Source organism: Emydura macquarii, unplaced genomic scaffold, assembly GCF_026122565.2.
Source record: "Emydura macquarii macquarii isolate MOO-44397 ecotype Brisbane River unplaced genomic scaffold, CSIRO-AGI_Emac_v2 contig_2948, whole genome shotgun sequence".
NCBI lineage: Eukaryota > Metazoa > Chordata > Testudines > Chelidae > Emydura > Emydura macquarii.
Genome location: NW_027133085.1, coordinates 3,616,249 through 4,112,412, shown reverse-complemented (window position 1 = coordinate 4,112,412; position 496,164 = coordinate 3,616,249). Strand labels below are relative to the sequence as shown.

General features: G+C 41.9%; 2 protein-coding genes across 5 annotated transcripts; both read left to right on the top strand.

Moving 5' to 3' along the window:
- The first annotated feature begins 112,539 nt into the window (after positions 1-112,539).
- On the top strand, positions 112,540-360,505 carry COL15A1 (collagen type XV alpha 1 chain). Of its 4 annotated transcripts, XM_067569856.1 has the most exons (43): positions 112,540-112,678; positions 112,785-112,867; positions 197,269-197,816; positions 205,274-205,348; positions 206,499-206,588; positions 217,183-217,306; positions 219,213-219,328; positions 226,024-226,161; positions 226,752-226,778; positions 234,105-234,167; positions 239,724-239,801; positions 246,084-246,146; positions 250,330-250,449; positions 264,175-264,237; positions 266,396-266,431; positions 266,986-267,111; positions 270,657-270,725; positions 277,687-277,731; positions 279,964-280,008; positions 285,953-286,015; positions 287,959-287,994; positions 288,088-288,171; positions 293,134-293,199; positions 298,390-298,425; positions 299,729-299,791; positions 302,707-302,784; positions 302,905-302,940; positions 314,129-314,182; positions 314,264-314,323; positions 316,696-316,764; positions 317,178-317,219; positions 322,277-322,319; positions 328,001-328,090; positions 330,794-330,843; positions 333,288-333,398; positions 336,618-336,762; positions 341,824-341,888; positions 353,359-353,487; positions 353,646-353,705; positions 355,356-355,415; positions 356,409-356,594; positions 358,236-358,351; positions 358,749-360,505. In XM_067569856.1, the coding sequence occupies exons 1-43, from the start codon at positions 112,668-112,670 to the stop codon at positions 358,963-358,965; spliced, it is 3,879 nt and encodes a 1,292-aa protein (XP_067425957.1). In that variant the 5' UTR covers positions 112,540-112,667; the 3' UTR covers positions 358,966-360,505. The 4 variants fall into 4 exon arrangements, with proteins under 4 accessions (XP_067425957.1, XP_067425955.1, XP_067425954.1 ...); XM_067569854.1 differs by lacking the exons at positions 112,540-112,678; positions 112,785-112,867 and adding an exon at positions 180,288-180,719 and having other exon boundaries at positions 341,827-341,888; XM_067569853.1 differs by lacking the exons at positions 112,540-112,678; positions 112,785-112,867 and adding an exon at positions 180,288-180,719.
- Positions 360,506-398,241: 37,736 nt separating this feature from the next.
- Positions 398,242-474,320, top strand: TGFBR1 (transforming growth factor beta receptor 1). The gene is made up of 9 exons (XM_067569903.1): positions 398,242-398,552; positions 415,160-415,411; positions 415,889-416,131; positions 425,653-425,883; positions 442,936-443,103; positions 455,743-455,899; positions 464,226-464,350; positions 466,198-466,328; positions 469,825-474,320. Exons 1-9 carry the CDS (start codon positions 398,474-398,476, stop codon positions 469,948-469,950), a joined length of 1,512 nt encoding a protein of 503 aa, XP_067426004.1. The 5' UTR covers positions 398,242-398,473; the 3' UTR covers positions 469,951-474,320.
- Positions 474,321-496,164: the final 21,844 nt, after the last annotated feature.

Genomic DNA, 496,164 nt, shown 5'->3' with positions numbered 1-496,164 from the left:
TGTATACCCTAAATTACAGAATTTATGGGGAAAGAAATTTTGTTGTGCAAAAGCTAAGAACATAAATTGACTCCTTTCAGAAAGTGAAACAATATAAGAATTTTGTTTACCTAGTAAATTACATGTAACCTCTAATATTACTTTAATAGAGAACATTTTTTCCCAGTTCATTTTATGTATTTGTCAACATTGTAACTGATATCAGGTGAAACAATGAAATTGTTTGTTTGCAAGTTCCACATAACAGGTGGAACAGCAACACTTAAATAGGAAATTGCCATCACAGAACTACAAAAATTGGCATGGGGAAACAAAAGCAGCTGTAGTACCTGAAAACGATTTTTAACTTTTTAATTGACTAGATTTCAAGTTGACATTGTCCCTTTAACATACTTCATAACTACTGCTACCACAACATGGTTTGTTAATAACTATATGTCTTTCACTTCTGATTGATTAAACATACACAATGTTATACATTTCTCATGAGGTGGAAGAGTTACTCCATGGTCATGAGTTGTTCATAATGATGAACACGGTAAACTCTGCATTAAACAATTGTACAGAATTTTTCAACTCAGGCTATATAAGAATTCCAAGCTGACTTTTTTTTGTGTTCTGGTAACTATTTTATAAAGGGAGCCTATTCTTTTATTAAGTTGGTTTTGTGTGTTCATTGCATTCTTCATAGTTGTATTTTAATTTCAAATAATGTAACTTCATATTAGTGTTACAAAAAATAGGTTGTACCAAAAGCAGATATTTTTTTAACAGCCCCAATTCCTCTAAAGAATTTATTTTACTTGCTTCAGAGGAAAGTCCTAGGAAGCCTTTTAGTGGACAATTGTGGAAAAGCTTTGCTGAAAGGGGAAGTTTTATCCCAGCTCTTGTCAGTTCATAGTCTGACGCATAGGGATTCGTATCCCTAATTTTAAAAATTATATCCTCTAATGTGACTGGATGTTCTCATTACACATACAATTGTATTGATGATCCATATATCTAACATCTTTCCCCTTTGGCCCTCTTCCCAACATCCAACTCTGGTTTGGGCTATTGGGCACTTGATGTGGACAATCTGACAAGCCTACTCAATAGCAACTGATCTTCCATTTTTGGTTAAGATTAAGAAAGTTTTATTGTGATTTTAGAGTTCCTTGACACTTGTGCACTGGGTATAAATAGAGACAAGTTTGTCTGCTTCTGCAGATCTGTTTTTGATTGTGGATAACAATCGAGTGTCTATGCTTATACTACTAATTAGAAGATACTGTTGAAGACACTTTCAGAAGACAGGATACTGGGCTAGATAGACCATTGGTCTGACCCAGTATGGCTATTCTTATGTTGTATGTGTGTCTGAAAATAATTAACAAGTGATTACAGATTAGAATTCTCCCACAGAGAAGGTTTCATACCAGTCACATAGTTTGTTATAAAAGTAAGTAGAGTTGACTCATTGCTCTTTCCCATTACTGGAGTACCTTTTACCAAAAAAAAGTGTGGTGCACCATGAACAATTCTGCACCTCATGTAGCAGAGGATTCTTTTTGGAGAGAATGAATTGCAATATATCCTCAAATCTGTGGTGAAAATGCTGAGATTGACATGTGATCAAGAGAACACAATTTCCTTGCATTCCTTTTGTCCAAATTTTCTTAATTGCTATCCACTTCAGCACATTTAGCCATTCTTCCTACCTATACTTGTACAACTCGCTAAGAAACCAAGTGAGAGCCCCCAAATGCTTTAGCATACTTGACAACTCACAACTCCACCTGTACCAATACTGCTTGGTACTATGCAGATTACTTAAGCATTATCTTTCTCCAAAATCATCTCAACTGCTTGGTTGTCAAATTGTCTAAATTTTTATACCCTGTCTTAATGAAATATTTCTTTCTCTGTTCTTTCCTCTTCCTCACAGTGGAAGCCATTTTATTGGCTACTAAATGAAGTTCTCTGAAAATTAAAGTTTTTTCAAAAACAATTGGAATTTTCAACTTTCAGAAAGAGAATAAGTCTTAGAAATACTTCCAAAAATTCACTTCACAACCTTCATTCACCTTTAATTGTCTGTCACATAGGTAATGGAAGCTAACCTTCTACAAAAAATATAATCCACTCTTATTATGCAAAACTATTTTATGCCACACACACACACACACACACACACCCACAAGTTACACATTAGTGACTGTAAGTGTTGCCAAATCTCATGATTTTATTCTGAGTATCCTAATGTTTAATGGTTCTCTTAAAGCACTAACTCCTGGAGCTAGTGAATCACAGCTCTCCTTTATAAAAAAATAAAGGTACATCTACACTGCAAAAAAATACAAACAAAAAAAAACCCCACCAAAAACGCAGCAGAGATTGAGCCTGGGTTAACTGACTCCGACTCACAAGGTTCACGCCACAGGGCTGAAAATAGTGTAGATGTTCCTGCTCAGGCTGGAGACTGGGCTCTGAGGTTCTCTCCACTGACTGGGTTTCAGAGCTTGAACTTCAGCCCATGGGGAGGTAACATCTACATTGCTGTTTTTAGCCCTGTAGTATGAGTCCTGCGAGCCTGTCAGTTGACCTCAGCTCTAAGAATCACTGCTGAAGGTGGTATTTTTTTTGCAGTGTAGACATACTCTAGGTTTCTAATTTTCACCGTTGCAGAATAAAGCTTGAAAACATGGAGCTTTTGCAGTATATTTAGTTAAACACCAGAAAAGAAAGAACAAGAACCCAATACATTTTTTTTTTTTAATTCCTAATTTTTTTTTTTTTTTTAAGCCAAGCTTATGATTTTGTGGAGGCCTGAGTGATTTAACCTTTGGAGTTTGCAATACTGCATAGTGATTGAAGTGCTACAAACTTTTCACAAGGAGCTAGATTCACAAAGAAGCTTAAGCATGGTAATGCTTAATGTTGCCACACTTTTCTTTTAGGTGCATAGAAAATCACTGGGATTCACCAATTCAGCACCTAGTCTCTCCCTGTACCGTGAAGGGAGAGAGAGAGATGTGTTAGAATAGGATTCACAAAAGCCAGCACAGGAGGTGGCTCCTTGTCTAGAATAACCAATGGGCGTACTGATGTGAGGGGTGTATGCTGAGCCCTGCCCCTTTCTTGGAGGTAGGTGCCTAGGTCCAGGCTGCAGGGAGGTGCTCCCCCTGCTTTGGATTTTCAGCTGTTGCAAACCCTGTCTTGGGGTTGGGCCTCTCTGCTATTTTAGTTAGAAGCATCAGTTTGATAGTTCTGTTTATCCTTTCCACTTGTCCTGAGGAAAGAGGGTGATAAGGAATATAAAGCTTTTGTTTTACTTCTAATATTAGTAAACAATTTGCAATTTGTCCTATAAAAGTGGTTCCTTGAACTGATTCCAATTTTGCTGGTAAGCCCCTGTTTAATACCTGGTCTACCACCACATGAGCTATTGCTGGAGTTGGGCTGGTTCACATTAGGAAAGCCGCTGTTTGTTTAGAGAATTGGTCTACCACCACCACCAACAAATATTTATTTCCTTTTTTACTTATAGGTAAGGCTTCCACAAAATCAATTTGCAAGTGGACCATGGTCCTATGTTTTGCTGATGCCAAAGAAATCCATTGCTCTTATTACTTAGAGGATTATTTTGTGCACAAATAGAAGAAATTATATGAAACAATTGCTTAATCTGGCCACCAACCTAAAGATGCTAATCTTTGCATGGTTTTATCAGTTCCTTAATGTCCTCCTGACATCACGTACTGAATAAATCAAATCTTCCTAACTTTGCTCTGGCACTACCTGTACCAATGCCTTCTTCCCTTTATATGTTAGTAAGCAACTCTCTGTTGCCACGGTTAATTTTGGTTCATAAGGTTTTCAAGGTGAGTCCTGTGCTAATTCCTTTGCTTAATTTTGTTTTAAGAAGCCAAAAATTCTAGAACTAAGCATGGAATTTAAAGAAATAACAAGGGTTAGGTGAAAATTACAGCTCAACATTCATTAGTATTCAAATACACATACTTACCTAGAAATGGTTACAACACATGACAAAAACGGAGGTATAAAAATCACCCAATGTGATTATTATACAATAGTGCAGAGTAAACACGGTTACATCTGGTTTGGTGGAGTTAATGAGCTGAAGTGTGAGAATGGTGAAAGGTAACGGTTTAAGTAAGTAATACATAAGGTTGCAATTGAAATTCTAAACAAGGTGAATAGCTGTGTTACATGTAAAGGAGGTGCCTTTGCCATTCAGTTGATTGGCATGAGAGATCTTGAGATACAAGTAGTCACAAACAAAGCACACATACACCTAAAATGTAAACAACAGCAAAATTATTGTGAAGAAAAATAATTGACATACTTCTTTTAGTACTTAAAACAAGTTAAACCAGTAACAATTTGTTACTGCATACAAAAAGGGACCTGCAACTAGCTTAAAGTATACAATATTAATACATTAGATAATTTTAAAATAGTGTGTGTTTCTAACTATAGTTATCACACACAAATAAAAACTGAAGTTAGTGAATAGCTTTCCGCACTCATACAGCACAATATTACTAGATAGAGAAATTTGAGGCGGTTTCTCTTACGGGCCACTACCTTTCACTCACTGGCAAAGACCATTCAGTTGCAAAAGCAAGTATGTAAGATACAGAGCAGAACAGGGCTAGTTCTCGGTAGCTGTTAAAGTTAAATATGAAATTTAAACAAAACAATTTAACCAACAAAGTGTTACATCAGCCTTAACACACACAATTGCCAATATTATTTCCTCACAGTTACAGTGCTCTCTTGGTAAACAGATGCTTGACTCTAAGCACAAATATGTAGTTACAAGGTGTTAGATTTAAATGCTGTGACTTAGTCCAATTGTGATTCTTAGGAGAAGATTTCAAGTCTTAAGGCTGCTTTAAGACCAGAGAAATAATATAAGACAGAAAGGATACATAAGTGACCAGAACCTAAGTTATGAAAATGTCAGAAAAGAAGGCATTTTGTGAGGACTCTTCAAACCCAAGCAAAATCAAAGAAAAAAAAAGCAAGAGTAGCATAGAAGAGAAGTGTTTCAATGCACAAGCCACAGCAGCAAGTTAGTTTATCCGTCTTGGTAAGAAGGGGGTGTGATAGGTTGGGGTTTTGAAGATTTAAAAGCTGTACCTCTCCTGGCAAAACCCAAACCAAGTCTTCCTGTTCCTATCTCCATTTAGCATGATTCACCAGGGCTCCCTGCTTGACTGTAACCTTTGCAACCTTGTAAGCACATTTCAACCACCTACAGCCCATACCACCCTTACCACAGATGCTTCACTTGTAGGATGGGGCACCCACATACAGGGCCATGTGGCCCAAAGCCTATGGTCTCCCAGAGAAGCCAGGATGTACATCAACTAGAACTATGAGTGATCCAGCCAGCGCTCCTGTCAAGCGCTTCTCCCTCTCGTTCACTCCAAACACGTACAACTTTTCTTGGACAACATGGCAGTGGTTATATATATAAACAAACAAGATGGAGCCAGATCATCAACCCTTTGCCAGGAGGCAATCCAACTGTGGAACTGATGCCTATAACATGACGACATACTGCATGTACCCCACTTACTGGATATAGACAATACCCTGGCAGGCACTATCAGTTGTTCCTTCCATTGCAACCATGAGTAGGAGCTCCATGACCCCACTTTTTGCTCCATCTTCCATCAGTAGGGCACACCAGGACGGGACCTGTTTGTGACAGCCACCCACTATAAGCTTCCTCTCTTCAGTTCCAGAGGTGCCCTCGGGCAAGGCTCATAAGTGGATGCTTTTCTCCTCCGATGGACACTGGGACTATGTTACGCCTTCCTGCCCATTCTGTTCCTCCCACAAATACTCCACAAAGCGAGGCAATACCGAGTAGTCCTCATACTCATAGCCCCTTTCTGGCCGTGACAATATCCGTTCATAGATCTTCACCTTTCAACCTGCCCTCCAATCCATTTCCCCCCTCTCCTGAACCTTCCCACACAACAACAGGGCCAAATCTGCCACCCCAACCCACGCCCTCTATACCTCATGACCTGGTATTTGGATGGGGCTTGTGGATAGGCAATGTGTGCTCCATGATGGTGCAGGATGTACTCACACATAGCTGACGTCCTGCTTCCAGAGCATGCTTCCAGAGCATGCTACCAAGCCAAATGGAGCTACTTCATGGAGTGGGTATTCAGTGATCACGCTATAGACACCGTGTCCATACCAACCATTCTGAACTATCTTCTTAACCTCCACCTCTCAGGTCTTCTCACTCCTTCATTCAAGTCTACCTGGTGGTGATCAGTACCTTCCTCCTGCCTGTGGACAGCTTATCTGCCTTCAGCCATCCAACCACTGCTTAATTCCTCCACGATCTCCTTACCTTCCCTGTGATCAGAAAACCTACCCGCCCCTATTGTCCTCAACCTTGTCCTTTCAGCCCTCATGAAACCACCCTTTGAGCCTCTGGCCACTTGCTTGCTCACCTACCTACCCCTGATGAAGGTGATCTTCTTAGTGGCCATCACTTCTTCCCGATGAGTCAGTGAACTGGCAGCCATAATAGCAGATTCACCCTTTCCTATGTTCCACAGGGACAAACTCTCCCCACGACTCCAGCCCAAGTGGCTCCCCAAAGTAGTTTCGCTATTTCACCTCAACCATGTTATGCATCTCCCAACTTTTTATCCTAAACCACACACCTCCAACAGGGAGCGCACACTACACTCCTTGGATGTCTGTCATGTGCTGGCCTTTTATCTCCAATGCACCTGCACTTTCTGAGGCTCACCCAGACTCTCTCACAATAGCGCAACACCGCTGAGGCTATGCTCCCTTCCCAGTGCCTCTCTAAATGGATCTCCCACTGCATTACAGTGTTACTCTCGTTCCTGAGTCTCTCTGCCATCTGGCATCAATGCTCACTGCACAAGAGCACAAGCCACCACGTCCACCCTCCTCTCAGATATCCCCTGGCAAGACATTTATAAAGCAGCAACGTGATCCTCTAGACACACATTCACCGCTCATTACGCCACAGCCAACTCAGCAGCAGCAGAAGAGGCAGTTGGCCATGCAGTCCTGCAAACTCTCAGCTCTACTGAGCTCTCACACCCACCTCCACACTGATTACTGATTGTTACACTACCCACCTATGGAATCCACATAGGGGCCAGCATTCGAAGATGAAAGGGAGGTTACTTACTGTAACTGATGGTTTTTCGAGAGCTGTGGTCCCTGTTTGAATTCCAATCCCAACCCCCATCCCCTTTGCTGCGGGCTTGGAACCTGTTAGTAAGAGGGAACTGAGATGGCATTGACCCACGCAGTTTCATAAGACCTTGGATGCACCATGTGGACTATGCATAACACACATGTGGGTCGACAGAGACTACTTCAAACAGTTCCAGCTCCGGTGCATGGCGCACATACACACCCGCGTTTGGAATCCATATAGGAACCACACATCTCGAAGAACCATCACTTACAGTAAGTAACCTCCCTTTCCTCTCCAAAACTCAAAGCAAAACAAGGTTACAGTGCAGCAGCTCTTCAATCCCATTCCCAGGTCACCCTCCCAAGAGTTGTTAACCACTCAGTCCCCATTCCAGGTCCCCATTTTTTAGGTCTCCCACCTCAGAGTTCCAAGACCCACTTCTCTCCCTCAAGGCTTCTCCTGTAACCCAAGTCAGTTCTACAGTGAGAAGGTTTCCTGTGATGTTTCAATTCCCCAGGACTTCTCATCACTGGGACATACCCCTGCTCAGGGGAACCTCCTTTTGGGACTAACCCCTTGGTCCTGCGTTCCTCCTGCAACCCTCCACTCAGGTCGTCTTTCTGCCAGCAAGCTTCCTGCATTATTACTTTCCCCAGACTTCCTTGCCTATGAGCCCTGCCCCTGCTCTTCAGGACCTCACTCTGGAGTCAACCCTTTGCTTCCAGGCCCAGTTTACACTGACCACTCTGGTCCCTCCCTTCTTCCTCGGGCCACTGCAGAAGCCTTCCTGGCACTTGGCAGGGTTTGCCAGCTCTAGCCAGTCCTTCAACAGATTCCTCAGCACCCATCACCAACAGCTCATGGTTACTGCTCTCCTGGTTTCTGGCAGCTCTTTTCCTTGGGCAACTCTGCTGCTCCTTCCATCTCTCCCCTGTTCCCAGGCCTTTCCCACCTGCCTCTACTATCTTTCCCTTCTCAGGTCTAGGTGCCTTCACTTAAACCGAGTTGAGAGGCAGCTAATAAAGGTGCACTGGACCCGGCTGGCTCTGACTGGGGCCAGTCATCCTGTGACATAAACCAAATACACCAACAAGTGAAACAAACAGCCAGTGACTCACATGGACAGACTGTAACAACTGCTCAGGCAGCAGAGAGCAGAGTTGGTCCATCTCTCCCGGCTGCTGCAGGGCAGTAGGCTCAGCTTTCAGGCAAGACCTGCTCATGAGGATGTGGACTCAGTGCGGTTCCTTTAGACAGGGCTCCCACAGTAGACTCCTCCTGGTCCTTCAGATCAGACACTGCTCTCAAGATGGATGCCAGGGTGTGGCCTCATCCCCCCCTTGATGCTACCCCTCCCGCCCAGGTCACCTGGCAAGGAGAAGCAGATTATATGAGGGATATGCCAACGGAGTCTTTCTAGAGACTGGGATGATAACAGGAAACATGGATTACCTAAAAGGGGCCTTGAGAATCTCTGCAGAGTAATGCTGGCAGCCAGTGCAGGGGGAATTGGTATAGGGGCAGGGTACAACACGAGCCCAAGAGGATAAACAAATCAGAAGAGTGTCCAGGACGGATAGGTACACTGGGAGCGAGTGGGAGACGGAGACTCAGACAGGGAATCCAGAGGGAGACTCTAGGACTTTTTCAGCAAGGAGACTGGGATGAAGAGCCAGGGGTGGGGAAGATGCAGGACTGGGAAAAAGATAAGTTGGGGGTACTGAGCAGAAACAGTCAAGCTTGGGGAAACAAGGGCATATAGGTCTGTGCCCACTAAAGCACACTGTCACCAGACCCTGGAATGGAACTCAAGATTCCGGAGTCTCATCATTCCTCTGCTGTCAGCAAAGATCTGTGAAACCCACTGGCAAGGTGTGTTTCACCTCCCCCTCTAGTGCTGGTCCACAGAGAGGATGACACCCTACTTTTGCTATCAGTTTCTCCTGTAACCCCTCCCCAAGGTGGAGGCTCCAGCCTGGGAGCTAGAAGGCCCTGCAGCCGCCCCACAGCAGCCTGGCTTGCAGGCCGCTATGCCCGCCACCGGTGTTGGGGACCTGTAGGATGCCGAGATGGAGGCTTCAGGAATCAGGGTAGGACGCTGCCCAAGAGGAAGGCTACTTATGACCCTCGAGGAGACAATGTGTTTCGGCCAGACCCCTGCTGTCGCAATGACCATCCCAAGTCACGGATAGGGCCCTGGGCCAGGGCCTGGTAGAACAGGGAGGGTCCGAGCCCCTGTACCCTGGCCACCCCTCCACCCTCCCCAGTGGTGGCTCATCCCCCTTTCCATTCCACTGGCCGCTAGGCCACTTGGTCCTGAATGCAAGGGCTGCCCAACCCTGAACGCAAGGGCTGCCACGGACTCTGGCTGCTAGGCCGCCCAGCCATGACCCTGAGGATCACCGCCTTACCCCTTTCCATGGTGGGAGATCCACGAGCCCCACAACACATTCTGGAGAATGTGAGAAGCAGTCAGGACCTGCTAAAAGGGACCCAAGCATGAGGAGGGCACCAGAAGCAAGCTCCAGGTTCCCCCTTTCCCATGCGTTAACTGCTGCAAGGCAAGGTGGATACAGACAAACTGTTGAAGTGGTTGCTAGAGAATCAGTTTCAGGCGACACAGCAGTAACAGTGCCAAGAGCAACTGGTATTTACAGGGGCAACCACCTCAGGAGGAGCCAGGACCGGTGCTATGAGTGCAGACAGGAGGAACACTTTTGCTGCATCTGCCCATATATGGACTGCAGCTTTGGCCAGGTGTTGGTGTCCGACCAATGGGCATGGAAGAAGGGCCCTGAGAAACTGGTGGTCCCTGTAAGGGTGAATGGGACCCTGACGCAAGCCCTGGTGGGCAACAGATGTAGCCAGCCCCTTATCCGAGATGGTGTGGTCCGCAACCCCAGAGCGATGGGGACGGGGATATGGTTGCAGTGAGTCCACGGAACATCCGGCACTACCTGACGGCTCGGGTTGAAGTTGAGGTTAGCCCACACTGAACCTCAAGGTTAGTGTCGCTCCTCAGTTGGCCTACCCTGTGACTCTGGTGCATGATTGGCTCTGGTTCAGAGGCTTTGGGTGCCGGAACCCAGATGGGGACAAAGAAGGGGCCCTGTGGCCCTGTGCTCAGGGGGTCGGCAGAGGCAGAATTGAGGGAAAGGCCCTTTTGGTCCCCCTTCCACTTCAGAGGGGCTCCCATCCCGGGCAGAGAGCCCTGTGGAGGACCCCCAAATGGAACTCTGGGACGATGGAGACTTCATCTGGAAACAGAGGAAGGCCCCTACCCTCAGTCATGCCTGGGACCAAGCGATGACCCCTGGCCAAGGGATGGGAGATGGCGCCCAGCTCCTGCAAGGCCCCCGCTTTGAAATCTGGGGAGATGCTGGTTCTAATTGCTGGTTCCACAAAGGCTGTGATGTGGGCTTCTGCATCTGGCCCATGTGGTAACCTGGGCTGGAAACCTCAGGAGGGAACTCAAAGCACCCTTTATCCCCCTGCCTTTGGTGAGGATCCCCTTTGAGCACATTGGCCTAGACCTTGTGGGGGCCACTGGAAAAAAGCAGGAAACCACTATATCCTGGTGATTGTTGATTACTCCAACCGATACCCTGAGGCCATGCTCTTAAGGACAACCACAGCCCCCAAAATTGCTGCCAAACTAGTGAAGGTCTTTGCCAGGGTAGGGATTCCTCAAGAGACCTTAACTGACCAAGGCATCAATGTGACGTCCTGCCTTATGGCTAACCTATGCCATTTATTGAATATCCGGGCGCTCAAGACCTCGGTCTACCACCCCCAAACCGACAGGCTGGTGGAGTGGTTCAACCAAACACTGAAAACAATGTTACATAAGTTTGTAGAGGACAACCCATGGCATTGAGACACATTGCTTCCAGCCCTGCTGTTTGCCATATGGGAAGTCACCCAGGCATCAACAGGCTTCTCCCCATTTGAGCTCTTTTATGGTAGGCAACCCCGGGATATAGACTCATAGACTATAAGCTCAGAAGGAGCCATTATGATAATCAAGTCTGACTTCCTGCACAACGCAGGCCACAGAACTTCACCCACCCAACTCCTGTAATAGACCCTCAACCTAAGACTAAGTTACTGAAGTACTCAAATAATGATTTAAAGACTTCAAGTCACAGAGAATCCCAAGTGACCTGTGTTCCATGCTACTGAGGAAGGCAAAAAAAAAAAAAAAACCCCAGGGCCTCTGCCAATCTGTCCTGGGGGAAAATTCCTTCCCGACCCCAAATATGGCGATCAGCTAAACCCTGGGCATGTGGGCAAGACGCATCAACCAGACACCCAGAAAAAATTCTCTGTAGTAACTCAGAACCCACCCCATGTAACTTCCCATCACAGGCCACTGAGCATATTTACCGCTAGTAGTCAAAGATCAGTCAATTGCCAAATTAGGCTATCCCATCATACCATCCCCTCCATAAAATTATCAAGCTCAGTCTTCAAGTCAGCTAGATTTCTTGCCCCAACTGCTCCCTGGGAAGGCTGTTCCAGAATTCACTCCTCTGATGATTAGAAACCTTTGTCTAATTTCAAGTCTAAACTTCCCGATGGCCAGTTTATATCCTTTGGTTCTTGTGCACATTGGTGCTGAACTTAAATAATTCCTCTCCTTCCCTGGTATTTATCCCTCTGATGTACTTATACAGAACAATCATATCACCCCTCAGTCTTCTTTTGGTTAGGCTAAACAAGCCAAGCTCTTTGAGTCTCCTCTCATGAGGCAGGTTTTCCATTCCTCATATCATCCTAGTAGCCCTTCTCTGCACCTTTTCCAGTTTGAATTCATTTTTTTTAAACATGGAAAACCAGAACTGCACACAGTATGCCAGATGAGGTCTGACCAACACCTTGTATAATGGTACTAACACCTCTCTATCTTTACTGGAAATACCTCGCCTGATGCATCCTAGGACAGCATTAGCTTTTTTTCACGGCCACATCACATTGGCGGCTCATAGTCATCCTGTGATCAACCAATAGGCCCAGGGCCTTCTCCTCCTCTGTCACTTCCAACTGATGCATCCCCAACTAATAGCAAAAATTCTTATTATTTCCTAGGTACATGACCTTGCATGTACTTGACCTTTCCACTATTAAATTTCATCCTATTTCTATTACTCCAGTTTACAATGTCATCCAGATCTTCCTGTGTGATATCCTGGTCTTTCTCTGTATTAGCAATACCTCCCAACTTTGTGTCATTCGCAAACTTTATTAGCACACTCCCACTTTTGGTGCCAAGATTGATAATAAAAAGGTTAAATAAGATTGGTCCCAAGACCAGTCCCTGAGAAACTTCACTAGTAACCTCCCTCCAGCCGGACAGTTCACCTTTCAGTATGACCCATTGTAGTCTTCCCTTTAACCAGTTCTTTATCTACCTTCCAATTTTTGTATTAATCCCCACCTTTTCCAATTTAACTAATAATTCCCCATGTGGAACTGTATCAAATGCCTTTCTGAATCTAGATAAATTAGATCCACTGCATTCCCTTTGTCTAAAAAAATCTGTTATCGTCTCAAAAAAAGAGATCAGGTTGGTCTGGCATGATCTACCTTTTGTAAAACCATGTTGCATTTAGTCCCAATTACCATTAACCTTGATGTCCTTAACTACTTTCTCTTTCAAAATTTTTTTGCAACACTTAGCGTACTACTGAGGTCAAACTAACAGGACTGTAATTACCTGGATTGCTTTTTTTCCCCCTTTCTTAAAAATAGGAACTATGTTAGCAATTCTCCAGTCATATGGTACAACCCCTGAGTTTACAGATTCATTAAAAATCCTTGCTAATGGGCTTGTAATGTCATGTGACAGCTCTTTTAATATTCTTGGATGGAAATTATCTGGGCCCCCTGATTTAGTCTCATTAAGCTGTTCGAGTTCGGCTTCTACCTTGGATGTGGTAATTTCTACCTCCATATCCTCAATCCCATTAGCCCCTCTGCCACTATCTCTAAACTCTTCATTAGCCTCATTAAAAACTGGGGCAAAGTATTTGTTTAGCTATTGGGCCAGGCCTAGATTATACTTAACATCCACCCCATCCTCAGTGCTTAGCAGTCCCACTTCTTCTTTCTTTGTTTTCTTCCTATTTGTATGGCTGTAGAATCTTTTACTGTTGGTTTTAATTCCCTTTGCGCAAGGTCCAACTCTACTTGGCTTTTGGCCTTTCTCACTTTATCTCTACATGTTCTGATCTCCAAGAGATAGCTTTCCTTGCTGATCCCTCCCATCTTCCATTCCTTGTAGGCTTTCGGCTTTCTCTTAATCACCTGTCTGAGATGCTTAACATCCAGCTTGGTCTACAACACTTACCTATGAATTTTTTCCCCTTCCTTGCGATGCAGGCCTCAGATAGTTCCTGGAAGTAATTCCAAGCCTCCTCCCCCTTTAGATCCATGAGTTCTTCAGTCCAGTCCACTTCCCTAACACCCTTAATTTTTTAAAGTTAGCCCTTTTGAAATCAAAGACTGTAGTCACAGATCTATTTTTGTTTATCTTTCCATTTAGTTTGAACTGAATTAGCTCATGGTCACTCGAGCCAAAGTTGTCCTCACAACCAATTCTTCTATGAGGTCCTCACTATTCACCAATACCAAATCTAAAATGGCATCCCCTCTTGTTGGTTTAGCAACTATTTGGTGAAGGAATATGTCAGCTATCACATCCAGGAAAATCTGGGCCTTTTTATTATTACTAGCACTTGTCCTCCAGTCTATATCTGGGAAATTAAAGTCTCCCATAATCACACAGTTCCCTGTAGTATTTACTTAATTGAAAGCCTTAAAGAGGTCTCTATCCATATCCAAGTCAGATCCCAGTGTTCTGTAGCACACCCCAAGCACTATCCCAGGGGAGGCTCTAGTAGCTTTCTTCCCCAATGTGATTTTTGCCCAGACAGACTCTGTTTTATCCATTGCATCACTTCTAATTTCTTTACAGTCCACTTCATCATTGATATACAATGCTACTCCACCACCTTTGCCTTTATTTCTGTCTTTCCTACATAGCACATAGCCTTCAATACTTGTATACCAGTTGTGACTACTATTCCACTATTCCTGTTATCCCTATAATCCCTATAATATCTGGTTTCACTTCCTCTACCAGTAGCTCTAGTTCCTCCATTTTGTTACCCAGGCTTTTCAAATTGGTATACAAACATCTTAATTTTTGTTGTTTGGCTTCGCTCACATTCCTTACCTGGTTTGGCAAAGTCATTCTACTGCCAATATCGCCTTTTAGACTGGTTTCTACACTACCCTTCCTCTTAATGTCCATCCTCCTACCCACTGTTGTGTCATTTCTTACCTCATTTTCTTCCCTCTCAATGTTAAAATCAGGCATGGCGATTACCTGGGCATCTCCCAACCATCTCCCCCAAATTCCTAGTTTAAAGCTCTCTTAATCAGTTGTGCCAGCCTCCATCCTAGAAATGCATTTCCCTTCCTACTCAGGTGAAGTCCATCCCAAGAGAACAGTTCTCTGTCCATGAATGCCTCCTAGTGACCATACATCCCAAAGCCCTCCTTACAGCACCACTGCCTGCACCAGCTGTTGATTATCAGAATCTTGTCACACCTTTGTTGTCCTCCTCTAGGGATAGGCAGAATCCCACTGAAAATCACCTGAGCCTTGATTTCCTTAAGAGTCTTCCCCAGCCTGGCATAGTCTCTTTGGATATGTTCCAGCGTGAATCTAGCTGTATCTTTTGTACCTACATGAAGGACAATCAGTAGATTCTTTCCTGCTCCCGTTAGGATCCTCTTCAGCCTCAGGTCCACATCCCATATCTTAGCACCCGGCAGACAGTACACCCTTCTGTTCTCCGGATCAGCTCTGGTTACAGGCCTGTCTGTTCTTCTCAGGAGGGAGTCCCCAATCACTTAGACTTGCCTTTTCCTGGTGATGGTGTGATTCTCCGGCCTATCCCCTTTTCTTTCTGGTTTAAGTCCTCTTGTGTTCTATTCTCCCTTGCAATCTTCTGCAACCCATCCCGGATCCTCCTGGGGCTCTTATTTGGTGGTATCTTCATTGGCTCATCCACTCTTGTGTAGGATTAGCTGCTCTTCTCTTCTTCCTTGCCCTCCCACCTTCTGTTAACACTTGCTATGCCCCTCTTTCATTTTCCAGCTCTGCAAACCTGTTCTTGAGCTCTATTTCTCCTTCCCTAGCCCTTCTTTTCCTCTGCTGGGTTCTCACAGTCACGTGCTTCCACTGGCCACTTTCCTCACCCAGCATTCTCCCCTCGGAGTTCTTTGATCCTGCTTCCATCTGCAAGTCTGGGCTTTTCCCTTCAGCCTCCTCATGCCTTTGCTCCATCATCTGCTTGAATCCTCTTCTAAACTCAACCAGAGTTTCTACCTGCATCTCCAAGTCTCGGATCTTCTCTTCCATCAGCTCCATGAAGCATCACTTCATACAAATGAAAGTCTTTTGAGGTACACCTTCCAGAATCATGTACATCCTGCAGCTCCCACATCCAGTCATCTTCATTGTCTCTTCACTGCTTGGGTCACTACCACTGCTGCCTATGTATCTGACATAGCTTTCTCCCTATGTCCTGTCAGTGAAAGAACAAACAAACAAACAAAAAAACCAACCCCACCAAAACTAACACCCAATGAGCACCACAATAATACCAGAACACCACACACTTCTTCCCCAAACTCCCCTTGCAAATGCACACTCAAACTCCCCTGTTTACAGCTCCGTTTGCTGGCTCCTGTGCCTTGACCTCTTGTGACAGAATTGGGAGGAGCAGGAGACTCGGGTTAAGAGCATGGTTCGCTACCTGCTGCAGCTGTGCAAGTGACTCTGTGCCCTGGGGACATTTGCACAGTGAAACCTGCTGCAGGCACAACATGCCCAAGAACAGCTGTATAACAAAGAAGCAGGATCCATAGTTTCAAGCCAGGAGACCGCATCCTACTCTTACTACCCTCTGTGGAATCCAAGCTAATGGCCAAATGGCAAGGGCCCTTCGAAGTCACATTAACCTGCTAAAGGCTTGGAAAGCCAGGGAAGGCCTGATCATCACCCCCTCCCCCCGGAACCCGAACTGGGACCATTAGTAGATGAGTCCCTAGAGCCCGGGCCGGCTGTGATGGGAACTGAGCTGAGCCATGAACAGCGAGAGCAGCTGCAACAAATCATGCAGACATTCCCAGACATCCTACTAGCTCACCCCAGGTGGACTGAGATCATGCACCATCACATTGCTACTGTACCAGGCCAGAAGGTCTGAGATGCCCACCGGCCCCTCTCCAAGAAGATGTGGGAGGCTGTCCAGAAGGAGCTGGACACCATGCTGGAGGTGAGTAGTAGAAGAGTCATGGAGTTAGTGGCGGAGTCTGATTGTCCTGATCCTGAAGCCAGACGGGACCACCTGTTTTTGCGTTGACTTTGGAAGATCAATGCCATCTCATGCTTTGATGCTTACCCAGTGCCCTGGGTGGAAGAACTTTTAGACTTGCTAGGAGGGGCCAAGTTCCTATCTATGCTCGATTTAATGAGGTCGCGGACGAAGACGACCTTCCTTACGCCATTCAACCACTTTCAGTTCATGACGATGCCTTTCGGACTACATGGGTTGCTACCTTCCAGCAACTGATGAATTCGATCCTAGCATCCCATGATCAATACGCAGCTGCATACATCGATGATATCGTGATATACAGCACCAATTGGGAAGACCATCTCCAACATATTGCCAACATCATGAAAAACCTGAAGGAGGCAGGGCTCATAGAAAATCCGATAAAATGTCGTCTTGGCCAGCAGGAGGTGACATACCTGGTGTACACAGTGGGGGGCAGAAAGTTGAGCCCCTAGTGGATAAAGTGCCAGGCCCTAAGGGATTGGCCTGCCCCCAAAACAAAGAGACAGGCAATTCCTGGGGTTAATGAGATACTACTGCCGGTTTGTGCCCAAATTCTCAACCTTATCAGCCCCACTATCAGACCTAACCGAAAATTCCCAGCCCAAAAGGTCTGGTGGTCTGATGAATGTGAACTAGCTTCCAGACATTTCCAGATCGGCTAGTGTGAGAGCCGGTTCTTGCACACTAACTTCACAAGGTCCTTCATCCTACAAACTGGATTTGGGGCAGTCTTGTCCCAAGAGACAGATGGAGAGGAACAACCAGTCCTCTATGTGAGCCGGAAACTGTTCCCCCAGGAGACCTGATATTCAACCATCAAAAAAGAGGCACTGGCCATGAAGTGGGCCGTGAATGCCCTGCATTACTACTTGCTCGGGAGCCCCTTCCAACTAGTTACAGACCTTGCACCCCTGCACTGGCTCCACAATATGAAAGACACCAACGCCAGAATCATGCATTGGTACCTCTCCCTGAAGCCATATGACTTCCGTGTCTTTCACTGACCAGGCAGAGCACACGCCAGTGTGGACTTCTTCTCCTGGCTAGATCAGGAGGCAGGACACCCACCGGGTGCCCTCTGAAGGGAGAGAGTGTGTGACGGGGTGTACTTGTCCTGCACTGGAGATGAAGGGGTTAATCCAGTACTCCTGGCAGCAGACGCCATGCTGGGCATGCTCCAAGTGCTGCAGCAGTATAAAGGGGAGCAGCCCAGCTCACTGTGGGATGCCTAAACAGGGAGGACACACGGTGGAGACTCCAGCCTGGAAACCAGAAGGCCTTGCAGCCGCCCCACGGCAGCCTGGCCTACAGGCCGCTATCCCCGCTGCAGGAGTTGGGGACCTGGAGGATGCTGAGATGGAGACTTCAGCAATCAGGGTAGGAAGTGGCCCAGGGGGAAGGCTGCTTATGACTCTTGAAGAGAGAGCGTGTTTCAGCCGGACCCCTGCTGTTGCAAAGACCACCCCAAGTCATTGATAGGGCACAGGGCTGGGCCTGTTAGAGCAGGAAGGGTCCAGGCCCCCCTACCCTGACCACTCCCCTCATCCCCCCCAGTGGCAGCCCTCCCCACTTTCCACTCCACGGGCTGCTAGGCTGCCCGGCCCCTGAACGCAAGGGCCGCCACGGACTCCAGCCACGAGGCTGCCCGTCATCTGACCCTGAGACTCACCACCTTATCCTTTTCCAGGGTGGTAGGCTCCACGAGCCCCATGACAGGGTGAAAGACTCTGCCTGCCTGCCTGCCTGCCGGAACACAGATGATCTCCCAAGGGAAGGGTGAGCTAGTGAGGGGCATTGCATTTAGGCTGTTACATTGTTTTGTATGATCTATATTCTCCTGTGCTTTACATGACTAACTATAAAGAGCATCAAGTTGATAGACTGAACAAAGTATGTATGTGTGTTGACAGCTTCACACCTCCTGCACGTCCCTGTGGGAGTTAAACAGTAAACCAGAAGCTTCACACCTTTGGGGTGGAGTTCTGGGAGAGGGTGTGTTTGAGTATTGGGGAGTTAGAGGGGACAGTGCTGTGCCTGGAGGGGCTACTCAGTTGGACAGCCCATCCCAACACTTGAAAGGGGGTGCCAGACAGAAGATCTGCGTGCTGAGAATGTGCCTATGAACATCAGAATTGGGACAGTGGTTGGACTCCATTTAGGCCCCAGGAGCTTTAAAACATCTTGGGACTCCAGATCACACAGGCTGGGATTTCACTCACAGCTTTTCCAGTGAGTGGCCAGGAAGAGTTGCTCAGTAGGATCTGTGACACTTCCTTCAAGAAAAGGGTGGAAATCAGCAAGGATAGGCTCCCTCAGGTGCATGGTCTCTCTCTTTGCTTCCAAACTGAAATTGAAACTAAACTCTGTCTTTCCTTGATGTCTGAAGTAAGGCTGTCTCTCCCCAGCTAACTTGCAGGCGCTATGCAGCCTGCCTTATCGTTGGCCTGTGGACTGCTCATCCAGAACACCCTATGCAGAAGCCCTCTAATAAATCCCAGCAAGGCTTTTTAATTCCTTTTGTCCCCATTCCTTAGTCCAAGCATGCTGTGAATGGAGACAGAGCCTTTGGCAGCCAGTATAGTTGTCCTTTTGGTACGGCCCCCTAGCGGGTCAATCTGAAGTTCTAGGAGCTGGCAAACTCCTAGTGGGAGTTACACTCCATTAGATCAAGCGGCAGAGGTCTGTGTAGTGAATCTGAAGTGTCAAGCCCTGCTATTGAAACATATATTTCTCAATATGGTGCTACATGGTGGAATTTCTTTTTTTCAGTTTGCTTTTTTTTTTAAATCTCAGGAATTACACACACACATCTACATTAAAGAAACATTTATGATGCAAAGTTGGGCACTCAAAAAATAAGGAAATGCCAGAATTAAGGTTGCCTGTGCAACTGTAATTTGGCCATCATATGCATATGCATTATGATGCAATCTTTAAATACATATTATTTTTTTCCACAGGACCCCTGCTTCATTTAGTCCACAAGATGGATGGTATTCTGGGGATGAATCACGATTGTGCAGCGAATGAGGACCCCTCTGTTTCATTTGTTGCAGAAGTTGAATGGTGTGTAGTGAATGGCATGGAGCATTGCAGGAAGAAAAAGTGATGGTCTTCTCGATGTTAAGGCCGTTGAATGCTGTCCTGCAGAATTGGATGTTAACCCTGCTTCTGTTACAGAGTTCCTGAGAGATGTTGGGTAAGTCACTTAAACCAGACTTTTCACAGGTGGCCACTCATGTATTCTGAGTGCCCAACTTGAGACTCTGTGGTCTGATCTGCAGAAGTGCTGTCTGCAATTGATGTCCATGGAAGCCATGTTTTGAACATATACATTTTAATGGTAAACACTCTGAAAAATCAGTCCCTAAGCATTTCAAATTGGGCACCCAAAATTAGTGGGCACTTTGGCCTGTAATTTCTCTATGCCTCAGTTTCTCATCTCTAAAATGGGGACAATACCACCTCTTCATCTCACATGGGTGTTGTGAAGATAAATTAGTTCATGTTTGTAAAGTACTCAGATCCTACAGTAATGAGCTCCATAGAAAAGCTCAGTAGGAAATTAATAATTCTGTCTTCAGAACAGGGTTTGTAAAGTGTACACTAAATAAGACCTGGGCCACATATTGAAAAACGAGGAAAAAACAAAAGATTGAATAGCGGCTCATCAATTGTGTACTATCCATCCTAAGCACTGAATGAGGCAGGTGTCCTGTGAAAAAAAATAGTATGTGATCATGTAATTAAAGACTGTATCATAATGCCTATATATACACAAAAGGACCAAATAAAGATAGCACAGACAACATTATTCTTGCACTTCCTAACTTTAGAGTACTTGGCTTTCAATCTTATTGTTTCCCTAACATAGGCATTTGGGTGTAGTATTAGACTCTATGTAGCGATAAAGTTAAACATGACATAAATAGAGTAACAGCCACCACAAAGGTTCATAAGTCTTATACACAGGAACTGTGAATTAGGGAAAGGAAACAAATTAGCCCATTTAGATCTTGTTTAACCTTTGTGTAGAAACAGCTACCACATTTCTACTTTGGCTGTGGTATACAAAGTAAATGCTTATATGTCTGGACTGTTCATTATTTAAGTTGATTCTTTTACAAATGAAGCTCCTGAATGTGCCTTTAAGGCACAGTCCTGAATGGGGCAGTGCAGAGCTGCACAGTCCTAAGAGGAGCTCAGGAAAGGACTGTGCCAGGCTTCCTGCTTTGGGTGAAGCCTGTTCCTCATTGCATGGAGGGGGAAGGGCAATGGTCCTGGATCTTCTTCACTCCCTTCAGAGTAGTGTGCATCCCCCCATGCAGTACCTGCACTTCCCTGTGTTCAGGGGCTACGATTGTGACTAGCCTTTGCACATGGGTGTGGGAGAGTGTTCCTGCCTCTTTCCCTTTCCCTCCGTGCTCCTGCGCAAAATTCGGTCACAGTTCAGTCACAAATTACATCGAATAAATAGTTCTTTCCCCAGGTCTTGAAGCAACTAATTAGTTCCCAAATAAAACCACAGCGTGATAGAGGCCATCATTAAAACACGGCAAGCACTTCCCTGCCATCTGTAAATTGCTTCAATTTCTGCTACTAGCCACTAGATGGCAAGCGTGTATCCCCAATTGCCAGTGAGTGAACTATCTGGGAAAGTGAAAACTAATTCTAAGCCAAAATACCGTTATAAAGAAAGGTAAGGTCCTTGGTTTACCATTGTCAAGCTGCCTCCATGTGTAACCTGTTTGCTGTGCTGCATGATGTATTTCTCTACAATTTACACAGGAGACCTTGGGATATGTATGTTCTGGAGCAAAAAAATGTTTCACAAAATGCCTGTAGACGTGTTATCCGCCACAAAGTATTTTTTTTTTAAATTTAATGAAAGAAATATTTTATAGTTTTTGATGAAAAGAAGCAAATTGGTCACATTTTCCATATTATGACATCTGGGTCTAAATCAGTTTTTGTTACATAGTTTTGCCATCTAGTCCAACAAATTAGAGTCCCCTGGGTAAATTCTTGGTACATTGCTGTGAGTTTGGTCAATATAACCATAAGTGGTGACATCCAGGCCCCACTGAAGTCAATGAGAGTTTTGTCATGGATTTCTATGGGACAGGATTCCACTTGGAGTCCTTATCTTGTTTTTTTAAGGAAGAGTGAGAGGTGGTCTCTCTTTAATTTTCAGGGTTATATTTCATGTGTCCTGCTATAATAATAAATAAATAATAAATAATAAAAGCATGAGAGACTTTTCTACTATCAAGATTGCTATATATACACATATATACATATATATGTATATAAATTATTAGTCTACATATTATATATTATACATATTATATAATATATACAATATGAATGATATTATATATATATGTATACACACACACACAATATTAAATTGTGCTTTGCCCTTACAGTCAGACAGCTATCTCACTATTTGATGGTTTTCCATCTATCTAGCTGAGAATGTATTTGTTGTGTTCATTTTTCCATGGCAACACTTTTCTACATTTTGTTATACTATGTGGAAATGGAGGGGATCCTAGCAGCTATAAGTTGATAAGGTAGGAAAACCTTGTGTTCTCTAAATGCTGAATCAATAAATGGCAATTCTAATAAATTCACTGGGCCATCTTTAGGTGAAAAGGACCTTGGGGGTAACGGTGGATAAAAAGCTGGATATGAGTAAGAAGGCTAATATTGGGCTGCATTAGGAGGGGCATTGCCAGCAGGTCACGGGAAGTGATTATTCCCCTCTATTCGGCATTGGTGAGGCCGCATTTAGAATATTGTGTCCAGTTGGGCCCCTCACTACAAAAAGGATGTGGACAAGTTGGAGAGAGTGCAGCGGAGGGCAACCAAAATGATTAGGGGGCTGGAGCACAGGACTTATGAGGAGAGGCTGAGGGAACTTAAAAGAGAAGAGTGAGGGGGATTTGATTTTAACTACCTGAAAGGGGGTTCCAGGGAGGATGGGGCTAGGCTGTTCTCGGTGGTGGCAGATGACCGAACAAGGAGCAACGGTCTCAAGTTGCAGGGCGGGAGGTCTAAGTTGGACATTAGGAAAAAGTTTTTTACTAGGAGGGTGGTGAAGCACTGGAATGGGTTACCTAGGGAGGTGGTGGAATCTCCATCCTTAGAGGTTTTAAGGTGAGGCTTGACAAAGCCCTGGTTGGGATGATATAGCTGAGGTTAATCCTGCTTTGAGCAGGGGGTTGGACTAGATGACCTCCTGAGGTCCCTTCCAACTCTAATATTCTATGATTCTATGATTCTATGAAATACGCTATGTTATTTTTCCCCATCTGGTTGGAAATTCTGATCCAAAATCTTTGTGCTGGTGGGCACCCCCACCAGATGTGTATACAATATGTATAAAATTTCCTTACTCTCCACCTTCCTTGAAACAGGGAGCATTAGGGTTTCGGACATGTTTTTGAGTTTTATCAGAGTTAAGTTTCACTGATATATCAATGTAAAATCATTTAAATCAGAAAACAGAAACAGCAGAGCCACTGGGCCAAAATCATACTCTGTTCATTCTCTGAGGTATTTCTATTGATATTATTTCTGCACGTGACCATAAATTAAGATCTCTGATCAAGAGCTTTTATGTCATGGTTTGAGGGGAAAATGCCCTTATTACCCAATTCACCAATTGCTAATGGTTCAAAGGTAGTTATTTTTTTCTAAAATAATGTTGTTTAAGAACCTTTTAATGGTTAAGCTTAATTCATTTTAGCTAAATTAACTCTCCTTCACTGTCTGTCTTCCTACAGACATGAGCAATTTATCTTTCAGAAATAATTGCATACACATAGTACCTCTGCAGTCCTTGCTGGGTAGGAAGCAGTTTCATCAGTCTAAATCCCATCCTGCACAAGGATTTTAAAATGTAACTTTGGGGAGCCCAGAAGTAGCACAAAATTTGAACTAAAAACTGGGACAGGAGATCATAGTCTGTGATTGTTTTCCCTTTGAAGGTAGAGTCTTGCTGGCCTGGAAATGCAAGGATGATGTAGAGGTCATATGGTCCAGGATTAGATTAGGTGCTGTCATGCCTTGTGATATATGAGACTACCCAGTGTTTCCACCTTCATCTATCTAGTGCCACATTTCTTGTTCCATTCTGTTTCTATGACAGCGATTTTTTTCTCAATGGTTTTCATATATTTTATCTGCTGTCCTTGTCTTTCTGGTCTTCCACCAAGTGGTATATAGTGAAAGATTTGTTTAGGAATACCCTTTTTTTGACATCAGAATGACATGCCCAAATAACTTCAGCCTTCTTTCTCAAATCATTGTCTCTACAATCCATTGGCCAGTCTTTTGTGACACATCAGCATTAGTTTCTTTAGTCGCTTTCTCCCACCAGTGCACACCAAATATTTTCCTCAAGCATCTGTGATGGAATTCATTAAGTTTTCTGTTGTGAGCTTCTAGCATTTGCAAACTTTCAGAAGCATAAAACAACGTAGATATCACAATGACATTGTATAATTTCTTGGTTCTTATGTGAATCTCCTTATTTTTCCAAATATTTGCCAGTTTCAAAGAAATTCCACTTGCCTTCCAATTCTTGCTTCCACCTCATTATGGAGCTGGCCATCTTCCAAGATATACAGACTCATTTACCATGTCATCACATCACATCAGATAATCAACCACTATCAATCACATAAGCACCATCATTGTGGACTCCTCTTTCAATAATCATGACTTACATTTTCTTTTGGCTGATTCTTAATTGTGCTTTGACAGCCTCACTTTTAGCATTGATAGAGGTCTTTTTCATGGTACCATTATCTGTGTCCAACAGAACAATGTCATCTGAAAAGTCAATATCTTGAGGTTTCCTCTACTCCACATAACTCCTGTAACTTTCTTTAATGTTGCTTTTCACATCACATAATCTGTCACAATTCAGAAAAGAAAGAGTGATAACATGCATCTGCCACATGCCAGTGATGATATCAGCCCAATTGATCTCTCTACTTTCTGTCCTTACACAACATTTTGAACCTTCATACAACATCTTGACCAGTGATGCTATCTTTCTAGGAAGCCCATATTGTTGCGAGTCTTCCTTAGGGACTCTCTATGAATACAGTTGAAAGTTTTGGTGACATCTATGCTGTTCAAGACTAATCTTCTCTGGTAGATGAGCTCTTTCTCAATCAATCATCCCAGGGTAATGATCTGATCTACATACAATCTTTTTGGCCTAAAGCCTGCTTGCTCATTATGCAGTTTTTCATCTACAACTAATGTGACAGAATGACAATTTCCTGCAATATTCTGAATGAACTTTATTGAATTAAATTAAACCTTACTGAATAAGTTTTCACTTCTTTGGAGTACATTGTATTTAAAATGCAATTGTGCATGTATCATTGTGGAATTGTATGTATTTTCCTGGGAAGGGTAAATAGGAGAGCAGCAGGGGGTGATTAGGCTACTTCTTTCAGATTGTAACATCTCTAGAGAAGCCACCCTTCTGGAGAGGGGCACATATATTCTCCAAGGACCAACAGACAAAGTAGAGGGTTTTGGATAAATAGCCTTGTTTTGAACTGGTTCAAGTCCTTCTTCCTGATCCAGCAAATGGACAGGATCCCTGTCCACAGAGGGCCCCAATCCTTCGGATAAGGTTGGAAGGACTGGGTCTACTGAGGCCTCATAAGCCTAAGTGCTTTTTTGGAGCTCGAACTGTGATGAACTTGTGACCACAAAGGAATCCGCTTGGGTGGGGTGTTGAAGGACTGCTCCTGCCAGCATCCATGTTAGGGTTGATATTAATTCTGGTATGCTTATTAACATGCGTGCAGGTTCTTTTATTATTTTTAATATGTTTTCTCTGTAATGCTTTTTACCTTACGAATAAAGTAGGCTTGCATAGGAAGTGCTTATGGTATCTTATAACTGTAGCAATTACACCTGTTAAACATCTCTGAAGAGAAATCAAGCAAGAGCCCTTGGGCAACCTGTCTATGCTGGGAAACAAATAGTGAAGGCAGAGAGCTGGGCAGCCTGGAAATACTCTGGTCAGAAGGGAGAGAGATGCAGATCTCCACCCAAAAGAGGCAGTAGCTGAGGATCTGGAAGCCCTTGCTGAAGGGAAATACAGGTGCCATTGCCGTGAACAGTGACAACTAGCTTGATTCTGTTCTATAGTATACTGCAAAACACATTTTAGGTATGAAAAATAATGTTATTCCTCATCAGTTATCACACAGAAGTTGGTTGTCTTTTTTTGGTAATTTACAGATCAAATCTTTCTTCCAAACCTCTGGGCAGAGTTATTTCTCCCAAACTGTATTACCAAGATTATGTATTTCATGAACTCCCACATTCTCATCAGCTTTAAGCAATTCAGCAGTGATCTTGTGTTCCCCAAGCACATTGCCATTTTGTAGCTGTTTAATTGCTTTCTCTCTTTCTGCTTCTGGAATTTCTAGTAGTAAAATGTTTAATTCTTCACTTTCTTTGCATCCGTCAGTTGGAATTGTGGAATCTGGCTGGTCGAGTACCTCATTAAAAATGTTCTTGCTATTGTTCCTTTTGTTCTGCTTCCCTTGTTAACTATCTTCCATTTTTTCCTTTTCTGGAACCATGCTGACAATTGCGTGGCTCTGGTTGGTTGAGTACTTCATTAAAAGGTTTTCATCATCATTCTTTTTGCTCTGCTTCCATTGTTAACAATCTTTCATTTTTTGCTTTTACGATACCATGATGACAGTTGCTTACACACCTGAAACTGTTTCTTAGTCACCTCTGACTGATCTTTGGATTCTCTTGCTTTTTTATCAAACCATTCTCTCTTATCTTTTCAACATCATTTCTTTACTTCTTTGTCTTTCTCTACATACTCCTGTTGCAGTGTGGATTGTTTTTGTCATGTCATCTCTGCTTCACTCTTTTTAAAGGCTTTTCTTTCCTCAATCTATTTCTATATGTATGATTATCCACTCTTCTTTCCTTGATACTCTTGGTCCAAGTGATGTTGTGGTTGCTTTTTGACAGACATCTCAAAAGCAAGCCCATTTTTTCTCTATAGCATCATTCATTACCTGCCAGTCTTGAAATCTGTTGGAGAGTTGGATTTTAAAATATGGGCTGGGATAGGAAAGGAGAGATGGTGCAGAACACATTCAATAGGGCAGGGTTGGGGAGTATAACTGGATGACTGTGAGCAGAATTGTCATGTAGCTGGTATGAAAGGCATGTTTCATCGATGGAAAAGGAAGTCAAGTCATGTGACTCTTTTGGCTGGATAGGAGGAAAGGAAGGGCAAAACACATGTGCACTTAGTAGAAAAGATGGGATCTGCAAAGATTGGAGTAAGTTTTGTGTGATGGGGTGGACTAGGCCCAGAGGCCCCCTGCTGGAAGCCTCAGGATCTTGTCCCACACCCTGTCCCAGAGAGGAACTGAGGAGAAGTCCTCCAAGCGACCTAGAGTGGCTGCATGGGAAGCAGCCAATCAGAGACAAGGAGGGCCATATAAAAAGGAACACCAGGGACAGAGCAGTCAGTTGCTGCCTCGAGCTGGTAAGGAGAAGACTGGGTTCCTGGCTGGCTGAAAGAGCAGCAAGACTATGGATAGGTCAGTGTAAGCAAGGGATGAGACCAGAACCTAGCCAGACCAAGTGAGTATACTGTGATGTGCCCTGTTGGATTGGTTAAAAACTGAGCCCAAGGAGGGCAGCCAAAAAGGACACAGCGACTGAGGGTACCATGATGGGACCTGTTGGACTGTTATAGAAGACAGTGTCTCCAGGGAAGAAGCCCTGGGGTATGGCCCTATACCAGGGCTGGGAGAAGGTAAAGGCTGTATACTTCAGAAGGGGTTAGTTTGTTCCACATACAGGCAGTATGTGAGTCTTGGCCAGAGGGCTGAGTCACTGAAGAAACCATCAACCAATGGGGGGTGCTTGCAAGAAGTGGGTGCTATCCGTTCCAAGAACTGAGAAACTGCCAGCTCACACCCAAACAGAAGGGGGTGCTTATGAGAGGTGGGTGCCAACTTGGTTACACCTTGGATATGTAACCAAAGCTAGATTCTGGTCTCATTTACACTAGTTTAAATCTGGAGTAGTTTTAAATCTGGAGTAATTTCACAGCTGTCAGTATTATTACTAATTATTTTTATAGCATGGCAATTTACAGCTCTGATAAAGATGTATTTCCTACCCCAAAGAGTTGACAATCTAAAGAAGACAAAAAATAAATAAGCGATGACAACACAGGGAGAGATGGAAGAGGGGAAAGATGACAGAGAGGGCGATATGAACCTGTCTCTCTCAGGAGCCTAATGAAGGTTCTTCAAGATAACAAAGATGTTTTTATTTTTATGATTTACATTTATGTTTTGAAGGCTATAAGGGCCAGATTTTTAAAGGTATTTTGGTGCCTAGTGGGATTTTCAAAAGCATCTAATTACTTAAAACACTTTGATGTCAATGGGTGGTAGGTGCCTAGATGTATTTGAAAATCTGGCTCTAAGAGACAAATAAGATACTTGCATATGTAGGTGACTCAGTGTGGATTGAAGTACCTAAGTTGATGCACGTAACTTAAAAATTTGGAGCTGTGTGTTTGTGAACTGGATGTCATTACTGCTAAGTCTCTTGGTAATATATTGCCTCCAAAAATTAATGTTATATATCAGCCAGTTATCTTGGGTTCTCTGAGGATGACCCCTGATCTTAAATGAAAAAAAGGATGGAAAGTTAATTTGGAAGAATTTGTTTGCTCAATTTCAAACTAGCTGCTGTTATGCTTAGGATGCAACCAGTCCTTATTATAACAAAGATTGAAGGCCTAGGGAAGGCATTTGAGGTCTGTGAACTTAACCCCGCCTAGCCACTTGAGCGGAAATAAGTATTTTATGTTAAAATGTGGGTTTTTTTGCCCTTTAAGAGAAAGGAAATAAATACTTTGGTAAGATGTCTCTCTTTTTACAGAAAACCAGAAGGAAGCATTTATGGTGTACAGAGAATATGTGGAATCACATCAAAGCTTTAGCACTGAATTTATCCCAGACTATGTAATGAAACAATAAATGCTTATCTTTGCTCTGATCAAACCACTTAAACTTTCCTTGCTGCAGTTTCCCGATCTATAGCAGACTTGCCTACTCTAAAAGATATTCAGAGTTTGGTAGTCAGTGTCTGTAAAGTGCTAAATGTTGCTCTTCTTCCCATCCCTTCTCTGCTGTCCCACTTAACTGCTTTTTAATTGTTTAATAATTTCTTTACATTTTCCCTTACAATTTCTCTTTCTCTACATTCTCCTGTTGCAGCATGCTTTTTCTACTTTCTATCTCTTTGGTTTTTGTTTTCAGCAGGCATTTAAAATAACCTTCTTGCACTGGTATCATGCCTCCTTTTTGAAGAGTTTACATATATATATTCCAAGAGAACTGAACCAAAATGACTTGGATATATCTGCCACTACTATAGGCATGTGTGACAGAGTCCCACAGGGATCGTGCTCTTGAATCACTCAGGCCCAGCCAGTCAGGACTCTAGTGCTTTGGAATCTGCCTCTTGGGTCTCCACACACCAGTGCTGCAGCCTCCTGACTTTGGCCCCACAATGTTCAGCGCTCCTGTTCTGCCTGGAACCCCCCTGTGGGGACCGCCCATTGGATGGTCCTGGGGTGTTCCTCCACTCCCAAAGGGTGTCAGAAGCGATTCACAGCCAGCGTGAAAGTCAGAAGGGTTTATTAGTTCTCAGGTTTACAGCATAGAAAGACTTTGCTAGCTATCAGCCTTAACTAGGAGTTACAGCAGCAACCACATGAAGAGCCCTGTTCTTGGGGCTCCCTCCCTGCCGGACCCCCACGGGGGACTGGCCTCTTTCCCCCAGCCACCCCCAAACCCGTCCCCTAGCCCTTCCCCAGTCCTTTGTCTCCTTCCCAGGCAAGGTGGCCACTCCTCTTGGTCACAACTTGTTGCAACTGGTTGGGCCAGGGCAGGGGGTCCTGGTTAGGTCTGCGTAATGTGACTGGGAAAGGCCCACTTGCCCCCTATTAATCTCTGAAATGATCATACATCTGGGTCCCATCACCAACATACATGAGTAACATATCAAAGAGCATTCAGAGAAAACCCCAAGAATATCTCCACTTTGTCACACCATGATGAATTGCAACTTTAACCTCAGTCACTGGTGTCTAATTTGACACCAGTCTGTAAAATCAGTCTGACTAGAAAGTCCTGATTTCTGAAGTTTTGGACAAATAACCTCAGAATTAGCATGATTTTGCTATTTACAAATTCTCCTTAAGTGTGGAATTCTGAACTTGGGGGTTTGAGGAGGTCAATGGACACATGTGCCCAACAGCAGATTGATTTGGCAGGCTGGAGGTGGGAGCCTCCTGTGTGTCATCCCCTTTTTCCCGGGATAAAGGGGATGTCTGTCTGTTTCCTCTGCCTGTCAGGTAATAGAGGGAATGGGAGCCATCATGGGAGCCCTTCTTGTCCCTCTTTGCAGAAAGACATTGGAGGTGGGATACTTGATTTGATCCACTTTCCCTAACCTGTCCATCAGATGCCTCTGTAGTACTGGTCCTCCCTGCCCTGTATCATCTCTTCAGGCTGTCTCCTGCTGTCTCCCCTCAGCTGCTGCTGAGAGAGCCCTACAGCAGTGGAACTTTGTACCATCATGCCCTACCTGCTCAATGCAAGTGAGCTAAGGCTTTACCTTGACATGTGCTAGCTGATGGTGTGAATAGAATTCCCATTAATAAATTAATAGAATAGCTTTTCTTCTTCACACATCTCATTGAGATGGATGAGTGTAAATGGAAAGTGGAATGCACTTTGCGATTTTCCCTTCCCAGGTGACTCAAGTGGACAGCCAGGGTAGGCAGAAGTACAAGGGAAGCTTCTGTTTCCTGCTAGCCACTTGCTGCTTTCTCCTCCCTGGCTACTGCCTAGTGGCTGGGCACAAGTAGGAGAGCACTGGATATATGGACGAGACAGTGGCCCGGCCCTCTTTGCCTGCAGCCCTGCTGATTCACGAACGTGACGTTAGTGGGAACTGGAACAGGCAGACAGGAAATTTAAAAGACAACCCCATTCAGCATGGCATTTTCTTATTTTCCATGCTGTAAATACAAATTAGATGAGCACTGCAGACTCTGTCCAGACACTGTCCACATCTCACCATTTTGGTCATACATTGAAAAATATCACTTTGAGCCAGACACCAAGTCTGGAAAATTGTAGCCCAAAAGGTGAAAGATTCAGAAAGTGATAAGCAACTGAAACCCATGGAGACAGACACTCGAATGAACATGTGCTGTCTCTCCCTGTATAATTCTCTTTGGCTGCAGTTAACAAGGACAGGAGTTCACCTCTTGAAATCATGTTACCAAAGTCCAAGCACAATGGGCAGATCTGTTAGTTCTCAGTAGTAGGCAAAACAAAAGTATGTTTGAATTGAAGCTTGAGCTTCAGTTCAAGTGGTTCCCTACTTAACATTAAAAATGCACCAAGCAGTTTGTACCACTGTAAACTTGGGCATCCAGATTGATGGATAAAAGATTCAGGCAATATCATAAGGGTAAATGCTGAACATATTTATGGGTATTGGGAGAGAAACATGTGAGAAGTGGCCTTACCATAAAGAAAGTTTGTGGTCTCAGCCCAGCTTGATGGTCACATCACAAATCCACCTTCACATTTGTCTGACAGCCTTGTTGATTATCTCAGCAGAGTCCAGTAATGCATGGAAACTGAATTGCTCAGCCATCCATAGAAGCAGTCTCTTTGTTTCAAGGAGATTCCCAAGGCTTTGTGGGGAAGTATGCACTGGTGATGCCCATGTTGTTCCTGTTCTATAGACAAATGGAGGACTTCATTTTAAAGGGGTATCAATTCAGAACCTTTTGTGATTACTAAACTGAAGGAAAAATGTAAAAAAACCACTGTGCTTCAAAAGAAATAAGCCTTGACAAATAGCAGTTAGCCCTGAGGTTGGAGGGAAGTGCCATTTGGAGCCATTCTTAACCACTGAATTAGCAATCCACCAGGGACATGTGACCTGTTAAAATCTCTTTCTATGTTCATTTCTCCACCCATGGTAGATTATTCCAATTATTTTTCTTAGGACTTGTCCCCCACTAGAGTATCCTAGACCCTATTCAATTTCATTTGTAATGGTTAGGTATGTATCCAAATCAATGTCTAAGCTCCAGAACTGCTTCACATTCCAATTCCAGTTCCATTCCAGCTGGGCCTCTCAGGCTTCCAGCACACAGGAGCATCCTGATATAAGTCATCTGGATGTCAAAAGGACTGCATTGTTCTGTGCTCTGTGGGAAACACAGGTGCATAACTAGGAAAGAAAATCTTCCTAGTAATAGAGTTACACAGTAACTAGCATACATACATTTTAATGCTCATAAAATTTCAGTTTCAAATCACATTAAGTTTTTGAATGTACAGTAAGTTTCTAAGCAAATATGAAAATTACAACATAGAGGAGCTCATCTTATAAACTTGAAATAAATGAATTTATGGCTAGCAAAGCAGAGCCTGAGAAGCAAATCAGCATCACTCAGATGTGTACAAGCATATTGCAGAAAGGACTCCTAAAACTTGTGTAATGGTACTAGTGTTACCTGAACAACTGGGACCTGATATTAGTACGTTCAGGAATTGACACCACTCGTTCGATTATGACAGAAAGGCTTTAATTACTACACTTGTGAAATGAGACCCCAAACCAAAAGTCTAGTGTATATTAGCTTCAAAATCAATTTTCTTCACCAATGCAGGCAAGAGGCCGTGGTGTCAATTCTTGACAGCTTTGCCAAGAGCTTGGATCCGTAGTCCCAGAAGAAAACTTGGTGAGATGATAGCCCCAGAAATCATTCCAGACAGAGAACTATGTCTACACTGACAGTGGCAAATTCACGGCTGTTAGATTGATTTATCTGGATCAATTGAGCAGAAGTGGAGACTCGCTCAATCAACCCGGAAATCAACACTACTAATCCACCTCCATCAAAAAGAGTAACGCTGTGTCGACTGGAGGGCATTTCCCACTGGTGCAGTGAACTGAAGATACCTTGGTTAGTAGAAGTTATGAAGTTGATGGGAGATACACAAGCTACGTAGAGTACTCTCTCATCGACTGCTGCCGAATTTTGCGGCAAATGTAGACATAGTCTCAGTCTTGAAGCACGCTTGCTAGTTGGATTGTTTCCCTCTTTATACTCTTAAATTCAATGTTTTCAAAGCATCTTTACATGAGAGAACAAAGGAAGTCAAAAAAAAAAAAAAAAAAAAAACCCAGGGGAAAGACCTACATGTTTTTAATCAGTTCAAAAGGTTTTAGCTGCCTGGATTTTCTTTAGTCAACAATTGAGCACTTGTGTGTCACAAAGTTCCACCTTTTCTTAAAAAAAGGGAGTTGGGGTTTGCTGAGATGAAAATTTGAGTAATACCTGAGGTGGGCACCCATCAGAAGATAATATCATAAAGTATCCTTAAAAGAACGGAGCCACCAAGATATAGATGATTTTAATTACAGAAGATAATTTAATTAGGAAGACTGGTCAATCAAGAGGGGCTATTAATCATAGTAGAAGCAGTTACCCTGATGAAAAACCAGACATACTTAAAGAAGAAAACAAGTACATGTGTGATGCAATAAGAAGCAATCACTTCTTTTCAAAAAGGAACCTTTTCACTTCTTTTCAGCTACCACTATACTCTCGCAATATGCATCTTATTAGTAATATTTGATAGCTTAATTTTATAAGTGGGCCCAGCCTAGCTTGAATTTCATAGTCTACAGCTAGTACCATCTGAGCAATGTTGTTAATATTTGTATAAAGCCTGCATATTGGGCATTTGAAATATTTGATAAAAGGATCAGAGACTGCAAATGACTCCATCTTTCTAATTCTAGAGGGCTGTCCTGATGTCTTCTCACATTCACAGGACATTGAAAAAATGATATTTTCTCCTGCTTTGTTGATTTATTTTCCTATTAAAAATAGAAATGTCTCCTGCTGATCTCAATGGTGGAGTTTAGCCCTAACACAGTGCTGCTTATTCTTAAAGATACAAATTGTCAAACGAAATCTGCCTTGTTGATTTCTGCTTTGCTAATTTTATGGTGAGTCCCTCCTGATTTAAAATATTTGCAACATCTTCTCAAACAAAAAAGGATATTTCCCATGGCACAATATAGGATCTTTTTGTTACACTGTTTAGAAAGAATGAACATTCAATACCTCCCCAGAGAGTTTTAAAGATTAATTAAGGGGGCTAATAGCTTGGAAGCTATCACAAGAAGTTATTTTGTTTCTCTGTTTGAGGCTTTAAAAGCTAGTTAGGGATATATGCTGTAGGTCAATTAATCTGTCAGACTAACAGTCAGAAATTTGCAGCAACTAATACAATTTGTAGTCTATAGCAACCATAAATTATTCTTATTAAAGAACTGCAGGATTGGATCATGGCTTTAGGGCATTTTGAGTAGTGCAGGACCACCTGCTCCAGAGGAAGGTGAAGGAGAGGTTATATCTCAGGAAAGTACAATCCTTCCCCAGGCTGTCTAATGCATATGGGAAGAATGCAGGCTGCACCAACCTTGAGGTATAGTTAAAATGTATATAATTCTTTGAAAACATGTAGTGCTCCATAAGTATTAATAGTATTGGGCCAGATTCTGCAACACTTACCTTGGCTATCACTTTCTCACATGAGCTGTCCAATTCATTTTGGCGGAGCTATTTGCATGAGTTGCTCAGCAAGAATAAGGATGATTATTAGGGCTACCATAGCTGCATTGCACAAAGGCCAGCAAACATTTTCTGCCATTTCTGAATCCAAACTTCGTTGGGCCTTCCAGAGAGCTCAGAGGATCCAAAATAAGGAGTATGTGGCTTGACAAAGGGAGTGTGGATGGGCAGGACCCACTTCTGGTGGGTTAAGGAACAGGGTTTATTTTGGTAGCTGACTGACCCAGAAATCAGCAACCCTAAAACATACTGGTCTCTTTTTCTGAGGCCACAAACCCAGGAAAGAAAGAAGAACCAGTCAGCTACTTTGTTACCACTTTCTTCAGCTTGTGCAGTAGCAGATCATGCACAATACCCCAAAAATGTCAAATTTGGGGGTCTAAAGAAAATCTATAGTTGGCGATCTAATGAAATGACCTGATTTTCAGTAGTGCTGAGCACCCACAACTTGCAAAGGGAGTTGCATGTCTGAAAATCAAGCCTCTTATTTAGGTGCCTCATTTTAGGTACCTAAGTTTGCAACTGTTGGCCCTCAGTGTCCCTCACCTTATGACTCAATAACCAAAAACCAGACAGACAAAGGATTAAAAATATTAGAGACAGAGGGCAAGCGGGAACAGATAAATGAGAGATGGGGAAGTAAAATAATTGTGGTACTCACAAGGTATGCCAAACTTCACTCCAGTCATTTTGCTTATATATTGTAACCTTTTCTTTATCCTCTGTCAGAGACCTGCCTTATTCTATGTCTGTGAGCTACCTAGCAAACTTATGGGCTCTGGAATAATATATAACTAGAGGGCTCACTCTGTTGCTTCTGTAGACCGAACTCATGTTACACGCCAGGAGTTTCTTGCATCCCACCATTCTTCCACAAAAGCTCTCTGTGTGCCACTATCCTGTTTTCATCTATTTCAGAGACTCCCTGAAACCAGCTTCTCATGCCAGGGATTGTGTGTGTCCCCCAGTTCCTCCCATCTATAGACAATTACAAAGGTGGTTAAAGCTGCTGAGTCTGCTAACCCAATGCCAAGGGCTCCGTGTATTCTCCATTTCTTCCCTTCTGGTTTTTCAATTTTAATCCAAATCAAAAGGGCTGCATGTTCAGACATATAGCATTTGAGTCCTAGGGCCTGATCCAGAGCACACAGAAGTCAACTGAAACACTCCCAGTGAATTAAATGGGTTTTGGATGATACCCACAAAGCTGGAACTTGTGATATATGTGGTTTTTACTTTTCATAGTGAAAGTGGAAACCATTGTCCTATTATAAGGTGATCTTGATTTTCCCCACTAATCCTTGTGCTTTTACATTTTAGAATTAGGTCTCAAAGACAATTAGAGTGCGTTCTCAACACAGTAAATAAATTGAATACTTTGTGAGATTACAAGACTTTCAGATGGCTCCCTTTAAAAATTTTGCAGTTTAATGTTTAATGCATTTTTCAGTTTAATGTTTAATGCATTTTAGCGGTTTAATGTTTGTTTCTGCCCATTGATCCATCCAACAAAATCACATTAAACCATAAAATTGTAAACAGATTTTGACATTGTCTTATGCAAGAGGCACTTTTCAAGGGCAACTATAGGACAATGTCTAACAAATTGCCGTTATTTTATAAAAAGAGTAAAAACATGAATGAAGAATACTACAAAAAGTCAAAGGAAGCTCTAAGCTCTGGTAAATAAAGACTCCTTCTGACAAATGAGGATGACTCCTGCCCTGAGAGGAATGTGCACAGTTTCTGAGTTCTAAGTCTACCTCTTTTACTGACGATCCTGACTAAATCTCTGAGCTCACACCTTTCCACTCTTAGGTGTTAATATCACCATCTCCATTTCCTACGGGAGCTAATGGGTACAATGGACCAGATATTCAGTTAGTGTAAATGAGCATATGCGCTAGCATAAATCAGCAAATGGAGCTGCATCAGTTTATACAAGCTGAGGATCTGTTACAGGTAGTTTGTGGCACAGTCATGAACAGAACCCTAATTTATTCAGTGCTAGTCTTCACACTTTCCCACTGGACCACAGTGCTTCTTAGAAGCTGTTAAAATCTCTGTATTTAGGCCAAGTGTAAAATTAAGTTGTTAATGTTTATCTGTCTCTGCAAAGCTCTGAGGAAAAAACAAATATGTAAGAACAAAGAATCATTAGACTTTTTTTTTTTTTTTTTTTTCCAGATGATGTAACTAAGGCACAAAACCTTCAGTGACCTGGCTGGGAGGCACTAGAGGTGAGTGGGTTACTCACTGACTAAGTAACAAAAAGCAGGAATTACAGTCTTGTGGAACCTGAGGTATTGTTATACCACTCTTTATCAGTGTTTGGGGTGAAGTGAGGTTGTGCAGTGAATGCATGTGGGGCTAAATTAGTGTTGTCCCTTTTTGACCTGACCAGCTAGTCAAAGTTTGAGGTCTTGAAGATGTTCCAGTTGGAAGTGGAAATGGATGATGGTGACTGGTAGTTTCTTTGATGCAGTCTTATTTGTTTACAGGCAATGCACAAAGATCTGCTTCTCCAGACACAGGAGGAACGCAGGGAATAGCTTCTTTGTGTACAGCCCCAAGCCTCTTTTGCCAAAATCAAACCCAAATCCTTGCTCTAGGCTTCTCTGGGTTACTTCTGTGGCTGCAGGTTGGCTTTCTTCCTGCCGCTGGGTCTTTCTCAGCTCTGTGTATTCTGCCTTCTGTTACACCACGTACTTACCCAAATAACACTCAGCAAATCTCCTGAACGAGTTCACAACCTTTTTGGTTTTAGGTGTGTGTGGGAACTTGTGATTAATTTATTCTGACAGTTATATTAATTGAAGGGTACGTTCACACCCAGTCTCAAAGAGGTTTATGACCCATGCAGTCACCAGTGCCTCTCAGCATAACATTAGCTATGGAGTGGATGTGTGTATCTTTTCAGGTCCATGCTGAAAGAGCCAGATTTCTACAGGACCATGACCTCAGTCACTGCACGCTTAACAAAATCTATTAGCTATGTAGGAAAAAGCATGTAGACAAATAATTCCAGATTATGAATTTCTATTTTCTCTCTCTAGCAAGGTGCTGTGGCCTTCCTTGGAGCCTGGGCCTGAGGACAAGCTGCAACGCCCCTGCTGGGCAGAACAAGGCTGAATACCCTGGGAGCAAGGGGCGGAGCCAGGACAGGAAGGGGAAGCTTAAAAGGCCAGCCTAGCAGCTCAATCAGGGGGAAGCTGCCGTTGGAGATAGATGTGTCTTCCCCGAGGCTATGGTCTGGGCCTGACCCAGGCCCTGCAGCTGTGTGGAGCAACTGCCCCACCAACTGGAACCTCCAAGGCCTGCCTGGGCAGGCCCTAGTGACTAGAGAGGGCCGCTGGGCCCTAGTAACTGGAAAGAGCTACCTGAGACCACTGACTGGGAGAAACCCCCTGAGGCCAGCCTGGACCTAGAGGAGCTGCCCGACGCCAGGGACCCACTGGAGTTGCTTGAGTCCGGTGTACTGGAGGACCCTCTGGGACCCTACGACCTGAAGGAGCTGCCATCCACAGACGGCCCCGACGAGTTTCCAGACCTGCTGCCAGCTGACGGTGAGGGACTTGTGGGACTCCCATTCGCCGTCTACCCCAGCGACTTGGAGGAAGACCCCTGGCTGCAGGTACCCAGGTACAGGGTGGGAGGAAGTAGCCCAGGGACAGACGAATAGCTGTCGACAACCGAATTGGCTGAGGCTGTGGCCAAATTAGTCAGCATGTTGTGGCTAGAGCCTTGCTGACTTAGTGGCAAACCCCTTTGCCACTGATAGGGCCCTGGACTGGGACGCAGTGGAGTCGGGTGGGCCTGCGTCCCCCTTCCCTAGCCATCCTGGGAGTGCTTGGCTCCTCTGAATCTGCGTGCCTGAGGGTTGGGGGCACCAGGCTGTTTGCCAGCCTGCCTGCCTGCCTGCAGGCCAGGGCTACAGACTACTTTGCCTGCCCCACCCTGCCTGAGGGCTGGGGGCCACAGACCGCTTGTCAGCCCTGCCTGTTGGAAGGCCTGAGCTACAGAGTACTTTGCCGGCGGGCTGTGGGCCACAGACTATTTTACCAGCCCTGCCCCACTTGAGGGCCGGGGGGCTACAGATTGAGAGGAAAGCCCGCCCTGCCGGGGGCTGTGGCTAAAGACTTAACCCGTGAAGCTTATTCCCGTAGACCAAGGTACTGTGGCCTTCCTCAGAGCCTGGGCCTGAGGAAGGGTCGTGACGCCCAGCTGGACTATGCCACCAGGCTACTCTTCTTTTTTCTTTATAAAATCATAGGACATTCAATACAAAATATGTTAGAGGTACATTAAGGATGCATGGTTAAGCTTTCAAGAGTCAGGAAATGTGTAAGTGACAGTCTCATCTGCAACTTTGTGTGTATGCATTATGGTACTCATTACATGATCACATACTATTTCTCAGTTAATGCAAAATAATATCACACTTTTCTCTACACCTTAAGCAGTGCACATGTAACAGACACACCACAGGTTATCTTCTGGTATTTTCTAGATTTTTCACAGAAAGTATTTATTTCTACTGCTTGAGTTAAAAGGATTAAATGGAAGTAAATGGGAGACTTCTATTCTCTGTGTGGGCCACATGCTGCACAGGATGACATGATTGCAAACAGTCAGCAGTGGGTTACTAATTTAACCTGTGAGGCGAAGTTTGCCCAAGCAACTGATGTCCACAAGAGTTCAAGACCCTATATGTGCCACCTTTTTGTAATGAACCCATGCCAGAACATTAATGTAGATAGAACTTAGGAGGCTCTTCAACACCAAAAGCCACTGAGTCTTACCACTTAATCTTATGCATCACCCTTACCCAAAGAAAGGAAGCAGCAGGCTCCTATAATCAAGGTGGTGCAGCCACTAGACAGAGAGAGAGATGATCACACACAATTAGCCAGTGTGTTATACACAGTACTGGAGAACAGCTAATTTAGCAGCATAATGAAAAACCGGGTAATGATGCACATTATCTGAGCTAAAGTTTCCAAAAGGAGCTGCCTTTCCCATGTACCGTTTAAAGTCTATAGGCAAGGAGCTCTGCAATAGCACATCTCCAAAAATTATGAGAAAATGAGTATCCTATTATGGAGAGACAGTTAAAATGGCAACAATTAAAAGACCTATTTTGATTCTCCTTGTAAGGAATCTCCGTGTAAGGAAAAAAAATTCTCATTTAATTCTGAGTTGTCTCATTGACAAACAGAATTTGTTTAAATCAATTTTTGAAATTAAATGACAAAAATAACTCCTTTTATTCCTGCAAAGTGGCTGATGTTTTTATTTGCCCCTTCACTGGCCCAACAATATCACAAAACATACCTAGATTTTATACTGCTATCACTGAGCAACTTTATTGATTTTTTTGAAATGCAGTTCTTTTGGTTTTGGATACGGCTCTGACAGAATGTAATGTGTGGGGTTTTTTTTTGTTTTGTTTTGTTTTGTTTTGTTTTTTGAATTCAAATCTCAGTGAAAAGTTAGATCAAACAAAAAAAGAAAAAATTCAGAAGTTCTTGGTTTATGGCCCTATGCCTTCCCACTGGACTACACTACCTGTCATAAAAGGGTGGGGGTGAGAAATAGGAGGGATTAGCCATGGGATAGATTAAAAGGGAAAAGTGAAGGAAAGGGGAAGAGGAGGTGACTGAAATATAAAACAGATTAGAGGAAGGAAGATAAAAAAAGGATAGTCGGGAAACAGAAAATAGATTCTAATAGATTTAAGATCAGTTTTAATGGCAGTTTCATTCTTAAAGCATTGACAATAAATTAATCTACCCTGAAGGTGGCAGTCCACAATGTAGTCATCCTGTTTAATTGCAGTTTAACATTTTAAGGCCTAATCCTGCACCCACTGAAATCAATGAGAGTTTTGCCATTAATTTCAAAAGAGGCAAGAGCAGGCTGTAAATCTTCTGAAACAAGATTACTTTAATTAGGTACTTACAGAAACTGTGAAAGACCACACTTTGTTCATTCTTTTGTTGATATAACTGTAAACTTTGTTTAAAATGAGAAAAACATGGCACTACAGAGACTCTGCAGGAAGGCCAAATCTGATATTTGGTAACATCTGTCTTCAGGGTTGAGAATCAATTTGCTAACATCACTAAGATGATGAGGTTTGTAAACTGAAAGAGTGAGATATTAGAGGTCTGAAGAGGACAATGTCTGAAACATCACTTTTTCTACTTTCTACTTTTCTAAAGCTGCATAAATGACTTAACCAACAAATTTTAGCCTCCTTTTTCTGCCCATGGAATAACCACTGTTGCAAGTGTTTTCTTCAGAAGTATTCCACTAATTATATAATTATTTTGTGATTTTTGCTTTGGTTTTTTTTGTTTGAACTCAGTGAATCAATTGCATTTGATATTTGTTCTTTGAGCTGAGTGGTTAGGTGTCAGATAAATCGCCTGTTGTTTAAATGCTTTTCTGAATTAGCATCTCCGAGAAGAAAAACAAGCCCTTAATGTTAGTCACGTGTTTAAATCCTCATCCACTTAAAGTCTGATCTTGTAAAGTACTGAGTGCTTCCTGTAAGTTGCTGAACGTGCTCATCAACCGTTGAAGTCAAAATGAGGAGCGAGAGCTTAATAGAATACTATCCATAAACTACTTCTTGGTTCTTTGTGTAAATCTAGATGACTTTTTAATTCAGATTTAAGACAACCACCACCAAAGAACGAACACGTTCCTCCATAGGAAAATGCAGATTGTGAGTCTTGCTCTTCTTAAACTGCCTCACTGCATACCCCTTTCATCCTTACCAGAGAAGTGTAGGGATAACTGAGGCCCGAGAGGCCTACACTTGTGGTATTGGAAACTGTGGGAAAGTGGATAAAAGTTTATAAAATGTCAAAGTAACTATAACAATAAATGTTGATGGGAAAAGGGACTAAAGGAAGACAGACTAATTCAGTCTAAACAAAAAGGTCTATTGAGATCATGCCTGGTACACAAGAGTAATGTGGGACTGGAAATCAATTAACCAAAATTGGTGTGTTGGAAATTAGGTCTAATTGGTGGACAAAATAACGAGGGGATTGGGCTATTCCACCCATCACTCCACTTTCGGGGTCCTCTTAAAGAGACATGGGGGAGGAGGGGAAATTCGTGGCTGTGGATGGAATGCTGGCTGACTGAAAAACAGATCAGGGTCAAGTGAGCTTCACCATCATGGCTCCCACCCCCACCATCTCCTGACACCTTGGGATCCAGTGTAACACCTTTGCACCTTCATTATTCTGATCTTGAGAGATGACCAGACCAGACCAGAGAGAGGGACTCGGATGACACCGGCTCTGGCTAAATCCCAACCACCACCTGGGATGTGAGACTTTGTCACATTCCCATCCCTCCCAACCCTTTTATGTCCTTTTCCTTCCCTACCTTATTTCTTCTCTTTCCTCTTTCTCCTTTTTTCTTCTGTCTAATAAAAGTCTGGCTCAGCTGGCCAAGAGTATATTTTGCACCAGGGTTGGAAGGCTATGACCAAAGAGGCAGCTAAAAGTAATGTCCTAAACAGCCTGATGCTGGTCCAAGTTTTCCAGATCTTGGAGTGACTGATGAGATCATGTGCTATGCCTATGTTTTTCTAGAAGTGAGAGTGCTAATGAAAGTCAACACCAGAGATAGAAGCTGCATTTTCTCTTTGCTGTTCTTTTCTTCCCTCTTTTGTGTGTTTGTTTTGTCTTGTCTTTTTTAGGAAGTGGCATTGGACTTTAATAACAACAGCTCCAGCCCACCTCAACTAACCTTTTCTCTTTCCCCCCACCAGGACAGTTATTACCATGTTTGCACCATCTAAAACTGCCAGATAGGAAGGGGTGGGTGGTATTGTTCTAAAATTTTTCTCCAACTAAAGGGAAAAGGAATAAGGGAAGTTAAGATAAAAGCCTTATTTAATACTTTACATTCTAAATGCTTTAATTGTTTTTCCTCCTTCTGTATCTTTATTAAAAGGTTAAAAGAATATTTAATGATGTTTGCCATGGTAATAAGCAGGCTGAGGTCTATGTATACCAAACCACAAACCCTTGTTTAAAACTGTTTATTGGACAGTTTCAAAGTCATGTTAATACCTTTAACTCTTTGGGCCCATCTAAATTAATACAACAGAAGTTACATGATATTACATCAGTTCCCTTTTTGGACAAGAGGGTAAGCACTTGTTGTGTGCCAATTTAAAATTCAGTTTCCAGCAGTGCTTGATTTGTATCAGGGTTGAGCCCCGGCACCTCTGGGCTTGGCAGTTCATAGCCCCAGCATCTCTGGGCTTGCTGCATCAGTTATGAATGTAAAAAAAAATTGCTTGCCCAGCTCCTTTTTCATTACAAATTAAGCACTAGTTTCCAGCAATATTTGGGCCTGCAACTTTGAAATTCAATTAGTGTGAACATTTTTGCCAGGAAACATGATCACAGGAACATTCAAGGGAAGCCAATACAAAAGGGACGTGAGCATGGCTGAAGTGAAATCATTTAAATGTGTGTGAATATTTCCTGAGCACTTTTTGTAGTATTTGCTAAACTTTTGTGATTATACAGATCACGCACCAGAACCAGATTGCAGGGAACTGCATAGCTAGGAAAAATTCTATGTACCACATCCCTGAAGCCCAGTGGCCAGATTTAAAAAAAAGTCTACACCAGTCTCTCTCTGACTAGTGCAGATAAATACCATGATTGCCTGTGCAAATCGGGAATTTGCACATATAAATGGTCAGCTATGCTACCAACTGTCTATTTACACAAGCACCTACCTAATTTGCTGATCATGGTAACTGTTCACAAATCAAATACACATGCTCAGTGCTCTTTCCAGCAACAAAGAACATGCAGCTAATTTGTTTAGATTACTCTTCATTGCTTTTAGCTTTAGATAATTATAACAGTTACCATGTCTGAATACAAGTATTTGGAGACTTGACAGAAAACCAGCCGGACAGCAGGGCCAGAGCCTTAGGAGAGATGATGTTAGTACTTTGATAGTTTTGTGTGGGTGTTTTCACATTTGTTCTGCCTTCCTGTTCTCTCCCAGGAACATAAAACTCTGAAATATTGGGTTGGTGCCCATGGGAACCAGAGCAGTGTTTGCTTCTCTGAAAGCCTGTTTTCACTGTTAGCCCATTGCCAATTATTGTTCCAACATTAAATTCTTGTTAGTAGATCCATATATTAAATATAATGCATAGGAACATCTCTGAAACAAATATAAAATTAACCAGGATTCCACCCTCAATTAAATCATTGAACCTTTAGGAGATATAATTACAGTCCTACGTATAACAAAAGACTTATATTTACTCATGCATCTTACTAGCAGAGTAGTCACCTTTGGCTTAATGGTTGCTTACATTCTTACCCATGGAAAGCTAGTTTTCATCGTGCAGGTGTGATGTTGCTATTTGCTGAAGAAACTAACTCTGTACATGTGGTTTTTCAAAAGAGGGGAACACATGAAATATTATAAGCACAATTGAAGGGTTTCCTTGAGAGGCATTCATTTTCTATTAGCAGTATTTGCGTCATTCATACAGATAAGATGAAGTCCGCTACCAGCGTTAGTCTGCAAAATTTGCTAGTCCCATTGTTGCTATCTTCTTCTGAGAAGAGGATCTTTGTTCATTTTAACACACAGAGTTTAACACACACCATACTTGCTTGCCTTAATTGAGCAAACACTGAGTACAGTAGAATCTCAGAGATACAGACTGACTGGTCAACCACACACCTCATTTGGTGTATGAAGTATGCAATCGGGCAACAGCAGAGACCAAAAAAAAAGCAAATTCAGTACAGTACTGTGTTAAACATAAACTACTAAAAGAATAAAGGGAAAGTTTAAAAAAATTTGACACAGTAAGGAAACTTTCTGTGCTTGTTTCATTTAAATTAGGATGGTTAAAATCGGCATTTTTCTTCAGCATAGTAAACTTTCAAAGCTGTATTAAGTCAATGTTCATACTAAACTTTTGAAAGAACAGCCATAATGTTTTGTTCAGAGTTAGAAACATGTCAGAGTTACGAACAACCTCCATTCCCAAGGTGTTTGCAATTCTCAGGTTCTGCTGTACTAAGTACAGAACAAAATATGTATCACATCATGGCTGGCCCTTTTAAAGGGAGATTGGTCTCAGCCCACTTGTGCCACAGCTGATTTTCCTCCCCAACAGTGAGAATGAATTGTCATGACATGGTAATGTGACTAGACCAGTTCTCTGTGTGTCTATATGTAAAAATAGAGATGTGTAGACAGGCAAAGGGGACCACAGAGTGAAACTGTACAAGGGAGAGTCTCCTGCAGTGCCCTCTGTGGAAGGGAGACTTCAGATGGGAAGGCTGGGAGTTCTGGCTGGGTAGAAAGCTTCCTTGCTGGATGTTTTTGTTTTCCTTTAGAGAAGAAGGCAAAGACAGGCCTAGCCTTGCTTCATCTCCAGCTGCTCAGAGCGGGATGAGACAGCTTTCAGGTAGGAGGGGTTATGCCCAGCATAAGGCTGGGGTTGAACTATTTTATGTTTACTTTGAACTTTAGGTTAATAAACTAGATCCCAAGAAGGGCTGCTGCTGTTGGACTGGTGAAAACTCTTTGTATGGGGAGTTTGTTGAAGAGCCTGGCTACAGTGGGGTGCCCGGGAGATGGCTTGACTATTTACAATATGCATGCCCATGATAGAGTATGTCAGAGGACTTCTAATTTGTTTGGTCTCTTTTGGGTCCTATTCTGGGTTCTGCCATTCACTTGCTGCATAATCTTGGACAAGTAACTCCTCCATTGTGTGCATCAGTTTCCCCATCTGAAAAAGAAGATTGTTTTGCCCCACTTTGTGCACACAGTATGAAACTAATACTTTCTCAACTATCTACTGTTGAGATGTTCTGCTGAAAGGCTCTTTATAAGCGCAACGTAGAGCGGCGTGCAAAGGAACGCTGGGGTTCTGACATCCACTTCAGAATTTTGCAGTTCAAACCACTCTCTAGTGCCAAGTATTCATTCAAAGTGTTATTTTCTGAAGACCCATCTTAGCTTCTCTAGAATAATGAAGGTTAGAGGTAAGGTTTTAGATCAAGATCCACAAATGGGATTTAGGTGTCTAATTGCCACTTTGGACATCAAATTCCAAAAATTAGATCCTCAAAACACTTGCTAAGCTGCAGCCTAACCTTGTAGGTGCCTAAGTTTCTGCCAGTAAAGTCCCCAGGCACGTAAATTTCTGCCAGTGGGCATCTGCAAAGCCACCCAAGGCCTGACACTGTCAATCTGCTCAGCACTTAAGCCCCCGTAGGAATCACAAACTGGAAATCCTCCAGCCCCTCTCATGGGCAGGGCTTTATCTAGGAGGTGTTCTCAGAGCATGCCTACCTTTCACAATATGTTGCACCAGCTGCACTGCCACACACTTAATAACCCAGTGCTTAGGGGACTCACTTGGCAGGTGGAATTCCCACCATTAAATCCTGACTCTGTCTGATGTAGAGTAGGGATTTGAAACCAGGTAATTTATCGCCTCGCTGAGGACTCTACCCAGCTGGCTACAAGATATTCTGGGAGGGGCTCCCTCAAGCTGTCCCCTATTGAAGCGGATCAAATACTTGGATGTTAATTTGAGCAAGGACTGGAACCTGAATCTCCCAGATGAGGGGGCTAAAACACGTGGCTAGAGAGTCATTCTCTCACTCTCTGGCCCAATGAATATTTAAGTATTTTATAAACAGTGAAACATCTTCAACAGCAGCCAGTCCCCTGTGGAACACAGTATAGCCTAGTGGTTAGGGTACCTCAACTAGATGGTGGGAGACCTGAGTTCAACTCCCTGTTCACCTTCATGCACAGTGAAGAGCTGAACCAGCATTGCCCAGTTCCTAAGTGAGTGTACTAATGAGTGGGCCTTTTCGTATACAGAGACCAGCACTTCAGTTTTCACTGGGAAAGGACTCAACCATCCTGTTTCTAACTCCAGGAGAGGGTTGATGGCTGTGACTCCCAAAGGGAGCTAAGTGTCTGCCTTTGGCCTAGAGTTAGATGTCGAACTACCTTTGAGGGGTGGAGCTTAGACCGTTCCCCTTTCTTGGGCATTCCCTATTGGCTAGTGTAGGTGACTCCATGCCTAGCGTGGTGACTTTAGTGAATCCCATTCTCAGGTGCTCAGGTCTCCCTGTGCATTGTAGTGGGAACCTCGGATGCCTAACTCAAGGCTGTGGGCAGCAGTGTGCCTAAACGGTAGGCATTGGAAGTCCCCTTGGTGGATCTAGCCCTTGATGTCAAAGTAAGTTTGATTTTGAATATGCTAGCCTTGACAATGTCCCTTTAAATTATTCCTATTCATTTATATTCAGCCAACAGTGTGCAAGACACATTAGAGAAAGTTAGTGCTAAGGGCCCAGACTAATCTTTGTTACTTCCCTTAACAACAGGTATCTCTCAGACCCCACCCCTCCCTTTGAGGACAGTGCCCCACTGAAGGGTAGTCTACAGGAAAAGTAAAGAGCCAGGCACTGTATTACTTTTCCCAGGTAATCACCACCAGAATGGTGGTGGGAAACACACTGTCCCCCTAGCTCTTGTTCTACCAACTAGGGGCCTGCTAATTCTCTGTCGCTGGCATCTCTGAGCCTGAAGGGTGCTGGGAAAGGAAGGAAATACTGTCCCCCTCCTTCCATGTGGGATGAGTGCAATCTGCATATGGATCAAGGGTGCAAACTCTGTCCTTATATCTATTATCCTTTCTAGTTCAAAGCATTCTGGAAGCTTACTACATTGCAGAAAGGACTGCATCCCGTCCAATGGCACATCCTCATTATAACTCATCAGTTTAATGCATTCTTTGATGTACTTGATATCATGTTCAGATGCTGCATTTCAAAATGAAATCAAACATCCTGAATGTATCATTGTTTGCAAACTTGCGAACCCTCCTGCTTTGCAGCTGTTACAATAGTTTGAATAGTTTGTGACCCTTCTCTAATTTAAAAACTCCTCCACATATCTAACTGGATTTTGAAACCTGCTAAATGGAATTAATAGTGCTCACAAAAATGAGAGAAGCCAGGACTCCATATCTTATACATGCCAGCTGCAGTCATTTCACAGGAAGGACATTTTTTACCTCCAACTTGTAAATAACTGTAGTGTTCGAAATTTTAACTCGGGTTCGGGATGGAGCACACTGACAGAATGCTTTCTTTAATATTTATTTATTATATGAAATAGCGTAAAAAAGACAGACAGGAGCGGGGAGTCCTGTACCATACAGGAACTACAGCTCCAGCACAAGCCTTAAGATGAAAAGTACAATAAAAGTACAATTAACCACAAGGATATAAAGTAGCAACTTATAGGCACAGGACTTATTATTATCATAAGCTGAGCAACCGCAGCAGCAGCTGCAGTTAGTGAACAGAGAAGTGAACCTTAAGCAAGGAAGAGACCTGCCAAGAGGATACCTACAGCAATATACTCCTGGAGGCCCATCGATGTAAGAAAGCTAGCCTTATTTAAGCGTGTGCAGGGACGCTCATCACCAAGAACGAGGGAGACCCATACTTCGTTCTGATAAGCGGGTGACGTACGGGAACCGTCCTGGCCGAGGCATCCGCTGTGGCTTCCACGGAGTCTCGGGGAGTCTCAGCTTGGGAAGGCTCTCGGGGGATTGATATACCCTTTCCCCCCTCACCTTGCAGCAAGCCTTACCCAGTAATACATGACGTATATCTCAATCCCAGTAGGGATTGGGCCTTAACACTTAGTTGCTATTAGTTTATTGGTAGTTAGCTAGGGACCTTTTGGAATAAGGTGACGTTAGTTGTTTACTTCAAAGAGAACTCAGCCATAGTCTTACTTCTCCTTTATTATTACTAAAATAGGAACCTTTTAGCTTATTAAGCATTAGCAAATGTCTGTGGCCGTCTCAGGATGCTCCAGACCCCAAGGCACTTCCTCCTCTGGCCTAAGGTCGGGCAGAGGGCAGCATCTAGGTTTTGCTCCTGAGAGGTCTTAACTCTAGCTTTTCTGGCTTAGCATTGCTTTTAGGGCCTTGCTCTTGTCAAACTACACTGATTTTGCGTTACAAAGTCTTGCGCGCCCTAACAATAACTTTTCTTCCCTTCCCTAGCTTTCGTCTCCTAGCTCAATCAGTGTCATTCCTGTACTTTAAAACATTCTTTTTATCATGATTATTTGATGTCTGAATGGACGTTCCATTTTTTTTTGTTTACTCACATCCTTTAAATGTGGGGCTAGGAATGCTTTATTTGTATTTGCTGAAATAACTGGCCCATGTGGGATCTTTTAAAAATCAAACTCATTTTTGGGATTTGTAGAGGAAACAAATACCTAGCACGGGTACTGGAACAGAGCTTTGTTACTAGAGTAAAATGATCATAATGGGGTTAACTGAGTTACCTAGAGTATTTGTATTTGAGTCATGCTTCACTCTCCCTTACTTCCTGTTTAATCAGTGGTTGGGACTTTCTGCCTGTTCTGTTACAGTTAAACAAAGCAGCAATTTGCCAGCCTGTAAATAGACTTATTTGGTTGCACTGAGTGGTCCCTTTACAAAAATTACATTTATCTTAAAAGTGGATTTATTACTGAATAGAATTAAGTTTTGTGAACTCCTGAGATCTTCTATTCATGGCCCTGCTGTTGACTTATTAAATAGCTTTGAGGAAGTCAGTTAATCTCCCTTTAAGGCATGGGATGTGGAGTGCACCACACTGCCAGGAGCACGTGGAAATTTTCAGCCTCAGAGGAAAAATTCCTCCCCGGCCTGCAAGGGTAATCCTCACAGTACTACACTCCTTTATTGGTTGCAATTTACTCCTCTTTTGGGCTGGTTTTATTCTGTGGGCCAGTAAAAGCAAAGGCAGGGCCATGGCCACAACTCCTTAGGGACCCTATGGATCCCCAGGGGAATGGAAAAGGGACAGAGCTGCATTCCCCTGAGTGCAGGGATTGCAAATTTGCTTAGTCCTTACATGGAGCCCACATGGAGGGAAGGCTTCTTGCATCCTCTCCATACCACACACTTACTTAAGGGATGGCCAGGTGGTATCTGGCCCTCGGTGCTTCAACTTACTCTTCTTAAAATGGATATAATAATGCTCCCCCAACACCATTGAGTACTACAAGAAAATACTGAGGCCAGGTCTATACTAAAAAGTTAGGTCGGCCCAGCTACATTGCTTGGGGGTGTAAAAAAAAAAAAAAAAATCCACAACTTTGAGTGATGTAGTTAAGCCAACCTAACCAGCAGGCAGACAGCACTAAGTCTACAGAAGACTTCTTCCGCTGACCTAGCTATCGCCTCTCAGGGAAGTGGATTATGTACAGTGACAGGAGAATCTCTTACATTACTGCAGTGGGTGCCTGCACTCAAGTGCTAAGTGGCACAGCTGTTAGTACTGCAGCTGCGCTGCTGTAGTGCTTCAGTGTAGGCATCACCAATGACTATGGGAGAAGTTCTCCCAATGGTGTAGGTAATCCACTTGTCTGAGAGGCAGTAGCTAGGTTGAAGAAAGGATTCCTCTATTGACCTTGTGCTGTCAAGGGTTAGGTTAGTATAGCTACATCTCTGGGGGGTTTGGATTTTTCACCCCCCAGAGACACACATCTATGCCAGTGTAAGTTTGCAGTGTAGACAAGCCCTCAGTGTCTTCCAAGTGCTTTGGGATCCTCTGATGTAAGGAGCTATATAATTGCAAATTACTGCTATGGGTAAAACCACCATCCTTCAATAAAGGTAGTTGTAGGAAGTCATTAAACTCCTTTATGGAACCAGGTAGCTGAAACAATAGGACCCTCCACCCCAACACATGTACATATTACCACCCAAAACAAAGACATGTCAGTGGAGTAGTTTTGTTGGGTATTGTATAAGTGGATGTGTGCAAGATATAGACAGACAGGAACAGACTGTAGCTTGGTCTAAGCCAAACATTTAGGTTGACCTACATGGACCTAAGCCCCGGTGTAGACAGCTGCGTATCATGGGATGATGGATTTACTACAGCGATTGAAGAACCTCTCTGATCGCTGTAATAAGTGTCTGTACTACAGCTGCACCACTGTAGTGATTCTAGTGTAGACATACCCATAGAGAAGAAGCAGAAAGCCAAGAATGCAACCAGAACAAACATGACCCTGAGAAAAGCCTAGAGATAAAGAGCTTTGGGGTAAAGTGCTGGCTGAAGGAAGCTTGGACCAGAGAGCAAAGAAACTGTCTCCAGCAGTTTTATTCCTCTTGTGTTCAGGAAACAGGACTTTGTACATTCCTTGTAAACAAACAGGATTGCATGAAAGAAATACCTGACTCCATCACCAATTTTTTCTCCTAATGGAAACAACTTGCAGGACCCTGACTTTTGGCTAGCTGCTCAGGACAAAAAGTGGTAAAATTATTATTAAATATTGTTTATGCACTGTGAGTTTATGTATTAAAGACAAAAGCACCATCAATACAGATGAAAGCTAGAAAGTTCCAACAGTTCCAATTCATACATAGCCTGCTAAATTATACTTTGAGACCTACTGTTCCATTACAAAGCTGATCTGTGCCTCTGCTTTCTTTGGTTTATTTTTCAAACAGAAATTTGTTTTTTGAATTCCTTTTTGTTTTTCTTTCAAAAAAGATACCAGGATACTGGCCATTTCACATGATGATGCTTACTAATATTTTTGTTACTTTTGGAAATTCTTTTGCTATTCTGCAGTGCTTAGCAAGCATACACAGGATATATTGTAGTAACATATGCCTACTGCTGCTTACCTCCCCTTAGTATTTTTTTGTTATTTGACTGTGTCAAAAACTTTTCTGTGCCCAATTTCTGTGACTGTGCTTCATTAAGAAATGCTCTTGTCTGAAAGCAGTTCTGTTTATTTTGCTTCTCATTATTGCAAACATCTGTCTTTTGTAACTTTATTTTCTTAATCATGGGAAAAAATAATTTTTCTCCAGGGTAATGCAGAACAGAAAAAGGAAAAAGCTCAACTGTCTTGAATGTCTTTTTAAACGTCCACCCCTTCTTCATGCACAAGAGAATATGGGGTCAGCTATTGCTTTCTTCAAGACAAAATCCAGTATCTAGATAGTCACTGAGTGGGATAGACTGGGATCTTTATTTCATTCTTATGTCAAATATTAATCCAATTCTGGAATACCTGGAAGAGCAGGTGTTTTTTGGTTAGTTTCATCATCACATTATTTTAGAACAATGGATCCCAAGCATGGGTAAGTTTGCCAGGACTTCAAATTTTTGCCTTGGGTATCAGTCTTGACTGCAGTTTCCTTCATTACTAGCACCTTAAAGGAAACCTACAAAGAAAAAACTTAGGTTTGTGCCCCTCATTTCTTTAGAATATAAAGAAAAACACACAAACCAGTTTTGTTCTGTTTTTTGTTTACATTGGAAATTCAGATCCTGTGTAACCTGCAAAACTAGCACAACTGAGAAGTGATAGAATATTTGGAATTTACTCTTTAAACTTTGTGAGTGGTCATCCAAGACATATGGTATTGCTTCTGTTCCTTGGTTGGATGAGCTAGTCTATACAAACAATTTTTGCTGCTGTCAGAAATGACTGTGGTTTTGTCACTGAATTAATTTCATTTCTTGATTGAATGAATCTTACTCATGGGCCTGAAATTTGCTATTTCCAAATATGTGTACGGACAAGACTCTGATTGTCTGCAGTTTGCCCACTCGGTTTTAGCCCACAGGTAGCACTGCTCAGAAGATGTAGCCACATCACCCTAAGAATAGCTGCCAAGTTTTTTGGAGCTCCATGTGTGGTATTCTTATACAAATTGACTAACAAACTAATTTTCCATATTTGTAACTACTTTGCATGTAGCCATAAACTGCAGCTAAAATAATTGTGTCGCTTTAATGTGTGGGAGCCCTGGTAAAAGAAGCCCTCTGTTTATTTACCTGGTGGCAGAAGCAGGGCAATCTTACCACACACATTGCCGAAACCCAGATCTGGGGGGAATCTCCTCTAAGGGTAACCAGGAACAGCTCATTCTCCATGGTTCATGGAGTTCCTGCCCTCTTCGGTGAGCCTACTGGTGTGTGCAAAGAGTCGTGATGAGTTTCTGATGTGGGAGCTGGAATTGAGACTCACCGAGCTCATCTCAAAAGAGACCACCAAAATTTCATTAGATGGGAACAACTTGTAACTCCTGTGGAGCTGGGCTGGACTCATATTGGTGATCTACAGGTAAACCGCTCTGAGGCTCATTAGCAGCGGCCCCAGGCATTCAGCTTCCACTAAGTGCTAATGTTTCACCCTTGAGAATGAGACTTGTCAAAATTTGCCTTTCCAGACTTTTTTTTGGCACTTCCATAAATAAGGTCTTCCATTCTTTGCACAAGTGGCAACATCTCTCTCACAATATTCTCTGTCTTCTCCAAACAAGATCTGTTATTGCCGGGCACAGTTTGTTGGGAATTCTTTGACCACATATTTTTTCTAATTGAAAAATGCTGATTCATCAAAACCAAAACTTCTTTGCTAGTTAGGGCACTCACCGGACTATTAGTTATTCTTGGGGGAGGTGTCTCTCTCATGCTCGCCTTGTATTTTTACATTTTTTGAAAGATGTTGGTTTTGCTCCAGTGCAGAAGAAAAACAAATTTGGAAACTTCACATTTTTTGCAAAACAGAATTCTGGTTTTCTGGGCAGCCCTAGTAGTAAGAACCCCACCTTGTTAATTGCTACTATCTGACCTAATGGATCAAGTCTATTAACATGGAGCCCAGTAGCAGACTCATAAATTTCTATCTCTGGTCTAGCCACAAGAGAGGAGCCAACCTCCACACTGTGTTAGCTGTGGTTTCACAGCCACTTCTTCAGAAAGGCAGTGTGGGTGAGACTTAGGTCTGTAATATTAGAGGCAGTGACCTTGTGCAATCTCTGTCATCTTAGCTGTAAAAGGAGTGAATGATTGTTGACTTCCATTATGATTGGGGTGTGAGGCCTTGGTTAATAACGGTTATGAAGGGCACAAAAATATTAAGAGCCAACAACACTAGGACAGCTGGGCTAAGAATCACTAGGTTCTTGGCTTGTAGCTCAGTGTACCTTTCCTTAGGTTACAGGGTCTCTCTCTCCATGCCTGACATTTTGCCAGTTACACAAAACTATGTGAAGGACCTGCAAAATGTGTGAGTGACACACCGGATGTGTGACAATTAGCAGGTCTGCCCAGGGGAAACATCCTCACAGAACTCCCAGCATGCAGCAGGGATAACATTTGCCACCACTGCACCCCTCAGTAAGGTTCAGCCTGTTCTCCCTGGTCCCACCTCTATTGCTGCACCTCTTCCAGAGCTCCATATGCCCCATGGTGAGTAGGGAAAGATTAAAACCTCACAGAGAATGGAGTTCTATTTGGCCCTTATGAGGGGAATATGGGGGTGAAGAGGGGGAGCCTCCTGACATTTTCCCCTCCCACTGAGCTCCACAAGAACCAGGCAGAAGATGGCTTTATATTATTACAATCAGCCTTAAAAGCATTAGAAAGATCTATTTTTATTGTGAAAACTTCAGTATGGTTTGACATGAGGCGGACGTTTGCAAAGCAAATGAGAAAATGTTATTATCTGGCTTTTAAAAATAAAGCACATTATTAAATCAATAATTTAGCTTTACAACAATTCGTGCCAGTGCTAAACATTTATAATAATCTTAGTTAGTTACTTAAAATTAAAATAGAATAAATGAATATGACAGAGACACCGCATTATTCTCTACAGACGGCCATTTCTCCATTACATGCTGGGGAAGGAAAAAAACCACCTTGTAAAAAGTAACTGAATTAAGTTCAGGGACTGGAAAAGATACAATATTGACTTTATCCTTTTGATGATAATCAAGCTTCATGTCATAAATAAACACTGTAAAGAATTTGTAACACAACTGCAATAGTTTAACTGAGTAGATTTACTAGACAAGTGCAAACAGTAACCTGTACCAGAAAATCACATCTTGTTTCTAAAGGTGCCTTTTTTTCACACATTTTATTAACAGGAAAAGTTCATGCAATTTGAAGATCAAAGAGCAATGTGTGTAATCCATTAAAATTGCTTCCAGAAGACATAAGGAAACAAAATTCAAGCTGCTTAAGAGAACCTTCATCTATATTTGTGCATGGAGTCTAGAAGTCATATTTTGGTATAAAAAATCCAGTTATTAATATGAATAAAAACAAATTATCAGTCTCACTTAGTGTAGGTATTTAGGGCACTATAGTATCTAGGCACCAACCAACAGTGTTTAAGATTAGCATAAATATAATCCAAAATGGACTCTGCTCTTGCCATTTTTGGATTTAGCCACTAAGATGGGATGTATGAGGCTTTGGTGAAAACAGGTTGTGAAAGGCAAAGACGTATTAAAAGCAGTGACTAGGAGACTTGCTTATTTGTTTTCTGATTCTCCCATTTTCCTTCACCCGTGGTTAGACCTTCAATTTCTGTTATTGTGTGAAGACTTCCATGGAAGGATAGATTTTGTACTACACACTGAAACCGGTCAGTAGAGCACTGTGATTTCATCCTGTAAGGCATTCTATGACCTAGGAACCAGCTCTGAGAATGTTGCCTGCTTACTCCATATTCCTGATGAGCACCGTTAATTTATTGTAAATGAATAGGCTGTATTTGAAGTACCCTGACATGAGCCCATTGAAGGATTTTTGAACTGGTCCCAGAAGCAGACAGATATCTAGTGGAGGGAACTGAATACTGGTGTGCTGTGATCTCAGCTGTTGGCTGTCCTCAGGAAATGTGCTTCTTGTGGGATAGGTTTCTCAGTACTCTTGAGTCTCAGCCCTCAGTGGATCAAATCTGGTTCTGAAGTGACAACTGCATGGATCATGACTAATAGATCTTCAGAGAGGAATGGGCATGGTCTTCTGGCAAGCTGGTGGTGGACTTCCTTGCTATTGTTGCTTTTTGGTTAGCAAGGAGCAGTAATAATCATAGAAATGTAGGACTGGAGGGGAGCTCGTTATGTCATCTACTCCTGCCTTCTGCACTGAGGCAGGACCAAGAATCTAGACAGGTGTTTCTCTAACCTGTTCTTAAAAACCTCCACTGACAGATATTTCCCATTCTTCCTAGGTAATTTTTTCCAGTGCTTAACTACTATGACAGTTAGGAAGTTTATGTCTAACATAAATCTCTCTTGCTGCAATTCAAGCCCACAATTACTTGTCCTGTCCTCAATGGATAAGGAGGCCAACTTATCACTCTCCCCCTCTCTATAACAACTTTTTATATACTTGAAAGACTGATATCATGTCCCCTTTTAGTCTTCTTTACTCCAGACTAAACAAACCCAGTTTTTTCAATCTTTCCTCATACATCATGTTTTCTAGACCTTTAATTCTTGTTGTTCTCCTTTGGATTTTCTCCAATTTGTTCCCATCTTTCACAAAGTATGGTGCCCAGAACTGGACACAGTACTCTAGCTGAGGCCTTATCAGTGCTGAGTAGTGGAAGAATTACTTCTTGTGTCTTGCTCACAACATTCCTGCTAATACAATCCAGAATTATCCTTTTTTTGGCAACAGTATTACATTGTTGATTCTCATTTAGTTGGTGATCTACTATAACCTCCAGATCTTTTCTGCAGTATTCCTTCTGAGGCAGTCATTTCCCACTTTGTGTGTGTGCAATTGATCATTGCTTTCTCAAAGTAATAGTTTGCATTTGTCCTTACTGAATTTCATCTTATTTATTTCAGACCACTTCTCCAGTTTCTCAAGATCATTTTGAATTCTAATACTGTCCTCCAAAGAACTTGTAACCCCTCCCAGCCTGATATGCTTTGCAGATTTTGTAAGAGTACTCTCTATGCCTTATCCAAATCATTTATGAAGCTATTGAACAGAACTGGACCCAGGGCAGATTCCTGCAATACTCCACTTGATATGCCCTTCCAGTGTGACTGGGAACCATTGATAACCACTCTCTGAGTATAGTCTTGCAACCTGTTGTGCACCCATCTTATAGTAGATTCGTCTAAGCTATATTTCCCCAGTTTGCTTATCAGAAGGTCATGTGAGACCGTATCAAAAGCCTTACTAAACATGAGATACATCTACTGCTTCCTCTCATCCATAAGACTTGTTACCCTGTCAAAGAAGGATATTAAGTTGGTTTGACGTGATTTGTCCTTGACAAATCCATGCTGACTGTTACATATCCCCTTACTATCTTCTAGGTGCTTAAAAATTGATTGTTTGCTGATTTGCTTCATTATCTTTCTGGATACTGAAGTTAATTCCCTGGGTTATGCTTATTCCCCTTTTTAGAGATAGGTGCTATATTTGCCCCTTTCCACTCCTCTGGGATCTCTCCTGTCCTCCACAAAGATAATGCCTATTGGCTCAGGGTGTGTCTACACAGCAATTAAAAATCTGGCACTGGTGGGCGCCTGCTGACTCGGTGTTGCGGGGTTCAGTCTGCAGGGCTATTCCATTGCAGTGTAGACTTCGGGGTTTGGGCTGCAACCCAAGTTCTGGGGCCCTCCCACCTCACAGGTCCTAGAGCCTGGGCTCCAGCCTGAGCCTGGAAGTCCACATGGCAATGAAACAGCCCCGCAGCCTGAGCCCAAGTCAGCTGGCATGGGCCAGCCATGGGTTTTTAATTGCAGTGTTGACACACCTTCAGAGATCTCTTCAGCCAGTTTCTTAAGTATTTTAGGGTGTATTTTGTCAGGCCCTGCTGGCTAGAAGACATCTAACTCATCTAAGTAATTCTTAACTTGTTCTTTCCCTAGTTTAGTCTCATTTGCAGTGATGTTCACTGTTAGTCGTCTAGTTACCGCTAACCTTTTTGGTGAAAACTGAAGCAAAAAAGGCATTTAATGCTTTGACCATTGCTACGTTTTCTGTTATTGTCTTTCTCTCCTTATTGAGCAAAGGGCCTACCCTGTTCTTGATCTTCCTCTTGTGTCTAATATATTTGTAAAATGTTTTCTTGTGGCCCTTTAGGTCCCTACATAAATTAATCTAGTTTTGTGCCTTGGCCTCTCTAACTTTGTCCCTGCATGCTTGTGTTGTTTTTTTTATAATCACCCTTCGTAACTTGACCTAGAGTCCAGTTTTTGTATAACTCTTTCAACTCAGGTCATTGAAGATCTCTGTTATACCAGGGTGGTCTCTTACCATACTTCCTGTCTTTCCTACATATTGGGATAGTTTATGCTTGTGCCTGTAGTAATGCCTCTTTAAAAAAACTGCCATCTCTCCTGAACTCTTCCCCCCTTAGACTTCGAATATCACCCCTTAGCTTCACATTCTTGACAACTGGAGTGCGGGTACCTTCAGTGGAGGATGTGGTCAGGGTCTTGGCTAGCTCTCCAAAGGGCTTTCCTCTTCTTAGTAGCATCAGCTCTATCTTCCCTAGGTTAAATTTTAGCCAACTGTTTTTCAACTTTCTGCTTATGGCTTGCAGGCACTGTGACATCTGCGTGACTGCTTTCATTGCACAGGCAGAGAATGGGATGTAAAGTTGGGTGCCCTCAGTGTATTGGTTGTATTGCAGCTCATGGTATCCCACGAACTCTTCTAATAATCTCTTATGTTAAAAAGGAGAGGCGAGAGGATTAAACCTCACAGGGCTTCTCATCTGGAGGCCTTTGAGGACTAGGTGAAGATGATTTAGATAATGGCATAGAGCAGCGGTTCTCAAACTGTGGTACGCATACCACCAGTGGTACACAGGCTACCTCCCAATGGTATGTGTCAACTGACTAATTAAGGCCTGGTCTACACTTACTGCGAAATTCGGTAGCAGTCGATGGGAGACAGACAAGTGACTCTATGTCACTTGAGTATCTCCTGTCGACTTGCTAAATTCTAATGGGTGCGGCATCCCCACTATGCTGTGCTGACTGGAAATGCCCTCACATTGACACAGCTTTGTTCTTTTTCCAGGGGTGGATTGATTAAGTCGATTTCCGGATCAATTGAGTGGGTCTCCACTTCTGCTCAATCGATCCCGAAGAATCGATCTGACAGCAGCGATTTTGCTGCTGTCAATGAAGACATACCCTAAGACTGCAGAACTCTTTTTAAAAATTGTTTCACTCCGCCATCTCAAATGGGGTAAGTTTATAATGCATTTATTAATATTTTGCAAGACTATAACTTTTTATATACATAGTTATGCTATTGATACAATGTGTTTTAACAACACTTAGGTTTTGAGATGGTTTTCATTCATAGTCTGTTTATAAAAAATTGGTGGTGGTACTACAGGTAGTGGCGTTTTATGTTGGTGGTGTGCAATGTGGTAGAGTTTGGGAACTGCTGGCATAGGAAGTACACTTATAAAGTTTGTGGACAATACCAAGCTGGGAGGGGTTGCAAGTTCTTTGGAGGATAGGATTAAAATTCAAAATGATCTGGACAAACTGAAGAAATGGTCTGAAGTAAATAGGATGAAATTCAATAAGGACAAATGCAAAATGCTTCACTTAGGAAGGAACAATCAATTGCACACATACAAAATAGGAAATGACTGCCTAGGAAGGAGTACTGTGGAAAGGGATCTGGGGGTGATAGTGGATCACAAGCTAAATTGTGTAAACAGTGTAACACTGTTGCAAAAAAACCCAAACATCATTCTGGCATGTACTAGGAGGACATGAGAAGTAATTCTTCTGCTCTACTCTATGCTGATTAGGCCTCAGCTGAGTATTGTGTCCAGTTCTGGGCACCGTATTTCAAGAAAGATGTGGATAAAGTGGAAAAAGTCCAAAGAGCAACCAAAATGATTAAAGTTCTAGAAAACACCACCTATGAAGAAAGATTGAAAAAAATTGGGTATGTTTAGTCTAGAGAAGAGAAGACTGAGAGGGGACATGATAACAGTTTTCAAGTATATAAAAGGTTGTTACAAGGAGGAGGGAGAAAAATTGTTCTCCTTAGCCTCTGAGGATAGGACAAGAAGCAATAGACTTAAATTGCAGCAAGGGTGGTTTAGGTTGGACATTAGTAAAAATTTCCTAACTGTCAGGGTAGCTAAGCGCTGGAATAAATTGCCTAGGGAGTCTTCACCATTGGAGATCTTTGAGAGCAGGTTAGACAAACACCTGTCAGGGATGGTCTAGCTAATACTTAGTCCTGCCATAAATGCAGGGGACTGGACTAGATGACCTCTCGAGGTCGCTTGCAGTCCTACACTTCTGATTTTATGATTACTATCAATCTGAAATCTGTTTTGAGAGGAATGATTAAATAGAATTTAATGCTATACCATCCACTGCTGCTAAGACCTGTACTCAGAATTCAACAGAACCTTTGTCAAGGACAAATGTCAACAGACCACAAGTATTCTTTCTCCCTGAATAATCTATGCAAGTACTTGGCTCCTAATAAGATTTTTTTTTTAAATAATCTTTCTGTAGGGAGTTTTGTGGCCCTCCTGGATCCTGTTTGTCCCTAGACTTCTCGTTTCTCCATGCTGTAGAAGTTCTTGGAATTAATGACAACTCACCAGTCCAGACCTCAACATCTCCTGGTAGCTAAACTTTTATGGAGGTCTCCCTCTAGCATATATCTAGATGTGGCATCTGGGTCCTTGCTGGCACTGTAGCTGATCAGGAGAGTGCTGACTATAGTTTCCATTAATCCCTGGAATTTATCTGAGCCTTTTCCACCTGAATAGACTGTAGGAGTATGAATCTTGCTTAGGAAGATGGCAAAAACTAATGATCCAAAGCTGCATTCATGGAAAAACGTAATGGGAATTTTTATTAAAGATGCGTCAACCTAAAGCCACTTGGGGCTTTGTGAAGCCAGATCGTGGACCCCTGGATTTGAGGGGACTAGAATCTTAGCTTTCATTGTAAACAGAGGAGGCTTGCCTGCACCCAGATTTCCTCAGTAAAGGAAAGAGGGTGAGCTGCTCGGGAGTCTGTTATGTCTCCCTAATTCTCTGCTCTGCACAGCTAAACACAAGCCAGGCTATTCTAACCTGTGGGTGCCAAGAGACCATTTGTCAGCTGAGAATTGCCAGAGCACAGTTTATTTCTGGCTGCCTCTGCTCCTACCTCCTGCTAGGGCCAGGAGTAGGTCCACAGAAGCTGGCTATGTCAGTTCTGTGCCAAATAAGAGAATTTTCAACTGGCCTGATATGGTGCTTTTGTGCAGCCTGAGTGGCACATAGGGAGCTGACCCAAGGAGAGGATCTAACTCTACATGTCTAGCCTCCTTCTCCTTGGAGATGGCATTTTCAGTGCAGACCAGTCACTAGCAGCTTGGCTCCACTTCTGAGAAGGGGCTGGATTCTAAAGATCCCTCCTACCTCTTTAAAACAAAATAAATCAGGCAGTTAATTGCACACAATTATCCCTGCCGTCCCCCAAATCCTTTGGCTGACTATGTGGATAGTAGGGGTATGACAGTGGTGGACTGGAATCAGTTCTGTTTTGGGGCAGGGAGAAGAAAAAAAACATTTCTCAGTTCTGCCCAAAATGCTAGAGCTCTCTCTCCCACTCGACTTCTCTCTCCTGGAGACTTTGCTATTGTTGTTGTTGGTTTCCCTTAGTCAAAAATAACAGCTATGCAGACTGAAAGCACATGGCTGTTAATGTATAAACCAAATCCCCATTACATCTCTTTGTCAATGGAAGTTAGTTTCCAACAATAGATTTTCTAATGTTTATTCAGGTTCTGCCATCATTTAAATAAAATTATAAGCTTATCAGGATTCCAACCTCCCTGCTTTTGAAATAAAAACCAGACAATTTACCCACTAATCAATTAGCAGCCAAGTAAATGTAGAGGTATTGAGCCAGACTTTCTCTTCCAGCCAATCTGTGTTCACCACAAGGCAGGAAGAGGGGCAGGAGAGATTACCTGTAACTGGCTCCTTGATTCTGAGGGTTGGGCTCAGCTGGCCCAGCTTCAACCCTGACATGAGTTAGAGCAGTCTAGGTGCTGTGCCAGTTACACCACTGGTCCTTTTCACATCCATAAAATATCCTGTCTCTCCCCTGGCAACTCTCCCTCGAGGAGTGTGGTGGGGAGTAGGCATAGGAGGCAACTTCACATGGAGAGAGACCTCCCTTTCATCCAGGAAATTCTCTGCTGGCTAATTACATTCAGACTCTGGCCTTTTTGTGCTGACTGTGGACAGGGCCCAAGCAAAATTTTTTCGGGCCCAGTACAAACTTGTAACATATGTCCCCTCCCACACATATACCCATGGGGGTTGCAGCCTGGGCTGGGCCTCCCCAGAGCCTCCGGGCCCCGGTAAAGTGTACCCATCCCCCCCACCCATGTGGGGGCCCTGACTGTGGATATATCAGTTAAGAATGCAGTGATTAACCAGGCCAGTTAGTTATTAACCTGGAATAGTTGTCCAAGGCTAGAGGTGAAAATCTTGGCTGGTTCTGTTAAAACTAGACAAGACACTTGAAAATACACTATAGAGAAAATTGACAGGGACTGACTGGCACAAGAACTTTGTCATCTCTTCTACCATATGATTAAAATTAACTTTCCCTGATTTTCATTTAAAAAATTGAATACACCAGTTAGCATGCAAACAAATTTAGAACCATTATTCTGGCCCTTTTAGGACTCTTATTATTTTATTAAGTTAATAGAAATGTTAGGCTTAGTTCATCACTGAATTACCAATATAAAACCAGAGCTGTTCCACTGAAATCAATGGAGTTATGTAACCATAGAATTTCAGTAATGCAGTAATGAAAAAGGCCTATTATTTGACTGCTCCACAGAATAATAGCTAAGATTAGTGCTAAAAACCTCATCCTTGGGCAGTTCAAAACCAAAAAACAAGGCACTTGAAAAGAAATTATTGAGAAGGATGAATGGCCCAAGAACTTTCTCATCTCTGATTTCTCTTGTATAAATAAATCTAATTAAATTATTTTAATTGCAAAAAGTTGACTATGTGGGATATAAAATTCAAACAAAGTTCTCCCTAATTAATATCAAAATCTATATGCATGCTACATTACAGTAAAGTTGAACCTAATATTGTGAAAACATTGGTAGCAACTCCTGAATTAAACTTGAATTTAGACTTCGATTCTAAGCTTCATTTGCTCTAACTTTTGACTGAAATAAGCAATTTATTTGCAAATTGGGATTCTTTGAATAGTGCTTGAGAATATTTTTTCATACCTGGGTTATAATTGATTTGGTTACAACTGAAACAGCCTTAACGATAACAGTTTCATCTCCGGGACCACAGACACTACTTCAGTTTATACTTAATTGCACCTTGGTTGCATATACTCTGGACTTTGTACAGCCATTCAATATCTGCAAAATTAAGTTGTACTTCCCAGCATGCTTTGGTAAGAGGAGCTTGACATATAGGCTTCCTTTCCCCTTTTTTCCAGTGGAGCCAACTTGCTCTGCACCAGTATCTTATGTCTATCTTTCAATTAAGGACAAAACTTTCTAAGGGTTTGCTTTCTGTGTATAGGAGGGTGGAGGTGGAGGTCGTCGTCCCGTGTGTCGTTGTCGCCCCCCCCCCCCCTCCATTTGCATAACTTGTTCAAAAGCATTCATTATCTGTTCTTTCCTCAGGCCCTTTTGTAACTTCCAAAGACAGCTCGCTGTGTCTCAGCATCCTATATACAAGTCTATGCAAAATGTACAAATGCAGCGCTTTCTCAGTTCCCAGGGTCCTGGCTAGAGGGGCTGTCTTGGAGCCAGGTATCCCAGTATCCCTGGCTCTAGGACAGGCCAGGAGCTTTGGGAGCCTCAGCTCAAAAAGATTGAAACAAAAGGTCATTTTCACCTTTTTTCTAAACAAAATTTTCAAATTCCTGTTCCGTAAAAAAAATGCTGGAACTTCATTTTTTGTTCTGTTTCAGATTTAAAAAAAAAAATTCAGAATTTACCGCAGAATGGGAATTCCAATTTCCAGCCAGTTCTAACAGTAGCTTTAACAAAATGTTCACACCAGACTCTGTAAACTTCAACCTCATAGAAAAAATCCTAGATGTCAAAAAAGGGCCTAATCCTGAGATTCTCAATTGCATGATCAGGGCGTAGGCAAGAAAAATAAAAAGGAGGAAAGACTGGAAACTGAGCCACTATAAGTGCAGAGTTAAGGTTGTTTGGGTGATTTTATTTTACACTTTCATATGTTTAAATTTTCTTAAATTTAATTTTGAATTTCCAGGATTTATAATGCTTTTTTATAACTACACCATTTTATAAGCTTTTTTTTTCTTACATTGCTAATGTATATGTTCAACCCTTCTTTTTGTTTAACAATTTTTTTTTTTTAATCTGGGATGATATCCTTATATTTAAGGACCATATTCAGGCCCCTTTTTTCCAATAGGTTCATAGAAGAAGAAAAGCAAAAGGGAGATACAACTTGTACATTCTGCTCCCATTTCCTTTTATGCACTCCACACTTTACAGCTCTTCTTTTCTTGAATGTCCTATTACTAAGAACAGGAACCATGCATAACTCCCAGTCCTCTGTGCACCTTCCTTGCTGTGATTACATGTTCCTGATATGAGTAATTTGTGCAGATGGTTGCACTGGTGGTGGTGAAAGTACTCCATAACATAAGTTTAAAAGAATGCTTTTTAAAATTGGGATTAGGCCCTTATCCAGCAAAGCACTTAAGTGTGTATTTAACTTTAAGCACATGAGCAGTCAATGGAAGTATTAATGTGCTTAAACAGAAGGTTAAGTGCTTTGCTGGATCAGGGACTTCAGTGCTAGGAAAGTTAAGCTTTGTTATTTAGGGTGGATCCCTATGTTACAAACAAATGAAAAGTTCCTGGAAGATTCCTGTACTACTGACAGAAATGGTTCTATACTGCTTTATATTGGTATGTTTGCTTTTACTTGTTTTTAATTAAAAAAAATTGATTAAAAAATAGTTCCTGCCAGAGACCGAGCCACTAGCTGTTTCATGGGAATGGCTTGGCAGGATAAGAACAGCATTCATTCCTAGCTTTCTAACTACGTTCTTCAAAATTAAAAAAGCCTTTTAAATAGTTGATTTACATCATTATATTATATATCATGGTATTTTTGAGCATATTTTATTTTATAATCTCATACCAAAGCCTGAGACAAATGGAGCTTCTGTATGCAAAAACGTGATCATCTTCCCCTTCTTGAGCAGCCCTGGATGTTGCTGACAGGGTCTTCATAAAGCAATTCATATCCAATCATGTAAATCCTCTTATGTTTCTATAATGGTTATTTGCTCCATACAGTTTGTAACACTGTTGCTACTGATAGGCAAAACAAATCATTTAGCAGATTTTCTGTCTTAAAACCAACTGCATGCCACTTTCCACAGAAAATTGTATACAGATTGAATTACAAATATGTCAGTCTTCTGCAACATGTTTTTGTGGCTTGACAGCAATATACTGCATCCTCCTGGACTGATCAAAATTAGTTCAGTTTACAAGACTCTTCAAGCTCGCATCTGAATGTCAACATCTAATTATTTACTTTCAGTGTCATTCCAAAAGGAGAAATATCCTTCTCAGTTTTTTTGTTAGAAACTGCCCCCCGCCCCGAACCTAGTAAATTGAATCAAATTTTCATACAGTTTGCATTTATATAGAGCTTGGTATATGAACCAGGGAATATGTTTATTGGTATTTATAGCTCAGACACTGAATTTTTAAAAAAAATTGTCAAAATATTTCTAGTGCATTCATTGACCAACATGATCTAAATCTTCTAAAAGGAAACTTCAGTTGTGTTTTATACCCTCAACTATTTTTGTTCCTGCAATTCAGTTGCAGGCACTGATCAGAACAGTTGCATATTTAAGTAACCCTTTATTTAAAAAAAAAGTTCCTTGGATTGTTAAAATTTGAATAATTCTTTTAAATCAAAATTACTTGTCGCCATTTATGATCTTTGTTTATTTTTGTCACTGCACTCACTTTTTGCATTGAATCACAGGAATTAGAATAAACAGCTTTCCCTAAATCTATCCCCTGTCTCTCTGCTTCATTAGAAAGCTTCTATTCAGAACCCCCCACCCTATTCTATTCGGTGAGCTTCCTACCACAGTTCTAAAGAAACAGTACATATCTCCTCATATGGCCTGAGACACACTAAAAAAGAAATAGACTGTGGGGCAAAGGATTTGTCAAATATTCTAATCACATTTCATTTGTATATAAATGGAACCATTTCCAAGCAATCCATATGACTAAGGAATAGGTAGTGGGGAGAGGTCTTACCCTGGTTTTACAAGGACCCATCAGGACTGTTTCTCCAAAATGAGACACATCTAGTAAATCATGTCTGGTCCATACAGAGACTAACACTGGCTGGGGATTTTATTTCTATCCTGCTCTCTCTTTTACTACTTCCATGTTAATTACTCAATGTTGCCAACTCTTCTGATTTCATTGTGAGTCTCACAATATTTGATGTTTTTCTTAAAGCCTCAGCTCCTGGAGTCATGTGATGAGCTGAGAATCACAGCTGCTTCTTTGCATGCAGGTCCCTATGTGGATACACATGTGGGTCTGGAGATTTTAACAAACAGTGTTCATTGTCCAGCGCATGTGCAGTAGATTGCCTCGTGCTCCCGAGCAAGGGTAAAAGAAGCAGTGCAGGGCGATGGCCCCTCAGTTCCTTCTTACCTCCTCCTGGCTTGAGTCAGAATCCAGTGTCCTCTCTTGCCTTAGCCTTTCAGAAAACCTGTAAATAAGATTGTAAATAGTTATTCTTTTTAGGTTAGTTTTTAGTATAGCTAGTGTAGTTTGTTTCCCTGGACTGGGGACACCTTCTCCATGGTCAGGGACTATGCCTCCCAGGCTTCAAAAAATTGAATCTCCTTCCCTAGATCCTTCTCTCTCAATGATGCACATCAACACTGCCTCTGTCTGGGTGAGACACATATTTCAGAAAAGTGCAGCATCTCGTTTCCACCAAGAACTTGTAAAGCCACTGAGCTTTGCCTTAGAAAACACTTAATAGAGAAGGCTGTGAAGACTCTCTTCAAGCCATGCAAAGAAATCCTCCTTCCCCCACCCATACTTTGGCCTCACCAAATGAGCAGCACCCCTTCAAGAACGTGTTTAGGAGTGGAGCCCTCAGTTTCTAAGCCCAAAGACTCTTCCTTCAGGGCTTTTCATGAGAGCATGGAACACTCTCATGCATGCAAGGACAGATCCCCATTGAGGACTGTCTGGGGCAGAGATGTTACTTCCCTGAGCCCATCGTCGTTGGGTGAGCCCTTACACGCAAACCCTAAGGAACTGGCTCCACAAAAATTCCCCAGGGTGGAGGGTAAAGTGCATAGAAAGATGGATCTGCTTGTTCAGTTCACAAGTGCAACTCCAGACTTTGCGATACCAATGCATCCACCCTAAGAACTCAGCACGACCAGGGATGTGCTGGTACTGTCGGCACATACCATTGGAACTCCCTGCACAGAGAGCTACACGGTACTGAAGGATATCTTCCTCCCTTACCCACAGTCTCCTCTCTTCTCTGTCCCAGCCCTCCTGAGAGACATTACTACAGTGGAAGATCTGCTTTGGTATCCCAAGAACCAGCCCACTTACAACCATTTGGCAGAATTGCCCTGGTACCAATAGCTCTGCCATTCCCACAGGAGCAATTTTCAGGTTCAGACAAATCTAATGAGCCAATTCCCCTTCATCCCCATGGAGAGAGCCAAGCTTGGACTGGCGATCCAGGACTTAAGGTCACTACCCTTATGAATACAACCTTTCTAGAGACCAATGCTTTCCTCTGGCATGGAGTCCCTCTGAAACTGTTGGCCCCTTTTTCTGGCTCTATTGGGGAATATGGGATCCCAATACTAGACAGCCAGGAGTTACCCAGGAGTCTCTCCTCTCCTCTTCCTTGTTCCAATGACTTATTCTGTTGGTGTATGAGGACGAGGATGACGTTGAACTGGAACTGCAGGTACTGACAGTTCTGATGGGAACTCCTCCTCTTCCCCGGATGAGGTGATCTTTACTTCTTCTTCATCTGTACCAGATGGCAATAAACAATACCAGGACTTACTACGAAGGTGGCTAGTGATCTCCAGATATCCCCGGAGGAAGTCCAAGACCCACACCACCAATTGTTGGACATTCTGAAGCCACGGGTCCCAAGTAAAATGGCTCTCCCAGTTAACAAGGCCATATTGGAACTGATCTGAAACACTCCAGCAACCTGAACCCCACATCTACGAGGGCCGAGAGGTGTTATTTTGCTCAGCAAAGGGAGCTGAATTCCTGTTCACATATCCTAGTCCCAGGTGGTAAAGGCTGCTATGGAATGTAATAGGTCTCAATACCTAAAGGCCCCCCTATCAGACAAAGGCTGAAAGAGACTGGACCTCCTGAGGAGAGGAGACTTGAAATTCTGCATTGCCAGTTACTAGGCCCTGCTAGCTAAGTATGACTTTAATAACTATTCTAGGCTGGCAGCCTTTCACGACAAACTTTCCTCTGAGGACAGCGCCCAGTTCCTCTCCCTTCTAGAAAAGGTCAAACTGCTGGGGAAAAGGGCTCTTCAGACAGTTGATGCAGCATCCAGAAGCTTGGCCACTGGTATTATTATGAGGAGGAATTCATGGTTGCAGTCATCAGGCTTCCCCAGGGTGGTACAATATGCTATTCAAGACCGTCTCTTTCAGTTCAACCTCTTTAACTGGAAGACTGATGACTTTCTCCACTTGTTAAAGAACTCAAGGTCTATCCTCTGCTCCCTGGGGATCTACACATAAGCCACTAAAAAGAAGCACAAGAGGCAGACCTATAAATCAAGACCATATCCTCCTTCTCATGTGTTTTACTACCAGGTCCTGCCAAGCTTCTCTGCAAGTAACAGAAGACTCATAGGCCCCACTTTTCAGCCCCCTCTACCGCCATGACTGTGACCCACTTTCAGCCCACTGCTAGGAGCCACTTTTGATGTTTCAGTCGAGATCTACTTACCATCTCTGATGCTCCTTGTCCCTTCTTCTGTCATCTTCGGTGGCCATCTCACTCCATTAGCTCACAACTGGGAGCTAATCATGATGGACAGTCTTGGAGATTATCCATCAGGGATACTCCATAGAGTTCATCTCCTTCCCTCCCCACAAACTCGCTTCACAGAACTCCTTTGGGGACCACGGTCATGAGGCAATTCTTCAACAGGAAGTGGAACCCCTATTGCATCAAGGGGCAACAGAGTGTATTCTGCCTCAGTATCAAGACAGGAGGGTTCTGTTCTCCATATTTCCTAATCTCCAAAAAAGATTAAAGATGAAGAACCATTCTGGAACTTCAGCAACTCAACATCTTCATTTGGAAATCAAAATTCAGGATGTTTATGTTGGCATCAATAATCCTCTCTCTTCAAGAAGGGATGTGGTTCTCAGTTCTCCACGTGAAGGATGTATATTTTCATAGAGACATAGCCCCTCCTACAGGAGGTTCCTACAGTTTATGGTGGGCCTGGAGAACTTCCAATTCCAAGTTCTCTCCCCCACCCTTTTGTGTGTGTGTGTGTTTTTTTTTTTATTTAAATCATTATTTTTAGGCCCGATTCATGATTTTTGAATGCCTAGGGTTGACAATACTGGACATGTTGTTGTGTCATGTGACTATTGCTTGGTTGTCCATGTGTTAGTATTAGTCAGACTGCTGTGTACTGCTTCCATTCCCTCTCTCTGGCTGGAACTGCAGAGGGTTTCTCCTTGAGTCTTACCAGCCAGGAGAGGGGCAGGGAAAGGAGAAACCCCACAGCATAGGTGCCAGTCAGTGGCAGCATCCCAATCTGCATTGGGAAAATGTGAACAGGGGCAGCTAACAGGAGAGTTTTGCAAGGGAGTTCTCCAGGAGAAGGAGGAGCAACTTATGTGGCCCTTAGGGTGAGTTTGTTGTTTGTGGTGTTCTTGCTGCTTGACTGAAGTATAGTGTATGGTCTGTTTTTTAGGGGACCATGTGCTGATCCTAGCAGACTGCTAGGCCAGGTTGAGAGCTTCTTAATGAGGCTTTGGTCCCCAAGCCCTTTAGCACCCATCAACCCTTGACCAGCGGGTGGGGCTACTGAAGGAGAACCACAGTTTAAAAAGCCCACTCCTAGCGGCCAGAGGAGCTAGCGACCAGGGGCAGCTAATAGGGGAGTTTTGCGAGGGAATTTAGAGGGAGAGTGGTGGAGTGGGGTAGATACACTTCATTAACATTCTGTAAACCAAATACAATAACCCCTCCCGCGATAAAAAACCAACAATAAAAGAAAGAGCTGCAGGAGTAAAAAGAGGAATGCAGGCAAAAGTCCAGAAACAGAGTGGGGAATATCCAATTTATTGCACTGAATAAAACATGTATGATTACCTGCCCTATGGGCGGGTGGTGTATGTGTGCATTCAGTGCAAGGAGCTCTGGCCCTCAGAGACTGCATACAGGCTTTGGAGACCAGGATGGCTGAACTGGAGTAGCTAAGAGAGGCAGAGACGTACATAAATGAGACTTTCCAGGACACAATAGAATGGTCCCACCCTTGGTATGACAGCCGCTGAACTACTGAGGAGGATGAAAGTCTCAGAGAAGGAGAACATCAAACTGGAGCAGAGGGAAGCCATCCCATAGTTGGGACCCTCCTTCCAGATGATGTCATGGTATCTTCTCGCACTGAGGATACCTCTTCAGGGGAGGGAACTCAGTTATTAGGAAAAGACGGGTAATAATAATGGGGGACTCGATCATTAGAAACATAGATAGCTGGGTTTGTGATGACTGGGAGAACTGCATGGTGACTTGCCTGCTGGTGTGAAAGTTGCAGATCCCTTGAGACATCTAGACAAACTTATGTGTAGTGCTGGGGAGGACCTGGTGGTCATGGTGCATATAGGCACCAATGACATAGGGAAGGATAGGAGAGGTGTCCTGGAGGCCAACTTTAGGCTGCTAGGTAAGAGATTGAAGTCTAGGACCTCCATTCTCTGAAATGCTTCCAGTTCCTCGCACAGGGCCAGTTAGATAGGCAGAACTGCAGGGTCTCAATGTGTGGATGAGATGAAGGTGTAGGGATGAGGGGTTTAAATTTATTAGGTAGGAATTGGGGAACCTTTTGGGAAAGGGGGAGCGTATACAGAAAGGATGGGCTCTACCTAAACCAAAATGGAACTGGATTGCTGGCACGTAAAATTAAGAAAGTTCTAGAGCAGTTTTTAAACTAAGGGCTGGGGGAAAGCTGACAGGTGTGGAGGAGCACGTGGTTTGGACAGAGACATTCCTTAGAGAAAGATCTATTAATGGAGATTCTCTATATTCTAGTAAGGAGGAGAGGCTGGAAGAGGATAAAATAAGGGTAGGATCTGATGAGAAGCAGTCAAATGAAAAGAGTACAATTCAATTACATCACATAATGGCAGACAGCAAAAACTGACAATTTTTTAAAGTGCTTATATACAAATGCTAGTAGTGTAAATACTAAGATGGATGAACTTGAGTGCCTTGTATTAAATGAGGATATTGATATAATGGGTATCACAGAAACTTCGTGGAATGAGGATAATCAATGGGACACAGTAATACCAGAGTACAAAATATATCGGAAGGACAAAATAGGTCACACTGGTGGGAGAGTGGCATTATATGTGGAAAGAAAACATAGAGTCAAATGAAATAAATATCTTAAATGAACCAAACTGTGCCATAGAATCTCTATGAATAGTAATTCCATGCTTGAATACTAAGAATATAGCAGTAGGGATACACTACTGACCACCTGACCAGGATGGTGATAGTGACTGTGAAATGCTCAGGGAGATTAGAGAGGCTATAAAAATAAAACAACTTAACAACTATTCCCATATTGACTGGGTACTTGTCACCTCAGGACGGGATGGAGAGATAAAGTTTCTTGACACCTTCAGTGACTGCTTCTTGGAGCAGTTAGTCCTGGAACCCACAAGAGGAGAAGCAATTCTTGATTTAATCTTAAGTGGAGCACAAAATTTGGTCCAAGAGATGAAGATAGCTGAACCGCTTGGTAATAATAACCATAACATAATAAAATTTAACATCCTTGTGTGGCGGGCAGGAGGGTGATACCAAAGCAGCCCACCACTGTAGCATTTAATTTCAGAAAGAGGGACTACACAAAAATGAGGAAGTTAGATGAACAGAAAGTAAAAGGTACACTGCCAAAAGTGAAATCCCTGTAAGCTGCATGTAAACTGTTTAAAGACACCGTAAGAGAGGCTCAATTTAAATGTATACCCCAAATTAAAAAAACATAGTAAGAGGACCAAAAAAGTGCCACCATAGCTAAACAATCAAGTAAAAGAAGCAATTAGAGGAAAAAGGCATCCTTTAAAAAGTGGAAGTTAAATCCTATTGAGGAAAATAGAAAGCAGCATGAACTTTGGGAAGTGCAGTGTAAAAATATAATTAAGAAGGCCAAAAAAGAAATTTGAAGAACAGCTAGCCAAAGGCTCAAAAAGTAACAGCAAAATTTTTTTTTAAATACATCAGAAGCAGGAAGCCTGCTAAACAACCAGTGGTGCCACTGGATGATTGAGATGCTAAAGAAGCACTCAAGGAAGAAAAGGTTATTGCGGAGAAACTAAATGAGTTCTTTGCATCGGTCTTCATGGCTGAGGATGTGAGGGAGATTCCCAAACCTGAGCCATTCTTTTTAGGTGACAAATCTGAGGAACTGTCCCAGACTGAGGTGTCATTAGAGGAGGTTTTGGAACAAACTGATAAATTAAACAGTAATAAGTCACTGAACCAAATGGTATTCAAGAGTTCTGAAGGAACTTAAATGTGGAATTGCAGAACTACTAACTGTGGTATGTAACCTATCATTTAAATCTGCTTCTGTACCAAATGACTGGAGGATAGCTAAAGTGATGTCAATTTTTAAAAAAGGCTCCAGAGGTGACCCTGGCAATTGCAGGCCAATAAGCCTAACTTCAATACCAGGCAAATTAATTGGAACTATAATAAAGAACAGAATTATCAGACACATAGATGAACACTATTTGTTGCGGGAAGAATCAACGTGGCTTTTTGTAAAGGGAAATCATGCTTCACCAATCTACTAGAATTCTTTGAAGGGGTCAACAAGCAGGTGATCAAGGGTGATCCAGTGGATATAGTAGTGTTTCTCAATTGGTGTTCCGCAGAACCCTGTTAGGGTTCCGCAAGAAAGAGACATCGCGCTGCCGAGAGCAGCTGTTCTCCGCGCCGCCGAAAAAGGGAAGATGTCCAGGATTTTTTGGCGGAGGGTATCAAGTATGAGTTCCGCGGGGAAATTTAATTGAGAAACGCTGACCTAGTTGTTTGTATATAATTTGCTTATTTCGACATTTTTTTTGGCCCCATATGTAAAAATACTGTTAAGAGTTTGGGGGGTTCTGCAATTATTTATCGAGTTCAAAAGGGTTCCATGGCCAAATTTAATTGAGAAACACTGGGATATAGTGTACTTAGATTTTCAGAAAGCCTTTGACAAGATCTCTCGCCAAAGTCTCTAAAGCAAAGTAAGCAGTCATTGGATAATATGGAAGGTCCTCTCCTGGATCAGTGACTGGTTAAAAGATAGGAAACAAAGGGTAGAAATAAATGGTCAGTTTTCAGAGGTAAATAGTGGTGTCTCTTAGGAGTCTGTACTGGGACCAGTACTGTTCAACATATTCATAAATGATTTGGAAAAAGGGGTAAACAATGAGGTGGCAAAATTTGCAGATGATACAAAACTACTCAAGATAGTTAAGTTCAAAGCAGACTGAAGAGTTACAAAGGAATCTCACAAAAGTGCGTGACCTGGCAACAAAATGGCAGATGAAATTCAATGCTGATAAACGCAAAGTAATGTACATTGGAAAATATAATCCCAACTCTACATATAAAATGATGGGGTCTAAATTAGCTGTTACCACTCAAGAAAGAGATCTTGGAGTCATTGTGTATAATTCCTTGAAAACATCCACTCAATGTGCAGTGGCAGTCAAAAAAGTTAACAGAATGTTAGGAATCATTATTAGAAAACAATAGATAACAAGACAGAAAATATTATATTGCATCTTTATAAATCCATTTTACCCCCACATCTTGAATACTGCATGCAGATCTGGTCACCCAATTTCAAAAAAGATACATTGGAATTGGAAAAAGTACAGAAAAGAGCAACTAAAATGATGAGGGGTATGGAAAAGCTTCCATATGAGGAGAGATTAATAAGACTGGGACTTTTCAGCTTGGAAAAGAGGCGACTAAAGGAAGATATGATAGAGGTCTATAAAATCATGACTGGTGTGGAGAAAGTCAATAAGGAAGTGTTATTTACTCCTTCTCATAACACAAAAACTAGGGGTCACCAAATGAAATGAATAGGCAGCAGCTTTAAAATGAACAAAAGGAAGTATTTCTTCACACAATGCACAATCAACCTGTGGAACTCCTTGCCAGAAGATGTTGTAAAGGCCAACATTATAATGGGGTTCAAAAAAGAACTAGGTAAGTTCATGGAGGATAGCTCCATCAATGGCTATTAGCCAGGATAGGCAGGGTTTGCTGTTTGCCAGAGGCTGGGAATGGGTGATGGGCTGGTTCACTTGATGATTACCTGTTCTATTCATTCCCTCTGAAGCAGTTGGCATTGGCCACTGTTGGAAGATAGGATATAGGGCTAGATTGACCATTAGTCTGACCCAGTATGGCCGTTCTTAAAATGAAATGCCTGGGATTTCTCTCTCAGCTGACCCCTCGCTCTCTCTGCCTCTAAAGTCCTATAAAGTCAGGAAAGCAATATATTTTCCAGCTGCTTTAAATGAATCTGGGTCCAAAACTCAAACATTACTGTACATATGGCCTACCTGGATCAGATCCTTAATTCTGTGTGAAAGTAAACCCAGGTACACACTTAAGGGCTATTGCTCTTTATATGCTGACCTCCAGTTTAGTGGACTGAAGTAGTAATGAAAGGGTTACCTGGGTTACCAAGATATTATGGGATGGCATCGTGCTCCATTCCCCCCCTTACTTCCTGTTTTAGTCAATGAGTAAATGGCCCACGCAAGGAAGGGCAGTCATCTGAATTCAGTTTTAGTGCATGCAATGTGGGCGCTTAGAGAACTGCACAGGAAGTCTTGATTGTTGACCCCTCCTGAGCTATGCATTGTGTTAGCTCCATGTGTGTGTGATTAAAGCAAACCAGTGACCTTACATTGAAGATGAGCTCTTCCATCACAGGTGCAGCAATGAAGCCAGCTGACAACCCAGCAGGGGCAGCACTGTGAGTTGGGCCAAGAAACTGGAGCAAAACCCCAAAAGAAAAGACAGGAGAAGTCAGTGGACAAACTTCGCACAGGGAGAAGGGAGGAGCAATGAAAAGGTACTGATATGCAGGCATGAGGAGGGGAAAAGATCAACCAGTGAGACAGGGAAGGTGGAAGGGCAAAATTTAATTTATCTGAGGGAGGGGGTATCTATTGATGGGGAAAGGGGGGCTGTAAAGGACCACTGAGTACAAGAAAAATAATACTTTGCTGACAGGCCTGCAGGCTGGGAAACTTGCTCCTTTATTCAGCTGCATCACAACAAACTGAGTAGGTGGGGAGAAACTACCCCTAAAAAACAGGAAGTAGGCGGGGTGGAGCATGGCTCCATCCCCTAATTCTCTGGGTAACCCAGTTAAACCCATGATGACCACTGCACATAGGCAGTCAGGGGGGAATGCTGACAAAGGCCTTCACAGTGGCAATGACAGGCAGCATTAGTGATTTCAAAAATACGGTCCTTATATCTCCTCTTCTGTTCAGTGTTACTTTCACTGTTGTGGCACCCGCAGTTGCGGCACCTGTGGCAGCTCTGGCTATGGCATAGTTAAAAGTCCTCAGACTTTGAATACATCCCTGAGGGCTTGAGAAATCTAGCCCACCCCAAACCTGAATCTTGGGCCTAAATCTTGAGGTTTAGGCTGACATGTTCCTTCTGCACATTTTTCCACATTGTTAGGATTCTAAGAAGCTGGCACAGAATTCCACTTCCCTCTCTTTTTCCTCCTAGCCCTTAAAAGGCCAGAAACGCTATATCCTAGCAGAGTAGCAAACAACTCTTGGTATCGTAACACATGGTGTTTGTTATCTTGTAAATTAATGCTACATGAATCAGTGTCAGATACTTTAATAAATTCCAGAATTATCACAGTACATCATTTTTATTCCATTTGTAAGCCATATATTCATCAAAAGAAGGGTACACAGCGAGCTCATCATTTGGAAACATTTTTAACCACACAATTTTCCACAAATTGTAAGAGGATTGAGAAGGAAACTGGGATTTCCTCATCTCTCCCAATGGTCAAATATAATGATACTGCTTTTAGCCAACTCCTACAAAACTAATCTCTTGTGATGGAGAATGAATAAGCATGCTTTAATATCATTTTGGAGGCTATTAAAAAGTTGGAAACTGAATTTGGTTCATATTCTCATGGTTATTTCATTTAGATGGTAATTTTTATTCTGATCAGATGCCAAAATCTCAGATTCAGATTGATATTTTAGGTCAAAGGCCGTACTCAATGTTTACAAAAAGGATATTGTGATTTTGGAAAATCAATATGGGAAGTGCTAATTTTAGAGTTTTTGGTCTTCAAGGGGGTGTGGAAAGAGTAAATAGAATTGTAGAAGTTCCTTCTGTCTGAATCAGTTTGAGATACAAAATTGGACATATTTTTGAAATATTTATTTATATCTTTAAAATGTATTGCTCTGCAAAGTTCCCTACAGGAGGCAGAAGGAAAGCTTTACAGGTAAGTGTCATGCACTAATGATAATTTTTACCTTAGGCTACATCCACACTGGGAGTTATGTACACTACTACACTAGGAGGATGTGATTCTCAGTTCCAGCAGACATGCGCTAGCTCTCCTCAATCTAGTGTGCTAAAAACAGTAGCATAGCTGCGGTAGCCTGGGGAGTGATGAATAGACTAGCTGCACAAAGTATAAACCTGCCCAGCGCCTATCGGTACATATCTGGGCTGGCTAGCTGATGCCACTTGCTGAGAGCTAACATGAGTACGTCTGCATGAGCTGGGAATCACTCCCCTAGCTCAAAGTGTAGATATAGTCTTAGTTTTGGATCAAGTGCACATTATCACCAGTGTGGCCAAAGGAGTTACTTTCATTTCAAGGTCACATCAGGTTTGACTTGTTCAGGACCATGGAAGGAAATATTTATTTTTGAAGGCAGAAAAACTGACTGAACTTGCTGTGCGTAGTATAGTGTTGTTTATTTCCTGGAAGTTTTCAGGAGATCTAGAAAGATCAGAAAGATATTGGATATGATTTTGATTATGTTCATTATTATTTCCCACATTAGAGAGTTCCCTAACCTAAATGGTACTGTTACAGAGTGTGTGTGTCTGTGTGTACATCTGGATTTCTTCTGTTGTTTTCAACAATGGGAAATTCTCCATGAGAATGTTGAAAATGATAACTGTGTGTCTACCCTTTCAGTGCAGGTATGCAGCTGCCCCTCCCCCCATGCTGGCTTCCTTTCTTCATGAAGATCAAGGAGCAAAGTTACATTTCTGTCAGGGTAACGGGAAGGACTGAAGAGCAGGCCTGTGTGAGGACATGCCAAGCCTAAGAGCTAACAAGGAATTTGAAGGCAAAAGGCAAGGAAATGCTAGATTTACCTAATTTTTCTTTGGACTGTTGGTCTCTTACCATGTATATTCACTCACATTTTATCCTGCGGATGCATTTATAAATAGCTTATGATGGGTTAATAAAAAATGTATAGATGTTTATAAGCATGTTACAGACATGAGTGATGTACTATGAACACATGAGCAGGTGTTAGATGATTATAAGCAACCTATCGATCTGTGTGACAGTACAGTAAACTGTAACAATTAATCGTTTATTAGAACAGCTATTAATCCTTTATTCATCCTTTGTAAAATATTTATAAATGTACCTATAGTATAAAGTGTGACCATATATTTCCAGTTTTTGGAGTTCTGGGGTGATGTATTTTTACAACACAGCATAACTACTCGCCGTGAGAATGCTGGCGTTTTCCAGACTGCCAACTAATTGAGGGTCTAATCCTAACAAAGCTGGCTCCAGTGTGAATTCCTTAAAGTTACCCTTCTGAAGAAATGTACATAAGGTTAAGGCTAGCTGTTGATTTACAAGTTTGAAGTTTAGCTGCTTTTGCATTGCTGTGTAGGCTTGATTAAGGCCTGGACTACACTACAAAGCTATGTTGACCTAAGACTTAGTTTTGCATATGTCCACACCTAAATTGTCTCTTCCCAACATAGGTGCCCCATTACATTGACACAATCATACCATCTCCCCAAATGATGTAAGGCCAAATGACCTCTTCCATTGACCTAGTGCTAGAGTAGGCACTGTATTACCTGAGTCAACCCTAACAGTCATCCAGCAGCTGTCCAGCAATGACCCTGTTCCCATGACAGTGACCACGCTGGTGACAATTTTTTTAATTCCACTGCCCAGGTGTCAAAATATTGGAAGGCTTCCCTCCCCATTCCCCAAAAAACCCAACCCCCACAGGATGTTTTGAAAATGCCTATTCATGATTGTCCACCTTGGCGAGCATCCAACCATGCCAGCTCAGCACATACAGAGAGATAAACCTAGATCTCGTACTCCTGCCTGGAGCAGGACACAAGTCATGCATCTCATTAGCCTGTGAGGTCAAGAGGCTGTGAAAGTCCAGCCAAGGAGCAATTGAAGGAATATAAGACACTATGTGCAGATTGCACAGGGGATGCTAAACCGGGGATGTAACAGATGAAAATCAATGCCAGGTTGAATCGAAGGAACTACAGAGGGTGAAGGAGGGCAACCACAAATCTGGGACTGCCCTGCATACCTGTTGCTTCTACAATGACCTGCATGTCATATGTGGTAGGGACCTGACCAGTACCCCTAATGTGACAGTGGACACTTTGTGAGAACCTGGCATGAAAAGCCCTGCAGTGCACAGCATTGGGAGGGCAGAAGAGGGAGATGTAAACACTGATAACACTAGAGCTCTTCAAAACCCCACTGGACTTAAGCCAGTCCTGCCAGGCAAGTATAGATGAGCCCAGTGATGAAGGGAAAGGGAGCTCAGGTAAGTATTGATGCATTTATTCCTTTATAAGCATGTTTGTTTTCCTTTTCGGTGCCTGGAACCTCTCCTCACTCCCTCTCCCACCCACCATTTAAAAACAATGCCCATCCCATCCTTGCATTTAGACAACAAAGGCACTGACTTTTGATGCATCATTTTTGAAATCAGCACTGAAAATAAAATTAATGCTTCGGAATGCATATATAGCTGCTATTTCAATCAACTATTACATGTTAGGAAATAAATTCAAACAGATTAGTGTAGCAGTCTGAACTACATAGTCCACAGGAGATCAATGTCCTGTGCTTGGAAAGAGGTAAAAGAAAAAGGTAGAGGCGGAGTTTACTTTTCCTTTCTTTGGCTTGTTGGGCTAGGATAGTGGGTGTGTATGTAATCCCCTCCATGTGGAGTACTTTGCTTATCTGAACAAGGATGTCCTTTTATCCTCTTAAACAATCTCAGTGAAACTTCCATGGAGATACTCTGCAATCCTCTTCTGCAAATTTCTAGGGATGGCAGCCTTGTTTCTTTCCCTGTGATCAGAGAGATTCCATGCCACTCTGCAATGAGTTCTGCTGGCACCATTGCAGTAAACAGACTAGCAGCACATGGGTCAGTGTGGCTCTAGGACACAAGTAGCATCTGCAGCCTGTGGGCCTTGTCACATTCTTGAGATATCAGCCAAAATCATCCCTGCCTCTTGCCCCACCCCTGATGCTAGTCTGTATTCACCGCGCTTGTGCTGCAGAGCTGTGCTGTAACAAGATACTTCGAAGCTAACGTGACATTCTGCATTTTTCATGAAAGGCTGTTATGGGAAAAATGTAAGGGAGTTTTGAGATTTCCCTTCCCCTTTCTGCTACGACTGTAAATCTATGTCTGTTTTAATCAGCACCCTCTGTGGTGGTGCCTTGAGAGGTAGCTCTCTCCATGCCTGCTGAAGGCATGACCTGGATCAGGTGAAGAAAGAAGCAAACCAGAGAGGATATGTTTTATGAAATCCTCATCTACAGCTGCTGACTGTGAACACAAGGCTTAGGGAGGCAAATGGCCCAGAGCTGGGTGAAGGACTAGGAATGGAGAGATCAAATACTGGAAGAAAGGCAAAGGGATAGAAGTGCATCGGAAAATGCCCCAGGACTCTGTAGCTTTGCTCAGGCAACAAATGCAAGTGTTGCAGAACATTACTGAGCTAAATGCCCAAAGATCCTGTACATTGTAGCCTTTCCATTTCATGGAAAACTCCATGGTCACTGCTCCCTGTACCCACCAACATAGCAGGTGGCAGCCTGACATGAGCCCTTGTCTCTGCGACTCCACGCCAAGGGAAAACAAGGAGAACCATGACTATACTTAAGCAAATCTGTTATAATTACAGGATCAGCCAGCAGGTACAATGCACTACTTGTTTTTACCATGAATGAAGCATTTTAAACAATAGTCAAGTTTTATGAAAAGATAGATTTGATTTGCAGGGCACATTTTAAGAGGTTGTGGCAATGCATGTTTACTAGCACTGGAAGAGAAAGTTGATGGCATAAGAACACGTCTCAGAAAAAGGAAGCTCTTGGATGGATGATGTGGTATGCTGGGTGGATCAAAAGGACATTCACAAAGACATTAGCATACAGAATGGGCTATTCTGGTTCCAAACCTCCAGGAATAGAAATGCCACATAAGAGGAAGAAGCATTGTAATATGTATATTAAAATGTAAATATATATGTTTGGTTATTATAAGTATCGGTCACCCCCAAGAGTGCTGCTAAAATGTTTTCAGCTTGTTTATTTGTACTTCTAAGTTTTTTGCTTGTTCGACTACATGTAATAATGTTTTAGCTTTTGAAAACCAGATTTTATTTATTGATTAGTTTGCATTAAGCAGACATGCCACTGACAAAGCATCGCCTCTCCCCCACAAAATTCATAACTGGAGTCAAAACCCCACCCCTATTTAATGTCTAAAGACACGAAATCACACAGATGCACAAAAGAATCACATGATACTACTATGGCTGATTGTTAATGATCTCCTAAGGCCTCCCTCCCTCAGCTGTATAGCTCTGTGATTGGCTCTAATAGCCCTTGTGTCTGGCAGTTCAAAATAAGCAGGCAGTCAGTCCACTTCACTCTGCTCCCTGCCGGTAGCCTTTGCTTCACAAATATTATATTATATTATACAGTATGAAGCAATAACAATAGGAATGCTTGCCTCACTGAGATCCAGCCTCATCATTAAGCACCAACAGTGAGCTTTGAGTCTACCAAATGCACAGTCAACAGTCACCCTGCACCTGCTCAACTGCTATTTGAATCTTTCTCTGGTTCTGTTGAGGTGGGAAGTGTACAGTTTAATGAGCCAGGGGTAGGCTGGGTCCCCCAGAATCGCTGTTGGCATTTCAACATCACCAATGTTAATGTGCCTGTCAGGGAAGAATATCCCTGATTGCAGCTTTTGAAAAAGTCTTGTATTCTTAAAGATGAGTATCGTGCATCTTCCCTGACTGACCCACTTTAGTATGAGAGAAGTAGTCCCAATAATCCACTAGCACATCCATAACCATGGAAAAGTACCCATTTTGGTTTATGTACAAGCTGGCAAGGCGGAGTATTGTCAGCATAGGGGTATGCCTGCCATCTACCATCCCACTGCAGTTTGTGCAGCCCATTGCTTCAAAACTATCCACTATTTCCCTGCACATTCCTGAGAGTCACAGTTCTGTGCAGAAGGAGATGCTTAATGGCCTTTCCCACTTGGATGACAATGGCCTCCACAATGGATTTTCCAATTACGAACTGCTTCCTCACTGACTGGTAGCAATCTGGCATTGCATGCTTCCAGAGCATGATTTCTACTGTCAATGAAGCTCTTATTCTGGTGTCCCTGCACTGGAAGTCTGGGTGAGCTCAGCTCAGAGATCCAGGAATGTGGTCTTTTGCATTCGAAAGTTCTGCAGCCATGGCTCATCATCCCACATCTGCATAATGATGATGATGTCCCACTATTCAGTGGACATTTCTTGAGCCAGAAGCACCTATCCACCATGTGGAGTTGCTTCTTGAATGCCTGCAACTGCCTGATATTTTTATTCACTGGGTCCATCATCCATCTCTCACCCTTGGGCATGTTGTCCTCCTCATTGCGCCACCAATTGTAATAGTAGTCATTGACGTTATGCAGCCACAGGAGAATTGTGCATGCTGTATTAGCAACGGAGATGAGAAGTGCACTGAGCTGTGCAGAGTCTATGCTTCTGCCAGAGAGATGGCAGAGATTGAAAAGTGGCATGTGGAACTGTGGGAGTTTTTAAAAGGGCACAAAAATTATGGGACAGAATAAGTATGATGGAATGGGGAAAATGGCCTTGTGGAACTTGGTCCCTAATTCTTGGAAATCCCATGCAAATTGCTGGTCTTGTGATGACGTCCTACTTTTAGTTTACGAGGCCACATCTTTATTTTAGGCAAATGCTATCTGCCTTTCCATGGGCCATTATGTACTCCTGAATGACTGAGAAGAATATTTCATGACCTCAGCCTGCACACCCAACATCCCACCAGTAAGGATAAGTGACATTCATCTGCTAAGGCCCCCAAAATGCAGTTTACCAGCTGGGAACACTCCACAGTTATAACTCAGTATAGTCTACAAAGGATATAAAATGACGTGGATTAAGGAATCACTTGATTACCCTTGGAAAAGTAATCTATGCAGTCCCTGTTGTAAAAGCCACACTAATGTCCTTATAACATGACCCTAAGGATGGATGACATGCACATTCTGAAAAACTATGTACAAGTCTCCCAAGGGACTGAGAAAAAATGTGGTTTTACTGCTTAAAAATCAAATTATACAGAAATGTTTTACTGGATTCTGCTTAGAAATTCTCAGTTATAGCTATGTAGATCCAGAGTAACTTATTGAAATCAGAGTTAGTTATGTTTTATTGTGGACAGAATATGGCCCTTAATGCCTAACAATTTCATTTGTATTGTTCATTTGTTTTTCTGTGGATAAAAAAATATAAAATTTGGGGGCTTAAATTAGTTGACAGGATCCCTCTAGAACAGTTAGCATTGAAGAGGGTGTCCTCCTAGACACTGGCATTAGTACGTCAATGAGACAATGAGGAGGAGAGAAGGCAGCGCTCATTTCTTTGCTACTGAAGTGATTTGACTGGAGACTGTTTTTCTGCATGGCTTATTTAACAGTACATCAGCTAAACAGGTTACTTTGTGAAGATTCATAATTTATGTAACAATGTCTATCCCTTTTTTGACACTTACTAAGCTTAATGAAGCTATTTGCTTCATTCATACCTTGAGGAATTGAGTTCTGCACATTTTTTATATTCAGATAGAAAATTGTCTTGTATCTGTTTTTAATCTGTTGCCTTTTCATTCTCATTCTCATTCCATTGGGTGCCCCTTTGTTTTTGTGTTATAGGTGTGTTGGTTTGGTCTTCACTATGGCATTCATTATTTTATATACCTTATTAATATTTCCTATTCTTCTACTCTTTGAGGTAAATGGACAGTGTCAATACAAACTCTTTGTATGAAAACCTGTTCTCTTCCTACCCGCATATACCTCTAATCATGTAGAGTGCTCTTCTCTGGACTTCTAGCTTTAAAAAATTTTTTTTTTTTTTTTTTTTTTTTTTTTTTGTGAAGATCAGGGAGCAAAAGATTCAGGCAGCATGGATTGAATTGGGGGAAAAAATCAACAATGCTTAGAATTAATATAGCATTTTACATCTTTAAATCATTTTACATTTTAGTAGATGAACTGGATAGTACCCCCTAGTGGTGACTGTCATGTGATGTATTGTGAAACTAAATGTGGCACATAACAGTACTTTGCTGTATCCAAAATTCATATACAGTAAAGATATTCTGAATGCTGGTCTGGGGCCTTTTCAGACAGATTGTTCTGACAGTTGCAGTAACTTTATTGGCAAGACAAAATATACATTATACAAGTGTTGCCAAAGTTAATACATCAAGTATCTCTGTCTAGGAACAGATTTTGGATTGGTTGTGGAGTTTTATTGTGTAACTCCATCTTATCCTGTTCTCTGATTTGGTGGAAAGTGGTTCTGTACAGGTTTTCCTTTTTTTAGTTGCAACTCTTTTACTCTCTCTGTCTGGCAATGTACACCAAGGAGGCCGATGACCCTGGGCCACAGGCCCAGGGGTGCATGAAGTAGCCAAGGGGTAGCTGACTTAGGTCTGGCTGGGCTCGCACTCAAGCCCTTATCAGTGAGTTGCAGCTGGAGTCCCGCTGACCCAGTGGTGGAACACTCTATCACTGATAGGGCCCTGGGCTGGGACGCGGTAGAGTTGGAGGACCCGCGTCCCCCTCCTCCCTTGCTACCCCAATGCTGGTGTGGTAGTCTTACCCTACCCTCCAAAGCCTATGACAGCTGGGCCTGCCCCACCCCGACTGAAGGGCAATACAGTGCTTGCTCACCCCACTCTGCTTGAGGGCTTGGGGCTACTGACTGTGAAGAGCTAATCCCCTGCATAAAGTTTGCCCCCACAAGTGTAGCAGCAAGGGGGCATGGCCTCCCTCTGAGACTACCAGCGAGGGATAGGCCACATCCTCTACACTCATATACAGTATGTCCTACCTTTTTATTTGCTACATAATTATTCATTTTACTTTAACTTGCTGCAATCAATGCTGAATATTATACACTTTTACATATGGGATATATCCACGTTTGAACATTAGCCTTACACACAGCCCACTTCATCTAGTCTGGGATTTCACTCTCTCACGAAAGGAATGAGTAAATTAGCTGCAGACCAGCAAATGGATAATAAATATCTAAGAAAAATGTTACTGTCAAAAGGAAGTTAATCAAAACACAGCTGGCAAGAATGAGGAAAATAAAAACAAAGAAACATCTGTATTGGATTACAGTGCTGCAGGAAAGCAAAAAGGAAAAAAGTAGCCTTTTTACTGAAATCACTGTTATCAGTTAATCTTACTAGGCTTTTCTGTTTCTTCCCAATTTATACTTTCTTAGAGCCAAAGAGTCAAAGAACCCTCCATCTTATTACCTCCTTACTAGTACCTACAAATTAGTGTGCACAAAACCCAATTTTATGTATACAAAAATGAAGGCTTAGCAACAGAAAATATAAAGTGCAATGCTACAGGTGCACACTTAGATGTTACTTCTGTAAACTTTGGCCTTCATAGGTCGCTGCAGTGCAGCCCGGACAAGTTTACCAGGATGGTCTCTTTCAGAAGAGGATGAGTCTGCAGAGATGTTTTTGGTGACTTTGTATAAATTCATTAAAGAATATGGATTCTAAAACTGATGGCCTTATTAAAAAGAAAATGGAGGATTCTTCAAACTGTGACTGACTGAAACTTGAAGCAGAAACTTCTTTGTCTTCCGCATGATTCCTATATGACCATAAACATGGTAGAGTATCAGTGCTGTAAAAATCAGTTATACATAGATATAGGCCTGGTCTACACTGGTGACTTAGGTCGACTTAAAGTCACTTAAGTTGACTTAATTACACCTGTGTCAACACTGGCACCACTCTTAATTCGAATTAAGGTGCCTATAAAATCGACTTAATAAGAGGCATAGAGGTGTAGCGCATAATTCGAATTTGTTAAGTTAATTTAGTGTCAGTGTAGACGCAACAGAACTTAATTCGAATTAATTGACCTCCAGAATGTATCCCACAATGCCCTGTTTGACCACTCTGGACAGTCGCGTGTGCTGCTCAGTGGTCATGCTAGCAGGAAAAGTCCCCTCCCCTCAAGCCCCAGGAAGATTTGAATTTTCATTTCCTGTGCTGCCAGCATGGAGAGAGCTTTGTCACTGTTCTCCGCATGGCTCCTGCAAAGCCCAAACGTGCTCCAGCATGCAATCGACCAAAGGTCTTAGATCTCATCGGGCTGTGGGCGAGGAGTCCGTTCTGGCTCAGCTCAGAGCCAACAAAAGGAATCTGGACATTTATGGAAAGATATCCCAGGGCATGCTGGAGAAGGGACACCAGAGGGACACTCAGCAGTGCCACATGAAGATTAAGGAGCTGCACCAGTCTTATCAGAAAGCCAGGGAAGCTAACAGCCGCTCTGGCTCCTCGCCCTAAAAATGCAGGTTCTCCAATGAAGAACCCACCATGGTGCCTCCCCACAGCATTGATACCTCCGCTAGGTCACAGTCCATGATCGATGATGAGGACTCCATGGACGAGGAGGAGGAGAAAACTGAGGAGAGCAGAGTGCAGGAGAGCGGGGTGTCTGTTCTCCCCGAAAGTCAGGACTTATTTCTGACCCCCGAGCAGTCCATCAGCACGCAGGACATCATAAATGATCCCAGAGAAGGCATATCTGGTGAGTTTTCTTTCTTATTAGCATTTCTGTCCCTGTACATTGCATGGGGGCGGGGGAGGGAGGCATGAAGGGTATCTCAGGCGTTTTGTTGACTGTACTGGGTGGTTACCCAGGGGAAAAAAATTTTATGTGATGAGAAATGCTATGTTTATCGTCAGTTGATATCTCATGGAAAATTAATGTTGATATCTCATGGAAAATTAATGTATGTGTGATCTGTCCCTGCCTCCCCTCCCCCCCCCCCCAATCTACCCAGCATGACAGTATGTAGTCTGTTATCCCTAGAAAAACTTTTCAGGGGAGGGTTGCCTTGTTCCTCCCTCCACGGTAGGATTCTTCTCTGCAATCAAGTTAGCCATCATAGCTTCATCCCCCACTCCCCTCACGCCGTCCACAGTTCCTCTCTGTAATGGTTTAAAATACAAGCAGAGAGAGTGAATCATGTGCTATGTTGTATCAAGGGAACCATTTGCAACATTTTTAATGGTAACATTGTATACATTGTTTCTCTATAATCATTTGCTACATTTTTTCAGGGGATCATTATCTAAATTGTTACATTTGTTTCATTTTCCTCACTACGCTCACTGTGGCTACCTTGTTTTACTTTTCTTTCATTCTGTAGACACCTGGGCACTGGACCGACTCTTAAGAAATGCTGCAGACAGACTGTCTCAGATTGGGAAGAGGAAAAAAAAAGAAGAGATGACATGTTTGCGGAGCTCACGAACGCCTCAGCAGCCGCAGAGACAGAGCAAAGAACATGGAGGCTGACCTTGTCACAGAACATGGATAGGGACAGGGAGAGTCGGCAAGAAATGATGGAGCAGGAAATGCTGCGAATCATGTGGGACCAGGCAGACATGCTCCAGCGACTTGTGGAGTTTCAGGAGGAGCGGAGGCAGGACAGAGTCCCGCTGCAGCCCCTCCATAATGCTCCTCAACCACGGGCTTTGCCGCCCTCCTCCTCCCCCAAGAGGTCTCAGAGGAGATTGTCCAGGATGCAGTACGTGCTCTTCTCCACCCCGGTGGAGGTGAGCAGAAAGCAGCGGCGGCCACGCTAACAGCTGGCCAGCAAGCTACCACCCTACCCCTTAATACAGTGAATGGACACTCTCTTCCCCCATGACTTGAATATTCAGAAATAAAGTTTTGCATCATTTCAACATGTTTCTATATTCAATCATATCTTGTTCAGGAGGGATTTGGTGGGCACAGATATCGTTGGGGGTGGGGTGTACACCAAAGGCAAAAAACATACAGGAACAGAAATCAGTCCTGCATCTCATTGCAGAATCTGGTTTTCAAAGCTTCCCTAATACAAAGTGCTCTGCAGTTAGCTCTCAGTGTAGTGCTGTCATCTGGCTGCTCATAATTGGCAGCCAGTCTTTCTGCCTCCACAGCCCAACCCTGGGGGAACCTTTCCCCCTTCGCTTCACACACATTATGAAGAACACAACAAGCAGATATCACAGAAGGGAGGTATTTCTCACTAGTGAGGAGACTCCTCCAGCTGCACTTTAAACACCCAAAGGCACATTCTACAACCATTCTGCAACTGCTTAACCTCTTATTAAAACACCCCTTGTCACTGTCAAGGTGACCAGTGTATGGCTTCATCAGCCAAGGGAGCAAGGGGTAAGCAGGATCCCCCAGGATCACTATGAGCATTTCCACACTCCCAATCTGAATTTTTTGGTCAGGGAAGAAAGTTCCCACCTGCATCTTAGAGAACAGCCCCAAGTTACAAAATACACGAGCGTCATGCACCTTCCCAGACCACCCCACATAGATGTCTGTGAAACAATCCCTGTGATCCACAAGCCCCTGCAGAACCATGGAAAAGTACCCCTTGCGATTTATGTACTCGGTCGCTAGGTGGGCAGGTGCTAAGATAGGGATGTGTGTCCCATCAATGCCTCCTGCCTACCCACAGTTTGGGAACCCCACCATGGCAAACCCCTCCACTATGTCCTGCACATTTCCCAAAGTCACTAGCCTTCATAGCAGAAGTCTATTTATGGCACTGCACACTTGATTCACGGCTATGCCCACTGTAGATTTACTGACTCCAAATTGATTCCCAACCGAGTGGTAACAGTCGGGGGTTGCCAGCTTCCACAGAGCGATGGTGACTCTCTTCTCCACCATCAGAGCTTGTCTCAAGCAAGTGTTCATGCACTTCAGGGATGGGGCCAGCTCTGAGCACAGTTCCAGGAAAGTTGCCTTTCATATCCTAAAGTTTTGCAGTCACTGATCATCATCCTACAGCTGCATAACGATGTGGTCCCACCAGTCTGTGCTTGTTTCCCTGCACCAGAATCTGTGCTCCACGGACTGCAGATGACTCGTTACAGCCTGCAGCAACCGGGAATTGTTCTGCTCGATGTCTTCTAGCAGGGCAGCCTTGGTGGCATCGGTATTGTCTCTGCTTCGGCTTCTTGCTCTATTTCGAAAATAATTGATGATAAGCCGCGATGTATTTGTCATGCTCACAAATATAGTGCAGAGATGAGCTGGCTCCATGTCTCTGCAGCAATGGTGATCATGGGGAGTAAAAAAACAGTGCAAAAAAACTTTTCCTGTTTGTTTGCAGGGGGGGGGGGGGGAAGGATGGGGGAAACAGCATTGCATCCTGGGACGAAGACACTCATCCCAACAGCCACCGTGGCTAGTTGCACTGTGGGATAGCTACCCAGATTGCACTGCTTTCTAATTTGAATTAAGGCTGGTCAGTGTGAATGCAAGAGACCAGTGCAAACACCGTAGTGTGTGCACTCTGCTGCGATTTCTAAAAATTGCCTGCTGAAAGTCAAGTTAAACAAAATCGACTTTCCGCGGCAGTGTAGACATAGCCATATTTATCTCTGCCTTTTTCTTCCTTCCTGTCTGCAGGGACTGTACTTTGAGTTCCCCCTCCTTTTTTTGTTTTTTGTTTTTGTTTTTGTTTGTGTTGTGGGCATGCTAAGTTAAAGAAGTGAGTTTTAGGCAGTTTGCTCTGTAACTTGTGATTTGTAGTCATTCTGATCTCTTCCACAAGAGCGTTCCAGATATGCAGGTCAGCCATCAAATAAGCTCTGGGGGAAGCACTGTCTCCTGCACATGCAGGTTTCACTCTTGACGTCGGTGAACTTGTAAAGTTCATTCAGGTTTGGTGATTAAGAAAATAATTTAAAAATATTAGAATTTCTTGAAAATAATTCTGAGCAAGGAATCAACATAGGAAGTCTCAAAAAAGGCTTGGAGTGGCCAAAGTTTTAGACAAAATATTGTATCTGAATTTCCATCACCCTTGCAGGTAGAGAGATCTTCCAGATGGAAAATTCAATTTCTGCCCAATCAAAATTTTCCATGGGAAATTTTGATTGTCAGAAGATTTTTCCAGCAAAATAAAAATTTTCCCATGGAAAATTTCAGTTTGGCAGAAATTGAATTTTCCATTGGAAAATCATTCCAAGAAAAAATTCCTTTCCAGCTCTAGAAATATTTTTTTGCACAATACACAATTATCTCATGGCATTCATTGCCACAATATGGTATAATGGCCAAAGGTTTGGCAGGATTTAAAAAAGAGAGAGTAGACATTTATTATATGTAGGGCTAGTACCACTGCCTATTTTTAAGGTTGCATAATGCTTCCCCTTATTAGTCTTTGTTTTCAGTTGTTTATAAGTTTGCTAAACTTTGGATAAGGAGACCAGAGATGGCCATTAAGACTGGGAGCCAAACGGGGATGTAGAACATGGGGTCTGATCTGCAGAAGTGCTGAGCACTCAAAGCTGCAACTGAAGTCAATGGGAACTGTGCTTTGAACATATGAAGTGCTATATAATGCTAAGAACTCTGAAAAAGCAGGTCGTAGGCATCTCCAAAATCAATGGACATTTTTTACCTTAATCTTCCTCTGCCTCAATTTTCCACCCATAAAATGGAGATAATACCACCCTTAGTTCACATGCGTGTTATGGAAATGGATATTAAAGTGATGAGTGCCATGAAAAAAGCACATGAGGAAATCGATAATTCTGTCTACAAAGCAGGGTTTGAGTAATGTGCAGTAAATCACACACATTGGACATTTTTGTAGATTAATTTTTGTTCTCTGAAGCAGCAGGTCCTGGCCACTATCTGTGACAGGATACTGGACTAGATGGATCACTGGCCTTATACATTATGGCAATGCCTCTGTTACTTTCGGTTAGCAAGCGCCTCATCCAGCAGTACAGGTTTGCAGTGTCAGGATCTAAATTAAGCCTTAACTGGTATTTTTCTTTGCTTAATGAATAAATATTAAGTCTTGCTGTATCTCAGATGGCAAAAAGAAAGAAGAGAATGGGCATTTTTTTCAGATAGTTTCCAGCTTATCTGGGGATAATAAGAGAAAGAGGTTTAAATATTATTTATTTATGCTTGCATTTGTAATGCTCAGAGCTGCTGTATCAATATTTTACCCTACAAAGCTCTGAATTTTTTTGGTTGGCAATAAGTACGGTTTCTTAATTTGTGAACAGGAGATTTTGGGATAGTAAAATCTACTATCCTAGGAACAAGAAGATGATCCTCTGGTTGCACCATTTGAAGGTAGTGGTGATGATGCACCTAGAGGACCCAATCAGTGATCAAAGCACCGTTGTGCAAGGCACTGTACATACATGTAATTCAGAATCTCTACTTTAAAGATGTTACAATCTTAGTGTACTATGAGAGACAACAGGTGGCTATTACAAACTAATGAGGGACTAGGGGTGGAGAGACTAAGGGTATATCTACACTGCTGGGGCTGCACGGATCAATGCAGCAGGATTGATTGAGTGGACAGTGGAGACCTGCACAATCGATCCGGAAAGTGCTCCCTGGTCAACGCAGTAAATCCTCCACCCCCTCTCCCCTCCCCCCCCTGAAAAGAGTAAGGCTGCATTGACCAGAGGGCATTTCCCATTGACACAGTGCAGTGGAGACGCCGCAGTAAGGGAACATTAATAAGTTGATGGGAGATACGAATGCTACAATATGTAGCTTGTGTATCTCCGGTTGACAGTTGTTGGCAGTGTAGACCAGACCTAAGACAAAGTAACAGCTAAATGACCATATCTGACACAGCAGTCACAGCACAGCAACTTTGACTTAACAAAAAGTTTATACCTCCCAGAATTCTATTAATATTTTCCCTCTCACATGGGTAACAATATGTATACCTGCTCTATCTCATTAGATTTATTAGATTATTCATCTATTTTCTCCAATTCACATGTGACCTGCAGACCCTGTGATTACACTACAGTTGCCATCCACAGGTACGAAGCCGGTCATGTTGGACCAAATCCTAGTTCCACTTAATTCAATGACAAAATTACTTGATTTAATTTGTAAATAAATAGTGAATTTTGGCTTCAATGAAGTCAAGGGCAAAACTCCCGTTGACTTCAGTGGACCTGGGAATTCACCCTTAGTGTTTCTAATGTCTCCTTTCCTTCTTTTACACCACAAACTGTGGACTGACTTGGTCTAGTGGGGGGGTAGGGGAGCTGTTTTCGTTTCAGTTACTCTGTTGTTTAAACTTTAATAGACCATTGTTGTTTCACTGTATGGACTGTATGCAATTTGTTAAAATGTATCATTAATAAAATTAGCACCAGGACCATGTAAGCCAACCCAAAGTCCAAGAAGGTTTTTAAATAAATGAGAAATAGTGACATTAACACACCTGTTAATATGGAATCTAACTGTTGTTGAACAAATTTTCTCTACCTTCGTCCTCCACAAACAGAATGACTCCAAGGGAGTCCCACATTCCTCCTTCCCTCAATTTGTCTGTAACTTTAAAAGCCAAAATATAATGCAGATAATGTAAATGAGATTGGCAGTGGTGTCACTTATAGCTTAGTGTCAGAAACAAAAAGCATCAATTGTCCTTGTGAATTTCAAAGCAACTGTAAGCCACCCTTGCCAATTTAAGTAATTTTTTTCACCTATCTGGTTCAATTTAAAAAAAATGTTTTGTGGGGTTTGTTGCTTATTTTTCACTATTATTTTGGACAAATATAATGGGTTTTATCTTTGTCACACGATTTTGCTCAAGGTTTGGGTTTTTCATGCCCCCACAAAAAAAGTCTGACTTAAAAATCACGTGAATCCTGAAGATGCTCAGAGCTTGTTTTGTTTTATTTTTAAGATGCATATTAACTGGATGTTAAGTTCTAGAATAAAAAAGCCTGTTGATAACATTTCTTTCTGCTTTGTAGCTAGGCAGTAGCTAGCCTCTAGCAGGCATGGGCAGCATACGCTGATTAAAGCTCTCTTTAGTGCTGCTGGCATTATTAGTTTTTAATGGCATTTTTTAAGTGCATTAATTTTTTTTAATAGTTGGCCACAGTATCTGTGGGTGATAGTTTTAGTTTGATCCTATGTTGAATCCTTCTTGAATAGATCTTCCATGGAGCCTGGCCAGAAAATGGATGAAGAAGGCAAAAACAAACATTTCTATTGTAATATAAGAAGGGAGCAGGGCATCTGCAGGATTGAATTTGGCAGTAGAACCAGGTAGGAAAAGGAGCTAGAAGCAGCTAGAAGAATGCATGAAGACAGAAAATGAATCCTCTTTAGTACTGTATTTGGTAGAGAGATGCAGGGCCCTGGACAAACTATATGAAGTGAATTTGTTAGCAGGCGATGATGTCATCAATACATTGTTGAAGCAGCAACAGCCAGGCAGATATGTGCTCAGGTAGGATCAATGGAGTCGTTTGTTCCCTCTAAGGTCATAAAAGGTGGGGCTAGATAAAGACCTTTTGATCAGTCTAGTTCATTCCTTGGAAATTGTGCAGGATTTGTATCTACATTAAGGGTCCCAAAAGTTTAATTTACTATTTAGTATGTTATTAAATCTCTCTAGGGATGGAGCCTCCAAAATACAAATAATGCCACTATCTAGTTGAATTTACTGTTAGAATTATTTAAGTTGGTTAAGGATATTATAAAAATAAGTCACAACCTAAAACCAAAAAAGGAAAATATAATTAGATACAATGACATTCTTTTCTATCTCTTCTTTAATGTTATTTCCTAAAGGCATGTAAAGAATTGGATAATATTTTCAATGAAAATAGCTCTCTTTTCTGTTTCTGAATCATCCAAAAGCAGTTTATGTATGCAGAAATCTACAGACATTCAGGTAATCTGCCACTGGATTTCTCTACAGTAGAATTTAGCCCTAGATTTCATGAGTATATAACTTAAGCTTTCTCTTCCATACAGTTTAAAGCCAGGAGGGACCATCAGATCATCTAGTCTAATGTCATGTATATCACAGGCCACCAACACCACCAGCACCCATACACTAAAGCCAACAATTGATTTCTACTCAGAATTCTCCTTGAATTTAGACATGTCATATACTGTAAATGGCAGCAATAAAAAACCCAACCATTTGTTATACTTTTCTTATTCAATTTAACCAAATTGACATCTGAAGACACATTTTACAACTTTACTAGTATCCGCTATATACATGCTTTGATTTTCTTGGGGAACCTACGGCAATTATTGCCATTGTTTTTGTAGTCTGCATTTTTGTACACCCAGATTACAACCCCTGCCCCTCCTGTGGCATGTGTCAAAACAATAACTCATCCATGAGCTATCCTGGCATTGTCACAATTCTCAGGTTACTGATGGGTGCCCCCTGCTGCCTGGGTGCTGCAAAGATTGTAGGCCACCCTCTCTATATAAACAGGAGTGTGATAAATAGTCTCAACAGACTGTTTGGAGGTGCGAAGGGGCTGCTGGCTTTGACTCCTCAGGTCCTTTCAGTATAGTTCCCTGATTTGCTAGCCTGAGGAGGGGTTGAGGATAGCAGTACTGACCATCTCACAGGTCGTCTTGGGGCTTGCCAAACCTATCCTGTCCAGCCAGTATGCCACAGTCTACTGTCTCCTTGCAGGATCAGTATGAGCTTCTTGGGGGGCAATTTCCCTGACACCTTCCAGGATCCTCTCTGGGGAGTTGTCTGGTGTCTGCTCTCAGCCCCAGAGCTGCCCAGTGGCAAGTAACTGGGACTTCCTGCTTTTAAGCCCTTATTCCACTGCTGACATGATTGAGCAGGGTGGAGGGGCAGGGCCAGCCTTGCCCACAGCTCTTTAACTCCTTTGCACCAGTGCAAAATTTCTACATATTGTCACAGGCCCAGGTATACATTTTAAAACTGCTCAAAGTGATGATTTCAGGGAGCCTTACTCTAAGTCCTCTCCCCTTTCAAAGTATATTTATTAATTTTCCTTGTACAGGTATTTAGAGAGAGACCTCTGATCCAAAATATTGTATATGAAGAAAATACTGCCGAGGGGCGATATCTAGACAAACAGTCATGTTAGAAGAACATTTGCCATTTAAATAACCAAGACCACGTTCTGTCCTCACCATTCTTTTCTAGCAATTGAGTATTTTACAGTTGCTATTCTGTAACCAATATCCTGCCTGTGATGGACAGTGTTCGCTGATGGCATCATCTAGTGCAGTGGTTCTCAAACTTATTTGATTGCGCCCCCCTCCCCTTCTTTGTGTCTGTAGTAGTTTATGCCCCTGTCACACAAGTACATATACCAGTTTAAAAAAAAATCAACACGCAACTCTCACTGAATATTGAAAACAGTAAGGCATTGATCAAACAGAGCTAATGATCCATTGTAATAAGAGCAAAAGCAATTAAATGTGCACACCATGTCGTAGCAAATGGATTAACCTACAGAACCTACAGAAGGCAACGACTTTATACAAGCTTAAAAGAAATCTGTCAAAACGCACAGCGCTGTCTAGAATCAAATACATAGCATCAGCTGAGGATCCAGTATGTTGGGAGGAATCAGTTTTGCTACTTATGCTGTGGAGAAAATGTGCACAGTGAGGTTTTTTCCCCCTAAAACTTAGCCCGTCCCCCCGAATACATTCCATGCCCCCCAGGGGGGCCCACCCCCCCAGTTTGAGAACCTCTGATCTAGTGATAAGGGGGCTATGCGTCTGTTTACTATGCCTCTCTTTCTAGCAGGCCACTGTTGCGCCATGTGGCATTCAGTCTTTTGGTGGGTGACTCCAGTCAAGTCACCAGTTGGTCTTCTCTCTCTCTGATGTGATGGGGTTCCAAGGAAGATATGGGGTCTGTCTGTCTGACCCCTGTGAGTGTCCATTTTCCTTCCTTCCCCCAGGGAGAATCTAGAGGGAAGGGTTTTCATGCTTTTCTCAACAAGGGGGGTTGGTATGAGAGCCTGGTTCCTCCCACTCCACCAGGCTATGGCCTAGAGCCCTATATGAGGTACCAATGTCCAGCACCCAAAAGTGCCTTAAGGCTACCTCCCTGGACCACTTCCTACCACCCACTCTCTTGCCAAAGTCTTACAGTTGGCCTCAAAGTAGTGAACTCCCTTGGCTCTAGCCAGCTACTGATCCTGCTCTATCCAGCAGCTCCTTTTATATGAGCCTGCTGGACTCTGATTGGCTGCTTCCCTGCAGCCTCCCTATTCTAACTGGCTGCTTCCCATGCAGCCTCTCCAAGCAGTTTGGAGGACTCCTTCTGCTCTTTCCTGGAGTGGGGTGTGGTAGGACTGTGAATCCTCCAGTATTGGGCCTTTGGGCCTCGTACATTCTGTCACAGTTGTAGACATTATAAAATGCAATTTATTTGCTTCTTTTCTTCAGTATAGTAATCTGGAGTAGGATTTATTCACTGTTAGAAGTCTGTTTCAAAGACAAAGTTTGAAGACGTAGGTGTGACTGTATGTACTAGGCCTTCTCTCTCCTCTGCTGGAGGCATCATCACCCTGACACACCCATTCAAAGGAAAAGTATCACCTGGTAAAGAAGGGCAGTAAGTTTAGATCTTCAAGCACTTCCTAGAGAGACCACTCAGGCTCTAGTACTGGAGCAACCACCAAAATTTGCTCCTCCAGTGCCTAGAAAGCCTGGGAGGAGGCAATAGTCAATCAGATCCACCAGGTGAGATAAGAAAGCTTGCCTGCTTCTTATGGCGGCAAAGCGAGAGTGTTGGTTGAAGCTGGGATAGAAGAGGAGCTCCCTGGTCTTAACCAAAAACATCTAGGTCAGGTCAAGGCCTAAAAACCCACCTGCACCTTCAGTTAAAGTGTGCAGCAAACTGTAATGCATTGTGCAGTTTAAAAGCCCAAGAGGCTATTCTGAGTTGAATTTCAATGAACTATTACAGACTAGCGAGAGGTGTGTGGCGTGGAGGCTCCTGGCAAGCAGTGACAGTAAGTAACAAAGTGTTCTTCTTCGAGTGATTGCTGATGTCCATTCCACTATAGGTGAGCGCACGCCTCCGTGCATGGCTACCGGAACTTTTTTCCCCTTAGCAGTTCCCGTAGGGCCGGCTCTGGTGCCCCCTGGAGTCCCGTGCACATGCTGCAGTATATGAGACACTGCCAGCCCTATGCCCCCTCAGTTCCTTCTTTCTGCCCATGGTGGTTACTGGAACTGCCTGCATTTCCATTGCAAGCGCTTTATTCCCTGTGTTTAAACCTTAAAACTAGTTTTTTTGGTGTTAATTAGTTAGTTAGATTAGTAACTGCTGTAGTGGTAGTTAGATACTTGAAGATAGTCTAGCTTAGTTCTTACCAGGAGCAGGTATGCTCTGGTGTCATGGCTTCAAGCCATGCACTCCGGTGGGAAGGCTTTCCTGCTAAGTGATTCCCACTGCCTAAAGCGTGGGGGGGAAGCTCTCTGTAAGTAAGAGAACGGTTCGTAAGGCTTTCAGACCTCCGGAAAATCCGCCTGAAAGCCCAGCTCCCGGAGCCCCGAGCTGGCTCTGAGCCAACCGCATCACTGCAATATCCAGCAGGCTGCCAATGCAGAGAGCACTGTCAGCACCGACCCGACTCGGCATCGCGGAGACGGAAGCACTCGGACTCTCCGTACTGTTGGAGCAGGCAGGGTGGAGCACCGATCCTCACTGAGGGCGGATCACGGAGACCCGCTGCCGAAGCCAGCGTCTCCAGCCAAGGCGCCTCCCCTGACTTGAGGCATGGGGGAGCCCCTTGGCACCTACCGGCTTCAGTGGCCAAAGGGCGGAAAGAGCCTTGTTGGCCTTGCATATGCTGTCACCGCCCATACCTCCGTGAGAGAGAAGGGGCTGGCATTAAGGGGAAGCCTGCGTTGGGACCCCCTGAATGGCTCAGGAGATCCCCGGTATGGGGAGGAAGATCTCCTGCAGACTGATTTCCTAGGGTAGAGCAGGAATGCTCCCCTAGAAGTCACCCCAGGTCGCGGTTGCCGGACCAACCTGCATCGAGGTGGAGAGCAAAGTCGCCCGCCCGACACTGGTCTTGACCCACCGGCATCGGGTGATGTCCATCACACCTCTCCGGCACCGAAGAGTTTGCCAGCAAGTACGCAGCGCTGATCCCGGTCACCGGAGACAGTCTCAGTACTGAGGAGCTGGGCGGTGCAGAACCCGGATGAAGGAGACGGACTTGGCACCGAGGTGTTTGCCCCCCCGCACTGAGGCAACGAGGAACCCCAGATGCTGGAGACAGCCTCAGCACTGAGGTTTCGTCCCTGTACCAAGGCTGCGCCAAACACGGTGGCTGGAGACAGACTCGGCACCGAGGAGTTCGCCCTGCACTGAGGCTGGGCAGAGTTGGTCGCTGGAGCTTGATTCAGTGCTGAGATGCATGCACAGTGCAAAACATCCTCGATGCAGGGATGATGCTCGGGTCACCCCAGCTCACCGGAGAGTTGTCTGTACGCCTGCTCCAGTTGCGGCACCCACAACGAACCTGGTGGTCAAGGTGGTCGTCGCTGAGGGGTTGCTCTCTGGAGCGATGGTACTGCACAGTAAGCGGCTTTGGGCAGCCCCAGCAGTGCTCTGTCAACAGTGCCTCAGTGTCCCTTTGGGGATGCAGTACCTGGAGGAGCATCCAGCAATGAAGGTACCAGAACCCCAGGCAAATGGCCTCAAAGGCAATGGTCACCCCAATGGCCGTATGGGGGCCTATGGGGTTTCCCAAGGGGGGACAGGACCATGGTCCGTCAACCTCTCAGGGATGCATTCAGTGCCTCAAGTACAAGAAAAAGGCCACCATGCGTCCTCGGACGATGACTCGGCCCCACGGGCAGCGACTTCTGTGGGGACCACCGGTCGGTAGGAAGAAGGGCTACGGCCTGCAGCACGCCTCCCCGCCCCCGGCTCCCCTCTCCCCCCTGTCAGATGAAGCATGCTCCCGAGCCCTGGTTGTTTCTAGGGCATACTGGGAACTGCTCAGGAGGTGGCCTCCACCTGGGGGCTGGAGGCGAAGGAGCAAATGCCTAAATGAGCCAAGAAAAGTATTACGCCCAGTCAAGGGATTTGAATCCTGTTCACCACCCTGCCCTGGGTCCCTGGTGGTGGTTGCCGCCAACCACAGGGATAGGCAGGGCAGACGGGCTCTACTCCAGACAACAAGGGTGACTGCAAGCCAGGCTTGTTTGGGAAAACTTTATTCAATAGCACTACCAGCAAGTGGAAGGTGAGCCCCTCAGGGGACTCAGGGAGCTGCTTTGCTGAGGCTCTGCCCGGCAGCAGACGCTGAGCCTGTAGGCCATTGCAGAGCAGGGTACCACGGGAGCTAGAGCAGCACTCCTGCCACCCTTAGTGGCTGCCTATTCGGTGGGCAGAGCCATACCCTCTGCCATCGGCATGCCTGGAGGTTAGTGACTGCAATCCCAGGCTATTCCGAAAAGGTCCAGCAGCCCATCAGGGGCTCTTCCGTGGATGGGTCAGCCTTCTTTTCATCCTCATAGAGGCGGAGCTGCATAGTTTCAGGGGACTCCTAGACCATGCTCTGTTCCCTGGGCCGCTAAGTGCCACAGACCTTCAGGTGTCAGGCAGGTCTCCAGAGACAGCAGCAGCAGAGGTGCCAGCCATGGCCGTCTTGCGACCTACGGGCAAGGGGACAGAGTCAGGGTGTCTACGAGATACCATCCACCCTGGCTGGCTCCTTCGACCCTCAGTAAAGGTCCTCTCAGCTATGGGGCAATCAGAAAGGCCCTTCTGCTGGTGAACGTAAGGGCAGCGGCCTAGCCTATGTAGCCTGATTTTAAGTGTATTAGTTATTTCATAGGGTTATAGGTTTGCCAAATTGCTTGGATTAGAAGGTTCTTGTCCTAAATCAGGCTCCAGAAGAATTTTATAAGGACCCCTGGGTGTACAACAGGAAGTTTCTTAGTGATAACCAAATTTGTATATTGTCAACAACTCAAGGGCTCCAGTGGCATTAGATGGCAGTTTGGTCCCTGAAAGGCATGGGAGGCTCTATCCATAGGTCCGCAACCCAGTGGCTCCCTGGGATCTAGACCTGGTCCTTCCTGGCCCACAGCCCACCTCCCCTCCCAGAACCCAGGGCGTCATGCCCTCTACTCTGACCTTCTGGAAAAGTGGCCTCCCTGGGGGTATTTACCTCAGCAAGAAAAGTCTCTAGGATCAGGGCTGTGACCTCAGAGCTCCTCCCTCATACTGTAGTCTATAAGATAAAGTTCAGTGAGACCGCACTGGTTACTTACCAGTAACTGATGTTCTTTGAGATGTATTGCTCATGTCCATTCCACAACCCAGCCCCCGTTTCCGCCGCCGGAGTTGGCAGAAAGAAGAGACTGAGGGAATGTAGGGCCAGCAGTGCCTCATATACCGTGGCATGTGCGTGGGGCTCCAGGGGGCACCGGAGCCAGCCCTACAGAATCTGCTAAGGGGAAAAATGTTCCGGTAGCCATGCACGGAGGTGTGCACACACCTATAGTGGAATGGACATGAGCAACACATCTTGAAGAACATCAGTTACTGGTAAGTAACCTTGTTACTTGTTCCACTCTCAGATGACACTAGCTTTCCCAGATTATGACAAAAAGTCCACCATCTTTAGGACAACTGGACTATTTTATTGTGGACTAGTCATGAAATACGGTCATAGAGTTCTAGGATGTATGAGTGATGTTGCTGGGTAACATTTATTTCAGAGTGATTCTCTAAGAAGTGTGGATTTTTATCATTTCTGAAGCAAACTCATCACTAGTATACTTATGGCTGTTCTGCCAACACCAGCAGCTTGTGCTTTCATTCACAAAGTCAGATCTCCAGCTGGTGTAAAGTGGCATAGCTCTGTTGCAATCAATGAAATAATGTCAATTTACACCAACTGAGGATCTGGTGCAGTATGTTTTTGAAGTTCAATTAGTGCTGGCAATGTGACTACCATTTCTCCCAGCTCTAATGTTGGGCATCTTCTAGTCATATGTAACACCCTTTGTAGTTAAAATCATCCGAATTTTGAATGGCTTTTAGTTTTGATGTGTTTGAATTGTCATCCCCATTTTCCATATTAGAAATGTTATTAAAAAAATTAAGATTTCACTTCAAATGCCCTCCTAGTTTTATAACAAGTCAGAATTTTTTTTCCTTTGGTTATGTATATTTATCATCTCAACATCAAATAAATTATATCAAGTAAAGCATTTAGGTGACATAAATCCAGCTGTACAGGGTCCCACAATTATTGTGTCTAAATAGATACCCCAGCTCCTTTTTCAAACCAAAAATATTTGGAAAAAAAATCCTAGGATTTTTCTGTTGTACACAATATATTTAAGTATGCAGTGCAACAACAGTGCTGGTATAAAACCTCTATTTTAATTCAGAGTCTAGATAGATGCAAATTTAACAGTCAAATATTTGACAAGAAGTCTTTTGTTGTTTCACTGGAGCTCCAACAACATCGGTCTTTCTAACCACCAGCTCCTGGTATGAATGGTGCTTCTCTCTTCGGTTGTCTCTCAGAGCTGCATGCTGTAGCCTGCGTACTCCATCATGTCCTTTATGCCCAAACCAAAAAAAAAAGATTCTCTCCAGTAAATCTGTCTAAAAGCTGTTACAATATGTAAAATTTTATTTTAAACCTAGTTAAATCCAATGAGATGCTCAAGTGGATCTTTGCAGTCTGTGAATGTAACTCACAGTCATGACTGAATCCTGTTACTGCTCACAAGGAAGCCACTACTGCACTCACATTATTCAGAAGTTATTGTTAGCCCTTTTGACCCAAGCCCTTAGCCACAAATTCAGTCTTGTGGGTTGTTTCCCTTAAGAGGAGAAATTCGTGATGGAGTCAGATATTTCTTTAGTGCAGTACTCTTTATTTACAAAGAATGTGCAAAGTCCTTTCCCCTGAACAGTGTAGGAATCAAACAAAAAGAGAGTGTGCCTTTGCTTGTAGCTCAAAGCCCCTTTTCCAGCCAGCACGCAACCCAAAAATTCTCTCTCTCTCTCCTTTTTGTGAGAGCCATGCTTCTGTGGCTGTGTCCTGGGCTTTCTGCTTCTTTGTTTCTGTGTCTGGGATATTTCTCTCTCACACACCCACACATCTACCAAAGCAATACCCAGAGAAACATCCCTGCCATATGCCTTTGTTTTGGGTGGAGTCTCCTGTTGTTTCAGTTACCTGATTCCATAAAGCAGATTAATGGCTTCTTACAACTACCTTCAATGCAGGGCTTTGGCTATGCCCAGCCTGTAACAACCCCCTCTCAAAGCCCTCCTTACAACCCCCTTCGAGGCAGGGACTGTATCTTCCTTTGAGTTTTACTGTGCCCAACACAATGGAACTCTGATCCTGATTGAGACCCATTTGGGCATTACTCTAATACAACTGGTAAATAATAATGAGTGAAAGAGTTTATAAATACTAGGTCTGGAGGAAAACAAAAGCATGTTTCGTTTGGTACTATTGCCTAGCAATCAGGTGGTAGGGCTGTGGCAAGTATTAGTGATGGTATAAACAAAAATCGTGAAAGAACTATATGGGTTTTTTTTTGTCCCCACTAGAGTCTGTGGGAGTTTTACAACTGACTTCAGTGGGGCTGGGATTTCACCTATTATTTCTGCTGAAGCATTTGCACTTACATTATATTTTTAATAAAGCATGAAAATATATTCTGTCAACATTAAATCATCTTGGTAAAATGATCGTTTCACATCATTCTCATTAACTTAAGCTGTTACTGAAGGCTTAACATCACAGTGTTTTCTTGTCAGTGCTACAATTCTCCACCTTTAGAGGTCCATAAATTAAGATGTTAATCCTGCCAACCCTTAAATCAGAGGGGCTGCTTATGAAAATAGAGACTATTTTCCCTACTGTTTGCCAGATTGTGCCTTAAAGATGCACAGTCATCTTGAGGCAATTTGTAAAAACTGCCAATTCGGTGATTCCTTATGCTAGATTATATATGTATTTTAAATAGAATTTGAAGTCATTTGAGTCTGACTAGAGTGGAAAGAGGCATTCTGATGAAGTTGTCTTGTTTTCTGTGGTGGCGACCTTATGAGGAAGAAATTGGTTCTTCACCTCAGCTGAATGTGTAGATAGGCAGTGAAATTGCTGCATATTACCCTCAGTGGGTTTATTAATGCAGAAGAAATATGTGAAATGTAGTCTGAATAGAGCCTTTCATTGTAATAAATGTTCTTAATATAGCAAAGATTTATATTCTAAGTATATTTTAAGATACCTTGTTAAGTTATTTTCCTAATTGATTTTAATCTATCTATACTAGCAATATTAAAATGTATGCAATTACAAATTACAGGTCCATCTGAAAGTGCCACCTATTATTAAACTTGCCTGACACTTCCTATTATAAACCCCAGTTTTCAGTTGCTATAACTTTGCCAAACTAACTGTGTAGGCTGAAATTTTCCATGCCAGGTGTCTGCCTCAGGCTGGATTTTTCTGTAAAAATTTCAGCCAAAATGGTAATGCTATTTCTGAGAAGAAGGCTAGGGAAAAATGTTTTGTTTTGCCCCTGTTAAAAAAATTCTGGAGACCTTTTCTGTGAAATGTTCTAATGCCCACATGCATTGGAGGAGGGACTTGAAATTTGGCGGGGTGAGTGGGGGTAGTTTTTATGTTGGGTCTTTGTCCCTGTGACAATCTGTGCAAATTTAGCCAAGTTATAAGGCTTTGAGGAACCCAAGTTTACACATGACCGGTTGGGTCTTCTTCAATTTTATCAGCTGAAATCTCTGAAGATTCTGAGCATGCTCCAGTCTCTCAGAGCTCTTAGGGCTGACCAGACTGTGCATGTGCCATCCTTACAAAGCACCTGGGCATTCTCCATCTCCTTACAGCTCCTAGTGCTGACCAGATGTGCCAGGTGCCATCCCCACAGAGAAAGAGCATGCTTCAGCCCAAGGCTACAGGGGTGAAACCAAACTTCCCCTTGTAATGCCTGCTCTGGTGGGGCTGGACATCAGAACTGAGCGCAAGGAGCCTGACTCTCCTGTGGTCTCACTGACCCCTGTGTCACCTGCTCAGCATTGAGGAAGAGGCCATCTGATTTGAATGCAGTGGGGACTGAAATTAGACGGGGGAGGTAAAGGAGTAGATTGGGACAAGGAGTCTGGGGATACTGAGATTGGAAGGTGGGAGAGAGAAATTGGGACTGTTTTGGCCAGGAGACTGGGAGATGGGAAGTGGGAGGCTTGGACTAGTAGCTGGGTGGGTGTTTGGGACTGGTTGGGTGAGATGACTGAAACTGGGAGCCAGCGATGGAAATAGTGGAGGACTGCTCCGGAGGCACTGAGATTGGATGAGGAAGCTGCGGAGGGAGAATAGGACTGGGAGCCAGTGGAAGGGACAGGAGAGAGACAGACTGAATGAGGACTCCAGAGATTGAGCTGGGACAGGGATTGGATGTGGGGAGGAGGAGAGACTGGGAGTGGGGGTGAGATTGAGACCGTGAACCTGGAGGGGAGACCAGGACTGAGCAGACAAGAAGACTGGGATGGGAATGGGAAACCTGAGGAATGGAGACTGGGACAGGGCAGACATGAACCTAAGAAACCCTCATGCCGACTGCTTAAGGGGGTTACAAGAATATCTTGGTCCTGGCATGTACATTCTAGTTCACCAAAGAGGGTCATGTGAGGTCTCTAATAAAAGTTTATATGATACTGATCCTCATTGTTGTTGTGCGATGTATGTACAGTTGATATTTAAGGAGTTGTTATATGTATTGACAATATGTTTTGAAGTCTGTCACCAACCACAGAGGAAATCCAGGTTTCTTCTAGACAGGAGGTAAGAGGTGTATCTCTGTCAAATATAAATTAAACATTGTAACATTCCAACACAATGGAAGCCCTGTTTACATATGGAGGCAACAGGAAAGAAAAATGCCATTGAGATACCCATGCTGTGTGCAAAGTCAATTAATGTTGGGGTGGGGTATATGTAGGAGATAAAGAAGATACCTCTTCATCCTGCACCTAGGAAGTAATCGTGCAGTGTGATTACATTCATGAAAATGGTATCTCAATCAGGTTTGGCTGAAAATGCTGCCAGATCAGAATGCTTCAGACAGGAGCGTAGTCTGTTAAAGTTAAATTTAATCTCTAGAAATAGTGTGTATGGATTTTGTTTTATATGTAACTCTTCTGTGTCCATTATTATCTTCCTCACTATCTCGTAAATCTTGATCTTTGATAATAACCTTATGATTGTTTTCAGTATAAATTATCTCACTGCAGTGGGGCTATATCAGGAGCTGATTCTGAGTTGAATCAAACAAGCAGTTCCCATAGGACAGCAGACTTGATAGTTCTGTGAGTGCTCAGTGGATAAGGAGCTGAACATGACAGAGAAACATTTCAAAGGGCCTTGGGAAATGGGGTGCACCCATTTATTGTTAATTTACAAGCCAAAATAAGGCCCAGCATAGCCCAAAGGAGATTGTTTGGGTAGTTAACTGGATGGAGATGTCAAGGAGCTGACATTCAGTTAAGCACAAACAAGTCTTCCTCTCGCTAGAGGCAGGCGGGTAACAAGGTGATTCACATACTGGGTACAGCGAGAACTATTACAGTAGGAAAAAAGAATGGTATTGGAACAAGGATCTGGGGAGAGAAGGAAGAGACTGGGTTGGGACAGGGACAAGTTGGAGAAGGTGGAACAGAAGGGGTCAAGATTCCAGGGAACAGGCAGTAAAGACTGGTCCACAGAGCACATTCCCCACGAGAGCCTGGAATGGAAACCAAGATTCGTGAGTCTTGCCAGTCCTCTGCTGGCAATATGTGTGACCCATCCTCTGCTGTCAGTAACTCTGTCAGCTCAAGTGGCAGAGGTCTGTGTGGTGAATCTCCATGTTCCAACCCTGCCGATGACCCATGTGGGTGACAATCTGATGCTATGTGATGGAATGCCTTGTTTTTTCAGTTTGCTTTGTTAAAAAACCTACAAAATCACACTCACAATTTAAAAAGAATATTATTTTGGTGGCAAAGTCAAACATTCAGAAGTTAGGAAATGCCAGAATTAAGGATGCCTGTGCAACTTCAATTTGGCCTCTTTCTGTGTATGCATTATGATACAGTCTTTAATTACATGATCACATACAATTTTTTCCACAGGGCTATGTATGCCATAAAAACAACACAGCAATTTTAATTAGGTTGCCTTCTTTTTATGGGTGTTTCATTTCATTTTTCTGAATGTCACTTTTGTTTAAAAACAAATAGGAGAAAAAAATCATTCCGAGCTTGGGCAAGGGTTGTAACTTTTGAGGATCCAGTGAAAAAAATGGGGAAAACATATTGAAAAACCATCCTATAACTGTTAAATTATATCAGCAAAAGTATGTGAACTTAAATAGTTAGAGACAGGAGTGTAGCATCCAGCCAAAGATTTTCAGCTAAAGTTCGTCCACTCTGGTGGAAGGGGAATATGGTGCGGCATGGCATTGTTTAAAAAAGTTAATCAGAATGATTGGCATTAACTAACTGTATAACAAATAATATGCATCAAGACCTAGATCCTGACACAGTTACATGGTTGTGATTCCAGATGTGGGTTCAAGATGCCAGAAGTCTGCATCCCCTGCATACCAGGAAGAAAACTTCCATGGGGACTCCCAGCATAGCTGCACATTGTAGATCTTTGGTGGAGGGACAAAAGCTGGGCCAGAAGTAGGATCAGAAGGCAGGTGCGGTACAAGGGTGCTGTTGCTCCTGTAGCCCTTAGGCTGGAGTAATAGCATCACATAACATGGGCAGGGAGAGGATGTCTTTCTCCTTGCACTTACACAGTTTTTCAGATCCCAGCCTGAGTACTTCATCACTCATCCAGATACTTGGGCTGGATGCTGGAGGCAGGACCTAAGGCTAAATTGATCAGTTATATAGCATCAAAGATATATGGTCAAGTTTTGCTCTTGGTTACACCAGGGTAAATTCCATTAAAGTGAATGAGCCAAATTAATCCTTTGTTTAATTTCAGTGAAGTCAATACACTTTACACCAAGGATGAATTTGATCTATTGGAGTTACTCAGCATTGACACACCAGTGTACTTGAGAGCAGAATTTGATCCATAACAATTAAACTTGAGTTACACTATGGTTTGCAGTTTTTACTAAAGCAATATTTAGTGTATCCCAGAATCTAATAGTGCTTCAGTAATCAAACGCTTTTCCCACAGACTGTAGATCAAAAGACGTGTACCATATTCTTGTGTCCCAGAAAAACAGAAATCCCAGAAAAATTGCTGCTCTTCCCCTGTTGCTATAGAGCAAAGCATCAACTGGTCTTTTAAATGGTATATTTGCTTTTTTAATTTGAAGGCACGGTACTTGTGAGACGCTTTTGTCATCTCCTCTGCGCTGACTCTGATCTTAAAACTGTATTGTGTCTTAACAGTATATAATATTCTTCTTAATAAAATGTTCTCTAAACTTAAAGGCTGTTTATATGATAGATGAATACATTGACCATTCTTTACATATATAAAATTGCCTCTATCCAGCACCAAATTGCTTTTGCTTTTCCTGTTATGAATCTAACTGCATTTCACTGTATAGAGAAGCTTGAGTGTGTATCAGATTTCATAATGAACATACAATTGCTAGGTAATGTTGAAGAAAACTCAAGGGATTATAGGTGTCACAGGTAGTTATCGATATGACTAATATCTATAGTTAAGGATCCCTGACACTTCCCATTATAAAACCCTATTTTCAGTTGGGGGCACATGGGCAGAGGCTTGGGGAAAGGGACAGGAATAGAGAGGAGGAGGAAAACGATAGGAATAGAGGAAGAGAACAGGAGCCGGGGGAGAGGGGATAAGGACTGAAGGGTCTGTAATCATTAGAGAACACTCCCCTAGAAAACCTGGAACTGAACTCACGTGTCCTGAGTCTCAACATTTCTTTGCTATCCAGGAAATAGCTATGAAACCTACTGGCAAAGTGTCTGTCTCAGACTCCTCCCTGCCCCCCGTGGCTGGTTTACATACTCTTTGACAGCCTATTGTTGCTATCAGTTACTCCATTAGCTGGAGGGGCAGAAGACTATGCTGTGGAAATAAACATCCTAACCCTGCTGATAACCCAAGTTGGTGGTAACTGTGGTTCCAGATGCTTAAATTTGTTTTTCCAATTTGCTTTTTAAAAAACTTATGAAATTACATCCCAAAAATTGATATCAAAAGAACATTAAGGTTGCAAAGTCAAGTCCTCAGAAGTTAGCAAATGCTAGAGTCAAGTTGTCTGTGTACCCTTAATTCAGCTCTCAAGTGTACATGCAATATGATAATCTTCATTACATGATGATATGGTTTCGTTACATGTAATATCAGTCTACAGTAATTCAGTACAGTCAGTCTGGTTTTCCAAGGTGACGAGACACATGACAGGGTTCTGTGCAGTCCCCAGGGTCTCTCTGTGCAGAGCCAATTGCAGAATTAGGGACTAAAAAATTGTAACGGTGCCACAAGAGTCAGAGAACCCTGATGGCGAGCTGTTTTGGCCAGGATGGCTGGAGCAGAAATTACCAGACCCTGTACAAGAATTTTGGATTCAAAGTTTCCCAAACTGAAAGCTAAAATGGACAATAAATTAGGAGAAATAAGTATTGCACTAGCAACATTCAGAATGCTGGCTCAGAGATGGAAACAGATCAATACCATGGAAGACTGTCAAAAGAGACAGAAAATCAACAGAGTAAATAAAAGTATTGCCTGACAAACTGCAAGACCTTGAGACCCATTGCAGGAGGAAAAATCTAATAGAGATTGGACTTTGAGAAAGTACGGAAGGAAAGCAATCTGTATCCTCCTCCAAACAATGAATTCCTGCTGTGCTTAAAATGGATGTGAAAAATGGCCAGACTAAAACTGAGTGGACACACAGAATTGGATCACCGTTTGCAGCAGAGACTGTGAGACTCAGAGCAGCTATTAATATTCCATAGTCATGGAGACCACTAAGGAGCCCAGAAGCAGCAAGAAATCTCAAGGTCCTACAGGAAGGAGATAAAAAGCTATTCATATTTACAGATTTCTCCATTGCTATCCACTGAAAGGCAGTAGAATTAACAGAGGTCAGGAGTATGCTTCACTCAAAAAATATTAGATTCACTTTCCTATATCTGGCAACTCTAAAAATAATCAGCATTGGTCAGACACCTGCCTTCAAACGTCCAGCACAAATTCTCAGTAGTATTTCATGTAGTTCATCAACATGGACTGTGCTGCTATTATGTCAGAAGTAGATTTGCGTATTCCCTTTTTATAGACTTTCTATAAAATATGCTTCTGACATATTGGATGTTAACCTACAAAATAGATTGGCTACAGTGCCATACAATTAATTTTTTAACCTCCTCCCTACTTGATTTGAAATTGTATGATTTAACAGAAGTAGGAGGTTTAGGGAACTGAAAAAGTAAAGAGAACTCAATCACTGTGCTTGTTCTACTCTTTGCTGGAAGGGAGATACAGTTTATCACACAATCTGTGTATTTACTTTTTGCCCTACTAAACATATACCATTCAGGATTGCCTCTCCTCCTTTTATGCCAAGCAGTTTACAGGTATGGAGAGTCATAAAAAAGTCAGACAAAATATTTTGTTTCAGGTTATCAACACTATTTAATAATTTCATTTCCCTGTAAAAAATATTTCATAAAAGAAAAACCCATAGGATCATACCCAACTGAGAAACTGATAGAATATAGGAGAAAATTGTTTGTTACAGCATATTTTAAAAAGAAATTACCTATCCAGTATATACACTTGACTAAAAATGGTAAAAACTCTCCAATGATGCTAGACAAAAGGAGAAAATACTTAAAGCAACACCTACTTTTACAATAAATGACAATATTTGATTGATTTTGATTGATTGTCATCCTTTCATCTGCAAGAGATAGTGGAAATTGCAGCCTGTGATGTAGATCGTTTGCAATGTCTCATGTGACTAAATAGTCCAATGTAAAATTTGCATAATCTTTGGCAGCTATTGCAAATATATGTGTCTGGCTTGGAAGCTGCTTACTTCCAACAAGCTCTTTTCTCTTCCAGCTGTAGAAGCTAGCTCCTGTCAGGGACTTTGATGCTGTGATGGAGACGATGGCACCACTTGTTATGATCACTTGCCAAGGTTTCCCATCAGTCAGGATCAATTCCAAATTCCTTCATACCTGGCATGCATGTGTCTTTATAGCGAAACTTGGGATGTCCTCTTTTTCTTTTTCTCTCTTATAGCTCCCCATATAGTATGTCCTTAGGCATACATCCCTCTTCCAACCTGCTCAGATGATCCAGCCAGCACAGTCATCTTTGCTTGAGCAGGGCTGTCACACTTGGTACATTTGCCCTTTGAAGAACCTCTGCGTTGGTAACTTTATCTTGCCATTTGACGTTGAGTATATGGCTCATCTCCTGATGCGCGTAAGTTGTCCATGTTTCCCCACCATACACGAGAGTGCTGAGGACACAAGCTTGGTGCAATAGCATTTTGGTCTTGACAGTAAGCTTTGGGTTGTTCCTTGCTCCTTTAGTCAGTTTACTAAAGGTGGGGGCAGCCTTTCCAATGAGAACACTTAGTTCTTCATTCAGTGAGAGGTTGGTAGTCACTGTAAAACCTAAATAGCTGAACTTTTGAACTACTTCTGGCTGGTTTGCATTTAAGTTGATTAAAGGATCTTGTGGAACTCTCTGTCCTAATATAACCATTTTCGTAATGCTGATGGTGAGAGCAAATGCCTGACAAGCACTTGAAAGGTGGTCCATGAGTTCTTGTAGTAGATCTTCATCATGGGCTATAAGGACAGCATCATCAGCAAATACAAATTCCCTGATTAGCACCTTTTTGATTTTAGTCTTTTTCTTAAGTTGTGAGAGATTGAAGAGCTTCCCATTCGATTTTGTGTGGAGATATACTCCATCTTTCATGTCCTTAAATGCACAGTTCAAAAGTACCAAGAAGAAGATTCCAAAGAAGTGTAGGGCCAAGAACACATCCTTGCTTCATTCTGCTTTTTATCCAAAGCCGTCCAAAATAGACCCATCGAACTGGACATTTACTCTCATGTTGTCATGAAATGAACAGATAAGACTTAACTAGGTTGATGGGCATCCTCTCTTTTCTAGTATAGACCTACTCTGCTGATTGTGTCAAATGCTTTGGTTAGGTCCACAAAGGCAATGTACAATGGTTGCTTTCTGCACTTTTCTTGAAGTTGACGCAGAGAAAATATGTCTATAGTTGATCTTCTGGCCCTGAATCTTCACTGTGACAATGTTTGATAAATGACAATATTTAATAAATAGTTATGAACAGTCTAGAATGTGTACATAGAATATACCTGTCTCCATATCTTTAACACTTTTCACTTAGTTATACTCCTCATATGCCAAAAACATAATGCAGAGATACCAAACTTGATGCATTCAATATGACAGAGTTGCATGATCCATTTATATTACACAAAAATATGCATCATAATGGAGGAGATTTTTCAGGTACCCTTCACGCAGGGTAAAGAAAAAGTTTGCTTAGTAGGAAAGAAAATAAAAGTTTGTGTATTAGTAAAGAAGGAGGATATTAAAAGGGTATAACAACACTGATAATAATTCCTATAAGCTATTGCGAAAGATATATTGAAGAACTGAGTGACTGACCCTTGCTCACATACAGTATCTGGCTCTTTTAAAAAGGCAATATTTACCAATGGAAAAAATTACATGTAGTTTTTTAGATTGCAGGGAGAAATACCACTGCAGCAGTACTGCTTCCAGCAACAGTAGGAAATCCAGAGGGTGGAAAAAGTATAGTGTAGACAATTACACAGGGACGATGAATGAAGAGGGGGATGTGCTCTCTCCAGCCCAATGTAGTATCATGCATGAGGGAGGATGTGGTCTCTGAACCACCTGTGGTGGGTGAAAACTAAGTGAGAGGGAGCGTCTGGCCTGTGGCAGGACCATAGACTGAAAGAAAATTAAGTCTCTGGCCTACAAGTTGGTGGATGTTTAACTTGCCAATGTGTAGTAAGTGGATGGGGGATAGTGGTTGTCTCTGGCTTTATTAAAAATGCAGTTGAGGTGAGATGGGAAAAGTAAACCCCAACCTGTAAGCGGAATCTGGGAAGGGATGTGGGGCAGATTTAAGGTAGTGGACATGCTTATTGGAAGCATAACTGTGAATTTCCTGGGTTTTCCAGCACATTGGTTATTTAAAAACTATAATTATTAATATCTGTTAACTGATACAGTTGTTTTTAAGGTTTAGAATACACAGCGCTTAAATCTGTCTAAAGAAAGTTTATTGACTGGGATTTTTCCTAACTTTTATTAAAGTGGAAAAAAATTACTTTTTTTGGTTGTTGTAAAAATATGTTCCCATCCCAGCTCAGAACATCCCAAGCCCCATCAGCTCCTTCCAGTCTAACCTCCAGATAACACTTTTCAGACTCAGAATACTTCTCCCTCCTACCCTTTTCAAAAAGTGACAAGCAAGCATTTTTTTAGTATTATAACTTGGAAAACTCTTGTCTGATTAACTTCCAACTTTTTTCCAAAGAATTTTTCTTTGGGGAGGAGCCACACAAAAGAAACTGTATGTGGAAAAAGCTTTTTAGAAGGGTGGGGCAAATTCACACTTATAATGGAAACTTAAAAACCCTTAGCTATGGAGTCACTATTGTAAATACATACGTATGTATGTATAGACATTAATATAGACACAGATTCTGAACTTATCGTAAGGGTGTAAATATTATAAACAGGAATATTATAAAAACAGGACATGCCATGGATAAGAATGTGATTGGAAATTTCTCTGTGATGACAGTACCACTTATAGCCCTGTTAACTTGGACATATATTGCAGTGGATGGGGGTTTTCCTGTTTTATTCATTACTTTAAAGCTTGCTTAAATTATAGTTTGGCTAATCTGTCTGGTTGGAGAAATGTTGAATACCATTGTGAGATGCATAGTTTGGACTATATTGGATGGAAGGATGTTGGAGGTAATATTTTATTGGGTAAGGGAGTGGAGGTGATGAATGGAGGAAGGGAAAGGGTGTGGGGGAAACTCTACCGGTATGTGTCAGTGTATGCAGTAGTTAGATGCAAGAGTGGATAATGATAGCAATGGAATGAGGTGCAGAAAAAGTGGGTCTCCGTTAATAAGGTAGGGAATAAGGTTAAAGTGTTTAAGGCAGTGGTCTGAAAAGGAAAATCTAGGAGTCAGATTTCAGCATTGGAGCATTCATTGCAATGAGTCACTGAGAGAGCCTGAGAGCTGCCTTTGTTTCACTCGTGTCTGAACGTTGGAGGAGACAACAGACTCCAACTTTTATTAACTTTTTCTTTTCAGAAGTACAAATTCATGTTCACTGAACATTCTTCCCACTTAAGGTCTCCCAACAAACTTTTAAAAAAATGCTCTCAAGGTAAGAATGCAAACTTTTAATTTTTTTCTTGCATTTCTGCATTTAACTTTTAGCCTTATCTTTTTTTCTCTTTTTTTTCTCCCTCTTCTTGGCAAATTTGCTCCAGGCATTGCTGGTGGCCCTGGAATTTGCTACTACTGCTCTGGGGTTCATTTCTCCCTGTTGTTTTAGCAGCACAGGTCATAGAAGGTAAGAAACTCCCCAGATCATTTTTAAATTGAGATTAAGGGTTTCTTTTGAAAGCCACATTCCTAATATGGATAGTAGTTGTGTGTTTCAAATTTTGAATGTATTTACTGATTGCTGTTCTCAACTTCACTTGGAGAGGTTGCTGCAAGTTAAAAGCTTACAGTTACAGTTACAATTGCTAAAATAAATAAATTGGTCCCCAAAAGCAAGAGAGCATATGATACGCTCTCTCAACATTATTTCAGAGTGCAATAACAGAAAAATCACTTCATGTGTTATATGGTATATATAAATTACACTTGGATTTACAGATGTGCAGAAAGATAGTCGGAAGCAGTTAGATGGGCAGAGATCTGTCATTTTGGTGTTAACAGGAGCAAGTGCTAAGTGTGTTGTGATCTCAAAGACATTATGTGATGCTGTTTCTGAGTGTGTATGAATTAGTGCTCCAGAATGCCTGAGCACATTGTGGCTTTCGGATCTCCTTGGTTATTTTTTGAGTAGCATGCTTAAATGAAAATCTAACCAGTTTACTTTTGTGAATGATAATCCCTTTCTATATGTATATGATATGTGCTTTTGTGGCCAAATCCAGCCTTGTTGTTTGTACAGATGATATAACCTTTCAACATATTTTAAAAGATACTGTATTGATTCAGAAGTTTACATACTACTGGAGAAAAAGCAATGGATATGAAAACGTTAGGTTTGCAGCATGGACAATGATATCTCTTAAAAAGAGCTTGCCTCCTTTAGACAGAATTAATTGTGGATCTCAATGATCTAAACAGCACCTAGATTTTATGGTTATGGGAGCATTAAAGATGTACTGCATAGAAAAATATACCGTATATAGAGATTTGAGTAATCCTCAACACTTTTTTTTCAACTGAGGCATGCTGCCCAATCTGTGGCCATATTGCAGCCAAAACTGCAGCTAGTTATGCCTTTCACTTCACTTTGAGTTATGCCACATGTCAGCGAATGCTAACTGCAAAATTTTTACATATTGATCTAGTATGTTATGTTACTGGACTACATGTAATTTATGAATGCAGCCATCAGGAACAAGCTATGAGAAAGAGGGGCAAACATTACATGTATATCATTTTCAGTTCATACACAGCATGTTGTATATACTATTTGGATTAAACTTGCAGTATCATATGAAGGTTTATTTTTCATGTATAGCTAAATACAATACTATATACATACATACATACATAATATATACAATAGCTAAAATGTTTATCCTGGACTGGGCGATCAGATGAAGACATATGGTAAGTAGAAACTCACATGTGGTCATAACTATAAGTCATACATTGATAAGACTTAAGCTATGTCTTCACTGACGGCGGCAAATCAGATCAACTTCTCTGGATCGACTGAGCGGTCAGTGAAGACCCGCTCAATCGATCCAGAAATCGACATATTAAGACCACCTCCTCAAGTAGCGTAGCGCTGCATCGACGGGAACACGGTTCCCATCGGTGCAGTGCAGCAAAGAAGGCGCGCAGAACAGAAGCAGAGAAGTTGACTGGAGTTACACAAGTTTTTTGCGTAGCTTGCGTAACTCCGGTCGACTGCTGCCGAATCTCGGAGGTTAGTGAAGACAAGCCCTTAGAATAAGCATGAAGCTCTTGCAACAGATAGATCTAGCACATAGATCTGCCACCAGAAATGGAGCAGTAAATGGTATAAATTGCATTTAGTCCCATACGAAGCTGAGGATCTTCACCTACAACTGTCTTGAATGAGAGTTTAGTGTCTTGGTAGATTGAGCCCATAGTCCTTTGACTGGTTATCTTAATTTTTGCACAGATAAGGATCAAGCCATAAATATGTTTGTACAAAGCGGTATGCTGATACATAACAGTAGTTCAGCAAACTGGAAACTAACTCTCTCATTAATGTGTAGAGGATTTTTGTAGGTAATTCAGTAATTATCCGGATAAATGCACAATTTTCCCGTGTGTGATTTTATTGCTTGTTTCTGAAAGGAGATTAGAGTTCTGTCAATTTTTAAGCTTTCTAACTGGCTGCTATACCTGACACCATACCCATGGTCAGCCAACCCAAGAAATATATTGGCCTGACTTTTTTGTTCCTTTTAATGTTTCCATTTCCGAAACTCTAAGAAGACTACATCTATGAATCTCTTTCAGGATTATTGATTTCCAGGTTTCTCCTAGCCATTGATTGTCTGTGTTTTGCCTCCTGCTGCTACTTGGCCTCTCCTGTCTCTCCCCACAAGGCAGCCATGGCTTACAGCCACAATTTGGCCCTGTGTCAAGTACTTTATTTTACAAGCTGCTGTGTTATAGCTTATTTCTTAGAGGCAATTTGTACACACCGTAGTTGTAAACCTGTATCTTTTATTTGCTACAAATTATTCTGTATAAGGTAATTCTACCCAAGGAGATGAAGGAGCACCTTAAACTTTGGAATCAATAATTTAGAGCCCAGGGCAATGGGACTACCTGTCAGTGTGGTGCTACTCAAGCTGAGTAAGAGTGACAGAATAAGTCCTATATAATTATTCTTGTTAATCGGGGAAGACTTAGTAGGGTTGTGAAAGTCTCCACATATCTTGTAAGCAAGATATGAAACATATTTTGGTGGCATCAATAATCAGGAGGATAAATATGTCATTCTTGCATGATACTAATAATTGGTACTGGTACTTGTCAAGCCAAATTGTGCCTGGACCTTATGCAGATGCACCAGGGGAAAGTGGGGAAGTGCAAGTGGGAGGGAGAAGTGCAAATTGTCTTCCCCATTTGCATGATCCCTGCAAAGGCCAAGTAAAGTTGCAGCCTCTGGGCCAGATCCACAAAAAGGCTTAAGATCCTAACTCCCACATTATAAGTTACAAACTTACTTAGATGTCACTGAACCTCAAAACCCCTGCTTGGCTGCTGCCTAACCCTGTAGGTGTCTAGAATCATTCAGTGCCTACATTTTTGCTGTAAAGATCTAAGATCTTATGTTTCTGCCTCTAGACATGCACAGTCCTGTCTTAGACAGGTGTCTTGCTGCCTATCTCACACCTAAGCCCCAGTGTGACCCTCAAACCAGGTATAGATAGGTGTTCTCCCAATCCAGTAGGCATGCTTTGAGCATAGTTAACTCCACACAAAATTGTTGGGGGACAGCAGCAGCCTGCCATATAGCCTCTAGCCCAGTGTACTTACACATGAGGTGAAACCCCCAATTCACACCCTCCCCCCCGGAACAGAAGGAATTTGAAGAGGGGTCTCCCACCTCTCAGGTGAGTGCCCTAATCACTGAGCTATGGATAGTCTGATGTGAGTTCTCTGTCTCTGCTGTTGAATCTGTTCTGCTGTGGATAGCTCATTAAATATGCATTGGACCAAAGAGAGAATGAGACTGACTCTAAAGTCCAGTAGTTTTAGGGCAACTGTCAGGCAACTGGGACAAAGGCAGTCTAGTCTAGTGGTCAGAGTAGGCATCAGGAACCAGGGACTAGTGTCAGAGCTGGATTCAGTAGTCGGAAGCTGGAGCTGAGGGTCAGATCAGAGGGCAGGAATAGGATACCAGAGCCAGGAGCCAGAGTAGAGTCAGTAGTCAGAAGAAGCCAGACCCAAGGGTCCAGCTGGAGGTCAGGAACCAGGCAAGGAGGGAGGGGTTCAAGGCAGGCGAAGGACAGAGGCAAGGCTGGGAGCAAAGCAGGAGCAGCAGGACCAAGATGACACAGGAGCTGGCACCGTGGTGGATATGAGCACTAAGCAGCCCATGAGCTGCTGCTGTTGGCCCCTGCAGCCACTCAGGTGGCCTGGCTAATCAGGCAGCTTGCTGCAGGTCCCCTGTGAGGTTGCCTGGAGATTAGCTCAGCTCCAGGACCTAATTCCAAGCACCACCTCACCTGAGAGGTGAGAAACCCAAGTTCAAATCCTTTCTCATCAGACAGAAGGTGGAATCGAACCAGAGTCTCCCAGATTGCAGGTGAGTTCCCTAACCAGTGGGTTAAAGATTATGAGGGAAGGGGCCACTCTGTAGCCACTTAGTGGGGAGTTAGGGAGTGTGCTTGCAAGAAAGGGCATCAGTGTCTGGCTCCAGGAGAGGGGTTCCCAGCTGTGGATTCCAGGCTCTGGATTCCAGCAGAGTTAGGCTTTTGTCTCCAGCCTGGACCTAGGTGCCGAAATCCCAGAGAGGGGTGGAGGCTTAGGACACACCCCTCTCATTGGCTAGTTTAGGTGGTGCCCTGCCTACTATGCTGGCTTTTTTGGCTCCATTCTCTCTCCATGCATTCCACAGAGAGCCTAGGCACCTAACCCAGGCTTGGTAGATTCCACAGGTGGCGAGGTGCCTACAATTTAGGCACTGTGATGCTAAGAATAAATCCGCAAAATGCCTCTGTGGATTTGGGCCTGTGTACTTTGGGGACTGCAGAAATGACGCCCCCATGCTCCCTCCTTATGCCTCTGGAGGCGTATGTCACCCTGACAGGGATGGAGAGGAGGTGGGGCCGTGCCAGAGAGGCGAGCACGCCATACCTCACAAAGGGGTATAGCAGTGAGTACTCAGTCTGTGTGTGCCCAGGAGCTCCAGGAAGTATTCTGCCATGCTGAGACAGAAAGTCTGCAGTGCTCTTCCTGACACGGGGGTGGCTCTGTACCCCCTCACTGGGGACTCTGCGTAAATGCCATAATCAAGTCCCTAAGGATAAAGCGACTGTTTTTAACATAACAGCAAATCCAACTGTTCTGTTTTGTTGTCCAGCCAAATACAGATTTAATCTCTGTTACATACATTTCACAATTGCACATTTTTCCATGTGACACATTGCTTTATTTTAATTTAGCTACTAGAGCATGTGGTTATTACACCTTCAGAGCCCTTTTCATTGTGCCAGGGGCCAAGGGTCAATCGAAAGTGTTTGTTGAGTGATAGTGTAGTTCCTTTCAGCTGTATCATAACACAGAGTATATGCCAGGCAGCTAAGTGTCTGATTAAACTTGGGATATTTTGCAGCTAATTGGAAAAATTACTTAATAGATTAAATTGTTTGCAAATTAATGGAAAAAACCTCACCTCCAGCGAATGATTTATTTGGGGCTAGGTTGTGCCATACGGACAAAGCCCTGATGCTTGGAGACACATTGAAACTTCCTTTCATCCCATCTGCATCACTTTGCTTGTTGGTACATAGGTGGGACAACCATGGCCCTTCCTCCTCTTTGCCCCCTGGCGGCTGATATGTATCCAAGGGGGAGCAGAGTGGGAGAAATCCCTGCACTTCCCAGATCATGGAGGCTGTAGGCCTATCTTGCCCTTATGTGGCCTCATAAGGGGTAAGAAGTTCCTTAGCCCTTTTCACTGCACCCTCCCACTTCGCACCCTCGCAAGGAGCAGGCAGAATCTGGCCACTGAATGGTGTCAGACCCATTAAGGAGCTGGTTGAATTGTAGAAAACTTAGTAATTACAAAAGACAGAATTTGCAACCAAGAGTACCCTATTCTGTTTGTTTGTAGAGAGTGGAGTCGGAGCCTATTGAGGAGAAGTGATGGAGTTGATTTATCTACATCAGTGATTGTCATGTGGACTATTATCGTGCACATTGTTAGCATTTCTTCCTCTGTTCTTGATACTGCCTTGTGTTTGGTCATTTAAAAAAGTATATACCCTACCTTCTGTGTGATGTTAATGTGGAGCATGGGTTACTAAAGGCCTCATTGTGCAAGGTGCTCAGCCCCTTCCCACTGCTCTTGAAGTCAATGGGAGTTGAGGGTACCTGGTCTCATGCAGGACAGTATTGTATTTTGTCATCAGATTTGGAATTGTAGACTGTGAATGCTAAATCCGAGCCAGGGTAAAACTTGCACAGTGGGAGCCTAGTTGGTGATGATCTTGCTCTCATTTCCTCATCAAGTCACATTCATTCTTCTAGATGTCAAAATACCTCAACGCTTGTTAATGTAGTGTGCAGTGCTTGACAGCCAGAGTAACGTTATTGCACATTTCATACTTTGTTACTAAAGAAGGTAGGCGTATTTAAGTTATTTGTCAGTTGAAAGAGTTATTTGCAAACCTGGAATCACATACTGTATCTAAATATTTTAGCTCTGAGTCCTCGTACTTTTAAAGAGCTTTAAAGCTTTCCCATCAACATCTGGGTTTTATTATTAGCAAAGCTACTCAGTGCTGGCCTGCTGCAAATAATATGCTGAGCAACAGTTCACAGAAAGTAAATATTTGTCTTTTTCCTTGGGTCTGTGTATACAGAAAGACTGTCATTAGGTTGTTGACATAAACTTTGTACTAGTGAACCCTCAGTTCTAATGAAAGCATTCCAAATTATTGACTCGCATTGACTCTGTTGGCCACCTTGCTGGGATTCGGGGATGCAGGCAGATTGTATTTCTACTCACAATGTGCCAATGCAGTGGGTGTCGAAAAGAATGCACATAAATAGTAATTATATATGCGTGAAACAGGCTTATTATCCACCACTACGATGATAGCAATGTTGACAAGAATGATCTGTTACTTTCAATTCTCTTCCAAGAAAGGAAACAACAAATACAATAAAGCTTGACTCTAAAGAGCACAGTGTTTCATACAGATGATGTAGATGCCTGTAAACTTGTTCCAGCTCCAAAGTGAACATTTTGACATTGTCAAATTGCACTACAGTCTAAATTAAACAAGCCTCTTCAAATCTTTAAAAATGTGTCTTCAGGGTGTTACCAGCTGGGCAAGTTATTAAAATACAGTCTGTCCTGATTTCAGAGCTGTTAAAATGCCTTTCTTATCAAAACAGAGCCAATTTACTTAGAGAAAATTGATGAGGGTAATGTGTATAAATCATTGAAGGATCTGATAACACCCATGGAACAAATTTGCTACCTCAGCCTTGTCCGGTCATTTGCTGTTATAAATGGATCAGTGTACCTGTTGCTGCATTTTGTCCAATAACTCTTCGGGACAATAAACAGCATATTTGCTAACTTGCTCAGCTGAGCAACTGAAGGTTCCCAAGACCTCTTGAGGGGAAGCAAATAGGGGTGCAGGTGTGTATAATTAATAGAGCCCGATGCAGATGCAAAATTTCTATCTGCATCCAATCCACAAGCATGATCCACAGATATCCGCAGATTAGGTGGGCTCTAATAATTGGTATAATGGCTATCTTCATTTCCACTCATCTCCACAGTTACCAGAATGGATAAGCTTCAGATGGAAAGTCATTTTAATGTACAAAGCTGAATTATAAGTGATATTTTTGATACTTACGCCACTAACGCTGCTTAAATGAGTTGAATAGATTGAAATCTTCATTGCAAGGCACGAGCTCCGCTGCAGGCACTGCAACGCAGGACATTTCATTTAAGCAACCTGAGTAGTACAATATTCTTTGAGTGTCTAAGTACACGTGCATCTACTTGGCTGTTACGATGCCCACTCACAAGTGTCTCAGGGCTTTACACTAAAGGTAGGGTTCCGGCGTTAGGTGGAGATAGGTTCTGCAAGAAATGCCTCCTGTATGCAAGGACAAGACACTTTTACATCACATAACAAATTACAACTCCTCACTGCTCCTATCATGGATAAAGTGATAGAAACATTCCTGATAAGGGGAAAAGGGGAGTACAGAGTTTTACAGGCAAAGGAGTTGCAGGAGGTATGTATTGCAATGCTCTTCTGGCAAAACCAGGGCTCTCTTGAGGAGCCAGAATTCCTGCAGCAGAAAGGCACTGGCCACAGGCACTGTGTGCAAAGAAGAGAACACAATGGCACAAAGAAAAGTAGGGCAAGGAATCAACTGTAAATCCCAAATGAGGCCAAGATAGAAACTTCAGATTTGCTTCATGCAGTGACCAACCATTTGAAAGGGTTGAATCCCATGTTATCAACAATATGATCTTCTATACCCTGGCATGAGGCACAAAAACAAAGACTTTGTATGTCTTTGTGCTGCCTAGGCTTAATGCAAGATAAGAGTGTGATGATGGCAGACCAGGTGCCAGGTCATGCCAACGCTCCATGCCTCACTGAACACTTACAAATTCATAGCTGGAAGCAGAGCTCTATGTGGCTTGAAAGCTTGTCTCTCTCACCAGTAGAAGCCGGTCCAGTAAAAAATATTACCTCACCTGTCTTGTGTCTCTAATATCCTGGGACCAGGCCAATTCACTTGTGTATTAGTACAGATCAAAGTGATTGTTAAATGTATAAGAATGTATTTGCTGTTTAAACTTCATGCAAACTAATGGGATGCTGCATGCATTGTTTTCACTTATCTGTATCCTATTATAATGTAATAGCAAACATTTACATTGTTTATACCCAGTTACAAAATAACCCATCCAAGGAGAAAGAAGCCTTGTGTAACACAAATGAAGAACTTTAATAGGAAAGTGCTAATTCTTGTACATTTCAAAGCAAGTGGTCATTGTGTATGATGATCGCAGATCAAAGACTCTAAAAGCATTCCTTTCTCTCCAGTCTCAAAGAAAAAGCCAATATGACTAGTGAGACTTGCTGTGAGAAGAAGCCAGAAGTATGGATGCAAGGAAAAATTCTTCACCTCTGGACTGTTTGGATTTAACAAGGCAGAATAACTGAATGAGAAGATGGAGATCCCCACATTTTTTCTGGGTAGCCCTGAGGAACTTTTGGGAAACTGGCAGATCACCACATCTCTGCTACCATTTGGAATTATAGACTGTGACAAACCTATACCTATAATTTGACCTGCTTTAACCTCTTTAACTCTCATTCCTTTTTCTTAGCTAATAAACCTTTAGTTAGTTTACTGTAGAACTGGCTACCAGCATTGTCTTTGATGTGAGATCTAGGAAGCAAATCGACCTTGGTGAGTAACTGGTCTTTTGGGACTGGTTGTAACCTGGAATATTTTGTGATTTTTGGTGTGACCATTTATCACACAGTCCAATTTGCCTGTGCAGCAAGATAGACTTGAGAGTATAAGGGGACTGTCTGTGACTCCATTATAAGACTACTGTTGTACTTTGGGAGTTCATATTTGGTTCTGGGTTGGTGAAATCTAATTATACAACATACCACCAGTTTGGGGTGATATTTGACAGTCTGCCCAGAGGTAGTCACTCATACTCATGAGCCACTCCAGACAGTGTAACAAAGAGTACCTGAATTCACACAATGACAAAACATGTTGCAACCATCCTAATCATAAGCCTGAACAAGTGGGACACTATAAGTGACTGGCTAGAAATCACAAATATTCTTCTTTATGGGGTTTGCCAAATGCCAAAATGGGGTTTTGGCACAGATAATCTCAGAGATCCTTCACCTGTGTTGTGCTCTCTGAGCATATTTAATCAAGTAATTCTGAGGTCTTCAGTCTATTGGCAAGAGAGCAGCTGTGGGCTTGATCAAGACACACAGATGAAGACAGACAGGCACAGAGATGGATTTAAATGGCAGGTTGCAACTTTATTAATATGGCACTGAGGACTGGCACTATAGGCCCAATCCAACTCTTACATACCAGTCATTCATCTGGATCCTGTGTGGGGCTCCAGGGTGCCTACTATATAACCAGTACTTCAGGGTAGACCTTCCTCAGGCTACCCTATGACTCAATTCACTTCTGAATCCTCTTAGCCTCCCACCTCATGAGGGGTAGTAGAGGGCACCAAGGGAGTACTTTCACCTGCAAAGAGTTCAGGTCTCCCCTTCTTACAGGCACAAAGTCCACCAATGAAATCTTGGGTATTATTAATGTTTGGGAGCTGGCCCTGTTAGCCTTTATCTTCACTGGACATAGGCTACAAGTTGCAAATCAATTAACTAATGTTCCTGTTTATTTCTAATATTAAACTTCTAAGCTCTACCCTTTTCAACTTCACTGTGCCTCCACGATGCAGTGAGGAATGTGGGAAAACCTACCAGATCTCTGCCAGTTTGGCCCAATGAGAAAAATTCCTTCCAGACCCCAAAACCGGCAATCAGTCAGACCTGCAACACCCCAAACCCCCCAGCTCCTGTACTACAACTACCAGGAGGAACGGGCAGGAAAACTAAAGAGGACAGGAGGTCCCTAAAGCCTGGGACAAGGTTTAAATTAATGGGAGTATGGAACATGACAGCCAATGAATCTCTGTTTCCCCCTGGCCAATGGGAGTCAGAGAGCCAGAGAAGGAGGGGCCAAGCCTGGGCATCTTCAGGCACTTTTCTTGTCTCCTCTTCCTCACCTCTGTGCAGGTGTTCAATACATCCCTCAGCCCCGTCCCAGAAAACAAGGAAACTTTCTTCACCTTATGAGCCCTAAAGAGTAGTAATGAGTGGGCTTCTGAGTCAGTATCATGCTAAACACCTTGGCAGGCAGAGAAACCCACATACACTCCACCACCAAAGCCATTGAAATGGAATTTTAGTGATGCTAGAACCTTTGGAAATTCCAGGAGGAAAGGCACTTTCCCCATCTTGCTATGATTCTGTGTTATGATAAATTCTACATCAAATGTAGTCAACTTGGATAAAAATACCTCAGCGGAACCAAAATCCTTTGACTAGGAAGTGAAAGTCCATGCTCACATTTGCTTTTTATTTATTTATTCTTTATTAGTTTATTTTCTTGCAGCATAAAACATTTTAATACAACTTTTCCATTGTTCTCAGCAGCGTTCACAGGAAGACATTTATCTTGTGAGCTTTTTCCAGTAGCATTAGAACAAAAAAAGTCAGTCCCTGGCTCTGCATTACTTTAATCCAGGCTATTTAATACCAAGTTTGTGTTTTAGTCCCTGGTTCAGTAGTTATTAGAATGTGTATTGGCACACACTTGTAAAGATACTGTAACAATGACCGAGACTCTTTGAATAGTCACTGATGCCCATTGATTTACAAGCATGCTAATGTATGGTTTAAAGTTGCGTCCTCTTTTCTAATATTACTGTATATAGCACCAGGAAATTTAAAAATTAGTACTGTAGCTTTATAAAGAGAGTTTTAATCTCTGTAGTCTGTATGTTCTTTGCATGCTGCTTTTCTTCTAAAATACTTTAGCTTTTTGCTCTGAGGAAATCAGTGGCAATTTGCATCTGACAAAGTGAGCTGAGCCTCACAAAATGCCTGCTAAAATTAAATTTGTTAGTCTTTAACGTACCACAGAACTCTCGTTGTTTTTGCTGTATACAGACTAACACGGCTACCCCTCTGAAATTAACTAGGCTGGGACCTTCAAAGGGCCTGAGGGTGTTAGGCCTAATTCCCTTTGAAATTCCAGCCTAGATTTCTAAACCAAACCCAGTCGGGTCCACTTCCATATTGCCTGGGCCAAACAGCCAGGGAGTTGGACCTTGTCCAATCCTTGACTGTAACAAAGAATTTTTTCATAAAGTTCCATTAATTAAAATATCTGAAATAGGCAGTGACCAGAAATATGGTCCTCAGTGCCTTTTCCCACCACAATTCTGTTCAGTTCATCAGTAATTTTCTCACAGTTAACCTACCCACAAAAGTATTGTTGGTGAAGAGATCTCTAGTCAGTAATTTGGACCACATTGTGCAGGACTCATTCCAATCAAATAAAGGAAGAATCAAGTTATGATCACTTTCATTTTAACGTGCATAAGGCAGTGGTGAAATTAAGCCTATTAGGCTGTGTTGCTCTGTTCTACAGGTGACAGGAATAGAGAATTCTCCCCACCACACACTACTCTCACTAGTCTGCAGAATGGCTTTAGAGCTGCACTGTGGCAGTACAGCCCACCCTGGCTCTATCCCACTTCAAAGGATGTCCCCACAGAGCACAGCTCTAGGACCCAAGGGGTATGTCCCCTTACCTCAGTTTCCCAGACATTCTGCACCCCACACCCTGTACAGCAGAGACACCTCTGTTCTGCTGCTAAATGAGCCTCTGTGATGGCAAAAGCATGATTTACGCCCTTATCTATTTTTACCAGAAGGCTTCAGGCCTAAGTTATGTGCTCCTGCTGTCCCCAACGACTCCACCTTGTCTCTGGAGGGCAAACGCCCTCTCAATAAATATGGAATTTTATTATTTTATCCAAAACTTATTCAAATTAGCCATGCCGTTGGGGTTATAAAATTGGTCTGGAAATTTCATGACAACAGACCTTCATGTGAGATATTCAGCACAATTTGCATCTAATTGGCCAGAAATTGCTCAAGGAACAGCCTCTGTCATGACAGGGATTGCTGTTTGCCAGAAACTGGGAGTGGGCAGCAGGGGATGGATCACTTGATGATTGCCTGTTCTGTTCATTCCCTCTGAAGCACCTGGCATTGGCCACTGTTGGAAGACTGGATACTGAGCTAGATGGACCAATGGTCTGACCTAGTATGGGCGCTCTTATGTTCTTATGATACTTCAGATGGTTGGACTCTTTCATTTAAAAAACACATGAAATGAAAAACAATGAGAAAAAGTTAAAAGCGAGGGAAACTGGGAAATTAAATCTAGTCAGTTTCATAAAATGAATTTAAAAGTAACGTCAGGACCTACAACTGCCAGCTTGAGAGGTTTTACAACCATGTGTTTAAAAAAAAAATTTTTTTCCCCACTCTCCTGTTGCTGAGAAATGGACTATAGTGAAACAGCAAAGCTCCACTGATGTCAGTAAATTGCAGGCTCGGAGCCAAAGTGCTGTTAGCTGCACACAGTAAACTGAAAAAATAGAGATTCTTTTCTCATAATCTCTCAGTTATTGTAATCTTGGCTATTAATTATAAAGGTAGGAGGTAAAATCTTTTCACTCAGAAGTTTCATTTTTTAAAGTTGATGCTCTTCCTTGAAACACTGCTTATTCGCAAAGATTCAGTTCATGTTTTGTTTGAGACTCGGAGCCCAGATCCTCAATGGTATGATTTCAATGGGATTTAAGTGCCTAAATAAGGTGCCTAAATACCTTTAAGGATCTGAGCCAGGGCGACTATTCAAGATTTATTATTTTTAATCCAAAGCAGTGTACCTATTCTGGCCATAAACCTTCTGGTAGCAAAATATTCATGTTTTGATTTAATTTACATAGTAAGGCTTTACTTTTTATATCTATCTACAGAGCTATAATATAGAAAAAATAAGACAAAATAATCTGTTTAAACTCTGACTCCCATTCAACCGAATTAATCCACAGGTTTGAATTTGAGCAAATGCACAGTTAAAGGATTTGTTGTCTCCACCCTCTATTTGCAGCATTAGTATTGCCAAATGTTTGAATCATTTTTCTCCAGATCTGCAGACTCCTAAAGTATACTATGGAGCAGGGGACACAAGTTCCTGCCTAGGTTTCCATGGTCTGTAGGCTTTTAAGATATATTCAGCTATGCTAAATTCTGACCATTTCAGAGAGGATTCTTATAAAGCACTCAACGCTTTAATGTGAGAGCAGAGACGACAGACCCAGTAATGGACAAGTATTGGGCAAGTGTGTATTTGTGACTCAAAAAATCAATGTTTGACTTTATAAAGCAATTGACAATATTTCTTGAAAAGAAACCAGGTCAAGTGTTTTATTTATAAAATACTTAAGCCAATTTTGTTTTAAAAACTATTCATTGCTTGCAAGTGCCCTAGTATTCCTTCTCCACTTTTGTTGGTCTGGGAAAAAATCACTGATTTCTTGAGAGAGAATTAACAAACAGTAATCATCTCTTAGACAACAATCATAAAAGGCCATATTATGCTGTATGCATAAAACCACACAGAATATCTAGGAATAGAAAACTCCATGAGCTTAAAGACAAACTTTCCTTCAGATTCTCCTGTCAGGAGGTGGGATTTACCCTCTCAAGGGGAAAGCTGTAGGTGTCAGGACATCTGCGCACAGGGTTAAAATATATTTGTAGGGAGGCCAAATACCTCCACCCTAATTCCTGCCATCTGCCCCCTCCCCTGCATAGTAGCAGAGCTCTGCGGCCACTGGTTTCCTGCCACTACATTCTCCTTAATGGAAATTTCAAAACATGGAGGCAGAACCTGTTTACAATAATGGTGATGAGGAGGAGGAGATGTGCTCTCCTTAATCCCTATGCAGAGTTGATAAGAATCATACTGCCATGCTACTGGAGACCCAGATCATCCATTTTGTGGGAAAACGCAGGTAGGGAACAGTTAAAGTATCCTTTTAAGGGTCTTATAGTGCAATTGTTACATCCCATGTAACTTCGTATACTGGAATGTGGAAAAGTCAGAGAGATTACTTAAGATGAATTGGAGGAAAAACAGAATTCTGATTAGGGATGATTGAATTTGTTGTGCGTACGTTTGAAGGGCTCACATGTCCTGGGTATCAAAGTTTGACTCTGACAAAGTCCAATATTATTTGGTTCCCATTCTTGCAGGACCATCCAGTGTGTGTGCAAAAGAGGCAGTTGACCCTGTCTCCATGGTAATTTTTTGAAAGGGTGAGGGGGCCTCAGTGTCAGATTGTTTCCTTGGAGCCCCAAAAACATTTGTATGATCCTGCATTCTGGTTGGCAAGGACTGAAAAGGGAGATGAGAGAGGGTAAATATGCCTGGCTGTTGGCTATTAAGGGAATGTCTCTCATTAGATGAATTTTGTATTACAATGTGGTAACTGCAAGAATTGGGCTCAGCCTGGTCTCCGGAGGTAATGAAGTGCTTTCCACTAAGAACATTCAGTCAACAGGCTCTCGGAGTTTGAAAAGTGCAATGCAGATTAGATATTTCAGACTTGGTTCATTCTGGCCTTTGAAGATAAGGGCTGTGAATTGTACCTGGGATTGGTTAAGCAATCAGTGTAGAGCATGGAATATTGGCATTGTATTGCTGCTGTCAGTTCATTCTATGTAGCTGGCAAGCGGACACACATTGGAGTTGCAGGAAAATACCCTGGGGCCTTGTACAGTGAATGCTGCACTGCCTGATTACTGGATGGGAAGTACTTCAGATTTAGCCATCATCACCAGCACATTACCTTTCTCAGAGCTCTCTTTTTCTGGCCAGATTTGTGAGAGCACCTGTGATCCAGCTCATTTTAAACCATACCTCTATGCTGCCTTTCCACAAAAATAACACCGAATGGGAGAATTTACTTCTCAAAACCCGTTGCCCCTCTTGATTCACAGTTTTGCCACATCCTTCCCATGGAACTGCAGACTCAGACATGGCAGGACGGGCAAGGGATTGGGTATCAAATTACATTTAGGACAGAACTCCACAGAAAATGAAGACAAATTCCCATAGACCCCAGGCCACATACTGGTGTACCAGCTGCCTCCACGCATTCCCCAACCTCCCACTTCCAACGCATTGGCAACGTAGTGAGCTTCCAAGCTTTTCTGCATGTGGCTTCTCCTCTCCATTCAATTCCCTCTCGATGGGATCACAGCGCACGCAGTGGTAGGTAATGGTGCTAAGAGCAGCGGTAATTTACAGTCCTATTTTGGCATAGCTTATAGTGAATTGAAAGATACATACGTTCCATGAGTAGAATGTTTCCCAATTTTTTTGCTCATTTGCCAAGCCAAATACCTATTCCTGCTGCATTAGTGGTTCTGCTGGGTAAATTCTGCAGCGGTCGCTTGTGCCCACCACGTTTTACAACCACCTTACTCTTGCCACACCAACTAACGTAAGGAGAACAGAACCCACTGAGAACTCAGTTTCTTTTACCACTGCCAGCTACGTGTATGTTAATTAAACGCAGGAGGAAAGAACCCACTCAAATTTGTCAACAACTCCAAGCAATGCTTCAAACTTCCTTAGATGCAGTGGCTGTGTTGTTATAGTTTTCTGAAGAGCTGCAATTGTAGTTTGCTGCAAAACTATTCCAGAACCGTGGTTTGTCTAGCTGCTCTGGTGTGACTCATTTCTTATAATTTCAAATGACTGAACCCAGATTCAAAGAAGGTCTTGTTCCATAAATGGAACGTATCCCCATAAAATTGAAAACAGACCTAGGGAACTATTAACACCACATGGCTGGACTTCTTTTTCTTTTTTGCTCTAATAATTACAAACTAAAATCCTGACCTGCCTTGTAGAGCTATGTTTGTGCAAGATAATAAATTAGAGAGGCTTCCTCATAAGAGACAATATCATGAATACAGGATTTTTGAGATGTGTCCTGGAAGCAGGGATTGAGAACACACTAATTGTGTATAGCAGTTCACCACAGATATTCTCTAGTTCATTTTTAATACAAGATTTCTCACTCCTGATTTGTTGTTTAATGAACCCCAATATTGTTATACTCCTGTACAGCAAATTGTGGGGTGAGAAGTATGTGAGTCCCTGAAATTTAAAAACAAAAGCCTCACAAAGTTCTGCTGCCCTAATTCAAGCCCCTTAGTTACTTATCTCGCTCAGATTTGATAAAAGTTGCTAGGTACAACTGAGGTTCTCAAACTCAAGAAAAGGAAGTATAATGGAAGCTGCCTTGTGGTTATTCCAAAATATAATTGCTTAAGCTGCAGTGTGTTTTTGAAAATGGGGGGAAAAATAGCTAGTCAAAGCGGTTCAAGAATAACAGAAAAAGAAATTAATACTAGGGATGGAACAAAGATACAATTTTTGAATTTGTCTGGGTACCAGTAGGTTTCAGTGCCACTGCATTCCTAATGGCTTTTATATTCCTAGCGTAGGGGGCCCAGGGTAGCAAATGACAGACTGCAATACGAGGGAATGGATGGGGGAAATCTGTGCTGTGGAAGTGTGTAGTGGAAGAGAGATGGTGAGAAGACTTTGGCACTAGGTGAGGTTGCAAGAGGCAGGTCATAACAGGAGGGTGTGGGTATGAGTGGGGAACTTGGGGGCTGGATTGGCAGGGGAAGGTGAGGCAGCAGCAGGGATGCATTCCAGGTGTGTCTGCCTAGGCAGGCTGGCCAGGCCTACTGTACTCTTCTCTTCCTGCCACACACACACAGTCCTCTGCTTTGCTGGGGGCCCCAGAACAGTAGTTCTTTGAGTTAACAATCCATTGGGATACACGAGCAGTTCACACCTCTCAGAGGCATTGTTTCAGGCTGTCAGCAGACTCAGGCAGATGTTGCTGCATAAGTCAGGTCAGGTTGTCAAACTTTTCTCAGAGGCTAGAAGCTATCTGAGATTCTGACATAATCAGAGGACTCCAGGAGCTGGGGCCCTAGCCTGAGGCATATAATATAGCAGCTTCCTCTGAGGTGGAGAGCAACAGGAGGTGGTGGGACAAAGAAGGCTCAGAATTTGTAATATAACATGCAGAATTTTGGCCAACTACACTAAAGCCAATTCCTGCTCTTCCCCAAAAGGTACTTCCTTTTAAAAACTGCTTGTAATATAAAGATTCAAAAGCATTATTCTAGTGTACTCCTAGGCATGACAATAGCCAGAAAAGCTCTGCTGGCTGTGGAGGCTGAGCTCAGGGACACTGTGAAAGGGTTGGCTGTGCTTCTGGATGCACAGAATTCTTCTGTGTTTCTAAGTAACAGCAAATATTAACAGTTGAAAACAGTTTAAACAACTTAGTCTCAGCGGCTGGGACATAGGGATGGCCAGTGAGCTGATCTGTAAAATCATCACCTGCATTTCTATTTTAGGAAAGCTGTGTGAAATTGTTCCACCAATGGAGTGAGCCCAATGAACTAACAGGCTTCTGTGATTCTTAGGGTCTCCTCCTACAAGCCGTTATTCATGGCAGTAATCCCATTGACATCAGTGGGGCTATTTGCTTGAGGAAAGACAACTCCCATGTGTAAGATTTTCCAGGACATGCTCCTTTAATTTCTATAGTAGCACAAGACCCCAGCTAGAATACAGGACTTCTGTTTGAACAGGTTCATTTTTATTGCTGTAGAAACTTGGTACAGAAGGTTGCACCATCTAGCACAGTCCCCAAACCTTGATTCAGCTGTGGTAAACTTGTTTCTGAGTTAATAAGTGCTTCCTGCTCTGAAGAAGATAGTATGTTCAGTACTAGGCTGTACCCAGCCTTATGTCAGAGTGTAAATGGAGTGGCAACTAAGTCCAACTGGGCCTTGTGCTCCTCTGAGTGAAGAGTTCTGAGACTAGTCACCGCTCATCTTCCAAGGTGGGCTGGGATCATGGTCCATGCAAAGTGAGCTCTGTGTCATGGGAAGGACACATTGCACCTGTCAGGAATGAGGGTCTGCATCAGAGCTGGTCACCAAGCAACCTGACAAGTGCAGCTGGCCTGTAGTAGGCTGCCTGATTGACTACACCACCTAACTGGTGGGAAGAGTCAGCCGACGGGCTGCTAAACCCACCGCCAGCACTAGCAGTAGCACTACTACTACTTCAACAGCTGCTCAAAGCATTTACCTACCTAGGGCTGTGATAGCGTCTACGTGCTCTAGTCTTGCTCCAGTCAGGGCAATGGGGTTTTGACCCAGAGCTCTGATTCCTGATCTCTGACTTTGACTCTGACCTTTGGCACCTGGTCTCTGATGCCAGCTCTGACCTTGGGCTCTGACTCCTGTTCTAACCACTAGGCCGACTTCTGCTCTGACCATTAGGCATGAGTCCTGCTCTAACCACTAGGGATGACTGCCCATGGCCCAGTCATGTGACAGCCCCATAGCAAAGTGTGACACAAGGTCAGTGCTCCCCCTCACTCAGTGTAACCCCAGGAAACTGTGGGGCTGCGTCAAGCACAATCGCTCATGCTGGGGTGGTGTGGCTGTGTACCACCAGTAGTGCAGCATTGTGACTTAAAAATAAAATATACCCCTTATTATTTGCATTAGTGTAGTGCCTAGGAGCTGCAGTGATAGTCCAGGGCCCCACCATGCAGAACAAGAAGATGGCTGTAAGCACATTTTAAGATGAGACAGCAGATGGATGCAGACAGACGCAATAGTGCAAGTACGAGACAAGACAGTGCTGGCTAGCAGGGGTCTCCCAAGGATGTGGAAGCGGCAGGATTGTAAAGTACTCTTAAAGGGGCACCAAAAGACCAAGCCTCATGTCATATTACAACAAAAATAAGTGGCCAAAAACCTTCCTTTTGGAAATTAAGGTCTCTCTGACAGCTCTTAATGAGTGTCTAGCCACCACTTTCAGATAAACATGAGTAAAAGCAGAGCTCCTAATCCCTCCCTCCACCCCCCCACATTCCCCTCTACCTTTTTGTGATCGCAGGGGACACTACCACATCCCGCCTGTCACTCAGGCCTGTAACCTCGGTCACCAGCTCAGACCTCTCTCTAGGTTGTCACACTCAGGCTATGTCTAAATCTTGTTGATTCTTTCTGCATAACATCTCTAAGATACAGCAGCTGGTGATGAGACCAAGGAGGCCTGACTGAGCCAGATTGTGTCTTGGAAGTCAACTCCCAGCTCAAGTACAGGAACTGGCTCAAAGGAGCCAGTCTGGGAGCTAATTAGGTGCAGCTGAATCCATTCAGGCTCAGCACCTTAATTAAAGAAGGGCTACTCTTAAAAGCAATCAGAGAGTTCTCTTGCTTGGAAGAAATAGAAGAGCTGCTGCAGTCTCTTAGTATGTTTATGGTTTTGTGAAGGGTTTGGGGGTTTACTGCATGTGAGGAATACTGTTAGAGACAATTGCAAACTGAGTATCATTTTGGATAAATTGGAATCCTTGCAATAAACTCAAATCTCCAAAGAGGGTTGCTTGTGTTTCAACCTCATTCTCCAGAGACCACTCTATTGCCTCTTGACCTTCCCATAAGAAAGTTTAAACTCTGATAAAGCCAATATTGGTCTAAGCATCCTTAGAAAGACTTTCATTTACAGACAAGGGGCTAGTATGCAGAACAAGAGACACTTTGTTTAATTATTATTTATACAGACCTGTGTGCATGGTGTTTTAAGAACAAAATATGTAGGAAAGAAATCTGGGGATCATTTCATACTTTTGGTACTAGCAACTTCAAACCTCAGAATACTCTAGAGGACTTTTTCCCCAAGGGTTAAGTCAGAATTTATAACCCTCCACACCCCAACATTGGTGCATATTGTAATATGCCAGGTATCTTCCTTCCTACATTGAATTGCTTCTATTGCACACACTGCTTTGTTTTCACAGTTGGATGAGCTCTTTTGAACTTTCTTAGTTTTCTTTTTTTCATTTGCTGTGCCAAATGATGTCTGTCTTCATCTGCTAGGGCTTTGACAATTGAATTGCAATGACAAACCATTGACCTACAGTGAATGCTCCACACGAGTGCTGAGCTGCCAGTTAAGTTTTCTGGGGAAAAACATCCAACAACATCCTGCAAATTAATGCAGGAAATATTTCACAGAGAGGCAACTACTTTCACCTTTCCGAGACCTGCAAGTGGAGTGGTTTTTAAGAGGATTCACGGTAGCTTCACACTGAAAGGAAAACAATACTTGGAGGATGTCATAATATGAGTAGGTAAAACCCCTGATCTGTATTATTATTTCATCATAAATTAAAGCTGTACAATGAAGGATGTTGTGACACTTCTACTGTAAAGCACACATCTATGAGAGGAGTTGAATTTTGTAATTAACATGGGGCACGATTGTAGCAAACAAGAATACTGCAAATAGTCGAGTGCAAAATAATTTCAAGATGGGTTTATGTATCAGTCTTTAGCTTTGAAATATCTAGTTCTGGGGGGTGGAGGAAGGAGGGTTGTTTTTTGTTTTTGGGTAGGTACACTAAACACTCCACTACCATGCAATAAAAAAATAATGATTTTAACTACTTGTATGTGTCCCAGAAAAATCAATATGGTGTAGTGATTCTGCTGGCTCCTCAGTATCAGCAATTAACAAGACAGAGGGCTGTGCTGAAATCCCTCAAATAATGATTTTCATGAGACAAAGCTGAATACAGTGATATTTTTTTTTGGTCCTCTCAATAAGAGAATGCTCTCCTTAGAGGTAACCTTAACTAAGTGTGGTTCTTTTTCTGTTTGTTTTTTTTTTAGCTTTTTTTTTTCTTTTTCTTTTTTTTTTTTTTTTTTGCCCACAAATCACTCCTAGGATCTTAAAAGATAGAGATGGGAAAAAAAGACCTAATCTACGTTCAAATCAATGCAGAATTTTTCTCTCCAGTATGGTGTGCTCTTTAAATGTTGTGTCCAGACCAACTTTGATTGGTCTTAATGCTTTTGGGGTGTCAGTTTTTGTATATTGATCTGCTTTTATTGTTAAAAAGTGAAAATCTTTGGTAGAAAATCATCATTGCTTAAAAAGTGCTATTTGAGTCAAGTTGATGAGTATTTAGTGTGTGAATCTCAGCATTGTTTTTGTAAAGTTAATGTGAATTTAGGCAGTTTTAGACGCTTGCGATACAACTCATATTTTTGTCACATCATTTAAGTACAATTTATGGAATTTTTTTAAAGAGATGTTAATGTCTGCTGGAGTCCCATTTCCCCCCCCCCCAATACAGTCAGTAGACCAAAATTCCAGTTAGTGACTGAAAATCCTCATACAAGTTCCATTAGCAATTACAGGGAAGCCTAGATTATTTAGAGGTGCACATCATTTTAATCAGATCTCAAATTACATTGTAAATGGCTTTTGAAACATTAACTAATAAGTCCATAAAATAACCCTGTGAGGTATTTTTATTAGAGATGAATAAAACAGTTGCTCTTATCCCAAGTTCTATATGCAGGGCTCTGAATCCTCCCTTCCTTAGGGCTAAATTATGCCTTTAAAGCACAATCATGCATTTAGGAGTGGTTCAGAGCTGTACTAAGCAGGAGGAAATGGTGTATTAGGGAGGGACAATTGTTCTCCAAGGTCTCTGGTACTACTGGGGTTGGTAGGGCCTGCTCCCATCTGAGGAGGTAGGGTGCAGGATACTGGTGCCACCTCCTCTCTACCCCTCTCCATTCCATTCAAGACACATGGAAGGAGCAGTCCCTATGTTCAGAGGCCAGGGAAGGTGGGGAAGCCCCATTCCCCACATTTCTATGCACCTGAATAAGGGCCGGACAAAATGTGTTCTCGTCAAAGCCCTTGATTCTTCCCCAGTAGGTCTGAGAGAACCTGTTTATCAACCCTCAGGCTCTATTACATATCTTATAATGACTACTTCCCTAAGAGACAGGGTAGTACTGCAGAAAGACTTTAGACAAGTCATGTGACAACTTTTGAATGCCTATTCTAAGGAAATGCCATGTTATGGAGAGCTCTTTTCATGCCTCCTGGGATTGTCCCAAATGAAAAGCCTTCTGGTCTGATGTTTAGAAATTTGAAACAAGTGTTGTTTCGGGATCTGTTGTTTACAGAGTTAATAGTAAGTAACTGCTATAGCTCTCAAAACCTAGCAGAACAGAAGGAGAAAGAGTTACAATATCTCTGGCATGTCTGGCATCCTCTATCTTTTACTTTTCATGTGCCTATGTACCAATTTCTTGCCAAAATCTTGATTCAACAGTACTTAAACATACAGAGGTCAGTGACTCTCATTAACTATGTAACCAAGTAACTTCTGTTTCTCTGGGCAGGCTGTATTAACTCCAAGCTATTACCAGTGGTGATTCTTAGTTTGTTAGAACTGACTGTGATAGTATTGGGTTATTTTACAATAATCCTGTCAATAGGAGTAAAACCAATTATATTAAAATTTAATAACTGGGATTGTACAATTTCAGAGCACATTATCTCCTCCTCCATTCTATGAGAAAGGCCAGTCCTATGAAAATAGAGGAGTTGCATTTTAAGGATTCTGAGTACATTTTAAGCTTCTGAATACTTTGAAATTAAAAAAAGAAAAAAAAAGAAAGTGAGCTTAGTGAGACCCGGCACTGGGGTTCTGAGATCCTGATACACCACAGCAGGGCAACAGACCACCACAGGAGGAGACTGATGCGTGGGAGATGGTCATCTGGTGCTGAGGTTTGATCAAGTATCCACTGAAGTTTCTGTTGACTTCAGTGAACTTGAGTCAGGCCATTTAGCAGGTGGACTTTGGGTTTTTGTTCAATTAATATTTACAGTCACTGAAATAACACTAAGCTCATGGGAGAGCTATACACCATCTCTGCTCAGATGTAGCACTCATGACAAGAAAGGCCCCCATCTCAACTGGGGCCTCTGGGTGCTGCAATAATATAACTCTTAAGTAGACTAAAAATGTTAATTTAAAAAAAAAAAGTATCAAAAATAAAAGTGACCATGGTAAATTGGGTAAATCTTCTAATGCAGAGTCTGAGGAATTACCTGCAAAACTGACTTTAACAATATTGATTTATTCTTGGATCCAGTACATACAATATGAGTAACTCATGAGAATGTGATTGTAATCATTTTATTTTTTGGCATTATATGGGGTATGGTGGAAGAATATCTGTCCTTGGTCCAATTCAAAAATGGCTTGTTAGTGGGAATTCTTCAGGTTTGGTGGTTGCTGCTGCTGTTTGTTTCTTTCTACCACTTTGATTCAAACTAAATTGAGTTGCTACATAAAAAAATGTGCCTTCTGGTCTGGCTTGACTTTCTTTTGTACATGTGGCATATTCTGTGCCAGACCACATCTGCTAACCCTTGCTTGTATTTCTGTATTGTTCCTCCTACATGTTGAAGCATGTCATGGAAAATAAATAGCACAGTAGGGTTGAATTTTTTTTTTTCCAGACTAAACTTGTTCAAGGCTCTGATCCTGCTGGCATTGACGTGCATGCTTAGTTTTCAGCGGGCGAGCAGTCCCGCTGCATTTAGCAAGACTATTCATCTGCTTAAAATTAAGTGCAGGTTTTGGGCTCAAGATAGCTAGGCAAAGTGCTACAGATTTGCTCTTCGGTTGACCACAATGTCACATTCTCTAAATGTGGATAACACAAGTGCTCACTTATGCTAACTTCTTATCAGTTTGTATTGTCACTTGCATCATGCACAGTTTAATGTAGCTTTACAGTTAAAATACGTTGCCTAATCTACAAACTAAACATTGATACAAGATCTCTCTGTTAATCTTATTTGTTACTCAATTAACTCTAATACAGTCTCCTCATGTGTAGGGCTTTATTAGGCATATTTACATTTTTAAAATGAAAATTGTATGAATAATTTTGTGTATGTCTATAATATATATAACTTAGACTCCATAACTCTGTTGGGGGGGGAGGGTTGTTTGTATTTTTTGGCATTGTTTGTTTTTTATTTGGCCTACTAAGATGTGGTACAGTTCAGCTGTTTCTATATAAAATGGATTTTTTTTTAAATCTAATATACAGAGGTCTATTTTTCCTATTCAGTTTTTCTCCACTTAGAATTTGTTTGGTTAATATGTCCTACTGTAGAGCACTTACATCAAAATAATTCTCTGAGGTCTGACTTCGAAAAATCTTTTCATAAAATTATGGATTTGTTCTGGTTCTATTTGAATGGATGTCCTGTGGCTATAATCTTTTGGGTAAGAATGACGTGTGTAGGCGGTGGACTGGGGCTTAGGAAACTGGGATTAAAGTCCTGTCTCTTCCATTGGGTCCCTATGCCCTTTGGCTAAGTCACTAAGGCCCCCATCTTGCAAACACTCACTTGCATAAAATTAAGCACTCGCATTAAGTAGCCCCATTGAATTCCATGTGATTATTCGTATATTTAAAGTTAAATGCTGGTGTAAAGTGTTGCAACATGAGGCTTCCGTCATCTGTGCCACTATCCCTATTTTATAGATGAAGAATCATTATCAGCACAACAGGCTTAAGAAGTGTTAAGGTGCTCAGATTCTAATATTCTACAGTGAACTGTGGCTTCATCTTTTATTTGAAAGCTCTATTGTGCCTAACTGGCCTGGTGATTGTAGATCTATGAGCATCCCCTGATCATCCTTTACTGCAGTTAAGGAGATGCAATGTGCTGAAAGGAAACTAATGGTTCTTTGGTGTCCTTCCCCGCCACCCCTCTCTGCCTCCCAGGGATTGAAATCCCAGTTTACTTTGTTATTGCTTATGCCTATTATTAGTTGCACACAAAATGATAATGCAAATGAACTGTGTGCAAACACTTGAGTACAAAATTAAAGACCATATTCTTAGGGGCTGGTTCTTAGCCTCTTGCTAGAGATTTAGTGCTATGAGGGCAGTGGAAGTGATACAATACTGCTGTTAGGTGGGGACAGGATTCTAGGTGCCCACAAAAGGATTGTGCACCTGTATGATGCAGAGCTCCTTGCCGGCAAGTGTATGTAGGGGAAGGAATAGGGCTGAAGCTGTTATTACAGAGATGCTCTTATCCTCTCTCTCAGGAGTGGGGATGCAGTAGAAATTACTCCAGCCATTGAGATGTTGCAGACATTCTGGAACCTCAAAGGTGGGAGGAACTCCTATCTCTTGCATTTCAGTCAGCCTACTCAGACTGCATGCCAGACTCTGGGTTGAGCGTTAACTAGTCAATTCATGTAACAGCTGCATTAGTCTTAGCAGTGGGAATGGCTGCTCGTTTGCCCTTTCTGTCATAGGAAAGACACGCCCCTCATAATTGATGATAAAAGCCTGTATCGTACAGAAGTTAAACTATGCCAGCTTCCAAGCACGAACTGTTGCTTTATCTTGAGAATACCAATTTGCCTTCTCATTAGCATAGATTCTGCTCTGGTCTTGCTAGAATTTTGGCTGCTTTAAGGTTGTCACTTTGATATGGTCAGTATAGAAAGTTCAAGGAATGGAAAGGCTTGTGTGCACACTGCCATTCTGCTTCCTGGAAAGTGGGTTTTATGTTTTCTCTGCTGTGCACCAGGGTGCTGGAACAATGTGGTTCAATAGCTTTCAGCACCTCTGCTATATAAAATGTGTAAATGCTGTATATTATGGAAACCACTTCAAGTTGAGGTGCAGCAGCACCCCTAGTTCCGGCACCAATGTGTGTGGTTGACAGAGCCCAGCAGCTCAGAGTCCAAATTCTGAAGCTGTTCAGAGATCAGTTTCTTCTGTGTGACTGCACAATATGTTGCTTCTATGCCCAAGGAGTGACAAGATCCATTATAATTTTCACTTACTAAAGTCAAAGTTTAAAAATCTCTTGCTAGGATGTCCAAATTTTGTTCAAGGAAATCTATCGCCAGCTCCAGCCTACTCCTTTACCTTTGAGCCTATAACTCTCAGAGACCAGCTGGTCAAACATTCAGATCTTTGCATATAAGCTATGACGCTTTAGTGCAACATTTGGTTTTAAAGCTTGGATTATTTCAAAAGATCACTTCCCCCACTTACTGATTTCAGTGCCAATGCAGATATGTTCTTCTCTTGATCATTTTAAATTACAACTTGATGTAATATGGCCAATAAATTTTGCCAGAAATGCCAATATAAGTCTTATTAATAAAAGAATTAATTGTAATGCATTGTCAGGAAAATATTATTTATTTGTATTATCATTGCACCTAGGCATCCTAGTTGTGGACTAGAACCCTGTTATGCTAGGCTGTGCTGTACAAAAAGAGGAAAAAAGCCAGTCCCTGACCCAAAGACCTTATAATATAAGACAAGAGAGATGGATCATATAAAATTAATACAGGAAACCTTACATGCGTATCCCCATATGTTCAATTTATAATTTTTAGTTACCATAAATAATAGTTTCTAATAGGGCTGTCAATGAATTGCAGTTAATGCAAGCAATTAACGCAGAACAAATTAGTTGTGATTAATTGCACTGTTAAATTTAAATTGGTATTCTATTATATTGGTTTTCTTCATTTACAAACATTTCAATTACAACACAGAATGCAAAATGTACTGTGCTCACTTTATTTTTATTAAATATTTGCACTATAAAAAGATAAACAAGATATAGTATCTTTTAATTTACCTCATGCAAGTACCATAGTGTAATCTCTCTATCATAATAGAATACCAATTTAAATCAACAGTGCAATTAAAACTGCGATTAATCATGACTATTTAATCTTGTGAATAATTGTTTGACAGCCCTAGTTTCTAACTATTGCTGACTGGAAATGAATACTGTATACTAATGGCTACTTAATTTGTAACCTGCATCCATATTAAAACCTCACTATTTCACTTAAAATCCATGTATATTAAATACTAAAATGAATTAATAAATTGAGACCAAGAGTTAGATACTTGTCCAATCCTATTTTCACTACTATATGGCTGCTGAGAAGATCACCAATTACGTTAGGTAGGAATAACTTAAAACTAAAATCCAACAACAGCTAAGTGTGGGAGGTATACAGATCCTTGTGCTACAGGGCACAAGCCATGCTGTAACTCCAGGTATGTCTACACTTACAGCAGCATGCAGGGTCTACACTCTGCATGCTAGGGTGATCAGATAGCAAGTGTGGAAAAACTGGAAGGGGAAGGGTAATAGTTGCCTATATAAAACAAAGCCCCTAATATGGGGATGGTCTGGTTACCCTATTGCATGCCCACCTAGCCTGGGTATAAATAGCAGTGCATACATTGAGCCACTGCTTAGGCAAGTAAATACCTGCCAGAATCTCTAGGGTATGTATCCGACACAGTTGTCTGCATACCCAAACAGTGCGTCTCATGTCTATGCTGCTATTTTTGGCAGGGTGGTGTCCCACTGCTGGAGCCTTTCCCTGCTGCAGTGAAAGACCGCTGCAGTAAGGGAAGCTACTGGCAGTGGGGAAAGGATCTGGAAATTCACTGCTACCAGAGTAGTTCCTTGCTGCCCCCTCCTTGCCTGGAGCCTGTCACTGTGGTGTATAGCTACACATACCCTACATGCCGCAGCATGTGTAGAGCAGGTCTGAGTGGGATACGAAGATGTTAGGTTCCCCTTCGGGCAGGTTATTCCATAAATGCCCACTTTAGCAGTTCTTGCATCTTCCTTAGAAGCATCTGGTACTAGCCACTGCTGGAGACAGGATACTGGACTAGATGGATCACTGGGTGGATCTGGCACAGCAATTCCTATGTTCCTGATAAAGAATGATTACTGGTGTGTAGGGATGAATTAGGAGAGACTTGCTGTTCGCTGAGGCTGTGCTAGGATTTTTGTTTACCTTCTTTCTCTTTATCCTTTCCAACTGAGTTGGAGCTATAATTACTGCTGGGGATATCCCTGTGACATGTTAGCATCTGAAGTAATGCCAGGGCCTGGAAAAGGCTGCTGTGATTAAATATATTTCCTTTAGTTTTGCATTTGAGACTTTGTCTTGAAAGGTACAGGCCTGCCTCACTAAAGGTCTGACACTAGCCCAAGATTTCAGTGGAGGAGATTGCAGAAGAGATGCATCCATAGAGCTGGTCATCTAAATTGGAGTAGTGCATCTGTAGAACTTAGCGCTCACATATGATCTCCCCTCTGCCTTGACAAAGTTATACAATTTTATAATAAAAATGGTGAATTGAGAACTTGAGCTGGATTGAGTACAAACTCTATGCCACCTTCTATTGGAGTGGTCACTAGTGTAGGGCTCAGCGGTGGAAAGCGTGCAAGGGGTAGAGCAGCACAAAGTAGCCAGCCAGCTCCCCTCCTCCCAGTTCATCAGAGGAAGCCTCTAGAGACCCAGTACAGCCCACACGATCTTCTGTGGTTTATGCAGTAATGCTGTGCAATGGACTCAGGTCACATTTGTATCTTCAGAAGTCCTGATAGAGTGGACAACTTTTTTTCCACCAACTGAAAATATACTCTGTAGAAAATGATAGGGAATGTAAATATTGAAGGGAGCTATAACTCACTTTCTATCTGTGAATAGAATGGGGTCCATCTTAATTATTTCTATTTTGTTACCTACAGTAAAGAGCAAAAGGTTTTATTCAAGTTGCCTTTTAAGCACATTTGTTCTTGTTGACTCCCCTTATATGATGACCAAGAGACGTTAAGGTGGCAATTGTGGTAATTTCCATACTATTACCCCCACCCAGCAAATTGTTTGCACATCAGAGAGTTTACATTTTGCTTTTATCATTAAACTTGAGCAACATGGAAAGTTCTATGTACCAGCACTCCAAATAGAAAATATTTATTTATTATAGCAGTGACTGGATATCCTAATCAAGATTGGGGCCCCATTGTGTTTGATACTGGACAAATCTATACAAGCATATAGTTCCTGCTTGGAAGAGGGTACAGTCTATGAATACAAGTGATATGCCAACAGTGGATGAAGAGGGATATAATAAGACTTTAGATACGTGTATGTATTGAGGGATTTTTGGAGATGCATATGAAATTGTTATATAGTTTGATAACTTGAGGGTGTTCCCTGTTTTTTAGGTAATAACTGACGTAGGCTAAACAAACTCCAAGGTCCAAAACATGACCTGTTTCAGCCCAAGATATAATTATTATTGAGTTAATAGCAAGCACCATCACTTCTTGTTGCAAGATCACATTTAATAACCTTTCTCCTACACGTTAGCTATTTATAAATTATTTTATTTTGATTGGCTACTGCACTTTAAATTCATCCATATTGCCACAATAAACATGTTTACCTCAACTGCTGACCCTCTCCCCGCTATCATCCCCATCTACCTAAAGATATTGCCTTTTTAATATCTCTGTATTCCTTGCTCGCTCTTTTCTTTTGGGAAGGTTTCCCTGCTGAGCCACTAAAAGTAACCTCTTTTCAGTTACATTGTGTCCACATCTGGTCTTATGTGGAGTGACTCGGGAGGAAGTGGGAGATTGATGTAGCTGGACACCAGTTAATCAAAGCACAAGGATTTGCATAATCTCTGTACAGCCAACGAAACATACATTGACCCGCAATTCTCTGCTCCAGCTGTCTAATGATGGCCTCCAGGCCATCAGAGTACTGGGAATTGAATAATTAAGACATATGGACACAATTGTGGGTTCATAATTGTTTCAGCCAGAGTGCAGGGAATTCTGTACGATCTCCCTTCAGCACAATAACAATTACTGTAAAACTTTCATACAACATGTGAAACTTCTAGGGCTTCCCTCAAAGATTGAGGTTGTAGGTGTTGGTCTTGCAGAATGTTTGGCAGACCCAGACTTTGATTTGTAAAATGATAGGTGTGCTCTAACCCGTATACTAGGAAAGTATTTCTGATTCTTGAGTATCCAGTATGTATAAATGTTCACAGAAGCATTATACAGGGCTATAATTTGGGATGCACAAATTTAATAGCATATTTTGTAAAGTCATTGTCTTTCTACAATCCTTGTCTTTAACTTTTCTCCTTACACTTTTCATACCTCATTCAACCTTATTTCAAATAATTAAACTTTTAGAGCTCTCATGAACTTTTAACAGCATATTAAGTTTGTTACAAAATTCTCCTCACCTTTGAGATGTGGTAGAAACATCTAAATTTTGCAGTTTGATTTACAGAAATAGTCTCTCTATTCACATGGTGGTTTATGATTTGTCTTATACAGACTTGGCGGGGGGGAGGGGGGGATATAATATAGCTAGCAAATGAGCCACTCACTCGAAGGGTTACCAACAACATAGAATAACACTAAATTGTACTTTTAGTCCTTCTGAAATAGTTGCATCTGCAAGAGAAAAATTAACAAATGCTTTTAGTATCTATCATTAATTTTTTGGGTTTTTGTATTATGTTATGACTGTAAAGATAAGAACATCTCTGTTCATGCCATTGCAATTAAATATTAGGATATTGTTGATTGCACTCCTTTGACTGTGATCACTGATAGCAGTGCATGTATTTTCTATAGATTATAGTTGTCTCCGTGCGTATAAAGACTCTGGATAAATAGTCCATAGGAAGCAGACTACCGGATATTCTGTAGAACTAGACAAACTAGCCTCTGTGTAAGAAACATCTGTCCCAGTAACTTTTTTCATACAAAGATGCTTTGTCTTTCTGTTCACACAAATAACCTTTTAGTCAGCAGGCTTACTTTGCAGGCATCTGACATAACAAAAGTTTTACTGAAAGGTAAACTTTATACTGTCACTATTGTGCAGGATTACTTTCAACACCATCAAAAGATGCAGGGAGATGTAAATTCAGCATGGTTATCAAGCAAACAGCATGCTGCTCTGAATGGCATACAGTGAACCATGAAATAGAGAGGCTTCTCGTTTCCCTAGAGGTGGAGAGAGATTCAGCTCTGTAAACAATATTATTTTGATTATATTATCACACTAGCTCATTGACAAAGGTTTGTTTCACACGACTTCATTAATATTGAGCTGCCTGAGTTGAAAGTGCTAAGCATGTATCTAACTTAAGGATACAAGAAGTCCCATTTCTATGGGGAACTACTTGGGCCCTGCCAACCTTTAAGGACACACAAGGGCTTGATCCTGCAACCTGTTGAATGCCTCCTGTGATGTGATTAGCATCCTCAGTTCCCACTAAAATATATGGAAGTTGAGGGAAGCAGTAGCTCTCAATTGCTCAGTGCTTCACAGGATTGTGCCCTAAAAGTGCAAAGGACTACTACTGCAGACTGACCAGTAGGGGAGAGAGTACATGGCAATCAAATTTGTGCCTGTTTAGACCTTTACAGCATAGATTTTTTTTTTACCATTCAGACTGAGTGTTAATCTTCTAAAGTGCTTTGAAAACACAAGATCTCATTCTTTCTGCCCTTGTCCATTGCACTTCCTGTCTAATCTTGTTTACTCTGCCCATGCTGCTTGACCCTTTTTCATCTTCTCACACTCGTCTCCATGCCTTCTTTCATGCAGGCCCCTGCATCTGGAATGCCATTCTTTTCAAGCCTCACCCTACATAATACTTCTTCCAAGAGCAAGTAAATAGAACAAGTTAGGCACTTAAAGTTAAGTGTGTGTATGTGTGGGGAGAGGGTGGGGGTTGAGAGCCATACAGTATATTTTTCAGGCAAAAACATTAAAAGCAAAAAGAATGCCAATGCACCTTCATGGTGCTATATAAATATTGACCTCTGCTTCAGAACTCCACAGCTGTGGCCAAGACTGTTTCTGAGGTAGGTCTTGTAGCATTCCCACCATCTTGTAAGCTAGTCAGTATTTGCAATACCCAGACACTGACCAAAAGTGGAAAATACATCCTCAGTGATATTTTGGGGAGGGAGAGTGGGGGAGAAGATATGCATGAACCAAACGTTCTATCCGTATCGTGGGCCTGAATCTCCACTCCGTTGCTCTGGTTTCACACTAGTGTAACACCATTCAAGTCAGTGGAATCCCAGTGGCATAAAATGTGTATCCAAATCCCGATTCTGGGTGTTGGTTTGCCTCATGATAGATATGAAGTTTGAATCTGGAACTTGTTCAGAGACTAGATATTTTGGGGGGGAGCTATATCTAGTGTTTATATAGCACCCTGGGTGCTTTTGATGGAATAATAAGGGGAAGGTGCTTTTTAGAATAAAACTATTAGTGTTTTAGGAGAGACAGGGCAGCACCTAGTTTTAAATTACTGCTTTATGAATAAAAACACTATCACTGTGCCATCCTGTGTCATTGGTACCCTAAAACAAATATTTTTATGATATATTCTCTTGAAGGTTTACTGAAGTGTAGAATTACAATATGTTCTATTCTAAATATAATTAATAAAATCCACAGCACATAGATTATCTAATAACTGTTATATTTAAAGAGCTGTTTGGCTGTACATGCCCTCTTAAAACCCCTGTCATGCTGGAGATAAATGATGACACACACAAAACATTGCTAAAACACTTCAGTTATTGAAATTCTTAAGCTTCTACCTAGACAAACATCTTTTTCACAAGCTCAGAATCCAAACTGCTTCACTTCAAACAGTAACTCCATTCATCAATGTATGGAGTGAAACAAATTCCAATGGAATATAGGAAAATCTGCAAAGTGAAAGGGAATAACTAGAGCTGTCTGTGTGAAGAAAATAGTTGGGCAGTGTGTGCTCTGAATTCTTTAACTTTTTCAAGATCCTACCATTTTTGTTGTCTCTACAGGACTTCTATTTTAAAGGGTGCTGCACATAGCTTTCTGTATCAAATTCAATTCTTGACAAGATAAGTGGTAACTTCACATTCAGTTTCAGTTCTTGGACAAAGTTTAAAATGGAAATGTTCACACTACTGGGCAAACTTTTCTGCTGTACTGTTATAAATATGTATGATGGAAGGATAAAGGCATGAAGGCTGAAGTGGAGAAGGGTCATGTTTGGGCATACTTAGTCAAATGAATCTGTTCCCTTTTCAAGCTAGAGATTCTTATGGAAATTAAATTGAAACTACATTTAAGTGTTTGTCATGATTTTCTATTTTCATTTTTCTGCCTGTAGAATTACAAAAGGTAAAGTACAAGTTATTACAGACCATTTTGCTTTTGCTTTTGCTTTTGCTTTGCGATGGAAGAAATTAAATTCTCTTGAAGTGGCTCTCAATTTTTAAACTGCATGACCAGGTAATGATGGATGAGTGTGTACCATATGTGTGCAGTTTCTGTGGACTAGTTTAGACTTCCTACTGTTTTTCTGCAGCATAATGATAAAGACAAAATGAAAGATTGAAAGAATATCGTCTGCAACTAGGATCCAATCCTGCCTCCACTGAGGTCAATGACAAAACTCCCATTGATTTCAGCAGGAGTTGACCCTTGGGTAACATGAAATGTGATTATGAAAATGAGGCCTAATGAAATTGTTTACAGAACTGAAGAAAATTCTATATAATAAAGATGCATTACTCAAATGGTTGAAACTATACAGAACCCAAACATCAAATTCAGGACAACGGTGGTCTTATGGAGATGTCTGAATTCCACCTCTTTGTGAATTAAAGCCTGTTTTATAGGTGTCTTTGATATCAAATGAATGGTCTGCAAAGAGAAACTGAATAAATGTGGCATCCACTTGTTCTGGCAGAATTGAACAATTTATACAATTCATGTGAAGTATCTTAAAAATAAAGCTTAGAAGCATGATGCTTAAAGATACAATCTTCTCTCTTCCCCTCCCTCCCACAAACCTGTTTCTTCTCTTTTGTCACAAAGGAATAGTTGATTGACATTACCAATGCTATGGTCCAAATTGGAAGGCTAAAATGTTTCAGCTGATAAGGTGACTTAATTAGCTAAACAGTCAGCTTACACACTTGACTTGTAAAGTTAGTAGTAAGAAGGTCAATCAGGGACGAGTATTTGCATAGCTGCATGGTTGGTATTTGGACTAAAGCAGGTTCAGGAGAACATTAGCGTTACGAACACCCCGGGAATGGAGGTTGTTCATAACTCTGAACAAAACATTAGTAATTCTTTTAAAAGTTTTTACAACTGAACACTGAGTTAATACAGCTTTGGAACTTTACTATGCAGAAGAAATATGGCTGCTTTTAAACCATCTTAATTTAAATTAAACAAGCACAGAAACAGTTTCCATAACTTGTCAAATCTTTTTTTAAATGTTCCCATTTTTAGTGGCTTACATTTAACACAGTACTGTACTGTATTTTTCCTCTGCTGCTGCCTGATTGAGGATTTCTGGTTCCCAATGAAAGGGAGGGAGGTGGGGTGTGGTTGACTGGTCTGTTCGTAACTCTGGTGTTCGTGACTCTGAGGTTCTGCTGTATATTTCAGATGGCTTATAATACAGGATTGAGAAATCAAGGGCATAACACTATGTATTTCAATGTGTATTATGAAAGGTGGAATCAGATTGGCTTGTGAAGGTTTAGTCTGACTGGTTTGGTTATACCAGATAACTGCAGAACTGGAAGGACTGATGAATTTGAGAGGAGAGGAAGAGAAATGAATTATTTTGCCCTTAAATGGGGGAGTAGACTGAAGGCATATCTACACTACCAGGACTGCAGGGATCAACTGAGCGGTCTGGGGATCCTGGAAATGCTCTCCGGTCAACACCATTCATCTCTTCTGTAGCTTGCATATCTCCTGTTGACCACCAGCAGCAGTGTAGATCTTCTTGGGGTGGGAAGAGTATTTGACCTAGGAAGGTCATATGTATCAATGGATGTGACTGAAAAAATGTTTGAGGGAGTCCCTTCATTAAAATTCTGGCAGCACATTTATGGTGTCTTCATGGAATAGGAAGGATGTTACCATGTAATTAGAATAGAGCAGCACTGAGGATTGTTACTGCAAGGACTTCTAACCATCATTAAGGATATTATCCAAACAAGCACATTTGTATAACACCACATGATTCAAAGCAAATGCCAGCTATCCTATCTCTAAGATAAAATGTGTGCTGATATGTGTTATCTGTCATGAAATATGCACTTCTATTAACAGAAATAATTGACTTCTCCAATAATTCTGTTAAATGGTTTTCAAGGGTTATTCATAAGAATAGGGGCAAGTGAGTTGTTAATATTAAAGAATCATCATGGAGCAAACACACTGAATGCACTGAAAGAGCTAAAGCATTCTCATGCGGTTCAACGGTCACTTGTGACAGACCTTGGTTCATACAAAGTGTTCTTTCTGTTCTAACTTGGCACAATATTATTTCATTAGGGATCAGCTGTAGGTGATCACTGACCAGACTGATGTTTTCTTTCCAATCAGTAAAATAAACTTTACATCTCCAAAGGGAAATAAACTGTATTTCAGTCGTCTGGATGTGGGCCCTCAGAAAAGGAAGCCCTGTTCTAATTCTCCAGTGCTTTGAACCTCGTGTACTCATTTATATCTATGCAAAGGGGATGTAGAACACTTCCATTCTGATGTGGTAGGGTGTTACACCCTCTTTTCGTTCTTTGCTTGAATGAATAAATTGGTGAAGAATTAGACCTACAGTACTTCTATTCTCAGTTAGCATCCTTGATACAAATACAACTATTTCAGCCTCAGGAATGAGTGCTCAGTGCACCCTAGATATTCTCTGAAACAGCTGTGGTTCCTACCCTAGACACAGTAGGACCAAACAGCAAAAGGTCTAGCTTTCTGCAAACAGTTTTTAACTGCTTTCAAAGTATATTGAGCAGCATTTGTCTGGGCAAAAACCAGTTATCGTGTACTGTTATGCCCAGAGGGATTCCACAATGGTTGTGTAATTTTGGAATGAACTTGGCCTGCTTTTGCATCTCTGCTCACATAGCCTTGGAAAGGAAAGTTCTGTCATTCTAAAGTGACCTTTTGAAAAAATTTCAGTTTAAAAAAAAATCTTTACAGCACTAATTGAGAAGAATATGTATTTGTAGATTATTGGTGCATCTTTTCACAGTAGTGTTTTAGGTTGGGGCCCTCTTTAATTTTATATTTCACTTAAAAATAAGTAAAACAGTTGTGTGGTGATTCAGCCAATGTCTCCTTCTAGTACTTTCTAGTAAAAGGATGAGATGATTCCCTATTTGCATTCAGAATGGTAGAGAAAAGTGTTTTCACAGATAAATAGTCCCCTGAGAGATGGTTAGAAAAAGTTAAGAACATTGCTCTGACCCTGTATGAGCATTCTTACCTTCCATCCAGCCCAGTATCCTGTCCTCTGTCAGTGACTGGTGCCAGATGCTTCAGAGGGAATGAATAGAACAGGGCAATTATCAAGTGATTCATTCCCTGTTGTCCAGTCCCAGCTTTTGGCAGTCAAAAGTTTAGGGACACTAAGAGTATGGGGTGATGACCATTGGGTGATGACTATCTTGGCTAATCGCTGTTGATGGACTTATCCTCCATGAATTTATCTAATTCATTTTTTTTAACACTGTTTTATAGTTTTGACCTTCCCAACATCCCCTGGCAATGAGTTCCATGGGTTGACTGTGCATTGTGTGTACTTAAACCACTTTCACCCTTAACTAGCTCCTGGAAATATAGCTGCACTTTCTGCATAACCTTGTGATTCTGACACTTTCCATTCATTTTCTTCTGTTAAAGCTAAGGGCTAAATTGTACCTGACAACCTGTCTTGAGTGGCGGAGAGGGATTGAAAAGGTAGCTTTACATCAGGGGTTCTCAAACTTTTTTTTCCACAGATCACTTGAAAATTGCTGAGGGTCCTGGCAGACCACTGAGGGTCTTGGCTGGGCGGGGGAGTGGTACAGAGAATCCACCAGCAAGTGACCTGTGCCCCATGCTACAGAGAGGCAGAGGTCCTGGGTTGTTTGGGTTTTTTTGCTTATTTGCCCTGAGGGACAGTTCCTTCCTGACCCCAAACATGGCGCTCAGCTAAACCCTGAGCATGTGGGCAAGACTCACCAGTCAGATGCCCAAGAAAGAATTCTCTGTAGTAACTCAGAACCCACCCCATCTAACATCCCTTCACAGGCCATTGGCATATTTACCACTAGTAGTCAAAGATCAGTCAATTGCTAGATTAGGCTGTCCCATCATACCACAGATCTTGTCCTTGGTGCAAGTTCTAATAGCCTTTACAGCTGCTTTAAACTGCACCAGATGCAATAACCTCAAGAGGCTGTGCTGGCAAGTTAGGTTACTTAGGGATCAAAGTGTGTGAAGGAGTGTCTAGCTATGGTCTCTCTTCAGAGACCACTTCTGTGGCTGCAGCTGTGGGGAGAGGTGGCATAGGACCTAATGCAGCAGCTGTTTGTAATCCAAGGAACCTCTTACACAGGGCAAATCCTCCAGGGACTGGATTCACTGAGATAAGGACAGAATGGTGCAAAGCAGCCTTAAAGGAGCTGATTTGGGGGCTCAATTTGATAGAGCAGTGTAGGCACATCAGTGCAAGCCAGAAATGCAAGAGGAGGTAAAAATGCATCAGCATCCTATCTGCCAGAATGTAATATTTGAATAACAGTGTATTACAACTCCTAAAGCAGGCTGTTCATTCTTTATTATAAACATTTTAATTTATTACTAGTGGTGGCTGTATTTTATTTATTCAATTTATTATTGAATCATTCAATTTAATAACCACTTGTAATTATTCTAAATTACAAACCTAGTTAGGAATATTCCCTGACAGGGACAGAAATTCTGTGATTTTTTTTCTGCTCAGTAATTCACATCCTGGCTCAGAGGAAAGCTGTTGGTGTCTAATGTTCACCTTAGACTGGATACTTGCAGCTGGCTAGATCCCTAAGGTGTGTAGGGACAGATTTTTAGACCCTTGCCTCTATTTTTGTGCTTGTCTTTATTTGCAAGTGCCAAGTAAAGTCACTTACATGTCTAAATACCTGATCAGAGCACGTAATCAGATATTTGGATGACAAAATGACTTAACTTGTGTCCACATAACTGCACTGGAAAATTTCAGTTGCAGAAAGAGAGACCCAGTTAAGCCTGAGCTGAACAATTAGCCTATAACATCTAAACGTGCTGTTTCATTTTATAAATGAAAAGCACTTCCTGATGATTTTCCTTGTTTTAAAATAACACAAAAAACCCCAGACAGGACCCCCAGACTGTCTTCAGGCTGCCGCTCGCCATCATTCCAACCCAAGCTGTGTGGCCTGCCAAACAGATCGCTGGAAATTGACCTGGCTCATGAAGGAGCTAATCTTTACAGAAAACTGACATTTGGGAAAAGAGGCCAATTTTTTTTTCTCATGAGTTAAGCACTAAAAACTTAAATCCCTGGGTAAACTCAAGGGAGAACAGCTTTTTATATTTTATCTATTTTATAATTTTATATTCAGTTACAATAAATACATAACATTTAAATTTAAACGTTAAATATGTTCTGTAAACACAAGTAGGGTGGACAAATCCAAAGATATTGGCGTTTTCATTCTGCTCTTGACCACAAGGTTTCACAGTTGTAGAATCCACATCCAGACTGTGGGGACCCTTAGCTGGTGTATATTGCCATGATTCTGAAGTCTGGGGGATGGCTATGAGCATTTATCCCAGCTGAGGAACTACTCCTCTTTCTGACAACTGTAGAGGTTCAGGGCTGGCTTGCAAGACCTGAGAAACCGATGAATGACAGGTGTGCCCCTCCCCTCTGCCCCAAATGGCACAATAGTCTCAGATTTAATTTACGACTGTAAGGTTCTATTGCTGTTTTTGAGCATCATTGATCAAGCTCTGTTAGCTGTGCCTAGTCTCTGGTTATGTCTCTACTCAGGGGCGATAGAACGTCTTTTTGGTTGGGGAGCCAAACAAACCAACCAACCCCTGCCCCACTCCCCCAGCGCCCACTGTCCATTTCTTACTTTACATTTACACTTACATTCTTCTCGTAATACATATAGAGTATTAAAGAATTAATCCAGTTTAAAAACATGTAATTTTAAAAAAATCGGCAGCCTCGGCGTTTGCACACTGCTCTCTACCAAGCAGCCGGGGGTTGGAGGGATAGTCCTGGAACCTGAGGAAAGAAGTCCCACTTGGACAAGCAGGAAGGAAAAGAACTGAGCTGTTCCAGGCGCCAGACAGGCAAAGCTACCTCCCCCCACCCCCCGCACACATAGCCTCCCCCAGAGTTCGAGGCTCTCTTGGGCCCTTGTAAATGGGGGAGTTTTGGAAGGAGCAAAGGGGTGGGGGGCATGGCTCTGTAATAGGCAGTGAATGGATCTGGCTTTTGCTGCTGACATTCACAGGAGCTGCACCCAACCGGCCAGCTCCTTCAGACGCTCCCTGGAAAATCTTCCACGCCTAATGTGTATCGCTGTGGGCCAGCCGCCGCTTGAGGAGGGGAGAGCAAGTCCCCCACCCAGGGGCAAATCCCATTGCTTTCTCTGGCCAGCACTTTCCTTCCCACCTAATGGTGGCTCACTGTATCGCTAGCCAGCTCCCCCACTCCCTTCCTCTGCTCCCCGCCTTGGCTCTATGCTCCAGCTCCCTTGTTGGCTCTCTTCGGCACCCTGGCTCCTGCCAGCTGCCTTCCCCCTCTCCTACCCTCTGCAGGCTGGCTCCTGCTGCCTTTCCCTCCCACTGTCACTGTGGCAGCCCCAACGAGCTGGAGAACTAGGTTGCTGCCGTCACAGGGGAGCTTTGTACTTTGGTGAGCGAGGGGGTGGCAGCCGGGTGAGTCAGCGAGCAGTAACTTCGAGACCAGTTCCAACGTCTGGGTGGGGAGCCCGTTCTGTGCCTAGTCCTGGGTGGAGGTTGGCACGATTCCAATTTCCGACCAAGAGGCGAGTGTTGCCTAGGATGTAAATGAAGGTGCTAAAAGTCGGTCAGGCCATGGCCCGGGTGGCCCACCCTGTTCCACGGCCTATGTCTGTACTGCAATCCAGAGGTGTGACTGAGCCAGAAGTAGATGCTTTTGATCTAGCTAACTCAAAAGCCACTATCTGTGAAGCTGTGGCAGTACAGTATTAGGGTGATCAGATGGCCCGATTTTTATAGGGACAGCCCTGATATTTGGGGCTTTGTCTTATAGGTACCTATTTCCTCCTCCCCCAATTTTTCACACTTGCTATCTGGTCACCCTAGATTGTATGGGCCCCCTTCTCCCAATCTCTGGGTATGTGTTTGAGCAGCTAACCTGTGCTGCTACCCATGCTGTCATGGCTTCACTGCTGTTGTTCAAACTAAGTAAGTCTAAGCTACTGCGGGTAAATCAACACAAGCCACAATCACACCTCTGTTTAGCGAAGGATATGGCTACACTGCAAACAGGAGGCAAGGTTGAAGGGATGGCCCTTCATATCCATGGATAAACTTGCTGGGCACCACTAACGTTCTTAAAACTTGCCCTTCTGGTGGATGAGGCCCCTGAATGCTGGACTCTTCCTAGCCAGCTGCTTCACATTTCAACAAGACCTTGTGACCTGGGCCTGCCTCTTACCTTACCGTGGTGTAAATCAGTGAAACTATCCTAGCATAAAACTAATGTGAAATAGTAATGAGGCTCCCCATATCCACTGAACTAACCCTGTTTAGCTTTGGTTCAGCAGATTTCAATAGGATGGATTCAGGCACACTTGGATTTTTCCACTTGCCTGATTCTGGTCGTAATCTTTTTCCTATTCCTAATGTTTCATTAGAGGTACATTTGCCAAGCAATTCACTGATTTGATCATGTACCTCCCATTAAAGTAGTTAATCTGACCATTCCAGGTTTTTTGTTTTTTTTAAATACAGACAAATCCTTTCATCCTCTTCATGCAGAAGTCATGCTTTACATATTACCTTAATTGAATCTACTTCAAATAGCACAACACTGTTTTTCCCGTGAAGTAAGCTTTTTTATTTATTTTTATTTTAAACAATTAGAAATTCCATATTATGAAGCAGTGGCACCTACCCCAGTTATGAAATGGAAATTGTACTTCTCAGGTGCCTGAAAAACAACCTGTGGCCAGATCACCAGTTCCTGTAAATCAGTTTTAGCTCCATTGAAATCAATGGAGCTATGGCAATTTACAGAAGCTGAGGATCTGGTCCATCAGCATCAAGAGCAAGTAGCGGTAAGGAATGTCTCTAGAGGAAGAGTGTATCTCTTTCCCCTCACCCCTCCCCAACTCTAGCGAGCAACAAGATAATGAAGGAGTGATCAAGGATGAGGGGGAACTGTTAGAACCTCGAACCCTTCAATTCTCATTGCTCACATAGATATTCTGTACTGTTAAGGAGCCAAGACAGGAGGGGGCAAAGGTGTGGAGAAATGACTGCATCATTTTCTTTTTGGGGCTAACAAGGAGAATGACAACATGGAGTCAGGCGGAGAAAGTGAAAACCTGGGTCTGGTATGATTTCCCCCATCCCTGGTCTCAAGTCTTGCAGCAGTTGGGGTTACAACATATGGCCCTGAACAGTGCCTTGCTCACTAGTTGGGATTAAGATACAGGCAACCTAGGTATGTGCCTAGGGCCTAATTTGCTGGGGGTGAGGGGTTGGTAATCTCAGTGCATTAAATCGCACTGCCGTTCACTCTAATTAGGTGCTGCTGCCCCACTGTCATGATGGAACAGTAGTGGGGGCCAAACCTGAGTGGGAAATGGGATGGCCTGTGCTACTTTTCACCACTGCCATGGGGTTAGCTCCTGCCCCAACTACAGCTTCACGGTCATCATCCAGGCACTGGATGGGAAGCTATGGTGAATGCTTGCATGGGGAAGCCAGCCAGGAGAGGGGTGTTGGGGTGCTCTGAGGGGGTAAACAGGAGGATGTTAATAGGGCACTGTACCTGAAGCGGGAGCTAGTCACCCTGATCTGGATAGGAGAGGTTACCCTTTCCTCTAGGTCAGCCAGGCTCCTAGTGCACAGAACTAAGCAACATCTGGGAGCTGGATGCGCTTGGGTTAATAGAGCAGTAGCACAGCTGTGTTGGCCAGGACAGAGTTAATATAAATTCTGCCATATTGTAGGAACATCTAGTTTAGCTGGTCAGTAAAGGGGCTCAGAAGTGCATGTTTGCCTAGGGCCTAGTGATGGGTTAATATGGCCTTGCCTGCCCTGCCATGCCAGAAAAGGACTGCAATAGTAGAGAGGACTGTTTGAAAAGCACCTCTAGGATTCTGAGGAATCCTTCCTGAAGTTATCATACTATTGTGTATCTCATGCAGGAAGTTGCTGTAGGACTTCAGAAGAGATCATGCTGAGCTGCCATATGCTATAGAGAAAGAGGGAAATGGGCTTGGGTGGGAGGAAAAGTGGCTGAGAGAACCTGACATTATGAAATTACTATAGCAATCCTAGATGGGGAGGCTTAGCCTCTGTAACTTGCATAATGCTCATAATTCCCAATGATTCTAAGCCTTGTGCGTCACAGCCCCAGCACATCAAAGTGTCTGCTTGTACTTGAACTTGTGTGCTGTCGTGTGGGGTTAATAATACACATCTAAGTTTGTCATACGATGTCACTGATCATTCTCTTGCAGCATGAATGTTGGGGGTAAGTTCAAGCAGAAAGTGTAAGGATGTGTGCAACAGTATTAAAAAAGAAGAAAACATATTTGCTATTTGTTGCATATCTTTTTATTTTGATTGAATGTTTAAGTCCCAAGAATATTAGCTAAAGGCACAAAAACTTGAGGGTTTTTTGGTCACAAAGAAAAGTAGGAAAATAGCCTCCAAAATTCCTGCCAAATAACCACTTGAGTAACAGAGCAAGATTTGTCAGCTACCCTCTTAAGATGAGCAACTGAATAAAATGCTGCTTTAAACATTTAGGAAGATCCTAGCCAGCTGTAAAGCTGCCATATACTTGAAGTAAAGTTTAAAGTGTAGTTAAAAGTTGAACTCCTTTCTTCATTAATCTAAATCTAGCATAAATCATAAATCTAGCATTCTGATTAGGAACTAAGTATAGTATTTACTTTTAATCCTCCTTTCAACAAGGTGATCAAGTGACATTTGACTAAAATAAAGCAATATCACCAAATAAAATACTGCACTTAACTTCCAAGCATTTGGGGATAAACTGTTCAATTTTTTTTGGTATTGCTCTTACATTTTATTATATAACATGTTCTTTTTCCTGTACAAAGTGTCATGTTCTATTATTAGTCACATTGCCTACATTGGTGTAAATCCGGAATAAATCCAATTAGGTTATTCCAGATTTAATCTAGGATTACTAAACGCAGCATTAGTCCATATTGTAGCTAAATAATGGAGAGCTTTTCCGGGGTACTCAGAAATGTTGATACATTGACAAGATGAAACACTTAATAAGTAAATGCAGCAGCATGACAATTGAAATAAAATAATTGTTAGCATGTTGGAAAATGTGTTGCATACTACTTTCTTTTTGGAACTAGTGAGTCAGTGACCAAAGTCATGGTGATTGATTTATAACAGTTGCTTTGGCATATAGTATATAATATTTGCTTTGTATTCTGTCCAAAATGATGCACATCCTGATTAAATGTTTTATTTCTATTCAACCTCCAGTGTCTTTATTTTTCTTCCTTTTATGTTTCTTTGGAACAAACTGCCAAAGGCTGCAATGGAAGCTGTAACTGAATCTATTCAAAAATGGGGGGGGTGGAAATAAAGAAAACCTCTGCAGATCTAGGGGTTCTGAGAACCACACTAGTTCAGCTGTGCCTTACTAAATAGGCATTATGAAGCAGTTCAGGTAGCAGAGGTGTTTCCTCTTTCTGAAAGTAACTCTACAATAAGGTTAAATTCTATGCAAAACAGCTGTATTATTGAAACTAGTTTGATAATCACTGTGTAAACTTTTGAAAAGTTTAAAAAATGCAAAACTGTAGGTTCCTATAGTAACTATAATCCACTCACATTGAAGATCTGTAGTATTCTGTTAATATATATATTTAGTGTGCAATAAGGGGAACGGTGCACGCATGCATCCTCTAGTGGATAGGGCAGTGGATTGGGGTGCAGGTAATCTTGGTTCTATTCCCAGTTCTGTGGCTGACTGGCAGGATAACATTGGACAAGTCACTTCCTCTCTGTGTACTTCAGTTTCCCCATCTGTAATGTGAGGAAAATGATACTGACTGAAAGCACTTTGAGATCTTCTGGAGAACAAAGTGTTATTTAAGAGATAGGTGGTGGTATTCTGTTGAATGGAATCAGAATTTCTCATCTGTGTATTATAGGACTTATTCTGTTAACAACCAATTGCAATTCCTGCTTGAACTCAAGTGCTAGGGGTGGGCTATGATTTCAGTATGGGAAGATATTAATTCAGTCCACATTGAAGCCATAAAGTGTTTTGATTGTTCTTGGTTTGAAGCCTAATGAAAACCATGAAGCCCTACAATGGTGGCCAGAGACTTTTCACAAGATTGATTCTGAAGCCTTAATATAGACACTGTCCAAAATAAGGTGTTCAGACTGCTGTGAAAGTCTAACTTTTTAAAATGTAATGAGTTTTGTGCATTTATTTGTCCATCTGGAAATTGCATTAGTATGGTTCTTTTACATGGAGTTTCCTTTACTTTCACTTATCTAAGAGAAAAATTTGAATGTGCTCACACCTGCTTTACATCTTTGCAATAAGTTTGAGGCCTGACTACACTAAGCCTCCTTCACACAGCTCTAGCAGTGTAAAGGTACATTGGATGTGTCTACACTGCAGTCAGAGGTGTGATTGCAGGTTGGGTAAATATACCTGTTGGGTAAATATACCTGTAAATATATAGCTTTAAATTAGCTGGCCCAGGCTTTAGCGTGGGCTGTATAAATCCTCTTAGGACCCTGGGTCGATAGCATGTGCTGTCACCTCTGCTGCTGTGCCTTCTCTGCCATTTTTAGTGTGCTAGCTAGACTAAAACTAGTGCGGGTGTGCCTACTCAAGCTGCAATCACATCTTTGACAGCAGCATGTAGACAATCCTTAGAGAATGTGAGAGTGAGGACCATGGCATTTTAATCAGCAGTGTATGGTGTTTTAATCAAGAAAATTAGACTTCTTTCACTCTTGATCTAAGCTCTTTAGGTGAGATTCATTCATGGTGTGACAGTCCTGAAATTGTTGGGTTTGTTTCAGTGATGAATTTGACCATAAGTGGTTGTTTCAGTAATGTTCTTTTGTGCATACATAAGAATCTTCAAATAAACACCCTTGAATATGGAAGCATTGAAATAAATGCAGCTGTATTTATTTCAGTGTGCATGTTTATACTTGGAAGGGCACACTTGATACCTACTTTTTCTTTGTACTTGCACAGGGAAAATGTAATATAAGTTTACTAACTGGTAGTTAGTCGGTCAGTTTTCATGCAGGTCAGACAACTAATTCATTGCTACTACCTTTTGGTTTCAATCCAGTATTTATAAACTTCAGTGTGTGTTTCCATATACTGGAAACTCAAATGAGTCAGCATAAACAAGCACTCATTTTATGATGCAACCTTTAAGCTACATACAAGAAAGATTAGCAGACACTAATGAATTGTTGGTTGAATCTAGAGTACTGGGATTTGATGAGGGAGGGGAAAATAAATAACACAACTTGCTAGTAACTATCAGTCCTATATATTCTGCAATTCTACAGCCATGAAATTTGCCACATCTACTGCTTTGTGCCAGAAATGTGCTCCAAAATCTGATTCTTTTTTATTTAAAAAAAAAAAGGATTGGGGGCAGATCCTCAGCTGGTGAAACTTGTTGTAGCTCAGTTGGCGTCAGTGGAGCTTAAATTGTGTTTACGGTAGCTTTTGTCACTGGAGTGCACACAACATCTAGAACAGCAATTCTGGGCTAGATTCACTGCTATATCAAGGAGAACATTGTTAACAAGATATGTAAGTGTGTGGCTGCAGCCTTCCCTTTTTTTCCGCTTTGTATTCTTTGCACAGGAACCAAACATAACTGCAGTCCCTGTGTGTTCCATCCTAACATCCTTGCACCAAATTTCCCCCCACCCCCAATCCAAAGGGAGTGAAGAAGGACAAAGAGGAGGCAAGTATATTACCACCGTCCCCCCATCACCAACCTATTGAGCTTACAAGGATAAAAGCATGTTGGACCATCCTTTCCAAGGCTCTCCATGATGTAATGAGTTTCCAGCCTGTCCATAGTGCAGACCTTTGCTAATCAAACACAACTGAAGCCTTAACCCATCCTAAAAATTAAATGTATGTGGTCTTGTCGGAACAGATTTTTCTCAAAGTTGCTTCCAGCCCTATGGCCGTACATTTTATTATACGTCTTGCTGACCAGCTTTTCATTTGAATGAATTAGTCTCCTCAAACTATCTGATTTTTACAGTATTGCCCTCCACCAAACTAAACTATAAATCCCTTTTTGAATGAGCGAACCTCATTTCACTGAATAAAATTACAAGTATGGTTGGTTGAAGTACAGAAGATCAGTCAAGTTCAAATGTTTCTAACAATAGTAGGCAGGGGGATTAGATAAAGGCTCAGATGAGTTGGATTGTTGCTTTCTGGGCCTGTAACATACACTGGGAAGTCTGAAGTGTTCTGCTGTGTGTGTATTTTGTTCAAGAAAGTTCTTAACACCTTCTTTAACAGTTTCCCCATGCCCCCAGGACTAGAGACTAAATCAGCAGCACCACATTTTGTAGGCAAATGAGTGCGAAAGGCAAAATTATTTGAAGTGGCTGCTTAATGAGGATGTCCTTTTTTGTTTTTTGTTGTCTCTCCCCTCCTCCCCCCAACAGATTATTATTTAAAGCCATTTTACATGGTTTAGTTTATACTTCCATATCAAAAATAACTAGACGTGCTTGAAATATCTGAAGCTAAATATAAAACTATGGAAATGTTTTTTGCATTTTGCTTCGTACTGTAATGAAAAAATGTGTGGTGATACATGGAATTATTAAATAAAAACATACCCCTTTTTCTAATGAAACTTTTTTGAGCAAAAATGTGACTTCTGTAGATTATCAGAAAACAAAACTATGAATCACCCACAAATAACTTGCAACTTTGTCTGAGTACACTCGGGGTGAAATTCTGATAACTGTATATCCATGTTAAGATCTCCAAACACAGGATGTTGGACCAGTTTCAAACCTGGTATAAATCCACTGAAATTTTTTACACGAAGTTTAAGTTACTGTAAGAATTTGCATAAGGCCTGAACAAATTGTCCTTGCACAGACAATTGACTTTAGTGAGAATTTTGCCAGCAGAAGGACTACAGGATTAGGCCAATCAGATGTCCTCAGAGGAGTTATCTTTTTATGTTTGGAAAGTTAGTATCTATGGCAACATATGATAATGCTAACCATCTGAGGACTGTTGTGCCAGCCATATTGACCATTGTTGATGGAGTTACACCAGGCATCGTGTAGTGAAGTTCCCAGATCTGGCTCAATCTTATGAATATGCTTTGGGAGTTCTGGTGGTCCAGCTCTAAGGTTCTGGATCTTGGTAGTCTGCCATGAGACTTGCAACCCCATAATACAGGTGGTATCTTGTACGGTGGGGCTGAAATTCTGATTTCTCCACAAGCAAGGCAGCATTGGTGGCACAGTTTTGGTTAATCAACACTTCTTGATCAACCTTGATTCCAGTGGATCTCCATCTAGCAAATTACCAAGACCTATCACTATAGGTGCTGTAACTAAGGGTGCTGGGGCGCTCTTGCATCCCCTCGTTTGAAGTTTCCATCATATACAGGGTTGACAGGGATTTGAGAATTTTGTTAAAAGAAATAATTGGTATTAACCTCTAAAGGTCTGTAGCCCAGATAATCTGTTATAGAAGTATATGGGGTACCAAAGTAAGACAGATTTGGGTTTTCTCTTCCTTTTTTGAGTTGTGGATACAGCTATCAGTCTTTTGTCTCTACACTTTGTCACTATTTCCTTGTTCCCCTCTTTCTGGCTTTCTCTCTACTTTTGGTTTGGTCTTGCTTTTCTCATTTCTTTTATTTATTTATTTTTTTTGCTGGATCCTGTTCCTTCTTCAGGATCAGGCTGCCCATAGTAGTAGAACAGCACTTTTTGTTCAGTCACTGAAGTCCTCTATCTTTGGCTCATGCTGCAAGTCAGTCTGGATCAAGTGCTTCAGTGCTAATGCATGCTGCTCCTCTTCTTTTTTCCAGCCGTCAGCATTGGCCGGGAAAAAATGTGGGTGGAGATTAGTGTGGGGACCTACCTTACAAGTCCCCAGTGACTCTCAGCCTGAGAGCCACCGATGTGGAAGCATTAGCGAGGCCAGATATCTTGTAGATGATATCCAGTTATTGCTTATTAGTTTTATGTTAAACTAAGATTATGTGTGTTACTTAAATTCCCTTTCTATGGTTTATATATAATTTTTTTATATCTCTTTTAAGGAGTGCTTTAATTTGGAGTTAATGAAGGTAATTGCTAAGGATTCTATAACAAGTGTGTTTTGACAGAATAGATATGACATGAGGTAGCTACTATCTTAGTTAGTCCCATACTGCACATCTCCCAGTTTGAATCTCTATCTGTGGTGGTTTATAGTTGATAGGTAGCAGTTACACCAGGGGAACCAAAAGGATTCTTCTCTGGGGCTATGACTGCCTCAGCTAGAAGCACTCTAGGCATATGTACAGTGATGTGTAGAGGTGTGGGTTTTTTTTTTTTTTTGAATGAGGCCACCAGTGGTCTTCCCCTCCTATGGAGGTAAGATCATGGTAAAAGGTTGCTGGTGGGCTGCTTTCTCTGCCAACAGAGCAAGATGGCGAGGGAGGGCTGTGCAGAGATAATAGATTCATGGAGACTGTCTTTCCCGCCCCACCCCCATTGCCAGCCTAATTTTGGACTGAATTGAAATACTCTATTTTTGAGTGTATTTGAAGTGATGTTAAAACATAACAGAAGCATTACATATTGTGACTTGAATAATGGCAGGAAGTACTGCCTTGTATTGGAGGAATTGCCTCTCAAGGTGATGGACCAGTCTCAAGGGAATCAGCCCTGAGGTGAAAAACACAACAAACAGCACTTCTTATCTCTGTCCTAGGCACCAGTTTTCATAGCTAGTGTAGATTGATTGTTTTTTTTTAAGTGCATAAATAAAAAGATTTATAGCTTTTATTTTATAATAACTTACTTACCTCCCTAATCAGGGTCAGCATTATTTGAAGCCTAAAGGATAGAGTTCCAAGTTAGAATCAGAAAGATTGTTCCAGGGCAGGGTATGCTTGTCACTAGTTAGAAAAACGTCACATACCACAAATAGAAGCAAACATTATGTAATGGGAAGGCTGCTTCATATTGTATGAAAAGACTAATAGAAAAATCTAGCAGGACCATGTCAATCCCTTGCCAAGGATTTTTAAGACTGCTTTTTGCTGTAACAGGTGTTGCCTTTCCTAATGAAATTTCTGTATCTGAAACTTTTATTCAGTGACTTACACAATCTGGCAAGAATCTTACAAGGAAGTATAATAAGCAGATCTGATTCAGGGACTCAGAGAATCAGAAATTAGAAAAGGAAAAGACAATTGAATATTTATGAATAAGGTTCACTCAATTCTTCTCTGATGAGAAAAACCTGTCTAAAAAGCTGTGTGTGAATTTGGTGATGGTGCTGTCAGTCCCTTCCTCAGTAGCACTGACAGGGGATAGAAAGAGTGGCTGGGCAACTACATACAAGCTTTCCCACAAACGCCCACTAATGCACATCATGCCTGCCCTTGAACATAGTACAGCCATGGAACTCTGTTTAACAGCATGGTGTGGCTAATCACCATGTATATGAAGGAGTAGGCTGAAAACAAGAAGCTCTTTCACTTGTGACTTGAGCCAAGATTTTTACACAGAATTTTTTTTACTGACAGTGAAAGGCTAGTACATTAATGTCCCCATCTAGTCCCTAGGGAATAAAAGAATTTGAGTGTAGTGAAAGCTTGTATGATTTACACCAAGCAGCATAAAATAAAAAGAACATAGTTCATTTTCTCTTCCTTCTCTCATGATTCATCAGCTAAAAAAAAATTCAATAGGACTCTAAGACTTTAAACTCTGTATTTCGATTATAGAAGAATTGCCAACCTAATCCCATAGTAATAGTCAATATAAAGATTATAGAGTCCATGTCATTGTTTTCCTCTATCTCACTTTTTGTTCCAGTCTCTTTGGAACTTGAAACCTACCAGATGTTAAAGATCAGCATAAAACAGATGAGCAATAAAAGGACAAAGAATGAAAGGACGACTCCCCAGCAAGATAAAAATCAATGTTTTTTAAAGAGTGTTACATAATCTGGAGGGCATTGATAGAGACACTGGTGCTTTAGAGTGACAGCATAGTGAATTATTTGGGCTTGGTGTAGGGTGGCTGGGTTGTATTTAGTGGCCTGTCATAAGGTGGAAGTCAGGTGAGATGATCTGGTGGCATCAGACTGGGATGTGGGTGGTCATGCCTACTAGTTGGAACAGGAGTCAGTAGCTAGGAGTAGGATCCCAGAGCCAGAATCAGAAGTCAGGAATCTGAGTTAAGGTTTAAAACCATTTTATCTGGAGTGGGGCAAGAAAGGGGCAAGGTTGGGAACAAGGAACAAGCAGGCACAGGAGCTATCTCAGCCCTGGGTGAATGCTGTAAGCAGCCTCTGAACCGCTGCTGGGTTTAAAAGCCTGTCTGCTGGCTCTGGCTACAGACCTTGACGGGTTTGAAATCAGGCAGATTTTTACAGACCAGCTGTGCTTGTTAGGCTGCCAGGAGACTGGCTCTGCTGCAGGCCCTGATTCCTGACAGGTGGGCCCTTCTGGCCTTAAACTCTAACTTGTTCTGGGTCCTCATCAGAATTTGAACCTGGACTTTTAGCACCAAAATACTGACTTCTATCACATGAGCTAAAATAATGTTAGTTGATTGGGACCATAAGTCTACTCCTCTTATGTAGATCCTCTATTAGAGGAGGAGGTGGCAACACCCATTTTTACAAGAATGTTACAATGGTACCAGTAACAAAGTAACAGAAGGGGTAGGTGGTGTTAATTTCCTTGTATAGTTTATGAAGAATGTTATTAAGAATTCTTAAATCATCATATGTTGCTACCTATTACTCCTAAACATCTACTATTTGTTATATTATTCGTGTTAGTAATTTCATGATTCACAGTCTTTTTTTCTCTGCGCCAGGTCTCAAAGAGCCCTTTACAGCCAACGACACACAAATCAGTAAGTGACCATGCTCATTGCCCAAAGTCAAACCAAACAGAAACTAACCTTTTACTAGAATATTCTTTCACTGCTCACCTGACCTAACCAGAAATGAAGCAGGATTTTACCTTCCATATTTCTAGAGTAAAAAGCTCATGAGTTCAGATAACCTAAAAACATACGTTTTATCAGAAACTAACTACTGAACAAGTAGTGTCCAGTTAGTGAAGATTGAGTGCCAAATCTGCCCCCCTCGTGTGAACACACAAACTGCTGTGCTTCCATTGCATGGAGTATGTGTCAGACCATAAAGGAGCCACTCACTGCCTCTTCGCATTGCACTGGATTTGAGGACGTGGTATCTAGCGCTGCACAATTACACAGGGGCTGGCCACGTTAGCAGTAGATCCATGACTTATAAAGATCTATGGGACAAAATCCTGTGGTGCATGTAAGTTGCTAGTATAGATTGAAGACAGCGGTGGTAATTTGAGAAAAGTTGTGTGGCTGTTCTGTATCCTGGCTCCCCCTCGATCCCTTTATATGGGATGAGACTGTGTGTATATAGGTGAGTGTGCCAAAGATTGTAAGTAACTCTCAATTTTTCCACATTTGGGCAGAGTTTCTGTGCTTGCATATACAGCCATTAAATCTGGGAGGCTGAGTTCTTCTCCAACATTCTAAAGTAAAACTGCCTTCATCAGTTTAGGAACACATATTCTAGCAACAAGCAAGTTTATAATGACCCTGCTAAAGTCTTGTGAAATTGTATTGCTTTTTCTCACACACACAAAGGGAAGGGCAAGGTAACAAAAATAAAACTTCTAGGGGAGGTGCAAGACCTATTTAGTTTTTCAAGTAGTCTGCCAAGAAAATCTCAGTGAACTTTAGCGTATGACTTTTTTTTCCCCAAGGGCATCATGCCACAGAAAAGAGTAAGTAATAATTCACATTTTTATCACAAAAGCCCTATAAATTTAAATATGTGCTGTATTAAAACAGTTATCACACACAGCAGGCCTCTGCTGCTGGTGACTTCAGTAAGTGGCATTTTTTCCTCTGAACCAATGCTCCAGCCTGACTTGAGAAGCACAGTGATGCTGCCTTTTGGATGAGATGTGAGATCCAGGTGTTGACTACTTGTGATAATTAAAGATCCCATGGCACTATTTTCTAGAATGGTGATGTGAACCCCTATATATCCTTGCTATATTTCACTTGGTGTAATTACCTTCTGCTGACCTAAATTCCATCTGCATTTTCTAGTGGATGAAGTGCTTGTCTACAGCTGTTAAAAAGCTTCTATGCTTTAGTGCCAGCACAGCAGTTCTTACATATAGTTTCCCTTTTGGGTTGCCCAAGATTCAGGGCACTGGAGGTTTTTGTTTTTTTTTTGTTAGGAGGAGAAATTGATTATGTGAGTCAGGTATGTTCTTTGATGCAAACCTACTTATTTAGAAACAATGTACACACAGTCCTGTTTCCCTGATCACAGTAGAAACAAATAGCTGTAGGCAGTTTCTCTGCTCTGAAATCCCTCTGAGCTTGCCTTTCCAGCACATTCTATACCCAAGGAACTCTGTCCCTTTGCTTCTTTTCAAGGCCATGACTCTTATGATTGTTTCTCTTGCTGCCTGCTGGCTTTCTGCTGTGTGGGTTTTGGGTTTTTGTTGCTGTTGCTGCTCTCACACACAGCTTGCTAAACAATTCCTTAACCCCTACATTTGGAGTCAGGGAACCTCTCAGTCCACATGGCATAATTTTGGATCAGGTCTTGCCATGCAGCTTGTTGCCTTGGGCAGCAGCTTCTATTGTTTCCATCTATCTTGCTGCATAAAAAGGCTTACTTGCTCTTTCCATTGATCGCAGAATAAGGGTCTTAGTGCAACCAGCAGCTTTAACCAGGTCTGTGATTGTTGATAGATCAGAGACCCTCTTGCTGGAAGCCCTTAATATCTTTCAATATAATAATATATAAATGGCTCAGTTTTGCCCAATCCTTTCTGAGAGGGTGGGTGAGGAAGAGGATTCCAAAAACCTGCCTCCTACTGAACAGGAGCTGGCTACAATAGCGATCTTCATGTAATTCTGAGTGTAAGGACTGTCCTTGGTTAGTGCCATTGCTAAAGTTAACTTTCCCAGAGAGAGTGGGAAGTGGTGGCAAATACCAGTAGGCCAGTCTGTGCCACCGCGTCCATGCCAGATAATGGAGCTGGCTTTGTCTCAGGGAACTTGAGCTGCACCCAGGAGATGGGGATGTGAATACTGTACTGCTTCTCCCTGTTCCATTCCTGGAGGCACTATGTGTGGCTGAGGTATATGCTGCCAGAATTTTTAGCTTGTAAGATTCATGCCATCTCCCACACCTGGCAGTGGTGGAACATGCTGGTGAGCCCACTGTTTGTTCTGTTGGTAAATTTTGTAAAGTACTCTGGGATCCATGTGTCTCAAAGGAACTACATAAATATAAGATCAGTACAGACAAACGTTTTAATTTTATAAAAGACTTGGGAGAAAAGCAAAACCTTCCGAAAATTAGGATTAAATAAAAGTGGGGGAGCAAACACTCTGAAATACCTTTGTGTTTACCACCCTCTTAAGACTTTTTAAAATGTCTCTAAAGAAAGCTTAATAAAATTGGAGTTTGTACAATTATGATTAGACAGAGTCCCTGTGTAAATAAGTCTTAAATAATTATCTGAAAGCAAGGAACATTTCAGTTCTATTACTAAAATCTGGTTGTCAAACCTGTGCTTAGGCCAAGGGATCTTAAAGTAATTAAAGTGAGTATCCAATTATTTTACAGTTGTTGTAACTATTGGAATTGTCTTGCTGCAGGTCTCTACAAACTGTTTGGTGGATTTGTCTTTGAATGTGGGAGAAAGCCAGCCTGCTGCATAGAAAGTGTTATAAACAATTCCATACTTTTAAATGTAAGGTTAAGATGAAATGACAATAACCAATAAATCAGGAAAGTGTAAGAATGGTTACTTGAGCTTTTATTCTCAACCTCCTGTGAGAAGGCATAAAGCTCAAACTTACAAATAGAATGTCCATTAAAATTAATCCTTGCTATCACAGTCAATTCAATCCCCATCAGGCCAGTTGCTAAGAATATCAGAGTTTTGTGCAATTACTGAACAAATTGCTTTCTTTTGGATGGGGGCAGGGGAACCTAAGAGATGTACAAGACTGTGGTCATAATCATGCAAGATGCTAAATGTGGGAGTCACAAAAGGGACTTAGGCTATGCAACTCTGAGCATCACAGCCCCTAACTTTTAGGTGGATAGAAAAATAACAGGCACAACAATGATCCATCAAGCTGAGTTAGGCATAAGCTCCCTATACAATGAATGGGAAGAGATAGGTGGTGAGGAATGTGACCCACAAAGCCAGCAGCTAAGTTAGATAACTGGAGGTGCCAACCAGAGGGGAATGTGCTAAATCCTGCCCATCTCTCACAAATAAGCACTTAGGGAAGCTCCTAGCCATGGGTGTAATTTGGGGTCGGGGTGGGGGGGATGAAGAGGGGGGCTAGAGGAGGTGTTGTCCCCCACCCTCTCAAACTGCAAGCCTTGGACCGGTGTGGGATTTGGCTCCATCCACAGGTGTGTAGCCCCATTGGCTTGATTGGAGCTGCCTCTCCCTCCAAATATAGAAATCAAACTACACCCGTGCTCCTAGCCCTGCTTAGTGATCCACAAACAGGAAATAGTCACTACTGTTTGTGGGAATGAGGTAGGCACCTGCCTCATGTTGCAGGGCACTTCATGATCAGTATGAAGTGACCAGTGAGACATGCTATGCCAGATTGCAGATCAATAAGGTTTAATGCACAAGGTTTTCTTAGATATAATTAGTTAGTTTTTGGCTTTGTATTGAACTACAGCCATATCAATACTCGCTAGACCCAAGGAGTTATGTGTGCACTCCAGAGGATGTATACAGGAACAGCTGTCTTCAGGAGCCCTGCCAGATGATCAGGCCAGCAACATCTCCTGTGGAATCAGGTGGTGGTGAAGCCTGCCCCCTTGTCGGGGTGGTGACTTTTTATACTTTTTTTGTGCACATCATCCTTTCATTTGCTTATCTTGGATGACGATCCCATGTCCTTTACTTTCTCTATACTTCATTGTTAGTAATAACTTATATTCATGTTCTCACCATGATAAACTGGAGCAAACAACATCTGGCAGTGGGAGAGGCAGTGGGGAAAACTCAACCAGGACGGTGGGAAAGATCACCCCATAACATAAAATGCACAAACTCTTGTCCTCGTTCATCTTTATCTATGTGCAGCTGCAAATTAACAAACTATTTGCTGTGTCGTGCCAAACCCACACTAGTAATTATGTGCTGTGGTGTGCGGAAACTGAAATACCACAAGGTTACTTCAGCACCATTGGTCTCTGACAATTGTAAAAAGCAGTCAGGCTGCTGAGGCTAGGCCTCAAACAGGTTGTCAAGCGACTCAGGCCAAGCTAGGCCTCCACCACCTTATTCCACAGCAAGTGCCCATCTCATAACTTTTAACCTGCTGGCTAGAGCACTCCCCTCAGATGTGGGAGACCCAGGTTCAATTCCCCTCTTTCCAACGTGGGGGGGGGGGAGGAGGAGAGAAGTTGAATGGGGCCTTTCATATCTCAGCAGAGGGCTCTAACCACTGAGCTATTGGATACTGTGATGTGGCTCCCTCAGTCTCTGCTGTTGAAACTGTGTGCTTAGATCAACTGTGGTTGAGTAATGAAAGAGTGCCTCGATGGGTACAAGGACCCAGGGTCTCCCACATCCCACGTGGATGCCCTAATCACTGGACTACAGAATTATTCCTACTCTTTCTCTCAAGCCCAATGGCTGTTGAAGTATTTATCCACAGTGAAACAGCTTCAACAGGAGAGAGATGAGGGACCCCACATCAGAATATCTCAAAGCTCAGTGGTTAAAGCTCTTCTGAGAGGTGGGAGATGCCTGTTCAAATCCTTTTTCCCCCTCTGGCAGAGAGTGGGGGAATTGAAGCTAGGTCTCTCACATCCTAGTCAAGGATCAAACCACAAGACTAAAAGTTATGAGGGTGGCTGTGGTTGCTTCTGGATTTTGAATGGGACATGAGCTGGTGGTAGACAATCTCTGAGCACACCTGTCTGATCAGGCCCCTCATGCGATTTAAGCAGCCGAATGCCTGTCTTCCCCAATTTGTGAATCACTGTAGGGTTTTGTCAGGATATAGATATCTAGGTGCCCAGAGGGAGGCTGTGAGGCACGTGCTCAAAGGCTGAAATATAGGCACTGAGTGAGTTTAGGGGCCTACAGGGTTCATGGGAGTTGCATGGGGTCACAGTGAAACCAAAACTGGGAGTTGAGTGCCTAAAGCCAAGAATTAGTACCTAAATCTGGGGTTTAGGCATTTATGGACCTTTGTAGATCTAGGCCTAAGTGCCTATGAAGAGGTGCTGGGTATCCTCAACCCCCAAAATTAATGACGCTTAGCACCTTTCAGAATCAGACCTCAGGTGTCAAAGATTTTTTCCAAAATTTTTGAGTGGCTAGGTACCACAGTGGTGGATGGGCACACTGTAAAAACTAGAGATGGCAAAAATAAAAATTGAGGGAATTCCAGGAAAGATTTGGCACAGTATAATCAGTGAATACTGATGCTATGCAGAACAGCAGCAGGGCTTGCGTTTAAAACCTCTGTGGAAATGGAGTAGGAAAACCAAGATGTACTGCATATTCCATGGAGTCTATTGTATATATTCCATAAGTTGAAGGGAGACACATTTTCTGAGGGATTTTTGGCAGCAAGGTTAAATGGAAATAAGGTTTTAATGTGAGGTCGGAGTCTGCACTCTTTCTTTTGACTTCATAGGCATCCAGGATCAGGCCTTTGTGGAAGATCTAACACTACCATATTTTAATAGAGTATTTAGTGATTTTTTCCCCCATAAATTTGTTCTGCCAGTATCTGAGAGGTTAAACCGTGAAAGCAATACATTTAGTAGAGGGAAGCATAGCTAATGGATCAGTGCTGGTTCTTTAAAGATCTGTATGCATTTACTAGTAAAACTTTATTTTCCAGTAGTGAAACCGCATGGATCTAAGCACACTTGAGCCATTAGGCTCGGGAATTGGGAGTAGTGATGTGCTGCCAATATTTTAACAAGGTGGGCATGCACATGGTCTTTCCGTTGCCTGTGATAAACAATGCACCTCAGCAGCGCAGGTCTGGAGAATCTAATCATGTTTTTGTCATTTTGTCACAAACCCTAGCCAAAAAGTGGCAATAGCACTGGAATAACTAACTCACATGTGCTAGAATTTTTTTTTCCTACTGAAAACTATCCTGAATGTTTAGAGGTGAACAGATTAACGACTAATAACTCAAGGTGATGGAATATCTCTGCGCAGACTGAAACTTCCTCACCTTACACACATTTTTAAATGCTTTTTAATTCTATGGATTTGTTGTGTGCAAAGTGCTGCAAACATTTTAATACCCAATATTTAAAACAAACTGTGAAGATTGGTGCCTGGGGCACCGAAGATTGAGGAGCACCCCTTACAGCCTCTTCACTCTCTGTGGGGCCTGTTATGAGAGAGATGGCAATCTATAAATAGTCTAATAGATAAAGTCCCAGTAGATGGTATTTAAGAACACCTAGTGTTGTTCCTGGTTTTAGTAGGATCAAGAGAACTTGTCATGCACTGCAAATGACTCTGCCTGTATCACCGTGCGGTACGTGGTTTCACTAGAGTTCAGGAATTATCCAGATACAAAGAAGGAAGGGGTACGGAACTGACCCTTAAGAGATTATAGGATGAATACCTTTGCATGGAGTTTTTATATTAACCATACGTACACCATAAGTAAGAGCAACTGTTCTATAAAGCTTTAGAAAGAAATTCGGGTCGATGTACAAACTTCATGCTAATTTAGAGTGGGATTGACCTAAATAGAATTACCTTCTTTTCATACGTGCCGTGTCCCTTTGACATAAGATCTTATTTGCCTAGCAAGCATTCCTTAAATGTGCAGTCATATGTTTAGTTTTTGTCCTTGGAGGATTTACTAACTTAATTACCCTGCATTTCTTCTGCTGTCCACGCTGGGTGCTCAGCTGGACGCTGCTCATGCTGCAGACAGAGACAGCATGTGATGCACAGCTGCCGACTGTCCAGCAGCATCTGCTTGGCCAAGCACAGGCAGTTGAGGAAAAATAAATGATCTCTTCTCCCTCACCCCATCCCCCAGTCCCTGTAGGCAACAGAAGGCCAATTGATAAAGCTGAGGGGGTTGCAGATTCCATCAGCTTGAAAGCTAAGGTCAGTTAAAAAGATAAAAACCAGAGCCAAAGTAATTAAAATGATAAACTCATGATGTGACAGGCTGGAAAAGTTCGTGCAGGCCGGTTGCTAGAGCACTGGCAGCACTTTGTGGGGTATCATACCAATGGATAGAGACTCAATAGCAATCCTAGGCCAAAGACAAAATGCGCAGGAGCATAAAAATATTCCTTTGGGAAAGAAGGTCAGTTGAAATCTCTAAGTCAGATCTTCGATCTCTACTGTTCCTAATATTTTAAAATGTAATAGACAAAGGAATCAATTTTGCAGCTAAGATGCAGCGTATTGAGGATAATGACCCTGCAACCCAGTTTTTCATACTGTGTCTGAGGAATTTCTTTTAGGACGCATGAAATGTCCCAGTTATTCATGTAATTAATCAAAAGTTATAAAATTGCAAGTCATCTGTTCAAGTTGACTTACTATACTATAGATAGTTTGTTCTGTGTCTACCAGAAACAAAAATCCAGTGGAGTGTTCAATATGATGAACAGTGAAGAGAAAAGCTGAATGAATTAGAGACAGAGCTATTTGTCTGCTCAATATGAATTTTAATTATTTGGGTTCATCATGAAACATCACATTCTAGAACAAATTACTGGAAAAAATCCTCCATTTTGAGAATGTGTGCATGTTATCGAATGAGAAGATGCAATAGTGACACCAGCACACATTTAAAAAAAAATGGGGGGGAGGGGGATACTTCTGCCTTTGTCTGATTATTCTATGACCTTAAAAAAGGCATAACGAAAGTGTCCTAATTTACTTTGAAAATATGGCCACCTTAACCTAAAAGCATATGGAATATGCCATCACCTTGAGAGGGCTCCAGTGTCCAAAGTGTTCAGTTGTCTGTAATCCCTTCACAAAAATGACGACATAAAAACTGCCCCTCCCTTCTCTTCAGTGACCAAACGGTTCAGCTGGCATAATGAAATGACATAGCATGCCTCGTGGAACACTGTGACTTCATAGTTCTCCAAATAGTTAAGTGTATCCTAGGATGTGGCATAACTATTTGGCAAGCACAATACTTTTTTTGATGTTGATGCTGATACAGTATGTCAACAAAATGAACTTTGATTTAATTTCTATGATTAAGTTACTGAGATACTATTACATTTTGGGAGCCTAGAATAAAGATCTGACTTCTGTAGTAATGGACTGTTTCAAAACCACTATTTTGGGAGTGGGAGCAGCTATTATTGCACCATTGCAAATATTTTTATAGACTGTTTAATTCAGAGTAACTTTTATGCTTTAATGACTTTTTTTTTTTTTTTTAAACTTGGGATAAGAATTTCTGTGAGTCCTAAATCCTCTCTTTCCTCTCCTATTCCTCCCTGCCCCCCACTTACAGGTCTTTGGAACCACAAAGCCCTCCATTAGGATAAAAGATCCATGCAAAGATGGTTCTGTTTTTGTGTAAGCCTTAGGCACGTTTGTTTTGTTTTGTTTTTTGTTTGTTTTTTCCTACATTGCTACAGTAATAGCACCTAGGAGTTCCAGTCATGGGCAATATATACTCAAACATTGAATTGTTAAATGTGTACTATTTCCAGACCCAAAGGAGGAAGGACCTTAACAACATGAAAGTTGTTCAGCATCTGTGCTATATTTGAATTTCCTGATTTCTGTGAGTCATAAATTTTACATGGTGTAAGCACAGACTTTTGTAGTTAAGTAGTGATATGTTGGAAACCACCTATGAGAAGACCTGTTTAATACATTTACATGAACACGTTAACTACAGTGTGCACAAAAATACATGGAAGCCCTTCTATACCAACAGCTGGCAAAGGAATCAAACTGATAAAAGGACAAGTCATGATTCTACTGGGGGGAGGGGCGGGTAAAAAAACTGGAAACTGAGCTGTTCAATGAAGAGATCTGTTAAATGTTTTTTCTGTTTACTAGCCTGAACATATGTAAGGAAATAGCAGAGCTTCCAACGATGCACATATAAACGCACTAAGTGAAATAGAACATGGTTTTGTGCATTATGGTTATAGAAGGTAAAACTGTATTCTGCTGTGTAAACTAAATATATTACTATCCAGTAGAGGGCAGGGTAATAATGATGAAAAAGGGGTTGGCAAAAAAATTGAAAACATGACTATAAAAAAGTTAGATTTTCAGAGGAGGCAAATACCTGCAGTATCATTTTGTGCATGTGCAACACTGCTGAAGTGAGGTCCCTTGTGTATTGGATCTTCCTTCAACTTTGGGGGGAAAGACTACACTTCTTGCTGATTTCCCTTATTTCAGATGATATATTGCTCGCAGCTTCATGCTGGGTAGATGGAGCAGATGCAGTTTTTGCTGGAAACTGCAACAGCAGGGAAATCACTTTCTACTTTTACTTACCTAGCTAATTCAGTGCTGTTTGGACTTCAAAGCAGGTTATTTTCTTTGTGAGTCTCTTCAGATTTACTTACATTTTGGTGAGTGAAGGAAGACCCTGGCTGTGCTCTTGGCTGCAGCTACAGAGAGCAATGGGAAACCTTTGCAGTCTGCTAAGTAAATATCTTTGTTGAGGAAGAAGAAATTTCTCACTGCACATCAAAATGAAGGTGTGCTGCAGTTCTGATACCCCTGGAATACAGAATTACTGGGTTTTGAAATAATGCTGAAATTTCATAAGATTTGCATCACATGCCTTGATATATGATTTACCTATCCCCATGTAAAGGGAGCTGTGAGCCTTGTTTGTCTTGGTTACTTGAGCTGCCAATGGGCAAAGAAGGAAAGAGTGTTGCTTGGCAATAATGGATATGGAAGCGCCTGACATTGACCGACATTTGAAGCCATTAGCTTGCTTTTAATGTCTTTGTAGGATTCTGTTCCTGTCCTCTAAGTAGGTCCGTCGCAGTGTGCATTTAAAGAACCACTGAATGGCTGCTCTTTAGCCCCTCCAACAGAGCACAAGCTGAACAGCAATGGAGGTGTTATGCCTTGGTAATATATTCATGAATGGACAGAAGAGGTGAGCTACTGGGAGGAATATTTGGCAATGGCAATACAAACATGGGATGTCATTATGAACATTAGATAGGGGCGGATGGGGGGAAGAGAGAGCGGGAGAGAGAAAATGGATTAACTTGAGCTACAAATACAAAACAATGTTAAAATAATAACTTCACCCAAGAATCATTCCTTTCCTTTCTCCCTGCTGCAGGGACTCCAGCCCTTCCCTCAGCTTGAGAACTGTCCCTGTGGGCATATCTCCACTGGAGCTGAAAAGTGTAATTTCTAGCTCAAACATATTTGCACTAGCACACTAAAAATAGAAATGTAGTCCCGGCAGCATGGGTGGTAGGAAGGGCTAGCTGCCTGAGCACGTACCTGTGGTCTTGGATGGGATTGTACTCAGGGCAGGTAGCTCTTCCTGCTGCGTGCACCACTGTGGCTACACTTCTGTTGTGCTAGCTTGATTAGAGCTGACATGGGTATATCTCCTGCTCCAGTGTAGACAAGCCCCCTGCGAGAGTTTTCTGCAGGATGTTTGGCTTCCTATGTTTTGTTTGGTTACAGGACTGTTAGCATATGCTATGTAGTGCAGTGGGGCCTCCCTCTGCTCCCACTGAGTTAAATAGGAACAGAATCTGGCCCAATGAGTAATATAATCTTCATGTTGAGCAAATGATTAAACAAATCATGTCACCAAAATACATTTTATTTAAAAAAAAAAAAGGGGGGGGGGAGTGAGGGGAAGTTGGTTAAACGTGACAGCCCTTTATAAATCTATGCTCAAATAAGCGTGAAACTTTCCAAACTCAGGTTGCATTATATATCATCACCCAGACCTAGCCTCCTACAGTAGCAGAACAGAGAACAGCCATGCATTTGTTTTGCTGTCACAGCTGTGATTAGCTTTGCACCATGTGATGCTAATCTCATTCCCCTTTACCCAAAGGAAATTCCATCAGTATTTTTTCTCTTATGTCCCAGATTGGGCCTTTGGAATTGTGCTTCATGGAGTCAGGCTAAAAGAGCTTTGTAATTAATGTGTTTCTCTCGAGTGCTGGAAGCAGCCTTGCATTTTTGCTCTTTATATATTTTGCTAATTTCCAAGTGATGAAACAGTTGGCAGGAGGAAGCTGATGACCACAGTCTCCTCGTCTGTAACCAAATTGCCTCCGCCTGTGTGGTTACAGTTTTCTGAAGTCTGTGGATTTATATAAACTTTTTCCATCTTAGAAGGGCAGCTCCAACAGAGTGCTTTATAGCAGCTAGAAACTGGTTGCTTGAACTCCAGTATATGCACATAATTCAGGTAAAATATGAACTGTAGGAAAGAACAAACACTTTAATCCTGAGGTTAGAATATTATTGGTTCTGCAGTTGCTAGGCTTATTTTAACTACTACCCAGATTCTACTTCAAAGTTTCCAGAAAAGCTGTGTGTATTCACCATTGAGCTAAATGCAAGTAAAGATCGTGAAACAAATTCAGCCTTGATAATAGAGTTGCATCCATTGTATACTAGGGCTGCATTTGTCCCATAGATATCAGGAAAGAATGAATTAGCAAAATTAAGATTGCTGTAGTTAAGGCACTGGTAGCCTCATCCAAGGCCCACTGCAGTCATTGGAAGTTGTTGAAGCAGTTAGGCAAAGTAAGGCTCAGGCTGTATATTTTATTTTTCCTTCAGAGGGTCAGCTCTATCCCAGGCAGACCACCTACCTTTCCTTTGAGTTACTGGTGCAATCATAATAAACAGTGATCTAGAAGTTTGAAGCTTCAGGCAGCACTAGTTTGGCTCACATAAGTAGAGATGTCCTAATAATAACAACTTACATTTTGTTCCCAACCATTTCCAAAACATTTTACAAGCTATGTACAGTGCAATCAAGATCGGCTTAAAATCTTGGGCGAGACACCAAAAATCTTTGCGAATCACTCTCCCACTACTGAATCCTAGAGGTGATGTTTTTAAAGGAAATTTACCATCAAAATAATTTGCCCAGTCAGGAAACGTTCCATGCTTTTTAAGCAGGAAACATCTTTTAAGATGTACTTCTATCAAAACACATAGGGTTGCAATGACATTACTTACACACAGTTGTTATATTTTTCTTTAAATGGCTAGTCAGTGTTTTAATCAAATATTTAACCAATTAAGAGCCCTAAGTATAAGTTTGTAGGCGAGGACTCACAAATGAACACTTCAAATGCCAGCACGTATGAAAAGTGAGGATATATACACATCCATAGAATTTCATGGGTGCCATCCATTCCTCTAGATATGTGTGATAGATCATAGAACAGTGAGGGGAAGAGGGTTGAGAGAATGAATTTTAGGAACCAAAAATATGAGAACAAACCAACCCTTCTGCCTATCCACCCCAAACCCAATGTGGTCTGTTTGAGTCCAGAAACAAGTCGTAAATTGATGTGCAGTATGGTACATGCCTTACTACATGTTATTTCCAGACTGGTCTCAGGAGCAGCTCTTCAACAAACACTCATTTTCTTTAAATTACATGTTTCTGCAGATGGGGTGAATCAGAATTGTGGCCAAATTGAAAATGGTGGACTAAGTCTTAGAACGGTAGCTAGGTTGCTGTGTATTTCTGTTCCCATATCTGCAGCCTACCCAATGCACCTCCAGTTTAAGGTTGGGCTCAGTATGTTTGTTCTCAAATGAAAGTTCACTTTTAATACTTGTCAGGACCAAAACTAGGATAATTGTTCTGTTGCAAATCTTACCCCTACGGTCCATGATGTGCACAGTAAACATGAAAATAATGCACTGAAATGCTCCACACAGTGAGGAATTATATTTCATGAGACAGACTGGAGACAGATTGCAACCAAAAACTGGAGTTAGACAGGAAGAGAGCGCATGAAGGGAAGCTTGTCAATATATTTACTGTCTTCATACCCAGTATGTATTTTGCCCATCTGTTCAATAGTGGCATGGTTCAAATGTTAGCTAGCACATTGCTAACAGTTTATAAAGATGCTTTCACATAGTTTAGGACCAAAATCTACATGGACCCAAATGAGATCCCAGAATCTGAACATGCATATATTTCAGTTCCAGATCAGTACTTTGCAACTTGGACAGATCTCTACTTTAAACTGTTTATAAACTGGTGGAAAATCATCTCTGGACCGCAATGGCTAGCATCTGCTCTTTTAGATAAACACATGCATCTCCCAAGAAGTCAATGAGTTGCATGTGAATATTTAGGGCCAAATTCTGCCTCTTATGTATGCATGTAATAAATTAATTGCTCTATCACTGAAGGGAGAGGACAGGGCTGGTGTGGTGTGAAACTTGCCTTTAAAACAATAAATCGCAATTTTTGCATGGCCAAACATGTGATTCTCCCTACTGTTGTTCAGCACAATAAATTAGTAACTCTTTTCAAAGGTGAGGAAGAGGGGACCCGATCATGTGAATTCTGCTTAGAATTAAGGGGGAGGGAAGAAGGTTATTTATCCCATGGAAAAGAAGAAAATGGGTAAAAAGAAACATTGTTTTGTAGCTTTTATTGTATGCAACGGGGCATTACTATACAAAACCTAAATGTAATTTTATTTTAAAATACATAACCATTTCCTTTTGAGGTAGAATATAGCTAGTAAAGGAAATTAGAAGAGAGCCCCAAACTGAAGTGCAAGGATATGATTAGGGGCATAATGAAGGAAACAAATGCTAAGAGCTTGTTTACAAACTGTGTTTGTACTGCTTTCCATATCTGGATATGAAACCAGTATACTAACAGCGGAGTAACCCCCTAAGTAAATCACTAGATGGGTATTAGTGAATAAATTAGTGGGTATCTTTATATTGGTATAACTGCACCCACACTGAGGGTGTACCGATATTAACTATTTTGGTTTAAAAAACAAAAACAAAACCTCCAGTCAAAGTCGTTTCGTTTTTAAAAAATTTATATACACCAGGCCTAAGTCCCATATACAGTTCTTGAGTATTTGTGCACTTTTAGGGAGCACAATGGGAGTTGGACATGGGCATCTATGGACAGACTTTGGCCTGAAATCTCTTGCTTTGTTCTTCTGCAGTAGATGTGTGTCTAGCATCAGACCTTTGCTCAGATTTCACATTTGATTTCCCAGCATAAAAATTATTGCGTTCTTTCTTACAGTGTTTTCCCAACACCACTTGTAAATCGTTGAATATGTCTAGAGGCATATGCGGAAATAGCTAGTATTTCTGGTCTTAGTGTGATGCAGCTTGATTAAATATCCTTTGGTTAGGCTGTTCTGCAATGCACACGTTGTGGTTTCTCCAGAGCACCTAAACACACTTTACATGTGTTTCTGCCCACCTGGAGAAGTCCTGTTATGCCCCAGAAGACTCCTGCTTCTGTCAGTTACAACAAGTGTCTATACTCTTTCTTTTAAATCTGTAGCAGGAAACCAGGTATTTTGGTGCTGGTGGAGAAGGGTCTAGGCAGCAGTGCTACCACAGTAAAAGTTAATACTGTAACTAGGAAAAGGGGGAAAAGTTCCTGGTGTAGTGTGGCCATGATGCTTTCTGTGATTCTTTCCCATTGCTGAAAAATTCATCTTCACCGCGCAAGGCTCTTTGCAGTCCTTAGCTTCGTTGCTTCAGATTTGAATGTGGGCTGAAGGAGTGCAGAGAGTGGAGCAGGCCTTCTGCACAGAATGAATGTTACCCCCCAAATACCTCCTGGGGCGTAAATGGATATTTGCAGACAGGTTCAGAACATAAATCCATTCAGGAGTAAGGGAGACACAAACAGAGGGCTGGGATTGTGGAAGCCTGAGGGTTGTAGACAAATCTATTTGGAGCTTGGTGGGATTTGATATATGCTATCAGGAAAGAAGAGTAATCCTGGTGAGAGGTAAAGTCTCTCTTCCATGAGTTGGTGACAGCTGGGTCACTTTCTTAGTTAGATGCTCATGCAAAGTAGAAAATTGAGTTTCTACTTCTCTATGCACAGTTTCTGCAGATGCTAATGAATCTCAGGTGGGGAAGTTATCCCTCTTACCCTCACTTGCTTAGATTCATAGCAATCTAGAAAGCCCCTGCTTCATCCCATGACCATCCAATAGCTCTTTCTCCCTTTGATCGTCCCACAACACCCTTCGTACATCTGAGCATCCTATTGCAGCAACTCTTCTGCCACTTCTCAATCCAAATGTTGTGCTCTCCGGGGCTCACAGTCCTGGGGCACGTGGGAGTTTATTAAAGGCTTATGGTTTGGGAGAACAAGGCTGAGGGCTGCAGTTGAACAGCAGAGTTACTGCATAGGTTGAAGAAAAGCAAAGGGAACCTATACAATATTACAAGAAAGATGAATGTGCAGAAAGACTCAGGGTACAGGACCTATGGTATGAGAGCTCCATAAAAAACGTGGGGTTTTCCCCTCTGAAAACTCCTTGATACCTTTTAAAAATGAGTCTCAGTACAGAAAAACTGAATAAAACCATACACAAGCCTGTGTTCTGTTCACTTCACAAGCCACTCTGGGTTTGTTTAATTGGAACCACAGTATTAGTCCTTGCACAAGGATTAAATTTATCACAGCACTGAGCATATAACCAGGGAAACCTATATAACAAAAGTTTCTTCATTTGTTGTTGCTGCTTGTGAGACAAGGTTTTTTGTGTGTTTGGGTTCTTTAGTTTGGGGAGGGGGGCAGTACTTTGATTGGTGCAGATGAGAGACTCCTCCTAAAGCTGGCTGGTATGCACTTAATTTCCATTAGAAAAGAAGTTTGGTAACTAACTGGCTGCAGAGCTACATGAGACAAGGACATAAGTGATTAATAAGGAATATTTAGACTGTAAGTTTGACACCTAAGATCACAAAACACGTTTGAAGATGGCTGATGAGCTCTGGCAGCAATGTAAAACATCTTTCAGCAGTTTTTAGGATGAAGACCTTTCTTCTTCACTTTTTTACCAGCTATAGAAATTGCGGATGGCAATCGAGCAGCTGAAGAAGAAAGTTTGATTCTTGATGTCTGCAGCACTGAAAGATGTTCAGCAAACTTGTCTGGATCATCTTCCTAATGCAGTCTGGTTTTATAGAAGGGCGATGGTGGTGGCAACGGCTGTGGGGCACCACAGAAACAACTGCTCCACCTGTAACTACAGGTGTCAACACTATTCCTTTAAACATAAGGGTGTCTGAGGGATGCCTAACAAGTGGAGTTTCACTGAATTGGACTGCAGTTAGCACAAGGGCTCCTGCAAAGAGGATCACTTCCATTGTATCTTCAGGTGCCACTGGAGTTCCTTATGAATCTACTTTGCCAGATGGAGAAGCAGTAACTAATTTTTCCAAGGAAAAGGCTCTCTCAGAACTGGAGTTAAAGACAGCAAAGAAAATAAGTCAGTGGAAACAAAGGAAAACAGGTAATACTGGCTATAAAATAAGCCACCATGACAAAGCACATTTCAGTGTTTTCTAATACTTCATTGGGCAGAAAAATGAGTGTATATCCTTAGAGTACCTGCAAGAGCATGACACGTGCTTCCTTAAACCTCTTAACATTGAAATGATACCACGCAGACAGTTGGAAGTAATTGTCATGTGATTGTAGTATTTTTCCTTGTTCATGCTGGAAGTGGATGTTGGCAGTAACCAAGCAATATCCATCTTTACTGCCACACTGATGCAAATAAAAGTCAAGATTTTAGTCCATAATATTGACTTTCACTTTAAGTAATAGGTCTGTAACTACAGCAAGAGAAAAAATCAGACCGTATCTTCTCAGACTCAACTCTACACCTACAGCTCTGCATGTAAAAGTTTCAAAATGCTACTTTCTGTCTATAAATGTGCTTGACTTTAGCAAGTAATTGGCAGAAGCACTGACCAAAAAAAAGCTTTCGTAATTGAAGTATTAGTTTTTTCTTGAATAAATAAGACATGAAAGCCCTGATGTTGTGCCAAAAATGGGGTGAAATCAGAAATCTGTTCATGAATCTCTCGTACAGTACAAGGTTGTATGACTATATCTCAAATATATAGATACAAGCAAAACAACGAAGGGCCACATTTTTACTTTATAGAGACTTATGTGGTTAAAACCCCATATCCCAGTTTGAAAATGTAGGGATTAGCAGCACTGAAATGTGTAAATTCCTTGGTTGCAAATAAAATGTTTATGCTGGTAATTAATAAGGCACATTTGGGACTGTGTTTCCTGGGGATCTTATCATATAATCAAGTTAATTGGTATGTTCATCCTGTTATATATCATCAGATACACACACACACACTGGAGAGCTGCTATCAATTGGAAAGAAAAATGAAAACAGAGAAGTTAGAAACCAGCATGCACAGAAAGTAATGTGATTTATTTTGCTTGTGCAGTGCCTTTCAATTCTGGGCTTAATGAACTTCTCTGATTTGAGTCTAAGCTAGCTATCACAGTAAATAGGACAGTGCAGACATGACTACAATGCACTGTCTGCTCTTGCTGAGCACCGGGCCGGCAGGCATTTTCAGAATCTATACACCATTTAAAACTAGTAGCTGCTATTATTTCTATTTCTATCTCTATGAAGCATCAGCAAAATGCATGAATACAGTTAAATAATTAGACTCGAGGCCGAACTCTCCTCTCATAATTGACACCAGAACAACTCCTTTGAAATCAAGAGGCTTAAACTGGAATGTCAGACGGAGAATTTGGCCACCAATCTTGAAGCCATTGCCCAAATTCTACTTCTCATTCTGGTGCAAGTAATCCCATTGACACCAGGAGGTGACCTATTTTGCCTTACAGTACACTATGCTCTCTAGTTGTATTTTCTGCTACACCCCTTTCTTCCAGTTGCTCAATACATGCATTGTACCAGTTTAAAGTCTTTAGACTCAGAAGGTCAAATTCTGTGGTTCTGTTGTAAAGGGTGTAAGTCATAGATCAGCAAAGGGTGTGAGTCTGAAGAGAATCTGGGTCTAAATTGGAGTCTATACAGGTGGAATTTACACACTGAGGAGCAAATTAAAGATGAAATGTGTGCCACTGATGGCCCATATTCAGAGAAGTCCATTTTACAACTATTTGATTTAGCTGAGAGATTGAAGGAGTAAACTTAAATGTTTAGGTACCTAATGGGAATGGAGTCAGACCACTTTGTCTTGTATTAGCTCCTCTATTCTATGTGCTGAGGCATTAGAGCTAAATTTAATTCATGTTAATTCCAGTTCCATAGCTGTGGGATTAACAGCCTGACATGCAAAAAAGTTAATCTACAACTGACTATGGGGGAAATCTTGGCTCCATTGAAGTCAATGGCAAAACTCCCCAGAGCGATGATATGACTCCCTAGCCCAGGGGTCTGCAACCTGTGGCATGCGTGCCAAAAGTGGCACGTGTGCTGACTTTGAGTGGCACATGGTGCCCTGGCCGGAGCTCCAGACCTGCCCAAGACACGGAGGACACTGCTGCCAGCACTGGGATAGGGTCAGGGGTGGTGGTTGGGAGATTAGGCACGGCCCTTTCGTTAAGGTTGCCGACCCTTGCCCTGGCCATTTGGTACCCTTGCTGTAGCTCCTTCATTTCTTTTGTACGACACTGCAGCATGTCCCGTTCATAGCCCTTCTCCGCCATTAAAGAGAAATTTGACCATAGGTATCGAAGTTCCTTTAGCGGGAGCAGAACAGGGACTGCACAATCTCCTTTCCCCAAATGCTGATCAGATCCAGAAGCTCTGGTGCGCTCCAAGTAGGAGAGCACTTGGTTTGTGGAACCACCATGATCAGCTGGGAAGACGAGTTGTGAGCTCTCCAAGCCACCATGCAGGAAGTGGAATTTCAAAAATTTCCTGGGCCTTAAAAAGGGAGGGGCAGATGGCTGCAGGGCAGCCAAATTCAAACTGATGGTCAGGATGGGCATTGTCAGACACTTCCTGGAGGATGTTTACCAAGACATCATCAAACATGGTGCCTACACTGATGTTTTAAGTTTTTTCACAAAACTCTATGCCTCTTGTCAAGGTGGTTTTGTTTTGTCGCAAAATCAGGGGAGTTGAGTTGGCGGGAGGGGGCATTGCAGTGTGTACACCACCACTGTTTTGACACAAAAAGCCGACTTTGGTTGACAAGTCTGAAGTGTAGATCAGGCCTTGGTTAAAGAATAGCTCCTCTGCTGTCACATACCATCAGACTTCAACTCCATTTTCCAGACTATAGAAGTAAAGCACGATGAGCCCTGCTATTATATTTTTATTTGGTTTGTCTGATGTATTGTATTTTTTTCTTTAAAATGTAATCTTCTGGCCAGACACCTGAACAACATAGAAAAAGGAAAATTAGGGATGCATACCAGAACCAACATTGGGCCCCAAATATTATTTGGAAAGAGCTGCTCTTCACCACCCAAAGCCTACATTTTCTCTTTATCCCTTCCCTGGTGTGATGTGCATCTCCCCTCTTCTCTCTCTTTGGAGAAAAGGCCAGCGTGCCATAATCCCCTACCCCTACCATATATAAATTCTGGGATTAGCACTGGCATGCAGTCATTGCTAGCCTGGATGGGATCTATGCTGCTGGCCCTTCATTGCTGTTTTTAAGATGCACTAAATAGGTGCAATCATAACTCTGATTGCAGTGCAGTCATATCCTCAGGGAAGCCCATGCAAGTCTTTTGTTCTGACCCAGCTATTCTAAGAAGCCTGGAAATTGGTATTTGATCCTGGAATCATTCCCTGGAAGGAGAACTTCACTCTAACTCCCTCTGAACACCCACCCCAAAGACTAGGGAAGGGATGTAGAAGAGCCAGTGCCTGAATAGCAGCATTGTTTGTGCTAACAGGCATTCAAAAATTCGGGATTTGTGCACCCCTAGAAGAGGTATAGGTTGTATTGTCTGTTTCTTTCTCCCTTCCTCTCCTCAGTCTAAACTGCAAGTTGCCAGTTTGTTGCATTTTTTATTTTTGTTTTGTGGTTTTTTTTTTCCAGTTTAAAATGGTACAGGATAAAATTAGGTTTATTTCTTTTAAACTTTTGGTTGTTTTCAAAACTGTTGGCATAAAGGAAGAGGTGTGGGGAGTGACCCTGTAAAACCAGTCCTACAATTTCCTGCTTCTCTGAATGGTCCATGTTTATCACAGCTTGTACTGTCTGTACTGGCTTCTCTTTTGTGTATATAGAAATAGTGTATGATAACACCCTTGACCCTATTTTTAAACACCCGGTTAGCATATGTAAGTGCCAGGAGTTGTTTTTGCTTTGGGCAGGTCACTGATGCTTATTGATTCCTCCTTATCCCAGGGCGGGAAGGGGGGAACTGCCTGCGTACCCACACTTGCACCAACAAAATGTAAAAACAAAGCTATGGGTTTTGTATTTGTGTGTGTTGGACCTTTTACAGCTAATTTAATGATAAATTTTCCCTATCACGACTACGGTATTCTTAGAGTAATTTCCAGAAACTAAGTGACTTGGGCAAAATTCTGTACAGGAATCTGCTTTTAATAAAACTACTGTAACGTCACAAATTTCATTTTCAGTGCAAATATCTTACAGAGTAAACCCTCAACATTTTCAGAGCTTCATATCAAAACTTTTAGATCTAAAACCAAAATCTCACTTATTGTTTTAATTATTTTACTTAAAACATCTGTATGTATTTATGGATTAAATGACTCATTTAAAGTAACAATCCAGAATGAAAACTTTCTTTTGTTCTTTGCCTGACAGCTTGTACTTTCATTATTTTGAAACTATGCAGGCAATCTACATCACATGTTCAGAAGGATTAATAAAAAGCCCTTCTCTAGGGTCACAGGGATTAGCCTCAGCTTTAGTGTATTGTGGTCTTTATAAATTTAAAGAAAGTGAACACTGTAATTATTGTATATGAAAAATCATATACCAGAATGTGATTGAAACTGGCCCTAAATCAGTTGCTACAGACGCTCCATCCAACTTTAAGGCCGTTCAGATTCCCCTAAATCTCTTTACAGGGCTTGTACAAGATTCTACAGCACTAAAGCTAACAAGAGTTTGTCTAATAAAATTGAACGTTATATCATTAAAATAATGGGTCTGTTTTCCTTCCTGTTTGATATAGGTTTACTTTTTACACTGAGACTCTGTGCTTGTGAGAGGGGAAGTATTGCCTTTTGGGGATTCTCGGGGGATAGTATGTGATTTCTCAGGTGACTTGGTGGGGATTCAAGCCGGTTTAACACTGTATCATTGACAGGAACCCCTGTATATAGAACCCTGCCCTTTGCTTCTGCCAGCTCTGCCTGGCAGAAGGGTTACATTTTTGGGGGCTCGTCTGGGATCCCTGCTCCTGGCTCCCACCGTCCGCAGGTGCTGATCCTCCTGGCGCTTCTCTGCTGGTTGTCAGTCAAGGTTTCCCAGTTCCTCTAGTGATTTCAGCTCTCAGTGAATTTCAGCTTATGGGAAAACCTTCAACTGACACAGGAGCAATGTTCCTGCCTTTTAACAAAACAAAAGGCTCCAAGAGGAATACTTAATTCCCACGTTTAACAATGAGAGGAGATAGTCAATCCATGCCTGAGGGTAGCCCTTGGCCAGGGTTAGTGCAATCTCAAGAGAAGATTGTTGTGTTCTGTTTAGGTGAGAGTGAATTTTTCATCGGAAAAGGCTCAACACAGATCTGCTCTCATTTGTTCATACAATCGAAGGACAGCATTTCATTACCCCTGCAGTTAACATAAAAGTGATTTTGTAACACAATACCAAACATATTGACCATTTCCCATCATGCTCTGCACCTAGTGTACTTGTGCAATATGCTGAGTACTTAATTGTACTCATGCAAATTCAAAGTTCATGCAAATAAAGTACCCCTCCTCCCCCCCATTTCAGCTGCTGAGCAGGGGGAGTGCCTCTCAGACCTTGCTTGCAGGAGGCTTTTGACTCTTATGAGGAGGGGTTAGTTAATTGTGTCTGTCAGCCTGTCTAGTTTTTAATACTGCACTTCCCACCACAGTATTTGAGTCTTGGGTGCATTTGAGAACAGAATGATTATATGTAGCTAACTTTTGGTTTATAAGCTATCGGTTAAAAGTTTAACCAGGACTTAATATTAAGAGAAATGGGAGTTGCTGGCATGTTGTTGTGCTGAGGCAGCATGTAGTACGTACCAACATGGGAATAGGCTAGATGACCCCTTGAGGTCACTTCCAGGCCTACATTTCGATGATTCTATGAACATGTGTTTTCTCCCAGGAGCTGACAATCTATTTTGGGCCACATTGAAACTTGGTGGCTGGTCTTGCTCCCACTGAAGTCTATTGGAGTTTTGCCATTGGCTTCCATAGCTGCAAGATCCGGCCCATGGTCTGTTAAGCTCTGAACAGCTACACAGGCTTGCCGGTTAGGGGTGTTATGAATTCACTTTTTTATGGACTTGGATACCAAATATTGTCTACGCCATATACCTGATACCAGCTACAATAACTGGGAAAAGACACAACTGAGTTGTGTAATGTCGACTGATTCCTTACAAAATGCCTCGCTTACCTCCTATGTGCAAAATAACCCCTGACATGATTCAGGTTGTATAGTCAAGCACTTGAAAGTTTGGGTATGTCAGGTTTACAGTTGCCTGTATGCATCTTGCCTGTGCATTGACTGAGAAAAATAGTATGTGATTGTGTGATAAAAGACAGTATAATGTGAATAAAAACAAATTGTGACATACTCAGACTGGAAATAAGGCATAAACATTTAATCTGGAAAGTAATTAAACCACTGGAACAACTTACCAAAGGTCCTGGTGGATTCTCCAGCATGACAACTTTTAAATCAAAGACTGGATGTTTTTTTAAAAGACCTGCTCTAGGAATTGCTTTGGGGAAGTTCTATGGCTGGTGCTTTAGGGGTCAGAGTAGATAATTAATGCTGCCTTCTGGCCTTAATCTATGAACCCATATACAGCTGTAACTCCTCCCACATCAGGAATCCTGGGCTAGGTTTGAACTCTAAACCTTTAGCACTGCAGCATACCACTTGAGCTAAGGAACCAACTATATTAAGTAGTAACAAAAGAAGACTGTTATCCCAGAGGGAGAAAAATGGACTTCCGGTGTAATGTCCAAGTGGTGAAAAGGGGAACACTGTCTGTCCCTTATTTCTCTTCCCCATCTTCAGTACGTGGGGGGCTTCTGCCCCATGTTTGACATTGGAGGAGGGAATAGGAAGCTGGGAATGTCTGCAGTCTAGATGGAACGCACAGGTAGGAATCTGGCAAAGCTGTTCCCTCCACCCCTCACCACAGCTGCTCCTAGGCATTCCCAGTGCAGTATTTGCTGCTTCTGCTGCTACTTTGGTGATGGCATGGGCCTGGCTCTTTAGAATGTTTGTCTTCAGTTATTTCTTGAGTAACTCAAGCAAGAGAACGTTCAACAGTTTATGTTGTTGTGTCTTAATATCCTGGGACCAACACAGCTACAACAACACTGCAAATAGAGAAGAACACTGTCAGACCCTGTATGTTTTTCATCTCCTCAATATAGCGTCTGGAAAATCCAATTCTACCTGCTCATGAAGTTCCAGTGAGGCCCAATTCCACTTGTGAGCTGCGGCGTTTAGCAGTGCAGAAGGAATGTTGAAAATGTATGACCACTTTTGGGCTGAGGGCAATCAAGCTGGCCAAGGAGGTTGTTTTTAACCAAGTGTTGCTCATGCAGAGCATGAGCGGGACCCACCAAACTGACACATTAGTCACCGAAAACTTTAATTTATGTTAATAGCATTGTTCGGGAGCACTTATGTCCACACTTTCCTTGGCAAGTTGCCATTTATAGAGCATGTTCAGAAAAGCATCTGATGGCAGTCCTGTATGCAAAATAAGAAAACAGTCACAAAAGAGAATCCCCATTCTGCCTCTGTAATACTTGCTGATTCAGTAATTATGAAGACTAAGAAAAGACTGGGTTGTGTGGCTCCAGATCAATGTTTCTGCTGTAAAATCAACCCCAATATACAGTTTTCAACATTATCTTAATCTGGAGGTAAACTTGGTGACATGGCTCAGGGAGCTTGCATTCCAAAATATTTCCTTCAGGATAATATTTATTTTACTGGTCTCCAGAGAATATTCCTCCCCAACCCCTGTGGCCTCTGCTGGGTGGAAAACTTTGTGGCTCTCAATGAGGCACTAAGACAATTTTTTTTCCCGAAATTATGGGATCTAAAGGGACCAAACCTTGAATAGTGCTGAGCAATTAAAATAATATTTATGATAAAGCACCCCTTCTCTCTGCAAATGCACTTGGGGTACTGAACAAAAATAATACAATTTGGCCTTCATTAATAAAAGAATACCTCAATTTCAACAAAATTAGAGACAAAGGGGATGAACAAAACAATAACACTGATTTGAAAACGCCTATGCAAAAATAAGGGTTTTTTAAAAAATTGTTTAAGGTGGTTTTTAAAAGTGAGGCAAGATTAAATGAGCCAAATTTCAGGAGGCAGCAAATGTGGCTGCCATAGCAGAAGCTCAGTTGTTTACTGATTTCAGACACAATGGTGGAACGCCTAAACACTGGGTGGTAGATGGGTACAAAAAATTAATAGGAGGCCACTCGAGGAAGTCTCAAATATAACCAGTCAATAGGAGTTGCTGGGTGCTCGTCACCTTTGAAAATGAGGCTAGTTATTCAGGTGCCTACATATGAATTTAGGAAACTAGCTTCAGGCTCCTATTTTTGAAACCCTTGGCCTACATGTTGGGAAGTTAATAGAAATCCTGAATGTGCCCCTTGTTAGCCCTTTTGAAGGTTGCTTCATAAATATCAGGCTTTATAAATTCTCATGGCTGTGGTGGACTATCTAGATATTATGTGGTCATGAAAAATGTTACCATTCTAAAACCTACACTATGTCTAGGTCAGTATCATTGTCTAAGAACAAATGTTTCTGTTTTTTCATTCAGTCTTACACTGTCACAAAACTGAGGCCTAGCAGTGATTGCTGCATGACTGGCTACACTATAAGATAATTGGCCATTCAGTGCCTTAAGTATGTGCACTTGATTCCATTCCGCGCGCCCCCCCCCCCCCCCCCCCCCCCCGCCCAGGTCACTAAGGGATTCTGATTGCAGCTTGGATTATCTGATCTTTGCTTATTCCATACTCCTGTTACTAAGGTTATATCCCTCTTGGTCTAGTTCCCATCCTACACATAATTCCCTCAATTATCCGACTCTCCCTCCCCCGCAGTTGTCTTAATTTAATACCCCACCCTCCATGAAATTTTGAGCATTGGATTTGTGTACAGTATAAATCCAATTTGAATCAAGTATTTGTCACATCCCTAAAGCAAATACAGTGATGTGTGCCATTGTGAAATGCTTTCATACAAAGAGTCACTTTTGGTCTAATATCTTATAAAACCTTGAATGACTTACTAATTAGGCATTAATGTTACAGCATTCATTCCTGTCAGACTTCTTTCTCAGACACATCAGATATGGGTGTAATTAATATGTTGATGACCACACCACTCTGAACATAGCATGGTGATGTATGAGAAATGCGATGTGCAGTGTAAAATGATTAGTTACAAATTACATTTCCTCCCCTAGTTTTTAAGGTTTTGTGAAAATGTTCTTGTGGATGTGACTTCTTTGTTGTTGGGCAGATTTAAGTGTGACTGATTTCCTTCTCCTTCTCTTCTTCCCCTCCTCCCCCCCGCCCATAGGGGAAATCAAGAACAAAAGCCTGTCTGACTGGCTGGATTTCCCTAATAATTATTAGATTATACCAGTTAAACTGACAATGGAAATTCTAAAAAGACACCAAGCATTCAGACACGCTACAGTTTATTGGAGGCAAATGTAAACTGAAGTTTTTATCATTAAAACGGGGACCAAATAACTTTTTCTATGGGTTTTAGAGCTAACAACAATCAGCTGTTAAATAGTAAGCTAGTCTCAACCTTAACTTGAGGTGCTACCACTGCCCACTATAATTTTTTACTTTGACCTTTTTTTTAAAAAAAAATTCAGTCTTCTTGTTAACCATAAAACCTCTGACAGTCTTTCCACCCTGCACCTCCTTTATACACATGTCAACAGTAACTGGTGGTTCACTATAACTTCAATGCACATTGCAATAAATTGAGCCCATATTAGACTTGCATTCCAACTATATTTAAATGGAGTTACACTAAATGGAGTTAAACTATGCCTCAGATTTACCTCAGCATCTAGCTTGAATAGGCAAGGCATTGGGAAATTCCACATGAGCAAGTTGGGTTCATAATCACATGGTTCTCAAATACCGTATTCCCCCTAAGAGCTGGAATAGCCTGCATGGCCTTTGTACATTTTCATCAGCTGAGGGGAGGACTAAAGGGTATTCATGTAGTGATGGAAACTCCAAGCATGCTGCCAAAGAGTTGCTGCCATGCCAGGAGTCCCTGCAGAACTGAGTTGTGTGAACTCCTGGTGTATCCCATACAGCAGAACTGAAGTCATTTTGCTATGTCATGGGCCCTCTAGATAGGTCCAAATCCTGCCCCTGGATTTGTATATGTGCAGCTTCACTGCTAACCTCCCCTCAAACATCACTGATTTACCCTCTAAAAACAAAATGCAAAACTGTGAAGTCTTGCTTTGTTTTTTCCAACACCAGATACTTAAACTTCTCAGTGAAAATGTTCTAAACTACATTTACTTTTTTCCTTTTGAGGTTATCTCAAGATGCCAAGTCCCATTATTACATTCACCACAATGCTGACTGGAAAGCCCAAGAAATGTATAGTTCTAAAGGCTTATCTTCTTTTTCTTTGAACCTCTTTTAGCATTGCAAACTCTCCATTTTATGCCTCACTCTGATGCTGCCTTATGACCTTCTTCAAAGAAACTCATTACATACTTTATTATTCTCTATAGTGCATTTTGTGCTTGTGCAGTTTTAATTTTGAATTGATGCAGTGGGGGGATTTCATCACCTCCCGAGAAATGATCATATAAGCAAATAGACTTTCCTGTCAAGAAGATTTTCCTGAGATTCAGTTTATTTTCTCCATTTCTTAGTTTCACGCCATTAGCTTTATTTAAAAATTAGTTTAACATAGCTATGGCACTCAGTGTGAAAAATCCACACCCCTGAGTGCCATAGCTATGCCAACTTAGTGCACGGTGTAGACGCAACTAGGACGTCAGAAGAATACTTCTGTCAACCTAGCTATCGTTGTTCAGGGAGAAGTTCCTACAGCAACAGGAAAAAGCCTTTCCATTGCTGTAGTCTGTGTCTACACTACAGGGGTATGCCGACATAGCTACAGAGTGGTAGCTTTGCTGCTATAGTGCCTATAGTATAGAGTTGGTCCTAGCTGTACTGTAATGCACTGGCTTCATGTGGATATTTATTTCAAATTTGAAATGACGGCTAATGGGCAACCATCATGTCATGCTTAGGATTCTCCCCAGCACATATTTCAATAAGCAGTTAACAAAACCAGATAATCAATGACTGATTGATTAAATACGATGTCCTCCAATGACTGGCCCAACAGAGGATAAGGCACTTACAACTGCTACCCACTAAAAGAGCTCTCCTTAGTCTCAATGGAGCTCAATGGTAAGTGCTTGAGTGTGTGATTTATGTATATTTATCTCTGTTATCTGCAGAATTTGTTTATTTTGACACCCTCTTTTGTGATGATAAAGAATTCTTCTCCCTCCTATTCTTAAAATATTTCCTTATATGTCAGTTGCTTCCTAATTATATTTCTTGCTGTTCTCTCTTCACTGTCCAATAGGTTAATATTTATCTGGTAATGAGGTACCCAGAGCTGAACACAATATTCTAGGTGAGGCTGAGCCAGAGTTTGAGGTGTGTGTGTGTGTCCGTCCCTGTCATGCCAAGTGAAGCCATAAAATTTACTGTAGAATCATTGCAAATTAAACGTGAGGAAACCTTGACTTAGGATATGAGTGGCTGAGCAGCAGAACAAAGCTTTCTTAAAGATCTTCATATTAGAGGATAAATACTGTATATCCAAATGAATATGCTGTGAGTCTTCATAGACACAGAGTGGATAAAGATGTTCACAGAATATTTGATACCATACGCACAAAACTAAAATGTGGGTTTCCCAGAATAAATCAGTAAGTCTCACTGGTGACACCCAGTGATTATACAGGAGCTCTGAGAGGATATGGAAACCCAATCAGCATACATATCTAATCAGTCTCTAGTATCTGGATTAAAGGGCATGGATTGAAGGGCATGGGTAAAGGGCATTGAAGGGCATAGGTAAAGTTTTCCAAAGTGCTTAAGTAATTTTTTGAAAATGGGGCTTTGAGGAGACTTAGTACCGATGAGACTTAGGCTCCTAATTGGTCTTTGAAAATCTTACCCTTGGCTTCATCTTTAAAAATTAAGGTGTAAATTAGTGTGCTATAGGCCAGATGGGGTAACTTGAATCAGGCTAAATTCCTGAGGTTGGACACTGTCATAAAGGGCTACTGGAAGCTCATGGATCCCATCACATTTCAAAATAGTTTGAAAAGATAAGGCTGATACAATGGTAACAGTGATCTCTGATCCTAATCCAGTCAGCTTTTTGCAGTGGAAAACAGGTGGATTTTTGTTTTTCAGGATTTCTTGTTGTGTAACTGGACCAAATTCACGGAAAGTGCGGTGTCAAACTACTTAGGCTTGTTCATGGTGTCCCATTCCAGAAAACATGCCAGATACTGATGATCTTCCCACTGCAAAAGGATGCTGGCTCCTTATAATGATTAATGCTCAGGTTCTGTTGTGGACTATAAGCAATCTGGGATGTTCACCACCCTGGCATGTTTCAGGCATGCTTTTAGTGCCCCTGTGGAGGAGGAGAAAGAGGAACCCTTTGCCTGTAATACAGCTACAGCATGCTCTTGTGCAGAATTTTGGTATTTCAATCTGTCTGGCTCAGCCCAACTTTTCCACCACTAATACTATACTTTCCATCCTTCTGTTTTCATCTGATGCAAGTCATCCAAGAACTGTCAAGACCTGTGTGCATGATGAAACAAAAGGGGGCTTTCTGAGACCCATTGTGTTGATGATGGTTCCTAGTAAGTGGTCTTTAATGATATATTACATCCGCTGCTCCTTTCTCCCTTGGTAAACTGCTTGTTGCCACTTGAGTACGTTTTGGAATTTGATGGGCTTTGCTGGCTACGCCATGATAGAATGGCTTTCCTGTCTCCTGGAGGCAAGGAGAGTCCTGACCCTAATTGTTCAGCTGAGGTGGTGGTCGGTTGTCATGCTGTCTGGAGTGGCTCACAACGGAGAGTGCCTACCTCAGGGCAGACTGTCAAAAACAAGGCAGACACTCCACACTGGTGGTGTGTTCTATAATTAGATTTCATCAACCCAGAACTCCTGGATCACTGTACCAGTCTTACCACGGAATCACAAACAATCCCCTCAGAATCTCCAGTCTCTTTTGCCACTCAGACAAAACTGGATTTTGTGATTTAGCAACTCAAATAAAAAATCACACCACATTTAGGTTGCTACCAGTCACTTACTCCAGAGCCGTTGGTACTCTGAATCTTACACCAAAGACATAGCTGGCAGCCAATTCTATAGTACACTAAAGGTTTATTAGCTGAGAAAAGAGAGTTATTGAGAGGTTAAAGCAGGTAAAATATATGCACAAGTGAGTTCAAAATGGTGGCAGTGATGTAATAAGTTGCCAGTTTCCGAAAAGTCTTTTCACGTTGTCTCTGGGGTTCTCTGCTTTGCATCTGGTACATTTCCTTGTAAGAGTCCAAACAGTCCAGAGATGAAGGATTTTTCCCTGAATCCATACTTTTTCTCCCCGAAAACAAGATGACAGTGTCACTAACCACAGGGCTTTTCCTTTGATGTTGGAGAGTGAGGAATGCATTTTGAGTCTTTGACCTCTGATCATCACAAACAATAACCACTTGCTTTTAAATTAGCACATTTTTGTTTAAAGGTCTTCATTTGCATTCCACAACACTTCTTTCTCATTTTATGGGTTTAGTTAGAGGGGTGTACACAATGTAAATGTTTGCTACTACATTATAACGGGATACAGATAGGTGAAAACAATGCAAGTAATATCCCATTAGTTTTCATGAAGTTTAAACACCAAATAGATTCGTATACATTTAACAATCACTTTGATATCTAATGATAATCAAGTAAATTGGCCTGGGACTCTGGCATGAGCTGGCACCTGGTTTTCTAGTGTTACATCTGGTTTGTAATATCCTCTGTGACCACATGTAGTCTGAAGATGAGGCCCAAGGAGGGAAGAACTTTAGTCAGAAGTGAATTTCTATTAGGAGTCATTGAAAATGCTAATAATACTCTAAGTGACAATAGAGGTAGATCATCTTCAGAAACAGGTTAAGAAGATGGTCTTAGAAATGGGGCTTATTCCTCTGGGTGTACAAAATGTTCAGTGAAAGTAAGATCTACTACCTAGTGCCTCATTCCTTTTTGCTTCTAAATGGTCCTGTCTAAATACTAACCTAAACTATAAAAGCCTGATTAACCATCTCAGACTGCCTTTTGCAATTTAAGGTACTACTGTTACCCCATAAGGAAGGCAAAAAAAGAGAGAGCCATGCACAAAAATCACAGTTTTCCCCTTTAGTTTGACAAGAAACTGGATCCTTTCCCTGTGCTATAATCCTAAGGGCTTGTCTACACTTACAGTGCTGCAGTGGCACAACTGCACCGGTGGAGCTGCACTGCTGTAATGCTTAGTGAAGATGCTGCCTTCACCAATGGGAGATATTCTTCCATCAGTGTAAGTACTCCACCTCCCCGAGCGACAGTAACTAGTCGATGGGAGAAGCTCTCCTGTCGACACACTGACCTAACCCAGTGTAGACAGTACTATAACTATGTTGCTCAGGCGTGTGGATTTTCCACATCCCTGAGTGGACTTAGTTATACCAACATAAATTGATAGTTTAGACCAAGCCTAAGCCAACTCTTCCTCTATCCCTACTGCAGCTCCTGGGTTATTGCAGATTCCCCATTGCTAGCAGCATGCAGCTATGTAGGTAGAAGGCACTCAGCCATTTTGTTTGAGACACGCATTATCCTGGCTGTCACATTAGCAAATATAAAATGAATCATTTTAGAGATCTAAACATTGTAAAATAATATACATTGTTTGACAAAACAGGACTGTAGAGATGTGCCAGTAGATACTTGATCATTAACGTAATTTAAGGATTCAAGTTAGTTGTAACAGAGATAGGGACAACTTTTTCATGTACAATTTTAGAAAGATAATATCTGAGGATTTATTAATTGGAGTGTTACATTCAAGACAAGAGAAAGTATTTTAATATTGTGCATGGATGTTAAGACACACCCTAAGTACCTTCCACTTTTGTCTCTTACCTCTAAGAAGTTTAAAACTTCTGGTGGGGGTTCTGATAAGCATTGATCGAAGGTATGGAGAGTTTTAGCTACAATGATACCTTAAATTTTTATGGCTATGGAAGTAGAGGAGGAGTGTGTGATACTGGTATGTACAAATACATACAACAGGATAACAAAGACTTAGATTCTAATTAAGCCACATGTGGAATTAGCCAGACACTTCTGGTTATTAAAAATGCTATAATATATTTTTAGTATTTTATTTCTCAGAAGGTGATTAGCATTTGGAAGTTTGTATTCCTGGAAGTATTGGTAGAATCTTCCTAACTAGGAATCTGGAAAATACGACTAAAAATGGGATTTGATGCTCAAGTCTGGTCATACGTACTCAGGGTTAAACTGACTATCAAGAAGGGATTTTCTCCCAGGGCGTATTTGCAGGGACCATTACTCCGGAGTATGTTATGGGATGGAAATTCCCTGATTAAAAGTGGAGATTTAACAACTGAAGAATGTTACCTATATAAAGGATCCATGGGAAAGAGCATTCCTTGAATGAGAAAAATGGTGTGAAGTGAAAAAATGAAATCCTTGTAATATGTGTCTGATCAAGGTTTTGAGCAAACCCTCTAATGTATCTTGCTCGTGATTACAGCTGTGCAAATAAGAGATTTTTCGGTTTGATGACTAGTTGGAAGAAAAAAAAGTTGAAAAAATTTATTTTCAGTTTGACTCAAAACTTTTAGTGAATTGAGTAAAAACCATTTCAATCTAGTTGAATGAAACATTTTGGTAGAACCAAAACTAAATATTTTGGCTTTAATTTTATTTTTAAAAAACCAAACATTTAAAAATACTCAAAAATCAAAGGACATTTTGAAACAAAAGTCAATTTTTTGGTTAACAATGACCATGTTTCATTTAAAAAATGTCAGAATGAAACATCTAGTGATGTGGGGGTTTTTTCAGGTTGCTTTTTCATACACAACAATGTGGTAAACTGACATGAATTCACAAAATATTTTGCTGTTGCCAAATCTGCATTTTTTTCACTACAAAAAAAAGTTTCATGCAAAAAAATTCTCCCATCTCAACGCATAGCCTTATCCTGCATTTGTAAAACTCCACTGCACCGTTTGTGCACAGTTGTTGCTTCCTCCCTTCATTACGGCTATGTTACAATATCTTTTGTTTGAGAAAACAAAGGAATAAATTCTCTGTTCTTTCATATCCTCTCTGCAAATGTATGCAACTCTTACCACATGTGGTTTGAGAGGCTAAAGGAGAACATTTTTGTAGGAGCCCCTGGCTGGAAACCTAGTTCCCTAACTCACTTATGCATATGCCTAATTTTAAGCACATGAGAAATCTCATTGATTGGGACTACTCACATGCTTAAACCATGAGATTTCTTATGTGCTTAAAAGTTAGGCATGTGCTTAAGCACTATGCTGAATTGAGGTTTCAAATATTAGCACATTGGTCGTATTGTAACACTGTATAGTACTAAGTTATAAAATCTGCAGTAAGCCATATAATATTAAATACAATGTAGACATTGGAGTAAATAACACATTTTTGTTTCATGCTACAGAACGAGGATCAAAGGGCCATCTTGATCTGACAGAGCTAATAGGAGTTCCGCTTCCTCCTTCTGTCTCCTTTATCACTGGCTATGGAGGGTTTCCAGCTTACAGTTTTGAACGAGATGCTAACATCGGCCGCTTGACAAGGTCTTTAGTACCACAGCCCTTCTATAGAGATTTTGCTATTATAGTTACAGTAAAACCAAACAGTGACGATGGAGGTGTACTATTTGCAATAACCGATGCCTTTCAGAAAACTATATACTTGGGAATGAGACTATCACCAGTTGACGATGGCACCCAGAGAATAATTCTATACTACACAGAGCCTGGTTCCTACATTTCCCGGGAGGCTGCTTCATTTAAAGTTCCAGTGATGACTAATAAATGGAATCGGTTTACAGTGACTGTCCAGGGAAATGACGTTGTTCTGTTCATGGACTGTGAAGAATATCAGAGAGTTCATTATCCGAGGTCATCTCAGGCCTTGCTATTTGAAATGAGCTCTGGTATATTTGTTGGAAATGCAGGAGCAACAGGATTGAAAAAATTCACAGTAAGTACAGTATGATGTATTCTAAGTGTTTTTGACATGTGCTTCCTTTCAAAGAAGTCCGGAGTGCAATGGCTAAGCATAAAGATGTCACACCTTAAGTAGCCTATATTTTCCATACACAGAGCAAAACATACTTTTAGTATAGAGTACTGTTATTTTAGATTAGGGAAATTTAACAAAGAAAGTACAAATATAACATATCCATGAGGGAAAGCAGAGTGTCTTTCACTCTGTAAGGTCCTCTGTCTTGAATAGCTCTTGCAGCGCTGCCCCACAGCAGACAGACTTATCATATTTTAAAGAGCTGTGCACAAAAAATCAGAGTGACAGATACATACCCCACACGATATACCCACTTCTCTATTAAATAAGATCATATTTTGATTTTAGGGTTATTCCATTGAGTTGGTTCTGAAAGATAATGGTGCTCACCTTTTATTTAATGAATATCACCACGCATGTATTTATGGGTATATGAAAAAGCTATGGTTTTGGTATTACAATTTTATTGGCATGAACTTGGAATGACTTCATTACTCAGTGAGCATGAGATGGATTTGTGGGCAGGTGAGGTGGTCAAAGAGGCATGTGTGTTTTGTTGCTAAGTTTGCAAAGTTAAGCACTAAAAACTTAGGTAATGCTAGAATTAAGTCTATGCAATCTCAGTTGTCCCCATTTATGTGTTGGCATTATGATACAGTCTTTAATTGTGTGATCACATGCTAACATTTGCACAGGACTCCCACCTTATACAGGACCTAGGGGGGATAGTGCTCAGGGAATTAATCAGAGCACTGTAGGGAATGAGGCTGTCTGCAGGACCTCTTACTGTAGAAGATGGAATGTGTGCAGATAAAGGATGGTCTTGTGGTTAAGGCAAGTAAATGTCACACAGGAGAATTCATTTCTAACTCTGGCTCTGCTACATAGTTTCCTGTGTGATACTGAGCAAGTAACTAAAACCAAAATTGCCATAAGTGGCCATTGGTTGCGTTCCTCATTTTGAGTGCTGGAATTGAGAGATCAATTGTCTTATTTGCAGCGGTGTAGTGCAATCACAACTACAGATGAAATCAATAGAAGCTATGGATGGTTGGGACCTCTGACAAAGACTCTGTGGTCTGAAGGAATAAGAATAGGACTGAGAATCAGGATGTCATAGAATCATAGATTAGGGTTGGAAAGGACCTCAGGAGGTCATCTAGCCCAACCCTCTGCTCAAAACAGGACCAACCCCAACTAAACCATCCCAGGGCTTTGTCAAGCCACACCTTTAAAATGAGTTCTTCTTCTGGCTCTGGTGTTCAGATCACATCAGCCTTCTTTCTTAGTTTGCACATCTGTAAACTGGGGATAAGAAAACGTATTCCTCTACATCCCAAGGACTTGTTAGGATTAATTAATGTTTGTTTAATACTGTGATTTTATACTGTGTAGTGTAAATGCTGAGTACTTTGAAAAATCAGCCCTTTGGTGTCTTCAGTCAGGTGCTCTGTCATTGAGAAAAACAAAATTAGTGGACACACCTAGCAAATTTTGGTCTTAATCTCTGTGCTCAGTTCACCCTTTGTAAAATGGCAATAGTAGTACATTCTTACTTCACAAGGGAGCTGTGAAAGTAAATTCATTAATGTTTGTGAGGATCAGATGCTACCATGACAAGAATAAAGCTATTGAGGGAAATTATTAATGCTTTATTTAGCACAATGGTTGGATGGTGTGCAGTAATTAAGGCACAGAGCCACAAACTGAATGATGAAAATAGAAAGAAATATTGAGCTGCCTCACTTGCTGTACACCACCCAACACGTGCATGCAAAGAGGCGAGGGTTTGGTACAAAATGTCATATGTGATCATATCAGTTAAAACTATATCAAAATGCACTTGCACGAGCAGAAGCAAGGTTGCCCATGCAACCTTAACTCTGGCATTTCTTGATTGCTGAGTGTTTGACTTTACAACCTTAATTATTTTATATATGGATTTTTTTAAGGAAAACAAATTCTATCATGTTCAACTGTAATATTAATGTATAGTGTTTGTGTGTACACATAATATAAAGGGGGAGAGATTAAATATTGAAAGATTACATAGATTTTTTTTTTTGTATATTTCACATGAGCCATCATGTGACTAGACTAAAAATGTGGTGGGAGACAGCACTAATATATTAATAATCATTTTGGTCAGCTCTAGATGTCTATGAACATTGCAGGATTTAGTAAAGAAGGTTTGCCACATGGATTCTACAAGTCAGGTTACAGGGCTGGAAGCAAAAGAAGATGGCTGTTTTCCTTGGAGGTGTGGGCCTAATGAGCTTGAATTTCCAAAGGGAAGATCTAATAGGGAATTGGGTCCCTAGGTTAAGAGAATGGAAAGAGTTTTTGGAAAAGGTGGCTAGTGAGGGTTTGTAAGGAGCAGATAGATAAGAGTGCAAATTTTTCTAGAACATGGTCTGATGTTTACCAGCAATTCAAACACTGAACTCAAGGCTTACCTTTTGAGGCTCAATGTAAATATATCATGAGGCTTCCTATATCCTTTGTTATAAGGACTGATTGGTTTGTTTCACTTTTTCAAAGTATATCATTTTTCTAATGCAGTAACTATTTTTAACTGTACTTTGCTAAGCACACTTATGAAATACAAGCAACAGACTGATCATGTGAGTTACATGATCATCAGGCCAACATTTCAATGTGAGATGCAAGCTGTGTCTACGGTTCATGTGCTACTGGAAGTGTATGTGGTAGTTCAATGAAATGGAATAGACCTAAACATTAGCATGAGGTTTCCAAGTCTTGTCAGCCTGATTTAAAAACCGCTTCCTGCTGGGACTAGCTTGGAATTCTCAGCCTACCAACTTCCAAACTGAAACATTTTCAAAATAGAAAAGCCTGATTTGGTGCTAAACCAAAATGAAATTGTTTTTTGTGGTTTTTTGTCCTTTTACATCTCCAGTAACTCCAGGTGGTGCATAATAATTTGGGAGCTGAACATCTTTCCCAATAAATTATTTGACAGTGCCAAATTTCATTGCAGTTTCTGCTTCAGAAAAACAGGAAATACCTTCCCAAACCGATTGGTATTAGCAGGTCCTTGAGCTCCATCTAGTAAGCAATCAGAAGATGCACTCGTACTTATTATCAGAATACTGCAACTTCAGACAACAAAAATAACATTTTAAGGGGCAGCATAGTCTTCCCTCAAAACATGCATGCAACTCCAGTTAGGCTTAGCAAGCATTGCTCTGACACCTTTAGGGCTACATTCCTCTCCTGTTGGTTGGTTGGTTTGTTTTTGTCACTAGCTAGTGACCAAATAATAATTAGCTATTCTTTTGATCATCCAGTGCTACTATCTAGGGTAACTTATCCACTCACCATCTCCATGGATCTAACCCAGTATCCATTGAAGTCAATGGGAATCTTTCCATTAATTTCAAATGGGCATTGAATCAGGCTTTGGTAGAGGTCTTGTTACTCTATGTATTTGTGGTACAGCTCTGTAGATGTCACGCATCTTTTAAAAAAACCAAGTGCCAAATTGTGCTCTCCTGGCTCATGCAACCGGTCCCGTTAAGTCGGTGTGAGCTATCGGTGTCCAGCAAAATCAGGCTACCTTTGTTTTAAACTTTAGGCATAAAGATTGAGATGCTGATTTCACCAATAGTTTGCATCTGTGCTGAATAGAAATTTACAATGGCCTATGTTATGGTAAAATCCCCCCTGACCCCCAAAATGCAGTCGTGCACTATTTTGTCATGTAATTATGGTAAAACAACATGAAACAAACTTAGGCTTCTGTGAATTTCAGCAGGTATCCTGATTACTGTGGTATCACATTTGTAAACTTGACTATGGAAGTACAGGTTAGGGTGGGCCATAAAGCATCTTTGGTCCTCAACTTCTTTTCACACTGAATGTTATAGTTCCACTTCAGTTGCACCCGTTGCCTAAATTGGGGGAAAAAGAAGATGGTGGCTCTTTCCCACACACTGGCCACAAGCCAGGTTCCAGCCTCTTGAGATGCCAAATCAGATGCCCCTCACAGCAGATTGTGCAAATGTTCAAATTATGATCCCTTATGCTCTGCTGGCTTCCTCAGGCTTGTTCACCCCTCAGTGGGACTCAGATACATGATGAGTACAATGGGCGTGTGTTTAGGGCTCCAGATCCCAGAGATCTGTGATGAGATCAAAGTCTGACCTTTCAGGAAAAAATTGTTTCTGCCTCTCAGGACTGCAAAGAAAACCTTGAAAACATGATCAGAGTATAACTGATGCGATGATACCTGCTTGAGTCTACAGATGGGCTTCAGCACATGTGGGAGCTGCAATCTTTAGAGCCAGGGAGGAAGATGCCTGCCCCACCTGCCACCACTCCCCAGAGTGGGTGAATTGGCTAGTGGTAGTGGCTGGGCTTTGCAGAATTGACTTAACTTTAGGAGGGCTTCAAGGTTTGACTTTGCTCCTCTGACCTTTTGGTTCCAGAGGTCAGACTGTGGCAGAGGAGACTGAGATGGAGCTGAAGAATTGATGTATATGGATAATATGGAATTGATATATATGGATAATCTTGCAGACATTGGGATAGATTATGAAAAAGAGGAAGGATATGAAAAGTTAAGGTCCAGGATGGTGCCAATGTGGGGCAGTCAGATGGGAGATCTTGGTCAAGGAGGGAGAGATGGAGCTGTCTGAAGATGGGTCTCTTACCCAGGTGAAGCACTTCTGACTTAAATGGGTGATTAATACTGTTGTATTTATTGAGTTAATTTGTCACTCATTTGAGAATTTTCTGGCCAGGAAACCTTAATGATGTTAAAACGTATATGGTCTGCAGAAAATAATATTGGGTCTAGTTCCCTAGAAGACACCAAAAAGAGCTGAGTTAAGTAGGAACAGAGAGAACCCAGAAATTAGATAGGCTTTTCAAACTTAGATGCCTGGCTTTAGGAAAACAAATGGGTGTCCTGATTTTCACAGGTGTAGAGTATGGGTGCTTAATTTTAAACACTTAGGTTTGAAAATGTGACCTAATTGTCTTTTTAAGATAGTTTTGACAATGTAAACTATTAGTCTTAAGTATTTTGAATATATAGCACACCACTGCATGTACTTGTAGGGAATATAATATATTTTTTTAAATACTATCTCAGAAGATGCCTGGTTGCACATTATTTCTGAACCCAAAACTGGACTTCAGAGGAACATTTTGCATGCTTCTATGAAGAGTTTTACATAGTTCTTTGACTTTTGCACAATCTACTATGCTCTGTGCACACATTTTACATGTCTTTATATATTCAAATACTTACATATACCTTTAGAATGGATTTTTCTATTAGAGCATGCATGTCAGTGCATGCTCTAAAGTGAAATTCCAGTTTTCTTTCATAAGCCATCTTTCAGCTGCCCATAAATTTGGCAAGCATATTTATTTTGAGCTGAAATTTTCCATGCTTACTTTCAGCCCAAAGGGATATCTGTTTGGAAAGTTTGAGGAAAATTTGGTTCAGCTGTGTTTTGAGTATTGCATGTGCTAAAGAAATGGATTTCCCCCACCCCCATTTCCCACTGTTGTTAGTAACTCACATCGCACAGCAATCTCTCCACTGGGTTGCTACTGCTTTAAAACAAGATTAAGTTTTGCTGGTAAAATTAGACAGGCTATTTGATTTGTTATAATTTACCATATTAAAATGTATGTAAAATAATGTATTATTCTAAAGATTTAAAGTGACAGATTAAATGTCAGTGTAATCCTTCTGCCAGACAGAGCCAGCAGCAGCAAAGGGTTTTATATCTAGGGGTTCCTGTTAACGATACAACACCAAACCAGCTCGAGCCCCCAACCAATCACCTGGGAAATTACACACAATCTCCTGGGTGCCCCCAAAAGGCAATACTTCCCCTCTTGCAAGCACAGACTCTGAGTGCAGAAAGTAAACCTTTTTAATAAAAGGAAGGAAGTAACACAGCACTGGTTTGGGAAAACAGTGCAAACAGAATTTATTAACACAATGAGGCAAACCCACCCCACCCCAGAGTATGTGGGGCATGTCCTTCACTTCTGCCTTCTCGCTTCCCCTACCCCACTGACCATCGTAGTTGCAATGTCCACCTCTCAGTTGCGGGGCTCAGCCAGTCCTCTTCTTATGGCTCCTGACGGATGCGGGCTTGACCAGTCCCCTCCGCAGTCTCCTGCCATCTGCAGGCCCCGACCACTGCTGGCTCTTGCCACCTCCAGGCCTCACCGAGTCCCCTCTGCTGGCTCACACCGTCTACCGGTGCCAATCGCTGCTAGTTCCCGCCACCTCCAGGCCTTGCTAGGTCCCCTCTGCTGGCTCCCATTACACTGGCTCCTAGTGCCTCTGGGGCCTCACCAGATCCCCTCTGCTGGTGGTCAGTCTCTTGAGGTTTTCCCAATTCCTTTAGTGATTTCAGCTCTTAGTGAGTTTCAGCTGTCAGCTTTCATTCATGGGAAAATCTTCTATTGACACAGGAGCAATGTCCCTGCTTTTTAACCAGACAAAAAGCTCCAAAAGGAATAATTAGTTCTACCTTTTAACAGTGGGAGAAGATAGTCAATGCCTTAGGATAGCCTTTTGTCAGGGCTAATGCAGCCTCCAGTAGGAGACCTCTCCCCCACAACCACTCCGTGCTTGCTATTACAAGGCTCAAGCATCCGTACACCACCCTTGTTGAGTTCTGTTTCGATGAGGGTGAATTTTTCATCAGAACAGGTTACACACAGTTCTGCTGCCATTTGTTCATACAATCAAAGGACGTTTCATTACCCCTGCAGTTAACACAAAAGTGATTTGTAACCCAATACCAGCCACACAGACCATTTTCTTATCATGCTCAGCGTCTAGGTGTGCTTATACAGATACAGTGCTTCCCCTTTCAGCTGACTGAGCAGAGGGAGTGCCACTCAGACCTTGCTTACACCAGGATGAGTTACTGAAGAGAAATCTGAATAAATCTGTGAGCAGCTGGGCTATTTCTCCTCAATATTTCACAATGCTTATAATCAAACTTTCTAGGATAATAATAGAGCTGTGTAACAAACTCATAAAGTATATAACAAACTTTATAAATGCAATGGAATATTTGAAATATGGCTCTAGTAATCTGGCCAATGTATTGGGCATTAATTCTCTGGAAGAGCCCTATACATACCAATTGGAACTGCACCATTAGTAATAATCTCAGCAGAGGGCATTTTCTAGAGATTGCTGTCTGTCTGTCTTATGTTAATTACCCTTGGGGCCATCAAGCTCCTTACAACTTCTGTGGTAGTGGTTAATATTTAAGGCTGTTTGTTACTAGTCAAACTTCATGCTTTAGATAATTTTCAAAAGTAAACAGGGTCCAGTTTATACTCTTTATCACAATGCTTTCATGAATGAAAAAAACACTTCCTTGAAATGCTTTTGTTGTTTCATGTAGGGGTCGATTCAACAACTAATGATCAAACCTGACCCAAGGGCTACTGAAGACCAATGTGAAGATGATGACCCATATGTGAGTACTCTTTCTCCCCCCCCCCCCCCCCCCCCCCCCCACACACACATCTCTTCATCTGTTTTCAGTGGTTATGTGCCAAGGATTTAAATTACAATAGCACATTTGTAAAAAACTGTTTGGCACTGGGATGTAGGCAGTCTAGCTTAGTGGTCAGAGCAGGTGTCCAAATTGGGGAACAGAAGCAGGGGTCAGAGCTGGATTCAACTGCCAAATACCAGAGTCAGGATCAGAAATTGAAACTGAAGATTGGAGCCAGGCCCAGATACCAAATGCCAGAGCCAAGGGTTGAACCGAGTTGGAGTCAGAAGCTGGAGCCGGAGGTCAGAGCCAGGATTGGTAGCCAATGGTCAGGAGCAACATGAAAGGGCAGGAACCACAAAGAGGCATGGAACAGGAGCACAGTGGGAGCTAGGAGTGAGGATCCTGTCTGGAATGGAGCAGAACTCAGGAACTGGACTGCACACAGATTTCAGGATGCAGGCAAGAGCTGGGTGCAACATTGCGGTGGTGGCAGCAGCAGAAAGTTTGCACAGTTGCTTGAACAACCAATCCAGCTCATTTCCTAGCTTAAATAGTGGGCGTGACCCAGTCAGGTGGCTGTAGGCCTTGGGAACTCTGATTGGACTTCCTGTGAGGCCCAACCTTCCAAGTTTAATGAGATGCTGCTTCATCTAGTTCCTTTGGATGTGACAAGGAAGTGTCCGAGATCCAAGGCTCCCACAGCCCGGGATTTTAGACCAGCACCCTTGGAGTCTTACAAAAACAAATGTCACTCTCTCTCTTCCTTGGAACACCTTGAAATGCTTGGAACTGCTTTGTTAGTATGCTTTGTGCTGTGCCCTTCAAAAGCCAGAATCCTCAAAGACTTTCCCAGTCTTTAGTGTCTATCTCCTTTGAGTCCTTGATCAGTGGCATTCATTTTTCTAATATGCTTTATTGCCGTACTCCACTTTAAATACCCAAATAAGTTATTTTGTAATAATAGTGGGGCTAAGTTGCTGAGAAATACACACAACTAATTTCCCCCACATCAGAACAAGGGCAAAGTTAAAGTACAAAGAAATCTGAAAAGCTATTTCATGCTAGAATGCAACATTCTCAGTTTGGAATTTTTTAAACTCGTCCCTAATGATTTGCTTTTGTGTAGGCATCAGGAGAGTCTAGTGGCACCAGTAGCATTCAAGAACAGGAAGGAGTTCCTGAGACACAAGAAGTCATTGCATCTTCTCAACCCCTGGTAAGTGTCAGTGATGATTCAGCTTTACCTTTCTGCTTTACAAATACATGATTAAATAGGGAGGTCCAAATGTTGCTTTGGATTCTCGTATGCATCACCCTCTGAAGTCAATCGGAGTGATGTGATGCCCAACCAAAGGCAGAATTTGATGTTGGAAGTTCATCTTTCTTTGGGCTAGATAATGAATTAACAAATCTGCCCTAAGCAATTCATGCTGCACCTAGAGCAGCCTGGGTGGAAGGAGTGTGACTCAGTGAGTTTTTTCTCTGATGCAAACCTATATAATAAGAGAAAATTTGCAGTAGGGTCCTGCCCTTGTTTTTCTCTCATGCCCTTCTTTAAAGTATCTCCACAACATTCTATTAACCCACTTGATGCCGGGTGATAAGCAGGTGACCTAGTGTGTTTTGTTTCAGTACTTTATCCTAACTAGGTGACCACATGTCCTGTTTTGGCTGGGACAGTCCTCTTTTTAAGCCCTGTCCTGAATATCTGACTTTTTTGGCAAAATTGGGCATTTGTCCCATTTGCTCTCATCAACTATCAGTTGGCAAGAGCAAATAGAATTCATGTCCAGTTTTGCCAAAAATTTGAGGGGTAGTGGGGGGCAAGCAGCAATGCCAATCCCGCACGGCAGGCCTTGGGAGAGCAGTGACCCCTGGCAACTCCGTCCAGCTTCGGGAAGGGGAGGGAGAGGGCAAGTGTTTCAGGCCAGCTCCGTGCAGAGGAGGGAAGGGGGTGAAGAGAGGCTCGGGCGAGCATCACATGGTGTCCTGTTTTCCCTTTGGGAAATATGGTCACCCTAATCCTCACAGTTCAGTGAATGGAATCCTGCCTTATTCACTCACTTCACACTGTCTATCTTGTCAACATAGGGCTCAGATCTTGTCTCATTTACACTGGCATAAATCTGGATTTAATCTGGAATTGTAGTAGTTGAATATAGATCGTGGCCAAAATTAAGCATAGATCTGCAGGATCTGTATCATTCACTGTATATACCTGCCTCATTCACTGTGTATTGTATAGCCTTCCATCCTCAGCCCCCCTTATTCCACCCTGTACACTTTGAGAGATCTGATGAAGGAAGGAATTTATTTCCTGCCTAGAGTCAAATACAATGTTGGCACCCGGTTTACATTAAAAATAATTAATACAATTTTCAGTAATGGTTCCTCATGAGAAGAGGTCTAATATCCTGAAGCCTCCCTCATATTACTGTGGCCATATCAGGAATTTGATGAGATGCAGAGTACCACGAAGTACGTGTTGCAAAGGTGATGCTTTCTTTGATTCCATTTAATTTCTTCCTCAAAGCACTTAGAATAAATATGTTCTTCTCTGTGTGCAACACAAGAGGACAAGAGGAATGCCTGAGACCTAGGGATCTGGATTAGGTATAGAATGAACCAGAATGTTCAGGAAAAAAATTTCTTGTACAAGGAAAACGGGACTTTTTCTTGTACTAAGCTACACTGTTTTTGCAGACTATCCTATGTGTTACCTTGACTTTTCCGTGACCACTTCCAAGTTTCCACAGAACACACCCATTTGCAGATCATGTGCGTACTGCTTCTTTAAAGGAGTAATTTGGCAGGGCATTAAACCAAGTGGAAGACTTAAAGTGGAAGGTTACCACTTGTGCTTCTGAGGCAGTTTTCCGGTAGAAGAGCAAGTTCCATGCTGCAGTCCTGTGGCATGGAAACATCTCTTGCCAATAGACTATTTTTCTTGGTAACCAATAGCAATGTGTGTCAGGTGATATCTAAAAATAACCTGCTGAAAAAGGTGAAGATGTTGTTCTCACCTTACTAAGTAAAAGGAAGGTGATTTTTATATAATCTAAGGAAAGGTAAAGAGTTTGCATTCTCCCCATGAGTAGAAAGTTGTAGTTAGAATTGCATTGTTAGCACATCTCCAATTTACATGAGAGGTGAACTAGAAGTAAGAGTTTACTACCTATGGGAAAGTATACTCCCATACTCACAAATTTATCAAGCAGCTAAGCTGTGACATTTTCCCTTGATGTATCACACATCTGAGACCTATGCTGTATTAGATAGGAAATATCTGATGCTGAAATATCTTGTGAAGGTATCCAATCAGGGTCAGCCCTAAACCAAATGGCGTCCCAGGAAAGTAGCGTCTTCAGCATCCCATCATCATTTGTTAAAATTTTGAATACCTTATTTTTTTTTATTGCATTTGTAGCCCATTTCATGACTTCGCATGATTTGCATTCATGATTTATCACAGCTGGGCTCTCGCTTTACTTCAGTTCGTTCTTGTGTCTCACTGACTGGCAATGCCCTGCCCCTTTATATAACCACAAAGGCATGGCTGACAACACTCTATGAGGTTTGAGGAAAAAGGAGTTTTCAGAAAGTCTGGAAGGTTCTATGACATTCTACAAATGTCCAGAACATTTTAGGACAGTGGTTCCCAACCTGTGGCCTGTGGGCCACTTTTGTCCCACTGGGTCTTTCAGATTAGCTCACTGCTCCCCTCCCGCTGGCTGCAGAAAGGAGCTGCTGCCTAAGGACCCAGGCGGAGTGAGTTGCCGTGGGGCTACAAGACTGGTGCAGGTTCCTTGCTGCAGTCAGGGGGACAGGAGAACAGCACTCCCCTCTTCCTGGCTATAGCAGGGAGCACAGCAAAGCACTCCACCTGGGTCCATAGGTTCTGGGATCCTTGCTGGAGCCAGAGGGAGAGGAGTGCTGATCTCCTGTCCCCCTGGCTGCAGAAGGGAGCCACTGCCCAGGGACCTAGGTGGAGCGCATGGGGCTATGGGATGCATGTGATTTCCCTGCTGCAGCCAGGGGGGACAGGAGATCAGTGAGGAGGCAGCCTCCTCGCTGAATTCCTGTCGCTGCAGTGGGGTGCAGGGTGACTTCTGGCAGAGACTAGTGGCTCTTCAGTTTTGTAAAAATATTTGTGGCCCTTGAGTCAAAAAGGCTGGGAACCACTGTTCTGGGAGGTTAGTGAAAAATGAATCCACATACGGAATGCCTGAAACATTTTACTTCAAACATACTCTTTTCCCTTTTGTCGCTAGCAACAAAAACAGCACCCCAAGTGGCCACCTGTCCCTAAATCCAGCCCTGTATAACATTGTCAAAGTAGTACAGGCATGACCTCTCTTTGTGGAAAAATCTATGTAGTGTCTATGTGTGTGAGGGGAGTTGTTCTGGTTTTTTTGGGTGTTTTTTGGTTTGCTGTGTAGCACTGGCCTGCAGTAAACTAGATGCCAGTAATTAAGAATCGATGCCAAGGGAAGTGACCACACCCAGCTTTATTGGAAAAAAAATGTGGCTGTGGTATAGGAATGATGAAACTGTGGTTGGTACTAATGAGGGGAGCAAACAACTATTCCACTTCCCTGTGGACCTCTTCAGGACATCCACACAGATGGGCAAAAGTGAACAATTGCAAACCTTTTCAGTACATCTCTAATTTATGTGTCACCTATCAATTTTTCCACAAATCAGTCTTTATAAAGCAAGGCACACACTCACATGCACTGATACTCTGTTATTTATTTCTTTTGTTCTGAAAGTGATTTGTATACTGTGTAGGAAACTGAGGCTAAGCTTAACAAGACAGAATATTTTTCTAGAATTGCAAATCTGATGCTTTCTTTGTAGATTGAAACATTATGCTAATAGAGCAAACATGAAGAATGAATCTTCAGAAGGATTTTGTTTAAAACCTTAAAAAAAAAAAAAAAAAAAAAAAGCAACATCTTTAAAGAATGTATTAATTTTACACACCCTTTTTCCGTAATGGTTTGTCATTTTTTATTGTGCCTTGAAACAAAGAGGGTCTATGTGAAGTCCTAGTTACAGCTACAGTAAGACTCTTTGTATGAGATAATCACCCCATGTTTTATGTTGCATAGGTTTCTGAGCCAAATAATCATAATCCTGTAGGGCTTATAAATGATCATTTTCCTTAAACTGTAAGAATTCATGTGAAAGTGCTTTCTTAGGCAACATACCTGACTCTAGTTTTTTTAAAAGGTGTTAGAATAATGTCAGGCTTCAAAAAGGCAGCACCAGCATATCAGTAACTTGTAAGATTTATGTTGCCTTTAAAAATCCATGAAGTCACATTTAGACATTTCACATTTGGCAAAAATATTAACATTTTGTTAATGTGCCTTATCTTTAGAAATATTAAAGGGACATAGTCAAACTAATGACAATATAATAACCAATACAGACATTGAGAGATGTTTCTGAAAAAGTTTGTATTCACATAATGCTATTACAAATCGCCAAGCAAGCTCACCAAGATCAGTAGTTCAAAGTGAATTACCATTCTAGTCTGGAATGAAACAAGTCCAGGGTCATACTTGACAACATAATGGCTGAATAAAGCAGCTTAACGGTGCCAATGGTGCATAATCTAGTTTGTATTCTGCTAAAGTTTTATTGTACTGTGCAGTAACAATAGATTGAGCTGTTTGGGATATTGCGGTATGTTTCTGTTCAGCAGATTGTATATAGTTTTTCAACATAGGGTATCATCAGGAAAGAGATGAATCATTTCTAGAAGAGCTGCCCCTCTGAAAGGAGTTAATTATAGACACCCTGCTACAGTTTACTCAGTCAGTGACCAGCATTGGCAGAATTTATCTATGGGGATTCTGTGGGGGAAATCCCCCTAACAAAGCCAATCGTTAAATGCTGCCAAATGTGAGAATAGGATTGAAGGAAATGAAAGGAATATTGAGGATCATTATTTTCTGATTATATTCATTTCTATTTTTGTACTGTATAATTAGGTAATCGATTAGTATTCTATACACCTTCCATTTATACTTTAATGCTGGTCCTACCTTGTTGGCTCTTTCCCATACTGATACCATCCACTCTTTTCTTAAATTTATAGCCTTGAGAATTTAAAGTGTAGAAATAAATGCTCCAAATGCATTTTGCCACCTTTACAGCTCATTTCTTGTCACCAAAACACTCCTAAGCAGAAATGTAAATGATTAGAAATGATCTGGGGCTCATAAAATATACTTTGGGCTGTATGTAGTACTTGACAGTCTATTCGATTGTCCTATTTAATCAGGAATAAAATGTGTAATCTATTAAAAGGTGTTTCCTTTAACGAAAAGAATCCACATAGGATTGAGCTTTTGTAGTTAGAGAATTAGGGCAAGATTGTGACAAGGGGACATAAGTGCTATGCGAGCATGCGCGCACATACACCCGCACAGTCTACCTGAATTGCCACTCTGTGCACTGGGAGAGAGCAGGATGTGCAGCACCGTTGCTTTCTTCTCTTCCTCCAGCTCACATGCAGGTGGGCAAGAAGTGAGCCAGAGTGCCAGCAGTGGGTAGAGAACTAGCAGGTGCAAGGGAAGAATATGTTGCACCTTTTAAAATGCCTTAGTAAAATTACTCTTCCCGCGATGCAGTTCCTCTGAGTCACAATTCCTTCCTGGGGCAGGGATGTAAAGCCTCAGTCTAGTCCTTAAAATGCAGCATTAAAGGTGGCAAAAGTGAAATTCCATCATCTCGTGGGGAAAATGTACTATAGTTCTGAACAAGGATTGAATCAATCCTAGAATTTAGAGCTAGAAAAGACCTGTTGGGCATCTAGTCCATCTCCTTGATGATCAAGGATGGCTCCCAACTTCACATTGTCTAGAGTTTTGTCTACTCTAGTTTCAAATATACCATCCACCACTTTACTTGCAAATCAGTTGTACAGCCTAAAGATTGGGCAGAAGCCATGGTGCTAGGAATACTTAACGCTAGTGCTGAAAAGGGAGTGCAAATGAGAATAATGGGAGGAAGTAAGGAAACAGAAGATTTAGGTTGAATATCATTGTAAGCTCCCTCATCAGCCCAGGAGAAACCCACTGCCGCTTCTAAGTCTCTTTCAGGGCATGACTTATTAATTGAAACACACCACTCTCAAAGTCACACAAAATAAAGCTATTGCCTTGACCAACACAGGCGGCAGGAGCCCAGAAGCCTTTCCCTCGGCATCTCCTTTTTTTCCCTCTGCCCCTCCTTCAGAGCCTGCTATACCACCCCACTTTCTCTCCTCCACCTGAACGTTCTCATCCCTTCATAAGGACCACTTGTCCCCTCCCTGCTGTATCTGATAATTGAAGAGGGCTGACTGGCCACTGGCCACCTAAGGGGAGAACACCCTTTTACTGTCATGAAATATTTCTTTCTATGTTGCATTCTCCCAAGAGAAGTGTTGGGAACTCTTACTGCTTGGCACATAGACATCTGGACCCTCTGAGGTGCCCCATGTGACTTATGAGTACCTTTTGAACTTAATTGAGAGAGGAGAGTCCTCAGTGCCTAACTAGAGGTGTTCATCACATTTAGATTTGGGTCCTAAATGTATAATAACAAACAACTCTGGACCGGCAGAGAGGTGAGCGCTATGTGACCTAACAGGCCTTTTCCTTCTCTACATTCTAAAGGCCAGAAAACCACCTCCCATGGAGAAACTCATGAGTGAGTTTCCAGAAAGGCAGAAAGCTATGAGCTCATGGAGTTTCCTGGGAATCATCCCCTCAAGAAGGAGAGTTTTGTGGGGCTGTGGAGCTTTGCTATGAGTGAGATCTCCCAACCACAAAGATCCTGGAGATCCATTTTGAAATGACCCAGGTAGAAGGCAAGGACACAGGAACTGGCGGTGCATGGCTGCACTTCCACACAGCTCCACTAATTTCTCTCTCTCCACTTGCAGGAGCCAGGTTGCTATTGCCTTTGCCTGTCCTCTCTGGCTGCCTGCTCAGTAGAAGCCACAGAGAGAGTTCACACAGCTCCAACCTCTGTGGATCTCTGACCAGATTTATACATGAAAATCCACTGGGACTGCAGGAATAGAGCCCATACTCTGCTCCAACCACTCCCACCCTTTCCTCCATATCCCCGCAGGGCACACGCCTTCTGTTCCCTTGATGTGGGGGTGCTACTGAAATAGCAATCCCTGCTCCTTGTGCAGGTGGACACTCCAGCCCTCGGATTCTAACACTGATCCCTCTAATCAGCACCATACACCTCCTCCCAGCTCAGCCTATTGCTCTTTATCATTAACCTTTTGCATATAGTTCTTCAGCCAGTTTTCTTTTTACTTGACAGTGCTCCTGTCCAAACCAATGTGGATTAATTTTGAGAGATTTCATGGGCCACTGTTAAATGCTTTGCTAAAAATCCAGTCATCTTGTAGTTGGTTTACTGTGTTTTCTTCATCTCCTAATCCTTGTAATTCTATCAAGCAATCTAATTTATGTGGCATGATTATATTTTTATGAACGTGCTGTGTGCTGCTTATTGCTCACTGTTCTATTATCTTTTGGATGTCTGCTAATTTTTTTCCTCATATTTTCCCCATTATCTTTCTAGGAAGGAAATCAGATTTTTGGGATGGTAATTATTAAGATCACTTTCTTCTCCTTTTATTAACGGTTATCTATTATTTAATATAAGAAAAGGAAATGGTTTATATAAATCTTTCCTCTGCCTCCTTTGTCTTCACATTAATGTAAAACATTTATTGATACATATAATTAAAAATCAGGGATTTGTTCATCAGGGGTTTTCCTTTTCTATCTGTTTCTATGTAGTATTGGTTATACTGAAGCAGAAGAGGAAAGTCATTGGAGACTGCATTTAGAGGGGAAAATGTCGTCCTTTTTGCAGGAGGCATAGCCACCAAGACCCAGCTTTAATAAAATATTTTTATACACAAAGTCCTGTACTACATGTTAAAACATGGCAAAGCTTAATACTCTAGGTTTATTGCAATTCAGATCAAAAGATTACATTAAGGCTGTTGGCTCCAATGAAGAGTTGAAATATGCTTTTAGGAAATATTATGAAAAAGGTGTACAAAAGTAAAAGAAAAGAGAAGATAAGATAAGGAGCAAACACAAATTTGTGTAACCTATTACCGTAAAGGTATTGAAATCCAGTGTAATCGATGGAAAGACTCCTGCTGATTCAGTGGGAGTTGGATCTGGCCTACAGTGAATAAGACTACTGTTCTTTCTTCTTTAAGCTTTGATAGAAACTGCAAATCAGAATTGACTTCCTAAAACAGGATATGCTGTACTCCGCCAAGACAGAGGGTTCGTGGTTTGAGATCTTGGTGGTGAGAAAAGAGCAGTCGGGTGAGCCAGTGCTCACAAGATTTGTTTATTTAAGCTGCTAGCAATACAATTCAAACGCTTATCAAAATGAGGGAGGGAAGCCCCATTCTCCCTTAAGCGTGCTGCCCCAGGAGCAGACCTGCCATGTGGCACCTCGCAGGCCATGGGTCCACAGAGAGCTCCACCGCAGTGTGCCATCCCTTTCCCTGATATAACCCTTTCCCTCGTCCTGACAATTGGCCTATTGGTTACTTCTTAATTTGTTAAGGGATTGGCTGCTGGCACCTGTTATTCTTTTTACTATTGGTGTTTTTTCAGTGCCCAATCTGCACTTGTTTACTTCTTTAGCTGCTTCAAACCAGTTTTGTGATTCGCATACTTCTGCTTTATCTCGAGCTCATATCTAGGTCATTAACGGTTAACATGCTTCTGCTTTATCTCAAGCTCATATCTGGGTCATTGGGCCTAGCCTTGTCACTATGCTATATTCACGTCACAATATCTTCCGCGCCCTACATATGCCTACACTGCAATTAGACACCCATGTCTGACCCATGCTGGCTGATTTGAGCTACGGGGCTTGAGCTGAGGGACTGTTTAACTGCACTGTAGACATTCGAACTGGGCTGCAGCCCAAGTTCTGGGACCATCCCACCATACTAGGTCCCAGAGCCCAGGCTCCAGCCCAAGCATGAACATCTACACTGCAATTAAATAGCCCCTTAGCTCAAGCCCTGTGGACCTGAGTCAGCTGGCGGAGGTCAGCCGTGAGTTTGTGATTACTCTGTTTCCTCAGAACTTTACAAGTAAGTGAAGTGAAGCTGTGATGTCTTCAACACCAATCTTATTTTATTTTGAGTAGCAAGACGCAAATCTGGAAATAGCAGGAGTCTGCACCCACCAGTTATAATTGTTTGTGTTGTGATAGCACGTAGGTACCCTAGTCCCCATTGTGCTAGGTGCTGTACTAACACACCACAAAAAGACAGTCCCTGTCCCAAAGGACTTAGTATTAAGTCCTCCCCTCACTGCTGTCACTGCCCCTCCTTTTATAATCAGGACAATACCTAAGTGCATATCTATCTTGGAGCATGTGTTTAGTTTCCATTGATTTCAATGAGACCTGAGCACATGCTTAAGTGCTGTCCCAGATAGAGATGCTTTCTGGAATAAGGGCCTTAAACCTTATTTTTAGCATTCTATTATGAAACTGAGCAAAATTCTTGGAACATTTCCCCCATTGTAATTACATAAAAATCCAAGGATAATATCAGGCTCAAGATGTTCTAGGTAAAATTCCATTCTTTTATGTGTCGAGAAAAATATGTGAAAATGCCTTATTACCATTATGTGCATCTCTGCCAGATTCCTTGGCCCACTACGTATGCTTCATCTTGTTATGGTTATACACACCACCTTTAAAGCTGGCTTAATTGCCCAGTGGAGGACTGAGTAGGGCACAAAGCCAGCTCTATCCCAGGCCTCTGGTGAGGGATAGTCTATTATGAGCAGTTAGGGCGTGGCAAGCTGGGATGTGACTCTATCCCCCACTAATGTGCCATGCGCTAACTACCTTTGTGGAGCTTTCTGCCATGCACTAAAAGTTCTATTGTGCCCTTTGGTCTACTATAGAGTGTAGATTAAAGTGGACTAAGGCACTTTTAGTCGCGTCAGCAGGGTCCACACAGACAGTTTGTGCACAGAAAGGTAGATTTATACCCCAGCTTGCTGCAAACTGTTTGTATAGACAAGCCCTCAGTGTATAGGGCGCGGCAGGTGTGCTCCTACACCTAACTGATCCCAGGCTGCTGAAATGGCCTCTGTGGCCCACGGGCAGCCAGCAGAAGACAGAGCAGGCTGCCAGTCCTGTAGCATTTGCCAGTTCCAAGGCGAAGAAGCCACAATGGTGGCTTAATGCCTCCTGCGCCCTCTCCCTCTCCAGACTTCTGCCAAATGCATCTTACCTGGCTGGGAGGATGTGGGTTTCAAATCCGAGTGCTAGCCTTTCAGGAGAATTTAGCTGTAACTTTTTTCCATACGTATTAGATGAAGTTCATAGTAAAACTATTTGGCTATAAATTAGTGGGATGGATCCTGCCAAACAGAACTAAGGGGTCTTTAAGAATCAGCGATCAAAGAGAAAAAAGCTTTATTGTAAATACAATGGTGTGTAAATACTGCTTGTTAGTAAATGTTAATTTGCCTGCCTTTTAGCAGTGACTGAAAACACACTCAAAAGAATTGGGCATTATTAGGAACAGGTGCACAAAAAGTGCTATTTGGAAGAAAACCAAGACACTCTAGTGGGACTTCATAAATATAGCATGTTTAATTGATTGATCTACTTCAGAAACAATCCTACTGATTCATTTCTATGGTAGGACTTCGATCATTATTCCTGAGGAAAATATGTTTGCTTTGCTTTCTTGCTAAAAAATTGTTTGGGAATTTTATTTTTTGTAGATTGAGAAAACAGTGGAACCTGTAGGAGCACCTCCAACTGTCTCACCTCATTCTGAAGAAACAGAGTACTCAGGACATCATATATTATATGAAACATCTGAACCATCTACAATCCGAGAACAAGGCACTGTATTTTCCCTTCTTTTTTTTTTTTTTTTTTTTTTTTAAACTTGTATGCTGTTCAGGACTGGGCCTATATTTTTCTTTGTGTGGAAAGCACGTGGCACATTTTGGGTGCTATCAAAAATATACATAATTAAAAATATCTTAGATATTCCGCTTTTTGTTATGATGGGCAACTCCTCAGTGCTGAATGTGATGAGCCTACTATTGGGGAAAATACATTTTCCCCCAAACACTAGCACTTTGAATTTTTCAAACTGGTCCATTGTAACAGAAGTTATAGGTAGAGACTACAGTCCCTCCTGCTAGCCTTTTTGCTAATCCTGTGGCTCGCAGATCATTTAACTACACCTTGGGCAAAAAGGATTCTTAGTTTTTAGATGTACAAAGAACAGATGTGCCCCCCCCCCCCAACAAAGATGACTCCCAATCATATCTGTATTTAAATAAACTATAGTTTATTTGAAAGGAAAAACTGATAAAACAAAGGATTAAAATAAATTCTCTGTTTGTATGATTCTCAGTGGACAGTGATGCAAGCCAGCAGACATGCACACCCACCAGTTTTGGTGTCCTGCAATACTCCAGTAGTGTATCTGGTCAACTGTGCAGTACTATATGTAGGAAACATTTTTACTTCTCTAACTTCTGCTTAAATCAGCTGATGCCTGGGAGCATGAAGTGTCATTATCCCATCTTGGAATGTATAAATATAAATGTTGGTTCTAAAATTATCCTGCCCCTTTTAAAAATGTAGCTCCAGTATATAATTCTGTCATATCTTGTCAAGTGTGCAGAATTCACTATCCTAACACTGTTATCCATCACAGTAGTGTTTGAGCACTATACAGACAAATGTATCCTTCCCATATCTTGTGAGGCAGGGAAGTATTATCCCTAGTTTAAAGTGTGGAAACAGACACAGAAAAATTAAGGGCCAGATTTTTAAAGGTAACGAGGTGCCTAAAGATACAGAAAGGTGCCTAGTGGGATTTTCAGAAGTGCCTAGGCACCTAACGCCCATTGAAATCAATGTCCCTATCTGAATCTTCAGGAACCTAAATACCTTGAAAAACCTGGTCCTAAGTGACTTGGTCAAGATAAAACAAGTCTGTGACAGAGCCAAGAAATGAACCCAGACCTCTTGAACCCCAGCATGCTATCTTAACCACAGAACCACTTTTCCTCATTCATGTTGATTGAATAACTTAACTTCATCATCATGACCACTCAATGAATGACAAAGTGAGAAACTGTGATGGGTGGGGGGAGGAAAAATCTAACATGCATGGCACCATTTTTCCAATGCCTATCCTACGTAGTGCTGGTACGGAGTATTTCATGTGTAAGTGCCAGATACAAAGTGCTGAGCAGGGCACAAAGCACAGAGAAATCTGATTCTTAGCAATATCAGTAAATCCAAAGAGGAGAGTGCATCACTAATTACCTCACATGTAGATGAAGGATTATTCTTAAACTAGTGTCCCCTCAAACATACCCTGCATTTTTAATAACTTGCACAGTTGAAAATAAGTCAGTGGGAAAAGCAAGGGGTTGAAGCAAGAAGATCATCCAATGCACTCTCCCTGTCTTGCCCCTGCCTACAGTATATCCCCTCTTTTGTACCTATCTTCTCCTTTTGCACTTTTAAAATTTTTTCCCCTACAATCTTTTAAAGTTTTTGAAATGACTGTTTTTATTTAAATCTATTCTTCTCAGCCCTTCTCTATTACAGAGGGCTTTTCTCCTCCTCTGATTTGTATTTTTGCTTTGAGTTTTGGGGGTTTCTTTTCTTTCCCAGTGTTGACTTTTGTCAAATACCAATTATTTTCTTTTTTGCCTTACTTAGTATGTTTTCTCTCTCACCCATATTATATTAATAAAATGATCTATTTTATTTTATTTAGGTTCAACCCATGCAGGAAATGATCAACATGAAAGTGACACCACTACTGTAGTCCAGGAAATACTAAAAACAGAAGTTGGTTCTGGTGCTATTCTGCAACAAGTGAGCAGAGAAAAGGTCAGCATAGCTGGTTTATTATGTAGCTCCTCCTTTTGGCCCTGATTCAGGAAAGAGTGCTTTCCTGAGTCAGTGCCTCTATCCTTTCCAGCTTACTAAACACCTTTCTGGTGATCAGTTATTTGTGTGCTTAAGCAGAGATTGCATTTCATGGCAACATCATATCCAAACCCACTTGAATTGTGGAGCAGTTCAGATCTAGATCCAAACTTTCACATTCAGACTCAGGACTTGTCCCACTACAGATCCTCAGGAGACATTACTATTTACCTCTCTCCATTCTAAAAACTGACCATTTATTTCTACCCTTTGTTTTCTATCTTTCACCAGTTACTGATTCATGAAAGGACCTTCCTTCTTATTCCGAGACTGCTTACTTTGCTTAAGAGCCTTTAGTGAGGGATCTTGTCAAAGGCTTTTTGAAAGTCCAAGTGAACGATATCCACTGGATCACCCTTGTCCACATGTTTGTTTGACCACCCCCCTCAAAGAATTCTAATAGATTGGTCAGGCATGATTTCCCTTTACAGAAGCCATGTTGACTCTTCCCCAACACATAATGTTCATCTGTGTGTCTGATAATTCTGTTCTTTACTATAGTTTCAATCAATTTGCTGGTACTGAAGTTAGGCTTTTCGGGCTGTAATTGCCGGGATTGTCTCTGGAGCCTTTTTTTTAAAATTGGTGTCACATGAGCTATCATCCAGACATCTGGTATAGATGCTGATTTTAAGTGATATGTTACAGAACCACAGTTAGTAGCTCTACAATTTCATATTTGAGTTTCTTCAGAACTCAGGTGAATACTATCTGGTCGTGGTGACTTCTTAGTGTTTAAGTTATCAATTTGCTCCAAAACCACCTCTATTGACGTGTCAATCTGGGACAGTTTCTCAGATTTGTCACCTAAGAAGAATGGTTTAGGTGTGGAAGTCTCTTACCTCCTCTGCAGTGAAGACTGATGCAAAGAATTCACTTAGCTTCTCTGCAATGGCCTTATCTTCCTTGAGTGCTCCTTTAGCACCTCAATCGTCCAGTGGCTTCACAGATTGTTTGACAGGCTTCTTGCTTCCCAGATACTTACACATTTTTTTGCTGTTAGTTTTTGAGTATTTTGTTAGTTGCTCTTCAAATTTTTTTTTTTTTTTGAGCCTGCCTAATTATGCTTGACTTGCCAACGTTTATGCTCATTTCTTTTTTTCTCAGTGGGATTTGACTTCCAATTTTAAAAGGATGCCTTTTTGCCTCTAACCACTTCTTACTTTGTGTAGCCATGATGGAAGTTTTTTGGTACTTTTTACTATGTTTTTGAATCTGGGGTATGCATTTAACTTGAGCTTCTCTTAGTGTTTTTAATAGTTTCCGTGCAGCTTGCAGGCATTTCACTTCTGTGACTGTACCTTTTAATTTCTGTTTAACTAGCTTTCTCATTTTTGTGTAGCTTCCCCTTATGATGTTAAATGCTACTGCGGTTGGTTTCTTTGGTATTTTTTACCCCCTCTTACACACAAAGATGTTAAATTTAATTATATTATGGTAGCTATTACCGAGCGGTTCAGCTATATTCATTTCTTGGACCAGATCCTGTGCTTCACTTAGGATAAATCAAAAATTGCCTCTCCCATGTGGGTTCCAGGACTGACTGTTCCAAGATGCAGTCATTTATGGTGTTTAGAAACTTCATCTTTGAATCCCATTCTGAAATGACATATACCCAGTCAATATGGGGAGAGTCGAAATCCCCCATTATTATTATTGCATTTTCTGTTTTTATAGCCTGTCTGTGAAATGTTCAGGGAGATTAATCACCGGGTCAGATGGTTGGTAGTATATTCCTACTGCTATTATTATTACTACTTATTATTCAAGAATGGAATTTCTATTCATAGTGATTCCATGGCACAGTTTGTCATTTAAGATTTTACTATATTTGACTCTATGCTTCCTTTCACATATAGTGCCACTCCCCCACCAGCACGACTTACTCTGTCTTTCCTGTATATTTTATACTCTGGTATTATCAAGTCCCATTCATTGTCATCTTTCCACCAAGTTTCTGTGATGTCTATTACACCAACTTTCTCATTTAAGACCAGGCACCCTGAATTTACATGTGCACTTTATTCATTAATACATTGTGGCTCTTATTAATAAAATAAAATTAAGGACTGAAAAATCCATTGACTGGCTGGTTGACAAGTGGCACCCTTCTTGGAAGTCACATCATAAAGGGCAAGATTCAGTTGGACATTAGGGCTGAATTGTCCTTTCATCTCTATAGACATCTCTCCAGTCTGAGTATTTGGCATGCTGGTAAGGCGCTGTGGGGGAGAAGCTTGTATCACTGGTGTCTGTGCTGTTGCAACCATGTGGATAAACACAGGGTTTCAAGTTCTATTTATGCCCAGTCATCCTCCTTCACAAGCACTAATTTCACTTAATGTATGGGAGCTAAAAATGGGGAATATTTGGAAGTCTTCCCAATTTTCATCTGTCATTTTGCTTTCAAAAGGAAATAGTAACCCTTCCCCATCTCCTTCCAAGGGAGACACTCAACTATTCCATGTGAAGGTCCAAGCAGTAGTCATGGGAATCATTTATTTAGGAAAAAGAGGATACTAAGGATTATTTCTGTAGGCCAGTGTCAGGTATCCTACATGTTGTTGCATCGAGGAGACACTAACTGAGATGCTTTAGATAATTTAATGGCAAATTAGGGACCAGAAAGATCTGTACATTCCTTGTATGCAGTGGTGGTGTTGTAGTGTTGGTCCCAGGATATTATGGAGATAAGGTGGGTCAGGTAATACTTTTTATTGGAGCTACGATTTTCTATCTCTAAAAAAGAGCTCTGTATAAGCTTGAAAGCTTGTCTCTCTCACCAATGGAAGTTGGTCCAATAAAAGATACAACCTCACTCGTCTTGTAAATTCCTTGTAAAACATTGGGAATATTCATGCAATCAACAACTCTTTTGTCAATCGGTAATAAAATCTGGCAGAAACTTTCAGAGCTGAATTGTACTTGATCACTGCAGAGGAAGATAAGGGGGAAAGAGTGCAAGGATCCTTCCCCTCACTTTTCTGTGGCTCATCTAGGGCCAGGAACAATGACAGCCTTTACAATTTCCTGAGCCCAAGGACTGATCCAGGTTAAAACGGTTGCCAATGCTAGCTTCCCCAAAGGGGACAGGGCCATGACTACGTGTGGCAGAGCTGGTCCCAAGTGGTGGAGTGGAACGAACATATTACACCCAATCTTGGACTGTTGCAGATGTTGTGCTCACACAAGGCCTTGTGGCTGTTTGATTTGTATGCAGTTATGTTGCTCTAAATATCATGCAAATCTGGAAATTAAATTAGGTGCTCTTGGCCTGAAACTCCATGAATCAGAAGATATTTCAGCCTCTAGCTGACATTTTTAGCCTGATGCCGCCTCTTCAATATGCTGCCAAATATTCACATATCATTAGCAGCTTTATTAATCACCAGGCCTTTTGCCTGCTGGCTTAATATTGTTCCTTTCTTTGCACTTACCTTTGTATATCCTACGTTAAGTTCTCCACTTCCTTCTTACTTTGCTCTGTCATGGTTTGAAATTGCAGTACTTCACACACTGATCTCAGCCACCAACAAAACGTGCAGACTTGGAAGCTTAATATTGAAGTTACTTGATGTTGTTGTGTGTTTCAGTTGGACATTTACCATTGCCTTTTACCTGCTCTTCTTGCCAGTCTTCGTGCTTGTTGTGACAGATACAATGAGTGGTGAAAGAGTAATTTGGCAATCGGCCATGCAAATCAGGCACATGGATTTGCATAAGGTTTAAAAATTCCTTAAGAACTTACCAATATAATTCCTCTAAAACTTTTTCATTTCCTATGACTCAAAAGCAGGGTCAGCCCTAGACCAAATGGCACTGCAGGTGAGGAGCATCTTTGGTGCCCCTCTGCCCCCCCTGTCCATTTGTTAAACTTTTGAATCTCTTATTTTTTTTATTGCATTTGTAGCCTACTTCATGATTTTGATGCACCATTTGCAGGCATGATTTTATTCCTGAAATGGAAGATGATAAATTTGCATGCTAGGATCTGTAAATCTGTATTTATTCATACCATATATAAGCAAATTAAAAAAATGTGATGTCCAATTTGACACAGAGGTCTTTATCATTGACGTCTGAACGTTCCCCATGTGTCGATGTCCAGTGACGGTCTGTACAATTGTTCAAGAATGTTTTCCTTTCCCCCGGCAGCTTACTAAGGTCATACAAGAAACCCCAGATCTTTTTGTAGTGCTTCATTTGTCCAAACCTTTCTTTGATGGATGCTCAAACAGTGTCAATGAGTGAGCACAAAAATCCCCCTTGAATTTTTCTTCAGAGCTTCCCATCACCTCATCTTTGCCCTTGTAACCAAACTGTCTCTTCTTCCAATGTTCTAATAAGCCCACTTTACCAAGCCATCCATAACTGATCTGCCTCCACCATTATGTACCACTCCACCAATTTTTATCTGCAGATTTTAGTAGTAATATATTTTCTTCCAGATCATTGAGAAAGATATTGAACTGCACTGGACTGACAACAGATTCCTGTGGGACCCAACTAGAAGGGCCTCCATTGGATGGCAATTCCCTATTTACAATTACTTTTTGCGGTCTGTCAGTTAACCAGTTTTTAATCCATTTAATGTAGGCTACACTGGTTTTTGCTTAGCACTAATTTTATCAGAATGCCAAGTGGGACTAAGTCAAAAGCCTTACAGAAATCTAAGTATTTTATGTCAATACTATTACATTTACTAACAAAACTTGTGACCTCATTCAAAAACCAAGTTTGCCCGAGACCATTTATTTTCTATAAAATCATGTTGACTGGCATTAATTATGCAACCATCCATTAATCTTTGACTGATTGCATCCCATATCAGCCTTTCCATGATTTTGTCCATAACTGATGTCGAGCTAATCTGGCTGTAGTTTCCTGGATCTTCCCTTTTACCCTTTTAAAATATTGGTGAGGCATTAGCTTTTTTTTCCTAGTCTTGTGGGAACATTCCAAGCTCTATTTAAAAACCAGCACTGATAGTTCAGAGCACTGATGGGCCAATTGGTTTAATATTCTTTTGGCACAAGTTATCCTGTCTTATAGAGTTAAAAGTGTTAAACTGGTAGTTTAACATCCTCCCTTGCTACTGACAGGAAAGACATTTCCTTCTCACTATTGAATGTGCTTATGTCATCCCGCTTCTTTCCAAATACAGAACAAAAATAATTATTGAATATTTCTGCCTTCTCTACTACATGATTGACAATTTTACTATTCATCTAGTATTGGATCAATACCATTGGTACGATTTAGTTTGTCCTGATATGTGTAAAGAACAAGATTTTTATTGTCTGACAGGGGTGGTCTGGTGCTTTAGGAGAGGATTCTATAAAATATTGTTTTGTATGTGGCATGATTAAGGGACAGACCGTGATACAAATGGACTATGAAAGATTATTGGGGGCATATATTTTTCTGTGAGAGATGTAGCATTTTGTTGGTGTGTTTGTTTTTGTTTGTTTGAATTCCTTTCTTGCGCTTTTGGGAATCAAAAGGGCATCAAAGATTCCTGACAACTGGGAATAGGTCAGGTTGCCTTAAGCATCATTTGGCCAGAAAGACTGGATTAATTGACCTGGGTTAAGCCTCACCTGGCTTCTAAAGAGAGCAGAGTCAGAGTCAATCAGAACTGGAGAAGGGCCAGATAACAGTTCTTGTGTCTGTGGGATGGGGCAATTCAAATGTTGGAAGCTATTGGCCTCGTGTTTCTGGATGCCGAGGCTAAAACCTTGGAAGACAACAGGCTAAAAAACCCCAGTTAGGGAACCTGAATTCTGAATTTTTTGTTTTGGTACATGTCCTCCCAGTTCAGGGAGGACAAATAAAACTTATTCTGCCTTTGAGAGGGGGAGAGAGAGCATGGCTGTGATTTTTATTTTTATTTTTTTAATAGAAGGTAGACCCCCTGCTTGGGATATTCTCGTAACAATGCCCTTTACACTGCTGGCCACTGATGCCTTTAACCTCCATTATCAATTGTCTGTATTTACTAAATGCTGGTTTATATCATTGCTATCAGCTGCTTAACTTTTTCCATCTGTGTGGTAACGGCTGCTTTCACTTCACTTACCAGGCTGTTTGTTTGTTTGTTTGTTTGTTTGTTTTTGTTTAAACTAAAGAAGCTGCCTTTCATGATTGCTGAATTGTGTTTGTGGTGAGGTGAGAGTGTTGGATTTTTTTGGGGGGGAGGAGAGGGGTGCCTAAAAGAGCATTCTTAAATAACTGCCAATTATTAACATTTTTATGTTTAAATTTTTCCTCCAACTCAGTTTTGTGTGGGAAACTGGCTTTTTTTTAAAGCACTGAATGTATATGTTGCTGGTTGGGAACTAAATTCTATCTTCACATAACAAATTAAATTACGGCGTGACCACTTGATTTCAGGCAATCATCCCGTTTTAGCTGAATGATCAATTCATCTTGGTCAGTCTGAGTGAGGTTTAATACCCTGAGTTGGTTGTAATATATGCTTGTACAGTGCCTAGCACAATGGGGCCCTAACCTGGTGAGGCCTGTTGGTACGATGGTAATGTATGTTAACAATAGGAGGAAAACAATAAAGCCTATTGTATATTTTACATTCTTAGGGCCAGAAAGGTGAGCGAGGTGAAAAAGGAGAGCAAGGGTTTCAAGGGCCACCAGGAAAATCAGGACTGGAAGAAATGCAGACAGGGGTTCAAGGTCCCCCTGGGCCCCCAGGAAAACCTGGGCGAGATGGTGAACCTGTAAGTACTGCATCTCTACTGAAGCAATGCACATGATCTAGAAACACCAATATTCATTGTTCACACACAGATGAAGGGCTGATTCTCTCCTGTCTTGCACTCTGTGTAGTCAAAGTGGATGTTTAACCCTACCACATCAAAATGTTAGTCTTACATTCTGCATATGTGTAAATGGTTATACAAGGTGCTTGGCAATGGAGGTAAAACAATGGAGGTAAAAAAACAATGGAGGTAAAACAGCACAATTGTTGATGTGTCAGCCAAGCTCCTCAAAGATGGACTTGCATTTTGAGAAATGTAAGATGGACAGATAGTGTAGTTCCCAACATGCATGGTTAATGTATCCCTGTAGGATGCAGCTTCTGGATACACACACAGAGTGTTATATACTTCTCTCTCTCCATGATCACAAATACATTCACCCAATTGAATACGTATACAAAATAGTGCATGTGATAACCAAAATATAATAGATCCCAATTCTGTTTTGGTATTTTGTCACATCATGAAATGCTGCCCAATTGTTTTTATCCTTCTTCTTTATAGACGTTCTATATACCTTTCTAAAAGGGTTTTTCTTTTTTTTTTAGGGCATTCCTGGTAAAGATGGGTTGCCAGTGAGTATCTTTTTCATGCATACTTTAGTTCATTGTAAAAAGAAACCTAGCATGTCTTTGCCAGAAACTTGGGCAAGTTTGAGCTTAAGATATACAATGCGTTTTTGGAAGCCTTTTCTCAGGAGGCACTCTGGTATCTGAACAGCTGTACTATGTTATAATAAAAAGCAAGAAGACTAATGTTTCAAAGTGCATCACAAGCATTTGGTGCCAACCCCTACCGGACAAGTGACCAGCCTTGACAGATCATGGATCTGTTTCACATGGAAGTTACTGTGTTTCTAAATCAATTTCAGAAGTCCTGGAGTCTTTCTTCTGTATTGTGAATGCTATTTAAGTTGGAAAATAGCTTGCATTAACTCTTTCACCATGACATATGGCTTTCATGCTGCATTTGTAACAGTTATGTAAACAAAGGGATGTATTGCAACCCTCAGTTTCCCAGCTGCCTCTCCCTTCAGTCCCTTTCTTCTAGGCTTTAATAGGGTGTCAGCCTCTAAGAGTTAGTGATGAAGGGCTCACCTGCTGATTAACCCTGGCAGCCAGACCAGGTGGGTGCTTTTTTATAAACCTGGGTTGGAGCACAGAGAGCTTTATGCTCTCTCAAGGGAAAGAGAAGTAGATGGGAGAAGAGGGGAGCCCTGCACAGACCAACCTTTCGAGAAGCCAAGCTCCAGTAGGAAGTTTTGTTTGTTGCTATTTCAGTTAGCAGAAAGGAAACTCCAAGAAGAGGATATACTTAGACCCTTTCAGTGTATATACTGTGTTAGGAGCAAGGTGAGAACGCCATGTGATTCACCACCCTAAACTACTGCACTCTCCCACCTCCTAGCTGCTGCTGCTTCTGCTACCCCTACTTCTCAGCTGGTACAATCCTTCCTCCCCAGTTCTCAACTTTATCACATTAACTGACCCACACCACTTTCCTCCCTCCCTCGCTCCACCCTGCCCACAGTTACCACATACATCTGATGACCACTTCTCCTCTGCCCCTTTCCCCCCTCCTCAATTGCCATGTCGTTCCTTTCTCCCCTGGCTGAGGCCTGCCTGCCTTCCAGCTCCTGAAACCCACCCAGTCCACTCCCACATTCCATTGTTTCAGTGCACTCTTCACCTGCTGATCTTCTGTGTGATCTTCCTCCATGCTCCGCTGTTCCCCAGTCGCTTCTCACCTGTGTCATTTTGCCAACCTTCCTTCATATTCCAATGTCTCTGGCTTCTCTCCTAGCTGCCACATTCCATCCACAATCAAGTTTCTCCACATTCTTTTCTTAGTGTTATGACTCATGTGCCCTCTGCAATGTTCTAGTGTCGCACACCTTCCAGATACACTACCTACATGACTTCTATTTTCCTACTCCCTATACTGCTGCTATCTTTTCCCTACTCTTCTCTCCGTCACACAAAATCTCCGCACGCAGATGCTTCCATCATCCTTATGCACTCCCTGCTCCCCATCCAGAATCTCCTACACAAATGCTAAAAAATTCCTGTCTGTTCTTGCCCCCTTCATACACCCTTCAGATGAGGGTCATATTTTATGATAGTCAATAAAAAATAATCCAGCGGTGAGGGGGTTAATTTATTCAGCAAAACAGGCTTGCAGACAGATGACGTGTTTTGCTCATCTCTATTCAGACTACGCTTAGAGAAATCTAGCTATTTTTTGCACAAGGTCAACTCATATTTAGGAGAAATGATCTACTGTTAGAAAAGCTGTGCCTGCAGAAGAAGCTGACATTTTCAGCTTTGCACTATGTTTTCTGGCTCTTAGCATTCTAAGTATAAGCAGAACACTCTTTTTAAACAAAAGTCATGGCAAAATGTTCTGTGGAAAATTCTTCAATTATAGAAAGATATTTATATCAAAGCAATTATGAGTTTTAGCTTTGTGGGAGCAACACTTCAAATTAGTTTATGCGCATCTTTGGAATTTTTTTTAACTTTTACAGTTCTCTGTAGTATAAAGAATCACATTTCCTCACTTAGCAATTTTGTTGCAGCTTTAGTTCTGTTCTGAAATCATTTTGTCTGTGTGGAATTACCATCCTGCTAATACTTTCATATGTGCTCAACTGTGCTACTGTGAGCAGTCCCATTGAAATCACTGTACTACTCAGACTAGTACAATAAAGCACATGTGCAAGTATTTTATTGTACTGGTAAAGGGTTGGGACCTTAATGTGTAAAAGAGCATTTTACCTTAACCTCATACCAGTTTCTCCAATTATTCACCAAATAATCAACATTAACCACAAAAGAAAAAATGCAGTCCTGTGCATACATTTGATTCTCATTGCATCTAGTTCATGGTTAGACTCCAAAAGTGGATATAATAAACACACAGTTGTCCAGATTTCTTAGGAGAAAAAAATTCACAAATGAACATAAATCTGAGGACTGGTCTACACTGACAATAGAGGATGACGGAATGCAACTTCTGTTGACCACATAATGTATGCATCTCCACTGGCATGTCAGTTCTGCTGACCTAAATTATGGTAAAATTCAACTTAATAAAACCACCGCCACAAGTGGCGTAGCGCAAAAGTTGAATACTGTGGGCCCAATGACCATCCGTGTAGGCAGAGTGCAATGTAAATCGATGTCATTGGCCCCCAGAAGCTATCCCATAATGCTCCGTTGTGACTGCTCTGGACATTCCCACTCTGCTGCACTGTGGCCACGTGGACAGGAAACAGCCCCTCCCCTGAAGCCCTGGGAAAGTTTGAATTCCCATTTCCTGTTTGGTCAGCATGAAGAGAGCTTTGTAGCTGAACTGCTCATGGTGACTGCACACCCCAAATGCGCTCCAGCATGGAATCGACCTGAGGTCTTGGATCTCATCAGACTGTGGGGCGAAGAGTCTGTTCTAGCTGAGTTCTGAGCCAGCAAAAGAAATCCGGATATCTATGAGAAGATATTGTGTGGTATGGTGGAGTAGGGCCACAACAGGGACGTACAGCAGTGCCGTGTTAAAATCAAAGAGCTGAGGCAGGCATATCAGAAAACTAGGGAGGCGAATAGTGGTTCTGGGTCATCACCAAAGACATGCTGCTTTTATGAGAAGCTGCATACGGTTCTCAGTGGTGACCCCACCACTGTACCACCCCGCAGCATAGATACCTCCACAGAATCCCAGTCCAGGATGAATGAGGAAGACTCTCATGAGATGAGGAGGAGGAGGAGAACAGGGGGCAGGCGAGTGAGGTATCCATTCTCCCTGAGAGCCAGGACCTGTTTGTTACCCCCAGAGCAGCCCAGCCGGACCCAGGACAGCGTGACTGATGCCGGGGAAGGCCATCCGGTGAGTGTGTATAGCAAATCACATTTCTGTGGTTTTAGTCTCAGTCCACCTTGTTATTTCTCGGAAAAAAAGGAGTTTGTTTTTGTGGGGATGGGCTTCCTGGGTGTTGATCTGCATAAGCAGAGGATTACCCCCGGAACAGACTATTTATATGCACAAGGATGCTCCGAGAATCGTCTGCGGATAGCTCCAGGAAACTTTCACGTAGGTACTCTGCAATCCTTTGCAGAAGGTTTCTGGGGAGGGCAGCATTATTTCTTCCACCATGGTAGGACACTTTTCCCCACCACTCTGCTATTAAATGAGCAGGCATCATTGCAGAACACAGCATAGTGGCATAAGGGCCAGGCCTATACCCAGATGCTTGCAGCAAATCTTCCCTTTCCACCTCTGTTACCCTCAGGAGACTGATATCACACATTGTCATCTAGGGAAGATGGTGCAAGTTTACAGTACCTGAAGAATATAGTCACTGTGTGTTATTCCCCTGCCATTGACTGTGTCCTGAGCCCCAACACAGACCATTCCTAGCCATGAGATTGTTGGCATGGGTGTTAGGCATTTGGGAATGGGTGCTCCTATTTTTTCTCCAGCGACACTTCACCCACACTGTCCTCCAATCCCTTTGGACCACCTCCTCCCAAACCAGTATTTGGGATGGTGAAGGGGAGTCCAATGATCCCTCTCATTAGTTAAGTATGGATTGGAGAGTTTAGTGCTACGGAGACTTTCCTATAATGGATGCAAGGGCCCCTTACTTAACATGGCTGGAATACCACTCCGACCCGTGCAATAGGTACAGATTGGTATGCGGGTTTGGTTTTGCCTTGTGAATATGAAGGGGAGTTCTTTTTACATTGTAACATTTCTTTTTGTCCATGGATCCAGCTAACAATGGAAACTGTACTTTGCTTTCCTTCTAGTGGACACCTCAGCCTTCACCCCTGCTTCTACTCCGGCAGAGCGCCTTTCCCAGATTAGAAGGTGGAAAAATAAACCTCAGGATGACATGTTCGATGAATTAATGAACACCTTTGCGGCTGCTGACACAGAGCTCAGAGTCTGGAGGTTGTCATTGTCAGAAAAACTGAACATGGATGTGGAAAACAGAAAATCAGCCCAGGAGCAGGAGCGTGAAATGGAACAGGAGATGTTGCGTATCATGAGGGATCAGTCAGACATGCTGAGGTGTCTGGTAAAGCTCCAGGAAGAGCAGCAGCAGGACAGACTCCCTCTGCAGTCCCTGCAAAATGCTCAACCAACAAGCTGTTTCCCACCCTCCACCCCCAAGTGCTCTAGGAGGAGGTTGAGCAAGGTGCAGTACGTACTCCACTCTACACCGATGGAGGGGAGCAGAAAGAGGTGACGGCCCCTTTAAGACCTGGGAATGTGGGTGCTTTGCTGTTTGCATGGTCATACTTTGCTCTGGATGCCTAAGGAGCCTTATGAGAATGTTAAATTATCATCCTTACCCCCCACTGTAACGGATCACTAATAAAACATTTCTGCTTTAAAAAACATAACTCTTTATTCATTGAGAGCTCAGGGATTGTCAGCAGGGAAAGAAGGGGAGGAGAATGAAGGTGCAAGGGTGGGGGATGGGAAGGGAAGGTACAGCACGAACAGAGACGTACATTACTGCGGTTCGTTGAAAAAATGGGTTTTCCATGCTTCCCTGAGATGCAGCGCTCTACAGTTTGCTCTCAGGGTAGCACTGGCATCTGGCTGCTCAAAATTTGCAGCCAGTCTATCAGCCTTCACAATCCAACCCTGTGGGAACTTTTCCCCCTTTGTTTCACACACATTATGGAGCACACAGCAGGCAGAGCTAACAGTGGGGATGTTGCATTCACTGAAGTCTACTTAGTGAGCAAACTGCACCATCTTGCCTTTAAGTGGCCAAATGCACATTCCACCACCATTCTGCACTTGCTGAGCCTATTATTGAAATGCTCCTTCTTGCTGTCCAGGTGCCCCGTAAAGGGGTTCATTAGCCAGGGGAGCAAGGGATAGGCAGGATCCCCCAGGATCACTATTGGTATTTCAACATCGCCAATGTTTATTTTTTGGTCAGGGAAGAAAGTGCCTGCCTGCATCTTTTTTAACAGACCTGAGTTTCTAAAGATGTGTGTGTCATGCACCTTTCCAGACCACCCCACATTGATGTTGGTGAAACGTCCCCTGTGGGGCCTGCAACACCATTAAGAAGTATCCTTTTTGGTTTATGTACTCTGTGGCAAGGTGGTCCAGTGCTAAGATAGGGATATGTGTCCCATCTTTCGCCCCGCTACAGTTTGGGAACCCCATTGTGGCAAACCCGTCCACTATGTCCTGGACTTTTCCCTAAGTCACTATCCCTCTTAGCAGAAGTTTATTGATGACCCTGCACACTTGCATTACAGCAGGTCCCACGGTGGATTAACCAACTCTGACTTGATTCCCAACTGATCACTTGTTTCTCCACTGGTCTCAAGTGAGTATTTACACGTTTCAGGGCTGGGGACAGTTCTGTACAAAGTTCAATGAAAGTTTCCTTTCACATACGAAAGTTCTGCAGACACTGCTCATCATCCCACATCTTCATAACGATGCGATCCCACAAGTCACTGATTGTTTCACAGGACCAGAAGCCGCACTCCACCGACTGAAGATGCTGCATGACAGCCTGCAGCAAATGGGAAATGTTTCACTCTATGGCTTGTAGCAGGGCGGTTTCAGTAACATCGCAATTTTCAGTGCTATGGCTCCTGCCCCACCCTGAAAATATTGCAGGATAAGTCAGGAGGTGTTTGTGATGCTCACAATGATAGTGCACAGCTGAACAGGCTCCATGCCTCTTAGGCAATGGCGTGTTTGCGGCAAAGATGGGTTTGGAAAAATGGCACCAAAAAAAGTGTGTCTGTTTTGAACAAGAGGGAAGGGGGTATGTTGCATTATGGGAGGATGACAACCTTCCCAAAAGGCACTGTGGTTAGTTGCACTGTGGGATAGCTACCCACAGTGCACTGCTTTGATTATCAGTGCAAGCACAGCGGGTAGGGATGCAAACCCCTGACATAATGCACGTGGTGTGATCACATGCTTCCGACTTTGTAAGTTTGGCAGGTGAAAGTCGACTGAAATTGAATCGACTTCACTCTGCAGAGTAGACATACCCTTTGCTTCATTTTTTCCCTGGATTTCCTTCCAGAATTCTAAGTTAGCTACTAATTCATTGCACTTCATAGCCTTATCCTTAAAATCAATGGAACTTTTGTTATTGACTTAAATGAGCAAAGGCTCAAGCCTTATATAGAACACAGTAGATGTTATATGTGGGATGGGGGATTACACCATGGGTTATTTGGGATTTGGAAGTTCAGATCTATCAGAACCTTGGAGGGTTAAATAAACTTAAGGCCTAATACTGCAAGGTACTAAGTAACTTCTGTAAGACGCTGTATCCTTCACACCCACTGAACTCAGTGTGAATTGAGGGTGCGCAGTGTCTTGCAGAATGGAGGCTCTAATGATTCCAGACTGCAATCAGCACTCCACCTTGAGGCATCCTGTATGATGTGAGACACCTTGAATAGCAGCCTTACTGCTATATTCCATAAGTATTTCTGCAGGAAAACATCTGACTGTTCTCTTCCTTTCTGCCCATTACCTTGATATGAAATTGAAACTGGTGACCTTCCAAATGTCCATTTTGGAAATTAATTATTTAGGTCATGTGAAAACAGATTCCAGGCTGGAATTTTATCTGCTACTATAACATTGAGGAAATGCAGAATAAATAGAGAACTATTCCAAGAGTTCAGGTAATCCTCTACCTCTCTCATAAAAGGTCTGCTAATTTATTCATCAGTCACATATACAAGGGAAAAATCAGGTGAGAACTTTATACAGTCGAGCTTCTGCCCAAACAGCCTGTAGTAACTTTCCTATAGGCATTTTTTGGTTTTCAAAATATCCATCATTTATAGGAATGATATTTTAATGGAAAGAAAATACTGAATAAACATGTCCTTCTTTAGGGTGAAAGAGGACTTCAGGGATTGCCAGGGTTGAAAGGAGAGGAAGGCCTTAAAGGAGAAAAGGTACGTGTCCTGTCAGCGTCTATGAACCAATTGGATTAGCTGACATTCTTGTCTTGCTTTGTGTTAATTTGATATATTCTGAAGGGAAATAAAATAGAGAAAGCACAAGGAGAATTTATGCACCCGTCTCCCCCACCATGCATCTATTCAAAAGCCATCTTTTGTCAGAAGATGGATGAATATAACTTATATAAACAGTTAAGCTTTCACAATAATATGTTAGAGTTGGAGAAGATAAATACGTAACAATAAAAAAGAGGCCATTTTTGGAGAAATTGCACTGTTACTGTGTAAGACCCTTCGTTTTCAGTCTTTACTGATTTCTACCAAAAATTCTGGTTTTGTTACTGATTTTCACCTGAATTTTGGACCACTCAAGTACATGAAAATACTGTTTAAGAAAATTCAATACATTACATTAGATGGACTAATTATGAATATAAACATGTCTAAGTGTAAATGCGAGGCTGTCAAAGTAAGTTAATGTAGTGGAAGATTCTCTCACACACACTTGCTCACTCACTCACACAGTGTATGTACTGTTAATTTACAGTTCATGAAGTAAACCACAGCATTAAACTGCTTTTACTTTCAATACTCTTACTTTTCTCTGTTGCTTTTTTCTGTCCTCTCATCCTCCAATATTAACCCCCATATTTACCCAGAAAACTGTAAAGTTAATATTTTGCACTGATTTTCACCCACTTTAAATTTTCGTAATAAACATGGATACATTTCTGAGAAATTTTAAACATAAAAACCAAAAATGAAGGGCCTTGTATGTGTGACTAAGCTTTGCTAGATAAACTGTATAGAAGATTACAGTCCTATATCAGCCTTGCAAAGTGGACAAAATTGATGTTCTCATTTAAACCCCTTGAGGTGACTACTTCTCTCTCGGCTGAGCAGAGGTTAGCTAGAGCAGATGAATCTATTGTTACATTCCACTTGAAAAATTCAGCCAATTTAGGCAAGTGGACAAATGAATCATTAATTTTAACTGGTCAGTGTTTCATTAGTAAAGTGTGAAACTGAATGCAGGTTACGTTGAACAAGTGGAATTTTATTAAACCCTGTGCACTGCTCTGTCCATGTGGCTGAGTTGCTTCTGGCCTAACTCCTCTTCCCTGTTTTCCTAGTGTCCCTTCAATAACAGTCCTTTCAAGGAACCTGGGTCCCCTGATTCCAGTTCCACTGATCATGATACAGTTACAAAAACAAGTCAAACTTCCTAAATCCCTGATATGAATTACATTCAGACTTGACTCCAGTAGGATGACCAGATGTCCCGGTTGTATAGGGATAGTCCTGATATTTGGAGCTTTTTCTTATATAGGCACCTATTACCCTCCACCCCTGTCCTGATTTTTTTCACACTTGCTATCTGGTCACCCTAGACTCAAGTGGAGTCCATAGCATTTAGAAAGATGAAATCCAGCTGTGACGATGCAGAGCAGGGGATAGGGCTCCTGGTACATCCCCCTTCCCCTGCCCCCTGTGGGCGTTATTCCAGTTTGTGAGCTGGAATTGCAGCCCCTTCAGGTCAGGGATATGTGGAGCCACTGAATCTGTGTAAATGCAGATCTCTTTGCCTACTCCCAGACTACCCTGATGTGGACTCCTGTGCTGCCCTAAGCATGCTGGAGTGAGGACCTTTTCTGCTTCAGGCTTTTGTTTCCTCCTGCTATTGCTGGAAGCTGCCAAAATACCTACAGGCAAATTATCCCTTGGAGGTTAAATCATAACTTTGTTGGCAAAAGGCATTACTGACAAATATTTGAACATCTCCATGTGACAAATCTGCTGCTGAGCAGTCACAGGTCAGTGGAAGGCTGTGTGATGGCTCTGCTGAATGGCCAATCTGCAGCTCTTCTCTCTCTCTCTCCGGTTTTGTCTGGGGAGAGGCTAGCAGTAGAAAGGGCAAGGCTCCGGACTGTTGGGAGGATGGCTGGGGAGGAGTTGGTACCTGGGTGTCCTGCAGAAGCATGGTATTTGGAAGCTCTTGGTGAAAAATTGTTAGGGTCCTGCAGGGTTTCACAGCTGATGCACCTTCAGCTCATGCCCTTGAGTCATGGTGCATCTGCAATGCCATGAAGCACTGTACCAGAACTAACATAGGGGACCCCAGTGGCCTCACGAGGAAGTGATGATTACATTGTCACAATGGATGATGTTAATCATTCCCACCTTGAAGGAAGTTGTCCTGTTTTTGTTAGAACGATAGAAATACAAAAATAAATCGTTTTAAGATCAAACTCCACATATTATAGCTGTTTGCATTACTCACCTACGAGTTTACTGTATATATAAAAGAAAACTAATCCAGCACTGCAACTGTATTAGTTGGGACAGCTGATGAGTAATCATTGTGGCCTTTGGCCAGAAGAACATCTTAGTATCAAGAGGGTTAAATGCAGACCTCAGAGAAAAGGACATCTTCATTCTATTTCTGACTACTTCTATAGCCTCAGTCAAGACACTAAACTTTTTTGCCTTTGTTTCCCATCCATAGGATAGGGATAATACTTATACGCAGTAACTGACAGCAGTGTTGTGGTGATCAGTTAGCTGATGTTTGTAAGGCACTATTTACAAGTGCTAAAAATCCTCAAAGTGCTGAAATGTACCCAGGAGCTCAGAGACCCTTATTTGCAGAATTGCTCCCTGGAATTTTTATTTATTTATTTATTTATTTTTAATGTTGGCAGCGAGGTATAGCCTCTAGTACAAAGCAGCTATTCATCGCTCCTGCAGCAGAAGGCTGGAAGGGCAGGAGGACATTGTTCCCTCCCCTTCTTATATTCAAAGAGTTAGTTTTAAGTTTAAAGTTTGCCACTAGAAAATCACCTCACTAACCTTGCCTTGTCCACATTGGTATGATTAACAGTATATTTAGAGTGTAGGAATGGCCTGCAAATTGTTTTCCTGGTTTATGCAAAAATTGCTGAAACTAGTTGTAGTCTAGGAAGGTGTTCAACAGCTTTAGGGCCTGAGTTCACTTTTAAGGTGAGGGCAAGCAGCAGGATCTATCAGCAAGTCTCTGGCTCCTGTTGTTGCAGAATGGGAAGCCAGGAATTGGGCAGGTTGCTTAACTCTGGAGCATGTTGGAGAACTGACTGCCCTGCTGGTGGGTTATCAATTCGTTTTTGTAACCTTTGAGCAGTGCATAGATAATGCTGAGAAAGGCACTTCAGAAATGCTTACGAATAGTTGGCCCCCTATATAGAACTATGATCCAGAGCTGAGAATTGGGGAGGAGGGGGAGATGGGGTGCCTGCCCATAATGGATGCAAAGTGGTAAAAGCTGTACAAAACCAAATACAAAAATTGGCTAGTGCTAGTGTTGTAATCTGTGTTTAAAAAGAGCATGCAACATCAGAGCAAATAATCAGCAGCTGTAAGAGTGCATGGCTGCAAACAGTGAAAATAGCCACAAAACTAATTAAATACTGGCACTGTGGATATGAATATAGTAAAAGGAAATGAAAGTTGTATGGAAAAGAACATTTAAAGAGTATCACTATAGAAACCACTTGGCAAAACTGTGTAGAAGCAAAGAAACGAATGAATAAATGCATTTAGTGACAGGTCAGAAACAGACAACTTCTTTGCTTTTTTGTGAGTGTGATGCAGTTGAAATTCTTGGATTCCTGACATATGATTCTCCATGTTAATAAAAATGTAGTTAAGTTTGCAATGGAAATGGGAGCAGAGGGGGATGAAATTTCCAGATGAAAAATCAGAATAATTAAAGAAAAGCACAGGACACTAGACCTTGGCTGTCTGGGATTATGGGGCATCTATCTGCTGCTGCTTCTTCCAGAAGAGAACTTGCTGGACAGTGGGTGGGAGCATTTTTCTTACTCCTACTGCAGAATATGGAGATAGATCACATCCTGCAGCCCCAAAGATTCCAAATGGGTTGGCAAGGGCCCATACTATATAACCCCCCCCCCAAACACACTCATGGAGAGAAGTGAGCACACACACTCCCTACCTCATGGAAGGCAGTGTGACCTAGTAGACAGAGCACTAGGCTGGGACTAAGATGACCAGGGTTCTATTCCCAACTTGTCTTTTGGGTGACCTTGGCAAGTCACTTTTCCCACTCTGAACCTCCATTTTCACACCTGTCAAATGGGGATAATGATATTGACCTTCTTTGTAAAGGGCTTTGAGATCTATGGATGAAAAGTTTAGTTTTTTATTGTTAGACATTGGAGATGGACCTCCCAGAAGCTGAGCAAGAGGGAGACAGATTTTCAGCTTCCCTTACAAGAGTAAACACATTAGCAATAAGTAGGTGTCATGCCTAAACACATAAGGCAACCTCAACCCGTGTACTTGAGCTTTTTGAGACCATAGGCTGGGGTTCATGAATGCAACAAATTCCAAAGCCAAGCACAGTTTGAGTGAATTTGTGGTTCAAAGTAAATATTTCACATCCTTCTATCTACCTTTGCATTCTCAATGCACCAATCCTTGTAGTATATAGACACCAGTGAAATGCAAGTGTGTCTTATCTGTAGTCACAAACAAGGTGTGTGTAAGACTCATACAGCTGACATAAATTGAGAGCTAATATTTGGACTAAAAAAATTGTATATCCAGTATTAAAATTTAAACTGATTGCTTTAATCTGGACTGTGTAACATTCAATTGTTATAACATTCCTCTTGTGTCATAACTTTACATGGTGCTTTTCAAACACAGATGAAGACATGTTCCACTCCCCAAAGAGTTTATAATCCAAGGGCTGAAATATGAGGCAAGAACAGATCATCCGGGAAATAAATTATGAGAGGCTTTAACATTGTAGTTGAAGCTGTGAAGAAGGGCGAGCTAGTGGAGGGCTGGAGGTATGATTGTAACAGGCCATGAAGATGATCTTAGCAACTGTACTTTTGAATGGACCTCAGGGAAGTGTGAGATCGGTGTTTAGCAGGGCCAGAGAGGAGGAGGTTATAGTAGAGGAGGGGAAATGGTAAGGACCTGAACATGAGCTTTAGCTGTCTGGGCAGTGAGAAAAGGTACCTTAGATATACCATGACTGTTGTTTTGGAAAGGGTATAGAGGGGAGTAGGAATGTTGAGAAGGGAGGTATCTTCCTTTTTGCAAATGATTTGCATACAGAATGAAATTTATGCTAAAATATACTTTTGATGAAGAATTAAACATGGTCTCACAATTGGCACTACTAATACAATTGTGAATTAGTTTGAGAAGCTAGAAAAGGAAAAGACCTTTCACAACATCCCCTCTCTACCAATGCAGGATTATTTCCTAGAGGATATTGCTGAGTGCTTTGTTCATTCTTGGTAGTTTTATTTGACCCTAATGATGATTTATTCTGGGAGCTTATTTCAAAAATGAATAAACCTCAGATCCCTTTCTAGCATTTAAACAATTGCCTTGTGTTTAATTTTTGTTTCTATAAACTTGCAAAATACAGTTAGGTCTGAGGAAGATAGCTACAGAAAACAGAGCTAGCCCAGGGTCAAGAAACATGCTAACATGTGGTTTGAAATATTCACTGCTTCATATTTGTTCTTCTAGGGTCAGCCTGGTGTGGGACTGCCAGGACCCCGTGGACTTCCAGGCCCCCCTGGCCCAACTGCTCCATTCAGAGGACTGGTGAGTTTCTGAGGCTGTCTGAGATTTTGCTCTGCTTGTCTTGTCCTTTAGCATAGAGTGAGGTAAAACTTGAGAGATGTGGTCTGAGGAAATAACCTGGTAGCTAATATATGAATAAATGGTAAAAATGTGTACACATAATAAAACATGCACACGTTTATACGTGATTAACTTACACCTGTATCAGCACCTACCCATTGTGTGCCTAAATAGGAAGTGGGCAAATGTGCGCATATTCTTTTGGAAAAGCATTTCTAAAGATGTGAGTCATAATACTTAGAAGAAAATATAAATGAGAAGTTCTCAGAAAAGACATCTGTATTAGACATTTTAAAATTTGAATTACTCTTTTCCTCCCATGCCCCAACATGGGGATATTTTGACAGCCATTTATACTTGCTTCTAAATGCAAAAGCATATGTTAATATGATGGCGAAGTTTTCTTTTTCAGTACTCGGGAATAAGGAAGTGCAAAGGAGTGATCCAGATTGGGCCCTAATCTGTACATGTGTCTCTCCCACTGGTCTCTGAGAGTCATGCCCATGCTGTCAGAGAGAATTAGGCCCAAGGTTTTCATTGCACTGGTAGTAAATGGTTTCACCCTTAGATGATTCCAGTGGTGGTTTCCATTGAGGTCAATGGCTGTTATTTGTTTACAAGATATTGTGTGTTAAGACAAAACTGTGTATTAAATTTTGTATTTAACAGCATAATTTGTAAAATATGTTATAAGAACCTTAACTTTTGGATTGCCCGGGTCAGACCCTCTCCTGTGGCTAAGGAGCACACACTGCTAGTCAGGAAGTGGTCACAAAGGTGACATCAAGCCATCTTTGTACTCACCTGATCTTGGGTCTGCTGTGTACCAACCCATTTCTCAGGCATAAGACAGAGCAGTCCAAGAGTAATGCTAATGTACCCCATCTGACAACAATACCAAGGGGCTGATAATTCTGCTGGGGATCACTAGGATGTGGTGATGCCCCAGGCCACCTCTTTTCATCCAGATTGGCCTCAGTGAATGGGGCGCCATATGTGTGCTATGTAGGCTCTACATCTCAAGAGGATCACCTCTGATCCTCATATTGTTTGCTATCATAGCTTTCTGGCCATTTTATGCTAGGGAGCAGTGCAAGGAGGCCAAAGTGGACCCAGAAACTGCACCCCTGACTTCTGAGCATTTAAAATAGTAAGTTTGCCATTATATTAGCATAAAACCCAGAAGCTGCACCCCTGACTTCTGAGCATTTAAAATAGTAAGTTTGCCATTATATGAGCATAAAAATTTATATTAGTGAGGCAAGGTGGATGAGGTAATATCTTTTGTTGTTGGTGTGCAGTTGGAGGGTTTTATTTCCGTATTGAAGCAGGTTTTCTCACAAAAACAAAAAGCGGAACCAATAAGTCCACAACCCACAGAACACCGCCTCTTTGAGAAACTATGGCACAAGGACCTACCACATGGACACTACACAATACCCCAACATCAATCAAGAACACCTCTAACCAAAGTTGAATTATCTGTATTATCCAAGGGACTGAACTTTGCCCCACTCACAGAACCTGACCCCATGCTAACGTGGAGAGCTAGAATTCTTCCATCAACTCCACCTCAAAGAATTATTTTGCAACAATAACAAGAGCACCCACAATTACCATGTTCCCACTGATGATCATAAGAACAAAGAATCACTTGAATGGGCACCCCCCGAGTGGATGAAACCACACTCTTGATCATTATGTTAATTGCTTCAGCAAAAAAATTGAAAGTGAAATCCTTAACAAACATTGCAATCTCTCCGTCACTGAGAGGGCAGCTATCTAACCGGCAGATAGTGATCAAATCAGCAGACCAAAGGGGAGTCACCTTCATAATCATCAACTGTGATGACTACATTAACAAGGCCAGCCAACAACTCTCTGATACCACCTACTGCAAAGAACTCAAAGAAGACCCCACACCACAATTTACCCAGTAATTGAGGATATCATCAAATCCTTCCCCAAACAACTTCAAAATAAACTCTACCACCTCAACCCCCAAAAACACACCCCAGGGACCTTCTACATGCTTCTCAAAATATACAAAAAGAGAACCCAAGCAGTGGGTAGATATGCGGGAGGGTAGGGATAGGATACAGAGTGACCTAGAAAAATTGGAAGATTGGGCCAAAAGAAATCTGATGAGATTCAACAAGGACAAGTGCAGAATTCTGCACTTAGGATGGAAGAATCCCATGCCCTGCTACAGAATGGGGACTGACTGGCTAGGCAGAAGTTCTGCAGAAAAGGACCTGGGGTTACAGTGGACAAGAACCTAGATTGAGTCAACAGTGTGCCCTTGTTGCCAAGAATGTTAATGGCATATTGGGCTGCATTAGAAGGAGCATTGCCAGCAGATCGAGGAATGTGATTATTCCCCTCTAGTCAGCATTAGTGAGCCTAATTTGGAGTATTGTGTCCAGTTTTGGGCCCCCCACTACAGGAAAGATCTGGACAAATTGGAGAGAGTCCAGCGGAGGGCAATAAAAATGATTAAGGGGCTGGAGCAAATGACTTATGAGGAGAGGCTGAGGGAACCAGGTTTGTTTAGTCTGCAGAAGAGAAGAGTGAAAGGGGATTTGCTAGCGGCCTTCAACTACCTGAAGCGGGTTTCCCGAGAGGATGGAACTAGGCTGTTCTCTGTGGTGGCAGATGACAAAACAAGGAGCAATGGTCTCAAGTTGCAATGGGGGAGGTCTAGGTTGGATATTAGGAAAAAGTTTTTCACTAGGAGGGTGGTGAAGCACTGGAATGGATTACCTAGAGAGGTGGTGGAATCTCCATCCTTAGAGGTTTTTGAGGCCTGGGTTGACAAAGCCCTGGCTGGGATTATTTAGTTGGGGTTGGTCCTGCTTTGAGCAGGGGGTTGGACTAGATGACCTCCTGAGGTCCCTTCCAATCCTAATATTCTATGGGCCATCTTAAGAAATAATCACTGGATAAATATATATTGAAACCAATGGTATACCTGAGATACATAGATCATATTTTCATCCTCTGGACAGATGACCATAACTCCTTCATACATTTCCACCACAACCTCAACAACCACCACCCATCCATTAAATGCTCTATAGAACAGGCCCACACTGGCATCAACTTCCTGGACACCACAATCAGCGTCAACAGTGAAACCCTACAGAGAATTATATACAAGAAACCTACAGATAACAACACCAACCTTCACAGATCCAGTTACCACCCAAACACACTGAGATATCTGTGATTTACAGCTAGGCACTCGGATACCACAGAATACGCTCTGAGGGAAAGCCCAGGATATACACCTTAACATGCTCAAAACTGCCTTCCCAAACAAGGACATTTCACCAGAGAAGTAGAGGGCATCATGGAACAGGCCCCCCAAATATTGCAAGAGCACCTGCTTCAACATATAAAACCCCTTTATCCACGCACCAGTAATTGTCACCTACCACTCCACACAGGAACCAATGTAGAATATCATGAAACAATTACAACCTATACTCGATGGGGACCACATCTTGAAAGAAATCTTTCCTGAACCCCCTCTTCTGGCCTTCAAACAATCAACTGACTTTTCCAAGCTCATCATCAAAAGCAAGCTTCCCACAGACCAGAACCAACCAACTCAAAGTGGCACCAGATCCTGCCAAAACAGACGCAAAAACCTGCAGATGTAGTTCTAATGCTATGATGATTAACACCCTCCACAACAAATCTTTCATTTTCCACGAGTCCTACACATGCCTATCACAACAGGTGATGTACTTCATCAGTGCACTAAATGTCCCCAATGGACAACTATGTGGATGAAACCAGACAATTACTACACTCGTGAATGTACTTGCACAGAAAAATCAGACACAAACACCCTATCACCTGTGGGTGAACACGTCACAAAGCAATCACTCCATATCTGACCTCTGTCCTCATCCACAAAGAAAACTTGCACAAAATGTTCAAAAGACAAGTCTGGGAGCTTAAATTCATAATTTTGCCAGACATTAAAGATCATGGTTTGAATAAAGGCACTGGATTTATGGCTTATTACAACAATCTATAACCCGCTAATCCGCCCCCCACCCCCACCCCCAAAAAAAAACAAAAACAAAAAAAAACTCCCTCTTTTCTCCCTTCCATTCCTTTCCCTCCCCATGACTGGAGCAGTGTTAACTGGCAACTTCACCTTGAATGTTTCTTTGAAATATGTGTGAACTACTTTATGCTAAACAATCGGTTTCACCTTGTATTTAGCTGTGTTATGTTTCTCAGGCCTGAAGAGGAGCTCTGTGTAAGCTCAAAAGCCTCTCTCTCTGTCTCTGCAACAGACGTTGGTCTAATAAAAGATATTACCTCACCCACCTTGTTTCTCTAATATCCTTGGGCTAATTCGGCTATAACTACACCGCATATAAAAACTGACATGTAATTTACTTTCATTATTTTAAAAAAATGATTAAAGCTTTGAGATTTCAATGTGCACTTTGGTAGTTTCTCTTGTAAATAGTGAGGCTGCTCCATGCTGGAGCAACACTAAGGTGCCAGTTGCATGCTGGGTGTATCATGACTTGGAGGCAAGCAGCAGCCAGGCCCTGTAGGAGCTAGCCCTGGTGAGTCCCAATAATCTTTTAAATACATTGTGAAAGGGAACTTTGTTAGGGCTTGCAGGAAAGGGAAAGGTTGCAAATATCCTATGTACAGAGGCTTAAATTGTTACAGTTCAAGGTGAGCAATAGATGTTCTCATTTGGGACCCGGGAGCAGTCCAATCAACAGCCAGGGCTCTTCTGGCCTAGTGCCTGGGGTGCCCTCTCCGGTCCAGTCTCTAGTCAAGCACATAAGAGCTTTCAGGTTTCCAGGACAGGCTCAGTTTTTGTGTCTCATTGGGCTCCCTGCCCAGCCACTGCTGCTCCCTCTGTAAGTCCCATCCAGACCTGCACCCAGCTGTAATGTCTGGCACTCACAGCCTGTTCCACACAAGGCTCTGCATGTGGTTTCTGGGAAGTCTCTCTACATTCGGCCTCTCTGCAGCTCCTTATTAGCCACCTGGCCAGCTACTGCTTCCAATTCCAGCTGCTACCTTTCCTCTTACCTGACCAGGGAAAAGAAAAGTGCAGTGGGGAGGGAGCTGATGGGATTTGTAATCCCCTGCTTTGCAGATCCTTCATACTCCAGAGTGAATGAGCAGTGAAAAACACCTATGTAACTAACTTCAATACTGTTCTATGAATTGACATCATTCCGTAATCCTATAAGCGCCATAATTTTTAAATGTACATGTAAATAACTTCCACTACGAAACTGATTATTTCGGTTGCTAATAACTCCTATTCATGTTTAATGTTTGTACAACTTAGCTGAAGAAAGTTTCAGCTTTTTCAGGTTTCTTATGCAGCAAACTCTCACATAATTTTAAAAAATGGATGATTTAGATTTCTTTTGAACCACTCCAAAACTTCATCTTCCTGAGAACACATGGAAAATTGCTCTTGGAAAAACAAGATTTTTTTCCCCAGAAAGTTTTGATCTTCAAAAATATAGGGTTATGGAAATCTGAGCATAACCTTTAGTAAAGCTTTCCATGTCAATGGCCTGGATGAAAGCTGAAAGGGTCTGGGCTTATGTATTTATTCCCAAAAAATACACAGATCAGAACTAAGAAGCCTCTTCACCAATCAGATCATGACTCAGTTTCCAAATAGCTTTTTTTTAATAAACAGCAATGAAAATAATGTAATGTTTTTAATGTCCTTTTTCAAAAACGCATCTGCAGATCCCCACAGTAGAATCTCCATGCTATGCCTTATGAATCACAGGATCTTTGCAGGAAAGTTAGTAAATAATTGCAATAGATGCATTTTGGGGGATACCCAAGTGTGACAAATAAATTTAATGTTTAATTTATAAATATAAATATTTATTCCTTCTGATCTCCAATGATCTTATAAAAGGATGCAACTTCTGGGGATCCTTGTCAATGCAGTAGTACAGTATTTGCAGGCGAATACAGAACTGAATAACTTATACAGTTAACTGGTATAAAACTCATCCAAAACATCTGATTAAAATACTGTTGGTGCATTTAGATCTACAAAATATTAATGAGATCTTAAGAATATATTTTATTTCATAGGCAGCTTTTTGCTACTGAGATGCCAACCATAATGAACTTAACAAAGAAGTACAAATAGTATTTTTATCTCACTCTTCCATCTCTTCATTAAAAACAACATTTTAAAATGAATTTTCTTAACTTCAGAGTCGAGTGGAACCTGAAGGATCTGGGTCTGGTGACCTTGACAGACATAATGAGCTTTTAAGAGTAAGTACGTACTAATGTTTATTGCTCATATTTACTGTAAACCACTTTATTTTATTTGTATTTAAAATGATCATAACATTTGAATAATTATGAATCTATGATCATATGGTTACACAATGCAGAACATGTTTTTTATTTATATAGCATCCTTAAAACAAACAAGCATCACAAAAAACTTTTCAAGGAGAGTTTATTTGATCCAAAGAATAGAGGAAGCTTTACAGTCAGATTTTAAAGGAAAAGGTGAATTGAAAGCTTGTATGGAGGCAAAAGAGAAGTGCAGAAAAATAGGGCATCAGAAGTAAAAATACAGCTGCCACTAGCACACTCCCACAATTGTGGAGCATTGGGGGAAAGGACAGAGGAGGCCAAGACTGAGAGAATATCATTGGTGGTGGAGTGGGAGCAAAAAGATATGAGTATGGGATGAGAGAAATAGGGCATTTTAGAGGAAGCTCCTTTTTAAATCTGATTCTGAGATTGTTAGAGGCCAGCGAAGACGAGAGAAGAGGGGACAATATTGTTCATTGCTTACTTCAGCTTTGGGCATCTATTATATTAAGATGTTACACAACAATATGGAGCTGTTAATCCCCACTAATTCCATCCGTCAGCCTTGACTGTCCTCTCCATCTTCTTCCTGTATCCAACCCCTTGCAAAGGCCAGGATTAGGGCTGTACTTTTATTAAGTCAAGACTCTAAAAAGATATGCTATAGCTCAAACAAAAATTATGGGTTTGATATAGAGATTACTGGTTACAGTGGCCTGTGCTATGCAGGGGCCAGACTAGATGATCATAATGGTCCCTTCTGGACTTAAAATCTATGAATCATACTTACCCAGTATTGAATTTATCAAAGGCTGCTGCCCTGTTTATAATTAGCATGTTCCTTTTGATCCACGTTTCTAACACTATTGACATTAGATGGAATTCGCCTTGTGTACTATCCGAGTCTCAATTAAGCCTCGTTTAGGGACTTACATGTGATTTAAGGGGTGTTTTAGCCTTGTGCTGGTACTTTGCAGGGATGGTGCATTTCTTGAGATGCAGTGTGGTCTAGTGGACAAGGCGCTAGATTAAGAATCAGGAGACCTCCATTCTATTCCTGGCTCCCCCTCTGACCTGCTGTCTCTTCACCTCTCAGTCCCTTTGTTTCCCTCTCATCTTTTACCTAGATTGGTTGTTTAGATTATAAACTCCTCAGGGCAGAGACTGTTTTACTATGTTTTTATATAGCATGTGGCACAATGGGATGCCTATCTAGGGATGAATCATAGGGTTTGAAGGGACCACAAGGGACATCTAGCGCGCTGCCAAGATGCTGGGTTGGTTGGATCTAATCCATCCAAGGCAGATGGTTATCCAGCCTTCTTTTGAAAACCTCCAGTGGATAAGTTTCTACAACTTCCTCAAGCAATCTGTTTCATTGTCCTACTGTAAAGACGTTTTTCCTGAGATTTAATCTAAATCAGCTATGCTGTAGTTTGAAGGTTATTTCTTGTCCTGCCCTCTGGCAAAAGAGAATAACTTTTCTCCATCTTTATTTATGGCAGCCTTTCAAGTATTTGAAGACTGCTATCATGTCCCATCCTTAATCTTCTCTTTTCCAAACTAAACATACACAGTTCCTTCAGCCTTTACTCATATGGCTTGCATTCCATCCATCTGATCATCTTTGTTGCTCACCTCTGGGTCCTTTCTAGTTTCTCCAGTCCACATTCTTTCTTTCTATACATTGATGACCAAAATTGGACACAGTACACCAGGTGAGGCCTAACCAATATTGAGTAGAGCAGTATTATCCCTTCCAGTGACTTGCAGGCTATGTCTCTGGTAATGCAACCTAAATTGCATTTGTGAGTTTTTGTTGTTTTTTTTTTTGCAACAGCATTGCACTGCTGACTCACGTTGAAGTTGTGATCCACAACACCCAGATCCTCAGCAGTGGCACGTCACCAAGGTAATAGGGTGCATGTGTTGGGACAAAAATCAGGAAAGTCAAGTCTATTGAGCAGCGGACCCACACTATCCTTGATCTTTCTTTTTTGTCTGACTTATTTGAAGAATCCCTTCTTGCTGTCTCCAACATTTCTTGCCAGCTGTAACTCATTCTTTGCCTTGACTTTCCTGATTTTTGTCCCAACACTCGCACCCTATTACCTGTATACTTTCTTGGTGACGTGCCACTCCTTCCACTTCCTGTATGTATCCCTTTAGCTTTTTAGGTAGCTAAAAAGCTCCTTGTGCAGCCACATTGTCCTCCTGAGGCTCTTCTTATCTTTCCTCTGTGTCGGAATAACTTGATGTTGAGCCTCCAATATAGCATCTTTTAGAAACTGCCAGCCCATCATCATCTTTAACTCAAAGTTTAACTTGGCTGCCAAGGTAAAGTTTGGAGTGTTCCTTGATCCTGAGCTATTTTTTTTCCCTCCAGCATCTCTAGACAGTCAACCAAATGCAGCCTGACCTGACTTCTGCTGAATTCTGAATAACAAAATTCAGTAATGATAATCCTATAAAATTCTCATTTTACCTGGTATGGTGCACGTAGCTGGGCTTAATGCCCAGAGAATCTGCCAGAAACACAGTAAGTGAGGGAAAATGTTACAAAGAGGAAGAGCTGGCAGTCAAATGGTCAAAGGTGAACAAACCTAAATACAAAGATATTGCACTGATCATTGTAGACAGCCAGAGAGAGAACCCACCACACACCCCTGCGATGGATGTGTCATCTATCTTGAAATTTTCTGTTTTATAATTTTCCTAAATCTGGAAGTCTAGAATGCCATATGAAGGAATCTTGATCATATTAGTATAGTCCCTGTCCTGCGGCATCTTCGCTGACATCCTGGTGAATTCTCTGTACCTGGAAGTCTTTAAACCAGGGGTTCCCAAACTTTTTGTCATTACGACACCATTTTAATGAAGTATTACCTTCCAGGACGCCAGACAGCATGGAGGACACCATTTTGCTCTTTGAACAGTGTGACCTCGCCTGCACCATACATGCAAGGTCACTCTGTGCGGAGCAAAATGGCATCCCCCGCACAATAGAGATTGCTGCTACCCCTCCCCCCCATCTGCTGATGGTGCGACCCCATTTAGGGTCATGACCCACAGTGAGGGAACTGCTACTTTAAACCATGATTTGAGGACTTCAGTAACTCAGTCATAGGTTAGGGATGTTATTACGGGAGTGGGTAGGTGAGGTTCTGTGGCCTGTGTTGTGCAGGAGGACAGACTAGTTTATCATAATGGTCCCTTCTTGTTTTAAAGTCTGAGTCTACTCATCTCTTAATCCAGTTCAGACTTGCTCTCCAACGGCTCAATATTGCCAAGTGTTGAATAATTTATCCTGACTCAAGTGTCCCTCCAATGGGACTCTTCATGTGCAAGCATGTGATTGTATTTTTCTAAATAGGGGCCAAAGTACTCAGCAACTTGCAGGTTCAAGCCCGTAATATTCAAAATTCTCTATGACCTTTCTCCATTAATATAACCAATCAGTAATAAAAAGTAAAGTGATACTGATTAACTTTTACTTAAAAGAGATGAATTTTCAAATGTCTTATATCTGAATATAACTTGGTTCTTTCCACGGATCATCCATTTTATGTAGTTTAATGCCCATGCATCATCGGGGTCGGGTCTCTGGGGTCAGGGACCACCTGTTTGTTGTGTTTGTACAGTGCCCAGCACAATGAACGACTAGGGCTCCTTCATGCTATAGTAATACTACTACTACTACTACTACTAAACATAATAATCCTGCTCCCTGTGAAATTAATAGCAGAAGTCCTGTTGACGTCTATCTAACCTAACTGTTTAGGTTTGAAGACCATGTTGATCACTGGAGTATCTCCGAGAACCTTACGGGATTAGCATAAAGTAAACACAGAAGATTTTCACTTTTAACTTCCTTCCATTACTGCAGATTATGGTGGAGGCATATTTCCCTGAGCAAGGGACTTCCTGTGAAGGGGGAGAGGAAGATCAATGGGAGCAGGATTAACCCTTAATGAAAAGAAAGGGAAGTGTTTGCCCAAGTTCAGTTGTATAGAGTCCTATGAATTCTATTTAAGATTGCTGGTTCTATTTTAGAATGCTGCATAGACCTGGCCAAGGTGCGGATGAACACAAATAACAATGGTTTTTTTAACAGTATTTCTGATTTCTCAAGGGTCTCCCTGGGCCACCAGGCCCTCCAGGATTACCTGGTGCACCAGGAAAACCTGATTCAAATGCAGGACCCCCTGGATCACCTGGGAAAGATGGACCTTCTGGTGAGCCAGGTCCTCCAGTGAGTATCACTTATGAGTAGATATTAGTGCTATAACTCAGCTGTAACTTCCAACACAGACAACTTGAATGTGCTTAGAATGCTGACTGTATTGATACTATAGGATGGACACTAGTAGATGAGCTGAGGATTTGATGGAATTTGAAAGTTTGTGCCAGGTTCTTATGAAAGGCAAAAAAGCCAAAGTGAACAAGTGGCTGTATTGCTTAGCTCCAGAGCAGTGCAAAGCAGGCAAAGAACATGAGTGAATCTGGACCAAGCTGAAAAAGAATGAAGGTTGCTTTTGCTGAAGTTTAATGAGACTGTTTTTTCCCCTGACATTTTCAGGAAAATAAAACTGGGAAGCAGTTACATAATTCAAAGGGAATTTATAACTTATCTACCATTGGACTTTCATCTCTTTGGGTTTTCTCCCTTCATTGTAGCTCATCCAGAGATGAAAATTTACCCTCTAGTCCTAAGGAGCACTTGAAGGTTCTCTGAAAGGTGACACTAGAAGTGGTACCATGGGGTTGCATATTAATTGTATGTCTATGTATGTTTAAATATGCTCAGGAAACAGGAAAAACAGTAATTCCTAGCTCTGAAAACTCAGTCTGGAATCTGAGAGTCAATCTGGATTCTTTCCTTCTTCCACATCAGCATTGGCAACAGAAGTTCTGAGAGCTAAATCTGGCCCACTGCAATTCTACTGTCTTCAAATTATTCTCTGTGACCCCCTTGCTTTCAGTGGATCTGCACAGGAGTGACTTCCACTTTGTAAGAGACCTCTGTTAATATACATGGAGGAAGAAAACTCAGCTCTCTCTGTCCTAGTTGTGTGGACTCTTCAGGGCTAACATGAATAAAAACCTGGTCCCTAGAATCAGCAGACATGATTCTGATTACATCAAGCAAGAAAGTGGTTACTGAACATAACCACTTTTCAGAGTAGATTTGAAGGACACTTTTTGAAAGGCCCAATCCAGCTCCTGTTTACTTCAACTGAAGCAAGATTTGCCCCACCAAAGAATTGGTGGCCAGATTAGCTACAGTGTTCTTTTTTTCTTTCTCAAGCAAAGACAATTATACTTGGAATGCCCTAATGAATTTTAGCTCTGAACGTACATCCTCCCACAGCTCTTTCAAGCTAAATACATTATTTAAAAATATCAGTTTAAGTCACAGGATGAACTGTAAGTGTTTCATTCCTTGAGACATATACTTGTCCTGAGGGTACCTGTTCCTTGAAGCCCTTCTGAAGGTGGTTCCAAAGACATAGAATGAAGTGTCCAAGTTTCATCACTTGTGAATAAATGAGGAGAATGATCAGGATACTGTCAACTGATTGTTTTACTTGTCTAAACTAAAATAGGAAAACCAGCTGTTTGGGAGCAAACATTTTCTGTACTTAGTGTAAATGGCAAGTGCCGCAATAGGATGATCATCCCATCCTCAGAGTTCAAATAAATAAATAACTACAGTTTTAAGTGACTCCTTTTAAATGGTATCAAAAGGCAACCAAATAGAGGGCAATAATATATCTGCCTTAAATGAGGAGTGCATTTTTGCTTTCTATAGGAGGGAAGAAAAGTTCTAGAATGAACAAACTGGGGGAGCCAGTGTCCCCAAAGTCATTCAGTGTATTCCTGTTTCCTTATTATAAAAGCCTGCTAGGTTTCAGAAGATAGGAGGGACATGAGAACTGTGTCCTGTTTGCGCCAAGTAATCTTGATCAGACTAGAAATGTTATGAAACCTAGAATTTCAGTCCTGTAAAGTCCATATAGCCAATATCTATATACAGCAGCTGCTGCCGCCAACTTAAGCTGTTTAGGGACAAACCTGAGTAATATAAAAGACAATGGAAATGATTAAAAAAAAAAAAAGACTGAAAATGAAATTAAGATAATTGAAGACATGAAGCATTATGGAGAAAACCCCACTCTATTCAGCATAAACCAGGTAGGCAAGAGGCTCCATTGAGGAGACAAAGCTGGTGATAGGTTAGTTAGATATTGTAGGGAAACAACTTCCTCTTGCATTAGTGTTTGCAACGAGAATGCAGCAGGAACAGAGTTTTGTTTTTTGTTTTTTTCAAGAGGGAGCTTTTTGTTATAAAGCCAAACCTCACTGCATCATGCACCTGAAATTAAAGCAATTGAAAATAGAGATGCGTTCAGGACTGGATTGATCAGATTCTCAGGGATTCAGGAAGAGATGGCAGACAATACAGATAAATGATAGATACTTATAAAGCTCAGGAAGATTTTAATGCCTGTTCCATGAAAGAGAATCTAAAACAGGAATGGTTGGTTGAGTCTGTGTTGCAAACCAGAACCCAACTGAGTGTTGCCCCTTTTCGACTTGAGTGGCTGGTCAAAGTTTGGGGTGCTGGGGTGTTCCAGTTGGAAGCAGAAATTGATGGAATCTGGTATTTTTCTTTGATGCAGTTTTATTTATTTACAAAGAATGTACAAAGTCCCACATCTCTGAATGCAGAAGGAACCAAGAACAAAAAAATCAGCTTCTTAGCTTTTGGCCCCAAGCCTCTTTAGCCAACACCAGATGCAAAAAAACTCTCTAGTGTTTTCCAGGGTCACACTGTGCTTACATCTCCTGCTTAGCTTTACTGCCTTTCCCTTTTTCTCTGTTCTTGTCTGGTCTCTGTTTCTGTGTGACTGCTCTTCCCTCTACATACCTACCCAAAACAATCAGCCAAATGCTCCTGAGTAGGTGTGTTCTCTGTCTCTCACTGACAGTTAGGGCATGTCTATACTGACGGCGGCAAAGTTGCCGCCGCCAGATAGATCTTTTTGGGTCGATTGAATGGTCAGTGTAGATCAGGAAGTCGACTGAGTAAAACCACTCCCTCAAGTAGCGCAGCGCAGTGAAGACACCGCGCAGAAGGGAAGCACAGCAGTTGACATGAGTTACACAAGCTACTCTGAGTAGTTTGCGTAACTCCCGTCGACTGCCCCCGAATCTCCAGGTAAGTGTAGACCAGGGCTTAAACACAACTCTGTTTTAGGTGAGGGCTTATTCTTACAGTTATGTTAACTGAAGGGTGAGTTCACACCTATCAATTTCAGTGGGGTTTTAATTCAACCCATAACTAGATTTCACCAGCTTATATCACCCCCCTACCTCAGCTTCACTTATTGTCCTGATGAGGCCTAAAATGGAGACAACCCATCCCAAAGAGAAAGAAAAAATAATTTAACAAATATACATCGTTAACTATTTACAAATGTACAGCATCTTTCTGTCTGGATAGTTTCACATCACCACCATAAAAATTGTATTCCCACCCGTATCTCTTTGGAGTTTTTCTCTCCCTGGGTTTTTTTACAGTCAGCCCCTGAAAATGCTTACCCCTGGCCTAATGTTTCTGGGGAATTTGCTGGCTGAGGCAAACCCAGCCCATTTTGTTTGAATGGGGAACTCACCATCACCTCTGTAACAACTTTTCCAGCCTCAAAATCCACACACAGCTACCTTCTTGGATTCAGGGGGCAGCCAAGCTGAAATTCTGTCCCCTCCTATCTTCTCAAATGGCCCTTAGGGATAACTTTGGATTTAGACCTGGGACCCAACTATATCCTGTACACCAGTGGTTTCCAATCTTTTTGAGTGAATGCCCCACTAGTTAACACGAGGAACCTCCCCCCCCCCCCCCCACACACACACACACTTCTGCCCTCACCAGTCATAAACGCATATAACCCCTATAAACACGTATAATGTTAATAACACTAAATTATATTAATAATAATAAATTACTCTTACCTGAGTAAGAAGCTAAGCCTTCCCTGGCCCAGGCGCCACCACATGCCTTGTGTGGCCCTGCCTCTTCCCATCCCTATTTGGCTGAGGGTAATGGAAGCGGGCCCTGGCAGGTTAGCCGGGGCTGCTCCAGGCCCCCACCGGTGCAGGTCTGCTCACCCGGCTGGTGCAGGGCTATGGGGGGCTGCTCCTCCACTCAGGCCAGCGTGGAGCTTGGGGAGGGCTGCACCCAGCATGGAAATCGGAGGGCTAAATGACCTCAATATTACTGAAGCCTCCCAGACACCCTGTCATCTTTGGTGCCCCACCAAGCGGGTCCCACACCCCAGGTTGGGAACCATTGCTGTACACCACTTCATTGAGTTGAGTCAGTAGTATATAGGATTCTTCCAAGGTTTCTCCGGTTTAGGGTTCTTCCCTTCTTTCTTCTAGTATTACATAACCAAATCAGGTCCCTTCTTTGAAGTTTGCCCGTATCACCTGACATCTTACAGAATTTTCACTTTGTCAGTGGCTAGTCTCAGATTTTCCCTAGCAAAAGTGTGAATTTTTTCAGTGTTCAATTGTAGGATTTCTACACAGTCCACAGTTCAACTCCTTTGTTCCTCTTCGGGGACTCCATATAAGAGGTTTTCTGGGACCCTTAGCTCATGCCCAAATGTGAGATGTGCTGGAATACACTTTGTACTCTCACTGACTGCTGCAAACCATCAAAAGGAATGGGATATGCTGGTCCCAGTCTGTTTGATGCTGTTCTATAAAGGTAGACAGCTGAACCCCCAGGTTCCTATTGAACTTTGTCACCATCCCATCAGATTGTGGATGTGTGAAGGTGATGTGAATTCTGCAATCCCTAGAATCTCTCAAATGTGTTGAAACACTTCTGGATTCAGAGTTTCTCCCCTGATCTTTGTGCAACACACCTGAGACCCCAAATCTGGTGAAGAATTCATTCACTAAGATCTCTTCTACTGTCACACCCTCTTGAATTTAGTGTATAAGCCTCAGGCTATTTTGTAAACTAGACCAGACCCACCTGCAAATATTGCTAGCTTCAGTCTCAGACAAGATCCCAAGAACATCAATGGCAAGATGCTTCATTGGTGCCCCACAAGATACTGTCACAAAGGGGTGCTCCCAGTTTTAAAGGGGCTGGAGTTCATTCCTGCAATCCCATCCGCATTGTTCCAGTTGATGACCCAGGAACATGGACACTTTTTTGTGAATTAGAGGAAGTGGACCGCATCAATTCCCTTGAGCAACTAATGCTTTGTTCTCCTGTTTGGGGCAGAGATTGAAATTAGCCTCCCAACAAAGCCGTCTGGATAAGGTATCAGCATTACCATGCTTTAGAGCCAGGCTTGTTTGTGACGGTGAAATTGTAGCACTGCAGTTTCTCCAACCATCTGGCAAGCTGCCCTTCAGGATTCCTGAATCTAAAGAGCCATTGCAGGGAAGCATGGTCTGTCCTGACTACAAACTTCTTCCCATACAAATACTGATGAAAATATTCTACAGATTTAACCACTGCCAGAAGTTCATTTTGGGCAGTGCAATAACTTCTTATAGGAAAACCTAGATTTTTGTTATAATAATCAACCACTCTCTCAAGTCCCTTCTGTCAGTACTGCCCCCAAACCATAAGCACAAGCATCTGCATCCAACATGAAAGGGTTTTTGAAACATAAATAGGCCAAGGTAAGAGCAGTCACTAGAGCCTTTTTCAACTCTGAAAATGCTACATCACACTCTGCTAGCCACTGAGCTGTTTTCTTTTTCTCACCCAAACTATGCAGTGGTTCGGTGGTTTTACAATATTATCAAACCCACAAATGAACCATCTAAGCCCTATAAAACTCTGCACATATGTGAGTGACTAGGGAGTGGGCCAGCTCTGTACAGCCTCTATTCCCTTTTTGTCTTCTGACCAATTATGAGCCAGGTATGTTCTCTCTTTTTGAAACAACTCAAATGTCTTTGGGTTTGGTTTCAAATTGGCCATCTTCATCTTATCACTGACCATTTATAATCATTTTGGTTCTGGCTAAAATGTTTTTTAAACGACTGGAAGGGGTATGCCATGTAATGCCATTTCCATTGGCCTCTCTAATGTGGCTGGTACATTGCACAAACCAAAAGCCATCATTTTAAATTGCCACAAGCCATGTCCTGCTGTGAAATCAGCTTTTTTCCTCCCTGTCCCTTGGACTCTCTTCTACTTGCCAATACCCACTTTTAAGATCCAGTGTGGAAAAACCATATTGAAACTGCTACAGCATCCAGGATGTCATTTATTTGTGGTAATGGATAAGAATCCTTTAAAGTGACTTCATTTAACTTTCTATTGTCCACACAGAATCTGGTGCTATCATCCTTTTTCTTAACCAGAATTATGGGTGGGGCCCAAAGGCTAGTTGATGGTACATTTCCTTGATGATCTGTAGTGTCTCTTGCCTTTTTGCTACTAGTAACAGGTAAGATGGCTGCTTAAGGTTGCTGGACCAATGCAGTACAACTTATATCTTTGTTGGATCAGGAGCACAAGTCTTCTCCTAGATGACCCTTGCAGTCTCTTATAACACCATGGTTCTTCAGATGCAGTTTTCCTAGTTTTTGGCCCTGTGCCCTTACCCCAGTCACTGTCTCCATTTGAGATCAATTAGGTGATTCACTTTTGGATCTCCTATTCTCTTAGCCTTTTGAGCATGTCTGGTCTAATAACCATTATGTTCTAGCCTGTGTCAGCTATCCTTATACTCATCATAATCCTATTAGGCAGTCAGTAGGCAAACTCCCATTATTGTAGTTTAACTGCCCAATTTTAAACAAAAATTGTGGGACTGATCCTTATATATTGTCTAAGCTTTGTGCCTTCAGTTTGGTGATCACTCATTTCCCAAACTGGGAAAGAGGCTTTCACTAGAGCCCTCTGACAGTCTGTCTTGGCTTGCCTTAAATGAAATGCTGGTACTGTGATAAAACAGGCCACAAAAAGGATTTTTATAAATGTAACTGTTTTCCTTTAATTTTTGCATTATTGTCCATTTCTCTTTTACAAACCAAATTTAATATTGTTTTTTTAATCAGTCACTACAATCTAGATAATACTTTAGTCCTGCCATGAGTACAGGGGACTGGACTAGAAGACCTCTTGAGGTCCCTTCCAGTCTTATGATTCTATGATCATGAGCCAGAATCCCCTTTTTTTTTAAACACAGACCTGTAATTACAGGCTTATGACAAACAGCTTTTGTCTTTCTCATTAGCAGCTGCTTCCTTTTTCTGGTGCACTGCTGCAAGAAAAGATTCAAGTTCTGTGGCAAATTCCTCGGCCTCTCAAGTGTCTCTGGCCTCCTTTCACTGATCTTGATCTGCAAATCCAAGTCAAGCTGATAATCTATAAACTGGTCCATTGCCAGGCTATCATGGAAGGCCTCAGTGGTGTCTGGGTATGCCAGGAACATAAGCCTCTGCAGATCCTCAGCTGTCAATTCAGATGGAATTTCTTCTTTTCCTTTCCATGCCCTGGCTTTCTCAGATTGATGGCTAGCTCCAAATCACATGTCGGGCTTGTATCCAGTCTGGATAATTCAGTCTCTTTTCTGGGGGGTAAATTTTGCAGCACCATCAGAGCTGGGCCAACCAAGTTGCCTTCTAGAAACCTCTTTCTGTCCCTCTTTTTAGCCACTCATTTGAACTATAATGTTGAATTGATCCAAATAAGCCTCCCAGAAAGTTTTTTCCCTCAGAGATAGAGGGCTTTTGCATTAGTTGAGCTGGGACAACCCAACCTGTTCTCTCTCTGGGCCTCTGTGGGTTTCAAAGGTGGAAGAAAACTGTTGTAAATGTCTGATCTTACCAAGTGCTCTGGCTGCTCAGTTCCTCATCCAGATGGCTGCCCTTCCCTTGTGATCTGTGACCTTTCCTTCTGGAAAGCTCCTTGTGTCCTTTCTACAGCCCATCTCAGTTAATGATTCAAGTTGGCTAACGCTTGTCTGGTCTCCACTATTTCATGGACATTTCTGGTCTGTGGCAGTCAGGTTGCTGGTCTCTTTTTTTTTTTGGATCTATCTTGCCATTCCAGTCAGGGAATTTTGGGAATCTGGACATTTTGTAGTTGTTGCTTCAACAGAGATTTAACCTCTGCCTGTAAGGCAATTCTCAGATCTTTCTGAGAATGCTCCAGATATTGCTTTTGTTCTTTTTCGGAAACATCCAGCTCTTTTAATTTTATTTATTTATTTTTAATTCTTTTGTGAAGCCTCCAGCTCCTATTTTCGGTCTTGTTTTAAATCCCACTGTCTGTTTTTGAATTCTGCAAATGCCTCCATTATTTGTTCCATTTCGGGTCAGCAGAAACACCAGCTCACAAACTCTCTTCTTAGAAACTGGATCCTGCTCCTCACACTAGTTTGATGGAGTCTGGTACCTTCTTTGATGCAGTCTTGTTTATTATCAAGGAATGTATAAAGTCCCGTGTCTCTGAAGGTGTGAGGAACCAAGAAGAAAAGGCGCATTTCTTAGCGTACAGCCCCCAGGCATCTTTAGCCAATACCAGACTCAAAAGCTCTCCCTAGCTTTGTCTAAGGTCAAACTGTGCTTACAAGCTCGTGCTTGGCTTTCTTGCCTCTCCCTCTGTGTTCTTGTCTGTTCCCAGTTTTTGTGTGATTGCCTGCGTGCACGCAAACAAACACACACCACACCTCTCTCTTAGGTGGAGTGTATGCTTACAGTAAGGTGTGAATTCAACCATTCATTTAACCTATCAGCTGCACTGGTGTTTTAACTCAGCCCATAACTAGATTTCACCTAGCTCCTAATATAAGGAACAGAACTATCTTTCAAATGAATAAGACAGTTTGAAAAGCCTTACATCACCATCTGCCTTATCAGGGCACTTTTGTAACTTTCCAAAAGTATTCATTCTGTTCCAAAGATAAATTGCATATGTAGTGATTTGTCTAAAGCAAATCTGTGATAACTAAAGCACAGTAGGTTTATTTAGACATGAGTTATTCTATTTTTAAGCAATGTTTGTCTACATGGTGACATTCAGGAGAATTAATCTGAATGAACTGAAGGTGTGAATTAAAAATAGATAGTTTAAACTGCATTAAGCCCCTGTATGGATACTCTCATTCAGAATTAAAATGCCCTTAATTTGGTTTACCTTAATTCACTGTAATCAAATTAAGGCCTTTTTTATGCAGTTTAACTAATCGACTTTTAATTCAGCTCTTCAGTTAATTTGGATTCATTTTCCTGAGTGTCCTTGTGTAGATAGACATGCAAAGTTTAAAAGTTTCCTAAAATTAATATTTTAAAGGTGGTGGTTACTGTATTTTATGTAACCTTTTTGTTACTGTACTGAAATGTCCTTTGGTTTTACAATTTACAGGTGAATGATGAGGAAATTAGTGGTTCTGGCATGGTAACAAGATGTTTCACTAAGGTCAAATAAGGTGGCTCTACAAAAGTGGGCTCAAAAGGCAGTATTTTCCCTCCAGGCTGTTAATCAATGTGTTTCAGAAAAGGTCTTGTTTACAACACACAGGAACCTTGAGAATAATGTCAATGATGATGAATCACCATAATTAATAGTTGCAATCAAGATGTAGTTGACTTCCATTTTAAAGTAAATTCTAAGTGTTTAGTAAATCAGATCATGTGTAAATCTGGCCTTTTCCTTAGTTATCCTACAGATTGGTTTGTAGAATTTGTCAATGAGTTTTAAAATGCTTACCATGATAGTTTTGTTATGGACAGCTATGTAATGTGCTTACCAGTGTTTTGCTTGGAGTCATATTTGTAGAACTAGGCTCTGACACTGCGAGAGGATCCTCATGGGCAGATCCTTAAATCCTCCTGGAGTCCCAATGAATTCAGCCTCATAGAGTCTTTAGAAAGCATAGCATGGGGGCTAAGGTAACTTTAAGCCTTTTTGTGCCCTCCTGAATCCCCACCTGCTTGAGGGGCTGGAGAAGCCCTGGTTTAATTTAGAACAGCCCTAGGGGCCTGTCTAAATTACAGCAGCCTTTACAGTGCTGCATGCTGTGGCCACACCCCTAATGTACCCCTCTCTCCATTAGCCCTGCCCCATCATGCTCCCCCTCTCCCATAGCTTGTGAGTGAGTCCTCGGATGCTAGCTTTATAGTTGATTTCTGCTGTGTCTGTGCTGGGTGAAATCCTTCTCCACCTAGGTCTTCTGGAGCCCTTTTATAGCACTCTGGCCCTTTTAACTGGTATAAAGAGGCCAGAGTGTGTGTGTGTGTGAGGGGAGGGGGGGTGAGAATCTCATCCAGAGTTTTTTACTCTTGGCCCAGATTAGGCAACCACGGAACAGATTGCTGATTATACTACGGTAGCACTGCCATCCCCAAGCATTCAAAAATTGTCAGACCTCCCCCCCCACCCCAATCATGCAATTGGCTGAAAAATCATGAGATTTAATATATAAATATATCTATTCTGGATTATTTTTATTTGCTGTCTGTTTTTTGAGCCTTTAATATGTATTTCAATTACATTTTCAAGCTTTTCTCTGCAACCACACTGCCAAAAAAACATTTTTTTGTTGCCACATTCCTTCATTGTTGCATGAACCAAAGTCTAGTGTGTCTGGGGGTGGTTTCTTTATAAACTCACAGGGCAGATTCAGATGTACTCATCAATTCATGATCACGTGAGTACATTTCTGCAAGGTGCCGAGTACATCCTGTGACTCTAAGGCTATGTCTACACTACATCATTTACAGTGGAGCAACTACATCTGGTGAAGCGGCACTGCTGTAGCGCTTCTGGTGAAGATGTTCTAAGCTCTCTCCCATTGGCTTAATAACTCCTGCCTCTACAAGGAGGCTGTCTACACCGGCACTTAAATTGGTATAACTTATGTTGCTCAGTGCTGTGGATTATTCACACCCCTGAGTGAAGTAAATTATACCTAAGTAATTTGAAGTGTAGATATAGCCTCAGATATTGATTCAGCAGTCCATCAAGATTCAGTAAAGCACTTAAGTGCATGCTTATGTGAATAGGGATTGATTTAAGTACATACTTTGCTGGACAGGGAGCTTTTGGGCCTCATCCAAAACCCATGGAAATAAATGGAAGTTTTTTCAGATCAGGCATTAATGAGACCATAAATTACCACCTACTGTGGTGTTGTCTTGCATGTTTTCCTCTGCCTCTCTGCTCTCCTCCTGCAGCCGCCAGCTGGGGGTGGGGAGAAGAGGGCCCTGGAGCTTGAGGTGTGCCATGGTAGAGAAAAGGTTGGGAACCACTGTGTTAGACCCTCTTGTTAAACTCCATTTGAAGTGGCATCTCTCTATCTTTCTCTGAGACAATTCACTACTATGGCAGCTGTTCAGTATCATGAGAGGATTCTACATAACTAGGCTTCCCCAACTAGTCCCTGTGAGCCAAGATACCACCGTAGCTTTGACATAATTTGTGAGACGTTGCCACTCTAGTCCACTAAGTTGTGCTCTTTAGCTTCAAGTTTCCTTCCCTATTCTTTTCACTACCCATGCAGCAGAACCGCATTAGTTCTGCTTCAGCAGAACCGCAAGACGATCTGTTGCCTTAGTCCATTATTTGCTGCATTTGCATACTGCTGTTGCAAGTTTTGGTTAGAAAGTGCATTAGTTCTGCTTCAATCAGAACGCTCTGCAACCATAAATGGGTATCAGGACATGGCCCTACCATAAAAACAAAACATTATAAGCCTCATTCATTTGTTGCTGACAATGCAGCCCATTGCACAGTGTTACGTTTGGAAACCACCTCCCATATTTCTGTTCACTGCCACAGTCTCAATTCCCTAGAAAAGCTATCACTTACAATGGTGCACCTCAAGTGGGTCATCAGCACTGACTGCAGCAGGCTCATCAATCTGTATATGTGGCCCAGTCACTAATAGAATGGGACAGAGAGCCACCCCATTCAAGCACAGGAAAGACCGTCTCCCTGTCCTGAGTTCTGTGACCTGCAGCTGCCATAAAGAGCAATTACAGGGCAATTTCTGCTCAGTTTTTGCAGCCCTGCGCTTGAACATGCTCACTACAGACAAAATCTCTGGGGAATTTAGCTACCAAACTCTTAACACGTCCCTATGAGCAGGTGCCTCCTAAATGAGAGAAAAATCCCTGGCCCTCTGTCATTTACATGTATGAAAGTAAGAGGCTTCCACAACTGCTGCGCCCCCTCTCTTCCCTTCCCTTCCCTTCCCTCCCCCCGCCCCGCAATTTCAGGATTTAGGCTCTGATTCAGCAAGGCAATGAAGCAAATGTGTAACAAAACATGTGAGTAGTCTTGACTCCAGTGGGACTACCCATCTGTTTAAAGTTAAGCCCATTCTTAAATACATTGCTGAATTAAGGATTTAGTAATTTAACAGCTCTTTTACTGGAAACATGTCTTGAAGATGCTTGGATAAAAACTGCCTTTTGTAAATGGAAATATCGCTTTTACTAACTGCTTTAAATAGCATCTGTTATGGATCTGATTACATGGATTTGTTTTTTAAATGTACGAAAATTTTCAAAGGCTAGTAACTTGGCCAAATTTGGAAAAGGCACATCTATGACACCAGCACGATCCCCTGGCCTAATTTCAAGTCCCTGCTCCAAAACCTATAACCTTAAGTATAGGTGGCACTAATGTGGGCTGCCTATAATATGTTAAATATTTATGAAGACTTAGAAAATGGAGTAGGAAATAGAATTTCAAGTCTGGGAAAGGTCTCGTCATGACCTGAGCACAGAGCAGAGGACCAGCAGCTTGAAAGTTCCAGGCTGCCAGTGACTCACTGTACAGCTTTTAATTCTTTCCCTCTACCTGTGGCTCCTCCCAGAGCCCTTTCTGTAGTTTTTCTTCATCATTCTCTATCTGGCTCTTTCTTCTGGAAACAATAATGTTACTCGTTTCTCCCCAACGCTTTTTTTCTTCCTTTCCCCCACTTTCCTATTCCTTATTCTGCTCTCTCTCTCCCTTTCTTTGCCCATGTCTGACCTACCTTTCTTCTTCTTTACACTGTGTGCCTGAGTTGTCCCCTTTTCTTTTTTTGTCTATTTCTCCATTCCTCTCCCTGCAGTTCTTCCTGTGCCTCAGTCCCATTCACAAGGGCTCCCAAATTCCCTTCCCCGTTCTTCTTCTTTCCTTTCTCCAGGAACCCCACCTCCAGTTTCACTTTAACATGTATTGGGCCTGTCTGTGAGAGCAGTCAGACTGTGCTTGCTGCAGGACCGGGGGTTGGAAACCAGGAAAAGGACCTAAGGGAAGCTTTAAATTATATGGCCAAAATGGTCACTCCACCAGCTGGAGATGACTAGAGTGCTGCATGCTCCAATCACATCCTCTTCCACTATGGCCACAGCCAAGGTCCAATAAGGAATGCTGCTTATGGGTTTTTTTTCTGTCCAATTTCCTGTCAAATTTAGTTATAAATGGCTTTTTTACCAGTTCTGTGCCATCCAACAATTCCCTGATGTCTGGGGAATCCATAACTGCCCTGTTAGGGTGGTTTTTCACCCCTTTTGCATTGTCGCTGTGGTGCAAAGGGGGAAGAGCTGGGTCCAGGATCTGACCTATGTAATAGAGGTGCCAACATTTCCAGCTAGACATAAAACTGGATCCTGCACTCCTCAAACACTTAAACATCCTGCTGGTTGCAAGAAAAGCGGAATTGGGCCCTTGATACATAATAGCAGGTGCTCAGTCCTTAGATGAAAGTTCTTTCTCAGTAAGTATTAGTGTCACTCTTCAGCTGCATAAAGACCAACGCTTCATAAATACAAACTCAGCCCATACGCATCACTAGAATGGGAGTTACCAAGTCATATTAGAGTTTGTTCATTTTTTAAGTTGTATTAGTTCAAATAAATTCATTTGGTGGGGGTGGCTTCTTTGTAGTTGGGACGTTATGTGTAGAGAGATACTTATATTTACCATCTTTTGCAGGGGCCCCAAGGAAATCCTGGACTTGATGGAATGGCTGGCCCTCCTGGAAAGAAAGGCGAAAAAGTAAGTTAAAAATCCAAGGGCTCAATTCATTATAAAAACTTTGTCACTTCCAAGCTGCAGGAAACCCTGAATCATTTACTGAATCCAGCTCCTTCTGCTTGTTAAAACATCTCAGATGGCAGTTGAACAACCTTATAATGTCCTATTGAGTCTAGCCCTATTGTTCCCAATAGATAATGTACAAAATAATTCTGGTGTAATTCAGCCATAAAAAGCAGAGTAGTCATTGGGTGTATGCGAGTGAACTGCCTGGGGAGGGTGAAACCCTTCCTTCCAGCCAGGAGGGATGTATAACTGCAACACAGATCCTTGGTGCAGATCTTCCACTTCCTGTATGTGGGGCGCTAGGGCCACTGGAACGACTTCATTCAGGATTCTATGGTCCATTCTCATCTTAACCTTCTGTCCTGTCCTATGTATGGGCAGGTGTGCAAACCACTTATATAGTTTATTTGCAATTTTTGTCACGAGCGTTGCAGTATTTGGTGTTTTTTTTAAGCCCATGCTCCTGGAGTCAAGTGATTGCGTGAGAATCTGTTTTCATTAAAAACAAGTAAGTTTCTGGCCCTTGTTGTTGCAGAGAAAATCTGGAAAATGGGACCTGAGTGCACCCTAAAGGCTCAAAAAGCAAAAGGCAAAGAAAAAAGGGCCCCAATATTTAAAATAAAAATTAAAAAAAACAAAAAAACCTCATGATTTTTAAGCCAGTGTCATGATTTTGTTGAAGCTGACTCATGAGTTTTGAATGCTTAGGGTTGGCAGTACTGTGGTACACATTGGGTGCTATGGTCCCCTGTCTGGCTATTCTAGTGGCCTCCATGCACACTGCCAACATGCACCACAGCGTTAAAGTAAGTTCTTCATTCCAGAGTTCAGAGCTTGATCTTGTATCCGTTGTAGGCAATGGCAAAATTCCCATTGACTTCAGTAATGCTAGATCAGTTCCTACGTGAAGTCCAGAGAAGAATAGAGATGCTGGTTACAATAAATTAGATTAATCTGAGTCTCTGATGTCAGGGAGACATCTGCAGGAAAGGGGAGCTAATTGGAAGCATGCAATTTTCATGCAGATCATAACCCTCAGAAAGGGAGATAAGGCTGGTTGTCTTGTCTTTTAAAGCCTATTTTCCCCACAGTACATCTTTGATAAGAATTAAATCATAAATGAAGCGCTCTGCACGCTACAGTGGCTCACAGTCACACCATCAAGCTTGCATATCCATTCCCACATGCTTCCTGTGGTTCCTTTTTCTAACAAATGTTCATTATTTGTCTGATATTGTTCTATCATTGCTGCTTAACCTTTCACTTGAGTCCTCATACGGTCAAAATTCCCTTTCTCTGCTTGCATAGGGGCTACAAGGTTGGCCAAATGTTATATTTATTGCTATTAATCCAATTAGTGTGAATGGAAAAATAGCTGTTTTCCTGCTCTGGGTTTCTGCCTGTTCTGTAAGCTGAACACGGAGAAAACTGCAGGGAAAAGAGACAGAGTGAGAGAGGCTTCAGTAAAAGCTGAGTGAGGTAGAAGAACAGTTTTTGTTAATCCATTGCAGAGTTCATAGGCTGGCTCACATTTGCAGTGTCTGGCCTGCACCATTCAGAAAACATGATTTCAGGAAGAATCTTCTAATGTTGCTTGTTTGTTAAGATTCCTATATCCCTTTTGAGCAGAAATTTGTCGCAGATCAAGTGTTTATAAGAAAATCAGGTTGCTAGATAACCACAGTGGAACCATAGTAACCTTAGCATTCTGTGACTGGGCCATGCTTACCATTTGCTTGGGATCAAATTCTACTTCCATTACATTCAATGGGAATTTTGCCATTGACTTCAGTGGGGTGAGGATTTCACCCTTGATATTTGATTCTGTGTGGTCCAAACCTCTAAAACTTGCTGAAATAATTGAAATACTAGATAGCTTCCTGTCTGCAAACCATACCGGAAGCGCTAGTCATTTGCAGAGACAACTGCTCAACTGCAGGTGGTTTTATAACAAGCATTAAAGCTGCTGGTTAAAACTCAGCATTATGACCTCAATAAATTCAACAACAAAGGTATTCATTGCAACCTGAATGAAATAGAGCATATATCTGTGTTCTCTATACCTAAATAATTTAATCCTGCTCAATTAACTGGTGTTGATTTTATTTTACAGGGTGATCAAGGTCTTTCTGGTGTAGTTGGTCCAAAGGTAAAAGGATCAAGCTTTCTTTATTTCTAAATATAGCATAACAACATCCTTCAGATACAGTGTGTGTCACACAGTTTGGCATTGTATTCTCCCTATCAAAAGTTTCTTCAAAACGGTTGAGAAAAAAGCCAAGATAAAGCAAATTAACAAAATGAAAATATTGGTAATATTTTATTTTATTTATTTATTTTATTTTATTTTATTTTATTTTATTTTATTTATTTTTTGCTGCTCAGGGCTTGGGAATCAAGGGCTTGGGTTCAATTCCCAGCTCTGGCTAATGACCTGTTTTGTTGGGTCAAATGACTTCATCTTTCATTGCCTCCATTTCCCAGCTATAAAATGAGGAGAACACTACGTCGTAGGGATGTTGCAAAGTTTAATTCGTTAATTTTTAAAAGTGTCTTGAGATCCTTTGATTGAAGAAGTCCAGGAGATGATTATTCTGCAACCTAATTAAGTCAGTGAACATGCTTTTCAGTCAAACAAATCCTGTAATCACATCTGCTTATATGATTTTACTGAACATTTATAATGTTGCCTTTTTGCTTTAGGGAGATGCTGGAGATATCGGATTACCAGGCCCAAAAGGCCAGGCAGGTGCTGATGGGCAGCCTGGGAAACTTGGGCCTCAAGGACCACCAGGGCCACCTGGCCCAGGCTACGGGTTTGGATTTGAGGTGCTCTTCTATTAAAAGAATTAATTGTATATACAAAGATATTGGCTTCAATGGAGAGAACACTTTTCCTGTGGCTCATTAACACTTTTCCTGTCCAACCATCTTTAAGATAAATTTGATCATACTGCATATTGTCCATGAAGTTTCTCTTTAGGTTTACTTTATTTTCTCCCAGCCTAAAGCTAGCGCTCACTATTTTTTATCTCAGTGGAACTTGGCCCTCTATTTGGTCATAATTATAGTACACTGCTAATTGCTTTCTTTGAGTTACTTTTATAAAAATATGCAGTGATCTTAATGCCAACAACAAAGATATTGTTGTGCTATAAGCTAAAGCTCTGACCCCATTTTCATAACAGCTTTAGTAGTTTGTTAGTGTGTAAATAATTTATTGTGTAGACTTAAATATACAGTGACAGCTGCTGTGGTGCATTAAAACTGAGCTTTAGGTTCTGCTTTAAGATGCCAGTTTTTACATGCTATCATTTTAGAGGCCATAAATTTGGTTCAGGCAGGTCAATTATGTAAGGCTGAAAGATACACAATGCAGAAATTTGGTAGTAACCTCATGCAGTGCAATATTCTAGGAACATTTTCTCTCAACACCAAACAAAGGAAGATTGAAAATTGAAACTTACATTTTATTTATGCATATAGTGCCTCCTTCATTTTAAAATTTGAGCTTACCTAGGGCTCAGTTCTGTCCTTTATTTGAAAACGTAGCTGTATCTCTGAGCACTGTGAGGGAAACAGAATTTACCTCAGTGTATCCTGCCTCTCTGACGGACTTGGGGTAGAGAATCTGGTTGTGGGTACGATTTTACACATCCATATTTTTGCTAAACAAGGTTGGCATTTTAGCCTCCATCTGTGTCCATGTGTGGGTCACCCTCTCACTCTCTGTTTATGCTTTTTTTTTTAATCTACTGTTTGGCTGTTCAGTTCAGGAAAGGCTCTCTAGCTAATTTTTTTTTTTTTGTATAGGATAAATATACATCAGCACAGTAAACAAGATTAACGTTTATGTGAGGAATAAACAATGTTTGGCTGACAATTTAGACTGCAAACACCAGGATAGAGTGATGACCTTTAGAACTTGCCGGTTGTATCTGAAATATATAAATGTGGTTCCTTCAGTGTCTGCATTGTTCCTTTACACTTCCCCACGCATTGACTATGCTAAATGTGGAGGCGATGTAACTGCCCATGCTTATTTAGGGACCAGTTCTGATACCCTTATTCACACCAAATAATCCCATTGAAATCAATGGAACTATTCATGGACTAAGGTGCTACTAAACCAAAATAAAGCTACCAGAGCCTGGCATAGATATCTCAAGCAATTCATTAATTTTTAAGGAGCACCACTGCATTTGTTACTAGGGAACCACTAGGTTCAGGAGGGGATAAGGACAGTTAAGAGCCAGTTATGGTCAGCCATGTTCCAAACCTCAGCATAAGTCAGAGCCCCTAGGAACAGCTCTGACTTATGCCAGGTAACTATGAATTCCAGCTAAGAACTAGGACCATATGCCCCTTGAGAGCTGGTGAAGCATGGGGGTTCTCTGCCTTACCCCCAACGTGGCCCCTGGGCAGTTGATATAGAAGCTGGCTTTGCCACTTCACACCAGTTGAAAGTTGCCCTGTGTAGCGAGAATTTGCAGCTGGCCAATTGGGGCCAAATTTTGCCACTTTGTTACACCTAAATCAGAGTGGTGTGAAGTTGCCAGAATGGCAGAAGACGATCAGAATCAGGGCCCCATTGCATTGGCACCATACAGCAGTGTAGGAAGATGTGGTTCCAACAACGTAAGTTGGCCAGCCAGCTTTGAACTGGAATAGCAGAACTGTATTGGCTTAATCACAAGCCAGGACAATCAGGATGATTGTCATTTCCCCATTTCTAGATGAGAATCCCATCTCAGAATAGACTTGCTAGATCTTTTTGATTCCTGCTTCTGCCACCTGAGGACAATGCTGTTCCTGTTCTCAACCTGGTATGCCACTTTCATTAGGGCAATGCTAGCTTTTGGTTGGCATTCTGTTTATTGCCCTAAGCATGTTTCTTCTGCAAAACTCTGCTTTCAGCACTCAGTAGCAGCTGTTATTAATTATGTGCCAAAACTGAGCTGCACTGGGGAAAGAAAGAGATAGGGGTTGCTGGTTCTTGTGTTTGCTAAAAGAACACTATGTTGCAGAAAGTACCTGGTGAACCTATTAAAAACACAGGAGTGTCAAAAATGACAGTATGTTACATAAAACAGGCATTAGGTAGTCTCTTTAATGGAAAAATATTGCCACAAAGAGACCAATTAAAGCACAATGGAGATACGGTGAAGGAACATGCAACACAAGTGCATTCACCTTGAGAAGTGAGCAGATACAGTTCAAAACTCATAATCTCAACAGATCTTTCATTTGGTATTTGATGCCCTTACAGTTTGTGGGAAGAAGGGGGAGGGCGGGGGGAAGCCAAGCAGCATTCTCTCTTACTTTTCTGCCCCGATTGTTTGGTATGTGAGGATAGAAACAGATTGAGAGAGAGCCTTGCAATCTTTACAATCTCTTGTAAAAGAATTGGCATGTATCTAAAGAAAATGCACATTTCCCTGTAATAGAGATCTGCACTCTGCTTCAGAGACCTTGTCCCCGTGTATGGACACTGCTGTTTTCTCAGCTCATGCTCATTTCAGTGAGCCATGTGAATTGCCTTTTGCATCCACAGTAATCGCCGGCAGGACCCAATGCTCAGTTGGGAGGGGAAGAAAAAAACCTTAGTTCTTAAATCACAGTTAGGCTGCTTGGCAAAATGCCTCCAGAGCCTCCTTTTCTAGAACCAGATATAAATGTTTACACAATTTAGCTTTGAAAAGTAATTACAGTATGTACAGCTATACAAAGCAGCAAAAAGTACAGCTATACAAAGCAGAAAAAGTTTTTTACTAGGAGGGTGGTGAAGCATTGGAATGGGTTACCTAGGGAGGTGGTGGAATCTCCATCCTTACAGGTTTTTAAGCTGAGGCTGACAAAGCCCTGGTTGGGATGATATAGCTGAGGTTAGTCCTGCTTTGAGCAGGGGGTTGGACTAGATGACCTCCTGAGGTCCCTTCCAACTCTAATATTCTATGATTCTATGATTCTATGATAATGGTATGAGATAATTAAATGACAAAACACAAATCTCGCACCAGAATTTAAAGTAGTACAAAGTACTCTTGAAAATGGAAAGTTACTTCAATTCCATTCTCCTGTTTTTCAGTGTGAAATAATGTGGAAGGTTGGTAAAGTGGCAAACCTATCACTCTGCAAGGTTCTTGATTGGAACAAAGGATTAGTGTGCTGTTCCTACACTTGAATTTAGCTCACCTCTGATGCTTAGCAGTGATCTGATAGATTCTAGGAGAACAGTTTTGGAGAAGAATTTAAAGTAAATTTGTTGTTTCTTCAATGTCTTTGTTTTTTTAAGATTCAAGTGAAACTCCTGATGTAAAATTAAAGAGAGGGTAAAATATAACATTCTGTAATTCTTTCCTTTTTCATTATAGGATATGGAAGGGTCAGGGAGCATCAGTACGTTGCGTGAACCCAGAATTCCAGGATCAAGAGGGCCAAATGTAAGGTTTTTCATCTGATTTTTCAAAAAGAATATTTGAACTGCACTCCTCCCATTTTATATTCAGTCAGTCTGGAAGACTTTTTGGTATTTTAACTAGTCCACCATATTATATCATTCTGAATCAGTGAAACAACCAGTGTCTCTTTTTTCTACCTGAAGCAAAATGTGTAATAGAGGACCCAGATCTGTCTCTCTCAGATCTGTGTCTCACAGGTGAACTCTGGAGTGATTGTCCTGGTTTTGATTGAGTTGCTTTAGATTTATAGCACTAAATTAGTATCAATAAGTTGCCCAGAAAATCTGTGTTGGTTGGTTGGTTGATTTAGTTTAAATAATTTGCTGATCTGTTTGTTTTAAAAGTTTATAGGATAAAGTGCTGTTTTCCTTTCATTATCTCCTTATCTGTCTCTTCCCTTCAGCTTTAATACATGCTTTTGTGTCACCTAACATTGAAAAAAACCCAAACAAACAAAACTTCTCCTTCCTCCTCTTTTGTTCTCCAGCCCCACTGATCAAGCTGTCTAGTTCCGTAACCTTAATTTTTAAATTAACAAGCTATTCAGGAGAAAGAATTAGGTGTCATTGTGTACAGGTCAGTGAAAAGTTCTGCTCAATGTGCAACAGCTGTCAAAAAAACAAGTAAGACTGTACATATACTGAAAGAGGAAATATACTGAAGATATTATAATGCAATTAATCAAATCTATTTGTCCCCATACTTGGAATATTCTGTTCAGTTCTGGTCATCTTAGTTCAAAAAAGAGGTATTTAAAAGAGGAGGGGTCCAGAGATGGGCAATAAAAAGAATTACAGGCTTGGCGATGATTCTGTATTAGAAGAGGTTGAAATGATGAAGAATGCTTAGTTTAGCAAGGAGATGAATAAGCATGTACATAACAGCCAAGTATACAAAATAATGAGGAGAAGGTAAATATACCCAGTTTCATAACTCAAGGTCAAGGGAACAGTCAGGGAAATTGAAAGGCAACACATTCAAAAAAGAGAAGAAAACAATCATTTTACATAATGTACAGCCAACTTGTGGCTGCCACAAAGTGCCACAAAAGTGAAGTCAAAATCTTATCAGGATCCAGAGAGTGATTGGACATTTATACAAATGATAAAAACATCTCTGGAGATGTTAACTACATTAGCTAGGATACAATTTTTTTTAGATTGAATATTGCACTCATGTATCATGGCACAAGCCAATCTCTGACTGATTTCTCCTATAGATAGTTTTTTTCCACAACTGTCCACTAATGTGTTTCTTGCATCTTCTGAAGCATCTGGAACTATCCACAGCAGGATATTGAACTAGACAGACCACTGCTCTGATCTGGTATGGCAATTTCTATGTTCTTCCTCTAACTCTCCATGTATCTATTATAATTTAGCTTTTCCCCCCTCTATTCCATTTACATTGATTTTTCAGAGGTCTCTAATGACCAGCTGCTCATTAAGTCTAAAAGCCTCTGCTTCTGTCTCATACTCCTTCATCCTTTGCACTCTGCAGCCTTTGATTATTCAGTATCCATGGTCACTGTCACTCTCTGATTATGATGACCCTCCTCGTTCATAAACCCCAAAATACAAACTCAGGGAGTTTGTGAAAACCCTTCTACTCCCTCTTCCATACCACACAGACTGATGCAGGATCAGCCCCTAGTTTCCTTTATTTTCCAAAATTGCTTTCCTGAATTCAAATGCTTTTGTGCTGCTGTGTTCTGTAAACTATTCACATAGCTATAGCTATAAACTGAATTAACGTAGCTTGTGATTAGAGCTGGGAAAATAATGGATTTTTGGGGTCACTGGTAACTTCAAAATGTTTTAAAATATCTATATTGTTTCAGGTTGAACTAAGAGACTTTTAAGTGTGTATGTATTGAAAAGTTAAAAAAAAAAAAAAAAAAAAAGCTTCAGGTCAAACAAAACATCATTTTGTTCAATCCAAAATGAAACATTTCATTTCAGTTTTGAGCATTTTTAAATGTGTTTTTAGGTAAAAAGAATTAAAGGAAATTTCAAAATAAAACATCATTTCAAGCCAAAAAATTGAAACTATGTTGTTTAAAATATGTTAAATCAAAATGTTTAGATTTTTTTCCAAAATCAGCAATTAAGTGAAATAGATACAAATTCACTACTTCCCTAATGTTCAGAAGCAGATTCAGACATGCATTCTGTAGTGAAATGAAAGTAAGTCCTTAAAAGTGCATTTCAGTGTCCCACCATATATGGTACCTCAACTATAATTGGCAGACCTGTGAAACACACCACTTGGAATGACACACTGGGTTAATATACTGACCTTTCGCCTTCAGAGACCTAGCTATAAGTTCTGAGTTTTAGGTCAAACAGAATAATTAGGACATTTATTTTTCTCACAAAGCCATCATATGTTTGGGCACAATAGGATGTTTCTGCTTAAAACCAGTTGAACAATGGCAGAGTAGTGAATATTGCAGGTGAGGACTGAAATGGATTGAGAATGATGCACATACCTGCCCTTTGGGTGCTTGGCTTCACAGCTCTGTTAGTTGCTCAGTTTCACGAGCACTGCACCAGTAAAAACAAACATATTTATAAGCAATTCCCAGTCAGCTATAAGAGTAACTCAGACCCTTCATTCTTCCCCCTTAGCTATACTTTCTCTTGATTTGCATGACATGTAAATAACAGAAAAAACAGATTTAAATAAAAAATAAACAATACCTTTCCAGCATTAGCAGGTAATTCACACGTAACTCCAAAACGAAAACTCCTGGGTGTATTTACAGTTTGACTAGTAACGCTTAGAATGACATTGTTCCCATTAGAACAATGATCCCAAGATGGCCTGATCCTGCAAGTTTTACTCGTGCGAGTAATCGTGCTGCAAGAGAGTAGTCCTGTTCATTTCAGTTATGCTACTTGAATGTGGGTTGCAGGATGGAGCCATTAATCAGTATGTCTTGTGCTTCATTTTTCTTTCAGCCTCCAGTAAAAAGCTTTCAGAGTTCTTAGCCATTGCAGAACTTGCCCTGCTTCCAGCCCAATCTTTAATCAGTACCTGCTGAGTTCTGCTTAATAGAATTTGGAGTCAGGACAAGTGAAGAGTGAGTGGGTCCTTTCCAGTTAGAAGATAAGTTGTGAGCCCTCTAGAAAAGCAGCGCATTAAGGACGTAGCAGTTATCTAGCCTTTTTCCCACTCTGATGTAAGCTTTAGAGTTCTGCAGAGAGTTCACATCACTGGCAGTTGGGGTTTTTTGACTTATTTGGACCAGATTCACTCTGTCTAAAGCAGGAAAGTACCAAATGCCCCTTTCTGAGACAGCCAGGGCTGGAGCATGGTACAGTTTCCTCTATCACCCTCCCTAGAATTTTTGCTAGTGTGAGCAACTCTAAAATCCATCAGGGACTCTATGCGAGTGCTCTCTTGGGTGGGGAGGGTGCACTGAATCAGTGTGTTCCCAGCCACATTGGTCAAGCCTTCGTTATAGCAGTGCCACCCACTATTTAGGCTGTGCTACCTGGTGGTGGCCAGGTTTCTGCCACTTCCCATTACCACAACCACCCTCGTTGCAGACTTTGCCCTTCGAGTTTGCTCCATTCGAAGCCAGCATAACTCTGGGGGAAGGGACCTGGCCCCCCAGTCTGGAGAGATAGCTGAATGCTGGAGCTAACACTGTGCCAGGGACCAGTTTTAAAAGCCAGTGGCTGAAATTATCTGATGCTGCACTTATTGGGAGTCATGGTGCTGAAACTTCATTTGACCCAGGTTTCATTTTTAGGGAATGCATCATCTCTTTATATTCTGTTTTAAATAATAAGAAAGAGTAGCCAAAACCACCATATCACAAAAATAAGAACAGCAGCCAGACAGCTGAAATTATCAAGCAGCCAAAAATTGCTCCCCTCCCCCTTTGAACTGTCTAGGTGACACCCTTACTCTCAGCATTGCTTTTGATGCAGGTGTCGTTTCCATGTTACTCTGCTGTAACCAACAGATAAGATGCCTTATTGTTTTTTAACAAAACTCTGCAAGTTTTGCTCTCTGTTGTCCCACGTGGGCTTTCCATGGCTTGGGCCAATAAAGCAGACACGCACATACTTTCTTCTAATCATGAAAATGATTTCAGACATTTGCTAATACTGCAGAAAATCTTTGCCATTGTGCGTCACTTACATCCTGTAAGCTCTAGAGGTTTCTGGCTGTGTTAAAAGGAAGATTGTCTGCTTCTGTCCCAATTTCTTTTAGATGGGATTGTAATTTCCCAAAGAGAAATGGAACGAAAGATTCATATTATCATTTTGTTTGTAATTAATAGTGAAAACTATAAAACCATGACAATCTGCTCTATTGTTCATATAAACCTTTAATTCAACCTTGAATTAAGAAATTGGCAGTTCTGTTTAAAGCAGAGGTGCCAAGCCTATTTGGTGAGGATGGCTGAATTCTATTCTTAATTATAGTCTGTGGGCTGGCTATAATTTTAGGGCTTGCTACTCCCTCCCACCAAAGATTAAGGGTAGAATATGGCTTTTATGTAGTAATTAAATATTTAATTATTGTTTGTTCAGTGCCTTGTTGTCAAATTCAACTTCACTCTGACTCCTTTTCCATTCTATCAGCTCAAATGATCAACAGTGAGACAGTTAATGTTGACATCCAAGTATCGTCATAGGGCTTTAGAGCTGACACCCCATTGAGATTAAGAGGCAGGGGAGTTCACACCTCTGAGTCATTGTTTCAGGTGTCTGCAGACTTGGAAACACAGCACTGCACTGGTTATACCTGCAAGGGCAGCTCTACTTTCAGAACTTTAGCAAAAGCAGCTATATTTGTAAATGTTAAACCTCTCTCCCCAAACTGTACCAGGGTACTACACCAATTCTATGTGACCATGAGTCTTCAGTTCACTTCACCTCAAGTACGTTCCACAGCCTTTTGTAAGAACATGTGCTTTATCACTCAGTCACCAACTGGAAGTAGGTTTCACTCAAAAACTCCCTACCATATGTCTGCAAATGTGATTTAAAGAATAGCCCTATTTTAATCTATTCCATTCAGAAGGGACTTCTTTTGAGACAGTAGGTGATCCAGTGCGGATTGTAATGTGTGCACACAGGAATTGAGTGAGGGCAGTGCCAGCAACATTAATGTGGTCATTTCTTGACTTTTGAGTGCCTCACTTTGCAATCATATGTTTCTTTTGTATTTAATTTCCTGCATTCTTTACAAAGGAAAATGAAGAAATGAAGACTTTGTGCTATGCTTATCTATTTGCTAGACACCAGTGGAAAGCTCTGTAATGCACAATATGTGCTGCTGATCAGTGCTCTTGCTTTATTTCATGGATTCTTTTTTCCTATGGGCTTGTCTACACTTGAAATCCTACAACAGCACAGCTGCACTGCTGCAGCACTTCTGGTGAAGACACTCTGAGCTGAAGGGAGAGAGCTCTCCTGTTGGCTTAATAACTCCACTTCTGTGAGAGGTGGTGTCGAAAGAAGCTCTTCCACTAACATAGCACTATCTATATCAGTGCTTAGCTCGGTGTAATTACATTGCTCAGGCGTGTGGATTATTCACTCAAGAAAGAGATCTTGAAGTCATTGTGAATAGTTCTCTGAAAACATCCACTCAATGTGCAGTGGCAGTCAAAAAAGCTAACAGAATGTTTGGAGTCATTAGGAAAAGGATAGATAATAAGACAGAAAATACCATATTGCCTCTATATAAATCCATGGTATGCCCACATCTTGAATACTGCATGCAGATCGGTCGCCCCATCTGAAAAGATGTATCTGAATTGGAAAAGGTACAGAAAAGGGAAAACAAAAATGATTAGGGGTATGGAATAGCTTCCATGTAAGGAGAGTTTAAGAAGAGTGGGACTTCCAGCTTGGAAAAGAGACAACTAAGGGGGGATTTGAGAGAGGTCTCTAAAATCGTGACTGGTCTGGAGAAAGTAAATAAGGAAGTATTGTTTACTCCTCATAATACAAGAACAGGGATCAAATGTTTTAAACCTGCTGCCTATTAATTCCAAACAAAAGGAAGTATTTCTTCATTCAGTGTATAGTCAACCTGTGGAACTCTTTGCTAGAGGATGTTGTGAAGGCCAAATGTATAACGGGGTTCAAAAAAGAACTGGATAAGTTCATGGAGGATAGGCCCATCAATGGCTATTAGCCAGGATGGGCAGGGATGCAAAACTATGCTCTGAAGTGTCGTTAGCCTCTGTTTTCCAGAAGCTGGGAATGGGTGACAGGATGAATCACTTGATGATTACCTGTTCTGTTCATTCGCTCTGAAGCACCTTGCATTGGCCACCATCAGAAGACATGATACAGAGCTTGATGGGCCATTGATCTAACTCAGTATGGCCATTTTTATGTTCTTAAGTCGGGTGTTTTAAATGTTTATAAATCACAAGCAGTTCTCACTAGACCACCAAAAATCACATCTTCAAGATAAGGAATAAGTTCCTGCCAAATTTTTACATTTTATCATCTACCATTTCCAGACTAGAACCGCTCAAAAAAAAAAGTCACAAAGATGTATTTTATAAGGGAAAAATCTTTTTTTTTTTTTTTTTTTTTTTTTTTTTACTCTCCTCAATCTTAAAAATGGCAACACCATTTTGATTTAAACTTGCAAAAATATTGCTTCCAGACTGAGAACATATCTTCAGAATTTCAGTCAGTTAGATAAATGATTTTAAAAAATTATAAGCAACTGAAAGCAACTCCTTAGAACAGAAATACATGGGCATCTTTACATATAGCTGTCACTATATATTATCTGCCTATTATAAGAAAATATTAAGCGGATAGACTTTAAAATATATTTTTTTTAAATTTTGTTGATACTGCTGCTAAGAGACTTTTCTATGATTGTGATTGTGAACTTGTTTGTTACTGAGATAAAAATGAATATTAAATACCAATAAACTCAACATACTTTGTAGGGTCCTGTTGGGGAGACTGGACAGCGTGGGCCAATGGGACCAAAGGTAATTGATATAACAAACTCAATTTGAAAGCCATCATATTTTTGTATTTTGCATTGGAGTTAGCCTTGGTTTGTTATATTTACAGTAATTTGGGTCACTATTGCTTTTGTTCTTGTACACTAAAGCTTTCTCTTTTTAAAAAAAAACCAAAAATATTTCCTGGTTAACATTCACATATCCTAAATACCATTGGCCAAATTTTGCTTTCAGTAACAACAATGTAATTTTGGAGTTAGTTAATCCACTTTTGCATCAGTGTAGTAAGAGCAGTATTTTGCCCAGTATGTTTAGCTAAATATGTAATTAAATGTTATATGTAAGGCCTTTCATTTCCAGATTTTATTTATTTATTTTTCTCAGGAATTTATCAGTGTTTGTTTAAAAAATTTAAAAAGAGGTGAAAATCAATGCAAAAAAATTACCTGGAAAGCCATCATGTTAAATATCAGGTTTAGTATTGTGGGTCAGGAGGGCGTAAAAAAGGCAATAAGTAGAGAAAAATGAGTTTGTTTATGAAACCATTATATCAAATCCCCATTACAAAAAAAACCTTTTACAAACCAGTTTACTGTTGGTGACTTGTTCTGTTACACTTGATATAAAGTGACTTGAGTGCGAATTCCAAAAGTCCTGGCTATTGTAGTCTCACAGCAGCTTTTTTCAAGGTGTCTCAGCACTTCTCAGCTCACTCCCCAAGCTTATAGGGGATTGGAGCAATCTCTTCCTAGTCCAGAGACAGGAGGGGACTCAGTCCAGCTGGTGAAATGGATCCAACTCTGTGCCCTGGAGTTCCTGTCTGGGTAGTGACGTGTCCCTAGGCCCAGCTACTCATAGGGGCCATCATGGGGAAGCAGGTTCCCAGTGGGGAAGAGGGGTTGCCCAAAACACTGATGGGAGAGGGAGATGGGTGGAAAGGGAGTGTCCTGCAAGGTGGTGGGGAGAAGAGATAAGCTTGTCTGCCCTGTGGCCATGCTGAAGAGCCAGGATCAGAAGGAAGAAAGGTAGGATGATCTGTGGTTAAAGAACTGAAATGGATTTACAAGATATTCCCAGCTATGCCACAGATTTCCTGTCTGAACTCGGGCAAGTTATTTAATCTCTCAGTGCCTCACCTCCTCTTTTGTAAAATGGGGATAATATTTGGTTGCCTCACAAGGATGTTGTAAGGATAAATTCCATGGAGCTAAATATCTTTGAGAATCTGGGCCTCAAATATTAACGGGATGTGCCTAGATGGATAGATGGTCCCATGTCTATTACATTTGTCTCCCAAACCAGTTATGCATGACATACCTTTCTCTTAGTAGCTGGTAGGAATGGATAATCCTCTGTGAATTATTATATGGATTTTAACACATCAACTGTTACCCTTCATTTAAAACAAGCTTTTTGTTGACAGCTCTTGAGTGATTCCTGCCCAGACAATGAAAGGGTATAATTTTTCCCATTGCCTTGCACCTAATGAAGTAATTTACTTCAGTGCAAAGTGGGTATAATGTGGATGTACCATGTCACCATTCTAAGCCAGTGGTGGGGTTTTACACCAACTTTTCACAGATGAAACTGATTTTCATTACCTTGTGAAGTCAGATGCAAAATGCAGTTTTCACCTACTTTGAGTGACAAAAGGCTGTATAAATCACATGGAGTTTAAAATCCAACTAAATTATAAATTTAGTATAATGTAATTCATCATATTTTTAGATAGAGCTATCCATTCCAGATCAATGATGTGACTGTAATTCATAGCCCATGTGCGGTCATTTATCCCAGTAACTCTAGTATTCTGCTTCCAGCAGATAAGTACATATCCAAAATCTGTTTTCTGTGGACAATGAGACAGTTGATTATTATGAAAAACTCTTCCCCACCACCGCCACCACCAGAAGCCAGTGAAATGTATCATATGTTCATTAGTAAAAGAATTCCTAAAAGAATATTTTTGGAAGATTTTTCAGAAAATAAACTCATTATGTCTTGGGCCTGATTCGTCAATGCGTTACTCCTTTTTTTTTTTTTTAAACTGATGTAACTCCATTCAAAGCAACATATTTCCATTCTCTCTCCCTCTGTAAGGGAAATCAGTGGAGTTACACCAGCGTAAAGCTGTAGTACTGCATAGCTAAATAGAGCTGTTATTTAATTCTAAACAAGCAAGATTTTTTTAAATCATTGTAGTTTGTTCTGCATTTTGATATTAAACATGACCTTTTCTATGTATCTGCATTTCAGGGAGAAAAAGGTAGTGATGGTCCACCAGGTATACCAGGTTTAAAGGTGGGGAACTATTTAACTTAATATATAAGTGCATTGTTTTTTCTGCTTAGTTTACTTTACTCTCTTTATGCACTAAAATGATGGTAAATGTTAATTTTCATTGAGAGAATACTAATTACGTACACAATTCGCAGGGATGTTCTGAACTACCTGAGTTAAATTATCGTTGTCTGTAAAATGTGTGATCTGTTGATTGATACTACAATGGTTAAAATATTCTGGGTCTGATTCACTAGTGAGTTACTCCAGTTCTACACCAGTATGACTCCAATGTAATGAATGGAGGTACAGTGATGTAAAACTGGATTAAAGCAATGAGTAATCTGACTGCGTCTGCTGAACTTTAATCACAGTTTATCATAACAACATCTGCTTGTCTTAATTTTAATAAAACAACATAATGTTGTGGCTGCTGCTTGCTATAAATTCCATCTGTTGTACATATTTTGAATTTTTAGCAATCTGTATGGAGATGCCATTTCTGAACAATCAGAGAATACATTTCTTGAAAAACACATTTCACTAAGACATTTGCCAGCATGATAACTAAGACAATATACTGGCATGTAGGGCAGTTGTCCTGAGCTCTTTTTATTTCTTCAAGGCTCTAGAATCATAGAATCATAGAATATTAGAGTTGGAAGGGACCTCAGGAGGTCATCTAGTCCAACCCCTTGCTCAAAGCAGGACTAACCTCAGCTATATCATCCCAACCAGGGCTTTGTCAAGCCTCAGCTTAAAAACCTCTAAGGATGGAGATTCCACCACCTCCCTAGGTAACCTATTCCAGTGCTTCACCACCCTCCTAGTAAAAAGCTTTTTCCTAATGTCCAACCTAGACCTCCCGCCCTGCAACTTGAGACCGTTGCTCCTTGTTCTGTCATCTGCCACCACCGAGAACAGCCTAGCCCCATCCTCCCTGGAACCCCCTTTCAGGTAGTTAAAGGCCGCTATCAAATCCCCCCTCACTCTTCTCTTTTACAGACTAAACAAGCCCAGTTCCCTCAGCCTCTCCTCATAAGTCCTGTGCTCCAGCCCCCTAATCATTTTGGTTGCCCTCCGCTGCACTCTCTCCAACTTGTCCACATCCTTTTTGTAGTGGGGGGCCCAAAACTGGACACAGTATTCTAAATGCGGCCTCACCAATGCCGAATAGAGGGGAATAATCACTTCCCGTGACCTGCTGGCAATGCCCCTCCTAATGCAGCCCAATATGCCATTAGCCTTCTTGACAACCAGGGCACACTGCTGACTCATATCCAGCTTTTTATCCACCATTACCCCCAGGCCCCTTTCTGCAGAGCTGCTGCCCAGTTCGTCGGTCCCCAGTCTATAGCTGTGCATGGGATTCTTCCTTCCTAAGTGGAGAACTCTGCACTTATCTTTGTTAAACCTCATTAGATTTCTTTTGGCCCAATCCTCCAGTTTGTTTAGGTCACTCTGTATCCTATCCCTACCTTGCAGGGTATCTACCACTCCCCCCAGCTTAGTGTCATCTAACTAATTGTCTTGTGTGAACTCTTTTTGAAGAAAGTGTTCTGCTTTATGGCCCTTCCTCCAGTAATTATTACTGAATAATATATGCAATTGTGATAAGTACAGTTTTAAAGCTTTTTTCCAAAGGGTATAACTATTGTCAATGGGGTAACTACAAAGCTATGTAAAAAAATAAGCTACCAGAATCAATCTGTTCAGTCTTCAAATAACAAAGCAACCTTTGCAGATAACTCGTCCTCTTAGATCTGAATAATGTACAGTTCTGGAACCCTGAAATTCTGCCCATTATGAATGAGAGGTGTGTGGATGGGCTGGGGGAAGGTATTTTTATTTTGTTTTGTACATGAACTTAATGTTCCAATGCCTAGTAGGACAAGCAGAAATATGAAACTATGGGATAGTAGTTACCAAACAAATGCCAGCTTCAGGAGGAAAATAATGTTTAAGATGTTAAGATATGAATAATGTTAAAAATGAGACCTGGCCATACTGTACTATTTACAGTCAAACTATGCTAATTAAAATCATGTCTTTCTTTCCCAGTTAAACTTTAGTAAGAAAAACAGTTGGTGAAATTATTGAACATTTGCTCCAACAAGAAGTGAAACAGCAGCTAGCAATGCAACTGAAACTACATCCTCATGCAGTAGAAATGCTCTTAGTCGTAACCGATTTCATCTGCACATGGGTGAAACTCACCCTGTTGAGGGGATCCTCCAAGACTCCCTGTGCTATCTCAACCATAGGGTTGGACTGCATGGTGAATCACTGACAAAGCACCACATAGCACGCTGCATGTATGCTGGGTGACCACCTAGAGACATACTGAAAGCTGTGGAGGATGTCCTGTTCACCCTTTATACGCTGGTGCAGAGATTGGAGTGAGCCTGGGGAGATTCCCTGAGATCTGTGATTACTGAAATGCAGTTACACTAACACCTTATATTAATGTGAGAAGTATGGGGAATAAACAGGAAAAACTTGAAATAATTAATTAATAAACAGCTATTGTATAGTTGGCATCACTGAGACATGGTGGGATAATACACATGACTGGAATTTGTTATAGAAGGATACAGCTTGTTCAGGAAAAACACACAGGGAAAAAAGAGGACATGTTGCCTTATATATTGAAAACGTATACACTTGGCCTGAGGTTGAGATGAAAATAGAAGGCAGACTTGTTGAAAATCTCTGGGTAAGGATAAAAGGGGTAAAAAACAAGAGTGATATCATGGTAGGGAAGGAAGAAGAGGTGGATATGTTTGTTTTTTACATAACCTAACAATCATCCAAAGCACACAACTTGACGGTAATGGGAGACTTCAACTACCCAGATGTCGGAAAAATTAACACAGCAGGGCACAGATTATCCAACGAGTTCTTGGAATGTATTGGAGACAATTTTTTATTTCAGAAGGTGGAGAAAACTTCTAGGGGAGAGGCTATTCTGGATTTGATTTTTGACAAGTCGGGAGGAACTGGTTAAGAAATTGAAAGTGGAAGGCAGCTTGGGTGAAAGTGATTATGAAATGATAGAGTTCATGATTCTAAGGAATAGTTGGAGGGAAAACTGCACAATAAAGATAATGGATTTCAAGAAGGCAGACTTCAGCAAACTCAGGGAGTTGGTAGGTAAGATCACGTAGGAAGCAAGTCTAAAAGGAAAAACAGTTCAAGTGAGTTGGCAGTTTTTCAAAGAGACATTATTAAGGGCAAAAGAGCAAATTATCCCACTACATAGGAAAGATAGGAAGTATGGCCAGAGACCACCCTGGCTCAACCAGGAGATCTTCAATGATCTGAAACTCAAAAAGAGTCCTACAAAAAAGTGGAAACTAGGTCAAATTACAAAGGATGAATATAAACAAATAACACAAGTATGTAGGGACAAAAATAATCTAGTTTTGTGCCTTAGCATTTCTAAACTAGCTAGAGATCTATAACAAGAAAACATGTTACAAATGCATTAGAAGCAAGAGGAAGACCAAGGACAGGGTAGGCCCGTTACTCAGTGGGGAAACAATAACAGAAAATGTGGAAATAGCAGAAGTGCTAAATGACTCTTTTGTATCCGTTTTCACCAAAAAGGTTAGTAGTGATTGGACGTCTAACATAATGGACACCAGTGAAAATAAGATAGGATATGAGCCTAAAATAGGGAATGAACAAGTTAAAAATTACTAAGGCAAGTTATATGTCCTCAAATCACCAGGGCCTAATGAAATGCATCCTAGAATACTTAAAAGATCTGACTGACGAGATATCTGACCAATTATCTTTGAAAATTCATGGAAGATGGGAGAGATTCCAAAGGATTGGAAAAAGGGCGAATATAGTGCCAATCTATAAAAACAGAAATAAGGACAACCTGGGGAATTACAAACCAGTCAGCTTAACTTCAGTATCCAGAAAGATAATGGAGCAAATAATTAAACAATCAATTTGCAAACACCTAGAAGATAATAAAGTGATATGTAACAGTCAGCATGATTTTGTCAAAAACAAATAGTGTCAAACCAACCTGATAGATTTCTTTGACAGGGTAACAAGCCTAGTGGATGTGGGGAAGTGGTAGATGTGGTATATCTCAACTTTAGTAAAGCTTTTGGTACTGTCTCGCATGACCTTCTCATAAACAAAGTAGGGAAATGCAACCTAGATGAAGCTACTATAAGGTGAATGCATAACTGGTTGGAAAACCATTCCTAGAGAGTAGTTGTCAGTGGTGCACAGTCAAGCTGGAAAGGCATATCAAGAGGTGTCTCACCGTGATCAGCTCTGGTTCTGTTCAATATCTTCATCAATGATTTAGAATCTGGAAAATGGCACAGAGAGTACACTTATAAAGTTTATGGACAAGACCACGCTGGGATGGATTGCAAGTGTTTTGGAGAATAGAATTAAAATTCAGAATGATCTGGACAAACTGGAGAAATGGTCAGAAGTAAATCAAGTGAAATTCAAATGCAAAGTAGTCCATTGTGGGAGTAACAATCAGTTGCATGCATACAAAATGGGAAATGACTGTTAGGATGGAGTACTGCAGAAAGGGATCTGGGGGTTGTAGTGGATCATGAGCTAAATATGAGTGAACAGCATAACACTGACTTTTCCTTTTTTTGCAACGTTCTGGGATGTATTAGCAGGAGTGTTGTAAGCAAGACCTGAGGAGTAATTCTTCTGCTCTACTCTGCACTGATTAGGCCTGAACTGGGGTACTGCCTCCAGTTCTGGGTGCCATAATTCAGGAAAGATGTGGATAAATTGGAGTCCTACGGTTCTATGATTCACAGAAATGATAGGGAAGAACTGCTATGGGTATGTCAGCCCACTCTGCCCCTAGGTAGGGTGTGTATGGATTCCCCCCACCGGTGTCTCAGCACTCTTTGCTCATATAAAGCCTATCTGGGCTTTCTGCAGGTGAAGTGAATTTCACTAACAAATAGGAAATAGGCTAATGACTCTTTTATCACTTGTAGAATTGCTAAAATGTTATTGAAGCAGTATGTACAGTTTTAGAGAAGTTTATTTTGTGTGGCTACATAAGAGAAAAAGGGTAAAATTTTCAATAGCACCTAAGAGTGCGCCTATCTTGGAAGAAGGAAAAACCCAAAACACCATGGCAGCGAGTCTGAGTCCAGTCAGCTGGTTAGGTCTCACCCCACAGGGCTAAAAAGAGCAGTGTAGATGTTCCTGCTCAGGCTGAAGTTGAGCTCTGAGACCCAGTGAAAGGAGAAAGGTTCTCCGAGCTCCCAGTGGGAAATTCTACCCAGCTCTTTTTAGCCCTGTAGCTCGAGCCACTTGATCCAAGCTCTGCAACTCGCTGCAAAGAGGGAGTGTATGTGGGGTGGGGGATGGTGGCTGGTCGATTGCAATGTAAGCATACCTTAAGTCCCATTTTAAAAAAGTGACTTTGGCATTTAGGAGCTTAAGTCCCATTGACTTCTAATGAGATTTAGGCTCCTAAGTGCCATTTTGAAAATGAAGCTGGGTTTTGAAAATTTTACCCACAACCAGGGGCATTTGACAGATCTAGAATTTTACAGCTTGGTTTTCCTTTTTGGAAGTCTTGTTGAGAATTATACTGTAAATGCGCAAAAATGCCTTAAAAAACAACAACTACATTTTAAAACTGCAGTGACACCTGAATTCGTCTCCTTGGCTGCTATGTGTGATGATTCCTGTCTCCCCTGAAATACTGTGGCCAAAGATAAAAAAACAAATGTATGAATGTACAGCTCTCTATATGTCTGTTGCTTTCTTAATTGCTTGATTAGCTGATTGATTTTTTTTTAAAATGATTGGTTACACTGTGATGTTTAAAACTTTTCCCATGAAATAATTGAGCACCTTTCTACGAATCGGATAGAATACTGTGGATGCTACATTGAACTAAATGGGATACAATTTAAAATTAATATTATATGTATTTCTGTTTTGATAGGGAGACCAAGGTGCAGATGGAAAACCTGGATTTCCTGGTGTCGCTGGACGTCCTGGAGATTCAGTAAGTGGCACTACCATATTCTTTCTTTGTGTGATCACATAGCACAGTGGTTCCCAAACTATAATCCCGGGACCACCAGTAATCACTGGAGCACATGCTAGTGGTCCATGGCGATGACTGGTCACATAGTGCTGGCTCTCATCCATTTATCCAGTGGCACAAGAAGCTTGAAAATACATGTGATACTTTCCTGATATTGCTTTACCATGTAAACAATTAATTGTAATTGCAACAGATAGAATAGCGTATCACCAATGGGAAGGGAGGTGTCCACAAAGCAATCTATATAGTAGGACATGGTCAACACTAGGAAAATATTGGAGAATCTTTGTCATAACACACCTTTTAACTGTAATGGTATGTTTCTGCTTCAACAGAAATCTGAAGCACCAATATTAAGCATTTCTATTGTAAATCAGCAATTAATTCACTCTGTATTGAAACTTGGCAGAAAAAATGTCAGCCTCTGAATGCTTTTTTGGCTTGCATACATTATGTCATAAAGTGCCATTTTGTTAAATTAGAGGAGGAGAAAAATAGAAGCTCACAGGTTTTAAATGCTCTTGTGTGTTTCTCTAACTGAATAATCCAACAGGAGTAAGTGAAATGCTAGAGATTATTTGCCCATAGTTGTAGAATAATGTAGATTGATTGCGCTTTGCTTTTAAGAAAAATTAAAACCACCCAAGTTATAGATGAATCAGCCAGCTCAGGCCTAGCAATGAGGAGGAGACCCATGGGTCTTTGGGAAGCTTTCCAGCACAAGAGAGTTACAGAGAGGCAGAAAGTGCCAGATGACTTGTGGGCCATTGGAAGGGATGTTGTAGAGGTTGAAGGAGGAGCTGTCCTCCCCAAACTCTGCATCTCATGCACATTCCTGCTCCAGATTACTTTAAGCAATTACAACAGTGCCTGTTGCTTTTCTCTATGCTGTCATGAGTGATGCTTTGTGACTGGCTTAATTCACCATTGAGAATTGCAGCACTCATGGTACAAAATGTCATGAACTGGGGTGATTCCGTGTCAAATGTAGGCACAACTGAGTAAGTAAAACTAACATAAACCAGGAAATTTAGAGTTAAGTTAGCAATGTAACCCCAGTTCAATAGAATTTATTTTGCAGTGAAGTATTTAAATATTTGTGTCAGAGGCATCTGTAATCTTGTTGATTTGAAGACAGGGCTGGGAAACAGGAAACCTGGGTTATAAACCTGATTCTGACACTGATTTGCTATTTTTAACCTTGGGCAAGTCATTTAAACCTCTTGGTCTCTCACATACCCTGGACTGGAACTCTAGCTGATATAAAGCTGGAGTTGACTCTGATTTACACCAACTGTGGGACTTGCTCCCTTATCTATAAAACGCTACCCCCCTTTGTAAAGCACTCTGCAGTTTTATGGTTCTTGATTTCTATACCTCAAAGTATTATTATTTATTTCATGTTTTTATTACCAATAGAAAAAGCAGTATAAATGCTAACAAAAAGTAAGGTCATGATTTTCAACACATCAGCTTTCTGTTAAGATATAAAACATTCACTGTCCTAAAAGTGACCTCATAATAGATCTGCATGAGAAGCACCTGTGAACCCTTCAATTCATTTCATGCTTGTACTCCCTTAAGGAACAAATGCTGTATATGAAATAAGTGCTGTATATGAAAATGCTAGCTTGGTCTGTTCCCTTCCACTCTGTTCTCCCAGTCCTCTATCATAATTTTACACTGTCAAAGGCAGCAGAAATGACTAAAAACATTCAAAACCAATATACACTTAAGGCCTGGTCGAAACCCATTGCAATCCATAGTCTTTCCATCGACTTCATTGGACTTTGTATCAAGCCCTTCATGAACGTTATTCTCTATGCACTTTGGGGGGAGGAAAAGTATTGTCGCAACTTTTCCTTATAAATTGTTAACACTCCTTATTAAATTGCATGCAGGGCCCAAAAGGGGACAAGGGTGACATAGGACCCAAGGTAAGATGGGATGGATCTCTTTCTAACTGAATTTCTACTGGGAATTTTGGTGTTTATTAAACAGCCTTTCCATCTGTAATACTGTTGAAATAGGGTGATCCAGGACAGGATGGTGCTAGTATTGTTGGACCACGAGGGCCACCAGGACCACCAGGGCCAATCATAGCAGTACCCCCGGTAAGTGTCTTTGTAAAGAGTTAAGAACTTTACTGTCCTTCTTAAAATGTATCTGGAGTTCCATGGCAGTTAAGAACAGCTGGGGCTGGTGTTGATGTTCGGTTCCTAGATCCAGCCCTGAAAGAGGAAAAATCTGCAATAAATATCTACACCTAAAATTATTGGGGGGAAAAAGTGGGGTTTTTTAAGAAGTCATGACCCGTGGAACTTGAACCCAGCCTCGCAGGATTTATCGGAACTACCACACTCCAGCCCTCCACCTCGCAGCTTGCTGACAATGGATTACCTGGCACCCAGGAAACCTAGCCCCAAACAGTGTTAGGCTCTGCCCTGATGTCTGATTGGTAGAGTGCCAGAGTGGCTCACTGGCCCCACTTAAGCCAGCAGCTGGAACAGGAAGCTGTCTGAACAACTGGACGCTGGGTCTCAACTCGTAGTTCTGGCTTCTTCTTGTCTTGTCTCCTCCTTCTGACTTCCCACTATCCTGATCCAGCTGACTCTTGACTCCTGTCTTGTGACTAGGTCTTGCCATCCATGACCCTGCCATGACAAAAAGAAGAAAGAAGGCAGTAAAATGGGTGAAGACTTTAACATAACAGTGCTTGGGGATGTTTGCTTCTCTTAACGTGTGCAGGTGACTCTATAAGAGCAATGAAAAATGAAGAAAAATTTACTAGGGAATACAGAATAGAGGAAGTGTAAAATAAGGGGGGCTTCTTTGGTTACATCTACCCTGCAGTTAGGCACCTGTGGCTAGCCTGTGCCAGCTGACTCGGGCTCACAAGGTTCGGGCTAAGGGTCTGTTTAATTGTGGTGTAGATGTTCAGGTTTACACTGCAGCCCAAGCTCTGGGACGCTCCCACCTTGCAGCCTGAACATCCCACTTGAGCCTGTACATCCACACTGCATTTAAAAACCCTTTAGCTCAAGTCCCACAAGCCCAAGTAAGCTGGCATGGCCCAGCTGTGGGTGTCTAACTGCAGGATAGATGGACGCTTATGATTCCAGCAATACATGGAACTCAATGGCAATAGTGCCTAGATTCCACTGTGCTCTCTGCCAGGTGTGCACCATAAAAACCAAAGAAACAGCCCTCTTGCTGAAGCAGTATCAACAAATGTTAGTGTATGCTGGTGAAAGTTGGTGCAGAGAGCCACACATCTTTTTACAACGCATTCACTAAGCAAACCTAATTTAAAATGTATTTCAGCCTTTTAAATTATTGATAACGCTAAAAGAAATAAAGGAGTCTACAGGTTTGAACCATGTTTCAAACTGACTACAAAAGTCTGTAGTCAGTTTTGGTATGACACTGGGAACTGGAGAAGCTGCGAATGACTATATGAAATTTGTTCACTCAGGATAGCCACGTAAGTCTCTCAAACACACAGACTATTTCCTAAGGTAGGAAGTTAGGTGTTTAGCGTCTGTCTGCCAAGACTTGCAGTCCTAGGAGGGAAAAACCTCAGAGGTGAGGAATCTGCATTATAGGAGTGAGGCAATAACAAAATTAAAAATCCAATTCAGACTTTACGTTTTATACTGACTAAAGCAACTAGTTTTCTGACAGTGATAACAATTGTGGCGGAAAGTGGATTACTAATGGTGGTAACCACAGTTCCAGAGGAATTTGGGTGGCTTCTTTGCAGGACAAGAATGGACGTGTTATCTTGAAAGTCTCTCGGAATCTGAAGGGATTAATGCTGTGTGTTTCATCCAGTTTCTGCTCTAATTTCTGGCATCTTCTTTAATAGCCTTTAGGTAAAAAGAGATGATCTGGTGGCATAAGCCCTGGACTGAAACTCAGAAGGTCTTAAGGTCTCTTCCTAGCTCTTCCACACTGCTTCTGAGGGATCTTAGGCAAGACATTTTACATCTCCATTCCTTAATTAGATGATCATGTCCACCTGAGATGACTATTTTAAGGCTCAGTTCTTTAATATTTGTAAAGCATTATGAGATCCTCAGGTGGAAGGCACTATGTGTGTGAAATGCAGAGCATCGCTGAAGCTGACGTGAGGATGACATCATCATCCTGGAGGCCAACCAGCTTCTCTGCATGCTTCACAATTGCCACCCTCCACACCTGAATCCAGCAATTAACTACTGCTGAGGAAACCTATTGTGAGTCCTCTCTATTGTCCAGGACTCCTTTCCCAAACATCTTCACTATCTATTACTGTAGTGCCCATGGGCTCCACTCTCTGTTGGGACTGCCTTATGTGAAGTGCCGTTTGGATACATACTACAAAAACCCAGCTTCTGCCCCAAAGAGCTTGTAGTGTAGGAAGACAAGCGACACCTGAAGTGAGCGAGGGGATTACAAATAAGTACATTCAATTGTATTTACATTTGCAAACACAACTACTATAAGTAAATAAAGCAAGTGCTGACTACCCCAATCTACTTCTCAACCTAGCCACTATTAGTTGGATGATTTTTTGAGGCATTGCAGGCACAGAGAGTTTGGAGGAGTTTGAGTTATAAAAGAGGGACCAAGGTGGACTTGATCTGATTATAGCAGATGTATTTACATAAGATGTATTCTATTTGCTCTGTAGATATTTTCTTAGCTAGATGGGTATAGCATCCCATATAGCATGTCCACTTGGTTATTTCAGCCACACAGGAAAACAACTTGAAGCATCAGTAGGCCCCGGACACACAGCAGAAGTAACATAAGCAGACATGCCAGCATTATGCCACTTTCTGTCAGTCAGCTTGACAATTTAAAACATAGAGCTAGAGCAAAGATAAAGGTGAAACATCACAATAGTGTTTTTTCTACATTTTAAACTTAATTATTTGTGTAGTTGATAGATTTCACTGGATAGACAATAGACGAAGGAAACTGGGACCTGGTCTTGCAAGTGACAATACATGAGCTCCATTCAGCTCAGTCACTGCAGTCTATCAGTTGCACAACTGGGACCTTAGATTGTAATCAGTTCAGGGAAGAGCCTGTGTGTGTTTTTGTAGTGCCCAGCCCAATGGGGCCTCATATTATCGTGACTGGAGCCCAGGTGAGCTACTGCAATAGAAATTAATAATAATCTCCTAAAGGGAGTGTCAGTTGTTCAGACATTCCTTTCTTCTGAATTCCTACTGACATTCACACATTGTCAATCCCAAGTCTGATTAAACTGGCCCCTACAAAAAGGGTTTCTCCCAGTTTGTGCTAATTTGCTGATCTAAAATGCTAAAATTCGATAAAAGAAATCATTTAGGCTATACTGCTCTATGAATTTTTATATTTTGGTGATTTTTTTTTTTTTGAAGGGCCAATAAATCACAGTGCCCTTTGGTAGGACATTTACACCATTTGTCTTTTCAGTGTAAAACAATAATTGGTACTCTACATAAATCTTCCCCTCCCACAGAGAAAGTTCAATAGAAACCAATAGGGGGGGAAAGTGAGCAGCAAACTTTCTTTTTATGTCATTGATCCATCATATTTAATGTCCAAATAATTAATGAGAGGAAGGAATGGAGAATGCCTGATCCAGAAAATATAAAGCAAATTTAAGTGAATTTTGCATTATGTTCTTTTAGTTATTCGGCGTCTAGCATTTTAATCTCCCGTGGGATGAGAAGCTGAAAGCTCCACTCATAATGTTCTTAAAATCCAAGAATCCATTAACCAGTAAAGCTAACAAATATTGTTGTTTCTTCAAGATATTAGTAAAAAGAAAGCCCCCCCGTTTTAGGTACCATTCTCGGCCCGGGCTGTGGTCTTGCAAGGCTTTCGTGACATGTCAAGTGGGCTCACTGCTGCATTGTCACTGTGGAAGTTGCTTGTGAAACAAAACAAAAAGGCCAATGATTACACTTGGAGGGGGATGGAGAGACCAGGAGCCTACTGTGTGATAGGCATGTTTGCACTCTGTATTTCATATAGCTATAGTATTGCTTAAAATGCATATGCTTGCATGACACACACGGTGTCTTTTTGAGGCTACAGGTCACTTACACAATATACAAAGTGCCTGGACAAAGCAAGTTGAAATCAATGGGGGATTTTTCCATTGACTTCAATAGTCAGACCCAAAGTGAATGGTTAACTATTGAGTAATTCCATAACCAAAGAATAGTGTAACTTTAGTGTCTTGAGTGGGAGCAGACCCTAAAATTGTGGGAGCCACAATGTACGCAATCTGAGACTGGAGTGGATAGAATTGCCTGACTAGATGAATGAATGATGTACAAATCTGAAGACAAAATGGACAAGTTAAAGCCTGTGTGCAGGCATATCTGAGATCAAAGGGAGGATATGTTATTTTAAAGCAAGTGGGACAATCAGGAATTGAAGCAACTGGGGAAAACTGACTAAGGATGAGTAACAGGGTTTCTTCTACATAAAAGGCATATGTGGATAACTTACAAAAAAAATAGGTGGATAGCTTACACCATGATGCTGTACTGTAATGTATGCTGCATTATTCAATATGGATGGAAATAATTTAAATCTGAAAAGAAGCTGTCCAAAACAAAAATGAAATGTGAATATGAATAACAGATCATTAGGGCCTCAATCCTGCAATGAGATGTGCACAGCACAGATGTGCACTGACTCCAGCACCCACTCAGCATTGAAGCCTGGGGTCTAAAAAACTTATTTTGATCCTCATCCGATAGAGAAAAAATGGTCTCAAGTCACAATCTCTCTGTTTCCTCATCTTTAAAGTGGGAATTCCTACCTCACAAGTACATAGAGAGGCTCAATTCTTTAATTTTGTAAAGCACTCTGAGATCCATACACATAAGATGTAATAGAAATGCAAAGTAATAGCATTCCAGATGCAGGACACAAAAGGAAAAAGCAAATACTATTCCCAAGAGCCTGCTCTACATTCTCCATCTCCACAGTTATAATAGTTAGCTGCCTGTGCATTTCTTGAACTGTGTGTCCCAGAGAACCAATTTAATATTTAACATAACCTATTCTTTATCTTTATTTTTTAGCTATCACTCAATGATACAGATGGAATTTTTAATTTCACTGTCATTAAAGGACTGCTTGGACCTCCAGTGAGTATATTGTGCTTTAGTAAATGCAAAGAATTGTTTCATACTTCAGTGCCTCTCTCCCTGTTCTTCAGACACACACATGCAAATCTTACTGACTTCAGTGGGACATATAGAGGGCTACCTGAGGACAGAATTGGATCCTGTGTGGGTAAATTAACTTCCCTACAAATGTATTCTAAAGAAGGGAATTACAGATGGGTCACAGTTTTGCCCTGAACTACAGATGCCTGCCTAATTAGAAGGGGAGAACTGGCGCAGAAAAAAATAAAAGCCCAGAGTCTCCTAAACTTGCATCTGTTTCTAGAACCAAAATATTTTGTTTGTTAGTTTGTTTTTAGGATCCTGAAATGTTATAAGATTTTGTTCATTTCTGCCTGAGACTGGGACCAGAAATCCTGAACTACTGCCAATGAGGCTGTTGTCCTGGCATTTCTAGCTGTGGCTGAAATAGATGGAAATTTCATGAGACAACTATTTATTGATATGAGCTGTTGGACTTGGTTTTTTTCAGCCAGGCGTTTAAGATAGTTCAGTTAAACATTAGAAATTATGGATACTTCTCTGTACTGATTCCAAACTCCAACAGCTAGATTCACCCATGTACACAGGCTGCTTTGCACCACTGCTGTTATACAACGCAAGGCAAACCTGGTTAAGGCTCCATTTCTGGGGTTTGCCCATTGCTATTCCCTGCATGTTCTCCCTTTCCCCACCCCCACTCCCCCAACCCACCCAATAACGGAGCATCATGTGAATGATGATTGGGAATCATTTAAGAACCCCTTACTAGTTACCCCAAAATCCACAATCAAAGAAGAAGGCTATGCTGGTTTTTAAAAATCTTGTTTAGAGAAGTCAAGGCAGCTGTATATGTATGTATGTATGCATATATATATATATATATATATATATATATATATATATATATATATATAAACAAATGGAAGAAAGGGGAAATTGAAAGAATGAATATAAATCAGAAGTTAGGAATTATTCAAAATTGATAAGGGAAGTCAAAGGACACAAGCTGAAATCACTGGCCAGCAGAGTTAAGGACAATAAGGAGGAGTTTTTGAAGTATATTAGAAACGAAAAGAATCCTTACAATGGTATTGGTCCATTACTTGATGGAAATGGTAAAATTATCAATAAAAATGAAGAAAAGGCAGAATTGTTCAATAAATATTTCTGTTCTATATTTGGAGAAAAAACAAATCCTAGAGCATCATCCTCACCATCTGATGAGACTATTTCTATTCCACTAGTATCTGTAGATAATGTTAAATAGAAGCTACTAAAATTAGACTTTTTGAAATCAGCAAGTCAAGTAATTTAGATCCAAGAGTATTAAAAAAGCTGGCTGAGGAGCTGGCTGGACTGTTAATGTTGATTTTAAATAAATCTTGGAACACTGGGGAAGTTCCAAAAGATTGGAAGAAAGCTAATGTCGTGCCAATTTTTAAAAAGGATAGGCAGGATGAGCTGGGTAGTTAATCATAGAATTGTAGGACTGGAAGGGATCTTGTGAGGCCCTCTAGTCCATTCCCCTGCACTGAGAGCAGGACTAAGCATTATCTAGACCATCCCTGACAGGTGTTTGTCTAACCTGCTTTTAAAAATCTTGAATGATGGAGATTCCACAACCTCCCAAGGCAATTTATTCCAGTGCTTAATTACCCTGACAGTAAGGAAGTTTTTCCTAATGTCCAACCTAAACCATCCTTGATGCAAGTTGAGCCCTTGCTTAGTGTCCTGTCCTATCCTCAGAGGTTAAGGAGAACCATTTTTCTCCCTCCTCCTTGTAACAATCTTTTATGTACTTGAAAACTGTTATCATGTCCCCTCTCAATCTTCTCCTCTTCTCCAGACTAAACAAATCCAGTTCTTTCAATCTTCTCTCATTGGTAATGTTTTCTAGACCTTTAATCATTTTTATTGCTCTTCTCTGGACTTTCTCTAATTTGGCCACATCTTTCCTGAATTGTGGCATCCAGAACTGGAGACGGTACTCCAGTTGAAGCCTAATCAGCTCAGAGTAGAGTGGAGGAAATACTTCTCAGGTCTTGCTTACAACATTCCTGCTAATACAACCCAGAATGATGTTTGCTTTTTTTTTTTTTTTGCAACAGTGTTACTGTTCACTCATATTTAGCCTGTGATCTGCTATGATCCCTAGATTTCTTTCTGCAGTACTCCTTCTTAAACAGTCATTTCCCATTTTGTATGAGTGCAACTGACTGTTCCTTCCTAAATGGAGTACTTTGCATTTGTACTTACTGAATTTCATCCAATTTACTTCAGGCCATTTCTCCAGTTTGTCCAGATAATTTTAAATTTTAATCCTATCCTTCAAAGCACTTGCAGTCCATCCCAGCTTAGTATCATATGCAAACTTTTTATAAGTGTACTCTCTCTGCCATTATATAAATCATTGATGAAGATATTGAACAGAACCGGACCCAGAATTGATTCCTGCTAGACCCCCTCAATATGCTTTCCAGCTTGACTGTGAACCACTGATGATTACTCTCTGGGAATGGTTTTTCAACCAGTTATGCACCCACCTTACAGTAGCTCCATCTAGGTTGTATTTCCCTAATTTGTTTATGAAGTCATGCGAGACAGTATCAAAAGCCTTACTAAAGTCAAGATCTACCACTTCCTCCCCTATCCACAAGGTTCATTACCCTATCAAAGAAAGCTATTGGGATGGTTTGACAAAATTTGTTCTTGACAAATCCATGCTGACTATTGTTTATCACCGTATTATCTTCTAGGATGATTACAAAATTATTGCTTAATTATTTGCTGTGTAATCTTTCCAGATAGTGTAGTCAAGCTGACTGGTTTGTAATTCCCTGGGTTGTCCTTATTTCGCTTTTTATAGATTGGCACTATATTTGCCCTTTTCCAGTCCTCTGAAGTCTCACCCGAATCCTAGGCCTGTCAGCCTGAGATTGCCTTGGGGAAGATAATAGAGCGGCTGGTATGGGACTCTCTATTAATAAAGAATTAAAGGAGGTTAATGTAATTAATGCAAATTAACGTGGGTTTCTGAAAAACAGATCCTGTCAAACTGATTTTTTTTAATGATATTACAACTTTGGTTGATAAAAATCATAATGTTGATGTAATATACTTAGATTTCTCTGAGGCATTTGACTTGGTACCACAAGATATTTTAATTAAAAGCTAGAATGATATAATAACATGGCACACACTAAATGGACTAAAAACTGTGGCTAAATGATACGTTTCAAAATGTAATTAAATAGGCAATCATCACTGAGCAAGTCTGTTTCCAATGGGGTCCCACAGGGATCAGTTCTTGGCTCTATGCTTTTTAACAGCTTTATCAATGACCTGGAATAAAACATAAAATCATCACTGAAAAGTTTGCAGATGCCCCAAAAATTGGGAGAATAGTAAATAATGAAGAGGACAGTTTACTGATTCAGCATGATCTAGATCCCTGGGTAAACTGGGTACAAGCAATAACAGTATGCATTTTAATACAGCTAAATGTAAATCTGTACATTTGGGAACAAAGAATGTAGGCCATATTTACAGAATAGGGGACTCTGTCCTGGGAAGCAGTGACTCTGAAAAAGATTTGGGATTGTGAAGACTAATCAGCTGAACATGAGCTGCTAGTATGACTCTGTGGCCAAAAGAGCGAATGTGGTCCTGGGATGCATAAAAAGGGAAATTACAAGTAAGAGCAGAAAGGTTATTTTATCTTTGTATTTGTCACTGGTGCTGTTGGAATACTGTGTCCATTTCTGGTGCCCACAGTTCAAGAAGGGTGTTGATAAATTGGAGAGGGTTCAGAGAAGAGCAAGGAGAATGATTAAAGGACTCAAGGAGCTCAATCTATTTAGCTTAAAAAAGAGAAGATTGAAAGGTGATTTTGATTACATTCTAAGAATCCTAAAATGGGCTCCTTGATCTAGCAGAGGAAGGTATAGCATGATCCAATAGCTAGAAGTTGAATTCAGACTGGAAATAAGGTGTACATTTTTAACAGTAAGAAGTACTTACCAAGGTTTCTCCATCACTGTGTGTGAATTCTCCATCACTGACGATTTTAAAATCAAGATTGGACATTTTTCTAAAAGATATGCTCTAGGACAGTGGCTTTCAACCTTTTTTTAATTTGTGGACCCCTAAAAAGTTTTTGAATGGAGGTGTGGACCTGTTTGAAAATCTTAGACATAATCTGTGGACCCCCCCCCCCGGGATTCGTGGTTACAAACCACTGCTCTAGGAATTATTTAAGGGAAGTTCTATGGCCTGTGCTACACAGGAGGTCAGACTAGATGATAACAGTGGACCCTTCTGGCCTTAGAATCTATGTGTCATATCTCATTCTAATCCGTATCATGATATATTTCAATTACAGGTCTGGAACTGGGGTGCTGGGAACATGGTGGGCTCTACTGCATCACTGCCTGGGTTGCAGAGGGAAGGAGAACCTTGGGCTTCCCACCCAAGAATCTCCATTGCTACCTGTAGTGGAGAGCCAGGCCTTAGGCCTTTCCCTAAAAAGGAAGGAAAGCCAACCAGGGGAGTAGTAGACTGCCAAGCTCACCATGACTAAGAAGACAATATAGATACAGTAAGCTCAAAATTAAGATGACTCTTCACACACAGCACAGCCATCCAGCCTTAAATTTGACCCCATGGGGCTGGCAAGAGAAACTGGGATGATAAGAGTACCTTACTTCCCTCAATAAATCTGCCGTTTCCTGTATGCCCAGCACAAATCCAAATCAACTCTCCTATTCACAGGCCAATGGACCGTCATTATGGTCTGTGCAGCACCCCTGATCCATGGACTATTTGCTGCCAGCTGGTAGAGGCTGAAGAAGAAATAACATACCATGATACTCTTAGGACAGTGATCAAAGGGGGCAGAGTTTTAAGATTATGTGGCTGTGCTGTAAGGGAAATGTCACCTAAACTCTGCATTTCTTGGTTTTCCAACATTTGAGAATTAAACACTAATGTTCTGGAGAGAGCACAGTGTAGTGCTGAGTGTCTGCAACCTTAACACCATCTTAATGAAGTATATTGCACGTAGATACAGTTTAAAATAGTTAATGTTCACAAATTAGTAGATACATGGAAATTGCACAATCCATTTTACAATTCTATAATATATACTTGTGTGGTTTTTGCATTTTACAGGGGCCAGATGGCAGGCCCGGTCTACCAGGATTTCCTGTAAGCATTATGTTCTAAGGTTTTAAGTCAGTTTTTAAATATGGAAAGGACCTCATTAATGTTTCAGCATTTGGAATCGTACAAAATTGATACAAAATCTGACACATTCTCAAAGCTCATAAATGTCAAATAGGAGAATGTAAGTCTTAGGAAAACTAGACTGAATGTTACAATGGCTGTAGAAATAAACACTTGTTCAATGGAAGTTAAAAGAAGCATCATCTATTTCGGTACAGAAATTGTATCATAGTTGTACCTAACATTTGACTGACTTCAATTAGTGCTAAATTTTAAATCTGTAACCAGGTCTAATAAGTGTTTACTTCATATGGAAAAGCTCCACAGAATTTAATACAGATGAAACCAATAAAATATTAAAGAAATTACTTTTAAAACTATAGCATTTAATAGAGAATTATATCCTTTTTATAGGGTTTTTTTGTGTGTGTGTGTGTGTCGTTTTTTTTTTTTTGGCCCATCCTATAAAATTCTATAGCAGGGACACAATGCCCTGTTAAATTCTATAGGATGCTACAAAGAACTCTGCAGAATTTTATATTAAATTCTATAGGACTTTTCCATAATGATATAATACCACAGTGCAAGCACCTTAGTGCCATGCTATCTGTCAACTGTGATCAAATTGTATCTCCCTACAAATTTCATTTGGTTTATGGATTCAGATATAAGAATTTTCTGAAAGTTTCAAAAATCATTGATTTTCAGAATGTAGGTTTGGGTACAGGATCCAGGCCCTTTAGTCCATAGAGAGAAAAGGTAGTTCAGGGTTTTGTGGGCTGCATAGAAAGGAATAGCTTTTTGTTAAAATTGGCAAGCTTTTAAAAATGAATGTAACAAGTTGTATAAGATCCCTAATTGTTACTAAAATAATTGTGAAGACTTAAATGTCACTCTCGTCCTGCTTTAGCTATTAGTTTTAATCTTTACTGATGCAGGAGAAACACAAAAACTTGAATTCAGCTTTGCAGGGGGAAAAAATGCTTTCAGTGCACTTTTAAGGGAAATCTTCAACACAAAATACAAGGCAACCTGGACACTTTCTCCCCAGAACAACTATAGGGAATAGTTACTATAATTATGTGATGCAGGCAGCAATAGCCCTAGACTAGGGAGAGGAGATTCCTGGGAGGATTAAAGCTGGAGTGATTCAGAGTTCCAGATTGCTAATGATCTGAAATTAAATTGAGCAAAATGTATTTCCTTATTCTCAACTGATATCTGAAAAGCTCTTATCCATACCACTTATAAAAGAGACAGGCAGACTTTTGTGTTTCTCTTTTAGGGCCCAAGGGGACCAAAAGGTGACATTGGACTGACTGGATTACAAGGACCAAAAGGACAACAGGTAAGAAGGAATGAATAGCAACTGATGTGCACTAGAGAGATAAATCTGCTCAGAAAAGTTAGACAATTTATGTCTGGTGACATTACTCTGTTGCTTTTATGGTTTTCATTTTGCTCTCCACAGGGATATTAATGAGTTGCTACTAGAGTTGCAAAAGTGATTTCGTTGGAAATTAGCAACACTAAACAAAATACCTTGAAATTCTCTTGCAGACTAATATACCGACTCTGCTGCTGAAACTCTACATTTCCTTTTTGCACAGTTGTCAGAATGACTCTGCATAAACATTAAACATGTGGGCTGTGAGGTTACCTTTTTCTGTAAATTGATCATCCATGCCAATCGACTGGGAAGTAGGAAGGAAAAAGAAATCACCCCATAAAGGCCAAGTACATTATAGAAGGACAAATTTTGCTCCCTCCTCCATAGGCACAGAGAACCCTGCCTATAGCAGAACCCCACTGTGCACATCGGTGCTGGAACCAGGAGCGCTGAGGGTGCTGCTGCACCCCCTGACTTGAAGGGGTTTCTGTCATATAGAGAGTTTACAGTGTGGTTGAATGACTGTCAGTCCCGTCCCCCCCATCCCGCACCTTCCCCGTTCTTCCCCCCACTAAACAAACTGTTCCAGGCAGGACTTGGGGACCCCAGCTTTGCAGGGGTTGGGGTTGTGGCATTGCTGGGAGAGGAATGGGGGTAGGGTTCACTTTTTCCACTCTACTCAGGAAACTGGGGTCAGGAACAACTGGGCTACTGCAGCCTTGGGGATGAGAAGAGAAAAATGAAAGCAAAAGACTACTCTTCCTATCCTTTACATTCTTAAGTAGCTCATATAATTATTTCATTGGTCTCTAGTCAGTTAATGTGACCATGTAGCTATTGTTTAATTGAAGCCTGAAATTTCCCAAAGCAAGAGCAAATCTAGTGCTCCCTAATGGTTAAATTACTTGCCAGTGAATGAAGGATGGCATGCTGATCTTTTGACATGTTTGACCACAGGGTTTTTCACCCTCCATCTTCCAGTGATCCTGAGCCAAGAATGGCAGCTGTTTCTAAGGCTGATGACCTTAGGGTGCACCACTGAAGGACCCTTGGGAGCATGGGTCATTGAAGACCTATCTGGAGAAATATTGCCCTTAAAGGGCCATGGGGTACTTTCCTCGTGGCACTGAGTGCATAGTACTAAACAGGAGAGGAGGGTAGTGAAGCATCAAAGCCAGCCTTCTTGAAAGCCTACGTATGAATGACTCAAACATTTTTAAAGCGTTGGGGTAGATGTAGTAGAAGGACAATGTAATGAGCTGACTATTCAGCATAGTCACTGTAGTGAGCAGGACAGTTGTTGGTGTCAAGCCAGTGGCCAAATTTCTTCACTTTGAGGTTTTGGGACCAGTTTGTTCAGGCTGCTTGGGCTGGGGTTGGGTGGGTGATGACAGTTGCTAGGGCCACACTGGGGAGCACTTATTCATGCGAGTAGTCGCATTGAATTCAATGGGAGCATGCCTTGAAGTAGGGATTCACAGCCTGGCTCTCAATGACTAAAGTTTATTGGGTAGAGGTAATAGGCCGGCATCATCCTCCAAACATTTAGAAGAAAAGACCTCTGCTTTGATGAGCCAGGGAGCTATTGAGGTTTCCCATTTACAAGCTTCCTGCCCATATTCCAAGCTCATAATCCATAGGGAGCATGGAGTATCCTGTAGCCTGATTTATAGATTGATTTTTATATATCGATAGATATAGATCATATTGATTACTTAATAATCCCCAGTTACCACTTTGAGGGTTGACAGGTTCTTGTCCCAATATCAGGCCCAGTATTATTCAAATTATTATATAGTTGGGAACCCCGATGTGCATGGTTGCAATACTCACACTATAGGAACTCTCCTATATATGCCAATAGTTTATTAATACATTCAGCACAGTCACAAACATCTCCAACTCAGTAAGGTAGGTAGACCACAGAATTCACATCCATATACTCGCATCGTCCCTTGTAGAACAACTTTGAAATGTTAGCCATCATCTTCTTCATCACCTTCCCCCTCATCACTAAATGGCTGTCATTCTGGCCTCTCCCAAGGACTACATCTCCTTCTCTTACTGCCCCAAGGCTGGGATGCAACTTTTATAATATAATATGCTGATGCCACTATATTTGATGCATATTCAGAAGGGGATTTTCCCCTTTTCCTTATTTTTATTTCCTCACCTTACAAATGTTGGAGTGTCCTCCTCCTATAGGTTAGTATATCAATGATCTCAATTTACATCACATACATCAATTTGTTACCATGGCCCTCTTGTGGCTGGATCATGTACCAATGGTCAGAAATTCCCCTTAAACACTCTATTTTAGCTCCCCTATACTTGGGCCTTTCTGCTGGGCCATTTATCTGTTCAAAGTTCATAGGCCTCAAGCCTTATGCTAATTTGTTGAAGCTAATGTCTTACAGTAAACAGGCCTGTAGATTCTTTGCGTTACTGCTGAATCTAATGGAATGCAGTGAATATAATAAAGGCAAACTAGATCTATGGGCTACAATCTCTACTGCTGATGGAGAGCAAACTGGGATAGGATGCCAGTACTATAGTAGTCTTTCATGCAGTTACACTTTTACATAGGAGCACTAGACAAGGAAAGGCTTGTTGTAGTATTGCGGTTCTCTTTCAGGGATTTTACAGGAGCCGGATATTTTTGTATTCTCATACCAGGCTAAAAAAGAAACAACCCACACCTACTCCCATAACTGAATTCCACCCTAATCATGTGTTTGTAGTTGCCACCCCTTCAGCCAGCCTGTCACACTTTGAACTAATAAAAATGTTGCTGCATTGACCTTTGCAGCTGACTGGTCTGTGCAAGTAAAGCTTTGTTTTATAAACATCACAAATGATTCTGTGAATTGTAGGGTGAAAAAGGAGAACCAGGAGCTATCATATCTGCTGATGGATCTCTAAGAGAACTTACAGGAAGACAAGGACAGAAGGTAGTCTAACACTGTATCAAGTTCTTTTGGAACATTTGGTGGACTTGCATTCCATTACTAGCTAGGCCATTAAGACATTAGATATTCTCTTCATCACTAATATAAATGTCTCTCTCACAGGGTGAACGTGGGGTAATGGGACCACAAGGGCATATGGTAAGATGCTTACTATTTTTAATGTATTCATACTTTTTGATTTTACACAGATTACCTAAACTTAGTCAATTAGCTTTAGTTTTTCAGTACCATTAAGTGAAGATGAATAATTTCCATACCCACAGACAGCAATGTCTTTGAAGTATTTGTCTCTGACATATAGTATTGTAAATTGTTCCTGTTTTGATTTAGAACTTAACTTGTGGTAGCAAGCATCATCTGATAATTAAAAAAGAGAGACCAAAATTTTCAAAAATTGTTCTGAAAGCTAGAAACCTAAATCTATATTTAGGCATCTAAATAAGTCTAACCTCATTTTCACAATCATGTTTTGCTCCCTTGCCTTCAGTGGAAGCTACAGACTGGACATGAAAATGAGGCCTTTATTAATGTACCTAAATATAGCTTTAGAGAGGCTTAGCTTTAGGCTCCCTACGTTTGAAATTTTTGACTCTGCAAGGATGGTGCTTCCAAAGCTTGAAACTTAACTGGAAAATAGTTGAACAATAAAGAATAGTTGGCCAAATTCAATGAAGTTACAGCAGGGATGAATTTGGTACAATCAGTTGCAGTGAGTTCCAGGTTTAATATATTAATTTAATTTAATATATTAATTCCTCAACCCAGGCAATTAGGCAAGACACAAAATACACAACATCTTTCTTTTTTAGAAGAGGTTAATGGTCTTCCTGACCACATGCATTTTGGGATTAAATTTACCCTTGGTGTAATGCCACTGATTTCAGTGGGTTTATCTCATGTATGAATTTGGCACCTCTGGAAGACATCACCCCTTAAATTCTTGACCCCAAATTACAATACAACATGACCCGTTTATCAATTCCCACAGTTTTAATAAGCATTTTCTCAGTTCCATTTACACCTCAGTGGGGAAAGTGCAGTACTGAAAATTGTGTGTGAAAGTGGTGTACACTAAGTTAAAATACAGCAGGCCCGATTTTCAAATTTAGGCACACATTTGCACACATAAAACGGCACATTCCTAAACTATGAATGTGAATGTCGAATGTGTGTATCTACATCAGGTATTTGCATGTTTACCTGTTCATTGGGTGCCCAGCTGACCATGTTCATGCAGAAATACCCACTCTGCACATGTCCATCACATTTGTGAGCATGAATTACATGTATACAATTCTAAGTGAACAACTGCAGGCACCTCCATTTGAAAATTTGTTTCAGCATTTAAAGCAAGTGTCCTGGAGTGTCAAACTGAGATCCTGCTGTGATTCAAAGGTAGATTGCACCAGGTGTATTTGTGGCTTAACTCGGGCTGGCTAGGAAAATGGACAGAGGAGGCAGTTTGCTCTTAGCAGATTGACAAAGGCTACAGGATCTACAGCAGTAATGACATTAATGAGATATTGGATGCATCTGCGAAAGTGGCAGAGAGGAATGCCTTTCCTTCCTGACTCCCCCTTCCTCCCCAAGTTACTGATGATCCTCATGAGTATCAGGGGCCAGAGCTGGAATCATGAAGCAGGAAATGATGAGGGAGTTTGTGTTGCCAACTGCCATGATTTTATTGAGAGTCTCACCATATTTGATGTTTTACTTAAAACCCTAGCACCTGGAGACAAGAGATTTTTTGTTGGTTTATGTCTCTAGTCCTGATGGATGCAGAGAAAAGCTTGAAAGCATGATCTAAGTGTTCTCTAAAGGCTCCAAAACAAGAAGTTGAAGGAAAAGGAGTCCATAACTTTTTTTTTTTTTATCTCATGATTTTTTGGGGTCTGAGCCATGTTTTTTAACATTTCAGTTGGCAATGCTGTGGCTCTTTCACAATCCTACATGTCTGCTTGTCAGCTGTTGTTTGTTCCTACCCTAGACGTCAGCTCTAATCACCCAGACGCAACCTGACCACAAACAGGAAATGAAAGAAGACTCCGAAATCCCCTGTAACATGTTGCAATTTTATTATTAAATAGTAGATTTGGATGCCCTTATTGATGGGCTTTTCCAATTCTTGAAGATGCTGCTGTTGTTCAGCAACACTGATACATTACTAATTGTGAAGCTGTCTTGTAATTATAAGTTTGGGCAGGACTGAAATATATGTGATGGTACTAAATGTATGACTCAACTTGAAAACATTCAAACATTAGTCATGTTTTTGCATAGGAAGTCATTCTGCAGTGAATTCTTTTTTAGTTGGCTGCTTACACAATGAATTACTATATGTAATCCACAAACGATAGTTTGATGTATTAATCATTTGATAGCTGGGTTAGCCTCTCCATGAATATGCATTATTTTTCAAAACAACAATGCTGTAAAACAGCAAAGGACAAATGGTTGCCAATTTGGGATAACAGGAAAAGATAGCTGACAGTCCATCAATCTGGAGATCGATCTCTTAGTTTGGAGTAGGGATCAGTGAACAGACGGATATTCAGACAATATCAGTATTTCAAGATTTTATTAATTAGATGATGTGCGGACCCCTGAGTGTGAATGTCACCGAAATACAAATAAAAGGTGAAGCTTTCCTGGGACCCTGCTAGCTCCCGAGTAGAACTCAGACTCATAGAATCATAGAGTTGGAAGGGACCCTCAGGAGATCATCTAGTCCAACCCCCTGCTCAAAGCAGGACTAACTTCAGCTAAATCATCTCAGCCAGGGCTTTGTCAAGCCACAGCTTAAAAACCTCTAAAGATGGAGATTCCACCACCTCCCTAGGTAACCCATTCCAGTGCTTCACCACCCTCCTAGTGAAAAGCTTTTTCCTAATGTCCAACCTAGACCTCCCCCCTGCAACTTGAGACCGTTGCTCCTTGTTCTGTCATCTGCCACCACTGAGAACAGCCTAGCTCCATCCTCCTGGAACCCCCTTTCAGGTAGTTAAAGCCTGCTATCAAATCCCCCCTCATTCTTCTCTTCTGCAGACTGAACAAGCCTAGTTCCTTCAGCCTCTCCTCATAAGTCATATGCTCCAGCCCCCTAATTATTTTGTTGCCCTCCACTGGACTCTCTCTAACTTCTCCACATCCTTGTTGTAGTGGGGGGCCCAAAACTGGACACAATATTCCAAATGCAGCCTCACTAATGCCAAATAGAGGGGAATGATCACTTCCCATGATCTGCTGGCAATGCTCCTACTAATGCAGCCCAATATGCTATTACCCTTCTTGGCATCCAGAGCACACTGCTGACTCATATCCAGCTTTTTATCCACTGTTACCCCCAGGTCCTTTTCTGTAGAACTGCTGCCTAGCTCGTTGGTCCCCAGTCTGTAGCTGTGCATGGGATTCTTCCTTCCTAAGTGGAGGACTCTGCACTTTTCTTTGTTGAACCTCATTAGATTTCTTTTGGCCCAATCCTCCAGTTTGTTTAGGTCCTTCTGTATCCTATCCCTACCTTCCAGGGTATCTACCACTCCCCCCAGCTTAGTGTCATCTGCAAACTTGCTGAGGGTGCAGTCTACCCCATCCTCCAGATCATTGATGAAGATGTTGAACAAAACCGGCTCCAGGACCGACCCCTGGGGCACTCTGCTTGTGACCAGCTGCCAGCTAGACATGGAGCCATTGATCACTACTCTTTGAGCCCTATGCTCTAGCCAGTTCTCTATCCATTTTATAGTCCATTCATCCAGCCCATACTTCCTTAACTTGCTGATAAGAATACTGTGAAAGACCGTATCAAAAGCTCCTGATATCGAGAGGCAGCACAGATAGAGTACCAGACTAGGAATGACAAGACTCGGGTTCCATTCCCAGCTCTGCTGCAGACTCACTGCGTGACCATGGGCCATCACTTCACATCTTTGTGCCTTGCTTTTTCCATTTCTACAATGAGGATCACGATAGCTATCTTTGTAAAGTGCATTGGTGTTTGTGGATTTAAAAAAAACCATCACTATATAAATGCCAAGTCTTAGTACAGCCTTCTGGGGTGAGTGGGACTGAGGACAGTGTGTTGATCTTACACCCTGATCACCTCCAGCATCTTTGAGGGTAGCCAGCTGACCCTGCACCTTAGCCTCACCTTCAGTTTTCTGGGACTCTGCGAAGGCCCTCTGCATCCTCAGCCCATAGAAAGCTATTCAGGGGAAAGGGATGCCTACCCATTCCCCTGCTGAATGGCAGTAGCACAGGATAGTGTTCCCATTGCTGCAGGATTGAGCCAAGAGCCCGACTCACTCCAGAGAAGCATTTGTACAGAAACTAGGGAAGCCTTTGGGGCCTGATGGGTTTAGAAGAGAGGCTCTATCATGTGGTCACCGTCCCAGTCAGAAACATAGTAAAATACAAAGGGAAATAAATGTACCTTCATTCCAGTGCTGTATGCATCAGTCATGGCTATTAATGGAACAACTCTTCCAGCTGAGGCAACTACTCCAGTGCTCCAGCTTTATCAGTGGATCTGTGCTCAAAAGCAGTAGCAGCAGTCACAGGACTTCGCTGAATAGCAAATACAGCAGGGCAATGAGGGGCACACTTTCAAAATGAACTGATGCACATTCTTGTAGGGAGCTGCAGAGCTCTAGCAGTAGGAAGGTTTCATTGAACACCCTGTCAGAGACAACACAGCACTGAGAAGCCCTTCCAAAAGAGCTCTGAATTATCAGGCAGAAACTGAGCTAAGGCAAGTTACAGTTCTCCTCTGGCAAGTTGAACTTAGAGTTGTTTGGAGTTAGTGTCGTGGAGGTAGCCGCTGCTGCCTTCTGTCTTGTGAGAGCAGGGTGAGCTGCAGCTTGTGAAGCCCATGGAAACAGTAATTGCAATAAATGATACAGGATATGAGAAAGTCTTGAATAAGGATTTCTGGCCTTGGAAGCAGATTTATGGAGAGCAATAGCATAATGTGCTGGGTGGCTCTCGGACCCCATACTCTCTAGAGGAGTGGTCCCCAAACATTTTCGGTCATGTTCCCCCCTTACCCAGGCCATGCCCCCCTAGTAGCTGCGGCTGGGGGAGGGGCTGAGTTTGCGTCTGGGGGCAGGGCTGGAGAGAAGCTGAGGGCAGACCGGGGCTGAGTGGCATTCCCTGGACTGTGGGGGCTGGTCCAGACCCCGCCACACCCCTTGAATGTTCCTCTGTACCCCTTGGAGGGGCGCGTCTCCCAGTTTAGGGATCACTGCTCTAGAAGTATTCAGAATGTTTCTGCAGCTTTATCATTCTTAAAAATACTACTTTGCAGATCATCTCTCAAAATTGTTTTCATCCCCTGCTTTTCTTATTTTTTTTTCCTTTCTAGCTGTCCCATTTTCACTTCATTATTCATTGTGACAGGGTCAGGCCAGACAGATTCAGGAGAGTGGGTCTATTTGGGCACCGGGATGTGGGCAGGCTTATGCCCACCCACGGCTAAAAGCCCCTCCCCCTGTTTGAGGGGAAGAGGTACTGAGTTCAGAACTCAAATAATTCAGGGGACAACAAATGAAGAAAATAGGAACAGGTGTGAAGGTCAAAGGGTTAAAAGGAGGGAACCTGAAGGGGACACTGAGCAGAGAACCCAGGACAGCACCCACTGCTTTTGAAAGGTGTCTAAGGAGCCAGTGGACGCGGCCCAGAGAAAGTGCCCAGATTACAGGAGAGTGGGGGAAGCAAGTCTATCAGCCCCAGGATCAACAGGTCCCTCTTCCCTTGGTAGCTGAACAGGAGTTACTCCAGGTTAATTAGGACACCTGGGGCCAGTCAAGGACTTGCCTAGAACCTGTTAAAGGCCTCCCCTCCAGCCAGATAGGTGTGGGTAATAGGAGTTGTGCTGCTGGAGAACTGGGTGTGCAGATGCTGACAAGAACCAGGAGAGAATCCTGTAGGTATAAAGACTGGGGAGAAGCCCTCCCCAAACAGGGCTGAGCACCTTTCCAGACCCAGAGGGGGAAGATTGAACTGCATGTTTGGTTTGGCACTGCCATGCTCGGAGGGGCTATCAGGAACTAAGAGGCTCCCCAGGCAAGGAGGCTGGGAGGAGCTGCCCAAGCAGGGGGTGGACAGTAAGTAAAGGGGCACAGGGAAGTAAGCCAGAGGCGCTAATAGCTTTCTTGAAGCCAGCAGCATGAGGCTGCTATTTGTAGAGTCCTTGGGTTGGGGCCTGGAGTAGAGGGTGGGACTGGGCTACCCTTCTCCTCTGTGGCCAGCGCCCTAGTGAAGAGGTGAGGGCCTAGCAGGCCCAGAAACAGGACTGAAAGTCAGAGAGGGATGACAGTTTTGGGAGACAGTTTCCCTTGCCCACCAGTAGAGAGGGAAATTCTGAGAGACCAAGGAGAGCCCTGGCCTGCTGCTAGAAGGAAGAGCTGGACCCACGGAGGTGGAGAAGCTCTGTCACCTCCTTTATTTCATGTATTACTATTACTCTTTTTCAATCTAGTTTCTTTTACTCTTCTTTCTTTTGTGTTGTTCAGCTTCTCTGCCTCCTTTATCCCTAAACCCCACTTTCCTGACTGGAACCACTGGAATAATTTTACCAAGGGACATGGTGGAGTCTCCATCACTGGCAGCTTTTAAATTGAGATTGCATGTTTTTCTAAAAGATATTCTGTAGGGACTTTTCCAGAGAAGTTCTCTGGCCTGTGTGTTACACAAGAGGTCAGACTAGAGGATCACAGTGGTCCCTTCCAGCCTTGGAATCTATGAATCATGAATAACAGAATGCAATGATGAGTCAGTCATATTATTTACCTTCAGTTTCATCGGACTGCAGTAGCAGTTGCTATGACTCCTTATCCATTACAGCTTTAAGGTGCAAAATAACTGTAAGACTAGGTTGTGGCATTTTATCACCACTCATAGTAAGGGATGGTATGAGGCAATGCCACCTCAGGGGGAGCACTGGAGGCAGCCTGCCTCAGTGAGGCAAATATTTACCAAATCACTCATTGTGGAAGGAGCATGAGCTACTACACTTCTCTAAGGGATGCATCATTTTTCCTCAACATGGCACAGGAGAGAGAGAGAGAGAGTGTGTCATGGCTCTGCCTGCTCCCTGCCCCTTTTAGACAAGCTGCCCCTTGGGGAAGCATCTCAGGAGTAGCTCCTGTTGTCTCTCCACTGCGAAAGCTGCAGTTCTTCCTGGTTACATAACCTGAATGAGGGAAATCTCCTCACTCTTTCCCACCCCACAGCAGCCATATAAGGGCCAGCTACACTCTAGCCCCAAGCAAGTAGAACAGAATATAGTCTCTGATCCGGCCCCAGTGATATCAATAAGACCACTTATGTGGGTAAGTGTTTTGCAGGGTTGGGCAAAAAAAAAAGTATTGTAAGAATTCTGTCTCGGCTACCTCTGTGTTAGGTGCAGTACAAGAACATTGATACAGATCACATGTTTGTACAGTGCCTAGCAAAATGGGGGTTAATCCCCGATGGAGTCTTTAGGAACTCCTACAATGTAAACAACCATCTAATGGAGAATTTTTGGTTCCTACAAAACCAATCTCAGGATAAAATGATATCAAAATCCCATTTTATTTTTATAATAGAAAATTCTAACAGTACATACAATATACAACACTGACTGTTTGTGCCCAAGCAATATTGAGCATTGCTGCCTCAAAGAAAAATAATATTCTTGGGTTTGCCTTGGTCAATTTTTACATTAGGATTCAATAAAGGGTGACACTTAAATCAAAAAGTAAGCAGAAAAGCTGTTGAAAGTCTTCAAGTCTGTATCTGTCTGTTCTGCGCAAGGAGTATAGACATTATGGGAAAATGTTCTGACTTTAGGTTATCAGGTGGCTGTGCACCATCCCAGACTCTCAACAATTCTGGAACTCAAATGGCTCACTGAAAGAAGTGATCAATATACATAAATCAACTTCCCCTCAAAAACCAACAGTGTTCCTACCTGGGCACCAGTTATGGGAGGAGACTAGAGCAGTTCTACAAACCACCACTAGTTTGGCCAGTGGTTTTGAACCTGGTATCTCAGGAAGAAACATCCAAACCACACAGGTTTCTAACTTTATATATATTATTGCCTAAATAAACAAAAGCATGAAATAAAATACATATAAACAAATCAAATTAGAATAAAATGGGATTATAGAATAATCAAATTATCAGATTGATTAAACCACCTCAAATTAACCAACAATTCCTTCTATGCTCTATTTAATTTGAGAAGATAGTGGTCTTGTTTAGCTATCAGCCCCCAAAGGTAGAGAACATTGTCAATCTCAGAGCCATTTGATATACAGTAGAACTGAGTTACAAACACCTCGGGAATGGAGGTTGTTCATAACAAAACTTTATGGTTGTTCTTTCAAAAGTTTAGAACTTAATACAACTTTGAAACTTTACTATGCAGAAGAAAATTGCTTCTTTCCCTTTATCTCTTTAAATAGTTTACATGTAACAGTAATGTACTATATTTGCTTCTCCTCCTCCCCTCCCGATCTCTCCCTGATTGTGTACTTCTGGTTCCAAATGAGGTGTGTGGTTGACTGGTCAGTTCGTAACTTTGGTGTTCATAACTCTGAGGTTCTACTGCGTATATGTTTCAGCAAAATATGCGATACAGGGCAGGGGGTGAAAAATCAGTTGGTGACTGAAGCTAATTCTGAAACAGCTCTGATGCCAATTAAGGCAACCCATCCAAATTACTGGTGGTTAGGAAATAGACAATCTCTCTCCTCCCCTCTCCCCCCCCCCCCCAACAAGGTTATAAGAAACATTCTAATACAATTCAAGATAACACCACTTGTTACATTTCAAAATACAAATTTAGGTAAAAATAAGTTTTCTCAAGATTAAACATACGGCTCCTTTTGAAACTTGTATTAAGGCAAAGTTACAATAAAACATTAACATACTATGTCATGTATTTCTTATTCAGGATCAGATTAATGTTCAAAGAACCTTACTAAAGATTCTGGCTTGTTGGCTGGGTAGCCCTCCTCCTCTGAGTTTGCTTAAAAGGGTGACCACATTTCAAAGTACCTATCCTATATTTGGTGCATCTCCATTTCAAAGTACCTATCCTATATTTGGTGCATCTCTTGTGGATGGTATGAATGTCTTGTAGATGATAGTACTTGATATGAAAACTTTTCCATCTCAAGGATGGTCCATGTTTTACTATATTCCAATTCCATAGGAGGAAGAGTCACATTTTTCCTATACCATGTCTAGCTGCTAACAATAAAAAAGAAAATAATTTGTTGTTCTCTTTAAAATGCAGATCCTTTACTGGAGTATTAAGCAAGGAAACTATTCATAAAATGAATCTCTTAAATAATTTCTTCCCCAAACCATCTAATTCCTGGGTCCAATCAGAATATGTGCAAGCATGTTTCCCCTCTCTCTGTAACCCCTCAATCCGAGCATCTATCTTGTAGAAAAAATATGATGGCTCTTAAGTGGAGTCAATTGTCATCTATATGGGAGTTTATAAAAATTTTCCTTAGGCCACACAAACTAAAGATGTATATCCCTTTTCCTATATGGAGACACTCATCCTGATCAATTTTTTTGTCCAAATCCCTGTGCCATTTTTTTGTCTGCGTTATTTTCCTAACATCTTTTTCAGTCTCATTTTTATGTATCTTAGAAATTAAACCTTTTATTCCAAGTTGCTCTTGAGTCAACTTTTCCAGTGTAGCTATTGGTCTAGACAGAGCTATTTCATGTCCAGATTCCACTATAAAATATTTGATTTGTAAGTACTGAAAATGCAGAATCTTTATATTATTATATACCTCTTGGTATGATTCCAAATCAGGACCAAGGAGCAACTGTCGAAGTTGAGTAAATTCAGCTCTTGCTCACAACGAATAGTCATTGGATATTTCTTGGGGCGAAATTCCTGATTATTATTTAAATTAGTTAAGGAAGAGGGCTTCGACAACAGGAATTTAGAAAATTTGTGTAAAGCTGCTAAGGAGGTCTGCTTGAATAGTTGGGTTTTTTTTTTTTTTTTAATTTTTAGTTTTTGTTGACAACCCCCTGACCCATGATATACAGGCCTGTGTGATCTTAGACAGCACAGTTGTTCATGTAGGGCTGTTAGTGGTTCCACAAATACCTTTATAGACACCATTCTCAGATTCTGTGGTTTCTAACCACACACACTCGCTCCCAGTCACCTGCCGGAGTTGAAAATGTTTGCAAGAATGCTAAGGTAGAGGTGTCCCTCTGCTAATACAAATTGAAAAAGAAAACAAAATCCAAAAGTTGATACATACACAGAATGGTGATGGTTACTCTTGCAGTTTCATTCAGCCTGGTTGAAAAGATTAGCCTGTTGCCTTCTCAACTCTGCTGTTTTATGTGATGGATTTGCTATCTGGCTAGAGGTTTTTACTTGTGGAAGTTGTCACTTAGAAGTTTGCATGTTGCTGGACTCCTACGGCTGGGAGTGTGGAAGAAGCCTGGGCTGCTTTTTCAGGCATGATGGCATCTCATGGCCAGTGTTCAGCCATCAACAGCAGCAATAGCTGCGCACACTACAGGCAAGCAAGCCATGAGTTGATGCCAGCAAGCAGCAGTAAGACTTCTTCCTTTCCTACAGCTTTTGAAGATGGTCATCTGAATGGTTTCTTCCCCTTGGAATTCCTCAGGAGTTCCTTGGAGAATCAGAATGGGGCACTCTTCTTCCAAGGTCACTGGGTCTGATTAGGTCACCTTTATGTAAACAAAGATTCTTCCCATTCCAGTAATTTTGGGTTTGGAAAGTCCACAGATACAAAAATATATCCAGTCAGGAGGCCTGTGGATATTCTGAGACTTTTGAGGCCAGATGTTTTCTCAATCACTCTAAAAAATCCTCACTCAGAAATGATTTTAAAAATGTAAGACTAGCAGAAAGTTGGCATAAAAATCATAGGAAAACACCAAGCACACACATTCACTCAGGCATGCAGAGAGGGACTATTCCTGTTACATAGAGAGATAAATACCCCCTTTATACTTGGTGGCTCAGCTTTGAACAACATTTTGGATACAAAACCTGGGTGAAATTTGGATTTTAACACAGTCAGATCAAAGAATCTTTTCCTCCTAAAATCACAACTTTGGGGTTCAGTTTTTACATGCAGGCCTATCTACCTCACATCTTCACTCTTAAAATAATTGCTGAAGGGAATTAGTCTGCAGGCAGGAAACCATATTTTAAAAAAAACATACACGTGCTTTCAAAATAATCAAAACATGATGTTCCATATAGAAAGTTTTAAATTTTGCTCCTATTCCGAGCTAATCACCCTTTCTATTTTCTCTCCAGGGACCAGTAGGACCTTCTGGACCTAAGGGAGAACTTGGTGTTCCTGGACGACCTGTACGTGTTAGGGTCTTTCAGATGGAATAACAATAGCAGTTTACTTCTGCACAGGTGCTAAAATATTTCTCTTCATTTCAGGGCCGCCCAGGATTGAATGGACTGAAAGGTGTAAAAGGTGAACGGGGTGTAACATTATATGTAAGTTCTGCAGTGCTACTGAAATTCACTGTAAACAAGAATATAATCCTGTGTCAAGGCTAATAGATATGAATCTTTTCTAGGAATAAAAACAGCTTGCAATACCTAGAAACGATAACATGAGCATTCTGTTTCTCCTGATAAATAATAATAATTCAGAGCCAATTTCTGCAGTCCTAACTTCAGCTGAGCGGTATGTACTTGTGTGAGTAGTTGTATTGACTTCAGTGAGATGCTCACTATGAATAGCACTTTTCCAAGTAAGTGTGGCACAGTTAGGCCCAAGATAATGATTGCTACTGCCCCAAGCTATGGGCTTGATCTTACAAACACTTCCTGCCTGATAGTGCTTGCTACCACAAGTTGTCAGTGGGGGATCCCTCATGGTAGCAAACACTACAGAGGTAATAAGTGTGTGCAGGCCCTGTAAGACTGGCATGCCTGTAAATACTCTACAATTGTTGAATGCAAAAATGCTTTTGAGCCAGACAAACAAAAATCCTGATTCTGCAACTTTTCTGGACACTGGGTATCACTCATGCAAGTAGTCCATGAGTAAATTCTACTTAGCATAAGTAAAAATTCCAGAACATCATTTTCCATTTCCATTGAATATCTGGCAAAGTCATTCATATCAGAGTTCTTTTACCATATTAGGATGTGCTTAAGCTAGAAAAATTAGTACCGGTACATGTATTGCTTTAGTGCTAACAGGGCAGCTGCTTCAATACTATGCTACAAGGGAATACAAGCCACAGATATTTCCCCACCACTATATCTTGAAAAACCTACTTTGAGCCCAGCAACTAAATTGTCGTTTTACTAGAGGAATCAGTACCAATATTATACACAAGACCTTATATGATCTTTATGATCACATCAAAAATACTATCCCAGTTCATTACACTGTTGGTGGAATCTGTTATATAGTTTATTGAAATGTAAAACTATACTGTAAATGAGTTCTATTGTATTTATGAAGTGCCCTTCTGGAGTGGCTTGTTTCAAAGATATTCCACACAAGGTGGAAAGCCCAAGTATGTATCCTTCACTATAGATATGAGTGCAATGATGTTAATGCCTTAGCTTGTCAAAAAGAAGTCAGAGAAGAGACTTGATCAGTGTACCTTCGTGGGGGAAAATACCAGCTACTACAGAGCTCTTTCATCTAGCAAAGAAAGGCAAAAGAAGAACCCATTGCTGGAAGATGAAGCAAGGCAAATTCAAATTAGAAATTAGGCACAAGTTTCTTACAGTGAGAGTGATTAACAAACTACCAAAGGGAAGTGGTGGTTTCTCCATCTCTTGAAATCTTTCTGTCAAGACTGGATGACTTTCTGGAAGACATCCTTTAGCCACACACAGGTGAATGGACTCAATACAGGGGCTACTGGGTAAAATTCTAGGGTCTGTGATATTACACGAGGTTAGACTACATGGCCTAATGGTCCCTTCTGGCCTTAGAATAGAACAAATCCATAGAATTTACCAGCTGAGAAGATCTCATTACCAGGTGCAAGTGTTCTAAATAATTTAAGTTCTGATGCTTTAGCCAATATAATCAAAGTAAGTGTCATTTGTTTTGATGGGGGGAAAATGTCAGCTGTCGCAGTGGACAGGTGCTTAATCTCTGCCCTTTCCTCCTGTTCCTGCATTCATCCCTTATGCCTCTCTGTCTCCCTGCTTACAGCCTATATTATCTTTTCTACTTAGACCCTCAGTGAAGAGTGAGATTCCCATGGGGCAGTGCTAGCAGCAACATGAGGGTGGAGGATCTGTCAGGGTCCAGACAGGGTGTGGACACAGGATCTCCACATGGATATAGTATTCCATGTTGGGCTAGAGTCCACACTCTGTGATGGTGGTGTAAATCCAGAATAAATACATGGATGTCAGTGCAGTTCCTCAGTGTGTAGTGTGCTGACTGAACGCTTCAGAATCTCTCTCCTTAGGGCTAGGGCTAGGGCTTATGTTACAGGTGTTCTGGATTTAAATGTACAGTTGTCTGAAATGCATTTGAACACCTAATTTGGAATTGTGTGTCTCAACAGTTTGGATAATCCAAAAAGAGTTTTCTGGGGAACAACTGGAGCTTTTTTTTTTTTTTTTTTTTTTTTTTTTTTTTTTAATAAATGTGTGTTTTGTTTGTTCTAGACATTTTTTCTGTCCATGAAATATTATGGGTCAAATCTTAGAATCCACTTTTTCTTTTTACAGGTAAAATTGTGTACATGCAAGAAAAAGCTCAACCTCCCCTCAGACCAGTTAGCCCAAGGCTCTGTGTTCAAATTGGCCCATGCCCTTTTTCTGGAGAAATAGTCTGAAAGGTTCTAACTCATAAATGTCTTTTCCCCCTTGTTTTGCCTTCCCAGGGTCCCCGTGGCTTGCCTGGACCCCCAGGACCCCCTGGACTTCCAGGGCCTGTAATTCATATCAAAGGAGTAAGTACCTGTAGAGATCATTTGTTGGTCTGTGGGGCCCTGCCCCCACTGCAGTAATGCATATCTCTTGAAGTGGGTTGTAAGGTGAAACCTTGACATTGTTTCAGACCTCACAGGTTTGCAAGTAGATTTCCAGCTTGTGTGTATAGGACAGAACCTCCTAAAACCAGATATTGAAAGCACTCCTATTTAAGGAGTTTACCCCATTCACACAGGTCAGCGCTTGGTGGCAGAACAGCACTACTCTGGAGTGTTTTGTTAATGTATGAGCCAGAAAATCTGTTCAGAATGAGATTTTTGTGCTGTGGATGGGTCCTTTGACTGGCATTGTCTATTAAATCTGAATATTTAGATGCTGTGTTATCATCATTGTTTTTATTTACTGAATTAATTTTCCTCCACATTTTTAATAGACAGTTTTCCCAATTTCTCCCAGACCTCACTGCAAAATGCCAGTAAGTTTTATATACAGACCCTGCGCTTTTACCAAATTGCATTGATATATGTAAGTGCATGGCCATGAGAACAAATGACACAAACATACATTCTATGCATGTTTAAGCTCTGTTCCATCTCTACTTTTGCTTGGTCCTACTTCAGGGTGTACATTGGACATGACAAAGTTAACAAGAAAACTTTGAGATAACAGATAGTGATCTTCAAATACTTATATACTCAACAGCAAAGGCCTTGTAGAATGTTTGAGAGGTATAAACATTGTAACCATTTGGCTTAAGGCTTCGTAACATTATTCTTTTGTTCTGCTTTTGAACAAAGGTTAGAGCCCCGTTTTTTTAAAATAAGAATTGTCCTTGGAAAGCTGAGTGTTTCTATTAACTATTTTAAAGGGACGGGTTTTTTATTGCTTGTATTGTTTGTACCTCTCAGTCCACAATCAGAATAGAATTGTTTAATCCCTTTGAATGCACAGAGCATTTAACAAAGAAAAAAAATCTTTTTGCCCTACTTGGGTTTATATTGCACTTGTTCCATTTACATTCTGTGACATCTTGCTCAAGTCACCTAGAACTGTAAGTCAATGTGTTACTGTTCTGTCTCAGCAAGAGAGAGCTTTGCTGTTGCCAAGCTGTGTACCAGCTCCTGGACACACCAGTTTGTCTGCTTTGCCAGCAAACTTTTCAGGACTCTGCCAGCCTAAATCTTGCCTTGCAGGTAACAATCAGTGAACCCCAATTCCCAAGAGATGTCTCCTTGCTGTGTCCAGTCCCTCTCATTGGACCCTCATAGAAGTTAAGTTTGCTGCCCACAAAGAGACGGAGCCAACATTCGCCTGTTAGGTTAGCTGAAGGTTCACACTTCACTTTCCATACGCAGCACTGAGATGGTCTTGTAATAAAACAAGAATAGGTTTATTAACAAAGAACATAGGATTGAGTTTTTTTAGGGAAGAGTGAAAGACATGAAAGGTTGCAAACAAAACAGACCACACTTTTTAGTGAATAAAGCTGTGTAACTTAAGTTACATGCTTTGTGTAAGCAGGTTTCTCACCTATAGCTCAGTTCCTTGAGACTTCAATCCACTTGGTTGAAGGATCCACCTTTCTCAGATTTCAAGAGCTCTGGCCTTGGATGATGGATGCCAAAATGGCTCTGTTTCTTCTGGTATTTCCCAAAGTCCATTGTTTCTGGTGAAGGAGCCAGGAACTCTCCATCCCTCATTGTGATTGCTCCATTGTGTGGTTATCTCCCCCATTGCTAGTTTAGTGACTTTGTTTACCTTATATGTAAATGTACCTCCATTGTTTCTGTTCTCACCCTGCTCAAGTTACAGTGGAGATGTAGTCAAGCAGGTAAAACAACATTCCTTTGTCTAGAACAGGCTAGGCTTATGCATTTCTTGCCAAATACACTTAAGATATTTCTGTCACAAATCTAGAATTCTTTACAAACTGCGCATATATACAACATGCAATAATATTAATGACCAGCGTGTTGCCCCATTTGCATGACATCTTTTAGAATCAGATTGACAGAATTGGGGCAATAAGTATTTCAGGCTTGATGTGAGTTACAGTAGGGTGTACCCTCTGCCAACTGGCACTGAGGGGCTCCTTGGGTCATATATGCCAACTTTTTTGTTGCCTCATAAAACTCAAGGAGTGAAACCCTGGCTCCACTGAAGTCAACTGCAAAACTTCCATTGACTTTAATGGAGTTGAGATTTCACCCAGGATGGCTGGGGAGCTGATGTAGCACTAAAAGATTTAGAGTGCCTGAGAGGGCTTTTTGTTTAGTAAGTCACAGAAATTACCTTTCATAATAAACTGTGAACAGGACTAAGTCACACTAGATCTTTCTTAAGGTCTGTATTGTGGCACATAGCCACAGGGCTGAGTTGGCGAGTAGCATGGGACATACCCTGCAGCATAATCCTTCTTATGTCCACACTACAATTAAACACCTGTGGCTGACCCAATCAGCTGACTCAGGCTCACAGGGTTTGGGCTGCAGGGATGTTTAACTGAGGTGTAGACATTCAGGCTCAGCCTCTGGGACCCTCCCCACTCAAGAGGTCTGTAGAGTGGAGTCTTCTCACCATCCCTCTCTTCGGTGCCCCTTTGGATCATAAAGGACTCAGAGACCCTCAAGCTTGCATCATCAGTGGTTTATTTACAATGTACACAAGAATCTCCCACCACCATACAGGACCTTGCCTGGGCCAGCCATCACTGGGGTTGTTCAGGAAGAGCGGCAAGACCTCGGCATTTCACCCAACTCCTTTCCCCTGTGGCCTCTCAAACCCTCTGGGGTCTGGCGCTTAAACCCTTCTGGCCCCAGTAGGACAGCTGCAACTCATGGGCTAATCAAACCCCCAGGAGGCTGTTCAGCCTGTGCCTATGCACAGCTGCCTCCTCTCAGGCAATCAAGCCCCAACCTGGCAACCTGCTCTGCTACCCTGGAGCTAGCTAAGGTAGCATGGGAGGGGGCTGAGCGGGGGGTCACCCTCCAGCACTCTCACACATCACCACCCCCCTCGTAAAACTGTTAGGAGAGGGAGGGGAAGAAGAAGCCTTCCTCTATGGGGGGGGTCATCCCAACAGGGGGATTCTTCCCCTTCCTTTGGATGGCCCTCAGGCTCTGGTGTTTGGGGTGTGATCTCCCCTCACCCACAAAATCCACACTGGGTCGGGGGTGGGGCCCCCCATAGGTCTGCCACCACCAGCAAGTTCTCGCACCATTCACAGCCCTGGGACTGCCCCTTGTCCCAGCCATGCAAACTCTCTGGCTGGGGCCCCTGGGCAGTCCTCACCTCTTGGAGGTTGCCCAGGACTTTAGGGTTGTCCAGCCCAACAGGCGTGGCCAGGACTCTTCCACCTGGGGTTGTATCAGCAGGGGATTCAATTGCTCACACCTCCTCACCTTGACAGTATGCCCTGGCCCCTTCCCCTGGTCCCTGTATCCTTCTCTATGCTTTCCCTCCCCCTGGCTTCCAGCTCTTGGGGCTGCCTTACTCCGGCCTGGCTCAGTTCTTGTTGTCTAAGGGTTTTTCATGTTCGGGTCTCCTGCTCCAGGGGTTCCTGACCCATCCCTAGGGAAACCTTCTGGGTTTCCACCAGTGGGTGCTCTACTCCCACCCCTCTTTCTTGTTCAGGAGGGTTCCCAGTCCATGCCCACCACTACAGGGTAGGGCAGTCCCTCCACTACAGCTACTTGTTTCCACTGATACTGGCCCTGCACCTTCAGAGGTAGCTGGGCCTATGGGTACCCCCTCATGTCCCCGTGGATGCATTCCACTTTCAGGCCCGCTCTGGGGATCCTCCGTTACGGCTCCACACAAGGGTGCGGGTGGAAGCAGTGTCCACCAAGTTCCTCCGGAACTTTCTCCCCACTCTCACAGGTATGGTGGACACGTTTCTCGCCACCCTCCTCCCAATCACCTTAGTCCAGCCACAAAACTCACCCAGCCCACAGTTCATCTGCAGGCACTCCTGCCATTTATGTCCAGGTTGGGTGCACTGCCAGCAGAAGGCCGCCCGGGTCCCCACAGGAGCTCCCCGACTGTCCCTCCCCCCCCCCCCCCTTCCTTCTCATCTCACTTACTCCAGTTTACATACATTGATTTTTGGAGGAGTTACTCCAGATTTATACTGGTGTAAACACAATAAAAATCCATATGAATAAGAAAATCTCTCTTCTGCCTTTCCATATTAACTCTACTTATGACCTCAGACACAGAATAATGACCACAAGATATTTTTACATTTCTGAGACTTTTTTTTAAGGAATTTTCTTCTTATCCCTTTCAATCCATCCATAGAATTCTCCATCTGATACATAACTTTCTAATAAATATGTTTTCACTAGATCTGTTAGGAATTCCTCTGTGGATTGGCCATCTTTCTCACCAATGCTTAAATGATTTTCTGTGCAACCATTAAAGTGACAAAAACCTACTTAGAAAGCAAGGATAGCTCATTCACACGGAGGTTAAAAATCAATCACTGGTAACAATAACTCTGAAAATATTTTAATTGCAATAAGGACTGCCCAAATAAAAGAAATGTGTGGTTCTAAGTGACTCTTCATGCATCTTAATATGCAAGATAGCTTTGGCCTACTTTTGTGAATGATGACATAAAACTACCCTAATCTGTATATATAAATACTTTTCTCTACTCATCAGTATAATTCAGTATTCCTAAGGAACTATGGGCTCAATTTTGCAAGCATTCCTCATGTGACTAGATCCACCGAAGTTAATTAAACTACTCTTGTGAGCAAAGACTCCCAACAGTGAGTGTTGCAGGACTGGGCCTTTTCATGCAACTGCTGCATATTGGAACTTTTAAATATGTGAATCGTGTGTAATTCATTTTAATAGTAATAATTAGCATTATGTAATGTTTTATCCATTGAGACATTGTACCCAACATTAATTAATCCTTACAATATCCTTAGGAGGTAGATTATATTGTCCCTATTTTACAGATAGGCAGTGAGATTAGGTGACCTACTCAAGACCACAGAGGAAATTAGTGTTAGAGTCAGGAATAGAACTAAGGAGCTTCCAGTATCATGCTTGGATTACACCTCTCTCTCTCTTAAATGCTTTTTGTGCATGTGAAAGCTGCAGATAAACATCCATTGATTTGTGTTAATATTTGATGAAAAGCATTGCAAACACAATCTGTTATTTTAAATCAAATTCTGCTCTCAGTTACTTTGATGTAAATCCAGAGTAATTCTAGTGGTTTGAATTGAGTTACCCTGGATTTATACTAGCATAACTGAAAGGAGAATTTATCTGATGTTGCGAGAATGCATGTTTTACAACCTACTGAAAGCACGCTGCATGTTGAAGAATGCACAATACTGAATACATCTTAACTGGCTAATATTTGGACATTGGAAAGCTGGTAATGCATCTTAAACTATTAATTATATGTACATAAAAGCCCTAACCAGAATCAAGGCCCTATTATGCTAAGTGCTGTATAGATAGAAGTTAATATGTATAGGTAATATTCTGAATATATTTCTTTGTGTGTAGGTGGGCACTGTTCATCCTGGAAACCAAGAAGTTAACATTCATGGTAAACTATTGTTTTTTTCTTCTTGTAATAATATTACAATAGTATTGGATCAAATATGACCCTAGATGTAGTGACCAAAAGTCTCAGCCATCTCTTGGCTGTTTGGTGACCTACACTCTAAGAAATGATTTGGTGGTCTCTGCCGTGTTCTTATTAAACTAGTGTCCACATCCAAAAAACCACCAACATTGTTGGTACAAATTAGCACCCTGTTGGCAGTGTTTCATATAGAGGCCAAGGAGCGAATGAGCCATGGGACAGAACTAACCTTTCTCTTAGAGCTGCTATTTCTTGGCCAGGGATAAGACACACAGATGTGGCTGCAGTCCCATTGTTGTATTCCCTGTCTTAGCTGGCCATATACCTATAAGGAATATGCAGTCACACTATCAGTGCTGCTGTGCTCTTGTAACACATCTTAACAGCAAACTCTAAGGTTAACCTGAAATTACCTACGGGAAGAAAACTGGGTCAGTTGATTCCCAATTCAGCCAGTCCAGAAGAGCCCCAATTCCTGCCTGACAAGTACTGGTTCCTTTGCTCTCTCAGGTGTGTGTTCTGAATGGCACAGAAGGTTCCCTTGGGTCAGCCAGTCAGAGTGGGAAGCTCCTGCTTGCGATCAGAGCTTTGGTCCTATTGCTTGGGAGTTAAGGGTGCAATCCAAGAAGGTATTTGGGTATCTGAGTTTTCTTTTTAGGCACCACTGTGAGCCCCAAAACTCCCACTCAGCTGCCACTGAGTCCTGTAAGTGCCTGAACTCACTTGGTGCCTAAGTTTTTTGCCTCTAGGCATACGCACAGCTGCCTCACTCTAAGGCACCTAGCTCCCAATTGAGCCTGAGAGCAATCCACAAATCGGGCGAGGAGAGATGTGTGGCCTCCTAAGTCACATGTGAGGCCCAACCTGGTAAGCAGCCTCCAAGCATGCCTAGTGCCACCTAAGGCAAGTTCACACAAAACTGCTGGGGTGAGGGAGAAGGAGAAGGAGGATGAGGGAGGCCGTCTCTCATAATCTTTGTCCCAACGGTAAGAGTACTCACTTGGGATGTGGGAGACTTCAGGGTCAAGTCTCCCCTCCACCTGAAGAGGAGAAGGGATTTGAACAGGGAGCTGCCACCTCTCTGGTGAGTGCCCTAATCACTGGACTCTAGAGTCATTCCAATGCTATCCCTGGCCCAATTAATATTTAATTATTTAATGAAAGTGGAACAACTTCAGTAGGCGAGACTGAGGAAACCCCACAATAGAACATTCCATAGTCTTGTGGTTAGTGCCCTCAGTGGCGAGGTGGCAGCTTCCTGTTCAAATCCTTTCTCCCCCTCAGGTAAAGGGGGGACTTGAACTGGGGTTTTCCCACATCCCAGGTTAGTATCCTAATCACTGGACTAAAGGTTAGAAGAAAGGGCTCTTCCCTATCTCCAGCTGTTGTGTAGGAACTCGCATGAGGGGCCCGATCTGGTAGAGGTGCTCAGAGGCCACCTACTGGATTGGGGCCCCCTATGCAACGTAGGTGGATGTCTATCTTCCCCTTGTTCACAGACCACAAGTCAGAGAAAAGTACCTCCCTGCAACCCAGACCTAGGCACCTATCTTCATGAGTGGTGTGGACTCAATACATACCCCTCTGGTCAGCTTTGTGTCAGCCTTTGTGGATCACAGTCTGAAGTGTCTATCTCTCCCCAATCATCGTATAGGGCGCCTAGACACCTAACTCATGCTTTGTGGATTGCAGTGTTTTTCCTGTATTTTTCTAGGCACCACAAAATTAGGTGTTGCAATGTTTAAGACCCTTTGGGCCAAAATAAATATTACAGACAGGATCAACCCCTACTTAGTCAGAGCAGGAATCACTACAAATTACCTTCAAAGGGATTTTTGGAAAGGAGAGTGTGAGCCACCAAAACCCCTTTCACTTGCAAGGGAAATGGTTTGAGCCTTTCTGGGGAGATGGAAGAAATTCTCCCCTACCCTTCACTCTGTAGTAGAATAAGGTGAGAGCTGTTGAAGAGAAGATAATTTTCCAAGACAGAAATAGAGAACTGAGAGAGGGTATATCTACACTGTAAAGTGAAGTGAGACTGCAGCAGGTGTAGACATACCTTAGCTAGCTTTGATCTAGCTTGTTTGAATAACAATAGCAGTGAATCTGAAGCAGCATGGGCATGGCCACACAATCTCATCTGGGACCTTAGGTATGCACTTGAGCAGCTAACTTGTGCTGCTGCCCATGCTGTCGCAGCTTCACTGCTGTTTATTATTTGAGCTATCTAAATCAAAGTTATCTTGGCTGTGTCTATACAGTGTAGACATAACCAGGGAGAGAAACATTGGTAAAGAGAGAGAGACTGACAGGGAAGGAATGGGACATATTGTACCGTCCTGCAGAAATGTCCTTGGGAGGGGGACATGAGGCTCAGGTAGCTCTGCAAGCATCACAGGTGGGAGCTTCCTTTAGTTGTTCCCCATGAGTGGAGAGGGATTTCAGAGATAATGGAGAAGGAAGGAATGTCAAACCTGTGTAGTCCAGAGACTAACAGAAAACTATGCAACAGTCTTTAGTCTCTGTTCCTAAGCCCATTCCAGCCACATTACTGGCACCACATCTTGGCAGCAGAGGCTACAGAGAGGGCTTGTACTTGGAGAACTTAAAAATTTCACAGGGTCAGTTCCCATCCCTTCCTTCTCTGCTACCAAAGAAAGCCTCAGCTCCTGCCCCTCTGTTGCCCTCCTTTAACAGATGCCTCCCCAGCCCTGTTTAACAAAAGAGGTGACTATAGGCCAGAGACTGAGAGAGGGCTAACTTCTGTGTTCAGATATGCACACACACAACCTGAAGATCTTCCATGGAGCTATTTCTGGCGCACCCATCGCTGTGATATCCAGGTGCCTGATATAAAAAGTGTAGTACTACATTTGTTGTTTACTTCCTTGCAGTGAATCTGCTTCATAATGATTTCAGTGCATCTCTCAGAATTGGATTTTTTGTATATATTTACAGTCACTTGTACCTCCTTTGCTCATGGTGGGAGTAGAGTACACCACACCCAGCTCTTGCAATTTTATCTCAAGTCTCTCACTATTTGCTTTTCCCCTTAAAGCCCCAGCTCCAGGAGTCAGATGATTGTGAGAAGCTCAGTTGTTAATATAAATATTTCTCATAGCAGAGAGAGGCTTGAAAATGTGAACCTTAAAGGCTCAAAACCTAACACTTTTCAAAACACTTGATATTTAAACCATTCTTATAATGTTTGGGGGCCCAATTCATTATTTGAATGCTTGGGATGGCAATATTGTACACCATACCACCCATTGTAGATATAATGGCCCGTCAGGATCATTATCAGCATGAGAGTCGTGATTGTGCTGACTCCCATTGAATCCTTTTCTAGTCTAGACCTAGCCTTTCTAAATCTGCATTCTCATTTCCTTCTTCTTTTTGATTTTTGCTGACTCCATTTAGGTCCTCCTCAGCTGTTCACTATTAGTCCTTTCAACTTGATTAGAGTCACTTGTAGCACTTGCCTCAGATGACTCCAATTATCTCCTCATTCCATTAATCTTTTAGCAGCACTGGGCATATGCAGGCAAAGAATGTTGGCTTACTGCACATTGTAGTGTGGTTGTAGCCCTGAGGTCCCAGAATTTTAGACAGACAAGGTGAGTGAGGTAATATCTTTTACTAGACCAACTTCTGTTAGTAAAAGAGACACACTTTTGAGCTACACAGAGCTCTTGAAGTTTGATTTAGATCGGAAGAAGAGCTCTGTGTAACTCTTGTCTCTTTCACCAACAGAAGTCGGTCCAATAAAAGATATAACCTCATCCACCTTGTCTCTGTAATTTTACTGATAATTAATCAAAAGGATCACTTCCCCGCAATATCATTAAATGTTTAAGGGCACTTGGCTTTTCTGTTTTTGTTTGTTCTTTTCTCCTGGGAAGAATTCTCAAATGAAGGATTTGACTGCCATTTTTTAGGTAAAAACTTCCTTTGCATTATTTGTTGTAATATCTGTTCTCTAATTATGATGATCCTTGGCCTAAACAGTAAATCCCAATGTCACTATTGCATTTTTTTCAGATTGGAAGGGATAGTGTTGGAGTTTAAGCACAAGTTTGACCTATTCTAAAATTGTTATAAATTTCTGGATTTTTACATTCCTGATCTATCTTTAAATCTTACACACCATCAGTGTAGCTAAAAATAGCTATTAATTGTGTGCACCAGAGATTTAAAAGTGGTGCAGATCATAATATAAACTCCCCATACACCCTCTCGAGGGGGTGAATAGTCATATGTAGGCAAGGCGTTGTCCCCACCAACCCCTGCAGTAATTCCTCCACCCCACTTAAATTCCACACTGGGGGGTGCATGGGAAAAGGGCACTTGTGCAGACATGTAGGCAGGGACCAAGCAACTCAGAGGTGGGTTCTGCACCAGCCCTAGATAGGATGACACAGCTGCAATGTGTGTAAATTAGAAAAGCCATGGGATCTCTGTTCATGTGGCTCCAGTGGCCCTAATACATTGCACAACTGGAGTGTAGGGATGCAACTGCTACTCCAGGCCATAAACTGGGACTGTGAAGAGTGGCCATGAGAGAACTGTATGGTAGCTCTATACTTTGTCTCTGGATTGCAGGAGTGAACTTCACTGCCAAACTCTTGCTTATCACTCAGCGTAGCAACATTGCACTTTGCACCTCTATAGCCATGTGTACCTGGCAAAGTAGCTATAAAATGCTACCACATAAGACTGGAGTTATTTTACACCCACTTTGCTCAGGTGTAAATGACTGCACAAGGGGCACAGTGGTGGCGACTTCAGCCTGAAAAGTCCAATTAGGTGGGAGTGAATGTCGCTCACAGGAGTCAGATCCGTTGAGTAAGAAGGGTGCCGTTTTAACCTGATCACTTTGCAGGCAAGAACTGCAGTTGAAACTTGATGTGGGGAGCAAATACAGGGGGGGGAGGTTGCAAATTCAAAATTGATTTGGGTGCAGGTCTACCCCCTCCCGTGCACCCTCCCTCACCTGATAAGGAAATCTTGCTAGAAGTTTTTATATTCTCTGACAGAATATGGTGGGTGAGGGGTGTTTCATTCATTATGCTCACTAACCATGGGCAACAAATGATAAATAGTTTGGTTGGCCTCAACAGAAGTAGTTAGTTATTGCCTTGTGATAAGAATTCAAGTGCCAGAGTGATAAAGCCTGGAGATACATACACCTCTATCTTTGATAGTGCTTTCTCTACAGTAATCTTAGGATGGTAGGCATACATCAAGAAGATATGTCAACTCACGTGCTTTCTGGCTTTGGCTTTTGGCTTACTTCAGGCAGGCGTGTGTCATTCAACTGGGGGAGAGGGAGACAGTCTTTCAGAGGGGCTGTTTCAGGTTCTTGAGGCAAAGAGGAAATGGCAGTCTTTTTGAAATGTTATGGGACGGGAGAGGGCACTGGTGACTATTAAACAGTCATGAAGAAAGCTGGGGAAGCTTGTGGTGAGGGATAGGAGCCTCAAAAAGTTTGAACAGCCATGTGTTTAGAATCCTTACCCAGATTTTTTGTCATTTGTCCATCATTAAACAGTATCTGTTACACCATATTTGTAAATTATACATTGCAATATCTCTCATTCGCTAAGAATGCATTTCATTTTCTGACAATATTTTTATGGCAGGTGTGAAAGGAGAACCAGGCTCCTGGGGACTGCATGGCCCACCAGGCTTAAAAGGGGAAAAAGGAGAGAGAGGCTCACCTGGACTACCAGGTATTATAAATATGATTGTAGAACACTACATGTGCTTTTGGAATGGATTTATTTTAAGAAATACAAAATATCTAAAACATTTAAAATGTCATCTTTATTTCCTGTGCCAAGACCGGTGTTTTAAGTCAATCAAAGTTTATTAAGACTCTCGTTAAGTACAGGCTAACTTTAAGCACTGGCATAGTCCCACATCTGTTTGAAGTTAGGCGTATGCTTAAATACCTTGCTGAATTGGGACATAAATCAATAAACCCTATAATATTCTGAAAAATATCATCTGATTTGTGGTTGGTTTTTTTTAAGATAGATGTTTGAACTATCTGGCTTGTCACAGTGTGTTTAAACTGGTTCGAAGGACACCAAGTCCTTTTATTTGGATCACCATGTCAGCCAATAATGCTACATAATTATCGACATCTGTGTTCAGTGAAAATATTTTATTTGTCTTGATTATCAAAATTATCGACACTGGTAGCAGTTAATGGGACCTGGTAACATAACAGGAGTTACTCATTGAGGATTTAATTTTTACATGAGAATTTTGTATGCATAGCTAATACATTTCAATTAGCTGAGTTAGACTGTAAGCCTTTTGGGGCAAGGACTGTCTCTTCTGTATTTGTACAGCATCTAGCACGATGGGGTCTCAGACTATGACTAGGGCTCATAGGTGAACCTTTTCAAACAAGGTTGCTGTTATATTTCATAAATTCTTCTTGTTTGTGTAAATTTTAATAACTACCTATTTAAAAAAGATCAAAAATGGCAAAATTATATTGATGGGCATTAGAAATAGTGAAATATAAAAGGAGCACTATAAAATTAAGATATATTTTCATGTATTATGCTTATGATCTTTCAGGCCTTCAATCCAGAACTTCAGTTTTGTTACTTAAAATAACTTTATAATTTTTATCTTCCAGAGGGCATCTCTTCACACTAAACTTCTATTTTGACATTTTGCTCCCACTAACCTTTCTGCTGATCTGTATCTGATGCATCCAAAAAGTGTTTTGGGAAGGACTTCTCAAACATCAGTCAACTTTAAAAATGCAGGAACTATGTACTTCAAAGGAAAATTAAGAAAAACTCCTCCTGTTTTATGATCTACTGTGCTCACACTACTTCTCACACTCGCATTTTATTACATTCATTATTGTTTTGCAAGTGCTTGTGACTGACAACCATGATAATTTCAGGTTCCACACAGAGATGTGCACACTTGTGATGTGTTTTTGGACTCAAACTGGTGATAAAGGGGGTGATAATTGCACCCCCTTTATGGTCAGGATATCATCTCCTCTAGTTTGAAGACAGAGTTCATCTTGGCTCACTAAAGAAGAAAGGTTTATTTATTTGGTCTGCTTAGAGAAGCTGATTTGACTCTGGGGTTTCAGATTTTGCAGAAGGAAAGTAACATTCAGCTGGTGGGGCCCATTCTGATGTTGCTCTAGTAGAACATTATCATCAATTTTTGCTCTTGATCATTAATATAGCAGCCTGAGGATCCTCTCCCTATAAGTCATACTTATAGGTCACCTTGATGTGATGGATGAAATGGAGATTAGAGTGATGATGGTGGAAGTCATGCTGTGAGTCAGCTCAATTGCAGCACAGAAAGTTTTCTAAACTATGGCAGACAGTTGTAGCTCCTCTACTGTAACATCATTGTTCCAGTCATGATAATAGCATGGGCAACCAGAGCTTTGTTTGCTCGAAAATGGAAATTTTTATTTTCTTGTTGAGAAAATTTTTCTATCTAACTTCAGAAACAAAATCTTTTGGATTAATACCACTCTGGCTGCCTTCATTGCTGTAGATATGTGTCTGGAAGGGACAAATGCAACATCTGCATGATGTGAATGAATTTGATCTTCTCATTGAAATTCCAGATGTACTGTGGAACCCAATACCTCTCATAGTGCCTGATCCAAAGCCCATAGAAGTCTATGGGAACCTTTCAATTAACTTCAGTGGGCTTTGTCTCAGTTCCTTGGGTGTTCAAATCTAGCAGAACATTGATTTTGTATTGGGTGTGCATTTAGCAAAGAACATTAGCACTTCCTTATTGAAGAACAAGGTGCCAGCTTCCTTCACAAGAGCAGTTGTTAAGCCTTTGTTCAAAAGAGAACTGGAGAGCTACTTTTACTGCCTTTCTGAAATGTGGTATATTAGAATTTATGAATAACTAGATGGTGCCATATTTTCCATTAGGATTTGATTGAATACACTTCCCTACAATTTGTTTGAATTAAATTAATCTTCTAAACCGTTAGCCCTAATTTAAACTGATTACAACACTAAGTATCTGTTTGAAACAAGTCCATCATGTTGTTGTTGAACACTGCAAAAAAGTTCTTTCTCAAATCTACCCAAAAATAATATTAAGTTTTTCATGCTCTCTGCTGACTCCGTAGCCTCAGGTTATCTAACCATCAGCAGAGCATAAACACAATCCCACTGACACCAGCAGTGATGCTGACATACAGACCATATGTTGGCTTTTGCTACAGTATAACAGAGAGGAAACAAATGTTTGCCATATTAAAAAGGTCAAAATGATTATGGAGAAGAGTTTAAAATATAACTTCAAAAATAATACAGATAATGGCCTGCTAAAATGGAAATTATGGATAATTTAGCCCTTCTAAAACAAAAATTACAGATGATTTTTGCACTAAAATAATGTACTTGATTTTTCAGGTCCTCCTCTGCCTTCAACATATTTCAACCACTTTGTTAATAGCATGAAGGTAATTACTTCTCATTTGTATTTGACTTCTATTCAGCTTTTTTAACCCTATATTTTAATCTACATTAAATATAAGACAAATATTAACAAACATATAAGATAGAATACATACAATAATTTATTTTATATCAGAAATTACAAATTGATATATTATGCAAGTATTCAAATTAGTAGATGGATAAACAAATTTGTATTACTATATAATACACTGTAAAAAAGGAGGTTACTAATATACAAAAATATTATCTAGGTTTTACTACTGCTTATTTTCTTTTCTCAAATGTATTAAAATTAATCATATTTTGTCATTATCTACTTTAAATCTTCTAGCATAAATTAATTCTTCCATATTTCCCAAACTTTCATACCAACAAAGGAGAGAGAGAACGTTTGCTTTCAAAAAGACTGCTAGAGCAAATTTAGCTACATTTAATACATGAAAAATCAGTTTTTGCACAGCCATCCTGTCATTACTTCTCCCCGACTAACTGATGACTTTTTCTGTAGGATGGGAAAAATACAAGGAAAAGTGAATGCTGATTATTCTGTGTGTTGTCTCTTCTTTCATCTTACTCCTTCCTTTTCTCTCCTTCCATAGACTGTAATCCTGGTTTTTCTACACACCTTCAAATATCTGCTCTACTTCTGTGAAATTTTTAGTCTGTTTTTTCAATGACTGAAGGAAAGGGGATGGGACCTCTACAAATCATTTTACAGACCTAATAAAATAAAGTCTGTTGGGTGCCAATAGTTCTGTCTCTCTTTATTTGTTCTCCAAAATGGTTTATTAAGGAAAACCATCTGACCCAGACTTCCCTATTTCAGCATTCATCTGTACGCCTACTATGGATTAGTTTAAGTGTTGGAATTGAATATGACTGAAATATTAATTTACAATGCTTTTATATTGCTCTAACTGAATTAGAGCTATTATATTCTGTCTTGTATAAGATCTCTAGTGTAATGTAATCAGACTATTGCATAGTGATGTCATGAGAAGAAATTAAATAAAAATGTAATATAATGGTATAACCAATCCCCATGAAAGATTGTTATAGAGGAGGTTTTGTTCCTGCTCAATTACATTCATTTTTATTTTCTTTGGTGTAATGTGTAGCCTCCATCTACTCAAAGACAGAAAATTTCCCCCTTAGATAGGATGAGGCTTATTTGATTTAAAAGAACAATATCTCCACATTAAATAGATGCCTTCATCTTCAAAGTGCTGTTTTGGCATTTGTCCCCTCTTATTCTATAAACAAAATGCCATACAGAAAGCTTGACAACTCCATTTATCGGGAAACAAGAGGGAAAAATCTGTCAATCACAGAAGCTATAAGTAAGCAGGCTCCCTGCCCCCTTTCTCTCAGTCTGTTTTGCCTCCTGTCCTGGAACTAAAGGCTTGTCTATACTACCACTTTTATTGGTAAAATTTATGTCGTTCCGGGGTGTGAGAAAACACACCCCTGAGCGATATACCCTTGAGCGATATATGTTACATAGACAGAAGCACCGGTGTGGACAGTGCTATGTCGGCGGGAGAAGATCATGGAGGTGGTTTTATTGTGCCGACGGGAGAGCTCTCTTCAGTCAGCATAGTGGATATGCAAGCAATCTTACAGTGATGCAGCTGTGTTGCTGTAAGCTCCTTAGTGTAGACACGGCCTGAGTAATTCTTGCTCGGTCTTCTGTTGCTTCTATTTATAATCTTATTTCTCAGAAGGAAGAAATAAGGAAGACCAAGAAGAGGGTAGAGAGAAAACAAGCATCTTACAGAATTACAGAAAGAAAATAACGTGAGACTGGAACGTCTGTTGATGTGGTTCTTATTCAATAGGGACAACAACAACTTTGTATTTCAAGACTCCTACTGTAATTCTTTCACTCAGATTCACTGATGAGCTCTGTAGGATGGGACAAGAGAAGTACAAGGGAAAAATCATGTGCCAATAATTGTCATCTTTTCTCCTATCCTTCCCCTTTCACTGTGTCTCCACCTGTCCACAGTAATCTGGGCTTTTCTACACACCTTTAAATATTAGCTCTATTTTTGTGAAGTTAGTAGTCTGCTTTTTCAGTGACTGAAGGAAGGGGGTGGAGCTTGGCTCTTTGTGCCTCCTGTGACTTTTGCCTCCAGCTTTCCGGTGGATGAAGGTATAATTGCAGTATGGAATCTTATTTGGAGTATATCAGAAGGAGAACTACAACAAATACCATTTCCCCTACCTAATTTTCTCTTCTGTCTGTGGGAGAAACCTGCCTTTGCAGCCAAGGGGAATAAATTATTCATTTTCATTATATGTCATTGGGAAAGAGAGTGATATGAAAAAGCCAATTTTAAGTTCACTGTATCCTCTATTGAGATTTTTAGTGTAATTTTACAAGATTAATGTCAGGTTCCAATCCTGTTTCAACTTAATTTTTAAAAATGCTTTCTCTTCTAAGGGTGAGAAAGGAGACCATGGAGAAACTGGCTTCAAAGGGGAAAAAGGAGAACCAAGTGGAGGTTTTTTTATGTCGGGGCCTCCCGGACCCCCTGGAAGACCAGGACTAGTTGTAAGTGATGTGTCTCTTGCAACAGAAATGTACATGGGCTTTGGCTCAATCCAGTAAGAACTAAATAAACACAAACCGCAAACTAGGGAAATGTGATCTACATGAAATTACTCGAAGGTGGGTGCACAACTAGTTGGAAGACTGTCCTCAAAGTAATTATCAATGGTTCACTGTCAACCTGGGAGGGCATATCTAATGGGTCCCACAGGAGTCAGTCCTGAGTCCAGCACTATTCAATATTTTCATTATCGTGGATAATTGAGTGGAGAGTATGCTTATAAAATGTGTGAAAGACACCAAGCTGGGAGGGATTGCAAGCACTTTGGCCGACAGGATTAAAATTCAAAATGACCTTGACAAATTGGAGAATCGATCTGAATTCAACAAGATGAAATTCAGAAAAGACAGTGCAAAAAACTTCACCTAGGAAGAAAACATTAAGTGCACAACTACAAAATGGGAAATAATTGGCTAGGTGGTAGCAATGCTGAAAAGGATCTGGGGGTTATAGTGGATCACAGACTATATATGAGTCAACAATGTGATGCAGTAATGAAAAAGATCAATATCATTCTGAGTGTATTAAGAGAAGTGTCGTATGTAAGACATGGGAGGTAACCATTCTGCCTTACTTTGCACTCCGCTGGAGTAGTGTACAATTCTGGGCACCATAGTTTGGAAAAGATGTAGAGAGAGTCCAAAGCAGAGCAACAAAAATGAGGAAAGGTTTAGAAAACCTGACCTATAAGGAAAGGTTAAATAAATTGGACATGTTTAGTTTTGAGAAAAAAGACTGATAAGTGTTCAAATGCATTAAGGGCTGTTATAAAAAAGAAAGTGATGAATTGTTCTCCATGTCCACTGAAGGTAGGACAAGAAGTCATGGGCTTAAACTGCAACAAGAAAAACTTAAGTTAAATATTAGGGAAAACTTATTAACTATAAGGATAGTTAAATTATGGAATAGGCTTCCAAAGCAGGCTGTAGAATTCTCAGCACTGGAGGTTTATAAGAACAGGTTGGATAAACACCTGTCAGGGATGGTCTAGTTTTCTTGATCCTGCCCCCATGCAGGGGGCTGGACTTGATGACTTCTTGAGGTTCCTTCTAGCTCTACATTTTTATGATTCTATGATGTCACAGACTTTCTGTTTTGGACTAACTAGAAAAGTTAAAGTAGATAAGAGTTTGAAAACCATCTTCTCTGAAGCTCTAATCCTATCAACATTTAGGTACATGAGTAACATTTTATTCAGACAAGCAGCCCCATAGAAGCTAACGGGATTACTTGTGTGAGTAAAGTTAGGCACATGCATAAAATATTTCCAGGTTTGAGGCCTAATTCAGACAATTGAACAGATAAACAGTGAGCTACAGATTTATTTGTGGTAAAAATTGCAATTCATATTTAGTAACTGATTTAAAAACTGGACCAAATCAAAGGAGAACTGTATACAATATGTTCAGTATGGGGAGAGCCTCTCTCTCATGACACCATCTGAATTTGCAAAGACTATTTCCTGTTTTGGTCACAGTGACCACTAAAAGGTAAGAATAGAAATATACAGTAAAGTGCCGCTGGCAGCGTTCTCAGCAGAAGTCCTTCAACTTTGGAGTTGGTCAGAGAGAGCCTTCATTGCACATTGCAAGGTCTACTTGTTTGTTCAGGTTTTTCCTTGAAAGGTGGCTGAGGGAGCATTGTGTTTGGAAGCTGTGGTTCTAAATTGTAAAATCACACTACGCCATGTGTGATTTTACATTTCTGTACATAGCCTAAATGTGTATAGCTATGTGTGTTTTAGAAATTTAAAAATAAATACAAATAAAATTAGTATGACTTTCAGATAGGATTTAGTATCAATGTTAAATATACACATTTTAATAACATGCATGGTAATTAGGTTGCCAGGAAAAACAGATTTAACATTTTGCTCTGTTGCCTTAATTAGCTACCTCAGTAAGTAGCTTCATAATACCAATAACATGAATTGACACATATGATGTTAGTTATATCCTCATAAGGGTCAAAATAATCCATACACAAATTATTTTAGTCTCCATCTTGAAAAATGTTGGCCATCTAGTTAACTAACACCCAATGGTCCAAAAACAATGAAAAATCCCCATGTGTATCAGTTTGAACAGTCCTAGAAAATTCAGGTACTTTGTAATCTGTCTAGTTTTTTATCCAGTGGTAGTCACCGTAAAAATCAGCATGAGAATCAGCTGTGATTTCCCTAGGAAACTAGCTAATCTCCAGGTGGATGGCACCTGTCAATTGGCTAATGTATGGGGTTTGTTAGTGAGAATTGTGCCAAGAAAGAAGGAAGGTCTGTGGCAACTGGAAAGAAGTGCCTTGGAAGAAGACCCTTGCCTGCAAAAAGTCCTGATTTATCCCACCTGACTCTACTGGGAACTGCCCCCTCTGCACCAGTCTCTTATCCCGCAGAGAAATGCTTTGCCTGAAGAGTAGCAGAGGCTGGGTGACACAGCAGCTGCAGCAGACAATGACCAAGCATTTTGGACACATGGCCCAGATCTGTTACATATATGCAGGCTGGCCTGAAGGGTGTGGGGAGGCCAGGACTGAAGATACATGGGGATCATAAGGCTCCCTGCCAATTTGTAGGGTGCCATATTCTGACACTCTTAAATTGGGAGGCTAGGTAGATGGGGTCTGGTTTTTAAGGAGGGAGATGGCAGGATGAGGAATGGGGGAAGAAAGTTGGGATACTGTTGTGATGGAGGAGGCACTCAGGATGAGTTGTGTATCCTTAGGGCTAAAACCTTCTTGCAAGTATTATGAGATGGTCTTGACACCATTCTAAGCATATTAAACATGGAGTGACCTAAGTTGTGCACTGGAGGTTCAGGTGCATGGTGCATACCGTACAGCATTAGGGGGGAAATCAGAGACTCAGAAGAGATCCAAGCACATGGGACAAGATTTTCAGAAATAGTTGCAAAAAACTAGGCTCTAAATCCATAGTTTAGGCACCTAAATAATAAGATTTTCATTTTCCATTGTCTTCAGTGAGAGCTGCTGGATGTACAGCACTTCTGAAAATCAGAACTACAGTCTAAATTATGTCCAGATATGGGCTTGGGAAGCTAACTTCAGAATCTCGCTATTGCGATCATGATGTTATGTTGTTGCTCACTCAGGCTGCTGCATGTGTATTCTTTTTGTGTTTAAAAAATGGTCTTTTGCCTTGACAGGGGCCAAAGGGGGATTCGATTGTTGGGCCAAGAGGCCCCCCTGGGTTACCTGGCCTACCTGGACCTCCAGGGTATGGAATAGTTGGACCTCCTGGCCCACCAGGCCCTCCAGGGCCCCCAGGACCTCCAGCGATATATGGCTCAGGTGAGGGAGCTCTAAACCTGCTTTTTCCTGTGTGTATGCACGTATGCACACATGTGCATGCCTGCATCTCCCCTTAGCCTACCCTGTCCCTGCCTACTCCCTGCCTACCTGGTTTCTGTAACTCATCTGCCATTCAACAGAATTATCGGGCACATAGATAAACACAATTTGGGGAAGAGTCAACACAGCTTTTGTAAAGAAAAGCCCTGCTTCCCTAATCTACTAAGATTCTGAAGTCAACAAGCATCTAGATAAGTATGATCCAGTTGATATTATATACTTGGATTTTCAGAAAGCCTTTGGCAAGGTCCCTCACCAAAGGCTTTTAAGGAAACTAAGTAGCCATGGGATAAGAGGGAAGGTCTTCTCAAGGATGTTTGAAAGATAGGAAATAAAGGGTAGGACTAAATGGTCAGTTTTCACAATGGACAGAGGTGAATGGTGGGGTCTCCAAGGAGCTGTGCGTGGCAGTTACCAAGGGATCTCATCAACCTGGGTTACTGGGCAGCAAAATGGCAGATGAACTTCAACATTTTAAGTGCAAAGTAATGCACAATGGAAAAAATAATCCCAACTATATGTATATAATGATGGGGTCTAAACCATCTGTTACCACCTACAAAGAGATCTTGGTGTGACCTTGAATAGTTATCTGAACATTTATGTTCAGTGCACAGCAGCAGTCAAAAAGGCTGACAGTATTTTAGGAATTATTAGGAAAGGGATAAAAAAAAAGACAGAAAATATCATAATGCCACTACATAAATCCATGGTACAAACCATGCCTTGAATATTGTGGCCAGTTCTGGTTGCTGCCTCTCAAAAATGATATATTGGACCTGGAAATGGTTCAGAGAAGAGCAAAGGTGATCAAGGGGTTGGAACAATTTCTACGTGAAGAGAAACTAGAAAATTAGAGCTGTTCATCTTAGAAAAGAGACAACTAAAGGGTAATATGATAGAAGTCTATAAAATCATGAATGGTGTGGAAAAAGTCAATAGCAACACATTGTTGTTTACCTTTTCACACATACAAAAACCAGGAGTCACCCAATGAAATTAATAGGTAGCAGGTTTAATGCAAACAAGATGAAATACTTTTTTCACACAATGTGCAACTAATCTGTGGAACTCATTGCCCTGGGATGTTGTGATGGCCAAGGTATAACTGGGTTTAAAAAAGAACTAGTTAGATTCATGCAGGATAGGTCCATCAATGGCTATTAGCCAAGATGGTCAGGAGCACAGCCCTATACTTAGGGCAACCCTAAATCTCTGGCTACCAGAGGCTGGGTATGGAAAACATGAGTGGATCACTCCATAATTGCCCTGTTCTGCATGCTCCCCCTGAAGTTCTGGTACAGGCCACTGTCAGAGGTAGGATACTGGGCAAGATAGGCCATGGTCTGACCCAGTCTGGCAGGTACTATATTTGTCTGCATTTGAGATAGGCTGTTTTCTTCTCCTCCACAATGCCTCTGCTCCAGCAGAGGGAGGGTGGTATGGAAATCACAGAAGAGATGGTTGCCTTGCTCTCCATTCCATTGCCTGGTTCCATAGCAGCTCTCAGCAGCTAGGAGGGGAAATTGCAGGGAAATTTTACTCCATCCAGGGCTGGAGCACACCCAGTAAGGTCTGTACAGGCAGAGCATGCTCAGTGGAAATGGAATGTTCAGAGAATTTTATTGCCAAACATCTACTGAGCATGTGCAAATGGAAACTTCCATAGGCTTTATAACTTTGCAAATTTTCACAGGGCCAGAAAAAAGCACATATCTGATACGAGGATGATGCCCCCTATCAAATTTAAGGTCCCTGCTCATAAATATGGAGGCACTACAGCTTCTGTGAGAAAAACAGTGGTAAGAATTTTTTAACATAGGCAAAATCAAAACATTTTCAGTTTTCACATCTTTGTTGATTTTAAGTGTAGTAGATTAGCATAGGAAAAAAATAGGAACTCTCACATGAGGCAGGAGTTTTGTAAACCAGTTCAGGCTGCAGCTCAGTAACTCCAAACTTGCAGAAGTACTCCCTTGGAGGGTTTTATTGCCCAGATGTTGAGAATACATTGCTGTAAACCAAGTGCCACAGTCCAGGGCTGGCTGAACTTTTGACCCCCTAAAGTCTCTTTGAATGTACAGGCCTCCAGGGGACAGGCTGCTTGCTTACATCTATCCTGGGATAGTATCCTGCCATTCTCCCAGACTAGATCTGGTACCCTGTGCACTGAACACAGTTCCTCAGCAGGCCCAAATGGGTTTAAGCCATACACATCTTCTCTTTGGGAACTGTGAAAAGTGTGTGAATGGGAGCCAAAACAGCCTTTTAAGTAGCCAAGTATTGTTTAATCTCAACAGATGGAACATAGCAGAAAAAAAGAGCAAAGGTTAGTAACACAATAAACAGCCTACACTCATATCTATCTTAGCCAACGTTTACATAGTCCTAATTTATCCAGACACCCCAGCATCTGGGGCCTAGGAGTCAGCCCGTTTCCCCTGTTTCTCACCCCATCTTCAGGGCAGACCTTTTACTGATCCTGGTCAAGCCAACTTATGCAGCCCAGCAAGAAGTCAGAGATAGACTTCCAAGCAGTTGGCTCTCTGAATTGAAATATAGTTATTGGTAGATGGGTGGCTATCAGAAGTGTTTGTCTGATTTCCTGTCTATGTGCAAACTCATCTATGCTTGAATTAACCCTTAGTAATGTAGCAAACACTATATCAAACACACAGACATACACAATATTAATAAAATATTACCATCCTCCACATCAAGCACTTCTAGAAATTGCTTATGACCCAGTCAAACAAAACAAAAGATTCCAGACAATTGTGGGTGTGTTCCTTCCTTAGAGTTTTGGTTAGCTGTTCTGACATTGATCTCTGTCTTCCTTTTTCACATCCTCCTCTTTGCTTTATTAAGCAAACTGATAGATGTCCATTTAGTAAATCTGAATGGGGCCCAGGCCTGAGTTTGTCTCCTTTAATTAGGCTCCTGATTAACTGTCACTTCCCACCTGTGGTAATCTGGGAACCAGGAAAGGCTAAACTCTTGAATGCTGGCTTTGAATCAAGCGTCTGTCCCCTTCCACAGACACATAACAATTGGTCTAAAAAGATCTCCACAAGAGCACCAGAATGATGACTCTCTAGTTTGTAAAGATGATTTCAAGGTTTGTTTAATGAAAAACTTATTTTGGCAATGTTAATGGCACTAAATGACAACGGAGAATGCTTTGTTCTTCCATTAACAGATCATCATTTCATATTTTTATACATCAACAAAATAAGCCCTGGAGTGTTAATGCTCTTGTGATATGGCTTTCTGAATCTTAGGGGTTTTTTTTTTAAATACCTTTTTAAAAATGTTCTTATAATGCTGTATTTAGCACAAACTGGTTCAGACTGGAAGGATACAAGAATATAGTAGAAACAAGATATTAATGACTTTTTCTTCAATATATATTTGGTGTAATTTTTACCTTTTTATACATCTCTCCCTTCACTGTGGGCCTGATCCCTGTCCCACTGAAGTCAGCAGAAGCAGGATTGGGCCCTTTCCTCTATGCCTTTTTGTTTGTTATTCCCCCCACATAATAGCAGGAATACCTGGTAAACCTTCCTGGGGGCTGTGGATGAATAGGAGTGGGACATGGTGTTAAGTGCAGCCACTACTTTCACCAGATCTTCTCAAATAGACAATCATCTGAGAAAATTATTGCATGACATTTCTCCTTCAGCTTGTAAATACCATATGCCAACATTGCGCATGTTACATAGACCATTAAGTTGCCAGCATTTGGAAAACATTTTCAAGCTACAAATTTCCAAATAAGCTGGGAATTGTGGGAAGAGGGTCTTTGGGGGGGCTGCTGCTGGTCTTTGTATGCATTCTGAGAAGTGCTGAGAAAATAACTAACTAAAATTGTCACCAGGATACCTGGGAATGCCAGGCTTCCAGAATCAAGATTAATCTGAAAAACTGTCCCTTGACTATAAAAGATATTCCTTCCCATCTCATTCCATCCCTCAGCCTGCCCTTGTGTTCCCAACTGCACTCCCTACTGCACCACTTATCCTCCCTACTTTCCCCTCCCTACATCACCCATATCATGCTCTCCCTTACTCCCCCTTGACCTTTCTTTGTCCTTCCTCTCTCACTTGCTTTTCCTCTGAAGAGGCTCTGACTTAGGATCTTCCTAACATGGTTGCTTGTGATCACATAAAGCAATGATTCTCCAATTCAGTCCAGACACCTTCATCTCAGCTTCAGTGGAAGAAGCTGCTGAGAGCTCCCACTGGAAACCACTGAGACACCACCAGCAGGGATTATTCGTAGCATTCCAAACCTCTGAGCAACTTAAAACTATCAGTAATATATGATCAACCTGCAGAGAAGTATTTTCTTCTTTCTCTCCTACATGTGGAATCATCAATCCAAAATACACTGGCCCATGGCTCAGGGTGAACAAAACTCAGTTCTGGAGTAGTGACAGGTTTAAAGACCTCTCACAATCCTACAAGATTAGAAATGAAGGTTCATACCATTGGAAAAGAGATTCCCAGCTCTCTGTAGGAGCCGCCCCTTTCTTCTAACATTAAAAGTAATGAGATAAGTCACCTTGAAGTTGTGAACTTTACCCAAAAATGTTATTTTAGGTTATTTTTAGAGGATTTTTATGATCCCCTGCAAACTGTACAGATAACTAGCCTTGACTCTGCAAACAGAAACATGCTTAGCTTCAAATGTGGGAGTAGTCTCATTGATTTCAATATTAGTCACATGCTTAAAGTTAAGTACATGCAGAAAAACTTGCAGATAGAGGCCTATTCGCCCAGATGGAAAGATACAAGAAAAATGGTCCCAAAATAATTGCAAATAGATTTTCTGTAGGTCATGTGAACACTCACTCAGGACTTCGACACACGTGAGTACTGTAGTAGTCTCAAACTCATGCCAATAAAATTTTTATCTACACATTACCAAGTATTTCCTCTCACCTTCTCACTCCCAAAAAAAAAAAAAGACATGAAATATATTTTTATTTTATTTTAGCAGCTGCAGTTCCAGGGCCACCAGGTCCTCCCGGGGAGCCAGGATTATCAGGAACCAGGAACCTGGTAAGAGAAGAAAATTTAAGTTTGTCATTTGATAGCATGAGCCAACTCACATGAATGTCAATGGAAACACTCCTATAGAAGGCCACTAATGCATCATTTCCTTTCTCTGTATAATAACTTTTCAAAACCAGAGCAGAGAGCGTAAAGCTCAGTTTGGTGACTTATTAGTAGCATCTTCTCCAAATAATTTAAAAGGATGAATAAGATTCTAAATCAGTGGAGGCTCTGTCTGTTGCAGACACAAATCAGTACCTCGGAAGGAGTCTTAAAATGGGCAACTTCATATTTTATGTGACTAGCATAAAAGACTGGGCTCAGTATTATTCTTCCAAGGAAACTAAGTACCCAAGTAGAATAATACCCAGTTATTCAGGTCAATATTTTCAACGGACTTTGCTCCTAAGAGGAAAGTTTCAAGTATTCTCCCTATAGGTGTTCCACTTCCGGTGCACATGTATCCCCTATGCTTTTGATCAGAGACTTTTGATAGCAGTGTCCATTCAGTTTTCATATCCTAGCTATCCTCATGTCCTGTGCCAAGGGTATAAAGGACAGCAGCAGATGAAACACCCACTGTTCCTTCTCAACTGCTTCAGCCTGAGATGAAGCATCTTGTGGTGCTTAATTCTTTGCTATTTTGCTTTTAGAGCTAGTTTTTTTCCCTCTCTAGTTTAGTAATTAGTTAGGTATCTCGCATCCTTTGTTTTATTTTTGTTAGTTTTATGGGGATTTCTTTTAGCGACATTTCATCTTCCCCCACCTCGCCATCCACCTCCACGAGGAGTTACTCCTTCTTTCAAAGGAAGTTACTTTTCTTCCTCAAGTTATGCGTGGATTCCCAAGTTTTAAGCACTGCCCAACTTGCCGGAAGCCCATCCCAGTTAGTGACAGCCATTCTAACTACCTCCACTGTTTAAGGGACACTCCTGTCCCTTTTACGTGTAGGATTTGCTCCAGGTTCAAAAGTAGATCTATGAGCAACAGAGAAATAAAGTTAAGACTCCTTATGATGGAGCAATCCCTCTGTCCTCCTTTGGACCCAGGCCTGGTTACTGGCCCTGTACCTCAGGGTACTGGGAATCAGACTGCCCCATCAACTGCTGCAGCCCACTCAACTGGTAGGCCTGCTCAAGAGAAGTCTGGGGGTGGGGGCAAGGGGGAAACTGTAGGACTTCTAAAAAGAGGTGCTTTGGATCCCTCTGAGGGAAGTCAGTGCTAAGAAGTCCAGGTCACCTCAGAGACCTGCCACTTCAGAGGCCTTGCATCTTAAAAAGAGTAATGTTGAGGCTTCTTGATCTCCTGGGACTGTTAGTTTTAGCAGTATCCGTGACTTTCACGGAACCAACAGTACCCATCATTGTTCGGTCTCCTGAGCTTCGAGCCTCACTTGAGAACATTTCAGGCCCACCCCCCTTGGCCGCAAGATCGAGGGCTTTGGAACTGCATCAAGATACTGAGAAACAGGAGGCCAGTACCAAGGAAGAGGTGACACCAAAAACCATATCCTCATCTTCTCTGGAAAAAGCCGTCATGCCTCACCCACCATCTTTGGCAGACAACTTTTGTCTTTTCCAGGAGCTGGTGAAGAGAGTGGCAGACACCCTCCAGATACCACTGAAGGAAGTCAAGGATGCCCACTATCAGCTCCTTGACATCCTCCACTCTTCATCCTCCTCAAAGATTGCCCTCCTGATTAATGAGGCCATTTTAGACCTGGCAAAGATTGTGTGGCAAACCCCAGCATCAGTGGCACCAATCTACAAGCGAGTGGACAAAAAATACTATGTCCCACCAAGGAATCTGAATTCCTTTTTTCCCACCCACCACCCAACTCCATCATGGTGGACGCTGTTAACTCCCGCGGCTGACAACACCAGTCAAGAGAAACTCCCTATGATAGGAACTGAAAACACCACAATCTTTTTGGCAGAAAAGTGTACTCCTCGTCCATGTTACAGTTCTATATCACCAACTACCAAGCCCTCAGGGAGAAATACAACTATGTACATTACTCTAATCTAAATGACTTTATTGAAAAGTTGCCAGAGGCACATCACTATTCCTTTAAGGCCATTATCCAAGAGGGCCAACTAGTGGCAAAGCTTTGCTGCAATTTGCCCTCAACACAGCCGATAGGGTGGCTAGGTCCATCTCCACGACTGTGGTGATGCAACGGGCATCATGGCTTTACTTGTCAGGATTCTTGAAAGATGTGCAGTCCATGGTTTGAGGGCCCAAAGCTCTTCAGAGAAAAGACTGATGCCTCCCTTCCCCCTCTGCAGGACTCCCTGGCCACTCTCTGGTTGCTGGGTATCTGATAAATTAAACACTAATAAGTCACCAGGACCAGATGGTATTCATCCAAGAGTTCTGAAGGAACTCAAATGTGAAATTGCAGAATTACTAACTTTGGTATGTAACCTATAATTTAAATCAGCTTCTGTACCAGATGACTGGAGGATAGCTAATGTGACGCCAAGTTTAAAAAAAAAGGGGGGAAGGAAGGGGGGACCAAAGGTGATCCCAGCAATTACAGGCCAGTAAGTTTAACTTCAGTACAGAGGAAATTGGTTGAAACTATAGTAAAGACCAGAATTATCAGATACATAAACAGACATGATTTGCTGTGGAAGAGTCAACATAGTTTTTGTAAAGGGAAATCATGCCTCAACAGTATACTGTTCAACATATTCATAAATGATCGGGAAAATGGGGTAAACAGTGAGGTAGCTAAATTTGCAGATGATATAAAACTACTCAAGATAGTTAAATCCAAAGCAGACTGCGAAGAGTTACACTGGGATCTTACAAAACTGGGTGACTGGGCAACAAAATGGCAGATGAAATTCAATGTTGATAAATGCAAAGTAATATCCATTGGAAAACATAATCCCAACTCTACATATGTAATGATGGGGTTTAAATTAGCTGTTACCACTCAACAAAGAGATCTTGGAATCATTGTGGATAGTTCTCTGAAAACATCCACCCAATGTGCAACAGCAGGCAAAAAAGCTAACAATGTTGGGAATCATTAGGAAAGGGATAGATAATAAGACAGAAAATATCATATTGCCTCTTTATAAATCCATGGTATGCCTATATCTTGAATGTTCTGTGCAGATCTGCTACCCTCATCTCAAAAAAGATGCATCTGAATTGGAAAAGATACAGAAAAGGGCAACAACAAATATAAAGGGTATGGAAAAGCTTCCATATGAAGAGAGATTAAGAAAACGGGAACTTTTCATCTCAGAAAAAAGATGATTAAGAGAGGATATGATAGAGGTCTATTAAATTAAGACTGATGTGGAGAAAGTAAATAAGGAAGTATTATTTACTGCTTCTCATAATGCAGGAACTAGGGATCACCAAATAAAATTAATAGGCAGCAGGTTTAAAATGAACAAAAGGAAGTATTTCTTTGCACAATGCACAGTCAACCTGTAGAACTCTTTGCAAGAGGATGTTGTGAAGACCAAGACTATAACGGGGTTCAAAAAAGAACTAGATAAATTCACAAAGGATAGGCCCATCAATGTCAATTAGCCAAATGGTCAGGGATTGCTGTTTGCCAGAAGCTGGGAATGGGTGAAGGGGGAGATCACTTGTTGATTACCTATTTTGTTCATTCCCTCTGAGGCACCTGGCAATGTCCACTGTCAGAAGACAGGATACTGGGCTAGATGGACCATTGGTCTGACCCAGTATGGCTGTTCATATGCACTGGGACAAAAGAGATGATTTAATTCCCAATTCCAGGATAGATCACGTGTCTCAGTGGCACTACAAGCTGCCAAGAAAGGGAAATTTCCTAAAGGCAAACTGTCTGGCCCACAATCTTCTTCCCAGCCCTCTACATCTAAACACCACTTTTGATGGGCAGGTCGAGGCACCATTAGACCACTCCTTCAGACTGACACAATCAACCATTGTTTCACACCCATTTGGCCATTGAGTGGCAGTGTTCTGCAGTGCCTGGGAATGCACAACTTCGGACTGATAGGTCCTAGAGGTGGTCTGATCCACATAGTCCATTCATTTTACCTACCCCCTCTACAATACCCTTTCCTGTCCCTCTTCAGGGACCCTTCTCACAAGAGTTTACTGTGAGAGAAGATAAATTGCCTCCTCCAGTTAGGAGCCATAGAACCAGTACCTCAACATCTATGAGGCAAAGGGTTCTAATACCCAAAAAGGAAGGGAGATTGGAGACCCATACCTCAGAATTCTCAACAAATTTGTCAAGGCTCAAAAATTCAAGATGGTCACCTTATCATTCCAATGTTGGGACAGGGAGACTGGTTTTTGGCCTTCGACCTCCAGGGTGCTTATTTCACATCTCAAGCCTACCGGCTCACAGATGATTTTTTCAGATTCACTCTGGGTCACAAGCACTACCAATACAGAGTAAAATCCCTTCAAACTATCATCAGCCCCAAGAGTTTTTTTCCAAGGTTCTCTCAGTGGTAGCTGCTCATCTTCACTCACAAGGGATAATGATTTACCCATATCTGGACGATGTCTCCTCAGAGCCCAGCCTCTCCAGGAGGCTCACCAAGCCACTGACACCAGGATGCATTTGTATATAGAACTAAGTCTACAGTTCAACACCCAGAAGTCAATCCCTGCTCCAGTGCGATGCCTAGAATTCATAGGGGATACCCTCTACGCATTACAGGCCAAAGCCATTTTACCTCAATACAGGTTCCTATCTTTACTCACACTCATAGATACCATTTAAAGCAGCCCACAAGTACCAGCCAGACTTTGCTTTCAACTCTTGGGGCACATGGCAGCAGGCACGATGGTGATACCACATGCCAGGCTTCTTGTGCAATGCCTTCAACTGTGGTTCAGCTCAGTTTACAGATGAAACCAAGGACAGATTGGACAAACCTTGTCACTATCCATGAGGATCAAAAACTAGTAGATGGACCCAGCCAATATTTCCAAAGGGATCCCCTTCTCACAAAAGTCACCATTGCTCCTCACCACCGATGCATCACTCAGAGGGTGGGACGTGCATCTAAATGGCCTCACGATGCAAGGCAAATGGTCAACTGCAGAGAAATCCTTCACATCAATCTCCTTGAGTTGAGAGTGGTCAGAAACGTATGTATCCATTTTCTCCTGCTGATTGCAAAGATCCTAACAGACAACATAGCCTGTATATACTACATCAATTGACAAGGGGGAGCCAGGTTGCCCTCCCTATGTGCAACAGTGATGAGGCTATGGAACTGGTGCATATATCCCACAATGTTACTTTGTCCCAGGCTTAGCTCCTGGGCACACAAAACTCGATAGTGGACAGTCTCGGTCACGAATTGCCACATGACCACGAGTGGGAGGTCCCCAATGTCTGAATAGATCATGAAGTACTGACAAGTGTAACACTGTCCACAGACCTGTTCACCACCTACCTGAACAAGAAATGTCCATGCTACTGCTCCAGGGTGAGGATGGGACAGCACTTACTGGGAGATGCTCTCCTTCTTCCATGGAACAAGGACCTTCTCTACACCTTTCCTCTGTTTCCACTACTGTTGAAGGTCCTGCTAAAAATAAAAAGGGACAGACTCACATCAGTCTGATAGATCCAATACTTACCCGCCGATCTCCCTTCTGACCATTTTTCACCTACTCTCACACAGGACAAAGGGCGTACCCTACATCCCAACCTGGGGATTCTCTGCCTCAAAGCATGATTCGGGTTTTGTTCCAACACCTTGAAAACTCCTGTTCAAGGGAAGTACAAGAGGTTCTTTTACACAGTAGAGAGTCCTCAACACAGTGTACTTACCTACAGAAATGGTCCAGATTTTAGGTTTGGAGTACATCCCAACAAATATCTCCAACATCCGCGATCCTTCTGCATATCCTAGACTATGCTCTGACCCTTTAAAAGGTCAGGATTATCTCTAAGCTCTTTTAGGGTTCATATAGCGGGTATAACAGCCTTTCACCATCCTATAGAGGTATACTCAGTGCTGTCATACCCCACCACAACAAGGCTCCTCAAGGGTATAGTAAACTATTCCCTCAACCTTCTTCCTCCATGTGGGACTTGAACCGAATACTGAAAGAACTGAGTAGGCCTCCCTTTGAATTCATGACCACTTGTTTGCTGAAGTACCTATCAAGGAAACAGCCTTCCTGATAGTGATTACCTGAGCCAGCAGCATAGGGGAGATAGTAGCTCTAATGGCACATCCCCTGTACACAATATTCTTTCCTGATAAGATTATGCTCAGGCCGCATCTAAAATTAATCCCTAATTTAACCTTGCTGTTTCACATGAATCAATTGATTCATCTTTCAATCTTCTACTCCAAGCCTCACTAAGACAACAGGGAGGCTATACTACATGCCTTGGATGTCAGGAGAGCCCCTTGCCTTCTACCTTGACAGGACGAGGGTCTTCAGAAAGTCCCCCCAGTCACACCTACAGTGGAGCACCCATAAGGACACACATTGTAACTGCACAATGTGAGTAACTTCTTCTTCAGGATGGTGACACTCAGCTATATTACCATTTCTAGCTCCAGAGGACGATTTGTATCCTTGACCTCCAACACTCATACCTTCATATCATGATGCTCACAAAAAGTTTCTACTTCATAGTCGGCCAGGAGCACTTTCAATATTGAGTGCTCCCCTTTGGATTCTCCACCATCCCCAGCATCTTTATGAATATTCTGGTGGTGGTAAACGCTCTGCTATATCAGTGGGGGTGATCATCTTCCCCAGTCTCAGTGATTGGCTTCTCATAGCCCCCTCCAACCAAGTTCATTCTGCAGTCAGAAAGGCCATAACTGTATGCAACATGCTAGGACAACAAAGAAAAGTCGACTTTGACACCATTTCAACATAGAGAGTTTGTAGAAGCCATTGTAGACTCCATGACGGCCAGGGTTTGTTTATTGGTCTTATTTATGGCACTAACAAACCCCATTTTCCAGGCTCAGTTGAGCCCTCAGACAACAGCCAAAATGTGCTTGCAGCTCCTGGGCCATATGGTAGCCTGTACTTTGTGACTTGTGGCTACATGCTAGGCTACACCTTTCTTGCTTCCAAGCTTGGCTGAGAGCTATCAACACCTCCAACAAACAGTCTCCTAAAATTGGTATTGATTCCATGGGAAGTTGTAGACCTCCTTAATCAGTAGATGAACCCAGTCAAAGTTTGTTCTGGAGTTCCCTTCACTCCTTTGAGCCCCTCAACACAGACACATAAGGCAGGGAGCTCATATTCAAAGTCATACCATTCAAGGCAAATGATCCACTCTATAATCCCTTCTTCATATCAAGTTACTAGAGCTGAGAGTTATATATGTTTGCAAACATTTCCTGCCTATGATTGAAGGCTGATCCATAAGAATATTGATAAACAGAGCCTCTATGTTCTATATAAATTGCCAGGACAGAGCAAATTCCTCCTTCCTTTGCTCCAAAGCAATAAAGCTATGGGACTGATGTATAGCCCACTGGATCCTAATCTCCGCTATATACGTATCGGGTCTCCAGAACTCCACTGCCAATGAGTTCCCATTCATGATCCTGACAGAAGTGCCTGCTTAAATCAATGATTTGATACTCAAGGGGATATTTCTTAACTGGATTCTTCTGGAGATAGATGTCTCTGCCACTGCCTCCAATAGGAAGTGCCAGAAATTGTGTCTGAGATCAGGCTTGACTCATCATTCCTTGGGAGATGCCTGCCTTGTTTCTTGGTCCAGGAATCTCCTATACATCTATCCTCTGCCACTGCTTCTCAGGGTACTAATCAAGATCAAGCAGGTCAGAGCCAGAGTCATCCTAATGTACCAACATGGCCCAGACAAATACTGTTCCCAGACCTGATTCGCCTTTCATCTCGCCCTGCACTTTGATTACCATCTCCCAACCTGCTAACCCAGGACTCAGGGCAAGTTCTTCATTCCAATTTGACAGCTCTGCATCCCATGCCTTGACACCTGGATGGTTCTCAGCAGTAGAGCTCTCCTGTTCAAGAGATGTGCATGAGGTTTTGCTCAGTAGTAGAAAGGAATCAACTAGAAAGACATGCCTGCAAAGTGGAGGAGATTCTAACACTGGTGCTTTGATTTGGCACCGGTTTCCTGTCAACTCTTCCCACCTCATGTATTGGATTACATTCTGAGTGTGAAGAACTCCAGAGATCATCTAGCAGCAATTATGGCCTTCCACTCCATAGTCAAATGGAGTCTTTGCTTTCTCTATCACCTCTCAATTTATTAAAGGATTATAATCACATTTTGTGCATGTGCTACAACCTGCTCTGATATGGCATTTAAACTTGGACCTCAATCTTTGATGTGCCCACACTTTGAGCCACAGCTATGTGCTCCTGTCTATGCCTCTCTATGAAAGCTGCATTCTTGGTGGCTATCACCTCCTCTAGGAGAATTGGAGGATAAAGAACATTGATAACTTACTCTTTCTACACCACCTTTTATAAAGAAAAGATATCTCTCTAGCTATAGCCCCACTTTTTAGCTAAGGTCACCTTGGACTTCCATGTTAACTGGGTCATTCAACATCTGGTTTTCTACCCAAATCTCACCAAAGGAAAAAGGAAGCTGCTCTTCAGATACTAGATGTCAGAAGAGCATTAACCTTTTATTTGTAAAGGACTGAACCCTTTAGGGCCTCCCCCAGACTATTTTATCTCTTTCACAAATAGTGTTAGAGGAGCCTCTGTCTCAACTCAGACTTTGTAAGTGGGTTCGAAGATGTATCCTCTCTTGCTACAAAGCAGCTAAAATCCAACCTCCTACAGATCCTAACCAACTCCACTAGATCACAGTATATCTCTGTAGCCCAATTAAAGAATGTTCCAATTGCAGAAATATGCACAGCTGCCATGTGGGTGTTGGTTTCTCAATATTATGCTGTAGTTCACAATTTTAGGGAGGATGCTGCTTGTGATACTGGGGTTTTCCAGTCAGTCTTAGATGTGGCTTTGAATCACCCACCTACTTTAGAGGGCACTGCTCATGAGCCACTTGAAGTGGAGCATCCTTAGGGACAATATATGAAGGAGGAGTGGTTACTTACCCTGGACAGTAACAGGAGTTCTTAGAAATATTTGTCCCTATGGGTGCTCCACCCTCCTCCCCCTCTGCTTTGGAGTCTTTGCCTTGTAGGACTTCGTGCTAGAGAAGAAACTCAGTGTGGTTCATCTGACATTGCCCTGTATACTCTCAGTATGGGGCATGAGGATAGATGGAGCACATGTGTGAACCAAACAGGAATTGCTACCAAAAGTCTCCGATCCAAGCACATGCACACCAGAAGTGACACTCCCATAGGGACACATCTCAATGAACTCCAGTTATTGTACAAGGTAAGTAACATCACCATCTCCCTTAGGAGTCTATTAACCAATAATGATTCAATTTTTTTTGTGAGAGAGTGTTCACATAGTTAGAGTTTCTTCCTTTTCTTCTTGGACAATTTGAAGTACAGTCCTACCCTAAAAACTGATTATGTAAAAATAGCATCATAGGGGTCCATATACATTGTCTCATTGATTTCCATATCATATATGTACTCAGTTGACAAGTAAACAGATGGGGGGAGGGAGGTGGGAAAGGGAGGAGTGTTTGTAAGTTCTGGCCAGTTTCATAACTTATTCAAACTTTGACTAAATTACAATAAAAGAGCCGCTTCCACAATTCTCTGGGTGCTGTTGGCAATCATTTTAAAATACACAAAGAAGTTAACAGCCCCACCAATTCAGCTCCATCAGATCCAATAACCCAGCAACGTAAGTATAATGAAAATTACCCCACCTCTCCACCAGAGTGCCACAATACTGCTAACCCATCCCTAGCCCCAGGCAAGGGGAAAAGGTGGGACTTGCGGCATGACAAACTCAGGCCACTACAGTCCTGGGGTGTGCGAAATGAATTCCAAAGGCCCAGGGCTCTAACACAGTACACCTTGCCAGCCACCCATGCACACATATTGAATGGGCTTTAGTTCAGGCAGTCCTGGAGAGAGACACATTAGTTTAGATAGGTAGGGTCCAGCCTCTTAGGGTTTTATTTATGTCCAGACCAACATTTTAAAGTCAAACTGGAAACCAATAGGCTGTAGAGAGCACAGGTTTATTATGCTCATGAGGGGGTGGGGGTGGCGGAAATCTTAACAAGCAGGATTCTGCACCAGCAGCAGTTTCTGAACAGTTTGAATAGGTAGCTCTGTGTGCAGTGCATTGTAGTATCTAATCTCAAGGTGACGAAAGCCTGGATGACAGTTGCAAGGTCACCACTGAAAAGAAAGCGGTGCAACTTCTTGAGCATCTGTAAAGAGAAAAATGATTTGACTGTAGCTGTTACCTAATCTTCTAGCAGCAGCAGCAGCAGGGAATCTAACCACACCCTCAAATAGTGAACCTGACCAAGGTATATACCTCAATTAAAAGGGCAGAAATTACCTATGCCAACTTTTCAGGCTTCTTCTCCCAACCAGCCACATAACATCAGTATTATGTGGATTGAGTCTCAGCCTGCTAGCCCACATAGTGTCTTAAAGGAAGAGACTCTCTGCTATCACTAGCAGACAGCTTAATGTTTGCTTACAAACTGAGCAAATTTGATAGGGAAAAAAATGAGACCGTGATCTGATCACAATATGCCACATCATTTATTCAACGAGTGATATTTCTGAATATTAAGCTGTCTGCAATTCAGATAAGAGGATCTTTGTATTTTAAAATGCTGTTATGAAAATGACTCCTCCTTTCTGGAATATTAGCTAGACAAACCCCACTGCAGGTTTTCATTTTGTGTAAAATTTATTACTGTCTTTTCTGGACCATGGCTTCAGCATGTGATTTGAACTGCATTTTCATTCAGATGCGTGGTTTGAGGTTGTTATGTCTCATGAGAATCAAATCAACAAGATATATGAATTAATTACACTGACTCTAATTGGATCAGAACAACAAAAAGAAAAAAAGATAGTGACAACAAAAATGAATTGAAATACCACAATGACTGAAATATAATTTACAAGCTACATCCTGCCCCACTCCAGCTGCTAAAGCTGCCAACTGAAACATCTTTTGAACTCTGCCAGCTCAGTCCAATTTTTCAAACATTAAAGGTGTAATAACCCCACAACAGAGCCAAATTCTTCACTGGTATAATTCTATTAGTCAGCAGTGTTATACCAAATATGAATTCAGCCTACAGTCACCACAGTACTTTGTTTCATAAAACCAAAAGCTAAATGACTGTACAATGTGTTGTGATCTTTTTTGTGCTACATAAGCAAAACTATGTTAAATGAGTGAATACAGGCTTTAGATATATTTACTGTACAGAAAGTCTATTTTCATTTCTATGACTTCCTCTGCTAATTTCCTGTTCAAAGAAAGATTAATTTTATCTACAAATGTCCTTTATTTTTTATTATTCTGTTTTCTTGTTATTTGACAGGTTACAACATTCAGAAATATTGATAGTATGTTGCAAAAGGTTCATTTAGTGGCAGAAGGTACATTAATCTACCTGAGTGAAAGCAGTGAGGTGTTTATCCGTGTTCGAGAAGGATGGAGAAGATTGCAGGTATTATTGCACCATATAGCCTGATGTTCAGCTCTTTTACTTCAATGGTTTTGTTGAAAATACTCTTTAAGAGAAGAGTATGGGTGCGAAGATTATTCTACGGTACAGTTGGGGAAAAGATATAATTCATTTTTTTTCTCCATTCTGTGTTCTTCCAGCTTGGTGAATTAATTCGCATCCCAGATGACAGCCCTCCACCTCCAGCAATTTCAGGCTATGTAAGTACAAAACTGCTTGTGACTTGTGAAAAATTGCATCTAAATATTCACTAATTGGGAAAATGTTTTGCAGATGTTGTATATAGGCTTCCTCTCAGAAGGATTTTTCTCTACTGTTGGTGGCCTGTCAGTGCTGTGCATTTATCACATCACTGTGTTCAGATCCCTAATTTGTTCTTACTAGCAATTGGCCAGCACATTTGTTATTTCACAAGGCTCTGCACACTGCAAAGATAAAGCAACATCTCCGAAGCAGTGTACAAGAAGTCAGTGCTCTATTTTATAATACTGAAATAAATCCTATTGAGCCCAGTTTCTTGCAAGGAAACAGAGTCCCAAAGTACAGGACTTTAATCTACTTATATGCTCTGTCATCATCAGTGGCTTGGCTACTGAGAGGAAGGTTATGGAAATCTTGTATTTACACCCCACCTATAATCTACAGCCCCAGTTACATCGTCACGGTGAATGTATGCCAAGTTGTTTGCTTAGGCCTATTCTAAAACCTCCCTTATTTATTTATACTGCACTGTATTGTGCTGGGCATTGTACAAACCTACAGGATTCCTTAGCCCAAAGAATCTACAATATAAAAAAAGACAAAAACAGCGGGTGGGGGAAATGAGAAACAATGTGCAAGGCGAGCAATTAGGCTGGCGATGGGCACACATCTTATATTTTATATTAGCTGATTGTGTAGTGATAAGGTAAGCGTGGGATGAAAGAGCATGCCAGGAGAGGAAAGAAGGGAGAATGGAGAAGGACTGTGAGGAAGGACTGGTGGAATCCCCATTCTTAGAGGTCTTTAAGGTGCAGCTTGAGAAAGCCCTGGCTGGGATGGTTTAATCAGGGTTGGTCCTGCTTTGAGCAGGGGATTGGACTAGATGACCTCCTGAGGTCCCTTCCAACCCTAATCTTCTATGATTCTATGAAGGGGGTGAGAGAAAGTCAAAGCAAACTGCCAGTTAGCATATGGCTCAGATTGTAAAAGGCAATCTGCAGACTTCCTGGGTCCTGTTACATTTTCCAGTAAGAGTGATCCTCACTGGAGTGCTCTCAGTCCTGCCACTGCTGCTCCCACTCATACTAGGGAATGACCTGCTGTTCCTGGAACTGGCTAGACCTACCTGATAGGTCCTTCTCTGCTTCTCACACCCATGTGTTTGGGGATTGGGTGGATTGCTGAGGCCCGGTGAGGTCCACATCTTCCAGTGTGCTGGATTTTCTTTCTTGCATCACTCTGTTTTCCATTTTTAATCCGCCCCAACTGTGTTCCCTTCATACTCAGCACTATTTACTTCCGTCCATACATTCAAGTACATTCTGACACTGATGCAGACTTAAGAAGATTAGTATTAGTCTTGTAGACCCACATTCAGGAAAGCATCCATATTCAAGACAGCATGTAAATACAGGCTTGAGTGACTTTCTAAATCAGGACCTTAGTGGGTAATATGTATTTGGATTTAAAGTTGGGGGATGTTGTACTCAGAGAAATATGACTTTATATTCTATGTAGTTCAATTTTTATTTCACTAAGAAAAAATCTGCAATATTCCCAGCAACAAGCTGAAGTAAGAAAGTTTGTCTTTTCTTTGATTTGGGCATTGTATTTTAACTCTGATTTATTTTTGTGTGTCGAATTAATAGGGATTTCAGTCTCTTCCAGCACTGAGACCAGTTTCAATTATTAGTCATGGAAAACCAACAGTAAGTATGAGAATTACCTTAGAGGCACTATTACAGCTATACAGCTGAGATTTGTGCTTAAAGCAGGGATTAATTTTTTCTTTGAATTTTTTAAATATGTCACCTCTGAATTTATAGCATTTACTCTGAGAATTTTCAAGTATGTCTTTTAGTCAGTTTAGAAGCTCTGAAATTTTTAAAAAATCTTCTTTAAGAATCATTTTTGGTTATTCTAACCTTTCTTCATATCCTTTCTGAGCTGTACATATGGACTCAATTCCACACTAACAAAATCTAAGACACAGGCTACTTTTAAAGTTCATTAATGCTGATTTTTATTAACATGAATATGTTTAATATATTTTAATCATAACTGTTCCTGTTTTTGCCATGATGACTATTGATGCATGTTTGTTGTCAAATGGATGTTTCAGAATCTAAACTTCCCTCTCTCAAAAAAAATTGTTTAAATATTTAGATAAAGTCAAGATAACAGAATTATTGCATCTAAAAGAATATCATATGATCAGAGTTCAGGTTCTTTTATGTTGTGATTCTTTTTCCTTGTGATTCATTGCAATTAATTTTTGTGGCCATTGCATGGCTATGTCCTTAACTATATTTATTTCCTTTCGAGTGTTGAGTTTTATAAGCAATGTGATAGTAACTGTGTTTAGCAAATCTTAACCGTTCAAATTAAAGATTTTTGTTTTTGAAATGGTTTTATGGTTGTCTAACTATTGGAAAACAATATATTGATGGTGTGGGCTGGCCTATGGCTCATCAAGCTGAACATGACTTCTTTAAGAGGTATGATGTAATAGTGGCAAATATAAATCATCACAAAAGGTAAATCTAAATATTCTCCTTTGGAATTCACTATTATGCTCAGCTATTTGTCTTTTGTTTTTTTCAAGGACACATTTTCCTTATCAGGAAGGAGGCAGATTGATTACTAAACATATGTTATAACTTAAACCTTAAATCAGTGTGGGGGGTTTCCTTATTTTCCAGCTGCATTTGGTGGCTTTGAACTTGCCATTTTCTGGTGCCATGCGAGCCGATTATCAATGCTTTCAACAAGCCCGGGCAGCTGGTTTAATGTCAACATACAGAGCTTTCCTGTCATCCCATTTGCAAGATCTGTTTACGGTTGTGAGAAAGGCAGACAGATACAATCTACCAATAGTTAATCTTAAGGTAAAATTAAATGCTTTATTTGCTGTGTAAAGATGGTCTCTAGCAATCCAGAAATCTTGTCAGTTACCTCAGTTGATTTCCTTTTTTTTTCTTGCTTCTTGGCTCTGATCTGTTTGGTCAAAGATTCTTATAAAGGAAAATCCTTGTTTTTCCCATCTGTATCCTTATGCAAAATGTAGCTATGTGATGTCTCATGCTTAGGCTAAAGCAGCTGCATTTTCAGAGTTCCCCCATCCCAATTCTACAAGGCTGATAGTAGAAACAAAGCAATGAGAATGTTTAGCTTAAAGTGAACAGATGACAAGGCAATGGTATAATACGTAACTTTTTGGATATTTCTTTTTCAATAATCCTGTTTTGGAAGCAGCCTTAGAATTCTCACCTCCCAAAGTGAGTCTTTTTGTTTCTCAAGGTCATATGCTAGCCTGTGCCTTGTAGTCTTCCCTCAGAGCTTAACAGACTAAGGTGACCACATGTCCCATCTTTAATGATAGTGAGCCAAATCCAGCTCTTAAACAATAGTAAAACTGGATTTGCACCAAGGTAACTGAGCAGAATCGCACTTGTTCTAGAACCTGAGTCATCCTATGGTCTCTCCCCCACACACATCTTGAGAAATACATGTCAAAGCACAGCTCTGAAATATTGGCTGGCTCCGAGCACTAACTAATAGCCCAACTGACTAGCAGGAGTGACATCTGACCTGCAGCACTCAGAAGGTTGGAGGGTTCCATTCAAACACCCCCTGCTATTCAGAATTCTTGGAGGAGGCTTTCCCAAAATGAACATTGTTCCTGTTCTGTTTGGAATGAGAAATGAATACTCAAAGCTGTTCAAAATACAATTATCTTGTATTACATTAGCCAGTTGAAATGGCCCTAGAATGATTTTGGTTTTACCAGAATTTTCATTAACCATTAAAATTGCTTTCAGCTTTCTCTTCAGGTAAAAGTCACATCTTATTAGGGTTGTGAGAATTTTCAAATAACCTTTCAGACCATCATAAGGTTGAGTGAAGTTAATCCCACCCTCTGCCTTTGCCTGCTACTGTTGTGGCTCTTTAAGTCCAGTTTTCTGGTTTAGTCATTCAAGCCACTGGAAAAATCAATTTACTGCAGACAGACCCAATTGCTCTCAGCATGAGACCAAGGTGGGGGTGAGGTAGGAAAAAGAGTAGAGCAGAGAGATGAGATATGCAGGAACTAACTTGTACAAGGCCTTTCAAACAAAAAGCTTTACATTTGGTGAAGGAGAGAGAAGAGTCTAAAGTTACCCTGAGGTTGTGAGCTAGGGAGGACGGGAGAGATGTAGATGATAATGGGAAAGCGTTGGAATGAGAGTCAGGCAGACACACAATTGTGAAAGGAAAGAGAGGAACCTGGGGCAGAGGTATCTGTGAGCTATCAGTATAAGGGTGATAGTTGAAGTGTGATGGGGTGAGGTCACCTAGGAATAAGGGTAGAGATTATGGCATGAAAGATCACGCTGATGGAATCATGAGTATCTTGAGAAATAAAGAGGTTTTGGATTCATAGAATTTCTCTAATGCTTCATAATAACACAATAAAAGCCTTGGTAAATGATGGTGCTGAACATCAAATTCACTTTGATTTTAAAAGATGGCTTTTTAAATTTCAATAGGAAGAAATACTCTTCAACAACTGGGAGTCTTTGTTTACTGGCAGTGGGGGACAGTTCAATACCCAGATTCCAATATACTCCTTTGATGGGAGGAATGTCATGACCGATCCATCTTGGTGAGTTCACATTATTGGATTTTCTGTATTACATGAAATATAGTTTTACCAGCTAGAAAGAGTCAAAATGCCCTGTGCAGCTAGAAATGTGACAAAGGATAAGTCCCCATCTCCTCTCATCCTCTCCCTTCCTTCTCTTCCATTCCCCTCTTCTTCCATTTCCACTCTCCTATTAACTGCTGATTGGGACATCAGAGTTATTCTATTCCCCGTTCTTCTTTCCATCCTGTCTCTATTTCCTATCTTCCTCTCCTCACTTTGCTTTCTGCACTCTTATTGCTTGAAATGAATTTACAGTAGGGGTGCAGAGACCAAGGCTGCTATAGATTTAGGAATAAGATTTAATGTACAGATAAAGGATTGTTTTAGAAAAATAACTTGAAACATTACTGTTTAGGCCACAGAAAATCATATGGCATGGTTCAGCTGCAAATGGGATCCGGCTGGTTAGCAACTACTGTGAAGCATGGCGGACAGCTGACATGGCAGTTATGGGACAAGCTTCACCACTGGTGACTGGGAAACTTCTTGCACAAAAGCCTTACAGCTGTAGCAATAAGTTGATTGTTCTGTGTATTGAAAACAGTTTCATACCTGATAGCCGAAGAAAGTAATGAATCTGTTGCACAAAGAAAACATTTGTTTCATTTCATAAAAAAGTTGACACTGAAATTTAATTTTTAAGGGTGTAGATATTCTATTTTTTTAATTGCACATTTACAAATCAAACCAAAGAAAGCATACCTCAAGACGGAATAGTCCAGCAGGATGGAATTCAGCCCTGGTTTAGAGAGCGGGCAGATGGCCTTTTGTACCACTTAAACCCCACATGGGAGGAAGGGAGGTGGGTCAGCAGGCTGAGCAACCCTGCAGAAGTGTCTGTTAACCCCTAGTGTGCAGTGCATCCAGTCTCCATGTTGGCCTATGCAGGACTGGGGCTGAAGATCACTTTGTGGATGGGCCAAGTGTGGTCTGAGAGCAAGACCAAGGGAAGGACTACAAATCCATGTTTATTCAGATCCAGTGGCTCCGGTACCACAATCAACCAACACAGAAGGGCTATTACTGCTACTCCAGCCCACAGCAGCTCTCCACCCTGGCTGTAGATTGTAGGGGATGAATTTAATCTCCCCTTGTTCCCTCTTGCCACCTGAATGCTTAGATCAGGACTTTTTTTTTTTTTTTTTTTTTTTTAAATTAGAGCCTAAAGTTGATTTCCCTAAATATTTTAGTTTTGGGAGTTTTTAAGGAGTATTCTGTCCTATTTCATCGATTATCAGTAGAAGCTAGGTGCCTAACTATTAATTTGACAGCCTGACTTCAAGCTCCCGTGTTTTTTTAAATCATGGCATAGGGCTTTGTGGGAGGACTGAATTTCACCCACTGTGAAGACAAAATCTGATCCATACTTTGGTGCTACTGTTGTCAGGAAACCCCAAGCAGTGTTAGCAGAAAACACATCCTAAGGGTACTAAGAGGTTTTGCTGCCAGAGCTGAGCACAGTAAATGCAGGCACAAGAACCATCTAAACTTTATTCATGCCACTGCATGGGAGAGCAAGCTGTTTCCTATTGTAACAGACACTGCTGAAAGACACGTGTCATGTTTTCTTTAAAATAGGTTTTAGACAATGTTATCCCATTAAGTTATATGTAAAGTGACTGCCTGGGTCCCCCATGGTGAGACTGTCCCTTTTTCACTGCTATTATTCACATGGTGAAAGAATTGTTAATATGAACTAATCTATACTTATAGAAATTATCAGTCAGTATTAATGTCTCACACAAATAGTATTACCATAACATTTGTATGTCTCATCTGTATTTTCCTATAGTATATTTTAACTTAAGGTATTTACTTATTGCCATAATCTTAACAGTCTATACCTGTAAAAGATGAACTTCCACATTATCATTTTGTAAGTATAAACTAATGCCTAGCTTGGAAATAGCTACTCTTTTAGAAGATTTTGTGACTCACCTGCCATCAAATCACTAATTTAATACTCCGGTAGCTACTTTCATTCAAGTAAAGATTTCCATCCAGATGGCTTTTATTATTATTATAAACTGATTGGTGTTTATACGATGTACAAATATGAAATCCAGTTTTATTTTCCATTTTAAGTAATACAAAAGCATCTTTCCGGCATTATCTGAGTCACCTGTTTGCTTTTTTGCCGTAAATGTCAACTTCATTGCTATAATGTACTAATGAGGCAAAGCTGCTTTTTTTATTACACTTAATAAATTCCCTGTGCTCATTTGGCTTCATGCCTGTAAAATGCTGAGCATGTCTGTGAAATGCTGGGCACCTTCAACCCCAAAGCTGCTCTTGCAAGGTGTTGAACCTCATGAGCCTGATCTTGCCAGGCAATGCATGCAGAGTCCCACTGCGGTCAATGAGACTTCACAGGGAGGGAAGAATTTGCCTACGTGGATTGTTTGCAAGACGGGAGCCTCTTGGGGTACAGAAGGCAGTCTCCTGTGCTGTATTCCATCAGGGGAGTGCAGCATTTAGTTCTGGTCACTTCATTGAAAAAAAAGGAGAAATTGAGGGGATTCAGAGACAAGTAGTGAGAGATTCAGCCCTGGTCTACACTCACCTGGAGATTCAGTGGCAGTCGACGGGAGTTACACAAGCTACGTAGAGTGGCTTGCGTAACTCCTGTCGACTGCTGTGCTTCCCTTCTGTGCGCTGTCTTCACTGCACTGCGCCACTTGAGGGGGTGGTTTACCAGTGTCGACTTCCTGATCCATTGAGCGGGTCTACACTGACCACTCAATCGATCCAGAAAGATCGATCTGACAGTGGTGACTTTGCCGCTGTCAATATAGACATACCCTCAGGATACGAAAAGCTTCTATACAAAGCAGGAGTGAAAAGATGGGGCTCACTATTGTGGAGAGGAGATGAATAGGAGGGGACAAGATAAAAGTATACAGAATAATGAATGGTACTGAAAAGATAGAGCAGGAACTTCTGTACACTTTCTCTCATACTACAGCATGAGGCCATTCGAGAGAAAACATGCACCTATCCATGCTGGAGAATATACATGGCAGGGCTGCTGTGACAGATGCTCAAGTAAACACGTTGTGCCAGATCTGGACCTGATATAAGGAGCTAGAAACTGTTGCCCTTTACTTTTCTACACCAGGCTGAGAAAAAATAAATGAGTAATTTTTAACTATTGCAAAAAAAAAAAAAAAGATTGTACCAGGATTAGGCTACTAGCCTGGAATGCAGGAGAGACGTCAGGTTCCATTTGCAGATCTGCTAAACACTTACTGTGTCGTCCAGGGCAAGTCACAAACTTTCTCTGGTATAGCTCCCATCTGTAAATTGGGCATAATAGCACTTCGCTATCTCACAGGATTTAAGATGTGCTGGTCTGATTTGTTTATTTCCCAAGGCTCATTAGATGGTACAAAGTGAGTGAAGTGTCTCTCTGGTGATCATAGCTCTTCACTAAGGTCAGAAGTAACTGCTTTCCCTTGCCTGGCAGAAGCAGCAACCATTGGCAGGGCATGATCCATACATCAAGGCAATACATAAACCACTGTTGTGTTGGGCAGGACTGGTTTTAGGTGCAGGTGAGCAGGGCAATCATCCTGGGTGCCAGCTTCAAGGGGGCCATTTTTTTGGTTTGAGCACTCTTGCACAGTGTGGAAAATGTTTCCATCCTGGCAGGCAAAATGCCTAGGGCCAGCCCTGGTGTAGGGGCATCTGCTGTGTCCACACATCAGTAAAGGAGCTAATTTCAACAGCATAAAATCCTTCCCAACATGCTGATGGAGTCAGTTATCAAAAAGCTGAGGGTCTTGAGCAGGTACTGTTAAAAGAAATCACTAGTTTTAATTAAAAATAGAGCTCCAGTGTCCACTTCCATTTACATTTGTCCAGCTCAGTGGAAACCAGAAGGTTGCCCAAACAGCAGAATTTAACTCCGTATGTTCAAATAAATTAACTTATACATGCCAAAACTTCCCCATCTTAACTTTAGTAAGGCCTCATTGAGGCAAGTTTTTGCATTTTTGCCTGGCCCCTGCAAAAATGCCAGGTATAACTTTTGTGGAGAATACATGAGGCCAATGACACTTCAAATAAGGACTTGGAGGTTGAACTGTAGTGGATGGTAAATGGAATGAGTCAACCACACTACAGCAGAAGAGACACTGTTCAACAGAACATTTCAAAAGAGACTGTGCTATATTGCAATGAATGAGATGGGGTAGAGCAAGCAAAATTATTCTTCTCTATGCTGGTGAGGCTTTGTTTGAAGAATTGCCTTTCATTTTGGGGCACAAAAGGACTTTAAAAAGAGACACTGACAACTTGGAAGAAGTTCAGAGAAGAGCACAGAGAAACAAAAATTATAAAGCTATTGAGTAGGCCTCATTAATTATCCAGTGCAACTTGAATCAAAAGTGTTCCTTTAAATTAAATTTAATCTACTGCAACTATTAAAAACAAGTTTATGATATTGGTGTAGTTTCTCCTTATAAATTGAACACATTCATTTTAGAAACCATGCTCAATCCTCTGTTTATACATAAATGGATGTCACAGAAGTCTAATGTGTCAGAAGCAGGTCAATAAAATCAGAACTGTAACATTCAGCTAGACTGAGTGACTGCACCAAATGTACCTGAGAGAGTCACAAAGTGATTTTTTTTAATCAGCTGTTGAATGTGAGAGCAGGATACTGCGTGACGGTGATTTGCAGCTCTTTATTCCATTTGTAGCACCTACCTTCAAAGGGCACAAGAGTTCAAGTGGTGGTGAATACTATTTTTAAATTGTTTTTTGACTAACATGTTTAGATTTAACTGTCCAAAAAAAAAAACCATTGGGGACAATAAAATACAGAAGAAAGAAGAAAGATTATCAGCAAATCATGGGCTAGCTAAGCCACAATTAGAGGAGATGACTGGAAACAGATCGACATTTCATGTCTTGAGCTCCCAATTTCAAAGTCAACAACGTCGAACTTACTGTACATGGTAATTAATCTATTTAATCACTTTATGCTTACATTATTAAATCACATTGGATCTTAATTTTATTTTTTTAACAGAGAGAGTAATCTTCAGAGGAAGATACCTAAAATGGGAATCATTATGATGACATAGGTAATAGAGGGTGTCATACAAGGAAATATGAAAATCAGAGTGTTTGGTCAAGTCCTTTACTGCATTATCCACAGAAATATTGTCTTTGGCCTCAAGCTCACAGACAGAAGTTGTTTTATGATGGAGGAACCCTCTAACTTAAACTAGAAGGCCTGGCCCCTCTAGATTAAAGGAGGACTCTTCCAGGCTTACTGTCCTACAAGAACATTTCCCAGGAAGCCTCTGAGACCCACTAACTAGTAGCAGATCCCACTGACCTAAGAATCTAAGCCTTAGAGGGTAAGAGTCCTATGACTCAAACTCAGAACCACAGATTCAGTAGGTGGGTACTTCCCGTTAGCACAGAGTGGAACCAACAGGCATTTCCTCCTTTCCAAGGTTTCTTTCCTTTAGGATGCTGCAAAGTATTATGTGGTCTCTCGTTGTACTGCTGATCATTAGTAATACATCACTGTACCACTATCTTTCTTGGATGCACCATGCGGAAATGTGAGTGTCCTTATCCCAACAATGGCTCTCCTAACATACCTCTTGCCACTTCTGTACAGAATGGAGCTGTTCATTTCTAATGCAGCTTACAAAACTTCCTGTAAGCTACCAGGAGCTCAGCACCTTCAGAACATTCCTGGGCTCTGAGTACCAGAGGTTTCTGGACTAGAAACTACTTTCCAAGTATGATGGATTTTTTTAATCCAGGCCCTCAACATGGCTTTTATGCTCCCTGCCTTTGTTTTCAGACTGTGACAACTTAGATTTGCCATGGCTCGACAACCCTGATTTGTGCCTGCCATTGTTCCCAGCCCAGCTAATAAGCCAACATTTTAGGTTCCACTCCTTTTCCATACTTTTGATAGCTACGTTTATATTGTTTCCAAAGAAACATCAGGTGCCTCCAAAGTAGTTCCTACAGAAAAGTTTGTCTTGCCCTTGCAAGCTGGTCTGAGTTGCTGCCACAATAAGTTCAACAGCCATCTCCTAATGTCCACTTGATTCTGCCTGAAAAAACTGCCAGGGTATGCAGCTGCCTTGTCAGGAACCTTCCTTTTTTGGACGTCACACTTAACACAGCCAAAAAGCAAATAAGCCAAAAGCAGTTATGGTCAAGTCTGTGTACCAAACAGAAAAGATTAAAAAAATTAAAAATGCACTCAAGATGTTAAAAATATGGAATAGCAACTGCAAACAATACACACGTGCAAAACACTGTCACTCACCTAGGGTGTCAGCAAAGCCCACTGCAGGCAAAAGCCAAGCTCCCATTTATTTCAGTGAATGTTGGAATATGCACCTGTGATGAGAACATAACATTTGCATGATTAAGCACTCATCAGTCAGGAAATGCCAGAGTTAATATCGCACATACAAACGTAATACTGCTACTTCGAATGCATGTATTAAAATACAGTCTTCTATTATACGCTGTCATTCAAATTTACCACAACTATAGGAGGTGTGCATGTAATGAACCCGCCTACAGGGAAAGAATCATGGTGCTCCAGCATCAAAAGCACAAGACCCTACGACCTGGGCTGAAATAATTACAGTAGAATCTCAGAGTTATGAACACCTCAGGAATGGAGGTCATTCATAATGCTGAAATGTTCGTAATTCTGAACAAGACATGATGGTTGTTCTTTAAAAGTTTACAATGCACATAGACTTAATACAGCTTTGAAACATTACTATGCTGAAGAAAAAGGCTGCTTTTAATCATCTTAATTTAAATGAAACACACACAAACCGTTTCCTTACCTTGTCAAAGCTTTTTTTTTAAAAAACTTTCCCTTTATCTTTTCAGTAAGCTATGTTAAACACAGCACTGTACTGTATTTGCTTTATTTTTTTTGTCTCTGCTGCTGCTTCATTGCATACTTCCAGTTCCAAATGAGGAGGGTGGTTGACAGGTCAGTTTGTAACTCTGGTGTTCATAACACTGAGTTCTTCATCGAGTGCTTGCTCATATCCATTCCATTATAGGTGTGTGCATGCCCCTGTGCACAATTCACGGAACTTTTTTCCCCTTAGCAGACCTCGTCGGGCTGGCTTCAGTGCCCCTTGGAGCCCTACGCACATGACATGGTACATGAGGCACTGCCAGCCCTAAGCCCCCTCAGTTCCATCTTTCCACCTGTGATGGTTGCTGGTACTGCTTCACCTTGCAAGTGCAAGTGCTCAATTCCCTTTGTTTTCGACTTAATCGTTTGTTGTTTGTTTTAGTTAGGTAGATTAGGACCTTGAGTACTGTTAATAGGGGTAGTTAGTCACTTAGGATAGTCCCAGCTGGGACTTGGCCGGGAGTGGGGCATGCCCCGGTCACCGTGTGCCTCCTGTGGGAAGTCTTTCCCGCTGAGTAACCCCCATGATAGCTGCCTGAAGTGCCTGGGGAAAGCTTCTTATAAAGATAAGTATAAAATTTGCAAGGCTTTCAGGCCTCAGACTCAAAAAAACAGAGAAATCTGCCTGAAAGCCTTACTCAGGGAGACAGCAGTTAGACCGGCCTCCGAGCCAACCCGTTCTGCCTTGGTACCGAGTGTGGCATCGGTGCAGAGCGCACCATCAGCACCGGCTCCACCTTGGCACCAGACTTCATCCCCACAAGGAAGAAGCAGCGCTCAGAGCACGGACACTCCCCCATACCCTCTAAGAAGGCAGGGTCGAGCACCGGACCACACCAGAGCCAGACTGCAGAGAACCACTCACTGGAGCCTACGTCTCCAGCCAGGGAGCCACTCCCAACTCCTGGGAGTGGGGGGGGAGGGGGCATCTCTGCACCTACCAATGCCGTCAACACCAAAGGCTTTTCAGGCGGCAAGGGCATTTTTGGCCTTGTCCATGCCTGCCCCTGCCCCACCTCTGCCCAGAGAGAAGGGGCCAGTGTCACAGGGGAAGCCTGCACTGGGACCCCCTGAGTGGCTCATGCGATCCCCAGTATGGGGAGGAAGATCTCCGGCAAGCTGGTTGCCTAGGGTGCAGCAGTCATCACGGTGCCACTTCCCTAGAAGTCGCTCCAGGTCACAGTCGCCAGAGTGCCCCACATCGACAGGACAGGGAATGAGATAGCCCTCCCAACACCGGTCACAATCTCTGGCACTGGGAGAAATTCGTCCCAGAAGGCGGTGCCTACCTGGATCGCCTGCAGGGGACCATTCCTCAGAAGGAACTCGGCACCATTCCCATTCCCCAGCACCAAAGAGTTCGCCCACACCGAGGCAGTGCAGAATCTGGTCGCCAGAGGCTGACTTGGCACCAAGAGGGGAGAGGTGCTGCAGATGATGATCTGGATGTTGTAGCTCATCGGAGCATGATTCCATGTGCCAGCACTGGTCGCAGCGTTGGCACCGGGTCTTGTTGTCTTCAAGATTGTTGACGCCAAGAGGACACTCTCCAGAGTGACGGAGCACCCACAGATCGGGTCATCGCTCCCCCTCACCTTGGTACCGTGCAGCAGGAGCCTCCGAGGCAGTCCCACCTTGGTCGTCCGATAGTGCCTTGGTGTCCTCATGGGAGGATGGCCACCAGGTGAAGCATCACCAGCAAAAGGAGCCGGAGACCTCGGTGCAAGTAGCCCCCAGATGGCCTTAAGGACAGTGGTCCACCTCCAAGATATTGCTTGTAAGTCATCTACAATGGAATGGACATGAGCAAGCACTCGAAGAAGAAAAGACGGTTACTTACCTGGTAACTGCTGTTCTTCGAGATGTGTTGCTCATGTCCATTCAGTGACCTACCCCCCCATCCCTGCTGCTGGAGTTGGCAAAAAGAAGGAACTGAAGGAGCGCAGGGCCAGCAGCACCTCATATCCCACGGCATGTGGGTGAGCTCCAGGGGGCACCAAAGCTGGCCCTATGGGGTCTGCTAAGGGGGAAAAATTTCCAGTAATTGTGCACAGGGGTGTGCTCACACCTATAATGGAATGGACATATTTGAACTTCAGTCCCAGCATATCTTCTATTTTTTTTTCCAAGACATTCAGTCCTTTTGGACTTTTGCTGGAAAAAAGAGAATAAGGAAGACATTAAATGTATGGATTTTCTAATGTCCATTCCAATGTTTTTTGAAGATTCTGCAGCTTGTGCTAGTGCCATTCTTAAACTCCACCTCCAGACTTAGGGTACTTCCTTTGGATAAAAAGCAATATATACAGTGATATGTAAGTGGGTGTCTTATACCTGGATATTCAATGAAAAGTACAGCTGGATGAAAATGTATAGTCATACAAATACTGCAAATCATTCATTCAAGCTCCCATTATTTAGAATTTGTTGTATATATAATTCAGAAGGTCTTTTGGCCCCTTGAAAAGACAAGGTCACATTTAAAACTGTATGTGATGAAGAATTTAAAGAGCTTTTCCAGGCTTTCTTCAGCTAGCAGAACATTTAGCACAAATTAACCCAACCAACCCTGATGAAAAGTATTACAGTTAAAGAATAAAACTGGAAGGCATCCACTGTTCATTCTGATGCTTTACGTAAAACGATATGTATGATCTCTTTCCACTTAGGCTTCTCCGCCCTGGCAGAATTCAGCATTGGCCTTGGAAATACTCATTATTCTTACATAATTATGATTAGAAACTACAGCATAAAAGTGTACATGTTCTCACTGCTTGTTTGGCTGAGATAGAAACTTCCAGAGACAAAACCTCTTAGGTTTAAGGTAATTTCTCACACACTCTTCAACATAACCCCCTAAAATGTCAGCATTCCACAGGTAGATCAAATAAAGTCTAGTCCAAACAGTGCCTGAGACGGGAAGTACACAACTGCACTACAGAAATGGTATAGTCACCGTGCTCAGGCTGGCACGCATTTTGCTTAAGAAGAGGCATTCATCCCATTTCATGAGCCAAGCAACACCCCAGCCAAATATGAATTTTATTAATTTTTAGCAATAAAGATATCTAATTTATAAATGTTAAGAACTACATTTTTGCAAAGATTTTCAGCAAACAGTCTAGCAACCCCATGTGCTTTTTCTTATGCCAGAAGTGCAGAGAGGCTGTTTGGGACAAGGTTTTATTTCCTTCCAGCTACGTGACGCTGACTGATTTCAGTAGAAAGATTATAGTGTTTAGAGACATAATTAATGGGAATATGCATCATTGCTTTATTTCTCAATGCAATATCCTAAATGGTATTTTAGTATCCAATGCAGATTACCCCTGTAACTATTGGGGTTGCTCAAGGCCAGAGTACACCAAATGCCTAGTCATGTACCAGGTGTAGTGCAACTCGGAAGTTAGCACCGTACGTGCTGCAGGAGCTAGGACTTGTAGGCGCTAGGCCTTGTAGGCACTAGCCCTAGTGGTTTCCAATAACCATTCAGGTATATGGCTAACTGAAAGGGTACTTTACTAGAGCTGGCAGGAAAGGTTCAAATTCCCTTAAACAGTTACAGTTAAAGATAAGTAACAGTGGAAAATGTTTGGGCCCCTGAGGCAGTCCAGTTAAGAGTCAGGGCTCCTCATGCCTGGGGTCCCCACCACAGTCCAGTCTCTAGTCAAGCAAATGGATGTAACCGTTCTGCCAGGCAGAGCCGGCAGCAGCAAAGGGCAAGGTTCTATATCTATGGATTCCTGTCAATAATACAACACCAAACCGGCTCAAGCCTCCCCACACTCACCTAGGAAATCACACACTATCCCCTGGGTGTTCCCAAAAGGCAATACTTCACCTCTCACACCTCACTACACCTCTGAGTGTAGAAAGTAAATCTTTTAATAAAAAGAACCAGTGCAAACAGAATTCATGAACTCAATGAGCTGAATCCATCCCAGAGTACGGGGGCATGTCCTTCGCCTCTCCCTGCTTGCTTTCCCCTGTACTGACCAGCGTAGTTGCAGCGTCCACCTCTCGGTTGGGGGGCTCAGCCAGTCCCATTCTGCAGGCTCCTGCCAGATGTGGGCTTGACCAGGCCCTCTCCACTGCTGCCTCCTGCCACCTCTGGGCCTTGCTGAGTTCCTGCTACTGGCTCCCGCTGTCTACAGATACCGACCACTCCTGCCTCCTGCCGGCTCTCGCTGTCTGCAGGCACCAACCCTCATGGCTCCTCTCTGCTGGTTGTCAGTGACGGTTTCCCATTTCCTCTAGTGATTTCAGCTCTCAGTGAATTTCAGCTTTCAGCTCATGGGAAAACCTTCTGCTGACACAGGAGCAATGTCCCTGCTTTTTAACAAGACTCCAAATGGAATCATTAATTCTGCTTTTTACAGTGGGAGGAGATAGTAAATCCATGCCTGAGAGTAACTCTTTGGCAGGGCTAATACAATCACAACAGGAAACTTCTCACCCCTGCCCTGCTGAAACATCCATCTGTCCACCCTTGTGGAGTTCTATTTCGATGAGAGTGAATTTTTCATCAGAACAGGCTAAACACACCTCTGCTGCCATTTGTTCATACAATCGAAGGACATTTCATTACCCCTGCAGTTAACACAAAAGTGATTTGTAATCCAATACCAGACACAGTGACCATTTTCCATTATGCTCAGCACCTAGTGTGCTTATGCCATATGCTGAGTGCTTAATTGTACTCATGCAAATACAAAGCCCACGCAAATAAAGTGCCCCCCCTTTCAGCTGCTGAGCAGGGGGAGTGACACTCAGACGCTTGCAGGCTTCCAGTCAGGCTCAGGTTTTGTCTCTCATTGGGGCCTCTGTGCACTGGCTCCCTCCCTAGCCACTGCTAGTCGGTCACAGGTCCCACACAGACCTGCGCCTAGCTGTAATGTCCAGCAGTCACAGCCTGTTCCACACGCAGTCTTGTATACAGTTCCTGGGAATTTCTATCTCCAGCTTCTCCACAGCTCCTTGCTCACCATGTGACCACCACTTCCGAACAGACCAGCCACTTCCTGATTTAGGACCCTTCCCTGTACTTGGCCGGGGGAAAAGGAAGTGCAATGGGAAGGAGGGCTGATGGGAGTTGTAGTCCCCTGCTTCGCGGGTTCATCACAGTCTTCAACCATTGGAAATTACAAAAACAAAAACAAAAATAGAAAAGAAAAAGGGTGTTAAAAAGCCTAGACTACAGACAGACTCAAATCTGAGTTCATGCATGTATTATAAAAATGTTTCCCAGTTAGCTATGAAAATGTTTGAGCTTTCCTTTAACTTTGCTGCTGAGGATATAATCAAAGTAGCATGAGAACAATCAGTAAAAGGCAGACGCTTCTTCTGACAGCCAGTAAAAGTCTATACATCCCAAAGGAAGAAAAAAAGGGTTAGGTCATCCACCCCCATGGGAAATCCTACAGAAGGGAGCTAAAGTGACTGGGAGGAGGAAAACACCACAAAATTCCCTTGAAGGGCTCTCCCCAGTCATTACAATGTGAAATAAACCACAGTTCTGCCCTGTGGCTCTCCTGGGTTCCAAGCAGGTCACATGAGCTCCCACAGATTTCAGGACCATCCATGCAGATGCCTTATGACCCATGGGACCGGCAATACCCCTTCCACTTCCTAAATCATGCTACCAGTGCCTCTCTTGGTTGCAGCTGCTGAGGGGACTCACTTTTAAAGGGGATGTCCAAAAATAGAAGGGCAAATCACAGAAAAGATTGGGGATTTTTTGTGGTTTGAATTATATATAAAATGCCACACATAGTGCCACCTCTTCAACTTGCCCGGGGGGGGGGACGATGACGACACTGCTTTAGAATAGTTAGTTCTAAACCACAGAAGAGTACAGACTAGTCTTTACTTAGATCTAAGAAACACACATGGGTTGGCTCATGAAATAGTAACTATTATTGTGTCATCATTTTAGAAGGGCCCATCTCTGGCTCTAGGCACCTTAACAGCATTTAAAATGTATATTCTCATACCAATATAACAATGATAAATTATATAGTATTCATCCTAATATAAAGTTCCCATAGTTCCAACCACCCCAACTCTTCCCCAAATGCCTGAGAGAAAGGATGGGCCTTGCAACAAGTTAGGCAGCTTAACAAAGCTGGGACCTTGAGGGCGAGGCAGGAATTAGGACAGAGAAGAGGGAACAGGGCAGAAGGAATCAAGCTTGAGGGGAAGGCGTAAAGGAGGCCATGCCCACTAAAGCACACTCCTTTTCAGAGCTTTGAATGGAACCCACGATATCTGAGTAACACCATTCCCTTGCTGTCAGCAATGACCTGTGACAGCTTGCCTTTTTAAAAACCTAGGAACTTACACACAAAAATGTTACATTAACATAACATTTAGGTTGCAAGCACTCAAAAAGTTAGGAATCGCCAACATAAAGGTTGCCTATGCACATGCATCATGATACAATCTTTAATTACTCAATCACATGCTATGCCACAAGACCTCTGCCTCATGTAGTGTGTAGGGTGCACCTGCTCTGGGGAAATCTTCTGCTTTGTCTTCTTCATATGGCATTGGTTTGATTTGCAACAATCAGTTTATAGGTCAACATCCAGGTTTGAAATCCAGTTCATTGCATTGGGGGAGTCAGTGAATGTCAGTGAGGCGACCCTTAAACAAACACTGAGGGCAGGAGGAGTATGTGTGTTCCATGGTTTGAGGCACTGGTTCACAATCAAAGTCCGAGCTGCTTCTCATTTTCCATTGGAAGAGTTTCTGGGCACATCTTCCATGAGCTGTTCTTATGCGGTTAAATGTGCACCATTCTTTCCGTCGCAGGTCAAAGCCTGGAAGTTCTTCAGTAGGGGCAGTAATAAGATGCTTATTAGGGCCAGATGAGATATTCCAGGTTGCATGCCATTGAAATCCAACAAAGTACCACTGCGAGTCCAGAGGGGGTTCCTAGATTTTAATCTTTTTCTAGGAGGATTCTTCAGATCATCATGCAGGGGGATTCTGATGTTTTGGTTTACGCTGGAGAGGACATTGGAAGTTTGGGAGTCCTTCCATATTTTTGGAGGGCGAATATGGGATAGAACAGGGAGCCAGTCTGTTGGAGTTGACATTAATGTTCCCAAGATTATCCACATTGCCCCATTTAGTTGTGGGTCCAGGAGCTTAGTGTGAGAGCTCTGGGCCCATACCAGTGCACTGTATTCCGCTAGGGCTAATGCCTCTGTGCACATTGTCCTGGAACCAGAACCCCAGGATGTTCCCACCAGCCATTTTATGAGGCTCACCCTAGTCTTAATCTTGTCTCAGGTGTTCTCTAGGTGTCATCGGAAGGTCAGGCTGCGATCCAAAGTCACTCCTAGATATTTTAGGGTGGCTTCATGTGTAACTAGCTCACTGCAGAATGTCACTTTGAGCTCAGTTTTGGCAGCCTTTCGCAGCATCTAAGTGGACATCAGAGACCATTGTTTTTGGGGGGGTTGGCCAAAGTTTCCACTTTGAAAGTAACCTGCCATTATTGAGACGTCATTGGTGAGAGTATGGCTGATGGTCTGAAGATTTGTGTGTTGTACTGCCAGAGCAATGTCATCTGCATATATAAATTTCCTAGATGATGTGTTTGGCATGTCACCTGCGTAGAGGTTAAAGAGTGTAGGGGCCAGAACAGAGCCCTGAGGGAGGCTAGAGTTCTCTGGGGATGAATCAGAGTGTGTAGTAAAGAACGCTTTGTCTGTATGACCCCTGCCTCATTTGTTATAGCAGCTGGCAGGAGTGTAGTGGCTGAAATGGGACTGCAGGAAGAGCAAGGATGGTCTCATGGTAAGGCAGCTGAATGCTACCCTGGGGAAATGGACTCTATCCTTGCCTCTGCCTCAGAGTTCCTTCATGATACTGGGCAAGTCACTTAAATCAGAATTTTTACAGGTGGTCACTAATTATGTGTTCCCCATTTTCTGGCCGCCTGATTTGGGACCATGGTGGAGGGTCTGACTTACAGAAGTGCTGAGTACACACCACTGCAACTGAAGGGTTATAGTGGATCACAAACTCATTATGAGTCAACAGTGTGATACAGATGCAAAAAAGGGCAATATTCTGGGTATATTAACAGGAGTGGTATATATAAGACATGAGAGGTAACTGTTCTGCTGTATTCAGCACTGGTGAGGTCTCACCTGTAGTATTGTTTCCAATTTTGGGCACCACACTTTAAGAAAGGTGGCGACAAATCAGAGAGACTTCCGAGGAGAACAACAAAAATGAGAAAAGTTTAGAAAATATGCCTGTCAAAGGGTTCGCTCACCACTAGGGGCACCTCCTTGTGGCCATGTCTGTGGATTAGCTTCACTCAGGTCTGACACCCCCTTCCTCACACCAGGCCCCTCGCTCTCCAGGATTCAGGGTGCTCCTTCTTCGTGACTCAGCCTTCAGTCATAGTTCTCCCCTTCCAGGGTAACAAAGTTTCTCCAGACCAGCTACGTGGTTGGCATCTCCAACGTTCCTGTGCCACTTCCCTATGACTGGTATGAGAACCGAGGCCCACCCTCCACACTGGGTTCCAACTCAGAAACCCTATAACAAGCAACCAAGGTCTACACAGTGCTACCCATTGCTGCTGTTTCCCTTGGCTTTTTCCTCCCTAGCCCTCTCATGCTTCCTTTCCTCACAGCTCCTCTGCAGTTGACCATTATTCTAGGACTAGAACACCAGGGTTTAGTCTCCCTCCTCTCTGTTCTCAGAGAGTGACTGTAGACGCTCTACCTATAGCCCCTTTCTGCTGCAAACTGACTGGCTTTATAATCCAGCCTACTTTGGCCCAGCTGAGCCTCTTGTTCAATGAAGTCTAGCTCTCCCTCCAGATGCAGCCAGGCACCATAATTGGCCCTAAAGGGTTATGAACCTCATCACAATGACCTCTGAGGAAAGGTTAAAAAAACAGGGTCCCCCACCTGATAACAGTCTTAAACTATGTTAAGGGCTGTTATAAAAAAGATGGTGCTCAGCTGTTCTCCATGTCCACTGAAGGTAGGACAAGAAGTAATGGGCTTAATCTGCAGAAATGGAGATTTAGCTTGGATATTAGGAAACACTCTCTAAGAATAGTTAAGTGCTGGAACAGGTTACTAAGGGAGGTGGTGGAATCCCTGTCAATGGAGGTTTTTAAAACCAGATGAGACAAACATCTGACAGAAATAATCTAGGTACACTTGGTCCTGCCTCAGCACAGGGAGAGGAATTAGGTCTGTGGTTCACAACTTTTGCACTCAGGTCCCATTTTAAATGTTTATGGCCTGTCACAAACCAGGAAACAGTCTGGAGGTGGAGCCCTCAGGGATGGTTTTGGTCAGGTCCTGTCCCCCCGGGGGGTGGGAGGGGAGTTGGGTCCTGCCCAGCACTCACCCCACAATGGCGGCTCCTGCAGCTCCTGTGCTGTGGGACTGACTGGGCTTGGCTCTTTGCTCTGTGCACTACAAACTCTAGGGTTGCAGCACCGCTCAGGTTTGGCCCTGCCCCCCTGACTGGACCAAATTTGTGTGAGTGGTGTTGTGACCTGGATCATGAGGTTGCAGTGCCACTCACTTAAATTTGGCTTATCCGGACTCCCATCATCATGATGGCTGGGCTAAACCTGCGTGGTGCTTGGAACCCCAGAGGTTGCAGTGCTTGGAGCTGGGAGGTGAGTCCTGGCAGCCCTGTGCGGCAGGAACCACAGGAGTTGCCATGCGATCCTTTGAAATATTTTGATGACCCAAGTTTGGGTCCGACCCATAGGTTGAGAAACCTTGGACTAGATGACATCTCATGATCCCATCCAGCCCTACATTTCTGTGATTTGGGGGGGGGAGGGGCTTATAAAGTATTTTATACTGCTATGTACTTTGAAAAACTCATCTCATCTTGGGCACTCAAAATTAGTGGATGCTTTTGACTTTAATTTCTCTGTGCCTTAGTTCCCCAGCTGAAAAATGGGGATAATAATGCCTCCTTATCTCACAGAGACGTTATGGAAATAAATTAATCAATTCCAGAGGGGTAGCCATGTTAGTCTGTATACAGCAAAAACAACGAGAGTTCTATGGCACTTTAAAGACTAACAAATTTAATTTTAGCAGGCATAAGCTTTTGTGAGGCTCAGCTGACTTCGTCAGATGCAGAGGTAGAAATGAGAAACATAGGATCATCATATACATATACAAGTGCATTGAGAACAATGCGGGGGGTGGATGAAACCTGGGTACTTGAGGTCTAATGACAGTCATGCTTTCAGTGCCATAGAAAAACCCAGTAGGAAATAATGTCTGTCTTCAGAGCAGCGTTTCAACAGCTTGTAGTAAATAAGGCCTAGGGTCACACATTGAACAATAGGGAGAAAACAAAATAGTGAATAACTGCTCATTAACTGTTGATTAACTGATGATGATAATTAATCATCCTGTGCAGTGAATAAGGCAGGGGTCCTGCGAAAAAACAGTAAATGATCACATAAATAAAGATTGTATCGTAATGCATACACAATGTAGGCAGTACAGTGAGGCCCATTATGATACTTAGAAAATGAGTTTGTTCTAGAAACCGGAGTGCTACTGACTCTCTGCAGATTTTTGTGGCCAACAATCTGGAAGACCTTGTGCTAAAAGTTCTCCACAAGAAATCCTGCAGTTTTCTGTCATCAAAGTCACCAATTTTGACACCATACTGACAAAGCGTTCGTGTCCATAACTTCTGTAACCCCCTTCTATTTCTGGGTTACTTGGGAGCCGGCAACACTCACCTGTGTGCAAGGGCGCTAAGGTTGTTAACAACAAAGGAGATCCTGAGTATCCCAGCGGTGATGTAGGATAGGTGGGAATCCTCTATCCACCCCTCTGCTGCAGTCCCTTTACTTTTAAAGGAATTTAAAATTGGCGGTGCCTCCACCTGGCTGGCCCCTGCACACGCTTAATAGCGGGCCTTGGGAGCTTCCAGGACTAAACCTAGTCTGATGATAATAATAATCTGAGACAGGTCTAACTTAACAATTGCACTTATGCAAACTAAACATCCAATATACTTAAATTAGGGTTAACACAACTTTACTTAACAAATTAAAGAAATATGGCATAACAGACTGAAACTAAACATCACTATTATATTAAATCCACAGGGCAGCTGAATAAACCAATTAATAAAATTAGTATGAAAACAAATGAAACTTGTCTAAACTTCCATTTACATTGCCACTGTGTACCCCACCTGCAGAGTGTACACTCCCCAAGAGTTCAGAGCCCTAACCCCTTGCTTGCGTGGGCGCGCTTGAAGATCTGCAGAAGACAGCACTCTGTGGGTTCGGTGTTCCAGTTCAGCCCAGTTGTCACGCTGGTGGTTTGGAGCTGGCCCAACGAAATGTCTGCAGTCCTGGCCCTGCTTGAAAAGACTCTCCCTCTGCCTCTTCTCAGGCCTAGTGAAAGTCTCTGTGCAGTACCCCTTCCCTTACACGCCCTGCCCCAAACAACAGGGGGGGTGGCACTCACACTACCTCCACTGCAGGCCCACCTCAGGCAGCTCTAGGCTCAGTCCCTGCCCTGGCTTGGGCAATGCCACCAACCTCCGAAGCTCCCTGCTCGAACAGGCTCCAGCAGGCTCTCAGCCGCAGCTTTGGGACCCCAGCAGCAGGCAGTAGCCAGCAGCAGTCAGCCAGCAGCTTCCAGCCTCGGCTGCACTCCACCCTAGCACCAAAATGGAGTCCCCCACATGCTATTCCCTGTCCCTCTGGAAGGGGGAAGTGTCTCTCCCCTCTTCCCCAAGGCATCATGGGAGTTGTAGTCTCCCAGGCTCTTCCCAACTGTAAACTCCCAATCAAGTTCCAAGGCCCCTGAAGTACAGGGTGCCTACACTTCATTAATATTTGCCCTGTAAAAGGCCTATATTGGCTGAAAATGATTGACATGTATAGGTAAGTATATTAAAGGAAAGACTGAATGGACTGAGGAACTCAGAAGTCATACATAAGAAAAAATATTGCAAATAGCCAATTTGGATGAAGATTCATTTATTTTTTGGTATTTATAGACAATAAAATGTGCTAAAGAACTAAAAATTCTTCCCCTATTGGGGTGTTTTATATTATCAATGTTTCGACAATCATCAGTCTAACAGATAATGTGCAATACATTACCATGTCTACTTTTTGGTAGTAAGTATAAGTCAAGGTATTATCTCCATCGCCATAACTTGTTTTTCCTGGCAACACTCATCTTTCACTGTAGTCTGAACTATGTTAGCATTTCCCCTCAAGAGAAGTATTTGTTCATCAGCCTAACTATGTGAAATGATAAATGTAATACATCTAATGCTTTTTTTTTTTAATGTAACTACCCAAAATATTACTATTTTCTTTGACAATAAGCATATATTCCTCAGCAATAGCATTGGGGAAAAAACAAACCACAAACCTTTTTACAGGAATCTCCTAGTATATGACATTTATTTCTCAAATATTTCTAAGTGACAGCTTATCTGGTTTGGTATGAATTTTATTTTCTTAGTCAAGTCTATTGTTCGTTTTGATTTATGTGTATTGCAGTTGGCACTGTAGTGCTTATTCCCAGAATAAAATACATTTTTATTTCCCATTCTGACAATAACTGCCTCTTTTTCATCGACATATCATCATTGAGAATGACAGGTTCAGCAGCTTTTTTGCCAATGTTCTCGCACTTCTGACACTTACACAATTCTGCGCAGGAAAGCCCAGCATCAAGACAGGGACACCTCCCTGTTTGACATTTCACATGCTTGCAGGCATAATTGACTGCCTGCAACATACAATAGTATCTTCTGCTGGACTTCTTGTCATCTGGGTGATGGCGAGCTCCTTGTTTTCTAAATGCCATCCATGGCCAACGGGGGAAGAAGCATTCATCTTGTCAACAAGTGTCTCATGATAGCAGTGTAGTAATTTGCCTGCTTGCTGTTTGGTGCAGAGCAGCATATGTTGGTGGCTTGCACTGTTAGGGCAGTGAAGATTATGCTAGGCAGAACACCGTCTAGTGGGAACCATTGACATCCTGTGATGAAGCTTGGCCATATAGATGATACACAAATTTCTCAGGCACAAGGGATGTTGAGTCTTGATGGTCAGTGCGGTACTGCACAGAGTCCTCGGTGACTGCACATCAGGAGCTGGTGTATGTACTGTTGATGATCTATGGGACGGTAGATGAACATGTGGTTGAGAATTAATTCACTCCTCTTCACTCAGAGTTGTCTCTGTCAGGCCCACTGACAGCAATTCTGCACCCTAGGGCAGAACAGTCCCGTCTCACCTCTTCTGCCCACAGCCCCATCCACAGTCCCACCCCCGCTCCACTCCAGGCCCCGCCCCCTCCCCCACTCGGCCCACTTGCCATCGCATCCCTTCCCCCCCCACTTGGTCCCTCCTCTATTCCACACTCCACCTTCCCCTAGGTGGCGAGCGGGGGGAGGGACACAATGAGCAGCGATGGGGTGGTAAGTGGGAGAGGAGAGGAGGGATGCAAGTGGTGAGCGATGGTGGGGAGGCCGAGCCGGGGGCAAGTGATGCAACGAGCGGGGAGGCTGGGCAGGGCCTGGGGGTGGAGTGGGAGTGGGGCCCTGGACGGAAGAGACCAGGGCCGTTTTAAATTGCTGGGGCCTGTCAACACCAGGGCCTGATCTCTATATCTATATCTCTTCCTAACTCTGATTGACAAGGAAGTCTGTTGTTGACAGTGTGTCAGTGTCCACCATCTCACTAACATTCTTGTGGTGTGGTGTATGAACGGTGAGCTGAGGGAAGGCATGTTATAGATGATATTTCAGTCTGTCACCTCTGTAAAACAAAAACAGTCAGGATTTCTAAAAGCAGAGTTCTCCAAAAGAAGGCATGAGTTCTGGAAACCACTGTGATGTTTACATTTCCATTTGTCTCTAGCATGTTTGTGCCCAAATGATTATGAAAATGTCTGCCTATACAGAGTGTGTGATGCTGATAAAACAAGTGCCAAGATAGGCATTACCTAATAACTGACAAACTCATAGATGGAAACCAAACCAGCGCACCTATATGTTAGTTTTATTCAAAATAAGTATTAGTCTTATAAGAATGTAGTTAGTGTTCACACTCTATGAAATTCTTGTAAACTGTTGCATGCATTAATCTCACTTTTAATGTCTGTATTGCAGGCTATAAGGAAATAGGTAAGTTTTGCTTTATAACTTTGAAAATGTTTCTTCTGAACATGTGAACCCAAGCATGGGAATTGTCCCACTCACCCATTAAGGTGGCCTATCAAGATTAAACAGGCCATTAAGGAACATCACGATACAAAGGATTAGGGAATGGCTCTATCACACCTTGGAAATGCTATGTGTAAGGGAGCTCATCTCATGGACTGAAAGGCTAAATGTAAAAGATAAAACAGGGGCACAAGAAAATGTATAATCTCATAGCTGTTTGAACTCTCACAGGGCCAGAGACACTAAATTGACATCCCCAAGGGTTATGCCTGGGTCCACCCTGAAAGATATTTTGGATTGACAGATTACTGAATCTCTGTCACTTCTATAGATGGTAACTCATTTGTGTGTTTATGCTTGCTTGCTTTAACCTGTAAATAACTCTTATTTCTTTTTCCTAGTTAATAAACCTTTAGCTAGTTTATTACAGGATTGGCTACGGGCATTGTCTTTGATGTAAGATCTAAGATACAAATAGATCTGGGATAAGTGACTGGTCTCTTGGGACTGAGAGCAACTTGATTATTTTGTGATTTTTGATGTAAGTGACCATTTATCACTAAGTCCAGCTTGCCTGCGTGGCAAGGAAGACTGAAGAGCCTAAGGGGAGTATCTGTGACTTCATGGTAAGATTGTTATAGTGATCCAGGAGTTCACATTTGTTACTGGGTTGGTGAAATCTAATTATAGAACACATCACCAGTTTGGGGTGTCTGCCATGTTTTTGATAGTCTGCCCTGAGGTAGGCACTCAGGGTCATGAGCCGCTCCAGATAGCATGACACTGTATCACTTGCCTGTAATTTGAATCTTCAAGACCTTTAGGGTTTTTTACAACTCAATGAAAATCAGGGTAAGTCTTGTCATTTGCAACACCTCCCGGCCTACAATGAGTCTCTGGAGGATGATAGTGGCTCAGAAAATCTTGTAGGCTTTGCTGTACATCTGCTCAGCACAAATAGGCTTATCCTTATCTACGGACTTTGTCAAAAACCTTGTGTAGTCTCTGTAACACGTTTTATGGTGCCAGACTGCAACTGTACCATAATCTTGTCCTTGAATGCAAATGGCAATGGATCCTCTTTCAACTCTGCAGCTCTTTTTAACTTTCCTGTACAGACAATCTTAATTCTAGCATTTCCTAATTTCTGAGTGCTTGACTTTCCAACCTTAATGTTTTTAATGTAGTTTTTGTATTTGTAATTTATAAATATTTTAACTATATACATTGCTCCTTATACATCTAAAAACATTTTGGATCTTATCTATTCCTGTTTCAGAATAATCTTCTCCAAAATACTCAAAGGCATTTCTTCTCAGGAAGGCTAACAAAATAAAACAATTTGGAAGTTTCTAGTTCAAGCCATTTTGGAGATCTGAGGAATTAAAAAATAAAACACATTAAAATAATGTTGAAAAAAAAAACTTACAGATACATTTTCAGAATATCATACTTTTAAACTCTTTGTCTGATCTTTACCAAGATTCCTAGAAAAAAGCTACCTGAGTTGAGATGCAGTAGTCAATATCTCAGGAAAATCAATTTCTTTTAGGAGAAGTAAGAGGAGTATTGAAAGTTGAGCTTCAACTTTAACTATGGAATGGCTACCATCACTCTATAATATTAAACAAAACTGCCCCTGGAATGGAACCTGAGGACACCCCATTGTTAAACTTTTGCCATAATGAAATTTGACCATTTATTCCTACTCTTTGTTTTCTGTCTCATAATCACTTCTTAATCCATGATAAAATTCATGCCAAGACTACTAGAGTCCCTTAATCAAATGAAAGCTATACAAATGGAAAAGATATATTAGACCATGCACTTGCACTTTATCTCCTTGCCAGTGAAGGAGTTTCCCCTACATTTTTTAATCTTTTGACAAATCTGTTTTAAATGTCCCATATGATGGCATTTCCACCACTTCCTTTGGGAGACTAATCCTCAGCCCTGTACTCTTGAGAAATGTTTTTCTTAATCAGTTAAAACGTTCCATTTCTTGATTTCATCCTATTACGTCTAAGCTCTCTCTATGTGACTGAAGGAACCTATTTTCAGCAATGGCTCCCACTGAACTAGCGCTGAAAACAGTTTACTCACTAATATGGATGTGATGAAAACATTTTCAGCACTGTTGCAGGAAGAACTTTTAGCACTTGTTCCCACTGATGTGGAATTGGTTCCAAAGTGTGATAGACATATATCTATTAGTTTTAGGTTACGTAAAAATCCTGTTTTAGCAAAATTTAAGACTAGAGCCAGGTTTCAGTTGACAGTGTCTCTTTAACTTCACTGGTCAGTTGTTGCACTTTTTCAATATGGGACAGGAAATGCTTATGGTGTCAGCAGCAGCAGGAAATTTGAACATCCTTACAGACATTATTGGAAGAGGAAATCACAGCCAAAGTATAAATATGTGTGACTCATGAGAAGTTCTACATAGTTAACAGTAGTTAGCGTTCAATAACAAAAATACTTTAAAAATTAATATAAAAGGTGACACCCATATTTTAGAATCTTTTCAGTGATATGATCACTGTTAAGTTGAATATTATTTTAATACTTGACAGCAATTAATTACTATAAGCAACAAGAAAATCAGTGAGATGGATGATGCTGTTTATTTGACATAAGAAGTTTTATTCTTGGTATTGTGTTAGAAAGGATGCATCTGATGTCATCCTTTACATGAAGCCAGTTTCAGGATTTCATTTTTATTGTGAGAAGACTGGAGAATCCACTCTTGCATTCATAGGTAGTGGGAAACAGCAGAAGGATTCTTAGACTTCAGTGGGTATTCATTTGCAACTGAACACCAGAACGGGGTTGGAGGCAACTGTGTGAATTTTGCTTTCACTCTTCATCATCATTAATTATGTTGATAAACTGTTCCTGTGTGTTAATATCCTCAGTAGGTAAACTGCTCAGCCATCTCACTGAAAAGATTCTTCACCAGGGAATGAAGTGCTTCTGGTAGCACTTGAAATTAGTGCAAGAACTCTTTGTGACGGGCTCTCAGATGTTCCCTAATAGCGCTATCAATGTTGACTTCCTCCTCCTCTCTGAATGAAGAAAGTGTTGGAAACATGCCATATCTGTCTGTGTCCAGCTTCCTGCACCACAGATCCAACTTCATCTGGAAGGCTCTGATTTTATTAGACAGGTCTATTAATTTTGAATGTTTTCCCTAAAGTGACAGATTGAGGTCATTAAGGTTATCAAAGATATCAACTAGGTATGCCAAGCAGAGAAGCCATTTCTTGTCACTTGACTTTTTGTTCAGCTCGTATTTCTCTTTTTGCAGGAAAAACTCTAACATTTCTTCATGAAGTATAAAAACATGTCCCTTAGAAAGCCATCAGACTTAAGCATAGAAAAGCTGAACTTTGTATTCACCACCTATTTCGTTGCAGAGCTCTCCAAAGAAACAACTATTCAGAGTATATGCTTTAATGAAGTTCACCGCTCGTATAACATCCACCACAGCATTAAGGCACATTGGCAGTGTCTTTGCAGCTAGGACTTGATGATGGATTCCACAATGAGTGACAATCACATTAGGTGACATGCACTTTACCTTCTGCTGAAAGCCAGACCGCACATCCATCATGGCTGGAGCACTGCTGGTACATATATCACAAAGATTTTTCCATTCAATACCATTGCTTTCAAAAAAGGTATTCACCTTATTGCAAATGTCCTGGGCTGTTATGGTTGTTACAAGTTGTTCAGAGAATAAAAACTTAGCCCTAACGCCCCAGGCATTAACACATTGTACAAACACTATCAATTGTGCACAATTAGTAACATCGGTAGTTTCATCAAATTGCAGGCTGAACATTTTGAAAGCAGAATGTTTAATTTTGTGCACAACTTGTTCTTTGATATCTTCAAACATCTTGCATATCCTGCGTTTCACAGTATCATTTGATATAGAAAGCATATTGAGATTTTTGGGCCGTATCATTACCAAGCATAAGTGACACAATATCTTCAAATGCTGGCAGAATGAGCTCCTCACTTATCGTATGGGGCTTCTTGGCACAGGCGATTTGTAGCCGCACAACATAAGAGGCCTCCGCAGCTGAGCATGTTTGCCGTCGAAAACTTCCATCTGCATCAAGCCTGGTTTTCTTTGTCGCTTCTTCTCTGCATTTGAAAAAATCCATGTTTTTATTTTTATGCTCAGGATGTTTAGTTTCAAGATGTCACTGAAGTTTGCATGGTTTGATCAATTCAGCAGACAAAACTTCGCAGCAAATGACACATTGCAGTTTTTCAATACCAGAGATAACGATGCTGGTAAAATTGTGTTTAATGTAAGATTCAAGACAATTTCACTTTTTAGCAATCTTAGCAGCAGAGGTTTTCAAGAGAAAGTATGCACCTGTGTGTCTGACTGTTAAATTATAAATTACTTTGGTTTTCGCCGATCTCAGTGTTCTGATTGTTCAGCAGCTGAAGAGCTGCGTTAAACTGTAGACCAATCAAGCCTTCTAATGTTGTCTCAGTCCCAGGGCTGGCATTAGGGAAAATGGTACCCTGGGGGAACTTCTATTTTAGAGCCCTTTCTTGGGAGGCAGAGCAGGACTGGAGGCAGAGTGGGGTTGGGAATGGAGCTGGGTTAGAGGGGCTCTGGCTGTGAGCCCCACGCATGGCTGACAGCCCAAGACCTGCCATGCGTGGGCTGACAGTCCGAGCCCCACCATGCACAAAGCTGACAGCTGGAAAGCCACCGCTTGTGGGCTGACGGCTTGCGACCCCCCGACATAACCACCTCGCAACCCCCTGAGGGATTGTGACCCCCATTTTGAGAATCCCTGTGCTATTGTAATGAAGTACAGCCCCAAGATAGAATTCCTGGTGATTAATATCATTGGATGAATCCCTGGTTGTTCACAATATATCATACTTTTAAAGTAATCATTGGTCTTTGGCACCAAACACAAATGTAGGCTAGGATGTTTTCAACATCCAAAGCATTCTGGCCCAGACAAAACCTGCTTCATTTTGATCTTGTTCTCAGCTGTTAAGATCTGAATATATTGTGTGCAAAGTGACTCAATAATGAGCAAACCCTGCTGAGGGATGATATTTGTACTCTAAGGAAATTAGGTCTCAGCTGTCTGTCCAAGCCATACTGCCAGGTAGGAACAATCTCACTCTAGGCTCAAAATACTCTAGCCCATATAGTAAAAATGCAAGTTAGATTTCTTGCATGTGTGTATTACAGTAGCTGTAATTTTGAAGATCCTTTCTTTATTTAATTTATTCCTTTATTTTTTCGGGCCATGATTTAAAAAAATTATTCCAAATGGCTGATGGTAAAATTATATAATAGACACATATAAATGTGTCTTTTTACAGAAGAACAAAGAGACAATCCCCAATAGAGATCCTTGCTCTCCACTACAAAGATGTATACATTTGGGCTGCATTAGGAGGGGCATTGCCAGCAGGTCACGGGAAGTGATTATTCCCCTCTATTCGGCATTGGTGAGGCCGCATTTAGAGTACTGTGTCCAGTTTTGGGCCCCCCACTACAAAAAGGATGTGGAGAAGTTGGAGAGAGTACAGCGGAGGGTAACAAAATGATTAGGGGGCTGGAGCACAGGACTTATGAGGAGAGGCTAAGGGAACTGGGCTTGTTTAGTCTGCAAAAGAGAAGAATGAGGGGGCATTTGATAGCAGCCTTTAACTACCTGAAAGGGGGTTCCAGGGAGGATGGGGCTAGGCTGTTCTCGGTGGTAGCAGATGACAGAACAAGGAGCAACGGTCTCAAGTTGCAGGGGGGAGGTCTAGGTTGGACATTAGGAAAATGTTTTTCACTAGGAGGGTGGTGAAGCACTGGAAAGGGTTACCTAGGGAGGTGGTGGAATCTCCATCTTTAGAGGTCTTTAAGCTGAGGCTTGACAAAGCCCTGGCTGGGATGATATAGCTGAGGTTCGTCCTGCTTTGAGCAGGGGGTTGGACTAGATGACCTCCTGAGGTCCCTTCCAACTCTAATATTCTATGATTCTATGATCCATCAAACTTCCCTATTAGAAGCAACTTCTAATTTTGAGACACTCTCTCACAAATATTCTATCACTAACTTGACTCTTCAAGCTTTAATTTCATGCATTTGCCTAGCCGCTTGTTAGCTTCAGCATTGTAGGATCTTTAATTACTTTAATAAATCACAGAAAATAGATTTGTTAGACAGCCAGGAGCAAAGTCCTATAGGGTTTTATATACTAAAGCAGCAGCTTGAATTGCATCCAGAAGCAAACAAATAGGAAACTAGTGTTGTTGAAGTATTGGAGCAATATGTTCTCGTTGATAAATGACATATAACAGGTAGGCAGCTTCATTCTGAACCAGCTGTAGCTTCTGAAAGGTCTTCAAGAAATGCCCCAGGTAGAACACATTGGAGCAATCTAATTGAAAAATGACAACAGCATGGATTGCTGTCATGAAATTCAGTGATAAAGGTGCTCTTTGCCACTGACACCACTAAGGATTCCTAGAGTAAAAAAGGATCTGAGCATATCCCCTCAATTATGTAGTTGAGGAAAAGGTAGGGTACTCTAAAAACTGGGGCAGAACAAACTACCTCTACAATAATTTTAATATCCTTCCCCTTACCAATGAACTTCACCCCATTTTCTCCAAAAACAGCTTTAATCAGCTTGCGCTCATTTAAATTTAATTTTTGAATAGGTATTGGGTAAGCGCAGGCACCTCATTATTTGGGTTGGGTGAAAATGAGAAACCAAGCTGAGTATCAACAACAACTAAACTCAAATCAACTTGTGCTCTCAGAGGTGTCATATATACACAAAACAGAAGGGGTGACAAAAACAGACCCTTTCAGAACCCCACACAAGAAATCCATCACGAGCAATTGCCCAAAAACAGTCTATGACCTCTGAAAGCACAGACCCACTGAAGAGCAATACTGCCACCCTAGCTAGGCTTTGCAGTCAAGTTAACAAAACTTTGTGGACAGTAGTAACAAAGGTTGCTGACATATGTAAACATTTCAGAAAAGGATTTTGGCCCAGATCCTCAAAGTCATTTAGGCACCTAAATCCTAATGATTTCAATGGGCGTTTGGTGCCTAAATACCTTTGAGGGTCTGGGCCTGTCTTAGGGTTGGCTAGGAGAAGGTTAATGTTCTCTCATTGGGTAGCAGAATAAGCACAGCTGCATGCCCTGAGTGCAGGTATTGCAGGGTAGTAGGGCTAGGACAGCTGTAGTAAACTAAATTATTTCCTCCAATAAGAGGGGAGATGTCTTCTCTCTTCCTCCAAGTTATGGGACTAATTAGCTGTCATTAGGAATCAGAGCTAATGGTAGGTGAGTACATCCTTGTTCCCTTTTTAGACTCACATGTAGCTGTACAAAATGTTGTTGTTAAAGTTCTTTAGAAACCAGGTTGAAGGAAGCTTTTTAAAAAACCTCAATGTAAAAAATCCTGACTTTGATCAGAGCTGATTGCTGCTTTTGCTCTAGTTCTAAAAGACTTAGATGCACCAATCAGACTTCAGGACCCTGCAGTGATCAGAGCTGATTGCTGCTTTTGCTCTAGTTCTAAAAGACTTAGATGCACCAATCAGACTTCAGGACCCTGCAGTATTTGTCCCCAACCTGACTGTGGCTTGTTGGAGACCCAACTACAGGCTCCTGGATAATGTCCTTTACAGGACTTAGTGATTTAATGTAGTAGGGGCTGTGAGAACTCCTGCATCCTCTTTCCTATGAGCTGTCTGGCTCTGCTCCCTGTCAGCCAGAGACCTTCTGTCTTCTGCACTTGATTTATTGAATCCTACTGCCATGGAAGGAGAACTTAAAATTCAATAAGCTTGCCAAATCCAAGAAAGGTATTCTGTTCTCCCATTGTGGGCCTGGTTACTCTTAGTGGGGAATGTATGAATCATGCTGCTGAAAGAACTGAACCCAAAAGGAGATCTTAAATTCTTGTAGGATGTACCCATTGCTGTTGGATCTTCAGAAATTCTAAAATAAAGTCAGGTCTAAACTGAAGCTATTACAAGACTGTGGGAAAACTACCTGGCTAGCCTTGAAAGCTGTGTTTCCAGCATTGACAGGTATTAAGCCAGGCAGTCTAGTAACCTGTTACTGAGATTGCTTTTGGCTGGATGGTAATTCAGACTGCTTATAAGATATATCCCTCAGCACAGCAAGTGTCCCCTCTTGGATAGAAGCCACTTACCCTGAGAAGGTTCCCCTTCACCTTGGTCAAAATTGAGCTATTAGTGTAATTTCAGGGTTACCACAGCCACATAAACCCTCAAATGGATAGCTAGAATCAGATCCCAAGCTTCCAGGCCTTCTTGAGCTCAGCCTATTAGTCTCTGTCTCTATTATTCCTGCACATGCTAATTGACCGTTTTGATCACTCCTGCAACTTGGCATCTGCCCTAGGCAGATGCTGTACCCACACTGGAATAAACTGGAACTGTAATTCACCACTGGCAGTAACAACAGTGGAAGCAAAACACTTGGGCCCAGGCTATGCTAAAGGTTTCAAACTTGCTATTACCAGGAGAGTAATGACCAATAGTGCTTTTAAAAGCTTGTAATCCCTGCTTTCAATGGTATAAAGCATTAAACTTGGATACAGTGTATGTGCATATGCAGGTATCAATCTCTACAGTAGTGTGGTTAAAGGAATTTTCAAGCTCAGAAGCTGAAACTGAATACTGTAAGCTTGAGGGGCTTAATGGCTACAGAGAAAGGGTCATGGTAGGTTGTAAATACAGCAAGCTGCTTAGCTACAGGCTAAGGAACTTATAGCATCTTAATAGCTTCACAAATCCATTAGCTTTGGAGTAAGGAGATGGTTAGCTGTAAAGGCCAAAAAGCTGTGCAAGGAGGTGAAACCTTGAAAGCTCTGGGTAGTTCTATATGAAAGAGCCAATAGTTTGCTGGGGAAAATGATGGAGACAGTTATCTAAGCAGCCCAGTTAGTGGTTCTGAACTAAGAGCTTCAGAAGATTCACGGGCCAATGTTCTCTGCAGGACCTGAGTTTGTCAAACCTTGGGACATATCTAACCTTCCAGTAACTGAGAGCTTTGATTAAGTAGGTTTTGGATGATTCAGATCTGACTGTAGTTTTAGGCACTAATGAGAGAAACCTGGCAGTGTTCATAAACTTCGCAAAGTCAAATAATTTTGTATTTTTCTCTTATAAAGCAAGGAAGTTAATGCAAAAAAAAAAAAAAAAGCATTAATGTAAAATTAATTTGGCAAAATCCAGCACTAAAAACTGTATATTCAGAAACTCAGTTTCTCCTGTTAACTTGCCCACATTGGACATCTAGTATTTTCTCTTTCTGTATTCCTTGTTAAATATAACTTGTATGCATTAATGAATGATCAATGCATCTCATAAAATAGGATGTACAATAAAGCCCATTAACATTGCAGGGGAAATTTTACTTGGGATCTCCTTAATTTAGAGTGCTTGATTTTATGACATTAATGCCCTGCCTTTTATCTCCTCTTGCTCTGATGCTAAATGTGCAGACCTTATCTTTGGAAGGTCAGTTCTGCACTTTCAATCAAGTTGACTTTTCAGAATTCTCTGACTCAAGAAATGCCCTAATATCTAACATATATATATACTATACTATATATTATCACACCTTCTTCTTCTTCTTCTTACAGCTTTTCCTGCACTAAGCAGGGTCGCCAAAAAGGTTCATTATGGTCCTTCTCCATCTGATACGATCTTGTGTATCTTCTATCTTAAGTCCAACACTTTCCATTTCTCTCTTCAGCACATCCTTCCAACGGGTCTTTGGCCTTCCTCTCTTCCGTGGTCCAGGGGGCTCCATTTCCAACACTCTTCTCGTCACATGGTCCTCACCTCTTCACATTACATGTCCATACCATCTCAATCTCTTCTTCTTCAACTTTGTTGCTACCTCTATCACTTTCAGAGTCCCTCGAATGTACTCGTTCCTTATCTTATCCTTCTTTGTTTCAGCACAAATCCATCGCAGCATCCTCATTTCATTCACATTAAGCCTAGTCTCCTCTTTTAACGTTGTCGCCCACGTTTCTGCACCATATGTTAGTGCTGGTCGCCCAACAGTTTTGTATATCTTCCCTTTCAGTTTAAGTGATATTTTCCTATCGCAAAGCACACCTCTACATTTTTTCCAGTTGTTCCATGCTGATTGTACTCTTTGCTTTATTTCTGTACCCATACCAACATCCTCTTGTACCACAGATCCAAGGTACTTGAAGCTTTCTACCTGTTTGATTTCTCTTCCTTCAATTTTCACTGGTGCCTCCCATTCCCTCTGAGTTCCACTAAATTTACAGTTCAGCAATTGGGTCTTTGTTCTGCTGATCCTCATTCCTCTGTCCTCTAGTACTTTTCTCCAACGTTCTAGGTTTTCCTCCATGTTTTCTTCTGAACCTCCACACAGCACAATGTCATCAGCAAAAAGCATAGTCCACGGGGGATCCTTTCTCACACCCTTGGTAACCACATCCATTACTATCAAAAATAGGAATGGACTCAAGGCAGATCCTTGGTGCAGTCCCACTTGTACCTCAAAGTTCTTCCTTCTTCCTGCTGAGCATCTTACCAAAGTCTTGGTTTCAGAGTACATATCTTGGGTTAATCTGATGTACTTCTCAGGAACCCCTCACTTTCTTGCACATCTCCACACTTCCTCTCTTGGCACCTGGTCATAGGCCTTTTCAATATCTATAAACATCATTCTCAAATCCCTTTGTCCTTCTCGGTGTGTCTCCATTATCATTCTTAGTGCAAAGATAGCATCCGTTGTGCTTCAGCCTAGCATAAATCCAAACTGACACTGATCAATTTCCACTTCATTTCGTAGCCTTTTGTCTATCACTCTCTCCCATATCTTAAATGTGTGGGGTAAAAGCTTGATTCCACGGTAGTTCTTACATTCCAGTATATCTCCTTTTCCTTTGTATATCGGTACTAGTATACTTTCTCTCCAAGATTGAGGCATTCTTTCAGTGACCATAATACTATTAAACACATGACACATATTATCACACCATTACCAGGAAAAGGCAGGTCTATGTGATTGGGGACTCCCTCCTGAGAAGAACAGACAGGCCTGTAACCAGAGCTGATCCAGAAAACAGAAGGGTGTGCTGTCTGCTGGGTGCTAAGGTACGGGATGTGGACCTGAGATTGAAGAGGATCCTAACAGGAGCAGGAAAGAATCCACTGATTATCCCTCATGTGGGTACAAATGATATAGCTAGATTCTCGCTGGAACGTATCAAAGGAGACTATGCCAGGCTGGGGAAGACTCTTAAGGAAATAGAGGCTCAGGTGATCTTCAGTGGGATTCTGCCTGTCCCTAGAGGAAGGCAACATATGCGTGACAAGATTTTGATGATCAACAGATGGCTCAGGCAGTAGTGCTGTAAGGAGGGCTTTGGTATGTATGGTCACTGGGAGGCATTCATGGATAGAGGACTGTTCTCTTGGGATGGACTTCATTTCAGTAGGGAGGGAAATGCACTTCTAGGATGGAGGCTGGCACAACTGATTGAGAACTTTAAACTAGGGAGTTGGGGGAGATGGTTGGGAGATGTCCAGGTAATCTCCATGCCTGATTTTAGCATTGAGAGGGAGGAAAATGAAGTAAGAAAGGACACAGCAGTGGGGAGCAGAATGGACATTCAGAGGAAGGGTAGTGTAGCTACCAGTGTAATAGGCAATATCGGCAGTAGAACGACTGTGCCAAACCAGGTAAAGAATGTGAGCAAAGCCAAACAGCAAAAATTAAGATGTTTGAATACCAGTGCAATGAGCCTGGGTAACAAAATGGAGAAACTAGAGCTACTGGTAGAGGAAGTGAAACCAGATATCATAGGGATAGTAGAAACATGGTGGAATAGTAGTCATGACTGGTGTACAAGTATTGAAGGTATGTGCTGTTTAGGAAAGATAGCTATAAAGGCAAAGGTAGTGGAATAGTATTGTATATCAATGATGAGGTAGACTGTAAGGAAATTAGAAGTGATGGAATTGATAAGACACAGTCTGTATGGGTAAAAATCACATTGGGGAAGAAAACTACTAGAGTTTCCCCTGGGATAGTGGTTGGGGTGTGCTTCGGACCACCAGGATCTGATTTGGACATGGATAGAGACCTCTCTAAGGTTTTCAATGAAGTAAATACTACTATGAACTGTGTGATTATGGGAGACTTTAACTTCCCAGATATAGAGTGGAAGACAAGAGCCAATAGTAATAATAGTACCCAGATTTTCCTGGATGTGATAGCTGACAGATTCCTTCACCAAATAGTTACTGGACCAACAAGAGGGGATGCCATTGTAGATTTGGTATTGGTGAATAGTGAGGACCTCACAGAAGAAATGATTATAGGGGACCACCTTGGTTTGAGCGGCCATGAGCTAATTCAATTCAAACTAAACTGAAGGATAAACACAAATAGATCTGTGACTAGGGTCTTTGACTTCACATGCTCAGGGTTTAACTGATTGCCATATTTGGGGTCAGGAAGAAATTTGCCCGCAAGGCAGATTGGCAAAGACTCTGGGGGGTTTTCACATGGCTCGCTTGCTGGTGGATTCTCTGTACCTCGAAGTCTTTAAACCATGATTTGAGGACTTTAATAGATCAGTCCTAGGTTATAGGTTTATTACAGGAGTGGGTGGCTGAGGTTCTGTGGCCTGCATTGTGCACGAGGTCAGATTAGATGATCATATTGGTCCCTTCTGACCTATGTAAGTATTACCTTTGTAGTTTTCAGTGTCCAGAGTTAGTTAAATTTCCTGCTATCTTTGCTTTCCTTAGTCCTACACTCTTAAAACTAAGAGATAAAAATGTTTAGTGATTGTATTTTAAAGAAAGCAACCCATAAAAGATTTTTTTAATAATATCTTTGATCTGAGTCCATCACTACCAAATAGCCTGAACTGTGTTCCCCTATCTTTTCACTTTGATTCTTTTCACAGTTGGTTATATTTTAAACTTCTGTGAAGTTCCTTACTGTACTCTTTTTCTTGAACTGATTTCTTCAACCAGAACTGAATCTTTATGGGGAACTGAAGTAACAAATTCTTTCTCCTTTATCTGCTGATAGATGGTTATAGTACCCAATATAAAAAAATTAATAATAGGGACTAGGAGAAATCAAATTAGTGGTAAGTAAAATTAAATGGCAAGGAATTCAAAAATACCATGACTCGTCCCTGTTAACTTGTGAATGAGTAAAAATAGGGAGACAAGATGGGCAAACAATAGGGATGCTTCTAACAGTCAGTGAAAATTCGCAAGATAATACTGAAATCTCTGATTACATGGTGTGACTGAAACACTTAGGTTTTTTCCAAGATTCAAGGCCATCATCTTTCTATTAGAATCACTTCAGGGTCCTCATAGAAAGATATTGGCATAAATGGCTGATCAGTTTTCTTGTGTAGCATATCTTGCTTTTGTTGTCTTCCTTTACTAATCATGTTTGTGTTCAATCATTATTTTTCGGTTGAGACTTACCTTTCTGCTCCTTATTCAGATCAAAATGCAAGCCACTGACCTTGCTTCCAAAAAATGTGTAATGTAAGTTTTCTCACTCTCCTCAGGTTTTAATTGCACTAGCAAATGATGAAACCAATCACATCATTCTGTAACCAACATTAGTTTATTTATACTAAACTTGTTTAGAATTAGTATGCTCTTGAAGTGATTACAATTCTAATATTATTGATTCCTATATAGCATCTTTGACACACAGTATCACACCACACTATTCAGAGTCACGCATAAGCTAAAGAAAGGAAGAAAAACTGAAAGATGAAATTTAAAGAGGAAGTGGCTTAGAGTGAACTGTCCCATGAAGATGCTACAGCACAATATTTATTACGCCAGGTCAGTGTTTGTTTTTCAAATATGGCCACCAGGAACATTTCTTGCAGCTACAGCCTACTTGGCAGCGATTGGGGAAAGGGCCAAAGCAGTGGCCCGTCCCCCAGGGATACCAGCAAGGCTTGGGCCCTGCCCCCCTCTGGAGTCTCAAACACTGGAGGAGCAGGTAACCGGTGTGAGTTTCCCAACTTCCTGGGGGCGGCAGGGCTCAGGATTCAGGTGTCAGCCCTGGAGTGGTGGGCGGCAGGCTCCAGCTGTGGGGCTTCGGGCTCCAGCTGTGTGGTGGCAGACTCCGTCCCCTGGCTGTGTGGCTTCAGGTGCCAGTCCCGGGCTCATCACCCCCCACATCACTTCTGGCCCCCCACCTCCCAACCCAACTCTCCATCCAGGGCTTAATTTGTCTCGCAGTAGACTTACTAGCTAGCAAGGCTTAAAAAAAACAAGTGACCAACCAACCAAAAAAGCAAAAGAAACTATTACTACAAAAAAAGACAAGAACATGCAAAGCACCTTATTTGTGATTCTATTCCATTTAGGTCCAGTAAAGAATAGAAATAACTGTACATTATTTTTATTATTGATTCTGCAAAAAAAAAAATCCTACATAAATAAACGTACAATGATTTGGACATATATACGTGCATTTTTATTTGTTTTTCCTATAGTTAATTAAGTATTTTAGGAAAAATTGTCAGAGTGGCCACCAGCAAGTGTTGGTGGCCACACTATGAGGCCACCAAAAAATTTCTTGTGAGAACCCTTGCTCCAGGTGAAGAAGTGCTATGAACATTCTGAAGGTGAGATGTTTATGCATTCTTAAAATTTTCATTTGATTTTAGCTTTAGAAATTGTATAAATGCATTGGGTATCTCAGTGCCTTGTTATTTTGGCAGAAACCAAAGTATAAGTAGATTAGCATCATTCTTTAAGATTCAAAATAAAGTGGTTTATCATATCAGTCCTTAATGAGACAAGGTATTGGACACACCTCATATCGGGGCTGGCAGCTGCATGAGTTTTCTCCATAGACTAAGGTTTACAGGCCCTCCTGTGGGTCTCTTAATCTTAAAACCTCTTAATCTACAAATAAATGCTATGATTGGCTGTCTTTCTCACACCCCTGCTTTCTGAGGAAAGGCAAACAATCAGAACTGCTCTACATGGCGAGGAGCTTCTTTCTCCCTCAGCATATGGCACAAGCATGACTCCCCCAATTGCTCTGGGTGTGAAGGGTCACCCAGCTGGATTTGAAGCTCCTCCTCTGTGGCTTTAAAGCTGCCCCTCTCCCAGAGCCATGGTGAAGCTTCCTTTCTGTGTTGTCCTGACTAAATCCTGAAGCAATGGTCTTTAACTTTGCAGTACAAACAAGCTATAATGTTGCAGTATCCATTTTGCAAACCACATTAACGGTTCAAGACCACATCACTGTAAATCGCTTCCTTCCATATCCTCAGTCTTAATGAAGACCAAAGGCTTCAAAGCATGAGAAACTTTCCTGATGGCAATGGTTACTTGAGATAAGGGACTAGCATATGGTCAATGCTCTGGAGAGAATGGTGATGTTTGGAAAAACTATTACTTCACCTGCAGGCAGCATTTACTTTTTAGGAAGTCATGTGGAATGTTCATAGTTGGTGAGATGTATCTTACTGTACCACTTTATTTATTTATTCATTTTTTGTCTGACAACCAAAAATTAGAGTCATGAGGCTATCACAAAAGAGAAGCACATCAAGATAGAATGGAAACCACCTGCAGGGGGGAATCAAAGTTATGGAGACTGTTCTATCAAGTTCTAGTTTCCATTCCCCCATCCCATTTCAGTCTTTGTGGCCCTCTTATCTCCAGAAGAACCATAAGGAGGAGGTGAAAGGAAAAGAATGAAAAGTAATGCAAAGATCTTTGAAGGTATTAATAATACCTAGATATTATCTAACGCTTTTCATCAGTCGATCTCAAAATGCTTTATGGAGGTCAGTACCATTATTTCTATTTTACAGATGGGGAAACTGAGGCACAGGGGATAATGTGACTTGGCCAAGGTTATCCAGCAGACCAGTGGCAGAGCTAGGAATAGAACCCAGGTCTCCTGAATCCCAGTCCTGTGCACTATCCATTAGGTAATACTGTCTCCCCTAACTTACTTTCATAAGGATTACTAACTTAATTTCTGTAACAAAACTTGTAAGTTACAGTTCCAATTGCTAAGTGCAATTAAAGAAAAAACACATGATCCAGCTATCTTAACTGTGCCCAACCATTTCTTACTAATATTAGTCTTTCATTTTATCTTAACAGAGGTTCAACCAATCCCTTATCTATATTTCTAATATTTGGACAATTGTAGTATCAAATTTGATGCTTCATTATGCACAGTTCCTGTTTATATATAATGGGTTTATAACTTATGTCAATCATAAAGTTGCTGGCTAACTTTTTTCTCTAATGATATTAAGAGTGCAAAGAATTTTGCTCAGCAAGAAAAAAATTCAATGTGGATGTTTGTATCCTTTGGTGATGTTTGCTATGAAAGAAGGGGAAAGAACGAATGAATAAATATTGCATAGTCTTAGATTGTTAAAGTATTCATGATTTTGTGCAGAGTGTTTGTATGCTTCCTACTACTACAGAGATTTTAAGAAAAATGTAGAATGCCGAGACATGTTTGAATGTCCTCTAGTTCATTTAGGATATGTAGTTGCTGCAGAGTTATCTTGGGTTACCTACAGTTGAGTTACTCCTCTTGCGTTAGTCTAGCTTGAGCAAAAACAGCCACACTGAAATACTACTTGAGCTGCTGTGGCCATCCTTGATGCACTGTTCACTTGTAATGGTGTTAAGACTTATGGAACATATACCATGGTTCTTTGTGCTGCAGTAAGTAAAGTGGATGTATGAATTATTTCCCAGTGAATTGTGAGAGAACTTCACTGTCCTTTCTGGGTGAACTGGAAGTAGGGGTGTGGTTTTGGGAAGGAATTGGAGGACTAGCAGCATTGGAGTGGCACTAGCACCTGCGTCCATGTTGTATTAACAGCTGATGAATTGCACTCACTGGAGAGTTAGCGTATACCACAGATGCCCCAGCCAACTTGAGTTAAAAGCAGCACCGCACTCAAATTAAGGGGTTTTGTGTGTGGATTAACTGAACTTTAGGGCTGCTCTCCCCTACAGAGTTTTGTTGACAAAAGTCAACTTTTGTTGACAAAACAGTGGAGGTGTACAGGCTGAAATGCTCCTCCCACTTATGTAAGTCCCCTGCTATGCTGACATAATAAAATCACCTCAACAAGAGGTGTAGGGCTTATGGCGGTGTAGTTAGGACGATACGGTGTCAGTATAGTTCCTTACATTGGCCATTGGCTGTCATTCTTGTCAATTGACAATAGAGTCCAGCTGTCCCCTGCTCTCCTGGAGAGCTGAATGGCTGGATACTGCTCCTGGCGGGGAGAAGCCCTAGGGTGGCTTCCCCCCTCCCTGGGCTCCTAGTGGGGAGAGGAAGGGTAGGGAAAAGCCCTGGGCTTCCCTCAGCTCCCAGGGGGCAGCAGGGAGGGGAAGGGAGAAGCCCTAGCCAGCTTCTCCTGGAGGGGGATGGGGAGGGGAGGAGGGAAGTGGATTCTCTCCTGCTCCCTGAGCCTGGCAAGTTTGTCAGTTTCAGGCTGAGATGTAAAATTGACAAGGCTGCCCTGGCTCCCCATGGAGAATGGGGGGACTGGGGTACAAGAAGCTGAGACAACTGGACCCTGCTCCCTGGGGGGTGAGACGCCCCAGCCAGCTTTTCCCCAGCTCCCAGAGGGGAATGGGGAGTGTGGGAATGGGGATGGCACCCTGCTGGGAGCCTATGGGGCAGTCAGGCTCCCAGCAGGTTGCTGCCAGTGAAGCTGAAACACCAATCCCTCTGCTCCCCACACTGCCCCTTAGGTCAGTGGAGGCGCTCCTGGTAATGTCACACACCACTAACACAAGGAGGGTTGTGTGGCCATCAGCCACCACAGTAATTAATGTGGTGGCTGTAGGTTGACCTTGTAGTGTAGACAAGGCCTTAGTTACGGGGCATTATTCAGCTTAACGTTGTAGTGCAGATAGGCCTTTAGATGGTGCAGCATTTTCAAGGCAAATTTAAGCATGTCTGAGTGCTGATCACTGTTTTTTGTTCAATGGTAAAAATGAATTTGGTGTGTCCTCATTGTAACTGCATCTGGTGACTTCAATACTTTAAGATTTAGAAAATGCTTAGTATTACACTGTTGCCGTTGCCTTCAGCAACTTTCCTGGTAAGCCAAGGATTTATTCAGGAATTTCCTTGCTTTCTGTTAACCTGGTTTGCTATGAGGCCGGACTCTTCTTCCTTTAGGAGAAAAGCGCTCTGGGTGCTGTCCTGCCCAGAAAAAGCTTCAGCACTGGTGAAAGCTTCATTTGCTGGGTGTGCACAGTCCCCCCCTCAACATTGTTCAGCCTGTTCCCTCCAATCCTTGCTGCCAGGTTCCGTTCCTCAATCACCTCGTTACTTAACTCCGGCCCCGCTCTAGTGGCCAGTACCAGGCCCAGCTCTGGCTGCGATCTCCCCGCCTCAGCCCCCTGCCTCCCTCCGTCCGGAGAGGGACAGGAGGACGTCAGACTGGCTGGCCCGGCCAGAGCGCAGGGAGGAAGGGAAGCAGACGCCGCACGCCTCGCTCGCTCGCTCACTCACTGCTCGCTCCCCCCCCCGCCCCCGGTCTAGTCCCCGCCTCGCCCCCTTGGCCGCGCGCCGCGCCGGTTGTATTCTCCAGACTCTTGTTGTTGTTCGGAATGTCTGCAGCTGCCTGAGAGGCGGGGCTAGGGGCGGGAGCGACCACTCCGGCCAATCAGAAGACGCCTGTGTGTCGGTTACATTTATATAGTGGCCGCAAGGGCGAGTCGCGCGGTGACCGTGCTGTGCGCGCGCGCCTGTCTGTCTGTCTCTGTGTGTGTGTCTGTTTGTGTGGAGGGAGGCTGAGACGCGGCGGCGACGCGGGGTTCAGCCTGGGCGCGGGCGGCGCCATGGAGCTAACGGCCCCTCCGCGGCCCTGGGCCTTCCTCTGGCTGGCGGCCGCGGCAGTGCTGGTCCCGGGGGCGGCGGGTGAGTAACGGGCCGGTGGGGGGGAGGGGAGGCGGGTCCCCGCCGGCTCCTTTCAACAACATGGCGCAGGGGCCGGCCGGGCGGAGCCGGGGCCCGCGTCCCTTTGTTGGCCGATTCCGAGCTCGGCGGCTCCTCGCCAGCCGGGCGGAGCTGGGGCCGCGCGGAGCAGCCGCGAGGAGCCCGTGGTGCTGCGGAGGAGGGTCCGGGCCCGGCTGCTGACCCCCCCCCATGCGGGTGGAGAAGCGGGGAGCGCAGCGGCTCCTTCCTCCGCTGCCCGGGAGCGGGGTGAAAAGGGCACCACCGCGCCGGCGGCCGCTCGCTTCCGGCTTCTGCAGCCGCAGGGTAACCCGCCGTCTGCCCTCCTGGCCTCGGGGCAGCGCCGCGAGCCCTGGCCGCGCCTCGCATCAGCCCGGAGCATCTGGCCCTGATCCCCCTCCGCCGAGGGGAGCCGGTTGCCCCCAGCGTCTCCGCTGCCGGCCGCTGCGGTCTGAGCACGGGTGTCGGGACTCGGCTTTCTTTTTCCGCAAACTTCCCTGGCACTGACAAGATCCGTTCTTCTTATGGCTGGTCCCGTCCCCTGCTGGTGATCGGGGGTTTGGGTGACTGGCGGAGACCCTTTGACCTCAATATAAAGACTTGGGTAAAACGGCTGCCCTGAAAACTTCCCCCTCCAGTCCGAGGTGTTGCCCAGCTTTGTCACCGACATGGGGGCAGTTCATTATGTGCTGCATGTTTATTGTGAAAGTGTAACTGTTTCAGTCTGATTTTCAGATGTAAAGAGGGGCAGGCGGATGGGGAGGAGGCAGCATCAGCTGTGGAATTTACATATTCTATATTCCACCTAGATGAAGTAAAAAGCACTTTTTTTCTTGAGTCTCCTGGAGTAAGGAGTAACTTGCTCTAGCTCAGCTAGGCATCGACTTGCAATATGCTGGTATTGTGTGCTCGCGCACACCAGATGATGTGTGATTGGAGCTGGCCTTGGTGATTAGTTAGGTTAAATGCTGTTTAAGTTTCAAATCTATGCATTGTACTTAAGCACCTTATTTATTGTACCCCCGGCGTACAAAATACACATATTTTGTAAATTAGTACTCTGTACTTAAATATTTACATGGCCCTTTCTATGTGAGCAGAATCCTGTGGTAGATATATTGTTCTAGTGACATCAGATGTGAAGGATATTGCATGAATCAGGAGCTGTTTGTGACTTTAGAGAAGACAAAAGCAAAATTGTACTTTGAATTCTCCAAATAGCAAATGTGACATGTTCGGTGGTGGGATATAGTAAATATCTCTTTAAACAAACATCCATAGCCCTGTTTTAGTTATACAGTCTTCATGTACCAACATCTGTAACCCACCAAATTACAATAACAAAAATAAATATATTATCTACATACATATTGTATTGAGTTTTATTCAAAAAAGTAAAAATAATACTTCTAGTATATTTAATACATTTTGTATGTAATGTCCTTTGTTACACCTTTTTCCTAAATTGAAACTTGAAAAACTTCAAGACTTTTGTCTTGCAATCAGTGTTAGGTAGTATGTGACTGAGACCTGCCTTATGGTCTGGGTTTTACCCAGGTTGTTTATGGTTTCTTTGCAGAAGTTGAGTAACATCTGGACACTGATTGTTCCTTAAGATTTAGTTTAACTTGTATTATGTCTAAAGTTGTCTTGTGCAATGAGGACAATTCATTTTGAGGAAAATGAAGGTTTTGTGATGTGGAAACAATGAAGTAAGCTTGAAATTCAATACGTTGTTGCTTCTGGCTTTCTTGGACAGACATAGCAGCTTTTGAGCAACTTAACCTTCATCACTGTGCATGTTTCAGGTTTACATTATGTAGAAAATTCTTATCTGCTAGAGAATATTTATAGGAAGATTCAGAGCTCAGAGTTGGCTTTCTTTCCTTTGGTGTACAGGTTGATAAATGCTTAGGTGACTAGATGTTCTGTTTCACCTGAGTGTAGAAATTGAGATCTTTTTAATGGCTATAATTTAAGTCACTGGCTTCCTTAACCTGTGCTGAATGGTTAGGAAAAGATAGTGATGGTAGAAAACACTTGTATGTGTGCTTTCTGTTCGCTTACAAAGAAGGTACAATTGCAAGAGTGAATCTGTCTATGGTGTAATTTTTATGGAGGTCAGTAATAATGACACCCAAGTCCTACACAAGTACTAAACATAAGAGTTGAACCCTGTCTCTATATATTTTTTTTTTTTTTTTTTTACTTGATCTGGGTTTCCAAACTTTGAACCATCACTTAGTTGAGATCATGTTGCCTCTATAGAAATATTCCTGTAAAAGGTTGCTTTCCAACTCTTCTTTTTCTTTTTAGTGTTGCCTGGACCTAATCTAGGAACCACAGATACCAGTTAAGGGAATTATCATTTTCTTGTTTGAAATAAAACCAGTATAGATAAGTCTTTTTTTAAGATGTGAGAGCAGAACATATAAACTCATGCTACCAAAACTGATCTCTCCTTTTAGAGAGCCTTGGTGATCAGATAAGTATTTGCTTACTGGGGAGGGAGCAGAGAACCTGTCTTTGTATGGGGAAACAAGATGAGTATGGAGGTATGAACTTTTAAATTTTTTTTTTTTTTTAAAGATACCTTGCTGTATCTTTTTCATAAAGCCAAAAACTTAACAGAAAGAATGGTGTCTGTTCTTAAAGTGTAACTTTCTTCCGGCGAACTAAAACAGGTTAAAATAAAATAATTTCACATGTAGATACCAAGTTAAAATAAATGTGATCTGTGGTCTTGTTTTATGTTGTATGACCACTATCTTGGGAGTAGTTAGGTGTGAATTGCAAAGGTGGATGGCCCGTTCTTTGGCATATGCACTGCAAAGAGAACCACAGTCCTTCTTCATAAGTTGGAAGCCTCTTAGTGACTTCTTATAACTGGTTAAAATTTACAATTAGTAGCTCAGTAAACCAATTCAGTACTGCTTCTATTCTGTATTGCTTTCTTTAGGTGAAATGCTCTTTCAGTGGAAGGTTTGCTTGAAAAAGGAGTGTAAAATGGAACACATTATGAAAGTTGTCCTGTATGTGTTATACCTGGTAGTGTTATATGTCAGATAGTCACTTTATGACCTTCAGTAAATCATTTTTCATAATTTATAAAGGCTCCGATCAGGAGCTCTAGTTAAAAAACCAACCAACCAAACAAAAATCCTTGCAAAAATGTTTAAATGGTGAACTCTTTGGGGCATCTTTGTATTGGCTGTCATTATTTGCATGTGCCTCATGTTTTCATCTTGCATATTTTATTTATAAAACTTATTAATGCCTTTCCCTATTCTACTTAATGTTTTAAAAATTATTGCCCTTTTAGTGCCTTGGCAACTTTCTTCAAGCAAGTATTTTTCTTGGTGTAATTTTGTTACATTCTCCTCCTCTAGCACAATGCACAGAATCCCTTTTTTCCTTTTGACACCATAGCCATCCTTTCTTTTCTCCCTCACATTCTCAATTCCTGGCAGAACTAAAAATCCATATTAGTGGCCTGGTGACTTCAATTTGCTATGTGAAATCCTACTTTTGTTTCAGGGGACTTTTAAAAGTTTAGCCCCAGGAGGAAGCTCTGGAACTTCCTGCCCCACATTATTAGAATCCGAGAGCTGAGGCCCTGTTTTTACTACTGCATGTGATGTCCATGATCACTTGGCTTACATATGCATGTTTTCTTATTGGTAAAATAGAGATAATTACCCATCTCATAAGGATGCTGAGACTTGCTCATAGTTCATAGAATGCTATGGGAGCCTAGGAAAAGGGGTACTGTAATATATTTCTTAAACAGCATTTAGGTAGTTGAGTCATGACCCAAAATTCACTTTGAAGGTGGTGTTGACCAATTATGATGTTTAAATCTGATTTTAATAATAAATTGTGCATACATTAGAATTTATGTAAGGCAGTATTAACACCAGTGTCATCATCCCTTCCCCCAAAATACCCCACAGTCTCCTGCTGCAACAAGACACCAGACACTTAACAAAGCAGCAACTTGCTCTTTCTGTAGTGATGAGAAGACTACATTAACACAAATTAGTTACTGTTTGGTTCATGCCAGCAGCATCTACGTGAGGCAGTTAGATTGCAATACTTTGGTGTGCTCTGAAATTCACACCCTGGTAGTCCACACTGTAGTGTAGTAGAGACAGTCTCTCCGATAACTTAGCATTTGTACAATAAAATATATTGGGAGATGTCATAAATGTTTAAAATTAGGAATTTCACATTTTATTTTAAACACTTGACCTGAGTGGTGTGGAGCATGTGAGGTAAGGGCCTATGGAAGAGTTAAACATGTGCACAGAGGAAAAAAACAAGATTTTAAAAATATTGTGGAGGAAGAAATGCTCTCTAATTTTTTCTTGTCAGACCATGGAAATAAGTTTGTAGGTATTCTAGAAAAATATTTTACATTGATGTAATGAAGCTCAAAGCACTTTGCAGAAAATAGGGAAATATGAATTAGATGGCAGATGGTCCTATGATACCTAATTCATCACTTTGCCGGTGTATGTATACTAATTTAGTGAATTTTCTAGTCTAGCAGCAATCTATTTTGAGTGATTAGGATTCAGCTACTTCTGTGGGGGAGAATATTTCAATATCCTATATTAGAGCTAATTGTTAATGAGATTTAACCCCCCTCCTGTCCTTCAACTTTCAGTTAGAATTTTTAAAAATTAACTAGTCCATTAATCCCACTTCAAGTGATGACACATGTCCATTCCACTATAGGTGTGTGAGCGTTCCATTGCACAGTGGTCAGTTTTTCCCCTTAGCAGTACCTAACAGTGTGTCCTGTGCTGCTTTGTTCACTCTAGGCAGGCATAAAGGGTGGAGCTGCCTTTTACCCTCCCTTAGTTCCTTTCTACTGTCCATGATAGTTTTTGGAGCCTGTTATTGCCTGTGCAAGTCCCTTCTCTATCTCATTATAGATATTGTAGTTAGTATCCATTGTTGTAGAGTAGTTTAGATTGGCTTAGTTATTTTGGTTTTTTTTTTAAGTTGTTTTTGACACTGCCTTCCAGTACTGGTGTTGGTGCTGGAGTTAATGCCTCATTGTCTATGCTTCAGGCCCTGCCACTCTTGTAGCAAACCAATGCCGATTAGTGACCCACACCCCAGTTACTTTACGTGCTTGGGGGAGGCTCAAATTAGTGACAGGTGGTGTTAGCTCTTAAAGGTTTTAAGTGCTGATTCAAAAAGAACAGGACAGCTAGACTGAAGTATGGGCCATTGGAATCATGCTGTGTCCTCCATCAGAGCCTTTCCACTCTGGGTACCGAGTGTCTTTGCATCATAGCAGTAGTCCTCTGGCCTTGGCTGTATTGAGACAGATGGATTTCACCCATGCCAAGAGGTACTGCAAGTCATCTAAGGACTCAGTACCAGTCACCTCAAGATCAGAGGCAAGAGCTCAAGCTCTGCCGAGGACTTGGAGCTGTGCTCAAAAAGGAGGCCCAGAACAAGCCTCAAAAGAGGGAAGTCCGTTGACTGCAGAGCCAGTTCAGGCCTGTTGAGACCAGGCATTTCAGGAGTTGCCTCATTGTCACTGCCTCCGGTCCTGGTGCCACAAGATCAGAATGCTTTCTCCTGAGGCATTTGCAGCTATGAGAAAATGGTTGAATCTTTTGATACTGCCTTTCCTGGCAATTCAAAATTCTCATTTGGCATCAGCCCTGAAGGTACCAATGGTCACAGCTTCTTCTCTGCACCATGTGGGACTATTTGGATTTGACAGTTAGCATACCAATTAAAATGGTACTGCCTAGGGGAAAGCCACAGATCTCACTGGTATCCCCTTCTGTGGAATCTGAGCCTACTTCTCTGGTACTGATGGGGATAGCTCAATTCAGGAGTGAATTTTTCAGATTCTAAAGTGTTCATGTGTGTCTGTCTGGACACAACCAGCAATCTGCATGCAGTGCCTACCTACTTGATTTTAGCCTCAGTTCAGGACTACAAAGACCCTTGGTCTGTGTACAGTTGATGGCCATGGTCTCATCAGTGGCCTATTTTATTTTATTTTTTTTGAAACGGGGGGTTTCCCCCTCAATCAAGAGCATCCCTGCATCCTTCCCAACCTACTTCCTCTGCTGGTTGTTAAGAGCATCAATGTCGTAAGGAATCCACCCTCAGTATTGGGCGTGGCACCCTGCAGGAACATGACCTTTCTCACAAGCTCCCCTGAGAAGAGTTGGAATAGGGTCATCCTTTTCCTCATTTCCTGATGAGGCTGTCATGGCAAAGCCTATTTCCCCACAACTGAATAACCGTCTTTGCCCCTGCACTCCTGAGTCCACCAGGAGTTGTGAAGAATGGCTTTGGCGTAGATATCCGTTCAGAGCAGGTCCAGGAAAAGTCCATTAGGCTTTTGGATGCTTTTTAATATCAGTGGCTCTATCAAGGATAGCTCTGCCTATTAAGGCAATTCTGGAGCCTACTAAGTTTTTAGATAGACTTCATCGTCCTTTCCACTTACTACAAAAAGCAGAAAAGTGGTACTAAATCCCCTCTTAGCAGTTCGAACACTGATGTAAAATAAATAAATCCTCCTTCAGACTTCCTGGTAGTACCTGCAGATAATGAAAGGGAGATGCAAGATCACCAGGCATTGACAACAAAAAACATGCTGGCTAAGAAACTAGACTTCTTTGGAAGGAAGCTTTTTTCCACAGGAGGGTTATAGCTTTATATTGCAAACCAGCAAGCTCTGCTGGGGCACTACAATTTTTACTCTGGTATGCAATTTTGAAGTTAAGAACAAGCTCCCAGATGACACAAAGCAAGGAATTCAGGCGATGGTGGAGGAGGGCAAATTGGTTTCTAGGACAGTTCTACAGACTGATCTAGATGCAGCTGACTCTACAGCTCGCTGCATGGCCTCTACCTTTATTATGCAACAGTCTTCATGGCTGCAGTCCTCTGGTCTTTCCCCAAAGATTCAACAGAAAATCCAGGACCTCACCTTTGAGTTAAACAAGTGCCTAAAGAAACTGAAATTCTGAATGGTCATTTTAACTTTCATTATTCCTTCCCTGGAGCCAGGGTACTGGTATGCTGCACTTTACTTAAAGGACACTTATTTTTATGCGGCAATTCATTAGAGCCACAGAAAGTTTCTAAGATTCACAATAAATGATTCCACTGTCCATTCACAGTGCTGCCTTTTTGGACTGTTGGCTACCCCTTATGTAACGAAATGCATAGTCAGGGGCATGTGCATGAATTTTAAGTTTGACCCCTTTTTTGGAGAGGCATGTTCTGTTCTTCCCCCACTGCTTCCCTGTCTCCCTGACCTGACCTCGCTCTCCTGCTTCCCCCATTCCCCTGGTCCCAGTCTTGCTCTGGCCCCAGCCCTTCAGGCTGGGAGGTGTTCTGTGCTCCTGACGTTGTATTGGGGGAGCCCATGCCTCTGCTTACCCGCCCCTCCCCGCATGCAATGGTAGCAGCATTTCTCTAGAAACAGAGTGCGTCTTCCTTTACCTGGACAACTGGTTAGTAAGAGGTAGATCCAAGTTGCAAATGTTGTCCAATGTAAACATTAACTGGTCTATGTTTGATGTGCTTGGTTTGCTGATCAACACAGAAATCTGTCCTGTCTCTGGTATTGCAAATTTATTGCCGTAGTCCTGGATTCCATGGTGGCCAAAGTCTACCTTCCACTGTCAAGGTTTCAGGTGATGCAAGGAGTCATTCGAGACTTAGACATATCCCCTCACCACAGTAAGAAGCTGTTTGAGGCTGGAAGGGCACATGGTAGTATGCACTTGTGATGTCCAATATATTGGACTGCATTTCAGAGAGCTACAGTGCTGGCTGGCTAAGGTGTATTCATCAAGGAAGCATGTGAATATTATAGTTCAGATTCTAAATCTGATCTTATCCTATTTAGATTGGTGGACAGAAACCATCCTGTGTTTGCAAGGGAGTTCCCTTTATCCCATCTCAGCAGTCTTAGTAGCAAATGTGTTGGATTTGTGTTGGGGGGCCTCACTTGGGTCTCATTCAGACGCAAGTTTTTCTGGTCTTCCTAAGATCTGAGGTTGCATTTAACAATGTGAGGGAGTTGCAGGCTATCTAGTTAGCTTGCATGGCATTTCTTCCACATATTAAGGGAAGAGGCTTGTTGATTCTGACAAACAATACGATGGCCATGTTTGTTTAAGCAAACAAGGCGGGGACTGATCTTCACTGCTGTCAGGAAGTGTTCTACTTTGGGACTTCTGCATTGCCAGCTCTACACTTCTGAATGCAGCTTACTTTCCAAGGATCTGAAATATTTTGGCAGACTGCCTAAACAAACAGTTAATCATTCACTTTTAGTGGTCCCTTTGCCTGGACATAGCAAGGTCTATTTTTCAGCTCTAGAGAACTCTCCAGTTGACTCTATTTGCAACAAAGACAACAGAAAATGTCACCAGTTCTGCTCCCAAGGGGCCACAGTCCAAGCTCATTAATGAATGCTCTTCTACTATCATGGTCAGACAGGCTTCTGTATGCTTTTCCTCCCATTCATCTCTTGCCCCAAGCTCTATGTAAAATCAAGCAGGACATGGCTCATCTTATACTCATTGCCCCAAAATGGTCCTGTCAGTACTGTTTTTGGAGTCGGCTCTATCAGTCAGTCCCCTTATCACTTTTTCTATGCACAGCTTTAATTTTGCTGAATGACAGGGTGCCTCCTCCATCCCAATCTACAGTCCTTTTACCTGGCAGTTTGGAGGCTTCATGACTGATGTCTGTGGAAGGGTCCTGCTCTAGGGGAGTTCAGGAAGTGCTGCTACATAGTAGAAAATCATCAATTAGAAATATGTAACTAGAAGTGGAAGAGGTGTTCTGTCTGGTCCGGACTGAAAGGAGTTTTCCACAATCCTCACTTCTATTGAGCACATGTTGGACTACCTTCTGTCTCTAAAGCATCAATGGTTAGCAATTAGTTCAGAGTGCATTTAGTGGCTATCTCGCCTTCCACCCTTGATAACAATTCACTTTTTTTCCATCCTGATATCTGTAAGATTTCTTTTAAAGGGCATGAACAAATTATTTCCACAGGTTCAGGATCCTGTTCCCCCACGGAGCTTGAATCTAGTTTAAGCCAAACTGATGGATTTCCCCCTTTGAACATCTAGTGAGATGCGTCCTATTGCACTTTTCTATGAAAGTGGCGTTTTTGGTGGCCATTTATGTCAGCCAGAAGAGTGGAGGAATTGAGGGTATTAGTATCAGATCTTCCATATACAGCTTTCTACACAAAGTTCATCTTCATCTGAGGCTCCCAGTTTTCATATTAAGTAAGTGATGTTATGACCATGAGGCTATGGGAAGGAGAGGCTTCATATTTATATTCAGATGCTTAGAAGAGCTCTCCTGGATGTTAGAAGAGCTATATCTTTGGGCTGGACTAAAGCTGTTTGTCATGTTTGCAGACAGAATAAAAGGCTGTCCAGTATCCATGCAGAGGATTTCATCTTGGCTATCCAGTTGTATTTGGTTATGTTACCTGCTGACTAACATAATGCATCTAGCTAGAGCATTGGGTCATTTGACTAGGTTCCAAGTACATTCTGTGGCCTTTCTGGATCACTTTCCTACATTAAACATTTGTAAAATGGCAACCTGGTCATCAATCATATATTTTGCTTCTCAGTACCCAATCTCTTATTGGTCTAAAGACTACGCCAGGTTTGGATGAGTGTTCCTCCAATCCCTATAGATTCCAAGCCCACTTCCAGTTTGGCTTGCTTGCGAGTATCTACAGTGGAGTGGATGTGCAATCACTCACAGAAGAAGAAATGATTACTAACCTTTTTGTAACTGTTGCTCTTCAAAATGTGTTGCACGTATCCATTCCCTGACTAGCTCTTCTTCCCTCCCTCGTCGTCGTCCCCGTGTCGTCGTCCGTCCGTCCCGTCCCCCCCGTCCCCCCCCGTCCCCCCCCCATCAGCATCTTTCTGAAAAGGCTCAGGAGTGACTCCACCCTTTGTATGCATGCGTGAGGCAGTGGAGGGTGCTTGTGCTGCCCCAGTAGTTACCATTATGGGAAAAATTCTTCAACTGCGTGCTGAAGCACACACAAACATACGGCAGAATGGATGTGTGCAACCTGGGATTTCCGTATACCCCCACCTGAATTTCCCCAACACCCTCCCAGTGGTCAACTAGTTACATTACAGTGTTGCCAATTTAGTCCTTGGTTGGAAATTTGAATTGAAATTGAAACATTAATACACACTTCAAAAACATAAACAGTGTACCTAAAAAGCTGTAAGTATGAACAAAGACTAGCTTCCTCACACCACTGTTCATTTTTATGTGTCAGTGCATTCATTTTGATGATGTTGGCTGACCTAATCATTTCAAATTATGATTTGTAAACAAGATATGAATGAGCTCTTCCTTGACAGCTAATGATGAGCTGGGAGGTGCAGGGGGTGGAAAGGTTTGAGGACCAGGCTGTATTTACGTGAACACACCTACTCCACCTACGTATCCAGTAGACAGAGCTGTGTTTCCCAAGTGATCAATTTTGACTGGTGTTGGGTTACAGATCATTACAGTTCTGTATGAGTAAAGGGCAGCAGAACTGTATTTAGCCTGTCCTGATTGAGGGGGGGAGAGGTCACCCCCTCAGTGCTTAATTTATGCTTCTAGGCTTTGCAGTTCATATCCCCAGGACCTCTGGGCTTGCCATATCTTTTATGAAAGTAAAAAAACTTGCTTGAGCCCCAGTACCTCTTTCATTATTAATTAAGCACTGATCACCCTCAACTGAACTGCACTTGCTAAGCAGAGGGTTTGGATGCCAGATTCCAGTTGGGGGAGAGAGAAGACAGGCGTTTTGCATAGTGTTGTGGGCTCTGCTGCCTAAGAGTCACAGGCAGTATTTGACCTGCCTCTCTCCCCTGTTTAAAGATAGTGCAGATTAGGCTCCCTAGAGAGTCTTTTGTTAAGTGACCACTAGAGATGAAATCATTGATAGCAGGTCTAAGCACTTAGATCTGATTATGGGATGGTGTTTCTGTGGCAGAGACTGCCCAAGCCTGCACTAGCAATGAGGTTCCCCCACTGAGCTGAAATCACTGAGAGCTGGTGGAACCTTAAAAAACCAACTCACAGAGGTCACATTGGCAGCAGAAGGTGATAGCGCAGGGCCATCAGCAGTGAGTGGTGGAGTAAATGGTGGCACAATGATCAACAGTGGCCAGAGTGAGCAGCTTGTGGAGCAGTGAGCAGCTGGAGGAACCCACAAGATGCCTTCTCTTTCCCCATCCCCCAAAGGGAGAAGTGAACTCATGCAAAAGCACCTCTGAACTCTGGGTCTCTCCTGACCAAGGACAACTGAGTAGGATGCAGTGGAAGGAGAAGGAAGGCACATGTTTTAAAAAAAAAAAAAAAAAAAAAAAAAAAAATCTGTTTGTTGGACTATGTTTTAGTGACTTTGCTCCAGAATGCTAGGTTTTTGACTGGGAAACTTGTATAAACATTTCCTAGTAGGCCCAAGATTTTAAAAATGCATTATTTACCAAGGTTATCATCTTGGGGAGTTTCTGTACTAAACATTTTTATTTCTTTTAACATAACAGCCATACAGGGTCAGACCAATGGTCTGCCTAGCCCAGTGTCCTGTCATCTGACCGTAGCCAATGCCAAGTGCTTCAAAGGGAATGAACAGAATCAGCAATCAGAGTGATCCATCACTTATTGTCTACTCCCAGTTTCTGGCGAACAGAGGCTGTGGACACTCAGAACATGGTGTTGCATCCCTGCCAAACCTGGCTAACAGCTGTTGATGGACCTATCCCACCCCTTAACTTTAGTTCTTTTTTGAACTCTGTTATAGTTTTGGCCTTCACAAAATCCACTGGCAAAGAGTTCCACAGGTTGTGACTCTGCATTGTGTGAAGAAATACTACTTTTTTTGTTGTAAACCTGCTGCCTGTTCATTGGGTGACCACTAGGTCTTATGTTGTGAAGGAGTAAATTACATTTCCTTATTCAGTTTCTCCACACCAGTCAAGATTATATAGACCTCTAACATAGCCCCTCTTAATTGACTCTCTTTCAGGCTAAAAAGTCAGTCATCTTAATTTCTCCTCATGGAATCTGTTCCATAATCCTAATAATTTTAGTTGCTCTTTCCTGTGCCTTTTCCAGCTCCAATGTATCATTTCTGTGATTGGGGCAACCAGAACTGCATGCAGTATTCAAGATGTGGTACCATGGATTTATATCATAAAAGTGGAGGATGCTGACAACCTATGTGAAAAGGCTGCAGCCTCTGCACTGTATCACAATGCAGAAAGTTTTATAAGCCAGTCACTATGAAAGCCAATTTTAGAAGTACTTAATGAGGCTGTTAAGAATGCTGCAGACAACACAGTTTATGTGAACAAATATGGCTGTCACATCATACTTTCTATTTATGCAAGGGATACCACACACTATAAACTGGAGGCCAATGCATTGTCACTTGTTAATTGTGAAATTGGACACTGGTTCTGAACAAGACTAGCAAATGCTCACTATCTTTCTGCAAGAAACTCTGCTGACTGGTTAAGAGCATACAGGTCAAAAGTGAAAGACCCTTCAATTGAAAAAGTAAAGAATTTTCTCACTGCATTAAAAAAAGTGCATACATGGCTGATGAATGCAGCAATGCAAATGGGCATCAAGTATGAAGGTACTGTGTATAATTTTGATATCAGTAGTAGGCCAATAGATGCATTTCTAGTTCTTCAGGTTATAGAAGACCCATCGGCTGCACCTGTGACAATCTGCATCTTAGCATTAAATGCTTGTAAATTGAACTCCAAACAGATGGCTGTTTGTGCGTCTGATGGAGCTGCAAATTTCTCTGGAAGACGGTGTACAAGTTTTGCTCAGAGAAAAGTGTAACCTTTATCTCCTATACACAGTGCAGAGGCCATCTACACCAACTAGCACAAGCTGCAGAATCTTCAAAAGACATTAAGGAAGACATTAAATGTATGGATTTTTTTATTCTTTCTTTTTTTCCCCAGAAAGGGTCCAAAAGGACTGAATGTCTTGGGGGGGGGAATAAAAGATATGCTGGGACTGATGTTCAAATTAGTCCAACCTGGGAAAACCCACTGGCTTTCTCATGAGTGATCTTTGGCTGTTGTCTTTAAAACTACTGCAACCGTTACTATTGGCTTTGGAAAGTATCCACTGAGATGGGATGGATCTAAGTAGTGAGGCTGATGGACTACTTTTGCTACTAAGGTCAGAGATTCTCACCATTCTTTCTCCCTCTCGTAAGTGTACTGTTGAAACTACTTGTGGCAGATGCCTGGATGGCATTGTTTAGTGTCCCAACAGTAGTAGATCTTTGTCCAGCAAAAAAGCTACACTTGGATCAATCAGAGAGAGCCATTGAAAAAGTACTGGAAGAAGTGAAGACTTCAGTCCCGAAGTTAACTAATAAAGGCACTTGTATTGAATCCTTAAGAGAAGAGGACAAGAAGTGTATGTTAAGCAATCTGAAGTACAGACTTGATTCTTACAAATCTACAACAGTGACTTTTGGATTCTATCGACCTCTGCATAGCTTTTACAGATGCTTGTCTTATAAAACACTGACAAGTTGAGTGGAGTGGGGCACTACCAGCAATGGGACTCCTATGTGATTAGGACAGAATAGAGAATATGAACATGGAGTGGAATGTCAATACGATGAATGAATGAAGATTTGACCACTTATCACTAGTGGTTCGACCCAATCTTTGCGCTATGTTTTCTGGGATGAAAGAAGAAGGAATTTATCTCTTGCTACTTCACAACAGCTACAGTTGAGCATTTTTTCCTCATTGAATAGAATTTTGTGTTCTAAAAGAAGTTGCCTTCTGCCTCATCATGAGCATATGAAGGACTGGAATTACCGAACACACAAGAAGCCACCAAAGATGAACACACTGCATTTGAAAAGTTCATTAATAGAGATGTGCAAAATTACAAGAAGAAACCAAGAAGGATGTAGATGTAGTGCTTCATAGTAGGATTAAGTCACCAGTTTTAATTTGTTTTGATTTTAAAACTGGAGTTAAATCTAGTAATGATTGTGAAACATTCTCCCCCCCCCCCCCCCCCCCCCCCCCCCCCCCGGCGCGACCCCAGTTTTTACTATGATGCCATACAGCCCACCTTCCCCTTCATGGTTTCACTTCTTGTCGGCCCTCACCCCCCTGTAAATTCAATACACATACACCCAATTTCAATTCCTGAGGAAAACACAGCGTGAAACATATCTCAAAGAACAGCAATAATGGAAAGGTTAGTAACAGTTTTTTGTGTCTTCTGCTTGTTCTGAACAAATCCTTGGACTCCTTAGCATTTACACCCTTTTTGTATTGTTTTTTAGACCTTTTTTCTATGTTTGTTTTTCCAAATTGTACATATTTGGAGCCAGATCACCTCATCCCATGGTGAAACCTACAAGCAGAGATAAAGAGAGAAGATTCTAAGCCAATCTGAATAGAGTTTTTTGCCCTACTGTAACCCTTCCCTTTGGATTGAGCTGCAGGGCAAACCCCATGGATTTCAGAGTATCCTCTGATTCCCCTCTTTCCTATCCTACTCCTTAACTGTGGTCCAAGGGACTCCCTTGTCCATGGCTGCATTTGGGACTCCTTTAAAAGGGGAATTCCCCACGTTGGAAGAGGTTTGATGAAAAAGATAATGCCCACTCTGTATTACCATTCCTTTTTAAAAATGTTCAGGCTTGTGCAGGCAGGGAGAGAAGGGAACACTGCTCCACCTGCTTCTCCCTTGGTCTGCCCATACCACCCAAAGATCTTTGTGCTGTTCAGGGGAAAATAAGAATACTGCCATGAAAGCATCCAACACCCCTCCATATAGGAGGGATGAGATCTATGTACAGAGGAGATATGATTTGGTTTTTAATTCTTTTCATCTTCTTGAATGATCAATCCCTACAGTCCCTTAACTTTTGGTGCACTTATTTTAATTCTATTTCATACTTTATGCTTCAAAACTAAACATTGTAAGTGTACGATTTCAAGACAAATGAGGAATGCTTCAGGACACCGTCGTGAAGTTTTTTCTATTGAATTGTGAACACCTCTTTCTTGTCTACTACTGTATCACCTCCTGGTTATCCCTACATTTCATTACTATTTTGGTGTCTTCCACCCTTTTAGATTTTGTCCGTGAATATTTTAAGCTTTCACTTGTCCAGAATGAATGTCCTCTTATTTCTGAATCCCTTTGGTATTTCTTTTTACTAACTGGTGTATTGAGACAACTGCATGTTTCATTAAAGATGTGCTGCAAATAGCTGGGGTCAGGATGCTGACAGTGAACTCTCTCCTTTTGTTGGCTGTGTTTTGGCAATATTACTTTAATTTCTCTCTACAGCCCTTCCATGCATAAATATAGTAAGCTTCCTTCTGAAGGTTCTTGAAAATTTGACACCTCTGAGTGTCCTAGTTATGCCACTCTAACCCCAAGTGTAGACATGTGCTTTGGTTAACCTAGGTACCATTGCATAGGGAGAAAAACTTTTTCTATCTACACTACTGGTGCTTCAGTAGCATAGCTATAGCACTATTGCTGTGCCATGCTAGTACCTGTACTGTAGACATGGCCTTAGGCCTGGTCTACACTGCTGGCAAAATTTTGGTGGCAATCAACAGGAGTTACACAAGCTACTCAGGGTAACTTGTGTAACTCCCGTCGACCTTGTAACTTCCATTTAGCGCTCGTCTGCGCTGCACTGATGGGAAATGCGTACCCGTCGACGCAGCGCTATGCTTTTTGGGGAAGTGGTTTTATTAGATTGACTTCCAGATCGATGGAGCGTGTCTTCCCTGCCACTCAATTGAACCGGAAAAATCAATCTAACGGTGGTGAATTTGCCACCATCAGTGTAGACAATAACCTTAGTTTCCTTCTGGAGCCTCATAGTGAGGACCCAGTTTATCTCCCATTACAGTCAAAAGTATTGTTCCCGTTAAGTTAAATGGGAGTTGGATCAGGCCTTTAAAGCACTTGAGCCCTTGGGTGGGAAGCATATATAAATTACTGGGAAATACAATGTGTCTTGAATGCATGGCATGTGCCTAACAATGCGTGGAGGATCTTCCACTCTGATGTGCTTTTATTCCCATTGAAATAAATGGCAAAACTCCTGTTGACTTCAAAAGGAGCAGGATTGGGCCCTAAATGCTTTAGGGATACGTTGTTGTAGTAGTACATGTTACAATAAACTTCAAAATAGTTCTCCTTACTATTTTTAACAGACTTTCAACAATTATGACTGGAATGTTTATTTGGTTTTTGAGAGATTGTTCGTTTATCAAGTTAAAGTTGAAGCAAGCGTCCTGTTTCAATCATCTTTCCCGCTCCCTTATTTTGTTAGCCTATTAAGAGGCATCATGTTTGCATTCTATATTATGATGCAGTATGTAGCTTAGAATAGAGGCTGAAACATTTTCCCAATATCCACCTTTAGTTTTTGACAGTTTGTTTTACAGTTCTAATATTGCTTAACATAACTAACACGAACTTTGTTTCCTTCAATACAGCATTAGAGTGTTTTTGCCATCTCTGTACAAAAGACAACTTTACATGTGTGACGGATGGGCTCTGCTTTACCTCAGTAACACGGATTCAAGATAAAGTCCTACACAATAGCATGTGCATAGCAAATGCTGATCTGATTCCACCAGACAGGCCATTTATTTGTGCCCCCTCATCAAGGGATGGTGTTGTTACTTCGCCTTATTGCTGTAACCAAAATCACTGCAATAAAATAGAACTTCCAATTCCAACTCCAGGTAAAGCCTTTTGTTTTGTTTTTTAAAGTAATTCCCCAACAAAATAAATAGAGCTTGTTGTTATAAAGGTTAAAGAAACTAAACTGAATACATGTAAACATGAGGGCAGACGAGACTTCCTAAATACTATCTTGAACATGTATATTAAAAAAATAAAACGCTAATAAATACAGAATAGTACCCAAGAAGTCTCTAGCATCATAATGCTATGTGGTTTAGATCAAATGTGTATATATAACTGCCTTGCACTACAATATATGTAGCTTCAGTCTGCATGATATATACCACTGACTCTCAAAGAACTAAAAGAGTTAAGACTGTCTTCCTGGGAAAAAAAGCATCAAAAGAATTCTTCAAAGACAGTATGTGATATAATATTCTGACACAAACATTAAAAAATGAAACCTTTTGTTAAAAATGAATTTGCTATTACAAAATAGTAACACTACATTTTTTTTCTCTTATCTCCACTTTTAGGCCCTACTTCAGGAAAACCCCTTTCTAATCTAGGACCAGTGGAATTGGCAGCTGTCATTGCTGGACCAGTCTGTTTCGTTTGCATTTCACTAATGTTAATTCTGTATATCTGCCATAATCGTACAGTCATTCATCATCGTGTACCAAGTGAAGAAGATCCCTCATTGGATCGCCCTTTTATATCAGAGGGAACTACGTTAAAAGATTTAATTTATGATATGACTACTTCAGGCTCTGGGTCAGGTAATTTATTTCGCATGCTTGTAGATCCGTTGATGAAAGTCTTGCTTCATGTGATTCAGGCCTGGTCTATACTTAAACTACATCAAGCTAGCTGTTACTCTCATCTGTGAAAAATTTTGCACCCTGAACCCTGTGCAGTTAGGTTTACCTAACTCTCAGTGCAGATGCTGCTAGATCAATGGAAGAATTCCCACTGCTTCTTGGAGAGGTGGGTTAACTAAATCAATGAGGGGGAAACCCCTTTAATCAATTGTAGGAAGTATCTACACTGTGGCAGCTACAATGATGCAGCTGCATCACTGTAGCTGTGCCGCTTAGTGGCTATAGTGTAGATATGGCCTAAATCTTTAAACTCTACTAAAATCTAGTTGAAAACTTTCAAAGTGATGTATTTATATAGGAGAAATGAGTGAGAAGTCACCTTTTTATAGGTTTGCATAGGAGTAACTTGGAATAAATCTTCGATAGTTGGTTTTAGGATTTAATGTTTAAAGTTAAATTAAACGTTTGTAGGGGAAAGGAGCTAGATGGTACTATGAGTTAGTGATGCTATATGTCTGAATCTCCTAATCAGTTTTTCATTTGACTCAAATGTTACCAAATAACTTGCATCAATGAAGAGAACATCTTTATTAGAAATTCTGAAGGTGTAAATAGCAATACAACTACATTTTTAAAATGAATGACTCATCAGTTGTTGCTGTGAGAGCACATTCTCTGGTGCATTATCTCTCCAATAGCACTTAATGTATTAAAAAATGTACTGCTTGTGAAAGGTGATGTGTTAACATCCCTGGGAATGTCTTTTTATGTACAGAATAGGTACAGCATGGAGGGAAATAATGCAGAATTTCTACCCATGCACTCTTATCAATGTCTCAGCTTTGACTCAAAGGGTGATCGTTTATAGGGGATGAGGTTAGTGGTCTATATGCTCATTTAGTTTGGGCCTCTCTATTATTACTCCAACAAAGTTGCCTTTGTGGAGGTGTTTTTAATGTGGACCACTTTTTCCATAGGTACTCCTAGAGGAGTGGGATGCTCCATCGTATTGGAATTTACCTGAGCCTTCTGTTGCATTAAATATTTGTAACTATTTTGTTGGTGGGAACAACTATACTAAACCTTCCTATAAATTGATGTAGAAGTGTTTATCAAGATAAAACATTTCAAAATCTCTGCTATTCTACTACTGAGAATTTTTTTTTTTTTTTTTTTAAAGCACTGGTTCAAATTTCAGCCAGGTCATTAGTAAACAAAAGTATTGGTATTCAATATCTGTATGAAATGAGATTGAACTATACTGAAACAGAGCACAAATAAAGCAGGTAACATCTGAGCACCCTTTTGTCAATTCCAGCAGGGAGGCCAAGGTTTGACTGTGAGCATAGAGATATGAATTACTCTTTAATCCCCAGAGGTGCCCTGTTTATGTAAGGGTTGAGGCCCAGTAATGGGGAAACTTCCAATCTAGATAAAAAAGTAGGATTCTGTATGGCTTTTCACATGGAAATGACTTCCAAAATTGAAGTTCTGGAATTATTGAAAACTGTACAGATTATCAAGTTCACTGTTTGAAAGTTTACGGGGTGAGATGTGCTTCATGGCATAGATAACTGATTTCCTTTTGGTCTTCAAATGAGGCTAGGAACCTGGGAAGAGCCACTGTTTGTAGCTCATACAGAAATGTCATGTATTCCACTCTTGGCACTCCAGCAGCAGCAAACTAATGACTACTATCTCAAAAACACACACATTGAGACCAAGATGTGATCCTCTGTAAATGATACTAAAACTGAACTCCATTTAAAATGCTGGGGAGAAGTCTGCTAAATTAAGGACAATATCAATAAAGAATCATTTTTCACCTTTGTTAGATGGGGTAAACAACAGAGAATGGAAATTAAGTGAAAGCTAAAACTACAACTTTTAATATAAAATTATTTTAATTGATTAGAAGTTGATTTGATATATCTATGCTCTTTGAAGGTGCTATTTTTAATCTGTTGACAAGATTTGCAAATGTGCCTGTGTATTTGAGGATGAATTGATGGAGCAAGAATAGATGTTTCTGTAAATTTACAGATTGTTTTTATATCCCCTCCATATCTGAAGAGTGTATATAACCATGTCAATACTAAGAAATTTTTGGGAAGTCTCACCTATGAGACTACTGGTTCATCTGCAGGGGAGCCCTAGTTTGGCCAAGGCTTCAGAAACACTTTTTTTAATTGCAGCTTCAAACCCTCTAGACTGCTTTTTTATTATATTAACATCAGATAACTACAATTATGGGTAAACAGTACATCCACTTTGGGACTATAGTGCATGGATCTATACAATTCTACTAGCTCATCTGGATTTTAACTTTTACAGAGATTGCTTGGATTAGTTCACTTAAATCTCTTATACTTAAGTAATAGTTTGAAATTATACCATGACTTGTATTTTCAAATAGAATAGGGAGGAGTGTGTGTGTGTATAAAATAAGACATTAAACACAGATTCATTTTGACCTTACCCATAGATGTCCACGGCTAGAAATTTTAGATGAGTTAAGATGGCTATCAAAAAACCCAAACCCTACATTATTGTTTTTGTTTTTTAATCTTCTGGAATCTGTACATGAAGAAGAAAAAACATGGAGAGAACCATAAAGGTTTTTTCAGTCTTTGTCCATGGCATCAATGTTTAATATGTTGGCTAGTCTATAATACCCCATTGCTTTGACTGGGCTTTCCTGCTTGTCCTCAGTCTGTTCCCCTCCTCCTTGCTATTTTTCCCTCAGCTCTCTCTGGATTGGTAGAGAGTCACTCCATAAAGGCCATTTTTATTTTGACTGTTAATTGGTCTGCCTATAGAGTGACTGTCTGCTGATCTAGAACAGCCCTTCATTTTTTTTTTTCTTCTTCCTCCGTTATCTTTTTGGGGTCTCTTTTCCATGTTAGAAATTGGCACTAGAAATCCAAGTGAATATCTTAACTCATGAAAGACCAGAGACTAGTGCCAGGAGATTAACATTGGCTTCTGGGAACAAGAATATGCATGGAGTTATTGCCAGTTTTCTGCAAATTTGCAGATGGCTTCTCTGGTTTCATCCATAAGAACACAAAATTGCCATGCTGAGTCAGACTAGATGCCCCCAGTGGTCTAGTATCGTGTCTGAGCAATGACCAATAACGGATGGTTGAAGAATAGGCAAACAAATCTCATATTTATAATTATGGAGTAACTCTCCAACAGGGAAAGTTTCCTCACAACCCTAACTGTGGTTGGTTTATGCCAAAGTATGAGATGATACCCTTATGGAATATGTGGAATCCCCTAGCTGATGTGACAGGATGTTCTCATTGTCCATATACTTGTCTAATCCTCTTTTGACTTTTACTAGGTCATTGGCATCAATATCTTGTGGTAATGAGTTCCACTATTTAAATGTTCAAACTTGCTATGGTGTTCTTATATTTTGAGACTGATAACAGGAGCACCCAGATTTCCTTCTCTTTACTGGTCATAATTTTGTATACCATTATCATGTCCCCTCTTATCATTCTGCCTTTAAACTAAACAGTCTCAATCTAACCAGTTGATTGTGTTTATGGCCCCCATCATCCAGTATCTGAGTGCATCACAATCTTAAATGTACACTTATGTTGGGTTAAACCTTGTTGAAGCTTATGGGCATAATCACCACCATTCAGGATAAATGTAAGAAACAATTAAGCTCCTTTATGGAACACATAACTCAAACAGTAGGAGCCACTGCTCAAAACAGACCATGTAGGACTGGTCAGAAGTCAGGCTATTTGGGTGGTAGAGTTTTCCTGAGGATTGATTTGATTGCAGCTCTATGTGTGTCAGAGAAACACCACAGAAGCACACAGAAAAAAGAGCAAAGCAGCCCAGATGCAGCCAGAGAAGCCCTGGTCATGTGACCCTGACAAAGCTGAGCGCACTTTTTGGGTAAAGTGCTGGAAGGAAAGAGGCTTGGAACTGTGAGCAAAGAAACTGTCTCCTGCTCTTTTTTGATTCCTGTTGTGGTTAGGGAAACAGGATGATGCAGTCTTGTTTGTTCACAAAGAAATACCTTGTTTCCATTAGAAAGCGTAATTGATGGAACCATGGACAAGACTCCAAAAACTGGGTAATCATTCAGTTTAAAAGGGGTACTACTGATGCAAGGTTGGGAAACTGTGATCTGATATGCCTATTGAACGAAAATAGAACAAATAATGGAAGCAGTGGCAGAAATCAGATGGCCAGAAGGAAGTACAGCTAGAGCTGGAAACTTCACAAAAGGAATTAAAACAAAATTAAAAAAAGTAGCTGGAGGCATTGTCAAAGGAATTAAAGTAGTATGTGGAGGTTTTCCAGAAAGAGCTGAGAGCGACCTTGCAGGCAAAGATGATCTCTGGAGCAATAGCTACAGTGTCTGGACAGAGTGGGAAGCCCATCTGCCATGCTCCTAATTTGGAATGGCAAGATGAATTGAGATGACCAGAAGGTTTTCCCTGGAAAGGGGGGAGGCCAGAAAAGCTTTGGCCAACTTGGAACTTGCCAGATGAACTGCAGCCAGGACTTAAGGAGCTATGAAATAAGCGTGTCGATCGCAGTGGAAGGCAGCTACTTGGATGTGGAATTGGGTCAACCGGAGGACTTTGGTAAAAGACTAGCTATTTTCATCCATTTTCTACCTTGTGTGTAACCATAGAGTCCCAGAGGAGGGATGTAAATAGTGCAAACAAAAATTCAGTCTGAATTGAAACAGTTTTTGATGGGGAAACTCCCTGGTGGGCTTTTTGCCTCAGTTCAGTATCACAGCCCAAAGAAATGGCTGGAAGAAAACAGAAGGTGGGTGGGGTTGAAGGGTTCTAGCAGACTTTGGACATAAAAAAGATTAGATTATTGTACATAGGTGGGCAGACAGTCAACAGGATCTAGTGTCCCTAGTTTTGGAGATGAGGAACATCAAGAGGAAGGGGCAAAGCTTTGAGGTACAAGGGTCAGCCCCACAGCTCTTCTGTAATTCTAGATAGTTAAATAACAATAAGGGAAGTTTATCTATTCAGTATGTAATAGGATCAGTGAAGTGCACTAGGATAGTGGTCTTGTCTAACATGTTGTTAGACCACAGTCACTTAAAAAGCCTAGGATATAAGGGATAAAAAAGACCACCAAATTGGTCTCTGATAAAGACAGTGACTGGGGAATGTGCACTGGCCCAAAGATGGGGGGAGGGGTATGGCTTAAAAATTTGAAGCCTCTGTAGCTAAGTAATAGATGAGCTAGTAATCTGTTTGCATTTCATTGATTAGTAAATGCCAAGAAATGTGGCTTGCAAATCCAATCTATGGAAATTCCCTTTAGAGATGTGGCCCAGGTGAAGCTAATGATTTGTAATCAATTGGCTTGCAGTGAACTAATTGTTTTGCTTCCAGGGGCAGAAACTATATCTACTACATGCTTGGTAGCTTTCTAACAAAGGAAAAGATGGAGTGAAGACTTGATCTTGAGACCTAGATTCTCAGGGAAATCTTAGCAGCTGGAGTCCTTGTGGGTGTGAAACAGGAATGGATTCTCTACTACTTACTGATTGGTTTCTGACAAGCTGCAAATAGTGAAAAAGGAACTGTGGTTACAGAACACGAACCAGGGGCTGTAATTGCTGGCATGGAAGAAAAACTACAAAAGTGAAGGGAATGGAAGTGAGCTCCTACAATTACTATTAGATTTTAATTCTTGCACAGTGCTGCATGTTTAAAAGAGGAACAACAGAACAGTCTAAAATTTTCTGTTTAGGAATCTGGACTCATTCTCCCATTCCAACAATGAGGCTGCAGTGCATTGGTCCAGCACCAGATTGATACTGGATGAAACCAACCCATTGCACAGCCACATCATTTTTGTCACTAGGGAAGAGGTATTACAGGCCACTTAAGTAACGTATCAGGAAGGCATAATTGAACCTTCAGCCAGTCCTTGAGCCTCACTTATAGTTTTAGTTTAAGAAAAAAGATAATAGCACCAGATTGTGTAGGCAATAGAAAACTAAATTAAGTCACTTTAAAGGATTCTTATCTATCCATTTGTGAACAGATGGTACCCTGGATGCTGTAGCAGGTTCAATCTGTTTTTCTGCATTGGATCTTAAGTTGTATTGGCAATTGGAAATGGATCTAAAAGGCAGAGGGGAAAAAACTGCTTTCACAGCTGGTCTAGGCCTATGGCAATTTTAAAGTGGTAGGTTTCACCTTAAGCAATACCCCTGCCCATTTGAGAGGATATTGCATGGTATTCCTCTCTCAGCCTGTTTGAGAACAACTGATCTAGATATAACAACCAGGGGTACACATAGCCCTGGGGGTACACAGAGGTTTTCCAGGGATACATCATTTCATCTAGATATTTACCGAGTTTTACAACAAGCTACATAAAAAGCATTAACAAAGTGAGCACAAGCTAAAATTTCATACAGACAATGAGAAAGTAAGCAATTTTTCAGTAATAGTGTGCTGTGATGCTTTTTTGTATTTTTATGCCTGATTGTATAAGCAAGTAGTTTTTAAGTGAAACTTGGGGTATGCAAGACAAATCAGACTCCTGAAAGGGGTACAGTAGTCTGGAAAGATTGAGAACCACTGATCTAGATGATATCCTGGTGCATGCTAAAGCCTTATAACAAGAACTGATGTGTTTACAAAAGGCCTGTCATTAGCCTACACCTTTGTATCTGAAACTGAACCCAAAGAAATGAGTTGTTGCAAAAAGAGTTCATTTACATAGGGGATACAATCAATAAAATAGGGGGATTTCCACTGAAAGAAAATGGAGACTATGCAGAACTGGCCTACTACGACAATCACAGATGTATAGAGTTTTGTAGGATTCCTATTGCTCATGGTTTATTTGTAGATTAGACAATGTTGCCAAACCATCGTATAGGTTGGTTGAGAGAAGGAGACCATTTCAGTGGTTAGTGTGATTTAGCATTTTCAGAGTTGAAAAAGGCTCTGGTGACTATTCAGTCTTGGCTGACCTGTTTTTCAGAATTCCCGAATTCCCTTTCATATTGGGCACAGGTGCTATTGCTTTTGTCAATATTGTCTCCAAGCCATAAGAATGCAAAGAACTTGAGGCTTATTATAGCATTTTCCCTAGAGAAATTATTGCACCACCCAAAAGGAACTCCTGGCAGTGGCTAAATCTATAGTACACTTTCACCACTATTTTGTATGGGAGGAAGTTTGTGGTGAGGACAGACTAGTCATCTCTGCAATGACTTTTCAGATTCAGGAATCATGAGGGGCTCTTTGGCAAAACTGTAGTGCTATGATTTCAGTCACACACAGGTTTGGGCACAAGCACGATAATGCTGATGCTTTGGTTGGCTGATTAATTACAAATGCTGCCCCAAGCAGGATGGCAGGGATTTGGCTTTTCAAGGGAATGAATGTGCTCAGGAGGAGATAACTCTCTCCTCTTCCCATAATTTGCTGAAGTGCAAATGTTCCTGGTTCATCCTTGGAACAATGAACGTGGGGTTGTAAGAACAGAGTTCAGAGCAATTAAAATCTCCCCAAAGAGAGCATTCTAATAGTGGAATAGCATGTAATTGGGAAATGATTTTACAAACAGTCACCCTGGAGTATAGCATTGAGGGGGTGCTACAGTAAAAGTTTCCAAGTCAGTGGGATAGCTCTGAATTTAAAGATGAAATATTGCATCGGCGATTGGGTGAGAGGAAGGAGAAGCCAGTGGATGATGGGTACAGGTATCCACTGGTTGTACCAGATATGTGGAAGGAGGTTCTGAGGTTGTCATGACTCTAAAACTGCTGAAGAGTTCAAATAGTGTCCTTATGGTGTTCCACTGTACCGCTGGCTTAGCCTCATGGCACAGCACGGGGAGAAACAGCACATGTGGACCTAACAGATTTAAAAATGTTATTTAAAGATAATGTTTTAAAAAAAGTCAGGTACAAAGTTTAAACGGAAGAGTTCCTGGACATCCAGGCATAATGTATCTAAGTGGTAAATTGGACAGGGAGAGAAATGCAAAAGATTTGGATGAGAATAAAACCAGTTTGGTTGGTGGTATGAAAAGTGCTGTCAAATGCTAAGTAATTAATTAATTAATCCTTGTATCAGTTATAATTTGTAGATTCTTTTTTCTGTCTGAGATGGTTCATTCAGGGTGTCACCATTTTGGACTCCATTGAGATGATGGATGGAGCTCACGTGGAGTGGGGAGGGTTAACCCTCATTGATGTTGTTGAATGTAATTGCTAGCATTCAGGAGAAAGGTGAGAAACCATTAAGCTCCTTTGTGGAACAGATAACTAAAACAATAGAAGCCATTACCCAAAACACAGGCCATGCAGGACCAGCCAGAAACTAGCTATGTGGGCAGAGGGGTTTTGCTGAGGCTTGATTTGATTGCAGCTGTGTGAGAAGCCAAAAGAAATACAATAGAAGAGCACAGACAAGGAACAAAGAAGCCTTTGCAGCCAGAGAAGCTCTGGTAACATGATCCTGACGCACCTGCCCCTTCTCTCCCCACTCTGCAATGGAGAGTTTTTTGGTAAAGTGCTGGCTGGAAACAGACTTGGAACTGTGAGTAAAGCACCTCCTGCAGTTTGTTCCTGCTATGTTCAGGGATATAGGACTTTGTGCATTCTTTGTAAATAAACAAGGTTGCATCAAAAGAAATCTGACCTTAATAATCAGTTCCTTCCTCTAACCAAAACAACCTGGTAGCCCTTGAAAATGGGCTAACCACTCAAGTTGGCAAGGAGTAATAGCCCTGCCTCAGAGGTGTTGAATGATTATTCCCATTTTGCATATGGTGAAGCCTAAGACTAAGTGGCTTGTCCAAAGCACACAGGAAGGCTGTGCTGTAATGAGCTAGCATCTTAATCACAGTAACATCTTTGCTCATAAAGAAATTTCTCAATGTCTCTAACTTTTTTCCCTTCTCTGGACTTCTTTTTCTACAATTTATTTTGTGGCAGAGTGACTAAAATGGAATGTAATATATGAGAGTGTATTTTAAAAATCACTTTTTAAAAAATAATGGAATGAGTGTGTTTTTTTTTTTTTATATATATTTTCTCTTCATACATCCCTCGCAGAATGATGCCCAAGTCTCTTCCTGAATGGCTAAATTTAGTGTAGAATCCAATAATGCATGAGTTGTTCAAAGCTTTAAACTCAAAGGAAACGAATTTCACATTTTAGTTGTTACAATTTTGTCTCTTAGAATTTGATTTAATCATTTTGGTACTTGTAATGCTGGCATTTTCAAGCCTGCCCAACATATAAATGTTTAGGAAGGCTTCCTTTAGTCTTAAAAGAATTGATTAGTTTAAAAGATTTGAATTCGTAATTTAGATTATGTATGAAGTAAGGTAAGGACTATTTATTCTTAGCTCTTAACTAGTGAAGGAAAGCATTATATATCTGTTTTGGTTTACAACTAATTATTGAACAAGCTTAATCTTAAATTTTTTTTTTTTTTTTAAGGTCTACCTTTACTTGTTCAAAGAACAATTGCAAGAACTATCGTACTTCAGGAAAGCATTGGAAAGGGTCGCTTTGGAGAAGTCTGGAGAGGGAAATGGAGAGGAGAAGAAGTTGCAGTGAAGATATTCTCTTCAAGAGAAGAACGCTCATGGTTTCGTGAGGCAGAAATTTATCAAACTGTGATGCTACGTCATGAAAATATTCTTGGATTTATAGCAGCAGACAATAAAGGTTAGTGAACTTTTTTAAAACTTCACTCTTTTTATTGATTGTGTGTATTCATATTTCCAACTCTTAATCGGATTAGAAAACATAAATGCCACTTTCTGGGTCTTTTCATTGTCTTTGATGCTTGTGGAAAGTTTTGCTTCAAGTGTACTCCCTGATTACACTTGTAGTTTTCAGTTCAATTTTTTGAGGTAGGTTATATGACCAGTAGATAAGATTTCAGATCTCAAAACTAGGGAGCACATTAGCTATAACTTCCACAGACAGTAAGCATTATATTTAAATGGAATTTTGTCTAGTCAATTCACAGGTTTGCTACATAGTTACTGAACCACATCTGTAAATTCACTAGTTATGTGGTCAGTATGCATGTTCCTCTGCTCTAACTTTCTACTACATTCAAAATTAATCTGTACAATAGCTGATTGCCTCAACAATTCATTACACCCCCGGCAGACTGTTTAGCCTCCAGTCTGCCTTGTCTTGTGACAAGGTAAGCACCTATTCCCCCAAATAAGAATTACTCCTTTTTAATTCAATTTTACCACTATAGTTGCATTTGGAGTACAGTAGAATCTCAGAGTTATGAACACCAGAGTTACAAATTGACCGGTCAATCATACATCTCATTGCATACTTCCCGTTACAAATCAGGCAGCAGCAGAGACCAAAAAAAAAGGCAGCAAATACTGTACAGTACTGTGTTAAACGAAAACTACTAAAAAAATTAAGGGAAAGTTTAAAAAGGATTTGACAAAGTAAGGAAACTATTTCTGTGATTGTTTCCTTTAATTTAAGATGGTTAAAAGCAGCATTTTTCTTCTGCATAGTAAATTTTCAAAGCTATAACTGAACATGGACTCAATATAAACTTTTGAAAGAAAAATCCTATTTTGTTCAGAGTTATGAGCATTTCAGTTATGAACAACCTCCATTCCCTATGTATTCGTAACTCTGCGGTTCTACTGTAGTATGCTACCTCCAATGGAGCTCTGCTGTCCCTTTTCTTTTATACAGTATCACATGACTGTATCTTAATTAAACTTTAGCTCCTGTAATTTACATAAGTCACATTCTACAAATTGACAAGGAAGCTTTGGCTTTCAAGAGATGGGTAGCTGCCTATTTTGTGAAGGTGTGCAGTCCTAATCCAGATACCTTAGATTTTTATTAAAGTATTACCAGAATGTTCCAACTTCTCAGACTTGCAAAAACACCCAAGTCAAACAGTTCCTATCTTTTTCTTAGGAATAGATTTTCTATGTTGATAGGCAATATCAGCATAGCATTTTCTGTGTCTAGATGTTGTAGAACTAGTCAGAGCTTGCTGCTCAAATGCCAAATTCTAAGATGTCCCTAACATGCCATATCAAATGAGTTTTCCTAAGGAAAAACGAAGTATACAAGGTTTGGTTAGAGTTCATCAATATGTTTTTCAGAAGCTGCAATCAGTTTGCCAAACAGGTATCTGAAAGTTATTTGCTCAAAATTTGGAGGGATGAAGAGACCGTTGCAAGTGAGGGACCTCTCATACTAAGAGTACAAACCACTCATAAGTATGTCAAGAGTTTCCTTTTAATGGATAAAAGAGATGTAGTTAAACTATTTTAAATTCTCGAAGAAAACATGCAAGTGCTTCAGTGGGGGGCAGGAGTTGTAGAAGAATTCTATGATTCAAACCAAGGTGGTCTGAAACTCTAGATGACTAATTACATAATTTAATCTTGTCATTTACCTTGTGGTGATGTGCTGCTACTGCTGATGGGGTGGGGGTGTGAAATTAGCTTGTAAATACTTTCTGTAGAGTCAAAAATAGGCCCAATGTCAATTAATCTAACAATGAGCCACACTTTTCTTTTTCAAGTAAAGTCCATATGGGTGCTCCACTCTCAATGCACTTGCACCCTCTGTGCCTCTGATCGGAGATTTCACATAGAAGTATCTTAATCTCCTTCTCTGCACTGTTTATGCTGTGTAGATGAACTGCCATCGGTTCCTTCTGAACCACCTGAGATGGAGCTTTAGCAATTGTCCATGTTGAGTTCTACCTCAACTATGTCCCTATAGCTCTTATAGTAGTTGAAGTTGTTTAAAACTAAAATTTAAAATGTATATACATGTCAGTCAGCTTTGTTACTGGGAGGACATGCCTGGTTCTGTCTATTGTGCTGGGAGGCAGTCACGATGCATGATGAACACTCCTGGTGCATCTTTCACTTCGTGAAACCTCGCGTTTCCCAAAAGTGCCTGTAGTCTGGCATGAAAATCTAGACCCAGAAAAATCAGGGAGATCAAACTTTCATCCTCTTGATGGAAAGCTTGTTGCATCCAGCCTCTTATGTCAGCCAGGGAACACCCCCATATGGTGGTCTTCGAATAAGTCTGCTACCTCTACTAACGCCAAGCTGTACTCCTTGAGGGCATCTAAGAGAGAAACCAGGATTCCTCTTATAAGACTTCCAAAGACTATGCCCCAAGTTTTCCAGATAGGAATCTGCCTCAAAGAAGTCACAGTTGCTGATAACTCCAGCTACTTTGGCACCCATCAGACTCTGACCTGGTACCCATAAGGCTGATGGTTCCTCAGGCACACAGGGCACTGTTCAGCCTAAAGACTTCAAAATGTTAGGCTCAGATAAGCCATCAGTACCATCAAGTGAATGAGGCAGCAAGAAGCTCTACCGCTACTGACTCAGTACTAAAGAAGACTGCTTGGGCTTCGTCTGGACTCCCCTCAAAGCATTCAAGACTCTCATGCTCATACTGCCATCAGCTCCCTCAACTGCCATTACTTGGGTTCGGGCTGTAGACATGATACTAACAACACTCTCAGCACCACAAGAGTTTAAATTTTTTTTTTCTTTGAGACCTCACTGTTTCCAAAATGCCCAGCTCGCCATTGCTCAGCTCTGATCTTCTTTCAAGGACCTCCAGATCCCTGGACACCATCTGGTGCTAACTTTTACCTCAAGTTTCTTCTGGTGCTTCACCACCTAAGTGATTTGAAAGAGGATACTTACAAAGATCTTGACTCAGTCTCTCAAATATCTGTCCAAGGCCCTCCTCTCCATTTCTATAAAGGCTCTTTTCCAGAAGTTTCTGAGGAAATTGAACTCACCTGTGAGAGAAGTCCACAACCACAATCTGGCTGGTATGAGCATACATGGGTGCCTCCACCCATGCTGTATGCACCATCCTTTTGGCCAAACTGGAATGTCTGGGTGGCCTATCATCTGTAATTCTCTTGGGCCTCAAGCACCATCCATTTAATAGATAGGGAGGGTGACAGAGGTTGTCTTTCTAAGAGACCAGAACTTCAGAAAAAAATCTGAGGAACAGGAAGCTAGGGCTGATGAAGATGTCTCTCACCAGTCAACATCTTTTCATGCTCAGATGAAGTGGTTATGCCACTTCCACCATCCCTGACCGATGATCTCAAGCAGTTTCAGGTGTTATCAAGAGTTGCGGATTCTTTGCAGATCTCTTGAGATTAGATAATCACATTGTAAACTGCTTGATGTCCTTCATACAGCTTGATCTGCCCATGTTGCCCTGCCTCTTAATTTTTTCAGGGTCCAGGAGGGCCTCATAATCTGATACACCATGACCACAATTTTGCCCATGTGCAAGAGAGCAGATGAAAAATATGCCGCCTTTAAGAACTCAATTTTTGTTTTCTCATCCTTTTCATAAATCCTTGGTGGTCGAGGTGGTTAACAAACATGGAAGGCAGCACCATGCTAAATCTGCACCCTGTGATAAAGATCACAAGCACCTTGACCTGTTTGGTAGAAAATCGTATTTGGCAGCTACTTTTACAATTCAGAATTGCCAACTACCAGGCATTGATGGCAAAGTACAACCATACAAATTATACCAAGCTGAACTTCTTTATTGAGCATCTATCAGCAGAATCCAGAGAGCAATTCCAGGCAATTTAGTGCAGAAAGCCAACTGCTCACCAGAACATCTCTGTAGCCCTCTCTTGCTGCTGCTACTTCTGCTTGTTCGACTTCTATGGCAGTACTTATAAAGAGGGTCTCCTGGCTTCAGATCCCAGGATTTCCAAAGTAGGTCCACCCTGTGGTATAAGACCTGCTTTTTGATGGCACTAAACTGTTTGTCGATAGGATGGACAAATCTCTGCACATGTTAAAGTATTCCAGGGCCACTTTGCATTCTTTGGGGATCTATAAACCTGTCTACAAAAGAAAGTTTAGGGAGTCCCAGACAGTGCAGAGATGCCCTGCCTTGTTTTCAAGCTCCCAGAGATCATATGAACGTCCATGCAAAAGACAAGTTCCAGAGGAGAATATTACCCATTTCCCAACCTTTGATCTCACATCCTTCCATCTCTAAGCACCAGTTTTGACAGGGTGGTCAAAGTTCTGAGCTACCATCCCCTTTTATACCAACTGCAATGGTTTGCCTGCTTTCCTCCCTTCAGCAACTGCCTTTACCACTTGTGGCAGGCTTGAAAGTCTATCATTATGGGCAAGTGGGTTTTGGAGATTATCTCCACAAGGTATTCCATCCATTTCACTTCTCTTCCACTTGCCAACTGCCCTCCCTATCCTCCTTCAGGGATCCCTCTCACAAGCACCTTCTAAGATAGGAAATAGACTCTCTCCTACTCTCTCTCATGCAACACAGAAGGAAGAGGTTTTAGTCCACGTACTTCCAGGTTCCAAAAAAGGCAGTTGGAGACCCATCCTAGATTCTGTGCCTTCTCAAAGATGTTGAGTAGCCTTAAAAGTCAAAATGATACTTGCAGCAATAATTCACTGGAGCAAGGGGATAGGTCCTCAGCCCTTGATCTTCAGGATGCATATGTCCACATAGTGATCCATCCATATCACAAAAGATTCACAATGTTTTACTGTTCGGGACCATTTTCAGTACAAGGTTCTTCCTTTCAGCCTCTCACCTGCCTCAAGGGTACTTCAGAAACTTGTCAGTAGTAGCGGCACCCCTCCACAGAAAAGGTATTGTGTGAATTCTAGTGTTCCCTTACCTAGGTGATTGGCTTCTGAAAGGTTGCTCCCAGAACGAAACTTCACTGGCAACTTGCAAGGCCATAGACCTTCCTCAAACTGGGCCTACAGTTGAACATTCAGAAATCGATCATGACCCCTTTACAAAGATTAGAATTTATAGGAGTTCTCGATTCCATAGCAGGAAGAGTCTGTCTCCCAATGCATATGTTTGTGGCCCCATCCACCATAGTCAACACAATCCAGATCAGACCCAGGTTAAGGACAGTCTTCAGCTGTTGGGATATGGTAGCTGGTGGTTTCATTATAGACCATGCAAGACTGCGACTATGTTGCCTTCAGGGGTGGTTCAGGACTGTAACACTGAGAAGACAACCTAAACTCACTGCTTTTCTTAGCCACCTTTGTGAAGGAATCTCTTAGTTGGTAGAAATACCCCCTCAATGTCTGCACAGGAGTCCCTTTTGCCCACCCTTCCGTGATGACTGTTATAACGGTGGATGCATCCCTGTTAGGTTGGGGAGCACATCTGGCTACCAATATGGCCCAGGGCAGGTGGACTTCAAGAAGCCACTCTGCATATCAACCTCCAAGAACTCAAGGCAGTCAGATACACTGGTCTCCAATTTCTGCCATTGATCAGGACAACGTGTCCTTGTAGTGAAGCTGTGTGGCTACCTTCCGTGCCACAGGGGGAGGAGCCACCCTCCCTACCCAAGTGGGCAGAGCCAGACCAATCTCATGCCTCCCACCGGAAGTGGGTTGGCGGGACAGGAAGTATAAAAGGCAGGGTCTCCAGTCCAGCTCAACTGGGGCTGAGGCAGTGATAGAGATGGACACATCTGGCTTGCTCCAGGCTGCTGCCTTTTCAGATGGACCTGGAGATGCTCTGCCTGCCAGGAGCCTGGGCCTGCATGGGAACCGCTGGGACTGCTGCTGGCCGCCTACACCAGGGGAAACAAGGACATTCTTTAGACCCCTGGACACCTTGAAGAGAGGGTAAGTAGTAGTCCAGGGCACCCAACTGCAAATCAACTGTTAGGCCTGCGCCCTGGTCAGCATGTTATGGTTGGATTCCCTGCTGACCCAGTGACAGAGCATTTCCCCCACTGTTAAGGCCCTCAGCTGGGACTTGGTGGGGCTGGGTCCCCTTATCCCCTGCCATCCTACTTCTGGGGTGGTAGCACCCCAACATAGGCCAAGAGGACTGGTTTGCCAGTAGTCTACTTAAGACAAGACCCCAGGCCATGGACTGCTGCCATGCCAGAGCCTGTCTGAGGACTAGGGTCTACAGCAGGGTTCGGCAATTTGGCATGTGTGCCAAAGGTGGGGGCCGGGAGGCTGAGGGCCAGGCCGGCATGCCGGCCTTCCCCCTTCTTTACCCACCCCTCTCCCACATAGTAGGTGGGGGCCAGGTTGGTGTGCCACTGGCCCTGGCAGTGGCTGCTCCCACCTGTACCCATCCAGAGCACTGTTGGGCCCACATGGGAGAGGGGCGGCTGCTGGGGATGCCACTGGGGGCCAACTCCTCAGAGGAGGACCAGCCCAGGTACGCCACAGCGTGGAGGGAGAAGGGGGAAGAGAAACTGGCCTCTAGTCCCCTCCGCCGCTGCCGCCGAACACCCTGGCCAGGGCGCTGGGCCCACGGCATGTGGGAGAGGGGCGGGTGGAAGAGTTGGCACCCGCTTCCAAAAGATTGCCAACCGCTGGTCTATAGACTGCTCCCCTGCCCAACGTGAGGGGCTTAAGGGCTATAGGTTGTGCACTCACCCTGCCCAGCCTGAGGGCCAGAGCTCCCCTAATGGCCTATTGGCTAATTCCTCCCCTTGCCATGAGACGGTGACATAGTGAGGTAATGTGGCTTCCCTCTGAGGGACAGAGGGGAAGGGGGAGGGACACCCAACTACAGTCATGCATTTTCTATGCCAGCCAACGAGGGGGCTCCCCCTGCACTGAAGTGGTCAAGCTTTGGAATTGGTGTGTATGCAGTCATTTTATCACAGCAGCTTACCTTCTGGGAGCTCAGCATGATATTATGGATACAGTCATTAGGCATGTCTCTTGAGCACAAGTGGAAGATAGATTCCATTGTACTTCACCACATATTTTGGCAATGGGGAACCCATAGATATGTTCACCACTGCCACAGATAAATATGCTCACTTCTGCTGCTTGAAGCTGGCTGAGTCACTGATCCTTGGGAGATGCCTTTTTTCACCTTCAACGGTCATCCAGGTTACTGCATGCATTCCTTCAGGTTCCTCTAATATCGAGAGTTGTAATCAAGATAAAGGACAAAGCCAGAGTTATTCTAATAGTTCTGACCTGGCCTGGGCACACTGTTTCCTTACCTTAAACAAATGGATACTTGCTTACTGATCAGTCTCCAGACTGCCCCTCATCATCTCTGCCAGTAAGGCAGGAAGATCCTTCACCCCAATCTGAACTCTTCGCCTTAAAGCATGGGTATTGCTGGTCCACGGGATTAAAAACAACCTGTTCAAAAGAAGTAGAGTGCTATTACAAGGCAAAAAACAGTCTACACACTACACTGCACTTGCAAAAATGGAAGATTTGGCTGCTGTTGTGACTTCAAGCACATTCCACCAACAATCTCATCACTGTCATAAATACTGTACTGTGTCCTAGAACTGAAAGACTGCCCTGGCCTTTTATCTTGAGGATTAAATCTTTCAGAAAGAATCTCCCAAATTGTTTTTCTATCTCCAACAGATCAAAAGGGTCTTTAATCTCTAAATGAAGACTTTTCCAATTGGATATCCGACTGCAAGATAGATAGTGTGGTACTCGGTGTGTTGGTCACTGATGTTTATCAGTGTAGGCTGCGTGCGTGTGTCCCTGTGTAGATGCTGTCCCAGCTCTGGCGAGGAAACTGAGACGGCTCTCACGATCGAATGAGTCGACACAACCACAGATTAGCTGAGCAATGAAGGCGCACAGGCCAGGTTTATTGCGTGTGGCACAATGAGAAATGACTTAGAGTATCTCTGGATCAGTTTCGCATAGGTGGCGTTACAATGGTCTCGGCCCAACGGCGGGACTTTCCGTTATCCCCTAGACTGGACACCGGTATTCCGTCTGACACCCTCTTTTATACACTATTACATACACTTTCGGTCTGCCCCCTTTCACGTAGGTAGTTGTCACCCTCCTGACGTAGTCTAATACCACCTTTTTCCGTTGATTGGCTGATTTGGGCACTGCCACTCCATGTATCATTTCTATCCATAAAAGTGTCATTTCAGAGAGTTAGTATCTTGGTACCTCTTATACCTACTACATATTTTAGTAATATTTTGGCAGTTTTACAACCTTGCAGAATCAGCACTTTCCTATACCAGTCTCAGTTAACTTGAGTGACCCCTTATACTTCTGTTCACTCGGCTTTTTCCATTTAGGCCTTAGCCTGTTTTACAGGCCTTAAGCTCTCACTTCTTACTACAGATAGCAACAACTAACATAATCTTCAGGCACCCTTGGGTGTATAAACTCGCTCTGAGATCTATTTCTACTTAAACAGCCTTTCTGAAAAGTTCCCATTATTGAAATATGTAAAGCCACGACTTGGACCTCTGCTCATATCTTTGAGTCCTATGCAATAACTTACGACTCGGATTGCAAAGCTACATTTGGCTTGTCTATACATTCTTCAATATTGGACTCAACTCCAAAGCCCCCTTCTCCTTAAAGGAAGATGCCCACTTGTCCCCTAGAATGGAGCACCCATAAGGATGCTACTTGAAATGAAATGGTGGTTCTTCGAGTGCTGGTCCCTATGTGTATTTCACGTGTGTGCACATGCATCCCCGTCCAGAAATTCTTCCAAGCAGTGTCTATTGACCTGTACATATGCAGTATCTTCCTGTGTGCTTCCGTCCGAAGGCATGAAGGGCAGTGTGGGTCGACATCTCTCCAGTTTCTTCTTACCACTTCATGGCATGAGGCGAAATAGTGTCATCCTTCACTTTTGTGCAATCTGTAAAAGTTTTATTGTAAAACTTGTAAATTATTTCTTAGAGATTCTAGTTTGTAGATAGTTTGAGCTAGAATAAAATACCCCACCTGACCCCACCTCATCCCCAGTCAAGGGGGAAGTGCTCCTCAGTCCCTGGAATTTAGGGTGACCAGATAGCAAGTGTGAAAAATCAGGACAGGAAATGGGAGGTAATAGGTGCCTATATAAGACAAAGCCCCCAAATATCGGCACTGTCCCTATAAAATTGGGACATCTGGTAACCCTACCCAGCAATATGCCCAGGGTCCCCGCACTTCAAGAATGGTCTTCTGCCCTTGCTCATTTTCCATCAGCAACAAGCATCAATGGTGCTTAGGTTATTTGGGTGAGGCGCATATCTCTGTGATGTATCTGGAAGTCCTTCCTGTCAAGAATCAGAGAGGTCCGAGAACTCCGTCTGAAGTACCTAATGATGGAGGCTGAGGCTCCGCTCTGATCCAGGCCTGTGTACATTAGCATCTGCTGACCAGCAGTGCCCCTCCAGACACAAACCATGTTAAAATACTCTAAGCCACCAGCACCAAAGCCCAAGGTCTCAGTACACAGGACTCCCCATGAGAATAAGAAACACTCCCTAGTGTGTAAGGGCAGATCCTGCAGTGGACTGCCTAAAAGAAATGCATTCCCTCCCTGAGCTGTTCCCAGAGAACTGGCCTCAAAGATCACTCTTCTGCACCTTATTACCCTGCTGCCTGGGGGATCTGCCAGCTCTGAGGTCCACAGTACCATGGCAAAGAGAAAAGAGACTTTCAACAGTCCTGTCTACAAGCGCAGGTCTAGATGCACCATTTGTACTGCGTCGTCAATACAGAGACCAGCCAACTGCAATGGATGAACCAGGGCCTTCTCGCGTGTCTGTTGGTACTTTGTGGGCTCTGGGCAGTACAGAAACTTTTGCAGTGCTGTTGAATATCTCCCTCCACGGTCTCTACTTCTTTTGGGCCCAGCACTCGTATGAGATGTTTTTCCCCTGGGGTAACAACTGTTGCCACTGTTGCAGGAAAAGCCCTATCCCTCAGACAGCAGCATCTCCCTACTGACAGTATCAGTGATACCAATGGAATACTCCTCAGAATCAGAGGAAATAGCCCTAAGAGACAGAGCAGCAGCCTGGAGAGACAGCAGAGGCATTTTTATCTCCTGTTATGAACCCTCCAGGGACTCCTGGTATAGATTCCCATAGGGCCCACCATGATTGATGGCTCTCTCTTTCTGGTCATGCTGGGGTCCTGTATGGCATGCGTCCAGAACTGTTGCAGGAGTCATACTGTTCCTTCCCCTCTCTGCAGCCAGTTCTGTCAGTGTAGGAGGAGGAGGCAGAACTGGTACCGCTGGTTCTGAGTGGGGCTTCCTCATCCCTGGACAATGCAGTCATCCTGCTGCCACCTTCTCCTGCTTCAAAGGGTTGTTAATGATTTTCAGATCTTGTTGGAAGAGATCCAGAACTCCAAACACCCAACTCCTGAATATCTTACAGCGACGGGGACCAATCAGGGTGGCCCTTCCAATTAACGAGGCCATGCTGGAACCAGCAAGAATGATCTGGCACGCATTTTGTGTCCCTAACCTGAAGCAGGCCGAAAGATGCTATTTTGTGCCAACCAAGGGTGCTGACTTTTTTTTTTTATTTTCCCATCCACTCCCTGGTTTGCTGGTAGCACAGGCAACTGTGGAAGAAGAGCTCAACAGCACTTTCAGAAATCCACTCTGCCGGATTAAAGGGTCAAAGAGATTGGACCTCCTGGGCAGGAAAGTCTTCTCAGCAGACCTTCAACTTCGTACAGCCAATTACCAAGCTCTGTTGGTTAAATATGACTTTAACATCTATTCCGGGCTTGTAGAGTTTAAAGACAAACTCCCCATGGAAGATGGAGCCCAGTTTCAGTCCCTTTTGGATGAGGGAAGGTTGGTGGCAAAGGTGGCTCTCAAAGCCACGGTAGATACTGCAGATGCTGCATCCTGATCTTTAGCTACAGGACTGCTCATGCACAGGAATTCATGGCTCCAGTTATCTGGCATCTGAGAGAAATCCAAAATTCCATTCAGGACCTCTTCTTTGACAAGTCCAACCTGTTCATTGAAAAGACAGCGAGTCGCTGTATTCCTTAAAAGTTTCAAGATCCATTCTGTGGTCCCTGGGAATCTATACTCCAGCCTCCAGATGGAAATAGCAAAAACAGCCTTTTAGACCACAGCCTCATCCTTTGTATTCCCCCTTACGATCAGCTCCCACCTGAACCTCCCCATGAGCAACCAAGGATTCAGAGATCCTGTTTCCTAGCTCTCCCAATTGCCACACTCCCCATGTTCTCCCAGCCACAGTACAAAAGCCACTTTCAGCATGCAGGTCGAGACCCTTGTACCGCCACATATGCTGCCAGCTTTGTTTATCATCTTTGGAGGCCATCTTAATTTCTTCACCCACAGTTGGAACAAGATCATAACATCCAGTTGGATTCTGGAGATTATCTACCACAGATACTGCATAGAATTATTTTCCTTTGTTCCTCACAAGCCTCCTACCCCCCACCCTCTTTTGGGGACCTCTCTCACCAATTGATTCCTCAACAGGAGGCAGACTCCCTGTTACACCAGGTATGATAAACAGCGTCCTGCCTCAGTACCAAGGGAGAGGGTTCTACTTCCCAAATTTCCTAATCCACAAAATGGGTAGGGATGGAGACCCATCCTGGACCTGCAGCAGCTCAACATCTTTATCAGGAAGCTGAAATTCCAGATGATTACACTGGCATCTTAGAATCCCCATCCTTCGAGAGGGAGTGTGGTTTTTGGCTCTCAACATGGATACCTTTCCATGTGGACATTCACTTCTCACACAGGATGTTCCTGTGGTTCATGATTGGCCAGGAGTACTAGCAGTTCCCCATCCTTCCCTTTTGGGCTTGCAGTGGCACCCAGGGTGTTCACAAAGTGTGTGGTGGTAGCAGCCCAGGTGAGACACCAGGGTTTGTTTATGGTATTCTTATACCTGGATGACTGGCTTTTGGTAAGACAATCTTGCCAAGAATTTCTCAGTAACAGTCTGCTTCGGTGCCACCTTAGGGTCTATCGAAGCAAGACAAGTCTGTTTTCTGTCACCCATAAAGACTTTTATAGTGCAGAGATGGAATCCAGCTCTGCCTCAAGCTTTTTTCCCTGCAGACATATTTTATGCAGTGAGCAACCTCATCTCTCTCATTATCTGCAAGCCTCAAACTATGGTGTCGGTGCCTCCTCCTGTTAGGCTGTATGGCTGCATACACTAGGCATATCATTGCCAGATTCCACTTGTGGTGCCTACAAGCCTGGCTCCACTCGACCTACTGGCTGAACAGGGAGTGCATTGATCCAAAGTCAACGTTCCTTCTGGATTTCTCAGTTCCCTCACTTAGTGGTCCAACCTGACCAAATAATGGTGGGGGCACCCTTTAATCTTCCCACACCATTATTTGGGCTACCATTGTAATGGATGCCTCCCTTACAAGATAGGGTACTTATTTGGACCGTCATACAGCCCAGGACACATGGACCCCACACGAAGCCTGGCTGCATATAAACCAGCTGGAACTCAGAGCAGTCTGCCTAGACTGCAAGGTCGCCTTCCCCCTCATACCCTCACTCCATGTTCAGATATTATCAGACGATATCATGCCAGTGGTCTACATAAACACTGAGGAGTGAGATCTTTGTCCTTTCTGCCTGTAGGCTATCAGGCTGTGAAATGGGTGTATCAGGAGTCAGATTACCATACAGGCCACATACCTTTCAGGTGTTCAGAACTCCGTGGCAGACAGGCTGAGCAGTAGTTTCTCTATAGCTCACAAATGGGACATACCTGAAACTGTTTTAACCAATGTTTTTGCACAATGGGTTACTCCCCTATGGGACCTCTTTGCATTCCACACAAACAGCTTCCCATGTATTGCTCTAGGGGAGCCATAGGCAGCAACTCTCAGGGTGACAATCTCCTCCTCCCCTGGACAGAGCCTCAGATATGCCTTGCCTGTATTCCCCTCATACCACAGGTTATATGGAATGTCCACTGCGACAGAGCCACCATCATCCTCCAGCACCCTGCTGACCCAAACAGTTCGGGGTTGCGGACCTTCTAAGAATGTCTGCATGCCCTCCCATCAGCATCTGACCATTTCTGGATCTTTTAAACTGAACTAGGGGGAAACTCAAGCACCCCAATCTGTGCTCACTCCACCTTATGACCTGGCATCTGGGTGGGTGTCAGAAACAGAATGTTCATGCTCTGCCCCAATCAGGAAATCCTTAATCAAAGTAGGGAAGATTCTACTGTAGCCTGCTACTGGGGACAGGTTCTGCTAGAGCCTGCTGTGTCCCTCAGTTTCTCCATATGTTTGAAAAAAGGAAGATACTATCTTGCAGGGGAATTGAGACTAAAATTCATCCGACTTTTGTGAAATGTTCTGAGATCCTTGAATGAAAGGCACTATTCAAGTGCAGCATGAGTCTTACTGTTGATTAGACTGTTCTTAGAATATTGTGTTCATTTCTGGGCATCTCAAAGCTGTAAAGATGTTAATATGTAGGGAATTGGGTAAAGACCAACACAATTGTAAGGGATCAGCTTATGAGAAAAGATTAAAATAATTGAAATGGGGGATAAAACAGTGTATTTGTAAGATGTTATCACCAAGGAGAGAGGAGGGTGCATCAGGCGAGGTATTTCCAGTAGAGATAGGGAGGTGTTAGTACTATTATACAAGGCCTCATCTGGAGACCTTACCTGGAATACTGTGTGCAGCTCTGGTCTCCCATGTTTAAGAAAGATGAATTCAAACAAACAGGTGAGAGTGGGGCTACTGGAATGATCCGAGGAATGGAAAATTTGCCTTATGAGAGAATATTCAAAGAGCTTAGCTTGTTTAGCTTAACCAAAAGAACGCTATGGGAAATATGATTGCTCTCTCCAAATACATCAGAGGGATAAATACCAAAGAGAGAGAGGAATTATTTAAGTTCAGCACCAACGTGGACACAAGAACTAATGGATCTAAATTGGCCATTGGGAAGTTTAGATTTGAAATTAGACACAGGTTTCTAACCATCAGCCGAGTGAAGTTTTGGAACAACATTTCAAGGGGAGCAGTGGGAACAAAAAACCTAGTTGGCTTCAAGACTGAGCGTGATAAGGAGGGGATGGTATGATGAGACAAGTTAGTTGCTAAATTAAGCTATCTTTGACTACGAGCAGTAAATATGCCCAATAGCCTGTGATGGGGTATGACATGGGGTGGGATCTGAGTTACTACAGAGAATTCTTTCCCAAGTGTCTGACCAGTGAATCTTGCCCACATGCTCAGAGTTTAGCTGATCACCATATTTGGGGTTGGAAAGGAATTTTCCCCCAGGGCAGATTAGCAGAGAGGCCTTGGAGGGTTTTTGCCTTCCTCTGCAGCATGGGGCACGGGTCACTGGCTGGTGGATTCTCTGTACCTTGAAGTCTTTAAACCATGATTTGAGGACTTCAATAACTCAATCATAGGTTAGGGGTCTATTAGAGGAGTGGGTGGGTGAGGTTCTGGGGCCTGCATTGTGCAGGAGGTCAGATTAGATGATCATAATGGTCCCTTCTGACCTATGAGTTTGAGGAGAATTGTTAAACTCGATACATTGCTCAATTTCATTCCATCACTTCCCTAATTTAAAGCAAAGGAAAGTATTCTGGACCCTAAACTGACTCATCAGTTCATTACTCAGTTTTGAATTTTACAGCCCCTGGGGTATGAACCATAACATACCTTGAATCAGCATCAAATAGATCTATGTACACGTAACAAATTCCTAATGTTTACCCCGGAACTGTGATTCAGTACCAGTGATTATGTTCACCTTGCTGACCAGCCAAGGAAATCACATATGATGCTCAGCCTGTGAAAAGAAAAGCAACACTTCATAGAGTGTTGATTTACTTGCATTCCTGATCAAGACACCACAAGACCAGACTAAACGAGGGAATTTAACATAGACAAAATAACTTGAAGATTTTTAAAGGTAACCTACAAAGGGGAGAAGTAGTTTCTTCATGATGTGTAAAGACTGCACAAAAGAGTTTGTCTATATAGCAATCTTTTTCCGTGGTTTAGAAATAATAGAAAATATCAAGGGTCTGGTCTCCTGTTTTTTAGTGAAGGACTATAGAACTGTAGTAGAAACTTTCTTGGCCATCTTTTGAAGAGTCAAGAGTGTCTGATTACTTCTGTCTTTTCTAACAAACAACTGAAATGTCACACACAGAAGACTGGACCTTAACTGTCCCTGGTCCCACAGATCAAGAGCTTTATTGGCATTGCTCCTGGCATGAATATAGCAAGACCTAACTTCACTATTTTTCCCCTAGCAGAGATTGGTGGTTTGAGGCAGATGCAGCCTCTCTCCTTCTCTTGAACTTGAAGATTTTCTGTTTTTAAAATCTCCCAGAAAGCCTCTAGCCTCCCTTAATATCCACAGAGGATTCTAACAACTTGTACACTTTGTCTGATTGCTTACTTTAAGGTAGAATCTTTTCGATCTGTAGATTGGCACCTTTCCTTGAGATTTCAATTTTGTTTTTTTGGAAACTGAATCCTTTCAAGGTGCTGCTCATCAACATGTTTCTTTAGAGAATAAGAACCTTATAGTGTTCTTCCTTTTCCTTCTCTCGCTCCATGCTTTTTGAATTAAGATCATGTATAATATACATGGGTCATGTACAAAGTCCTTGGCCTAAAGAATTTATACTCCAAAGGTAGTGCAGTGTATTGTTGCCATAATAGGAACATGTTGAGGGGTAGGTGGGTTTTTAAGGAGACAAAGGGTTTTTTTTGTTTTTTTTACAATAAGGGTAAAGTTGTCTGAACAATTCCCCACTATTTTTCAAAAAGCTTTTTTTTATTTAAAAAAAATAAAATAAAACCCATTAGGGAAGCCTATTCAATGGCAGGGTTGCTTTGTTTAGCTTTAAAAAAAATTGTCTTGCAATTGGCATGTTTCTGCTTCCTGGATCAAAAAAGGAGAAATTCCAGTGAAAGACTGAAGGTTCAAGTTTCATGTTCTGACTTCCCTTCATATAGTATCTTTTGTGGTTTTTATTTTTTAATCTTCAAGATTCCTGGTATTCATTGTCCACTGATCTAAATCTGTGGCAGTAAATCATGGAATAATTGGCATTTACCTAGTGCATGTAATCTTTAGGTCTCAATGCACACTCACTTTTGTAAGGTGTCCTATATCTCTTGTCTCGTAGAGCTGTTTAGCCTGAAGTCATTCAGCAAGCAGGCAGTGATAGGAAAATAAGCAGGCTGCTTGCTTCCTGGTTCTGTGGTCTAACTTCTACATGCTTCTGCCTTCTCAGAAAAGGGAATGCCATTTCTTAATTCTTGTGTACTAATACATATGTCCTTTCATCGTCTCCAAATCTTTCTGCCCTCTAGAATAGGGGAGAGAAGTCCCCAGGAATGTGGACCATTAATTATAAGTGTGGTCTTTGTTTTTTTTTCCTTTCCCTCCAACCCTCTTCCTCCCATATTTTGCTGTTTATTTTGCTGTTTATTTTTCCTCATATGGAAATTTCAACTTGAGTTGGGGCTGAGAGGTCAGTAAAATTCAGAAAAGACATGAAAATGTCTGGCTGGTGTTTGCACTGGCAGCTAGGTGCTGGGAAAGTTGGCAGGATTAGAGGGGTATATTGTGCAAAGGGGAAAAACTGAGGAAAAATTGTACTGTACTTCTGGCAAGTTACTCTTTTTTGTTTGCCTATATCTGTCTTGTCATTTAGGTTGTAAATTGTTTGTTTAGGTTAGTGACTATCTTCTGTGCTACTTGTTTGGTGTCTAGCACAATGGGCTCCAACACTTGTAGAAGGCATTTAGGCACTACTGGAATAAAAATAAAAAACAAAATGAACTGATTGCATGGAGCTCATTGTAAAATGTAACTCGTGTTTTATAGTTGGTATATAAAAAAGCAATTTGGTTTGCTTGGCAACTTTTATTTACATCTAATCTTATTTTGCAGACAATGGTACATGGACTCAGCTCTGGTTGGTGTCAGATTATCATGAGCATGGATCACTCTTTGATTACCTAAACAGGTATACAGTTACTGTGGAAGGAATGATAAAGCTAGCTTTGTCCACTGCCAGTGGACTTGCACATCTTCACATGGAGATTGTTGGCACACAAGGTAACTTTGAGTGTTCAGTCTTGTATATGACCTTACGATCCTAAAAGGAAATGGAGCATTTGAAGACACATTACCATAGCAAAAATTAGCAAGAGAATTTTAGGAAAGGCCTAAGAAGACTTTGTATTTGAATTTGAGTCTCTGCTGCTAGATGTGGTATCATTAGCAAAAGCACAACTTGTGCAACAATTCAAATGGGGTTAAGTTGGATGTATATATCCTCTTACACCAAATGTGCAGGTATATCCATCTGCAAAAATGGACAATTTCTTTAAACTGTGGTAAATTAATCTGCAGGAAACAAAATGTGAATAATTTTAATAGAAAGCTGTTTTAGGTGTGGGTTTTTTTTCCTTAAAGAGAATAAAAAACTCTAGATCCTTGCACAGTATCCCATTCTTCTTAAAGTGCTTATATGCCTATGTATATTCTACTGTAGGTATGTGCACACCCAGTGCACCCAAGCTAGAGATGTTTGGCCAGTAGTACCCATTGGGACAGCGTGTGCCCTGACTGTCCTTGTTGTGCCTCCAACTGTGAGGACCTAAAGGATGAGACGGTACACTTCCCTCTTTGTTCTCGCAACCACATGGTTGCAAGTCCCAGTGAAACCTCATGCTCCCTATCTGTCTTGTGCTTTATCTGCATCCTTTCTTGTGTAAATAGTGAGTTAGTATAGCTTTTAGCCTTAGCTTTGATAGTATTTCTTTTGTTCTCCTTTCAAATTGTTTTTTTTTACTTTTGTTCCTGGTGTAATACTTGGTACCAAATAGTCATCCATAAGTCCCTGGGCTTTAAGAACTCTGGGTCTTGTGAGACAGTCATGTCCATTAATTATGAGCCTAACATGCCTAGGTGATAGTCACATTATGGACAAATGTGCAGTTTGCAGGTCTTTCTGTAAGAACTGGTTCTCAAAGTGGGGGCACAGAGTAGGGAACAGAGCCGGTCCAGTTCCATGCTCCCTGGAGATGGAAGTAGCCACCACCCACCTCCTGCAGTAGCAGCAGCCACCTGCCACTTCCGGGTACACTCCCTGCGCTGTTGGTGTAGCTGCTGTCCCTGCTTCCTGCGCTGCTGCCGGTGCTCACTGATCCCCACTGCTGCTGCTCCCTGCGTTGCTGCTGCTGCACTTCCCACACTGTAGGCCCTGTATTTTTCTGAAAGGGGGAGGTTTGGGGGAAGTGGGGCATGATTGTTAGGGCCTACAGCATGGGAAGTCCTCCTCCCCCCCTGTTTTTCTGAAAGGGCCCCCCCTTTCAGAATGGGGAAAGGGGGCATGATTCAGGGGAAGGGGAGGCACAGTTGTTAGACAAAGTCTATGGGGGACTCCATTTAAAAAGTTTGAAAACCACTGTATAAGAAGACTTCAAAATCCAGAGACCCTTGTCTCAGGGGTACTCATGGTGAGGGATGCGTGCCTGACATCCAATCCAGGCCTACCTTGGACAGATAAGTGAAGTACATTGCCTACTAAAAGTGCTCTGGCAGCTATTTCTACTCAGCTGCTCCTTCACTGGAGCCCTCAACCCTTGATAGAGGGAGAAGAGGCACTGGTCTTTTGTCCTTTGGGCCAGTCATTAAAGGCCCCCCAAGACATCCAGCTCTTCAGAGCTCAAGGGTAGCTCAAGACCCAGAAAGGATTCCTCAAGCACCTGTGGGGATTCCACCATTGTACTCCAACTGAAATGGTACCTCAGAAGCTGTCTGGTACCAAGCAGACTTCAAGAGCACCACAGCATTGCTTGCCACTACCATCTACACGCTCACTTGGCAGAGGTACTGATGATGCAAGTACCTACTGTGTTCTCTGCTCTTCAGGTACAAATGACCCCACGTAGCTGCACTGAGTACCGTCAACTCCTCAAGCAATTACGGGAGCCACAGGCTTACTCTGCATGTTGGTACCAGACTTCCTTTTGCAGGCAGTGGCTTCAGTACTGGCAAAGCTAATCGTACTTCTGAAACCTGCGAATATAAGCACTCCAGCTACACCTACTGGCACCACACCACTCTTACCAGAGGAATATTTTTCCTGCACAAGTGGTCTAAGAAAACTTTAGACTGTTGATTATATTACATACAACTGGATGAGTAGCTTTACCCATCAGTGAAGCATTGCTGGAGCCTGCCAAACTTCTTTGGCATCGATTTTTTTCAAAGAAATTGGACTGTCGCTATCAGGAGCCCTCTCAGGGGTTGAGCAGATTCTTTAGTCCCCTTGCTCTAGGTTCCCTGGTGATGGCAGTAGCAAACAAGAGGTTGAAACAGGGACAGTAAGACACCAGGAGCAGATGGTATTCACCCAAAGTTCTAAAGGAACTCAAATGTGAAATTGCAGAACTACTAAGTATGGTATATAACCTATCATTTAAATCAGCTTCTGTACCACATGAGTGGAGAATAACTAATGTGACACATTTTTCAAAAAGACTCCAGAGGCGATCCCAGCAATTACAGGGCCAGTAAGCCTAACTTCAGTACCAGGCAAATTGGTTAAACCTATAGTAAGGAACAGAATTATCATACAAAGATGAACACGATTTGTTGGGGAAGAGTCAATGTGGCTTTTGTAACAGGAAATCATGCCTCACCAGTCTACTAGAATTCTTTCACTGGGTCAACAAGCATTTGGACACGGTTGCTCCAGTGGATATAGTGCACTTGGATTTTCAAACAGCCGTTGACAAGGTCCATTACTAAAGGCTCTTAAGCAAAGTAAGCATGGGATAAGAGGGAAGGTCCTCTCTTAGATCAATAACTGGTTAAAAGATAGGAAAGAAAGGGTAGGAATAAATGGTCAGTTTTCAGAAAGGAGAGAGAAGTAAATAGTGGCATCCTTCAGCAGTTTGCATTGGGACCAGTACTTTTCAACAGATTCATAAATGATCTGGAAAAAGGAGCAAACAATGAGGTGGCAAAATTTGCAGATGATACAAAACTACTAAAGATAGTTAAGTCCAAAGCAGACTGCGAAGAGCTACACCGGGATCTACAAAAATGGGTGATTGGCCAATAAAATGGCAGATGAAATTCAGTATTGATAAATACAAAGTAATGCACAGTGGAAAACCATAATCCCAACTCTGCATATAAAATGATGGGGTCTAAATTAGCTGTTACCACTCAAGAAAGAGATCTTGGAGTCACTGTGTATAGTTGTCTGAAAACATCCACTCACTCAGCAGCGGCAGTCAAAAAAGCTAATACAACGTTGGGAATCATTAGGAAAGGGATAGATAATAAGACAGATAATATCATATTGCCTCTTAAATCCATGGTATGCCCACATCTTGAATATGGGGTGCAGTTTGGTTGCCCCATATAAAAAACCAGGTATCTGAATGGGAAAAAGTACCGGAAAGAGCAACAAAAATGAAGCTGTTCTGTACCCCTCATCCATATGAGGTGAGGTTAATAAGACTGGGACTTTTCAGTTTTGAAAAGAGATGACTAAGGGGGAATATGATAGCGGTCTATAAAATCATGACTGGGGTGGAAAAAGTAAATAAGGAAGTGTTTACTCAGAACACAAGAACTAGGGGTCATCAAATGAAATTAATAGGCAGCAGGTTTAAAACTAACAAAAGGAAGTATTTCTTCACACAACACACAGTCAACCTGTGAAATTCCTTACCAGATGTTTTGAAGGCCAAGACAATACTAGGGTTAAAAAGAGGATAGGTCTGCCAATAGTTATTAGCCAGAATAGGCAGGGATTGCTGTTTGCCAGAAGCTGGGAATGGGCAATGGGATGTATCTCTTGATTGCCCTCTTCTGTGCATTCTGTCTGAAGTACCTGGCATTGGCCATGGTCAGAAGGATACTGGGCTAAATGGATCATTGGTCTGACCCAGTATGGCTGTTCTTAGATTTGTAATGAACATAGCTAAAAAGATTAGGAGCTAAAGAGCACTGATTCCTTTGGAAGGAAGGCTTATTCTACATCTAGCCTCCAAGTGCGTGCCTAATTACTAGCCCTATTATTGAAATATGACTTTATTAACTGGGCTTTATGGAACAAGGTATGGTATGAAGGAGCTTAAATCTATTGTGGCTGAAGGCCAACTCGTATCCGGGCGGCTACTGCCAGCAGCTCAATGCAGCAGATATAGCCTCCAGATCCATGGCAATGCTCACTAGGCAGAGATCTTTCTGTCTCTAACTGTAACATTCTTAGGGAAGTCCAAACCACTTTTAACACCTGCACTTTGGGTGCTGCTTCTTCAGCAAGATGACTGATAAGGTTTTACATTTCTTAAAGAATCAAGAGCAATGTTAAGGTCACTAAGAGTGTATCCCCCAGCTCCAAAAGGAGGCCATATAGGCCTCAGCAGTACCATTGATAGCCTGGCTTGCAGCCTGGGCAGGGTGATTCCTTGCATCCAGGACAAGTTTCTACTAGAAAGTCATTGGCTTCTGTAACAATAATCTTTACCCATCAGGCTCCACTAATCTCAAAGCAGCCAATTTGACTGCTTCTTCAAAAGCAGAGTCCTGGTCATTTTGATCTTCCCTACCTGTCTGATTTGAAAGCACCTCTTTGTTCACATCCGACACACTATTTCAATACTCTTTATACAAAATGTGCCTAGTAAGTTATCATTTGAAAACTAATAATTTGTTAGTCAATAATATCACGGTGAAACGTATGTAGCACCAGTATATGTAGAGTTATGAATTCCCCCTTATGATATTTATTAGTACATGTTCAAAAGCAGGCAGCCCTGCCTAGGCAGAAGTTGTTAAACAGAGGACTGTGTTTACCTCTAAGTAGTAAATAGGGTCCTCAAGACAGCTGCAGGAAATGGATCAATTTGCATTTGAGTAAACACGAGGGGAAAGAAAGAGACAATTGAGCCTTGTTCACCACCGGACTCCATGTTGTCTTTCTCACTGGATAAACTTTGCTTTGTGGGTTAACCTTCAGAAGAATCCATTGCAAATCCCCTGGACTATAAACTTAGGGTTTTCTGTACCTTTATCTCTTTCAACTAAGATGACAAAGGCCCCAAAAAACTTTGGGCTCTGAGAGAGATCCTGACTGAAGAGAGTCCCCACCTTGCTTGGAAGACTGCGAGTGAGAGGGGCCATCTTAAATGAAGTCTTTAACCAGAACTTGCTAGATAAAGTTTTAGACATAGATGCGTGCTTCACTTTTATTTGCTATTAACCATTTCTAATTTATCTGTACTTGAATTGATTTATAATCCTATCTTTTGTTAATATACTTGTTTTATTTTTAATCTGAACCAAGCCAGTGCTACATCTAAACTGAATTGTTTGGTAACTCCAGTTAAAGTAACAAATGGTTGAATGTTGACTCGTTAAAAGGGCAATAAACCTCAATAGCTCTCTGATTGTTCAGGGCAACGCTGGACATTTCAGAATACAAGTTTGTGGGGAAAACGGAGGGCTGGGGACAGTGTGGAGACACCATACGGCTGTTAACCAAGCCTGGTGGAAGCCAGGGGAAATCTGTACTGTTGCAGGCAGGCTCCACGATCCAAAGCATAAGACCACGGCTGCCTCGTACTTAATCTGTTTGTTGCTGACTGAGGGCATCCTAGGTAGAGAGCCACAGTCTCAATGCATTGTGAGGCACTTATCCTGTAAACCCAGAGGTGACAATTCTTCACTGGTCTGGATTGTACCCCAGAATTTGACACTGTTCCCTTTTCTTAGGGAACAGGTAGGACTTTTGTCTGAAATTCCATAACCACTGATAGATGGATTCTAGACTCTGTGTGGTACTTGGATACACAGTCTAATTCCAGTCCTTGCTCTACCTTACCCACCCTCCCCTTTCTTATTCAGGGACCATTCTCATGAGGTTGTACTGCTTTAAAGGTACAGTGTGCTCTAGAACTCGGAGCAGTAAAGGTTTCTTTATAGCACAGGGAAGGGATTTCTACACATGTTTTTTCATACTAAAAGGGGGACTGAGGCTGGGCAAGGGGTCTGAGTCCTACCCTGCAACCAAGAAAACTGAACACGCATGCAGAATCATAGTCATAGAATTTAAGGCCATAAGGGACCAGCCGATCATCTAGTCTAACCTCCTGTATATCACAGGCCACCCAGCACCCTCATGCTAAACTCAACAACCAAAATTAGACCAAAGCATTACCGCTCATAGCAGATTAGACAATTATGTACCATCAGCTGAAGAATAGAAGGGACCTAGGTGCTCAGAAAGCTGATGTCCTTTGTCTCTATCACATGCCTAGATCCAAATGACTGGTATACTGCTGTTAGTCAGCGGGATGCCTACTTTCACATGGCTATCCACCCAAGCCACAGAAGATATTTAAAATTTCTAGTAGGGGAACTTCCATTAGCAATATAAAGCATTTCCGTTCAGCCCCTGATGAACCTCAAGATTTTTTTACAAAGTATGTCAGTAGTTGCGGCTCACTTTAAATGACTTAATATCCAGGTATTCCCCTATCTGGACAGTTGGTTAATTTGCATTTGGTCCATCCAACAAGTAATGGACAGCATCCATCAGAAACAGTTGGTATTTGCACAGCTGGGCCTGAAAATAAACAGAAAAAATTGATGCAATCCCCTGTACAAAGAATCAAGTTGAATGGAGCCATTCACAACTCTGACTGCAGCAGTCTGCCTGCTCTCAGTAAAGGTTTCACTCCATCCTAAACCTATGCATCAATATACAGGCTTTCTTGGGAACGAAAGTAAGGTCTGGCTGGGATTGCTCCACTTAGCATGAGAGACTTCACCTGTAATGGATGTAAAGCTGGTTGAAGTCTGTATCAGTGAAGCCTCCTTTGGACATGCTGATTCATGTATTTAGAGTCTGATCATCATTAAGGTAGCGGATGATTTTAAAAAAAAAGATTAAAAAAAAAAAAACTGTGCCAGGGCGTAGTGTCTTCCCCTCCAAATCCCTCAGATGCCTCCATGCTACGTTGGAGAGCACATCTGGATGGGTACAGACTTGGGGTCTGTGGTCCAGCCAAGGATCTGCTCGCACAGCTTGGAGCTGAGAGCCATATTTTGTGCCTGCAAAGTATTTCTCCCATCTCTCAAAGACCTTGCTGTCCCGGTGATCACAATCGACTAAACCACAATGTTACCATGACAAACAAGGGGGAGCGAGATCAAAGCCCTTGTGCCAAGAGGTGGTAAAGTCTGAAACATTTGGAATAATATCACAGTCAAAGCTTCCCATCTACTTGGAGTGCTTCCCTGAGATCTAGAAGAACTGTATGATTACTGGTGTTATCAGAAAGTTAAAATAAAAGAGTCTGGCATGATTAATAGCCCTGATGTAGCCAAGGCAGTATTAATTCTTTGATCTTCAAACCCTGTAAGTACAACCTCCAATGCCTGTGTTGTGGCTACAGGACAATCTGAGTCATGGCTAAATTATCTGCCCCAGTCCTCCGTCTCCGCCTCAGTGTGGATGATGAGTGACTAACTGTGTTGGAGAGGGTGCGTTCACATAATGTCCAAAACATCCTCATTAGCAGCATGAGTTCATTAGAATCACTTAGATGGCAAAGTGGGAAAAAGTGTTGCACTTGTGCCCATCATCTCTCTCCAATCAAAGTGCAGGTCCAAGATATGTTGTTTTAACAGCCAGACATTTAAAAAAAAAAACCCTCACCTGACAGCCCTCTCTTCCATTCAGCCTGCTGTCTAGGCATGTTCAGTTTTTTGCTGTCCCCGGGTAGGAATATTTCTTAAAGGCCTCATAAGGGTTTACCCACTAACAAAGGAATCTATTCCTTCCTTGGTGAAAAGTTCCAAAGAGGTAGCCGTGTTAGTCTGTATACAGCAAAAACAATGAGCATCCTGTAGCACCATAAAGACTATAACAAATTTCTATGGGCATAAGCTTTCATGGGCTGCAACCCACTTCGTCAGATGCATGAAATGGAAATCACAGATAGGAGGTGTGTGTGTATATATATATACATCCAAGGGTAAGAAACATAACAATGGGGAGGGCAAGTGCTAACAAAGTCAATTCAGTTAGGATAGGGGAGGCCTATTCACAACCATTGATTAGAAGGGAGAATGTTTGAACAGTGATAATTACTTCTTGTAATGAGAGAACCATTCCAAGTCCCTGTTCAGACCAAGTCTGATTGTGTCAAGTTTGCATATGAGTTCCAGCTCTTCAGTTTCTCGCTGAAGTCCGGTTTGGCCAATGTACATGGCAGAGGGGCATTGCTGGCACATGATTACATATATTATATTAGTAGATGTGCAGGTGAATGAGCTCCTGATGGTATGGACAATCAGACTGGGTCTGAATAGGGACTTGAAATGGTTATCTCATTACAAGAAGTAATTGTCACTGTTCACACATTCTCCCTTCTAATCAACGGTTGTGAACAGGCCTCATCTACCCTAACTGAATGGACTTGTTAGCACTTGCCCTCCCCATTATGTTTCTTACGTGTGTGTGTGTGTGTGTGTGTGTGTGTGTGTGTGTACACACACACACACCACCTATCTGTGATTTCCATTTCATGCATCTGACGAAGTGGGTTGCAGGCCACGAAAGCTTATGACGACAGAAATTTGTTAGTCTTTAAGGTGCTATAGGACTCTCGTTGTTCCTTCCTTGGGCATTAATTTAGTATTAGCAGGATTTTTAGGGGATTACCCATTCGAGCCATTGTGCTCTGGTCATCTGAGACAGCTTTTCTAGTTGTAATAACAGTGGGAGGAAAAGGGGGAGAGCTTCAAGTTTCAAGGGTGGGTCTCCTTGTCGCAGTTCAGGGCAACTGTACCTGTATTCCCCATCTGTGTTCCACCAAGGACACCCAAGCTAGGCTCTCAGCTCATCATCGGCTCTCAGCGGTCCCCTCTTGGGTAAAGACCCATGTCACTCTCCCCCTTGAGCAGGGTTTTTTCCCAGCTGCTCAGTTCCCTGCTTACACTGGCGATATCCCATGTAAGCCAGACGACCTGCTAGTGTCTGCACTCAGCCTTTGAAGAGAAAACAATGAACAGCTGTAATTACCAGCCAGCTCTTTCTAAGCAAACACATTTATTCCAGATAAAAGCATTGCAGAGAATGTTTGTTTTTGCAAAAAAAACCCCAAAGCCATACACATGATCAAAAGTTCATCAGAGATCATCCCTACCCCCTCTCCCCTGCAACTCTTATCAAGGGCTTGGTCAGTGTCAGTCCTTCCAACTCTTCTGCAAGGATTGCCCTCCCCCCTTCTCCTTGGACAGAAGGTTCTGTGCATTTGTTGGATCAGAAAGGCGGCTCTGAGTCAGTTTAAACTCCAGCTATTTATCCAAAAGTCCTTTTTTTTTTTTTTTTTTTTTTTTGTCTGGTCTCTGCAGAATCTAGTTTAAATTACTGTTTGTGAGCCTGTCCAGGTGGTGGTACTTGAAGTGTGTTACAACTTGAGTGAATTCGCCTAATCTCACCCTCTGCTGTTTTTAATTCATGAAGGAGCAGTAGTTAGCCTCTCTCATGGAATTATATATAATCCATGGCCCACAATGATGCATAAATTTAGTAAGATCTCAAAGGTATTGAAGGAAATTTTCATGTCATATGCCCATATACAGTTATTTTAAAAGGATAAGGTCTCAAGTTCTCACCCTAAATTCTTATCAAAAGTAGTCTTGAATTCCACCTAAACCGGATCATACATTTACCGATGTTCTGACAACTGCACTTGCTGGCCGTTCATAGGGCATTCTCTTTTATAGACAGGACAAAGCAACTGAGATCCTCATTAAGGCTCTTTGTAGCTTATGCAGAGATAAGAAGCTAGGCAGTAACAACATAAAGAATGTCCAGCTGGATCACAGCCTTCATCAGGACTTGTTATGACTTAGCAAAGGTGGCACCATCAACAAGGATTACTGTACAGTCTACCATGGCTCAAGCTACCTCTGTGGCTTTTCTTAGCAATGGTCAAGTCAAAGACATTTGTAAAGGAACAGCTTGGTTGGTCTTTGGTACATGTTTACTCAACATTATGCCATCGTTGAAGCATCCAGAGCTGATGCAAACTTTGGAAAGACTGTTCTCCGCTCACTGTTTACATAGATTCTGAGTTCCTGCCACCAGAGGTATACTGCTTGGGAGGCATCTACAGTGGAATATGTGTAAAACACTCAAAGAACCAGTTATTTACCTGTAAAATAGTTGTTGTTCAAGATGTGTTATACACTCATTCCATAACATGCACTAAATCGCTGCTATTTCAGTCTAATGTTGCCAAGATTCCAGTGCAAAGGACCTGGGTGATGTGAGCCTGCTCTTTATTCTGTCAACTAAGAAGCATGAGGACACTCAAGGTTCATGCCACCTGCCTGATGGGTACTGGCAGCTGACCAAAAGTCTCTAGTTCAAATGCACAGAGTTCATGTAAAGCTCCAGTGAGTGAAATATATTAAAACCAATAAAGTGTTTAAAAAAAAGTCAATACTATATGTAACCGATCTGAATGAAATTTTCACACACAACTTTTTTATATACTAAAAATCTACAGGCCTGTGATGCAAGTCTCAAAACATAAGAGCTTACTCATCTTAAAATGATGTTTTACTTTGAGTGATGTTAGCTGCAGTATCTTGTCAGAAAAACAAGACAAGAAAAAGTAATTAAAGTTACACTGGAAACTCTTTTTTTCTGGAGAAAGAATATTCTTAGTAGCAAATGTACCCAACTCTCAATATTTGGTAAGAAAGTATGATCTTACTACTGAAGAAGCTTAATTTTTTATAAATCCTAGAACATTCTTCAAATATCTTTTTTGAATACAGATTATGGATCTTGTCTCATATCCTAAAAAAACACAATCCTGAAATTATATTTCAAACTGGTCTCAATTTCTTTTCACTCCTAATTAACACTTCCATTATAAGTATATGGTCTCAGACGGCTTGTATAATGAGGCTTCATATAAAGGAAGATAACCCTGCAACATATTGGTCCTACTGTGAGCTTGGCAGCTACTGAAAAACACATGCACTGCTTGAAGGGAATTGTTTAAAGTATATATGCGTACTGGTGTTTATCCTAAACAAACTCATTGAATTATTTGGAGATACAGAAGTTTATAAATTGGTCTTTTTACAAAAAAATCTAATCTAGCCTAATCTCTCTCTCTTGAAAATAATTTTGTGTGGAAGGCTTCCCTAGAATTTCAAGAAAATATTATCATCCAGAATGTGAACACTGTTTAGTCTTGGTTGTGCCACTGAATTGCTGTGTGGCCTTGAGTAAGTCGTATCTCTCGGCCTCAGTCTTCATACTTGTAAAATGTGATTACTTACTGTATCAACCCCGAGGGGTATCAAGAAGGATTAATTAATGTTTGTACAGCTTTTTGTATGTATAAAGTGCTTTTAAATTCTAAGTGATCAGCATTTACAAAAAATAATTACTTGGATGTCATTTTAGGACGTGTATGGGTTTATAACCTTAACTGTGGTATTTAAACTGATAGTAAAATTTGGAGGTTTAGAAAGATTCCTCTGGGGCATGCTTGTAGGGAGCCTTGGTATTTTTTTTCACTTTCCTCTGCATCAGTGAGCAAATATAGTACATTAGGATCATACAGACATATCTCACAATCAGTTTTCTCTAACTGCGAGTTGGGACTTGTCTAAATGAACATTTAGTTTGCGGCAAGTTGGGGTCTGAATCTGCCAGGCACTAGCAGTGCACGTCAGCAGGGTCCACATGGGCAAATAGTTCATTAGTGTGGTTTCATCTATTTCCATTTCAGAGCGGGGTAGATTAAAGCACACTAACCATTCATCTGCAAGGTCCACACAGACCGTTAGGGCTTGGCAGTCTAGTCTGAGGTAGACTCACACTGCACCTTACCATAGACTAAATGTTCATGTACACAAGCCCTTACAGGCATTGGTGGACCACAGTTGTTCCCTTCAATGGTTCCTTTCCTTTTAAAAAGAAATCTATTAAGTATACTTGGATGAACTTTGAAATGTTTGTGTGGTTCGTGGTAAACAAACGCTTCTGCATTGAAACTAAGTTATAAGTAGCATCATCCCAATGGGTAATCTTTGCTCAATCTTTGTAATTTAGAATGAAAGTGCTCTCAACATTTGTTGTTCTATAATATTGTGGTAGTATCTAGAGGGCACAATTGTATAAAAAGATGGTCAGTACTCCAAAGACATCAGCTTATTACACCATTTTTGTTCTGCATTAGTTGCTTAATTCATATGAATATTCTTTACAAAATATCATCCAGTGTTGTTTAATATAATGTATTGTTTTGTACAAAGATGAGTTTGACTCTGTTATATTTTTCCTCCCATCAGTAGACAAATCACTGCAAAATTCCTACAGTATATTGATTTTATATTAACTAATGTAAAAAAATCACACGTTCAGATCACTGCTTTTTACCACTGTAGCACGTCCTTCTGTTTCCTTCAAGAAGGTTTAAATGAAACTTCCATTTAAAACTCCACATCAGACCTCCACATTATAGATACAAACATGATTCTTTGATTCATAGTATCAAAATCTTTAATTCTACAATGAGGTCAGAATATGTAGTAGAAGTTTTCTGAAACATTCTTTAGTTAGCAATAGGGACTTGTTTTGGGACTTATGCCTTTTCTACCCTTTTTTTTCTTTCTTTTTTTTCTGTGCAGGAAAACCAGCCATTGCTCATAGAGACTTGAAATCAAAAAATATATTGGTCAAAAAGAATGGAACATGTTGTATTGCAGATTTAGGACTGGCAGTAAGACATGATTCGGCTACAGACACAATTGATATTGCCCCAAACCACAGAGTGGGAACAAAAAGGTAAAATCAAATTATTTTTCTTCAAAATGCTTCTTTTTCTCCTTTCAGTGTAAGAGATTGATCGGCATGGGTCTGAATGGCAGTGTGAATTGCAATCCACAAAATTGTCTGCAGCAGGCGGGGCTCCCTCCACACTCATCCTTTCCTGTCAATGAGTCAATGGAACCACTCATGCTTAAATATTTTGCTGAATCTGGGTCTTTATTATCAAACTTGTCTATAGCATAGCAAAAATTTGTGTAGATAGTACTATAGTTGTTAAAGCATACACAGGGTATTGAGAGATCAGCGTCTATTCAGTACCCGTTCATTATCTTCATAAATGATTTAGATAATGGCATAGAGACTACACTTATAAAGTTTGTGGATGATACCAAGGTGGGAGGGGTTGCAAGTGCTTTGAAGGATAGGAATAAAATTCAAAATGATCTAGATCAGGGGTGTCAAACATACGGCCCGCGGGCCGCATTTGAACCTTTTTTATGTGGCCCGCGAACCTCTTTGATCCCGGCCGCCGAAAGTAAGTAGTGGTGCCGCCGAAAGTCTGCATTGCCACTTTAAGAGATTTTTGGGGCCAGAGTCTTAAAGCGGCAAGCACCCTGCCGCCGAAAAGGGAAAGTCGTCCTCAGTTTTTCGGCGGTGGGTATCCCTCCTAGAAATCTCTTAAAGTGGCAATGTCAGTGTCCCCACAGCGAAATGGTCGTGCCGAAAACTACTGATGCTGCGCCGCCGAAAATGGGCAGAGTGCCTGAAATATTTGGAGAGCATTGTATGGCCCCTTCAAAGTACAGGTTCTGTGATTTCGGCCCGTCACCTCAAGCGAGTTTGACACCCCTGATCTAGATAATCTGAAGAAATAGTCTCAAGTAAATAGAATGAGATTCAATAATGACAAATGCAAAGTACTCCACTTAGGAAGGAACAATCAATTGAATAGACAAAATGGAAAATGACTACATAGGAAGGAGTACTGCGGAAAGGAATCTTAGGGTTATAGAGGATCACAAGCTAAATATGAGTCAACAGTAATAGTGTTGCAAAAAAGGCAAACATCATTCTGGGATGTATAAGAAGAAATGTGGTAAGCAAAAAACTAGAAGTAATTCTTTCACTCTACTCCGTGCTGATAAGGACTTAGGTGGAGTATTGTGTCCAGTTCTGGGTACCACATTTCAGGAAAGATGTGGACAAATTGGAGAAAGTCCAGAAAGTCCAAAAATGATTAAAGATCTAGAAAACACAACCTATGAGGGAAGGTTGAAAAAAATGGGTTTCTTTAGTCTGGAGAAGGGAAGATGGGGACATAACAGTTTTCAAGTACATAAAAGGTTGTTACAAGGAGAGGAGAGGAAAAAATGTTCACCTTAACCTCTGATGATAGGACAAGAAGCAATGGGCTTAAATGGCAGCAATGGTGGTTTTTAAGTTGGATATTAGGAAAATCTTCCTAACTGTCAGGATAGCTAAGCACTGGAACAAATTGCCTAGGGAAGTTGTGGAACCTCCGTTCTTGGAGGTTTTTTAAGAACAGGTTAGACAAATACCTGTCAGGAATCTTCTAGTGGTTACATTGTACTTCTTTTTGAGTGCAGGAGACAGGAATAGAAGACCTATTGAGGTCGCTTCCAGTACTCCACTTCCCTGTTTCTGTTCCCATCTAACAGTGGCTTCTTATGTGAAATACAATCACATAGACATTTCTTGTATAATGATATAGCCTCCATCCAGTCTTTGTTTGCCATATACAGAGTTATTTTAGGCCAATAAGGAAGGGTATATAGGGTAGAACATGCAGGATGGAAATAAAGTTGATCCCTGGAATATGTAACATTATAGTTGTCTGCCAAATATAGGAAGTGAATGGTGCAGAGTAGGGATTCTAGCCTGTAATGTGGTGTTGGACAGATATCTTGTGAGGGAAATATGAAGTTGCCTGTACCCAGTACCATGAGATTGGGAAGGGCACTGGTGTCTAGGGTCTGATTAAGAAGTAGGTTTAAAATGTGTAGGCCAGCATGCTCCCTCTCTTTCTTTAGGAACCCCCCTCCCAGATTTGGAAACACTGGGTTTACTTTCTTTACAAGAAGTGTGTAATTAATAGTGACTCCTTTTTAGCCATAATTCACCATTGCTGCAGCAACCTATTTCATTCTGTATTTAGCTGTGACACTCTTGATTACATTTCCCAGACTTGAAGAAGAACACAGTGTAGCTCAAAAGCTTTACTCTTTCACCAGCAGAAATTGGTCTAATAAAATATTACCTTGCCTTCCTTGTTTCTCTCATATTCTGGAACCAACATGGCTAAAACACTGCAAACAGAAATATAGACAGGACAGTTAAGCCTACTGCATGTTCTACAGCTGCATTCATTGTTAATGGTGCTGGAGCTTTACTAATGCTGACTTACAGCTGAAAAGCTATCTTAGACAAAGCCTTTGTTCCTTATCAGGCCTAAAACTTTAGTGGCATGTTATCAACCCTATATAGTTCAAGATTAATTCCTATTCCTGAGAACCATAGAAGAGCCACAAAAAATTAATTCTATATTTTTACTAAAAGACTGACATGGCATAAAGTCAGGTTTATCCCTTCAGTGTTTGTTAGACAAGTCTCCAGACTAAAATCACCCACCTTCCAGCACATACTTTATTGTTACTGTTCTTCTTTCAGAAATCCTTATTACTGTTTTATTCATCCATTCCCCCTCGAACCAAAGCTATTTTATTCTTGTTTTAGAACATTCCTTTGAATGTACATTTTCAGAGGCCCTCAGAGCATTTTAGCCTTCAGGATTAGGGATCTATTTTAATTTATTACCCTCTAGATTACAAAACCACTTCGGGGAAAGAAATTTACACTGGTCCAGGACTTTGCTCTATTTAATCCTGGTTCTGGGTAAAAAGTACTGCTGGATTGAATCACCAGTGATGAGGGGCAGATGGTCATGAGAACGTCACTGCAGATGACCATGTACACCTCTGATATGGCTACAGGGTTGTTATCCACAGCTATCATTTTCAATGAGCCTCATGGGTCTAGGTATTGGGCATACCATGCAAAATACAGAACACAATAGAGGACCTGCTTCTTGAGAGGAATTAAGCCCTTCAGCTAAAGAACAGATTAATTGTTCCATTCTTTCAAGACTCAACAGCCACATTACAGCCCCTGGATATGTACCACTTCTTTACAGAGAACATTACAAATGCAAACCCCAGTAAGAGCAAAGGACTCCTCCTTATTCCCAGGTTTCACAACCAGAATAACAACATCAGAAGAAAACAAGGTAAGTAGATGGTAGTCATGTGCCTCCTTGACTAATCCAGCTCTCTGGCTCAGCAAATTTGATGGGTGTATTAAGAGCCACAATGGAGTCAACCTATAGGCTGTGCTTACCATCAGAAACTACCTTGTCCCATTCCACCAGGCCTGGGCAGCTATGAGGATGAGCGAATGGGTATTGAACATCACTGTTCAGGGCTACCCTATACAGTTCCATTCTCTGCCCCTTTCCCATCAGCTGCTCTTCAGAGGCTCTTCTCACACGAGACTTACAGAAGTAGCCTCATTACATCATCTAGGAAATATAGAAGAGGTACTGTGGGAATATAGGGAAAGAGTCTTCTACTCCTAATTCTTCTTTATCCTGAAGAAGAATGTGCATGGGGGAGTGTCATCCTCCTCACTTAGACCCAGGAGACTCAACAAATACATTGCTTCAGTTTAAGAATGGTAATGCTTGCCTCCATCATTTCATTTAAAGTTTCCAGGATCAAGAACAGTTCATGGTTTTTGACTTGCAAGATGTGTACTTACATACGGCCATCCACCCAGCTCTCAGGAAGTACTTAATATTCACACTGCAGCCCAACCATTACCAATACAAGGTGCTGCTATTTGAATTCTCTGTGGCACCAGGAATCTTCACAAAATGCCTAGTTGTGGTGGTAGCACAGCTCAGAAAAGGCATTTACATCTTGCCTTACCTGGATGATTGACTGAGCAAAGGCACATCCCAGTAAGAGGATGCAGCGTACCTAAATTTACATGGTCTACCTTTTTGTCAGCTGCGCCTCCTGATGAACTATGAAAAAATCTTATTCCATCACTGGCAAATAGAGCTCATAGAGCCCTGATCAAATTTGGGGAAGTATGTGCTCACCAAGCCAATGACAGATTCCTATGAATGCAAGCACTGGTGCATGGAATATAGATCCAATCATGATGGTGCAGGCGCACCTGGGGCTGCTAGGCCATATGTCAATATGTGCATATAAGATGCTACTTGCCAGATTTCACTACTGATCACTCCAGTTCTGGCTTAGGTTGGTCCGTCCCCCAGCAAAACACCAAATGAACATGATAGTGGTGGTTCTACCTAATGTTGCAGATTTGAGCTGGTGGAAGGCACCTGAAAACATGTGGGAAAGGAGTACCATTCTCTACCATCTCCCCAACAAGGACTTTAATCATGGATGCTTCAGGTACAGTTAAGAGGAGCCCACCTGGGCCACCTATAGATGCAAGAGACATGGTCCCTGTAGGACATGAGGCTCGATGTCTAGTTGGCAGCTGGCAACAAGCGGAGTGACCCAGGGTTCGGTGCTGGGGCCAGTTTTGTTCAACATCTTCAGTAATGATCTGGAGGATGGGGTGGATTGCACCCTTAGCAAGTTTGCAGATGGCACTAAGCAGGGGGGAGCGGTAGATACTCTGGAGGGTAGGGATAAAATACAGTGTGACCTAGGCAAATTAGAGGATTGGGCCAAAAAAAAAAATCTGATGTTCAACAAGGACAAGTGCAGAGTCCTGCACTTAGGACGGAAGAATCCCATTCACTGCTACAGATTGGGGACTGACTGGCTAGGCAGCAGTTCTGCAGAAAAGGACCTGGGATTGCAGTGGACAAGAAACTGGATATGAGTCAACAGTGTGCCCCTATTGCCAAGAAGGCTAACGGCATATTGGGTTGCATTGCTAGCAGATTGAGGGAAGTGATTATTCCCCTCTATTCAGCACTGGTGAGGCCTCATTTGGAGTACTGTGTCCAGTTTTGGGCCATCCACTACAGAAAGGATGTGGACAAATTGGAAAGAATCCAGCAGAGGGCAACAAAAATGATTATGGGGCTGGAGTACATGACTTATGAGGAGAGGCTGAGGGAACTAGGCTCGTTTAGTCTGCAGAAGAGAAGAATGGGGGGAAGGGATTTGAAGGCAGCCTTTAACTATCTTAAAGGGGGTTCCAGGGAGGATGGAGCTAGGCTGTTCTCAGTGGTAGTAGATGACAGAACTAGGAGCAATGGTCTCAAGTTGCAGTGGGAGAAGTCTACGTTGGATATTAGGAAAAACTTTTTCACTAGGAGAGTGTTGAAGAACTGGAATGGGTTACCTAGGGAGGTGGTGGAATCTCCATCCTTAGAGGTTTTTAAGGTACAGCTTGACAAAGCCCTGGCTGTGGTAATTTAGTTGGGGTTGGTCCTGCTTTGAGCAAGGGGTTGGACTAGATAATTTCTTGAGGTCCCTTCCAACCCTAATTTTCTATGATTCTATGACATCAATGTTCTAGGGGTCAGGGCCATCAGGCTAGGCTCCATTGCCTTCCTTTCTATGCTTCAAAATTCCACAGTGCAGTGGACAACCTGATGGACAACCCCTTCAATTCACTATATAAACAAGCAGGGAGGCTCATGTTTATGTTTCCTATGTCTGGAGGCCTTAAACTCTGGGCATGGTGCCACCAACACAGTATAACACTGGTGGCCCTTCACCTCCTGGTCATCCGCAACAACGTGGTGAGCTTTCTGAGCAGACAATCAAAAGTGGTTTCTGTGGAAGTTTATAATAGAGTTGATAGTCCTACATTGGGGAACCACAGTGAATAGACCTGTTTGCCACTGATGTAGACTCCAAGTGCTAGAACTTTTGTTGTATATGATCCCAGGATAGTTACTGGGCTCTTTGATTCTGCAGTGGTCTGAAGGCCTCTTGTATGCCTTTCCACAAGTCTGATCTCAAGAGACATGGTCACACTCATTATTGTAGACCCGTACTGACTGAGGCAGTTTTGATTCTCAGACCTACCTACACATGTCCATTCAAACTCCACTCCAACTCCCACAATACCTAGACCCAATCTCATAACACCATGACCATATACTTCATCCAAACCCGAAGTTGATGTACGTAATGACTGGTTGAGTCCCCAGAATCCTGATTCAGATGAGGGAAAACCTCTATAAGAAGAATTTATTCATCTAAGTTGAAGAAATTCTCAATTATGGGCAGCCTAGCGTGGTCTGGACCTGGTCTAGACCTAGTACCTCAGATCGTCTACTACTTATTGCAATTAAAGCAGGCATGACTCTCATTCAGCTCTGGTACACTATACCTTGTGCAATTTCAGCTTACTAGACACCTGTACAGTTGTGCTCTCCTTTCTCATTCCATGGTATTGAAGTTTCTCAAAGGGTTATTACATACTTACCCACTGGTCAGAAGATTCTACGCTTGTCTGGGACCTTGAATTAGTACTTCTGAAATTCTGAATCTGTCAGACTGCTTCCTGCACCACCTCACTCTGAAGACAGTCTTGCTGGTGACTATTACTTCAGCCAGGAGAGTGAAGGAGCTTCAGGCACTTATGGCCAAATCCCACATACTACATTCCGCGGAGAAAAGGTGATGCTGAGATCACACACAAAGTTAATTCCTAAGATGCTCTGTTATCTAAACCAGTCAGTCAACCTGCGTGTCTTCTTTCCAAAACCACACTTGGCAGAGAGAGAAAAAGTACACACAGTAAATGCACCCAGGACTTCGCTTTATGTTGACAAGACCAAATTGTTCAGACTCTCTTGTCCTGGCTATTTATAGCCATAGCTGGCTGCTCTAAAGGTCAAGTTATTTTCTCATACGGATATTGAAATGGATAACTCAATGTATCTTGTTGTGTTACTACTTGGCTGGTGTACCTCTCCTACTGAACATCATGGCACTTCAGGAGAACTCAAGTGATTTATCCTTCGCCTGTTTAAAAAATGTGTCAAATTAAGATCTCCAAGCAGGTGATATGGAGTAACCCATTGGCCTTTGTCAAGCATTATGCATTGGATTTAGCTGCCAGAGTAGATGCCAAGTTTGGGAAAGCAGTACTATTACCACTGTTGAAACGATGCAGCTGATATTCCTGCCATCCTAAGGGGCTACTACCTATTGCCAATCACTAGAGGAGGATCCATGCTGGCATATACTGTGCCTATAGTAAGTGTGGTTCTTTTGACATGTCAGTGTGGCTCCTCTGATCCATCCTCCATCCCTTCTTTTCAGAGTCCTCTGTTATTATGGGCTTCAGATTGCAAGGGAATGGAGGAAGGGTCAGGCCATTCTGCCCTCATGTGACGCCAGTGAACACCAGTATGTAAAAAAAATCCACAGTTACTGTACAGTTGGAACAACTTTCTTTCGTTCTCTAGCAGTCCCCAGCCATGTCAATCTCCAACACAGCCCTTAGGGTTTTAGCCTCTCTTGCCTCCAGTATTTCTAGCAACATATTCTAACTCCCATGTTTCTTCTTCCTTCTCATGCTCTTTAGGAATGCTCCCTAGTGCAAGATGTCCTCCACCTGCCCCCTTCCTCAAAACTAATTATCTTCTCCCCCAGATCAGTTACTTACTGAGACCCACAACCCTCTTAAAGTCAACTGCAGTGAGGATACCCCAGCCTGAAATCAGTTGCTGTCACTCTTTATGCCTTTGTGTAGAACTGCTGCTGCTGCTACTCCTGTCTCTGTGTGTGTCCTAGGTGATGCAACTGCTGTGTTGCTTGTTCTCCCTCCCCTTGTGAAGATTCTATGGCTCCAGCTTTCTGTCTCGCTATCCTTTCCCCTTCCTAAAATGGCAGTAGCTCAGAGGCTGTTTTGCTTCTTGCCTCCTTTCACCTCAAGGAATAAAGCTATTGAACATATTTTTCACACACAAAAGTCAGGTCAAGGGTCCCAAGTTGAATGTTTGGAAGTAGCTGAATTGCTTTTCATTGTATGAAGGCCATGCAGTTTGGGATATTGAAAAGTACTCCGGATGGGCCTTAATCACTTCTGTTGACTAACTCATTAGGTGTTTTACCACTGACTTTAATGGAAGCAGAATTAGGCAACATATACTGACTTTAAAAATCCTACTTTTAATGTGGTACGTCCAGAATTTTCCTAATTTATTGACTTCTGTTAAGCCAATTTGTTCAATGTATCACAGCTGAAGAAATTACTGGAAAAGCTTAGTGCTGTAATCATTTTATGGCATAAAAGATATTTTTATTTTTAATAGGTATATGGCTCCTGAAGTCCTAGATGATTCCATAAATATGAAACATTTTGAGTCATTCAAGCGAGCCGACATCTATGCGATGGGATTAGTGTTCTGGGAAATAGCACGGCGATGTTCAATTGGTGGTAGGTGATAGTAATAAATTGAGCATATTAAATTATAAATTTTTGTACTAGTTGTTTTACAGAACAAAACAGTTTTGCATATCTGTTTTGCTTGAAGACACAATCATACTTTGTGATAATATATAGTTTAGCACAGACTGCACTGGTAAGAATACATGCAATTATGTTCAATATCTAATTTAAAACTCACTTTGTCACAAATCATCTAGGAAAGAGACAGATAAGCATTATTACGATTGTAAAAGGCACTGGTGAGATCTCTGGAATATTGTGTGCAATTCTGGTCTCCCATCTTTAAGGAAAATGAATTCAAACTGTAACAGGTGCAGAGAGGCTACTAGGAAGATTAGATGAATGCAGAACCTGCCTTATGAAAGGAGACTTAAGGAGCTTGGCTAATATAATGAAGACTATGGGGGAGATAGGACTGCTTTCTATAAATATTTTAGAGGGATAAACACCGAGGGGAGAGAGAGAAGAGTTAATTTCAGTTAAGGGCCAATTTTGGCACAAGAATAAATTAATATAAACTGGCCATCAACAAATTTAGGCTTGAAATTAGACTAGGGTTTCTAACCATCAAAGGAGAGAAGTTCTGGAACAGGGAGTAGTGGGGGCAAAACTAACTAACTGGCTTCAAGACTGAGCTTGATAAGTTTATGGAGGGGACGGTATGATGAAGTTGCTTACACTGGCACATGGCCCATCCGCATCTGCTGTTACCAAATATCTCCAGCAGTAGCAAATGGGACCTAGCTGGGGAGAGCTCTGAGTTACTACAGATAATTCTTTCCCAGGTATCTGGCTGGTGGGTCTTGCCCACATGCTCAGGGTCTAACTGATCACCATATTTTCCCCCAGGTCAAATTGACCAAGATCCTGGGGTATTCTGCTTTCTTCTGCAGTGTGGGTCACATGCCTTGCTGGTTTGACCTAGAGTAAATGGCACATTCTCTAACTTTAAGTCTTCCAATAAAAATTTGAGAACTTCCGTAATTCAGCTAGAGGTTATGAGCCTGTTGCAGGAGTGGGTGAGGTTCTGTGGCCTGCAGTGTGCAGGAGGTCAAACTAGATGATTTTAATGTTCCCTTCTGGCTTTAAAGTCTAAGAGTCTATCAGTAAAGCGAAGTGTACATCTGGTCTTCCTTACACAGTACTAAGACTTATTCCTAAGTATTTAAAGTGCAATATGGAAAAAACTCCCAATATTGCACTGTGGTTATTAGTTACTGTTGTATTGTACTTAGGGATTCACATTTTCAGTTTAAGCCTAAAACAGCATCAGTCCTACTCTTTAAAGAATCACTTTTTAAATAAAACTTTAAAATAGAAACAAAGAAAACAGCAAAGTTCCTTTAATATACTTGCAATGCGGTTTGCATTTTGTTCATACCGTCCCATGTAAATCACAGCCTATATTACTACTTGTTTATGCTTTTGTGACTCACTTATTTGTAAATAGGTGTGGTTATACACAGAATGAAAATTAAACTATTTGGAAAAGATTTTATGAATATCTTTAATTTGTTTACTGCCAATGAAACAACCAATTTCTATTGAAATTCAGGGAGACACAATTTACATAAGCCTATATACGTTTTATTAGAAAGTTACAAAGCTCTAAACTGAGGCAGTTGTGTGAGCTTGGTCAGGTCACTTAATTGGTAAAATTGGATAATGATATTTATTTCCTTTGTAAAGAGCTTTTAGATCTGCTAATTAAAAATACTGTATAAAATAAGTATTTAGTTATAACAGCAAAAAACTCTTGAGAATGAGTTAAGAAAAAATCTGTAATTGTGATGTTAGACAAAAAGAAATGCTAAATACTTTTAACAAAACTACAGGAATACATGAAGACTACCAGTTACCATACTATGACCTAGTCCCTTCAGATCCTTCAGTTGAAGAAATGAGGAAAGTTGTTTGTGAGCAGAAGCTGAGACCCAATATTCCAAACAGATGGCAAAGTTGTGAGGTGAGTATTACTAAATAGGCAAAGATTGAAATAATTCAAGCAGACTGTGCAGCTTTTATATTGTACGTATTTAAATTAGTTTTTCCTTGCGATTTTGTTGAAAGGAGATGAGTATGTGCCTCTGAGAGAACTTCAGTGGCTTTCTGATCATTGTGAATTTACTGCATGATGACAGTCTGTGGAGGTGGTTATGCACAAAAAGTTTAAAACACTCTTACCAAGTCTGGCTAGTTTAACGAGAATTCTAAGAGCCCTTCCCATGAATGGTGGCTAAAGTTACTTGTCCAAAAAATGCATGTGACTGCAAATGACAAAACACAGAATTATCCAGGAAACCTCACTGCAGATCAACAAATGTATTTCATTACTTTTAATTAAAAGTAAAATAGCAAACTGAATAACAGATGTTCCAGAGGATAGTTTTTATCTACTGTTGCAGGATCATATAAATGCCTGGCAAGTGACCAGAACACTAACAAAGGAATATAAAAAAATCTGTGCTGATAATACTTGGCTGGCAGTCCTTGAAGGTATAAAAACTGAATATAATATAATGGAAATCATGCATTTCCATTCTTTGGGTCCGTTTTGTTACCATGCCCTAATATAGACAGATTCACACCAATGATGTGGTGGCAAAACAGCAGGCAGGCACTAAGACCATGTATACATTAATGCCATGTCTATACTATGGGGACTATCATGGCATAGCTAAGGCCCTGTAATGTAGATCCATCCTGACACAATGAAAGGGATTTCTCTGTTGCTGTAGGAACACAGCCTCCCCAAGCAACGGTAGCTAGGTTGATGGAATCATTCTTCTGTCAGCCTACCTGCAGCTACACTGGGGGTTAGGTTGGCATAGGCAACTCTCTTAGGTGTGGATTTTTCACACCTTATAGTGCCATAGCTATGTTGACCTACATTTTAGGTGTCGACCAGGTCTTAGAATAAAGTGAACTAAGACCAGTTCACTTCTGAATGAGTATCTATAAAGGTTTAATGTGCTTTAACTACAGGTGTGAAGTTAATTCATCTTAACTTTCCTGAGTATCCCTGTGTAGACGAGCCCAAAGTCTGAGGGTATTTAGCAACCCCCATTCATCTCAGTAGGTATTGACTGACATTAATTATATTAATTTAAAATGTCATGTTTTCCTAAATGCTAAAAAGCTTCCTGGTCTCCTACTCAACTATCAAACATTTACTAAGTGTTTGATGCAAAATCTGTTGTTAAACCAATTATTTTAAGTGGCCCCACATTTTAAATTCAGGGTACTGCAAATTAAATTATACCGAACAGGGTTCTTATCAAATAATGCCCTGTTGCATCCCCTGCGTCCAGTCCCAGATCCTGGCAATCAGAGGTTTAGGAACACCTAAAGCTCATGGGGTTGTGTTCCTGACCATCTGGGCTAATAGCATTGATGGATCTATTCTCGATGAATTCATCTAATTCTTTTTTGAACCCATTATTGTTTTTGGCCTTCCACTCACGAGTTCCACAACTTGACTGTGCATTGTGTGAAGTACTTGCTTATACTGATTTTAAACTTGCTGCCTACTAATTTAATTAGGTGACCCCCAGTTCTTGTGTTTATATAAAGTGATAAATAACACTTCCTTATTCACTTTCTCCACACCATTCATTATTTTATACATCTCTATCATATCTCCCCTTACTCCTCTGTTTTTTCCTAAGCTGAAAAGTCCCGATCTTTTTAATCTTTCCACATTTGGAAGCTGTTCCATATCCCTAACCACTTTTGTTGCCCTTCTCTGTACCTTTTCCAATTCCAATATATCTAATTTTGAGATGGGGCATCCAGAATGATACACAGCACTCAAGATGTGGGTGTACCATGGAGTTATATAGTGCCGTTATGATATTTCCTGTCTAGTAATACAGACTTGGAGAGTAACCACAATCATTTTCTTTGTAGACTGGCATAGAAAGTAGACCTGTAGCAAGGAAGATTTAGATTAGATATTAGAAAAAACTTTCTAACTATAAGGGTAGCTGAGCTCTGAAAGAGGCTTCCAAGAGAGGTTGTGGAATTCCCATTTTTGGAGGCTTTTAATTAAGATCTTGAATTAAAACCTTTCAGGGATAGTCTAGGCAAGGAGCTGGACTTGGTGACTTCTTGAGGTCCCTTCCAGCCCTTCATTTCTACATATTCTTCCCTCCCCTATTTCCCTCCAGAGTACTTTGGTTGTGTAGCTGGAATGTCTAGGATTCTTCTTCAAGACGTGTTGTGTATACACATTCCACTTCAGGTGTGTGCATCCAAGTGGGAGACTCTTTTGGTCAGCAGTACCTATTGTGGCAGCACGTGTGCTTTGAGTGTCCTCATGCCTCCAACTGAGGACATAAAGGGCAGGACTGCCCTGACTCCCCTCAGTTCGTTCTCGCTGCTTGTGGCTGCATGGTTGGAGTTGCATGAGGACACTCAGGGTGCATGTGCTGCCCCAATGGATACTGCTGACCAAAAGTCTGGCTTGAGTGCACTGGCTGAGTGCACACATAAAGTGGAATATATGTACAACACATCTCAAAGAACCATAGTGACTGTACAAGTAAGTAATCATTTCTTACTTGAGTGGGATATTTCTGGGACATCAATTACCTTGGCACCATGACATTCTGACTTAAATCACACACAGGGAGCAATGATTCAGGAGGTATGTAATACTTGGGAATAAGTATTATAACTAACTTTCCCATTAAGGACCAGCTTTTTTTTTTTGTACTACATTTTCTCCCCTGTAAATTGACTTTCATTTTTTGTTGTCATAGGTCTTGGCTAAGGGTCAAACTTTATATTTGACTTTAAGTTCTCTGAAAACAGTAATGTTAAAAACTACTTTCTCCTTGCAGGTTAATTTTATTCAGCTCTGATCTCAAAGAATGGGTGACTTTTTTTTTTTTCTTTGAAAGGATAAAATGTCTAGTAGTAGTTCTCGAACATTGTTAAACAAAGAGCATGAATAACTTTATCATCCTTCCCCCTTGAGTTGAATTACAGAGTATTCTGAATACATGCAGACTTCTCTTCAGCTGATAACTGAAAGAAGGTATTAATTATTCTTCCAATAGCATGCAACACAATATATTCTCACATGACAGTTCTAGGTAGGTTATGGATGTTTTTCTCTTGAGTCTTTTCAACCAGAGGCACAAAACACCAGAAGTAGATATCTGTCTGATACAGAACTTCAGAGAACAATGCCAGGCAAGCTAATTTTTCATAAATATTTTATTATTCTGCATATGAGCCTAACAGTTGTACTGAAATAAGAATGTTACACTTCATCTCAGCACTTTTTAGAGATCATCTATTTTTCTTAAACAAAATGAGAATGCACCAATGACACAAATTTCAGAAATGTGAATTCTAAGAATCTAAGGCACAATAAGGATGATTATTCGGGGATAGAGGAATATATAGACTATTTACTTTTACTTTTTTTTTTTTTTTTTTTTTTTTTTTTACAGGCATTACGAGTAATGGCCAAAATTATGCGGGAATGTTGGTATGCCAATGGAGCAGCTAGGCTAACAGCTTTGCGCATTAAGAAAACATTATCACAGCTCAGCCAACAGGAGGGCATAAAAATGTAATCCTGGATTTACTACTGAAGAGCACTTTAAAGATCCATATCTGATCCTGGGTGGTGTGTTCAGAAGGTTAATAGCTTAATAGCTCTATCTCACTGAGGAAACAAGAATATTGCTGCCTTTTGATACTTTATGGGAACATCAGTTGTTCACCCCAGGATTTCTGTGGACATCGTAAACAGTTGTGTTTGGGTCTTTTTTGTGCACTGTGAACACCTCTTTCCCAGGACACTTATAAAACATTGTGTAGTCTAGCTTTATTTTTATTAATGTGTAACTCATTTTTAAAAGTTGATTACTGGTCTTAACTTTTCATTAACTATGCTGAAGACATGAAGATCATTTTTAAGGTAGTGGAGCTGATTCACTAAATTGTATACAGTGCATTGAGGGTTCTTAAATGATTTTATTTGTGGTTGGGACACCGAGTATTCTGAACCACTGCAAAATTTTTATTTGATTCAGGTTTTGAATGTACTATTGCAGTATAACTTTCTAGCTATTAAGCTTACATCAATTGGACATCTACCTTGATTTACAAAAATGACCTCATTCAGTTGTGGGGAACATAATTTATGCAACTATATTTTGTATACTGTTACTGTGCTTTCACTTCTTCAAAACATTGCATTGCCTTCAAAATAGATTGTACTATACCAGTAAGTGCCAGTTCTGAGCCTTTCTAATGCAAATCAATAGGAACATAAAAAGTTTATGGTACTTGTGGTCTCAAAATTGAGATTAAAAGATTCAGTTATTCCTTTGCTTAATTACATAATTATCTATCTGTTTGGCATGTAGCTACATCGTTCTTGGAATACCTTTATTACCAAGATCTGATTCTTAAACCACTGTAGGACTTAAATGGTATGCAAATCAGTTAATTCAGTGTTATGTTCTATAACTGCATCACATGTTATAAGTTCTAATTACATTATCTAAGAAGAATTTAATGAAGTGGAACTCTTAAAATGTGTGTAATACTCTTATCTAAGAAAACTAGTAAGAGGACTAAAGGTTTTTAAGGTAAAAGGGAAGAAGTTTTACTCTTCGAAGCCACTTGTGAGAAATTTACTTTTCAGTTCCTCGAACTCTTTCCTTTTTCTTCTCAAAGAATAGTATTATTTGCAAATAGAAGAATTAACTTCATCTATAATTAGAGATAATTAACAGTAATGTTTGGGCTTGTTTTTTAGGAAGTTAAAAGCTGCTCTCAAGTTACAGATAGTATACATACGTATATCTGACATACACTAAGTGATGAGCTGCAGGGCTTTGGATACTCACACCAGGGGGCTCTGGTACTCTTGTTATAGCTACAAGAGCAAAGACAGTTTGTGTTGTCATTAGAACCCTGAAAAATATGCACAGATTTACTCAACCTTCAAATCCCAAACAGGTACATCTTATCACAGGATTTTAACAAATTTTTAAGATACAAATTATATCACTACCTGTCTGAATGTCTCTTAAAAATTTGTTAAACACATAAATTTAAAAAAAAAAAAAAATCCAAGAGAATAATTTTTGTTCTGAAACTAAAAGATTGCTATATGCACATCATCTCTCTTACTCACACACACCTCCTCACCTATCCCATAGGTCATAATCTCTGTCACGCTCACACACACCTTACTGATAGTGCAACTATCCTACACCACACACTGCAATTTTAACTCTGCTCTGCTATAAACCTTCATATGGCTCCTTAAGTGATTTTTCATCAGTACTAGCAGTTATGTGGAGAAAAGATAATTTGGACAAGGGATGTTAGAATTGCACTTAAGGTTGTGTTGCTTGGTCTGTGGTATATGCTAGTTGTACTAAAAGTAAGGTGTGTGCACCTGTGGGTGAAGGAGAAGAGGATATATACTATTAGATGGCATAAGGTTTAATTTCCTTGCTTTCTCAGGTGTCTGCTATGAACTGTGTAATGTATAGCAATCCTAAGTGCTTCAGTTTTGTTTCCTAGTATTGTAACGCTTAACTGGGGGGTAAAACTTAAATGAAATGGGGATTGTAGACCTGTGGTGTGGGGACAGAAGTGGAATTGCTGACTGAATATTTTATCGCTACTGAGCATGAACGTCCTATTCTGCTGTAGAATCTGGCAGAAAAGTGAAGCTCTTGGTGAAGAGTGATTGATTGGGTCTGAGTGTACACAAATTTGAAGTTTGCCTATGCCTGCCCCATCCAATCAATCAGGCTAGTATGTCCTCAGCCCCATCAATCAAATTTGTGTGTAGTTGGCCACAATCAATTTGTGTGTGTATAATCAGTCATGTCTATCTGCATTCAGACTCCATCAGTCAAGGTTAGGTGCACGGCACATCAACTTCCAGTTATAACATGAACAGCTAAAAATAATCCTAAATGCAATACTAAAAAACCAGAAACTATCCGTTGCACCAGATCTATACGGCATCCACTTCTTGAGCAGGTTTTTTGTAGATAAGTGATACATTTTAAAGAGATTGGTCAACAATAAAAAGTAGAACTACCAAGGGAAAAATTACAGCCAGAACAAAATTTCAAAGACTTCCCATTTTAAAAAATTGAGGAGAAATCAAGTGAAAATTTGCATAGTTCTTACACTCTCTGAATTTTCTAACTCTGAATGAAATTTCACACTAGTTGGCTCACTGTTTTAGAGACAAAGGTATATTTTCTATTTTGGATACAGAGCTAACTATGGAGTACCCACCAGGTGTCTCCATAACTCTGTATTCTGTATTTTGGGATTTGATAGTTGGAGGGTAGGTGATTTTAGGGTTTATTTTTAGAAAAATCATATTTTATCTGACCTTTTACAATAGCAGTAATAGGGATATATTTTACAGTTATGATTTTAGAAAAAATTAAACACTTCTGTTATAAAAATACAATACTATCACGCTAAAACAACTAGAGCCAGATGTACAGGACTGCTGCAGGCAAATTGCTCCAGTCAGCTGTACTATAACAGAGAGACATAGATAATATTGTGTGTCTCACCTACTAGCCATAGCTTTCTCTTGAAAGCTGCAATTTTTTCTAAATTTCTCCTCTGAATTTTTCAACACTTTTTGTAGTAGAACCATGCAAAAAGAATTTGAATTGATATATTGTCTAATTTTAATTAAGATTATTTTGAGGACAAACGTATTATGTGAATATCATAAAATGCAGAATAGAAAAATTGTGAATAAGCCTAAGTGTACCTTGGGTTCATATGCCATCACAAATAGTTTAAGCTTTGTTCTTGTGTTTTCCATTATACAATCAGAACACCTTTATGAATGGGTGTGTCTGTATATTATATGTAGCTTTTTATATCTGTTACCTGTGTAAAATCATTTATCTATGTGCACACAGACACACATTAATATTTTTTAAATTAAGCTTGTAAATTACAAGATCTGCTCTTGGAAATCCAGGGGGACCAAAATATTTTAGCACTCAAAATATTAATTTTATATCATCTCAAGGATATACCAAAACAATTTGATATGAGAAATACTGATGCAAATGTTTATTGTAAATATACATACACTACATTCACTTCTTCAAGGTTCATGCATTTTATTAAATTGACCTTTTTAGTAGCACTGAAGCCTCACTTCAAATTACAGACATGTGACTAGATGGCTATGGACATACATAGAAGGATTGTTAGAAATGGACTGGTACTGAAAAGACTGAAAAGTCGCTTTTGGCATGTTGGAATTCTTCAGGGACCCTTCAACCTTGAAAGCAGGAATTCTGAGATGTTTTTATGCTGTCTGGTCAGTGCTGGCACTCTTTTGCCTCCAAATTAAACTTTTCACTTGTAATCCTAATGGGAATATTGTATATAGAGATAATGACGTTGGGATTGACTCTATGAGGACTTACAGCTATCAAGTGAAGTCAGAGGCTATTTTTTTATTATTTTATTTTACAAAATAATTGTGAGTTGAGTGCCATGAAACCTACTCTCTCTAGTTAGCTCCTTGTTGATATTGTGCCATTGAAATGATTACAAGGGTGTTGAAATTATTTTACATGTAAAAGAAAAGCTTCAGTATGTCAGTTGCTTTAAACTTAAATTACCTCCTAAAGACCAAGGTACATTTACCTCATTGTGTATATAATGTTTAATATTTTTCACAGCATTCTCCAGGTTTGCAATTACATGTTTCTAGAAAATATGGTTATTGCTAAATTTACAACTTCAGTGGCACTAACTGTATTGTTGATTGTGCCCAAAATACACACCCTTTGTTTTCTGTATTTTATTGTATTTCTGTAAGTTTGTTGCTGCTTTGTCAATGTAGCATCTGCTCTTCCAGAGCTGTGTGGATAATGCCTTGTATAAATTCTGCATTTTGGGTGATAAACTTGAGAATCCTGTACAGATGAGTTTGTCATTTTTTTTTAAACCTTACAAACTTGTGCATTTTCCCTTACATTTCTGAAAAGTATGTATTGTATTTGTAGAGTATACAGTACAATGGATTGTATATAAGAAAGTAGAAGAGTGATGCTTATGTTAAGTGCTAACACTACAGTAGAAAGATTAAAGCAATGAAAATAAATTACTTTTTTCAAAGTAGATAAGTGAACTGTGTCTTGTCTTTTGGAGACAAAGTGGAAACATTATATAAATACAATCATTACAGCGAGCAGGATGCTCTGATCTACTGAGGCCACTCTGTGCCAGGTAGGTGGTGTAAAATGGGGAGGTAGCTGATGGAAAATTCCTTCTGTAGGGAAAATCTGCAGGTGTGAAGGTGGTTTGCCTGTGCCAACCATAAGGGAAATGAGGGAGTTCATGGATCTCCATCACCATAATTTGCCTCCTGCATAGGTCTCATCTTGATCTTTAGAAATTTGCTTATGCCGTGAAGCACAATGTTTAATATCACTTCTCAGCTCTTATAACAATTCTTATCAATAAAAATATCCAATCCCTTTTCTGAATATTGTCAGGTTCTTTGAGTAGCATCCTTATCAGTGCTCCACTTCAGCTGCGCATATGCCTCTTGAGCCCTTCATCAGAAATTTTTCATTAGTCGTCCATTCAGCCCACACATGCATCCTATACATCCTCATGTTGCACACTGAGGCTTTATAGAGCCGTACTGGAAAACTGCCCTCAGTTCCTTCTCAACCATCTCAGATGGCTGATCTCCAGAAATTTCAGGACCTCAAAATGGGTGACAAATACCCTTCAAATACTACTTGAAGAATTAAAGGATTTGCAACACAAGTTGCTTGACATTTTACAATCAACACCATACAGAGTTGCATTCCCTATTAAAGAGGCACTCCTGGACCCCCACAAACTGGCAAACACCTGCTATGGTTCTGACAACTTGCAAATGGGTAGATAAAAAAATATTATATTCCATCCAAAGACTCTATTCTTTTTCTCCCACCTGTCACCTAATTGTTTAGTGGTGGATGTAGTGAACAAATGGGGTAAGCAACACTATTCCAAGTCTACCCCATCTAACAAGGACTAAAAGTGCTTGGACTCTTTAGATGGAAGTCCTGCTCATCTATAGTCCTTCAATTCCAGATCACAATCAATCAATCAAGGCTAAATATTTCATAAATGACAATAAATTTTCAACTTTTATTGATCATCTTCCACAGGAGCAAAGGCAACAATGTCAGGTCATCGTTAAGAGTCAGCTATTAGCCAGAACTTCACTTCAAGCATGCTTAAATGCCAGAAACAGCACGGACAGGTCCATCTCTTCAGTGGTAGTTACGTGCAGAGTGTCATGGCTCTAAGTTTTGAGGTTCCTGAGAGAAGTTCATAACACTGTCAAAGACCTTCCTTCAGTGGTCTGAAGTTGTTTTCAGAGATCACAGGTGAGTCTCTTCAACCATTAAAATATTCCAGGGCCATGTTATGATCTCTGGGTATTGATACACTAGAAGTAAAAGATTTAGGTAACAAACTGTCCAGAGATCTCACCCAGTTCAATTCTATAGTTTTCCTGTACCTCAACAACTGGCTGATCAAGGGTCAATCATACAAAGCAGTACTGTCATCCCCTTAGATAGCCCTTTCTCTTTTCCTGCTATTGGGTCTTCAGCTCAATGTAAGAAAATCCACATTAAGCGCTGTTAGAAAATAGAGTTTGGAGAGGCATCCTTAGATTCATTAACAGACAGGGCTACCTCCCCCTTCATACCATTATTAAATCTTGTCAGTACCATTCAAGGGAATCCTCACACCTCAGTAAAGAACTGTCTATTGCTCCTGGGTCATAAAGCAGCTTGCACCTTTGTTACCAATCATGCAAAATTATGCCTCCATTGCTTCCAGGGGCTGGCTAAAAAAAAGATCTATGCATTCATCAGCAACATCTTAGACAAGCAAGTGTCAATTCCCCTTCATGTAAAAGATGCCATAGACTGATGGAAAGATCAGCACAATGTCAGTGCAGGCATTCCTTTCTTTTGTCCAACTCCAATGATCACTGTGACAATGGACACATCCCTGTTAGGATAGGAAGCTCACCTCAATAATTCTGAGGCTCAGGGCAGATAGTCATCTCAAGAAACCAGTCTCCATATCAACCTGTAGGAACTCAGAGCAGTCAGGAATGCCTGCCTTCATTTTCTGCCCCTCACTGGGGGCAAATCAATCTGGATCGTGACAAAGAATGTAGCAAAGGGAAGCAAGATCCCCCTTCCTGTGCACCAAAGCATTGAAGCTGTGGAACTGGTGTATAATTTATCAGATCCATATTTCAGCTGTCTATCTTGGCACCCAAAATACCACAGCCAATGCGCTCAGCAGGCATTTTTTCCCAGCATTATGAATGGAAATTGGATTCTTCACAGTATATTTCAAACTTGGGGATTTCCAGAGGTGGATCGCTTTGCTACCTTCAGAAAAAAGAAGTCTGTTCTATTCAAGAGGAGGTCTACACCATCATGCTCTGGGAGACACATTTCTACTGTTTTGGATAAAGGGTCCATTCTACTTGTTTCCTCCAGCATCGCTTATACTGAGAGTGATGAACAAGATCAGCCAGGACAAGGCCAGGATTATCCTTATAGGCCTGACTTGGGCAAAACAAGTTTGATATCCTTACCTGCTTTACCTATCCATCCACCTGGCAATCCAACTTCTACTCATTCTCCATATCCTCTCCTGAGACACAAGTCATTTGTCACCCCAAACTAGGGATTCTCTGCCTCAGGGCATGCTTCCTCAATAGTTTGTGGAGTTAGAATCTACCTGTTCTGCAGAAATAAAGTTGCTACTGAACAGTAGAAAGGAGTCAACCTGAATCACTTACCTGCAGATGTGGAAGAGATTCAGCCATTGGTGTCAATGCCAGTGGTTTGTATCCAAATCCTTATTTCTCAGCTATCTTGGATTATCTGTTGGACTTAAAGAAATGAGGGTTATCTCAAAGTTTCACTTGGCCGTGATATCAGCTTTTCATCCTCCAGTAGAAGGGTTTTCTGTATTTTCTCACCCTATGTCTTCAAGGTTTATTAAAAGTTTGGGCAATCTGTACCCCCACCCCAACATGGGATCTCAACTTGGTGGTTAGATGTCTCACAACACCTCCATTCAAACCAATGGCAACAGGTTCTTTGCTTCACTTCTCTCTGAAGGTGGCCTTTTTAGTGGCTATCCCATCAGCCCATGGAGTCAGAGAAATTGGGACATAATGGCAGACACCACCCCGCCTTACAGTGTTCTTCAAAGACAAAGGTTTTTTTACAACCACACCCTTCTTACCTAAGGTATTAGCAGACTTTCTTCTTAACCAGCCCATTCATCTACAGGTGTTTTCCCCAAAAATCACTTGGCTCAACAGGAGACTTCTTTTCAAACCTTAGATGTCAGATCAGCATTGGCCTTCTGTCTAGATAGAACTAAGCCATTTCGGAAGTCACCTAAACTGTTCATTTCCATCACAAACTTATCCAAAGGTCCATGATCTCCACTCAGAGACTGTTTAGGTGGCTCTTTGGATGTATTCTACCAGGTCACATGCAATGTCCATGGCATTACTCAAAAACATTCCAGTATCCGAGATATGTAAGGCTATATGGGCTTCAATACATACATTCTTCTTCGAGTGCTTGCTTATGTCCATTCTATTATAGATGTGTGCATGCCTCTGTGCACTGTTACCAGAACTTATTTCCCTATAGTAGACCCCGTAAGGCCAGCTCCGGCGCCCCCTGGATCCCCTTGTACAGGCCGCGGTATATGAGGCGCTGCTGGCCCTACGCCCCCTCAGTTCCTTCTTTCCACCTGTGACGGTTGCTGGAACTGCTTGCATCGCAAGTGCTTAATTCCCCTTGTTTCGAACTCTGATTGTTGGTTGTGTTAATTAGGTAGTTAGGTTAAGTAAGTGTTGATCGTGGTAGTTAGACACTTAGGGTAGTCCCGGCTGGGACTTTGCCAGGAGCGGGGTATGCCCTGGTCACTGGGCTTCAAACCAAGTGCCTCCTGCAGGAAGGCTTTCCTGCTAAGTGACCCCCATTATAGCTGCCTGAAGTGCCTGGGGGAAGCCCATCTTAAGGAGAAGTGCAAGATCTGCAAGGCTTTCAGGACTCAGACTCAGAAAGATAGAGAAATCCACCTGAAAGCCTTGCTCATGGAGGCAGCGCTTCAACCGGTACAGAGCGTAGCATCGGTGCAGAGTGCACAGTCAGTACCGGCCGCGACTCAGCACCAGGCTGCATCTCCAGCGCAGAAGAAGAGGTGGAAACAGTGCTCAGAGTGCGGACATTCTCCCACACCATCTAAGCAGGTGGAGTCGAGCACTGAACTGCGTCGGAGCTGGACCACGGAGACCCAATTGCTGAAGCCAGCGTCTCCAGCCAGGGAACCACCCCTGACGCCTGGGAAGGGGAGAGCCCTTCTGCACCTACCAGCGTCGTCGACACCAGAGGCCTTTCAGGCGGCAAGAGCCTTTGCTGGCTTTGCCCATGCTGCCTCCACCCTGACCTCCACCGAGAGAGAAGGGGCCAGTGTTGCAGGTGAAGCCCCTGCTGGGACCCCCTGAGTGGCTCAGGAGATCCCCGGTGCAGGGAGGAAGATCTTTGTCAGGCCGGTCACCTAGGGTGGAGCAGCCAGTACCCTAGAAGTTGCTGCAGGTCACAGTCGCTGGAGCGCCCTAAATCGAGGTGGGGAACAAAGTTGCCCTCCCAATGCCGGTCATGATCTCCGGCACCAGGAGAAGTCTGCCTCAGGCAGCAGCACCAGTCGGGGTCACCTACGGGGCACTGTTCCCCAGACAAAACTCACCGTTCCCACTCTACGGCACCGAAGAGTTCGCTCTCACTGAGGAGGCGCTAAACCCGGTCACCGGAGACTGACTCAGCACCGAGAGGCAAGTGGCGCTGCAAGTCCTTGGTACCTAGATGATGCTCTGGACATTCCAGTTCATCAGGGCACGATTCCATGTGCCGGCACCGGTCACAGTGCTGATGTCGGACCTCGTCGTCATTGAGGTTGTTGACGTCGAGAGGACAATTTCTGGAGCAACAGAGCACCTGCAGATCGGGACACCGCTTCCCCCCAGCTCGGTACCACACAACGTGAGCCTCTGAGACAGCCCCACTGTGGTCTTGAGAGAGTGCCTCAGTATCTTCCCGTGGGGATGGTTGCCAGGCGAGACACTATCAACAAAAGGTGCCAGAGCCCCCGGTGCAAATAGCCCCCGGATGGCCTCAGGGGCAGTGGCCTCCCCAATGGCCATATTGGGATCCCTGGGGTTTTCCGGTGGGACCGGGACTGTAGTCCATCAAGTCCATAGGTGTGCAGTCAATGCCACTGGTACCAGAGAAGGCCATCATTTGCCCTTGGACGGCGATTCAGACCCACAGGAAGGGACTTCTATGGGGACCTCTCGTCGGTGGGAAGGAACACCACCTCATGCTGTGCCCCTCCAATCCTCCTCTTCCTCTCGGGATGAAGCAGTCTCCCAGGGTCACTCAGCGCCCCTGGATCATGATAAGGTGCACCAGGAGCTGCTCAAAAGGGTGGCCTCCAACTTGGGGTTAGAGGTGGAGGAGCTAAAAGAAGCCTTGGACAGTTTGTTTAATGTCCTAGCAGCAGCTGCACCAGCTCAGGTAGCCCTCTCCGTCCATGAAGGGGTTCTCAAGATAGTGAAGGCCTTGTGGCAAACCCCTTCATCCGTGGCCCTGACATCTAAAGGGGTTGAGAAAAATATTACGTCCCAGCCAAGGGGTTTGAGTACCTGTTCACCCACCCCTCCCCTGGAATCCTGGTGGTAGATGCGGCCACCAGAGGGATAGACAGGGGAAGCCCGGGTCTACATGGAAAAACAAGGACAATAAAAAGCTAGACCTGTTTGGGAGAAAGATTTTTTCAAAGGCAAGCCTACAATTTAGGATTGTCAATCAGCAGGCTGTCCTGGGCAGGTAGAATTTTGACCTCTGGGACTTGCTGAAGCGCTTTGCGGACGCTCTGCCTCAGGACTAGGCACTGGACTTTAATACCACTGTGGAAGAGAGTACCACAGTGGACAGAGCAGTGCTCCAGACATTCTCAGATGCAGCTGATTCACCAGGCAGGGCCATAGCCTCCGCCATTTGCATGCGCAGGTGCTCATGGCTCCAATCCTCGGGGCTGTTTCAAGAGGTCCAACAGTGCATCCAGGACCTCCCCTTTGAAGGGTTAGCCTTGTTCTCAAACCAGACGGATACAAAGTTGCATAGTCTGAAGGACTCAAGAGCCACACTCTGCTCCCTGGGTCTTTACACACCACAGACCTTTAGGCGTCAGTCATGTTTCCAGGGCCAGCAACAGCAAAGGTATCAACCATGGCCGTTCGCGCCCTATAGACAGAGGGACAGAAATAGGGGGTCTAGAAGACGCCATCTGCTCCCAAGTTCCTCCTCAGCCCCTCAGCAAGGGTCCTCTAGGTGGTCAGGCAACCAAAGGAGGCCATTTTGATGGTGCGCCCAAGGGCAGTGTCCCAGCCTGTTTCTTGGATCCCTCCTGCCCTTTTTAAACTGCCTAGCCCCCTTCCGGTCCAAATGAGACAAGATTACCTCAGACCACTGAGTCCTTGGCATAGTCTCGGTGGGCTATGCCCTCCAGTTTACGTCTACTCCTCCCAACAACCCTCCCGCTCCATCCCTCTTCAGGGATCCCTCTCATGAGCAGCTCTTCATTCAAGAGGTAGAGACCCTCCTCAGCCTGGGGGTAATGGAAAAGGCCCCACCGGACATGACGGGAAGAGGGTTCTACTTGATGTACTTCCTCATTCGCAAAGCAAACGGGGGTCTACTGCCCCTACTAGACCTGCACCATCTCAACAAATATCTCCAGAGACTGAAGTTTCACATGGTCTCCCTAGCTTCCATAATCCCATCACTGGAGCCAGGCGACTGGTATGCCACCCTCGGTCTCAAGGACGCATACTTTCATATCTCTATTCTCCCTAGCCACAGACTCTTCCTTAGCTTCTTGTTTGCTGGCTCCTTCTACCAGTTTGCAGCTTTGCCTTTTTACCTGTCTTTGGCCCCAAGGGTGTTTACGAAATGCATGGCGGTGGTGGCTGCGCACCTGAGGTGCAATGGGGGTCAAAATTTTCCCCTACCTGGACGATTGGCTAATCAGAGGCAGGTCCAGGTCCCAGGTTCAGAACAGTGTAAGCCTGACATGCGCCGCCTGCTGCTGGCTGGGTCTGCTGATAAACAAGCAAAAGTCCACATTAATTCCTGTGCAGCAGATAGAGCTCATTGGCGAGATCCTGGGCGCCTCCCAAGCCAGAGCCTTCCTGACCCAGCCGCACTTCAAGGCGATGTCCTCCATTATTGCTCACCTGCATCAATGCCCTACGATGACAGCCAGACATTGTCTACAGCTGTTAGGCCACATGGCGGCCTGCACTACATGGTGAGGCTGGCTCGCCTGAAGCTCAGGCCACTCCAGTCATGGCTGGCAGGTGAGGAACAACAAGGCGGACCACCTCAGCAGGTCGTTCTTACCCCACCACGATTGGTCACTACACCCAAAGGCGATGTCTATGATTTCCGAAGGTGGGGCTCTTCCCAGGTGGATCTATTCGCATCAGCATGGAACAAGAAATGCCCACAGTTCTGCTCTCTCCGTGGTTGAGAGGTTGGGTCAATCTCCAACGCCTTCTTCCTGCAGTGGTCAGGGATCTTCATGTATGCATTCCCACCCATTCCCCTCCTGCACAGAGTCCTGCTAAAAATCAAGAGGGACAAGGTGAACGTTATCTTGATCACTCCAGCCTGGCCGTGCCAGCACTGGTTTAGCTTGCTGCTGGACCTCTTGATGGCTCCTCCTCTGGAACTTCCAAGATGGCATGAGCATGGTCACCTGCTGCACCTAGACGTGGACTCCTTACACCTCACAGCATGGAGGCTTTCTGGCTGAGCGAGGACAAGCGAGCCTGTTCAGCGCAAGTCCAGCAAGACCTGCTGGGTAGCAGGAAGCCGCCTACGCAGCTCATGTATCAGGCTAAGCGGAAGCGGTTTATCCACTGGGCAGAGTCCTGGGGTATCCTGCCTAGTCTTTCACCAATACAGGTGATCCTGGAGTACTTGCTACAGCTAAAGCTCCAGGGACTGGCTGTGGCCTCCCTGAAGATCCACTAGCGGCTATATCAACTTTCCATCACCTGCTGGAGGGGAGATCGTTTTTCTCCCACCCAATGACGATTAGGTTCCTGAAGGGGTGGAGAGGCTCAATTTGCAGGTCTGTGACCCGGTGCCTCCCTGGGACCTCAACCTGGTCTTCTCATGACTCCCCCTTTGAATCCATGACTTCATGCTCTCTGCTCCTGCTTTCTTGGAAGGTGGCCTTCCTAGTGGCCATTATCTCGGCAAGGAGGGTCTCTGAGATTAGGGCACTGACCTCGGAGCCCCACTATACTGTATTCTACAAAGATAAAGTTCAGTTGAGGCTGCACCCGGCCTTCCTGCCCAAGGTGGTTTCCCAATTTCATTATAACCAAGATATTTTCCTCCCTGTGTTTTTTCCCAAACCTCACGATTTGGAGGAGGAGAGAAGATGACACTTGCTAGACGTAAGACAGGCCCTGGCTTTCTATATCGAGTGCACAAGACCGTTCTGGCCATCGACGCAGCTCTTCGTTGCAGTGGCCGACCGGATAAAAGGCTCACCTGTCTCCACCCTGCGCATCTCCTCGTGGATAACTTCCTGCATCAAGTTCTGCTATGAGCAGGCAAAGGTGCTGCTTCCGCGAATCATCACAGCACACTCAACCAGAGCTCAAGCCTCGTCTACAGCCTTTCTAGCGAGAGTGCTTGTGCAGGATATCTACAGAACCACCACCTGGTCGTCTGTACGTACCTTCATGTTCCATTATGCCATCGTCCAGCAGGCAAGGGAAGACGCAGGCTTCAGCAGAGCGGTACTTCAGGCAGCTCATCTGTAATTCTGGCCCATCTCCAATGTATTTCTTGTTAGTCACTGTAGGAAGCCGCTGTGGCCTCCCACGGAGCCAGAGCCTGAGGAAGGACACGAGTGCTCTGATTGGCCCAACTCACGCCCTGCCCCGGAGTCTGCCCGGCAACAAGGGACCCAGGCCGTGATAGGACCACCAGGCCAGGCCAATTGGCAGCCGCGGGGCGGAGCCCCAACAGGAAGGGGAAGTACAAAAGCCTGGCCCCTGAGCTCAGTAGGGCCCAGACTGCTGCCAGAGGCAGATGTGCTGCCCCGCCAGCAGAGGCCTAGGCCAGAGCCTAGCCGCTGCCGACGAACCCCGGCCCCACCTGGGCCCGGGGATTGGATAGGGCCCTCGAGAAGCTGGACTAGGCAACCCAGCCAGGACGACTGGGCCGAGTTACCCCCCCGAGCCCGGGGCCGTGCTCTGGAACCTCCAGACTGGGCCGAGACCCCAGAGCAGCCCGAGTGGCGGGCACCCCCGGAAGCCGGGCCAGATTTGGAGGAACTGCCAGCCGCCGAGTCCCTCCCTGCAGCAGGGCAGGACTTGGAGGAGCTGCCCGAGGCCGAGCCGCTCCCAACATACAACGACCTTGAGGAGCTGCCCCCTGAAGAGGAGCTTCCTGCCTTACCTCCGGTCGATGAGGAAGGACTAACGGCGCTACCCCAGGTGGACTATCCTCGCGGCACGGTGGAGGCAGGTACTAGGGTCAGTGGGGAGGAAGTAGCCCAGGGACAGCCACAGCCTGTGGCTGAAGCTGCCTTATAGTCGGTGTGTTGCGGCGGGAGCCCCGCCGACCCAGTGGCAGCCGCTTCTGCCACTGCTAGGGCCCTGGGCTGGGACGCAGTGGAGACGGGTGGGCCTGCGTCCCCCTCCCCTTCCCCTTTTCCCTAGCCACCCCAGGAGAATTGCTCTCCTGACCCCGCCTGAAGCCGTTGCCACCTCTGCTGACCCTGCCTAGGGGTTGGAGCAATAGACTCCTGTTCGCTCGCCCTGCCGGAGGGCCTGAGCGATCCGCCTCTGCTCACCCTGCCTAGGGGTTGAGCCATAGACTCCGTGTTCGCTCGCCCTGCCTGAGGGCCAGAGCGATCGGCTCACCCTGCCTAGGGGTTGGAGCAATAGACTCCTTGTTCGCTCGCCCCGACTGGGGGGCCTGAGTGGTAGACTGAGTGCTCACCCTGCATACGGGTGAATTGCTAAGACTGATCACTCGCCGAACGCGAGCTATTCCCCTGTCCGTAGGAAGCCGCTGTGGCCTCCCACGGAGCCACAACGCTTACAGTCACCTATAATAGAATGGACATGAGCAAGCACTCAACAAAGAAAATATGGTTACTTAGCAATAACTGCTGTTCTTCGAGATGTGTTGCTCATGTCCATTCCACAACCCACCCCCCATCCCCACTGCCAGAGTTGGCGGAAAGAAGGGATTGAGGGGGGTGTAGGGCCAGCAGCGCCTCATATACCGCAGCATGTGTGCAGGGCTCCCAGGGGTGCCAGAGCTGGATCTATGGGGTCTGCTAAGAGGAAAAAAGTTCTGGTAACCTTGTACGGAGGCATGCACACATCTATAATGGAATTGACATGAGCAACCCATCTTGAAGAACAGCAGTTACTGGTAAGTAACCATCTTTTTTCTAAGCATTTGCCTTGATCCATGACACTAGATCCGATGTGGCACTGGGTAATGCTGTTCTGTCTTGAATTCTGAATTCAGTTATGAAGCTCCTTCCTCTCTGTGGGGATACTATTTAGGAGTTACCTGAAGTGAAGCATGACACAGAGACACTACTTGAAGGAGAAGAAGAAACCCAGTGGAATAACTGGTTCTTTCAGGCGTGTATCCCCATGGGTGCTCCACTACCCACTCCTTCCCTTCTGTGTTGAATTTCTCTGTGGGAAGTTTGGATAGAGAAGAAACTGAGGGGGATACTCCCACACAGCACTATATAGCTTTGATGCATGAACTGAACAGATACTGCTGACAAAAAAGCCTCCTGTCAGGGGTTTGAGAGATACATGCACACCTGAAGCGAAGCAGTTTATGAGTAAACATTTTCTTCTTGACCTCAGCTTCCTGTGGCAATGTCTTCCATAGCTTAATTACACATTGTGTGAAAAGTATTTCCTTTGACTTTCCCACCTTTTAATTTAATGTCCTTGTCTTTAACAGAAGAAAAAAGTTCCCCATCTGCTTTCTCTTGATCATTATTTTATATACTTCTATCATGTCCCTATTTGTCTCCTTTCTAAGGTAAATGATCGCAGTCTTCCTTCATGAGTTTTTCCAGGCCATTGATCATTCTCATCACTCTTCTCTGACCACTCTCCTCCCATTCTGCAGTATCCTTTTTGACTGAGGATAACCAGTATTGCACATACTATTCCAGATAGGTTACACCATTGGTTGTTGTATGGCATAATATTATAAAGATTGCCCAACACTTCCCATTACAAGACTTAATAAGTGGGGTAGACTTCAACCATTTGGGTTGGAGTTTTCCATGCTGGATGTGTCTGCCTCATGCTTTATTTTTATTGTTTGTTTATTTTTAATTTCAGTCAAAATTGTTTAGCAGTTGTTGAGAATGAAACTAGGGGAAAAAAAATCTGGCACCCTTTATACTGAAGCTCTAGCATGCCCTGTTTCGGAACACAGACTTGAAATTTGGTGGGAAGTGGCCTTTGTGTTTAGGGATGCGCCTTTGCTGTCCCTGTGAAAAATCTGCTCAAATTTGGCCCAGTTATAAGCCTTTAAAAATTGCAGTTTGCACATGTTGAGAGATTTGCTAACACTTCACAGCTTAATTCCCTTCAGATCTGGTCCATTCTGCGCAGGTCTTCTGCCTATGTCTTCAGGATGCTGAAAAGGACGTTCTTCTTCAAGTGACTGCACATGTCCATTCGGCTCAGGTGTGTGCATGTCCGCTGCCCCAGTGTTGGAGACTTTTTCCCTTTAGTGGTACCCATTGGGACAGCGCATGTGCCCTCTGCTGCCTTATTCTGCTGCACAATGATATAAAGGGTGGAGCTGACTCTAACCCCCTTCAGTTCCTTCTTACTGTCCATGGTCAGTAGACAGAGCATGCTGGCTTGCTTCTGCAAATGTTTTTCTCTCATTTCAAATAAATTGATTTTCTTTATATAGTTGGCATTCAGTTTTGTAGTTTAGTAGAGCTCTTGGTTCCCACTTGTTCTGGGTACTGACACCCTTGACTGACGAATGCCTCCGTCTCCAGGCTTTAAGCCTTGCAGTAGCTGCAGGAATCCATGTTGGTGAGTGACCCTCATCCTCAGTATTTAAAGTGCCTCCTGCAAAGGCCACATCTGGACAGGTGCCAGATAGCAGGAACTTGAAGTCCTGAACCAGAAAAGAGAGCGGAGAGGCTTCATCATTAGAGTGGGTACCGAGCATGTTTATATCTGTAAGGAGTGCTCCTCCAGACATTGCTGTGTCTTGGTGCCACTCTTTCTCCAATGCAAATAAAGACACACCAGCAGGGTGCTTTGAAGGACTTGTCCTACAAAAGATAGAGGTCCCTGGTACCGTTGACCAGCAAGCATGCTGGAAAGCAAGGTAAAGTGTCGTCGGAGAGGAAGCGCTCCCTGGTGCTGATAGCTAATGCTGTTGAGACTGACTGGCTGCTGCTGGAGCACAATCCACAGTACTGACCCCTTTAATGCAGCAGCAATAGACCCTATTGGTACTGAAAACACTGGAGGCGTAAACAGCGGTGTGAGATCTGCTGTGCCTTTTGGTGCCTTTTGGAGTCTCTGGTGGTGCAGGAGTCTACTTGTCCGATACCAGTGGATAAGCACCTTGTGAAGGTTGTTGAGCCCTGATTACCTTGGCCTATTACAGTCCATCCAGCATGTCCTTGCCCAGTACCGTCAAGGGGCAAGCCCAGCATGCTCTCCCCTGTGCCTACATCCCCAGAGAAACCGCCAGACCTCAGCACCAAGTGGTTGGGCACCTCCCTAGTCAGGAGACACAGGATCTTCCTTGGAGCTAGAAATAGGCTCTTATGCCCCTCGCTCTTGGGACTGAAGGCATTGTTCACCTTCAGTGAGAAGGTTGCGTTTCTGATACCCACGAGAGGGTCCATGTTGCGCCAGGGACTCAAATCTCCAGTAGAGGTTGGGGCCCCATTCCTCATGCCCTACCCATGGCCTTACTGGAACCCATGGGGGTTTCCTCCTACCTCCAGTTCCTCCCAGTTTCTTCTCCCTCCAAATCCCTGGGCAGACATCAACATAGCTCTCAGGAAGAGACTCGAGACCTTGCTTCTGGTACCAACATTGCTACTGAGCAAACTTGCTTGCCAGAGTCTCCTGTGGAGAAGACTCAAGAGGCTATATCTCAGCCACCTCTGTAAGCCTCCTCAACATCACCAGCTGAGGCAATGATGTGTGGGGTTTCCTCTCCCAGTAGGATGACTGCAGGGCATTCTAGCACCCGCTAAACAGGGTTGCTTCCTCTTTGGATATATAAGTGAAGGAGGTGCAAGAGTCCTCCCATAGGCTGGTGCAGGAACAATTTTTTTAGTGGGAATGCTGAGAGTCATTGAACCAAACTGTAAACCCTGTATATAATGGAAACCGCTTCAAGCCGGGGTGCAGTAGTACCCCGCCCCCACCCTTAGTTTCAGCACCTATGCTGATGGGCATTTTGGGTCAAGCAGGACCTTCCCATGTGGTTCTGCCTATAAACAAGGTCATACTGGAGCCCACAAAAGTAGTGTGGCAGACGCCATCAACTGCTGCCAATAGCCAAGAAGACCGAATGGAGATACCACATTCCTTCTCATAATCATAAGCATTTTTATCCTCACTCTGCCTCCCCTAGCTCACTGGCTGTGTCAGCAGTGAATGAGAAGGAATGCCAGGGTCAACCTTTGTCCACCCCAAGGTGAAATAGTCAAAAGGATATGACCTTTCAAGTAGAAAGGTTTATTCTACTGCTGGCCCACAGTCTCGAACCAGCAAGCCTTGCTGACAAAATAGATTTCCTCTCCCTGTCGGACAATGTCCATAAGTTCATGGACAAACTGACAGAGGAGGTGAAGCAGGAGTTTCAAGCTGTATTGGAGGAGAATAAGCTAGTTGCTAACTCTCTCTCTCTCTGTCCATGTGGCATTGGGTGGAGCAGATTCAGCAGCCAGAGCCATGGTATCTGTGGTAACAGTGAGTAAGTTTTCATGGCTTCAGTCATCAAGCCTCCTACCTGAGGTCCAACAGACTATTTTGGATCTTCCATTTGAAGATCCATCCCTCTCCTCAGTGGACTGACGAGAGGCTTCACAGGCAAAAGATACCAGAGTTACGTTAAAGTTGTTAGGGATTTATATTCCTCTCTCTAAAAAGAAACAATTCTGCCATCAGGCATACCAATGATATAAACCTTTTATGCTTTCGCATCCTGCCCCCAGGCTGTGCTAGGTACGCTCCAACTGCTGCCCCAGTATAAAAGGCATCAGCCCAGCTCATTTCAGGCTGAACACTGGGGGAAGGATGCTTGGTGGAGGCTCTAAGCAGGGAGCCGCTTCAGCCCTCAGCTGAGGGAACCAGAGGCCCCAGAGATCAAAATGGAGACCCACTGCCCACAGCCAACCACCTGGACTCAGACGTCCATGGAGGTACTGACGCCAGGGAACCCGAAGGACCTGATTAGACCCAGATGACAGCATCAGAAGACACAGTAGGAAATGGCCCAGTGGGATGGTGTGAGTGTTATCTCCCACCTGAGATAGGTCAGCATGTTGCGATGGGAACCCTGCTGTCCAGGATGCTGATCACCCCCATCACAAACAGAGCCCTGGGCTGGGACACAATGGAGTTGGGCAGGGCCATACCTCCCTCCTCCCCCCCCCCCCCCCTGCTACTCCCCTTGGGGGTGACAACAACCTTCTACCTGAGCTTCAGACTGCAGAAGTGTGCAAATCTCTGCCGTAGCTAGAGACTGCCTGCAGGCTTGGCCTATATAGACTGCTGGCTCTCTCTACACTGCCTGTGGGCCAGGGCTGTGAACTGTTTATTTGCCCCGCCCTGACCCGAGGACAGCTATTGCCTTGGGCCGCTTGGCCTCACAGCCCTGATCCGAGGGCAGCCACCCTGACTCAGACCTTTGAGTCATACAGTCAGGAGGTTGAGAACAGTCTAGTAGACTGCGCCTGTGGGGACACCCCACTACCCCCTAGTCCCCCAAACCTCCCCACTGGGGGGCCATGGGGTGGGTTTACCTGCAACGGCACCACATTTCAGGAAAGATGTGAACAAACTGTAGACAGTCCAGAGAAGAGTAACAAACATAATTAAAGGTCTAGAAAACATGACCTATGAGGGCAGATTGAAAAAGCTGGGTTTGTTTAGACTGGAGAAGAGAAGCCTGAGAGGGGACATAACAGTTTTCAACTACATAAAATCTAGTTACAAGGAGGAGGGAGAAAAATGGTTTTCCTTAACTTCTGAGGATAGGACAAGAAGCAATGAGCTTAAATTGCAGCAAGTGTGGTTTAAGTTGCACATTAGGAAAAACTTCCTAACTGTCAAGGTAGTTAAGCAGTGAAATAAATTGCTTTGGGAAGTTGTGGAATCTCTATCATTCAAGGTTTTTTTAAGAGCAGGTTAGACAAACACCTGTCAGGGATGGTCTGGATAATGCTTAGTCCTGCCATGAGTGCAAGGGACTGCCCTAGAATACCTCTCAAGGTCCCTTCCATCTCACACTTCTATGATTCTATGGGTGGGGAGAAAGACAGATTGGAAGAGGAGCCAAAAGTGGGGAACTGGGCCTGGCTGTGAAAAGAGACTGTGGATAAGGAGCAGGGGAGCCTGGGATGGCGTGGGGGGTGACTGGCACTGGCTACATGAGGAGAATGGGACTAAGATGAAGAGCCTTTAGTGGAGTAGAGGCCGGACTGACAATGACAGGTGAGAAGGCAAGTGGAGGGAGGAGTCAAGCTGGTGTGGGGAGAACCGGGAAAAGAACCTCAGCCCACTAGAACATACTCTTCGCCTGAACCTGGAATAAAACCCAAGATTACTGAGTCATATAATTCCTCTGCCGTCAGCAAATACACGTGAAATCCACTGACAAAGTATTTCATCCCTCTCTAGAGCTGGTCCACATAAAGGATGACAACTTACTACTGCTAGCAGTTACTCTAATAGCTCAAGTGGCAGAGATCTGTCTGATGGATCTAAAGGTTTGAACCCTGCTAGTCACTCCTGGGTATCAATATGATACCATATGATGGAATTTGTCTTTTCAGGAAACTACATACACAAAAACATTTTTAAAAATGAAGGTTGCCAAATCAAGCATGCAGAAGTTAGTAAATGCCAGAATTATGGCTGCTTGTGCAGCCTGAACTCAGTCCCTTTAATACATATGTGTTTGATGATATAGTCTTTAATTACATGATCACATACTATGGGCTCCAGATGACCCCGGCCTCATTCAGTCCATAGGATGCACTGGTTCAGAGCAGGAATCAGTGTCATGTAGGACCCCTGCCTCATTTGCTGCAGAAGTTGGAAAGTGTACAGTGAATGAGGCAGGGAACCGCAGACAGAAAAAGGATGGTCTTATGTTTAAAGCAGTTGAATGCTGCCCTGGTCCTGATCCTATCCCTGCCTGTGCTACATAGTTAGAGCCCTGCAAATCTGTGGATATCCATTTTATAGCCTGGACCATGTTTGCAGATCGCGGATTGGCTGTGGATACAAATTTTGTATCCGTGCAGGGCTCTATACATAGTTCCTATGTGATGCTGGGTAAGTCACTTAAGCTAAGCCTTTTACAAGTGCTCACTAGTTATGTGTTTCTCATTTTCTGGGCAACTGACTTAAGGCCCTGGTGTCTGATTTGCAAAAATGCTGAGTGCTCCCAAATGCAACTGATGACAATGTGAGCTTGCTTTGAATTTATGTACTCTGAATTCAAGTCCTAGACATCTCAAATTAGGCACCCAAAATTAGTGGATACTTTTGACCTTCAGCTGTCTGTGCCTCAATTAGCCAACTGTAAAAAGGGGGATAATTCCCCTCCCCCCCCCAACTCAGAGAGAATTGTGAAAGTAAATTAATCAGTGGTCTTCTCTGCACCCCCATGCACAGGAGATGAGACTCTTTTAACCATGAGTGTCAGTTGGGGCCACACATGCACCCTGCAGGCCTTTGCATTATCCTTTGCCCAATGCCTAAGGGATAAAGAATGGAGCATCTCCAACCATGACTGTTTCTTCTTATCACCCATGGTAGCAAGATGAAACAACCTCAGTGTCTTCTTAGCAATTGTAGAGCTCTATCTTGTTACATAGTTGTTAATATAGTTACTGTACTTGCTTCCTTTATTTTTATAGGTTTTGTTTTTTTCTAGACTGCTGCAGGTACAAAAGCAAGATTGCTATTCTTCATAGCAATGGAATCAGTTCTCTACCATATACTCAGTAATAAAAAGATAAAAGGTATCCCTAATGCTAGAGAACAACTTAAATTCCCCTATATTTATACAATGTAATTCTATTTATTTCCAGCCCACACTAAAATTTTCTAGTACATCTGAAGGAAGTAAAACTTTGCAGAAGTCTCTACTGTAAAATAAATATCAATAAAGCAAATATGTTAGGGGCAAATATTGCCTAAAATATATTAATGAAACCTGACTACAAAATTCTGCTATTGATGGGAGCAACCCTCAAAATACTTAAGGATACACATAATTTCTAAAGTGGACAACTATTTCCAAGAAAACAAATTACAGGTCATGAAGAACTTTTCTATCAAGGCTATTAAAACAAAGCTAATGGATCTGGAAAGCCACTCAAGATGATGTAACATCAGAATTGTGGGTGTCCCTGAGGGAATAGAGAAAGGTTAAGCCCTCCAAATTTGTCCCTAAACTGCTAATTAAATTGTTGGATCTGCCAATAGATTTTTGTTTTGATATAGCATGGGCACACTGGGCCCTGGCCCTCAAGCAGCTACAGGAGGTCAGTCTAAAGCTCTGATTATGAAGTTCCTGAAGTTACCTCTAAGGACTTTATACTGGAGAAATCCAGAGCAAAAAAGGAGCTGTTATGGGGAGAACCAGCAATTAAAATACTGCTTTTTCAAGATTATGCCTGTAATATAATTCCAAGGAAGGCAGCTTTTAACCAAGCAGAACAATTGGCCAGGAAGATGGTCTTGAAGTATTTTATTAAATACCTGGCAACATTTTGTTTAAGAATAGTGAGAAGACAGTATTACTCTGTTCCCCTGAAAGGCAGAAAAATAACTAAAAAATCTGTAAATAACTCCCTCACAAGAGGAGACATCTCTGGAATGAGCAGACCATATGGAATTTATGTATTGCTCTCTGAGATGGTTGAAAATTTTAAATTTACCTTTCGGCAGTAGTCTTTGGCTAACTTACTCTAGTGCTGCTGTTAGGAAAATGAAGTTGTGCTGGAGAGAGATACTAAAATGCTGATAGAGAAGTCTCATGGTCAGGCATGTATGTGAAGGGAGGGTAAGCAAGAACGATGTTGGGGAAAAATTTTCTCTGCACATGTAGCTCATTGAAACCTGTGACCTTCTGGTTTCCAAGTGATAGCATTAACTTTTGATTCAGTATAAGATGAAAACATATTTGTGATTTAATGCTTTGTGTCCAATGTCTCTGGGTGATAAATACAGAAACTTTAGTTGTAATAGCAATATATATTTCCATTTTATAGATGAAGCCATTAAATACATACACAGTCAGTCTGTGCATCTGCGGGGGAATTCGTGTGGTAGTCAAGATTGTTGCTTTGGTCAGCAATGCTTTGCTTCAGTGATCCTGAATGGTAAGGCATATGTCTTCCAGAAAGGATATTTTGTTATTCTGGAACATGGAAAAATGACATGGAAGACTGCACCATCTATAAATCAGGTAGCAGAATGATGTTATGAAAATCTCTGTAGCTGGAACATCACGGCAAAGCCACTACTTCCTCAGGATATGATTGCCATAATTTATTTTAGCCAGAATATTAAATGTGGAATGTGAAATCATTTATTCTTACTTATAATAAGATTATAAATCTAATGTGGTTACATATTCAAATAAACACTTGACATGGTTGTAATGTGTCTTACAGCTTTTAGGCTCTGTTCAGCTGAAATCTTCCTCTCACCTTATTGTCTTTGGGTTGTTGCTTTGTAGCAATCGAACATTCATTATTTAGGTTGGCCTGGGACACTCCCTTCCAAAACAAAAAATAACCCTCTGTAAGGTATTGTGGCGCTGTTCCTGGGTGGGGCTACTTATAAATTAGATCATTAGTTTTCTGTTTTCTTGTAAACTATTTTTGTTAGGCTGAATCCAGTTCTTCACTCTTTTGTGTGGAATTAAGGTAGGGAGAAGTGCATGTTCCAAAGTCAGCTACCTCCGTGTGGATTATCTTTTAATGTTTTGGCCCCAAACAGAATGTTTAATTATGGAGTGAGGGAACTCTCCCACCCTGACAATTAAATATAATGGTTATTGAGTACTCCTCTCTACCAAAAGTGGCGGGTGGCCCTCACCCCCTTACAGCCCCTTACCCAGGCTGACTACAGCTTCCTCTATGGCAGTGTTCCTTGCAGAAGGTGGGAGGGGGTCTACGTTTTCCTTTTCCCTCCTCCTTGATTGCAGTGGTCAGAGCAGAAGCAATCTTTGTCCCTATGGTTCTCCTCCTGTCTCCCTAGCTAACATCCCTTTCAAAGGCACTTCAGACTATTCTGACCCTTCGAGATTCTTCTCTATCCTAGCACCGAGTCAGACAAGGAAGTTAAGACATTAACTTGCTTGTTGTAAAGTTTGGCTTCATTGTTATGAGTGTTATGTTATGTAATATTGTCTAATTTGGCATTATATAGCTGCTGCTGCTTGTTGGGATGAGAGTAGTGAGGTAGAGGAGAAGCACCCATCTTGTAATAAGGTGTACAGCCTTTTCAACATGCAAAGCCTACATGGATGTGGAGGAAAATTTGGGCCAAATAGAGCCCTTAAAATAAAGTAACAAATCAGATATGCAAACAGCCCCTTATGCCTATTTTTTTCTTGTAGTATCTGAAGCAATACAATACAGCACTGATATATTTCTTATCTTTGTGATAAGTCCTGTTATTGTGCTGTTGATTCTCTCATTTGTGCAAAATTAATCAAACTTAGAATGTGGTAAAATAGATGGCCTGATTACGTCAAACATGGGCAACAGTACACTTATGGTAAATTTAAATGAGGTTTATATAAGAGTTAAATTCAATAACAGAAGTAAAATCTATTTTGGTTTAGAATACTTGAAAAATAACCTGCATATTTTAGTCAAATTACCCTGTTCCTTTAGTCAAATTTTAAATTATGTCTATCAAAGATTCTGAAATATTTTATATGATCTGCCCTTTATTTTAATGACTTCTTTGTTTTTAAAAACATCTCCCCTATGTTTAGGATTTGCTTGATCATTCTTGTATCTCAGGAAGTGACTCAGGATTACCATTTTTAGTGCAAAGAAGAGTGGCTCGCCAAATAATGCTAGTAGAATGTGTGGGTAGGTCAAGAGATAATCATGTCTTAATTTAAGAAATGCATGATAAGGTAGCAAAATGTAAGAACATCTAAATCTGAACATTTTGACATCTGTCAAATATTCTTGTGGAGGATTTTATCATGAATCCAGAATTGTTTATCTTTACAAGCAAGTCTTCCTGCACATAATTACTGTACCTTTCTGCACATAATCTACTGTACATTTATTTCATGTTTTGTATTAATTTAGTGTAGATTTTCCTTATGCATAGAAAGCTGAGATTTGACAATTATTCAACTTTTCTTTAATGTTCCCCCCTACATTTGACACCAAAACAAATGTGCTGTTTCATGTCTGCACAGAAGAAATCTAAGTTTATATTGTAGAAATAATTTACTGTTCTTCTAGCTAGGATAGTCCTTGGTTATGTATCGTAGATATGTAGTGAATTAAAATTACACTTTCATGTTGGAAACTGTCTCTCAATGCAGAGCGCCATTAATTAAACTATCTTGTAATTCTAAAGCATTTGTTTATACTAGAACATGACTAATGGAGTACTCAGGACAGATTATTGAGATTACAGTTTAGTGAGGGTAGGAGGAGGAGGCCAGTTTGGATAATATCAAGCTTTCCACATGGTGATGAAAGTGTGGCTAAACCTTGTCAGACTTCTTGCCATTTGTCATTCTCATGCGTACATCTAGGTAAGGGCATGGAAACTGCTCCTATGGCTTCCTTGTGTGGAGCTGTGAGAATAAGAATATACTGGCTGGGGCTTCAAGTAGCCATTGTGCTGCAGCGTGGGAATAGGGAGCTGTTAGAAGAACCATTGCTGCACCTCCCCCAGTCAGCATTCAGGTTCCCCAACCATCGGAAAGGAGCCACAAGTGTTCAGTATCTCTATATACAGAGGGAGAGAGAACAGTGCCCAGCGCTACTTCTCTTACTTTTCATTGAAAGGGAAAGAGTGCTGATGCAGGTGTGTGTGTTTGTGGGGTGGGGGGGGGGGGAGAGGGGGTTCTTCCTCAGCATACAGCGTCACTGCTGGCTATCTTTAAACCCACCCTACGCTGGGTCTCAAGCATCATATATGAGGCAGCTTTTAAGATCTGAAGCAGAGATGAATGAGTCTTTTCTAAAGAATCTATTGCAATGTTTCAGCTGGATACCTACTATGACAGTTCTAGCAGAGCCACTGGAAGCAGCAGTGATAGCATGAGAGTGTGTGTCCCCCACCCTCAATCTCATTGTGAGTA

What these genes read in the sequence shown, in the direction of transcription:
- COL15A1 (XM_067569853.1), top strand. Translation starts at nt 180,341, where the DNA reads ATGTTCAGCAAACTTGTCTGGATCATCTTCCTAATGCAGTCTGGTTTT. An exon ending in ACTTTGTTAATAGCATGAAG is followed by an intron (nt 330,844 to 333,287) that starts GTAATTACTTCT and finishes TTCTCTTCTAAG; the next exon opens with GGTGAGAAAGGAGACCATGG. An exon ending in CTCCAGCAATTTCAGGCTAT is followed by an intron (nt 353,706 to 355,355) that starts GTAAGTACAAAA and finishes TCGAATTAATAG; the next exon opens with GGATTTCAGTCTCTTCCAGC.
- TGFBR1 (XM_067569903.1), top strand. Translation starts at nt 398,474, where the DNA reads ATGGAGCTAACGGCCCCTCCGCGGCCCTGGGCCTTCCTCTGGCTGGCG. An exon ending in ACTTCCAATTCCAACTCCAG is followed by an intron (nt 415,412 to 415,888) that starts GTAAAGCCTTTT and finishes CTCCACTTTTAG; the next exon opens with GCCCTACTTCAGGAAAACCC. An exon ending in ACAGATGGCAAAGTTGTGAG is followed by an intron (nt 466,329 to 469,824) that starts GTGAGTATTACT and finishes TTTTTTTTACAG; the next exon opens with GCATTACGAGTAATGGCCAA.